At 37.3% G+C, this 489,214-nt stretch overlaps 13 protein-coding genes and 2 long non-coding RNA genes across 30 annotated transcripts; 11 read left to right on the forward strand and 4 right to left on the reverse strand.

The window, feature by feature from the left end:
- The first annotated feature begins 2,027 nt into the window (after positions 1 to 2,027).
- Positions 2,028 to 269,958, forward strand: LOC149922442 (semaphorin-1A-like). Of its 4 annotated transcripts, XM_090164285.1 has the most exons (22): positions 2,028 to 2,507; positions 90,028 to 90,387; positions 247,153 to 247,249; positions 250,230 to 250,275; positions 251,033 to 251,095; positions 251,711 to 251,818; positions 252,269 to 252,356; positions 254,890 to 254,910; positions 258,436 to 258,540; positions 258,622 to 258,710; positions 259,643 to 259,784; positions 260,332 to 260,410; positions 260,675 to 260,822; positions 260,894 to 261,015; positions 261,079 to 261,161; positions 261,229 to 261,451; positions 261,521 to 261,595; positions 261,666 to 261,730; positions 261,894 to 262,058; positions 263,168 to 263,290; positions 266,260 to 266,457; positions 267,518 to 269,958. In XM_090164285.1, the coding sequence occupies exons 2-22, from the start codon at positions 90,183 to 90,185 to the stop codon at positions 267,529 to 267,531; spliced, it is 2,259 nt and encodes a 752-aa protein (XP_090020411.1). In that variant the 5' UTR covers positions 2,028 to 2,507; positions 90,028 to 90,182; the 3' UTR covers positions 267,532 to 269,958. The 4 variants fall into 4 exon arrangements, with proteins under 4 accessions (XP_090020411.1, XP_090020408.1, XP_090020409.1 ...); XM_090164282.1 differs by having other exon boundaries at positions 2,029 to 2,507; positions 266,260 to 269,958; XM_090164283.1 differs by lacking the exon at positions 254,890 to 254,910 and having other exon boundaries at positions 2,030 to 2,507; positions 266,260 to 269,958.
- Positions 208,869 to 210,687, forward strand: LOC149922443 (uncharacterized). Of its 2 annotated transcripts, XM_090163466.1 has the most exons (3): positions 208,870 to 208,987; positions 209,047 to 210,124; positions 210,206 to 210,687. In XM_090163466.1, the coding sequence occupies exons 1-3, from the start codon at positions 208,925 to 208,927 to the stop codon at positions 210,580 to 210,582; spliced, it is 1,518 nt and encodes a 505-aa protein (XP_090019592.1). In that variant the 5' UTR covers positions 208,870 to 208,924; the 3' UTR covers positions 210,583 to 210,687. The 2 variants fall into 2 exon arrangements, with proteins under 2 accessions (XP_090019591.1, XP_090019592.1); XM_090163465.1 differs by having other exon boundaries at positions 208,869 to 208,987; positions 209,047 to 210,687.
- Positions 211,185 to 213,624, reverse strand: LOC149922444 (uncharacterized). 2 transcript variants are annotated; one of them, XM_090163390.1, is made up of 4 exons: positions 213,267 to 213,624; positions 212,810 to 213,188; positions 212,477 to 212,731; positions 211,185 to 212,028 (listed from the first exon to the last, which is right to left on the reverse strand). In XM_090163390.1, exons 1-4 carry the CDS (start codon positions 213,467 to 213,469, stop codon positions 211,336 to 211,338), a joined length of 1,530 nt encoding a protein of 509 aa, XP_090019516.1. In that variant the 5' UTR covers positions 213,470 to 213,624; the 3' UTR covers positions 211,185 to 211,335. The 2 variants fall into 2 exon arrangements, with proteins under 2 accessions (XP_090019516.1, XP_090019515.1); XM_090163389.1 differs by having other exon boundaries at positions 212,477 to 213,188.
- An 8,205-nt stretch (positions 269,959 to 278,163) lies between the features above and the next one.
- LOC149922445 (uncharacterized) lies at positions 278,164 to 279,524 on the forward strand. Its single transcript, XM_090162296.1, has 4 exons — positions 278,164 to 278,215; positions 278,272 to 278,474; positions 279,206 to 279,347; positions 279,412 to 279,524. The coding sequence occupies exons 1-4, from the start codon at positions 278,164 to 278,166 to the stop codon at positions 279,501 to 279,503; spliced, it is 489 nt and encodes a 162-aa protein (XP_090018422.1). The 3' UTR covers positions 279,504 to 279,524.
- Positions 279,525 to 283,249: 3,725 nt separating this feature from the next.
- LOC149922446 (uncharacterized) lies at positions 283,250 to 283,675 on the reverse strand. The gene is made up of 3 exons (XR_016477470.1): positions 283,632 to 283,675; positions 283,413 to 283,562; positions 283,250 to 283,346 (listed from the first exon to the last, which is right to left on the reverse strand). It is a non-coding gene; the product is annotated as an uncharacterized LOC149922446 (long non-coding RNA).
- A 7,261-nt stretch (positions 283,676 to 290,936) lies between these two features.
- On the forward strand, positions 290,937 to 293,765 carry LOC149922447 (G patch domain-containing protein 4-like). Of its 3 annotated transcripts, none has more exons than XM_090164263.1 (8): positions 290,937 to 291,090; positions 291,433 to 291,506; positions 291,590 to 291,682; positions 291,742 to 291,843; positions 291,912 to 292,015; positions 292,089 to 292,139; positions 292,581 to 292,729; positions 293,236 to 293,267. In XM_090164263.1, exons 1-8 carry the CDS (start codon positions 291,033 to 291,035, stop codon positions 293,250 to 293,252), a joined length of 648 nt encoding a protein of 215 aa, XP_090020389.1. In that variant the 5' UTR covers positions 290,937 to 291,032; the 3' UTR covers positions 293,253 to 293,267. The 3 variants fall into 3 exon arrangements, with proteins under 3 accessions (XP_090020389.1, XP_090020390.1, XP_090020391.1); XM_090164264.1 differs by lacking the exon at positions 293,236 to 293,267 and adding an exon at positions 292,822 to 293,129; XM_090164265.1 differs by lacking the exon at positions 293,236 to 293,267 and adding an exon at positions 293,281 to 293,765 and having other exon boundaries at positions 290,938 to 291,090.
- Positions 293,766 to 293,838: 73 nt separating this feature from the next.
- On the forward strand, positions 293,839 to 306,499 carry atos (atos homolog atossa). Of its 4 annotated transcripts, none has more exons than XM_090164262.1 (12): positions 293,839 to 293,960; positions 301,659 to 301,837; positions 301,900 to 302,096; positions 302,156 to 302,281; positions 302,357 to 304,031; positions 304,105 to 304,230; positions 304,301 to 304,371; positions 304,436 to 304,541; positions 304,614 to 304,778; positions 304,847 to 304,906; positions 305,284 to 305,459; positions 305,527 to 306,499. In XM_090164262.1, exons 2-12 carry the CDS (start codon positions 301,661 to 301,663, stop codon positions 305,690 to 305,692), a joined length of 3,045 nt encoding a protein of 1,014 aa, XP_090020388.1. In that variant the 5' UTR covers positions 293,839 to 293,960; positions 301,659 to 301,660; the 3' UTR covers positions 305,693 to 306,499. The 4 variants fall into 4 exon arrangements, with proteins under 4 accessions (XP_090020388.1, XP_090020385.1, XP_090020387.1 ...); XM_090164259.1 differs by lacking the exon at positions 293,839 to 293,960 and adding an exon at positions 297,082 to 297,393; XM_090164261.1 differs by lacking the exon at positions 293,839 to 293,960 and adding an exon at positions 297,083 to 297,266.
- A 7,270-nt stretch (positions 306,500 to 313,769) lies between these two features.
- LOC149922449 (uncharacterized) lies at positions 313,770 to 336,724 on the forward strand. Of its 2 annotated transcripts, none has more exons than XM_090162758.1 (6): positions 313,770 to 314,028; positions 329,542 to 329,723; positions 329,783 to 329,975; positions 333,059 to 333,373; positions 333,447 to 333,677; positions 335,467 to 336,724. In XM_090162758.1, the coding sequence occupies exons 1-6, from the start codon at positions 313,953 to 313,955 to the stop codon at positions 335,538 to 335,540; spliced, it is 1,071 nt and encodes a 356-aa protein (XP_090018884.1). In that variant the 5' UTR covers positions 313,770 to 313,952; the 3' UTR covers positions 335,541 to 336,724. The 2 variants fall into 2 exon arrangements, with proteins under 2 accessions (XP_090018884.1, XP_090018885.1); XM_090162759.1 differs by having other exon boundaries at positions 333,059 to 333,370.
- Positions 336,725 to 342,850: 6,126 nt separating this feature from the next.
- On the forward strand, positions 342,851 to 343,216 carry LOC149922450 (uncharacterized). The gene has a single exon (XM_090162297.1). It carries the CDS (start codon positions 342,851 to 342,853, stop codon positions 343,214 to 343,216), a length of 366 nt encoding a protein of 121 aa, XP_090018423.1.
- An 18,495-nt stretch (positions 343,217 to 361,711) lies between these two features.
- Positions 361,712 to 363,613, forward strand: LOC149922451 (uncharacterized). The gene is made up of 4 exons (XM_090163963.1): positions 361,712 to 361,849; positions 362,764 to 363,006; positions 363,079 to 363,288; positions 363,357 to 363,613. The coding sequence occupies exons 1-3, from the start codon at positions 361,797 to 361,799 to the stop codon at positions 363,281 to 363,283; spliced, it is 501 nt and encodes a 166-aa protein (XP_090020089.1). The 5' UTR covers positions 361,712 to 361,796; the 3' UTR covers positions 363,284 to 363,288; positions 363,357 to 363,613.
- Positions 363,614 to 379,234: 15,621 nt separating this feature from the next.
- On the reverse strand, positions 379,235 to 381,136 carry LOC149922452 (uncharacterized). Its single transcript, XM_090163948.1, has 4 exons — positions 380,999 to 381,136; positions 379,842 to 380,084; positions 379,560 to 379,769; positions 379,235 to 379,491 (listed from the first exon to the last, which is right to left on the reverse strand). Exons 1-3 carry the CDS (start codon positions 381,049 to 381,051, stop codon positions 379,565 to 379,567), a joined length of 501 nt encoding a protein of 166 aa, XP_090020074.1. The 5' UTR covers positions 381,052 to 381,136; the 3' UTR covers positions 379,235 to 379,491; positions 379,560 to 379,564.
- A 24,846-nt stretch (positions 381,137 to 405,982) lies between these two features.
- On the forward strand, positions 405,983 to 416,298 carry LOC149922453 (uncharacterized). Of its 5 annotated transcripts, XR_016477245.1 has the most exons (9): positions 405,983 to 406,043; positions 407,492 to 407,588; positions 407,648 to 407,757; positions 411,538 to 411,670; positions 411,734 to 411,847; positions 411,907 to 412,016; positions 415,797 to 415,929; positions 415,993 to 416,106; positions 416,166 to 416,298. It is a non-coding gene; the product is annotated as an uncharacterized LOC149922453 (long non-coding RNA). The 5 variants fall into 5 exon arrangements; XR_016477243.1 differs by lacking the exon at positions 407,648 to 407,757; XR_016477246.1 differs by lacking the exon at positions 407,648 to 407,757 and having other exon boundaries at positions 416,010 to 416,106.
- A 68,986-nt stretch (positions 416,299 to 485,284) lies between these two features.
- Positions 485,285 to 486,170, forward strand: Uxt (Uxt prefoldin-like subunit). Its single transcript, XM_090162768.1, has 2 exons — positions 485,285 to 485,593; positions 485,652 to 486,170. Exons 1-2 carry the CDS (start codon positions 485,572 to 485,574, stop codon positions 486,119 to 486,121), a joined length of 492 nt encoding a protein of 163 aa, XP_090018894.1. The 5' UTR covers positions 485,285 to 485,571; the 3' UTR covers positions 486,122 to 486,170.
- LOC149922455 (ras-related protein Rab-31-like) lies at positions 486,144 to 487,515 on the reverse strand. Its single transcript, XM_090162767.1, has 6 exons — positions 487,234 to 487,515; positions 487,065 to 487,161; positions 486,932 to 487,001; positions 486,751 to 486,844; positions 486,541 to 486,696; positions 486,144 to 486,470 (listed from the first exon to the last, which is right to left on the reverse strand). Exons 1-6 carry the CDS (start codon positions 487,325 to 487,327, stop codon positions 486,310 to 486,312), a joined length of 672 nt encoding a protein of 223 aa, XP_090018893.1. The 5' UTR covers positions 487,328 to 487,515; the 3' UTR covers positions 486,144 to 486,309.
- Positions 487,516 to 487,785: 270 nt separating this feature from the next.
- On the forward strand, positions 487,786 to 488,392 carry HINT1 (histidine triad nucleotide binding protein 1). The gene is made up of 2 exons (XM_090163032.1): positions 487,786 to 487,942; positions 488,004 to 488,392. The coding sequence occupies exons 1-2, from the start codon at positions 487,787 to 487,789 to the stop codon at positions 488,271 to 488,273; spliced, it is 426 nt and encodes a 141-aa protein (XP_090019158.1). The 5' UTR covers position 487,786; the 3' UTR covers positions 488,274 to 488,392.
- The last annotated feature ends 822 nt before the right edge of the window (positions 488,393 to 489,214 follow it).

Consider the following 489,214-nt stretch of genomic DNA (forward strand, 5'->3'; position numbering starts at 1 on the left):
ATTTATAATAATATACTCCTTTGAAGCGTCTACTGACATCGGCAATTCGCCAAAACGATTACCTCCATAAATATATTGAATACCGCAGGCCTGGTGGTGGGAACAAAAAGGCTACATGAAATGTTTTGACTATACTAAATATACTAAAGTCACAAATTTTGGTAAAATTTTTGTTTATTAAAACTCACAGTTCAGTAAATACATTTAACTCGGAAAGCATTTTGAAATAATGGTAGTCTGGCATCATCTTTATACTTTAGTATAGTCAAAACATTTCATGTACCATTTTGTTATCGCCACCAGTTTTGCGGTATCCAATATATTTATTGAGGTACTGAGGTAGTCGTTTTGGCGAATGGCCGATGTCAGCAGTAGACGCTTCGCCTTATTTCAGTGGCGGATTTACTATAAAATTTAATTTAAAAAATATAAAAATTTATCCTACAAAATGTATCTCATACACGTTAAAAAATTAAGTTACGGAGTAAAATATAAATAGAATATAAATGCATCTGTATTAGTATTATCTAAGATTCCAAATAAGAATTTTGTTTGAGTCCGGCGTCTACTAACTAATGAGAGGGGGGCACCAACATTCTTAAATTGCTAAGGGCAGATATTGGGGTTAATCCGGCCCTGTATGTTACTTATGGTCTCAGTCAAAGTAGGCTCCCTAACGTTTTGAAAATGAGTATCGACTGACCACTTCCGTCATCTCTTCATTTTAAACTTAATTTAAATTCAATTGAAGTTTTTAAATTAAATAAAAATGGCACTTCAAAGGTGGCTTCGAAATTTAAGAGGCCCCAAAATTTTAATTAAATGGAATATTTAATTAATTCAATATAACCAAAGGGTTCCAATATTGTACGTTTCCTCCTCTGACTTTTGACATTTTCAACGGGTTGACTAGTTTTTTGTTGCGGAGCCTAGGAGGTGATTTGCTTAGGAGGTAATTTCGAGCTTTCCGTAAAGAACCACTTAGAGGCCATTTTCATCTTTAAGTGTCCCAAATGTTTTACTTGGCTTACCTACCGTGCCGTATTTCTGCCTAGGCCAACCTAGGCCGTGGCCTAGGGGCCCATCCTTGGAAGGGCCCTCCAGTGACCGTAATTACTGTATTCGAAGGCATAAATCTATAATATCAATCGTAATTTATATTGGAGAAATTCCTAGGTAGAAGATTTTGTTTTAAAATTACCAAACTTTCTGCCTGACAGTTTACGGACGCAGCCTTAAATCGCAATGTTGCATAATTATCGCGTATTTAGTCGACCATTGTTAAGAGCTTTTATTAAGTAATATAAACGTAGAGCTCAGACTTCTACGCTGAATCAGGGAAATTCAGGCACAGCCTAGTTCCAGGTATAATAGTAAATGCAGCGCGTGAAAAGGGGGCCCAGACTCCTTAGAATGTTTACTTATTCATAAATCATACCTTAACATACTTAACTGTTTTAGAAAATCACTTTAGGACGTACTAAACCCCGCACTATTTTTTCATGTTTCAAGCCCATAACATTATCCTTATAGGGAGATTAATATTTATCTCTAAGATAAATATTATATACTTCTGGTAAGAAGTATTAAAGTTTTAAGAAAATATCCTTGAAATTTTTGAAAAGTGTAATTTAAATTTTCTTTAATCAACAAAAAAATAAAATTAATATAATCTAAAATTATCTAATATAAAAAGTTTGAATATAATTAATTTATTTCGTAGGCTATATAAAAGTTCGATGATTGAACAAAGTTTATAATAATTATAGCGTTGAATTGATTCTCAATTCAGATTGCCTAAACTGTCAAAGATTTCAAAAAAACAAAATAAATTTTAACGACTTTAGGTAGAGCCGTGTACATTTCAAATTCCCTCTAGTAGCTGGCGGCACCTCTCGGCGAGATGGCGTACTATTTTTCGTTCAAAAAAATCCATAATACGGAGTGTACCACGTGACGCTATCTTGACGAATCGTAGCGGTAGGTCGGGACGTCAGCTTCTTTCTTTCGTTGAATCGCGTTTTCGGGGGAACGGATTCCTGTTTACAGCATAGACCGAACGTTACGCTTACGGCGAGGTCGGTGATCGTTGATGTTGAAAAGGTGGATGATTTCGATGTATTTCAACCGTTGTTTGTGATCGTTTGACAGTTTATCGAGACTACGAAACATCGTGACGGATAATGTAAATGTTACACTGTGTTTCTAACAGTAACGGTGGAATATTTTTCGTCGTTTTATTCGCTTCCAAATCGAGGTTTTAGCGTAGCGAGCGGCCGTTCTCCGGGAACCTAGGCTTTAGCTCTTCGGCAACGGATTTTTACGTCTCCCCGCTCTCGTATCGACCTTCGCCAGTGGATCTCCGCCTCAACGACGTTACTTATTCATAGGAAGCTCCTGCCTTGCATTTCGCGTTGGATTTTCACTGGGGCATTGCTAAAGCATTGATAAACGGTAAATCCTGGCTTATGGTGTACTTGGATTAACGACGGCAGCTTTGATCTTCGGTGAGTAGGCTACATATCTCTCGATGTCTTTTGATCTCGCGAGCGAGCGAGCCGTGCCTTGGAAAAATGCGAGCGACCCCTGCTGGCAGCGGCCATCGCTAAACGCGAATTTCCACCTTTTAGGCCTAGGACCCGTTTCACATCGACAAACAATTACCGTTCGCGTTAGCTCCCATATTGTGGAGGAAATTCAATAAATTCGAACTCTAGGCCTTGCTTCGAAGTATAATTCTTCGATATATCGAACTTATTTGATTTTTAATCAATGTCTCGATTGATTTTTAGTTTCATTTCAAATTTTACTCGCTTAATACATTATCGTACTGCGGTGCACCTAATATATTTATTTATCTCGCCTCGTATATTTGAGCTACCACCGTTAAAGAATGAATATTAAAATAATACTGTATATTTGTAACTTTAGGGTGACAAAGCAGTTAAGTAGGCCTAGGCTTTGATAACATTAATACACTCATTCATGGAGGGGTTGTAAAAAAACGTATTGCCTCCCCCTGGAAATTTGAATCGGCCATTGACGTATATTAATGACTCTGCCATTGACATTGATAGTATTGATAGAGAAAAGGAATTTCGAGCAACGCCTTGTTCTTGATTTCCATATCAATTCTGCAGCTTACCATTTTCCAAAGCATGGCTACGCTTTCATTGTATCCCAGTGCTACAATTAATCAAGCAAATTAAAACGTTAGTAATCATGATTAAATATCGCAGAGCTATAGAATTAGTGTGATGGTATTTGATCAGTATATTCGTCGTAATATTTTTTAAAACTATTGGTTATTAAATCTATTTTGGTAATTAATTGTAACACGTGAATAGTGTATTTGTGCAGTAATGATATTACTTGAAACTCTTGTGTTGGTTTAAATTCGCTACCTGAGAGCAAAAGTCAAGTTAGTCAAGATACGTGACTATTGAAAGAAATTAAAAATAAGAATCCTTGAGTGTTTTTATATTAAGGTGATTCAGTACAAAATTTTCAATATATATTTTCACTCTATTTTTATCAATTTTCATTATTAGATTATCATTGTTATTATGCTAGATTTCAAGCTTATAACTGGTTTTTCTCAAATAGGGGTAATCAGACTTGCTTGACTCTTGCTCTAAGGTAGCGAATTGTTTGTGAATTTCTTGTAGATAATTAGAGATATATTTTTTGCATATACTTGATAAAGCGCTTTCTACTGATAATGCGTATCTTGCTCTATTATTTAATTATAATTTGCGTAGAGTACTAATTAAATTATATAATGTCAGACTAGTAACAATAGTGATGGTTGCTTGTTACTGAATATCAGAAGAATAACATTTAGGTTTAATTTTATAGTATAATATAACTTGATTAAATATGAAATACATTTAATACTATTACAGTCAATAGGGTGGGGGAATGTAAATATTAATATACCAGAGTTTGGTGTATTTCTAACACTAAAGAAATTAATAATCAAACTAAAAATAAGTTAACCGAATATTTTAAAGTAAATTATATTGTATTGCGAATTGAAATAGTTTTTACAGCTCATTAATTTAAATAACAATAAGCTATTAAAATATCGAGTTCGGTTACTGTTTATTTTGCTAAATATAGCAGGGCCCCCAGAGGTCCTATAATTCCTATAAAATCCTATAGTTTCAAAAATGTCCTATAACATCCTATATTTTTAGAAAATTTCCCAAAAAGTCCTATAATATCCCATAATTTTGATATTTTGGCCTTTTCAAATCCCGCTAGATTTAGCAATAGGATACATTCCTATACAAAGTAATTCTAGTCTATACTTTTGTTATTGTTAACATGGTTAGCTACTAGTATATGTTTGTGATAAAATGGTTAAATATAGTTTCTATTTTTTAATTGAAAATCAAAGATTTATTTCACTAAAGATATATTTTGTTTTTAAATGCATAGTTAGTAAATGAAATAGCAAATATAGTCCTATAAAATCCTATAATTTTGAAAAGATAGTCCTATAAAGTCCTATAATTTTGAAAAATAGTCCTATAAAGTCCTATAATTTTGAAAAATAGTCCTATAAAGTCTTATAATTTTGAAAAAATAGTCCTATAAAGTCCTATAATTTTGAAAAAATAGTCCTATAAAGTCCTATAATTTTGAAAAAATAGTGCTATAAAGTCCTATAAAAAATTGAAGATTTGAGTGGAGGCCCTGATATAGAAATACTAGTAATTTCAATTTCGAATTGCCTTGATATTTCCAATTTAAAAATAGAAATTTGGGAGGGTCTCCTAGTCTTCGTTCATTAACATAATGGAAAACTCCCAAGAGCTATTGGGCGCTTACATCTAGTTACTTTTAACGACCGGAAACGTATCGGATGACACGGCGTGCGCAAACCAAACCGCAAAAACAGATAGAGAAGGAGATAAAATCCTAAACAGATGAATACAAAATAAAACCCCGGATTGTCGCTTTTCTGGCTTTGTCGCAGCTCCAAAATACAGAATTTGTTTTATCGCTTAATCATGACAAGACATTTACATTGTAGTGAAATTGTTGGATAGTTTATTTTAAGAAATAAATTTTTCTTGATGTACAAGATTTTTGGCGTTTTGTATCGTACAGGGTTGCCACACGTCAGTTAAAAATCAGGGAATTTAAAAATGGGGCTAAAAAGTCAGGGAATTTTAAGAATTTGTAAAAAGTCAGGGAAAATTTCTTAAAATGGTCAGGGAAAACTGGGAATAGCCAGGGTATTTGAATCTGAAATTATTGTGGCAACCCTGTCGTAGTAGTAACTATTAATGATTTATCATACCGCCATCTATCGTCTCTAAAATAACTGTTACTTTCTGTATGATGCACATGGTGTGAAGGCCTCCGCTGCCATATACACCAATAAAGTCTTTCTTGTTTTTGAAAAAAAAAATTACAAACAAAAGGGAAGACCAAGGTGACGTCACCGGTCATAGGTTATGACGTCAAAATACCATAGTCTGCTTGTTCGCCCTTTTTTCAGTTTCAATAATATAACCGCCATCTAAAACTTTTGCACTGAATAAGGCAGCGCGTTCTTAAAATTAGTCTCGCGAAAAAGTACCATCGTGGCCAATTGCGACGAAATAAAAGCGCGTGTCAAAACTATCGAAGTTGGCTGTACTTGCGGTATTGGAAACTACCTTTACATTATTGAAAATTGAGAATCGCGCACGCGTCAACGTATTGAAACTCTCTTATTAGGGTATAGTTTTGATAGCAGAAGCCATATGGAGAATCCCCTTTTGTATTGGCTCGGCGGAGGGACTGGGTAGAGTATTCCTTTAAGGGCGCTCTTATCGTTAATAGCCTTTTTGGAGGTCGTATAAACATTCCTAAAAAGGCCTCTTGCCATTTTCAAACAACTCTCGGTTTCCGATATTTCTCATTCTCTGTTTAAACGAACGTTTCCTGTTGCGCGTTGAATTTTGAAGGCGCGTTACTTAAACCCCGCTTTGTCGATGCCAGTCTCATCGTCGCATTCAACGCTGTCCACGACCGGAGAGTTTCCAAATGAAGTGGTTCGATCCGTTTGATAAACAACGTTGAGCTCATCCGAAAGCCAGACCAATTCGGCTTTACCGTTAATGTTTGCGTCACGCGATATTAACTGGGAGGGGGAGACGGCCAAATGCTAAGTACACAGGGTAGTTTTATTTAAACAGTGGAAATATCATACTCTTAACGATAATGTTCCCGAAATCCCAGTCTGCGAATATGAATTTCACCCAAATTTTGGTTATATAACGGGTGTTTTATTTATGAGTGCCAAGCAATCTTATTTGCGCGAATATAAATATATATATTCATGATACCATTTTTACGTACAAATGTAATGGCGAAGTATTATATCAGGAGTAAATTATATATGCAGTAATATCAGAAGAAAATTAGATATGCAATAGTATCAGATGAAAATTATATATGTAGTAATATCAGGAGTAAATTATATATGTAGTAATATCAGGAGTAAATTTAATATGTAGTAATATCAGGAGTAAATTTAATATGTAGTAATATCAGGAGTAAATTTAATATGTAGTAATATCAGGAGTAAATTTAATATGTAGTAATATCAGGAGTAAATTTAATATGTAGTAATATCAGGAGTAAATTTAATATGTAGTAATATCAGGAGTAAATTTAATATGTAGTAATATCAGGAGTAAATTTAATATGTAGTAATATCAGGAGTAAATTTAATATGTAGTAATATCAGGAGTAAATTTAATATGTAGTAATATCAGGAGTAAATTTAATATGTAGTAATATCAGGAGTAAATTTAATATGTAGTAATATCAGGAGTGAATTTAATATGTAGTAATATCAGGAGTGAATTTAATATGTAGTAATATCAGGAGTAAATTTAATGTTGTAATATCAGGAGTAAATTTAATGTTGTAATATCAGGAGTAAATTTAATATGTAGTAATATCAGGAGTGAATTTAATATGTAGTAATATCAGAAGTAAATTTCATATGTAGTAATATCAGAAGTAAATTAGATATGCAATAATATCAGTGGTAAATTATATGTGCTATAATATCAGTGGTAAATTCGATATGCAATAATATCAGTGGTAAATTAAATATCCAATAATATCAGAAGTAAATTATATATTTTAACAAATGTAGATTTAATTTTTGATAAAACTTACACATACAAGTATGAAATCAAAGAATTTTAGATATGCGATAATATCAAAAGTGTAGTAGATATATTTCATCAAATATAATTATTTATTAACGATACCATTTTTACGTACAAATGTATTGTCGAAGATTTCTTAGCTATACTATAATATCATAAGTATATTTATGTATATTTTTATATCAATTCCATGTACAACTTGGTATCGTAGCATTCTTAGCTATACAATAATATCAAAAGTATATTAGATATTACAGCAAATATAATTATTTATTAATGGTACCATTTTTACGTACAAATACGATATCGAAGTATCCTTAGCTATACAATAATATCAGAAGTATATAGTATTTTACAGCAAATATAATTGTATATTTTTATATCCCTTCCATGTACAACTTGGTATCGTAGCATTCTTAGCTATACAATAATATCAAAAGTATATTAGATATTACAGCAAATATAGTTATTTATTAATGATGCCATATTTACGTACAAATATGATATCGAAGATTTCTGAGCTATGCAATATTATCAAAAGTATATTTTGTAAGAGATATGATATATATTCGTTATAATATCAAAGAAATTCCATTTTTAGAATATACAGCTTTTTTATTTACGTCAAAGTAACCGTAATTGGTAATTACTCGGTTCATTCTAAAAGACCGAAACAAGTTTCTGGAAATTCTGGGGTTATAATTGGCGTGTTATATTATAAATGGAACCGTTGACCCGCTTTGTTACAAATTACCGTATAATGACACTCTATTTAGACTCTTTAGGTCTCGGTCTATCTTTATACAAAACGGGTATATGCTAAAGAGGGAAATGTTTTCATCTTTAAGAATAACTTGACCTTTTATAGTTAAGATACAAGAACGTATTTAGGTTACTGAGAAGGTTTACAGAAGGATCGTAGTTCGTACTACCTAGACCATTACGTAAACGGACTAGCACTTGTATTATTATCTTTTTCTTTATGCAATAATTGAGCAAATAATAAATATTTTGTTTTGATGAATTAAAAATTATTTAGCTTCTACAATTGAAGCTGCTTGAACTAAATTAACAGTTAAATTATTAACGTTTTCTCTAAGGAAAATGTAATTACGATCGACACTAGACGGCATTGTTTAATTGGGAAAGTTATGGGTAACCATTTGAGGATCTTGGGTAGTAAATCAGGCTAACGGGTCTGGAAGGAAGATCTGTACGTTCTCGGTAACCTGAATTCGTTCTTGGTATATACAATTACCATAAAACTTTTGGATGTTTGTTTATAAGCTCTTTTCCCCCCGATTTAAACGTGGGAACGACCGTTATATTTTGCTAATAAAAAAAACTCTGAACGAAACAAGAAAAGGGTGGTTCAAACGGTGAATACGAGAATTTTTGCTAAATTTTGTGTGCGCGGTAGACTTACTTAGAAAATTTGTTTTTGATTGAATACCGCTATATTATCATTAATTTTATTCCACCTACTGGCAGAGAACACGAAAATATCATCACGTGACACGATGTTGCCAATACTTTTTTTTCCCTTTAGGAAAAACAGCCCCCAAAATGGCGACCATGGTCAAGGCTAGCAAATAAGACTAAATATACTATATTATCGCCATCTTTCGGCAGGGTTGGAACTTTTTATTTAATTTAATTAATTGACTCTGTATAATTAACGGATATTATACTTTTAACAGTTAGCTAATCTTGAATTAAATTGAATCATAATTAAATTTAATTACTTTTTAATATATTAGTTGTCTCAGAGGTATTTTAATTTTTTAAGAACCTATTTTTGGTAAAAAAAATTATTTATCCGTTGAATTACATTGTGTCATTGAGAATTTATTTATTTATTTATTGTGTCACTTTATTTAAATTTTGATAATAATCAAATTGATTTAAATCAGCCAACCATGCATGTCTCTACATGGATACAGCCGATATATCGGCTATTCGTGGCTGATAAAATCGGCCGATATTAACAAAGTTATCTATTATAACAGTAGTGTATATGATAAAATCATTGTAAAAGACTGTTCAGTACACTGTCGTACCATTTTATTATAATTTTTCATTAAAAAAGTTTGCAAGAGCATATCCGAATATGTTTATTTTCATTTTACGTAATACATATTTTCTATCACAAATCGAAAATCGTTATTTTTTATTGGTTACTCTTAACCCTCTGTCTAAATGAAGGTATGATCTAGCTTCTGAAGCCTGGCGTACATTGCGCGGTCAATCAAACAAAATATTATCATTAGTTAGGCCTAGTTAATCGAGAATTGTCTTAATTCTAAACGTTTTTCCTGAAAATATTTTTCTAATACCGGTATCGGACAATATCGGCTTAAACAAAGCCGATATTGACCGATACCGATATTAGAAAAATAGGTCGATATATCTGTGAAAATTTATTTCAATGTCTGACTATTTTCCATAATTTCACAGTTGATTGAACAAACATTATCGGTAGAGGTAGTCTAGAATAGCTAATTACAAGCAATCAAATTTATAGCCCCTTCTCTTTACGCGTGTTCGACGCGGAGCAGTCAGGGGAAGAAAAGATGCTCCTAGATTTTTTCAACTCTTTTTTTTTAATGTTTTTTAATGAGACTGACTTGTAAGGTGTATTTTCTATGGAGGCAGGAACCCCTAGTTTTGAGTTTTCGTCAATGTCTGTTCCTTGTTCCTGTTCCCTCAACCGTTAAGTTCTTTTTTTTCCGCTCTGCTGTAATTCAGGGGTACTTAATGACTTTCGCTTTCTGCCGAATCTCTGAAAAGAGGAAAAAGACATTAATGACTGATTTCGAATGTCCAATTTCAACACAGCCTCTCCGGCTCCCTTCTCTCTTCAATTGATATGAAATTACTCTTTCTGTAGAGGTAATTTTCGATTCGAGACTGTTGTAAAAGAACTACATAGTTGCCCTTAATGTAAGTCTCAAATTCTCTCAAATATCATAAATCCCTCAAGAGGGTTGCTAACAGAACCTGAAAAAACTAGAATTCCTGGAAAAGGGAATTTCAATATGTGTTTAAAAGTCAGGGAAATTTAAAAATTAGTCTGAAAGCAGGGGGAAATTTAAAAAATTAGTCTGAAAGTCGGGGAAATTTAAAGAATTAGTCTGAAAGTCGGGGAAATTAAAAAAATTAGTCTGAAAGTCGGGGAAATTTAAAGAATTAGTCTGAAAGTCGGGGGAATTTAAAAAATTAGTCTGAAAGTCGGGGGAATTTAAAAAATTAGTCTGAAAGTCGGGGGAATTTAAAAAATTAGTCTGAAAGTCGGGGGAATTTAAAAAATTAGTCTGAAAGTCGGGGGAATTTAAAAAATTAGTCTGAAAGTCGGGGGAATTTAAAAAATTAGTCTGAAAGTCGGGGGAATTTAAAAAATTAGTCTGAAAGTCGGGGGAATTTAAAAAATTAGTCTGAAAGTCGGGGGAATTTAAAAAATTAGTCTGAAAGTCGGGGGAATTTAAAAAATTAGTCTGAAAGTCGGGGGAATTTAAAAAATTAGTCTGAAAGTCGGGGGAATTTAAAAAATTAGTCTGAAAGTCGGGGGAATTTAAAAAATTAGTCTGAAAGTCGGGGGAATTTAAAAAATTAGTCTGAAAGTCGGGGGAATTTAAAAAATTAGTCTGAAAGTCGGGGGAATTTAAAAAATTAGTCTGAAAGTCGGGGGAATTTAAAAAATTAGTCTGAAAGTCGGGGGAATTTAAAAAATTAGTCTTGAAAGTCGGGGGAATTTATAAAATTAGTCTTGAAAGTCGGGGGAATTTAAAAAATTAGTCTTGAAAGTCGGGGGAATTTAAAAAATTAGTCTTGAAAGTCGGGGGAATTTAAAAAATTAGTCTTGAAAGTCGGGGGAATTTAAAAAATAGTCTTGAAAGTCGGGGGAATTTAAAAAATAGTCTTGAAAGTCGGGGGAATTTAAAAAATAGTCTTGAAAGTCGGGGGAATTTAAAAAATAGTCTTGAAAGTCGGGGGAATTTAAAAAAAAGTCTTGAAAGTCGGGGGAATTTAAAAAATTAGTCTTGAAAGTCGGGGGAATTTAAAAAATTAGTCTTGAAAGTCGGGGGAATTTAAAAAATTAGTCTTGAAAGTCGGGGGAATTTAAAAAATTAGTCTTGAAAGTCGGGGGAATTTAAAAAATAGTCTTGAAAGTCGGGGGAATTTAAAAAATAGTCTTGAAAGTCGGGGGAATTTAAAAAATAGTCTTGAAAGTCGGGGGAATTTAAAAAAAAGTCTTGAAAGTCGGGGGAATTTAAAAAAAGTCTTGAAAGTCGGGGGAATTTAAAAAAAAGTCTTGAAAGTCGGGGGAATTTAAAAAATTAGTCTGAAAGTCGGGGGAATTTAAAAAATTAGTCTGAAAGTCGGGGGAATTTAAAAAATTAGTCTGAAAGTCGGGGGAATTTAAAAAATTAGTCTGAAAGTCGGGGAAATTTAAAAAATAGTCTGAAAGTCGGGGAAATTTAAAAAATAGTCTGAAAGTCGGGGAAATTAATAACGGTTGCAAATAAGGAACCTTTACTAAAATATAGGTTAAAAATAAAAGTATGGAACCAATTAATGAGCCAGGGAGAATCTCCGGAGATGGTCATGGAAAACCTGGTTAAGTCTGGGAATTTGAATCTGGAAAAACTGTTGCCACTCTGCTCTAGTTATACTAATGTCTGAAAATCACCTATTATACTTGAATGTATTTATGAAATGTCAACTAACCTAAATTTAGTTTTTAATTATAAATGCAATTTAATTAAATGGTTTACGTTACAACTGCACTCGCATTATCAATTTTTCAAGACAGAGGCATAAAACGATTAAAAAAAACCAATAAAAATCAGATTTAAATCAAATAAATTTAAAAAACAAATGAACAACGTCATTGTCTTTACAAGGGAAGACCTAATCACTCTGACCTTTCACCCACAGTCAACCCATAGTTTCCATCTAGATCAATGTTAATAAGTGGAACAAGTAGTTTTGAAAACAGTTGCAAATACCAGCTTGTTCAATGAGTTTTACCGGTGAAGGTAACAATACGAAAATTGTGAAAACAATTTTGTGTCATCATGTAAATGTCACACTTTTTTGTATATTGTTATTATAAAATTAATAGCTTACAAATAATAATTTAAATTTGATATTTAAAATTTAGGACTTTTGGCGACATTGATATTTTCCAAATTTCAAGTTAAACATCAATGTTTTTTTCGAAGTAATTTTATTTTTAGCATTTAGTACAATTTACAATAATATAATTTCACCAATGGGCTACTAATGACGTCAAACTGACCAATTTTATTCCTAATACACACAATCCCCCGGTGTATTAAATATATTTTAAATATTAAATTTTAATTTGAACCAATTTTCATTCATCTTGTACTTAATAAGCACTAGAGGAATTGGTAATTGAATATTTTGAGTTACCTGGCGAAACACGGATACGGTAATTTAACGTGATCTTAGTACACACAAAAAAGGTTATTTACCGTTGAATGTAACCCGCTTCCGATTACAAAATTAATTCGGTCAAAAGCAGGGTCTACCTGTAAACGTACTGTCAAGTCGATTTGACTTTCCCCACTCGCTTTACGATTCTGCGAAACCTACTTTTTTTAACTAGACAGCGTAATTTCCACATCCAGAATCGGAAATTGAGGAAATTGTTTAGGCTAATTGTATCGGAAATTGAGGCTGATTATATTTGTAATTTTTTCGTTAAAAATTGACCAGTTCCAGTCCATTCTGTATAGAGGGCCAATCTTTTTTGGGTGAACGCAACATGGCTTGGTCGTATCTGGTTTCGTCTGCCTCAACGCAATTTATTTTTATAAAATAGGACATTAGTATGGAAATCCTATTAGAAAGGATATGGTGGGGTGCATGCGCGTGCCCGTAATCACAGTTTGGGGCGCCAACTGTATATAACGCCTTATGCCGGAAAACAATGGGGTATGGGTTTTCGTGTTAGGGTGAATGGTGTGGTAGGTCGGGGTGATTCATACTATACCGCGGGATGATTCACACTGCGTTACGAATACGCCAGGGTGACGCGCGTTTGTCACGGATTTACGGGCATTCGCTGTTTCCAAAAAGGCTAAGCCCCGTATAAGTCGCTCGTGATTAATGGACCTAGCTTATAGAGGAAGGGGTCCCCGCGCCAGGCATGGAACTTGGGTCCTGTCTACCGTGTACACTTTTTTTGGTCTACTTTGCTGATTAAAGAATTGAGTAATCTTCTTTCTAAAACGTATTAAAGTTGATGGATTCAAAAAGATATAGATCTACTCGGTTTTAAAAATTACTTTAAAAGAGCCCGTTCGTACGGCTCAATATTTTCCTTCGTATAGAATTGAGTGAAATGGGTCTTCGATATTTATCGACACAGGCTCCACCACTCGGATTAATTGAGTGGCTTCAGATTTATCGGTCAAGTCATATAGTTGAGATACTCACTGTGGTATACGTTAATTTAATTCATTAAATTGACCAAACTGGAAAAGGACTAAGGTTGGTCAATTCGCCGGTAAAATTGGGTAAAGGTTACCACGGTGGGGCGATTCTCGGGTATAGGTTACGACGGTGGTACGATTCTCGGGTATAGGTTACCAAAGGTGGGTCGATTTTCGGGTATAGGTTACCAAAGGTGGGTCGATTTTCGGGTATAGGTTACCAAAGGTGGGTCGATTCTCGGGTATAGGTTACCAAAGGTGGGTCGATTCTCGGGTATAGGTTACCAAAGATGGGTCGATTCTCGGGTATAGGTTACCAAAGGTGGGTCGATTCTCGGGTATAGGTTACCAAAGGTGGGTCGATTCTTGGGTAAAGGTTACCACGGTGGGCGATTACCGGCGGTGGGTCGGTTTTCGGGTAAAGGTTACCGCGGTGGGTCGATTATCGGGTAAAGGTTACCCAAGGTGGGTCGATTATCGGGTAAAGGTTACCCAAGGTGGGTCGATTATCGGGTAAAGGTTACCCAAGGTGGGTCGATTATCGGGTAAAGGTTACCCAAGGTGGGTCGATTATCGGGTAAAGGTTACCCAAGGTGGGTCGATTATCGGGTAAAGGTTACCCAAGGTGGGTCGATTATCGGGTAAAGGTTACCCAAGGTGGGTCGATTATCGGGTAAAGGTTACCCAAGGTGGGTCGATTATCGGGTAAAGGTTACCCAAGGTGGGTCGATTATCGGGTAAAGGTTACCCAAGGTGGGTCGATTATCGGGTAAAGGTTACCCAAGGTGGGTCGATTATCGGGTAAAGGTTACCAAGGCTGGTCGGTTAGCAAGGTGGGTCAATTCTTTGGTAAAAATGCTCACGCAATTAAAAAAGTTTGGCGATGAAAAATGAAGTCGGCAAGACGGTCGACGACAGGTCGCTGATGGAGCCCCTGGTGACAAACGACAGAGGCGCTTCGTCGTCGCAACGGGAGGAAGTCGGTAGTTTCCGCGGGACCCCGAGAAAGGAAGTCAAGCGCGCTCTGATAGCTTCTGATTATCAATTCCCCAGAGAAGATCTAAGGGAGAAAGTAGCTGGGGCTCACTCGGATAATATTTCAGTTTGCTCAGTGGAACCCTTTCTTCTTCGAGAGGAGACACTCTGGGATTCCCGAACGAAATAAAACTGATTATTTAACGGGTGAGCGCTTCAATGGTGTGTAAAATCCTTCGACCCCCTTTGGCTCCGAAAGAGAAACCGCCACTCTACCGTGTCCCGCCTCACCTGTTTTTGCATCCACTTCATCTTCAGGTAGCAACCGGGCGCGCGTGGAAGAGCAGAGCCGGATAGCACGGAGCGCGCGGAGAGGGGGATATGTCTATCATAAATTTCCATCTCCCTTTTTGATCGTTTCCTCTCCTCTCATTTTAAAATTCCCTCTTCTAATATATTTTTCCCAAATTTCGTTGCCTCGAATTTCGAAGCAAATCAATCGATAAAGAGCGGGGCTCGGGCCTTCGAGGAAGAGAGGAAGATAGGATAGGTGACTGCGAGCCATTCTCCGAATCGTTTCCGATTTGGCGCGTTTATCGTTATCGCCTCGTGGCACGTGCTCCTCCCCCCCCCCACACCTCCCCGATTTCCGTTCCCATTTAAAATGCTTTCCAGCGACTTTGAAACTTTTATTTATTAATCCCCCCCCCCCCCTCTGGTAAAATGCCGCCTATATTTTTGCCGAATTGAATTTATTTAGATACCTATGGTTGCTTTCGGCTCAACTCGACCCCATTTAAAACCTATAAATCGAGCTAAATAAACGGCACGTTACTAAAGGCTTTATGTCTAAATAAATACTCTGGATCTGTAGGACCTAGGAGCACAAACACAGCACCCCACACAGGCTTGGCAAAAATCAGCCAGACTGGTTTAATTAACCCTGGTTAAAACCATTTTTTTTAATATTGAGAAAAGGATTAGAAATATTGAAAAAACTAAAACTTAACGTTCACTTTTTGTCGTAAGTAATGAGAGCTAGATATAAGCAATTAGGGGATCTTAAAATTCATTTTGCGCTTGAAAATACGCTGCCATGTTAGGGTATAAATACGGATAAATAAATCTGCTATACCTCGCGCCAAAACACAAGGAGAACGCAACCCGTCAAAAGTCGTGCATTTTATTGCGTACCGTTTTCATTGGTTAGAAGCTTTAGCGCCTGCGGCCGTCGGAAGGGGAAAATTCGGAAATTGTCTTCCCCCCGCCCGTAAAACGTTTAGAGTAAAGGCTCGTCCAATGAAATTTGTACACAACACTGCGTTTAAAGGCTAGCTGCGTTCTCCTTGTGTTTGTTGCTCCTTGGTGGGACTGACCTGGTACGTGTGTTGAAAGTGGTATAGAGATAGGAAGATATGTAATATGACTGATAAGTAAATATACCGAAAAAAAACCTTACATTAATCAACTTAATTTCGCTCATAGTTAAACGTACGCGTGAAATTTAAGCCTGTTAAAATAACCTAGTTACGCAAACACAATTTAAAATTCTTTGAAATTGAATTAAAACGAAATTTATAGGAAGGCCGTATTCAATTACTAACGTCTACGCTTCCGTTAAATTTAATTTTCCTGCGGTAGAAATGCATTACGAAATTAAACTTGTTGAAATTCAGTATAATGGAGGATTCCGCTATTCTTTTAATATATTACCGTGATCATGGAGAGAAAGTGAAAGGAGTCGTAAAGATTGGCTCGATCGCACCACGTGATGCAAATTCGTCGCTGGTGCGAGGGTTTCAAATGGGGTTGCCAGTATTGGCATCCTCTCCCCATTGAGCTTAGATTCTTGGTTAAAGGCTTACCACTGTCACCCCCCATTTATAAAGCTTTCTCTCGCTCAAAAAGTCAGTTGTTCTTTTCGTCTCCTTCCTTTTTCTCCATGGCGTGATGGTGGGTCATTTCAGCGGCGATGCAAAGCGATTAGTCGCCGCTCTCCCTTTAACGAAAATGAAACGGTAAAAAATAACGGCTTCGTAAAGTCGTAAAATGGAAACCGCATTTGAACTAGCTTTGTAAAGGGGGCTTTCATTAGGGAGGTTAAGCAATGTCAAACTGCTAGAGATCTAAACGTGCTAAATATTAGCTTTAATCGGTACTCTTTTTAAACCCAACGTAAGTCCCATTAGTATTAAGAAAAGAGCCGTTAATCTATAATTACGTTGCATAAAGTCAGTTAGTCGAAATAATTACTTAATAGGTACTTGTGAAGTGACGTAGAATTGACGTCATACCCAAAACATTAAGCGCCTCTAGTGAGATAAAAGCTGAATTTAAAAACCAAATCTGAAGCCCTCTAAAAATTTGTTGCATTTCTTGTAATGATTCCTATTAAAAAATTATCATGGCACAGATACATGGAATCAGTGAAAACCTGGAAATATCAGTGAAATTTATTTAAAGCAAAAAAGTCAGGGAAATATCAGGGAAAATTAAAATTTACCTGAAAAATCAGGGAAATCAGGGAAAATAATTATGATAACTCCAAATTATGTGCAATTTGTTTTAGTATTACTGAAATTATTACTTAGTATTGAATTCATACGTTCAATCTTGACTATATTATATTAGAAAGTGTAACAGTAATGCTTTTAACATTTTAGAGACCCCTATTGTTTAAAAGAGTACACCTGGAAAATATTCAAAACTACTCTGGAAAACCTGGAAATATCAGGGAAAATGGTTTTTGAAATATTGTATGAACCCTGAGATAGGGAACTGACACTTACGTAAAACTTAATTATACACTTATGACAACTTCTACACCTTTAGTTTCTACGTATTTATGGGCGCTCGAACTCCTAATATCGGCTTTAAAATCGTTCTGCCGTTGTTTTGTGAGTCGAACGTAGTCTAGCCCCCCCCCCCCCCCCCTATTCTGAAAGTTTATGGTCGATTTCATCGTCGAAAATTCTCGTTAGGCGGCGCTTCCTAAGAGAGTCCTAACGATTTCAATTTTGGCGAGCTTCCCTGCGAGGCAAATTGGGTAGCCTTGGCTTCAACCTTTAATAGTCGTAATATAAATTTTGAAAACTGATTCGATCGTGGCCGTAATTTCCGCCAGTGGGTTTCGCTTCCCATTTAAAAAACGCGAAAGGCAAATCGATATCCAGCACCCCTAACGGGGAAATTTAATAGGGGTTTCCTCCCATCAATACTGATTCGCACGCGAGCTAGCGATAATACGAATGAGTACAACGTTAATATAAGCATATTGTATTTACTGCATTCAATCATGTACATTTTGTTGGTATATTCCTTTTGGGGTTTCTTGGCCATATTTTGTTTGACCTACCATATCTCTGCGCGATGTATTTCGTAAAAGATCTCGCTGGGGTCGATTATTTTATTTAAGATATACGCGGTGAGTAATCAAAAAGCATTCTTCCCTCACGAAAAGCGTCTTACTGATCTCAAACACGCGATATTTTCTCTTTTGTTTTATCTGCTTTTAATGTTTACGCTATATAACCCAACCTTACCTTAAATCTATACGCGTGCCATTTTAATATTACTAACGGTTGGATATTTTTAACCCAACTTTTAAAACGCACACAAAACACTGTTTATTTGCTCGTAGAATTTAAAGCGAACGAAATTTCGTGTTGCTTATGTTCGTGTTAAATATATAAAAAAAATGTACCTATTAAATTTGAATTGATTTTTATTTATCTGGTTTGAAGATTGATTACAGCCTTGAGGCGAAACTTTGACGCGTATATATTTTTTTTATCTTTTAAATTTATGCGATGACATTTCTTAACGAATCGCTGATTAATAGATTCTTCCTTATTAAATTACCATAAATATAGCTTATATGTGTGTCACACTTATAAATTCTCCTAAATACCCCTAATCCCCTTGCCTCGTTCTGATTAGGTCTTGTTAGATTATCCGTAATTATTGGACGTTTTCTAGTATTATCTGTGGTTATTGGGGGTTTTCTAGGATTATCCGTGATTATTTGGGCGTTTTCTAGGATTCTGTGATTATTTAGGCGTTTTCTAGGATTATCCGTGGTTATTGGGGGTTTTCTAGGATTTTACGTGGTTATTGGGGGGTTTTCTAGCATTCTATGTGGTTATTTGGGGGGTTTTCTAGGATTCTACGTGGTTATTGGGGGGTTTTCTAGGATTCTACGTGGTTATTGGGGGTTTTCTAGGATTCTCCGTGGTTATTGGGGGGTTTTCTAGGATTCTACGTGGTTATTCTGGGGGTGATTATCCGTGATTATTTGGGAGCTTTTCTAGGATTCTCCGTGATTATTTGGGGGTTTTCTAGGATTCTCCGTGATTATTTGGGGGTTTTCTAGGATTCTCCGTGATTATTTGGGGTTTTTTTAGGATTCCCCGTGATTACTTGGGGGTTTTCTAGGATTCTGTGATTACTTGGGGGTTTTCTAGGATTCTCCGTGATTACTTGGGCGTTTCTTAGGATTCTCCGTGATTACTTGGGGTTTTTCTAGGATTCTGTGATTACTTGGGGTTTTTCTAGGATTCTGTGATTACTTGGGGGTTTTCTAGGATTCTGTGATTACTTGGGCGTTTTCTAGGATTCTGTGATTACTTGGGCGTTTTCTAGGATTCTCCGTGATTACTTGGGGGTTTCTTAGGATTTTCCGTGATTACTTGGGGGTTTTCTAGGATTCTGTGATTACTTGGGGGTTTTCTAGGATTCTGTGATTACTTGGGGGTTTTCTAGGATTCTGTGATTACTTGGGGGTTTTCTAGGATTCTCCGTGATTACTTGGGCGTTTCTTAGGATTATCCGTGATTACTTGGGGGTTTTCTAGGATTCTGTGATTACTGGGGGGTTTTCTAGGGTTCTGTGATTACTTGGGGGTTTTCTAGGATTCTGTGATTACTTGGGGGTTTTCTAGGATTCTGTGATTACTTGGGGGTTTTCTAGGATTCTGTGATTACTTGGGCGTTTCTTAGGATTATCCGTGATTACTTGGGCGTTTCTTAGGATTATCCGTGATTACTTGGGCGTTTCTTAGGATTATCCGTGATTACTTGGGCGTTTCTTAGGATTATCCGTGATTACTTGGGGGGTTTTCTAGGATTCTGTGATTACTTGGGGGTTTTCTACGATTCTGTGATTACTTGGGGGTTTTCTAGGATTCTGTGATAACTTGGGGTTTTCTAGGATTCTGTGATTACTTGGGGTTTTCTAGGATTCTCCGTGATTACTTGGGCGTTTCTTAGGATTCTCCGTGATTACTTGGGCGTTTCTTAGGATTCTCCGTGATTACTTGGGGGGTTTTCTGGGATTCTCCTAATTTTACGTTCTCTAGTATTCTACGTAATTAATTCTCTAAGATTCTTTGTCTAGGTTTTACAACTGCCCAGGAACCCCCCCCCCACACACAAATGATGTTAATTATGCACATATTTCCTTCGTAGGAGAGTGTTGGATCTTCGAAATATTACGAGTGAATGTTCCCTTTGATCATCCACCGCACTGACTGTCTCCTTTCGTTCCGCGGAATCTCCTTCGATCCGCTTTTAAGTTCTCCCCACCTGTTCTCTTTCCCTCGGCGTCCAGCTCCGTGCCTATTATATTAGAAGAACCGAGGGCTCCGTTTCGTCGCGTGTCTTTTATTGTGGGTTTTTGACGAAATTAGTAAATAATGTATGCGCTTACGGTTTTTCTATATTCAATTTGAATAAAACATTTTTGTCGACCGATACTAGCCGGGGCCAGAAAGGTTCTTGACCCTCTACCGGTCATTAGAAAGTGTGTGTATATATATATATATATATACTGCGGCAGCGAGGCTGGCTGCGGCAGCTCGCTGATTTATTCAAGTTTCACGCTGCGGAGAAATGGAGCGGAATTTGAGGATAAGCCTCCCTCCTGGCTGGCGCACTTTTGTGTGTTTGCGCATAATCGTTGCGTGCCCGCGATCGAACCCGAAAGAAAAGTTTCGCTATAGATACCTATAATACGACGTAGCGGTTTTAAACGAACCTATTTGCTCGCAAATGGAGCGAACTCGAAACAACGAAATTTGCATTTTGGAAGGACGATCATACTCGTTGTTTGACACCTTTCTTTCCGCCAAAACGATATTCGATACTACGTGATCGATGATTTTCGTTAGATCATTTGAGTGACTTTAGTCGGACCATTGTTCACATTTCGAATATCTTTGTTCAACCTCAATCCTTCTTAAATCGGTCAAACCATTCACAAAGAGTATTTGGTGCTACTTCAATAGGACTTGAAACTGTGATTTTTTGTTGATTTTAAAAATTAGTCTGATGTTTAGTAACTTCAGGGCCCCCAGAGGTCCTATAATTCCTATAAAATCCTATATTTTCAAAAATGTCCTATAACATCCTATATTTTTAGTAAAATCCCCAAAAATACCTATAAAATCCTATAATTATGATATTTTGCCCATTTCAAATCCAGCCACTCAGTGAAATTGCTAGATTTAGCTATAGGATAAATTCCTATACCAAGTCTATACTTTTGTTATTGTTAACATGGTTAGATACTAGTATATTTTTGAGATAAAATTGTTAAATAGTTTTAAGTGAAAATCAAAGATTTATTTCTTTAAATATAGTTCGTTTTTAAATGCATAAAGTTAGTTAATTAAATAGCATATATTGTCCTAGAAAATCCTATAATTTTGTAAAAATAGTCCTATAAAGTCCTATATTTTTTGAAAAGTAATCCTATTTTTCCTATAAAAAAATTTAAGATTTTAGTGGGGGCTCTGTAACTTTTGTTTGATATTTTCTGAACCACCAATCTTATGGTTGATGTTTATGGTTTTCATAATCATTTGGTTTTTTTTTAATTAACTAAAAATTATTGAAAAATGTTTGTACCTTTTTTTCCGAATTGATTACATTTCTAAAACATTTACAAGGTGACCATATTTCCTATATTTTCAATACCTTCCTATAAATTCCTTAGGTGTGTACCCTTATTCATCCTATATTTGACTTGATTCGAAAGGGGAAGCACTCGTACTAGAATTTATAGAATAGTCTATAGAATTTAGTTCTGTATGGCCATTTCAACTAGCAGATGGACCAGAATGGCACTAGTTAATTAATCTTCGTTCGGACTTGGCTCACTAAAATCTATAAACATTTTCGAGGACCTCATTAATGACTATTTCCTAAAATCCTACGTAAAATGTCGACGTTCGTAGGTTGGTTCGTAACTACTATGCGATGAAAATACATAGCTCGAATCTAAACCCACTGAAATTTGGTAAAAACGTGTTTTTTTTGTGAACGTTTTTCTTCGGAAGCGTCAATAGAGAACGTTTTCTTTGAACTCTTTTCGGTGGGCGAAATATATTTAAGGTAGGTGTCTGACCAAAAAAAGTCATTGGAAAGTTGGTCACACGATCACTAACGTGGGCGTAGGCTGTACCTGACCATCTATTTTCCCGCCTGAAATGGCCCCTGTCAACCCAGTGACGGTTCTTTAGGGACCTTTGTTACCACAAACTTGGAGGTGTAGTCCACTGATTTCCTTTATGAATCATTTCCCTCGTTAGAATCGTCATCTGCTTTATATTTTGGGATCATTTTGTAATAGCTTTAAGAATGACGTAGACTTTTCATTACGGTAAGATTGGTTTATCATAATTAGTTGCATTTAAAAAAAAGTTCATTATTTTGCATCAATAGCCACTATTATCCTATAATAATGATAATAAAAATCAAGATCGTGAGAAATGTTTGGAAAATGTAATATCCGTCAATGTCAAATATAGAGGGGATGCTCTAAAGTTCTGGAAGCATTGTCGCACCGGGGGAAAAATTAATTTCTGGATTATTTTTATTGAAGAATCTATTGGCCAGCGATAGCACTTTTTGATTTTTTTCATAAAATGGGATTGTTTTTATATTATTGAATTTATTGATTTTTATACAATTAATGACTCTTTTCCTGTATTATGTTATTTTTCGTTTACCAGTTAGATAACATTGAATTAAATGGAATTTTAATTAAATTTAATTACTATTTAAGATTTTAGTTTTGCTAAAATTTTTTTAAAAATAAATCTTGATTTAATTCAAACATTGGAATTTAATTCAGCCAACCCTACTTTTGGCTAGAAAATGTTTTTCCTGTAAAATCAGCCTATTCTACGAAATATACCGAAAATTATATAGATTTTATACGCATATTATTTTATTGAAAATCATTTGACACTAGGTGGCTTGTTTTCGCCTGTTCTGGGTTTTTTGAGCAGGTTCAAAAGTGTAGCCCTATGACGTCATTTTACTCCAATTCTATCTTGACGAAAACAACGAGTTGGAGTAAGAAGGGAATAGTTAGAGGTTAAAGGTTATATATTTGTTTTGTTTTTAAGATGGCGACCGGTGGTGAGATCATCAATATAGGACGCATTTTTCTTATTTATTTAATAATAATAATAATAATAATCAGCTAGGCTAATACAGAAGACACCACCTTAGGTGTAAGTCATCAAGCAACTTTTAAAGTTATTAAATAGCATTTAACAATTGGATATTCGTTATTAAAAGCTTGCCACATGTGAAGATGTTCAAAACCCATTATGTTTTCGTGAAACGAAATTTAAGCAGACGAATTTTCTATATAAGCTAGATTACTCCCTCTACACCTCCTTTCGAGAAGGAGTAAAAAGTGTAACATTTGAGCTCTGGAACAAGCGAACAAAATTCGGGACAGGGTAAATCTTACCCCGAGAACAGGCGATTAAAACGTTTTAGGGTAAAAAGTTTACACTTTTTGTCCTGGGACAAACGAAAAAAAAACCACCCTAGTGTCGACCAGATGGATCATAAATTATTAGTAATTTCGGTATTTTCCACAATATTCAACAATTGACATTAACCTCCTTGAATTACTAATCATAATCCTTGCCCTTTTTTTAAATTTCGAGTATACTCTCACTGAAATTATACGATTGAGTGAGCACACGAGCGAAATAAACTTTATCCATTTTGAAATCTTTTTCGTAGTAGAAAAGGGTCTTAATGGAAGTCATTCAACGTAATTTCGGTTGGAAGACGAGGTACTTGGAAACGTACAACCGGTTCCGATAGCGCATTTTTATCATCCCTTGATTTAAAACTCACGCCGCTGTCTGGTGCGCGGCCTCTCGCCAGAATAAAAGTAACTTGGAAACATTTCTGATTCGACTGCGAGGCCCGCGTTCGGGGTGTTCTGCCAGTTTTACGAGGGGCCAATCGATTAATTCCGTCGCGAGGAATGAAATGGGTACCTATAGTCTTTCTCACTCCTAGTAGTTGGATATGATGGAACAAAACGATCATTGACGTTGACGTCACTTCCTGTTACCCGCCGCTGGTAACTCGTTGTGATAAATCGAGGTCAAAATAATCGCCCGCGAAAGAAAGGAATGAATAGCGGACGATGAGTAGTCACTATAGTCAGCTGTACCAAAGTTGAACGTCGGATACTATCGACGTTGGCGAACGTGCCAGGCTGTTGTTGGGCCGTTTCTTTATCAGCCACTTGTACTTCATTCTCTTAAAATCATCGACATTCTCATTTTAAACGCGAATATTAAGTGGCATAGTGGTTTAAAAATAAGTTTTTCTCTCGCATCAGCGAAATTCGCGAAGGCGTAAGGATTTTGTCGTCTCATTTTTGAAGTGTCTCGCTTGCTTTTGAGATACTGTTATTTTTAAATTTAAACAGAAAATTACATTTACATTTTTTAGAATTAAAAAAATGGATTCATTTGATTTAAGTAGAGTTTTTATTGAATTTAATAGTATTGTTTTATTTAAATTGGTTTTTGATTTTCATTATGATTTTTTGTTTTATTTTTATTGATTTTTAAACATTTGAACCTATTTCTCTTGACAAATCAGTAATTTTCGGGAAGCGGTAATGTAAACTAAAATTTTAAATTTAATTACTACTTGTAATTTGGGTATGAATTGGCATTGCTGAAGAACCTACTTTTTGCACATTTTCATAATCACATTTAAGTATGCCATTTAAGTAATCTGATTTAAAATTTAAATGGCACAACCTTGTTTACGAAAAATATTTTTCACAACTAAGTTGTTTTCTACCTTCGACGGAATTTCAACCGAGTCTTTTTTTTGTTTTCGCCTGAATTTCCCGGCGGTGTTTAATTTTTAGGGAAAATGCATGTCCTGACGCCCCTGAAATTGTTGTTTTTAGCCGTGGGTGCGGGAAAACGTGAAGCAAAATGCGGGAAGTTATTTCGTCGCTTGCATCTTCAATTTTGAGACCTAGATTTCGGTGTGTATTCTTAAACGAGCGGAATTGGCCCAGTTTTTACATTGTCGGGACTAGTGCGAGCGGGAAGTTAGCGACAAAGAACTACGACGTTATAAAAAGTTGCTGTTCTTTCCTTTGTAGAGGGGAGTAATTTTTGTAATTTGACATTGGAGGCAACGCTATTAGATATGACACATCTCGGGTTAAACGAGGTCAATACGAACGAATTTTTGGCGTTATTTTTCCTCGCACGACAGAGTTTACTTTGTAACGCGAGCCTCTGAGTAAAATAACCCGTAATTTACTGAAATCATACAGTCGGTTTCACAAGGGTACAGCCGTTGGTTATTTTGACTAAACAAATATCTTGAAATCTTTATCGTAGATGTAGGGTTCCCCTCGGGTCCCTGGAATACCTAGAAGGCTATTTTTCTTCAAAGGTCCCTAAACCATCTTTAAATCCAGATTCGATCCCTAAAGTGTATACCCATTTTCAATAAATCCCGGGAAAAGCTCTTCGGTTTAAATAGTTTTCGTGTTTTTTTTTCTGTTCGGGGTAGCGTATAAAATGTTCAAAGCTGTGTAGTATCCAGGCACATTAGTTACCTTAGTTGCTTTAAAAAATAATACTTATTAAACTATACGAGTAGCAAATAAGACAATGAACCAAGATTAAAGTTCTAGAAAATTATACTCTGAAGACTAATTCTCACACTTTACAAAATTTTAGAGCTACCTAACTTAAATCCCCAACAACTAATCTTTCTGTTCGTTAGCAACGTAATCTTTCTGTTCGTTAGCAAAGTAATCTTTCTGTTCGTTAGCGAAGTAATCTTTCTGTTCGTTAGCAAAGTAATCTTTCTGTTCGTTAGCAAAGTAATCTTTCTGTTCGTTAGCAAAGTAATCTTTCTGTTCGTTAGCAAAGTAATCTTTCTGTTCGTTAGCAAAGTAATCTTTCTGTTCGTTAGCGAAGTAATCTTTCTGTTCGTTAGCAAAGTAATCTTTCTGTTCGTTAGCAAAGTAATCTTTCTGTTCGTTAGCAAAGTAATCTTTCTCTTCGTTAGCAAAGTAATCTTTCTCTTCGTTAGCAAAGTAATCTTTCTGTTCGTTAGCGAAGTAATCTTTCTGTTCGTTAGCAAAGTAATCTTTCTGTTCGTTAGCAAAGTAATCTTTCTGTTCGTTAGCGAAGTAATCTTTCTGTTCGTTAGCAAAGTAATCTTTCTGTTCGTTAGCAAAGTAATCTTTCTGTTCGTTAGCAAAGTAATCTTTCTGTTCGTTAACAACGTAATGTTTCTGTTCGTTAACAACGTAATGTTTCTGTTCGTTAACAACGTAATGTTTCTGTTCGTTAACAACGTAATGTTTCTGTTCGTTAACAACGTAATGTTTCTGTTCGTTAACAACGTAATGTTTCTGTTCGTTAACAACGTAATGTTTCTGTTCGTTAACAACGTAATGTTTCTGTTCGTTAACAACGTAATGTTTCTGTTCGTTAACAACGTAATGTTTCTGTTCGTTAACAACGTAATGTTTCTGTTCGTTAACAACGTAATGTTTCTGTTCGTTAGCTCTCCAAAAAAAAACAAATTAAGAATTCTTATTGCTAAAACCAAAATACACAAACCAAAGTAAAACATTTTAAACCAAAAGGCAAATAATAGTTAGTAATTAATCATTGAATTCTTCCCCTAAAAATTACAGCTTAAAGAATAATTTAGTTCAAATAAAGGTTTAATTTGGTTTAAATTTGATTTTTATTTCACCCTATTTCTTAGTGTTAATTCCTTTTTTCACCTAATTATTTTCAAGATTTCTGTGTCTGTATTATTTGGAAATAAATTAAAATTTGACAAACAGTTAAATACCCCCCTTATAGAATATATACCCCAAGAGATGACATGAAGTGCAGAATATAAACAAGAAGACTTAATCTACTTATGATTTCGGCATTTTCCTATATACTTAAAAAAAATCTTTATTTATAAGACAAATACGGCAGACCTAATACCCCGTGCCCTTTCATGACTTGGGATTAAATTTCAGGGTCTGTGTCCCGGTCCCTGTCCTTCACTGATAAGCGTATTTGATCCCCTTTGCGCCCCGCCACAGAGTCAAAAAGGGGTCCAGAAATGGGTTGCTAGGCAATCTATTGAAAACTGAGCTTTCCACCTTTTTTTTGCCGCGAGTTTTGTACAATCGTCTTTTGTTATTCGCTTCACGAACTGTTACTAAATGCGCGTCGCCGGTAAGTCCAGAGTTTGGTGTGTGTTTTTTTACAACCCCTTTGGCAAATTTTATTGTTTTATGGCCGCTAAAAGCGGGTGGTCGTGTGTATGGGCAGCCTCGAAATGGGCACTTTTTTGATTACATTTTCTCGCCGGGCGCCTTATTTAAATAAGAAAGGGCTTTGTAAAAGGCTATCATTAGCATACATTTAAATTCAATTTGGAGAATGAACCAGCGGGCTTGGCCTCATCAGCCATTCCAAAGTGAGCGGGCACGAATTCGCCCCCCCTCGCTTTACTCTCGGTTACCCCCCCCCCCTCGGCCACGGTCATTTCCAGATTTACTTTAGTTTTCTATTAAGGAGGGCGACACTCAATCGGTTATTTCTCGTACCCTTTTCGCGCCTATATAACTAAATAATCACTACCGTTGTTTTGAAAAATGAAAGGTTCGTGCCACTAGACCGTAGACGTCGTTGCTTTCAAACGTCCATTTGTTGGCCACTTTAGGATTCAATTTAGTGGCTATGTAATTGCAATATAATCTTGACTTCGAAACGAAGTCATATTTTAACTTAAATTATGTTTTAAGGAATTCGAATTCATAGCTTTGGAGATAATAATTTATGGTTGAAAAATCTAGAGCTCTGCGTAACAGATAAATTAAAACTGACAAAATTTCGATTACTCGTAAATATTTTGGTTAACTGTTTATTTCTGGATATTATCCATGGATAAACAACGATTTAACATGCATATTATCCATGGATAAACAACGATTTAACATGCAAAAAATTGTTTATATTTTTGGATAATTGTAGGTTATGGATAAAAATAGTAGTAATAGTTAATAGTAATGATAATAAGTCATCTTTTTGACTTAGCCCTTTTCCTTTTTTGTATGGTCTATTTAAAAGTCTAATAAATGGAAATTGAATTAAATTGAAATAAAATAAGCGGTTAATTTTTATCCAAACGCCGAGCTCTAGAAAAATATATTGTCCGTTCTATAAAATATAGCGAATTCTTGTGGTTGGCCCCAAATAGACTTAGGGGTACTCTATTTTAGTTTGTTAATATCAGAAAATATTTTGGGTCTTACGATAAAATTGGATGAATACTTTTGACCTGTCCTCGAGCAGATTATTGCCAATTTTAATCTACCCTTTTATTGGGACTGAATATAAAAAGTTGGTAGTGGAGTGGCTCCAAACAGCTTAGGACAGTCGAATATTTTTTAAATATAGTATGTACTATAGGAAAGATCAACCAATTATACTTTAAAAAAATGCATAATAGTTGTTATTATTCTGAGGTTAGAAATAAGTAGGTTGGGTTTTGAATGGATTGCTAAAACTGGGCCTAGAAAGTAACTTAAGTAAGGGAATTTAAAAATGTGCCTAAATAGTGAGGGAATTTTAAGAATTTGTAGAAAGTCATGGAATTAAATTTTATCTTGAAACGTTTTTAAGGTAATTTTACTCAAGATTTATGATATATTCTATGATAATCATTTATTTCCTTGAAAGTTGGTCTAATTTTTTCAACATTGCGATAACCTTTTTACTGAAGTATAAGTCCATTTAAATTTATTAACTTCTGTTAAAAGTAAAATATAAAAATTTTGGCCCTAAAAAGTCAGGGAAAATCTCTTTAAATGGTCAGGGAAAACAGGATAGTCAAGGAATTTGAATCTGAAAATTTCGTAGCAACCATGTAAAATACTCTCTTCTTTTAGTATCCTACTCTTAATATAATCGCCATTTTGAAAATTGTTTTATTTATTGATTTTTCAATTTACAACGAATCGTTATACTATCAAATATGCTAGACTATACAAAATCGTTTTAAGTACGTTTTGCACTGTTTTTATTCGTGGCCTCGCTAATATTTTCGAACAAGGTGGGGTGAACCTTCGAATATTTTTCGTGAAATTGCCCGGAGGCGTTCTGCGTTCAATTTTGCGCGTTGTAGAATGCGGTGTAGCCCATCTGCACGCGTCCATGTTTAACTCAAATTATCCCTCCCGTTTCCCCCCGTAATTTGGTTTCCAAGGTGAGGGGCTCCGAAGGCACGCTTTCTCGTTAAAAGAAGCTTTGACGAAATAACAACGATTCTTCGCTCGAGTTTAAACGGCCCCCGAAATTACGGGTAACGTCTACGCCTAGAAACAATTAAAAAAATAGTTTCGAAAGGAAACTGAACTTGAACCTTCCGCGTTGATTTAACTTGGCTGTCGCTAATCAAACACACGCTAGCCATGACCCAAATTACTCAAGAATTTTTTTCACTTTCATCTATGCCTTTTTCTGCCATCAAAATTAAGGTAGTAAGGACTTAGACTCGTGTTGTATTGACACTGGCAATTGGTCTACCCGAGATGTTTATGGACATTAACGTGTATTTACCCATATTTAAACAAATTTACCACGATTTACCCATATTTAAACAAATTTACCACGATTTACCCATATTTAAACATATTTACCACGATTTACCCATATTTAAACATATTTACCACGATTTACCCATATTTAAACATATTTACCACGATTTACCCATATTTAAACATATTTACGACAATTTACCCATATTTAAACATATTTACCACGATTTACCCATATTTAAACAAATTTATCAAAAAATTAACATGTTTATAGAACAATTTACCCAATTTGTTTTGAATTATGTTTCTAATTTTTTTACGAAGGTCTACTTACCATCCGAGTTAACGAAATTGGAGATAAACCCCTCGGGTAAAGTCTCCTTGCGAGTAGAGTAAGCTCAATATAATAGTCTCTAGGCAGAGACGAATTAGAAGCTGCACGCTTCTAAACATCGTCTTTTAATTAATTCATATCTCAACGGAAAAATTAGCAAATTGATAAAGTTGTTACGTATTTATGTGTTGAAAGTGCAATAAATTATATCCAGAATCTATAAATATCGAGAACGATGGCAAAAGTGTGGGGTCCGATAATAGCAAAAGTTACATACGCAATTTTGAATCTCAAAGTGAAATTTTGTTGTTTTTTGATTTTTTTTAGGCTGATTTTGAGATTTGGAACTTATTTCAGCCCAGATTTCGGGATATTCTAGTTGATTTTAAGATTTCTAAAATCATTGTTCTATAAATTGTACGGGATTTGCGCCAATACTGAACCCTTCGGGCAAAAGTGTGACTTAAAACTAACACTAAACTTAAATCATTTTTGTAAAATAATTAAGAGCTAAATTGAAAATATTATCTGAACATATTTTACTTTATTTATTTTGATAAAATGGTAATGAACTCCATCCATTTATCTTATTAAAAAAAATAGATTTTAAAATTGTCAAAATGTATGGTTTTGAGTTGGTTAAAGATTTGTTTAAATAATACTATACGGTTAATAAAAAAATGGTTTCTAAAAGACCTATCATAGTCTTATTTACAAAAACATATATTTTTATCAAAAACCAAACTGCGGTAAAAGAGACGTAAATTCAGTATTTATTATTTTAACGCTCATTTTAACCAAGATTTTAACCAAGATTTTCGTGGTAGTTCACAGCCGAGTTCCTTTCTAAAAGTACGCGTTATTTTAAACATAATTTGAAATTCAACTTATCTGGTTCTGAATATTTCGGTATTTTTGTGATATGTAAAACTCATTTCAGGTTTTCCCCCGAAAAAAAAATAATTTTCCATAATATTGATAGTTCTATCTTCTAAAAATATGTCCAAAAAGTGCCTCTAGCTGTACTCGCGTCGAGGTGACTAGCCTCATTTTCAGTTCGCTTTGTGTATAAATTTCCCTACTACTCCGTACTCCCGAAGACATCTTCCATGGTCTAGCCTATAATTCGTGTAGATTCGAGGGCAAACGTGTCCCCCCCCCGTCTCCCCCCCCCCCCAATTCTGGCTGTCTGCTACGTTCCCTTCGTCGCGTTGATAAGGTAGCCCAGAGGGTCGGCATAGACCCCTTTAAGAACGAGAAAAAGACGCGCTTCGTAACACGGGGGGAATATTCACTTCTTGTAAATCATCATTATTTTAAAAAACAGGTTTGCGGGGACGTTTTCACGTTCGTTTCGAAGCCAGTTGCCGCCCCTTTTTGGTTGTAAGTAATATACCATGTTACGTTTAGTTGTGTTTTTTTCCGTCGCTACTGGAGGTGACGTAATACGAATTTGGAGGTCATCCGGTTTTTTGGCGGGACTATAACGATCTACTCCCCGGGTTCAAGGAGGCTGTTCTCTAAATACATCCACTTTTCTTTATTTCTTTTTTTGAAGGGTAATTCATGTTTTTAAAGAAGTAAATTTACCTTTTATTTGAAACAAATTACTCTTTTTTTCTCTGACGGCTTTTGTTTTTCTAGGAAAAAACAAACCCTAAAAAACACAATTACAACGCTTTAGTTCATAACCAAATTTAGTCTTTTCGAGCTAAAGGCTTGGTTTACACTGAAATGGAGTTTTTACAGGGTTGGCTGATTTAAATCAACTTGATTTAAATCATTTATTTAAATCGATTTAAATCAATTTTAATATATTATTTTTGAAAAATAAAAACCTCGCCAATTGCTATAACTTAGGTTTAAATATAACCTTTCTTCTACTTCCCCCCTAATGTTGCATTGGATTCTACCTGTGGGCGGAGATTCCGCCGAATTTATTTTGTAAAGTACCAAAATAGGTTTCAAAAAATAAAAACTTTTGTATGATTATTAGCTTAAATTACATATATACATATATATAGATTAAGTCTTTAAAAATTGGAACATATTTGTTTTAGGTAAAATTATGACAGTAAATTTTGTAAAACTTTGAAACTTTAATTAAAATCAAAAAATCAATAAAAATCAGATATAAATAAAAACAACCGATTTATTTGATTTTTTTAAATAAAAAAATTGCCAACCCTGAGTTTTTAAGCTTCTAATTTAGTGTTATATTTTAGTATTCATCCCATTAGATAAAAAATAAACAGTATTCTAAGACTAGTTTTTACGCTTGATTAAATTGCAAAAGAAGGAATTATATATTTAAAAAATATTTTTAAGGGCTTGGCTCGCTTGCCTTGAATTCTGTAAAGTATCATTTTAATACGACCACAATTATTAGGTTCAGCATTATTCAAATTATTCGCCGTTCTGGTTTCTCAACTAGTTAATCTGGAACTTGAGAATAGGTGGTATCGACTCCCGCCCAAAATTATCGTTAACACATTCTCGAAATCCATATAACCTACCTTTACAGAAATGCCAATTTTTTACGTAAAAAAATGCATTGATTATTCTGTTATTATGATATTTCGCACTAATGAAGGACAACAGAGTTTTTTAGGAATTCGTTGCGCCTATTTTATGTTTGGCTGGATATATTGATGACTTAGGCCTAAGGTGGTGCCTTGGGTATTAGCCTAGCTGATTATTATTATTATTACCTAAACTATACTAAACTAAAATAATAGCACGCCATTTCGAAGAATACTATATAATTGTTTTGTGTGAACTACTTTGAATAAACTTGCATTGCAAGCGTTTTCTCTCGCTAGTTTTAAACGCAATATTGAACTGGTTTAAACACTAGACCTTAAAACCCAGTTTAAATCGGTTGGAATACCAATTTTTAGCACTAACATTTAGAGAAAACCTGAAAACAATTTATCATGGAGAAGACCACTTGGTTATAGTTTAATCAGAAGCCCATGGTTGAATTGGTGTGTTCTTGCAGTTGAACTAGTAAGCTCCGACCATTAATAAAACAAGCAAACCTACGTTATTATAAAAAGGAATATCGTTAGGGCTGCTCGAGTATTCGAACATCATCGATTACTCGGCCATTTTTGAGGTCGAGTACTCGAACTTGACCTCGAATAAGTAATCGGAGAATACTCGTGGATTTACGAGTACCAAAAAATTGCATATTCGGGTACCCGATTACTCGAATAAGCTGCTCTCTAAACGAGTATTTGTTTTTTCTATCCTCGTTGCTTCAAAGTTCAAAGAGGGGTTTTTACACCTTTTTGGGGGGCAATAAACGGTACCTACAATGTTGTGGAAAATGTGGTTCATTTAAATTAAAACAATATTTTTCAGGATTGAAAATTACTTTATACTCTTTTTAAATTTAATTTCATAATTACTTGAATAAAACCAGCTTCTAATCAAGTACTCGATAGCCCGACTCGTTAAAAATATTACTTGACGTTTTTTTAGTTACTCGACTCGAATAAGAAAAAGTTTCCACTTAAGTACTCGATTACTCGTCTCTTAGACTACGTCAATATTACTCGACTCGAATACTCGATGGAAAAAAAATTGATACTCGATAACCGACTCGATTGCCTAAAACCACTAATCGCACAGCCCTAAATATCGTATCATTTCGTAATTAGATTTAAATAATATTCCCCAAGTTTGTGAAAGTTCAATACGGTAAACTTATCCTAGGAATTTTCTTTAATGAAGTTAGTTTTTGGTTTGCCTCGTAAACTTTTTCCCCGGGCCGATGTTTCAGCGAAGCTTAAATAAAACGGCTAATTGAAAACACGAGATTCGTTTTATCTGGCGAATTTATGTTTGGGACCGGTAATGCTCGTGATTTATGAGTCGAATCCGCGCGCGATGCGAGAAACGGGGAGGAAAACGCTCAAAGTTGTGGTTTTTTATTTTCTATCATTCGCGTCGGCCCCCTGGTGGCGTGAAATCGCGTAAGGGGAGTTGGTAATAAGGTGGGAGGCGTACTTTATTCCCGCTGAAACGAAGATTATCCTAGCGAGTCACCGCGATTTTTAATGGTCAAAAATCTCCAGTAATTTCGTTAACTCACGGAAAACGACTCGCTAGCTCCATTATTATCACTGGATGTTATTATTCCTGGCTTTCGTTCGAAGTTCCGTCGTCCTGAGAGAGTACGTGTGTATATTTATCCTAGCTTCTTCGTCTCCCCACCCCGCGCGCCACTCAATTCCCCAGACGCTCTGTATTATCATTAGGCCGACGGCGAAGCTGATTCAGGGGGGAGGGGAGGAAGCCGGGACTTCGTAAACAAAACTTATCTTCCTTCCCTCCCGCCCTCTACCTTAGCATTTGAGTTATGATTGTTTTGCCAGCTAGATAACGGAATGACATCGTGGCGGTTAATAACTTCTAGCACGTATATGAATGGATACTGTTTTCTTTTTACATTTATGCTGTTACTAGACCCCATAAAATTAGTTTAATTGCGGAATTGATTTGATAATGTTCTTTTTTTTTTACCTCTTTGTCGATTAATACTAGGAATCCACCGATATGGGTACAGCCGATAATATCGGACGATTTATTGGCAGATATTAACAATTTTATCTATCATAACATAGTATTTTATATGATAAAATCATTGTAAAAGACGATTCAGTACACTGTCATACCATGTAATTATAATTTATCACGAAAAATCCGTTGCAAGAGCATATCCGAATATGTTTTACTTGATACATATTTTCTATCACAAATCGAATATCGTTGTTTTTTATTTGTTTACACTCGTAACCCCTGTCTAAAAACATGTATGATCTAGCTTCTAAACTCTGGCGTACGTGACGCGGCCAATCAAATAAAATATTATCATTTAGTTAGTTAATTGAAAATTAATTTTATTAAATGTTTTTCTGAAAATATTTTTCTAATACCGGTATTGTCCAATATCGGCTTCGCTTAAACCTTTCCGTTTGGAATAGAGTTGTTAATTTTCCGGGAAATTTAAAAATTAGGGTTTTAATTCTAGACTATTCTAGAGGCTTAATTTTACTTTTGGATTCGAAAAAATGAAGCGAAAATACCGTGAAATTTAAAATTGCGAACAATATTAAACTAATCATGGAATGGAAACATTTTTTTAAAATTTTTTCTGGAAAAATACAGAAATTTTTCTCTGGAAGATTTCCGACTTAACACTAGTTTAATGGAACGTTGAATACTTACTCTTAATTATAGCTAATTATGTTTTATAAATATATTATTAACATATTTTATTTAGTCCAGTACCGGATATAGAAAATCTGGCCACAATGAGGCCATATTTATCCGAAATTAACTGAAATAATTACGTCAGTTATCAAAAATTAAAAACCTTTTTCCCCTATAATTTATCCCTTTATAATATATATTATCAAACTACAATTTCCGACAGTTTTTTTAACCAATTACACGACTTGACTTTGGTCATATCGTTCAAAAACTGGGAAGTGTCCTGTTAAACTAAGTCGAAACGTGTAAAATTGATTACGCGCTTGGTCGCGTCCCTTTATGTTACGGTACACTTTTCGATTCTATTTGTCGGAATCGCGAAGGTTTTCTCGACCAAATCCGCAATATTCGCACTGAATCACTCAAGTAATCAGGTGTACACATTTTATAGAAACCACTGGAATTTACATCGCTGTAAATCGTTAAAAAATACGATAAATCGCTATAAATTTGTATAAATTATCAAATTTAATATATAAATAAATAATAAATAATAGAAATAAAATGATAAACAACTAAAAATCACAGAAAAATTAATGAAAATCTCAATCATATTAATATTCTGATAAAATCGCAGAGAATCGTAAAAAAGTCATTGCAAATTGGAGGGAATCATTGAAACATTGTGAAGAGTAGTAGGAAATCATTGAAACATTGTGAAGAGTAGTAGGAAATCATTGAAACATTGTGAGGAATAGTAGGAAATCATTGAAACATTGTGAGGGAGAGTAGAAAATCAATGAAACATTGTGAGGGAGAGTAGAAAATCAATGAAACATTGTGAGGAATAGTAGAAAATCAATGAAACATTGTGAGGAATAGTAGAAAATCAATGAAACATTGTGAGGAATAGTAGAAAATCAATGAAACATTGTGAGGAATAGTAGAAAATCAATGAAACATTGTGAGGAATAGTAGAAAATCAATGAAACATTGTGAGGAATAGTAGAAATCATTGACACATTGTGAGGGAGAGTAAAAAATCATTGACATATTGTGAGGAATAGTAGAAAATCATGGAAATATTGTGAGGAATAGTAGAAAATCATGGAAATATTGTGAGGAATAGTAGAAAATCATGGAAATATTGTGAGGAATAGTAGAAAATCATGGAAATATTGTGAGGAATAGTAGAAAATCATGGAAATATTGTGAGGAATAGTAGAAAATCATGGAAATATTGTGAGGAATAGTAGAAAATCATGGAAATATTGTGAGGAATAGTAGAAAATCATGGAAATATTGTGAGGAATAGTAGAAAATCATGGAAATATTGTGAGGAATAGTAGAAAATCATGGAAATATTGTGAGGAATAGTAGAAAATCATGGAAATATTGTGAGGAATAGTAGAAAATCATGGAAATATTGTGAGGAATAGTAGAAAATCATGGAAATATTGTGAGGAATAGTAGAAAATCATGGAAATTTTGTGAGGAATAGTAGAAAATCATGGAAATTTTGTGAGGAATAGTAGAAAATCATGGAAATATTGTGAGGAATAGTAGAAAATCATGGAAATATTGTGAGGAATAGTAGAAAATCATGGAAATATTGTGAGGAATAGTAGAAAATCATGGAAATATTGTGAGGAATAGTAGAAAATCATGGAAATATTGTGAGGAATAGTAGAAAATCATGGAAATATTGTGAGGAATAGTAGAAAATCATGGAAATATTGTGAGGAATAGTAGAAAATCATGGAAATATTGTGAGGAATAGTATAAAATCAGGGAAATATTGTGAGGAATAGTATAAAATCGTGGGAATATTGTGAGGAATAGTAAAAATCGTGGAAATATTGTGAGGAATAGTAGAAAATCATGGAAATATTGTGAGGAATAGTATAAAATCAGGGAAAGCTTGTGAGGAATAGTAGAAAATCGTGGAAATATTGTGAGGAATAGTAGAAAATCATTGAAACATTGTCAGGGATAGTAGAAAATCATTGAAACATTGTCAGGGATAGTAGCAAATCATTGAAACATTGTCAGGGATAGTAGAAAATCATTGAAACATTGTCAGGGATAGTAGAAAATCATCGAAACATTGTGAGGGATAGTAGAATAATATTTTTCTACTCTTATAATACAAATAATTTGTTAGAAAACCTTTTAAAGCACTGCCAAAAAATAAATTCGTACCATTCAAGAGAAGAAAAACGTATTTGGTTGAAGATACTTTTGATATAAGGCAAAGATGCCGTGGCTAGGACATTACCTAAGAGCCTTTTTAGTCTCTCATTTTGTTTCGCTTATGCTCGAATTAATATTGAATGTCGAGTGATTCGCCCCTTTCATCGCCGAAGAAATAATATATTTTTCCGGAAAACATTTTTGTGGCTGCGTATTTTCGGTTATTTATCGGGTGTTCGTCGGTACGCGGAGAGTTATAATTTATATCTGGCGTTGAAATGATTGCCGTTCGGGGAGCCCGCTACGTATTCTTTGTCCGTAATAAATTTCAGGCCACCGTGTTTACGGTGTATATTCTCTCATGTACGCGCTGTATTTTGTATAACACGGTGATTATGGATATAAAGCGAGCGGCCTCTGATGCGAAAGAGAGAATACATTATTCATAAATAAAGGCCGAATAAAAGAGGGCAATATTTTTTTTACAAGTCCAAAAAAAAAGGCTTTAAATTTGGAAAACTGAGGAGTTTGAGAAAAAGGGCAAAACGTCGACTAGACCGCTCGGCGACGGAGCCTTTCGGGAGCGCCGCCTGACGGCAATTCGAGGAGATACGCGGGGAAGCCATTGCGGCGTACGGAGATGAGCATTTTTCTTTCATTTTTGCTGCCAGAGAGTCTTATATATTCCAGAGATTCAGTTATAGTCGGGACTATATAGGCTTAGGCAGCGCGCGGAGGAGAGGTCTCGGTTCAAAAACCCCAGAGGGCTCCGGCGTTCCCCCTCCGCTCTCGGCGCGATTTTTCAACCTTCCCCCCCCGGATCGGACGCTATTAGGGAAGCCCGTTCCCCGAAATGGCCGCTTCCGTTGCCAGGGTGTACGTTAAAGAGGCCCACCCTCGATACGCGCGTGCGCTCGCGAAAGAGGAAAATTACAATCTTGGCCTTTCTTAGATTTGCCCCTGTTTTCAACCCGCCCTTTCGAAAACAGGCGCTCTCTCTCTCGCTCGTACCGAAGAAGATCAAAAAAGAAAAAATCGTGGTTGTACAACGTCCGAAAAGCAAAATACGTCCTCTTTTTCGTATAAAAGTGGAAATTAGGTTCATCTCTCGGGCGAGTTTTAGTAGTTGGCCGTTAGGGGTCTCCTCTTCGTTTTTGATTGTATCATCATTTCCAGCCTCTTTTCTCTCTCTCTGTTGTTGGACAGACACCAGCGCCCCCTTTCGACTGTGATTTTAGTAGTTCTAGACCTAATGCGCGTCATAAAACGTGTTTTAATGGAAACGAATCTTTTTCCTTCGAAATTGGCGGCTACTATTTTTTTTCTTTTTTCGTATTTTGTCTCTTTTGGGGGAGAGGCTGTCCTCCTTTACTTAAAGACTCGAAAAGAAGAAAAACACGAAAGTGACTTAAATTGCCGCTTCAATCGGTTTTTGATGGGATTAAAATATACCGTTTATCGAGTTGCGAAAGTGAAATGGAAAGAGAATTTGGACTTTAATATTTTTACGATTTATTTGCCCTCGAAAAGATAAATAACTATTGCTTTCGTATCCGAATAATTGATTTTTCCCTTAATATTCCGATGTGTTTCTATTAGATAATGTATACCAACTTAGGGAATATTTTTTGACCTAGAGTACCTTGGTAATTTGTAATATTCAATTCTAGTTCAATTTCAAACAACATCCTATAAATGATAAAATGTAGTTAATTAAAATATTAACAATAATAAGCTTTAATTAAATTATGGAGGACTCATTCTAATTGAAATTTATTAAAACAATTAAAAACATATATACAACTTAGATATTACAAAGCTGGACACAACGTTTCTGGTCTTTACGAGACCCTTTGTCAAGTAACTTAATTAAACCTTATTACTGTAAAACCATGACAAAAATCAGTGCCTCTAAAATATTAACAATGTTGTATAATTTTCTATGTTGATTCTTAAGTCTTAATTTTCTAATCTATCGGATACCTTTAGTTAACATCCTATAAATAATAAAATATAGTTAATATAGAAAATTATGCAAAATTATTATTATTATGTTGATTCTCAAGTCCTAATTTTCTAGTCTATTAGACACCGTTAGTTTTAAATCATAATTCAGTTTTGGTCAATAGATGGCGATAGCTTCTCAGTTTCCTTCGCATTTTATCTGTCCGAATTATGATTATAAATAAAGCCTCTCTGTTCTCAGTAACCTTAAATGAGTTCTTGGCAAGGCTATAGCGAAAGTGTTTTGTAATGGTGTGTGTGTGACTGGTTGGTAATAGCGTATATACTTCGCTTCCCCGGGAATAGTTGTCGGGTGCTTACGGAGCGTGTATGGAGGAAGCATGGGTCACGCATTCCATTAGCCATCGGACTTCATCTACTTTTCGCTGTCATTGGCAGATGTAGAGAGTCCCTTCTCAATCCGCGTACCTAGCTCTCTTTTTCTCGACTCCTTCGCTGGCGCGTTACGTTTGGGTCATCGCTTGTTAGGGTCGCGCACACGTCCTCCGCTCGCTACTGCCGCCGGGGCCCTTGGAATGTCTCGCCCCCGCCAAAGAGCGCGCGCTACTAAAAAGGAAATTGGACTCTGTTAAATGACCTCCCCCGCGTGATGCCGGAGAGGGGGGTTTCGTGCGCGTGATGGCTGCAACAATTTAGCTCAGTTCCCACCTTCGGGACACTCTGGGACCCGTTTGAATGAGTAGCCCCTTAGACCAGCCTGCGCATCCCCGTAACTGGCGTAACACGCCGGTGTAATGTAAGGAAAACGAGTCGCTGACTCCTCAGTAACAGTCCTCCACTCTGCCCGACGAATATTGATTCCCCCCAGCAAGACCTCTGCCCTTTCGCCAGTCATAGGGTAAAGGAGAAAGGTATAATGAATTTTAGCTAACCCAAACTCACAAGGAGACTACCCGAGGTGATTATCACGGATTTTGTCGAAACTCGGGGGTTAGGTAGACCTTATGGTAGTATGAAAAATTGAAAATTGCCAAAGGGAAAAGTTGCAATGGGCTTTAGTTTTCCCGTGGAAATCGAAAATGTTTTTGATCTCTGAAAACGAAAAAATCTCAAATTAAAAAAGCATGGGATTTTCTCGGTTTCACAGGGTACTTACTTACTTAAAAATTTGAAAAAATTAAATTTTCAAAACTTACACAAAAACATGAATTTGAACTATTTTGGGTAAATTTAATCAAGATTTTTTGGTAAAATTGATCAATTTTGCTTAAATTTTAACAAAATTTGGGTAACCAAGCCTTTTTAAATGGAGAGATCAAAAACATTTTCGGTTGCCATAGCAACTTTTCCCTTTGGCAATTTTCAATTTTTCATACTACCATAAGGTCTACCGAACCCTCAAGTTCCAACAAAATCCGTGAAAATCACCCCGGGTAGTCTCGTTGTCAGTTCGGATGCCATGATCGCACTAAACCTTAAAATCCAGATTAAGTCTGTTTTGACCAATAGATTTAAGAGAAATTAAAGTGGGATCTAAAGATGGGTAGAATCTCTTCGTATTAGATTTTCATCGGTTTATCAATGCGATGTTTTAATCAGTAGAAGGCTCAATCAATATCTCGATCTTCTCATGAGTTTAATCTAGAAACGAAAGGCAAGCGTTATATGTGTAGCTGGCTGGCTTTGATACGAAGAGCTCTATTAGAAGACTGTCGCCCGTATTGTAATTAGGAAACGGACCACTCAACAAATAAGTATATGGGGAAGATCTTGAAAGCGGGGAACTGGTGTCCTACCCCGAATAACTTGGTTAAGCGAGGAAGCTTCAAATCATAGATAATTATAATAAATATAGTCAAAAGGTCAGGGGTTGAAACCATTCTCTAGGACGCCAAAGATTTTATTTAGTCAACCAAATGCTTTTTATAAAATAATATACCACTAGTTAATTAAACTTTTCATAAAAGCTCATAAACTGCTGAAATTTCGTGATTTATCATAGGCTTAGCAGACGAAAATCAAGCGGTTAGAGCTTCCCGTGGCTCTGTGAACTAAGTAAGCTATTTTAATAGTTAGCTATATCCTGAAATATTTCTGTAATGTATAATAAAAATTGTGATAGTTAAAATTGTTTTAGTACATTTTCTTTTTCGCCTAAATAAATTAAAAATGGCCAGGAATGTAACCATAGAAACTACCACAGGAATAGAAGGCCCTGCCTTTGTACGTGCTTTACTAAGATGACACTGGTAAAAGGTTCTCCCTTCATTTCCGGTTATCTCTGGTCCAATCAAAAAGAAGCTTTGGAAATGACGGCCAATTAGATTCAAGCGGAAATGAACGGAGAACCTTTTGCCCGTAACACTTTTCATCGACTCTTTCTATTCCTCTTGTAGTTTCTATGATGTAACCAAGAAAGGTCACGAAAAACTTGGGAAAGTCAGGGAATTTGAAAATGAACCCAAAAATTATAATACATTTTTGAAAAATGTATTACCTCAAAACCATTCCTTTATTCTACAAAAATGGTCAGGGGAAACCTGGAAAAGTCAGGGAAATAGATTCCGCAAATGTTTTACGAACCCTGTGAAAACCAGCTTGCCACAGTACCTGGAAAACCTGTACTTCCTTGGGAATTTGAATATGGTTGTAAAAATCAGGGAAAAGTCAGGGATTGAAAATGGATGTAAAAGTCGGGTTTGGTGGCAAATAAAATACGACCGAGAAAACCCACGAAAATAGTTGGTTGAAAACCTGGAAAATGGTTGCAAATCGGAAACCTTTATACTAAAAATAGGTTAAGAATGGGCAAATTTTATGCCAAAATAAATCGGAAAAAATCCTGCGAAAAGATTTGGTACGAACCCTGTATGTGCGAACGAGGACCTTCGGGGAAGAGCCAGCCCCCCTTTCCTTCCTTTAGGTTGTTTTCGCAGCTGGCGCGAGAGCCGCTTTTCCGAGACCATTGGGCGTCGTCGGGTGCGCTGCCATTAAAACCCGAAGCCCAAAAATAGAAGCGACTGTGTATTCTTCCGAAAGGGGTCTGCTACGGATGGGAAGCGACGGACCTAACTTCCACGCCAATTTAGCGCTGCCAGAAGGGGGGAGGGGGTGCAATCGCGCGAGCTCATTTATCTTTCAGTATACGGCCCTCGGAAGATATTTCGTTCCGTAAGAAAAGCGGTTGCGAGGATTCCCCCAACTTCCACTCTTCATTTTCCCCGTTGTTTCCGACGCAGTTGTTTTTTTTAAATTGCTCGTTTCCTGACCACTGGTGGCGCGGTCACGTTTTACTAGCCAGAAAATGTGTTGGCCATTTGTTTCGCGCGCCCATCACCTTCTCTTTTATAAGGATGAGCGTCTCCTTCCCCATCTTCCTACCTTTTTGACCATTCAGACTGACCAGTCCGTAGAGGTTTTCTTGACCGCCATTTTTGTTTGAGGAAATTTCACGTTGATAATTGTTTACTTAAAGGGCAACTATGTTTTCTTCAACAAGCCGTAAGTAGGTTTTCCAAGGCTGATTTTATTCAGCGCGAGTTAGCTCGCAATCAACGAACCCAGGAATTTAGGCCTAGCTTAATTTATTTATTTATTATGGAGAAAAGAACTGGGTTAGTTTCCGAGAGTTGGACTTTGATATTTTCGATTTAACAATGTTTTGGAATAAAATTATTTGTGAATTGAATATTTTTAATAATGGAAGTTGAAAAATTAGGCCTTGGACGCGGTAAATCTCTGCCGCTAGCCTCGCATTGGATTAAGAAAATTCAACACCACACACACACACACTCCTATATCCCGTCTCCCTTAACAATTTCCCTATCATTATACCCCGACAGAATATTTATCTTTTTTTATTACATTTATTTTGTAGAAGTTTAGGATCCGATTTGTCGGTAAGCACGGAGACTTCACTTTCCTCGGCCATTTTCGCGACTAAAGAATGCATGGATTTTGCGTAAAAACCGCTAGAGGCGCATTTATACAAAATAAATTCGGCAAATATGGTTCTGCTTTTCTTACAGAGGGAAAGGCTATGGCAGATAGCGCATGCGCAGTCGTTCTTTTTATCTATAAGATAATTTACCCCCTGCATGGTCACTTGCGTTGCCCTTTAATCCTTTCGCGGCAGGGTAGGAAAAAAGCCGGCTTTTATTGAAAAAATCCAGACCAGTGGTTTTAATTGGCTATAACCGGTTTTAATTGGCTATAACCGGTTTTTTTCCGGTTATAACCGGCTAAAATATAAACAGTGCCTTTTACTTATGTAAGTAGAAATTGTCTGCAGTTATTGTCGTAAATAAGGAACTAAACAAATAAAGCGAAATAACTATATAAAATAACTGAATTCTTTTGATTTCCTCTGGAAATTCCCCCTAGTTTTTGTGTATGACGCACCGACAGAAGCGAGGCAGCGGACTTTGGAACTTTAAACCTACCGAAAAACTGGTAAAAGTAAACCGGTTTCTAAATATGAAACAAAAAATAAACTAAATTTCTAAATAAAAACTAATAATTTACTAAAATATTCATATTGTAATTTGTTTTGAAAAAAAGCCAAAAAATTCTGGATTTTTTCAAGTGGCTATAACCGTTTTTAACCAGGTGGCTATAACCGGTATGGCTGGTTCTATGCCAACCATGTTTCGCGAAACCTTCAACTTAACCAATAGACGCTAGCATCTAGGAGCAACAAACTCTGTCTTATTCAACTTGTTAAAAAGTTCCACGCGCGTCTTGATATTTTAGCGTAAAAGGGCTCGAGCGATTTCGCGCGTGCTCCCTGAAATATAAAAAAACGCACGAGCCTTTTACGCTAAAATATTAAAGAGCGCGTGGAACATTTTAACAAGTTGAACAAGACATGAATACTTTATGCTAGCGCCTATTCGGTTGATTCTAATCAACTAATCGGAGCATTTTAGCTGACGTCATACCTTAGTGACCGATGACGTAAGTTTAGGCTTCCCTTTTGTTGTTTTAGAACCGATAGATGACGGTGCGATTATTCCAACTCGATTAATTTAGACTTCTACATTTAAGTGCCTCAGAATCGTTTGTTATTAATTAGTTTTCGTCGTTAATCTCCGGAAATTAACATCCATTGTCAAAACAGTTTTTTTCGACAAAACCATTTTTGTAAATTTCTATTTTTAATAACGGTGTACGTAATGTGGGTCGCCGTGTAAGAATTTGCCCTGGGCTCGACGTACGCTCGCTACGCCACTGTCCGCGTTAAATTTAGAAGCGTCGACGTGCGTCGTTGAAATTGGGCCCTTCAAAATTCTAAGAATGCTTCCCTTGATAGTGATAATTCTCACTTCTCATAATTTAGGAAGGTCCTTCTCACAGGAGATGAGTTATCTTGAGAAGAGTGAGAATGCCTCCGAGCATTCTCATTTTGTCAAAAGGGGGGAAATTACAAATAAAAATGGCAGCTAATATTCTAATCAGTTTACTTGATGCTGAAGAAAATAAACAGTATGATATTTTTGTGAACGAAAATTAATTTCAGAGGAAACCAAATGTCAAGTTAATTTCCGATGAAATATTTCCTTTGTCTGCTATGAAATTTTTGAGCAGGCCGAAACGAAATGAGAAAATGTAAACGACACGCGCGAAAATTTAAAGTCTCTGTTGAGAATTCTGAACGGTGTAAGGAATCGAAAGAACGATACGATCGACGCAAACGTAATATTTTCACATAGTCTGAACGCTGCTTAAGCCGCCATCTTTAGAAAAATCTTCATTTGACGCTTTTTTAGCGAGTTCTCACGGGGAGAAAAATTCTTAAGAAGAGCTAAGAATCCCTTCTTAGAATTTTGACGCGCCCATCGAAATCGCCTTAAATCTTGACAACGGTCTAAATTTAGAAACAAATCCGTAGAGAAAAAGGAATCCGCTTTTATCCGCGTTCAAATCAACGCGGCAATTGAGAGTGAAATTTCTCGTTAGTGACTGTCGCTTCATTTATTTAAACAATCCCCCAATTAAAGAGTTTCCGTTCGAAGACGTTTCAATTGGACAGTTCTCTTTTTCGGAGAAAAGACCTTTGTTTACTTAATTCCGACGAGTCGCTCTTTTTACGACCTTTTCGGCGAAAGGAGGAGCCCTTCGATGGCAAAAAGATAACTCGGAGTGCCTCGCACCTGTACGAAACCAAAAAAGGTTTTCAGGGACAAAGTGAGAGTTGGGAAGAGGACAGGATGTCCCTTTGGTTGCACGCGATTTCGACCGTTTTTCGCCGCCTCCGGGTCTGGCGATTTTATTCAATAGAGACACCTGTCTAAAGATATTTTTTTTTATTCTTCATTTTGAACATTCGCAGTTCGGCAATAGTTCTTTTTATAAAATAACCTTGGCCATCTTGTTGAAATGTTGCCTCCCCGCTTCAGCTGTGGATCCGTTTTCTCTCCCACTAAAGAGCTTAGGAAACTCATTCTTAGACATTGGCTGAACTATTCCAGGGCAACATTTCAACAAGTTGGGCAAGCGTAAAGACATTTTATAAAATTAACTATTATTACCACCGTTATTTCTTTTTTCCAAAGTTTGTCACGACTCTTATCGCGGTTTTGTATCTAAGGCATCCTTTTCGCGTATTCAGTCGCTACGCTATATTTTTCACTATCGAGGTCAGAATCGTTATTAACTTGTCTTTACAATTTTTTTCTCGGTACATGACTCGAGCGGGTTTGCGAATAACAATTTTTATATTTAGATATAAATTTTGGAGGATACCCGCGCGTTGGGGTTCATTACGCCGCCCATGACGTGTTGCGTATTTTATAAACGTGTCTTTTACGAGCGTGTCCCTCAGCTCGACTTTGTGATGCGACATAAAATGCCTTCCCGCGCGATCTTTGTCCTTTGAAGTCGCTTATGTTTGCGCACCTGCGAACAATGGATAAAGAAATCTCCGCATTTTTTTTAAACCAAACCATAAAACAGGAGAACCAAGAAAAACTTGGAAAATATCATTGACGGAGGAAAAATAAACGTAATATTCTGGACTATTTTCAAGGCGTATCCATAGATAGAAGACTTTTCTGGATGCGCAACGTAATAGTGCCATCTATTGGTGACCAAAATTAGTATTTGGAAAATAATTATCTGGATGCGCTACGTAATAGTGCCAGCTATCAGTGACTAAAATTACTATTTGGAAAATATTTTCTGGATGCGCTACGTAATAGTGCCATCTATCGGTGACCAAAATTAGTATTTGGAATATAATTATCTGGGTGCGCTACGTAATAGTGCCATCTATTGGTGACCAAAATTAGTATTTGGAAAATAATTATCTGGATGCGCTACGTAATAGTGCCATCTATCGGTGACCAAAATTAGTATTTGGAATATAATTATCTGGGTGCGCTACGTAATAGTGCCATCTATCGTTGACCCAAAATTAGAATTTGGAAAATATTTTCTGGGTGCGCTACGTAATAGTGCCATCTATCGGTAACCAAAATTAGTATTTGGAAAATAATTTTCTGGATGCGCTACGTAATAGTGCCACCTATCGGTGACTAAAACTAGTACTTTAAAAAAGAACGCGGTAAATTAGGCCTAATAATGTTGATAGCCCTATAGTAACGTGGAGTTGAAGTCGCGTGTAATTTGTTTTTACTTTTGGTGGAAAGATAACGTAGCGCATCCAGACAATACGCGTTGTCTGCTAACTGTCACTTCCGTAGAATTGTGGATCTATACTATTTCATATCTCTATGGGCGTATCGACAAACGTCTTCCCTATAACTCCGTATCATAATTCTTCCAGTATTTATGACGCGTTGTTCCGTAAGCGAGATAAAGAACAACCGCGAAAAACATATCCTTGTTTTAACGCCGAGCAGTCGAAATTTACGCGTAATAGATAGAACTCATCTCCCCCACCAATTCTGTTTTTGGTGTTTAGAGATGTCTATATTTCAAGAAAGAAAAATACGACTAATAAAAAGGGGCGCCAATCCAATAAGGAGGAAATGCCTTCTGGCTCCATCTATCGGAGTGCGCGTACACTCTTCACGTTCTCTCCCGCTAAAAACGAAAAGGGCTATCGAAATCCCCCGAATTTTTACGACTCGGCTCGCGTTGAAATAACTCGTGTTTACTCGACAATTCTCGGGAGGAATGCGTTGGAAATCCCAGTTCGCCCGCTCCGAACCATCCGTCCCGAGTATTCTGCGGAGTGTAATTTCGACGTATTCCCAATATTAGACCCGCGAGTAGGCCTACGGCCCCCAGCCTAATCTCGGACGGCGCCGGCCAGATACCTTTATTTCGAGAGCGGGGCTGTTGGAAGCCTACCCTTATCGCGTTATCCCGTCGTGTACAAACAAAAGAACCCCCCGTAATAATGGAGGGATATTCGACGGCCCCGAACCCCCGACTCTCCCACGCACCCCGACCGAAAAAAAGCTATTTCAACCGCGCGTTGCTTGTGGGAATAAACTTCATTGGGGTTCCTATTCGTACGCGCTGGAAAGAATAAATGAAAAAATTGGATCGATTTTGTATACAATCGCACGTAGCGCGTGGCAACACTTCTATAGCTCCCTCGCTGTTCGTTCTGCGGAGCCTCCTTGTTTGCCAGGCGGGATAAATCGCTCTAGGGTACCTTTACGTCCGCGCGTATCTAGAGGGTGGGGAGGGGGTACAACGTGGAACCACTATTAAAAGGCTCAATTCCAAAAATAGGGAGTTTTTGGAACCGCGACGAGCGCGTGCCATATTTAGTCTTCTTGATCAAATATCTTTTATTTTTTTAAATGGAAGTAGTGAAAGAGAAAAAGGGTGATGATATTCTCGACTTGATTTATTTTTATAAGGGCCCTTCTCTTTTCGGTTTATACAAGAGCTCGAAATTTATGCACCGTCTCTAAGAATTTACTCTCGAGTTGAAAGCTATCTAAATATTTTGTGGAAGTCCTCTGTTCAGTGTCAACGGGTTTCCCTTTTATAATTTTCGTTAATGAGAGCGAGAGAGCTCCGGCTAAGAGAGCCTATTCGTTAATACGGGCCGGGAAGCGCGACTCTCGGGGGTCCGGCGTTCCGGACGCCCGTCGCGTCTAGAGACTTATTTCTCAAGTTGAAAGGCGCTTGGGCGTTTGCGCCAGATTGGATTTATGCGCGCGGGGACTAGGGGGCAAAAGGCGGATGAAACGAGGGGATGAGATGAGTCCCCGAATCTGCCGCCTCTGGTTATTACCTAAACCACTTTTAGATGATTGGACACCGGAATTGGAGACGATATTGACGTTTTTTTCTCATAGATCTATTTATTTTTGAACGACGCTATTTTCGAAAAGAGGAACGTCTGTACAAGTTCGAAACCCGTTGGGGACAACCGATTCCTAATAAGTTAGGTATATTTCAAATGGGTTTTCTATGGTATTTGTAATTTATTTTATCCCTGGTGTCCCAAAATCGTGTTTATACCTTTAGGGCTGATTATAAAAAAAATTATCTTTGCCGTAAAATTGCGTTGAATGTTTGAGTTGTCGAAAATAAGTCACCTGGCGTTGGTTGCACGTGTTAGTAGTCGTTATTTCCACCGTGATTATATTTTCCCTTAAGTGATTTATTTTATTTAGTACACTAAACACTATATGATATTTATATGGGTTTCACGCACACCTAGCTCTAATTTGCATAATTGACTTTTACTCGACCTTGAATATGTTTATCGATTTCGCCTTCAAGCTAAATAAATAAACTATTTTTTCATAACCTGCATTGCGACAGACCCGAGGCCATTTTCACAGCGATACCGGGGTAATTTTAAATCTAAGTAAAGTGAATGTAAAAACAAACGTACGTTTATATTAAGTCCCCTAGCTAACTTTAATCGTTTTTTTTTGGTTAAGGCAATAACCTGGAGATTCTAAAATAATCTTGTCAGCTTTCGTGTTCTTCGGATCAAGGGTAATTGACGTTGCCAACAGACTAGTCTTATTAATTTTTTAAACTGTCTCGCGCCAACCAGGATGCGTCACCGAATTCGGCGTTTCATTTCGAAAAAATTCTTGGGTTCTGGGGTTTCGACGAATAGTTTGCGCGTCTCTATCGAGAGATTTATTGAACATCTAACGTTCGATTTTTGGAACCCTGTAATTGTCCGAAATTAATATTCCCTTCGTTTCTCTTTAAATTACTCGCTTGGCGGCTTCTGATAGAGATGCGAGAAATTAAATTCAGTTAAACTACTATCTGTAAAAGATATTACATTTTCTTAGAAAAAACGTTAATCGGTTTCATTTAAAAAAAAAATTTCAAATCAATAAATTTGTTTTAAACGATTAAAGACTTGTCTTCTGTCAGCTTTATGAAATCTTAATTAAATTTAATTACTATTTATTATTTTTACTTTTCTCAAATTGTATTTTAATTAGTGTTGTTAATTTTCCGGAAAAATAAAATGCGGAAAATTTTCCGCAAATCGGATAAATAAAAAATTGAAAGATAATTTACTTTTTAGGGGTTTTTAATGTTTTTAACTTTTTATCGATATACAATATCTAATATCAGTAAACATACTACAAAACATAAATAGTGTTACATTGTCAGTCAGTTTAAACTAGTCTAGAGGTTTAGTTTTACTTTCAGATTCGAAACAATTAGGTGAAAATGCCGCTTTATTTAAATATGCAAATAATGTATTAGACTAATCATGGAATTAAAACTTTTTTTTATTTTTTTCGGAAAAATATGGATAATTTCCGGAAAAAAAGGCCTCGGTCATTTTCCGGTAAATTTTCCGACTTACAACACTAATTTTAATTGTTTTAGAACCTATTTCTTTTTTATGATTTAAATGAATGATTAAAATCTTCAATAAATCTTGATTTTATTCAGTATGATTAAATCATGACTTTAATCAACAAAACGTGGTTAAAATTGACGACCGAAGACAATTATTCTCAAAATGTGACTCCACATTTTCCCTTGGAAGTATTTGAACTCGTTCTGAATGATATACCTCATATTTTTGTTTTATCTTTATCGGCGGCGAGAGTGCAAAGTTAATTAATTACCATAGAAAAAAGGTTTATTTCGTCGAAAGGGGATAGCCTTGGCGGGAGAGATGAGACTAAGAGTGGAATTCGTCGTCCGTGTCACTGGAGAATCGTCCGTTTTCTTTTGCCCGAAATTAGTGATGGAAATGAATTCCCAAAGACAAAAGGCGAGGGCGAAAGTGCAGCCGGGGAAATCGGAGAAGTCCAATCGAATTCCGGTCCAACGGAGAAGTCGCGAATTTCCGCTCAAATGACCGTCTTCCCCTCTCAGCACGCGCGTTCGGCGGGGAAGCACCCTTCGCTGCTGAATAGGATAGAGGGAGGAGACGCTCTCTGAACCCCGGCACCTTGCTCTAATCTGGTTGCCGTCATCATCGAATCTTCCCTCCTCCGCTCTTTCTCCTCCATTTCACTTCGTCATTATTGTTCCCTAATTGGTTTACGAGATGAAATCCGTAATTAGCGCCATCTGCCTCCTCGATCCGCTGCCTAATAAAAACCGTGTTTAGGGAAATGATAATTCAAAGCGTTTCGCTACGTTTTAATCGGGAATTAATCAAATGTTAACGCCGCCGAGACGGTAGACACTAATTTGCCCTCTGATTAGCTTCTTCATTCGCCTCTGCTTTAGGCCGCTATTTATCTACCTTTTGGCCCGGTGTTTAGTTTTTTAATAGTGGGGAAAACGTGGTTTAAACACTTGTTATTTCTTTTCGTGAACTGATAGCGGCTGCTCATTCCGTGTCTGGCGGTTTCGCTAATGGAGTTATTTTTATCGTAGTTTTATCCAATTATTTGGTTTCGTAGAAGTAACATTTGATTCTGTTGAGGCTGGCGAATAATTTGGAAACCCGAATCGGTTGAAACAAGACTGATGAACAATCTGGAAGCAGGAATTCTGGAAGCAGGAATCGATCGAGACAAGACTAGCGAATAATCTGGAAGCCCGAATTGATCGAGACAACACTGGCGAATAATCTGGTAGCCCGAATCGATTGAGGCAACGCTGGCGAATAATCTGGAAGCCCGAATCGATCGAGACAAGACTGGCGAATAATCTGGAAGCACGAATCGATTGAGACAACACTAGCGAATAATCTGGAAGCCCGAATCGATTGAGACAACACTAGCGAATAATCTGGAAGCACGAATCGATTGAGGCAACACTAGCGAATAATCTGGAAGCCCGAATTGATTGAGACAACACTAGCGAATAATCTGGAAGCCCGAATTGATTGAGACAACACTAGCGAATAATTTGGAAGCCCGAATCGATTGAGACAACACTAGCGAATAATCTGGAAGCCCGAATCGATTGAGACAACACTGGCGAATAATCTGGTAGCCCGAATCGATTGAGGCAACACTAGCGAATAATCTGGAAGTCCGAATCGATTGAGACAACACTAGCGAATAATCTGGAAGCACGAATCGATTGAGACAACACTAGCGAATAATCTGGAAGCCCGAATCGATTGAGACAACACTAGCGAATAATCTGGAAGCACGAATCGATTGAGACAACACTAGCGAATAATCTGGAAGCCCGAATCGATTGAGGCAACACTAGCGAATAGTCTGGAAGCCCGAATCGATTGAGACAATAGCGAATAATCTGGAAGCCTAAAGCGATTAACACTCCCCGCACTGTAATATTTAAAAACTATTCATTTATGAAATAGTACCGAACTTAAAATCAACTTCCCTGACCGACAAATTTTTATAGAACGGACTGCCCCCGTTTAGTGAAGAAAAGACTTAAGTTCTTCATCAACCAAATATAATTTCAAGTGCCCTTTGAAATACAGACAAATGATTTCAATATACTTTCTTATAAAGCTCCCAGAAATTCCGATAAACATTTCCAAGGCCGCAACGACACATAATTAAATTTCAGAAGCCGTGTTAATAAATCGACGCCTTTTAAATCACTATTGCGCGGTGAATTTCTTTAAACTGACGTCGGCCTCCGCGACTAATATATATGAATTAATTTTGTACGAATTTCATTAATTAGTCACGCATTCGGATCCTTCCCGGGCCGATAATTAGGATGGCTTCACCTCTTAAAGAGCCATCGCGGTGCGCGCTGATAACGGCGACTTATCCATTATGACGAAGCGAACCCTACACTACGACACCGACGTAGCCCCCTCGCCCTTTCCAATACTTAATTCTCTAGCTTGCTTACCGATAAGGAATCAGATGTCGTGACTTCGACACGAGGGCGAGTTCAGAAAGCCCGAAATTGTTATTAAGACCCGAGAAGCGAAATCTCCAGAGAGCGTTGATTAGACGCGCTAATTAATTGCTCGCGGCTATTAGCGCGCGCCGAGCTGGTTTTGCAAATAATAATTTTAATTTGATTATTAATTTATCACCTCTGAGGACTCGCTCGCTCTCTCGCTCTGGCTGTCCTACTAAATGGAATTCTGTACCCAAAGATTTGTTGTGTAGTGGGGCTTTTAAGCTTTGTGACAGCTGTCGATTGGATTGCCATCCTATCTGTCATTTTCCGTTTTAAGGAGTACAGATTTTTCATTGAAGGGAAGTTTTCGTTTCCAACGGGAAGATATTTATTATTATTAGCCAAATATCTTACGTATTTGTACAATAAATAATTAATATTTTATATTAAATATTTTAATGAAAGGATAATAAATTCCAATTTACAAAGCGAATCTGAGGAAATTAAAATATTAAATTAATTAAATTCAATTTGGATTTAATTTAATTTTAGGTAAGAACTATCGTTTAAAACAATAAATTCAATAACATAAATCAATTGATATTTAAAGGGGATTTTTTAAATTTTATTAAAAATTGGAAAGTTCTAACCGAACACGGGTTTTCTCTAGAAAATAACCTTATTAAACTGGTTACTCAAATGATATGATATTTTTTAAAGTGACTTAAGGTCAACTATGGCGCTTTTGGAACAATAATCTCAGGGCTGGATGATTTAAATCAATTTTATATAACTTGATTTAAATATGGATTTATTTAAAAAAATCATTAGTTATTGAAATACATTGTATGATTTAAATCTGAGGAAAAAATAAGTTCTAAAAAAATTAATAGATACAAAATCTGTGCAAACTAAAATATTAAATATTAATAAAATTTAATAAAGATTTCATTTAATTCCAGATAAAAGTAAAATGTAAAATATCCGTTAATTATACGGGATAAATGGCGTGATTATGAAAAATAAAAACTTCGTTAAATTTGCATATTTAATTAAAACCAATGATATTTACAATGATTTGTCCTACTAGTTTCGAAGTACTTGGACCATTTTATTTTTATGTTTCATAATCATGAATCGCATATTGGACTTATAAAAGAAATAACCTAAGCCTTAGAAAATTCAATAATATCAAAAAAGTCTTCGTATTACAAAATTTATTGTACTGGAGTAATAACTTTCTCTTTCGGTTTGCGTAATATGAAATGGTGTGAGAAAATTCTTGGTGTTTCGACTCTTTACTTTTCTCACTGACCGAGTACGACACTCGCATAGAAATTCGACTTTGCTGGCAATCGGTCGCTCGATTGAGTCTTCGACAATGGCCGCCAATCCTCTCCATATTCGCTCCCTCCTTTTGGCGGGTTTTTTATTTCACTTTATTGGGCGATTGACTATGGTCCGACTGGGCTCGTTTCTTTCATCCTTGACGATGTATTAATAATGAAACGGGACTCTTCAATCGGTTCCTGGCGTGGAGCATCGCGCGTTACAAAAGCGCCCCCTACCCGCCACCCCGACAACTACAATCATCTTCTTTCAAACGTTTTTATATTTTAACGTGGTGGGTTTTTATTAGAAGATTGTCGTAGAAGCCGTGCCTGGTCTAACCGGTCCCGCATTATCCCTAAAAAACCTTCCATGTTTGCTATTAGGGCTATTTAGAAAAAGTAGTCTGTGCAATTCAGCGAGTATACGCTGAGAGTCAATGAGTCCGCCGACATTTTTAGGTTAATATCTATTGATACAGATGTAGGAGGTTGATTCAAATCGAAAGATTTGTCTGTCTAAATTAGCGTAAGCTTCTCAAATTAACTTTATGAAAATTCGACCCATTTTGGAAATCGCTAAAATTGGCGAAAAAATTTGAAGCTGTCAAATATCTGAAATTGATCTAATAATGCCAGAAATAACTAAAATATCCAATATCTGCTGCTTTAGAGAAATCGAGCGGGGGGGGGGGTGAAAGACAGTTTCGAGAAATTGAGCGGGGAAAAGGCAGCGTTTCGAGAAATTGAGTGGGGGAGAGAGGAGTGCGGGGAAAAGGCAGCGTTTCGAGAAATTGAGTGGGGGAGGGAGGAGGGAGGGGAAAAGGCAGCGTTTCGAGAAATTGAGTGGGGGAGGGAGGAGGGAGGGGAAAAGGCAGCGTTTCGAGAAATTGAGTGGGGGAGAGGGGGAGTTCGGGGACAAGGCAGCGTTTCGAGAAATTGAGTGGGGGAGAGGGGGAGTTCGGGGACAAGGCAGCGTTTCGAGAAATTGAGTGGGGGAGAGGGGGAGTTCGGGGAAAAGGCAGCGTTTCGAGAAATTGAGTGGGGGAGAAGGGGAGTTCGGGGAAAAAGCAGCGTTTCGAGAAATTGAGTGGGGGAGAAGGGGAGTGCGGGGAAAAGGCAGCGTTTCGAGAAATTGAGTGGGGGAGGGAGGAGTGCGGGGAAAAGGCAGCGTTTCGAGAAATTGAGTGGGGGAGGGAGGAGTGCGGGGAAAAGGCAGCGTTTCGAGAAATTGAGTGGGGGAGGGAGGAGTGCGGGGAAAAGGCAGCGTTTCGAGAAATTGAGTGGGGGAGGGAGGAGTGCGGGGACAAGGCAGCGTTTCGAGAAATTGAGTGGGGGAGGGAGGAGTGCGGGGCCAAGGCAGCTCCATTAAGTTGGCCCCCCCTCTCTACAATTTTAAAAACTTTCATTTGCGATCGAATGCGACCTCGATGCGACGTTATGCGAAACTAAAAAAAAAAGATGCGACATAATTGTTAAGTTGGAATAATTAAAACAAAAGGGGGGGCTAACTTAATGACAGCCCCCCCCACTTTCAACTATCAACCCGGAAACACAACCAATAGAATGCGACCTCAATGCGACGTTATGCGACACCCTTACTTTCGAATGCGACATCTTAGTTAACGAGATAATCGCTTTCGTAAGTGGGGGGGCTAACTTAACGCGAGCCCCCCCTATAACAGTTGAGGCCTCCAAACACCTTTATTCGATTGCGACCTCAATGCGACGTTATGCGACACCCTTACTTTCGAATGCGACAGCTTATTTAACGAGATAATCACTATCTTAAGTGGGGGGCTAACTTAACGCGAGCCCCCCCTATAACAGTTGAGGCCTCCAAACACCTTTATTCGATTGCGACCTCAATGCGACGTTATGCGACACCCTTACTTTCGAATGCGACATCTTAGTTAACGAGATAATCGCTTTCGTAAGTGGGGGGGCTAACTTAACGTGAGCCCCCCCTATAACAGTTGAGGCCTCCAAACACCTTTATTCGATTGCGACCTCAATGCGACGTTATGCGACACCCTTACTTTCGAATGCGACATCTTAGTTAACGAGATAATCGCTTTCGTAAGTGGGGGGGCTAACTTAACGCGAGCCCCCCCTATAACAGTTGAGGCCTCCAAACACCTTTATTCGATTGCGACCTCAATGCGACGTTATGCGACACCCTTACTTTCGAATGCGACATCTTAGTTAACGAGATAATCGCTTTCGTAAGTGGGGGGGCTAACTTAACGTGAGCCCCCCCTATAACAGTTGAGGCCTCCAAACACCTTTATTCGATTGCGACCTCAATGCGACGTTATGCGACACCCTTACTTTCGAATGCGACATCTTAGTTAACGAGATAATCGCTTTCGTAAGTGGGGGGGCTAACTTAACGCGAGCCCCCCCTATAACAGTTGAGGCCTCCAAACACCTTTATTCGATTGCGACCTCAATGCGACGTTATGCGACACCCTTACTTTCGAATGCGACATCTTAGTTAACGAGATAATCGCTTTCGTAAGTGGGGGGCTAACTTAACGTGAGCCCCCCCTATAACAGTTGAGGCCTCCAAACACCTTTATTCGATTGCGACCTCAATGCGACGTTATGCGACATCCTTACTTTCGAATGCGACATCCTTACTTTCGAATGCGACATCTTAGTTAACGAGATAATCACTATCGTAAGTGGGCAGGGCTAACTTAACGCAAATGAATGGGCCGCCATGTTAAATGAATGCAAATGAATGCGACCTCATTTTAAATGAATGCGACCTCATGTTAAATGAATGCGACCTCATGTTAAATGAATGCAAATGAATGCGACCTCATTTTAAATGAATGCAAATGAATGCGACCTCATTTTAAATGAATGCAAATGAATGCGACGCCATTTTAAATGAATGCAAATGAATGCGACGCCATTTTAAATGAATGCAAATGAATGCGACGCCATTTTAAATGAATGCAAATGAATGCGACGTCAATGCGAAGCAATGCGACACCATAATTATCGAAATAATCACCGCTATTCGAATGCGACAGCCGTGTTAACGAGATAATCGATTGAACCAGATCGAGAATCATCAAATATAAATACGGAAACACAGGTCGATTAAGTTGGCCCCCCCCTTTTTTGATTTCCCAGAAAATTTCTCTATGAATTTTATGCACCCACAATGCGACAGCAAGTGAAAGAGATGTGACTTAACCATTATCGAGATATAATTAAAATTAAAAGGGGGCTAAATTAACGTCAGCCCCCATAATTTCGTTATTCAACCAGAACAGAATATCATAGCCACTACATGGCAATGCGAAGAAATGCGACCGATATAATTTTGATTGCGAAAAATAGTTTATGAGAAAATTAATAGAGAAAGTGGGGGGGGGGGCTAACTTAACAGTAACCCCCCATATTAATTCATAATTTTAATTAACCTTAATATAAAGAGACGTCAATGCGAATTAATGCGACACTATTTTTAACGAATGCGACAAATTAGGTTATGAGATAATAGACAAATGAAAAAAGGGGGCTAATTTAATGGCAGCCCCCCCCCCGAAATATAAAAAATAAGTTCTATAAAAAAATGAAGTCGTCAACGCGGACCAAAGCGACAACCATTTATCCAAATGCGACATCAATAAAAATAGTTCTTCCTAACCAGATTGTTATGTGACCAATAATAGATAAAAAAGGGGGCTAATTTAATGGCAGCCCCCAAATTTTATATTTATAATTTGTAATTAAAAATAAATTACGTCGTTAACGCCAACCAATGCGACAATCATTTTTCCAAATGCGACATCAATAGAAATAGTTCTTCCTAACCAGATTGGAATATGACCAATAATAGATAAAAAAAAGGGGGCTAGTTAAACGGCAGCCCCCAAAATATAATGAAAAATTTAAAAAAAAATAATTTGCGAGTGTAACGCTAATTAACACGACAATCGTTTTTTCAAATGCGACATCCATAGAAAGAGTATTTCCTATCCAGAATTTTTTTTATCAGATTTAGAAAAAAAAACAATCTAAGGAGACGGCGATCAATTTAATGCAACACTGTTTTACACGAATTCAACAAATTAGGTAAAGTAAAAAGCTAATTTATTGGTAGCCTCAGAATATTAAAAATTAAAAAAAAAATTAATTATGTTTTTAACGTGGACTAATGCGACAACACCTTTATTAATTGTGACAATATTTCATACCTGCGAAACTGACTACTAAATGCACTCCATTTATGTTTTAAAAGCGATAGTTTTATTCAAGAAAACTGATAGTAGCGACTGCGTATGATTACGAATCATCTCTTTTTGATAGCGACATCTGGGTGACTGCTTGAGACATAATTTTAATGAATGGGACATCATTTTAAGTGAATGCGACATCAATATAAATGAATGCGACATCAATATAAATGAATGCGACATCAATATAAATGAATGCGACATCAATATATATGAATGCGACCTCATTTAAATGGACTGCGACCTTATTTTAAATTAATGCGACAATTTTAATGTGAAACCTTAAAATTAATGCGACATCAATATAAATGATTCCGACATCAATATAAATGAATTAGACCTCATTTTAAATTAATGTGACCTCATTTTAAATGAATGCGACCTCATTTCAAATGAATGCGACATTATTGAAATAATTGCAATATAATTAGCATTGAATGCGATATAATTTGAATTGAATGCGATATAATTTTTAAATAATGTGACTTTAATTTAATTGAACGCGGGACCATATTTATGTCATCAAACCGCAATTGTACGACGTAAATAAATTCTATTGAGGGTGTTAAAGATAAGTTTGTCAAATATTAAGAGGAGTGGCGTAGACAAGGGGTTTCTGTGTCCAACGCCCCACCCCTTTTCAGCCAACCTTTTTCTGTTTTATATATCAACTCCTTCTTAACATTGACACTCGTCGACACCTTTGACGTATTTCCGGCTACGTCACAGATAAGGAGCTGTTTTCTATGGATCCTAATGAGTTGAACTTGTCTAATGAACATGAGTTGTAAAGTGCTTTGTTTCAGAGATTTGGGTTCCTAAAAAATTACTTGGAAAACCCAACACAGCCTTAATACTGATAATCGGTATTCTTCCTTAAACCAATTTTGATTTCATAAAGTGATTAGATATTTTTTATCAGTGAAATGAAATACTTTAATATGTGGCAAAAAATCATTATTGTACCTTTAGAAGTAATGTAATTCTGAAGAGGGATTCATGTTTTTTAAAATTAAACGCTCCAAAATAGTTATTTCCGTTTCGATGTCAATTTGAATGGCTATAAAATCACAGCCATTTTGTAATCCCTCAAGTCATTTTGTACCGCCTCCTTGCTAGATTTATATTCGTATTGCTCTTCGCAGGCGTAGAGACAAGGTTAGTTGCATTAGAGATCGGCGGAACAAATAAATTAACCGCAACAATTTCAATTAATCATTAAAATTAGTATTATCTGTTTTATACGAATAAACAACGATTTAACATGCACAATTTATAATTTTTTTCGAATATTTCTGAATAATTCTCGGTTATGGATAAATATTAACAATCGTATAATTTCTTATTCAAACGCCGACCTCTACTCCTTGCAGAGACCCTCTCAAAGATCAAATGGTTGTTCATCACAAAATCAAACTAAGACGCTGCAGTCGCTCAGAAGTGAAAATAAGAAAACTATAAAAAATAATTAAAAAACGACCGCTTTATGTTTTTAGCGTGGTTTTCGCTTGACGATTCCCCTGCAATATTACGAGATTATAAAGAACGATCTAAAATAAAATAGTGGATATTACTTTAAATTTAAATTGGGGCCCAGTTATTAACTGTTAGAAGGCCCAGAAAGTTGATATGGTGAAGCCCCAACCCCCCTGGAAGTTGGGCCAAATTTGTATATAAAAATACTTGAAACATTTTAAAATACTAGCACCACCTCTGGTTGCCCGTTTTTTGTGACAAACAAATTTATTCCGTTAGCCACAATAATGTTGTAACTTTACAATGCCTTTAATTAAATCGCTATTTAAAAAATGAACCAGGCTTAAATGAAAAACTCATTCACATTCATTTAAAATGAGGTCGCATTCATTTAAAATAGGGTCACATTCATTTAAAATGAGGTCGCATTCATTTAAAATGAGGTCGCATTCATATATATTGATGTCGCATTCATTAATATTGATGTCACATTCATTAATATTGATGTCGCATTCATTTATATTGATGTCGCATTCATTTATATTGATGTCGCATTCATTTATATTGATGTCGCATTCATTTATATTGATGTCGCATTCACTTAAAATGATGTCCCATTCATTAAAATTATGTCTCAAGCAGTCACCCAGATGTCGCTATCAAAAAGAGATGATTCGTAATCATACGCAGTCGCTACTATCAGTTTTCTTGAATAAAACTATCGCTTTTAAAACATAAATGGAGTGCATTTAGTAGTCAGTTTCGCAGGTATGAAATATTGTCACAATTAATAAAGGTGTTGTCGCATTAGTCCACGTTAAAAACATAATTATTTTTTTTTAAATTTTTAATATTTTGAGGCTACCAATAAATTAGCTTTTTACTTTACCTAATTTGTTGAATTCGTGTAAAACAGTGTTGCATTAAATTGATCGCCGTCTCCTTAGATTGTTTTTTTTTTCTAAATCTGATAAAAAAAATCTGGTTAGGAAATACTTTTTCTATGGATGTCGCATTTGAAAAAACGATTGTCGTGTTAATTAGCGTTACACTCGCAAATTATTTTTTTTTTAATTTTTCATTATATTTTGGGGGCTGCCGTTTAACTAGCCCCCTTTTTTTATCTATTATTGGTCATATTCCAATCTGGTTAGGAAGAACTATTTTTATTGATGTCGCATTTGGATAAATGGTTGTCGCTTTGGTCCGCGTTGACGACTTCATTTTTTTTATAGAACTTATTTTTTATATTTCGGGGGGGGGGCTGCCATTAAATTAGCCCCCTTTTTTCATTTGTCTATTATCTCATAACCTAATTTGTCGCATTCGTTAAAAATAGTGTCGCATTAATTCGCATTGACGTCTCTTTATATTAAGGTTAATTAAAATTATGAATTAATATGGGGGGTTACTGTTAAGTTAGCCCCCCCCCACTTTCTCTATTAATTTTCTCATAAACTATTTTTCGCAATCAAAATTATATCTGTCGCATTTCTTCGCATTGCCATGTAGTGGCTATGATATTCTGTTCTGGTTGAATAACGAAATTATGGGGGCTGACGTTAATTTAGCCCCCTTTTAATTTTAATTATATCTCGATAATGGTTAAGTCACCTCTCTTTCACTTGCTGTCGCATTGTGGGTGCATAAAATTGATAGAGAAATTTTCTGGGAAATCAAAAAAGGGGGGGCCAACTTAATCGACCTGTGTTTCCGTATTTATATTTGATGATTCTCGATCTGGTTCAATCGATTATCTCGTTAACACGGCTGTCGCATTCGAATAGCGGTGATTATTTCGATAATTATGGTGTCGCATTGCTTCGCATTGACGTCGCATTCATTTGCATTCATTTAAAATGGCGTCGCATTCATTTAAAATGGCGTCGCATTCATTTGCATTCATTTAAAATGAGGTCGCATTCATTTGCATTCATTTAAAATGAGGTCGCATTCATTTGCATTCATTTAACATGAGGTCGCATTCATTTGCATTCATTTAAAATGAGGTCGCATTCATTTGCATTCATTTAACATGGCGGCCCATTCATTTGCGTTAAGTTAGCCCTGCCCACTTACGATAGTGATTATCTCGTTAACTAAGATGTCGCATTCGAAAGTAAGGATGTCGCATTCGAAAGTAAGGGTGTCGCATAACGTCGCATTGAGGTCGCAATCGAATAAAGGTGTTTGGAGGCCTCAACTGTTATAGGGGGGGGCTCGCGTTAAGTTAGCCCCCCCACTTACGAAAGCGATTATCTCGTTAACTAAGATGTCGCATTCGAAAGTAAGGATGTCGCATTCGAAAGTAAGGGTGTCGCATAACGTCGCATTGAGGTCGCAATCGAATAAAGGTGTTTGGAGGCCTCAACTGTTATAGGGGGGGCTCACGTTAAGTTAGCCCCCCCACTTACGAAAGCGATTATCTCGTTAACTAAGATGTCGCATTCGAAAGTAAGGGTGTCGCATAACGTCGCATTGAGGTCGCAATCGAATAAAGGTGTTTGGAGGCCTCAACTGTTATAGGGGGGGCTCACGTTAAGTTAGCCCCCCCCACTTACGAAAGCGATTATCTCGTTAACTAAGATGTCGCATTCGAAAGTAAGGGTGTCGCATAACGTCGCATTGAGGTCGCAATCGAATAAAGGTGTTTGGAGGCCTCAACTGTTATAGGGGGGGCTCGCGTTAAGTTAGCCCCCCCACTTACGAAAGCGATTATCTCGTTAACTAAGATGTCGCATTCGAAAGTAAGGGTGTCGCATAACGTCGCATTGAGGTCGCATTCTATTGGTTGTGTTTCCGGGTTGATAGTTGAAAGTGGGGGGGCTGTCATTAAGTTAGCCCCCCCTTTTGTTTTAATTATTCCAACTTAACAATTATGTCGCATCTTTTTTTTTTAGTTTCGCATAACGTCGCATCGAGGTCGCATTCGATCGCAAATGAAAGTTTTTAAAATTGTAGAGAGGGGGGGCCAACTTAATGGAGCCGGACAAGGCAGCGTTTCGAGAAATTGAGTGGGGGAGAGGGGGAGTTCGGGGAAAAGGCAGCGTTTCGAGAAATTGAGTGGGGGAGAAGGGGAGTTCGGGGAAAAGGCAGCGTTTCGAGAAATTGAGTGGGGGAGAAGGGGAGTTCGGGGAAAAAGCAGCGTTTCGAGAAATTGAGTGGGGGAGAAGGGGAGTGCGGGGAAAAGGCAGCGTTTCGAGAAATTGAGTGGGGGAGGGAGGAGTGCGGGGAAAAGGCAGCGTTTCGAGAAATTGAGTGGGGGAGGGAGGAGTGCGGGGAAAAGGCAGCGTTTCGAGAAATTGAGTGGGGGAGGGAGGAGTGCGGGGAAAAGGCAGCGTTTCGAGAAATTGAGTGGGGGAGGGAGGAGTGCTGGGAAAAGGCAGCGTTTCGAGAAATTGAGTGGGGGAGGGAGGAGTGCGGGGAAAAGGCAGCGTTTCGAGAAATCCAGCGAAAAATTGCATTAAGAAGTAAAAATGTGTGCTCACCCGAACATATTGTAAAATCCGAAAGTGTTTCAATCGCCCACACTATAACTACCCTATAATTAAAGGTAGCTTGTCGGAAGCAGTAGGCTAATTTCACCCTAATATATTATAAAGGCATTAATCATCTTCCTAGATAGAGTACGCTCTGGTGCAACTTGTTTCATATTTAATAGAGAAAAGGGAGCTGGGGGGAAGGAAGACCTTGGAAATATTATTTCGGCCCACTTTCCCGTCGAACTTTTCATTTCTACTTAGCGAATATAAAAAAGGTATTTATGGGAATGACGTGCCCCGATAGCCTACATTTTATCGGCGTGTGCCTCTGCAAAAATTCTTCGGATTGAAAATGGAATTGCTATACGTCCATGCGATATCTCCGTCTTGGATATATTACACTCGAAGAGAGAAACAAAAAATGAAGAGCAAGGATGGAATGGAACAAAAAAATACTTCAATGATTCCCCATTTCGAAGGCGCGAGATATGGACCTCTCTCTCCTTTTATCCGCTCTCCGTTTTTTCTTCTACCCAATAACAAAAATATGAATGCTAGTAGCTTCGGTGGCTTGAAAAACTTTTCGCTTTCGTATCCAGAGATTTTTCATTCCCTCCCCTTCTTCCATCCCCTTCTTCCATTTTTGTTTTTCCCCCTCTCGCCCTCGCCCCCCCCCTAAACTCATTTTATCTGAAAAATAACTCTTTCGGGGTCATTTTTTCCTCTCGAAAACTTCGTAGCGATACTCCAGTTTTTGATTGAGCGATACTGATATTTCCGCGGCAACCTCGTTTCGCATTTCTATCGTAGCGGGCGCGCCATTCTGTTTAGCTGATAAGAAATAGGCGTATCGGAGAGTCATTGTGTCTAAATGCTGGAAATCCATCGGCCATTTTTCTTCGGTTTTGATAGCGTTTCGGATTTATGTCTTAACATGCCAATTTTCGGATTTCATTTTTGGAGATACTCTGTCAGTGACGTAGCTTCGCGGCAAATACGCTTAATTTGTTTCTGTAATATTTTTTGTCTAGTGCCAAATTTTATAGTCCCATCTAGTTTTCGATATGCGTGAAAAATTATTTGACCACTAATTTTATTAATTCGTGTAATTTAAAAAATAATTTAAATAATTAAAGTTTTGAATTAACTAAAAATTGCAATTCTGCGATAGGCTAACCACTTCAGATCTGTATGCATGGCCGGATTAACACTATTGGGGGCCTTGTGCAAAGTAGAATTTAGGGCCGCTAAAAAATTCAGACCATAAAAAAAATTAAAATAATAATTCAAAAATAATTTAAAAAACTTTTATTTCGTGGACGAGGGCCCCGGCCTGTACACTGATTACAGACATGAAAATGAGAACCGCATTTAATAATGTAAGCATTTTAATCAAAGGTACACAGTGGCGTAGACCCCCCTTGGGCCTACCTTTGACTGTACTAAATTTCCACCCCCTTCTCGATCCCTCTTAACATTCACATACTTCGACCCCCCCCCCCTTGACGAATTTCTGTCTACGCCACTGAAGGTACAGGCTTGTACAGCAACTTCGGGTGGGTAGTGATCAGTTCTTCCCTTCTCTATTATGGTCTAATAAAATATAAAATTATTTTAATATTCTCCGGCAGATGGCCGTACTGTTTCCGATCAGGTATTACTTCTTATACTGAAGATTATCCGAGTCGTATACTTTCTTGTTTTTATAATTTTCCATGCAATTTAGTTTCGGGTTTGAGAAAATGATCGTGAATTCGTATCAAAACATTATCGATACGTTGGCTTCGAATATTCGAAATACGCCAAATATTCGAGCTTGACAATTAAGATAATATTGTTTTCTTTAGCGATGGATTTAAGCTTGGCAATTACGGATCTATTTTGGTATTACTTAAACCGGTTTTCCATGAGAAACGAAGCGGAAACGTATGGCTTCCCCCCGTACATAAACAAACCGTAAACTTAAAAGCAAACGGTCCGTGGACGAATTTTTAATTCGGGTATCCGCCAGCGCCGCTTATATACGAAGCAATTTATAGAAACGATTTCGGGGGCGGTTGACGAAATTTAATTGGTGGCCGTGATTAATTAGTAAGAGGGAAACTGAACGGAGCAGTTTTATCTGGTTTGGTTCGCGGTTGGGAAAACGACAAGCCATTTTCCGGAGCAGAAGAGGCCTTTATACTTCTGGCGGCCGATTTAATTACATCGGTGGTAGGGAGCGACGTATAAATATTTATCCGGCTGTCGAAATGACCGCGGTCATCCGTCTCAACCGTCATTAATCGGCTCCTGCTGGATGTATAGGGGTTAAACCTCTTCCACCCGTACCCTGAGGGACCCCTGAGCGCGCCTCTTACCAACGCCCTTTACCCTTTTCCCTGATGCTGAGACTAAATCTACCGTGATATTAATCGCGTTCTATTCCCCAACCTACTGAAAGAAGAATGAATCCACAAAGTTTAAGCGCTCCGTAACCATTCTCAGACATCGACAATTATTTACTGGAAATCACGATTCCGTTTCACTATTTACTTTTATTATCCATAATGCGAGTATATTTGCAGGGTTGCCACACGCCAGGGAAAACAGGGAAATTAGGGAAAAGTCGGGGAATTTAAAAATGGGCCTTAAAAGTCAGGGAAAGGTCAGGGAATTTTAAGAATTTGTAAAAATTCTGGAAAAAGTCAGGGAATTCAATTTTATCTTGACACTTTTGGAAGGTATATTTACTCTAGATCTATGACAAATTCTATGATTACTATTTATTTCCTTGAAAGTTTGGATAATTTTTTCAACATTGCAATAACCTTTTTACTGAAATACAATTCCATTTAAATTAATTAACTCGTGATAAAAGTAAAATATAACATAAAACATTTTGGCCTAAAAAAGTCGGGGAAAATCTCTTAAGGTGGTCAGGGAAAACAGGGAATAGTCAGGGAATTTTGTGGCAACACTGATTTACGTGTTTGATATTTATATATTTTTTATATCCCAGATGCTTGTAATAACATTGACCTCTTTTCAAATTTCGGGGTTGCTACCAAACTGGATTTTATTCGGAACATATCAAAAATGTTTAATTTAGGTCGTAAACGAACTTTCCAAGACTTATATTTAAGTGAGGTTGTTCAACTACGCGGTAACGCGAAGAAATAATTAACATTAAGTTGGTGACAAAACTAAACTAAATTATAAAATAATTTAAAATATTGATTTGAGATTTGTTTTATTTAGTTACTACTTCTAATTTAAGGGTGATAAAATTAGCGAATAAGTAGATTAGTCCATTATGAAAAGGGATAATAAAGCTAAACCCTAAACAAATTTGAAGAAATTTAAAAACTTACTAATAGCTCGTACCGATAGGTCTTCGATCAAACAAAAAGACGCGAAACTCTGACCAAATAGATCTTCGAGTGAAAAATTAAATTAAATAAAATAGCCAGAAATTCCAACGGTAGACCGGTTTCGTCCTATTTGGGACTCGTCAGTACCGTGCGGGAAATCTGGCTCGCGACTATAACACCGAATAGAGAGCCTAAATATTAAAAATTTCAAAACGAGTTGCGTAGCAACGGAAAGCCGAATAGGGGGAGATTGTTGTAAAATGACATTGCTGCAAAAACTACCTTTGAACATTTTCATAAATATTTATTTATAAATATATAAATGTACAATAAACGTTTTAAATCAATGATTTAAAAAATGATCCTACAATTTTCTAAATTCTGTCGATAATTATTTCCACAGAGAAATGCGAAAAATTAACGTTTCCATCGTGGAAAGTTTCTCATTACTCGAATTGATTCGTTTTACATTTTAGCTATAGTATAGTATATCTAAGCCTTTATATACGGGTCATACTGTTTAGTGTTGAGCGGATGCAAATATAGAAACTATAGCGACGGAAACTTCCGAATCCGATTGAAATTCTCGAGATAAATCTTCTTCCCTAGAAGCGTCTAGAGCGGAAGCCTTTCATCAAATTCCCGTTCGCTCGAAACGTAAATCTTTGATCTACGACTGGTCGACGCGGATAGCTTTCTTCGGCCGTCATAAACCTTTTATCGACGAGTTTTCCACATCGCTGACACTAAGCAATCGTTATTAATCACGTTGCCTCTTCTCTCTCGTTGCTTCGTCCTCTCTTAAAGCATATATCGGCTTTCCGTAGATGCAAAGGGTTGACCACGCGGATATTCTTCGTTTTTTTGTCTCGTCGAAAGTGTATTGCCGCGTGACGCCATTTTGGATGGCCGCGAATCCTTTCGAGACGTCTGTCTCCGCAACCTTTCCGCGGATCAGCACCTTTATAGTTTCCACGCGTATTTGGATAGACGAGAAACGCTATTTTATCGGGGCAAGGGCGCGGAAAGGTCGTTCGTCAAACCGTTTCTTTCCAGACTATCGCCTTCGAGTTTCTCTCATTCGAAGGTTATTGCGTTCGACCTGGCTGCTAAATAGCGAGCAAGACAAAAACGGTGACGAATTCTTATTAAAAACCACGGAACTTATAGTGTCTCCAGCGTCCCTGCTTCCAGTGTTTGGGGAAAAAAGAGCGATTTCTCGTACTTTTTATTGCGTTTGTGGCAGAGGCGGGGATGGCCCATTCGCTGTCTTTGCGGGAGAATAAAGTAAATACGCTGCTTCAAGACGCGGATATTTCCCGCTAAAGCTCTTAGGACTCTTTTCTTCTACTTGAGCCGAATTGGTCCGACTGTGGCCCTTGTTTAAGGAGCTCCGTTCGCGCTTCAAGAAGTCCTGACACACGCCGCTGATCCCGATGTTCCAATATATTCTCTTCACACCACGGCGTACTGTCTAAGAGTAAAAGTAGTTACACTTTCATTCGACGTAATTCCGTTAGATGTCCCAGTTCTTATCCGAGAACGCGAAATATTTAAAAAGACGAAGCTCTCTCGAGATACGCGGCATTAAGGTGGTCGAAATTATTATTTATTTACGTCCCTCTAGCTTACGTTTAATCCGCCATAAACTTCTAACGTTGCGAAAAGTATCTAGATATTTTGTCCGTTATAGATCGTTTATGAAATTTGAAACTTTCGCCTCGACACCGATAAGGTGGCGCTGTTATTTAAACAAACTCGTTTCCGCTCGAGCGTACGCGTTCCCTAAGACACTGACTGCGGAAGATATCCAGCTCCTTTCTCGGAGGTACCATGCGTCTTACACCTATCTGCTCTTTAACGCTTGTGCGAACTCGCGATATCGCCTACTACTTATCAAAGCAACGATGGATGGGGACCCGGAGTAGCGCCAAGGCGGGGGCGTCTGGAAATTACATCTTCTCTTCGCTAGTATCGCGAAAAAGTTCCGTTTCTGGCCGGTAGAGGGAGAGAGGAAGTCGTCTCGAGGCTGTATAAACAAAAGGTCACTTTGTTTGCTCAAAGGGCGAACCTGATGCTGCTCTTTGAGATAGAGAGGGGATGACGGCCCCGATGATTTCTGACACGTGGTCCCCTATTGGTTCTCCCCCCCCCCCCCCCCTCTGCTACTCGCGCTTAGACCCAAAATGGAGGGACGACACGCCACCTCCTAAAAGACATTACGTAAACGCCACGCTTACAGTTTAGGTAAAAGACTTTATATTCGTAGTTTAACGTTGCTCTGGGATTCACAATTTCAAAATAACTAAAAGTTTCTAGAAATTCAGTGTAATCGCCGCTTTTAGAGCGTTTTCCGCGAAATTCTTCAAAGTTTAACTTTCTCTTTTTCCTTACGCGCTTGTTCTTCGTTTATGTTTACTTTACGAAATTGCGCCTCTAGTTGTTATGCTAAGTGAATTTTATTTCGCGGTTCTCCAAAATACACGTATGTATTTAAAAAGATTTTAATAAATTATGGAATACTCATGAGATTTGTTACTTAATTAGAATTTATTAAAATCCATTAAATATATACCAAGATTCCATTCGTTACCTATGTATCATTTTCATTTAAATGTTTAGCCTTTGTTAGAATGATTTTAATCGGTTTCGGAAGAAATATTGCCGGGTTAAATACACCAGTGATTTTATATATAAAAAATGTATGATCTTATTCAATATCCATAGGAAATGCCAATTGTATATTTCAAATAGACTTATTAATTCGATTCTGAGTATAAAATACTGACTAATATACAGGGTATTTCAAAGGGTTATGCACAAATTTGAATATGCACAAATTTTAAGGAGTTGTAGGGGGTGAGTTGAGAAGTATGCCTGTTTTTCCCCATTTTCCTACGATGAGTTTAAAGAGCGCCAGAGAGCTTCAAAGTGTGGCCTACTAGCCCCTGGAAGTAAGCTGCAACAAGCGCAAAACCAAGCGGCAAGGACTTTAAATACTGTTTAAGTTTCCTTTTTTACGCTGGTAACCTCGATTTGTTTACAAAGTCCTTTTTTACCTATCACACGAACCCAAACCTTTATGTTCGCATTTCCCTGCTGCTTGGTTTTGCGCTTGTTGCAGCCTACTTCCAGGGGCTAGTAAGCCACATTTTGAAGCTCTCTGGCGCTCTTTTAACTCATCGTAGGAAAATGGGAAAAAAAACAGGCATACTTTTCAACTCGCCCCCGTACAACTCCTGAATTTGTTGCATCACCCTTTGAAACACCCAGTATTATTTTAATTTAATTTATTTAAATTTTAAACCTTTGTTAAAAGAGTGGCCTCTGTGGGACTATAACGAGGGTAAGAATCAACAGAAAGTAAAGCTTGGTATTGGCTAATTTCGACACGGCCAAGTCGTTATTTTTCGCTACATTGTCTAAAAGAAAAAGAGAAAATATCGTGTTGAAACGCTCTCTTTTCTGGCCAAGAACGGGCCTCTCTTCTCACTTATAATTGGATTGAGAGTATACACTGATGAGTGCTTGCTCCGCGACGTTTTTCTTCCGCGGTGTCTGCCTTGTTTACGACACCCGGTTTGGCGGTTTCGCGAGAGAGAGCGTGCGGCTATCTTTAGTGTTGTTTCATCCTCTGATCTCTCATTCCGCCCAATTAATCAACCTCCTTTTAAAAGTCGACCGCTGACGGAATAAAAAAAACATGAAACTCTTCTTCGAATCATCTGCTTCACTCACTCGACGAAGACACGTCATTAGGCCAAAAGTAGATTCCTGGCTGAAACAACCCCCGAAATAACGGAAATTGTTTTAGGCTTACGATGTCACCGACTATTTCGATACGGAAAAAATATCAACAGTCAAATAAATTTTACCCTCCAAATTACTCGTATCAACTTTAGATCATCCGCAGGGTTGGAAAAAACCCGTTTTTTTAATAAAAAAACCCAAATAACCGGTTTATTTGGTTTAAACCAGGTTTTTTTTATAAAAACTTCCTTATTTTACTTTTAATCTATTTTTCGCTTTGTTTAACCGTGCATACATATTACAAATCAACTAAAAATTAATGAGTATTATTAAGTCTCACGTGACCACAACAAAGTTTTAATTTCGTTACAAGTCTCACAAGAACAAAGTTTTAGTTTTAGTTCCATTTTTGATTTTGTATTGCCTCGAAAAGTTTATAGAAAAAATAGGTGATTTTCAAGCGAATTAAAGGAAAATATAGGAAAAGCCATAAGCAAAAATATGGATTCATATCGAAAAACCGTAGATAAAATAAAGTGAAATATAGGATGAGGAAGGGTACACGACGATATTATATATCACGGGTTATATACTACGTGAGAAAACATAAGGGGTGAATAGAAAGGTATTGAAAATATAGGAAATGTGGTCACCTTGTAAATGTTTTAGAAATGTAATCATTTCGGTAAGAAAATGTACAAACATTTTGGTATAATTTTTAGTTAATTAAAAAAACCTAAATATTAAAAAAAAATTGGATTTTTTAAACCAGTGTGGTTTAATCCAGCCAACCCTGATCATCCGTAATGGAATTAACGACTGGGATGTAACCCGACTTGTTCTGCCGGTTAATTTTTCAGCTCCAGCCAATTTCGGTGATTATTAAAAATTGCCTGATATAAGGAAATGTTTTAAGAGGGGGGAGGCTATGTTACTCCTATTATATCGCTAATCATAGGCATATAATGATCATTAGTCGTCGTCGTACATATCTCAGGGGCAGCTGCTCAAATTCCTGACGAATTTGTCCACTCTGTTTATTGTGTCTTCAAGGCGATGGCTAATTGCCGTTCCGGATTTGAAATCTGGTCCGCCTGTGCTATGAAAATTCTCCAGTACAAAACACTGGACGGTCATAATTGTTGTACGGAGTATGATTTCTTGTCTTTTCGACCAGGTGTCCCGCTCGCCAAGGGCCTTTCAAAGTTTATCTCTAATTACATTATGGACACTATTCTAAGGGTATATAACACGTGACTTAAAACAATAGGCTAATTCCTGTATTTTAGAGTGCCTCACCTCTCTTGAGTACAAAGCGATCTGATAAACCCGAAATTTAGATATTAGATAGAAACAATACTCATTTAATGATAACACTTTTAAACAAACCATTGTATACAATGTAATAACGATTTCTTATTGATTGTGGTAATATTAACATTTATAATATTCCTATATTTTGAAATACACTCTGTTGACGTAGGTTACCTTAGCTATATACAAAAACACTGCTTTTTGACTACCAACCAGAGCTCAATTTTTAACACCAAAGAATTGTCACAATCGCCAATCCCCAGGCTCGACCGGGAACTAGTGAAATTCCAAAAACCGGTATGGCTGTTCAATTAACATTTTTTAATATAAAATTTCCTCGTTGATATTCAGATTCTTACAATAATTTAGACTAAGGCGGTGAAAATTCCAAGGTAAGAATTAATTCGACCCTTAGAGAATGTAATTGGTTTAAATAAAGTTTCTGAAATGATAATACGACGGACGATAATCGTGTAGCGCCGCCTGAGGGTGTTAATTTCGAAACAGGCCGCAATTTGTTTGACTCCGTTTTATCTGCCGTATCCCTAATTTCACGGATGTTATAGTACACGGCCACGACATATACTCGTTGTAAAAGTAGTAGTAACGACAGACGCCTCCCGTTTTTTTTCGCATTCTATTCATTGAGCCGTTCTTCACTTACGTAACGCTTTATTTCAATTACGCAATTCGCGTCTGTGGGGGCTTTGAACGTCTGTTGAATGAATGTATACCGCAATTGACATCAACCAAGCGAGATGATTCCATATTGTTTCTTTCTCTCTTTGTTTTGTTTTTTTTTTCAGCGCAGGAAGCGGCTTTTAACTTCTATTTTAAACCAAACGGATGTTTCCCTTCTGCGCTACTTCACGCTTGCGAAGTTTTTCTTTCTTTCAATTTCATTAATAAGGAGATTCAGCGTTACAATTTTGACCGCGAAGATGTACTCATTCGCTAGTTTCTACCACCCACACACACGTTCACGTTCGGACCAGAGAAAATATTGAAGAGGAATAGCAACTTGGGCGATTTATCGTCTCGGAGGTTGGCTAGTCCGAAGGGACGCCAGAGGTCCTATAATTCCTATAAAATCCTTTTTTTTTCAAATATGTCTTATAAGATCCTATATTTTTAGCAAAATCCCCAAAAAGTCCTATAAAATCCTATTTTTTCAAAAGTTTCATAAGATCCTATATTTTTAGCAAAATCCTCAAAAGTCCTATAAAATCCTATTTTTTCAAAAGTTTCATAAGATTCTATATTTTTAGCAAAATCCCCAAAAGTCCTATAAAATCCTATTTTTTCAAAAGTTTCATAAGATCCTATATTTTTAGCAAAATCCCCAAAAGTCCTATAAAATCCTATAATTTTGATATTTGGCCAATATTTCAAATCCCGCCACTCAGTTAATTTCCTAGATTTGGCTATAGGGTGAATTTGGGAAATAATTTCAAGAATTTTCTGAGATGTTGTCTGTCTTGTAGTGTTCCGGAATCGGGAACTCTTTTTTTGAAATGTCTATTGGCCAAAATAATCCGTCGCAAAGAACAGTTTATTTTGGTTTTCAGTCGCACCTCTATCTGTTGTTGCAGACGAATCCCGCTGGGCCCTATTTACTTTCGCCCCCCACTCACTCTCGCCTCAAGCGCTGCCAAAAATTTCGTCGTAGCGACCCAGAATTCTGCGAAACCACGTTTCTATCGGCCAAATTACAAACCGATACACGTACATACGTATGTACGTGTTTTGGTAATAAGGATTGGTGTCTTACAGGGTTGCCGTACGTCAGGGAAAAGTCAAGAAATTTAATAATGGGCCTAAATAGTCGGAATTAAAAAATGGGCCTAAATAGTCGGAATTAAAAAATGGGCCTAAATAGTCGGAATTAAAAAATGGGCCTAAATAGTCGGAATTGAAAAATGGGCCTAAATAGTCGGAATTGAAAAAATGGGCCTAAATAGTCGGAATTAGAAAAAATGGGCCTAAATAGTCGGAATTAGAAAAAATGGGCCTAAATAGTCGGAATTAGAAAAAATGGGCCTAAATAGTCGGAATTAGAAAAAATGGGCCTAAATAGTCGGAATTAGAAAAAATGGGCCTAAATAGTCGGAATTAGAAAAAATGGGCCTAAATAGTCGGAATTAGAAAAAATGGGCCTAAATAGTCGGAATTAGAAAAAATGGGCCTAAATAGTCGGAATTAGAAAAAATGGGCCTAAATAGTCGGAATTAGAAAAAATGGGCCTAAATAGTCGGAATTAGAAAAAATGGGCCTAAATAGTCGGAATTAGAAAAAATGGGCCTAAATAGTCCGGGCAAGGTCAAGGAATTTTAAGAATTTGTGAAAAGTCGGGGAATTCAATTTTTATCTAGACACTTTTTGGTCTAGGTAATTTTACTCTAGATCTTGGACTAATTATATGATTATCATTTATTTCCTTGAAAGTTTGGCTAATTTTTCAACATTGCAGTAACTTTTGCAGTCCATTTAAATTGATCAACTTCTGATAAAAGAAAAATATAAAATAAAAATTTGGCCTCAAAAAGTCAGGGAATTTAAATCTGAAAATTTTGTGGCAACGCTTTTTTATAATTACTATATTTCCCCATAATGCATGTACCTAAAAAATCCTATATTTCCGAAATTTTAAGCATATTGGTTAAAATACAACTGAGAAAGTTTTTATACCAATATATTTATTTTCCTATTTTTCCCGATACTCCAGGCCTAATCGAGAATTGCGAACTGTTTGTAGTATTATGACGCATACCAATTTAGAAAATATATTTAAAATATTGATCACTTAAATTTTCTGGGTTATATTTAAATAAATATTTTCTATATTTTAACTATATAAAACCCCCTATAAATTCGGAGGGTTCGAGATTTCTAAAATATTTTTTCCCATATTTCAAGATTTTCAGGCGGATTTCGAGATTTATAAAATATTTTTGCCCAGATTTCAAGATTTTCAGGCTGATTTCGAGACTTCTAAAATATTTTTCTCTAGAGTGTACAGGATTGTTACGAATGTCGTACACCTCGTATAAATTTGTAGTTTAATCCTATATTTATTCAATAATTTGGATCCCTTGTGAATGTGTTAATTTACGGATTAAATTAAATTTAAAATCAATTAGGACGTAATGACTCCAACATCCAGTTGTATTTTTCTGACCCAGTTTACCACTGATTAATTTTGCCGTTTTGGATGGTCGAAAATATCCGTCGATTTGGAGCCAATATGGATCCATCAATCATCGCATTCACTTCCGAATTCCATTAATTACACAAAGTTAATTTTTTTTATATAAAAAAAGCGACCAGAGATTATTTGAAAACTAATGTAGCGAATCTAGCGCGGTTCCTTATAAGATTGATCCGTCTGAGCGTAACCTCAACTGGTCTCCTCTCTCTTGGTCACGCACTTCCGCGGGGTTCGTGTAATAGGCCGCCACGCCAGTAGAGATAACCTAACCTAACGAGGCGTCTTATCGGTATCGGCTAGCTGCGGATATGTTAGTGGGTGGATTACCCGAGTGCTTGTAGAGATGGCCACGGAACCCCTTTCCGTTGTGGGCTTTCCGCGATTGACGGTAGATGGCGTCATGATTTCCCAGCGGCGGGGAAACACAGCCTAATGGTACTTTACGGGTTGTTTTCGGTGCCGCCTCGTCTGACGGCTTCCGCGCTCTGGCGACTCTTTACGGCAGACAGAGACGCCACCCTTCTTGAACGGCCTTTAATTCATAAATATCCAGCGTGTCCGTGCGCGCGTTAATTTAAAATTGTAGACGTCCACGCGCCTGGCACACTGCCTGAAGCCTCGTTTCCTTTTCCTAGCTTGTTTTCTATTTCTTTTTTAGTCACGCGCCCTAAACGCTTTATTTGATGAGGCGTAGCCATTAATCTGCCTTTTTCACACGGTCCCTACATTAGAGTCATGATGGGTTTTTCGCAGGGTTGGCGTGGAACCAGCCATACCGGCTATAACCACCTGGTTAAATCCGGTTATAGCCACTTGAATTTTTTTTAAATAAAAATAATTCCAATATTTTACTAAAATAATAACTTTTATTTAGTTTAGCTTTTGTTTCATATTTTAAACAAATTAGGATGAGTTCAAATGATCCTCTAATTGATGGGGACAGGGGTAGGCTTAAAGTTCAAAAGTTCGTTGCCTCGCTTCGGTCCTTAAAGGCCTAGGTTTTCTTCTGCCTGTCCCCCTTTAAATTATGCCAACATGTTCAGCGGTTGGCCTACCACCAGGGTATTTGTGCTCCACTAAGTTAATTTAAAGGGGGACAGGCAGAAAAAAACCTGGGCCTTTAACAAAAACTAGAAGGGAATTAAAAGAATTTAATTATATAATATAGATATTTAACTTACTTTGTTAAGTTTCTAATTTACAACAATAGCAGAAGACAATTTCCTACTTAAAAAGTGATGGACATAAGTAAAAGAGGATATTTACATTTTAGACAGCGCTAACCGAAATAATCGGTTATAACCAATTAAAACCACTGGTTTGGTTTTTTTCTAACCCTGTTTTTTCGGTTACTGTGATATTTTCGTTTTACGATTTTAGCGCCACCTTGTAATCGATAAGTGAACACTTAAAATGGTCACGGTTTTTCGCGTATTTGTATTGTTTTAAGATAAATTTTGTCAAGATGGTGGCCATAGCCTAGGGTGTGATTTGAAAGTTAAGGGGTATGCCGTGAAAGCTTTCCCCTACGATGCCGTCACGTAAAACTTGGCAATGTATAATTTATTTTCCTCTACCTGCTGTTGCATCTCCAATTTAAATCTTAGTCACTCTTAAAATGTGTCACACCGTACGAAACGTTTCTGAGAAATTCACTTACTCTTGAGATATTTTTTTTAGTATTTCATTGTCAAACTATTTTTCTAAAAAAGTAAATATACAAATTCGATAAAGTAATATTGCTCTAAAAATATGAATCTTTAGATCAATTTTACCAAATATTTTTTTATAGAATTTTTTTTATTTTATTTTGGTTGGAAGAAAACTTTTTAGAATACAGTGATACATAAAAATATTGCACAAACAGAAACTCCCCCTACCTAAGCAGCGCTTGTATTTAGTGGGGTGTTTTAAGATTATTTAGTCAGCTGCGCGATTTATAAATTCAATTACTTATGTTACAAAAAATTGTTGAAGAGATTATCTAAATGCAATTGAGTTTCATAAAGTATCTCTATTCGATTTTTAAAAATTCTTTAGAATTTCTTAGGAAATGTTTGCAAGAACGTCAGCTCAAATCCGAAAATAATGTTAAACTCTCGCTTTGAAATTATTTCCCATTATACGATTTTAAACATGTTGGAGCTTTAAGCGCGCTACCACCTTGTTTCCTCTAAATATTAATTTCGCGAGGGAGGGTTTTCGGGACTGTTGGAGTCGCGCTTTGAGCGTATGATGTCCTGAAATCGCGTGATCAAATAACAAGCGAAAAACGCCTTTAATGACTGGCTTTTAGGCGCTCCGCGTTCGGGTTAAAAAAGGAACCCCAAATGAAGGGACGTGGGTGGGTCCCTCTCCTTTTTTCACCCCACCGTGGGAATTCCTAATAGTCAGACTCTGATTTTTATCCGCGTTCGAATAATTAGCGGGTTCCTACGTTTAGAGCGCGCCCACCGCGTCAGTTTGAAAAAGGGATTCCGTAATTAAATGGAAACTGTACTCGCCTTCCTAATTATGTCAAGCCACCCTCCACCGAATATTATCACCCCCGCTAATATTATATTTTCGCAATCGTAGCGTATATTTTGAGTATGGCCAATCCGTATATACTTGTATTTGAATAGATGATTTTTATACCGCGTGTATAAGCGAGCCTGTCCCTAACGCCGTCATTCTATCGATCTGCGCGTGCGCCTTCAAAACGACGTGGACTAGTTGCGTGCCAACGGTCTCTCATGGACACACTCCGGACTCGGGTATTCTTGGGATTTACCGTCAGTTTCTTAAGTATTCTCGCATAGCGATCTAAGCGGATTAAAGGTCTGTTTTCACTGCCATTATTCAATTACGCCAAAGTGGATTAAGAGTCGTGAGCGCCAACGTTTTGAAGTGTCAATTAGTAATTAATTTTACATCGACCATCGAGGTTAACAAGAGACAAAGGGAGTGTGAAGTAGGTGTTATTACGAATTACGGTTGAAAAGCCCTATTCCTTGTCACTTTCTGTAGGTGTCACTTAATAAATTTTCCCTAATAACGACACTTCTATCATTTATTTTCCGCAAATCGGGAAAATAAAAAATTTAAACATAAATTACTTTTTAAGGGTTTTTAATTTTTTATCGATGTAATATGTCTAATATCAGTAAACATACATTAATGGTGTTACATTGTTAATCAGTTTAAACTAGTCTAGAGGTTTAGTTTTACTTTTAGATTAGAAAAAATGAGGCGAAAATGCCGCTTTATTTAAATTTGCAAACAATATATTATACTAATCATGGAATTAAAACTTTATTTTTTTCGGAAAAATACGGAAAATGACCGAGGCCCTTTTTCCGGAAACTTTTCCGACATACAACACTAATTTAAATATTAACGTTTCTTTTGCGCGTCATTTATACCATCGCCTTTTGAATGATGAAATTAAGAACGTATTTAAGATAACCGATAACGAGTTGCACTCCTTAAGCCCCATTTTCATGCTCGCTGGTAGCGGGTAAAAATCAACAAAATCCGCTTCCGCTACACACTTTTTCACTTTCCGCGTCGGGCGTCGATCTGTTTCAAACAGATATTTTAGCTTTATTTTCACGCTTGCGAGTGGTGGATGCGAATTTTAACAATTTTTATCCGCTACCAGCGAGCATGAAAATGGGCCTTAAGACTGGTTAATCTCTTTGACGTAGCTTAAAGAGTAAGTTGCAAATAGATTTTCGGAATAGAAACTTAACTTTATATTTTTCTCGTTCATTGGATGATGGGTTTTCCGTAAATGTAACTAACTTGATGAAATACCGTCGTTAAGTTTATTTAATATTAAAATGGAATTTACGTGCAGCGCCCCGTTGCGGCTTTTATTTTGAACGATAAATCGTAGACTATGGTTTCTGTCTGAATTTTCCCTATTGCATCTGGTAGATTATATAGCGCCCACTATCCTACCAAGATGATTCTTGTAATATCTTTACTAGATAAGCATGAGCGCGTGTTTTAAAACCCGTGTAAGCACCCACGTACATAATTCAGTAGTAGAATCCCATAATTCTATAGTAGATTTTTCGAATTTTACCACGGAATTAGTAGCATCTACATTTTGTATCCAAGCCTAGACTCTATGTTGGGGATAGCGGCCAATGAGAAATAACGTGTAGTCAAAGACGTCAATCACCCCGTTAAAATTCAAATTGTTTGGACGTTCTACCTAGGAGCAACAAACACAACACCCCACACAAGGAGAACGCAACCCGTCAAAAGTCGTGGATTTTCTTGCGTACGTTTTTCATTGGCTAGACGCTTTAGCGCCTGCCGCCGTCGGAAGGGGAAAATTCGGAAATTGTCTTCCCCCCGCCCGTAAAACGTTCAGCGTAAAGGCTGGTGACGCTCGTCCAATGAAATTCGTACACAACCCTTCGTTATGGGCGTTCTACTAATTATTTGTAATTAACTACGTAGCGGAAAGCAACTAAATTTTTTATTTGGGTACTTTAAACGTAAGCGCTTCGTTTAATAACAAAATTAAAGCGGTAACGAATAATTATAATAAAGCACGGACCTTAAAAGTTCCACATACTCCTAAATTCAAACCGGAATAATTTAGCTTCTAAATCTTAAGCCCCCCTCTCCTAATAATAATATTAATATGAAACAGGTGGCGCTAGTTTCGCTGATATTTCAGAATTTGATTTTAATACAAGTCTGTCTACAAGTTCGTCTTGTCCGATATTCCGAGTAATTCTATGGAAATTCTAGACAAAACAAAAAAATATAGAACTTCAATAGGAAAGAAATACTTTATGCAAAAAATCAACAGAACAGACGAGTACGGAACCCTTTGATTAGGCATAAAACCTCGCTGTACAAACACAGCCGACAGACAGAGAAATTCTTCGAATCAATACGTCATAGCATTATCTCTTGTATGTTCGAAGGGGCTTTGTGGATAGAGATAGGAAGAAAATATTGGCTGTCGGGGGAGGGGAGGGGGGGGTGGATTCGGACCCCACAAACCAATAAAAATTCGCGCTCCCCCGGAGGAGAAATAGCGTGAAAGGAAAGGGAAAAAAAGATAAGCGGATCAAATTTCAAATATTTTGGTTTTCCAACTTTTGACTTCCCAACGGCTACGTCAATTCTCCTTGTTTTTATCTGCTTCTTGGCAGGGCACTCGCCACCCTTAGCAACCCCCCCTCGTGTCGGTCTCTGTTGGCCCCCTCTTAATCCTATTATCCAAGACACTAGCCGTCACTTCTGGTGGCAACTCGTAACCCCATACCTTCTCTTTCACCGTGTTATCATCCTCTTCTGAATCCTGATCTTCGCTTTTGTTTTTGGGACCTAACGCCGCGGATCTCCCAAAAGTTTCGCCGTGAATCTCGCTTTCGCCGAGTAATCAATACCTCAGCTTTTCTTTTGGGTTTTATTCAATTCGAAACGCTTTCGTATTATACCTCGTTGTATTCATCAATGAATTTTTTTAAACTTGATTTCTTCTCCTCTTCGACTAGCTTTTACACCCTTTCTTTAAGTTCATTTATTGAAAAACTCGATCAGGTTTAGCTTCCAGAAAAATTAAACTTTTGGTATGTTTCGTTGTTAGTCAAGTTTTAATAAATTAAATTCTTATTTACAATTCACACTTAATGAAAATTGCGTTTGATATCTTTCTTACAAGTTTTGTATGTACCATTTCTAAATTTTTCGTTGGGCTTTCATATTTTTATTTTGATATTACAGTTTTTGCACCCCAACCAAATTTTCGAACTCTAACTTCGTAACCGATTTACCGATTTAACAAAGTCCTTAATTGAAGTAGCAGATGAAACTAAACTTCAATTTTTATAGCAATATTTAACTCCACAAACATGTACTTGCAGAGATTTTGTTTCCATGGCAACCTTTTCAATAGTCCAAAGTTTATCAGAATTTAGCATTTTTGGGTTAACTTATAGCATATTCCGTGTGAAACAACGTCTCATTGGAATTTTTTCTAAGGAATTGTTACGCAGAGGCATACTTATCAGTTATGTTACATATGCCACAACCACAAGTTATAAATATTTTTAACGAAAGTGTGTCAGTTCATTATCTTCCGCGTGTTCAATATTTGCTAAGGCATTTTTAGTTGACTAAGTCATTAGGCCTATTAGTCATACCAGGAATCCATACCTCTACTTGGAATGCTATCCTGCCGTATCGCGTATGGTAAGATCACTCTGAGAGAAAAAAATCCCCTCTCACGTTGTTGTTTGTTTGCCACATCGAGACGAAAATCTGCCGCAATAAGTATTCCAAGTAGAGGTCACACTGAGTATGCGCTGGAAGCCGTGCAAATAGGGCTGTCACGTAATTTAAGTTGCTTAATTTTCTCGCAAGAGGCACTTCTATCTTTCGTTCTGACGTCATTTCTACGTAACTCTACAAAGAGGTATCGTTAATTAATTCTTCCAAGTGGCACAGTTAATGAAAATGCTTCAACTACTTCATACATATATGAAAATGGGGTAGATTCCCTTTGCGAATTGTTCCGAGTATAAGACAAAAACGGGTGGCACCCGTGGGTAGATTTATAGGGTGGCGCGCAAACAATCTCTTATCCAACGGAGATAATGTCTTTTTTTTTACCTTCGGCCCATTTTTTGCTCGTTTTAGACTTGAAAGACGGCTTCGAGGCAGGGGCTTCGGGAAGCTACACCGTAAAACCCCTTAAGAATATCCCATTTCACTCTGGGCTCTCTTTCGGTCTGCCCTCCCCAAAGCAGCGGCTCTTCTAAGTGGCCGAGAAATAGGGGTCTTCTTCCTTGGCCCTTTTCGGTTTTGGATCAGTGCTTGTCTCCAAATTCGATTTATTCATTTGGTATCGTAGGTGAAATGCTCTTTCCTGCAGGGTTTTACCGCCGCCGCCTTTGATTCGCGCTTCGTCTTCCGCCAGATTTTTACAAGCACTCAAAACGCGCTAAAGGGGTCTTGTCCTTTTCGCTCGAACGCCAGAAAAAGTCTAAAACAAAATAGACCTACCCTTTCAGCAAATTAGACATCGTTAACCTTTTAACTAAAAGGTTAAATTGCCAACTTTATAGATATTTCTACGAAATCACGTATGTTTACACTTCTGATTTCCAATCCATTTAAAACCTCTTCATAACCAGGAATCCATAACGCTACTTGGAATGAGTATCTCCCCATATCCCCTGTGGTATTTTGTGGCGGAACATAGTGGGAGGGGCTAAAAACGCTTATACCGCCTTAAATGACGTCAAATTCAGTGACAAACAAAGGCTTATAAGCTCCGCCTACTATGTTCCGCCACAACGGCGGGGAATCGAAGCAGTTATTCATTCCAAGTAGCGTTATGGATTCCTGTCATAACTTAATAAAGGTGTCAATGCTGGTAAAATAAATATCGAGATGAAAGTAAATATTTACTCATCTATTGCTAATACTATATTAAAATTTGCAATTTAAATCTATTAAAATAACGGCTTAAAATCAAACATGAAAATGGATATATTTATTAGCGCCGATTTGATTTGGGTCGGTGCCGGCATTTCGCGAAAATAACCCGGCGGCGGCATGTCCAGCCGATTTTTCATAAATCCTTGACGGCGTTGATTTTTTTTTGGCGGCGGCGCGAAGGGGCAAAGTCCCCCCCCCCCGACTCCCCGCGCATTTGAAAATTTGTATAAAAAAATTTCAAAATGTTATTGAAGGAAAAACTAATAAAGTAACGTAGAAAATCAAAGAAAAATTTGGCGGCGGGATCACAATTTTTTGACGGCGGCGCGCCGAAAGGTAAATGGCTCAGCGGCGGCGGCTCTGTGCCAGATAAAATATCGGCGACGGCGGCGTTGGATCGGCTACAATTGCGTCTACTTGTAGCGCCTATTACCCTTAGAAAAGGATCTTATACGCGTCGGTCTGTATGTCAGGGCTCCCAGAGTTCCTATAATTCCTATAAATTCCTATAATTTCAATATGCTCCTATAATTTCCTATTTTCTCAATTTGTTCCTATAAATTCCTATTTTTCCGAAATTTTCTAGTTTTTCTATAGCTATACCCAGAAATTCCTATAATATTAAAAATAATGTATTAGAAAACACCCTTAACGTTTGGGAAAAATTTGCTTTCTAAATAGAGCGTTCCCCAAACCCTCAACGGTTGGGCTCCCAGAGTTCCTTTAAATTCCTATAATTTCAATATACTCCTATAATTTCCTATTTTTAGCTAAAATATTCCTATAAATTCCTATTTTTAGCTAAAATGTTCCTATAAATTCCTATTTTTAGCTAAAATGTTCCTATAAATTCCTATTTTTTGGCTAAAAATGTTCCTATAAATTCCTATTTTTTGGCTAAAAATGTTCCTATAAATTCCTATTTTTAGCTAAAATGTTCCTATAAATTCCTATTTTTAGCTCAAATGTTCCTATAAATTCCTATTTTTAGCTAAAATGTTCCTATAAATTCCTATTTTTAGCTAAAATGTTCCTATAAATTCCTATTTTTAGCTAAAATGTTCCTATAAATTCCTATTTTTGGCTAAAAATGTTCCTATAAATTCCTATTTTTTGGCTAAAAATGTTCCTATAAATTCCTATATTTTCTATGAAATTTCCTATAATTCCTATTATATTTAAAAAAAAAAATCGCTGGGAGCCCTGGTATGTCGAGGTCATTGCGACTGCCTCAACTTGTTTTCCCGTCACCATAGCTACGTCTCCTTCTCTTGGTCTCCTTCCTTCCTGGGAATATCGAAATCTTTCTTTTTTATCTTCGATGCTAAGCTAAGGAAGGAAATTGGGTAAAGAAAGCTGCTGGCGGGCTGAGTGTGATGTTTTGTTATATATTCCAGAAATTTGCATTCTACCGTGGTATATCGCTTCTCAGTTCCGCTTTTAGAAATGGATTGTTTTAGGAATAATCCCCAGAAAAACGAAGGCGCCTGCTAAGTCCGAATTTTCTATTTGCCTGAGAAGGTAAAAATGAGGAAATTCATTCTTATAATCCTAGCCTCGGGATTTTAGTAGGGATTACCTTTTTTTTAAATATTGGGACCTTTTGGTAACTTTATAGTGTCATAATACTAATTCAGTAGCAAAATTTACATACTTCGCAAGCGGATGCGAGTTCTGTGTAAGGATGTCTCGACTGAATTCTTTAAAAATTTGTTTAATTTTAACTTACTTTTTATACTCAAAAATTGATATCTAAAATATACGAGTCGGTGGAGACGACAGAAACGATATGCAGGGTAGATACAAACTGCAGATAGTCTGATCTCAGGGTAAATAAACTTTGAGGATAGGTGATCTCTATACCGCAGACGTGCGTTCCGTAAAGATTCCAGAGTAGATGCGTTCCGTAGAGATTCCGGAGTAGATGCGTTCCGTAGAGATTCCGGAGTAGATGCGTTCCGTAGAGATTCCGGAGTAGATGCGTTCCGTAGAGATTCCGGAGTAGATGCGTTCCGTAGAGATTCCGGAGTAGATGCGTTCCGTAGAGATTCTGGAGTAGATGCGTTCCGTAGAGATTCCGGAGTAGATGCGTTCCGTAGAGATTCCGGAGTAGATGCGTTCCGTAGAGATTCCGGAGTAGATGCGTTCCGTAGAGATTCCGGAGTAGATGCGTTCCGTAGAGATTCCGGAGTAGATGCGTTCCGTAGAGATTCCGGAGTAGATGCGTTCCGTAGAGATTCCGGAGTAGATGCGTGCCGTAGAGATTCCTAAGTAGACAAACTAGTTCCCAACGTAGTGTATTGTGTAACATTATGCCTCGTAAGAATATCTGTTATCCTGTTTTAAAATAAATTTTATTTAATCGCCCTACGTCGATACCAAACTTAACTTATTTTACCAACTATTTAATATCAAAAACTAGGCTGCGTCAAGTTTATAAGAATTCTTAAGAGAAAAACAAGATTTCTATCTGTCGCCCTTTTAAACCGAACGAATGATATCTGATCTTACCGAATTTTTAAGAGAACTTACAACAAAGGCGTACACACTTATATGAAATATGTTATAAACTTATAATAACACTCTTTATACGTACTTTTTTTTATTTTCGCCAGCACAACACGCTTGTGTTAGTAAATACTATCTTCAATATATATTTTTTGTTCCCGAAGAATGAAATCGGTAAAACTTACCTCCCAAATCTTAAGTGGAAAGAAACCATTTGCCCTCTCTCTCTATTCTCGTATAACAGCGTCTAGACCTCGTACTAAGGTCCTCGGGGCGCAATACTCGTCCGGTCCAAACGATAAGAAATATAGAAGGGCGGTCTACTGGTGTGTGTCTGGAAAAGGATTCTCGCTTTCATATCCGCGAAGTAGTCTGTTAAAATACTCTTTAGCTGGTGCGCTTTCGGGTCGTCGCTTCCTCGGAAAATCTTCGTCTTCATTCGTCCATACAGAGCCAAGCCAGTCGCGCGACTCACTGTCCATTTTTATATAAGTTTGAAAATCGAAAGCAATATTGTCTGTCGTCGTCTGGTCTGCGTCAGCGCCAAAAATAACAAAAATAGAGAAGAGGATGATGGCAACCTGGGACTCATCGCGCCGGCCTTTCAACCATCATCTCCAACCCCCACGCTACCCCCTCGCCGGCTTTCGTCCAGAATACCCACCCTTACTATTCCAGCTATTGAGTGCAGTAAACCCCTCTACTCTCACTAGGATAGTCCGTCACAACTGTTCCAACTTTCGCTTTGTTTCCACCAAAGAAAATAGAGATAAGGAAAAGAAAACTGGATATGTTAATGTTACTCGCTTCCGGTGGCGCTACGGCTTAAGCTTCGTCTATTAATACAGTATTAACTGGGGATACTTTCAACGCCTCCGCGAAGGCTACACTTTCTATTCCGTATCTATATTTTCTTAGTTTCAACTTTTGGCTCACTCGTTGTAACAGCCGGGCTCGTGTTTCTCCGGTTTTGCCACAGCGTGCAAATCCCCTTCACTCTTCGTTGTCTTCCATCGGCGAAGCCTAATACGTCAGAGTCGTCCCCCGGAAAACAAAGTTAAATCTGTCTGCATCCTGTCTAGTTTCGAGCTTCGTACTCAATTCAATCCGGGGAAACAACCAACTGAAGACGCACCATCTAGAACATTTCCTGCCCACATATTTTTGAATATTCAAGGGGTATTTTCGACAAGGAATAGTTAATTAGCTCGTTTATCATCTAAATCGCCGGCAGTTTTAACTTATCAAGTTTCAATTAAACGCGTTATCATTTGTCAAAATTTAGCTTCAGTGTGTTTGACGCCTAAGAAAATATTTTTACGAAATAGTCGTGTTAGTGAGAATAAACCCTACGCTCAAACCTACACGAAATTTATTAATTACAGGGCCCCCAGAGGTCCTATAATTCCTATAAAATCCTAAATTTTCAAAAATGTCCTATAACACCCTATATTTTTAGCAAAATCCCCCAAAAGTCCTATAAAATCCTAAAACTTTTGATATAAGTTAAATTGCTAGATAAATTCCTATATATAGTCATTCTAGTATATACTTGTGTTATTGTTATTGTTAACATGGTTAACTACTAGTATATTTTGTGATAAAATGGTTAAAGAGTTGAAAATCAAAGATTTATCTAAATATAGATTTTGTTTTTAAATGCATAAAGTTAGTAAATTAAATAGCATATAATCCTATAAAATCCTATAATTTTTTAAAAATAGTCCAATAAAGTCCTATATTTTTAGAAAAATAATCCTATTTTTCCTATAAAAAATGGAAAATTTGAGTGGGGGCCCTGTAATTAACCTCTCTTAAATTTTATTTTTCACAATTTGACTACTTCAGCGGAAAATATACGTAGTTTTTGTTGTTTTATTTAAATCGAGAGTAAGAAAATGCATCGTCCTTAAAATGACACGTTGGAATTCTCCGTATTTGTAATATACGGTCGAGTTTAGCCCGGTGGCTTTTGGTATCGGCATGGTGTCATATATCAGCGAACGCTAACCAATATATATCCCGCGATCTATCGTATATAAACGAGGCTCACGGTTAAAGCCGCGCCGTATTGTTGGCTTTTCTCGGGGACAGATTACGCTGGCTGTCCTTCCGAGTAAAGATTCGGGACGCGTCGACGAGTACTCGAGGCGCCCTCACGCGGCGACGTTCCTAAAACATTTCTGGAATTCTGAAAGCCCCGGAGAGTGCTTTACCGTCGAAAAATTCTAGTTTTCCGTAAATCCATTCGCTCAACAAATATACAGCGGAAAAGGGTGGATGCGAGCCGAGGGCCTTACTGGCTGGACGTCCGATGCTTAAGCCCCATCTCAATCGTTTCCACTTGGCCGCCGCCGCCATGGCAGTTGGGAACTGCAGTCGAATCTGACATGGAATCACTTCGGAGAATGGAAAAGAAAAGAGGACGAAGTGATTGGGAGGACACTGAGGAGGAAAAAACGGACGATGCCAGCGGGCTGATCTGGAAACCATTACTCGTCGGGTTAAAAATGGTCATGGCTGCGGAAATCTGCCCGGTCCCTCGATGCTTATACGCAGCCGACTGTAATACACCTACGGCGTCCATTTTCCAAAACTCTTTCTCTCTTTTGTGATTCTTAGAATACCTTTCCTATAACTCGCACCGAAAGTAAATTCGGGTGCCTAAGAATATGGGGTAATAGCGTTAGCCTTAGGTACCACCCTAGCGTACTTTGGGCCTGTTGCAAAAGTATGCTTGGCGAGGATGCGACCATAGAAGTTATATTGGAAAATCTTAGACAAACATACTTTTGCAACAGGCTCTAAGTCTGCTTTTTAAACAAAATACGAAAAAACTTTCTCGACAAAGTTGGCTAACGAGGAGACTACCCGAGGTGATTATCACCGATTTTGTTGAAACTAGGTGGGTATGTAGACCTTATGGTAGCATGAAATTTCACCAAGGGAAAAGTAAAAATGGACATTAGTTTCGCCATGGCAACCGGAAATGTTTTTGACAACACAGTACGTATATTTTCTCATTGAAAATAACATGGGAATCTGAGCACTGTGAAAATTTTCAAAACAAAAAGAATAGATCAAAATTGACAAATGATATTAATTTTATGATATTTTGATGAATTTTGGTCAATTTGATCAAATTTGATCAGAATCGGTAAAAATGGAGAAAAGCGAAATATAAAAATAAAAAGCTGTATTTACCAACTAATCGCCAAATCGACGGTAATAAATGAATTTTATCAAAATTAATAAAATGGAATTTAGTTGTTTGAATTTGATCAAAATTAATAATTTTAATTAGAATTATTATTATTTTTTAGAAGTGCTCAGATTCCCATGTCATTTTCAATAGGAAAATATGCATACTGTGTTGTCAAAAACATTTTCGGTTGCCATGGCAAAACTAATGCCCATTGCAACTTTTCCTTTGGTGAAATTTTTTTGTTACCATAAGGTCTATGTACCCACCTAGTTTCAACAAAATCGGTGATTATCACCTCGGGTAGTCACCTCGTTAGTATATATCTCCATATTCTTTATTGTCCCTGAATTCATTTTTGGATAACTATACTTTCGAAATTAAATTTTGTCTTTCTTACTTAACTTTGCAGTTTTTTCGAATAGCGTAAAAATATTAAAGATTTATCCTTTTGAAAGAAAGAATCACTATTATTCATAGAGTATATATGAACCCTAACTGCAAAGATTTATCCCTTTGAATTTAAAAAGAAAGAGTATATGAACCCCTTGAAAACGATAGTAGAACATAGCACTTTATATTTTTTTCTCTCAACCCGATGGCGCGCGCACTTTCCAGATAGCTCTGAACGATGGTGGTTTCCAAAGGTACGACGTTGGTATAAATCTGGTTTCCGATTTCACCGCTGGGGATCATCGGGTGTCCATCAGCGGATGGCTCTATAGCTCATATTGCGCCTCTTTTCTCGCGGAAAAAGGAAAACGCTTTACATTCATTTTTCTCTCCCTTTTCCCCGCGACTCCAGTCTCGCCTCTCTCTTCCTTTCCATCTCATCCGCACCCCCCGTCTCCCCCCCCCCCGGCATCAGCGGCAGCGCCATCACCGGCGAAAAAGGAGAAGGAGATCCTCTATTCCATCCCTTTTACCATTGAAAATTCGGCCTCTTTTATTTCGTTTGACAAATGATTCTGGGACGACTCGGCCGCTCCGTTTTCGCTTTTCGGAAGCGACGACGACGCGCCCTACCTAACAACTATCAATCTTCCCTTCCTGGGGCGCTCGCCCACCCCGCTGCCGCTACTGGTAGCGGAAGAAACAAAATGTTTACTCGGATTGAAGCGATATTCGCCTACCAGCAGCGCCTCCCAGCGCCCGATCGATAAGTCCGCTTATCTTGGTCGATTGAAGACGCTGCTATATAAGTATCGGGTAGAACGCCTCGCTTCTATTAGTTTAATTTGACCGAGAGTGCCACCGGACTTGGAACCGTTGTCCGACGGAAGTCGATTCGCTGTCTTTTATTCTTTGGCATTCTCGCTGATATATTTTATCTCCCCTTCCCCGGGCCTTCGTTCGCTTACGCGCCAGAGGTTCCTTAGTCCGACTACCTGGGACGGTTCTTGTAAAATGCCAAAGACGGCTCCGATTTTCGAAGTGGGGCTAATTGCCTTTCAACTGGAAGCTCGCTTTCCGGGAAAAGAGGGAAATAAATTAAAGGAAGCGTGTTATTAAGTATTTCTCCTCCTTGAACGAATAGAGCTGTTTCCCAAACTTTCCGATTAGTTTCTCAAACTCTTTTCCGAAAACTAAACTCTCTTATAACTTTTACTCTTGCCAAATAGTATCGGAACTCTCCGGTACTTCAACGTACATCTATTACTATAATTAATACGGAACAACGTAGTGCTCCTTTTAATTAATGGCATTTTAATACGAGGACGTTTAAGACTTTATTATAAATATAAAAGCTTAAATTAGTGGTTGCCACCTAGGAGCAACAAACACAAGGAGAACGCAGCTAGCCTTTAAACACGCTAACGAAGGGTTGTGTACGAATTTCATTGGACGAGCGTCACGAGCCTTTACGCTGAACGTTTTACGGGCGGGGGGGGAGAAAATTTCCGATTTTTCCCCTTCCGGCGGCAGCAGGCGCTAAAGCGTCTAGCCAATGAAAAATGTACTCGAGAAAATCCACGACTTTTGACGGGTTGCGTTCTCCTTGTGTGGGGTGTTGTGTTTGTTGCTCCTAGTTGCCACGTACTCTCGGAACTCTCGAGGACTCTCAGTTTAATGTAGGTCTATTACTATAATTCGAATGAATATAAATATAAATGCGTTGAATTAATGGTATGTGAATCGGGGTAAATTTAAGACTATTAGAAATTAATGAATGTATTTTATAATTAGAATTGTCTTCGTTTGACTAACGTATATTTGGTTTTTATCTTTGTGAAATAGATACGATGCCGTCACCTCGCTGAAGGACAAGCTTAAACCTTTTCCAGTCGGCCGCTGTCCTCTTCGGAGGTTCGAAGGGCACCGCACCCACGCCGCCAGCGCATCAGAGAGAGGCGGCGTCCAGTTGTCCGCTACTTAGCAGACCTCCCATCCAGATGGCATTCTTCAACGAGGGAGGTTCCGTCTCCTCCACACCCGCCGCGGACTCCTGGCAGCATCCTTCTCGTCGCTCGCGGACCATCACCCGGACGCCGACGCTGTCTTGGCTGCTGTGTCTCCTGCTCTTCGCCGCTTTCAGCAGAGCCACTCTCGGATCGTGGCAGGATGAACTCAGGCCGAAAATACGTCTGGACCAACAAAGTAAGTCGCCTTTGGTTTTTAAAATTGACCAAAACCACAGTTGGACCACTCGCTACCTTAGACAGGGTTGCCACACGTCAGGGAAAACAGGGAAATAATGGAAAAGTCAGGGAATTTCAAAATGGGCCTAAAACGTCAGGGAAATGTCAGGGAATTTTAAGAATTTGTAAAGATTCAGGGAAAAGTCGGGGAATTCAATTTTATCATGGCACTTTTTGAATGTAATTTTACTCTAGATCTATGACCAATAGTTCTTTTTATAAAGTAACGTGGCCTTCTTGTTGAAATGTTGCTCTTACGTCATAGTCTCTTACTTTGACAAGCCTACTAGCGCGCGCTACAGTCGCGAGGAATATAGCTTTTTCTAGAGCGCGTGCAAATAGCTCGTGCGAAGAATATTCTAATAAAGCTGGGTCTTGTGACGTAAGAGCAACATTTTAACAAGTTGGGCAAGACCACTTTTTATTTTATAAAATCAACTATTCTATGATTATCATTTATTTCCTTGAAAGTTGGGCAAATTTTTCTTTAAAAAAATTGGCCTTAAGAAGTCAGGGAAAATATCTTAAGATGGTCAGGGAAAACGGGGAATAGTCGGGGAATTTGAATCTCAAAGTTTTGTGGCAACCCTGTTAGAGCAAGAGTCAAGCAAGTCTGAAAACCCCTATTTGAGAAAAACCAGTATTAAGTTCGAAGTCTAGCATAATAACAATGATAATCTAATAATGAAAATTGATAAAAATAGAGTGAAAATATATATTGAAAATTTTGTACTGAGTCAACTTAATTTAAAAACACTCAAGGATTCTTATTTTGAATTTCTTTAAATAGTCACGTATCTTGACTTACTTGACTTTTGCTCTCAGGTAGCGCACTAATTGAAATGCCCAGAAATGCATAGTTGTTCCACGAACTAAAGGTTTTCAACCTCTTCGGTAATATTTTCGTATTATGGTTTTCAATAAGTAAAATAATTATGAAATTATTATTTTTTAAGTCCAGCCTTTCCCGAAATGTACAGCCTTGTAGACTAACAAGGAGACTACCCGAGGTGTTACACACCGATTTTGTTCAAACTCGGGGGATTGGTAGACCTTCATGTAACTTGAAAAATCCTAAAGGGATTTTATTCAATGGGCAACGATTTTTCCATGGCAACGAAAAATGTTTTTGACAACATAAAATAACATGGGATTTTGACCTATTTCCCTGTGAAAAAAATTTAAAAAATTGATAAAAATGTGACCAATTTTGACTTTTTTCGTCAATTTTTATCAATTTTTTTAATAATTTTGCTATTTTAATTTTTTTTTCAATTTTGTAAAATGTTTCACAGGGGGGGGGGGGGGGGTAAAAATCCCATGTTATTTTAAATGGGAAAATTTCCATTTTAAGTTGTCAAAAACATTTTTCGTTGCCATGGCACAACCGTTGCCCATTGAATAAAATCCCTTTTGGATTTTTCAAGTTACCAATGCCCCGAGTTTGAACAAAATCGGTGTGTAACACCACGTGTCGTCTCCTCGTAAGTATTCCCGAACTTATGCTAATTTGAAATTTCATTATTCCATTTGGGCACGCAATTTCAAAGAATAATTCCGTTGCGTATAATGCTAAATTATTTCGTGTCAGATCCATTAACCCAATTTAATTTTCATAAACCAAAGTACATACTTCTTAAAGTATTCCAGCGTGAGTCAACTCTTTATAAAGTTATTCTCTTTTCCCCCGAAAGAAAGAAATATTCTTTATTACGGCGAAGAACAGTAACCTTAAAACCCGGGGGAGATTGCTTTATGTATTCCAATGTCATTTCGCATTTCGGCGGGAATAAAAAAATAAATAAATGGTACTTCGGCGAATGTAGGTCAATGATGTCTCTAGACCAGTAATAGCGACTCTTCCGTATAAAAAGATTTTTGTAAATTTTATTTGTTGTCTTTAATTACCTGTTACGAAATTTTCCGCTTTACCTTGAAATTCGTTAATATCCATTATTTAACCACAGTTGAATTTAAGACGCGTCCAATGGCTCGCTCTTTCACGCGATGTGCTGTGGTGATTAGAGAGAGGTTAAGCACAGGGCCCCCAGAGGTCCTATAATTCCTATAAAATCCTATATTTTCAAAAATGTTCTATATCATCCTATATTTTTAGCAGAATCCCCCCAAAGTCCTATAAATTCCTATAATTTTGATATTTTTCCCATTTCAAATCCGGCCACTCACGAGTCAGTTAAATTGCTAGATTTAGCTAAAGGATAAATTCCTTTACCAAGTAATTCTAGTCTATACTTTTGTTATTGTTAACATGCTTAGCTACTAGTATATTTTGGGATAAAATGGTTAAATAGTTTCTATTTTTAAAGTGAAAATCAAAGATTTATTTATCTAATTATAGATTTTGTTTTTAAATGCATAAAGTTAGTAAATTAAATGGCATATATAGTCCTATAAAATCCTATAATTTTGAAAAAATAGTCCCAATAAAGTCCTATATTTTTAGAAATATAATCCTATTTGTCCTATAAACAAATTTAATATTTTCGTGGGGGCGCTATAAGCAGCCCACGGTATATACGTTAACGTCTTGACAAGTTGACATCCACGTGGCGTCAGCGAAATTTCGTTAAATTAACTGGCCAGTTAAGTCAGTATTCTGAAGTTCTTGTTGCAACTGTCTACTGGACACGACATTAATTTGACGTCACAGATCACTAGGCAAAACGCAACTCGATCCTGCGAAATAAGCACGTGACCCCCCATGGGCGTCTTTATATCATGGTCGAACACGGGTCACACCCTCGAGCAAGCTACGAATAGCATTCGTCAAATCTATTCGCCAGAGCAGCCTATCTATTATTTACTAAGCAATCTTTGCGAGTGGGTCAAAGATTAGTTGACATGGGTTTTGTTTGAGCCTAAAACCTTCGGTGCTATTCCAATCGCTGCTACAATGCTGCTATAATATGATTTGGTATGGATAATTAATTACGTAGAACGCTGTTGTAGTTTGATAAGTATTGACGACTGAAATAGAATTACTATAGCTTGGCACGTTTTTGCACTAAACCAGTAAACCACCCTAAAATTTTGTTATGGTCCCTGAAATATTCCATTTTCAAAAAATCAATTTTAAAATGTGAAAATGTGAGGCATATATATCGATGCAAGAGGTAAATTTAGTTAAAAATTTATACAGGGTTCATACAAACATGGAAATCAGTGAAAACCTGGAAATATCAGTGAAATTTATTTAAAGCAAAAAAGTCAGGGAAATATCAAGGAAAATGAAAATTTTCCTGAAAAATCCGGGAAATCAGGGAAAATATTTATGAGAACTCAACTTATGTGCAATTTTTTTTTTACTATTACTGAGATTATTAATTAGTATTGAATTCATACGTTCAATCTTGACTATATTTTATTAGAAAGTGTAACAAGTTTATTGGTAAAGGGCCACGGCTCGAAACGTCTCCAAATAATAAATTTATACCGTGTGATCTTCTCCAGTTTCATTGTTTTTTCTATGTAACAGTAATGCTTTTAACATTTTAGAGACCCCATTGTTTTAAAAAGTACACCTGGAAAACCTGGAAATATCAGGGAAAATGGCTTTTGAAATATTGTATGAACCCTGACATATTTTGGCTTCCCCACCCCCTAAGAGTTGAATTAAGTTTTATCTTTGATATATATCACTTGTAAGTTAAACGCATTAGACACATTTTCAATTTGTTTAAATCGGATAATTTTGAATCTAACTTTGTTTGAAATACACACTATAACGATCTCTAAACAAAATTTTAAATCCTTTATTCGCGTTTTCTTAATAAAATACACCCGCAAACACACAAGATTCAAGTTCTTACCGGGAAATTATTTATCACGCAAATTTAAAATAACCTCAAATAAATTACATTTTTCTAAAATTTTATATGCTGCGTTGTACCTAAAGCATATTTAGGCTACTAAGAACGTACGAGTCTAGCATTCAGCTCTCTAGCGTGCTCTCCTTCCTAAGCCCCTCTCATATTTTTCATTATTGGGTCCAAACTATTTTAAAACCAAGTTCCCGAAAGATGGTATTACTTTTCCAAAAGATTACTTTAAAAATAATCATCTCATTGGTTCCCTCATTAAAGGGCTACTCACTTCCTTTAATATTACAGTGTTCGTACGGAACCTGGATATCCTTGATAATCTGGATAAGTCAGGGATTCTCAAATTGAGGAAAAAGTCGGGGATTTCAATAATATCGTCAAAGGTCGGGGATTTAAGTAATATCGTGATAAGTCAGGGATTTTATTAGTCAACCAATTTTGCATCGTAGAGAAATATTAGGTATCTTGGGCGCTCATGTCTGGCACTTTTCCCGAGATAGGAGAGAGACGCTCTCAGTATGCTGTTGTAAAATATAATTAAGTTCGTAATATTTAAAAAAAAAATTGTTTCACTTTGTATTTTACCCGTGAAAAATTACCAGGAATATTACCAAAAAGGTCAAGGATATTGCAAAAAAATGCTCAGGGATAACCTGGATCAGTCGGTGATTTTAAATCGTAAAATTTCGTACGACCCTGTATTATGACATAAGCCTTTATTAAATATTTAAAAAAAACAAAAATTAATCAAGCATCCGTGAAGCTACAGTGTAAGTTCCTACATTTTCTTCGGAAATCTATGGAATATAGGACAACGCGTATATCCGCCGTTTGAGGCGGTCGAAGTGCAGCCATCGAATTAGGCACTCGAATAGAGAAACGCCTAGAACCAGAGGAATGGCCGATATTAGCTTAGATCCATACTAATTCCGTCAAACGCGCCACGAAATGATATTGCAGCGGATAGAAGCGATGTATTTACGAGCGTTTGCAGATCCTCCCGTTCTCGATCGAAAACTTTGAAAGCGCCTAATGCATATTTTATTCGCGGAAGTTTAGTTTCTGTCATTTTCGACTCGTTAATCTTTCTTAAAACACTCTTCGCGCGATATCGCCCAACCTCTCCCGTCCTCGCCTATATGATACGCGTTCCCCTACGCCGTATAAAATATAAAGTCGCCAAATTTTCCGCGGGAGATATAACGGTAAGCCTCGGTTCGTCATCCGCTCCCTCCCCCCGCCCTCCCTTCGCGTTGCGTTAAAAGAGGTTTCGTCAATGGCGGCGCAGTTGGTCGGGGGCCATAGCGGTGGAATACTTCCAGTGGATGGACTTAAGCCAGCTCGCGGGATGACTTTTATCCGCTCGATCTCCGCCTCTGTCTCTCTCGATATTAATCTCAGGGTGGAGTCGTGGCGCGTGAATCCGAAATGATAGACTGCGTGGCGCGCGAGCCCACTCTCCAACGCGTTCTATTTCCCTTATCGACGACGAAAAAACTGCTCCTCATCTTCCTTCAGCCGCTAAATTTGACGTAATTCAACCCTCCCTCGTATCTATATCACCAAGAATTTATTCACGGTAAATGATAATATGTAGCCGCAACTATAGCCTCTGCTTTCGTGACATATATAGATATGTACCAGTGTCTCCCCCCCCCTTTAACCAGTGTAGAAAGGGGGAAATATCACGAGAGAAACGGTGAATGGGCGTGGTTTTTGTTGCGGAAATCACGAAACCAACTGGGTTCGTATTTTACGATCGTCAAAATGCATTCTTGGATAACATACGTATATATCTATAACTGGCGTATTTTATTTTAAAGGGTATAACCTATAGTCGTATCTTTATTAGCTTTTAAAATAACCTTGGGCGGCGCTTTTCGGATTTCAAATGTTGTTTTTTTTTCCCCAGTTAATAGTATTTTTTCCATCACCCGCTGTTTCAAGGTCTTAATCTCAACTGGTTGACTTTTAAAATTCGCTATTCCAAATTCATTTTTGAAAACGTGCCTGGATATTTCATTTCTTTTTCCATTGATTCATTTTATGTGATAAAATTGGATTTTTCGTTCTCGGAGAAGAAATTCGTTCTCGATTCGTTAGTTCTAATCCTTCTGGGCGTTACGAGAAGAGTTTCTATATATTCGCAGCGTCATCTATCGCCATTGCAGGGCTTCCACCACGTCCCCAGAAATCCTAAAAGTCCATATTTTTCTTCAAGGTTCTTAAACCACACTCAAATCCGGATTTAGTCCCCAAACGTTTTCAATAAATCCGAGGAAAAGCACCATCGGCTTCAAATATTTTTATACTACTGTTCAAGGACAGGTTACAAAATGCTCAACACTGAGGCGTATCGATAGAATAATACTTTTAAATTTGTAAACAATTAGTTTTTAAATTATCGAAAATAGATAAGTTTAGTTTTTGGGGCCATTTTAAAACTAAATTTAGTTTTTGGGGCGGTTGGAAAACTAAATTTAGTTTTTGGGGTAATATTGGAAAACTAAATTTAGTTTTTGGGGTAATATTGGAAAACTAAATTTGGTTTTTGGGGCGATTGGAAAACTAAATTTAGTTTTTGGGGTAATATTGGAAAACTAAATTTAGTTTTTGGGGTAATATTTGAAAACTAAATTTGGTTTTTGGGGCGATTGGAAAACTAAATTTAGTTTTTGGGGCGATTGGAAAACTAAATTTGGTTTTTGGGGCGATTGGAAAACTAAATTTGGTTTTTGGGGCGATTGGAAAACTAAATTTAGTTTTTGGGGCGTTTGGAAAACTAAATTTGGTTTTTGGGGCGATTGGAAAACTAAATTTGGTTTTTGGGGCGTTTGGAAAACTAAATTTGGTTTTTGGGGCGTTTGGAAAACTAAATTTGGTTTTTGGGGCGATTGGAAAACTAAATTTGGTTTTTGGGGCGATTGGAAAACTAAATTTGGTTTTTGGGGCGATTGGAAAACTAAATTTGGTTTTTGGGGCGTTTGGAAAACTAAATTTGGTTTTTGGGGCGATTGGAAAACTAAATTTGGTTTTTGGGGCGATTGGAAAACTAAATTTGGTTTTTGGGGCGATTGGAAAACTAAATTTGGTTTTTGGGGCGATTGGAAAACTAAATTTGGTTTTTGGGGCGATTGGAAAACTAAATTTGGTTTTTGGGGCAATTGGAAAACTAAATTTGTTTTTTGGGGCGATTGGAAAACTAAATTTGGTTTTTGGGGCGATTGGAAAACTAAATTTGGTTTTTGGGGCAGAATATTTTGCCTATATTAAATTTTTACGTAAAATATATGAATATAAGTTGATAATAATTGTGGAAATAATAATTTTAATTATACATAATGCATTCACTATTGTATATCCAGTTCTTACATTCATGGGTAGGCTTTCTCTGACGTCAAAAACGGGTTTTGAAACATTTTTTTTTCAGCTCGCGCGCGAGTAGGACGCTTCAGCCGGCTTAACTTCTCGTGAAAGTATGACGTAGATAATATAATGGGTAGAGATTCAAGGAAGCCAACATAACCTAAAGTTTTAAACTGAATTTTCATACTTAAATAATTTTTTAAAGTACTATAACATATATATTTTTGGAATCAGGAATTAAACGCTATTTTATGAAGAACACTAAATTAAAAAATTAAATTGTTTCCCTAGCTGACACTATCTCTTTAATTATCTCGCTCTGATAATATTGAAACTGTCTTAATTAGAACAATATTTATCGAAAATTCGAATCCGAGAATGAAGGATGAAACTAGGAGCTGTTTAGGTTTGGAGGCGGGGGTGTAATAATTTTGAAAGCACGATGAGGAGACGAACAATTTTAGTCAGTCGCGTGCCCCAATAACTGCCTAGAGTGGAATGTCGTGCGGGAGCTCATTTGAATTCTGTTTCGAAGCTTGGTATATACCGCCGCAACAACCCACCTTCCGCTCCGAACATTTATATCTCGACAGTAACATTTAAATGATTTTGAAAGGAAGAGTCCTTTCAAAATCATTTAAATAACTTAAATTTTTGAAGATAAAAAAATCATCCCGTCACTTTTATTTGAGTGTGTATTATTCGGTGAAAATTGAACACTTAAATATATTTTTGGAATAAAAATTAAATAACTACTTATTGCTAGCTTTTGTTATTAAAGTTAATTGAAGATAATTAAATATTGCCTAATTTTGTGGTTTCCATTGTGTAGGTGCAGTTTTATTATTACTGCCATCTATCTGCTTTAAAATTACTAAATTAGTTGTTATTATTATAATAATAAATATTATAAATAACTATAACACATTAGAATGAACAATAATTTGATTTTAAGCAAATGATTTTTGAAACAATCATTTGATTTTAAGCAAATGATTTTTGAAACAATCATTTGATTTTAAGCAAATGATTTTTGAAACAATCATTTGATTTTAAGCAAATGATTTTTGAAACAATCATTTGATTTTAAGCAAATGATTTTTGAAAACAATAATTTGATTTTAGGCAAATTATTTTTGCAAACAATAATTTGATTTTAAGCAAATGATTTTTGAAAACAATCATTTGATTTTAAGCAAATGATTTTTGAAAACAATCATTTGATTTTAAGCAAATGATTTTTGTAAAACAATCATTTGATTTAAATCACTGATATAAATCGGACAACCTCACCAAAATGACCGGCCCAAAAATGGTGACACCGAAACGTCGAAGTGAATATAATGCGGGTCATTTAATTTGAGTTTCAACCCCGAAAGAGACTTAAGAGAAAAGCATTCTTTTCTTTAGTCCAAAAAGCCTTGGCATTTCTACACGCGATATCTATTGGGGCATTTCGAGCAGAACGAACGAACGAAGGAGGGAGAAGGAGAGAATCGGTTGGAACCGTCAAATTCAGCCGTAATAGGAAAAGATCGCGACATTTCGGCCGTCATTATTCGAACAATAGTGGCGGTTTATTTTGTCCCCGCGGGGCCTCGGGGAAGCTTAATTTCGGGGCTGCAAAATAGATAGCGGCTGCGGATGGACATTTCGGCCGCTGGCTTCAGAAGCGAACTTTGATAAATAGTTGCAAAGTGGTAGTTTTAATGGGAGCTGCCTCTTTTATCTTCGCGAGAAATATGCCGCCTATTTTGTCAATCTTGTCATACGAGTAATAACCCGAATTTTAAATTTTCTAATGACGGTTTTAAACGAAACTTTGTGGCTGGTTAATGACGTGGAAACATTCGTCGAAAGTTTTTATCTCGGCTTAAAATATGTTTCGCTTTGGAAATATCAAATAATTCATTTCCCCGTTTGGCGAAAGTTATTTACCGGTTGACGAGTTCTATAACTCGATCCGAAGAACAATAATAGTACGGTGGCTTTAATAGGCTTGTCCTTTTTGCGGTCTTTGTAGCACCTCGGGGAGCGCTGATAGCTCGCTGAGGTGTAAGCTATAAGATTACGCTCGGGGGGACTAGGGCGTACTTAGGCGAACGCGAGGCGGATTTGTTACTGGCGCGATCCTATTATTAGAAGTTCCAATTTGCGGATTCTCGTTACAAGCGGGACTATTCGGCGTGCCCAATTCCGCAACTACAGAAATCCAATCTCCAACCGCGGATTCCTATAGTTTTGCCGTCGTGTTACGCCTTACCTGTCCATTATTGAATCGAGCGAATCGCTCTTAACCCTTCTTATCGCCGGAATCGTGATCGACCTATTTCGTCGCCATTTCGCGGAATTTTAGGCCAAAATTGATACGGAGTAGGCCTTTCCATAAATTATCTACGACTGCCCAGCTTGTTCTTGAGATTGTGCAGTCAAACCTATGGACGAATTGTTAAGTTAGAAGAAACCACTTATGGACTGTGCGAAGGATGATAAAATACGCGGTTATTATTATTATTATTATTATTATTAGTAAGTTTTTTAATTTCTTCAAATATGTTTAGGATTTATCTATAATATCCCTTTTAATTATGGACTAATCTACGTTTTCGCGTATATTATCATCCTATGGACGAATTCACTAGCTCTCTTTAGTGGAAGAGCTGGGGAAACATGGTAGATGGGAGAAAAAAAACAGTTAACAAGAAGGCCACGTTAATTTATAGGAAGGCCTATTATATTTAAAAAAATCAAATTTCTTAATCTGTCATAACAGCTTGGTTGTTGTCCTCTGTATGTTGATATATCAGAGAAATAAATGCTTTGTTGTATGAAGGATTAAATGATTTTTACCGCTTATACAAATCCAACACACGGTCTGCCAGTAAACTCCTCCCCGTAAAAATTAATCAAATCTGAAAAGTCAGGGTTCGTACACGACCTGGAAAACCTGGAGGCCAGGGAAAAGTCAGGGAATTTCAAAATGTTTCCAAAAGGTCAGGGAATTTCAAAATGTTTCCAAAGGTCAGGGAATTTCAAAATGTTTCCAAAGGTCAGGGAATTTCAAAATGTTTCCAAAGGTCAGGGAATTTCAAAATGTTTCCAAAGGTCAGGGAATTTCAAAATGTTTCCAAAGGTCAGGGAATTTCAAAATGTTTCCAAAGGTCAGGGAATTTCAAAATGTTTCCAAAGGTCAGGGAATTTCAAAATGTTTCCAAAGGTCAGGGAATTTCAAAATGTTTCCAAAGGTCAGGGAATTTCAAAATGTTTCCAAAGGTCAGGGAATTTCAAAATGTTTTCAAAAGGTCAGGGAATTTCAAAATGTTTTCAAAAGGTCAGGGAATTTCAAAATGTTTTCAAAAGGTCAGGGAATTTCAAAATTTTTCCAAAGGTCAGGGAATTTCAAAATTTTTCCAAAGGTCAGGGAATTTCAAAATGTTTTCAAAAGGTCAGGGAATTTCAAAATGTTTTCAAAAGGTCAGGGAATTTAAAAATGTTTCCAAAAGGTCAGGGAATTTAAAAATGTTTCCAAAAGGTCAGGGAATTTAAAAATGTTTCCAAATGGTCAGGGAAAAGTCAGGGAATTTCAAAACGTTTCCAAAAGGTCGGGGAAAAGTCGGAATTTGAAAATGGTCCCAAAAAGTAAGGGAATTTTAAAATGGTCCCAAAAAGTAAGGGAATTTTAAAATGGTCCCAAAAAGTAAGGGAATTTTAAAATGGTCCCAAAAAGTAAGGGAATTTTAAAATGGTCCCAAAAAGTAAGGGAATTTTAAAATGGTCCCAAAAAAATCGGGCAAATAAATTTTTGAAAGATGTACATAATAAATATTTTTCAAGATTTTACCTCGAACCATTCATTTATTCCACAAAAATGGTCAGTGAAAATTTGGCAATTTGTTCAGGGAAAACCTGGAAATGTCAGGGAATTTTACTACGGAAATTTTGTACGAACCGTGATAAATTCGCCCTTGTTATATTTACACAGGTTTATAACGTTTTTTAGTATCAACTTTTAAGCCTCAGCTTACTAATGAATGTTTTATATATAAGACTTTTTACCGTGTATTATTTCTTGGCTTATTTAATGCTCACTTGAAGAGGGTATTAGCCTTTTTAGTGTGATAATTTATCGTTCATTACTTATATATTTGGAAATCCACGTCTAACCCTTTTCCGTTGAGATTTCGGCTTGTTGAATATCGGCAATTAATCCCTTCAAAGTTCCATCAATTCAGAGATAATGTCAGCTGTAAAAAAATCCGAAGAAAGACAGTTTTTTTTTCTTTTTCGTTTAGCGGTCGTTTTAACGATAGTGGGAGGCTTTAGCCCGTGTTAAAATCGACTTTATAAGCTTATCTTTTTCTCATGCTACAAACGCCCAAATTCGAGGATAAAGAATAAAATTCGGAACGGATTTGCTTGCAAAGCGTCTTAACGTCCAATTCGACTGTTGCTTAGAAATTTATTAAGTTCATTCGTTATTTAAATAGAATTGTTATACATTTATTATGTTATAGCCGTGTTTGTTTATAGTTATAATAGTTGAAAATAACATGGGAATCTGAAGGATTTTAAGGGTCCCCAAATTGACCAAATTGCATTTAAACTTGATTAAATTTAATTTTTAAAATCAATGTATTTTTAACGGTTTTGAAATTTTAAAATTTTTTCATTTTTTGAAAGGTTTCACAGGGAAAAAGACCCTTAAAATCCTTCAGATTCACATGTTATTTTCAATGGAAAAATTCCAAATCATGTTGTCAAAAACGTTTTCGGTTGCCATGGCAAAACGAAAGCCCGTCGCAACTTTTCCCTCGCAGGTTTTTTAAGGTGCATGGAGGTGTACATTATACCCGAGTTTGAACAAAATCGGGGATTATCACCTCGGGTCGTCTCCTTGTCAGTATAAATACTTGATGATACATAAGAGGTGTTTCAAAAGGTTATGCAAAAATGTTAAGGAGTGGTAGGGGTTGAGTTGAGTAGTATGTTTGTTTTTTCCCCCATTTTGCTACAATGAGTTGAAAGAGCGCCAGAGAGCTTCAAAGTGTGGCACTACTATCCCCTGGAAGTAGGCTGCAACAAGTGCCAACCAAGCAGCAGGGAAACGCGAACATTAAGGTTTGGGTTCGTGTTATAGGTAAAAAAGGACTTTGTAGACAAATCGAGGTAACCAGCGTTAAAAAGTAAACTTAAACAGTATTTAAAGTCCTTGCCGCTTGGTTTTGCGGTTGTTGCAGCCTACTTCCAGGGGCTAGTTGGCCACACTTTGAAGCTCTCTGGCGCTCTTTTAACTCATCGTAGGAAAATGGGGGAAAAACAGGCATACTTCTCAACTCACCCCCTACAACTCCTTCAAATTTTTGCATCACCTTTTGAAACACCCTTTATTATGAATAGTGTATTTAGACCGCTGTGTAATAGCCTAAACTTAAAAATATATTTTTTAATTGTAAACGCAATTCTACAACCTGCGTTTCGTTGCCAGCTCTAAAACTGGGATTTAGTTGAATCTACGTGTAAAGGCCAGAGCGAGATAATATTCCTTGGATATTTTTCTGTTGCCTAATTTTAATCCATTGATCAATTTGTTTAAAGTATCCACGCAACGAAAAACATTCAGTGTATGGAAATTTATCGAAATCACTTTTATCTCAAAAACTGTATTTCGGAATAGGTCCAAAATGTATGTAGCAAAGCATCCAAAATAGTGATATATGATAAAAATGTCAAGCGCTAGTTGTTGCATCTAGCAAGATAAAGTAACTTATTATCACGCGAAAAATTAAAGTTAAACTCTAGTAGTATGCCTCGCGACGCTTGGTCAATAAAATGTTTCATTCAAAAATAGCAAAATTATTGAGAAAGATGTCGAAATATTTAATGTCGCTACATAAAAAAATTATCTCTAGAACAGTAATGCGTCCCTGAATTTCTAATAGGTTGCGTAACGGTTACGACTAATTCGTAAAGAACCATTACCGAGAATATACGACAATCATTGGAACTCTAATAAATTTATCATAGTTTTCTTGAGCAACACCTGCCACACCAAGAGCTAATTTAGTTTAGTGAGAACGTTTAAGTGTAGCTTCTACCTTCGAGGCCATTTATGATTTAATACCTAAGCTCTTCTTTCGAACAACAGTTTCCCAATTGTACAGCGACATCTTTTATCAGTCGTAACAACCTTTTTCTTTTTCTTTCGAGAAAACGTATAATTAACTCTTAATTTAGATAGTGCAAGTTTAGTAAAGGCTGATTTTATAGAGTTAATTATTAAGTTATTCATGATTAGCAAAATAGTTGGTAGATTCACAGTGGTGTAGACTAGAGAAGAGTTCCGTATCGTAGGTTTGCTTCTACAAACGTTTTATCCCCCTCTCAACTCCCCTAGGCTACTGTAGAATCTCAGTGATGTCAAGGAAAAAATATTTCAAACCACTCTCCGACAGATGTCGTTACTGTTCCATTTTGAATAGGTACATAGATTGTTAAAAATAAAAAATAAAGATCGCGTTCAAAAAATATATATACATATGGTCATTTGTTTAGTATAATTTGTGTGTTGTGTAGTATATTGTAGTTGATCTGTGAATATTATTAAAAATGGAAATGAGATCATTGTTATTATTAGTGCAAAGCCGCAAAGTGCAGTTGACTACATGGTCGTTCAGAATTAATGTTAAATTTACCATTAATGATAGTGTTTAGCCTTTCCTAATTTGTATTGATGTTTGGTTAATGTATTACTTTAAAAAGGTTTGAAATATGTCTATAATTGTTGTGATAGGATTGGAAATTTCTTGATTCCTTTAAACGTAAGATGTTTGTAAACGAGAAAGAGCCAGAGAGGGGGAAATGCCATAAAATTTAACGAGCACGCGTCATGCTTGTAGAATGTGGAGGTATCGGGTTCGAAGTGAAAAGGGTATAAAAAATAAACAATTAATGCCCGAATACTACTACTTTTACGCGTTTATGGCTTTCAGCTGGGTTCCCAATCTCGTTCGCTCTTCTTCGCAGTTTTTTGTTGTTGTTCATATTGTTACTAGAAAATAACACTGCCTTTCTTGGAAAATTAGGAGTGGCCGCGAAAAGGAGAAGTTGGACAGATGCGATTTGGTCGAGTATAAGAGCTGTGCCGTTTTTAGACAGTTTTCAGTTGAGAATAAAAAATATCGTTTGCTCTCCCAAAAAAAGACTACTTTTTTGACTTACAAATCCGTAACATAGATAACACTTCTGTAAACTAGTCTTACGTACTTAGTATCCTAAATACGTTCTTGGTTATGCATACATATATTTCAAACAAGTCTCCGACAGATGTCGTTACTGTTCCACTTTGAATTGGTTCATAGGTAGTACTTCTGTAAACGGGTTTTACGTACTTAGTATCCTAAATAAGTTCTTGGTCATGCATACATATATTTCAAACAAGTTTCCGACAGATGTCGTTACTGTTCCACTTTGAATTGGTACATAGATAGTACTTCTGTAAACGGGTCTTACGTACTTAGTATCCTTAATAAGTTCTTGGTCATGCATACTTATATTTCAAACAAGTCTCCGACAGATGTCGTTACTGCTCCACTTTGAATTGGTTAATAGATAGTACTTCTGTAAACGGGTCTTACGTACTTAGTATCCTTAATAAGTTCTTGGTCATGCATACTTATATTTCAAACAAGTTTCCGACAGATGTCGTTACTGTTCCACTTTGAATTGGTTCGTAGGTAGTACTTCTGTAAACGGGTCTTACGTACTTAGTATCCTTAATAAGTTCTTGGTCATGCATACTTATATTTCAAGCAAGTTTCCGACAGATCTCGTTACTGTTCCACTTTGAATTGGTTCGTAGGTAGTACTTCTGTAAACGGGTCTTACGTACTTAGTATCCTTAATAAGTTCTTGGTCATGCATACTTATATTTCAAGCAAGTTTCCGACAGATCTCGTTACTGTTCCACTTTGAATTGGTTCGTAGGTAGTACTTCTGTAAACGGGTCTTACGTACTTAGTATCCTTAATAAGTTCTTGGTCATGCATACATATATATTTATACGTGGAACGCGCGTAACATCGTTATTAGCTTTTTATATCTTATCGATTTGCTATTCAGAAAAGGAAGCTCTCTCTCTCTCTCGTGGATAGAACTGGTTTATCTCTTTCCTGGGAGACCTTTGACGTCAGAGTGAACGACGGTTATTGTCAGATATTAGCCTGGCCGCTCGCAATCCCGCACCGCTTCTTATTAGTCTTGTAGACGCTTGTATCGGGAGGAATTCCCTGCCTGCCATTATTCCACCGCGATATGACGAGCCAATTTTGCTCGCGTCAATTTAATATTTGACGAGAGCTTGTTTTTCTTTAATTACGACCAAGAAGGCTCGTTTCGCGGTCGATCGACGCGCCCTCTTCCCCGACAAAAAGACTTTAAAATCGGCTTTGAGCTTTTACCGCGTTACCGGATCATGTTCGCAGGGCCCCCAGAGGTCCTATAATTCCTATAAAATCCTATATTTTTAGTAAAATCCCTAAAAAGTCCTATAAAATCCTATAATTTTTATATTTTGCCCATTTCAAATCCTGGCACTCTATTAAATTGCTAGATTTAGCTATAGGATAAATTCTTATACAAAGTCACTCTAGTCTATACTTTTGTTATTGTTAACATGGTTAGCTACTAGTATATTTTTGTGATGAAATGGTTCAATAGTTTCTATTTTTAAAGTGAAAATCAAAGATTTATTTCACTAAATATAGATTTTGTTTTTTAAATGCATAAAGTTAGTAAATGAAATAGAATATTTAGTCCTATAAAATCCTATAATTTGAAAAAATAGTTCTATAAAGTCCTATATTTTTGGAAATATAATCCTATTTTTCCTATAAAAAATTTAAGATTTGAGTGGGGGCCCTGTGTTCGACTCTTCAACTTTTCTGAAGAATTTCGCGACACTTTTTGATGGAAATTTTTAATCCGTCACTGCCCCGAAGGACAATTTGCGCGACAAGTATTTTACCAACTAACAATAAAATGTTGAAAAAATGTCATCTTTTTTTTTTGCTTTTACATTCCACTTTGAAAGAAAAACATGATCCAATCTATACGGGCTGTTGCTGTAGGAATCCTTATTTGGAGAAAGTGACCACTTCGCTGTCGGCTCTTGTCAGGGCTTGAATAATGGAAACTGAACCGAATAAAAAACGGCGAAACTTTTTATTAATATAGCGTACTACACTAGAACTGGAACGGAGTACACTGGAACAAACAGAAATAGAGATGGGGAAAAATAGAAAGAATACAAGTGCCGGAATAATCCAACATGGAATGGTTTCCGATTTTTTCGGGGGTACAAGAACAGGGGTGAAAAGGGGAGCCAACCAACGATTTGTTGTTTTTAGAGGAATAATAGGAACCGGCGTAGGAGGCCGTCGAAAGTTAATTCCATCGTCGATTCCTCCGACTTGTTATTGTTAGAGAATTACGATTCGAAAGTGCGCTTCATCTATTTCTAAACCGTCGAGGATTTTAGTCTTAGGCTAGGCGCCCACTGGCTCTCCGTTTCGTATCCGTCCTGCCTTCCACAAGGCATTGTCTCCGTGACGAAGCAAAGGCTTTGTGAAAGGTAAGACGGAGACGTTACGAAGAGCTGTGAGCGCCGGGCCTTGGCCGCTGCGACGTTGAGAATCAAAACAAAACTTCGCCTTCTCGCTATATATTGAGAATTCGAACCCGCACGTCCCTCTCCAGTTTTTATGTTTCGAACCGTTTTCGATCCCTAGATGCGCCCCCCCCCCTCCCCGTTGTGCCAAGATTAAGAACACCGAAAATACATTTTTCTGGCGCAACTGGGGAAAGTCATTTTTCTCTCCTTTATTTGCGATTAAATAAGTTTCTCTGTATTTGACAAACGTCGTTGATTATTTTGGATGGTCATTTCTTCTTCTATATATCTTTGCCTAGTATTATTTCTATTCCAAATTCGATGTGCCGATTTTCTCCCTAACGCATACCGGAGCGTAAAAGCTCGAAAAATGCAAATACTAACTTTTCCGGCGGCGATTACGCGTAAATATTCCGGGAGAATGACAAAATAAATCCGGTCATTTTTTATACAGAGGCGAGTTAATTACGTTCAAATTTCTCCTTATAATGAGCACGGAAACCGAGATGGGCATATTTCTTTCATTCTCAATTTGCTTTCCCCAACTTCTCATCTTCTCTCAGCAGCCGGCTCATCTTCTTTCATCATGGACTAATTACTTAGCTTCGCTGAAGGATGTATCTTAAAGGGCGCGTTCCTTATTTGTTTTATAGGATTTCAAGAGATCTGTTCGTAACCATGGAGATAGGTTTGTTGAGCTTATTCCACTAGTTGGCGTTCGTAACACAAAGCTAACATCTTTCCCTGTTCCATCCCCATAGTAACACTGGACCTACTACTGCGAGTGGATTTACAGTTATATACCACGGCGTTGGTTTTTTCGGTGTAGAAAACAACGTATATTCGCTAGGTGGAGTTCTAAATTCGAAGCTAATCTAACTTCAAGCTAGTTAATTAATCCATGTTTCCACTCATTTAATACAAATAATAATAGTAACCAGCTAAGCTAATACGCAAGGCACCACCTAGGAGCAACAAACGCAAGGAAAACGCAGCTAGCCTTTAAACACGCTAACGCAGTGTTGTGTACAAATTTCATTGGACGAGCCTTTACGCTGAACGTTTTACAAGCGAGGGGAAGACAATTTCCGAATTTTCCCCTTCCGACGGCAGCAGGCGCTAAAGCGTCTAGCCAATGAAAATTGTACACAAGAAAATCCACGATTTTGACGGGTTGCGTTCTCCTTGTGTAACTGTGTTGCTACGCCTAAATCAACTAGCGTCTTGTAAAGCCAATTACAGGGACCAGCCTATAGTACTTGGCCCGGGTTTCCACCCGTCAGGGAAATCAGGGAAAAGTCAGGGAATTCTAAAATGGACCTAAAAAGTCAGGGAATTTTAAGAATTTGTAAAAATTCAGGGAAAAGTCCGGGAGTTCAATTTTCTCTTGAAACTTTTTGAAGGTAATTTTACTCTAGATCTATGACAAATTCGATGATTATAATTTCCTTAAAGTTTGGCTTATTTTTTCAATATTGCAATAACCTTTTTACTGAAATATAAGTAAATATTAATAAATAAATAAAAAATAAATTTAATAACTTCTGATAAAACTAAAATATAAAATAAAACTTTTGGCCTTAAAATGTCAGGGAAAATCTTTAAATAAGTGGTCAGGGAATTTGAATCTGAAAATTTGGTGGCAACCTTAAATTGCACAACTAGTTGAGTCAACTTGAGTTGAGTCAACTAGTTGGTTCGTTTGAATAAAAGTTCGATGAGTTGATCCACCAAAAAAGTACGCGAAAAAAAAATGGATCACTGATCAATTTTTGCTGACTCAGCATTTCGATTTGAAAAGTTGGCTCGTGTAAAAAGGTCTTTACTCTCCCTCGCGAGTGCCATCAGCTCACCTTCTCTCAACTGCCTCACGGAACTCGCACTGAGAGGACGTTGCCCACAACGAAGGTGATATTTTAGTGCCGCCTTAATTTTTCCCAGCCCGCACCGACGTCAGCGGTATAATTTTGTTTTCGATAATTGTCATTTCCTCTCTCATTAGCAGTAAGTAAACGCGGCGAGAACTCATCCGGTTTCGGAACGGGGGCCGTAAACCCTTTCCTTCAACTTATAAAATATTGGTCAGATTTGTTTTTAGAGAGTTAATATCTCGGTTCCACTCCCCTCTCGTTGCCATAAGCGCCTAAGGTTTTCGTCGAGATTTCATCTGCCGCCAAGAACAGCCGTCTGAATATTAAAATAATAGCGAGTTCGAATTTGCATATTCGAGACGTTTTCTCAAATTGTATTTTTAGATTCGAGGAGAGTGGAGCGGTGAGGATGGATATCCGATTTTAAGAGGTGGGTCGCTGAGGAGATTTAACGTTTATAAAACGACGTACGTGTTTTCAGGTTTCTCGCTTTGCCTCGAGGCGACGATACTCGTTGAATCGTAACCGACGTAGCCAATATACGTATGTAGATTAGAGTTACTGGAGGTCACTAAAAATATGGACGGGATATTGAAGTACGGGGTTTCACGCTGGATTTCAAAATTTCTTGATGGATTTCGGATTTCTTAACTTAAGTCGCGGATTTCGACCTTTGTCGTTGGATTTCGACCTTTGTCGTTGGATTTCGACCTTGGTCGTTGGATTTCGACCTTGGTCGTTGGATTTCGACCTTGGTCGTTGGATTTCGACCTTGGTCGTTGGATTTCGACCTTGGTCGTTGGATTTCGGCCTTGGTCGTTGGATTTCGGCCTTGGTCGTTGGATTTCGGCCTTGGTCGTTGGATTTCGGCCTTGGTCGTTGGATTTCGGCCTTGGTCGTTGGATTTCGGCCTTGGTCGTTGGATTTCGGCCTTGGTCGTTGGATTTCGGCCTTGGTCGTTGGATTTCGGCCTTGGTCGTTGGATTTCGGCCTTGGTCGTTGGATTTCGGCCTTGGTCGTTGGATTTCGGCCTTGGTCGTTGGATTTCGGCCTTGGTCGTTGGATTTCGGCCTTGGTCGTTGGATTTCGGCCTTGGTCGTTGGATTTCGGCCTTGGTCGTTGGATTTCGGCCTTGGTCGTTGGATTTCGGCCTTGGTCGTTGGATTTCGACCTTGGTCGTTGGATTTCGGCCTTGGTCGTTGGATTTCGGCCTTGGTCGTTGGATTTCGGCCTTGGTCGTTGGATTTCGGCCTTGGTCGTTGGATTTCGGCCTTGGTCGTTGGATTTCGGCCTTGGTCGTTGGATTTCGGCCTTTGTCGTTGGATTTCGGCCTTTGTCGTTGGATTTCGGCCTTGGTCGTTGGATTTCGGCCTTGGTCGTTGGATTTCGACCTTGGTCGTTGGATTTCGACCTTGGTCGTTGGATTTCGCCGTTTGTCGTTGGATCCAGGCTGGATTTCGAATTTCTTGGAAAGTGTACGAGATTTCTTTGAACGTCCGGCCCCTCGCTTATTTTAATGACAGTAAATAACATTGAACATGGTTAAATATATAAAATAGTAAAATTTTAAATAGAAATATTACATATAAAGTAGTTTCTTTCATTATAAAAAAGTTTGTGGTCAGTTGAATTTTATTTAAGTATAATACCCAGACTTATAATTAAGACGTTTTTATAATTGAACGAATCTACTAAATCAAATTAAAATTTAATGGTTTGCCGATTGCATTCCACCTGATGCTAGAAAACACGAAACAAATTAATAACCTTACTTTGTACATCAAATTACCAGTAATATATTAAATAACACTATTACGTGAACAATAATTAACTAAGTAATAATAATTTATCGTGCAATTCGTTTAAATACGTCAGAATTTCGAATTAAGGGTTTGTTCCACCGTTGGTCATAATTTATTTTTATAAATAAATAAATTTAAACTTAAATTTGAAATGAATTTCGATTAGGCTTAAAAAGCTCGATTTTTGGTTTTGGTTTCTCCTCAATATTATCGGAACCACTTGTCCGAATTTGAAACCGGATCCGGTTTTGGAAAGGAAACAATTCCGTGCGTCGATCGGTGTTTGTCACGTGCAAGAGTGTCTCAAATTTCTATTGGTTGAAAAGGTGATGTTTCGGTTTATTAGGCCTCGGTCGAATACTTATTAAATATTTAAAAATTGAAAATAGCAAAAAGTTTCTCCGTTTTTTTAAACTTTCCAAAAAGGTATTAATCGACTTTCTACTGTGAAAGGTTTTTGAAATATTTGAAAAACAAAATGTCCAGAAACTTTTGTCCGGGACTGTACAATCACCAAGACACCAACTTTTGCCTGAGTCACGGAGTTATTTGCCTCTCCCAAGAACCCACTTGCTAAAGCAACTTGGCTAGAAGCGAGAGTGCCGGCTTAAAGCCTAGAAGAGCCAATGAAAAATTGCAGGTGCAAATGAATTATGACTCTGTTCCGTACGCCAGAGCGCGGATGATCTTGATAGGAGATCCAAACCTGTTTCGTAATCTCGAGACAAGTTCTGCCGTTAATTCCGTCTTGGCCCGCGTAATGACGGGGTTCCAAGTATGACTATTACCGGCAGTTTTGGGCGCTATATTAGAGCGGCCAAGTTTACTCCGCGGTTTTCGCCTTATCGGCCATGAAATACTACATCCTTAGTCGCGTCATGAGAGGCCACTTTCATATCCGTCCAGAAACTCCCCCCCCTCCCCCCCTCCTATTTCCACTGGAACCAGACGACGCGTAAGTTAGGAGTGATTTGAGGTCTGAATGCAAAAAGGACGTAACTATTTGGCGAGTATTTCGGATAAATATTGATATCACATATTTTAAATACAAGGGCATGTAGTGAACGCAAGTTTTTTTTTGAGACTATACGACCTAGGAAAGCCGGGAATTGGAAAATGGTCCGAAAAATTGAGAGAAAAGTCGGGGAATTTGAAAATAGTTCGAAAAATTAAGAGAAAAGTCGGGGAATATTAAAATGGTTCGAAATATTAAGGGAAAAGTTGAGGAATTTGAAAATAGTTCGAAAAATGAAGATAAAAGTCGGGGAATTGGAAAATGGTTCGAAAAATTAAGGGGAAAATCGGGGAATTCGAAAAATTAAGGGAAAGTTGGGGAATTTTAAAATTAAGAGAAAAGTCGGGAAATTCGAAAAATGTTCGAAACATTAAGGGGAAAGTCGGGAAATTCGAACTTAAATTTTTGAAAGCTGTATGAAAAATACATATTAAATATTTTGCAAGATTTTTACCTCAAACCTTCCATTTATTGTACAAAAATAATCACTAAAAATTTGGAAAATTATTTAGGGAAATTCATTCCGAAAATGTCGTACGTACCCTGTATTTGTGATGGAAGACTCGCGGTTTTTGGTCATTGGTATCAGAATTCACAAAGTGAATTCTGATACCAACTCTTTAAAGCAAAAAGCACGTAATTTATGTTACGTGGTTTTTGTTTTCAGGTGACGTGGTATCTGACTTTCCCGTATGAGAGGTTTTTTTTGTAATTAGCCTCATTGAACAAAATTGCAATTAAGAAATTTTTCTGTGAAGTGAGGTTGCATTTAAGATTAATTCGCCGAATGGTTTTGTTGTTCCTTCACTTGAATTACACTTAACCAGATTTTCTAGTTTGACTAAAGTAGTTTCATTGAAAGGAGCATGCGTGTCTAGTAGGCTAAGCGAATGGGATTGTGGGATTGTATGACGTCACCAATAACATCATCTCAGGCTTGGCCATTTTGCGTATAAAGTTAACACATTTAACATAAATCATCATCAGAGTAACTTCATTATCTGATCAATAGATAGCGTTAGTCGTCTTCCGTTTTTTAAAGGCGCGATTTTCAAATAAGACCATAAAAAATTATCTCGCAATTTACGGACTTTGCACTCAAGCTCGCGCGGAAAAATCATGATTTTAATTTACGTAGGAAAATTAATAAATTATCCGTTTTCTGACGAATTGTTTGTCCTTAATTCGTCGCCATTAAAACAAAACCACGTATCTTTTCGGTGGCCTTTTTGAGAAAAATTGATTTTTTAATTTTACAGGGACTTGTGAAATCGCGTGTTAGGTTTTTACATGTGAGTTAATTTTATAGTTAAATAATTTCGTTTCAATATTGACTCTTTATGAGGATTTTAATTTAAAAATATTTTGCTAAAGGGGAATTTTTAGAGATACGTTGTTTTGCGTCATGAAGTGAGATCGGAGCTGAAAATAAGCGAGATACGTGCTTTTGCGCGAAATAAGTCGTGAATATCAAAGATACGTTTAAATGTTTTATCGATTTAAAAAAATAAATCCAATTGCCACCTATTAATGTTTTTAATGATATAAACGTAAATTGGGGTGTAGAATCTAAATATGTCAATTTTGACAAAACCACGTATCTCAAGTTACGTGGTTTTGTTTTAACGGCGACGAATTGTAAAATCTTTTAAACAGGGTTGCCATAATTATTTTAATATAGAAGTGGTTGTTATTACGAATGAAGTACTATAAATTAAGTTTATAAGTGGGAAAATATTTGTAGGAAGATACTAATTTTTTTACAAGCCCTTTCAAGCTTTTCGTAATGTTTATTAGCAGACAATAAATGGAACTAAACCCAAATCTAATAATATTTATCAAAGATCACTTAATTTAGCTGACTATATTTCCGACGGAGACCAAAAATTCACCGCCTTTGGCGCTAGTTACGTTAATAAAAATCGTAGCTCGCGTTGTAGGACTATTTTTCGATTTAAAAAATATAATATACTCCCTTTAAACGTAACATTGCAAAAATACTAATATTGACAGCCGGATTGATGGCGAATTTGGAAGGTATCGAGTAACGGAGAGCTCAAATTTGCTTCTATTCGTACTTAATATTTATCCTTGAACGCTAAGTTTGCCCATAAAATGATAGATTGTAGAGATATTCGGCTCTATCTGGACTTAACCGAAACTAGTTCATAAATTTTATCAGACAAGTCCATAAACATTACACGCTGCAACGTCTTTAAATTATTCAAAAGAGGCGATCGGGGGGGGGGGGGGGCGACTCAAATCGTCTTTTGTGTGAAACGACTCGAAAATCGGATTACCTTTCGCTGTCTTTAAGGCCTGTCTTATTGACGACGACTACGCGTATGACTATATAGCCTTTTTTTGTATCTTTTTTTATTACGATCGTCAAATCCGGTCGGTTTTTAAGTGCTTATAAACGATTGTAGACTACGCCCTGCTTTGCCAAATTTAACTTCCATTTTGATCAAATGAGCGTAAAAAAATTAGGCGGGTTTGTCTATTACGAGTCGCGAAACACCACGCTACGACGGCGGAGTGGACCCATATTTTCCGATAATATTTCGTCCCCTTCCTACCCTCCCCTCCGATACTTTCTAATCTGGCATCTTCTAAGCTACGCACGTCGGCGGCTATGTTCGCATTGTCACCTATCTTCACCGCTTGTATCTAATGGTCGTCAATTGCTTTCAAAAGAATTCCTAGAAATACCACACCTATTTTATTTTTCCTATAATTACACTATTTCTCTGTTATTTCCAATGTTTGTGGAATTTTTCGGGCTTCACCTGTTGCAATTATGTCTTTTAATATCAAAATCTACCAAATTAGAAATTATTTTAGAAATATTAGAAATCTTCGCTAGTTCAACCAGTTCTAAACCAAATTCCCTTTAAAATCCATTGATTTTGATTTTCACTTCATAAGTATTTGAAACGTATATTTTTCTGTAATTTGAATGCAGTTTGTCCTATATTTTTCTGTAATTCTAATGCAGTATATCCTATATTCTCCTGTAATTCTAATGCAGTATATCCTATATTCTCCTTTAATTCTAATGAAATTTATCCTATATTCTCCTGTAATTCTAATGCAGTATATCCTATATTCTCCTGTAATTCTAATGCAGTATATAATATATTCTCCTGTAATTCTAATGCAGTTTATCCTATATTCTCCTGTAATTCTAAGGCAGTTTATCCTATATTCTCCTGTAATTCTAAGGCAGTTTATCCTATATTCTCCTGTAATTCTAATGCAGTTTATCCTATACTCTCCTGTAATTCTAATGAAATTTATCATATACTTTTCTTTAATTTTAATGCAGTTTCTCCTATATTTTTAATTTGCAAATCTACCCTTTAAAATACTGATATTCCGTTACAGCTACTGTAAGGACATTAATTAAGGGCTATATCGTGAACGGAATGTAATTATAATTATAAATTCTTTAGCCTTTTGGTTTCACTGTACAATCAAATATTTATTTTACATAAAAACTTTCGATGACCTTCGTGTACAAACTCCAAGTGCTTACAAGACCACTATATTTATTTCATTTATTTAAAAAATTTATGTACAAAAAACAATGACCATGAATCCACTCAGGCTGTTTATTAGCAGGGCTCCCAGAGTTTCTATAATTCCTATAATTTCAATATGCTCCTATAATTTCCTATTTTCTCAAAATTGTTCCTATAAATTCCAATTTTTTCGAAATTTTCTAGTTTTTCTATAGCTATATCCAGAAATTCCTATAATTTTAAAAATAATGTATATGAAAACCGCCTTAACGTTTGGGAAAAATTTGCTTTCTAAATAGAGCTTAGCTCTGGCTTAGGTCCGGTACTCCCGAAAACATCCACGGTTCGGCTCCCAGAGTTCCTATAAATTCCTATTTTTTGGCTAAAAATGTTCCTATAAATTCCTATATTTTCTATGAAATTTCCTATATTTCCTATAATATTAAAAAAAAATTGCTGGGAGCACTGTATTAGTTATCAGAAATTGAAAAAATATGTATAAAATAAATATGAAAATAATATTGACAGTCGAAATAATTAAAATATTAATAATAATCTTAGTCAAAAATATGCCATATTATCTAATTTGGTCTTAAGTTTGCGCGATTGCAATGTGAACGTAATTATTTAATGAACGTTTCAGTGCTTAATCGTTTTATTTGTGAGAGTGTTCGGACCAGTGCGCCTTAGAGGGAATTGGGAAATCCGGACTGGGTGGTTTAGTGACACGTCGCTTTTATTGCCCCTGCAGACCCTTGTCGGCTATTAACCTTGCTAGAGTCGCTACCATTCAAGTTATATTTTTATCGAAATCTTTATTTTTGTATACCGGACTGAGAGTTTATGAACCGGCTCTATAAAAGAAGTTATGAACTTCCGGTTGCACTGTTTCACTAAACCTGTTACTTTCGGAGACGGTTTCAAACTGCGAAATAAATGGCCTTTTGTAAAACTTATAATACGGTTAAATCACATTTTAGAGACTATTAGCAATGGGTAAATATTATTTTATATAAACACTTAAATCCCCTTTTAAATAGACGGTTAAAATTTAAACAAATCCCTTATTAATAGACGATTTGAACGGTAAATATGTTTTAACTTAATTACCGTTTTATCAATTTAATTAACTTTTGAATAAAAATAATTCAATTGAAGGTTAAAGTTAGGTGGCGGAGTGGTTAGCGCTTTCGCCTCGCAGCAAGAGGAGCCGGGTTCGATCCCAGCTTGTGGCTCTGGGTGACAACTCGGAACTACTCCTTCCGCGTTGAGTTTGCATGTTCTCTCCCTACTGGTTTAAGGGGTTTTCCCCCGACCTCTTCGGTTTCCCTTTCCATAAAAACTTGTTGAGGTTAACGGTAATAGTTAGTGTAGGGTTGGCTCGCGTGGCATGCAGGGCTTGCCACCACCCTGTTACGCGTTGTAACCCGGCCACCTGAATTAAAGGCTTTAAAAGTCGCTTGATGACTTAGGCCTAAGGTGGTGCCTTGGGAATTAGCCTAGCTGATTATTAGTATTATCCCATTTAGAAAAATTAATTTTATCTCATTTGCAGCTTTATTTTTTATCATATTATAATCTATGACCTTGAACCTTAACTTTATTAACGCACGGAACATAAAAATATCTGTCAGTTTGACCCCAAAATTACACTCCTAATAAACATATTTTTTTGGCCGCTCGTAATGATAATGAAACTAGAAAAATATAGCGTAGCCGTGGCTTAATGAAATTAGAACTTAATCATATTAGCCGTTTCAAGAAGCGTTATCTATCAGGACTAAAACGCGCGGATGGAATTGCTTTAACACTTGGGGCCTTTTGCCCGCCGTCAAACGAGCTTAGCGACCACCAGCAGCAGCAGCAGCACCGGAGTAGAGGAATTCATCCCTTTTTACGCCGATCGAATCGGAGCTGCGGGTGCCCTTCCTCAAAATACGAAACGAATAAAGAGCGGTAAAAATCAGGGCGCCCATCTCCGGAGCTTTCGCCAAAATCAAGTCGAGTTGAGGCGGGCTTAAGTCCGCGCGATATCTAAATTCATCGGGAAAAGCCTTTTAAAGGCAGAGCGCCGGGAGATTTTTCCGCCGGAGCGATGAGTAATGCGTTCGGTAATGAGAAGAGACCTGGGAGCACTTTGGGGTCGGTATTATTTTCGGTCATCAAATTCCCGAAGCGAGAGTCGCCGCGTCATTCGGCCACCAGGAGGCGCTCCTTCTCTTCTTCGTACGCTCGTGTGAGCGCCAATGAGGATTCTCCATCCATTCGATCGATGGATCGCGCTCGTCATTTGTATCGAAAGGGAATGCTTGGCTCCGAGTTCGAACCAGGCGCGGGGAGGGCACTGGATCTTTAGTAATTACCGCCACCCACCGGAACGATCGTGCTGCCCTCTTTCGAGAGAAGTTGAGAGAGAGTGATTACTTTACAATCACTTTTTTTTTAAATATCGGAAATTAGTGTAAAAGTTTTGAGCTGTGGGGAAGAAAACCGTTTGATGTACATTCCTTTGGCTTTAGAAGGCGTGTTACAATGAGCTTTAACACAGACGACACCAAGCGGCGAGTTTCGGAATTATACGCGAGGAAAATGGTGACACTGACACCATATTTCGTTCTAATTTATTTATTTCATATCAAAAATGTAAGGCAACACTGTTTCCAAAGCTTCTTAACATTTGGACCGAAAACTGATGATTTTTATATGTAAATTTACGTGTAAGGTTTTACTTAGCGAACTTGATTGCAAAGTCCATAAAATATAAAATAGCGTTGGCTTCACCCTGAGCTTAAGCTTTTTAGTACTTTATTTGCAGGCGCGTTTCGCACGTGCTCTGCAAATCCGAAAATCTTAATCGACTTGAGCGCGTGCTCTCTATCTTAAATAACTATAGCTAGTGACGTAGTAAAAACATTTACACGTGACCTCCCGTATTTTATAGAAACACTTATTTATATTATCCAGTTTTTACAAATAAACTTGACATAATATATGATGCCTTGAAACCAGTTTTTTTAAATAATAATAATCAGCTAGGCTAATACCTTAGGCCTAAGTCATCAAGCGACTTTTAAAGCCAATCATTCAGGTGGCCGGGTTACAATCCGTAGGAGGGTGGTGGCCAGCCCTTCATGTTACGCGATCCAACAGCTAATAATAATAATAATCAGCTAGGCTAATACTCAAGGCACCACCTTAGGCCTAAGTCATCAAGCGACTTTTGAAGCCATTAATTCAGGTGGCCGGGTTACAATGCGTAGGGGGGTGGTGGAAAGCCCTGCCACGAGATCGAGCCAACAGCTCCCTACACTAACTATTACCGTTAACCTCGACAAGTTTTTATGGAAGGGGAAACCGACGATATCAGGGGAAAACCCCTTAAACTTGCAAACTCATCGCTGAAGGAGCTGTTCCCAGTTTTCACCCAGTGCCACAAGCAGGAATCGAACCCGGCTCCTCTTGCTGCGAGGTGAAAGTGCTAACGACCGAACCTATTCTCTCAATAATGTTATTGGTCAAAACTGATGTTCGAACCGACTTGAAATAAGTTTGTTTTAAGGTGTTTCCATCGGGGCTAACGTCTAATAACGTGTAATACAAAAATATCGACTTAAGCCTAAGAGCTAAGCTCGATACCCTAGGGAGTTTGCAACGCTAGACGTTCCCTAGCTGAACGCGGCATCCCGATGTTAGTAAGATTACGTAAGGTGAATATGCCTAGAAAATTTGTCGATTAGCGAAGCTTAACCGAGGAGAGCTGGTGCTATAGTGCGCTCGCGATTCAAGATCAAATCAGCGACCTCTATCGGAGTGGAAATCGGCTTCCAAATTTGGAGCGACCGGACTCGGGTCATATTGCCCAGTCAATACGTTTAGTCAGTCAATATAATATAATGTTTCTCGGTAATACGGCTAACTGACGAAATTGCCATCTCAGCTTAGGCGAACCCACTCGGCCGGTTCCGAGCAACCCGGCCTACGTATTAGGCACCCCCTCGCGATAAACACCAAGCGATACGCTCGGCCCAAATCGGACCCCTCTCGCCGCCTTAATTAGCGAACGAGATGGCCATTGATCATCAACCGGAACAAGATGTCCCTTTCTCGGATAGCAAAGACGCGACAATGCTCTCGGCGTACCTTACAAAACCTTTCTAAATTGTTTCTATATAAATCCTATATAAATATATATATATATTTCCAGGTTTTCTACATCCTATAAATATATATTTCTATAGAAATACCTCGCTATTAGATCAAGAAGTACCCTTTCCCACACGTTTTTACAGTCTTTCTATAAATATTCAACTAAATATATAGAAATTTCAAGGTTTTATATTTCCTATATAATGCTCACTAAATATTTCTGTAAATATAGTGCCTATAGAAATTTCCCAAAATTTCTGTAGATCCTATAAAACTTTCCAATTTCTATAAGATTCGTAGTACATTTCAATATAATTTATATCGCCTCCGGTATTATTGGCTGACGTTCCAAATGAGAGGAGCGCCAAAATATGGTTTTTGGCCAACTCTGTTCTAAGCTCGTTTTCCTGTTGAATTTGGTAGCTTACATGCAGGAGACGAAAATTACTGATATTCCATCGTTAATTGTTTTACGTCTCGAATAGTTGGAAATTTGTCTATAATTATCACCAGTACTAAATTTATAAAGTTAACTCCGGGTACCATTTTTATATTGTTTCTGCGCAATTTAAAATGAAAAGTGACTAATTTCCGGGTATAGTGGCGACTTCGCATTATTTTCCCAAGTGACAGTAATTACCCCGTAAGACCCGCAAGCGTAAAGCAGGCTCCTAAAATTCGTGAACGTTTAGGCTGTATAAGCTAATTTTCGCGCGAAAGACGCGCGGCCAAATTAATTTTCTTTAAAGCCGGTGCAAAATTAATGCCGGCGGAATCTTCTTGACCGTTTTTCATTTTTCCCATTTTTAATTAATTTTCTCAAAGCGCGCGACCATTTTCCGACTTCGAATGAGAAACCCGCCTCCGGCCACTCGGACCTCAAACGGCGGACCTCGTTTAATTATGCAGTCAAAGACGAAACAATTAAAGGAAGATGATAAATACCCGTTTTAAACGAAGTTGACTGTTAATTACCGGCACAATTTTATATTGTTGCCTGTCAATCGTCGGATTTTGGCTGATTACTATTATTTATTTTTAATACGGTTCAAATATCGCATTTCTCTGTCTTGGGCGTTTTGAAATCTGAAGTTATTAAAGTTCCTGTTAATGACTTTATAATGAATAAATATATTCCTAACGCTTGAAAACAAGTTTAAACAACGTTAATGGTTCGAACTCTAGAATAACTAGAACGCGGTTCTCGAAACCTTCGAGGCGAAACTAGAACGCGGTTCTCGAAACCTTCGAGGCGAAACTAGAACGCGGTTCTCGAAACCTTCGAGGCGAAACTAGAACGCGGTTCTCGAAACCTTCGAGGCGAAACTAGAACGCGGTTCTCGAAACCTTCGAGGCGAAACTAGAACGCGGTTCTCGAAACCTTCGAGGCGAAACTAGAACGCGGTTCTCGAAACCTTCGAGGCGAAACTAGAACGCGGTTCTCGAAACCTTCGAGGCGAAACTAGAACGCGGTTCTCGAAACCTTCGAGGCGAAACTAGAACGCGGTTCTCGAAACCTTCGAGGCGAAACTAGAACGCGGTTCTCGAAACCTTCGAGGCGAAACTAGAACGCGGTTCTCGAAACCTTCGAGGCGAAACTAGAACGCGGTTCTCGAAACCTTCGAGGCGAAACTAGAACGCGGTTCTCGAAACCTTCGAGGCGAAACTAGAACGCGGTTCTCGAAACCTTCGAGGCGAAACTAGAACGCGGTTCTCGAAACCTTCGAGGCGAAACTAGAACGCGGTTCTCGAAACCTTCGAGGCGAAACTAGAACGCGGTTCTCGAAACCTTCGAGGCGAAACTAGAACGCGGTTCTCGAAACCTTCGAGGCGAAACTAGAACGCGGTTCTCGAAACCTTCGAGGCGAAACTAGAACGCGGTTCTCGAAACCTTCGAGGCGAAACTAGAACGCGGTTCTCGAAACCTTCGAGGCGAAACTAGAACGCGGTTCTCGAAACCTTCGAGGCGAAACTAGAACGCGGTTCTCGAAACCTTCGAGGCGAAACTAGAACGCGGTTCTCGAAACCTTCGAGGCGAAACTAGAACGCGGTTCTCGAAACCTTCGAGGCGAAACTAGAACGCGGTTCTCGAAACCTTCGAGGCGAAACTAGAACGCGGTTCTCGAAACCTTCGAGGCGAAACTAGAACGCGGTTCTCGAAACCTTCGAGGCGAAACTAGAACGCGGTTCTCGAAACCTTCGAGGCGAAACTAGAACGCGGTTCTCGAAACCTTCGAGGCGAAACTAGAACGCGGTTCTCGAAACCTTCGAGGCGAAACTAGAACGCGGTTCTCGAAACCTTCGAGGCGAAACTAGAACGCGGTTCTCGAAACCTTCGAGGCGAAACTAGAACGCGGTTCTCGAAACCTTCGAGGCGAAACTAGAACGCGGTTCTCGAAACCTTCGAGGCGAAACTAGAACGCGGTTCTCGAAACCTTCGAGGCGAAACTAGAACGCGGTTCTCGAAACCTTCGAGGCGAAACTAGAACGCGGTTCTCGAAACCTTCGAGGCGAAACTAGAACGCGGTTCTCGAAACCTTCGAGGCGAAACTAGAACGCGGTTCTCGAAACCTTCGAGGCGAAACTAGAACGCGGTTCTCGAAACCTTCGAGGCGAAACTAGAACGCGGTTCTCGAAACCTTCGAGGCGAAACTAGAACGCGGTTCTCGAAACCTTCGAGGCGAAACTAGAACGCGGTTCTCGAAACCTTCGAGGCGAAACTAGAACGCGGTTCTCGAAACCTTCGAGGCGAAACTAGAACGCGGTTCTCGAAACCTTCGAGGCGAAACTAGAACGCGGTTCTCGAAACCTTCGAGGCGAAACTAGAACGCGGTTCTCGAAACCTTCGAGGCGAAACTAGAACGCGGTTCTCGAAACCTTCGAGGCGAAACTAGAACGCGGTTCTCGAAACCTTCGAGGCGAAACTAGAACGCGGTTCTCGAAACCTTCGAGGCGAAACTAGAACGCGGTTCTCGAAACCTTCGAGGCGAAACTAGAACGCGGTTCTCGAAACCTTCGAGGCGAAACTAGAACGCGGTTCTCGAAACCTTCGAGGCGAAACTAGAACGCGGTTCTCGAAACCTTCGAGGCGAAACTAGAACGCGGTTCTCGAAACCTTCGAGGCGAAACTAGAACGCGGTTCTCGAAACCTTCGAGGCGAAACTAGAACGCGGTTCTCGAAACCTTCGAGGCGAAACTAGAACGCGGTTCTCGAAACCTTCGAGGCGAAACTAGAACGCGGTTCTCGAAACCTTCGAGGCGAAACTAGAACGCGGTTCTCGAAACCTTCGAGGCGAAACTAGAACGCGGTTCTCGAAACCTTCGAGGCGAAACTAGAACGCGGTTCTCGAAACCTTCGAGGCGAAACTAGAACGCGGTTCTCGAAACCTTCGAGGCGAAACTAGAACGCGGTTCTCGAAACCTTCGAGGCGAAACTAGAACGCGGTTCTCGAAACCTTCGAGGCGAAACTAGAACGCGGTTCTCGAAACCTTCGAGGCGAAACTAGAACGCGGTTCTCGAAACCTTCGAGGCGAAACTAGAACGCGGTTCTCGAAACCTTCGAGGCGAAACTAGAACGCGGTTCTCGAAACCTTCGAGGCGAAACTAGAACGCGGTTCTCGAAACCTTCGAGGCGAAACTAGAACGCGGTTCTCGAAACCTTCGAGGCGAAACTAGAACGCGGTTCTCGAAACCTTCGAGGCGAAACTAGAACGCGGTTCTCGAAACCTTCGAGGCGAAACTAGAACGCGGTTCTCGAAACCTTCGAGGCGAAACTAGAACGCGGTTCTCGAAACCTTCGAGGCGAAACTAGAACGCGTTTCTCGAAACCTTCGAGGCGAAACTAGAACGCGGTTCTCGAAACCTTCGAGGCGAAACTAGAACGCGGTTCTCGAAACCTTCGAGGCGAAACTAGAACGCGGTTCTCGAAACCTTCGAGGCGAAACTAGAACGCGGTTCTCGAAACCTTCGAGGCGAAACTAGAACGCGGTTCTCGAAACCTTCGAGGCGAAACTAGAACGCGGTTCTCGAAACCTTCGAGGCGAAACTAGAACGCGGTTCTCGAAACCTTCGAGGCGAAACTAGAACGCGGTTCTCGAAACCTTCGAGGCGAAACTAGAACGCGGTTCTCGAAACCTTCGAGGCGAAACTAGAACGCGGTTCTCGAAACCTTCGAGGCGAAACTAGAACGCGGTTCTCGAAACCTTCGAGGCGAAACTAGAACGCGGTTCTCGAAACCTTCGAGGCGAAACTAGAACGCGGTTCTCGAAACCTTCGAGGCGAAACTAGAACGCGGTTCTCGAAACCTTCGAGGCGAAACTAGAACGCGGTTCTCGAAACCTTCGAGGCGAAACTAGAACGCGGTTCAGTATCTCGTATGCGAAATTTTAACATGGTCGAAAATCTCGGGGGTGTAACTAGAACGCGGTTCAGTATCTCGTATGCGAAATTTTAACATGGTCGAAAATCTCGGGGGTGTAACTAGAAAACGTTTCGAAACCCTCGAAGAGAGACTCAAATAGTTCGAAATCTCGTATGTGTCCAAAATATCGGGGATCGGGTGATGAATCTTTGAATTATAGCTACGATCAATTTGAATTCCCTAAACGTCAGAATATGGAATTTGGAATATCGTTTATTTTAGATTGTGGTAAGCTTTTTAACAATTCAACGCTTTAACTAATAATCAGCTAGGCTAATACCCAAGGCACCACAGTATCAGCTTATTTATTGACTATAAATACTAAGCTAATTTTATCTGACGAACTTAATTTCGGTCCTGATCTACGTGTTTCGTTACGCCACAAAAGATAGCAGCGAGTGAGGATTACGTAGTTCCCGAGGAAAGTCTGCCGAACTCTTTTGCAAAAGGTAAATAGGTTTTATCTAGCGCACGAGCGGCCTAGGGAACCTGGGGATTTGTAGTACCCGAAATACAACGGTTTCCGCGTATAGTAACAGGCGGACGTAGCCGGTAGCCATCTGAATATTTGAGGAGTGCTCTGCCGCGGTGCGGCCCGCGATAATGAAAAGTATTCCACGGAGGGTCGTGAATATTTTAAACCGGAGAAGAACGGAAAACGGGTGACTCCCTACAATTTGGTCAACGATAAGAACTTATTTTCGGACACTGTGGCCAAAAAAATCACGATTTTATAATCCCGTTGGTTATTCTTTTTGCCGATCAATTTGTCTCGGAAGAGGTTCGCCGATGGGTGATCCGTCGTAGCGGTATTAGAACAGGGCGTTGTCAATGGCGTGTCAAAGGGGTTGGCACCCCGTCAAAATCACCGAGACATAACGAGCCCCGAAGTAGATTAAAAATCCTTCGCTTAAACGTCATTAAAACGAATAGGGGCTGGGAGGGGTGTCGGCCGCCCCCGGCTACGGGGGGCGCTGCCGCCTCGGAGATGTCATTCCTCAACCGAATATTTCCAGCACGCGCCAAAATCTAGACTGAATTATTACCCGTACGTCAGAATTACTGGGCGAAAGTTTAGGACGGAAAAATATATTTCAACGGATGGTTGCCGTGGCAACGCCGGAGACGGCTTTCGTCAAACAAAGTAGGCGCGCGCTGCTCGCCGCTATATGGGTAAATGTTTGACTAAAAGGGGGCGCTGCCGACTGCCCACTAGCGCTCTCTCTCTCTACGCTTCGCTTCCAAACTCTCCTATACCGGGCGCGCCAACGTCGCCTAATAAAAATATTAAATTTAAAAACCGACAAATGTCAATAAGAAGAGCTCTTTTATTAGGAAAGGGGGCGCTGGGCTGGAAAAATTGGAAAACCCTCGATTGCCGAGTGAATAAGAATGAAGAGAGAAAGTTTTGGAAAATAAAAGTTTAATAATTTCGGGATAAGGGGAGAATCGGATTTTTTCATCTTTCTGCCCACAACAGAGGGCCGGAAGAAAAAAATTTAATTTAGCTTCCTTTTTCTTTATATTTAGTTCGCTCGTAGCGCCCCCTCTCGATAAAGGGTAATATATATAATATATTGTTCCACTATCTTCCTAGCTTTTCAATTTTCATAAAGTGGTAGAAGTGCAAAAACCAGTTCCTATACTGGTTTCCCAAAATATAAAATTGACAAAACTCGGTACCGATTATTTTTCTCGAGCGAATTTCGAACGCTTCTGTTGATTTTTAACTCTCTTTTGACGTTGTCATAAATTTCTGCGGGCCTTTTTTATTTGCATTTCAGAAAAAAAGTGTCCCATAGTTTATTTGGAAAAAGAATTCGAACCATGGAGTATTTCTTATGCTGAAATTTCGAACGTTCAATTTGTTACTTTTCACGTTTATTTACATAGCAGTCTTTCCTTTATTCGAGATAATTTATACTGGCTCACTATACAAACTGTATTTTATAATTTTTGGTAAAATTTTCAATGTCTCCCGGTAATGAGGAAGATTTTTACTTCGACTATTCTGTAGATGGCGCCACAAAACAGTAGGGGCTTTCCGTTTTTATTTAATAAGGGGGCGCGACGCACGATTGATGACACGTGTTAATTAGAAAGCCTCCACGAAGCGTGCGTTGCGTGCAGTTATTAAATAGAAGAGGGGAAAGCCACTAATGTTGTGTAGCGCCATCTACATCATAGTCCCTATTATTATATTTTCTATTTGGGTGCAATTTTTTCGTATTTTACGGTTTTTACTCGTTGCAATTACGTGGTTTTGATATATATGACTGTCAAAAACCACAAATTTACGTCAGTTAACGCATATTATAGCCAAAATATTTTGGTTCCATTTAAAAATGATAGGTTTTCACATGTATTTGAAATCTATATTTTTCTGTAATTTAAAAAATATTATCCTGTATTTTTCTGAAATTTTCAAAATATTATCTTCCATGTTTCTGAAATTTCAAAAATATTATCTTCCATTTTTCTGATATTTCAAAAAAAATTATTTTTCTGTAATTTCAAAAATATTATCTTCCATTTTTCTGATATTTCAAAAATTATTTTTCTGTAATTTCAATTTTATTTTTTATTTTTCTGTAATTTCAATTTTATTTTTTATTTTTCTGTAATTTCAAATTTTTTATTCTATTTTTCTGTAATTTCTAAAATATTTCTTTTTCTGTAATTTCTAAAATATTTCTTTTTCTGTAATTTCTAAAATATTTCTATCTTTCTGTAATTTCTAAAATATTTCTATTTTTCTATAATTTCTAAAATATTTCTATTTTTCTGTAATTTCTAAAATATTTCTTTATTTTTCTGTAATTTCTAAAATATTTCTTTATTTTTCTGTAATTTCTAAAATATTTCTTTATTTTTCTGTAATTTCTAAAATATTTCTTTATTTTTCTGTAATTTCTAAAATATTTCTTTATTTTTCTGTAATTTCTAAAATATTTCTTAATTTTTCGGTAATTTCAAAAACCTTTTCCATTATTTACCAAACCAAATCGAATACAAATTTCCTAATTTGACCTTTGCGTTGGTTACCCTGTATAATTAACATCTGCTGATAGTCCTGCTATATTCAACATGATTTATACTACATTGGTAGAGTAATAAGCTTCCACTAACATACGCAATCTTGAAGGCAATTCACTTTTCGATTAGTGTAGGGTGCCGTAAAGCAGATTACACGGGAGCGGGTCCCTGCACGACCATTCGGTGTCGATTATAAGAGGCTGCACGCGCGCCAATAACTTCCGTGGTGTTATAACAATCGAGGGTGGTGGCACATGGGAGGCGCGTCGGACTCTACCCCCGTAAACGAACGAACGGGGCCTGATAACAATCGCTGGCTGTAAAAACATTCTTCCTTACAGTGTTGGGCATTTTCGTCAAAGAGCCACTCACCGCTCGCACTCGCTAGCATAATATCCGCTCACGCTCACGCATTTTGGAGCGGTAAAATAAGCGCTACTCTCTATCCGCTCTTTTTGGAGCGGTAATGTAAGCGCTCCTCTCTTTCCGCTCTTTTTGGAGCGGTAAAATAAGCGCTCCTCTCTTTCCGCTCTTTTTGGAGCGGTAATATAAGCGCTCCTCTCTTTCCGCTCTTTTTGGAGCGGTAATATAAGCGCTCCTCTCTTTCCGCTCTTTTTGGAGCGGTAATATAAGCGCTCCTCTCTTTCCGCTCTTTTTGGATCGGTAATATAAGCGCTCCTCTCTTTCCGCTCTTTTTGGAGCGGTAATATAAGCGCTCCTCTCTTTCCGCTCTTTTTGGAGCGGTAATATAAGCGCTCCTCTCTTTCCGCTCTTTTTGGAGCGCTGAAATTGGCGCTCCTCTCATTTTCGTTTCGCGCTCTTTTAAAAAAACATTTTGCTGCTCAATTTCGCTCATAATAACAAAAGCGCTCACAATGAGAGGAGCGGTGCCCATCACTGCTTCCTTATAAGGTGTAGTCTTTCGCAGTAGCGTTTTTTTTACAACAAGGTGCGCCTTGTTCCCACTGTTCCTTAAGGGTGCGTAACGGCACTCGCCGCTTCTAGTAATTAAAAAGCCAAGTGAAGGGGAGTATTTCCGTTACGAACTTTCCCTGAAAAAAAAACTTGATTCTTTGTAGTGTTTCTCGCGTAATTATGAAGTATAGGGGTTGCGTGAGATCATTTATTCACGACTGCGACGGAATTTTTCTGGAAATGTAGATCCTCATTAGACGCTCTATCCGACCGTTATCTAATTTTCTCTTTCATTCTCTCTCGTTCGCCATAGATTTGGTCATGCTGTAAATTAGCGGCAAAACATTTGCACTTTTAGTTGAAGGCTTGACCGAATTTTGTGTTGACCCAATAAATTTATCCTGAGAGTTGGCGTTTTAATTCAATAACAGGGTTCGTACATGACCTGGAAAACCTGGAAAAGTCAGGGAATTTGAAAATGTTTCCAAAACGTCAGGGAAAAGTCGGGGAATTTGAAAATGTTTCCAAAACGTCAGGGAAAAGTCGGGGAATTTGAAAATGTTTCCAAAACGTCAGGGAAAAGTCGGGGAATTTGAAAATGTTTCCAAAACGTCAGGAAAAAGTCGGGGAATTTGAAAATGTTTCCAAAAGGTCAGGAAAAAGTCAGGGAATTTTAAAATGTTTCCAAATGGTCAGGGAGAGGTCGGGCAATTTTAAAATGTTTCCAAAAGGTCAGGGAATTTGAAAATGTTTCCAAATGGTCAGGGAAAGGTCGGGCAATTTGAAAATGTTTCCAAAAGGTCAGGGAAAGGTCGGGCAATTTGAAAATGTTTCCAAAAGGTCAGGGAAAAGTCAGGGAATTTGAAAATGTTTCCAAAAGGTCAGGGAAAAGTCAGGGAATTTGAAAATGTTTCCCAAAGGTCAGGGAAAAGTCATGGAATTTGAAAATGTTTCCCAAAGGTCAGGGAAAAGTCATGGAATTTGAAAATGTTTCCAAAAGGTCAGGGAAAAGTCAGGGAATTTGAAAATGTTTCCAAAAGGTCAGGGAAAAGTCATGGAATTTGAAAATGTTTCCCAAAGGTCAGGGAAAAGTCATGGAATTTGAAAATGTTTCCAAAAGGTCAGGGAAAAGTCAGGGAATTTGAAAATGTTTCCAAAAGGTCAGGGAAAAGTCAGGGAATTTGAAAATGTTTCCAAAAGGTCAGGGAAAGTCAGGGAATTTGAAAATGTTTCCCAAAGGTCAGGGAAAAGTCATGGAATTTGAAAATGTTTCCAAAAGGTCAGGGAAAAGTCATGGAATTTGAAAATGTTTCCAAAAGGTCAGGGAAAAGTCAGGGAATTTGAAAATGTTTCCAAAAGGTCAGGGAAAAGTCAGGGAATTTGAAAATGTTTCCAAAAGGTCAGGGAAAAGTCTGAAAATGTTTCCAAAAGGTCAGGCAATTTAATTCCGGAAAATTTGTACGAAATTTTGTACGAACCCTAAATAAATTAGTCGGGTTTGTATGTTTTGTTGACAGAATAAATATTGGTTTGGTTTGTATGTATAGTTCAGGTTGACCACAGTTCCTATATTTCCAATTTTTCTCCTATATTTTTTATTAAATTTCCTATAATACCCTATATTTTAACTAAAAAATGAAAAAATTAAATTAGTTGATATTTTACCCTTAAAAGTCTTTAAAACGTCCTAGTTATTAAAGATACTTATTTCCAACACTGTTCGCTGATACTGTTCGACAATTTCTATCGGTTACCAACTTTATTTTGAATGTTAAACCCCCTTAAAACAATTGTTTTTCCATTTTATCTTATTGTATAATAAATTTTCTCCTATAATTTCCTTATTACCCCAATTTTCTGTCTATATTACACTGATTTCCTATAATTCATTTAAAGAATTTTAAAATATTCAGTGGTCAAACTGGTCACCCTGATAGTTGACCGAATAAATGTTGGTAGGGTTAGTAGTAGCTTGTTAATTTTCCGGAAAAATAAAATTTTGAAAAATTTCCAGAACATTTTCCCGCAAATCGGAAAAATAAAAAATTTAAACATAAATTTCTTTTTAAGGGTTTTTAATGTTTTTATCTTTTTATCGATATAAAATGTCTAATAACAGTAAACATACTACAAAACATTAATAGTGTTACATTGTTAATCAGTTTAAAGCTAGGCTAGAGGTTAAGTTTTACTTTTTGATTCGAAAAAATGAGGCTAAAATGCCGTTTTATTCAAATTTTGAAACAATATATTAGACTAATCATGGAATTAAAACTCTTTTTATTTTTTTCGGAAAAATACGGAAAATATTTGGGAAAAAAGGTCTCGGTAATTTTCCGGAAAATTTTCCGACTTACAACACTAGTTTGTACGTACCGTTAACCAATAAAAATAGGTTGAGTTTAACCGATAAAATATTGATAGGATTTAGTGTTACAAAAACCAATACAACATTTGAGTATTAGAATCTGCGACCCGGAAACGTGCATGACCTTTCCTCTATAAAGTTGAATACATGTTGGTTCATTTTTCTGTCGACCGGAATTATGGTCTATGGAGAAACGCATAAAAGAGTCGAACAATTCGACGAACACGGCAGAGTTATTCAAATTGTTTTTTTCTTATTCTGGGCGGCGCTATTATTACTAGAAAATCGAGATGTTTTTAGTTGTTGACGCGAACAGAAGTCACGAAATAACGAAAAAGCCAGCTATTAAAATATGTATAAGTTTCAGTTCCTGTCTATATATATATATGTATATGTATATGTATATATGTATAATGTAAAGCATGAATATCCGAAGCGACCGCGAAAAACACGTTTATATTGTGTCTGTCTTTATTTCAAAACATTTCCCGTTTCTGTTTTCCTACCTCCGCAATTTAAACACTGGAATATTAGATTTATCTACTGTATTATTTACGCCACTCTCATCAGTTCGTTAAATAAATGAACTTTCACCTCTTTTGCTTGTAACTTTTAACGAGGTTTCTTGTTGCGATGTTTCGATGGTGGAATTTTTGATTAAAAAATAGATTTGATTTTTAATCTGATTTTTTTAATTTAATTATTCTATGCCTTTTTCATCGGAAAATATATTGATATTTTGCACGCATTAGAAATGTAAACCAATATTTAAATTAATCTGAATTACATTTAAATAGGACTTAAATTACTTTACTTATTTGCCACAGCAACCATTTTTGTACATTTTATAAATACATAAGTATAATTGGTGAATTAAATCAATGATTTAAAAGAATCCTTCGATTAGTTGCGCCACATTAAAGACCATCTTCCTCCTTCAACTTACTGCCTTTGTTCGATATTTACAATAGATTTTTTTACCGTTCCTTTATTACGTGGTTTGCCCTACTTATAAGATTTGCTCTTCCAATACTAATATTTATACTTTTTTTTCTCTTTTTAGGTAAGTACAATACTATCTTGACCACATTGTGTATACTGTCTGGTATCTGTTATTGATGTGTGATCGGGACCGTTTGGAGACGGTGAGTCTTCTTTTCAAATACCAAAAGTCGATGCCGCCGCTTTTTATATATCTTGGATATTGTTAGCGTAAGTTAATGTTACGTAAGTTCGACTTGTATGGTAGTTATCAAACAACTGCTATATTTAAATCCAGTACATGGAGTTTAATTTTAGCTGGCCAAAAATTAAGGGTTCGAATTTCAATCGTCCGAACGGTGGTACAAATGTTCGACTTTCATTCGTCCGAACGGTGGAACAAATGTTCGAATTTCATACGTCCGAACCGCCGAAATAACAAATGTTTAAATTGTTCGAATTGGACAACTTGTTTGTTTCATTCGTCCGAATCGGTAGCATCACTGGTCCGAATTCTGTCGCTAAATTAGTATTTCTTATTGCTGTTTTTTTATAATGTCTAATCATTTTATCCTATTATGTACATTTTTCCTTTGGTTGATATAGTAAGTGGGAATTGCGTTGAATGTTGTGGATATGTTAGGTTAGGTTAGGTTCACGTTAATGTTACTATTTTCTTCTATTAAAAATATTTAAAAAAAAGTAAAAAACCAATTCCTAACGTTCGAATAAACGGTCGAACGATTATTCGAACAAATGAAATTCGCCAGTAAAGTTAACATAAATTGAATGACTAAGTCACCAACAAAAGTTGTGATAAATGTTTCGCGCAAATGAAATACGTTTTCGGACATACAAATGATCATTCGGACATTTGTACCACCGTTCGGACGAATGAAATTCGAAAAAATGTACCCAAATCTTATCAACTGTTATATTTAAAACCATAGTTTAATTTTAGATTACCGTAAAAACTAAAAATTATGGTCTTTAACTTACAAATTTAATAGAAAGCTTATTCTTGTAACGATATATATTTCGTAATAGGCTAAAACAGCTATTTAAATATAATAAAATTTGCGTTAGTAATAACGTTATTTTGATTCTACCTATCTACCTGTATTTTTAAAATACAAGGTGTTGATAATTTGATTTTAACATATTTGCCGTATATTCGTTCTTAATAGCGGAATTAACACCTACAAGGCGATGGCATAAATCGTAAAATGAGCGCCATGAATTATTTCGGAAAGCCTTTTCTCCCGGTAGATGTCGGTTTTAGAATTGCTAAGCCTCCCTTTTTGTAAAATATATCCAAAAAGATACGTTCGAATCGGGTTGACGCTTCTGTTTCCCTTCAAGCGCGACGTTTTCATTTAAAACTAATCCTATGGGCTGGCAGCGTCGGGTTCCGGGATCGTATAATGGGATTGCCGCTGGATCGAAAGGCCACTCGAAAATCCCTAAATGAAAATATATATAAATATACGTGTATTCCGGATTTTGGGTTCATCGGAGTGGGAAATTCTTCAGGCCGATCATTTTCTTCTTCCCGCTCATTTTTCTAGTTCCTTCCGGGAGGGGGCGCTCCTTCTTATCGCCAGAGGAACAGGCCCCAAACAACGATGGAATTTAAATTGTTTCGCAACAGGCTACTTCTATCGAAATTCCGTTTTGCGTTTTGTGTCGTCCGCGTCGGAATTTGGAGTAGTTTCTTTCTTTGGCGCCGAATTTTATTTAAATCTAATCAAACGGGGACGAGTTGCGGCGGGAATTATTTTATTTTACGCTCGGACTCGACTAGGTTGTCCTGTTGGGTGCGATTTTCTACGAGTTAGAACGCAATTAGAAGGATCGCTTCTCGCCTTTTATTAATTCATTTTAGTTTTTGGCGGGGAGGTCCGCAATTAAGGAGAAGCATCCTTTGGAATTTCTGGCGCGTTTCTTGGCCGGCCATATTACTGATGAAAAATACGATGACGCGTTGTGTAAATTCTATTAAATTACGGGTGTCCTTGAGTTTTCACTATTTCCTTCCGGGGTTTGCGTAAGTCCTGGCTGACTTAACGCCATTAATATTTAGTAGTTTACCGTATAGTTTTTTTTCGAAAGAATTTTCTCGCAATGGCACTCGTGAATGTGAAATTAGTACGTTTCAATTTCTGTCAACAACGTGAACCCACCTTTTCTATCTGATAAATTAGTCGTGGTTTTTCTGGTTTATGAATTTATAATTGTGCTTTATTGGAAGTTCGTATAAATAATAGATAACACTAGTGCTAAATTTTGAAAATATTTATTGAAAATAGAATGGTTTCAACAAGATTTGTTCCAGAAAATGTCTTAATTTTTCTCTAATAATTTATTCAAATTTCAAGAATGCAATTCTAATTTTCTGAAAAGAAATAGTTGGATGTCAACTTCGATTTAACTTAAGCGTTTGCCTTGAAATGGTACTACGTTTTAAGCGTTTGCCTTGAAATGGTACCACTTTTTAAGCGTTTGCCTTGAAATGGTACCACTTTTTAAGCGTTTGCCTTGAAATGGTACCACTTTTTAAGCGTTTGCCTTAACATGGTACCACCTAGGAGCCACAAACACAGCACCCCACACGAGGAGAACGCAACCCGTCAAAAGTCGTGGATTTTCTTGCGAACAAATTTCATTGGTTAGACGCTTTAGCGCCTGCTGCCGTCGGGAGGGGAAAATTCGGAAATTGTCTTCCCTACCCGCCCGTCAAGGCTCGTCCAATGAAATTTGTACACAACACTGCTTTAGCATGTTTACAGGCTAGCTGCGTTCTCCTTGTGTTTGTTGCTCCTAGGTACCACGTTTTAAGCGTTTGCCTTAAAATGCTACCACGTTTTAAGCCTTTGCCTTAAAATTGTACCAGTTTTAAGCGTTTGCCTTGAAATGGTACCACGTTTTAAGCGTTTGCCTTGACATGGTACCACGTTTTAAGCGTTTGCCTTGAAATGGTACCACGTTTTAAGCGTTTGCCTTGAAATGGTACTACGTTTTAAGCGTTTGCCTTGAAATGGTACCACGTTTTAAGCGTTTGCCTTGAAATGGTACCACGTTTTAAGCGTTTGCCTTGAAATGGTACCACGTTTTAAGCGTTTGCCTTGAAATGGTACCACGTTTTAAGCGTTTGCCTTGAAATGGTACCACGTTTTAAGCGTTTGCCTTGAAATGGTACCACGTTTTAAGCGTTTGCCTTGAAATGGTACCACGTTTTAAGCGTTTGCCTAGAAATGGTACCACGTTTTAAGCGTTTGCCTAGAAATGGTACCACGTTTTAAGCGTTTGCCTTGAAATGGTACCACGTTTTAAGCGTTTGCCTTGAAATGGTAACAAGCACACGCGAGGTGTTTTTAGGTGCTTTATTCGCCGTGTTCAACGGTAATCATCCTGCTAGCTGCATTGACCTTTCTGTAGAACAAAGTTCCGCGTCATTTAGATGTCTACTCGATTGTCAAACAATCGGGAGTCTGTGCTTAAGCGTACGTCGAAATGCGGTATATAACAATACTTGAATAGAGGACTGTCTATTGTCTGGATGGATCGATGGATAATTATATATTTAAATGTCCTTGTACGCCTCATCCGTAAATCCCGAGATCAGCGCGCCTTATGATCGATTAATGGCCATGGTTACCAAATATTTGACCACTTCATTGCCTTATACCGTTAATTTTAAATTAGATTTAACGTCGCGGAATTATTGCGGAGACGTATTCAATCGCTCCGGACCGAGTTACGTATTTTATTTTTAATTTAGCGCGTATCTACAAAAATGTCTTAATGGTACGACTAAATGAGCAGGCGCGAATATTTATACGTTGATTGCGAATTTTCAACAAAGGCTCTTTGAAAGTTTAGCGTATTGACTAGACTAGACGGTTCGGAGAATTCGAACGCGTAGCTGTTACCAAAATGACGTGGTTTTCCTTCGATATTACCACTGGGAATATGGTTCAAGGACTATCTATCCCCCCCTTCAGCCTGTTTATTTATAAGCGTGTGTTGAGATTTTAAATCAATAATGTCGGAAAATAAGGTCCTTGATTTTGCTGTTGCGTGTAATAACTTTGAGAAATTTATTTATAAATATGAAATTTGTATGGAATTTCTTCGTTTGTACTTGAAATTAAATATTAAATCCTTGATTTTTCTCCGAACACTTTAAATATAGAGCGGTGTAGGTGAAAAAAAATAATTACCTTCCGCTTCACGACATTTTAGAATAGCGAGTTAGACGGGTAAAATTGGCGGAATTAACAGGAAAGCGTATTTTCTACTTTTGGTTCTTGGTAAGCGGGCGTTTTCTCCGCCGTAGTTTTTGGTGGCTACGCGGTATTTTTCTCTAATGAAGGGCGTAGCCTCTTGATTCCCGGCTACAACTCCCATTTCTAAATCATACGGTTCCTAGCCGTCATTCGCGACTTTAAAAAAAATCTAAAGAGCTCTTAGAATTTTGAAAAATACCTTTTAATTCCAATTACAAAAATTTCTTTTTGAGTTACCGGTGAAACGTTTTGCCAAATTTACTAATATCGGCGCTGCGAATCTCGTAAAATATAGAAGTGAAGAGAAGCACATTGTGAAAAACTAAATGAAAAGAGACTTAAAAATATGAATTAAATAGACCATTCTATAAATTTATCTAAAGGTTTTTTACGCTGGTTACCTCAATTTGTTTACAAAGTCCTTTTTTACCTATCACACGAAACCAAACCTTTATGTTCGCATTTCCCTAATGCTTGGTTTTGCTCTTGTTGCAGCCTATTTCCAGGGGCTAGTAGGTCATACTTTGAAGCTCTCTGGCGCTCTTTTAACTCATCGTAGGAAAATGAAAAAAAAACAGGCATACTTCTCAACTCACCCCCTACAATTCCTTAAAAATTTTGCATAACCTTTTGAAACACCCTGTATACAAAAGCACGACCTTTAGACTTAAAAAAATACCAAGCAAAAGTGACTGATCATAAGCCTAACTTTTATAACCAAAAAAAGGCAACCTAGCAAGTCCTAGTGCTGTATCGGCTTTGTGGTCGGTATTGTCGGCATAACTAAGAATTTATAGAATAATTTGGTCTATCGCGAGCGTGCCTATAACAAAACCCAGGGTGACCAGACTTCCTATATTTCCTATATTTTTAATGCCTTCCTATAATTTCCTTTATTCTTACCTATTTTCCTATAATTTCACGGTCTTTTGAAAATGAAAGAAGTTTTTGTACGTGTCATCATGTAGTGTAAATACTGCCATTTTCGAACAATATCTTGAAATATACGAGCTTTGTAAATCCGCAAATCCGCTAAGTGATCCAATAATGCAAGAAAGCAGTGTACAAAACATTATCAATATTCTAGGTGATTCGAGTCGAAGTATTCCGATATGTAATAATTACCTTATTATTTTCCCCATATTTTTCTTTGTTAGTTTCCTATAATTCGCCTATTTTATATTTAGCCTATTTAATTTCCTATATTTTCCTATAATTCGCCTATTTAGTTTCCTATATTTTCCTATAATTCGCCCCTAAAATTCCTATTTTTCCTATAAAATTTTCAAACCTTTTCCCTGGCAAAAAACCGGCATTTTTAAAAATTGAAAAATCCAGTATGGTTAAATCCGGCTGTAACTGGTGGTTTAAACTGGATAAAACCATTAATAAAAAATGATCAAATTGCTTATATCAAGCCCTCATTGCTCAAATTTCCCGATTTAAAAATGACGTTTTTGCGCGTGACAGTACCTTTACATTCTTAGGTATAGCAGACTTATTTACCCGCTTTTATACCCTAACATGGCAGCGTATTTTCACGCGCAAAATTAATTTTAAGATACCCTAATTGCTTATATGTTAGCTCTCATTACTCGCGACAAAAAGTGAAGGTTAAGTTTTGTCAATGTTTCTAATTAATTTCTCAATTTTGTTTATAAAAAAAAAAGTGGTTTTAACCACGGATTTTATTTGGTGATTAAAGCCGGCTTAAACCAGGGTGGTTTAATCCAGTCTGGCTGGCTCTTGCCAACCTTGCACCCTGCAAAAACGCATTTCGAGAATTTCTAAAAATAATTTTAATTTTCTGCTTGCCTTCTCCGAATAATTCGAATACGTCGCGGTTTTCGATTCGAATCTCCGCCTATTTCACTTTTCAATTCTTTAACGGCTGTCGCGGGAGAACTAAAAAAAAATCGAAGTTAAATTGGAAAATGAAGACATACAGGATAAACGTCATTTCGAAGTGTTAATTTATTTGTATTTCAGGGATTTCGCTCGCCAATAAATAACGCGTGGTATTAGATCTGAAACTAGCTAACAAACTAATGATGACGTTTAGATATGTAATATTTTGATTCACTTTCGTGCCATTTCGTTTAATCTCGTTACGTGACTAGTAGCTTTAACGACTCCATCTAACGGCGATAAATTATAATTGGATGAGCCTACCGTTTCCCGTATTCAATGAGCCGCACGTTTATGCACATGATTAAATCTAAAAGCATCGTTATTAATTTATACGGAAGGTTTGTTTTCTTTTGACCTCGCATTTAACAGACTGAAATAATTACTCTTCTAGTTAAAATTTAAACACTAGGCTCGAACCACCAGGGTTGGCAAAAAACCGGCTTTTTTAAATTTAAAAATTCAGTATGGTTTAAACCGGTTAAAACTATTAATAAAAAAATGCTCAAATTACCCAATTTCAAAATTAAGTTTTGGCGCGTGACAGTACCTTTACATTGTGACTTTGTGAGGTATAGCAGACGTATTTACCCGCTTTTATACCTTAAAGGCCGACTACATAAATCTTCGGTTTACTCTGTCTTTCACTGGAAGTCGGCTGACTGCATGGCACACGCGAATTGCAGTCAGCCGACTTCCAGTGAAAGACTAAACCGAATATTTATGTAGTCGGCCTTTAACATGGCGGCGTATTTTTACGCGCAAAATGAATTTTAAGATCCCCTAATTGCTTATATCTAACTCTCATTACTTGCGACAAAAAGTGAAGGTTAAGTTTTAGTTTTTTCAATATTTCTAATTCATTTCTCAATATTGGTCTTAATAAAAAATAGTGGTTTTAACCATGAATTGTTTTCAGTAGTTAAAACCAACGAAAACCGGGGTGGATTAAATTAGTCTGGCTGGTTCTTGCAAACCCTGCGAACCACGAAGGTGGTTAAGAAGCACGCGCGTTATTTCGTAAATTTATACATTTTAGCGTTAGTTTTATAACTTACTATATACAGTAATAAGCTTTTCGTTTCGCGGGATTCCGTTGAAAGGGGGCGTAGCAAAGTGTTATTTGTGGTTGGTGTTTTTGAATTTCTCTTTATTTCCATTAGGGTTAGCGAGGTTTATCCCTCCTATTTACTAATGCGCCCCCGTAGCCGCGTGACTTTTTGCCAGTCAAAAGTTGGGACTTTTGAAAGGGGAGAAATCATCTCATTGTTTTCTCGTTTCGAAGCGGCCCGGCCTCCATTACTCTTTGAATCCCCTCGAGAAAGCGCGATGCGGCTTTTTTCGTTTCGCTTTCGGGATTCTCTTTTTTTCCGCCGTTTCGGTCTTCGCTCATTACTCATTTAAGGCACCGCCGAACAAACAAAACGCTCGGAAATTTCGGCCACGAATTAATTTTCTCTCTTTCGTTTCTCGCGGAAGAGCGCTGCCTAAAATTCCAAATTTGTATCCCGCGCCTCCTGGTGTTTGTTGGACAAAACAATAAGCAGCTTTTTTAGTTCCACATTATATATATATATATATATATATATATATATATATATATATATATTAGGGTGGTTCAAAAAAATGCAAATATCGAAATGTTTTGGTGCACACGGATTTTCTTGTTCATTTTGATGAGAACATGACCCACAAAAAAAATTCATTAATATTTAGGACTGCCTCAACGAGGTAAAGTTTTACCACTATGAACTAACCCATTTATAAGCAAAAATCAGTTTTGTCAGTCATTTACTTTACTTGAACGAAAAATTTAATATTTATTACTTATTTAAGTTTTTACAAGGTTTATTATAGTAATAAGTACCGGTACACCATAAAATATTTCGCATAAAGCCCCACTAAACCAGGTCATAACTGCTGAAAATCACAAGTTAGGACCTGGTTTTGTGGGGATTTCTGCCAATTATTTTATTGTGTACCGGTCCTTATTACTATAATAAACCCTGTGTAAATTTAAGTAAGTAATAAATAGTAAATATTTCGTTCAGTTAAAGTATTTAAGTGACATAATTATTTTTTGCTTATAAATGGGTTTGTTTATAATGGTAAAACTTCAGCTCGTTAAGGCAGTCGTAAATATTAATGAATTTACGTAAACCTTTTCATGGGTCTTTTTCCGAAATGTGTAATTTGGACCACATTTAGGTAAATTTCATCAATTTTGGGTAAATTGAAACATTTTTAGGGTAAATTTGTAACAAATTCTGGGTAAAATAAGGAAAAAATCTTATTTTGGTTGTAAGTAGTCAAAAACATTTTCTGTTGCCACGGCAAATCGAATGGGTAGTGCAACGTCTCCTTTTGGGAAATTTCATATCGCATATAGGTCTACATCCTGCCCGACTTGGAACTAAATCGGCAACAAACACCTCGGGTACTCTCCTTGTTAGTCTCAACACCACTTCAATTTGACTGAGCGAACATTTTTTTTCTCGAAATTATTAAAAACTTTGTTTTACCGCCCTTTGTATGTGCAGAAATATTCTGTAGCCAACATCTCATTTTTGGGGAAAATAACGACCCTCATCTTTCATCGTGGTTCAAATACGGTGAGCTTTTAAGAGGGGGCCAATTTGCGCTCCATCCTCGAATCCTACTTGGTGGAATTATCTCTTCTCGCGCTGTTAATTCATTTTGGCACGCGCCGCTCTTCGTACGAGCCGCGTTAGAAATTAAAATCAACAAGAAGACTAATGACTTACTGGATTCGAAAATTTAAGGAGACTAATTTCTCAAAATTCGCGCGCCCACCCTTTTTCGCTGCTTAATTCGACGACTGGCCGAGATAAAAGTCGGTGACAATTCCGTTGCCTAATTTTTACTTCTCTCTGTAACGTACCCTTGCTTTTTTGTTTTCGAAAAGGGCCAAACTTTTCGGTTGCGGCCCTGGAAAAGAGAGCGAGCTCTTGTGTTCTTAAGATTTTTAAGTTCTGGAGAAATTAGTCTTGGCACACGTTAATGGCTAGGCTCGGAAATACTGGCTTAATTTCCTTCTTATGGTAATGAGCTTAGGGGGGGGGGGGCGACTGTTGCCTAGGAAGGAACGGACCGTTGAAATTAGACAGTTTAAGCCCGACTTATAAAACGCGTAAGGAGGAACGTGTAAGGTAAACAGTCTGCGCTAGGTCTGCGCTCCCGCGAGCTCCTCTCTAGGCGTTGTATGGAGCTTAACCCGTCGGCTCTTGATGCCTTTCTTAAACACAAAGAAGCTCAGTTTTTTCTTCCTAAAATTAGAAATTATAAAAATTCTTGAGATGGTGTTGAGCCCATAGTAGTAGTCCTAATACGGTCGATTTTGCCTCCTTAAAAGTAAAAGGATATCGGGGTACTTGGAAAATAAAAATGACGTCTCTTCCCACTCGATGGCCATCTGGTGGTCGCTTTTCAAAACTTCCATCGATTTTTTTTTCTGGTGGCGCTTTTTTTTTGGTTGGTTTCTTCGCGACGACGGATTCCTTTATTTTTTCTTGTTTTTTTTTCCGGTCGCCGCTTCATCGGTTTCCCTCCGGAGGTCCTCAGAATTAATAGGTTGAAATGGAAGCTCTCTCTCTTCTCTTAAGACGTAATTGCATTTGAGGGAGACTTTTTCCCTCCAAATTAATGTGAAAACAATATTCCGGCGCGCATTAAGCCTTGGTAATAACTCATTGCTTTTTCGAACTTTCTCCCATTAGGTATTTTTCCTTTTTTCTCGTTCCCAACTGAGTTCCTTAAGGCGCTTTATTTTCTTCGGTCGGAATAGGCTATAAATAGGTTTATTTTAAAGTACTTTATTTCGGGCGCTCTCTAAACCCCGTGATGATTTTAGATTTTTATTCTTTGAATCTTTTGGCGGACGAAATAGTCGAGTGCCATAAAAGCGATTCTGCGTTTAATTTAAAAGCATTAATAAGTACTTTGTACTTACGTTGAAATCGGTGCTTGAAATAAGATCTGCTTTTCAGAAGGATTGGGACTAAACTGTTTATTCACACCTGGAGTACCTGGAAATATCGGGGAATTAATTTGTCGATAGAAAAGACAGGGGAATTCCATTTTTTTGGAAATATCAGGGAATTAGATTGTCGATAGAAAAGACTGGGGAATCCCATTTTTTTGGAAATATCAGGGAATTAGATTGTCGATAGAAAAGACAGGGGAATTCCATGTTTTTTAGGAAATATCAGGGAATTAGATTGTCGATAGAAATTACAAGGAAATTCAATTTTTTTTGGAAAAATCAGGGAAATATGTGAGGAAGTTCGTCCTAAGGTGTACAAATTTGAATCAATAAGTTTTTCTTATTAAAGTGATTTTATTACTTATTTTATATAATATATATAATGTAGCTTAAATGTCATTGATGAAATGAGTTACTCTCATTGTCTTAGTTTTAATTGAGGTTAACTAATTCGACATGGAACAATCACGGAAATATAAGTAGGATAACCTGGAAAAATCATGGAAACATCAATGGGAAATCTCGGAAATATTAGTGAGAAAACCTTGAAAATTTACTGAAATATCATTGAGTAAACCTTGAAAAATCAGGGAAATATCAGTGGCAAAACCTTGAAAGTCAGGGAAATATCAGTGAGAAAACCTTGAAAATCAAGGAAATATCAGTGAGAAAACCTTGAAAATCAAGGAAATATCAGTGGGAAAACTTTGAAAATCAGGGAAATATCAGTGAGAAAACCTGTATATATCAGGGAAATGTCAGTGAGAAAACCTGTAAATATCAGGGAAATGTCAGTGAGAAAACCTGTAAATATCAGGGAAATATCAGTGAGAAAACCTTGAAAAATTAGGGAAATATCAGTGAGAAAACCTGTAAATATCAGGGAAATATCAGTGAGAAAATCTTGATAAATAAGGGAAATATCAGTGAGAAAACCTTGAAAAATTAGGGAAATATCAGTGAGAAAACCTTGATAAATAAGGGAAATATCAGTGAGAAAACCTTGAAAAATTAGGGAAATATCAGTGAGAAAATCTGTAAATATCAGGGAAATTTCAGTGAGAAAACCTTGAAAAATAAGGGAAATATCAGTGAGAAAACCTGTAAATATCAGGGAAATTGGTTGGCCAATAGTGCTATGAACTCTGTGCAGGTAAACTTGCGATAATGATACTTTTGACGTCATAGATTACGTTTGCTTACGATTTCCATTTATTGTGAGGATTACATCAACGTACTAGCTATTTGGAAAGGGAATATAACCCGCAACGCGGTTCTCTTCGAAAGAATCCAAGAAATTAGGGATTACCTCCGCAACCCGCCACCAAGCAGCGTCTAAAATGTCGATAGCCATAAGAGGGAATTTTGGGTGGCAACGGAAATACTACAGATTTTATTTCCTGTAAAGGCTTATTGCAACAGTATCACCGAATGTGTTACAGCGTTTTTCCAAAACCCAAACAAATCGGAATGTGTTTCGCTATGGAGAAATAACACGGTCGACTACGTCTCAAGAACCTTCCTACGTACGCGGTTTTCCAATCATTGAAACAAGTGGCAAATCCCCCGTGTTTATGAACAATCTCAATTCAGAAAGGGCCCCCGCTTTCGCGATAAACCAATGACTTTTATAACTTATTTCCGTCAGCCGGCGCGCCATCTTGGGAGATTTCTTTTATAAAGCCACAAATATTTAAATTAGCCCTTTGCTCTTTCTATTATAATCTCGAGGTCGCTGAGGGGGGTGATTGGGGGGGGCGGACGATTTATATTCTTCAACAAGAGAGGGCGCTGTGTTACGTAAGAGAGCATCCGAAAGCATTAGCCGATTAGCATTTCCTCGCAGCGAAAGGCGAGTTACGCCATCTGGGGGCAGCGTGGGGCTTTATAATGCATAGAAAATAAGGGCGCGTGCAACCAGAAGTGATAAGATTGAAGGTACAAGGCGGGGGCAATCCTGACTCTCTAACCCTTTCCTAACGGATTTTAAGCGCGTGACTCCCCAAATTCGCTCCTCCGTTTTCCGAATATTTTAAACTTATTCCCCATTTTCCCTTTTTTTTTTGAACCCCCACTCGAATAGAAAAAAAATCAAAAGTTGAAAAAGCTTGCCACCAATTTTTTTTTTCGGTGCGTATTTTTTTTCCCCGTTGGTTTTCGCACGTGAGAGCCGAGTCCGAGCCGAGAGCAGAGTGTATGATTAAATTTCCCTTGGTTTAAGTTTTTCTCCTCCACCACCCCCTGCCAACATATATGTAGCCCTTATTTTTTAAGCGGAAGAACCTCACCCCCCCCCCCGCTATTTCTTTTATGCAAATATCGAGAAAACGCTCCATCGAGCCTTCTATATGTAAATGTAGCAAAATTAATTGGAAAATTTTCCCCTCTGCCTTGCTAGTTTTCTCAGGACGATAGCGAAAATATTTCACTTCTGGTGAAGTAGCGGAGGAGTTTGTAGACTATATACGTATGTATATAGTTTCGCGGCTGAATGGCGTGACCCCTAAACACCTTGCTCTGGTCCACCTTTTCCCCTCCTGCCTTAAAAAAGCGCGTTTCCCGCCTTATCTACTTCTGGATTAATGGATGCAAAGTTTTTTCCCACTTCCTCCCTTCCGGAAAAAGAATGTTTTGCGTTTTTTTTTTGGTGAAAGGTTAATTTAGGGAACTCTTTATATGGCGAATACACACGCTAGTTCCTTTATACATTTTTATGATGTTATTGCACCACGTAATGAAATTGGAGGTAATAGTTTTATGATTTTGTTGGTAAACAATGTTTTTTATCCGGTTTGTTAAGAGTAGAAAATAAGAAGTTTTTATTGCTTGGTGGGTTTCTTCATTGGCGACCAAACAGCTGGATTTCAAAAAGGGGCTCAAACGACCTTGGCGCCATCTCAATGTGGTGGAGACAACTATATTCATATTTTGCTTTAGTTGTCTCCAACGATTATAGATGGCGCCTATGACGTTTTACTCCGACTTTGGGGACGAGGCCACAGTCGCCTGACACTTTATCGCTACTGCTTTCAGTGGCGGATTAACCAGTAGGCTAAGTAGGCTTAAACCTAGTGACTGGGAACCTTTTCCAAAAGGAAGGGGCTGGTACAAGTATATAGTTAGGTCAGAGGTGTCCTAATAAAGCTCAATCAAAGGACCGGGCTGTTGTTAATCCGCCATTGACTCCTTTAGGCAATAACCATTTCTATTTTCAAATTTTGGAAACGTTTTAGAATCAAAAGGAGATTTGCTTTAGTTTCACTAGAGAGTGGTTACTACTTTCGCCTCGCAGCAAGAGTAGCCGGGTTCGATCCCAGATTGTGGCACTGGGTGAAAACTCGGAATAACTCCTTCCGCGTTGAGTTTGCAAGTTCTTTCCCCCACTGGTTTAAGGGGTTTTCCGCCGAGCTCTTCGGTTTCCCCTTCCATTAAAACTTGTAGAGGTTAACGGTTATAGTTAGGAGTGTAGGGAGCTGTTGGCTCGCGTGGCATGCAGGGGCTTGCCACCACCCTCCTACGCATTGTAGCTTTAAAAGTCGCTTGATGACTTAGGCCTATGGTGGTGCCTTGGGTATTAGCCTAGCTGATTTTAACTTAATACAGTTGTTACGAAATTAATAAAAAGCTAAATGTTTTGAATTTTTAAGAAGCTTTTTCCTTTTCCCCCACTAATAAGCACATATATTGTTATTTTATAGTTCGACTTTAAAGGATGCTTTTATGCAGGATGACCAGACTTCCTATATTTACTATATTTTCCTATATTTTTAATTCCTTCCTATAATTTCCTTTATTCTTACCCATTTTCCTATATTTTCCTATAATTTCACGGTCTTTTAAAAATGGAAGAACCTTTTTGTACGTGTCATCATCTACTATAAATACTGCCATTTTCGAACAAAATCTTGAAATATACGAGCTTTGTAAGTCCGCTAATAATAATGCAAGACAGCAGTGTACAAAACATTATCAATATTCTAGGTGATTCGAGTCAAAGTATACCGATATGCAATAATTACCTTATTATTTTTCCCATATTTTTCTTAGCCTATTTAGTTTCCTATATTTTCCTATAATTCGCCTATTTAGTTTCCTGTATTTTCCTATAATTCGCCCCTAAAATTCCTATTTTTCCTATAAAATTTTCAAAGTTTTTCCCTATTCACCCTGTTTTATGGCAAAATAAATATCGCCAACTTTGATATGAAATATTTTACCTGTCGAAAAAAATCGACAATATAAAGAATTAAAGAAAGTGTTAAAAATCGGGCCCGTTTCCCAACGGGCTACGCTTCCATTGTCTATTTTTCCCCTTCGATTTTTATTTCTTATAGTTAAGAAATTCTAGGCCGTTATGTTATTTGATAAGAAAGGATCTCGTTTATTCTAGAGTCAAATAATTTCATTTTTAGCCTCATCCTCTCTAAGAGGCTGCTACTTTCGATACTTTCGTTGGTGGTGGTGGTTATGAAGAATACTCCGCGGCGCTATAGCTCCGAGTGATTCCCCGCGATTCGTCGATTTCTCCTCAACTGAACTCGATACAAATTTAATCGATAGTAATGTCAATTTGGAAAAACGGGGGTCTTTAAAATTGGGCCTAGGCTATATCTAAAACCGATTGGACAAAAATTGTACCGATCGCAGGTTTCCCATGTTGTAAATAAATTAGTGATGCAATCGTCCAAGTATAAGTAGCCCATATTTATCTGGGTTAATACATTAAATTAATATTTGAATTAAGTTCCCTATTTACAATCGAGCCTAGGCTTAACGTATTTTATTTGCCATTTCGTAGGTCCTTTAAGATCAGTACGGTTCCGAAGTGGTAAATGTCAGGTGTCAAATAATGTGGCAAAAAGTGATAAAACCGACATGGCGAATAATACTTTAACTGTTTAATGTGCCAAATAGTGGCAAATAATGCATTTTGATAAAAATAAAAAACATACCAAAGAAAAAATATATTTGTGCTATTTTAGACAAATATACTGGATTAGTTGCCAGGCTTTAGGCTAGAAACTCAAATATAGCCCAATCTAGTTATTTCTTTTGGCTATTTTTCAACGATTTTTCCTGAGTTTGAATTCGTCTGCTATATATCTTAAAGGTGTTTTAATGGCCACTTTTTTCCATGTTTGCCACTTTTGGTCATATTTGTCACATTTGCCACTTTTTGTCACATTTGCCACTTTTGGTCACATTTGCCACTTTTGCAAAAACACGAGAACCACCAATGGTCTAGAGAGTGAGGAGTAAAAACGCGAACAAGTAAAGAGACCAAGAAGTGGGGGAGAAAACTAAGCTTAGTTTTCTCCCCCACTTCTTGGTCTCTTTACTTGTTCGCGTTTTTACTATTTTGCCACTTTTGGTCACATTTGCCACGTTTGGTCACATTTGCCACGTTTGGTCACATTTGCCACGTTTGGTCACATTTGCCACGTTTGGTCACATTTGCCACGTTTGGTCACATTTGCCACGTTTCGTCACATTTTCCACTTTTGGTCACATTTGCCACTTTTGGTCACATTTGCCACTTTTGGTCACATTTGCCACTTTTGGTCACATTTGCCACTTTTGGTCATAGTTGCCACTTTTGGTCATAGTTGCCACTTTTGGTCATAGTTGCCACTTTTGGTCATAGTTGCCACTTTTGGTCATAGTTGCCACTTTTGGTCATAGTTGCCACTTTTGGTCATAGTTGCCACTTTTGGTCATAGTTGCCACTTTTGGTCATAGTTGCCACTTTTGGTCATAGTTGCCACTTTTGGTCATAGTTGCCACTTTTGGTCATAGTTGCCACTTTTGGTCATAGTTGCCACTTTTGGTCATAGTTGCCACTTTTGGTCATAGTTGCCACTTTTGGTCATAGTTGCCACTTTTGGTCATAGTTGCCACTTTTGGTCATATTTGCCACTTTTGGTCATAGTTGCCACTTTTGGTCATATTTGTCACTTTTTGCCACTGACGTGGACTTCATTCTAAAAAAGTGACATTTAGATGTAGCATTGAAACTTGGTATTTGACAATTGACCGGGCAATTCAAACTAAATTTAGAGGGCCAAGGATGAGGATACTATTTTGGCCCGGGACATCTTGTTATTTTCGCAGCGCGAGGGAGTTTTTTTTTATTAAAACTAACTCGGAAAATTTTAATTTCCTTTCGTCTGCGAAGAAACGAAATTTTGATTAGGTTTTTGTTCTCGACATCTTTCTCGAAGTTCTTTTCTTCGGGCGCTTCCCACTTTTCTCATCCGCATAAATAAAAAATCCTCTCTAGAAAACGTTCGCTTTTTGACTGCGTTTTCCTTTATCCATACAACAACAAAACTTCATTGTGGCCTATTTTTCATTATATTTTCACTAATTGAATTTTATTTCTTTACAAAAGAACTCTGTATGATTGATGGGGTTTCTATATTTACTTGTAAGCGTCTCGTTGTTATTAGAGAGGTTAAGTGCGCGCTATAAAACGAGTAGTAGGGTAGACTGTATACGTATAAATTCTATTTGCAGGGTAACCACACCTATATTTTATATTTTTTTTATAAATTTTCATTTTTTTCCTATAACTTCATTTAATTCCGCTATTTTCGTGTATTTATCAAATTTTTTGGGCTTCAACTTTAGCAATTATATTTTATGATATCAAAATCTACAAAGTTAGAAATAATTTTAAAATTTTTATAAATTTTCGCTCAATCAACCAATTACTAAACCGAATTCCACCTTAAAACCGTGGGATTGTCACTTCGTAAGTACTTAAAACCTACATTTTGATTATCTTCCGGAAATTTCAATGCAATTTATCATATATTTTCCTTTATTTGGCCAAAAATATTTACTTTAAAATCCTATCCTATTTTTTCTTGTAAGATTTTCTATTTTGTTTTCTGTGGTCACCTGTTTTTGCCAAATCGGGAATCGAAAAAGTAGCGTTATGAATTTCTGGCTAAAGCCAAATAGGCTTAGTAGTTAACAAACTAATGTTGCAAGATTATTAATATTAACATATAGGTATGACTTTCTATTATCTTAACGCTAATTGTTTAATGATAGTCTATTTTGTCAATGACAAACTAAATCATAATGAGGCGTGACTAAATCATTAACCAATACTTCGTATATTTTTAATGCCTTCCTATAAATTCCATTATTTTCACCTATTTTCCTATAATTTCACGGTCTATTGAAAATGAAAGAACTTTTTATGTACGTGTCATAGAACATCTAGTGAAAACACTGCCACTTTTGAACAAAATATTGAAATGTACGGGCATTTGTGATCCAATAATGCAAGAAAGCAGTGTACACAAAAAATATCAATATTCTAGGTGATTCGAGTCAAAGTATACAGATATGCAGTAATTACCTTATAATTTTTTCCTATTTAGTGTCCTATATTTTCCTATAATTCGCCTCTAAAATTCCTATTTTTCCTATAAAATAAGTCTTTCCGTGTTCAATCTGTACTTTATATATTAATGGCCTTAAAAGTCGCTTGATGACTTAGGCCTAAGGTGTTGCCGTGGGTATTAGCCTAGCTGATTATTATTATATCATAAGTGTATAATATTGTTACATAAGTGTAACACTTCGTATTCTTCTCACGCAAACGTTTTACTGAGAGCTATTCACAATACAGAAGGCATTACGGGTTTCGTCACCGTTTTGCGTCCACTTTCTAACGCGTCACACGTAGCCTTTGACAGCGCCTCGCTAGGGGGAGACTATCTCTCAGTAAAATATTCCCCAAAGTGCCAAACTTCTACAATAATATTATAGACTTTTGATATTACGTTACTCATGATATTATCCAACATTTAATTAAAAACTCATCTTTTACGTTCCCGTTGGATTTCGTACAGGTTTACATCGAGATAGGGGGGGGGGGGGGGGCGAGTGACTTGATGAAGGACCACACGCGCGACCGTACAAATAGTTTCCCGCGCATGCGCACGACTTTTGAGGGGGCGCTCGGATCAGTCTCGTAATTGAGGGGGAAACTGGAATAATTTAAGCCCTGAGAAACAAAACAAGCGGCTTCGCCTCGGGTTTCGTTTTCGCCGCTGAATAGACGCTCTTCCAACCCTTTCCCCGTCCTTCTTCTTGTTTTTGGGAGGCCGGCGTTATCATTGCGGGGAAGCTGCGTAAATTATTCAAGCGGGTTTTAAATTAAATTGCAGAGAAGAGCCTCCTTTGTCGCCTCCTCGTTTCAATGAAAACTAATAATGAAAAGTAGGGCTCCGATGCCAGCGAAGAAGCCCCGATATTATGTCCGCTTCGATGGACTGAGTGAGTTGGCTCGCGGACGCTGATTGAAGGTGTTCGTTCTGGCTCTCTTGGAAGGAAAATACCAGACGTGGGTGGTTTTCCCGCGTTGTCAGAGTGATGGCTTTTCGCAGTTGGCAGTCTTCTCTTAGCTTATTAGACGTCGTCCCATAAATCACACCGTATTTGTTTCTAAAGGTCGGACTCATTTTTACCAGGAAAGAAACACCAACACCGAATTAAACAAAAAAAGTTTGCAGGTGGCTTGATTTCCTTGAAATTTACTTGTCACATTCTATAAATTGTTGTCCTCTTTTCGAATTTGTTGGCCAGCGTTCAAAATCTTTTTAAGTACCTAGTTACGAATTTTATTTATACAATTTTTCATTATTTTATTGAGAAATGGGTTGCTCAATTATTGAAATTAGCAGAAATTTATCTGCTAATTTATCTTGTATATATCTCTTAATATATTATTAATACATATCACTTATGAAACTTGTACCTTTTCAAGTTCAAGACATTTATCAATGGAAACTAATTTCCCACTAAATCTAAAAATATATTTACCCTATGAAAATCAGTATAATGTATTTCTTTTTAAACGTATTACAGGCTATGTTTTATAAGTTTTCCTATATTTAGATTGTTTTAATATATTTCGATTGTTTTCCTATATTTTTCCATTATTTTCCTATTTTTTGATACATTTTTCGTATTTCTCGCTTTGCTTTCAATATAGTTTTAAAATCCGATAGAAGGCACTCAAATACAGCCAGCCCTATTATTACAGCACTAATATAATTGGCTTTTACGGCTGGATGCTGTTTTGAAATTAAATGTAATATTACTTTAATAGTCCCAAAGTCTTTGATGTTTTCATATTAAATGTAATATTATTTTAATATATTTCCTAGTCACAAAGTCTGTGATGTTGCTGGGTGGTTGATTCAATGTAATATTAATATTAAACCAAAGCTCCTTTAAAAGCATTTGTTTTATCTTTATTAAAATTATTCCTATAATTTCGTATAAGTTCACCTGAACGTTCCTATATTTACCTAAAAATTTCTACTATAGTTTCCTTTAAAATGACAATGAATTTCCTATTTTTCCTATAAAAAATAGGAGTTTCCTGTGGTTACCCTGGCGTTATGGAAAATGTACCTTTCAACAGAAGCGGGATAAGTAGATGGATACTTATCCGGTAAGAGGTAACTTATGTACTTCTGTATTTAGTTTAATCATAAAGGACGTCAATTACCAAAAAAATATTTTATTGCGCTATCAAGGTACAGTTCTCAACACATAGCCACTACGTGTCCAACTATGGCGAAGGCTTTACTACCAAGGACGATAATAATAATAATCACCGAGTCCAAGCTAGAGATCAGCGGAACAAATAAATTAACCGGCAAAAGTTCGATTATTCATAAAAAAATTTGGTTAACTGTTTATTTACGAACATTTTATACGAATAAACAATGATTTAACATGCAAAAATAATGGGGTTTTTCTGATATTTTTTTGATAATTTTCGGTTATGAATTTCTTATTAAAACGCCGATCTCTAGTCCAAGCTGGAGTTGGATGAGAATGTGAAATTTGGACAAAAGGAAATTTCATACTTATTTTTATTATGTTACTTATGGTTTAAGTTTTATTGACGAAAGTGAATGTTCTATGAAACGTGGATATATGTCAGTCGTTTTTTAGTCAAAATGACGTCGTTTCTTTGGTTTATTTTTCCATTCTCGGAAATATCTGAGCTTTGGAATTCTTGGTAGATTTGACAATGCCTGGCATATCTCCTTTCTCGAAGGGGTTTCGGGTATTCGCGTATATAGGTGGATTGGGAATTTTTCTCGGAATTCTGAGAGATTCCGTGAAGCTTTCTATCTGAGAAGGGTTGATAAGGAGCGATTGCATGCAGAATTCGAAACTGCGGTATTTTCTAAGAAGAAAGCTATGACGTATTATCGCCTAGTCGCGCTTGTTTTGCGGTTTTGCGGTTATGCTGCTTATGCAATTCCCGGCCGTGTCTTTTATGCTTCTTTTATTCACCCATTTACGTCAAAATTGCTTTATCGCTCTTACGCGTTTTGCCCAAAAACCTTTCTGTAGAATCATCGAATCTCGGCAATAGATCGAGGACAAAACTCTAGCGAATTGTCGCGTTTATCAAAAGTATAAAATATCTATTCTTAGAGTAGTATCTCTCTAAGATGGAACATGAGAATCATGGATCTTAATTTACCGGGTGTATTCAGGGTTTTATAAAAGCCGGTTTAAAAAAACCCCCAGACCCATCTGGTTTTATTGGGTTGTTTTGGGTTTTATTAAAATTTATGCTAACAAGTTCACATTACAAAAATCGATGTATTTCGACTTCGCGATATTAATAAAATTTAAGACATTTCTAGTAAAAAGGTTTATATATTTTTTTAACTAAATACGAATAAACATGTGTTAAAACTAAAATAAGTGTGAACTGAGTTTTTCTTATACAGGGTGTTTCAAAAGGTTATGTAAAAATTGAGTGAGTTGAGAAGTATGCCTGTTTTTTTCCCATTTTCCTACGATGAGTTAAAAGAGCGCCAGAGAGCTTCAAAGTAAGGCCTACTAGCCCTTGGAAGTAGGCTTAAGGTGGTGTCTTGGGTAATAGCCTAGCTGATAATTATTATTTATTATTAAAGAAGGAATAGTGTCATATTTACATTGAAAGCGACGTTTAATGCCTATTAATTCAAGTGGACGGGTTACAATGCGTAGGAGGTTGGTGGCAATCCCTTCATGCCAACAGCTCCCTACACTTACTATTACCGTTACCTCTACAAGTTTTTATGGAAAGGGGAAACTGAGAACAGTGGGGAGATAACTGGCATACTCAACGCAGGAGTGGTTCCGAATTCTTCTCACCCAGGGCCACAAGCTGGGATCGAACCCGGCTCCTCTGTCTACGAGGCGAAAGTGCTTAACTAAATTTAACTATAAGTCTTGAGAGCTTAAGCCTAATTCGTTTCGGCTGTGGTGTTATTTACCGGCCAATATTTACCTTGCAAGGCTTCTTTTTCTGTATTTTGAAAGCGGAGGCACGGATTGGACCCTCTCCTATAATTAGATTCGTGTCGTTGCCAAGGATTCCTCAATGCCACCCTCTTTTTATTGTGTCTGAAAACACTGTCTCCGTCACAATCGTTTATTCGAAAAATTGCTAAATTAGCGATGCACGCGAAATATATATATGCTATAACCTTGAAACTGACTTGAACAGGAGTTTCGTAATTGGTTTCGCTTTAGACTCTTGCTCAGACGGCGAAACGGGAATTGCAGACGCGTGCCTTGGTTATTGTAGTTTTTTGATGACTTCTAACAGTGTTTGAGCTTGAAGCAAAAGATTCGCTTTCACATAGAAAATGTTTAATTATTTTTTTCGTTTTAACGACAATTTTTTTTAATTTTCTTTTTGATACCGCGAATTATCAGGGCTGTCTGAAATAAAAAAATTTATTTCAATAATTTTTTTTAAAATCGTTGATTTAAATCGCCTGTAAAACACTAAAATCATATTATCCCAATGTCCTTTCGAAAATTTCGATTCTGGATCCAGTAAACCTTAATAACTTTTTAATTCGGTTTGAATGCAAGTTTTGATCAATAAATATCCATGAAACAGGGAATTTTAAGAATTTGTAAAAATTAAGGAAAAAGTCAGGGAATTCAATATTATCCTTACCCTTTTTGAAGGCAATTTTACTCTAGATTTATGAAAAATTCTTTGATTATCATTTATTTCCTTGAAAGTTTGGCTAATTTTTTCAACATTGCTTTAGCCTTTTTACTGAAATATAAGGCAATTAACTTCTGATAAAAGTAAATATAAATTAAAATTTTTGACCTTAAAAATTCAGGGAAAATCGCTTAAAATGGTCAAGGAAAACAGGGAATTTAAATTTGAAAATTTTATGGCAACCTTGATGAAAACGTGTTTCGATCGATAGTGTGACCGCGACCATTGTTTTGCACACTGAGATTTCACATTATTGACCCTAAATCGGCTCTCATTTTGACCCTAAAACTCGAGCGTCATTTTCTTCCAAATCCCTTTTGAGGAATTTTAATATTTCGGGTACGCCGCGAATGCGAAATTTCGTGTTGTCCGATATGATCCCTTGGAAGGCCCAGCGCGTATCACTCGAGCCTTTATCATCTCCCGGAAGTGGCTGATACGAAGGGGCGGGCGCGTCGTGCCAGATTTCTCGTGGCCCGATTATCGATCGGACTCGACGATTCCAGCAGGGAGGGAGCGGGAAAGGGTTTTGGCCCGCAGCGGGGGGGGGGGGGGGGTTGCCTTTGGTCTCCGCGCTGGCCGGAATCCGCTTTCGAGTGAAAGCCGGACCAAGGCTTAACGCGTTACGGAAGCAGAGCGAAAGAGCTTTTGGAATTCCAGCGAAATTCCCGCTCACAAAAAAATATTTCTGACGGTACTGCCATACGCTTGATATCGATGTAAAAATCTTCAAATGTTTATCCATGTCGTTTTATCGCGTAAAGCAAATATTTAATTATCGCGAAAACTGAACGACATTAATTAGTTAAATTATAAGTAACATAATGCCTCTAACAAGGAGAGTACCCGAAATGTTTGTTGCCGATTTTGTCGGGCGTAATGTAGACCTATATGATGAGATATGAAATTTCCCAAAAGGAGATGTTGCTCTACCCATTTGTTTGGCCATTTCAACCGAAAATGTTTATGACCACCTAAAATAAAATAAGATTTTGGCCTTATTTTAACCAAACTATTTTACAATTTTACCCCAAAAATGTTCCAATTTACCCAAACTTTATGAAATTTACCTAAATGTGTTCCAAATTACCCATTTCGTGATTTTCAAAATTAAAAAAAAAATCGTAGGTAGTAAAAACCATTTTCGGTTGCCATGGCAAATCGATTGGGTAGTGCAACGTCTCCTTCTGGGAAATTTCATATCTCATATGGGTCTACAATACGCCCGACTTTGAACAAAATCGGCAACAAACACCTCGGGTACTCTCCTTGTAAGTATAACATTAGAATTTTTTTTTACTACTTCCTTTCTTCACAGTGACGGCAATTGTTTTCCTAAATAGCGCCACTTGGTAGCGGTGCCATGAACTAATCTAACCCAATTTCGGGTAACGTGACATTCCGGGAATTTGCGCGCGATTTTGAATACCACCATTTTTAGTCTTAATGCGTATTTAGCCGCACTATGTTTACGTAACAGACGAAATATTTTTGGGATACTATATGATTGGCGGAATTTGAACTCTGACTCCTTTTGGTTGACCAATAGAAAAATTCAAAGAGGGTTACAGAGCTGTTAGTCGTTTTGCTGATTTATCTTTGGTGAAGAAAGGAGGTACTATGTAAAAATGCATGAGCAAGGCTACAAGTGTCATACTTAGAGGCCAATCAAATCAAATATTATAAAAAATTGACATAATTACCAAAAGTGTGACAATCCCTGTACTTTCGTATGCTAAAGGTTTAATGAATGCTCGACTCGAGATCGACCGCATAAAAAACTATTTATTGTCGCTTTTCTGGATCTTTTTTTAGTCTATGGTATTATATTGTATGTAGATGGCGATAGCATCTCCACATAACGACGAAAAATAAAAAAAAAACACTAACTTTGACCAGTGCTACTTAGTTCCTCCGTTCGTCACTACGAGGCGTTATTTGTTGGTTTTAACTTCCTTCCCCCCAAGGCATACTTTCCCTTCTCCCCTCCCACCTTGTATTTCGCTCGTAACATTCATTAAAAAATAGGTCCGATTGACACACTTTTGGTAATTATGTCACTGTTGATATTATCAATAGTTAGTTAATCGAGATTACTATTAATAAATGTTTTTCCTGAAAATATTTTTTTAATACCGGTATCGGCCAATATCGGCTTCGCTTAAGCCTATCGGCCGATATCGATATTAGAAAAATAGGCCGATATATCGGTGTATCCCTACTTCTTGGTGTAGAGATAAGTACTTTGCTGAATTTGGTTTTATCATTCCGTGTTTGTACAATTTTACCGTGTGTTAGCGTATTTTTCCACGAATTATTTCGGAAAATGGCACGGATAAAGCACGGGTCTTTTTCTTTATTTTTTGCTTCTCCATCCAACTCTTTCTTATTTCTTTTGAATGGAGATTCGTTAAGGATGAGTTGGCGAATTTCGAGAATGATCCTTCTCAGCCAGCATCCTTTCATTCTCTCGGTCTTCATCTTCGAATTTCGAGTACCTCCCAGTACCAGAAAAACGAGTCTCAATTGTTATCATCCTCTGTGAAACGCGAGAAGCTCAAGCTGAGAGATTGATACCTCGTATTCTATTCTCTCCTTTGCGGATTTCGCTACCGCACTCGCCACTTCTTGAATCCGGCTCACCGGACGATTTCGAGACTATACCTATACTAACTTCCTCTCAATCGCTCTCCTGTGTTGGCTATTTTCTGATGGGAACATAAGTATATGTATTTGTACCCCGCTGCTCCGCCTTAAGCACTACAGCGGCCACCTAAAACAACCAGCCCCGGACAAAAGTGCGCTTTGCGAAACAACGTTCGGCCAGTGAGACAGCCATTTTGACCGCCTCACATATAGCAAACAAACGCCCTCATCACGGCCCAACAAAAGGCGACACCATGGGCTGCCCGAGACCCACCCTCGCACAGCTGAGGACTAGAGTGGCTTCCTCTTCCACTGCAAACTACCCTCCTGATGGGAACAGTACATATTTATTTATTCTACCAAGAATGTACAGATATGTTGTTAGAATATTGTTCTTCTCGAGAGTCCCCGAAGAAAAACCACGCCCCTCTGCCTTTCATTGTGTAATTTATTCCTTTTTTTTTTAAATTAAGAACGACTTGGTTTGAAAAATATATTTTTAGTTAGTACTTCTCATTTCTGAACTACGTTTTCGGTTGAATTAAAAATTTTAATTTTAAGTGAAATTTCTGGCCAATTCGCGGAACCTCGTAACTACCTTATTTCCAAAACCGGGTAACTCAAAAAACTTGGTTTGCCTAAAGCAGGGCCCCCAGAGGTCCTACAATTCCCATAAAATGATATATTTTCCAAAATGTCCTATAACATCCTATATTTTTAGTAAAATCCCTAAAACGTCCTATAAAATCCTATAATTTAGATATTTTGCCCATTTCAAATCCTGCCACTCTGTTAAATTGCTAGATTTAGCTATAGGATAAGTTCTTATACAAAGTCACCCTAGTATATACTTTTGTTATTGTTAACATGGTTAGCTACTAGTATATTTTGTGATGAAATGGTTAAATAGTTTCTATTTCTCAAGAGAAAATCAAAGATTTATTTCACTAAATATAGATTTTGTTTTTTAAATGCATAAAGCTAGTAAATGAAATAGTCCTATAAAGTCCTATATTTTTAGAAATATAATCCTATTTTTCGTATAAAAAATTTGAAGATTCGAGTGGGGGCCCTGCTAAAGATTAATTTAAATTTAAATTGTGTGTATTTAAATGTCCATGACATCTTGTCTCAAATTCATTTACTAAAAATCACTATATTTAGTTACTTGGTAAATTTGTCTTGGAGTTTTAGAGTATTTCATATTTTTTATCTTTAGAAAACTATCTTTTAAGCCGTATTTATAGTGAACTGAATCAAAAAATAGATAAAAAGAAATATAGTCTAATTTGGCCATTTAAAAAATAGGGGATTCATTTTCCTTTAGTTATTTAGTTACTATTTTTATACTTTACTAGTCAAAACGTGTGGTAACATATTATAACAGCAGTAACACCATGTTATTTTAGCCTTTAAAAAGTTGGTTTTCCTAATTATTTAGTAATTTTTTGGTTACTATTTTAGAAATTTTAGTTACTTACTGTATCAGATCTGTTAAAACAGAGGCTATAGTCGCGACCACATATTATCAACTAACCTTAGTTTCATTACTGATTCGATTTTAAATAGTCTTTAGGGAGACTTCTTTAGAAAACGTTCTTAAATCATTAATCAGCGTTAAATATTCGCCGCGGAGTTTGAAGAAACCTTTTCTTCTCATTGTTTGCTGACGCCGGTGTGTCGCAAAGTTCCTACAAAAAGAGAGGGAGACAGTACGGTTAATTAGTTGCTCGCGACATTTTCTTCCAGAATATCGAAAATCTATCTTTATTTTTAGACGGACTCCACCACACGCGGTTTAGCTAGTAGTTAAATATATCTTTTCAAATTGAAATTTATTGTAATCCCTAAAATAAGTTCGTTTTAAAGATTAAATAACTGAACCTGCGAAAGGTCCCGACCTTGCCCCTTTTACGTCACAGATTTTCAAGGTCTTGTGCCTTTTCAAAATTTGGTGTTCTCCAAAAAAAAATCAAAAATTTGTTTTTTTTATGTACTGGATTAAATGAGATCAGGGTTGGATAAAAAAACGTTTTTTTTTTGTTTAAACCAGTTTTTTTTGGTTTAAATCAGGTTTCTGTAAACACTGCTTTATTTTACATTTAATCTATTTTTCGCTTTTGTTTAACCGTGCATACATAGTACAATCAACTAAAAATTGAAATTAATACAAGTCTCACGTGACCCGAAAAAAGTTTTAGTTTTAGTTTCGTTTTTTACAAGTCCCGCCAGGACGAAGTTTTAGTTTTAGTTTCGTTTTTTACAAGTCCCGCCAGGACGAAGTTTTAGTTTTAGTTTCGTTTTTTACAAGTCCCGCCAGGACGAAGTTTTAGTTTTAGTTTCGTTTTTTACAAGTCCCGCCAGGACGAAGTTTTAGTTTTAGTTTCGTTTTTTTCAAGTCCCGCCAGGACGAAGTTTTAGTTTTAGTTTCGTTTTTTACAAGTCCCGCCAGGACGAAGTTTTAGTTTTAGTTTCGTTTTTTACAAGTCCCGCCAGGACGAAGTTTTAGTTTTAGTTTCGTTTTTTACAAGTCCCGCCAGGACGAAGTTTTAGTTTTAGTTTCGTTTTTTACAAGTCCCACCAGGACGAAGTTTTAGTTTTAGTTTCGTTTTTTACAAGTCCCACCAGGACGAAGTTTTAGTTTTAGTTTCGTTTTTTACAAGTCCCACCAGGACGAAGTTTTAGTTTTAGTTTCATTTTTGATTTTTTATACATGCAACGTGACCAGGAAAATGCCTCGAAACTTTTATAGAAACAAATTGGAAATTTTCAAACGAATTATAGGATTCTTATCGAAAATCAGTAGATAAAATTAAGTGAAATATAGGATGGAATGTTTTCGGGTTATACTACATGATAAAACCTAAGGAATTTATAGTAAGGTATAGGAAATATCTTCACCTTGTAAATGTTTTAGAAATGAAATCATTTCGGTAAGAAAATGAACAAACATTTTGGAATAATTTTTAGTTAATTAAAAAAACCATTGGATTTTTTTTAATCAATTGGTTTAAACCGAGTTTAAACCATGATTTAGAACGCCGAAAGAAATTTAATTACTTTAAATTTAAGTGGTTTAATGATCTGCGGCTTAGTGGCTTAATCGTATGGGATTTAAAAATAAGAAATCCCCGCCCTGATAATACTATTTTCAGCCAATCTATTTTGGTTTATGGCACCCCGCGAAGAAAAACGTGAGATGGGTCTATTTTCGTTTCCCATTTAACCAAACCATTGTACGCGTTGCTTTATTTTAGCCCGAAATTATTGGCGTTTTTTCGATAAAAACCTTCAAAAGAAATTTTAGCGTCTCCAGCAAATATGTCCTCAGGCGAAGCCAAAAAATATTTTATTTATTTTCTTTTATAAATAAGGCGTTTTTGGCGCGTGACAAATACAAACTCTTAACGTGTTGGCGTTCGTTTGGGAGAAAAAGAAATGAAATTCTTTTTCTAAAGAAAGCAAAGTTGTTATAGCCCGAGGACCGTGAATAAAATGCTTTTGAAGGCTAAATATATTTCTCTCAAAACACGGACTTGGAAATTTCTAAAAACATTCGACAGTTTTTTTAAAGGGACGAAAACACTTTCCAAAACCCGTCACTTGCAGTTGGTTCAGGTGTGTGATTTTTACCCGAAGTTCGAATAATATTGTATATATAGGTGTTTTTATTCTTCGTGTCCAAACGGAATATTTTGATATTTTGGTTCTATTTGGGTATTTACTCCTTTTTTAGCGGGAAAAAAAGGAGTTAAGATGGCGGTCATGACTGAAAGCGGGGGGGGGGTAATGGGGGTAAGCGGAAGGTCACTAGCCTTTTACAATACAAATGATGACGTCACTCGAAGATAGTCGTATCTGACCGTAATTTTTGGACTCTCGAATAGCACCTGCGACCAACTTCGCCATCGTGCAAACAATGTGTTCTAATGCGTACGTTGACTTCTAAGCTCGACAGTAAGAGTTATTTGCCCAAAATGCACCTGCGTAGAGCATACTTTAAGTATTGCGTTAATAGCTTATTTCATCAAATGATCAAAGGAGTTTTCAATCCTTACTTGTTATATTTACAAAACGAATAGTATAGTTCTTACATCAATCCTATATTTAATTAAAATAATATTACCTGTAATGGTCCTAGAAAATACGTCCTATATTTAATATATTCTAAGAACATTCTATATATTCTGAGAATTACACATCAACTATAAATTAGTCTTAGTATAATGAATCATATAAAACAATAAGTTCATTATCTTCTGATCAAACTCTTTTTTTTCTATAAAACTAGAAAATTATAATTTTAGTTCTCTAGAAATGACTTAACTTCTGATAAAACTCTTATTTGATCAATATATTCATTCTATAAAACTATAAAATTATAATTTTAGCTATCCCGAAATTAATTAACTTCTGATAAAACTCGTATTTTGTCAATATATTAATTCTATAAAACTATAAATTTATAATTTTAATTATCCTCCATAAAATTATAAATTTGTTATTGTAGTTGCCCCAGAAATTGACATCCGATAAAACTCTGATTTTGTGAATATTTTAACTCCCTAAAATTTTTCATTTTAGTCCTAGAATTTTGATATTTTTTTCCTATAATTCCTTTTATATTTTTGGGCTTTATAGACTGGGAGTAATATTAAAATATCACGTAATATCTTGTTCCGAATATCCGCGATTTCAAAGCCCCGAACCGCGAGCAAATATTCCTCTATAACTACAATCGCCGTTATTCTGTAAGATCAGCGTAACGCGTCCGCTATGACCTTCCGGTTCCATCCTTACATTCGGGAGACAAGGAATGTCATATCTCGAATGTGACAGTGTCCCCATCCCGGCGTACACTATCGGAGATGTCATTTCTTTCGTAATCCCTCTATGGTAATAGACGGAAACCCCGCCAGCCGCGTATTGGCGGGGGACGCGGATGGAATAATCTTCAGTCGTATCAGTGATCTCCGCGGGCGACCTTAAAAGGGAATAAAACGTCTAGTTGGACCAGCGTAGAAACCTCCATTTTCGACATTTCCCCTCGCTTTTCATTGTGTCTGTGAGACCTATTTTTGAATCGCTACAAAACGCGTAATAGCTTCTCCGGGGATGAGTCAACGCGCGCTTGGCTCGAAGGGAGGCCTTCACCTGGAGACGTGCCACCCCGAAATAGAGAAGCCACCCCCCTGCAGTCCCGGGACTTTATTAAAACCTCAAAAAAGTTAGGACCTCCTTCGTCGTGTTAGAGGGGGGCCGCGCACTCTTCAAACTCTACTTTCTTGGCACTTGGTCGCTCAAGTAGAAACTCTTAGTTTTTTCTCTCTACAACGTCCGTCGTACCAGCGAGCCCAACGGTACAGCTAGGATTTTATATATCGGAAAATGGTGGAAGTAGATTCCCGTTCGCTACGACATTGACAGCTGGATGCGAATGTTACTGATCGAATGTTGGCCGCTCAATAAATATATTTTTATTCTCCGGTCCCCTCTGCCTCTCGCTGCCCGTATATTCGGCGTAGTCATTTGTCTTTTGGTGGACCCTAGTTCGTTGGCTTCTCGCTAGGGTCGTTACGAAGGCCTACCGGGGACCACCTGGTGTGTTTCTATTACGTTACCATTTCCATTATCCACTCTTTCTTTCGACCTAATATCTGTTCAACTGCCTAATCTTATCGATTGCGGTAGAAATCGTATTGATTAATGAAAACTTCCCATAGATGGAGCGATAACGTCGCGATGAAAATGTTAAATGTCTATTTGGCTTGTTCTTATTCGTGTATATGTCAATATCGTAACGTTATCATTGTTATGGAAAGCGATGCAGTCGAGTACCGAGATTAAGCGCGTTTTAAGGGATTTTTTTAACAGTCATAAATCAAGCGATCGTGTAGTTTTCCGTGGCGTGTCAAAAGCTTCTTCCCACGATCTTTTGTGTCTCTTCTAAGTCGCTTCTATAACTGAGATGTTTTAATGATAGCGCCTCTTTTACGGCCTCCGAACGAGGAATAGATGGTTGGCCTCTTTGGCTACGGGAATTGGACGTAAAGCGACTTCGTAAAAACTTTGATCACACTGACACTGTCGGTTTCAAAAACGCGTGACGCTGTTTCATCTAAGTTTTCACTTTGTCGATGTCATATTTGACTGATGGAACACTTTTTTATTTTTTGGTCTAGCCATATCGTAAGTTTATAATATAAGTGTGTCAGTTTCCTATCTTCCGCGTGAGAGCCATTTCTGAAATGACCAGAAATTTTTCATAGACCTAATAGGCCCGATTTTCCTCGTCGTCATAGTGAGCGCGTGCAGGAAGCCATACCGAGTCGTGATAATTACTTATTTTTACCGCAAGAGGCGCTTATGTATTCGGGCATCATGTCAATTCAAGGTCCACTCTTAACTATCGGCAATTATTTCGACCTAGGAGCAACAAACACCAGGATAACGCAGCTAGCCTTTAAACACGCTAACGCAGTGTTGTGTAGAAATTTCATTGGACGAGCCTTTACACTGAACGTTTTTACAGAAATGGGGAAGACAATTTCCGAATTTTCCCTTCCGACGGCAGCAGGCGCTAAATCGTCTAACCAATGAAAAATGTACGCGAGAAAATGCACGACATTTGACGGGTTGCGTTCTCCTTGTGTGGGGTGCTGTGTAGGTTGCTCCTAGGTTTCGACGTACACCCTTATATGCAACATAATTATTTATACTTACGTCGTTAGAGATATTTATACTTTGAGATGAAAATTATTTATACTTTGAGATGAAAATTATTTATACTTTGAGATGAAAATTATTTATACTTTGAGATGAAAATTATTTATACTTTGAGATGAAAATTATTTATACTTTGAGATGAAAATTATTTATACTTTGAGATGAAAATTATTTATACTTTGAGATGAAAATTATTTATACTTTGAGATGAAAATTATTTATACTTTGAGATGAAAATTATTTATACTTTGAGATGAAAATTATTTATACTTTGAGATGAAAATTATTTATACTTTGAGATGAAAATTATTTATACTTTGAGATGAAAATTGTCTAAATTTAAATGTGGTCAAAACCTGAAAAGTTTTCTGTGTCAAATATCTCATTAGAAGTTAATTACATAATCATCCGTCTATAAAACAACAATTATACGTTTGAATAACTTGAGAATTAATTTGAAAAAGGAACTGAAACAGCGGCACTGATACGCCGGTTGGCGGATCCACTCGAGCTAAACTCGAGACCATAATGAAGAGGCTCGCTCGCTAACCACCGACCAGGAATCGGACACTGGCTAGCGAATGAATAATTTAAAGGGCAACTTCCGCGGATAAGTCGGTGATGGAGTGAGGCAACAAAACGGCAGTCTTAAGACGTTTCAGGATGTCCATCTTCGAGATGGTTCCGGCTGAGTGAAGAACATCAACGGCTGATGACCTCTCTGGCTCGTAAAGCGACTGTCTCAGCCAGAGTGAGGGGGCCAAGGGGGAATGTTTATGGCCACGGATCTCTCGACTTTCCTCAGCGCAATCCCCGACTTAGTTCCCAATGAAAGCGGCTCCTCTATCGCTCCCACGAGCCACGCGGCGCGCCTGTTACATAAGCGAGATCTTTGTATGTTTTTGACGTTCCATGGAAAAACGTACTTAACGAAGTTTGATCTATGACTGAGTAGTTTCTCTACACTCTCGGCCAAGAAACGTTCACTAAGAAATAATTCTCATTGAGTCTCTGGTGAAATTGACAGGTTTCTCTGAGCGTTTTCCTCTCGGGCCTCTCTTCTTCGGTTCTAGTTAATTTATTAACTACTTAGGAGTAAGCCTGGGACGTTTTTCACTGTAAATTATGAGGCGGCTTCTTTCGCAATCTCCATCCGCTTATAGAGATTGCTTGTCAAAGCCAAAAAATCTTGCGTGTTTTACTTAATTAACTGAAGATGGTTAAAAATGTATGTACTTGTCTGTCGGAGTTATCGTTTTGATATTTTATTTTTGGTTGTTCATTATCTAATATCAGGGTGATCACACTTCCTATATTTTATAATTTTTCCTGCATTTCCAATCACTTTATATATAAATCCAGTAATCCACGGTTTTTACTTTATTTGAAACCTATATTTTTCTTGTAATTTCAACAGATAATTTAAAAAAAATCTTATATTTTCCAAAAGATCTCTAATATAAAAATTATTTAAAATCGACTGCCAAATTTCCAAAGTTTTCGTGAATTTTTTTGAGCTTTTCTGTGTTTAATCTTTGACAAATGAAACCGATTTATACTAGTGTTGTTAAATTTCCAGAAAATTTTCCGCAAATAAAAAATTGAAACATAAATTACTTTTTAAGGGTTTTTAAGTGTTTTTAACTTTTTATCGGTATAAAATTTCTTATATCAGTAAACATACTACAAAACATTAATAATGTTACATTGTTAAAGAGTTAAAACTAGTCTAGAGGTTTAGTTTTACTTTCAGATTCGAAAAAATGAGGTGAAAATGCCGCTTTCTTTAAATTTTCAAACAATGTATTAGACTAATCATGTAATTAAACTTTTTTTTAATTTTTTTTCGGAAAAATATGGAAAATTTTCCGGAAAAGAAGGCCTCGGTCATTTTCCGGAAAATTTTCCGACTAACAACACTAATTTATACTATTTCAAACGTTGGGAAATAAGCCGATTTTCGTTCATTTTAAACCAGTTAGTTATATGTTTGGTTTAATAAACTCGTCTGTAGTCTGTATGAATTTCTCAGTTATACAAAATTGTAAATACTTCAGAGAAGTTATAAGAACCTTACTTTCAATAATATAACCTGATTTTGGAAAACTCTTGTCGATTCTCTGGAGAACTTTTGAAATTTTTATCTCCGTTCTTTTATATATTTTATATTCACCTAGTTTTAAAACGACTGTGAAAGATTGAATAATATTTTTGGAAATATAAGGTTCTCAAAATTTAATCTCTTACCGCCGCGATAACAGAGTTTTATCGCTATCTCAACTACCTTAACACTCGTAAACACTTCTGGTCTAAGTAGTTTACGTGCTTGGTCCGAGACCAGACATCGTAATCAAATTTAGTCGTTCTATATTCCACCGATAAGGGGAATTAAACGTTACTAAATAGAACGTCTACAATCAACTATAGAGGGAGCCATTTTACGGGTCAAGCGCTGCGGCCGCAAATTCCGTAAATCCGAACGCTTGTGCCGCGTAACCTTATCTGTTTTGTAGCGCCGTCTATGGGGCGGCGAATAATAAAAACAACGCCGATAAAGTTTTTTTTTCTTTCCAACAGTACTCTATAAATAAAAAATATATAAAATGCGCGCTTTTTTATCTCCATGATTTTTTGTACATTGCGCGAGAAGAGAATAAAAGTTATCTTTTTTTCTTCTCATTTCTACGGAGGATTGGAAGAGGCTGGAGGGAGGGGGGTGTAAGGCCGAAATACATTGGAAATAAAATTGCCTCTCCTTCGGGCAATCGCTCAAATCGTTTTTAGGCCCCCCGCGGGAGCGCAGAATAATATAATTCTTATCTGGAGAATTTTCTCATCCCCCCCCCCTCCTTTGCTACTATTCACTGCACTCTCTTTTTTGGCTATATTCAACCCGGGGGGGGGGGTGAGGTTAGGGCCCGGCGGCTGGTGCATTAAAATGAAGGACCCCGTTGGAGAAAGAAGGCTAGGTTTATCCATCCCTTAAATGCCCACGGTACAATTTTATACGAACTTTCGCTCCATACTCACTTAAAGCACGGCCTTTCTTAGATCGACTTCTGCATGCCGGGATATATAGAAACTGCGAAAGAGCATTCAATTTTTTTTGCTTTCCTATTTTCTTTTTTGCCACCCTCGCCGCGCCCCCGAGTGGCAAAAAGGCCTACTTTTCGGCGTTACTTCGGGGAGGTTCGGAGGATGAGGGGTGGATGGAGAAATGACCCCAATTTTCATCTTGAGCTTCTTTTCCGCACTCTCGAGCATCGGCGGCTAACGATGAAACCACTCTCTTAAAACGATTTTCGAATTCCAGCCTCCTTCCTCGCCCGCTTTTGCTCCTGGAACCTTTTTACTTCAGCGCCATCTATGGGAGAGAGAGAATCTCCTTTCATCCTCCGTGTCGTTCTCTTTTCTTTTTTTCCTCTCGTGCTCGCGCCTGGATCCATTAACTTGGTGTCGAAATGAATCTACGTCCAAAATGCTCCGCAGTTAAACCTTTTAACCCCGCTCTGGTGTTTTTTCTTACCAGGGGTGGTCTTGGAAGACGCCGCGGGCGATCGCGGTGCACGCTGCTTTCACGCCTTATTTTTCATATTTCAAAAATAACAATAAATGTGGTCTCCGTATCTTAACGTTTTAATGGTTTTAACCGCTATACTCTACTCGTAATTATCAACATTTGTATTCCAAACGCGAGCTCGCTAGTTGTTAAGGTTTTAAACGCTTCGTCACTTCCTTTGGTCTATTTTTGACCTACCAACGCCTGTAGAAGTGTTCCTCCCGCAATGCACCTAAAGAAATATTGATATTGACATTTTCATATTTAACCCTTTGTATATTCTAACAAGTTGGCAAGCCAAAATATACCTCTCCTCGAAAGAGTTTCTAATTTTCAGTGACGCGTAACATGTATCCGTGGTACTGTGGTAGAAAGCTCACCTGTCGTGCAGGAGGGCTCAGGTTCGAGTCTTGTTATACACCCTATGACAAAAAGAGGGCTCTTTTTTAAAAGCATTTTCCCTAATTCTAAGAAACTGCGAACTTTGCCCCGAAAATGCGTACGCGTTCGCAGCTCAGACAGACAGACCCACAGACACGGTGATTGTAAAACCCCTCCTAGGGTAACCCTCTGAGAGGTAATTATAATTTTTCTAAAAACAAATAAAACCCATACGTCGCCGTTAAAACAAAACCACGTAACTTGAGATACGTGGTTTTGTCAAAATTGACATATTTAGATTCTACACCCCAATTTACGTATATAACATTAAAAACATTAAAAGGTTGCAATTGGTTTAATTTTTTTAAATCGAGAAAACATTTAAACGTATCTTTGATATTCACAACTTATTTCGCGCAAAAGCACGTATCTCGCTTATTTTCAGCTCCTATCTCACTTCATGACGCAAAACAACGTGTCTCTAAAAATTCCCCTTTAGCAAAATATTTTAAAATTAAAATCCTCAAAGAGTCAATATCGAAACGAAATTATTTAACTATAAAATTAACTCTCATGTAAAAACCTAACACGCGATTTCACAAGTCCCTGCAAAATTAAAAAATCAATTTTTCTCAAAAAGGCCAACTGGTACCAGATAAACTATAACGTTACTAAGCAGTATGGAAGATCGAGCTAGAGCGATTTTAGTTAGAGAAATAGAGATTATATGAGCTGGCAGTGTAATTGATACGGGAAAATTGGGTTTTTTAATCAGAAAATCGATGGATAAGGTTTTATTGATAATTATAGTGTTGTAACTTGTAAGTCGGGAAATGACCGAGGCCTTTTTTTCCGGAAAATTTTCCGTATTTTTCCGGAAACAAAAATTCATTCCATGATTAGTCTAATATTGTTTGCAAATTTAAATAAAGCGGCATTTTCGCCTCATTTTTTCGAATCTGAAAGTAAAACTACTAGACTAGCTTTAAACTGATTAACAATGTAACACTATTAATGTTTTGTAGTATGTTTACTGTCATTAGACATTTTATATCGATAAAAAGGAAAAAAAATTAAAAAATCATTAAAAAGAAAATGTTTCAAATTTTAATTTTTCCGGAAAATTAACAACACTGGTTAATTAGATTACTCAAAAATCTTCCGAAGTTAGTCCGAAATAAAGAAAAAAACGAACGAAAGATTTTCAAGAATTTAACCTCTTTTTTTTTCTTAATTTTGCAATATAAAATCTCTCCTTTGAAATCTTTTAAATCTTCTACAAATTACCCATTTTTCCTATAACATTATTTGGGCTTCCTGGCGATCACCCCGCGTAATTCTTGAATAGCATTTATATACTTTATCAATTTCTAAAGGCATTTTAAGCGTGTAAGAAATTTCTGAATTGGAGTCCCTTATCGGTATTATGACGAACTTTATTGAACGCGGAAGTGGTATAGACAAGTTTGGGGAAATTTTAAATCAAAGCCATAATAGATTATAGCGCGCGCTGGTATTGTGGAGCTTGTCAAAGGCGCATTTCAGACTAGACGACGCTCTCGTAGAGAGAGTAGGATAAAAGCCCGTCTCGGCGTAAGCCCATCGCCGGCCAAGGTCTAAGGCTTCCCAGTGACTGGATGTCTAAAAATAAAGCTTCCTAGACGCCCCCTCGCGGGAGAGCGGAGAAACACCAGGCTGGGAGGTGAAAAAATCGACGAAACTTGGTCAGCGCAAAAACTTTGGAGTGGCATTTGGGAGGAAGAACCGCCCCCCCCCCCCCCCCTTCTTTAGTATTATAAGCGATATCGGAAATATTCGCGGAGGCAGCATCGAAGGGGCTTCGCGCGCGCACCCCAACCCCGACTAGAACCCCGACTCGAACCCCCCACGAACCATCCATCATCTTCAGGTTCGGACACCTAGGCCGCCATTGCGCGTTACGCCATCTACCGCCACCCTTGGCAACCAGCGCCCCCTATCAACCGCGCTCGAATGACCGAAAGCGATATAAAAACGTCTCTATAAGAAAGTTTCCCTCTCTGTCTCGAATTTTCCTACACACACACAGTCTTTTACCCCCACTCCACGCCTTTAAGATTCAAGCCTTAGTAGTTTCTTTGGCGCCATCCCACCCCCCGCCCCACCCTCCGCCAACGCTCTAAAAACGCGAGCGCGTGCGCTTATGAAAGAAACTGGTCGTCTTTCACACCCCCTAACCCCCCCCCCTCTACTTTCTCTTTTTCTCAAACATTAGAGTTCCCCCCCCCCCCCCCTTAAAGTTGTCGAAGACTATATCATCATTTTCTCTAAAGTCTCTCACTTTTCTTTTCTTTCTTGCCATAACTTAGCCTTTTCCGCGGACCCTAAACCATGTAGAAAAGAAGCGGTTTTAGAAAAACGTCGCTGTTGTCAAAATAGTCTCGCTTTCACTGGATATTCCAATCAGGAAAAACACTTCGAAACAACGTTATTTCTTAGACTGCTTTTATCCGTTACAATCTTTTTTTTTTGCGGGATTATAACTTAGAATTATCGCCTTTCGGGAAAATTATAGTGTTGTAAGTCAGAAATTTATCCGCGGATAATGAACGAGGACTTTTTTCCGGAAAATATTCCGGATTTTTCCAAAAAAAAATAGAAAAAGTGTTCATTCCATGATTAGTCTGATATTGTTTGCAAATTTGAATAAAGCGGCATTTTCGCCTCATTTTTTCGAATCTAAAAATAAAAATTTGTAATATGTTTATTGACATTTTATATCGATAAAAACATTAAAAACCCTTTAAAAGTAATAAAGTAATTTATGTTTAAATTTTTTATTTTTCCGATTTGCGGAAAATTTTCCGCGTTTTATTTTTCCCTTTCAAAAACTTCATCCATATTGTATTCGTTATCGTTGGACCTTTCGTGTTTCGTAATTTAGCGGTATTGGAATATTACTACCTTCTAGATAAACGAAGCCTATATAAAGACGCTAGACGACGTGAATGGAATAAATAATGTTACGCAACGGCTTTATGGAAAGTTTCTGAAGTGGAGATGAAATTTTGGGGAAATTTCGGTGTCGTCTTCTTACGAGATTAAATTGTCAAAGTGACGTTTGATTCCTCTCTTTTCGGCCCGTTCCTTGTTATGAATTTTTATTTTTCTGTTTGTATAGAGCGAGGTTCCGCGGATAATATTTTTGTCGGAAGATGGCGCTTCCTCCTCCGCGGAGCTTTCCCGCGCGACTCCTTCCTTTCGAAATTAAGAAGTCTACCCTCGAAGTCGGCTTATATGTTTTAAGTATTTATCTTTAGCGAAAGTAGGACAATCTGGCTTAAGTCTCTATAAGAGGATTAAGCTCCCATCCTTCAGATACCCGTCCGTCCGTCTACGGAGCATTGTTACGTGTACATTCACGATACTCTTCTCAGTCGACGAATGAGTTTTCTATATTATAACCTCATCTTTCGACTGATGCCTGTAATTTGACACATTTTTAGTTATACAGGGTGTTTCAAAAATTTGAAGGAGTTGTATGGGGTGAGTTGAGAAGTATACCTTTTTTCCCCATTTTCCTACGATGAGTTAAAAGAGCGTTAGAGAGCTTCCAAGTGTGGCCTTCTGGCCCCTGGAAGTAGGCTGCAACCAGCGCAAAACCCAACAGCATGGACTTTAAATACGGTTTAAGTTACCTTTTTACGCTGGTTACCTCGATTTGTTTACAAAGTTCTTTTTTACCTATCACACGAACCCAAACCTTAATGTTCACGTTTCCCTGCGGCTTGGTTTTTCGCTTGTTGTAGCCTACTTCCAGGGGCTAGTAGGCCACACTTTGAAGCTCTCTGACGCTCTTTTCACTCATCAGAGGAAAATGGGAAAAAACAGGCATACTTCTCAACTCACCCCCTACAACTGCTTCAAATTTTTGCATAACCTTTTGAAACACCCTGTATATAGGTTGGTACGCATATTTGACAATATAGAAGGTAACGCCATTAAAGGCCAATATTTAAATACCAGTTTAAATACTAGTTGAACTTTTGTTTATAATTTTTATCATTTGAAGTAGTATTAATTAATAGACGAATTTTCTCCTTTTAAATAAGTACAAATAATTACCCTATTTGTATTAACTTCCCATTAAATGTTTAAATTTCCGTCATCTATTATAAGTAAAAGGATTAAAATCGAAACGATAAGTTCTTGGTTCTAAATGTTGGTTTTCCTGTTAAAGGCCTAGGATTTCTTCTGCCAGTTTTCCTTTAAGTTTTCTTCCCGCCGCGCAAATATCCTGGTGGTAGGCAAACCTCAGAACACGCTGGCCTACCACCAGGATATTTGCGCGGCAGGAAGTAAACTTAAAGGAAAACTGGCAGAAGAAATACTAGGCCTTTAAGCATTTTGATCCAATAATCGAGGTACAAGAAGCTCCTTTGTAATTGTGAAAATCGCTTCCTTTGTTTCACTCGTGGATGAAAGTAGTTACTCGTACTTATATGGGACTGAGAATGGAGATAGTTTTGTAGAATAATCAATGAGTGGTTTAATTTTGATTCAGCGGGTGAACTGAACTATGAAAGTTTTCCCATTTCCCTACATGAGCATTACCAAGAAATAATTTATGTAACCAAGAACGTATAAGCAAAATTCAAATAGTAACGCCATCTGTCGGGGACTTGATGGAAAATGTTTTTTACTCAATTATTAAGAATTTACGAACCATTTTGCTATTTATAATCAATTAAATTCAGTATTTCGATAACTAATTATACCAATTTTATCAAAAGAAAAAAAAGCCCTTTTTATAGATGGTATTATCGAGAATGTATTTATTTATACTCAGGGAGAATGAATATGTCGAGACTATCGACGGACACGTTGAGGCCCTAACCCCGTCACGCTAAGGGTGGGGGGGGGGGGGGAAGGCGGTCTTATTTTTTGCGTCCTCGCAGCAGCATAATCGCGTCGCAAAACGTAATTTTTAAGAACCAATGAGATTGCAGTATTATTTGATTTTATTAAAGCGGAGGAGCATACCGGGGGCCCCAACGGGTGGAATTGGAGAAACGCTAAAAATAATCTCGACATATTCATTCTCCCTGAGTATAAATAAATACATTCTTGGTATTATACAATTGGGAAAATTTAAGAGTTTTAATTTAATTCTTGAAGACCTATTGGTCCGTGTATTCCGTAAGTTTTATTATTACTTTAAATTTGTTAGGGCTTGGTTTTTTTGCTACCTTTTTATTATGGACTTTTCTACTTTTTCGTGTGATTTAACTGTGACCTAATGTCGATATTACACGTAGCACATTATCCGTACACAGTTTTTTCGTGTGTGAGCGGAATATTTAAGTTGTGAAGTTGTCTATTTTCCCCTGAATTTAGAGTAACAGAATCGTAACAAAATTGGTGACTACATAAATATAGGTCACTATTTTTCCTATCCTGTACAGTATAGGTCATATAAGATTATAACCTTATCAGCCACTAATGATATTAAAGTGAGAGTAAAAAAAAGCGTGAGTCAGAAGTTCAGAACCGGCGATTAGTAATCTAAAGCCGAAATTTCTTTGTTGGCTAGACCTCATCAACGGGGTTTGGTTTTCACCCCCTCTTTCCTCCCCCGACGAAGCCTAGACCCTTTAATTAGGCTACGATTAATTTTGCTTTAATGTTCAATTTAATGAGCGCTTCCATTCCTTTACCGCTGCCGTCTCGCTCGATGCCTTTAATACTTTTTATCCGCGGCGAAATAATAGGGGCCGACTGGGAGCGAGAAAGTGAAGACTTTTATTAATTAGAAAAATTCCGGTAAAACGCGTCACACGCTCGCGCACCCTAGATTTTTATTTCGAAATCGGCCAACTATTAAAAGAGTTACCAATCATCATTTTTAACTTTCACTTCTTTTTTTTTGGGTGGTGTAGAGGGGGGGTGTCGCCCCCCTAATAACAAAGATTTGTTTTATTCCTCGGCTTGACGATAAGATTAATTTGCGAGGGGGCCCCGTGACCTCGCCTCGCCCCCTTTTTCTCTTTAGTTTTTTTTTGGCAAGAGGGGGTGACTTTTTGCCCCCCCCCTCTCATTTTGTCTCTCCTAATAATTTACGCGCTGCTTAATCGATGTCAGGGGACTTGACAGTGTCGGTGGGTTTTTGGTCCAGTGGCCGTTCCCCTTTTCTTCGGTGAATAGTAAGAGCGTCTACGGAGGGCGTGTTTCATTTGCCTAATTGCTCTTATAACTCTCGGGCTATATTAGGGATGACCCGCCGCCGATGAGACAGTCGCCCTTTCGCGCTGACGACCTATAGTCGTGAGAGGCCGTACTTCATCGTAGGCCGAAAGGTTAAAGCGGAAAAAATACACTCGTCTACGACGCTATTATTCCGATAAGCGAGAAACTATTTGTCGGGCGAGCTCGTCGTCGTCTGTAGGACCAGGGCGTAGACTATTATTTGAGCCGCCAGAGTACGAGTTATTATTGGGGTTTTACGACCCGACTCGCGGCTCTCTCCGACGTGTATAGCCCGTTATAGGTCAATATAACGGCTCTATCCAATGGAATTTTACGCGGTTATCAAGTTTTCGAACCATGAAGCTGCGCTAAATTACCCGCCGAAATACCAAAATCGTGGAAAGGTCGGTGCCACTATAACGACCATTACTATTTCAATAAGTCTAGGTGGCCACGGACGTGTTGCGCTACCTAACATCGCCTAAAAATAAAATCTCTTCGTTTCTCTCGAAATATATATTACCAGCCTGTGATTTTTGTCCAATTAGTACGAACAAGTCTCGGGTTAAGTAAAAGGGTGGGGCACCGTTTAGCCTCCAACGGATCAAATTCAGCGGCTATTATTAGACGCGTTATCTAAACTACACAGCCAACTAAGCGCTTGGATTTAGTCGAATCTACTAGACTTCTATCGGGCGTTGATCTATCCAAGTTTAATGAGAGATGCGACTAGATAACCACCCTATAAGTTTAGCCAAAAAATATATTTTATTTGAGTTTGAGTGCATACTCAAAAGGGAGAAATCACTCCATTAGGAGCCTGTGTATGCTTGTAAATCACCACCTTCAAGGTGAGCCAAAATGCTGAAAGGTCTGTAACAGGGTTGTCACGTGTCAAGGAAATCAGGGAATTTAAAAATGGGTCTAATAGGTCACGGAATTTTTAGAATTTGTAAAAAGTCAGGGAATCTAAAAATGGCCCTAATATGTCACGGAATTTTAAGCATTTTTAAAAAGTCAGGGAATTTAAAATAGGCCTAATAGGTCACGGAATTTTTAGAATTTGTAAAAAGTCAGGGAATTCAATTTTATCTTGAGACATTTAATGTAATTTTAATCTAGTTCTCTGGCAAATTGTGATTATTTATTTCCTTTAAAGTTTTTCAAAATTTGGTTTACGTTGCAATATCCGTTGTTGATTTAAATTTTTTTAACTTGTGGTAAAAGTAAAATATAAAGTTAAAAATTGTCTAATTTTGGCTTTAAAAAGTCAGGGAAAATCTCTTAAAATGGTCAGGGAAAACAGGGAATTTAAATCTGAAAATATTATGGCAACCCTGTATAAGAAGTCGTCTATTTTGCGCGAAACCAAATAATTTAAAGGTGCGTAAATTACACACAAATGTTTGAAGCGCACTGTAGCAGGGCCCCCAGAAGTCCTATAATTCCTATAAAATCCTATATTTTGCAAAATGTCCGATAACATCCTATATTTTTAGCAAAATCCCCCAAAAGTCCTATAAAATCCTATAATTTTGATATTTTACCCATTTCAAATCGCGATACTTACGTCGTAAGCGAAATTGCTAGATTTAGCTTAAGGAATAAATTCCTATCAAAAGTCATTCTAGTCTATACTTTTGTTATTGTTAACATGGTTAGCTACTAGTATATTTTTGTGATAAAATGGTTAAATAGTTTCTATTTTTTAAGTGAAAATCAAAGATTTATTTCTATAAATATAGATTTTGTTTTTAAATGCATAAAGTTAGTAAATTAAATAGCATATAAAATCCCATAATTGTGTAAAAATAGTCCTATAAAGTCCTATAATTTTGTAAAAATAGTCCTATAAAGTCCTATATTTTTAGAAAAATAATCCTATTTTTCCTATAAAGATTTGAGTGGGGGCTCTGCTGTAGAAATGCGCCTATAACAATATTAACCCAAAAAATATTATGAAAGATAATTATTTCCTAACAGCACCCAAAATATTTCTACTCCATTAATTTCGCTCTGTGACCGAGTACGTGTGAAGCCCGAAACTGTCGACATTTACAGCCAGAGTCTTATGAGCTTTGCTTGAACTTTATATAACCATTTGGGCGGCCGTCGAGATACGTTCATCTCCAGTTTGTCCCAAACTATATAAACACCCATAAAGACGATTTTCCAAGTACGCGAGGTACACACGCGGAGAGAGATGGTTGGGCGTCGAGGGTGGGCGAGCGCCCATCCGTATCTCGGCCTCTCTCGGCACTATGATTATGTAAACGCAATTCGCACGCAATCATTTTGGCAAACAAGCCTCGATTGGTGTTGGCGTTCAACATTCTCTCTACTGTCTCAACAACGGCGGGATGTTGTCGCCTCGTTGTAGCGCCTAGATATCTCCCTTTATCGATTTCTAATACTAATAATAACGACCGAACAAACAAATAACGACGAACGTCCAAATACACTCTTACGTTTCTGCTGGTTAGACTCGTTTTCACTAGACCCTACGCGACGATATTTCTTCCGTGTTGCGTTTTTCGCTCTTTGTAAGCGATTATCGGTTCGCATTTTTTTTCCGCAATTGATGGTACGTTTTTACCGCGAAACGAAATAACGCTGATGTAAACTTGGCTTAAGGCGTGCGAAATAATGAATAGGCGAGTCCCGCCTTCCATTTAGAAATTAAACGGTATCTAAATATTATGTCCATCGAGGTGTGTTTATTCTGTTTGGTCCAGTGTCAAAATACAGATAGGATTTTTTTTTCTAATTGCCGTGTCAGCGTGTGCTTATCATTACCTCAAAATGTTTTGGGACTCATACACCCGAGGGGTCGGACATTCCCAAAAAAAGCGTACGCGATTTCGAAATCTCTGTGATTTCGCGATTTCGTCAAAGATTTCGCGATTTCGTCAAAGATTTCGCGACTTCGTCAAAGATTTCGCGACTTCGTCAAAGATTTCGCGACTTCGTCAAAGATTTCGCGACTTCGCCAGAGATTTCGCGACTTCGTCAGAGATTTCGCGACTTCCTCAGAGATTTCGCGACTTCCTCAGAGATTTCGCGACTTCCTCAGAGATTTCGCGACTTCGCCAGAGATTTCGCGACTTCGCCAGAGATTTCGCGACTTCGCCAGAGATTTCGCGACTTCGTCAGAGATTTCGCGACTTCGTCAGAGATTTCGCGACTTCGTCAGAGATTTCGCGACTTCGTCAGAGATTTCGCGACTTCGCCAGAGATTTCGCGACTTCGCCAGAGATTTCGCGACTTCGCCAGAGATTTCGCGACTTCGCCAGAGATTTCGCGACTTCGCCAGAGATTTCGCGACTTCGCCAGAGATTTCGCGACTTCGCCAGAGATTTCGCGACTTCGCCAGAGATTTCGCGACTTCGCCAGAGATTTCGCGACTTCGCCAGAGATTTCGCGACTTCGCCAGAGATTTCGCGACTTCGCCAGAGATTTCGCGACTTCGTCAGAGATTTCGCGACTTCGTCAGAGATTTCGCGACTTCGTCAGAGATTTCGCGACTTCGTCTGAGATTTCGCGACTTCGTCTGAGATTTCGCGACTTCGTCTGAGATTTCGCGACTTCGTCAGAGATTTCGCGACTTCGTCAGAGATTTCGCGACTTCGTCAGAGATTTCGCGACTTCGTCAGAGATTTCGCGACTTCGTCAGAGATTTCGCGACTTCGTCAGAGATTTCGCGATTTCGTCTGAGATTTCGCGATTTCGTCAGATTTCGCAATTTCGTCAGATTTCGCAATTTCGTCAGAGATTTTGAAATTTGGTCAGAGGTCTTGCGATATCGTGAGGGATTTCGTGATTTCGTCGGAGATTTCTTGCGAAGTGTACGGGATTTTGTACAAATGTCCGACCCCTCGCATACACCCCCCCCCCCAGAAAAAAAATTCTGGGTACGCCTCTTCCATCTTGTGTATTTGCTTACATTTTGGGGAAATAGAACTATTATTATTCATTTAGAGAAAACCACGGTATAAAACCTTCCAACGTTTTTAACAAATAAATTACTCTAAATCCATGAAAGAGCAATTCATTTGATAAAATATACAAATAAAATAACTTTTAACCATTTAAAATAAATTTGCAATTTCTAAATCTAACTTCATATTTTCCGTTTAGCTCCCCTTCAAATTTTTACCTTAAATATTCCAATTAAGATCCAGATTGATCTGGTTTAAAATTAAATTAATTTAAATAAATCCATCTATTGATATTTCTATCAATTTTCTTATTTCGAATTCTGAAACTTTCAATAAATAATATATATATTCCAATTCAGATTCAAATGGATTTCTATTTACATACGAACTCCATTTAAATCCTCATAAATATAAACTCTTTAAAATAAAATCAATTTATCGACATTGAAAAGAAGTTTTCTATTCAGCGAGAAACATTACTTTGCTTAAATTATAGATCTCCGCGCCATAACCTAGTAACCAAAAAAGGCCGATGTTGAGTCCGAAACGGTAAACATTTATGTGCCTTACGATCTTCTTATATTGAACCTAACACGCAAAATAGCGGGTATAACACGAAAGCGTCATTGTCGGGGCCCCTTTAAGAGGCCTGAAGAACGCGATAGTAATATCATCGTCGGGGGGCAGTAAAAACAAGCTTGTTTACTCGACACATCATCACGAGGGGGGGGGGGTGATATCGTGGCAGGAGGTGCCCGAGGCGTCAGCGTTGTGGCTTCTTCCTCCTCCACTCCTGGCCATTGTGTCCCCGCTTCTCTCCTACCGCCCTCTACTGTTCTAATTGCGGTCTTTCGCGATACATAATAAACCGCTCTCGAGGATGGCTCCGTCCTTTTCTCGAAATAAGTCCCCGTTCTTGGTAACTTTTGCTCCGCGCAATCTTTGATATTAAGTCTCGGCCCATTGAGACTCCTTTTACTCCTCGGTCCATCCCCTCAGAAATAAAAAAGAACGTCTTCTTTTCGCGTATATCCTCTCAGTTTCCTATTCGACACAGTTCTTTGTACCGTCCAACCATTCCCGCTTTTTGCGATCGCTATGGAAAATATAGATGCATCTTTTTTTTCCCTCCCTGAATTCTCTCTAGGCTGAGCGGCGGGGGGGGGGGGGGGGCGACAGGGTGGGCGAAGAATGGGAAGAGGCTTTAACGGAGGGGGTCGCCGAAGAGATTGCGTGCCCGCTTTCGCTCCGTCGACAGCCCATCTGTCACTGCTGCCCAGGCTTCCCCCGCGTCAGTTCAAGGTGCTACTATCCCGGAAGGCTCGTGCCCTTGCTTAAAGCTAACGATTCCAGCTATAAACTAAAACTGTCGCGAATTACATTTCCAGAGCTGGAAGGCTTCGGATCGAACTCTCGGGTTGTGTCGGAGAGGGGGGGATGGCGCGGGTACTACTTCCCTACCCCCCTCTTCTCCCCCCCTCCCCCTGGTTTGAGTATCCTCGACTACGCACTCGTTTCTTTTTCTTGAACGCTATGTAATATCGACGGGTGTTCTTCTAATGTAACCTTATTGCTATAGCGGTTATTATAAATATCGCCTTATACGTAACGATGCAACGACCGCTTTATATGGCGCATTGCGGATGGGCCGAAGTTGTCTCGACTGAACCAAAAAAAATGGCTCGACTAAAATTGTTATAATTGATAAAACGATTCGATTGACAACGAGTAGAGTGGGGGGGGGGTTGGATCTTTTCGCGTCGCTGAGTCATTTCGCGAGGAAATGAACGCCATCTATCATTCGGAAGAAGAAGCGTTCTCGGAGCCTTTATCGAAAATTGTATTGTTATCGATTGATAAAACGCGCTAGCGCCTCTTTCAATCGTCTTTCCCGCCAGTCCCATCGCGTCCCGTTCCTTTTGGAACCCTCATCGGCCAGAGGTTGCGGCGCGAGGGGACGCCTGCCTCTTTCGATAATTTCCAGCTCTTCTCTTCAACCCTCATCCCTCCCCTTCTTTTTTCCTATTTCGAGAAACTTTTTCATTTGACGAAAGTATACATGTAAATATATGTAAAAACAAGATCGACAAGTTGATATTGCTAGTTTCACATCCCAGATTCCAATTATGCCAAATTGTGTCGTATAGGTTTCGTGTGTAGTTCAAATTTTGGTCATAAGTATCGCCGCCTACCGGAGTGGTTAGCACTTTCGCCTCGCAGCAAGGTTCAATCTCAGCTTGTGGCACTGGGTGAAAACTCTTAACAACTCCTTCCGCGTTGTGTTTGCTAGTTCTCTCCCCACTGGCTGAAAGGGTTTTCCCTCAAGCTCTTCGGTTTTCCCTTCCATAAAAACTTGTCGAAGTTAACGGTAATAGTTAGTGTAGGGAGCTGTTGGCTCGCGTGGCATGAAGGGCTTGCCACCACATTCATACGCGTTGTAACCCGGCCACCTGAATTAATGGCTTTAAAAGTCGCTTGATGACTTAGGCCTAAGGTGGTGACTTGGGTATTAGCCTAGCTGATTATTATGATTATAAATTGAGTATATGAAAGCTGAAAGTTTCACCGAAAAGTCGTCTGCTATTTCGTCACATAATTAGTTGACTCATATTAAGGCAGATGGCGCTAATATTGGAATTGCTGGCTTTCCATACTTTATAACCGGCGTTCTATTTCCTTAAAGCCCTCTTGTGATGCATGAGCCCATAGTATTCATAAATATTTTAGGAACGTAATTATGTTACTGAGGACGTAGGAGGCTACCTTCCAACCCTGTCATTCATCTTAATTTGGAAAATAGTTTCTAAATAGATGTTTCTATAAAATAAAATGAATAAAAAGTAGAAAAATATAATATATTGCTCTTACGTCACCAAACACGGCTTTATTAGTATATTATTCGCACGAGCGATTTGCACGCGCGCTTAGAAAAACCTATATTCCTTTGGTGACTGTAGCGCGTGCTCATAGACTTACGTCACATATTCTATTCTTTACCTTTTATTCATTTTATTTTATAAAAGCATCTATTGTGTCAAGAAAACATTTAAAGCTAGTCCCCGACAGATGGCGTTACTGTTGCAATTTGAATTGGAATTTTCAATCTGGTGTAGTTAGTACTTCTTGCTTCTGTAAAACAATCGTCTCGTACGTTCTCTATAACCTAAATTCGTTCTTGGTACTTGCTTAGGCTGGGGTACCAGTGATCTGAAATTAAATTTAAGCACTATCATTTTTTTGAAACGACAACTATTACATCTGGTAAATATGTAAAAGTTTCGGTATCCTTTATTTGAAGGGTCGTTTAAAAACTCGAGACACCCGTAAAAGAATTCTAGAAAATTTTATTAATGGCTTTTTCTACCTCTTTTTTTTTAAATGGGAAAAAATACTAATCTCTTTCAATATAATAACGAAATTGAGCTTAATGATTTTCTTACAGTTTTGCCATTTTGAATTTTGGCGCGTTCGTCGCTGTAGGTAATAGTTTGATGTTGGCTGGCTGGCTGGCTGGCTGGACGGTCCGCTGCGTTTCTATACTGCCATACACACCGGCTCGCTCTCTTTCGTATTCTTATCTTTTCTCTTTCCAATCACCGCGTCAGATTTCTTTCATTTTTTCACATTTTGCCTTTTGAGAAAAAGTCTTCAATCAAAGGAGAAAAAAGTGGGAAAAAATTTATCACGGTTTCAAAAAGATGGAGCCAAAAAAGGCGCTGCAGTCGGCGAAATTTTCATAGAAAAATTCTCCTTTATCTGTTCATATATAATATCTTTCCTCTCGATGGTCATAAATTCATTATCTTCCCTTTTCTCCTGATATTATATTTCAACAAGTTACGAGAATTTAATAGCTTTTTCCACCGTACTTTTTAGCAGCTTCTAAATGAATGAGATCCTTACCTTATTGAAAACTCTCATTTCTCATTATGAATACACGGCTATGAAGATTCACCTCGTACTTTGTAATTAATTGTAATGTACATGAAAAGAAAGATGTCCAAAACCTAGAGAAACACCAACTATCTTAATATCTATTACGTGAAAAAAAAAACGTTTACATACTTTACTTGATAATAATTCATAGGTTTAATTGTATTAAGCTACTTTTGCGTCTTTTGTTAAAGCAAGAACATTCTTAGATTATTAAGAACGTACAAGTATCTTACAGGGAAACTGTTATCTCAAGCAAGAACTCCATTTTACAATTGTATCGTGCCATCTAGTAAGAACCTTTGGTTTATATTTAATGAAAAGCTGCATAATTAGTTATAGAAAAGTTAAACTACAAATTTAGTTTGTGCAATTTTAATTAAAGCTGAATTTAATTATTAAATTAATCGTAAATAGCAAAATAATTATCAATAATTATATCAACAAGTTCCCTAACAGATGGCGTTACTCTTTCAATTTGAATTACTATTTTTTTTACATTCAATTTGAATTGCTATTTTTATTTACTTTCAATTTGAATTGCTATTTTTATTTACTTTCAATTTGAATTGCTATTTTTATTTACTTTCAATTTGAATTGCTATTTTTATTTACTTCCAATTTGAATTGCTATTATTATTATTATTTATTATTACTATTTTTTTTACATTCAATTTGAATTACTATTTTTTTTACATTCAATTTGAATTACTATTTTTTTTACATTCAATTTGAATTGCTATTTTTTTACGCCTAGATAGTATTTCTTTCTATAAAAGGATCGACTCTTACGTCCTTAGTAAACTAAATAGTTTCTTGGTAAAAGCCGACTCTTACGTCCTTAGTAAACTAAATAGTTTCTTGGTAAAAGCAGACTCTTACGTCCTTAGTAAACTAAATAGTTTCTTGGTAATAGCCGACTGTTACGTCCTTAGTAAACTAAATAGTTTCTTGGTAATAGCCGACTGTTACGTCCTTAGTAAACTAAATAGTTTCTTGGTAAAAGCCGACTCTTACGTCCTTAGTAAACTAAATAGTTTCTTGGTAATAGCCGACTGTTACGTCCTTAGTAAACTAAATAGTTTCTTGGTAATAGCCGACTGTTACGTCCTTAGTAAACTAAATAGTTTCTTGGTAAAAGCCGACTCTTACGTCCTTAGTAAACTAAATAGTTTCTTGGTAAAATCCGACTCTTACGTCCTTAGTAAACTACTACTAAACCTACTTACTAACCTTATATTTGATGTAAGTTTAAAACGTATTTTATTTCATATGAATTAATCTCTTTACACGACTATCATTTCGCCACCTTCGTAAAAATGAGCTATAAGTGCCTTTTTAAAAACAGCTCGAACCAAAAAGAGGGTAAAATTTCAAAGAGGGTAGAGGTAGGGCTATGAGGAGTCAATTTTGCGAGAGACGGCAAGAGGCGGTTTCGAATTTCACCAGGGATAAAATATCTCATTTCTAACCAAATCCGAACAATTAGGTGAATACAAAGAAGAGCCTTATTAGAATATTCATTTTTTCCCTATCCCCATCCTTTGACGATGCGAGTCATTACACGCTCGAAATAGCAAACTCGGGTGTTTCTATCAATGAGACCCGGGGGGGGGGTGAGGACCCCCATTGGGGCAGACTGACCTATTGTTCCGGGGTGAATGAGACGGCCTTCGGTGGACCTGAGTGGCCCGCGAGTACCACGTTGTAAACCCCCGAAATAACCAGGGGGTGAAATTGACGGGAGGGTCTGAGTGAGGAAATAGAGGCACCCTTTTTTGAACCCTGTCCCTACCCAGGGCGAGCTACGAGGGACGCAGATGGGCTGGCAAAATGTGGCCCGCGCTCGGGACTTACCGGAGAATGGTCTACGCATATTTTTAGGCATAATATGCCTTCTTTTGCTATCCCCGTCCCTTTGGAAATGAGTAAGGGGGCCAGTTTTCGGGCCACGTTTTATAATGTAGATGGCGCCCTTTAAGCGACTCCCCGACTATATTCTCGGAGAAGGGCAGGCTGAACCAACTGCCAACGACAGCTGCTCGACGGGACGAAACCGGGTTTTAACGGTTCCCGCTGGTGGATAGACGCTCGAAGAAGTTCGCCTTTATTCGCAGGCACGCGCGGACTGTCTCGGCTCATCTAATTATTATACTATTATTCACCTGCCCGTCCAACTGGGGCCCCCACTTTTGCTATATATTGTAGCGTACGCGTCTCATAATCTATCCGGCTCCACTTAGAGCATGATTGTAACCTCCTTTCCGCGAAACGTGATCGCCGTTCCTGTTTCGGTATCGTTCTTGCGGGCATGAAAAAAATTAAAATAATTTTGAGTTATAAATTCTGGACTGAGTACTTTAATTTGCACATTTTAGATGAATAATTTTTTTTTTTCGTTTTACCGCTCGTAGATCACTCTTACAAGGAGAGTACCCGAGGTGTTTATTACCGATTTGGTTCAAAGCCGGGCATAATGTAGACCTATATGAGGTATGAATTTTCCCAAAAAACGACGTTGCACTGCCCATTCGATTTGCCATGGCAACCGAAAAGGATTTTGACCACTTAAAACGAAAATAAGATTTTATCCTTATTTTACCCAAACATTGTTACAATTTTACCTAAAAAATATTTCAATTTACCCAAACTTGATGAAATATACCTAAATGTTGTCCAAATTGCCAATTTCTGGATTTTTAATTTTTTTTTAAGTTCTCAGTTTATTAGTTTTACTGATATCGGCAGCTTTCCGATTAAAGCCAGAGTTCCTACACAGTACTGATGAGCCCCAAAAGGGCGAAACCGGTCTACTGTTGGAATCTCTGGCTGAAATTTTTACTTTTGATATAACTATCTTAACGTTGGAATTCAACGGAAGCCCGAGCGTAAAAGATGTCTGCTGAATAGCGACCGCCATGCAATAATTGGTGAATAATTTCACTATAAATTGCACTGGACTGCTCACATATAGGGCACTCTGATTGTTTATTAGAACTACAATCAACCTGCATCTTCTATTTTCCTATTATACACTACATCGGAAGTTGGAAGTCCCTTTATATTATTCTTCGTCCATGCTATATTAGAACTCTGAGATCTTGTATGTTACGCCATCTAGTAGAGACGCCTCGAAAAAAGGCCAACTAATTTCGACCCATTTTCCGATTGGCGCGTACTTTCACAAATTATTTGAGAGCGCGTTTTTACCGAATTTTTCCTTATTTAAATATTGAAGTGTTTATTCAGGGAGCTTTGCCCTTTTACCCTTTTGTATTAGCTGCCGTACGGACGGTTATTCAATTTAGAATAAATACTTTATTAATATAATATCGAAGGGGAATTTCGGTCGATAAACCGGTATTTTTGAAGAAAGCGCGCGTTGCGGAACCAATTTTATCAAATCTTTACCAGTCGAGAACAGAAATTGAAAGGGAAAATAAGATGTTTTTGGAAACGTTTCAAACTGGTTATATTAAGAAGTAGCGAAGAGGAACCTTACTTAACTTTTTAAGAGAGGTCAAAAATAATTTAATAATATTCCAACGGAGGTGATGACCTTATTACCATAAAATGTGGATATAATCCGAAATTTTCCACCTCGTGTTGGTTATTTTTGGAAGTTTATTACCCGCAAGAGAAAGTGTAATTATTAGGTTATTTTTATACGAATTTAATTTTTGGTTTGAATTTAAGTTAATTTATAACTATGCGTTTCTTTAAACTCGAAATCTTGGTGTGTTTAGTTTTGATCAATTAATATACGTTTATTTGGTGTAGGGGTCTAAGTGTTATTCTGTAATATACTTTTAGAAAACTAAATTAATTTTTTTTGTTAAGATAAGTATTTTAAATGCCTTGTTTCCTACATAAAAATTACGGTATAAACCTTATTTTTAAATGAAATAATAACCTTTTTTTGTTGGTTGGAAAACGTTATTATCTTTCACAGCAGCTTTTAAACATATCTTTCCACGTCCAGTATTAAATTTTGAATCGATCTCGACGATATCTGCTAATATAGTCGTACGCTGGAATCAACGAAATCCCAAATAAATGTTTGAAATATTTAAAATATAATTGTGAATTTTTCTATTGTTTCAGGGCACCCAGTGGTCCTATAATTCCTATAAAATCGTATATTTTTTAAAATGTCCTATAACATCCTAAATTTTTAGCAAAATCCACCAAAAGTCCTATAAAATCCTATAATTTTGATATTTTGTCCATTTCAAATCCGACCACTCAGTTAAATTTCTAGATTTAGCTATAGGATAAATTCATATACCAAGTCATTATAGTTAATACTTTGCTTTGTAAACATGGTTAGCTACTAGTATATTTTTGTGATAAAATGGTTAAATAGTTTCTATTTTTTAAGTGAAAATCAAAGATTTATTTCTCTAAATACAGATTTTGTTTTTATATGCATAAAGTTAGTAAATTAAATAGCATATATAATCCTATAAAATCCTTTAATTTTGTAAAAAATAGTCCTATAAAGTCCTATATTTTTAGAAATATATTCCTATTTTTCCTGTAAAAAAATTGAAGATTTGAGTGGGGGCCCTGTTGTTTATCGAGATCAAGAATTCTTTATCTACCGCGTCTTTAAAGCAATCGCGACCGCCGAAACCAGAACCTGACCTTGTAATATAAAATGAGAGTAATAATAACGTAGTAGTTGGCATAGTTGTTAAATAATATACTCTTATCCTGGGAAGTAATGAGTTCTTCCACTTAGTGAGATTGGAGCGACATTCCAGCGCGAAATAATCAGATTGCCCGTGGCGAAATTGAAACGATCGTTGCATCGAAGGATTCTCGGTTCTCGCGGATAATGACAAATTTGACTATTTCTTCGTTTGGGAGGCGAGCGTCTTAGTGCTTTTGGAATTCTTCCGCCTTGTCTTCCCCTATAAGTCTCTATAGGAACCCCTAATTTCGGAAAGATAGGCCCATGCCGCCCAGAGAGCCAAAAGAGAGAATGCGAACCCAATAAATCTCTCCGGAAACGGATCCTCACCTCTTCCTCCCATTCTCGAAAGACTTCTCTTTTAATTTAGCTCGGAATTTCGTCAATGCCATTTGTTTTTCCGTTTTTAGTTTTTCACTAGGTCTTTAATTATAATATATATATTCACCGATCGAATCAAACCCCCTTATAAGAATAACTGAAAAATCAATTAAACCACATACCATCTATATATTCTAAGATAATAAAAATATTAGCCTGTTCCTTAAGTTAATATTTTCGTAACAATTACTTCCATAATAATTTGAAGAAGAAAATTATATTACTAAATAGCAGTATTGCTGTTGACAATTTGATTAAATTCTTGTTAAAAAATCTTATAAGCATTCTCTCAAATTCCTTTTCTTTTTGGGCTAAAATAAATAATACAAGATTCATGAACTTCATTATATATCACCCTTTTCTCAGCTTAATCTACTCTATTTTCCTATAATCATTAAATTAATAATTAATGCTACTCCAGGGTTGCCACATGGAATTCCTGGAAATGTCCGGGAATTTAATTTCTGTTGCAAATAGGAAACTTTTACTAAAATATAGGTTTAAAAATACAAAATCTTGGCCCAAAATAAGTCAAGGAAAATCTCCGGAGATGGTCAGGGAAAACCTGGAAAAGTCAGGGAATTTGATTGTGAAAAACTGTGGCAACCCTGTACTCTCATATGATGGATATAAAATAGTGTTGTTAATTTTCCGGAAAAATAAAATGCGGAAAAATGTCCAGAAAATTTTCCGAATTGCAAAAAAAATTTCAGCAAATCGGAAAAATAAAAAATTGAAACATAAATTACTTTTTAAGGGTTTTTTTATGTATTTAACTTTTAATTTGTATAAAATGTCTAATATCAGTAAACATACTACAAAACATTAATAGTGTTACATTTTTAATCAGTTTAAACTAGTTTAAAGGTCTAGTTTTACTTTTAGAAAACCTTTTTAATTTTTTTCTGAAAAATTCGGAAAATTTTCCGACTTACAACACTAATATAAAATAAAATTAATGCCTATAAAAACGTAAAAAAAATATTTATTTCCAATTTTTTTAAAATACATTCTTTCTTCGGATGATTATTTTTGTATTGAATGGGGAACTAAGAGTAATAAATTAGGAGTAAATCGGGTGGCCCTATGACCCCACGAAACGCCAAAGAGGCCGTTTATTCGATGACTAATTACTCGTAATTTTCACGTAATACTTTCGCGATAACCCTCTCGCTTCTCACTATTTTTTAAATGGAAATTAAATAATTACAGGTTTGTCGTTTTAAGTAGACCGCCTCTCTAAGCAGCTAGCTCCGAGAATGTGATTGTCCTACTTAAGTGGTCCGGAGATAGTTTTATTAAAATCTTGACACCTTACTAGCTAGTCCTAGATAGACTAAGAGCAATATAATTTCGAAATTATTATTTTTTTTCGTCTCTTCCATCGTCTTTCTTCTACGTAGAAAAAATATTTCGACATCGTAATTAGTGTCTTTAAAATATGGGTTGAATAAATTTTGAAAAGGGGTATCGCTATCGCGTTGACAACGGTGTTATTTTTGCAAATTAATGACCTATTTATTAGACTAAGAAAAAGATAATTAAGACACGGGGTCGAAGTGTCGACCGAGACCGCTTATTAATTGATATTTCGAGGCGTTCGACAATCGAACACCGCAGTCACCCGGGAAATAACAGTTACACGCAATTTTCATAACACATTTGACCCATTTTATTTTTTGTTCGTTTTCGTAATCGTGAAGGTTAATAATGATAAGTCAAATTTGGACCCTTTTTTCCTGTTATCCTTTTACTTGTGTAGGAAGGAAACATAACCCTAACTTAAGGCATATTTTTTCATTAAAGTTGAGATTCTAATACGCTTTTTTATTTTATTGATATCATTAGTATATTGAAAAAGTAAATTGTTGTGTAAATCGATCTTCTAATGGTTCAGTATTTTTCAACCAAATTTAATTTTATATTTTTATTTATTAAATATGTAATTTCTATATTTTTTGAGATGGGGAATAAGGTTTCTAATTGTTTCCAACCAAATTGAATTTTGTATTTAGTCAATATTGTTACGATAGATAAATATACACAAGAATTTATTCGGGAATCTTAGAATATGGGACTCCAAGCAGGGCCTAAAATAGTGGGCAGTTTTTAGCAGTTCTAAAATCAGATTTGGGCAGTGCTATTTATCGTGAATTTTTCGAACAAAAGTATCAAAAATTTAAAATAACTGATTACCTCATGTGTGATGTCGTGGTCGACGGGTCAGTTTCCGTTACATATCGACAAACTCTGCCAATTTTGCTGAACTAAGTTTCTTATTTACATCCCTTTTTTATCTCATATTTCTTAAAATATTTGTCTATTTGAAATTCTGAATTCGGTGATTCCATGAATGTGACAAGGTTCGAATTGTTTCTATAGCTCATTGAAATTTTTAAATTATGTTTTGGGGGTTTAGTTTGTATATATCGTTATTCTTTTTTGGGGCGGTTCTAAAAATTCCTTATTGCACCATCATAATTAAAATTTGCACCAGTGTCATTTTGAAGTAATTAAATTTTGAAATGGGTGGGCTAGGTTAATGGTGGCCCGCCCATTTTCAAAATTTCCTGCAAATCTGTAGTCTGTTAATTGGCACCCGTTACGCACCACCTTTCTTAAAATGTGCACCACGCCGGATTCGGAGATATAAGAGTTTGAAAATGGGCGGGCCACCATTAACCTATGCCCACCCATTTCAAAATTTAATTACTTCAAAATGACACTGGTGCAAATTTTAATTATGATGGTGCAATAAGGAATTTTTGTATGTCTTTTTAGATTTCGTAAGTTGGGTGGGCCAAGTTAATGAAGCCAATGGAATCGATATAAATAAAATGGTTTGTGTATTTTATAGATACCGTTCGATAATAAGCAATTTTGGGTTTTTAAGTATATTATTGGGGCGGAATCTGGGCCTGAAATGAACTGTAGCGAATTCTTTTTGAGACTGTTTTTATACGCGATGGTTGAAAGGCGTAAAAACCGTTAATTACTTCCCGGATAAGTTTAAAAGGGGGAAAAGGGAATTAAGAGTAGACGCAAATGAACGCAATTAGATTTATATCGAAATTACGGATTAGTGTTGCTCGCTGCCTAAATGAGATCCTGGTCGTCGCAGAGTGTACGCGTTAAGTTGGCCGCTGATCGCGATAATTAGCGCCCGAATCTCGATTAATCTTCAATTTGGGGTTTCTACGCCTTCATTTTTTCCACCTTCCATTTCTAATCGGCTCCCATTTCCTTTAATTGCTCTTGGCCGTACTTAATTCCTCGACACTTCTCTCCAGACAATTTTCTTTAATTACAAATTCTTTTTTTAAAAAACGTTCATTTCAAATAGTATTTTAGCGTTTTAATTTTTTTCTCGCTACAGTTTGTAGTCTTACAATTTGCTCAAACTTGCTGCGCGTACGGTTATTTCACTAATTATAAATATTTCCTTAAAATAGACCTATATCTATTCCAATTAAATGAAAATAATTAGCAGTGGGACACTACCCACTAGGCGCTCCTAAGGCCTAGTCATCTGGGGGGGGGGGGTCAGGGATTTAAATAATATCATGAAAAATCAGGGATCTAAATAACACCGTAAAAAGTCAGGGATTTAAATAATATCTTGAAAATTAATTTTATTAGTAAAATAACTTTGCACCGCAAAAAAAATAAGCCTCTTCTCTCAGGCTCTCAGTTTGCTGCTGTAAAATATAATTAAGTTTGTGATAATTGAAAAAAATGGGTTTCTCTTGGTACTTTTACCTATGAAAATTACTTGGAATATTACCAGAAAGGTCTGGAATAATCTGGATAAGTCAGGGTTTTAAAATCTGAAAATTTCGTACGAACCCTGTAAAAGTTTCTATAAGGTTATTACGCCTACGACCTCAAATAAGTAGGATCATCGTGAAATTACATAATCAGGAAAATATTAACATCTAGTGAGAGGCGCCATCTATTATCAGAAAATATAAATGCTTACTAATTTTTTCCTTTTTCTACGGAAAACCTTCCGTAAATGGCGCCACAATTAATACTTTAGTGGTGTATTTATAGTCTGTTAGATTAGCTTTTGTACAAATGCTTCTCTTTAATTTTAAATATATATCATTTCTTTCATTTTAAATGTATTCGAATTAAATGTTTAACTATGTTTTAAATTTAATTTACTTATGAATAATTTAATATTAATTTCTGCCTGACTTAACACGAAATAATAAATAAATAAATAAATATTCATTGATTGTCGTACTTATGACTTACGCGAAAACCAATTATTTTTATTGACAACTTAATTGGAAATTTTAGCGAAAACCGAAATTAATGTCCCAAGTAGTGTTGAAATAAAGAGCAATTTTTCGGGTAATTGGGAAGTTTCCGGGAAAATGCCAAAGGCGGACTGCTATAAATGTGTCCCCTCCTTTGCCGGCTCGTTTTGACGAAAACGAAATGGCCGAGATGAAAATTACTTTTAATAAACACGTCGTTAAAGTCGGCGTCCCGTCCATCGCCACGAGCCCTTATTTCCATCCCTCTTTTCCCGGGAAATTTCCCGACGACAAAGAAAAGTTCGTAGAAAATCTTTTATCGATTTCCCTCTCTCTCTCTACCTAAGCGCCAAAACTTGTTTTTCGCGCCTAGTAACTCGAAATGCTTTACGATAAACTAAAGAAAAGAGTTATTTTTTTTAGTACGTCCAACCTCGATACTTTTATGTATGTAGCTTTGTACTACTTTATCCCACCTCCTACGCTATATTCGTGGGACCAAAATCGCGGATGAAACCCGAAATATGATTGCGTAGAAACCTAAAGAATTCGTTTGCCATAAAGGCTTTCACGAATATAAATATTGAAAGCCCTTACGAAGATGGTAGATTTAAATTTGATTCGAAAATTATATCCAAAATTGGTCAGATCCAAATTCTATTTAAATAAAAAATTATATCCAAAATTGGTCAGATCCAAATTCTATTTAAATCAAAAATTATATCCAAAATTGGTCAGATCCAAATTCTATTTAAATCAAAAATTATATCCAAAATTGGTCAGATCCAAATTCTATTTAAATTAAAAATTATATCCAAAATTGGTCAGATCCAAATTCTATTTAAATCAAAAATTATAACCAAAATTGTTCAGATCCAAATTCATCCTTGATCGAAAATTATATCCAAAATTGTTCAGATCCAAATTCATCCTTGATCGAAAATTATATCCAAAATTGGTCAGATCCAAATTCCACTTTGATCGAAATTTCAATTAAAAATTATTTAAATTTAATTCCATTACAATAGAATCTCCTTTGATCAAGTCGTTTTCGTAAGGAATGATATTATGATAATTTACTTCTTAGGAATTTAATGAAATTTCAAAATTAATTTCGAAGGCCTATATTGACCCAAGTACCGCATTTTTCCTAATTTTATTTTAGATTATCTTCAACATTTATAAGTCTTTATTGCCCCATCTTATCTACCACGGCTTTCAGAAAACGCTTATAACATTCACGCTCGACCCTCTTGTTTAATTCGTTGTATTTGGTATTTGATGAGGTAACCAAGTTTCGAGATTGTTGGTTAAAAATGTTCGGGCACTTTTCTCCCGAAATCGATGGAGGCAAATCAATTAGGATTTTGGAGAAGGGAACGTCGACCCCTTCCACGGGATAACTATATTTCTCTTCGAGTGGTTTTTCTTTCAATCATTTTTATTCCCCCGAAATCCTGCCACTGATTGATTTATTTTCGGGGTGATTGATTATTAAACTATCCGCGAGCTCTGAACCTCGACGTTGTACCGGAACATTTTCTTTCTCGCGAACAACACTCTTTTACCCATTTCGCCCCTCCTTCTCCGCATTATTGTATTTTGAGTGACTCGATGCCAGGCCCAAAAAATAACCCTATTTTCGAGATTTCTACGCGGTAACGAACTATGCCCCCCAAAGAGTGAAGTGAATAATCATGTTTTCTCTAACGTATGTTTTCCCCGCTTTCGGAATGTACCACAGAACGTATAGTATTCAATCAAGGTAATATTAAAATTTCAAGCTCGTTTTAAAAAGGTCAGATTTCATCGTACTACCGAAAAGTTGCCGAACCAGTGCGTAGTTAGGCCACTGTCGTTAGCGTTGTCGTAGCGTTTGTAAAATAATTTTGCATCGTTGCTAAACCTGCCTACGAAAAAGCAGACATGGAATGTGACTATGGTCTCATCCTTATGAAATTCTATAGAACTTTAATATGGAATCCTAATTATCATATAGAACTTTAATATGGAATCCTATAGAACTTTAATATGGAATCCTAATTATCATATAGAACTTTATTATGGAATCCTATAGAACTTTAATATAGAATCCTATAGAACTTAAATATGGAATCCTAATTATCCTATAGAACTTTAATATGGAATCCTATAGAACTTTAATATGGAATCCTATAGAACTTAAATATGGAATCCTAATTATCCTATAGAACTTTAATATGGAATCCTATAGAACTTTAATATGGAATCCTATAGAACTTTAATATGGAATCCTATAGAACTTTAATATGGATTCCTATAGAACTTTAATATGGATTCCTGTAGAACTTTAATATGGAGTCTTGTAGAACTTTAATATGGAGTCTTGTAGAACTTTAATATGGAGTCTTGTAGAACTTTAATATGGAGTCTTGTAGAACTTTAATATGGAGTCTTGTAGAACTTTAATATGGAGTCTTGTAGAACTTTAATATGGAGTCTTGTAGAACTTTAATATGGAGTCTTGTAGAACTTTAATATGGAGTCTTGTAGAACTTTAATATGGAATCTTGTAGAACTTTAATATGGAATCTTGTAGAACTTTAATTTGGAATCTTGTAGAACTTTAATATGGAATCTTGTAGAACTTTAATATGGAATCTTGTAGAACTTTAATATGGAATCTTGTAGAACTTTAATATGGAATCTTGTAGAACTTTAATATGGAATGTTATAGAAGAGTAGGCGTAATCTTACAGTACTGTAGTCGTAATCTTATAGAATTGTGATCGGAATCCTATAGAAAAATGACTCTTAGTGCTATAAAATTTATAGAAATGTAGGTAATTTTTCTAAAATCATTGAAATTCCAATGTCATTACTTTAGAAATATGTGTAGAATATTAACCAAAGTATCGAGTATACATTCTTAAGAACCACTTTCTGGTGCTGGTAAAAGTGGTAATCTGACGCGTGAGACGGCGAGTTGTGGGGAGGAGTTGTATTGTTAGGTGATCGTTTCTTAGTTGCGTTCTTAATTATCAAATCACGTGCAGCAGGTGCGTTATAGATAGCGGGGGCCCTCTTTATCTCTCGCTCTCCGTCACAAAAGAACGATCGAGGGTATGGAACGAACCTTTAAATATTCAATTACTTTCCGTCTGATCCTGGAAGAGCGTTTTATCTGATTTATTTTGTTTCTTTTTGTTCGTACGTGGTTTCTAATTGCGCGCGCGCACGTCGTGATTAGCCCGTAACGATCGTTATATATTATATTTCGCCGTTTTGTTTTGTATCTGATTAAAATTGGTCGTTTTACGTTTTATCTGTCGTGTTCATCGGGCGCATGAATGGGAGAGCCAGCCGTGAACAGGATATCAGGTGCCAAATACATAATTTAACGTTCCCCCTTTTCTGATTAATCGACCCCTTATTACGATTGCGGGTTCTATATTGCCGAGAGTTGAATAGTTGCTAGGTTGGGGTGATTACGTTCTTTGCTGGCTATACTGTTGAATGTGTTGATGCAAATTGTTCAATTATTAAGTCGATTTAGCGGTAATATGTAGCACATATTTTACTAGGTGTAGTCTTGGTTTAGTATTTTAGCAAAATTTTAATTATTCAAAATCCCAAAATTATCCAGTCTTAAAGGTAGTATAACCCCTCTTGTTTGGTAAGTATATAACCTTTTTCGGAATAATAATAATAATAATAATAATAATCAGCTGGGCTAATACCCAAGGCACCACCTTAGGCCTAAGTCATCAAGTGATTTTTAAAGTCATTAATTCAGGTGGCCGATAAGAAGGCTAGTCTAAGCGCACCCTACCAAACAAGAGGGGTTATACTCTCTATAAATCCATAACGAATATTGTTGGTTTTTAAGAAAATCCTAAATCCTGTACGCAAAAAAAACCAATTGTACAACCCTTCGTGAATCTACGGCGGAGGGATACACTGTGTAATAGTTATTAGGAAAACGTAACGCTATGCAAATCATGATTGAGAATAAAAACTACGCAACTGACAAGATCAGTTTTGAGAAATTGTAATTTACGATTATAAACCTTTTAAGAAAATATGGGTTATTTTATTATATTTGTATTTATAATTAAAATGTAGAATACAATTATATATATAATAAATAAATATTACAAAGAATATAATTATAGAAAGGCTCGATCCAAAATAGACATTTTTCAATCTGGTGTAACTTAAATACGTATTTTCATCTTCGAAATTAATGAAGTATAATTATATCTTATAAGTAAATATTACGAAGATCATATATATGTAAAGGTACGACGCGATATATATATATTGTTAAATCTCGGGTAACTTAAATACGTATTTTTTATCTTCCAAATGAGTTTTATTAAATACTATTTGCGAGTCCTAATAGACACAGTCCTTTGTTCACGTTAGTGCTCGGCATTCTATTAATTTTTATCCATGAATAAAATAAGCTCGGCGATATTTAAATAACCAATAGTTGAATAAAAATTGTAAAATGTTTAAATAATCGAAAGTGAATAAGCCTATTACTTAAATAAATACAACTTTTATTCAAATAAATGCTTGGTTGCGTAAAAAACATAATTAAATAAGTTAAAATTATATTATTTTTACCAACATTTTTTTAAATAAATCGGAAAATTTGTGGATAATGTATAAACAATTCCGAGCACTAGTTCACGTCATATTTTTAACATCTTAAAAACAATTTATATAAACACTTAATTTATTTTTTGAATATTCAAATTGACATTTGTTTTATTTATTTTTATTATTTGCCTAATGCAGTTAATTTAACATAGCGTGAACAAAGCAAAAATAAATCCCTTTTCTGTCCAGATCCCGGCATTCCTCGATAATGAAATGAAAAGCAAACGGCGTCCGCTTGGACAGCACAGCGACCGGGTGTTCCCTCCCCCCAAATTCTTTATTACATAGTTACATTTATTGCAACCCCCTCCGTTTGTCATATTTCTAGGCTTTCTTATTCTTAAGAGTCCGAAGAGGGGTGGTCGCGTAGGAATCTGGGAAACACGCGTACATCCTCTGAACCCTAAGTAATAACCGTAGTCAAACTTCGCTTCATTACCATATTATTTACTTTCGCAGCGTATGAATGAATAAATTAAATGGGAAAGCCCCCTTTTTTTTTTCATTTTGCGTTTCCTCCCCTCCCCCTCCGCATTAATAAAAGCGCCTTAAACGTAAAATTCCCAGCCCCCCGCCTCCTAGTCGCCCGATTTGGTGCTTTTCCCGTAAATCACATCGTTTATATTTTATTCAAACGGGCCGTCGTTACGAGCCGATTGACGAATGAGCTTCAATTTCGTTTTTCCTTCCTCTCTTTTTCTGATGTTTTTAATATTCAAATATCAGGAGACTATTATATTCGAAATTTTCGACGTGGCGGTCTGTGCCTGATGTGTGTTCTACCAAGAATGCATTTGTCTTAACTGAGAATATAGCACCCTGTTAGTCTCGTGATTCCCGGAAGAAAAACCACGCCCCTATGCTTTTCTTCGTGTAATATTGCCGCGTGTGTTCTACCAAGAATGCATTTGTCTTAACTGAGAATATAACACCCTGTTCGTCTCGTGATTCCCGGAAGAAAAACCACGCCCCTATGCCTTTCTTCGTGTAATATTATCCCCTTATTCCCGGTAAGAGGAGAAACACTTTTCAGTCTCTTATCCTTCTCCTGTAGGTATAAAATTATGAAAACGGAGATTTTAATGGCGGCTTGGTATTCTCTGTTGAACTTCGTTACATTCTTGACTCTAGTCGTCGGCGAGCGAACTTTCTTCTAAATGATTTCGTGCGTTGGACGAATAATTACGGAGGTCGTAAGTGTCGCGTGCCGAAACGACCCACTTTTACGTCTTCTCTAATACGATACGCGACGGCGAATGGTGGGAGTATTACGCCTTTGGCTGCGAGCCGTGTACGCGTTCTAGACAGGAAGATGAGGTTCTTTTTGATCGTTTTTTTTTTCATATCTGAGATAGTTACAAGTCATTTGGCTGGTTGGATTGCTGGCCTGTTTGATGTTGGAGATCTTCGTACTTTGAAGTATTAAAAAGCTATACTTAGCTTCTTTGCCTTTTTTCAATCATTCTTACTAGTTAAATGTGGAACTTTTTACATTATTAATTTTGGAGGGTTAAGAAACTTGTCCAACATTAGTGTTTTCTGGTTATGTAGAGAGTAATTTCATTATAAAAATACTAATTTATTTAATTTCCCAATTTGATAAATTGTAGTTCGAAGGGTTATATTCAGGGTTGGCACAATTTTGCCAATTGTGGAAAAAACTAGATTTTTCCGCGGTTTTTTCCACTTATTGTTTTCCTGTTAAAAACGGTGTGGAAAATCGTACTTCCATGGTTTTTCCACCTCTAGTGGCAAAATTCAATAAAAAATAAATAATAAAAGCAGTATATTCTTCTATTCTATTCACTCTTCTTCTGGCCCTTTTTCATCTCTCCTATTTGCAATGACCAAATTAGTCACTTAATAGATATATCAATGATTAATTTAGCATGAAAAGAGTTTTTTCCGGTTTTTACACATGTCCCGGCAAAAACCGGTATTTGCCGGGTTTTTGCCAACCCTGGTTATATTGCCGATACACCCAAGCATTTGATCATAATATTTTTCTATCATAGGTGCCTTGGTATATTTTGATCTCAACACTAGTTTATTTAGTAAATTATTTATATTTTATTCTAAATGGTAGCACTTGAGCCTTTAAAGTATTTTTTCCATACACAAATATACAAAAACGTATATTAGAACTGATAGCTTAAATCAAGCCATTAATAAAATATATATTTTTTTTACCTGTATTTGTATGAGAAATAAACCAGATACTCAATTCATTCAGTAAAATGTACCTTTGTATATTATAAAGTGTAGGTTTAAATGAAAGGGAATCTCGGGTATTATTTGATATTAATTGATATTAATTACTTAGAAGCGGCTGCTTATTGAACTTTTGGTATTCGAAGAACGTGTTTTCAACCTATTATTCGAATAAGCCCATCCCACTCAATAGTGGGTTTGTAAAAAATAAATTCAACCTACTGTTAAATTTCGGTTATTACACTGGCGCCATTTCTAGATTCGTTGCTGTATTACTATTTTACAATATGTATATTATACGAGAGTTTCAACTAAAAAGCGGGTGAGGATGGTACCTTGACGTTATACCTCAGAACTATGACATCAATTTTTGCTCCCCATTGCGAAAAGTACCATCCCAATATTTTTTTAAAGCCGATAGATGGCATTGTGGTTATTGAAACTCGTTTATAAATAGTTCATGGCCCCCAGAGGTCTTATAATTCCTATAAAATCCTATATTTTAAAAAATGTCCTATAACATCCTATATTTTTAGCAAAATCCGCCAAAAGTCCTATAAAATCCTATAATTTTGATATTTTGCCCATTTCAAATCCGGCCACTCACGAGTCAGTTAAATTGCTAGATTTAGCTATAGGATAAATTCATATACCAAGTCATTCTAGTCTATACTTTTGTTATTGTTAACATGGTTAGCTACTAGTATATTTTTGTGATAAAATGGTTAAATAGTTTCTATTTTTAAGTGAAAATCGAATATTTATTTATCTTGTTTTTAAATGCATAAAGATAGCAAATTAAATAGCATATATAGTCCTATAAAATCGTACAATTTTGTAAAAATAGTCCTATAAAGTCCTATTTTTTTAGAAAAATAATCCTATTTTTCCTATAAAAAAATTGAAGATTTGAGTGGGGGCCCTGATAGCAATGAATAAAGATATGGCGCCATGTTTGCCATAGTGGCCATGACAGGGAGAATGGCTTATTTAATTTTATTATTACCAATGTTTTATTATAATTTAAAACTAACAAAGTCTTATTTTTCTTTCTAGGTAAGTGCACTTTGACTGTTTTCCGCTGCTAGTGAGCGAGATTGCGATTCACGTTTGTATTATTCACGTTCACCGCATTTCTATTCGGAATATTAATTATTTGATATTCATTTCAACATATGTCGCTATCTTCGTAATCAAAACAAGATAGCTAAGCTACACTTTGACCCAAAAAGCGGCTACTTATAGGTACCCCTCGTGTTGACTAACTCGTTTGTAAATTGGTCAATAACATAAATTACAGTAATTTTAAACTATTTTTACATGGGATATATAATTTAGGTTAAAGCCCATTAAATAGAGTATAAGTGTTCTAAATATAACACTCTACAATGGCTCTCTGACGACGTTTTCATTTCGCTATTTTGAAATTTAAATTCCTTTGCCATTAATAGATGGCATCACTCTCTCCACTAAAGTCGCTCTTTTTCGAAGAATTAGATAGATTCATGGCCATATCTAATTACAGGGGCCTTTTCATTATACAGGTGGCAATGATAAAGCCGACAGTTGCTTCAAGTCACTTAAAAGAAGTATAAAACACTAGCAGGGAAGATGAACAGGGTTGTCACAGTACTTGGAATTCCTGGAGAAGCCATAGAATATGAATTTGGCTCTAAAAGTCCGGGAATTTAATTACAGTAGCAAATAGGAAACCTTTAAGTAAAATATAGATTAAAATTACAAAATTTTGGCACAAAATAAATCAGGGAAAATCTCCGGAAATGGTCAGGGAAAACCTGGAAAAGTCAGGGAATTTTAAAATTTAGTTAAAAAAATAAGGGAAATGTCAGGGAGTTTTAAAATTTATTCTAAAAATCAGGGAAAAGTCAGGGAATTTAATTACAGTAGCAAATAGGAAACCTTTAAGTAAATATAGATTAAAATTACAAAATTTTGGCACAAAATAAATCAGGGAAAATCTCCGGAAATGGTCAGGGAAAACCTGGAAAAGTCAGGGAATTTTAAAATTTAGTTAAAAAAATAAGGGAAATGTCAGGGAGTTTTAAAATTTATTCTAAAAATCAGGGAAAAGTCAGGGAATTTAATTACAGTAGCAAATAGGAAACCTTTAAGTAAAATATAGATTAAAATTACAAAATTTTGGCACAAAATAAATCAGGGAAAATCTCCGGAAATGGTCAGGGAAAACCTGGAAAAGTCAGGGAATTTTAAAATTTAGTTAAAAAAATAAGGGAAATGTCAGGGAGTTTTAAAATTTATTCTAAAAATCAGGGAAAAGTCAGGGAATTTAATTACAGTAGCAAATAGGAAACCTTTAAGTAAAATATAGATTAAAATTACAAAATTTTGGCACAAAATAAATCAGGGAAAATCTCCGGAAATGGTCAGGGAAAACCTGGAAAAGTCAGGGAATTTTAAAATTTAGTTAAAAAAATAAGGGAAATGTCAGGGAGTTTTAAAATTTATTCTAAAAATCAGGGAAAAGTCCGGGAATTTAATTACAGTAGCAAATAGGAAACCTTTAAGTAAAATATAGATTAAAATTACAAAATTTTGGCACAAAATAAATCAGGGAAAATCTCCGGAAATGGTCAGGGAAAACCTGGAAAAGTCAGGGAATTTTAAAATTTAGTTAAAAAAATAAGGGAAATGTCAGGGAGTTTTAAAATTTATTCTAAAAATCAGGGAAAAGTCCGGGAATTTAATTACAGTAGCAAATAGGAAACCTTTAAGTAAAATATAGATTAAAATTACAAAATTTTGGCACAAAATAAATCAGGGAAAATCTCCGGAAATGGTCAGGGAAAACCTGGAAAAGTCAGGGAATTTTAAAATTTAGTTAAAAAAATAAGGGAAATGTCAGGGAGTTTTAAAATTTATTCTAAAAATCAGGGAAAAGTCAGGGAATTTTAAAATTTAGTCTAAAAACCAGAGAAATGTCAGGGAGTTTTAAAATTTAGTCTAAAAACCAGGGAAATGTCAGGGAATTTTTAAATTTAGTCTAAAAACCAGAGAAATGTCAGGGAATTTTAAAATTTAGTTAAAAAAATAAGGGAAATGTGAGGGAGTTTTTAAATTTAGTCTTATAACCAGGGAAATGTCAGGGAGTTTTAAAATTTAGTCTAAAAACCAGGGAAATGTCAGGGAATTTTAAAATTTAGTCTAAAAATCAGGGAAATGTCAGGGAATTTTAAAATTTAGTCTAAAAATCAGGGAAATGTCAGGGAATTTTAAAATTTAGTCTAAAGATCAGGGAAATGTCAGGGAATTTTAAAATTTAGTCTAAAGATCAGGGAAATGTCAGGGAATTTCAAAATTTAGTCTAAAGATCAGGGAAATGTCAGGGACTTTTAAAATTTAGTCTAAAAATCAGGGAAATGTCAGGGAATTTAATTTCGGTTGCAAAAAGGAAACTTTTACTAAAATATAGGTTAAAAAATACAAAATCTTGGCAAAAAATAAGTCAGTGAAAATTTCCGGAGTTGGTTAGGGAAAAGTCGGGGAATTTGATTGTGAAAAAACTGGCAACCCTGATTAAATACGGTTATTATTAGCAAACATCCATATAACCGACGGCTTCTTCGCACCCTTTATAATTTTTCAACAAATTCGGTCGATAATATTTCGGCCTATTTTACACACGTCGTAATATATCATCGAACTTCTCTATTTCTAAAAGTTTAAAATTTAGTTTTTTACATTTCCATTTAGCCTTTCCCCATCAAAATATCTTCCAAATTGATATTTTTTTGAAAAACCGTTTCTAGTTCTAGTCGAGTATCCAACATTTTCCATTTCATCTTCCGGGCAGCCGTCGGTCCATTACGAAGGTTCGCTACACGCGTTAAAGGGAGTAGAACCCTAAGGTGCGCCATAGCTTCTCTCTGTTCTCGCTCATGGCGCTAGTCTAGAACGATAGTAGAAACACCCGATTCTTTTATTAAAGGAAGCGTGCCCGCCCTGAAGAGGTTTTCTCACATGAAACCTTTATTGTTCCATATTTAGTATTTATTTTTTACATGCACCCTTCATTAACATATAAACAACAATATCCGAGCTATGAATCAAATATTTTCATTATAGTTTGGATATTTATTCAAATATAATTTCTTAATAATGAGGTACGTGGTTTTAGATTCACGAAAGTCGTTCTAGTAGATATGAGAAATTAAAGCACTACCAAAGCGGGAATAATTCTTCAAAAACCACTGTATTTCACACTACGTATAACACGTGGTTAGAAAAATGAGGGGATTTGCCCCAAACTACTGAAAAGGTTATACTCCTTTTAAATGACCATCCTTATTCCTTAAGTCCACCGGGGAATTGTCGCAGCCGATAGCGTTGAAATATCGGCCCAAAATCGCAATTAGTCTTTTAAAATTGATGGTATAGCATCTTTTTTCGTCTATCCACGTGTCTATCCCGGAATAAAAAAAAAAGATCTATAGTACTTTTATTTGGCTATAGAAAAGAATCGCGTCGATTGAATGGGAAACACACCAGCTGAGTCCTATGTATGAAACGAACGTCGCCGTGATAAAACGCCGGTCAAACTGCATTCGCGCCATCCGCTCGGCTTCGCATCCTCGACCAAATTGAAAGGACGGGGAAGGCGGGCGCGTAATAAGGGGTGGACCGTCCTATTAGTCGTGAGGGCTGCCGCCAGATGGCGTTACCTTTTTTACGACTTTTATCAATTTCGAAGACTTTTCCCGTAAATACTTTGCGGCCAAATTCTTTCCGTCGAAGAAAAGGAGAGAGTTCTTCAATCCTTTCTACTATAGAGAACTTTTTTATCGCCATAATTCGCGGCGATGGTCAGTATCTTTATTCGCTGGCGTTCGCCGCCAGGGGCGCGAATCTTCTTTATATCTCGGCACTTGTCGGACACGGCGTCCATAAAGTATTATCTTTCGGACGGTGGCAGAAGGCGTAAAAGCTAATCTTTCTCGATTGTCGCCCGCGGATAAAAAGCGAGGACGCTTTCGAGTGACCAACGTCCTATCCAAATACGATATTTTCTATCTCTCTGTCTCTACAGTCTTTTCTTTTTATCAGGCGGCCATCTCTTATGGTGCGGGGAGCTTGTCCGAAGGATTTCGGCCAATTTAGCGGCCCATTGGTCACCCCGGCTATATAGGGAAAGGTATAGGAGAAAATACTTTATATAAACTGAACAAGAACAAAAACTTGACAAGGTCCGCGAGGAGGAAAACAACGACCTGGAATCAATTACCCGGTTTTTCTTCTTCTTCTATGTCCATTCCTTTTTAACGACAATGACCGTTTCTTATTTCATTCGCTGTCCGCGGAATCTCTTCTTTCCGCGAAGAGTGTTCGCTGATGGCGATAACGTCCGAACTGTCCGGTTAAACGGCCTTCCCGCCGGGAGTGGACTAAGGAAGAGACGGACAACGGGGTGTTTCGGAATTAAGAGGGGCGCTGAGAAGGGTCCTCAATTGAAATTGATACGGCCCAAAATTGAGTTTGGGGTTTCTAAACATCAAATAGAAACCCGGCCGTCGGTTGAGCTTTGCGGCGACAAGATTCCTCTCCGTTGGAAAGTTGCCATTTCGGTGGTACGTCTCTATTGAATTAGGAATTAACCGCGATGGGTTGGATATTTTGGAACCAACATTGTTACGAATGTAAATTGTGATCAAAGCTGACTACAAAGTATCAAAAAATCACCGGATACGTGTATAGTGGATACAATGTTTCAACATCCTCAAACTCGCATTAGCGACTAAAGTTATTTTTCCCTCGAGATTTTCTGATGTACTTTGGAGTTTCGGCATTAGGCGCCAAAATAATATAGACACTTTTACGCGGAATAATAATTAATTTGTTGCCATAAGTAATCAATTAATTTATTTTTTAATTATATTTAATAATTTAATTATCAAAATGGACTACTTCGAGGTATTGAACACTAGAGTAATTCGTTAGGTCGCCGCGTTATGGAAATTTAATTGATTTTGTTACTTTATTAATGAGGTTTTCTCGGAGTATCTTACGACACCCCACGCTATTCATAGCCTGCTGGGCAATGGCCAAGGCCATCCTAATTAGGCGTTCCTTGGTCCGAAAGTTTAAGGAGACAAGATGACCGGGTTAGGGTCTAAATTCGTTCCCGGAATTCGGGTAGCTATTTGTTAGAGTCCGAACTTTCGCTAATTACTTTATAAACTTCACGGCGATAAAACGCGTTTTAATATATCAGCGCGGGCAGGCTAGCGCGATAATCAGTCTCCGGATCTGAACAAGAGAGACCCGTGTATATATCACCCGTCGAACGCTCGAATAATTATTCTAAAACTGGAGACCTCCATTATTATTCGGAAGTAGGGCCATACCCGGGGGGAAGGGGGGAGAGGGCTTAGCAACGCAGCTCTCGGAGGTCACGTTGCCCCAATAATATCCCGTATACGAGACTCGTAAAACTAAAGTCAGCTTCTATATCTTCCTTTTAACGCTGCATGTTTGCGAGGCTTTTGACGAACCGCGCGCCTCCGCCGTCGATGCAATCTCTTCGATTAGCATTTTTGAAACGGTCTGTTAGCTCCGATATTTACCGTTATATCCACCTTGCCCTCCTACGCGAACCTTTTAGTCTCTTTCGAATCTGGTCGTTCAACCGTGACTTTAATATAATACATTGCGCCTCGAAAGTGCGAATGGAAATGCGCGTTTTTATTTGGAAGGGAACGTTTCCCCTCATCTCTATTGAAAAGCCTTTAGGGTCATTGCCGGCTCTGTGTGTATATTGGGTGTTTCTGGGCTGTTTGTCTTCCTATATACGATGTCCTTCCCCCGTATTCCCCCTATTTCGCCTTGTTTGAATTCGACCCCTAAATCCACGAGAGTTTTATCCTTAGCGCCTTTTTACTCGTAATCAAATAGGGTTTTGCTTTCAATTTATTGGGGTTTTTCCTAACTTTTATTTTGGCCTCTCAGTTGAGATTAATAAAAGCAAGTAGGTTTGACACTTTTTCGATATTTTATTTCATAAAAATCGAAATAATTGATTTTTTTTATTTAAGTCGTATTTTTTGATTTTATTGATTTTTATATAATTAAAGCCTCCTTTCCCGTTTAATTGATGGATACTTTGATTATATCGGTTATATAGTCTAAAATTTTAGTCTTAATTAAATTTAATATCAATGAACATTGAGGGTTTCACCAACCTGGGTTTATTAAACAAATTTTTAATTCGACTACCACTGTTCTTCTAATTTAAAGGCTTAGGTTTTCTTCTGCCTGTCACCCTTTAAATTTACTTTCCTTCCAAACAAATACCCTGGTGGTAGACTTTCTTTCCAAACAAATACCCTGGTGGTATGCCATCGTGTTCTGCTGTTGTCCTACCACCAGGGTATTTGTTTGGAAGGAAAGTCTACCACCAGGGTATTTGTTAGGAAGGGAAGTAAATTTAAAGGGGTACTGACAGAAGAAAACTTAGGCCTTTAAGGACTTAATTGTCTTAAATTAATTTCAAATTTTAATATTTGAAACGATCGTGTCTAGAATCTGAAGTAATATTTCCTTAGAAAAATCTCTTAGCGTTCTTAATACTTAGAAATATGCACTTTGTACTAATGACAATTAAATAAACTACAATTAAGAAAACTGTTTTCACCACTTGTTTATTCAATTGTAAGTAATCTATCGTCAACACGGCATTCACCCGAAGGTGGAAATTTGCGTCTCAGAAACTATATTAAAATATTAAATTACGAAAGGTTGGATGTGTAAATTAAATATTTTAGTTAAATTTCCTTTGAAACTTAAGCTAACACGATTCCGTTCGTACTTGATACAAGCTACAAACATCGTCAATTAAATGCTAAACTTTTAACAAGAGACCACGCCTATGTAAAGTCGATCCGAGCAACGCGTTGAATTGTACGGAACACCAATGTATACGCGGGATGGGTACATCTTTGAAATCGACCATTGTAAATGGGCATTCGTCCTACACGGGCGACGCTGGCGTTCGGACGAAGGCGACCCGATGAAATTTTTTCAACGCTTCGCGTCCCCGCTAACAAGGAGACTACCCGAGGTGGTTATCACCGATTTTGTTGAAACTCGGGGGTTAGGTAGACCTTATGGTAGTATGAAAATTCCCATAGGGGAAAGTTGCAATGGGCTTTAGTTTTCCTAGGGCAACCGAAAATGTTTTGACCTCTCCATTTAAAAAAGCATGGGATTTTCTCGGTTACCCAAATTTTGTTAAAATTTAACCAAAATTTATAAATTTTACCCAAAATCCTTGATCAATTTTACCGAAAATAGGTCAAATTAATCTTTTTGGGTAAGTTTTGAAAATTTAATTTTTTAAATTTTTTAAGTAATTAAGTACCCTGTGAAACCGAGAAAATCCCATGCTTTTTTAAATGGAGTTTTTTTGGTTTTGAGAGATCAAAAACATTTTCGGTTGCCATGGGAAAACTAAAGCCCATTGCAACTTTTCCCTTTGGCAATTTTCATACTACCATCAGTAGCGTCGCTAAGGGTGGGCTGAAGTGGGCTTTAGCCCCCCTGCATTTCTGAGAGGGGCCACATATTTATATTAAAAGGGCCACATGTTTATAATTAAGAGGCCACATTTTAATTTAAGAATTTTCTTTATCTCTAGAAATTTGTTTTATTGCCAAGAAACGTTTTTCTGGAAAAAAATCTTTCAAAATCAATTCGTTTACTCAAAAAGATAATAGGGAGCGGAAATTGAGAGAAAGTTGAAAAGAAAAGGGCTTAAGGGAATTTAAGGAAATATCCCGGGCATGCACGTGTCCCCTCCAGGTCGGATACAAGGTCAGTAGGGGGTCCAGAAAACGCGATCAGAGCCGCAACAATAAAACGACCTTGCTCTTCTCGCTTCCTGGAAAATCTGGGGTTTTTTCGATTTCACCATTTTTGCGAAATATGGTCAATCCAAGGTTACTGGTAAGGGCCACAAAATAATTAGCCCACCTGTGAAAAAACCTTAGCGCCGCTACTGACTAGCATAAGGTCTACCTAACCCCCGAGTTTCAACAAAATCGGTGTGTAACACCTCGGGTAGTCTCCTTGTAAGTTGAGTTCTCGAATTAACGCCGCTGAATAAATGGTCGACGTCGTTTTCCCTAATTAGAAGTGGTTTCCCCGAAATGAGGAACCAGAAGCGAAGGCCGCCAATCGATTCGAAGACATTGTTTAGTCCTAATAAACGCCGATCTCGGTATAGAGTAGTCCGCTAGTTTCTCTCTCGGTTCCTAATGTAGTTTCGGACAATGCAATCCGGCAGCTCGTTTCGCGGGCGGTACTTTGTCTCTCTCCGCTATTGGTACACGCGGACCATTCTCAACAACAAACCGGCTGTAGAATCATTAGTAAAAGGAGCGAGCACCCTTTCCCTTATCAAACTGCGCCCGCCCTTTAAGCAGAAAGCCGGTTTGTTTTCCGCCAAAACCGCCGCTTTAATCTAAGTTTCGGATAAAAGGGCTCCGCTAGAATGCCGTTCTCTCTCTCACAATGGCTTCGTCAAATTTCCTCGTGAAGCGGGGATTTATTTAAAACGGTTGGCCTCTTCCACCTCCTTATCAGAGCACGCGCTCCCGGCGACTGGCTCGATGACGGTTCAGCGAATCTCCACCCCGGCCGCTCGATTAAAGAGCGCGAGACTGACTAGCGCCGCGGCGTAAGACGGCCGGCCAGGGAGACGGAAGTTGGCCTAGACGTCAGATCGATGAACGCTCCGAAGAATGGAGTAAACGGGCCTTTTCAGCCAACCGCGGCCATCGAGCCGGAGCCAGTCGGCCGTCTATCTGCTGGGACAATATATACTTTCGTTTCCGAATGAAATGGAAAACAATAGAGATCTGAAGATCCCCGGGCCTAGCCCTCTTTTGTTCGCTAGAGCGGGATAGAGAGGGCGTCCATTGTGGCGCTATATCTGGGAACCCCCGGATTATGATTTGGAGTATTTTCATTGTCTCTAAACGCCGTCGTCCCGAGAGAAGTTACGATATGAGCCCCCTCCTAATTAAGACTCCGGATTGATGTCGATTGGCGCTTCGTCGCGGATTCCACAATCCACACCCTGTTTTATCTATTAACTCGCTATATTCCATTCTACTCTTCCAACGGGGGTGACAGACCAGTTCTTTGACCCATTACTATATAGTATCTCCTCATTCTCCCACAAATTTGGGAGTAAGGACTCCTTCGATTGTCCGCTAGATTTGACAAAGGAAAAGTGGCGTTTCAGTCCCATTTACATTTTTATACGATGCCATTTTAATATTTAACAATGTAAAGTTTTTAGGTGAGTTAGTTATTATATTATGATACTTCCTTTGCTAATCCTAAAAAGTCAGGGAAAGGTCAGGGAATTTTAAGAATTTGTAAAAAGTCAGGGAATTCAATTTTATCTTAACACTTTTTGAAGGTAATTTTACTTTATCTGCCAAATTCTATGATTACTATTTAGTTCCTTTAAAGTTTTGCTGATTTTTTTAACGTTGCAATAATAGTTTTGTACAGAAATGTGGATTTATTTCCATTTATAAACGTCTGATATAAAGCTAAACATTGTCTAATTTTGGTTTTATAAAGTCAGGGAAAACAGGGAATAGTCAGGCAATTTGAATCTGAAAATATTGTGACCACCCTGTTTCTACAATAATAAAATAAATGCAGGATCGAAAAAATAATAATTTCCAATTGAAGCCTCGGAATAAAATAGCTGTATGTTACTGGAGCGAAACATTCCGAAAAAATTGCGTTCTACAATTTTTGCTTCGGGGCCCGTAAATTGAAATACGCTTTTTAATGAACCTAAAATTTACTATTACATATATACCTATATACCTACGAAGATACAAAAGATAATATTGAATAACGTATATACTATTAGACATAAGCAGGGAAATCTGATTTAAATTAAATTATCATTTTAAATTAAATATTTTTTGAAAGGAATCGTTGATTTATATCGCCTTATGAAAATATATAAAATTTGTTTCCGTAGCAATTATAACTCAGAGAAAAATAAATTAAAAGTAGAAATGAAATTTAATTAGGATTAATTTAAATTTATTTCAAATTACCTTGGCACTGTTTAAGGCATTAAAAGTCGCTAGATGGCTTGGGCCTAAGGTGGTGCCTTGGGTATTCGCATAGCTGATTATTATTATTACTTATTAATCATTACATTTTTAAAGATCAATAAAATCCAACCTACAACCTTCCACTAGGTGGTATGATTTTTCTCAGTAACTCTGGTATTGAAACTGGCGCAGCAGTATTAATACACCTATCCTCATATACCATACAGAATAGATGAACCGAAGGGGCGCACGCCATCAACTATAAATTTTAATTTTTATATTTGTCGAAAGATGGCGTTCACATCGTGGTCTGTGGTGATTGGTTAAAAATGCGTAACTTACGTCTCGATGTAAAAAAATATCTTCCCCAACCTTTTTCATGTTTTTAATTGTACAAACGTTTAATTGTCTATTTAGTGATGTTTCTACGTAAATACCACTAAATATATTCATGTATTTATTTATTTTAATCTTCAGTTATACTTAAATTGAACTTCTCTGTACTGTTAAAATAGACAAAACAAGAATCATTTTTTTCTCTTAAGCCTTAGTCATGAGATACTGTAGTGTTTTTATGTGTAAACAAAAAGGAAACATAGATAAAGTTGGAAAAAATGTAAGTAACTTTGGATTAAAATATATGATATGTCTCCTAAAAATGGATATTTGCTTTAGGTGTCTTATCATAAAGTACCATCAACTCAGACTCAAAGGAAAAAATGGTTGCAACTTATTCGGAGAAGAGACTATCTGTACAATTCTGTAGCAGGCATTCACGTTTGCTCGTTACATTTCAAAGATGATGATTTTGTAAAAAATGTAGCCAATAAAAAAGGGATACTAATGGATGGAGCTTTACCATCTTTATTTCCTTGGAAAGCTTTTGAAGAACAAGCACCTGCAATTGAGGACACAGAAGCTACAGCAATGGTAGTGGAAGAAGGTCAAATGGAGAACGAAGAAATAAACAACGTCGAAGAATCCTTGAAACCCACGATAGAAACCCTTCAAGCTGAAAAAATTGATCTTCAAAAGCAAGTAGAAGTCCTAAAGAAGCAAGTAGATGATTTAGTAGTTAAGAACAATCATTTTAAGCACAATTTAGAGAAGACCCAAAAAGAACTTAAAGAAGAAAAAGAAAAGAATTTATTTCTAGGAGATAAATTGAACAAAATGGCTTTTAGCATCGAATCAATTAAAGACAACGACGACAATATAAGTTTCTATACAGGGTTACCATCGTACAAGAAACTCATGGATTTATTTGACTATTTAAACCCAGGCCCAAACGGAGAAAATGTGATTATATGGAGGGGCAGGAATACCAAAGAAGATGGCACCTCTCCAGCTGGACGCCCTAGGAAATTATCAGTTATGGACCAATTTTTGATAGTTATGATGAGGTTAAGATTGGGTCTTATGGTTAAAGATTTGGCACATCGGTTTGGTGTTTCCGAAAGTGTGATAAGTTCTACGTGCATATCGTGGATTAACTTCATGTATTTACAACTGGGCCAAATGAATATTTGGTCAGATCGAAAAGACATTGATAAACACATGCCGGAAGTGTTTAAAGTTAAATACCCTTCTACACGGTGCGTAATTGACGCAACGGAAATAAAATGCGAAGTTTCAAAATCTATGGTTTTGCAAACGGCTACTTATTCCAACTATAAATCGACGAACACGTACAAAGGTTTAATTGGAATAAATCCAAATGGCTACGTCACTTTTGTGTCTGCGCTACACACTGGTAACATTTCTGACAAAGAACTGACTAGGAAAAGTGGTTTTTTAGGATTAGAATTTAACGAAAATGATTCAATTATGGCAGATAAAGGGTTTCTCATCGAGGATTTGCTAAAAGAACTACCTGTGAAGGTTTTTTTAAACATACCCGCCTTTTTAAAGGAGAAAAGTCAATTTTCAAAAGAAGAAATAATTGAATGTCAAAATATTGCAAAAGTTAGGATTCATGTGGAACGTCGTATAAATAAAATTAAGCGATTTCATATTTTTGACAGGCCAATTCCTATAACATTAGCTCCTATGATCAATCAAATTTGGACTGTGGTAGTACTTTTAACCAATTTCCAAAATCCGATATTGAAGTGCGAAGAAGACGAAGCTACTGACTCGTTAATTGACTTGGATGAATTTAACAAGTTATTGGCAATTAGCGAAGATGGCGATGAAGAGAATTGGATGTAATTTAAAAACATGACAACCTAATGTAAATTTTAATTTTAATTTTTTCATTAGAATGTAAACCAGATCAAAATACATTGTGTTTAATAGGTTTTAAATTAAATTTCTTAAGAGGCAAAAATACATTTGCACTGATTTCACTCATTTTCATTAGTTTTAAACTGTAAATAAGTCAATTATCTATTTTTACTATGAGATCTTTTAAGGAAAGTTGTACTTTTACATACTTACTCATATTTGAAATATATCTAATATATTCTAAAACCATAATTAAAATTCATTCTTATAAACAAATTTGGGGAAATTAAATTTTTACAGAAATAAAATATCTCACTAAATTGACTTAAATATGAAAGGAACTAATTTTTAATACCCTGTTTAAGGCAAGTTGTACTTTTACCTACTCATAAAATCTCACTAAATCGACTTAAATATGAAAGGAACTAATTTTTAATACCCTGTTTAAGGCAAGTTGTACTTTTACCTACTCATAAAATCTCACTAAATTGACTTGAGTATGAAAGGAACTAATTTTTAATACCCTGTTTAAGGCAAGTTGTACTTTTACCTACTCATAAAATCTCACTAAATTGACTTGAGTATGAAAGGAACTAATTTTTAATACCCTGTTTAAGAAATGTTGTACTTTTACGTACTAATATTTAAAATATATAATTATATTCTAAAACCCTAAAATTAAAATTCATTCTAATAAACAAATTTGGGGAAATTAAATTATAAAGAATAAAATATCACTTATTTTCTTTGAGATTCAGCAAGAGCTGGGAGCATAAAGTTGAAGTAAAATTCCTCAAGCTTAATGATCATATCATTCCACTTGTTTTCATTTAATCTAATTCTCTCTATTATTAAACCCTTTTCAAAGTAGACCACGAAGTCACACCAACTAAAGCCTGTCAATCCCATTTGTGCTGTAACTTGATAATGATATGGGTGAGATGTTTTGAGCTGTGGCGAACCATCAACTAATTTCATATATGACTTTGGGTCATTTATTGCCTCCGACGGTTTCATGTCTTTCATGGTATAGGCCGACTTAATTTCTAAAAGACCAAAAGACTGAACTTCTTTTGGGTCGAACACTATGCCATCTGGCGTAGTCCCTAACCAAAACATTTCTGGAGAGATAATTAATCCATTCAACTTCACTTCAACTTTATGTCCAAGCTCATGCATATGTTTTATGTACTCTAGCCTTGCCACAGATTCCATTTTTTTACCATAGTTCACAGCTCTTATGTGGCCAATGTCCGAAGGAAAAATAACATTTTCTATACCTAGCTTTGACCACTCCTTCCGCTTAGGCCGACAGACAGAGGCGAATGAAGACGAGCAAAGACGGTTCTTTCTCATATTCTTCCATTCATCGGATTGATCTACAGTTTTTCTCTCCACTTCTGCACATTCCTTCTGGGTTAGCGTGATATTCTGTAATTTGATGATAGTCAGTATTTTTATATTATACTAGATATTAGCAGAAGTAAATGAACCAAAGTTATCAAACCGAGCATGAAAATGGGAGGCATTTTCCTTATGGATTTATCTTAATCACTTAGCTTATGTCTAGTGCTATCTAGCGCGTACGTATTTTCAAAAAATCATTTTATTCCGTAGTAAAATCACTTGTTTGTCATAAATAATAATACATTACCTGACTCAGCTAGTTTAAATAATAGAATACATAAGAAATTGTAGATGGCCTCACCAAATAAAATTTACTATATTGTGGTAATTTTAGGGTAAATTGGGATACGCGAAACACAATATTGAAATTTTAGATTGAGCGCATAAGGAAAATGCATCCAGTATGGGAAATATAGGAGACTGATAACTTCGGTTCATTTACTTCTGATATTAGAGTTTAAGCTTCACCTACTTTAAATAATTCCGATTGAACTTCATTCAAAGGGAACACACAACTCATTGATTTGTAATGATCAATATGATTGACAAATGTTGGAATCTGAACTGATGAGATATATTTATTCCGCGAATCCCGAAATTGTGGTGCATACTTGGTTAGATTGTGGATAAGATCTGCTGAACTATCTACGTTTGTCAGTTGATAGGTTAGAGGTGAACCATTTGATGCACAGCCAAGCTTTGTTTCTTTCCACCCTTTCGTATTTGGCTGTGGAATCAATTTCATGAAGTCAAACTTCATTGCCATCTTGGAGACTTCTTCCTCCATTTCTATCTTAGTTCTTACATTTCGGCGAGCTTCGTACGTCTTTGAACACATTTCTTTAGCGGAGCCATTCTCCTTTGGTGACTGGAAATTTACATCTAAAAGACACAACGGTCTTATCTTATCCCCTCTTTTCCTATTCCAGCGTTGCGGCATTTCCGTACAAGAAACTGGGGTATTTTCAACATCATCTCGTGACCTTGCAGATGTTTGAAGATGTAGCAATAGTCTTAACATAGCTATTAAATGGTTACATGTTCCCGTAGTTCCATACGGGCATTCACAATAACCATCCAGTATAATTCCTTCTACATGCAATGCAGTTACTACCGTATAAGGATCTAGCCTTGATTTTTGGCTTCGGAAGCATTTTCCTTTTACGTAGATAATGCATTTGTCTCTGTTAAAAGAAGAAAATAATAAAATGTTTGAACCTAAAATTATTAAGGTAAACCTAAATATGAAGTCCGAGGCTTACCTATCGGTGAACGTCATTATGGTTTTCCTTTCTACGTATTCTTCAATAAAGAAGTTATAACTTCTTTTCAAATGATCTTGCGTATTGTTCCGGGATTTATAATACTCTTGAATATCATTTTCACTAAATTTTGGTATGTTCGATAACGAATGTACATAACCTACGATCGGAAAAATTAAACCATCCGGAACTCCAGCCGCCATAGTTTTCTGTGAAAACTTAAAGGACTCGCGATTGGTTTAAACGAAAATTGATATGAACGCCATCTGTTACCCATCTCTTGCTAAAAGTTTTTATAGTTAATGAAATTTCGCCCCTGTGAAAGGTTCTTTGCCTCTGGCAAATGAAGATAGGTGTATTTTTCTGCCTGTCCCCCTTTAAATTAACTTAGTGGAGCACAAATACCCTGGTGGTAGGCCATCCGCTAAACATGTTGGCCTAATTTAAAGGGGGACAGGCAGAAGAAAACCTAGGCCTTTAAAGAAACTTCTTTAATTTATAAGAGGGGTTAGGGAAATTGAAACTTATTTTTTGTTGGCAACCCTGTATTTAATTATTATTAATGAGAATATTTAAAAATATCGCTAACATGCTTATCACTGCAGGGCTTCCACCAGGTCCCTAAAATACCTAAAAGCCCCTACTTTTTTGGAGGTCCTTAACCACCTTAAAATCGGAATTAGGTCCCTAAATTACCCTATTTCTAGTAAATTTGGTGAAAATTATCATCGGCTTATAATATTGAACCAGAATTGTATCGATTCACGTTTATAGCTATAATTTACTACATTAGGTGGCGCCACGAGCTCGGCTAAATTTAAATATTCGGGAAAATTCATAAAGTCGAACTATATAATTTTGAGTAAAGATAGATCATTTTTGTAATAAAATATTTTTACAAATATAATATTTTAAAAGTAATTTTTTAAATAAAGATCTAATTTTTTATGAAAATGGTCCCTATTTGGTTCCTATTTCACCCTATGTTTAGCCTGAAAAATCCCCTCTTTCCAAATTTTTTCTCCAGATTTTGGTGGGAGCCCTGCTAAAATTTACCCCTGTCATGGCGCGGTAGTTTCCATGTAAAGACGTAGGCCACTCCCCCGCCCAGTTTGTTTATTATCTCTTAGTTCGCATTGAAAATATTCGTAAGAATTTTGTCCCCTTAAGGTCATCGGCGTGTGCTTCTAAGATCTGAAGAGACCGAAATCGATGCGTAGCCGCGATATTGGCCCAAATCTTTCTCTCGTCTATACCGCATTTAAGCGAAACACGCTTCAGGACATCACGCGGCCGTTCGCGCAAAAAGAGCCTTTGCTTAATGGATAATAATACCACGTGTAATGAATTATTAATGCGCTTCTGTAGACTCTTAATGATCGATATATATATATATATATATATATATATATATACGAGCGGCTTGAAAATCTAAAATATGTTTTCCCTTCCTGGCGGCTATATTCGCGTGATAAGTAGAAAGGATTTTCTATAGAGGATTTATCTTTGGTCTCTTTATACTTAGCAAAACCCTCATTAATTTCGTAATAATGATAATTAAATTTGAGATGCTACATAAATAATTAGAAGGAAGCAATTTCAAATTTAATTTTACTGCCTAACGAAACAATTGAACGTAGATTTATTTAGTTTTTAGTTCATTAAATATAAACCGTTGACCTCTGTAAAGTATTTTTGCCGTTCTAATATTGTCCTCTCGCTTTTATGACTTGAACGTTTTTAGTTAGTAGCGGATAGAGTTGTAAGTTTTTCTGTAAAATACGGTACAGGACTAAATATGGCTCCCAGAGTTCCTATAATTCCTATAAATTCCTATAATTTCAATATGCTCCTATAATTTCCTATTTTCTCAAAATTGTTCCTATAAATTCTTATTTTTTCGAAATTTTCTAGTTTTTCTATAGCTATGTCCAGAAATTCCTATAATTTTAAAAATAATGTATTAGAAAACAGCCTTAACGTTTGGGAAAAATTTGCCTTCTAAATAAGCTTAGCTCTGGCTTAGGTCCGGTGTTCCCGAAAACATCAACGGTGGGCTCCCAGAGTTCCTTTAAATTCCTATAATTTCAATATACTCCTATAATTTCCTATTTTCTCAAAATTGTTCCCATAAATTCCTATTTTTTGGCTAATAATGTTCCTATAAATTCCTATATTTTCTATGAAATTTCCTATAATTCCTATAATATTTACAAAAAAATCGCTGGGAGCCCTGATATAATATATTTATAATACAAACTAGAGTTGTAAGTCGGAAATTTTTCCCGAAATAAGAAGAAACAAAAAGGTTTTAATTCCATGATTAGCCTAATAATGTTTGCAAATTTAAATTTAGCGGCATTTTCGCCTCATTTGGTTGAATCCAAAAGTAAAACTAAACCTCTAGACTAGTCTAGAATTAAAACCCTTAAAAAGTAATTTGTGTCAATTTTTTATTTTTCCGATTTGCGCAAAACTTTTCGCAATCCGGAAAATCCGGTAATTTTTCCGCTCTTAATTTTTCTGGAAAATTAACAACTCTAGTTGCGGAGGTAATCATTAAAATTGCTGAGAAAGCATTAAAATTTTTATTATTTTTTAATGAAATAGTAACTAAATGAAAAAAATCGTTTGCTGAGCTCTTAAACCTGGTGGGAAAAAATGTGATATTCCTTGATCCAGCATAAATATGGATGTTCCTATTCCCGTTAATGCTATAATTTGAAGGTATTAATTATGAAATATTTCAATATTTTAAAATAATTTTTCTTACCAAAGGAGGTTTAAAAATCACGGAATTATAATGCCATAATTTGTAGGACTTGATTCTTAAATATTTCAATATTTTAAAATTAATTTTGCATCCCAAAGGATGTTTAAAAATCACGGAATTATAATGCCATAATTTGTAGAACTTAATTCTTAAATATTTCAATATTTTAAAATTAATTTTGCATCCCAAAGGAGGTTTAAAAATCACGCAATTATAACAAACAAATATTACTGAGATTGTATGTCCCATGTCCTTATAATTCTATATATATATATATATATATATATATATATATATATAGAATTATATGTTTAAAGAGGGTAGAACGCTACGACATAATGGCATATGCAAAAACGGGCTGATAAGATCTACCGTTATTACTCCCCTCTCTCTCGAAATAGGTGCTCCAAAAATAGATAAGACTCAATACTCTGTATATCTCGACATACACGAAGGATGGAGGGGGGGACTTTTTGAAAACTTCGCAATGATGGGAGGAGGGTCATCGTGGTCCCAAAAAATCGGCCCATCTCCCGCCGAAGTACCTTTTATCGTGGCTCGCTCCGCTAGATTCGTATATTCATATTCTATAGCGGAGTGAAACCTTTTTCCAAAACCCCACCCTTTCGCGAAGGCTAGTTTTGGAGTGGTAAATATCGGTTACCCCCTCGTACGTTCCGGAAATCTGCCCCCGCGTACGGGCCCAGTTTTATCGCTCAGTCCGGCTCGTCAATGATAGGGCTTCTCCCGCAGTTATTGGAGTTTCTCTAAAATTACGTCCCTCGCTCTATATTTCGGCGGATGATGGTCAACTTCGATCGCTTTTCTGGCCGCCGGAAACTGAAGAGCGCCCTCTCGCCGCCGTTGCCTTTAATAAGCAATCTCTAAAATCTCGAATATTCAAAATCGATTCGCGTCGACGGGGCTTCTTCACTCCGGAGAAAGACCTTTTTGCCCATCATTCTCGCTTCCCCGAGTTCTTTATGGCACCGAAAAATAACATCGCTGACGATCCCTATCGCGGAGTAGCGTCTCCTTTTTGTCCCGCGTCGCCATCTACCGGAGGGCTTATACATAATCCTACTTCCCTTCGTTATCATCTTCTTTGTCGTCTACTGTCTCTCGGCACTTTTTCCGGAATTCTACGCTTCGACGAAACTTGCTCTCCATTGTATTTTGCGGATAGCGACAACGTCCGTTTTGTTTTGTCTACCAAAGAGAGCCTAGCTAGTCAGATTAAATGTCGTTGCTTTTATTACTGATAACTTCACGGAGTTCTCATGTTTCTTATAAATATAAGAATTTCTAATATTTCTTGTTATAATAAGAATTTCATATAACTATAAGAATTTCTTATATTTCTTGTTAGAATAAGAATTTCATATAACTATAAGAATTTCTTATATTTCTTGTTAGAATAAGAATTTCATATAAGTATAAGAATTTCCTATATTTCTTGTTAGAATAAGAATTTCATATAACTATAAGAATTTATTGTATTTCTTATAAGTATTAACATTTTTGAAGATGGGTCTTAAATTCAGGGATAAGTTAGGGAATTTTAAAATTGATCTAAAATTCAGGGATAAGTTAGGGAATTTTAAAATTGATCTAAAATTCAGGGATAAGTTAGGGAATTTTAAAATTGATCTAAAATTCAGGGATGAGTTAGGGAATTTTAAAATTGGTCTAAAATTCAGGGATAAGTTAGGGAATTTTAAAATTGATCTAAAATTCAGGGATAAGTTAGGGAATTTTAAAATTGATCTAAAATTCAGGGATAAGTTAGGGAATTTTAAAATTGATCTAAAATTCAGGGATAAGTTAGGGAATTTTAAAATTGATCTAAAATTCAGGGATTAGTTATGGAATTTTAAAATTGATCTAAAATTCAGGGATTAGTTAGGGAATTTTAAAATGAGTCTCAAATTCAGCGATAAGCCAGGAAATTTGAAAATTGGTCTAAAATTCAGGGATAAGTTACGGAATTAGAAAATGGCTCTAAACTTCAGGTATAAGTCAGGGAATTTTAAAAACTAGTAAAAAAGTATGATAATTTAATTTTGGTTGACAATGAAAAACCTTTACTAAAATATATTTTATAAATTTCTCAATTTCTTAAAATATGTCAAAGAAAATCTCTGGAAATGGTCAGGAAATTTTAATTTTAAAAATATTGTATTTATGAATACGTTGAACCTCGCTTTACCGGGTTAAAATAGTGTTATGGAAAACATAATGAACAACCAGCGAAAAAAACAGCAATTGCCTAAAATTATCAATCCAACGATATTAGCAAATAATTCCGAATTCGAAAAGCGTAACGCTTTGATCAAGTTACGCGTGACACGGAAGGCAAATTAAGTTAAGTGACGGGATAGTACCATCGTATAAAGCGCGTATCCAATAAAAACTGAAACAAGCGTATTTGTGTGGGAACCTTGTGAGGAAAAAAAATGTGGAGAATCTAATCCACGCCTGACTTTCACTTTCTTTTGTATGTGTGCAGTGAGAAATACATATTCCCATGGGGGCATTGGCTTGTTACGAGTTTCGCATAAATCAAGCGGAGGTTTTCGCCAATTAAGTCCCCTCCCCTCTCCCCGTATCGGAGTCGAGGGATACGGATGGAGGGTCACCCTGGCTTAAACGTCCCTACCAACCCTATAATCAATGAAAAATAGCACCCGTTATATCCGCGGAGGAACCCCCCCGTTCGACCGGGGACTCCCTTTTGTATTTATTTTGTTGGAGTGACTTTTATTGTTACGTTAACGAGGTCCTATTTTCGGAGGAGGCTGGGAGACCACGTCGGACTTACTCAGTTCCAACCGGCGCCATTTCCATCGCTACTGTACTATCTCCTCTCTCTCCCAGAGATATAATTTAGCAGACGACTGACGAGGGAACTGGACGGAAAAATTTTATACTTCTTCGTGGAACTGCATTTACCGTTGGGTCCTTCTCCCATACTGGAATCTGGTCACGTTTTTAGGCCGTGGTTCTCCTCTGGCCAGGAAACCCCCCTGACTCTCTCGGAAGACGTTTACCATCTCTCGAGTGTTCGCTCTCGCTCTTTCTTCTCCTTCGTGTGTGTTTTGTGTTTCTCGGAGGAGATAAGTAACAACGTGAATTTCACGTGAACTGCTCTTCCCGGAGAGAATTTCCTTTTCTATCTGCCTGATTAAACTCATTCCTATTTCGCGCTCGCTCTAATGTCTCTGAGCGGGACGTTGAAGGCGAAGCGCCTCCTCTTCTTGTTTGACAACTCTCTTCATTTCTTAACGGAACATTTTAGTCGGATCTAAAATCTTTATTTCTTTACATTTTATTTATATTTTATTATTAGTATTTCTTTACATTTTTATATATATTTTATTATTATTTCTTAACATTTTACTTTTTTTTAATTATTATTATCATCATTATATATTTTGTATTATATATTATTATCAATATATATTTTGTGTTATATATTATCAATATATATTTTGTATTATATATTATCAATATATATTTTGTATTATATATTATCAATATATTTGTATTATATAAGAATCAATATATTTGTATTATATAAGAATCAATATATTTGTATTATATATTATCAATATGTATTTTGTATTATATATTATCAATATGTATTTTGTATTATATATTATCAATATATATTTTGTATTATATATTATCAATATATATTTTGTATTATATATTATCATTATATATTTGGAAAATATATTATCATTATATATTATCATTATATATTTTGTATTATATATTATAATTATGTATTTTGTACTATATATTATCATGTATTATGTATTATCAATAATTTTTTTTTGTATTATATATTATCAATATATATTTTGTATTATATATTATCATTATATATTTGGAAAATATATTATCATTATATATTATCATTATATATTTTGTATTATATATTATAATTATGTATTTTGTACTATATATTATCATGTATTATGTATTATCAATATGTATTTTGTATTATATATTATGTATTATGTATTATCAATATGTATTTTGTATTATATATTATCATTATATGTTTTATGTATTATATATTATCATTATATGTTTTATGTATTATATATTATCATTATATATTTTATGTATTATATATTATCATTATATATTTTATGTACTCTATATTATCATTATATATTTTATGTACTCTATATTATCATTATATATTTTATGTACTATATATTATCATTATATATTTTATGTACTATATATTATCATTATATATTTTATGTACTATATATTATCATTATATATTTATGTACTATATATTATCATTATATATTTATGTACTATATATTATCATTATATATTTTATGTATTTTGTATTATATAATATTTATTATTTTAATTTATTTGATAATTATCGACCCTTACAAAATAATATCAAAAATTTGGTAGCTCCAAATACGACTTTGATCAAATTACAATCTAGAATGTGTTATCTATGATCCAATTACTATGTATGAAATTCATCTTTACAGTTTTTATTATTGGATTCAAATATTACTGTATTTAAAATGAATTTGAACATTGGATGAAGTCATTTTCTTAGGAGTCGTTTATTTTGTATTTGAAATATTTATATTTTATTATCTTATTAATAAATTTTAATATCATCTTTATAGTATTTGTAATTTGTGTTTGTGTAGTCTGGGTTTTTACTCTTTGCAAAATTAATATTATCATTAAAATTAAAAAAAACTATCAAACGGTACTTAAAATGAAAACAACCTTATAAATTTTAATCCTCTAATAACTGGATGCAAACCTTTAAAGGAATAAATGCTTTTAATTACCCATTTTAATTTTGAAATAGCTAAAATCCGCACTTCTTTACCGTATTAAATATTTTAATTAAAATATAGGACGTTATTCGTAAAATTTTAATTTTGAACAAACAAGTCTTAAAGTCAAGTTTACGCGTGTGTATTTTTGTCACAAACGTTTTACTAATTGGCTTATTTCTCAAACTAACGCTTGGCTAGAATATGGCTATTTCGATTGGTCGCGGTGAAATTGCTAAAATTACATAAAGTGGATGTTGTCGTTGTAGGACGCCAGTTCTCGTAACCGTCGGATATTATAGCGCTCAGATATCCAAGTGGTAGTTAGTCGCGTAAAGCCTTCTGGAGAATCCCTGACGCGGGTGATTAGTCCCGAGGAGGGCCGAGCGAGAGGGTATCAATTGGGCTGGCCTCTATTAACCCGCGAACCAATTCCCTTAAATTTCCCTTCTCTCTCTCTCTCTTGTCTTTATTTGGCGGGCCTCTTCGGAGTTGTTCTTAATAACCCACCTTCGAAGGGATCTAGGGCTCCTTCGGGGAAAGGCGGGCTGGAACCCGGCTTGAGCCGCCACTACGGAGCGATGAGCGCGTTGCTGGAAGAATTACAGGGCGTCCGCGTGCTGCAATGAGCGAATTCTTCGAGTTATCTCCCATTGATTCGTCGGGATTAGCAGCCCGCGTTGTACCTCGAGAATGCCTCAATGGCGTGGTGTTAGCGTCGAAGCCTTGTTCTCGAAGCTACACCTAGTCCAACAGACGTCCGCGTACGCAAAGCCGCTATTCTCTCGCTTTCTCGATTTATGGGAATTATTCCTGTAACGCCGCGGTGTAGAGTTGTTTCGGCCGAGATGAGCGGCCCTTCTTTCTCCCCTGGGAATTATTGGAAACCCGCAGTTGCCCTATTCAACGTGGGAAATGAATTAGGTCTTACCTTTGTCTAATGTACGATCGTTTATGTCGCGATACCCTTTCAAAAGACCGAAAGAAATTGTGTATAGATTCTTTAAAAGGATTATATTTTACATTGATAAATCGTCCGCTACGAGTTGTTTTTAGGGCTGTGTGAGTACTCGAACTCAACCTCGAGTAAGTAAACTCATCGATTACAAAGTACCTAAAAATTGCATATTCGGGTACCCGATTACTCGAATAAGCTGCTCATTAAACTCGTTATTTTGTTTTTTCTCCAAAAATTCAAAGAGCGGATTTTACAACTTTGGGGGGGGGGGGGGAATTAAACGGTACCTGCAAAGTGGTGGAAACTGTGATTCATTTAAATTGAAGGAATATTTTTCAGCATTGGAAGTTACATTATACTCCTTTTAAATTTATTTTCGTAATTACTTGAATAAAACCAGCGCCTTATCAAGTAATTCTATAACCCGATTCGTTAAAAATATGACTCGACTCGAATAGTCAATGAAAAAAAATTGGTACTCGATACCCAACTGGATTGCCTAAGACCACTACTCGCACAACCCTACTGGTTTCATTTTAAATTTTAATTCAAAATTTGCTGGTGGCAGCTAGGAGCAACAAACACAAGGAGAACGCAGCTAGCCTTTAAACACGCTAACGAAGGGTTGTGTACGAATTTCATTGGACGAGAGTCACGAGCCTTTACGCTGAAGGTTTTACGGGCGGGGGGGGGGGAGACAATTTACGAATTTTCCCCTTCCGACGGCAGCAGGCGCTAAAGCGTCTAGCCAATGAAAAACGTACGCAAGAAAATCCACGACTTTTGACGGGTTGCGTTCTCCTTGTGTGGGGTGTTGTGTTTGTTGCTCCTAAGTGGCAGCATCCACCTTCTAGCAGTTTTATTTCCTTTAGGAGACCGTACTTTCTAAGTTGCTTCGCATTCCACCCTACTTAAAAGCCTATATTAGGCAAAAAAATAGTTGTTTATTGAACTGAACGTAAAAGAGTGTAATATTTGTTTTCAATGGGAATGATACGATACTTTGAACAACGTAACTCTCTAGCTGGTGCGAAATCTTTCTGACGCGGTTAAAAGTTGTTGTTAACGGGAAGTTGTCGTTGGGGAAAGGTGTTAGGCCTGGCGGTGTCTTCAATCATCCGAGCATTTTTTTCCAATCGCGGAATGAAGTTCCCGAAAAAAATATACACTATATTGGACGCGGTATTTGGCAGCCTGTCACCGCGGTGAGACCAGGACTGGCAACGCCAAGCTTAGTCGGCAGGGGTTCCTCGTAATACCCTCGTACTATATTTGTCTCGAAATTGAACCATCAGTTACTGGTTATGGAAGAGGCGAAGGCTACCCGCCCTTCAAGCTCATCAGGTTCCTACGTTTCTTTTTCTCTTCTTCCGGGGACCAGAGAGAAGGGGATTCGGCGAAAGGTCATCGCGGGGTCCTTCTAGGAAGCGGCGTGGGCGGGACGCGACCGGGATAAAGACCGAAATGGCAACGAGCACGTTCCAAATGGGGGTCGGGACTGCAAATTTAGTTTTCAACCGTATTATTACTTTTTCTGTCTCTTCTTTCGCGCGCTCTCCGTCCGTTGTTTTACCGTTACTGGCGTCCTCGGAGAAAGGTAACGAAGGCTCTCGGTCCCTCCTTCTAGCCGGGTCCCAACAACCCCGCGTGGTTTCCTCTCTTCCCGCGCTCTAACTTATCCCCGGCGCGCCGGTCCCCTTGGCTCTTGTCTCCTGGGGTTGGCCGCCTCGTTAAGAAAGTTGCGTGATTTCTGGCGCTCGCCTCTCTCCGTTGGGAATACTCCGTGGGCGGAAGGAGGCGACTCTTCGGGGTTGCCTTTAGCAAATAAGATACCGGCCTTTGCTAAAAGCTCTATATGGTCGCGAATACACCTTTTGTTTTCTAATGTTCGACCTACCAAATTTTCTTTCTCCCGTGTCCCTCTGTTGGCGGGGCTCGGAATCTTCTTCGCTCTCTTCTGCCAAAAAATAACTTCTATTGTTTCATCGTGGCGCAAATAGTGGTACGCGCGCGGGCTTCTTGACGAGATAAACGGGAGCTTCTCGCGATTGTTAGTCGATAGACTGTTGAATTTAATTCGTCCGTTTGGGTTAATCTTCTGTCGTCCTGTCAAAGTAATACCCTTTACACGCGAAACTCGCGAAATAGGCCTCGGACTCGCTTTACTAAAACCTAAGTTTATTTTCTTTGCGGAAGAAAAACATACTTCGATTTTATAGAACAGGGTTGCCACACGTCAGGGAAATCAGGGAAAAGTCAGGGAATTTAAAAATGGGCCTAAAAAGTCAGGGAAATGTCAGGGAATTTTAAGAATTGGTAAAAATTCAGGGAAAAGTCAGGCAATTCAATTTTATCTTGGCACTTTTTGAAGGTAATTTAACTCTAGATCTATGACAAATTCCACGATTATTATTTATTTCCTTGAATGTTTGGCTAATTTTTTCAACATTGCAATAACCTTGTTACTGAAATATAAGTTCATCTAAATTTATTAACTTCTGATAAAAGTAAAATATAAAAGAAAAATTTTGGCCTTAATAAGTCAGGGAAAATCTGTTAAAATGGTCAGGGAAAACAGGGAATAGTCAGGGAATTTGAATCTGAAAATTTTGTGGCAACCCTGTAGAACCGCTTGTACAAGACATATAACACCCTTTTCACGTAAGGCCTACAAATCCGGGTTTATATAAATACAGGGTTTTTCAAGGTTGGATTTTCAATATTAAGGGGGAAGACTACTGTGGCCATTGTCTACTTTCGCGCTATTTCAAGCTAAACTCTTTTAATTTTGTATTTTAACTTATAAAATTAATATTTAAGTGTAGAACAGCCTCTTGTTTAGTGCTTAACAAAATTTTGTCAATTTTAAATTTAAAAGTAATTAAGTTATTACGTTTTAATTCGGACCACCGGAGCTAAACAAGTTGGGCAAGTGCTCAAACTACCCTTTAGTTAGGACCTTATATCTCGTTAACTATTAATATTAGAATTATCAAAATTATTTTAAGCACTAGAGGAAGGTTCAGCCTAATAAGAAAAATATAATGATGTAATTGTTAAAACAGAAACGTTCAGCTTGAACGAAAAAGAGTCTTTTACTATATTCTTCCCCCTTAATAGTTACGTTTAAATTTTGAAGAATTAAAAATAAATATTTCAAAAAAAAACTTTCTTTCACACGTTTATTTCAATATTTTACCGCTTTTAATTCAATTTTAAGGTTGTTGAAATTCAGCTTTTTGATTAATTACAAATATTTTCATTAAACAATCCTGGTAGTTGAGCCTATGTTTTTTTTTCAACATCCAACTAAGCCCACATAAAAAAAACTGGCAATTTCCCAAATTATACTTTTAATCCACGTTCCTTTGCCTATGTACCGATAGATTACACGGTTGCGTAACTATCCGCGAAAAGCCTTTTGAGAAAACCTTAGTGTGGAATAATTATGTGTGACTAACTAGACGAAAAAAGTACCTACTAGATAATTTATCACTCGGGATAAAATATTTCCTACCTGTTCATGCATTATTAATCTTTCGATATCGATGTTTATTCAGAGAGGCTCAATGTTAATAGAAGAAATTTAAATTCTAATCTAATAAGCTTCATTAGATACCCTGCAGCGACGGAATCGAAATCTCCGGAAACTTTTAAAACTGATATTTCTCTTGTAAATTAATTAGGGGATTTCGCTTGTCTGTGTACCTAAGAAAATATCCCCGGCTCCTCTCTCTCTCTCCTCGCCTCTGCCTTTTTTATTATTATTTCTATATCTCAGAGATGGGGCTGCGAGCGGGGGAGGGGTTCCGCCTAAATTTAATGACCAGAGCTCTCGAGGGGCCCCGGAACGATAAAAGCAGCCAATGGCCCAATTTATATTAAAAAAAAAAGATTTTTTTGGCCCTCTCATTGAGGGGGGAGGGGAAATGAGCTTTGGAGCTTAGTGTGAAATCGAAAATAGCTGCCTCTGCACCCTTAAGCTGCTCCAACAAATCTTTTCCGAATATTTTTCCACTCTCGTTTTGTTTTCTTTGGTAGTCGTTCTGTTTATTTCTTAGCTAAATGGAATTATTGAAAATTACGACCTTTGCTTTTCGAGAATGAATGTTACGCATTATATAGTTGCTATAGGGATTTCGTACGGTACAAATAGCTATTCTTTTTATACGTTAAGAGGATTTCTGATTTTGGTCTATTTTTCGCCTACTAGCCCCTGTACAAGTGTTCCACACGCACGGCTTCGGTGTTCAGGGAGAAGTTTAGACCCACAATTTTTGGATTCCTTCGATGGAATGCTATTTTTATTTTCGTTTCGTAGTTATTATAATTACGCACTAGGCCTAATTGGTTTTGAGAATAAACGCTTGCGGCTTAATATTATTTATTCATCCTATTCATCAAACTGTATAAAACTATGACTGCGTCATAATGGAACTCTATTTTCGACGATATATTCAAAACTAAAATTTGTTTCGCTCGTTATCTCGCCTACTAAGCGCTTTAGGCCCGCAGTTTGGTCCTCGTTACATTGTGCGGGAAATTCCGTCGCACCTTCGCGAATGGAATCAATATTGGGCAATGAGGTTTATAAACTTTTGTTTTATCAGTTACATCGTATAAAGCCGAGTTCCCACTTGACGAGTTTTCGAGACTTTCGCGACGAATTTAATTTTCGTCGTAGCTTTGAGCTTCACTAAATTTCACTCGCATGCGTCAATTTGCTTCGCGAAAACTGCATTTTTCGCTAAGTGGGAACTAGCCTTTAGTCTCCGTAAAATGTAAACATTGGACTTTTTAAAAAGCTCTCTTCGTAAGCGGTTGGTCGACGCGTTTCACGAGCCATTGAGTTGGCCGTTGTGACGCCCCGGGCCCTCTCGGTTAAATGGCGCTCGACTATCCCCCCCCCCTCCCTTCCGTTTAAAGGGGGGCGGGGGGTTCTCTTTGGCTGGACGTCCGACATCCATTTATAGGCCGTAAATTAATCTTTGGCGAAAGCGTTTATCGCCTTCCACTTCTCTCTCATTTTTTTGGCGGGGACGTTGTTTGTTATCAGCGTCCTACATTCTCACCAAGTGTCGTTTCAAACGAGAAATGGCGAGAGAGGTGAAACCGATTTACGCTTAAGTTATTCCCCGGCGTATTACGGAACGCGTCAGGTACCCCTGTGCCCCACCCCCCTTCCGTTTCGGCAGCTCGCCCTAAAGGCGGACGACTGCCCCCTTCCGGACGACGAACGAACCATTTGTTAGCGAGGGACGCTCTCGGGGATTAGAGAGAAAATATAAACTTTCCATTTTTGTAAACACACGCGGGGGGGGGGGGCGGATAATACCCCCGTAACCCGGCTCTGTTCGGTCGTCCGCGTCGCGCCTTTGCTATAAGTCGAGAATGAAACATAAGCGAAAAGAAATATACAATATAGAAAATAAAAAGGAAAAATAGATTTTTTTTTCGGAACGAGTGGAAATGTCTCGCCGAAATACTTTTTTCGAGGACCCCTTCCTCTCCTCTTCTCCGCGAAACGTTTTTGCCGAGATCACGTTTTGCCCCGTCAGCCTCTGGTATTAGATCCCCTTCTGTCATCCCTATCGTATTGTCACACGTTCAGCGTTGTCACCGAATGGAAGGCTGATCGCTTCTTATTGGCGCCATTGTCGACGCTGAAAAGTAACCCCGTATTCCAAATATGTAAAAAGTGTTCCGAATGGTAGGAAACAATATTTTTATAGGAAAGTCAACCCCTCTTTCCCCCCCCCCCCTCTTTCGAGAAAACCAAGTTATATGGGGTTAAACTTTTTTCTCTCTTTTCCCTTATTGCAACGCGTGAACGAATTCGCTCCGATTTATCGACAGTCCGTCGAAGTTGTCAGCTATTCCAGAAGGGGCGAACGCCCAGAAATGTCCCTTCGCGATACTGCCAAGTTCATCTTCTATTGGGTGTCGCCAAACCCCCAAACACAGGCTCCTCCCCCTAACGACAGCGACACGAAGCGCCCTTTTTCGACAAGAGGTTTTTTAAGAGAGGAGGCCGCTAAAATGGGAAAATCCCAGTTGAGTGTATTTCGAACTTTTTGTTTCCAAAATATATAAAGTGGTTAGTCGGTTTTAGCTAGTGTCGGAAAATTTTCCGGAATATGACCGAGGCCGTTTTTCCGTAAAATTTTCCGGATATTCCCGAAAAAAATAAAAAAAATTCATTCCATGATTACTCTATTGTTTGCAAATTTTAAATTTTTTCGAATCTAAAATAAAACGTCTAGACTAGCTTTAAACTGATTAACAATGTAACACTATTAATGTTTTGTAGTATGTTTACTGTTATTAGACATTTTATATCGATAAAAGTTAAAAACGTTAAAAATCCTTAAAAAGTAATTTGTTTAAATTTTTTATTTTTCCGATTTGCGAAAACGTTTCTGGAAATTTTTCCGCATTTTATTTTTTCGGAAAATTAATAACACTAGTTTTAGCTATATTTTATCACTTAAGTTTAGCTAATTGTTTAGATAAATAACTGTATTTTTAAAAAATTCTAGTTTCTGTGAATTCTTATATTAAATTATCTCTGGGACCAGGGCCCCGCTGATTCTTTTCCGGGCCCTAGGACAATTTATGTAGTTATGGGCAGGGTTGGTCGATAATTATCGATGGATAATTTACAATGGTAATTATCGATATTTATCCAATGAAAAAATCATGATAATTATCGAATTAAATTAAAATATCTGAAAACAGTTTTTAAAGTTAAATTAATAATTTTGAAAGCAATATACAGCAGTATTAAGTATTTATGACATTTATGCTCGCATTTATGTAATGTTTACAACTATCCAAATGAATTCTATCAAATTCTAAACTTTAAAATTTGAAATTTTTTTGAAACTTGAAAACGCAATGTTGTTAATTCATCGGAATCATCGTTAAATTTTACAACTTAATTTCCAAATATTCATAATTACCAAAAAAATCCGATATTTATCCAAAAAATCCGATAATTATCCAAATAAACGGATTATTATCAAATGATCGGATAATTATCAAAAAATCCGATAATTATCGTATAAATCGGATATTTTTATTTTTTCCGAAAAAATCCGATTTTTTGCCAACCCTGGTTATGGGCTCTTCTGACTGAAATTTGCAAGGAGGGCGCACCATTTCGTAATGGGCCCCTAACAGTGATGCTTTGGGGCCCTTTCTTTTTTCCGGGCCCAAGCACCCCCCTGGTCAACCCTGCAAGGCCCGGTCTGGTACCATATATAGCCAAGATATCATCTCCATCCTTAGGATTCCAAATGTAATCAGTTAGATAGAAATGGGCGGGGTTAGTGGGAAGGGGAACTTACCAATACGTCATTCCTGAAAACCTTTAAGCGTTTTTTCGTCGGCCCGACTGGCGGAGCGCGGATTTCCCCGACCATTTGTTTGGCTTTAAGATTACCCCGTCCTCTATTTCATAATGTTATATAACCATGGGATTTCCCCTTACCGCGTTGGAAAAGCTATATACGGTTTGCGCGGACGTAAATATTTTATATTAAAACGCGAATTGCTGATGTGTATGGGTGCGAGACAATTCTCGTGTTGTTCCTTTTATATTGTCGGAGCAGTATAATAAATAGAAAAGTAAATAGGTTTTACCCCCTCCCCGTCTCTTTCTCGCGCTCTGTTTGTAGGGCCACGCGTTCATTGGTCCTCTTTTTAACCTGACCCTTTGACGACCATTTAAGGGTGTGAAATCCCTACTTTCATGCCATATGTAGTTGGACTTGTAGATTATTAAAACTAATATAGTTGTCTTGTGCTAAGCTATGATAATTATTTATTAGGACAATGAGACCTAGGCATACAGCCTGTAGAAATTTAGTGGACATTATCGCCATCCATCGGTTTCTATTAAGCTTTAATTCCATTGCGGGCTTTAGAATTAAAATCCATTGTTATTTATTTTATAAAAACATTATCTATGCGAAAATTGAAAGCATTGAAATTTCAATTTTTGGTACGCGTAATAGACAATTCAATTTCAATGGGGTTCATTCCTTTTGAACACGAGATGGAGAGTTTTCAATAATCATAAAGGAACAGCTGACTTTATTTTAGCAGGGTTACTATTTTCCATTAGAATTTATTAATTAATCCCTAATGTCAGGGATTTAGAAAATGTTTCCGAAAGGTCAGGGAAAAGTCGGGGAATTTAAAAATATTTCCAAAAAGTCAAGGAATTTTAAAATGTTTCCAAAAGGTCAGGGAAAAGTCGGGGAATTTAAAAATATTTCCAAAAAGTCAAGGAATTTTAAAATGTTTCCGAAAGGTCAGGGAAAAGTCGGGGAATTTAAAAATATTTCCGAAAGGTCAAGGAATTTTAAAATGTTTCCAAAAGGTCAGGGAAAAGTCACGGAAAATGTTTCGAAAAGGTCAGGAAAAAGTCAGGGAATTTGGAAATGATTCCAAAGTGTCAGGGAAAAATCAACTAATTTGAAAATGGTCCCAAAAAGTAATGGAATTTTAAAATGACCCCAAAAAAGTCAGGCAAATAGATTTTTTAAGTAAAATATTTTTTCAAGATTTTTATCTCAAACAATTCATTTATTCTACAAAAATGGTCAAGTAAAATTTGGCAATTTGGTCAGGGAAAACCTGGAAATGTCAGGGAATTTAATTCCGGAAATGTTGTACGAACCCTGTATGGGTACTATGTTTATAGACCATGCAAAGATAATTTTTGGACCAAATATATGTAAATTAACATGTGAACTTTAGGGTACAGTTCTTAAATGATAAGATCGTTGTATAAAATAGCGTTTGCTTTATTATTAATGAGGAATAAATGTGATTATAACTGGGATGGCGAATGTTGGCAAATAGCGTCACGTGTACTTGGCCATCCTGTTCCGGTAGCCCTTCTTACGTGGTGTTTTTGCTGAATATATCGATTTGGTTCTTTCTCTCGCGCGCTTGCTGTTTTAATACCGCTCCCCTTTATTGCGCCCTCTTCCGCAGAGCTCGTATATAAAAAGGAGAAGTCGACGTTAAAGGGGCCCTTTCTCTTGATCTTTTTTTTTCCCCTTTCTTGGATTGTTTTTTTGGCCCTCCCCAGCCCGATAACTTCGAGAAAAGCTCCAAAAAGAAGTGTTGTAAAAGAAAAAGGCGATTGGAAATATTGTAAAATTCATCCAGTTACAACATGTTTTAACCAAGTCTATGTACACGGAAGCCTTTTACGTCGAAATTTCTGCCAAGAAAAGTTTTCTCCGCGTGCCGGGCGGGGAATGGGAGGGGGGGGGGGAACCTTTTATCGTAACCCGTCAAGAGCGAGTCCGCCGCCTAACAACGGAAATCTATAGGAAGCCGATCGCTATTAGTTGCTTACACTCCTATTGACAGCAGACTCAAAGGCTTTAGCCATTTCCCAAACTGGTGCCAGGTTAGCTTTAAATTGGAGGAAACTTTTTTATCTACCAAATTGACCAAACTTATCGTAAACGTTACTTACCAAACTACGAATAACGATGAATGGTAGTAAAGTTAACTATTGTTTTTTTTTAGAAATATTCGTTTATTTTTTGGAATTTTCATAAATATTTTAGACCGGTTTTTATTCGGGTGGCTAAACCAATCACCTGGAAGTTAATACCGAACTATCGAGTCGTTTTAAGGCGCTGTCGACGATGACCGGTTCGAGTATGTTATTATTTTTTTTTACGTCCGTGGTTTTATCGAAACTCGCTGTTTTGAGAAAGTGTATTTCAATGTTAAGCGTCCGGCGCTATTTGGCTCAAACGTGGTCCTCGCATTATGAAGTGGACCAGCGTCGGAAGGCGGAGATGACCGTGCGGGGGCGCTGTGACAAGTATGAGAGATAGGCCGCTTTACAGCAGGGGCGCGTGGTCCAAAGACCATGAAAGACTTTTATGCTTGTCAGTTTTTTCAAATAAAAATAAAGACGGAAAAACGGGAAAAGAAGTCGTAAAACTTGCAGCTGCGGGCTATACCGAAAACCTAAAGTCCGTAAAACTATCCGTTTATTTCCTTTTTCTTCGAAAACAATGGCTTCAGAGTTTCCATTTTTGGAGAGAGAAAGAGAAAGATGTCGTAAATTTTAAAATGTCGAGACTATTAGCCCGCCGGGTCAATGCATTTTCCGCTAAATTTAAAGTATATAGTTTTCCTCTGTTTCCTTCGCTTTGCTAATACGCGTGATCGCCTTAAAGGTGACTTCACTCCGAACACCGAAGCGCCGCAGTCGGAACACTTCTACAGGCGCTTGACCTATTTTCACCTATTTTACCATTTACTCGTCTGGAATGTTACGTTTCAATATTACGATTTTAACGCGATTATCCAATAACTGTAAGCGTGTATTTTGGGTGTTAAAATTAGTATCTTTACCCATCAAGTAAAAACTATCAAACTGCGACGTTATAGTCCAAAAAGTATTTCTGTTTGAAGAAAGTTTAAGGTTATTCTACCTAAAGATAAAATGTTTATCGGAACGTTTGTGGATAGACAGGAGTGGAAAGATATTGCGGGTTTCTACAAATTTAATTTTCTCCAGCGTGTCTATTTTATGGGCCAGAGTATTTAATGCCTCCCTTTAAGGGGAAATTTCGGCTTTTTAACGAACTCTGGACAAGACCATAAAACGTAATTTACGTCCAATGTCGTACGCGCTTCCAAATTAGTTTCTCTAGCTGAGGGTCGTTAGATCATGGATCGAGAAGAGGTCAGACGCCTTAATCGCGTTTCTGCAAAACGCAATAAAACTATTCTTAGGCTTAATATCGCTTCCGGTGCACGCCTATTCGGCAAAACTAAAATTGTAATTGCGTTTCGAAACTGGGCAGGTTTTAATTTTACGATCTTCTTAGGAAACTATTACACACGAGGAAGATTTCTTAATTGTAATAAAATTATCTTTGCAATATTATTTAGATACAATAAGCCGGCTAATTTATTACTAATAATACCACTTCTATTAAATAACTATTTATTATTTAATACTTGGTATAATTAATTAGGCAACGTGCTCTTTAGAATTTGTAAGTCCTACTACGATGTTAAAAATGTTGCAATTAAAAATTAGTTTATCGGTGCACCCTATAAAAAGTGATGGCCTATATACGGAATTTATGAGGCCTACTAGGAATCGTAAAATAAATAGCCAACATTGTTAAAATTCTTTCAATTTTAAAGTCCCTTTATAATTAATTTCGCAACGCATCCTTTAGAAAATGACGAGTTATATCCGGAATTTAAAACTGCTACTAGGAATGGTAAAATAGTTAGCCTACGATGTTAAAAATGTTTCAATTTAAAAGTCTCTTTATAATTAATTTCGCAACGCATCCTTTAGAAAATGACGAGTTATATCCGGAATTTATAACTGCTACTAGGAATGGTAAAATCGTTAGTCTATGATGTTAAAAATGTTTCAATTTAAAAGTATCTCTATAATTAATTTATCCACCCATCCTATAGAAAGTGGCGAATTATATGAGGAATTTATAACTGCTACTAGGAATGGTAAAATCGTTAGTCTATGATGTTAAAAATGTTTCAATTTAAAAGTATCTCTATAATTAATTTATCCACCCATCCTATAGAAAGTGGCGAATTATATGAGGAATTTATAACTGCTACTAGGAATGGTAAAAGTGTTAGCCCGCTCTGTTAAATAAATTCCTTTATATAGCGAAATCAACGTCAATATTCCCTGTGATCTAAGGAAGCAGTTGAAAGCAAATCGAATAAAATAGAGCCAACAGCGTGTTATTTATTTACCTTCTACGTGACTACTCTTCGCGGAATGACTACGGAGTGTGGGGGGAAGGGGCAAGGGGGTAGCGGTTGTACTACTATTTGAATTAATATTAAACGCGCGCCTCGCATCGTTGACTGTGTAATAATGAAATGAAGATCCCGAAAGGGGGCGCTCTTTATCCAAATTAAATATATTTTTTCGTTCTCTTTTCGACGCGGAGGGATATCAGACGTATTAACCCCTCTTAATTTAATTTCCACTCGCAGTCGCTACTGGCCGAGTAAATGGGGGGGGGGTAAAAAAGTTTCGTTTTATCAAGGAAAATTGCTCGTTTTTTTATATTCTGATAAGTGCGCTAAAACGTATTAAATGCTTCATTTTTTAAATGGCTCCATTACTGGGAAGGTGGGGGGGGGGACTATTTTTATTCCGGGCCATTCTCCGGCGCGTTCAGTAGCGAACTAGGGCCCCCCTTTAACCCGGGCTAAGAACTCCATTAAATTAACCTTAAAAAACTTTTTCTACCCCTTAATACTATCATACTTTGGTCCCTATGTAAAAAACACGCGAAAAGAGAGCAGACTATTTTTTTGCGCGGAAGCTCCTTGTGTTGAAAATCGTTAATCATTTGGTAATTCGGTTTCTAGAGGGCGTGGGATATATACTGTTGAACAGTTGCGCGCGTGGCACGAACTGAATTTTATTTTTTCCTCTTGCCTCGGCTTTTTTTTTCGCTTCGGACGGTGGCGCGAACGGCGTGCCCATAAAACTAAAGGCCTCCAGAGCCATCTGGACAAATTTCCACGCGTTTTTTTCCCCTCCTTCTATCGCCGCTTCTCCGCGAGACGCTCGCGCGGCATTAAACGGAAATGAAAATAAATTGTAGGTGCCAAAATTAAGGCTGGCTTTCTAGTCAGGCCTCGAGTTTAACGACTCTCCTCGGAGTTATTTCGCGTTTTTTTCTTTTCCTTTTTTCCCCTCGCGCTCCGAACATTTTCCGAATAGACTACTCGGCAGTATTTCGGTGAAACACGGAAACGGAAAGGTTTTCTTTGGAGTGTTTTTCACCGCGAACCTTTGCGCGGATGAGTTCTATCCGCTGGTCGTAAGAAAAAAAAACCAGGAATATCTTGGAAAATATTTTCTCCACTCTACTTCGGTTTATTTATATTAATATAATTCAGGTATGAAATTACAAAGATTTCTCCGGTAGAAGGGAGGATTAAAGGATGTGGAAAACATTCATAATTTCCCAAGTGATTTTTCCGTATCCCATACTGTTCGGTTCGCTATGATTAAAATTTATAATTTATCAGAAAATAGCTAGATAGGGTTTATTGAGGGGGGGGGGGGTGTCTTGACGTTGTTAAGCCTAGTTTCTTATACAGGGTGTTTCAAAAGGTAATGCTAAAATTTGAAGGAGTTGTAGGGGATGAATTGAGAAGTATACCTGTTTCTGTCCCATTTTCCTACGATGAGTTAAAAGAGCGCCAGAGAGCTTCAAAGTGTGACCTACTAGCCCCTGGAAATAGGCGGCAACAAGCGCAAAACCAAGCGAACATTAAGGTTTTGGTTCGTGTGATCGGTAAAAAAGGAATTTGTAAACAAATCGAGGTTACCAGCGTAAAAAAGTAAACATAAATAGTATTTAAAGTCCCTGCTGCTTGGTGGTTTTGCGCTTGTTTCAGCCTTCTTCCAGGGGCTAGTAGGCCACACTTTGAAGCTCTCTGGCGCTCTTTTATCTCATCGTAGGAAAATGGCGAGGGGCTGATCCCTTCGCGTAATCGGTGTACAGAGCCGTACCTTTGACTGTACTAATGGGATTACACGTAATCTTTGAAGTCCCTGCCTTTGGCAGTGGTAATCTTAGCGTAATCCGGTGTACAGACTTTCTAAGAGTGGTTAGCCCCTCGGAAAATGGTGAAAAAAACAGGCATACTTCTCAACTCACCCCCTACAACTCCTTAAAGGCCTAGGTTTTCTTCTGCCTGTCCCCCTTTAAATTAGGCCAACATGTTCCGTGGTTGGCCTACCACCAGGTTATTTGTACTCCACTAAGTTATTTTAAAGGGGGACAGGCAGAAAAAACCCTAGGCCTTGAACATTTTTGCATTACCTTTTGAAACACGCTGTATAACCTAAAACGATTGAATGCAATCTTAGACAGGGTTCGTACGGAACCTGGATAAGTCGGGGGTTTTCTAATTGGGGGAAAAAGTCAGGGATTTAAATAGTATGGTAAAAAGTCAAGGATAAGTCCGGGATTTTATTAGCCACCATAATGTCTGGCACCTTTTCCCGAGGGTGATACTTAATAAAAAATTGTTCCACTTTGTACTTTTACCTATGAAATCATGAAAGTTACTAGGATTATTACCAAAAAGGCCAGGGATATTGCCAAAAAACGGTAAGGGATAACCTGGATAAGTCAGGAGTTTGAAATCCGAAAATTTCGTACGAAACCATGTTTGAGTGTTACGTAAAAATATTTACCGTTGGGACTTGAACTAATTGATATTTAATTATTTACTTTTAAACGGATTCTGACAATTCAAATAGCCATACGTATCCACGCGTTGTACATGATATCTAATTACAGGGTTGCAACGGTACCTTATGAACCTGGAATAGTCGGGGAATTTGAAAATGGGTCTAAAATTCAGGAAAAAGTCGGGGAATTTGAAATTGATCTAAAATTCAGGAAAAAGTCGGGGAATTTGAAATTGATCTAAAATTCGGGGAATTAAAAATTGATCTAAAATTCGGCGAATTAAAAATTGATCTAAAATTCACGGAATTAAAAATTTATCTAAAATTCGGGGAATTTAAAAATTTATCTAAAATTCGGGGAATTTAAAAATTTATCTAAAATTCGGGGAATTTAAAAATTTATCTAAAATTCGGGGAATTAAAAATTGATCTAAAATTCAGGAAATTAAAAATTGATCTAAAATTCGGGGAATTAAAAATTGATCGAAAATTCGGGGAATTAAAAATTGATCGAAAATTCCGGGAATTAAAAATTGATCTAAAATTCGGGGAATTAAAAATTGATCTAAAATTCAGGGAATTAAAAATGTGTCTAAAATTCAGGGAATTTCAAGAACTAGTGAGAACGTCAGGGAATTTCATTTTCATTTAAAATGGAAAACGTTCACTAAAAATATAGGCTTCAAATTGCCAAATTCTGTCTGGGAAAATCTCTGAAATTGGTCTGGAGGAACGTTGTAAAGGAATTAGAATCTGAAACATTTGTGGCAACCCTGAATTATATAGGATAAGTTTAAAAAGTATCTAAAATAAATCATTAACCAAACTGAACGAGGAATAACTTCCGGTATACATGAGACGGTTTCGTTATCCGAAGCGCGCTAAGCTGGTATTGCTTTTATTAATTTGAATAGACGATCGGCCATTGTAAAAGGGGATCGTTGGTCCGTGAAGTCTGGCTTCCGTCCGCCGAGAAATTAAAAGCGCTTCTCACGCGAGGTCGGCGTAAAATATCCGGCTGGATCGGCGCATTCTCTGCATAATTAAAACTGTTTTGCAGCCCGGCTCGGTGCAGCCAGCCCTCCCTAATGTTGGCCTTTCGGATCAAGCCCGGGCTCACGCGACATTTCGACGGCGACTAGAAACCCGCTCCGGCTCCTTTCGTTGGCTTTTCCTGCCTCTCTCTACTCTGGATTGTTGTGCGCTTAATTCGCTCTTATGCGTGTCACATTTACAATAGATTCCCGTCCCATTTATTATTACAAACCTATATTACCAAGAATTTATTTTATTTCTACTTACAAGGAGACATCTCGAGGTGTTTCTCCCCAATTGATTTCAAACTTGGCGGTTAAGTAGACCTTCGTGTACCTTGAAAGCGGCTAAAAGGAAAAGTTTCAAACTTTCAATGACCATTCGTTTTGCCATGACAACCAAAAATGTTTTTCACAACTCAAATTTAAACTTTCTCTACGTAAAATATCATAGGAAAATCATTGATTTTATAAACCGTTACGATTTTACTGAATTTTAGATTTTACCCAATTTTACGCAATTGTTTTAATTTTAATTTCTTAATTTTTTGAAAATGGCAAGTGGGGAGGGGTTTACAGTCCGTGAATTTACCCATGCTAATTTACCTAGGAGGATGGAAATACTGGAGGGGAAATATGGGATTCCTAGGCCTGGCAACAGGAGGGAATTCGGACATAAGATACTAGAGACACCTAGCGGACACCGTAGTCAAAATTTCGTCCGCGTGTTCGTTGGGACTTGGTTAGAAATGCGTGCAGGTCTTAAAATCGTGTTAAAGATTTATTTATTTTGTCTTCAAATTACATAAACATCTCCGAAATTAGTTTCGTAGAATCCAGGTAGAATATTCGTGTTTCAGCTTGTACAAAAAATCGTTGTGAATAGAATGAAAGGTAGACCAAATTTATAGTGACAAAAAATTCCGCCTATTTTTACGATGGCGCTACGCTCGTATGTCCGAAATTATATAGCTCTCGCGTTGCCGAAGCTAAAACAGTGAGTCTGTTATGGGGGAATACAAATTTCTGTTCCAGGTACGCAGTATTATATTCCTAGATTTTACTTAGATAAAGTTTAAACTTGAGTTGGGTTTCAATATGAGGGTTCAATTTGTTCAACTGACATTAGCGTTGTTCCTTTGCGATGCTTGACAACTAAGACAAAATATAAATGTAGTTATCTTCAACGAGTAGAGATGGCGCCGTGGACGTTTGAACCCCTCTTTTTGAAACCCAACTCTAATCTCGCGGGATTTATTTATAAAATATTAAATAACAGAGATATGCTAGCTTTATCGATTTAAAATTATAGGAATAAAGAATTAATTTATGCATAAAAATATCCCGGTCTCCAAAGTTGATTTCAATATCCTATCCAAATACTTTGGAAGATATATCAATTCATTTTAGAATTAATATCTTAGCTAAATCTAAATTTAAATCAAAATTTATAGGCGTAAAAGGTCTTACCCTTGTCCAAAGTTGATCTTCAGTAAGACTTCAATATTCTATCTATCCACTTTGTACTTAATATAAGTTAATTCCTTTTTAAATTAATATATATAACCAGATATATTAATATTATATGAAAAGTATGAATTTCAATATTTCCCGATATTCGGAAACCTTTCCGCCTGACGTGGTTAATCCGGGCTTAATTAAATAAATAGCTATACAGTCTCCTCTCACCTCGTGGCCTTCGGGGCGTCTTATTCCTCGGTTCTATTGAAATAGAAATCCCATTTAATTTATAAAATAACCCCCCTCCCTTCAAATGCTTCCCGTTATTATCCTACTGGGAAAACGATTCCATTGCGGGTCCTATTTGAATAATTTCAATGCTTGGTCCCCTCGTCCGGACACCATTGACGTGCTCTCCGCAGGTGCTTCTATTCCAGGGTTTAGTGACCCGATCACGTTAATTAATAATTTAATATAGCTTTTAGGCTTTTGCGTAAGTTAAAAAAATACGTAACGTTGTCTCAAGGAGTATTAAAATGATAGTTAAACAGGGTTCGTACACCACCTGAAAAACCTGGAAATCCTGGAAAAGTCGGAATTTGAAAAGGTTTCCAAAAGGTCAGGGAAAAGTCAGGGATTTTGAAAATGTTTCCAAAAGGTCAGGGAAAAGTCAGGTAATTTACAAAGGTTTCCAAAAGGTCAGGGAAAAGTCAGGGAATTTGAAAATGGTCCCAAAAGGTCAGGGAAAAGTCAAGTAATTTGAAAATGGTCCCCTAAAGTAAGGGAATTTGAAAATGGCCCCCTAAAGTAAGGGAATTTGAAAATGGCCCCCTAAAGTAAGGGAATTTGAAAATGGCCCCCTAAAGTAAGGGAATTTGAAAATGGTCCCCTAAAGTAAGGAAATTTGAAAATGGTCCCCTAAAGTAAGGGAATTTGAAAATGGTCCCCCAAAGTAAGGGAATTTGAAAATGGTCCCCCAAAGTAAGGGAATTTGAAAATGGTCCCCCAAAGTAAGGGAATTTGAAAATGGTCCCCTAAAGTAAGGGAATTTGAAAATGGTCCCCTAAAGTAAGGGAATTTGAAAATGGTCCCCTAAAGTAAGGGAATTTCAAAATGGTCCCCTAAAGTAAGGGAATTTCAAAATGGTCCCCTAAAGTAAGGGAATTTCAAAATGGTCCCCTAAAGTAAGGGAATTTCAAAATGGTCCCCTAAAGTAAGGGAATTTCAAAATGACCACAAAAAATCAGGCAAATAAATTGTTGAAACAAAATATTTTTCAAAAATTTTACCTCAAACCATTCATTTACTCTACAAAAATGGTCATGGAAATTTTTGAAATTTGGTCAGGGAATTTAATTTCGGAAATTTTGTACGAACCCAACCCTAATTACAATTTAAATTTTGTTTAACATTAATTTTAAAAAAGTTGCCAAAATATAATCTGGGCTTTCCATTAATGAAACCGAACAGTAATAACATTTTAATATTAATTTAATTTAAAATTAAGTTTTTTAAGTTCTAATACCACTAAATAGAGGGTTCTATATATAAGCTTAGAACAGACAGCGACGAAGCGAAGCGAAACACCCTTTATACCAAAACGAATAATGATGCTCCGGACTAAAAAATGTATATCCATTTTTAGTTTAAAATAATTTTGCATTTAATTTAAAAAGGTTTTCGACCAACTTATTGGTCGCGTTCAATAACTGCGGACGCGAGAACATACGATAGGAAATGGATTTTAATATTTAAACCTTGCGTGAAATCAACCTATTATATTAGTCCAACTTTTGTTACAAAGGTATTTGTGGAATGTTTGACGTTGAAAGAAATGTTTATTAATGATCTTCTGTTCGATTTTCTCCTCCAAGATCAAAGTTTGCTCTTTATCTAAACAATCCGACATTTTCCCCGCCCGTCAACCTAAGGTCTTTTTGCTTAAAAATCTCGTTTTCCCACCGAAAAAACAGCGTGAAAGCGGTACCTTTAAATTCCTTAATGCTGGCATTAATCAATCAAAATGCCACATCACAGTCGGGATATTCCGTGACTTTTTCATAAGCTTAACAATCATTAATCAGAGCGGCCGCTCGTATTTACGTGACGGGACACTCTGTCCCTCGAACTACCTTTCTCGAATTGGTGATTTTTTTCTCTGGCCGTCATCATTTTTTCCTTGGCTTAAATAATCCAAAAAAAACATTTAATCGCTTCCAAAATCGTGATCTCAAAAAATCCTCGCCATTCTTCAAAGTTTACAGGGTGCCTGAAAATCTAAACAATTGGAAATGTCGTCTGTGTAGGAAATGTCTGTAAATGTAAATAATTTCGTTGTCCCTAAACTGTTCGAAGTTATACCATTGAATTCAATCTTAGGAAATATTTATAGCTAAATTCACTGTGGGGCATGGAATATTAACATAATATTAAAATTATTTATTTAATTATTTAAAAACTATTATAAGTACATTTTAATTAAATTAAATTAGAAGTATAGTGAACCTTCGAGGGTCTTTGTCAAAACAAATTGGCAATTACACACTATATTTTTTAATTAATTTAATTCTGTGTTTCCTCCCTTGAAATTTTCATCATATCAATAAATATACCATGTTATTTTAAAAACTACCTTTTTACACACAATTCTAGGGGATTTGTGTGTATTAGTTTCACGTATGGCAGTTTTCGGTTCCATTAAGAAATTGTAATTTTAAGTGAGATTTCTGTCCAATTCCCGGGACCCCATAACCGGCGTACGCACTATTGTTATATTTTAATTTCGTACCAATTGTTACAGGCGCCATCTAACTCGTTCGCGTTCCAAAACCAGGTAACTCGAAAAATTCAGTTTGTCTGAAAATTAATTGAAGTTAACGTTTACTCGTTTCGCTACCTTTTTTCCAAAACCAGATAACTCGAAAAATTCATCTTTGGTTTATGAAGTTACTCTACAAGATGATTGGAAATTTGTTCAAATTTAAATTTAATAATTTTTTGAAATTAAAATATAGTTAATACATCGGGGAGATTGTGTGTACTTCGTTATTTCCAAAACCAGGTAACTCGAAAAATTATTTTTCGGTAAAATTCCTCTTCGGTTTATTAAGTTAATCTACAAGATGATAGGAAATTTTTTCATATTTAAATTTAATATTTAAAATATAGTTAATACATCGGGGAGATTGTGTGTACTTCATTATTTCCAAAACCAGGTAACTCGAAAAATTATTTTTCGGTAAAATTCCTCTTCGGTTTATTAAGCTACAAGATGATTGGAAATTTTTTCATATTTAAATTTAATATTTAAAATATAATTAATACATCGGGGGAAATTGTGTGTACTTAAATGTCCGTGACATCTTGTTTCTCTATATGACTTTGTTTTTAGTAATTGCGTGGATCGATAGGTATTCCTCTTTTTTTACGAAAATATAATTTAGTACGTGCGACTGTTGACAATTTGACTCTTCATGTCCTAGACACCTTACGAGTTTCCCAACATTGAATTAATCGGCGTTGAGGCGTACGAACGCTGGCGATCGCAAAAGGAAAAGCGTATATTCTTTCAACTGTGGGAAAAACAGCAGATTACGAGCCGCTATCGATGTCATTATTAAGTCACGAGTAGGTTTTTTTGTTCAGTCGTCAAAGAAAGACGCCAGCTATCCTGACTCGCGTTACCCCGGTAGTCGTTTCCATGACGACGTGGCTAGATCTCTACGTGGAAATAATAGACTTTAAGGTGCCGATACTCTAGAAAATAAAGGATCCGGTGACGCGCCTACGTCGGCCATAATTGACGAATTAAATAGTGGGTGTGTTGCGTATTAAATCCATTACTGGCGGCCAGCCGTTCGCGTTACTTATATTAGGAGTGGAACCTTGTAAGGCCGGCTAACGCATTGTCAACTGGTCTGTCTCACCCTCTGTCGGCCCAACCCCTTAAGGAGATGTTTGTTATTGCGGCTAATAATTAAAAGACTACCCCGTGGATACTAATGAGGTATAAAAATAAAGCTCGATTATAAACCAGGCGATAAATTAAACATTACTCGATAAAACGTGTGTATGTAAATTTGGGTTTTTTCCTACAACGCTATTTATTTATTTATTAGGTTTATTTAATTTGTCTCTTACGTGTATTTGTGTATATAATTGTTGACTATTACGCTGTGTTGCTTCTCCATAATCAAGGTTCTAAATGTATATATACATTACAGTATTATTTATTTGCCTTTACCTAAAAAAAAATTGTATTCCGGAAATTACGGTTTTTGTTCTTGAAACGAGAACTTGTTCGCTGATTTCGTAAGCGAATCGATATTGAGGACTTTAGTTTGTGAATTTCATTTACTCACATTTTGCCAAGCTATGGCGGAGGGCTACGTTCTATTATTTCTCGTAGGAATAAAAGTAGACCCGTGCCTTTATAAAGTCGTGGACCGATTATCTAAAAAGCACGCGCTTGACAGTAGTAACTGTGGCGCCATAGCTTTATTGCTTAACTATTAATTAGTAATTTATCGTTTGCTAAATAGTGGTTCAACAACGAAAGCATAGATGGCGGTAGCGTAATTAAATATTATATTAATCAGGGTTCGTACACGACCTGGAATACCTGGAAAACCTGGAAAAGTCAGAGAATTTGAAAATGTTTCCAAAAGGTCAGGGAAAATTCAGGGAATTTGAAAATGATTCGCAATGGTCAGGGAAAATTCAGGGAATTTGAAAATGATTCGCAATGGTCAGGGAATAGTCAGGGAAATTTAAAATGGTCCGAAATAGTAAGGGAATTTTAAAATTACCCCAAAAACAAATCCGGCAAATAAATCTTTGAAAAATGTATTAAAAATACATAATTTACATTTTTTTCAAGATTTTACCTCAATACATACATTTATTCTACAAAAATGGTCAGGGAAATTTGGCAATTTAGTCAGGGAAAACCTGGAAATGTCAGGGAATTTAATTCTGAAAATTTTGTACGAACCCTGTTAATTTACTCGAATCTCTAGTATATTTAGGCATTGATAAATATAGGCTAACTTTAATTCGATTTCGAACAAACTTAAGGTCGCTGACTACTTAGATTTTCCCATAGTTGAACGGAATTCTTTAAGCACTTCTTGACTTGTCTTAAAGACAACGTTCACAAAAGTACTTGCAGCGCAATAAGACTCGAACGTAGAGCTCTGAGAAATGGATAAATTAACCGCCAAAATTTCAATTAATCATAAAAAATTAGATTATTTGTTTATTTATGGATATTATTAACTACTATAATAAGATTTAATATGCAACAAATAAGTTTTTATTCACAGAATTTTCGGATATGGCAAGAATCCATACCTCTACTTGCAATGCTTATCCTGCCGTATCGCGTATGGTAAGATCACTCTGACCGCTTTATGCCCGCCTACGAGAGGAATAAAATCCCCTCTGCGCGCGCTCTCCTCTCACGTTGTTATTTGTTAAGTTTAACATACAGTGACGTTAAAAAACCGTCAGCCACATCGAGACGAAAATCTGTCGCGATAAGCGTACCAAATAGAGGTATGGATTCCTGGATATGGATATTAAAGAAATGAACTGAAAATTTCCTACCCGAACGCAGAGCCATACTCCTAAATAGGAAAGGTACCAGCGTATCCCTTCGACTATTGGTCCATGGTTTAGTCTAGGTGGAACAAACACAGCACCCCACACAAGGAGAACGCAACCCGTCAAAAGTCGTGCCTTTTCTTGCGTACATTTTTCATTGGTTAGACGCTTTAGCGCCTGCTGCCGTCGGAAGGGGAAAATTCGGAAATTGTCTTCCCCCGCCCGTAAAACGTACAACATAAAAGCTCGTCCAATGAAATTCGTACACAACACTGCTTTAGCGTGTTTAAAGGCTAGCTGCGTTCTCCTAGTGTTTGTTGCTCCTAGGTTTAGTAGAAATCGTATTTGGATATCGCAATGTCTTAGCGGGAAATAGCTCGGTGTTCTGATCTATGTCCCACAGTTGGTTGACTAGGGCCCCTGTTGATGGTCGCTGGCGGCTATGAATAAAACAGGAGACTACTAATCTTCAATAATGTCCCCCCCGCGCACCGGAAAGAGTCATTCCTTTTGTTTCGACGCTCGCAAGGTTCTGGCGCGGAGGTGTACCGAAGGAATCGGGCACCAGGAGAAAGAGATTGATATTGGCACGCGCTCTGCCTCATCCACTCGTCGTCGTGATCTTCGGCTGCCTTCTTTACCATTCGGGACGATTTCCCGACTCTGCTCTCGGAAGGAAATTCTCTGTTCGTTTCTCGACACCAACTAATAACGCGCGCCGTGATTAACGACCTCGTGGCATGCACGCGAGGAATCTACCCTTCTGGTAAATGGTTATTAAGTAAATGGTGTCCGCCGCGCCCTGTTTCCTCCTTCGGACAAATCCTCGGATGATATCGCGTTGGCTCCGTAATTGCGATGGTCCTTCTCGTAGTACTTAGGAGAGTAATTGTACGAACGCGTAGCGGAGGACGTAGGAGCACGTGCCAATCGGCCCAATCGTCGTAATTAGAGAGGGTCTCGTTCGTTAACGAGCGAGATTGAAAGCGGCTTCGGGGCGACCCGTGTCTAGCCAGGGTTATACGTCCCGTTTTGAATTTTAATATTTCGCCGCTCGTTTTAAATTCATTTAAATTTACTAATTGATAAATGTGATCCGTGATGTTTACGACACTGGGGTGTGGTTGGTTTACTTTACGACTGTGTTGGATCGTTTCAGTTTGGTATCTTAATAATAACGGGGCTCTCGTCATGTCTGTAGAATACCTAAATAGTCTTATCTTCGCGATGCATAATGAACTGAGGGATAAGCACCGTCAAGGGCAGTTCACTTTTTTTGTCAAAACTATGTTTTGGGAATAATTAAAACTTAGGTCAGTTTTGCGAATATTTAAAACTTAGGTCAGTTTTGCGAATATTTAAAACTTAGGTCAGTTTTGCGAATACTTAAAACTTAGGTCAGTTTTGCAAATATTTAAAACTTAGGTCAGTTTTGGGAATAATTCAAACTTAAGTCGGTTTTGGGAATAATTAAAACTTAGGTCAGTTTTGCGAATACTTAAAACTTAGGTCAGTTTTGCAAATATTTAAAACTTTAGTCAGTTTTGCGAATATTTAAAACTTAGGTCAGTTTTGGGAATAATTCAAACTTAAGTCGGTTTTGGGAATAATTAAAACTCAAGTTGATTTTGGGATTTATTTAATTTAAATGAAAATCTTTTTTATATAAATTCACCTGAACGTTCCTATAATTTCCTATATTTCCCTAAAAATTACTCCTATAATTTCCTATATTTCCCTAAAAATTACTCCTATAATTTCCTATATTTCCCTAAAAATTTCTCCTATAATTTCTTATATTTCCCTAAAAATTACTCCTATAATTTCCTATATTTACATAAAAATTACTCTTATTATTTCCTATATTTACATAAAATTACTCCTTTAATTTCCTATAAAATCACTAAATATTTTTGTTTCCTGTGGTCACCATTTTACCAGTTGATGGTGAATTATATAACAATAAGCCCGGATGCCATACGTTTTAGGATGAGTTACTCAGTTCTTAATATAATGCTAAGGATAGCTGTGGTCACCCTGTTATACCACTTAATGGTGAATTATATTACAATAATATCCCCTTGGCGACCTCAAATCTTCAACCCGTTTGACCTTGTAAAAGTTGACGTAATTCGAATTATATTTTATATTATAATATTACTAGATTATATTATTATTTGAATATTAAAAAGTGTAATCGATAACACATCTTCCGGCGCGATGACGTAGACGAGCCCAGTATATATAAATGTGTCGCGAAATAAATGTTATTTTGTCATAATATTAATTCCGTCGGCGAAATTAATTCCGCTCTGGAAAACGCTCGTAAATCACGGACACGGCGGAAATTTAACTCTGGCGCTTTTTCGCTGCAAAGCCATCATTTCCGGCTCCTTCTGCTCCGGGGGTTTATCATCGACCATTTATACCGGGCCTTGTTTTATCGCGCGCAACCTATAAGTCATTTCCATCTTTTGAATTTTAATAAGAAAGTAAAATGCTTCCACAACGCCTTACGTATATAATAGACCGAAACACCCGGGCCTTTCTCGAGGTTTCTCCAACCCCCCCGTGTTGGCGTAGAATAATGAGGGGTGGGGCACTGCCCCAGGAGCTAATCGTCTTAAAAGGGGGGAGGTCAATTATCGAGCCCTAGGATGCTAAGGAAAATCCGATAGGCTTTCTAAATTGTAGTGGAAAAAGGGGGGGGCTAACACGAAGGGATGTAATATAATAGCGGCCGTTTTGGAGGTGCGGGGTGGGGAACACAATGGGACGGTATTGTTTCGGGTATCGTCAGCCTCCCGGCTTTCGTAAATGGAAAATGATTTATTTCAGGCGCGCTCGCTTTAAGAAAACCTATTCAATGACAACGATTTTCGCCCATTTAATGGTTGACGCGCGAAAGCAGTCTCGCTCATCTTGACTAAACGGGAAAATTAATGTTGGTGTTTTATTTTTTTGCAGAAGAAAGCTCTTTCCAGAGTTTCGAGGGAAACCAGACTTACAGCGACCATTTCAAGCTGCTGGAACGGGATGGAGATTATCTTCTGGTGGGCGCCAGGTCAGTTACCCTCCTCTCTTCATTCTTGGCTCGCTTTAGTCGAAATTATACCGGGGACCTCCTTTTAATTTAGCGACAATTAAATACTACTTTGGAGTTCGTCAACTAAGATAATAGCTCCAAGTTTGCCTAAATCTAAAGTTCTACGCCTATTTTGCCGACAAAATATATTAAGTTCTCTAAACCGAAATTTAGCGTTTTTTAGTTTGTACGTAATTTAAGTTACGCGGTTTTATAACGATAATAATTGTCGTCGTCATTACAATTAATTAATTTAGTGTATTTAATGCAAGAAGAAGAATTTACGTAATTATGAAGAGTTTAGAGGCAGAAATAAAATTTTATTTAAAAAAACAAGTGCGTTATGGAGGACCATATTTAGTTAGCTTCATCAAAAATGGTAATCCGTATCGTAAAACCTACTTTTGATTTTGTCGAATCATGAATCCATACCTCTACTTGGAATGCTTATCGCTGCAGATTTTCGTCTCGATGTGGCTGACGGTTTTTTGACGTCACTACGTTAACTTAACAAACAACGACGTGAGAGGGGATTTTTTCTCTCGTAGGCGGGGCCAAAGCCGTCAGAGTGGTCTTACCATACGCGATACGGCAGGATAAGTATTCCAAGTAGAGGTATGGATTCCTGGTCGAATTTGATATTCCTTAAATACCCAGCGTTTTTGAAAAAAAAAACTTATTAAATTGATTTTTTTAAACATTGAATAGGTGTTTCTATAAAATAAATCAATAAAAAAATTAAATGTATGAAATATTTTTCCCCCCGTCACGAGCTTAAGCTTTTTCGTGCTTTATTGGCACGCGCGTTTCGCACGTCGACTTCAAATACCAAAATCTTTATCGACTCGAGCGCGCGCTCTCTATATTCAATAACTTTAGCAAGTGACGTAGAAAAAACCTTTACACTTGACCTAACGTATTTTATAGAAACACCTATTAAACCTTCTTAAATGTATAAATGTCCTTTCTGTAGCAATAGTTGATTTTATAAAATGTCTTTACGCTTGCCCAACTTGTTGAAATGTTGCCCTGGAATAGTTCAGCCAATGCCTAAGAATGAGTTCATAAACTCTTTAGTGGGAGAGAAAACGGATCCACAGCTGAAGCGGGGAGGCAACATTTCAACAAGATGGCCAAGGTTATTGTATAAAAAGAACTATTCCAATTAAATTTCAAGTAGTAATAAAATTTAATTATAATTAATTTAAATATTAGGTTAAATTACCGCTCTACGCAAATTATTAAAGGAAAAGTTCAGGTTGGGTAAGATTTGGATTTATTTGAAAGATCATGTTTAAATAAACTCAAAAATATCAGTCGTAAAATTGTATCTTTTTTAAATGACGATAAATTAATTTTTAAACGAGCGAAATTTACCCGCCAAGCGAGCTGCCATTTTGTTTCGCGGTGATGTTTTAGGACTTAAATCACGCGCTGTTCGCGCTATAACAGCGCTCTATTCCCTGCGCGCGCTTGTCCCGCGTGCGGTCTGCGGAGGGAAGGCGAAAGAAAATGGCAGCTCGCTTGGCGGGTAAATTTCGCTCGTTTAAAAATTAATTTCTCGTCATTAAAACAAGATACAATTTTACGACTGATATTTTTGAGTATATTTGAACATGATCTTTCAAATAGACCCAAGTTTTACCCAACCTGGACTTTTCCTTTAATCAATTTGTCAAAAAAAAGAGACGTAAAATGTTTAAAAAATCAAATAAAATAAAGAAAAATCCGATTAAATTTCTTAATTAAAATATATAAAAATGAAGAACTGGGTAACGCAATCCGACGCAATCAATATCCTTTGTTGATTTCTAAATTTTCTATTTAATGTGTCTGATGGTTAAGCTAAAGAAATCGATTCGAGTAACGATAAAAATAATGAAACTCTGAAAATATTCGAAAATCAGCGGGTAAAAAAAGCAATCGTACGATTCCGGTATACAAAAATTGTCGTCGACCATTTCTCATATATTGGAGACATTCCCATTGTATCTTATGATGGAAACGAAATTTGACAGCGTCTCTTTTTAGAGTGGGAGAGAGGGCTGGGGCGCATTAGGGCTTTTCGAGTTATGGGGCTCGTTTTGGACGTCGCGTCTTGAATGGTAATTGCCCCAGCACAGCCCCGACCCCGACCAAAAAAAGTGAGAAATAGGACGACGCGTCAGAGACCGTGACGAGAGCTTTAAGCGAATATTCAACGGGGGAGTTTTTTGTCCAGGGTTCTTCTCTCACTTACGCAGACCTCTACGTATCCCCGCCCTTACCAGTACATTGCCGCGGTCGCCTTGACTCCTTATCGTAGCCGGGCTTTTGCAGTAGAAGAAAGATGGGTAGATTAGGATGAGGACGGGGTTGGGGGTTTGGCGCGACCGAAGGGACGCTGTTTCCAGGGGTTTGTTTAATAATAACCGTTTCCTAGATGGCTTACAAAAAGGGGGTTTTGAACCCTTCGCGAAAATGCAATTTTGCCCAACCCCTTAATGTTCCTTTTACAGTTCCGCACCCGAACTACGTTTGTTGATTGGTGTTGAAGCGTAGGAAAAAAAACACATTTCTGAATCATTTTTTTTTACTCTAGAACCCCCTTACTCCAACTGAAAGGGGTGCGGGAATTCGGGGAAACTTGGGTCTAGTCTCAATTAATAATTCACCCTTTTTTACTTTGTCACCAAGATTTATCCGACGAAAGCTGTTCTAATCGTGTATTTTTATGTTCTTAAAGTGGATAAGAGTTTTCTTTTTAAGACTAGTTCACACGAGCGATATTTTCCGCTGCACTTTTTACTACGTTGTCAGTGACTATAAAATCGCATTTAACACAGATATCTGATAATTTTATTCGTATGAACCAGACTTGAAAATTTTAAGATATTTTTTTTTAATTGTTAAATGTAGCAATTGAAATCACCTCTTAAACAATGATTATAATATTTTATATTTCCGTTTCATTTTTCAGAAACCTGGTGTACAATATCAGTTTAAGAACCTTGGAGGAAAAGAAGGTATGGGTTGGCAAAAAACCGGCTTTTATTAAAAATTTTAAAATCCAGGATGTAACCGGTGGCTTAAACCGGATAAAACCATTAATAAAAAATGCTCAAATTGCTTATATCTAGCCCTCATTGCTCAAATGGCCCGATTTCAAAATGACGATTTTGCGCGTGACAGTACCTTTACATTATGAGGTATAGCAGGCTTATTTACCCACTTTTATACCCTAACATGGCAGCGTATTTTCACGCGCCAAATGAATATTAAGATCCGCTAATTGGTTATATCTAGCTCTCATTACTTGCGATAAAAAGTTAAGTTTTAGTTTTTCCAATATTTCTAATTAATTTCTCAATGTTTTTTAATAAAAAAAAAGTAGATTTAACCATGGATTATATTCGGTGGCTTAATCCAGGGTGGTTTAAACCAGTCTGGCTGGCTCTTGCAACAAATACCCATATTTCGTAATATTTATAAGCGACATTTAAAACCTTAAAACTTAAAATCCCTAAACAACTAAACCATACTAATAGCAACAGGGACCTTTTACGGCGTTTTAAAATCCTAACTTAACGAGCAAATATTGGGTTTCTTATTTTTTTTATTAAAATATTGGTGATCATTAATTTTTTCCTATTTGTCGGTTCGGCTGTCTCGAAATGAAAATAATTGACCCGTTTTTAATGAGACCAATTTGAAGGGAAACATTTTTATGACATTTTTCATGGAATTTCATCCTTTGTTTTTTTTCTTCCTCTCTCGTGTCAGCGGCTGGCCTGGTTCTCCACCGAGGATGACATCCGAATGTGTCGCCTCAAAGGAAAATCAGAGGTACAAGACCATTCAATGAGAACTGTCACCAAAACCCAAAATTTACGAGGTTTTTTTACAGAAAGATAGAAATTATATTAATAATTATGTCCCTGAAATTTTATAGTTATTGGAAAAGTATTTAAAAAGTTAGGTTCCTTTTTCCGCAACCTACATCAAACGGCTTCAAAATATTCAGAAATCGCGGTTGAACCTACGTGCAGCGCCAAAAGAATGAAGCAGCAAATATTTGAAACAGGGTGGCGTGTAAGGCATATTAAAAACACGATTAACTACAATCTACGAATATAGCTCGGTTAAAAAGCCAAGGAGAATGTCGTAGAAGACGACAGTACCGACCGAAAAACGATAAAACCGGGGAAAATAATATTTCGTTCACGAGATGGCGCTTCAGGTAGGTTCAACCAAGCGGTTCTGAGATTCTCGAGTCGAAACACGAAATTTGGTTGCTTATAATAAATCAAATACTGATAATATTAACATGAAAGTTTTTGTATAACCATTTTCGGACGTCCTCTATCCATTTAAATGGTTTTTAACCAATTTTAGGTGGTGACAGTTTTCCTTTAATATTAAAAATCACGATTTTTTTTACACGTAAAATTATTACTTTAGGAGGAATGCCAGAACTACATTCGCGTTTTGGCCAGAAAGTCGGAGGACACTATTCTAGTCTGCGGAACCAACGCCTACAAACCCATGTGTCGAGAGTACAAACAAAATGTATGTGTTTTTTCTATAGAGTTTAAGCGGTGCAACACACGCTGGGAAAACGTTAGAAATTATTGTTTTAAGTAAAGTTAGATATTTATGGTGGATCTCCTAATTTAATTTTTCCGATTTAAGATATAAATGTTTATTTAATCTCGAATTTAAGATATAAATGTTTATTTAATCTTGAATTTAAGATATAAATGTTTATTTAATCTTTAATTTAAGATATAAATGTTTATTTAATCTTTAATTTAAGATATAAATGTTTATTTAATCTCGAATTTAAGATTTAGATGTTTATTTAATCTCGAATTTAAGATATAAATGTTAATTTAAACTTAAAATAAACAAAAAAGAAACCATGAATTTTTTGTGACCATATTTGTCTTTGGTTCCAAACTAATAACGCAGTGTTTAAATAGAACGGTATTTTTAATTATTTTTACCCCCCAAAACTAGGACGACCTCTACAGTCAGACGAAGGAGCAATCCGGAGTGGGTCTCTGCCCTTACGACCCGAACCACAACAGCACGGCCATTTTCGCCGGTAAGAAAGCCGAGCCATTTCCATTTATTCATATCCCAATCATAATCATTAATAAGCTTCGTTTTCCTCTATTCGCGGGGCCTGCTTCGCTCCAATCTAAATATTTCGAATGCCAGACCACTTTTCTGTCCTAACGAAGGGCGGGCGCCAATATTAACTTTAGTTTCTCGTAGAATCTGTTTCTCTCAATGTTTGTACTCGCCGTTCTTATCTAAATTTGAGGGAAATGGAGAGGAACGTTAATTTGGGCCCAAACAGAAGGGCAAATAGGGCGCGTTTTTTGTTTACCCTTCGAGGCCCCGCCCTCCCGTGCACGCGCCCTCCGCGGGGGAACTCGAAGGAGACCATGTTCCATCCGATTCGTTTGTCTTTGAATCGGGGCTCTCCGAATATAGAGTGCCGTTTTAATTCCATTAAGTTTTGGAAAAGCCTTTCACCTCTTTCTACCAGCAATTTCTGTGTGCCGTGTGTTTGACCATTTCTATGTTTTATACATCTTTCTCGCGTAGCAGTCTCTATTGGTTTAGTGGACCGCTCCCCGATCCTTACTTACATACATATTCATTCAACGGGATGTTTACCGCCTTTTTAGCATTCTAGCTTTGTCCCCAACAAAATACGCTCTTACGGGGAAGGGAGCCTTTGACGTTTGCAACGTTACAGCGACCTCTACCGGGTTAAATATCAAACCCTTAGTATAATCGAAAGTATATGGATATATATTTTACGAGAAGTATCAGTCGTGCTTATTAAAATGAAAATTGTGGAAAATTGTGCCTTCGCATGTTCCACAAAGAATTGCAACTGTGGGTAATTTCTCGAATCATACACCATATCGTGACTTCAAATTTACGCGTATTAATTAAATAATTAATTAATAATTCAGGGTTTGCCACTGGTCAGGGAATTATGTAGCAATCCTAAAAAGTCAGGGAAGTTAAAGAATTTGAGAAAAGTCAAGGAATTTTAAGAATTTGAGAAAAGTCAAGGAATTTTAAGAATTTGAGAAAAGTCAGGGAATTTTAAGAATTTGAGAAAAGTCAGGGAATTTTAAGAATTTGAGAAAAGTCGGGGAATTTTAAAAATTTGAGAAAAGTCGGGGAATTTAAACTATAACCGGAATCACTTACACTAAATTAAAAGCTGAAATTTAAAATCTGATAAAAGTAAAATATAAAACTTCAAATTGACATTAAAAAAGGTCAGGGAATTTGAAACTGAAATTTTTGTGGCAACCCTGTAATTAATTAATGATGAAAATATGAAAGATAAATAAAATAATATTAACTTTATGTAATTATTTATATACACTATTTTATCGATGTAATAGTTTCATAAAATTATTATTTTTTGTATTTCTTCGGAAATAAACATTGAAAATCAGCTTTATTTTGCGAAGGTACACATGTTTCAAACGTATATCGTTAGGATTACAGGAAAGCCAAACTAAAATTATAACTTGGTCGTGCTTTAGAAAGTAAAATTCGATTTTATTGTTTAATTGTATATTTTATTACTCGTTTAGTTTATTTATTCTTTAAGAAAATCCGAAATGCAATTTTAGTCGTTTAACAATATACCGATCCCAATGCTTGGGTTGGTAATATTCAACCTACTTAGAGATCGGCGTTTGAATAAGAAATTATCCAATTATTTATTTTTATTCATAACCGCAAATTATCTAAAAAGTATACGAAAAAACCGATCATTTTTGCATGTTAAATCGTTGTTTATTCGTATAAAATGTTCATAAAAACAGTTAACCAAACTTTTTATGGATAATCGAAATTTTGCCGGTTAATTTATTCGTTCCGCCGACCTCTAAACCTACTGTACACTAGCAACATCTCAGAGGACCGTTTCTAAAATCCCGTGTTCTTTACTAATTAATAGTTCGGCAATGAGTCTTCTCCCAACCCTTGGAATTTCAACAAATACCGAGTGATTTATCGTAAAACCAGAAGCCCTTAATACGACTGTCACAAACCACATTAGTGGTACCCGCAACTTTCAGATTTATTGATAAACCAGGGATCGTACACGACCTGGAATACCTATAAAACCTGGAAAAAGTCAGGGAATTTGAAAATGTTTCCAAAAGGTCAGGGAAAAGTCAGGGAATTTGAAAATGTTTCCAAATGGTCAGGGAAATGTCAGGGAATTTTAAAATGACCCCAAAATAATCCGGCAAATAAATTTTTGAAAGATGTATTAAAAATACATAATAAATATTTTTCAAGATTTTACCTCAAAACATTAATTATTTCTACAAAAATGGTCAGGGAAATTTTGCAATTTGGTCAGGGAAAACCTGGAAATGTCAGGGAATTTAATTCCGGAAATTTTGCGCGAACCCTGTAAACACTTACCACCAAAAGTAACCTCTGTTATCTTTGTACCGTATTAACTTCCGCTAGTAGTCCGTTTGTAGTTACGGATGGGGCTCTGCTATAGGCCTAAGTGTCTCGTCTCCAAGTAATCCTCCCTTAAAGTAACGTATCTACTTTTACTTTCCCAAATGCTTTCCAATCAGGACCGTTGAACCAAAGGACAGGTACAGTCTCTCTCTCTCTCTCATTTTACACACTCTCTCTCTCTTTGTATATACGTATTGAACTCCCTCTCAAAAACCCTTTCCACTCGACTTGACTGTTGTTTGGTGTCTTCGTATGTGATGGCCGTTTGCACGTACATATAAGCATGTCTTATTCATTAATTATCTTTGCCCGTTTACAAATTCCGTGTTTAGTTGGCCGTTCCCTTTCCGATGTTAACTTTAAAGCAAGTTAAATAGGGAAGCCGTGTTATGTGTCACTAAATGTTGTTCAATGTGTAATTCTAAAATTACGGACGCACTTCCTTTCAGACAACTTTCATACCGGTTTTATCTTACGGGAAATTAGGGGCTTGGCTGGGTAGCGGTTGTAGTTTGGACACCAATTGATTAAATTAGTCTATTGGACATCAGTTGACTAAATTAGTCTATTGGACATCAGTTGACTAAATTAGTCTATTGGACATCAGTTGACTAAATTAGTCTATTGGACATCAGTTGACTAAATTAGTCTATTGGACATCAGTTGACTAAATTAGTCTCTTGGCCATCAGTTGACTAAATTAGTCTATTGGACATCAGTTGACTAAATTAGTCTCTTGGCCATCAGCTGACTAAATTAGTCTCTTGGCCATCAGTTGACTAAATTAGTCTCTTGGCCATCAGTTGACTAAATTAGTCTCTTGGCCATCAGTTGACTAAATTAGTCTCTTGGCCATCAGTTGACTAAATTAGTCTCTTGGCCATCAGTTGACTAAATTAGTCTCTTAGCCATCAGTTGACTAAATTAGTCTCTTGGCCATCAGTTGACTAAATTACTAAATTAGTCTATTGGACATCAGTTGACTAAATTAGTCCTTTGGACATCAGTTGACTAAATTAGTCCTTTGGCCATCAGTTGACTAAATTAGTCTCTTGGCCATCAGTTGACTAAATTAGTATCTTGGCCATCAGTTGACTAAATTAGTCCTTTGGACATCAGTTGACTAAATTAGTCTCTTGGCCATCAGTTGACTAAATTACTAAATTAGTCTATTGGACATCAGTTGACTAAAATACCAAATTAGTCTCTTGGCCATCAGTTGACTAAATTACTAAATTAATCTATTCGATATCAGTTGACTAAATTACTAAATTAGTCTATTTCGCATCAGCTTCAGGCTTAAGTATGGTTAATGTTTACCGCTATTTTTCTAATGTTTACCTTAACGAAGATTTAAGCAAACTATCCTAACTAATGTAGGTAACCGTTAGGTCATTACATGTTAATGAGGCTTAGAACAGTGATAGGCCAATATTTAGATATCATAAAAAAATATTTTTCCAGTGGAGTCAAAATGTTATATCCCTGTTGGTTGACAATTTCTTGCCCATTAACTAAATATTTAAATTTAAGAAGAGTGATTTGAACGCGCTGTATCCATGGTGACGTGACTGGTCGATTTCGAAATGATGAATTCGAGTTGAATCCGACCTCAAATAGTTTCTTAAAAGTTAACAAACCACTTTCACATATTGCATGGCGTTTCATTTTTGTAACCGAAATAACCACGACTCTACGGAAGAAAACCATAAGAATAAGATTCAACCTATGGCGTTTTAGCTTTTAGTCTATTAAATCCTTTCCCCCAACCAACTACTTTTCTTCCAAGTTTAATTTATCCGAGCGTCGGATGCCCATTGGAGAAAGGTGACTTCTCACTGATTACCCTTATAGCGGGGGGGGGGGGCTGCCTCGGATGCCCCTAGTAGCGACAAAAACGATACTATTCCCCGCCCCATTTGGCCTTCCGACACCCCCTTCAGTGTCGGGACAAAGCGTGAATAATGCATTACCTACTTTATCATTTCCCGGGGTCTTTTCCCCGCGGCGTATCCCGGAGGCTTTGGACCCCCGCGCCCAGCCCCACTCTCCCCCTTCGCCTTAGCTTCATCTTCTCGTTTTTTTGTTCTTCGTCTCTCGAGAAAGAAAGTTTTTTAGTTCTACTTTCCCGGCGTGTTCTGTCTTTCGGCTGCCGCGACGACAACCGTTTCGGGGCCTTGTTTTTCGATCAAAGTTTTTGCACCTTTCTCGGTCGAGCATGATGGATGACCCCGAAAGAGTTTTACGAATTTAGCCTTCGAAACGGAAAGGGTCGTAATGCCGACGAAGACGCTCTTTCGACCGCACACGCAACCCCGAGAATTTCGCTAACACTTTCATTTGCATATCTTTCTTCTTGTCGCTGTCGCCTCTCTTTTTAGCTCCTCTCTTCGGGTCCTTTTTTGTCCCCCCGTTGATCCCCGCGGAGGGAAGAAGGTTGCTTCCGAATCTTGATTTCCTCCCCCCTTTCCCGGCCCCTTCCTTCGACACCGGGATCACCGAAGGCTTTACGTGTCCGCCTCTTCTCCAAAAGCCCCGAAGTCGCCTTGTCTAACACGCCGAACGAGCAAAATGTGCTCGATGTTCTTTCGCGTTTTGTTTATTTTTTGGGCTGACGCTCGTGAATATTCTACATAATGTTGTTCTTGCATTGTCGTTTAGAAAGTGTGGACGTGTTTGTAATTAATCCCCGCTTCACGTTACTGGTATTCAATTAGAAAATGCTTTACATTAAGCCTACAGTCAGCTCCTGGCGTTACCATAGACTACTTTTTTTTGGGGGTAGGGAACGTTCAAATTGAACGATTTTTGAAGAGTATGGGCGAGAAAACTCTGACCAGTTGAAATCCGTTGTCAAAGACAAACGCTTGTAATTGGCACATAAGTGTGTCAGTCAGTTCTCAATCCTCATTGGTACCAAGAGCCTTTTCTAGAATGATCACTCATTTTTGTCGGACTACAAACTAACAAGGAGAGTACCCGAGGTGTTTATTGCCGATTTGGTAATGTAGACCCATATGAGATATGAAATTTCCCAAAAGTAGACGTTGCGCTACCCATTCGATTTGCCATGGCAACCGAAAATATTTTAGGCCACTTAAAACAAAAATAAGTGTTTTTCCTTATTTTACCCCAAAAAGGTTAAAATTTACCCAAACTTTATGAAATTTACCTAAATGTGCTCAAAATTACCCATATCGTGATTTTCAAATTAAAAAAATATTCGTAGGTGAAACCGAAAAAATCCCACGCTTTTTTAAATGGAGATTTTTTAGTTTTAAGTGGTCAAAAACGTTTTCGGTTGCCATGGCAAATCGAATGGGTAGTGCAACGTCTCCTTTTGGGAAATTTCATACCTCATATAGGTCTACATCCTGCCCGACTTTGAACAAAATCGGCAGTTTTTAAATGGCGCATTTTCCTAGAGGCTTTATCATTTTTGTGATGACGTAAATTCTGCGTCACTGTAGTAATGTTTTCGACTAACTGACACACTTAAGGAACGTAATTATAGCCTTATGTAGTTACGCAGCGGGAATCTTCGGAATATCACTGGGTTGACATCCTGTACAATTTGTAGCATAATAATCAAATTCATTCGTATAATAGTTGACAGAACGAACATTGCCCATAAAAACCACGTATTTTCTTTCTTATCCCAGATGAGCACCTGTATGTGGCAACTGTAGCTCAGTTTTCGGGAGCTGATCCTTTGATTTATCGGGAACCACTTCGGACGGAGCAACTCAACATGAAGCACCTGAACGGTACGACACTTTTTCTTACAAAACTGCAACTTTTTGTGGATTTCAAATGACTTAAATAAGTTAAATTTTAATATTTCGCAGCACCCAATTTTGTAAATTCATTACACCACGGAGAATACGTTTACTTTTTCTTCCGAGAAATCGCCGTCGAATATATCAATTGCGGAAAGGTAAGATTTTATCCTTTCAAGTAGAGAGCTGCGATTGAAGCTGAAACATTACCATTCCCGCCCATTCCCGTTTTAAAAATTTCCCAATCTATTCCATTATTATTGCAATATTTTTACCCATTCTATTTGACCTAAGTTTCCTAATTTCCACCCATTCCCTCAAGGGGTCGGACATTTACCAAAATCCCGTACACTTTGTCTAAAATCGCAAAATCTTTCAACTCTCTCTATGGTAAATTAACATTGAAATCCCAAAATCTCTACGAAATCCCGAACTCCCATACAAAATAATGGCAAGTGTCCGACCCCTCGCATTCCCTGTTCATTACTTAGTAAAAAAAAAGCCCTTTTCATCTAAATAACTGGTTTTCAAGCCATTTCGTAATCGAATTCGAGAAATAGTATGACTCCAGCTCATTCCCGTGGGAAATGAAAAAATAATTATTGCCATCCAAATAATTGGTTAACCATCCATTCCCTAACCGAATTCTAGAAACAAACTGATTGACTTGCAAAATGGTAACAATTATTGCCATCGAAATAACTTATTTTCCATCCATTCCCTAACCGAATTCGAGAAACAGTCTAACTCCCGCCCATTCCCGTGGTTACCGTGGAAAATGGTAACAATTATTGCCATCCAAATAACTTGTTTTCCATCCATTCCCTAACCGAATTCGAGAAACAGTCTGACTCCCGCCCATTCCCGTGGTTACCGTGGAAAATGGTAACAATTATTGCCATCCAAATAACTGGTTTTCCATCCATTCCCTAACCGAATTCGAGAAACAGTTGAAAATGGTAAAAAACGTTTTTACTCGGCTCTCTATTTTCAAGACATTCTTAGGAAAAGAGCGCTCAAATACTTGAAAATACTGTGGTATTGAGAGCGTAATTTGAACACCACCTTGACACGTTGGCTCTTGTTGCAGGCGGTGTTTTCTCGGGTGGCCCGAGTGTGCACAAAAGACAAGGGTGGCCCTCACAAATTCCGCAAACAGTGGACGTCTTTCCTAAAGGCTCGTCTCAATTGCTCCATTTCCGGAGAATTTCCATTCTATTTCAACGAAATACGTAAGTCTACTTTAAGCTTTGCTTGTCCTATTTCGTAGACCCTCGAGATTTTTCAAATAGCTGGTGGGTAGTGGAAGAAAATAGACTTCAAATAGCGTCGAAATTCCCGTGACGTGTTGAAACAAAGCCTACTTTAAAAGTATTTTACTTTTTCGAAAGTCTCCAATCTCGAACAAAACTCCGGCGATAATTTTCAAAAGTTCGCGATTGTGTGTAGACCTTCTCGGGTTTGAAAGTGAAAATTTTCGCAATTTCAGCTTTCTTCATTTATTTTCCTATTGAATTCGAGTTACTTGGAGACGTTTTAATCTACTTTCGCCATCTTTTCATCAGCACGAACTCTTATTGATTATCCACTCTGGGAAAAGGGGGGCATCTACAAACTGCTTTGCTCGGCGACTTCCCTTAAAAAAATCACCTTATAGTCTAGGTACAGCGTATATGATAATATAGGTTTCCTTCTAACTCTCTTCGAAATTCTAATAGATTTTAGTGAAAAACTCTATTAAACTTTCTTCCTGTGTATTTTTCTTTTTTCCACTTATAGAATCTACAAGTCAAATCGTGGAAGGTACATATGCTCAAAATAAAGCCCAGCTGGTCTATGGCGTTTTTACTACGCCCCAGTAAGTCTAAAATATGTCTTTATTTGACTTTTAAAAAATTAGGAGATTACGCAGAATAAAATACTTTGAAAAATTGGTAGGAAAAATCCTGGGTGTTTTCTAAGCATTTCTGCATTAACTCCAAATCCGTCTTTAAACCCTGTTTTGGATTTAGAAATCTGAGATTTTGCACTCATTTTCTTGGATTTTTAAAATCTTCTTGTCAGCTGTTTTTAATTTTTGGCAGATTTCGAGTTTGTTAATTTCTGTTTTTATCGCGTTTAGGAATAGTATAAGTGGCTCTGCAGTGTGTGCCTTCAGCCTGGATGATATCTTGCACACATTTGAGGGCTCTTTTAAAGGGCAAGAAGACATGAATTCCAACTGGCTCTCAGTGCAGGCGTCTAAAGTGCCAGAACCCAGACCTGGACAAGTAAACATTTGATTCGTTTATCATAAACGCGCTCGTTAAGTTTACTAATCCATTACTAATCTGATCATTAGTGCGTGAATAATTCCCAAACACTGCCAGAAATCACGGTGAACTTCATCAAAGATCACCCTCTAATGGACAATACTGTGCCAGCATTTTGGAGACATCCTATTTTACTGCACACCAGCTTTGAGTATGTCACATAGCTTCTAGTTTAATTCGAAAAGATAAATTTAATAAATTCAACCATTAACAGATACCGATTCACATACATCGCCGTTGATCCGCAAATTGAAACCTCTGGTGGGGAGAAATACGATGTCCTGTTTGTAGGAACAGGTATACTTTCGAAATAATCATTAGATTTCGCTAGATACTAATTATTCTTGGTTTTTACTATTTAAAGATAACGGTCGTATTCTGAAAACCGTGAATGCTGGAAGTTCCACTGCTGACGCCAAAGTTCAGCCTGTTATAATTGAAGACATAATCGTATTCCCCCATCAAGCACCTGTCACCAACTTAATGGTGTACAATACAGCGCACCAATCCAAATTAGTTGTAGTCTCCCACGAAGAAATTAAAACTATTCCACTCCACAATTGCTCCAGGCATGCCAAAACATGCAGGTATGTGATCCAAATTAATTCCGGTTTTAGCAAAGACTTTGTTTGTCTCATTTTAAATTTGTATTTTAGCGAGTGTGTTGGCTTGCAAGATCCCTACTGCGCTTGGGATATTGATCGAAGGATCTGCACAAGCTCACCATCGAGGTGAATACACTTGTAGTAATATAGCAAAATTGTTATGTTCAGATAATTATACAGTTTTTCGCTCTTGTAGGTTGTGGAATAGAAAGAATTTCATCCAAAATGTTTTGGAAGGATGGCATAGTCAATGCCAAGATGGTAAGATGATGGTTTTGTTGCTTTCAGTTGATTCAAAATACGGTAAAAGCGACAGATAGCCAAGGTGACATCAGACAATATCGTTTACTTATAAACCTTATATCCCTTTAGATTTAATATTTGTAAGCGATTTATCTCTGAAGTGTGTTTAAATATTATACAGGTAATACCGGACCCACTTCTCAAACAGACAATAGCACCAACAGCATCGTTGTGAGCCAGCCAATGATTCCATGCACGCCTTGTCCCGAGGCGTGCGTCTGTCCTCTTCCTTTTGGACATATTGATCACGTGATCAAGAATGAACTTGGTGAAAAGAAAAAATTGGGTCAGTTACGAAAGGGAAAACATTTCAATTTGAATTTAACCCTTAAACATTAAACTTACGGCTGTGTGTTTTTTTTCTGTAAAAACATCTTTGATAACACTTAACAATCCTAATGTTTTCCCTTATAACTGATATCCTATTTGCAATCACTAAACGATTGGTCATGGCTGCACAAATTTGCTGGTGGTGGTAATGCCTGTTTGTTTTCGTCCTTACTTCAGTAACATCTCAATTTTTCACATTTTTAACTAACTATATTTAATTTATTGAAAAAGTTGCACTATTTTATGCAATGGTTTCAAGCTCCTTGCGTAAATTGAAACATGGCGAAAAATTACTGTTAAAGCACTTCTTTTTTATACACGTTGCTCTTCAACTGTACAATATGACAGCGATACCCTGAATTAAAGGCTTTAAAAGTCGCTCGATGACTTAGGCCTAGGGTGGTGCCTTGGGTATTAGCCTAGCTGATTTATTTATTTATGCACAAAACTTAAGATGGTTTGGTTTACCTGAATTGTAAAGAACTACAGATATAGAGTTTCCTGTTTTTACTAATTTAGCTAATGAATTAACACGTTTAATTTGAACGTTCAGAAATCCCATTATGATATGTAGTTTTCAGTATTTAAGTCGAATGACTTTAACTAATTTACTATCATATTAAACATTTTTTGATTCCGCCAAAATACACGCTCAACAGTAGTGTCGCAATACTATATTGTTTCGGATAACAGACCTTTACACAAAGGGATAAGATCCTTTCGTAGGGGTAACGCCATTAGAGGTCGATTATTAAATACGCGAAGACGTACCAGATGGCGCAAATAGTCCTAAAATGTAAAACTTAAAAATTTTCTAAATATTAGGCCAACTGCTTCTTGAGTTTAACATAAAAAAAATTTCAAAATAGTGTTAGAAACTCGGAAACTGTTAAATTTATTCCCTTCCCGCCAAAAATTTAAATTGGCGCCATCTAGTATAACTGAAAGCGTTAAAATGGAACCTTTAAGGGCTTCGATCTAAATGTTTGTTTCCCTATTAAGGATTTTACAAATCGGTGTATTTTGTCAATCTTCAGGCTGACAATATGATTTTTGATCGTTTAGGTCGTCCACCTCCTAGCCAGGGTAGCGTACCTCAGCGGTCCCCCCACCACCAAGCCAGCCGCCACGAGAACCAGCTAGGCAGTAACTCAGCGTCAACATTAGAAACAGAGAGCCGAGATAACGGTAAGCCCTGCCTACCCTAAAAACAAAGTGATAGTCTTGTGAGCATTGAGGCCGTTACTGAGTATGGTCACAAGACTGCCTGCTGTCTGCCAGTATTCAGATTTTTACAATTATATTTTGCCTGGCCTAATCACGAATGGAACAAATTAAAAAAAATGATGGCTGATATCACATCGTGTGTGTCGCATGCTTTAATGTTTTTATCGTTCCGTAAGGCTTTAGATGTATAATTTGAGCATGTGTTTTCAGAATGAATTGACTAGTTAAGCCGATTAACAAAGTTCTTGAAATTAAGTGTCCCTTTATGTATATTAATTTTGTTTGCGTTTTATTTAAGCTTGAGGCCAATTTTGATGGGAATTTTAACAAAAAGCACTTTTTAAATGTTTATTATTATGGTTCATATAACGAAGATTCTTTTTAATGCATAATTTTCATATTTTTTTAAATTAAACATAAAGTGCGCAATAGGAAAATTGTTCTATGTTTTTAATGTATCGTTAATTTTAATTTTATCTAATGCACCTTATTATAATTTTCTTAATAATATTCTTATTAAACTTTTTAATAACGCGAAATATAGTAATAATATAATAATAATAATAATAATAGTAATTTATCATATTCGAAATTTCATCGTGATACTCGTCATTTTCTGCTGCCTTATGAAAAACTCTTTCTCACGCGTGCTAATGTTAAAAGTCGCTCTTAAATTTTCTCTATTAACCATTTTTACATTTTCATTATTAATTTCTACATTTCTTTTAAGTTTTACGCACTATTGCTAAATGGCTTAAAACATTTTAAACCAAAATCTTGAATAACCAAAACGATGCGTGCTTATGGAATAAGCTCATCCCACACTGTCATGGCGAATATTTTCGTAAAGGTGGCGCCAACCCTAGATTCATTGCTGAACTATTACTTAGTTAAAAACTTTCGTCGGCTAAATACTGGTTCAGCAAACGAATCTGGAAGTGGCGATAGTGTCACTACAAAATTTCGTCTGCTATGACGAGAATTTACAGTAGGTTGAATTTCTAGTATATTTTGACCAACCTACCTGTAGTGGAATCGGCTTATTAAGTTATACAAGTCTCTCTTTTTTTAGCATGTCCTTATTTCTTCCCTCGTTCATTTTATGAGTTGAGTGTCATGCACTTTTTAAGGAAATATTATTCTATTTACTTTTGTTTCTGTGCTTTTCCTGAGTTGATATTTGATGGCAGCAGAAAACAGGGTCAGGCAGAGCTTTGCTGTTTATTATCTGGTGCAGAATGATTAGTTTTTCCGCATGAGTACAACGGATCTTTATGCTGAATCTTTTGTTGATCTATATATAGTGAACTATTTTCCCTACACCCAAAGCTGTACGCGCGCGTATAACCAAACTTTCAGTCCTCTTAATTGATCTGATCAGATCTACTTACTACCAATCACGAATTTAGATTAAAGACGTGTATTTAATCTTAAGGTGGAAGAATACAGTAAGAGCCTCTTTTAGGTTCACGCTGAACGTTTCTGTTTTAACAATTACATAATTGAATTATATTTGTCTTATTAGGCTGAACCTTCGTCTAGTGCTTAAAATAATTTTGATAATTCGAATATTAATAGTAAACGAGATATAAGGTCCTAACTAAAGGGTAGTTTGGGCGCTTGCCCAACTTATTTAGCTCCGGGTGTCCGAATTAAAACGTAATATAACTTAATTACTTTTGAATTTAAAATTGTAAAAATTATTTTAGTCACTAAACAAGAGGCTGTTCTACACTTAAATATTAATTTTATAAGTTAAAATACCAAATTAAAAGAGTTCAGCTTGAAATAGCGCGAAAGTAGGCAATGACCACCGTAGTCTTCCCCCTTAACCAATTTCAATCTATAAAGTATAGACGAAAATGAACAAGTTATGAGAAGTAATTCATTAACTTAGTTCTTAATAAGAGATATTTAAATAAAGTAATGGTCTCACTTTTGCGAAAATTAGTGTAAAAGCATCTGGTATTTTACAATTAGTAAGATGATCCAATCGTACAATTTTCCTATTGATAATAGAGAAGTATCACTGGTATGATTAGAGAGAGGAGACCAATACCAATCAAAAGAAATTTCAATGTCATTTCTATCAATTATCGTTGAAACGATATCGGCTTTTCGCGGACAAAATGGTGGCGATTGAATACTCTTACCATACGTTTATTATTACTTGTATCTTAAGTGTGTCGGTTAAATTTTTACTGACAAGGAGACATCCCGAAGTGTAACCCACCGATTTTGTTCAAACTCGGGGGATTGGTAGACCTTCGTATAACTTTAAAAATCATAAAGGGAATTTATTCAATGGGCAACCGTTTTGCCATGGCAACGAAAAATGTTTTTGACAACAACAAATAGAAATTTTCGAATTGAAAATAACATGGGATTCTGACCGATTCCTAGGACCCCCCACCCCTGTGAAAAATAATAGAAAAAAATAGATAAAAATTGACAAAAAAACATCAAAATTGATCAAATGTTGATCAATTTGAGGTCAAAATCCCATGTTATTTTCAATGGGAAAATTTTATATTTTGTGTTGTCAAAAACATTTTTCGTTGCCATGGCAAAACGGTTGCCCATTGAATTAATTATTTTTAGGATTTTTCATGATACACGAAGGTCTACCAATCCCCCGAGTTTGAACAAAATTGATGGGTTACACTTCGGGATGTCTCCCTGTGAGAGACATTTTTGGTCGCCATAGTGAATGTGATTGCTGAGCTTTATTTGAAGTTTCGTACTGTTCTCGAATATCTGATCTTTTTGTAAATTCTAAACATAGCTAAAGTTAATTATTTCGACTAACTGACACACTTATGGAACGTATTTATCGTCTTAAGTTCTCACTAATGGTTTGGGACGCGTATTTTCGGGGCTGCTACTAACTGAAACTCATTGTTTCGTGCGTTTTCTCGTTCGTCGTGCAGGTGGCGTGGCGGGCGCTTCGAGAGGTCACCACTACGTGTACACCGCCGAAACGTTGGCCATCGCGGTGACCACGAGCATCGTGTCGTCCTTGGTCGTGGGCTTCATCAGTGGCTACGTGTTCAGCCGGCGATGTCGGACTGAAGAGGTGGACTCCCCTTACGACGACGCCCACTACCTGGACCAGCATCACGGAAGTGGTAGGCTCGGGGTCCGTGACCCCAATCACATGAACCATGCCGAAAGCTTCCTACCACCTTCCGCCAACAACAAACCCATCAACTTAGTGCTGAACGTGCCCCCAAAAAACGGAAATGGCAAGAGCGCCAACAGCTCCGCTGATAATAAACCCGTACAGAAAGTCAAGAAAATTTACTTATAGTTAATTACTACTACATTTTTTTATACTTTCCATAAAACGAGAGTTCTTGCAGATCGAGCGTGTGGGGGGGAAACCGAGCTATATTATAAGGAAAAAATATATTCATTTTAATCACACATTCCAATTTTTTTTTAAATTTCATCCCCTCATCTATCCCCGATCATTTCCCCCTAATCCCGATTAAGCGGGAAATGTAACACCAAATTTTTATAAAATCCATGTTTTTATTTTCAAGATTTTCCCCCCAATCCCAAATTTTATGTTTAGTTTTAAACGCGACGATTTTAGTTGCATATTTTTATTAACTTAATCGTGGAATTTATAAAATATTTGATGAAATTTTAATTTTCCCCCCAAGCGTAATTGGTTTTTTTTACGCCAGATGAAAAATTTTATATTAATCGAGAAAATACAAAAAAAAAACCGCGCCCTGAAATTTCCATCGAGTGAAATCTGTGACTTCTTGAGAATACCGTTTCTTGATGAAAAGGGTGGGGGACTTGGTAAATGTTCTATGCAGGTTGGATTTTTCGATATCCAAAAAGAAATCTTATTAAAAAGAAAAGAGAATTGGGAAGATATTATATGCAAAAAGCGTGTATTTCAAAGTCAACGGATAAAATTTGATGGGTGTGTTGTTCAGTGTGCTTCCAAAGAGAATTGTCTTTATAGAAAAAAAAACAAAACATATTAAAAAAAAACAATGAAAAGTACATCAAAACTGGCTTGCCAAATATAGCCGACGAAAAAGTTATAACAAAAAGTACTTTTTAATGAAAAAAACAAATTTAAAACTGCTGAGCGGTTTAACGTGATTTCACACTCAACGACAAAAGTTAATTCTTGAATTTTAAGGTTATTTTTTTTTAAATCGACAGGATTTGTTGTTTGAAAACTCTTTCCTCTACACCGTATTCTCTGAAATACACATGTCGGAAGGGGATAAAGGAGCGAGAAAAGGTTAATATTTAAATATATGGACCAAAAATATAAAAAAACACATCCTCCAACCAAGCAAGAGAACATTTTTAAAGAGACTTTGAAATTCCCGTTTGGGAGAGAGAGAGAAAAACTTAAAAAAAAAACTACGTGAATTTTTTTCGCTCTTTCGAAATAAAATATTCAGGCCGAGGTGAAGCGTGCGGGATTAAAACAAACTTTATAGACATTTTAATACGCTATATTACGTGTAACATAATTTAAAAAAAAACAACGGTTTTCCTGGATAAAAGGGTCCGACGAGTGAATTAAAAAAAAAACTTTCTGCTATCACAGTTCCGGCCTGTTTCACATTTAACTATAGATTGTTATTTACATCATGAGAGACCAACGGACTATTTAAGCCTGTGTTTTTATTTCGTTCGAAACACTATTTATTGGAAAGCACTCTATACATTGTAGAACATTTTTCGAAATACCCCCCAATGATTATACCCCCCTCGTATTATCCACGTCTTGAATTTAGCCCCCTTCTTCCTTCAAAGTTTATCACGAATTCCCCCGTCAATCCTGTCTCGTCAGTATTAAAGAATTTTCTTATATGTCAATTGTCCCGTAAGTAATAAGAAAATAAATTAAGATTAGGGATAATAATGATAATAATAATATTAATAAAAAAAATGCCCGCCCATGCCATGTTATTAAAAAAAATCCAAAAATTTTCGCCTAAATGTACTTTTTAAAAATTATTTCATAGCGTCCCTATTAGCCCCTTATACAAATTTCAATGTATCCTATAGCGCACTTTATTGGCTGAGTTTCGTTTAAAATTGATTTATCGTAATTACGTTCGATATATTTAAATATATATGTTCGTGCAACGATTATAATAATGTAGAATAAAAACCAAATAATTCCACTTATCACTTTAAAAAAAGACAAAAACGTTATTCTTTTTTTAAAAATAAAAAATAACCCTCAAAATATTGAAGGTGGTGAAGATTAAAATAAAAATAAAAACCTGTCTAAATATTGTATTAGGAAAAAATATATATATATTAAAAAAAATTTGTATTTCCCTGTTGTGAAAATTATAAGGATCTGTGAATTATAGTAGAATTTTTTTAAAAAGTAAAGGAAAAAATGGGGGCTCTTTAAAACAAAACTGATATTTCATCCTCGCTAATATAATAAAACAAAAAAGGGTTTTTTATTAAGAAAAAATACAAGCGGGGAAACTGAACAACTCGAATGCTTCGTCGGAACTATAAAAATAAACTACGATTAAAAAAAGCATTTTGAGACAAAACATTGTCACGGCTATTTCAGCTTCGAATATAAGTCCAAAATAACGTGTTACTTGGAATTTTTTGTTGTGTATAGTTAGTTACGAGAAAAATCAACGATATAATGACTGTGGCAAAAAAAAAACAATGGTCTCCCTCCCCCCTTTTTACATTACGTATTTGTTGAGTGAAATATTTTTGAAAACTTTTTGAGCATTTTTTCAGTGTATTCTTTCCATTGTTGCCGGTATTTAACGAAAGACATTATTGTCGCGGTGAAACTTTGGAACGAATTTTACAATTTTGTATTTGTCAATCGATATACATTATTTTACTTTATTATTAACTGAAAACGTAAAGATTTTATTTTATTTTTATTTTTATTTTTTTTCAAAAAAAATTAAGTTATTTATAAAAAAAAAGATTTTTGTTCCAAAGTTTTACTTGGATTTTTTCATTACGATTGTTTTGTAAATACGACGAGTGCGCTCCCTTTGCTATGTATTATAGTTTCGGTATCACGTTCATCCTTCATTTTGTAGAGATTTCACTGTAAAGATATATATTGGTTTTTATATTCGAAGTCGTGAATTCAATTGTAAATCGTTTTAAATATATAAATGTTGTAAATAATTTTTCCGATATACTATAGTGCGGGTTTTATTATTTTTTTTTGTAAAAACAGCTCGTAATTTTAACACTTCCCAATTTAATAAATTATTACGTAAATTGCCGAACAAATTAATGTTACGGCCTTAAATCTTTAATTCAGTTCTTTCTACGCGTATTATAATATAAATAAAATGATCCAGAAGGCCAAAGGCGTGTTTTTGCTACAGTCATCCAAGAACCGATAAGAAATTTCAGCTATATACGGATGTGAAATTTTTGCTGTCAATTTTGTATACACAGAGGAATTCCTTTCGTAAATGAAAAATTTCAAAAAACAAATAATAATTTTTTTTTTGTTTCTGGGAGGCTGAACCAGAAGAAAACATTGTACAGCTTGTGTACAGTACCTTGCCTATTGTAAATTTTTGTGTTCTTATGGGCGTTAATATCTTGGAAGAAAAATAAAAAAATTCTGATTTACACTTTATTTTCGTCGCACTTTCCCCACTATTCTCGTCCGATTTGTCCAATTTTAAACAAACATTTCAAAACGACAATTTGTTTGAAACGTTCTAAACAAACATTTAAAAACACAATTTGTTTAAAACGTTTTAAACAAACATTTAAAAAACAATTTGTTTAAAACGTTTTAAACAAACATTTAAAAAACAATTTGTTTAAAACGTTCTAAACAAACATTTTTAAAACGACAATTTGTTTAAAACGTTTTAAACAAACATTTTTAAACCGACACCTTGTTAAAAACTTTTAAACAATCATTTAATAAAGACATATTAAATAGTTTTTAAAACGACAATTTGTTTTAAACAGACATTTTCAAAACGACAATTTGTTTTAAACAGACATTTTCAAAACGACAATTTGTTTTAAACAGACATTTTCAAAATGACAATTTGTTTTCAACAATCATTTTAAAACCGACACCATGTTTAAAACGTTTTAAACAAACATTTTCAAACGGCAATTTGTTTTAAACAGACATTTTCAAGACGACAATTTGTTTTCAACAATCATTTTAAAACCGACACCATGTTTAAAACGTTTTAAACAAACATTTTCAAACGGCAATTTGTTTTAAACGTTTTAAACAAACATTTTTAAACCGACACCTTGTTCAAAACGTTTTAAACAATCATTTAATAAAGACATATTAAATAGTTTTTAAAACGACAATTTGTTTTAAACAGACATTTTCAAAACGACCATTTGTTTTAAAGAGACATTTTCAAGACGACAATTTGTTTTAAACAGACATTTTCAAAATGACAATTTGTTTTAAACAGACATTTTCAAGACGACAATTTGTTTCAACAATCATTTTAAAACCGACACCATGTTTAAAACGTTTTAAACAAACATTTTCAAAACGGCAATTTGTTTTAAACAGACAAATTAAAACCGACAATAACAATCATTTTAAAACCGATAATTTGTTTTTCTAAACAACACTTTGGCGAGAGATAAAAGTTTATTTCCACAAGCACATCTTGTACAGAAATCTCATTACTTCGTGCAGATAACCCATAACCCACTTAATATCACCGGTTTCGATTACAAAACAATGACCTTTTTGACTTTTTAGCTCTGCTGTATCATGTTTTGAGTATATAATTCTATGAAGTTGGAACTATCCATTTAAATTGATGAACTGCCTTATAGGGTAATTTTATTTTAAATATTTTAATGCTCTGATAGCGATTGAATAAACTAAATACTTATTGAACATACTAGATTCAATGATTCTTTCAATAAATCGTCATGTACACTCTTTTATGAAGTCGGCCATTTCATTACAGGCCTAATTTAAAATAGTACAGGCAAGGGCGCCTGCACGTGCTCATCAGCTCGAGACGTCGCGTGCACTTGACCGCGTGAAGCGGCCTTGCATGCACTATTTGAAATCAGACCTGTAATAAAATGGCAGCTCTCACAAATAATAATGATATAAAAGAGTGTATACGTATGCTTTAAATTTGTTTTAGCCTCTTGTTTGTTCATAATTCGTATGGGCATAAGTAACCTAATAACGATAAGTATGACATTTCCTATTGTTCCAATGCTAATTTCCTGACCGAATCTTTTATGGAGACTGAAATTATCGCCCAGCTTTTACATGGACTTGCAAGTGTGATTTTCGCTAATTTTGTTTAAATTCGGGGAATAAGTAAACCATTTTGTTACTTGAAATTTCCCAAAACGAAAGGTTTCGACGGGCTATAGTTTTGCCATGACAAACAAAAATGTTTTTGAAAACTTAAAACCTACTTTTCCTTATGGAAATTAACATGGAGAAATCGCTGATTTTGATTTAAAAAATTTAAAATATTTAGCGTTTACCAATTTTACATCCATAAACAAAATTTAGTCAATTTACTTGCATTTACCTAATTTACACATTTTACTAATATTTACCGAAATGCATTTACCCATTTTTACCATATTAAATAATATAGCCTAATTTACTTGTATTTACCCAATTTCCTTATTTTCCGCCAAATTTACACTCATTTACCCAATGTATGTTTTTAATATAATTTATTTTTTTAATATTTTAAATTTTTTAAAAGGGGTGAGACCCTAAAATTCTGCATGTTAATTTCCACAGGGAAAATATGGTTTTAAGTTATAAAAAACATTTTTGGTTGTCATGACAAAACTAAAGCCATATTTAGACACTAGGGGTCTCTCTACTGAACTAAACTTTGTTTTGCACAATAGCTATGCAAATCAGTTCAGATATATTTTTTGCTAATTGTCATTCTTATTGGTATTATGTTACTTATGGTATGAATAAATTTAACTTCAAAAATATTTTAGGTATTGAACGGATCATGCAAATAGTTTAGATTCAAGGATATCCTGTTAACCGATTTTCCGCTGTTTGCTCATAGCAGCGTTGCGTCATTCGGAATACACAGATGACGTAACAGATAGCAACGATGACGTGCAAGATAATCTACTAGGTATAATGTTTCTTTCTGAATTTAATGATATTCCATCTTCCTATAACGATAATTTTTATTCGCTTGAAATATAAAATGTAGTGCGAGGCGAAATACGTCAGCCATGCTAAAATAATAAAACCAGTTTTGGAAATCAATGTTTAAAAATAAACGATTTGCCCACGGACTGTAAATTTTAGATTTACAGTCCGTGATTTGCCAAAACTTATTTGCAACTTACATAAATTATGTAGCTAACAAAACTTTTAACACTAGAATGATTACTTCATGGAATATTCAAAAATCTAAATATTTTAAAATGGGGGGATGTTATTGGAAAATGCTCTTTGGGGAATTATCTAAGGATAATTTTTATTTTCATTTTAATCGAAATTATGGTTAGTAAAGAAATTTTATTAAGAAATATTATTATTGTTCAAAAATGTATCGCGTCCAAATAATTTAACGTTAGTCAATTAGTCTCTTTTATTGATCTTTCGTCGCTCTATCATAAATGATAAAATTTCGGTCGTAATGCATACACACACATTAGCTCATAAATTCCGTTGACCACGGGGTTATACGAAATGTAATGTAGAATATTGATGATTGTATTCGAAGGCGTCCCCTCAACAAGGTGGACTTAGGATTTAATAATCATTTAATAATTTTATTATACATGTAAAAATTGTATATGTAAATATTATTATATCCTAATTTGATTAATAGGTTTAAAATATATTGTAACACTAACATTTAATAGCTACTTTGACAAATATATTTTAGAAAATTAGAAAAGCCGTTTGATGTTTCTGGTACTGTTGAAGATTCCTGTTGGTTCTTGCACTGTTCAGGTCTCCTGGTGTTACTTGCACCGTTGAAGTCTCCTGATGATACTTGCACCGTTGAAGTCTAATGGTGACACTTGCACGGTTGAAGTCTCCTGATGACACTTGCACGGTTGAAGTCTCCTGATGACACTTGCACGGTTGAAGTCTTCTGATGACACTTGCACGGTTGAAGTCTCCTGATGACACTTGCACGGTTGAAGTCTCCTGATGACACTTGCACGGTTGAAGTCTCCTGATGACACTTGCACGGTTGAAGTCTCCTGTTGACACTTGCACGGTTGAAGTCTCCTGATGACACTTGCACGGTTGAAGTCTCCTGATGACACTTGCACTGTTGAAGTATCCCGATGACACTTGCACTCTTAAAGTCTTCTGATGACACTTGCACGGTTGAAGTCTCCTGATGACACTTGAACGGTTGAAGTCTCCTGATGACACTTGCACGGTTGAAGTCTCCTGAGGACACTTGCACACAAACTGTTAAAGACAATCAATTCAGAGTTTTTAAAATATAAGAGATATCTTCATGTTGATAGACGCTGGATGATCCATAAATATTTTCAATTGACATAGAGACACCTAGTGACCAACGTTGAACTTTCACTTTCCCGCTAGTGGTTTTTTTTTTTCATAATCTAATGAAAATCCACTGACACTAGAAATTGTAAATGAATTTGTCACGTTCGCAGCATGCTGTCACTATAGTAACCTAAAAAGGTTTTTACATCCAATGTTACATTTATTTATGACAATCATGGATTAAGAAGATCAGTGGAATCGTAGTTTCCCTTTCTTGAGACGGTAGGCGTAGGTAGCTTTAAGTACTTTAGCAGCTTTAAGAATTCCGTTCAGATTTTGCAACACTAGGCGGAAAAACAAAGTGTTTCATAATGATCGGAAATTAGCTCTGAATTCCTCGTAGTAATGTTTTCTTTTTCGAGACAGAGCTGCAAGGTCACTTATGATCCTTGGCCCATGAAAGAATGACAATTAGGATATTCTTTTCAGAAAAATCTTGCTACTCGATAAGACAATTTTTTTTATTTAAAAATTAAAAATGTATCTTTTTATCGAGTTCATGCCCGAATTATTTCTTCCATTAATTTTTTTTACATTAGATATATATACTAAAATAATTCAAACTTGCTGTAATGAAAAACTTCCTTTAAAATGCAAATAAAACTATTTCGTTGAGAAGGTTTTGATCTACTTTGTAAACTGCCCTCGTTTTGATAACTAAACTTTCTTTAATCAAAGATTTCATTTAAATCGCAAATAAAACGATTTCATTGGAAAGGTTTTGATCTACTATCTTAGCTTAACTTTCCTGGTAAAAATTGAACAATTTAGAGCTTAGGGCTGTCTGAGCTTTAAGGATACGTGCAAATGTTAGGAACTGCCTATATGAGAATAATAATAATAATAATAATAATCAGTTAGGATAATACCCAGGGCACCACGTTAGGCTTTGAGGAACCGCACGTTAAAGGATTTACACTTTCAGTAAGCTATGCTTTAAGGGAATTACGCTTTTAAAGAACTACGTTTTAAAGGAACTACGCTTCAAGTAAATTACGTTCTAAAAGGAGCTGCGCTTCGTGGTCTACTGTATAAATATTAAATACAAATGGCCTTTATTGAGAACTACACATTTTACGAGTTGCTTTAAAGGGTTGGCGATACCAGAGCTTTTCCCTTTAAGCAATCGTCCTTATTTGGGAACCGCCATTTTTGTGAACTCAGCTGATATGGTACTGCTATTTTTGAATTTACGGAAAATTGTTATAAAATCTCGACGTTCCTTGTAAGGTAATTGGAAGGGACATATATTGGATCATTTCACCACGCCCACGAAAGGACATATATATTGGATCATTTCACCACGCCCACGAAGGAACAGATATTGGATCATTTCACCACGCCCACGAAGGGACAGGTATTGGATCATTTCACCACGCCCACGAAGGAACAGATATTAGATCATTTCACCACGCCCACGAAGGAACAGGTATTGGATCATTTCACCACGCCCACGAAGGGACAGGTATTGGATCATTTCACCACGCCCACGAAGGGACAGATATTAGATCATTTCACCACGCCCACGAAGGGACAGATATTAGATCATTTCACCACGCCCACGAAGGGACAGATATTGGATCATTTCACCACGCCCACGAAGGGACAGATATTGGATCATTTCACCACGCCCACGAAGGGACAGATATTGTATCATTTCACCACGCCCACGAAGGGACAGATATTGGATCATTTCACCACGCCCACGAAGGGACAGATATTGGATCATTTCACCACGCCCACGAAGGGACAGATATTGGATCATTTCACCACGCCCACGAAGGGACAAATATTGGATCATTTCACCACGCCCACGAAGGGACAGATATTGGATCATTTCACCACGCCCACGAAGGGACAGATATTGGATCATTTCACCACGCCCACGAAGGGACAAATATTGGATCATTTCACCACGCCCACGAAGGGACAGATATTGGATCATTTCACCACGCCCACGAAGGGACATATATTGGATCATTTCACCACGCCCACGAAAGGACATATATATTGGATCATTTCACCACGCCCACGAAAGGACATATATATTGGATCATTTCACCACGCCCACGAAGGAACAGATATTGGATCATTTCACCACGCCCACGAAGGAACAGATATTGGATCATTTCACCACGCCCACGAAGGAACAGATATTAGATCATTTCACCACGCCCACGAAGGAACAGGTATTGAATCATTTCACCACGCCCACGAAGGGACAGGTATTGGATCATTTCACCACGCCCACGAAGGGACAGATATTAGATCATTTCACCACGCCCACGAAGGGACAGATATTAGATCATTTCACCACGCCCACGAAGGGACAGATATTGGATCATTTCACCACGCCCACGAAGGGACAGATATTGGATCATTTCACCACGCCCACGAAGGGACAGATATTGGATCATTTCACCACGCCCACGAAGGGACAGATATTGGATCATTTCACCACGCCCACGAAGGGACAGATATTGGATCATTTCACCACGCCCACGAAGGGACAAATATTGGATCATTTCACCACGCCCACGAAGGGACAGATATTGGATCATTTCACCACGCCCACGAAGGGACAAATATTGGATCATTTCACCACGCCCACGAAGGGACAGATATTGGATCATTTCACCACGCCCACGAAGGGACAAATATTGGATCATTTCACCACGCCCACGAAGGGACAGATATTGGATCATTTCACCACGCCCACGAAGGGACAGATATTGGATCATTTCACCACGCCCACGAAGGGACAGATATTGGATCATTTCACCACGCACGAAGGGACAGATATTGGATCATTTCACCACGCCCACGAAGGGACAGATATTGGATCATTTCACCACGCCCACGAAGGGACAGATATTAAATCATTTCACCACGCCCACGAAGGGACAGATATTATATTATTTCACCACGCCCACGAAGGGACAGATCATATTGGATTATTTCACCACGCCCACGAAGGAACAGATCATATTGGATCATTTCATAACGCCCACGATAAGATAATAAATATAATTTTACATGAAACAAATCTGGATATATTTGATTTCTAAAAATTGCATCAAATTTTTAATCAATTTTTCGCGATTAAAAGGTTTCTCTTAATAATCCGTTTTAGACTATATTCAGCATCGTTTTCAGTTAAGTGGTGATTTAAATCAAGAATGAATTCACCTTAAATGAGAATCCGCAAGCGCAACTCTAGCATATGGTTTCGTGATTTACGGACGATAGAGTTAAAATATTTTAAATATTCCGCACGTTTCACTTCGTCATACGATGATAGTCACCTATATATCCTGAAAAGAAAAAGGGTAATAATTATACGTAAATTGTTGAAATTAGTTGTTGTAAACTTCATTAAAAATTATAAAATTATTGTAATTCATGTCCATGTTTGTTTCCTTTAAAACTTTTCTTACGATCCTATCCAATATCTGTCCCTCCTTGCGCGTAGTGAAATGACGTACTGCTGATTTCTTTCTTATAATTACTGTATACACAAAATTTAAACGTAATTTCCTATAAATGAAAGATATACAGGGTGTTTCAAAAAGTGATGCAAATGTTTAAGGAGTTGTAAAGGGTGAGTTGAGAAGTATGCCTGTTTTTTTTTTTCAATTTTCCTACGATGAGTTAAAAGAGCGCCAGTGAGCTTTAAAGTGTGACCTACTAGCCCCTGGAAGTAGGCTGCAACAAGCGCAAAACCAAGCAGCAGGGAAATGCGAACATAAAGGTTTGGGTTCATGTGATAGGTATAATAAAAGTAAACTTAAACAGTTTTTAAAGTCCCTGCCGCTTGGTTTTGCGGTTATTGCAGCCTACGTCCAGGGGCTAGTAGGCCACACTTTGAAGCTGTCTAGCGCTCTTAACTTATCGTAGGAAAATGGGGAAAAACAGGCATACTTCTCAACTCACCCCTTACAACTCCTTAAAAAAATTGCATAACCTTTTGAAACACCCTGTAGATGTTTGTTCCTTTATCGGGAAATGTATATAGACATTATTATCTTCGAAATTTATTGAATTCGCTTACGTCAAATTAGAGGAAATTGATTTCAGTTTCCGGCGATTTTAATAAGATTAATGGAAATATAGTCAGCTTATTGGTTGAAAATAAATAAATAATTTCTTTTAAAACGGATGTAATTAGTTCTGATGTTGATATAGAGTTAACCACATTAATAAATAGATGATATTCATTTCAATTTACAAGCTTTTAAAGAAATCGAGAGAGCTTAAGCAATATTTATATTTTCATTCTGATATAACTTTTAGTATGATTTATTCCTACGCAACGATAGGGTTCACTTTTGCGCTATTAATTAAAGGTAATTAACGTTGTCTAGTTTTATAAAACAAATTAATAGTAATTTCGTTCCTCTAGGGCATTCGGGTTTAAGGCTAATCGAAGTGTTTCTTCCGTCGTTCGTTGAATTTGGAGATTCTGTAAAGTTGTCTGTGGCTTATAACTTAGACGGAGAAAACTTTGAAGATATCACGTGGTCTAAAGACGGAGAAATCATTTATTATTACCATGGACCTACTCAATACTCGCGGACGTTCGATTTCAATGGTGGAACTATTGTGGTAATTACTATTTCAAAGGTTGCATTGTAAGCTGTATAGGATATATTAATCTTATAAACATTGAACGCGTACACACGGAATCATGGCTGAATATTTTATATTATAACTAGGCCAAACGAAGTTAAATGTTAAAACTAGGATTTAGTTGAATATTCTAGGCAAGAGAACTTTATTAGGGGATTAACCTTAACGGTAATAGTTTTTTTTAATAGTAATAATCAGCTAGGCTAAAACCCAAGGCACCACCTTAGGCCTAAGTCATCAAGTGACTTTTAAAGCCATTAATTCAGGTGGCCAGGTTACAATGCGTAGGAGGGTGGTGGCCAGACCTTCATGACACACGAGCCAACAGAGTTAGAGTAGGGAGCTGCCAATTTAACCTGGCCACAAGCTATAAGGCCTTAAAAGTCACATGATGGCTTAGGCCTGTGGTGGTGCCTTAGGTATTAGCTTAGCAGATTAATTACCGCTAATACCAAGGACGCAGATTTGAGGACAAAATATTTTCGACCTGCATAGTGAGACACGCGAATTACCTAATTTAGGAACATTTACTTATTTCATCCGAACTATTTAAAAAAAAGGTGCGAGTCTGTGAAGTTACATTTTTCAAGCGTATAGAGAGATTGGATACTTATTTATGATATATATTATGTACTTCTGTTACGACGTATTTTATCTTTCTTTAAATATTTATGTCTTATTTTACATCGTATCTATGTCGCACATAGGTCTGTAAAGATGCTGAAAGGTCGCTTTGCATCAATGGTGTAAATTTCCACGCTTCTGGCACATATACAGTTCTGGTAAGAACCGGCGAACCAAACAAGAATGTAATCATAGCAAGAATGCGAATGACTATTGAAGACGAAGGTAGAATATTTATTTTAAGATGTTATTTTGACATAATTAAAGATTTAAAACTCCCGTTTCACAGCTATGGCTTCAGGGCAATCAAATTCCAGAGCTGTGGACAATGTTCTAACTAAACTGAAACGAAATGGTACTACTTGGCACGGCATTGGATAAGATATAATTAATTGATACTTAGAGCGAATCAATAAATGGATATATTTACTGTATTTTCATTTTATTTATTTTAGTCTAAAATATAATTCGTTGTCGTTGCGTGTTCCGCTTTATTCAAAAATTTGTTCTTTTCGAGATTTGCTTCCTCGGTAACTCAAAATGCCCTTTAAAATCGACTAAGGTCTAGAAATGTTAAATCATGTTAAAAGGTAGAAAAGTCCATAATGTAAAAAGAACAAAAAAGCTAAACCCTAAAAGAATTTAAAGAGATTACAAGTCTTACGAGTTATTTGGACCAATAGATCTTCGAGAATACATAAAAGAATGGTATAAAATAGTAAAAAAATTGCTCTATCTAATGGTATTTTTTCGAAAATATTTGAAATTGTAATATCTCAATAATAATTTAAAATAATAGTTGATTTTATAAAATAAAAAGTGGTCTTGCCGAACTGGTTAAAATGTTGCTCTTACGTCACAAGACCCAGCTTTATTAGTATATTCTTCGCACGAGTGATTTGCACGCGCGCTAGAAAAATCTATTCTCCTCGTGACTGTAGCGCGCGCTCGTAGGCTTGTGAAAGTAAGAGACTGACGTAAGAGCAACATTTCAACAAGAAGGCCACGTTAGTTTATAAAAAGAACTATTGAAGTAGCTTTAATTAAGAAACCGACAGTTTTCAACTTCTATTTAATGTCCATTAATGTAAACATTTTAGAGGTCAGAGGGATGCCATTAGAGGTGCGATTTTTATAGTGTTATTTATTGTAGATGGCACCTAGGAGCAACAAACACAAGGAGAACGCAGCTAGCCTTTAACCACTCTAACAGAATGTTGTGTACTAATTTCATTGGACGAGCATTTACGCTGAGAGTTTTACGGAAAGGGGAAGACAATTTTCCCCTTCCGACGGCAGCAGGTGCTAAGGCATCTAGATAATGAAAAATGTACGCAAGAAAGTGCACGACTTTTGACGGGTTGCGTACTCCTTGTGTGGGGTGCTCTGTTTGTTGCTCCTAGATGGCACCATGTGGTCAGAAATTTATATACCGACGCTCCAAGCGAATCAAAAGCCTACTACACCGGTGGTCTCATCAGAATGCCCTACGCCAGCGTCCACAAGCCCGGACAGGTGACAAATCCAGCATGAGTAGTAGTACCCTACTACTGATGGTCTCACCCTCGACACAAGCCAGTTTATAAGCTCCTCGCTTTGACCGCTGAGTGGCTCTATGTAAACCTAAAGGGGGTAAGGTGGGGTGGCGGAGTGGTTAGCACTTTCGCCTCGCAGCGAGAGGAGTCGGGTTCGATCGTAGCTTGTGGCACTGGGTGAAAACTCGGAACTACTCCTTCGGCGTTGAGTTTGCAAGTTCTCTCCCCACTGGTTTAAGGGGTTTTCCCCAGAGCTCTTCGGTTTCCCCTTCCATAAAAACTTATCGAGGTTAACGGTAATAGTTAGTGTAGGGAGCTGTTGGCTCGCGTGGCGTGAAGGGCTTGCCACCACCCTCCTACGCATTGTATTCCGGCCACCTTTTTAAAGGCATTATAAGTAGCTTGATGACTTAGACCTAAGGTGGTGCCCAAGGGGTTGGTCAGAACTCGGTGTACACTGTCGTACCTCTGACTGTGCTAACAACAGTTCGTGAACTCTTAAAAATCCGTACCTTTAACAGAACTCGGTGTACAGGTCGTCCGAGAGTGACTTACCCCTCCGTGGTGCCTTGGGTATTAGCCTAGCTGATTATTATTATTGGCGTCAGGGTTTCCAGCCCCGCGGTAAAACCACGAATTTCTGCCGTTTATTTCTACTGATCGCGGGAAAACATTTTGTTTCGCGGGTATGTGGTTTTTACAATCCTAGGTGATTTGTGTCTAAAATTTATTTTTAATTAAAGTGTTCGCGTTTGGCTACTTATTTCCAAAACCAGGTAACTCAAAAAAATTCAGTTTGTCTAAAAATTAATTTAAATTAAAGTGTTCGCGTTTCGCTACTTTATTTCCAAAATCAGGTAACTTGAAAAATTATTTTTCGATAAAATTTCTCTTGGGTTTGTTAAGTTAACGGACAAGATGATTGGAAATTTGTTCAAATATATATATATATATATATATATATATATATATATTATATATACGACATCACGAATAAGTTCCTCATTGGGAAACAATGGCCTCAAGAGATAATTCATAAGCGTTTTCGCACGCAACGACGTTACAGCATCATTATGTGGACTGTACTAGAAATCAATGGCTGCCGAAAACTCTGTCTACCTGGAAAGGTTGAAAGTCTATTCAGAGTTGACGCCAAGGTTGAACAGCAAGGAATTCTGTCCATCTCGCAGATGATCCGAGAAACGTTAAAGTAGATCTCGAAACTTGACAAACGCCTGGGTCATGAATACAAGCACCACATAGTGACCACTTTGAAGACACTGGGGTATGACGTTTCCGTTCAGAATACTGACGAGGAGACTACCCGAGGTGATAATCACCGATTTGGTTGAAACTAGGTGGGTACGTAGACCTTATGGTAACAAAAAATTTCACCAAGGGAAAAGTTGCAATGGGCATTAGTTTTGCCATGGCAACAGAAAATGTTTTTGACAACACAGTATGTATATTTTTCCATTGAAAATGACATGGGAATCTGAGCACTAAAAAATAATAATAATAATTCTAATTAAAATTATTAATTTTGATCAAATTCAAACAACTAAATTCTATTTTATTAATTTTGATAAAATTCATTTATTACCGTCGATTTGGCGATAGTGAGTTGCAGGCTAAGAAAGACAAAATATATTTAGTACAGTTTGCGCAAGGATACCTCAGATCATTTCCGGCCAGTCGACCGCGCGTAATTTAAATTTGACCACTTTACGGTCAATTTCAAATATCGTGAGTTTCATCGTTTTTTCGCGCCGTCTAGGAGCCGAAATTGGAATCTATTTTTTAATTTCATGTTGTCACGAATTTAATTACTGAATACAGCTAAAGAAGGTTCGATAATTGATGCTCCAAATATTTTAAATAGCCCAAGAGGTTACTATAAAAAGCATGATAAAGGTTTATTGTTAACAAGTAAAGAGAAAAATATAATTTTAAACGTCTATAGCTCATTAAGACAACGTTACCCCCAAGAAAGCGTGGTAACTATTTTAAAAGAAACTGCTGATTTAACTGGTAAGACGTAGAAATAAATTTACAAAAATAAATAATTATACATACTATTTTAAATTTAAGAATGATAGGAATGCCTTATCTTTTAAATTTGCTCGCCACCACAATTATGAAATTAAAAAATAAAGATTCCAATTTCGGTCTCTAGATGGCGCTAAAAGACGACAAAAAGAGCAAAATTCGAATTTGACCGTAAAATGGCCAAATTCAAATTTCGCGCGGTGGAATGACCGGAAACGATCTGAGGCATCCTTGCGCCGATTGTACTATATATTTTGTCTTTCTTAGCCTGCAACTCACTTTTTTTTTATAGTTGGTAAATACAACTTTTTTTTTTATATTTCGCTTTTCTCCATTTTTACCGATTCTGATCAAATTTGATAAAATTGACGTCTGGGAACCCTCGCCAACACCATCTATGAAGGGCAGATGGTACTACTTGCTCTTCAAGGGCGAATATTCAGGAATACGAGCGGCATATTTAAGAAATCAGAAGTCGTCGATCGATTCAGATAATTCCTTTGTATGTGCAGGAATCACGAACTGGTTACAGACAATGGAACGGAATATGTCAATGAAGAATATCGTCGTTGGTCAGCGCAAAAATCTGGTATCAAGCATCGTACCTCAATGCCGTACACGCCAGAACAGAATGGAGTTGCTGAATGAGAGAATCGTACGATTATGGAGTCTGTTCGAGCCATGCTAAATTTGAAAACCAATTTACCTTTGTATCTGTGGGCAGAAGCGGTCAATACAGCCACGTATATCTGGAATCGCACAGCTCCTACACCTTTTCCTGAGCTATGGGCGGGGAAGAGTAATCCATCAGTCAAGCATCTCCGAGTCTTTGGGACTGAATGTTACGTTCATATTCCTAAGGAGAAGATAAATAAAATATCAAAAAAGTGCACAAAGGAGATCTGGTCGACTAAGAAAATAATACTGATGGCTATCAAGTCTACGTCCCCGAGCTCAATGACGTCTTGCGATCCCGAGACGTTAAATTAAATCCTGAGAAATGTTCCATTGATTTCCGGGTGCCTGTTCTAGAGGAAGTTGCAAGCCAAGGCGAGAATATTTCCGAAGATTCGGATTGCAAAGACGCGACACTCAAATCCGACGATGAATCCAAAAACGTGACACCCAGATCCGTCAATGTACCCCGAGAAGAGCCATCCGCAGCAATCGGTCCTGTTCTGAGAGATCGTTCGAAGTTAAATAAACCAGTTTTCTTGATCTACGACGTTTTACCACCACCGACGTCAAATGGTAGAAAGCGATGCGAGAAGAATTGACCGCCATGAAAGAACACAATTTTTACGAGTTTGTCGATCTTCCACGTGGTCGGAAGATAGTTGGAAATCGCTGGGTGTTCCGAACCAAAAACAACGAAGATGGCACGATCATGAATCTTAAAGTTCAGCTCGTGGCGAAGGAATAGCTGAAAACTATTCGTGAGTTCTGAACCGTTAAGAGAACGGCCTAGGACTGAGCTGTAACGTCACGCAAAAGTTCTGGATAGTTCAGAACTTTTGTACGAATAGTTGTGATTCGTACGATTTGACGTACGCAGCCCGATGTGCAGACGAATTTTAGAGATTTCAACCTTGAGTTCCGGCCAGTACTTGCTCTTGAGCAGGTACCATTTAGAACGGTTCCGAACGGTTCAACAAGAGGTTCTTGTCTGCGAATAGTTTGCATTTGGGTAGTTCTAGAATTTTTTTTGCCGAATAGTGCGCATGGGGACTGGTTGAACGGTTCAGAACTCACGAATAGTTTTCAGCTATTATACAAGAAGAGAAGGCATTGATTACGAAGAGACGTTTTCTCCAGTAGCTCGTTTCAAGACACTACGAATCTTCCTCGGTATCGTCACCCAGAAACGACTTCATCTAAAGCAATTCGATGTAAAGACCGAATTTTTGCACGGGACATTGTCGGAAGAAATCTATAAGCGTCAACCAGAAGGTTTTGACGATGGCAGCTGTCGAGCCTGGAAACTACGACGGAATCTCTACGGTCTGAAGCAATCACCGCGATACTAGAATGAGCGGATCGCCAAAGTGCTACGAAGCTTTGTATTGAAGCGAGCGTATGAAGATCGTTGGCTCGATTTTCCTCCATCAAAGCGCCTACGTCGAGATCATTCTAGAGCAAACCTGTCAAGACACCGGCCAGACTCAAAGAAGAGTTTGAGTCTATAGCCATGTACGCCTCAAATATTGGGAGTCTTCGTTACGCAGCCATGGGTACACGACCTGACATTGAGTTCGCAGTCAACCGTGCATCTCAAGCAATGGCTACACCTTCTGAATCTGATTGGAATGCAGTCAAACATATTTTCCGTTACCTGAGAGGGACAACAACACCGGAGCTATTATCCAATGCCAAGAACGCATAGAGGTACTAAAAACTATGAAAGACTTAAATTTTGGCGCCATGAAGTTATACTTTTCCCATGGCTTAAGCCTAACTTGGGCCTTGGTGTAATGGATTTTTAGATAAAGAGAGAACCGTCAACTGCTTAGACTGCTTCTGAAAGTATAACAACAAGGCAGCATGGGCGAATGTTAAGGTTCATAGTTCTTAGTACCTCTATGCGATCTTGTCAATGCTGATAACTCTTCGACTATCCTACCATTGTGGAAAGACGAGACGATCAACGTCCGGGATCGTTTATCATTTGGGCCAGCAGGAACGCCTTTTTACGCATAATAAACCAAACTGAAAAAGTAGTTCCACTTTTGTTTTGATTCAACACGGCTATAAACGACGAAAGCAAATACGTCTTAGCTCAATTAGCAGAGAATGAGAAGGACAATATGTTACAATTGTTCAATTTAAAGGGGAATGGCCAAGCTTTTCCAAATATGGCCTTATTTCCGTATCAAAAGATTAACAAGACTTTCAATATACTAACACGTACCTTTTTTGTCTTGAAAAAATAGCTTTTGGCCCAAAAAGGTGAAACGAAAAATAATGCCAAGTGTTTGGGTTTTAATTTTCGCCGCCATCTTAGGGGCTGCCGCCAGCGCCTCTAACCCCGTATGAGGGATTTGCGAACTTTCCTAACTTTTAAAATCGCTCAATTTGGGCTTAGGTCTCTTATAACTGGAACGCGCCGCGCGTGCAGAACAAACTTTTTGCGTCTTCTGAGGCGCGCGCTTTTACGTTGTTTTTCTGTCTCACCGACTTCTCACCAGGTGTCGCGGCGGACGCGCGCTTTTCGATTTCCCGAAATTTCTTTATTTTATTAAAAATAAACCACTCAATATTTTCTATGCGGTTTTCGCCATAAATTTTAGTTTTGAATGGGCTATAGGGCTATCTAACTGGTTAAATAGTTAGCGATGAGTTAGCATTAATCACTACAACATTTTAGCGGATATCAAACCCGCTTTAAAACCTAATCGGCTCCACCAACGTTTGAATTTTATTAATTTCCCGCGAGAGCTGGAAAAATCGTAGAAAACGATTAATAGGATTAATATAGATGGCGTAACGGCGCTAGCTTCTCCGAGGTTGAGCCAATGATCTGCTACAGACAAATTCAAAAGTCATAAGAGCTAGTTTTTGCATCGTTTGCTTATATTTTGGTATTAAAAAGCAAGTATTATTAATTATTAAGTCAAATTTACGAAAGACGTCTAGGAAAACTAATAACATCTGCTTCAGCCGCTACCTATGTTTCAATGGCGAACCAAAGGGGGCGTGACGACAGTTTTCGGTCGCGAATTCTATCACGAGGTACGTAAGAGGAGGAGATAATTTATTTTTACCCACATTATTTCAAATGCCGGTGTGGTCATTTAATTTCATGTTTCTCAAAACCAGAGGACTTTGAATTTTTGGTCCAAAAGTGAAGTTTAACAACATGTTTTTTGCAACCAACCATCACTGTTCGATACTATCCAGCATTCCCAGACATACGTTAACTATACTTGGGTATACGATAATTTCAACGGTGCGACATTTCGGACTGGGAGTACGGTAGTCAAATGAAATTTATCGCAAATTTTCAGTACCATAAATTTTATGGCCTTGGTACTCTAAAAGGCGCTTAAATAAAACATCCTTCAAGGAAATCGCCAAGAAGAAATATTTCCGAAAGGCAGGACCTGCAAGTTACTGTTTATATAGTGCTTGTTGAAATAATGAAAACTTTTCACTTGTAAACGTGGTTGAAAGGGAACACTTGTGTCTTGCAGGTCCTGGCTCTCGGAAATATTACTTCTTGGTGATTTTATTGAATCGTCTATTGAGTGGCGTAGGCAAGTGAGGATTTGGATTTCGGCGTATCTTTAACTGTACAAAACTGAACCCCCGCTGAAATTTTACATAGTCTGACGTACCAGGGATACATTTTTGGTATTATTATTAATATTAAATAATATTGAATGCTGACATTGTCCTCGTTATTTCGGACGCTCGAACATGGTACGACATAAGATTTCACACTCAAATTATCTGGCAATTTAAAATCATCTCATAGAAAGATTTTTGAGTTGTGACTCGCCCTGACTGCAGCATGAAGTTGAGCAACAGATCTCGAAAGTATTTTGACATTACTCGGTGTGCGATCTCCACTAGAAAACTTTATCTTAAACGTACCTTTCGGGCGATCTCAAAATTTTCTCGTCTTAAGCATGTTGCACACTACATGATTTTTGACATACGATTTATCTACTTGGACAGTGTGATCAGTTTACCCGATTATCGAAGGAATTTACGTCACTTTTCTCACGTGGGATTGTTTTGAACATAAAATCAAAACATTATGCAGGGTGTCCACTAAGAAACGATCCAGAGCTAATAATTGAAAATCAATTTTTCCTAGAAATGTGATATTTTCAGATGATACAAAACTCAATGACCTGGAACCATGTCCTCAAGGTCATTCAAAAATATCTTGAAAAAAGTTGGGTTTAGAGACTCCGTTTCAAATAGTAAGGTGTGCGCCAATAAGAAGGCAAGAAAATAAACACCTAAAACAAGAAGGTCCCTTGAAAAAAACAGGACCAGCAAATGGCTTTTGCGACAGCAGCGCCGCTTCGACGAAGTTAGCGGAGAATTTCTGAAACTCCCGTAACACGTAGCCTTCTACAAGGCAGAACCCGTAACAAATGCACGCGGGACTATATAGTGATATATCCAGGTACAAACTTCTATTAAATATCCAAGGATTCGACGTGCCATCTATCGATTAATTGTTGAGACTACTTTTTAGATATAATAAAATAAGTTAGATAGTTTTTTGTGTATTTAGGAAATATGGAGTCGTGACTCGTTAGTCGCGAATCAGCAGATGTTTATTTTAGTTTCTGAAGATAATTGAAATTGCAGTGTAGAGGTAAATTATAATTATTATGTTATATCTTCATATTGTTTATTAAAAAAACAAGTCTTTGAGAAATTAGGTGGAGGCATGTGGCTAAGGCTTTAAACATATATTTCTTAAAATAGCCTAGGCTTAGCCATTTCTCATGTTTAGTAAACCTTGGATTAATTAATTAATTAATAGTCCTATTAATCGAAGAGTAAACACGCGGCTAAGCGGTGATAAATATTTTTTTGCGCTTTAGGATTAGTAGCGCCACCTGCATTCTAATTTTAATTATTGATAGTTAATATATAATATTTAAAGTACGAAATAAGTATTTTAAAACACATTTTCGCTATAGTTATAATTAATATATACTTACATTTAAAATATTAATAATAATTAGTACTTTTTTCACAATCAAGGTGGCGCTTGGGAAGCTATAATTTCAATGGGGATAAAGGCCAGCAGCCTTGAGCCAGCAGTACGTAACGGTACCCCTTCTTTAGTACCTACGAAAGTTCACCGAGCTCTAACCTGTGTAAATAAGTCGTGGTTCAACCGAAAAACATAGAAATTCAATAGTCGTCTGTAATTTCTTCACATATTTAGTTGCCGGATATTAAGGCAGATGGCGTTATAGTTCTTAAGCTTATGGCGTGTTTTCCGTTGAGTTTTCGTTGGGGGTGGGGCTCCCTATATCCAGCCTTGGAAATAAGGTTTTTTTTAAACTGGTCCTTATGACCAGTGACCCCCTAGCATATGAATTATTAAACTGGTCCTTATGACCAGTGACCCCCTAGCTTATGAATTATTAAACTGGTCTTATATAAAATGTGCCAATGTCATTTATATGCCTTAAAAAACATATACTACATGTTTAGAAGTTAGATTATGTTGGTAACATTAACTTTGCACGAATTCAAAATAGTTAACTTTATTTTACGAGTACCACCAGAATAGTACAATATAGTACTATCTCACTTAAGACTACTACCAGAGCCTAGAAGACCCTCGTAATTTACCGTATTACCTCTCTCTCTTTCTCTAGGCCCCGTAACTCCAGAGTCCCCGGTCCGTTACCGCATAGCCAGGTAGCCTACCGTACTCGGGGGAAAGCGAGACTAGAGGATTGAGGGTTTGAGGACAGAGGGTGGTTAGACAGTTCGACTCGTTCAAGTGATGCGAGCGAAGGGACTCTACATAAAACCTCGACGTGCGGCACCGGCGGTAGTAAGAGGAGTCGGGAAATCCAAATTGATATAAACCTTTAATTAATCTAATATTATTTGGAATTATTAAACTGGTCACCTTTTGTTTTTTTGATATTATTTCGAATTAATAAACTGGACACGGTGACCAGTGACCCCCCAAATTTTGAATAAATAAACTGGTCTGAACAATTAATTAACTGGTCTTTGACCACCTGACCACCGTTATTTCCAAGGCTGCCTATATCTATATGCGGGGCTAAAAAGGGGTGTGGGAATTCGTGGAAAATTTACTATCGAGCAATGGGAATTTCAACTTTTGAACATTGGCAACACTGTTTGACTCGCTGCGAGTGCGACCGCGGCCATGGTGCGACTTTCATAGAGATAGAAAAGAAATAGAGGCACTATTGTATCTGGCGAAGTTGACCGCGAGTGCCGACTCCCTTTTCGTCATGGAGGAATAGTAGAGGAGGGGAAAGGAAAGAAGGTGCTAAATCCGACAGCGTAGTGCCAGTTCGAGGCGGGGAAAAAAAAGGGGGAAAGTCGAGGTAGACTTTTTAAAGAATTCAAACCCTAACCGGTAGATCGCACCATGATCGCGCTGCCTTTGTTGGAATGTATGAATAGATAAAAGTCTACCTCGACATACCCCCCAGTTTCTACATCCCCCTTTACGCGATTTCTGAAGAGGAATGTCAGTGCATTTGGTCAGTGCTTAGCCCAATCAGAACTATCAATACCACTCCAGGGCTATTCCTCTATGCTTTTCGTCAATGTAGGAAGCCATAAGATGGGCAGATTACGTGGCGCCATCGACACGCGGTGAACTGAAATACATTATACCAGAAGAAAATAGGGGAAGTACGTATCTGTAGCTTTGAGCTGTAGAAGGCGTCGTGTGACCCACGAAAACACCTTTTTACGCATAATTAACCAAAATGAAAAAGTAGTTCCACTTTTGTTTTGTTTCAACACGGCGATAAACGACGAGAGTAAAGACGCCTTAGCTCATTTAGCAGATAATGAAAAGGACAATATGTTACGATTGTTCAATTTGATAAAAATTTATTATTTAAACGATGTATTCATCCGCGATTTCCCGCCAAACCGTTCTGGCGCGAAAATTCGTGAAAAGTGACGCCTTTCCAATGCTGACTAGAAGCGTACTTCCCCCTATTTTCTTCTGATTATACCTTTTTGGAAAATCAACTGTCATTTGATGTAAACAAAGGAAGGATAGATGGCGTTGCAAATTCTGCCCATCTCCGCTTTCATACACGCGTGCGCGCGGGGGGGGGGGATGAATTTTCCCGGTTAAAAACAGAGGTGCCTTAACCATTGAGTTGGGAATATTAATCTAGAGGTCCAATCAAAACGTCGGATTTCAGTATTTCGCGAAACAAGTTTTTAAAAATTAGAATACTGTCGTCTGCTCCCATCGGCGTCCCAAATGACGAGAAAACGTTATCATTCTACCCGTGGCGCCGTCTATCTCTCAATGGTTCGTTCAAATAAGACGCGTTTTCAAGCAAAAAGATTTTTTTCTTCAAAATAATGGATGGCGCCACGAGTCATATGATAACGTTTGCTCGTCATTTTAGAGCAGACGGCACATTCGTATTTTTCAAAAACTTGTTTCACGGGGAGCAGATTTGATTGGATCTCTAGATTAATATTCCCAACTCAATGGCCTTAACGCGGTAATCTTCCCTCTATTTATTTTCTATCTCTATGGCGACTTTGCTGCGACGTTAAACTTGGTTAAAGTTGCCCTTATGTTGACCTATTTAAATTATTTTAAATTATTAAAATGAACGGTATTTCCGACTTCTCCAAGAAGCAACTGGAAAAATATGGATGGTCAGATGGTGAGTATCAAAATTTATAGTTTGGATATTGGTTTACATGTAAGTAAATGTAATAATCTCTAATCGTTTTGTTTCCCCTACCTAAGCCTCGGCTGAGACTACCAGTTGGATTATCTATACCATGAATATATATGCATAAGAATTATATATATATCTATACCCTCCCAATCCAATATGAAATAGCTGCACTTTCTTATGCACTGAGAGCTTAGGGTAACAAAATTAGGCAGACTTATGTAACTTAACTTAAAGGGGTTTGAAAGAAACCTCAATTAACCTAATTCTAAGACATCAGATGATCAATTGAACTATTAAATACAGGAATGATTTCGTTATATTTAGGTAAAGGATTGGGCAAAAATGAAACTGGTATCACACTACCAGTTAAAGCGAAACTAAAATTAAACAGTCATGGGGTAAGGATATTTTCTATAATTATTATTAGTACTAAAATCACCAATGTGATATTAACGATATTGCCCTTGCTTGTTCGTTATAGATTGGATATGATGTTGGTGAACAGTTCAAATTTAATTGGTGGGAACATGTCTTTAATAAAGCTGCCAAAAATCTTTCTGTAGATAACAAAAAAGTAAATTATTATATATTTTTTTTACTATTAATAAATTACCAAAACAATTATATCATTAGGACATTGTTTCGTTTAATACAAAGAGGAAGGACTTATCAATACAATCTCAACGACCTACAAAGTTTTCCAAGAAAGATTTGCATCTTGGAACATTTGTGAAGGTGGGAAAACACTTCATATGGCCTTATTATCAGTAGAGTTTTTCCAATGGTTTTTGGAAATATTTCAGGCGGAAATTCTTACTGCTGATGGTGTACAACCTTGTTTAAATAAAACTACTGAAATTGAAAATAGTGATTCTGATGAAGATGAAGAAATAAAAGCTCAATCCAGGTTTTTGAAACTTAAATTAGCCGATTTTTGTAATTTCGTATTCTTGTGCACATTACTAACCAATTTTGGTCAGGTTAACAGAAGATGAAGTTTTTATAAAATCAGGAGGCTTAACTGCTCACAAGTAAGTGACATTATATTTTTTATATTAGCCAAACTAAAATTACTATATAGTCTGTTGAAACAAAAGAAATCTACCCCTCTCTGGTAAGGTAATCAATGATAATTAAAAGGTCCACAGGATTGTTTGAAAATTTTGCGTTGGTATTTTGAATCTCGAGGTGAAATTAAGTAGATTTTAAGATATCTTAAACCCTTTTTCCGTAGAGTGTACCTTCCTGCTTTGAAAAATACCTGCCCCACCCTCAAAATTCTAATGGTTATGTGGCCCTTTTGTCAAGCATCTAGAAATCTATGTATAATTCAAGAAGCATGAGACTCGTTTTCTTTTTATGACAGCCTATAATTTTGCCAATTTTAGGATTTGGACATTATTAGGCCGCTTGTATCATTCATTTTTTCTTTTCTAAAAGTGTTGCGTGTTATTTTTTCTTTCCTAATTTAGAGCTGCCAGACACGGCCACAGAATGAGTGGAAAACTGTCCCGGGTAGAATTGCAAGACCGTCAGTTTTTGGAAAAAGTGAAGTCAGAACAAACTGAGAATATTCAAATAGACGATCAAATTTTGCCAAAAAGGAAAAGAAAGCTAAAACGTAATATGACCTTAAATAAATAGGTGGCAAAGAATTAGCGATAGTATAAGCAATTTTGGTTCATATTTCATTTTTTCAAAATTATTTTTAAGATCTATTTCACTAACAAGAAAAAGTGTATTAATTTACGGCAGATCATATTTTATTTAACACTGATTCTACTAATAATGAGAGTCTTAGTTTTATCATAAGTTAACTATTTTTAAGGAAATGTGTCTTTAATTTATCATGGGAAGTGTTGAGTTAATTTTGCCATCGCAACTGGTAATGTTTTTTTGACCACTAAAATCTAAACTTTATCTGAATAATTTAAAATGACAAAACATGATATTTTATGTACTGTAAATATATGTACAGTCACCTAAATTTACTGAACTTCACCCAAATATATTTTAATTTTTTAAATAAAATTTTTAGAATCTTTTCACTATAATTTTCTAATACCGATAAATTTTGGTTTTAATTTGTCAATAACATTTTGATTCCTATGGCAAAACTAAAGTAAGTTTCAACCTCAAGTTAGATCAAAATTGGTGAATTACCTCTCCTAGTTTCCTGAGATGGTGACAGGTTGCACAATGAACAGAAATTCCTTAAGGAGAGGGTGAAAATTTTGTACAAGGGTGGAGTTTACGCCACTGATGTTTTTATAAGTATTGCTTGATATTTTTAATACATTTTTTCAAAATGAAGAAAAATTTAATTTTGGAATGAAAATATTATTTAATGTGACTAAATTATTGGGGAAAATTCAAATATCTCACTGTACAAAATACCTTTGTGCAACTTTTATACAGGGTTGCCACGGTACCTGGAAAAGTCAGGGAATTTGAATATGGGTCTAAAAATCAGGGAATTTTTAGAATTAGTCTAAAAATCAGGAAATTTAATTTCGGTTGCAAATAGGAAACCTTTAATAAAATTAAGGGTAAACAAATAAAAAATCTTGGCACAAAATAAGTCAGGGAAAAAATGGAAAAGTCAGGGAATTTGAATGGGAAAAACTGTGGCAACCTTGTTATAATATTTAAATTTAAATCAAATATGTTTAATATCTTAAATTGAATAGTATGACTCTATTACAGTTGATATTATTTTAATTTGCAAATCATTTTTCTTAACTTGCCTGAAAACTCTTTAACTTTAAATAACTCAACCCAGTTGAAATGAAGAAACTGGGTGTGAACAATGTAAAAATAAACACATTCTTCAATCTTGCTGTGTAGAAGAGGTGAGAGAGAGATTTTTTTGGCCTTTAGCAGTAATTTCCTTTTAGAAAATTGACAGAACTATGATGGGTAAATGTTTTCTTAATAAACGCGTCTAAATTTATTTATAAAGTACAGTGCGAAACAAATTAGTTAAAAAAAAGTAATTTAATATTAAATAAGAATAAAATTTAATCTTTTTAATTTTCAAGTGGTTATTAATATGTATAATAAATCAAGTATTCCTTGGTTAAAAGAAACTTCTATAAATATATGAAGCATATAACAAAGGAAATTAATCATTAATTTCACATTTGTAATAAAAATCCAAGTTATATTCCCAAGTTACGCTAAAATTCAGTAATATTGATATTTTAGTGTTTCAGGGTATGGAAGTTTTGCGTAACTTTGTAATAAATTTCTGGTTCGCAAGTTATGCAAAAATTAACCAATCTGAATTTAGGCGTTAGTACCCTGACCCTTATAATAATTTGTGTTGTTTATGTATAAATTATTTTGAAATTTCTCTTTTGTAGAGGGTTTCATCCTGTTTAGCATGATGTTAAAAAAAATGTTTTTCGGGGGGTATAGCGCACTATCGACTTTTCTTCGAACGTCCTTCGTGGCGTTAATGCTTGACAGTGTTGGCCTACCTATCTCTCTCTCCCCTCTCCTCCTCAAGGCTAGGGAAGCGAGTTTTGGGCGATGGGGCTTCTATTTATGCAGCAGGGATTTGTACTAGAGTGAAGTTTAGGCTGCGAAGGGGACGCCGTATATAATAGTTAATAGTACCGCTATACAGCGCGGTGTAGAGATATGGAGAAGCGGGTCTGTTACTAAGCACCCCAAAAACGACTCCACTCAGTTACGGAAGGCACACCTGCCTTCTTTCTTCGTTTATTCGTTATCTTGGCCGCGTATGCCAAATATAATCATTCGTGTTTATATTTATATTTGAAACCACAATCTTCTTTTTTGTTCGCGGGCTCTTCCATTAATAGTTCCATTCCATTTCATTTGACATAATGGTTTTTGCGTAATTATCGATTTGTTTCGTTCAGATATAGGCCGTTGTGCACGGCCCCTGAACTTCGCCTTGATATAGTCTCGTACTCGAGGACGCCGAGCTTTTATGTATTTCTGATTTTACGCCTCGCTGTCAGAGCTTCTTTCAATCTAGCTTTATTTTGGATTGTAGCCACTTTCGCTGGCAACCAATAAGCCCCCGGGTAATTTCTCAGTCGCTGGGGGTATTTTAGCTAAGACACGAAACCTTTTGACCTCTATTCCCGACACGGTTCGAAATGCGCTCGATTTTAAAATACTTTTAGCGGATTAGATAGTTTATCGTATAATTCGTCAAACAAGGGGACACTTTAGTTTCATCGCGAATAACACTTCCGCGGTTCGCAGCGTCGCGAATATTATTTGTCCATGGAGATAAACGTCATGATAATGGCGGCCACTATTAAAGCTATAAACCGTGACGTCATATTGTAAAAAGGCGCGCTGTTTCACCCCTCCTGTCACCGAGGTGGTTGTTAAAATTCGGACCTTAAAGCGTTAACGTTTATCCCAAAGTTCGAAGACCTTTTTTTTCACGGCATGCCAAATTTTACTTGTCCCTCCACAAAAACCAGCTTCGGGGTCATGACCATTGGAGCAGAGAAAAAAATATAAGCCTAGGCCTACCCTACGCGTTTTTCGAGCACGAAAAAAAAACGTATAATTATATTGGTTGCTCCTTTGAAAGAACTCGACCAACCCCTTAATAAATTGTTACTTTGATGGAATTGTAACCCTTTTCCACCTAGCGTTGTCGAATTTGAAACGCGTATTCAGAATAATGTCGAAAACCACTAATGGACGTTACGATCGTAGAGGGTCGTTCTAGGACCGTAAAGTCACCGTATTAAATTTCTATAATGGTAGATGTAAAGCGTTTTCGAGGGCGGCCTCCGGACAAGGTTTTAGTTCTTTTTCGTTGACCCCTATGCGAGGCTGCAACTACAGCTCATTCGCCGAATCTCTCTCTGGGTCACGCTTTCACAAGGCGTAGGATATACTAGTACTAGTAGCCAACATCTGGGTCATCGACGAAAGTATGCTTTTGGAATTGCTCCGAGCTCGTTCGCGTCAGTTCGTCAAGTTTTCTTAACTCACGATCGATTCATATTTAATCAACTATAACAATTAGCATTTACCTAGATTAAAAACACTTACAGCGACATTTTTTTTGGTTAGGGCAGTTATTGCGTAATTTCCAAGAATTATCGTGTATTTTGGTTAAAATGACGTTTCTACGTTTCGTGATTCATCCATCGTTAAAATGTTGACGATAGAACCTTGTACTTGTAACTATTACAGCTTACAACACGCTATATCTAAGGCCAACTAGCGAGGGGGGTAGGAAAAAAGGTTGGTTTTCCAAAGGACTCAACGGGTTAGTGACCGGAGTAAAACGCAAATTAATACTTTAGGCAAACGGTCGATGGTGAAGTCATGTTGGTACTGTCATTAAGCGAGCTTGGCCCAGGTTACGTAGCGAACCGAGTATTCGACTTTCGATTATTAAGATTCCTTTTATATTCTCCACCCCCTCCCCCCCCCCTAAAAAACTACCTGTACGAGTTCGGAGAATGGTCATTTTTATACCGAATTGTTATTATTGTAAACTCTATTGTTAATCAGCGCGTTTCGTTTTTGTAGATGTTAGTCGTATTTTTATAATTTAGTTCACTATTGTTTTCCACGTTGAACAGTAAACTTGATTCCCTTCTCAATAGGCATAATGTTAAAACGCCAATGTCTTTCATGTTCGTAATGTGGAAAACTGAAAACAATGTTTCCCGTTTATGGGTTCTTTCAAATCGGAGTTAAGGCTACGTAGAAGCAAGGATTCTTTATTAATTAATAATAAAGAATCCTTGATAGAAGGGCTCTAGAAGTGAAATGCGATTTATTTGTTAAATGTTTTTATTTTCCGTTAGCTTTGTTCAGATAATTTTTAATTATTTTTCGTTCTAAAAACGCTTTAAAAACTCGAAAACCAGGCTGGTTTGGTTCTGTATGTTGCTTATCGACCACTTCTTTGTGGAAAAAAACAGCTGATTGTCTTTTCCTCTCACCCACGTGCTTGAGGAGCAGTATGTTCTGATTGGTTGAAACGCGGGAGGCGGAACTTCCCTTTCGCGTTCGCGAAGGGTCACGTGACTTTCTCCCAGCTGTGGCTGGAAAATATTGCGTCGGCTTTCTGAGCTTCATTCTGCGGACGACGCCAAAGTGGATGAAAGATGGATAGTTGACTACTGGAATATTTTCCCTTTTAGGTAATATTTGCTTTCCGAAATTCGTTCAAATGTAGCGCCGATGCCGTGTTTTGATCTACTTAAAAATGATCGAAGCTACCCAAATATTTTGAAGTATTTTTGTGGTTGAACATGAAACCGGATGGAGGTAAGGAAATTCGATAACTTGTTATCCAGTTTTAGCCAAGGCTTGGTATGTTTGCTCTAAATGTCAGGGTGTTTTTGTGGTTTTTTTCCCGTATTTGTTTAAAACAATGATTAGATGGTGGGGTAGTATGAATCTCTAGATCTTTATGGATTTTGGGGTACTCAAAACTTGTGGTATGCATATAAGGTGGTAGGTGTAGTTACGCTGTAATCGGAACTACGCACCGCGCATTAATGTAATAATGTTATGTTTTTTTTATTCTTTAATTTTCTTTTTTTAAATAAAGGAACGGGTTTAAGCCTAAATATTACTTGTTATTACGGTAAAATCTCCTTTTAAATTGTTAGTCGAAATATTTTTCTCAACCTTTCAACCGTACATGTCTAGAAAATACGTACCTGTCCACGAAATCGGATTCAATGGCCCACGCGATAATCAAAATTTACCTTTTTTTTCGGGAACGGGTCGCTCCGGGGATAGGGTTTTTTCAGTTAACTTGTTTTGTTCGAATGAACCGGTCTAGGGGGGTTGTAAAAATGGCACCCCCCCTGAAAGTTCTTGGCATTAACTTTTAATTCATCTCGTGCCAAGTACTATTCACGTTTTACATAAATCCGTAGAAATGTACCCCGAGCCCATAGATTTTAGACGGCCAAACTAGTTGTTTTAAAAATTGTATGGATTTTCATCAGCCGTGGTAACCAAAGTTTGTTACCAAGCGCCAGTTTTTTTTCTTTTTCCAGTGGGGTATACCCAGACACGTATATTGTTCGGGTGGTCGCGGGGAACCTCTGTGGGTCTCTTTGGGAAGGCCCCTGGATGGATGGAGGAGGGCTGTTTGGGGGGACAATAAGCGCTCTTCGGATCCGCTCGGAGGAATGCCCAGACAGGAATTATTTAAAGGTATGCCAGTGCCTACCGGACTGGAGGAGGCCCAATGCTTTCTCCGCCCCATCAAGTGCATTGATCTTTTCGACCTCTTGGTCTTCCCGTGGTAGCTAGCTGACCGATTCCCCCAAGGAGATAACTGCGCAATCCGAAACGGCTAGCTCCCTGCCATTTCGATACAATCGAGGTTTCGGGGGCGGCTCGTCATTGATTTGATAGCGAAAAAACCTCGCTTTTCAAATTTTTCCAAATTACGCGCGACAAAAAAATTGCTCATTTTATTATCAAATTTTACGCGTAAAGCGTTTTTTACTGGGTAGCGGTATATGCCCTCGCGTATTAACGCTTACGCTTTGTAACGACAACGCTCGGTTTCCTTTTGGGGTCAAGTGGAAATTCGCTGTTATTACAATACGGTACCGGTAGTTCTATCTCGCTCTTACTAAGCGGGTTTACCCGGGGAAAAAAAGGAGCTTCGATTTCTAGTATATAGCTTCGCCGGTGAAATTTGGAAAGTATCTAAGCCAGGATCTGTCTTTTGATTTTTTTCTAATGCCCTTTGCGTTTCGAAGCGAGAAAAAATCATTTGGTTTCGGAGGCCCGTGAGAAGTACACCGCGAAGGAAAAAAATGCGTAGCTTCGGGTATGATGGGCCTCACAATTTTAATAGCGATATTTCTCTAGAAGGGAAAACTCCGCTATATTGCCCGGGTAATCCACGTGTTTGTATTCCCCTGGCTTTATGGTGGATCTTTTTTCAACGTATCGGAAATAGGAGAACGTTCGCGTTGGGGATATACACGAGTACGTGTTCGTTCCAGATACCATTGACGTACTGGTACCCGAACGAGTCTAAAATTATTCCTCGTTTTGGTCGGGTCATCATCCTACGGCACATCGCGAATTTCCAATTACGATTTTTAGTCAGATTTTTTTTAAATAGCCGTTAAATTTATACACGCCTTGGAGCGTCATACGCTATTTAAAGCTCCATTTTCCCCATCCTCCGACTTAGATTAAAAGCGAATTGTTCTAACCACCTGTGAAAAGTTGTACATTTCCTTTTTTCGTACGAAAAAACTGTAATCCTGGTGACGCGTCCGTTGCTAGGATTTTAAGAGTTGATGAATCCAATATCCCGCGTTACTTTGTTTTCCGTCATCACCCAGGCTTGAAAAAGAATTCTACGGCTTCCCCATAGTGAAAGAACTTAGGGAAACGGATTTTTTGAAAGTACCACCATGGTTTCCTCGCAACGCGTTTGAGCTGAATCACCACCCCATTCGTGCAATCAACTACCTACCGCTATGAGGGGTTGGAATAACGAAACGGGGGGCGGGAGTGGGGGAAACTCCGTTTGCGTCATTACGCTATTTAGCTTCCCAGAAAAAAGGGGACACTCAACTTCTAGCGTTAATTTTGCGAGCCATACATCCCAATTTTTAGTTGGAACCTTTTATTCGGCGCGATACTTGTTTCGACTCTTATAAATCCATTTGAGAGTCATTAAAAATCTTGTCCAATTTCCAAGACGTTTATATCCCTTAAACTTGTCCAATTTATCTATTGTGGTAATTTATCTATTGTCATTTTCCCCCTTCGAATTTTTCCAGAGTATTCCACCCCGTTATGACTCGCACCCGCGCCAATATCGAGGTTAGTTTTTCGAAATTGCACTACTTCCTGTATTAAACCCAAAGTATCACGCGTTTTCCTAGTAACTGTTCAAAGTTACGCGACTCTTACAAGGCGTAGAAAAATATTGAATTTATTGGAACGTTTTTAACGCGATTTTTGTTAGGCTATAAAACCCAACCCAAAATTTCATTTTATTTTTCTGAAAAGTTCACGTTCGCGATTTCGTCGACTTTTCAGACCTGTTTTGTCATCGGGTAATTAGGACCCGAGACCTGTTATTTTTACTAGTGACTAGTACGGTAATGAGGGATTCACCGTCAGTTCCTGGTAGATTTCCCTTTCTCGCGGTAAACCTTTTTTCCTCGAAGATAATTTTAATTGAAATTATCCGACGAGTTACTCGCGCGGCTGCAATGGGTTGGGTACTTTTGATTTGAATGGCCCACGGCAATCATATGTTCTCTACCTCTACATATTTACGACCTATTTTTGTTTGGTACTCGCGTTTTTAAGTGACCAAGGGTTTCAACCCTTCGGCTCCAAATACTCGACGAACCGCGAAAGAATACTCAATCGAGTTTCAAGCGAAAATTTTCCATTTTTTAAGAATATGGGTCAATCTGAGATCTAGATAAAAAAACGGTTTTTAAGTACTCTCTCGCGGTTGTTTAAAGACCAAAACTTCTATTTTTCGCTTAAGACTTGAAATTGTTTCTTTTAAAAAGCGACTAAAGAGGTAAAATAACGTCGAAGCTATTTCGAGTGAAACCCAGATGTTTTTCTTGGCAAGCGTTTTATTTTTCCTTTTTTCTAAACGTTGAAAAGAAAATTGCCTAACAATTTGAAAATCGCGAATTGTTCACATTTTTACAGTTACCGGAAGTTGCTTGGATGATAACTTTTGCTGTTTCTTTTTTATTCCCTTTAAGACTCTGCCACGCGTTTAACACTACCTTTACATTATGGCTTGCTTTTGAATATAAATTATCTTCTTTCGCGATGGATTAGAAGCTGAGTCTACTGTTATGATTGCTATGTTTAGGTCGTTTACGATCAGCCCAGAAAATTTGAGCGAGATAAATATTTTATTTTTATCGTCGCCTTGATAACGTTAAAGAGCTTTTTTTTTTAACCACGAACTAAACGCTCTAAAAAAAGCAAACTACTATAATAAGCTCCGCAAAATGGTTGAATAAAGCTAAATAGTTTTTCAAATGTATACAGAAACGATTTTATTGTAGAACAAACAACTTTGCGTTTTACCGTTCTAACCAAGGAACGACGAAAGCAAGCGATCAGCAATAAGAGGGGAAATGACGCGCTTCGTCCCCCGTTCACATTTTAGCCTGCTCTCTTGATGAAAGGCGTTCGAGCCCTTGGGAAATGTCTTGGCACTGAATTACGTAAAACGAATCCAACATTTCAGAAATAACCTGCAGATTTTATTCCTGGCTTTAGATAGTAATTCCACTGCTATTTTAGTCGAATTTTACGCTTCTAAGAATAAAAATAAAGCAAAGCTATGTTTCTGAAAAATGCGTCCTATGTATTTGCATCTGAGATTAGGGATTGTAAAAACGGAAGTGAAAATATATGCATTTATTATAAGGAGTTGATTGGAAGTTGAATATGAAGCCCCAAGGTTTTTGTGTGCTATTTAATATTTAAATTTTTTTAGTATTATATCTTTTCTCAAATTTTTCCTTCCATTAATTAATTTTTTTTTTTCATTTTTACAGAAATGCATGCAGGTGCAGAAGAAGTAGAGTTGGAGCCCAGTGATTTCTTCATTGATATAGCTACGCTTATCATAGAAGGTCGCGTACCTGGATTAACTGAAAAGGGTTTCGGAGAAGGGCCGCATTGTAGACCAGTACATGGACAGAACAGACACGTTTGCGACACCGGCTCCCCCGATGTAAGACCTTTTAACTTTTTAAGTTACTTTGTACACATTTTATAAGTATCTATTTGAAACAGTGTCAACAATATGAGCAATTGGAAAAGCACATGTTATTGTTATGGAAAAATGGCATACCCATGTCCATTGAGGTTCTTTTGTACCCCGATTGTTGCCAGCCTGTTGGAACAAAAGTACAGGTTGAAACTTCATCGGTTCCTGAGACATCATCATGCATTCTTTTAGAACAATGGACATTGCACATGCCCCAGAGGAGGTACATTTCAATATAATAAAATAATTTAAAGTTGATTAAAAATTGGAATATTCTTCTAGAACACCTGATGCGTTAATTGTCCCCAAGGGGTTATTGCAAGCTGTTCGTTCTTTTTTGCACTTTTCACAGCTTAGTGCTTGGCTAAGTCTCGGAAAAGGAAAGATAAAAACTAACATACACTACAGGTATTATTTAATTTTACTTATTTTTTATTTATTAATCGTTAATGAATGAATGAATGATATTCCGTTGTTCTACAGAGTATGTGTACCAGGCGAAGCATTCTCTACAAAATTTGAACAGAAACCGGACATTCACAAGTTTCCTGTTGCGAATGTAGGAAGAAGTCACACCATGAAAGTTACAATGAAAAGTTTGCCCAGGCAAGGAGAGTTCCCTAAAGTGCCTTGCTTAAAACATGGGGTGGATCTTGTCCAATCTCCCATTGCCTCCGCATTTCTTGAAAGTAATTCTAAAGGAATTGAAAACTCAGGGACTGGAGCGGTTAAGCCGAGACTTGCCCATTCAACACGCCCTCAAAATTTCGAAGGTCCTCATTTTCCTAGTGGCTCATCCTTTGACCCTCCGAGAGATAAATATAGTAAAAAATCGTGGCTAAATTATTCAGACTCAAATTCCAAAAATCAGTATGAAATGCCCAGTCCAGTGACGGAGACGTCTCTAGGCGAATGCCTGTTGGATCCTCCTCAGTCCTTACTTAGCTATCCCAAGAGATATCAATCTCCATCACGATGCGGCAGTCCCAGTGTAGAAGTACCTGAACATCTCATGTTTGGATTAGGAGCAACGGCCATTTCCACCAGGACCGAAGCTCATATTCCCGCTTATCTCCATCCCACTCCCAAAGCCATCATATCTCAACCCGCAGTTTCTATGAGAGACCGAAGCAGGCCTCAACGAAGACCTGTTGTTGAAAGATTCCTTAAAAAGGATATTTATGGGGTAGCTTCACCTTCAAAGCCCTTAAACCTCGACTGTGATAGATTGAAACAGATTGACCAGACAAAGAAACATTTGAAGGATAAGCGCAAGACGCCCAGTGGGCTGGTCGAAGATGGCTTCACAAAGAACAATATCTCTCCTCACTATCCGGGTAAATATCCTCCTAAGGATTTGCTATCCGACGGACCCTTGGAGAAGGAAGAAATGAAGATGGTTCTTGATAGCCTCAAACACAGATACCATCCTTCCAAGGTGGCCCTGATGTCTCAGTTTGAGGAAAGCCGACCAAATCACGAAACACCTCTAATTAGCCAAAGTTATTTATTTAATTCTGTAAAGTGCAAAAAAATTCCACCAGAAAGTGACTGCAATAAAAAAGAAGCTTGGAAGTTGAAGGAAGAATCCCGCGACGAACAAATGGAGTGGACTTCTAGTTTATCCAAAGACAATCAGTGGTTTGGGGATCATATTTTATCCAGCGGTGAAAAATGCAATAAATTGACAATATCTTCCCCGGAAGACCTTGTAAGCTCACCTAAAACACCCGTATCATCAATTGAACCGCGAGAATCATCAAAAATACCTTCATCCCCTTATCAGAATCATTCCATTTCAACACTCGCAAATATAGACAATTTCAAAGACCAAGAATCTCCAGTTAAATTGACAAATGCGGAACTGTCTCTAAAATCTTGTACATTATCTGAAAATGTTTTAAATGGAGAGTGTACAGTTACATCGCCACCTATTCCAGAATTCGTTGTGGACCAAAGGAAAAACCATAATGAAAAATCCTTCGCTGAGCCACCACCTTCGAAGGAGAGCGGAGAAGCCACAAGAGAACTGTTGCTGAACAATTCTCAGTCGATCAATGCCAGCCAAAGGATATTGGGGAGAAATTTTGCATCTTTATATTTTAAAATGCTGAAATCAAATTTAAACCTTCCCATTCAAGATGATAAAAGCGACGAGGTGAAAATAAAATTTGTGCAAACCAAAAAAGGAGGAAATTTTTTTAATATTATGGTTTTTTATTTGCATTTAGAAACCAGATAAGAATGGACATTTAATTCCTAGTGCTGCGGAAAAACTGAAATTTCGCCGGTCTTTAGATAGTGCAACTTCTATGGTTTTCCATCAAAACACTGGTCTACCATTAACATCGAGTCCGGTGAGGGTTGTTTTTTACTTCTAGCATCTACTTACCAAAGCTCAAATTTTAACATCAACTTTACGTAAAGGCTCCAATAAGGAAATCTGGAACGTGTTTTGATTTTGATAGTTCTTTGACAAGTGTGGCAGCGATTAAGAAGTAACGTTCCGAGTTATTGTATTCCTCAGTTTCTTATGATGCTTATACATAATTTCTCTTCTAGGGCCCTTTTTGAAAAAGATCCAGAATTGGATGAAGAAACTAAGCGTCTTATTAGTTCTAGCGCTCCCGCATCTACGACAACTAGCAATCTGTTGGGAAATTTTGAGGTTCTTATTTGAAATACTTCATATGAAATCTAAAAAATGGGTCGCCTAATATCTTTTTATTAACTATAATAGGAGTCTGTTCTAAATGGAAGGCTCGAACCAGTTAGCACAGTTGAAGGTTTTACCGCGGAAATAGGAGCTAGTGGATCGTTTTGTCCGCGTCATAAAACCTTACCAGTCACAGTCTTCTTCTACACTCTGCATGACATTCATAATAAAGTTACATCTCCATATCTGGTAAGTTTTATTTTAACTCCGTCATTTCTCTTATGGAGGTTTCCTCTCTAACATTTTAAACTTTACAGGGTCATATTAATCTTGGACGACGGGGCTATAACATACCTAAAAAGGGAACTGTTCAAGTGGTAAATATGATCTAATATTATAACTTCTAAATGGCTTAATGATTGAATGAAAATTAGGCCTGTGCTAGTACTCATCTCGAGTCCGAGTAAAGACGAGTACTAGTACTTTGACTCGCGACATCTTAATATATTACTCGTACGAGTACCTGAGTCCTTTGCGAAGACTTAAAAACTACTCGAAGGGGACTAGAGTTTATAAATATTCCACCAAGACCTTTATTTTTTAAATACGGTTAAGACTATAAGTGGGCCCGACCAGAAAATTAAAACTAATTCTTTAGGATTCGAACGAGTACTCGGGAATTGAATTCGAGACTCTACTCGAAACTATAAAACGAGGACTCACACACCCCTAATTAAAATCTTGGTTTTTTCAGACTCTATTCAATCCTCATAGAACCGTGGTGAAAATGTTTGTAGTCCGTTACGATCTATCTGATATGCCTCCTTGTTCTCAGACATTCTTGAGACAGCGTACTCTTTACATGCCAACGGGATCTTCGGAAGATGATGACGAAGCTAGAAAATGGCTTCGATATCTAATTCATTTGAGGTTTGTGTTTTAAAATTCTTTATGTAGGACTTAATTTGGAATTTATAATGTTTTTTGTTCTGTAAAGATTTGCTAGTTCCAAATCTGGAAAAATATATTTGCACACCGATATTAGAATGATCGTGTTTCGTAAGAGTGATTTGGACGCTGCCACTGTACACGGTCAAAGCCCGTACGAGTTGAGATCTTTCACGCAAGGCCCGAAGAACCCCAAATTTTCACCGTGCAAATAACACTGGCTGCTATTTAGGTGTATTATAGTCTGTAAAAACTGAAATAGATAAGAAGAGATCTCTTGTTTATATTACATATTATATATTTACAAATATATACAAAAAATTATTATTATAAAACCAAAATTAATTGATGTTTTTGGTTATTTTCCTTAATTGGAAAATCTTCCAAAAATGAATAGATTGTTGGAAGGTGGGACGAAGGAAATTTGAACTTTCCGGAGTTCCGCGTTGTTTGAATGTAATATTGGCTGTGCCAAAGTATAGAAAAATTGACAATGGATTGGAATGTAGATACAAATTGGAAAAGAAATTGATCACGAGTGACATCCAGTAAAGCTTTATAAACCAGGCATTTTTTGACAAGTTGATGTAGATAAGTTCATTATTTTTTAAAATTATATACCTAATTATAAGCATTTCTAGACATTTTAGAATTTTACGTACGTGTATTACATATTAACTCGATACCGCTATGGAGCATTGCAAAGATGATAAAAATGTGCCTGGTTTGGAGAAAGAAACCGAATTAAATATGGTATTTTAATGTTGACGTTTCAGCTGTTAAATAAAACACTTGTATTAGTTGGTAGAGAAAAACGCTGGCTTCGTAACTGTGTCTAGAATTTGAAAATTTGATTAGTTCTAGGCAGGTGTTCACCTTTTCGATTGGCTTAAGTTCAGTTTTTCTCAGTGTTTGAGCTACTAACGATTGCGAAGAATTTTACGACGATTTGTATCGTCTAAGCTAAGCAACAAGTTTTGTTCATTGTAAAACTGTTCATAAAAGAAATATTAAACAAGTATCAATAATATCTGGTTTTTATTACGAATTTTAGAGTAAACATAATTTAAATGTACACATGTTTTTACTACAGTTCCCTACATATGAAACTAAGTATGACTTAGGTACTATGGTTTTATTGGTATTTTTCTTTCAAAACCTTTTTTTGTCAAATGTCTCTCCCCCAACACTGAACTGTACTCCAACCCAAATGAATAGTGTATTTTGCTCAGGGGATATTTAGACACTAGGGGGCTCTGTGCTGATCTGAACCCTGATTGCGCAATGACTCTGGGAATCTGTTCTGAGTTATATTTTTTTCTAATTGACATGCTTATTTGTGATGTGTTACTTATGATGACACAACTATTTTTACGTGTAGAGCATTTACTGTGATCTGTATGCAGTGTTTCTTTCAGGCATCTCCCTTTGACTGCACCTCGCCAGAGGGCGATTTTCTGCCTCTCAGTTAAATATTTCCCAAAGAGACATACTAATGGTAAATATTATATGTATGCATGAAAATAAAATTAGGTTTGTTTTACACTCTAACGGTAACATAGCGTACTCTTGTCTTTACAACAGTTTATATTATACTTATTACAACAGAAATATTCATCTATACATGGTGTAAGCCCAAAAACGATCCAGTACTAATAAGTCAAAATTTTTAGTACGGATTTGAAATTTTCAGGTCACGTAGTGACGTAGCCTGTGCAGGGGGACATGTGAAACAGAAAATTATAATGACTGTCAATCAAAAATTATCCCGAGAACCGTTGAGTTTAGAAACTTGGTTTCAAGTAAAACAGTGTGTGATATCCAGGAGCAACAAACACAGGACCCCACACAAGTATAACGCAACCCGTCAAAAGTAGTGGATTTTCTTGCGTACAATTTTCATTGGTTAGCCGTCGGAAGGGGATGATTCGGAAATTGTCTCATTCCCCCCCCCCCCCCCGCCCCGCCCGTAAAACGTTCAGCGTAAAGGTTCGTCCAATGAAATTTGTACACAACACTGCGTTAGCGTGTTTAAAGGCTAGCTGCGTTCTCCTTGTGTTTGTTGCTCCTAGGTGCCATGACAGTTTAAGGTTCAATGGCTTTGACCTCATTTGATGGAGATGAACATGCATGGTAGGGCTGAATTTGGTTTCCTTATGTACTAAAATATCGATAATAATATTAATAATAATAATCAGCTAGGCTAATACCCAAGGCACCACCTAAGCTTAGGCCTAAGTCATCTAGCAAACTTTTAATGCCTTTAAACAGGTGGCCCGGTTACAATGCGTAGGAGGGTGGTGTCAAGCCCTTCATGCTACGCAGGCCAACACCTCCCTACACTAACTATTACCGTTAGGCTGCCTTTCTCGTGTCGTTCTCAATGATGCCATTAATATTTCACTAATCGACTAATAACTTTCAAAATAGTGGCATGCGTTGTTGGGAATAACGGATGATTTAGCACTGCTCGTGTATCTACCATTTTCAAAAAAAGTCGCACCATTTCAGCTTTTTGTTGGGCTAAAATGTCATGGCGCACATTTTTCTATTTGGAACTAAGATTCTAAACTCAACAGTTCTCGAGATAATGTTTGAATGACTTTGAATATATGGTTCAAAGTTATTGAAATTTTCCGTTTCAAATGTCCCCTTGCATGAGCTACAAGACCTAAAAATTTCAAATCCGTACAAAAAATAGATTTTGACTCGATCGTTTTTTGAAACATACACCTTCAAAGGCCCTAGGCCTAGGCATGGGCGCCAATTTGTCGCAAAATCACTATGTAAAATTTACTGCATTTAAATGATTTAAGGATAAAAATGTTAAAATTTCGCTGGAAATATTTCCTTCAGCTATAGAGAGTTAGTTTTTGAAGTATTTCGCACTATTTTTCTTTCCAAATATGTTTTGAGTGTATAAAATTAGCAGAATATAATAGTTGGGCATAGAACCCTGACTTCAAAGTATAAAACTAGGTTCTTGCGTTAAAGAATATGTTTCCTGGGAGGTTTGTTAAAGGACCTCAACGTCGTTTGACTTTTACTATACTCGAAGACACTGTTACCTTCGACTACTACTAAAGGCAGGAATTTTCGGCCTCCGCCGGAAATAAAGTCCGCTAGATAAAGTGATCAATGTTAAATATTATTAAATTAGAGATAGGTTAAATTCATGGTCCGCAAATATACGAATTAAAATATTTTATCACTTAAATATTTAATATATAATAACACCGTTACGTAAGTACCTCAACCTCCGCCCTTCGTAATATCAAAGATAATTTAAACTCGTACCCTAGATTCGAAATCACTCTCTCGCGCGTTGCCGATAGCGTTTACCTACTTCCCGCTGGAACTCAGAAAAAATTCGCTCCATGGTTTGAGCCTTACCGCAACCGATGGAGCCCGATTTTTCTGAGGTCACGTGCCGGAAAAAGGTAAACGCTTCGCAACAAAACCGTCAATGGGAAAGCTCTTAGTATTCGAATCTAGGGTACGAGTTTAAATTATCTTTGGTAATATTATCTGCTTTTACCTTAAAAAGATCACGGCAACCCTAAATAAAGTTAATAAAGTTACTTTGATGTTTATTCATGTTAAATTCCGACCGCTTTAGTTGTCTCAGCTAACATTGATTTAGGTGATAAAATATGCGAAAAAGTAGATTAGTCCATAATTAAAAGGGATAATATAGCTAAACCCTAAACAAATTTGAAGAAATTAAAAAACTTACTAATAACTCGTACCAATAGGTCTTCGAGCAAAAAAACGCGAATCTCGGATCAAATAGATCTTCGAGCAATAAATTACATAAAAACTAAATAAAATAGCCAGAAATTCCAACGGTAGACCGGTTTCGTTCTATTTGGAACTCATCAGTACCGTGCGTCAAATGTGGCTGGCGACTGTTATATCGAAAAGAGAAACTAAGCCTAAACATTAAAAATTTCAAAACGCCTTGCAAAGCAACGGAAAGCTGAAAAGGGGGGAGTGTGGTGGAGAAAAGTATATACAATAAGTTAAGTTAGTAGAAACCACCTATGAACTGTGCGAAGGGTGATAAAATATGCGAAAAAGTAGATTAGTCCATAATTAAAAGGGATAATATAGCTACATGTAAACCCTAAACAAATTTGAAGAAATTAAAAAACTTAACATTGATTTAGCTTTCTTCGGACAGTCATCGATGTGGAACACCCTTGATCAGCCCTTTTTCCAGTACAATTGTCATTTATCGAATTAGCAAATGGAACATTCCATGAACATATTCCCGCGCTACGTTGTTTTTCGTCTGCTAGTAATTTGAATTTTCGCGTCTTGGTCTACCATTTTGCCAAAAAATCATAAAGGAACACGCAAAAATTTGCTCCGATCTCGATCCGTTGATCTGTCGAAATCGGCAGATCGGTTTTGGGTAATCTCGGAGCACTCGAGAGCAGAAAATGGAACACGGTAATCTTGATCGGAGCAGACCCGAGCACGCAAATGGAACATAATATGTTGATTAGAGCGATCTAGAGCGCTCGAGAGCAGTCAAATGTAAAACGCTATAAGATAAGATATATTTTAGTAATAGCGTTTTCCAATTGACTGCTCTCGAGCGATCTAGATCGCTCTGATCAACATTTTATGTTCCATTTGCGTGCTTGGATCTGCTCCGACCAAGTTTCTCGTGTTCCATTTGCCGCTCTCTGGGGCTCCGAGATCGCCCAAAACCGATCTGCCGATTTCGAAAGATCAACGGAACGGGATCGAGATCGGAGCAAATTTTTGCGTGTTCCTTGAATAGCGTTTTCCATTTGATTGCTTGAGATTCGCTCCGAGTCTGTCTCTGACGTCATAGACCTCGCCCCAATCGACTAGAGTAAAACCGCAAATGGAACATTCCATTAAAATATTTCCGCGCTTTGTTGTTTTTCGTCTGCTAGTAATTTGAATTTTCGCGACTTGGTCTGCCTATTTGGCCAAAAAAATCTAAAAGGAACACAAAAAAATTTGCTCCGATCTCGATCTCGATCCGTTCATCGGTCGAAATCAGCAGATTGGTTTTGGGCGATCTCGGAGCACCCGAGAGCAGGAAATGGAACACGAGAAACTTGATCGGAGCAGATTCGAGCACGCAAATGGAACATAAAATGTTGATCAGAGCGATATAGAGCGCTTGAGAGCAGTCAAATGGAAAACGCTATTAGATATTTTTGGCCAAATAGGCAGACCAAGACGTGAAAATTCAAATTACTAGCAGACGAAAAACAACAAAGCGTTGGAATATTTTAATGGAATGTTCCATTTGCGGTTTTACTCTAGTCGATTGGGGCGAGGTCTACGACGTCAGAGACAGATTCGGAGCGAATCTTGAGCAATCAAATGGAAAACGCTATTAATATCCAGTTTCAGTTTATGTGTTTTTTTTTTCAAAACCAAAAACGTAGTGCAGTTCAACAAATTATCGCTTTCTCGTCTGTTTCATATTTACTTCATTAAGCCTTAATAACTTTGATTTTGAACTGAGCAGAAAGTTGGACAGAGTAATTAAATCAGTTGGCCATCCCACTACAATACGTGCTTGTAATTATTTTTCGGGCGCACGTGTTTTTACTAGGAATATTAATATTGTAAGAATTCTGTAAGTTATTTAATATAAATTAAATATCATTTAACTATACCTAAAAAGCTAAAGCTTTATTAATCACTTTTAGTACTAATATTAAAGTCTTTAACGACAATAATGTTAATCATAAGTCTATGATTATGCCGCATAAGTGTATCAGTTAGTCAATGATAGCTACACATGGACTAACGTAGAATTTAGTATTTACGTCATACCAATAATTTATTAATTTATATTTTGTAGAGAATACCTATATCGAGACAAGCCACGTAGTGTTCGAAAAATACAACTTTTTAAATGGTAAATAAAAATAAATATTGGTTTATATTGTATGTTAATATGTTAAATCAAGAAAAATAATTCAAAAAACGGAATATATCAACTTTGAAAGAAAATGAAAAGAGACTTAAAACGGTTTTAAAATTCACAATTTATTTATTTAAAAAATCCAACGTTTCGGAGGAACTGTTCCTCCTTCTTCAGGGATTTTTACAAGTCTCCGAAACGTTGGATTTTTTAAATAAATAAATTGTGAATTTTAAAACCGTTTTAAGTCTCTTTTCATTTAGTGTTTCACAATGTGCTTCTCTTCACTTCAACTTTGAAAGATCTTAAACTTTATTTTCATTGCTCTACAAGTTTGTTCTAACATAAATGTATGTTTAAATTTTAAATAATTCATAAAAATATATTCTTTACCACTTTTCCCATTTTATACCATGCATAACGTTATTTACCATCTGTTAAATACCACTTCGGAATCATGAATGTTCCCCGAAAGTGGAAGGGTATAAGTAAAAACATCACCTGATTTGATTTTGTTAGAGGGAAGTAGCTTCCACTTCGATCATAAGATGGATTGGAAGCTTATCAAAAGAAATGTTAACGGCATCTATCTTAAGTTATTTAGAATGTTGTTACTGAGTATTCGAGTCGAGTAATATTGAAGTAATATTGAAGTCGAGTCGAGTAATCGAGTACTTTATTAAGGGGAAATTTTCTCTTATTCGAGTCAAGTAATTCAGAAAAACCTCGAGTAATATTTTTAACAAGTCATGTGATCGAGTCAGTGGCGGCTTAAGAAGGCTGGGTTCCCGGGGCGGCGGCAGTGTTTTGTGACACCCCCCAGGACCGTGCAGAAGTTTTGGCGGGTCCGTCTTCTTCAAAGTTTATTCGTTCTGATTTGCACCCCCCCCCCTCGAGCTTCTCCGATGGCACCCCCTGCTGCCCTGGTACCCGGGGCGGACCGCCCCTCCCCGCCCCCCCCCCTTAGGCCGCCACTGGATCGAGTACTTGATTAGGAGCTGGTTTTATTCGAGTAATTAGGAAATTAAATTTAAAAGGAGTATAAGCTAACTTTCATTGAGCACTGAAAAATATTCTTTTAATTTAAATGAACCACAGTTTCCACAAATTTTGTAACCTTATAGTGACTAGTGGGATATAAAAGAATAGTATACCAGGCTACTAGCCTAATTATATTTTTTTAAATAAATAACGTACCGTCTGTCCGTATATTGCTTAGGAAGTTAAGATTCCTGAGTCCTAACGCCGGCCGACATCCGAACTCGTGAAAAGACATCAAAGTGACACACTCCAAACCAAAACTAAAACTTAATATTGTTTGTAGGAAAACCGCGCAGGCGCACTACGTATTAAAAACCGGGCATTCAAAGCATTGGTTGTTTGTGCGTCTTGTAGGTACCGTTTATTATTGCCACCCCAAAAGTTGCAAACACCCCTCTTTGTACTTAAAATTGTTAGAGCAGCTTTTTCGAGTAATCGAGTACCCGGCTTTGCAATTTTTGGTACTCGATAATCGACAGGTATTTTCCAATTATTTATTTGAGGTCGAGTTCGAGTACTCAACCTCAAAAAAATCCGAGTATTCGATGATGTTCGAGTACTCGCACAGAACTACCGACGGCCCTACCGGAGTAATAAACAGAACGCCGTGTTTTTGCCAAGCCTTAATATGTCAAAAAAGCTACCTGGTTAAAAGGGAAAGCCATGGGGAACGCTTGTTTCTGCCGTAAAGGTGAAAAATTTCCATTATTTTAACAAGCACTATATAAACAATATCTTGTAGGTCCTGGCTCTCGGAAATATTACTACTTGGCAATTTCTTGGGAGGATGATTTATTCATTGAGTTGGGAATATTAATCTAGAGGTCCAATCAAAACGTCGGATTTCAGTATTTCGTGAAACAAGTTTTTAAAAAATAAGAATACTGTCGTCATTGACGAGAAAACTTTATCATTCTACCCGTGGCGCCGTCTATATCTCAATGGTTCGTTCAAATAAGACGCGTTTTCCGGCAAAATGATATTTTTTTCAAAAATAATGGATGGCGCCACGGGTCATATGATAACGTTTTCTCGTCATTTTAGAGGAGACGGCACATTCGTAATTTTCAAAAACTTGTTTCGCGGGTAGCAGATTTGATTGGATCTCTAGATTAATATTCCCAACTCAATGGATTTATTGAAGCGTCTATTCGGTTATTAGAATTTGGCGCGCAGCCGCGCGCCCTGGTACGGCCTGCCATCTAGGAGCAGGCCTCGCTAGCGAGATATTATCGATTGCGAAGTTTTATAGCCGCAGACGCCCTCTAGGCTAAAGCCGTGGCCTTTAGAGGCAATTTCGCGTTTTGTTTTCGTAACGCACGCCAACCAAATTGGACGCTCTCTCTCTCTCTCTGGCTTTGGCTCTCCGTCGCTTTTGTCAACCCTTCCGGCCGTCGTCGCGATTGTTTGAAATTTCGGACCATCGAGTACCTACTAGAACGAGTGCACGTCTCGAGCGATGCAGTTACGAGCGGTTGTCAATTGTAGCGCGGCTTCTCAATAGTACTTTTAAAATGTCCAGATCACCAGCAAGATCCAGAATCGGCCTCTTCTGGAAGTGCCTCTTGAGCTTCGTGATATTCGTTACTGGTAAGTCTCGCTTTTACGCGACGCGCGTTGCTTTCAAAAGCCCCGCACTCTCTTCTGGGCTCGTGGCGAGGACATGCGCTTGATTAGAGACATTTTGTTTCTGGAGACAGCGAGTGGCGGCCCGCACGAAATACGAGCGCGCTCAATTATCGAGCTAACTGTTGATCTCCGTCGCTAAGAGCTTCCGTTTCTCTAAGGAACCCAAAATAATTTTTCAATATATTAATTAACCCACAAAGCTATTAACGGAGTATTCTAATCTCCGCAAGAAGCAATTACGTAGGCTGAATCTATACTAAGTATATTTTTGTCTTCTTTAAAAGGAACTTCGATATAAATTCGGTCTTTCATCGTGAAAAATGGCTTTAGTTGTTGAACCTTAAACGTTATTGACGACGCGTTGCCCTAGTTGGACAAATAAAAAATGGACACGTCCACCGCGAGAATGCCAACTATTCGCTCGAGTATGAGTAATGTAAGGACATCCGTCAAAGTAAATAGAGAAGAATAACTAGGCCTTTCGCGCCACTATCATCGCCGGCAGATCGATACTTTGAAAAAGCAATCGGAAAATTCGTGTTTTTCTGTTTTCGTAGTTGCGCGATGTTGCTTTTGCCTGTTGACCCGTTACAATATGTAAATAGATTTCCCTTCAGGCGTCAAACTATTATTAAATATGATAATTAAACGTTGGGAATTGTAATACTGGGGGTTCGTACTTCCAAGCTGACGTGATTACGAATATACCTCTGGACCATAAATTAAGTATGAGTTTTACTCGTATAGTCGGATCAATAGCGGCTAGTTTATTAGCGTTACCGGTGTATGGCAATCCTCCTATCCCGTTTGACTAATTCGCTCCAGTTCCCTAAGCCCTAACTGGTCCTAAGCCCTAACTGGCCGAGGATTTTCTGGCGAACTCCTTCCTATTCCATCTAAGTCCTTCGCCACTGGCTTTGATACGTACCGAAATTGTTTACGTCGTAACTATTTTCGGAGTCGAGGGACAGGTATAATAACCGCATTTTCGTTTTCTCGTTCTGCCCCAAAGATGGAAAACTCGGTATCACTTTTTCGCGAGGACAACCTATTTCCTTTCGTGTCCAACGGATCCGTCATCATCCATTATAACGCGTTTACAAGCTGGACCTACTACTATAGAGCTTGATAACTTTATTATTATAAAAGGGAGTGTTCGTTAACCCTTAATACTGCCTTTCACTTTCCCTAATACAGGGTGTTTCAAAAGCTTATGCCAAATTTTTAAGGAGTTTTAGGGGATGAGTTGAGTATGCCTGTTTTTTCGCCATTTTCCTACGATGAGTTAAAAGAGCGCCAGAGAGCTTCAAAGTGTGGTCTACTAGCCCCTGGAAGTATAGGCTGCAACAAGCGCAAAACCAAAAAGCAGCAGGGACTTTAAATACTGTTTAAGTATACTGTTTTACGCTAGTTACCTCAATTTGTTTAATAAGTCGTTTTTTACCTATCACATTAACCCAAACCTTAATGTTCGCGTTTCCCCGCTGCTTGGTTTTGCGCTTGTTGCAGCCTACTTCCAAGGCCCACAATTTGAAGCTCTCTGGCACTCTTTTAACTCATCGTAGGCAAATAAAAAAAAAGCCTATTTCACAACTCACCCCCTACAACTGATTAAATTTTTTGCATAACCTTTTGAAACACCCTTTATACATAAGGCCCGTTCTATTATTTTTATTCTTTTGTGGATTTTTCTTCAATTTCCGTTATGTCCTTACTTCCCATTCTTCTGGTCGGATCATCTTCCTCGCCGTCTAGTTCAGACCCCCTTTAAACCTCCTTACCCCCAACGTTTATAAGAATTTCTAGATGATGATATTACTATGCTGATTCGTATTCAAATTTCTCTCTTCGCTGTCCTCTCCAAAACCGTTTTCCGTGCCACCCTTCCCGCCGCCTGCAATTTCACCCAATTCCGCCTCCCCCCACCAACTAAAATATACGATTTGCCGTATGAATGTAAACTATTTGCGGAATGATATGTAATATCGCATTCAATTACATCTTACGTCTCATATTAAATTCCAATGAAAGTCTTAAAATAAAAATGGAACTATATCAATAGATTCTCGGATAAATGGACCAAAAAAGAACCCCCCCCCGACCCCCTTGGAGGGGGGGGGAAGGGGGGATGAGACATAGTCACATAGGCAATAATAAATAGTCAACGGTATGAAAAGTATTCGGGAGTAAAAAGTCAGAAGAAAAAAGTGGAAGCAAAGAGTGATGAAGAGTGAACCGTTTTCTTTGGTACCTCAACATCGCGTTAAATTAAATTTATCTCAACACTTTGTTGTGGTGGGCGTTGCGTTTTTTTTAACTTATCTTTTTTCTTCCTTTCCCGATTCGCTCCATCTGGTCAATTTATAACTAAGCCCCGTTAAATAACTTCAAAATGGGTCAACAACTACTTTATTTAATTTAGCCGTGTTTTCGCGTCATTATACGTCACGCGAACCGCGTTCTCTACTCGATTAAAAATATGGTAGTTGGATAAGCCTTTTTTTAATTCGATTTACTGGGGCGAATTTCAAAGTTTTAAATTCGCCGCGAAATCTATTTAAAGTCGGACGCTTTTCGGGTTCGTTTTTGGACGTTTTTCGCGTCGAATTCGCACTCGGTATCCTCCGCTACGTCGCCTACGAATGCTCTTTTATTAATTGAGGTTTTACGTTTGTTTATACGTTGCGCCAACGGAGATCATTAAGCGCGTCCTTGTAAGCTCGAAAATTAGATAATTAGTTCTTTAGCCTTTGCGAAAAGAAACTTGAAACACAGCGAATTCCACCTCTCGCCTTTCGAAGACGGAACCTGCCGAGGGAATTGGAATGAAATCTATTAAGATTCGGAGCTTTCCAACGCGCGTCGACTTTTAGGGCTTCCGTACATTCTCCGAAGTAACGAATTTCTAGTAAGATTAAAGCCATAAAAATATTTTGCTTAAAGAATCGGCGAAACGACCCTCGCGTTTGAAATTATTTGTTTATTGGCGGTTCAGCTATTTCTACCTCGAAAGACGTGACCGACTTTCTCGTTGGGTACATATTCGCCGAGGATAGATTTATGAGCCTGAATTTTCAATTCGAAATATTTCTTTTGAGGTTACGCGGATCGTAATAAAGTTTATTTCCTTTGGAGTTTTCAGTACGGTTCCAGATACGGCGGAGGAACACGCCGCTTGTAATCTCTTGTAAGGAAAAAGTAGTCTTACCAAAACAGCGACTGTATGGAATATACCTGGGGATTTTAAGAGGCAAAATGTTGGTTTAGGATGAAAGTAGTAGATGTCCTTCGGCTGGACACGGGTACATTTCCAATTTAGGAAACATCTTTTATATATTATTCTGGAGAATATATTGCGGTACGTATTTTTACGAACCTCGGGTAACCCTCTGCGCTATGAAAACTCGAGAAGTTATTCTTTTAAAAACCTTTATTTTGAGGTAGAAAATCGATTCCGATGTCTTGTCTCGTATATCTTCTCCAATTTGTTCCGACCTCGGAATTTTGCCTTAGGCTAAAGTTACATCGTAGCCAGAAATGAAGATTGTAAGAGAATAACAATGTCGAAATGATATCACTGCGGGGGGTATATTATCATGGAAATTATTTTCAGTATTATAACAAGTATATAATATATCCATCCAGGGGCGTAGGAACTTTCTAGAAGTTGGAGGGGGCAAAGAGAAACGAAAAGGGATCTGCAGAATGGGTTTGAATTTTTAATGAAAAGTAGCTTCTCCGAATGCCTGTGTTCTTTTTACTAATATTTAAATTGACGGGAAAAGACTGAAATTTAAACACGGTTGAGGTTCTATAAGCTTTTAAAATGAGAATTTGAGCCTTTTGAAGATTTCAACTGACCAAAAAGTTGGAGGGGGCAATAACACTATTTGCCCCTCCCAGAAAAATAAGTACCACCATAAGTATCATAATAACTCTAAGTATGACTTTAAGATTTTTTTTCTACATCCATTCTTTACAGTGACGCCAAAATTTTTCTAAATAACGCCCCACGGTAACGGTGCCATGAACTAATCTAACCCAACTTCCGGTTCCATTTTTAGGTGTAATGCGTAGTTAGCCGCGCTATAAGTGGATAATAAACATAAGTATGGCACAGAACGAATTCTGTTAATGATAGTCTGTCGTGGAGTAATTGCGAAATAGGAAGGTTCCGAACATGAAACTCGTCCCTTCGTACTCTTTCCGCTGGCAAAATAGTTGGATTGTTTGATATCGAGAAATAAGAGCGTACACGCGTTTAGGTTAGAAAAAAAACTAACTTCTGAAATGGAGCCAGTGTTTATAATAGTTATTTTTATCTTCCGATTCAATAATTTATCATTATTTTCCAAAAGTAAGAGTTATTTACCCTTTTGAAAGCATTTCAATTTTCAATGGGCCTCGGCTGCTCCGTCGAAAAGGCTGCCGGCGGATTTTCGGCGATTTTCCGGGCATCATCCAAATACTACGAGCAGTTCGCGGAGAGTTGTCGGTCCGTCGGTACATAATGATTTACGTTGTCATTGGCGAAACAGACTATCATTAAAAAATTTGCATTGGGTGAATAGGAAGTGTCATACTTATATTTATTATCCACTTATGGCCACACTATGGTTACGCAACAGACTGAATTTGAACTCTGACTCCTTTGGTATGACCAATAGAAAAATTATAATTATAAAAAGGGTACAGAGTTGCTAGTCGTTTTACTGATTTATATCTTTGGTGAAGAAAGGATGTAGCAAGAACAAATGCATGAGTAAGGCTACAAGTGTCACACTTAGAGGTATTATGTTACTTATGCGTACCACTTGTAGTGTAATTTTTATATTTCACATACATTAACACTCATTGTAGTGCGTCCAACCTGTGAAAGTCGCGAGTGGGTTTTCCAAGGAGGATTAGCTCACCGCGAAAGAACCCAGGATTTTAGGCTTAGCTTAATTTATTTATTATGGAGATTTTCTGAAAATTCAAAGGAAAATGTTTATCAAGCCATGGTCGGTCAGTTGGTATATGTCGTGAAAATAATATAAAATGTATGATCCCTTAAAAATTTCCCAATCATCATACAGAATATTTATCTTTGTTTAATTATATTTATTTTGAATAATTGCCCTACTTTTGGTTTTATATAAAGGAACCGATCAGTGTTACCTAAATGTCACTTTTTTAGAATAAAGTCCATGTCAGTGTCCAAAAGTGACAGATAGTGACTAATAATCAGTAAATGCATTTAAATAATGTAAATAAGCTAAAATAAGTAATTACAAGTTTATTTCACAAACGTTTATTATCATCAAAAGTATTTTATATTGTAAATTCAACAGTTTAATCATTTTTTAAGCAGTTAAACTAATAATGTTGTTACTCGTGTACGTTCTCACTTAAGAGCTTACGGTTTTCCGATTTCATGAATTGCCTCTTTCGGATATGTAGCATCACTTACATGTGAGCAAAGATAATTTAAACTCGTACCCTAGATTCGAATACTGAGAGCTTTCCCATTGACGGTTTTGTTACGAAGCGTTTACCCTTTTCCGGCACGTGACCTCAGAAAAATCGGGCTCCATCGGATGCGGTAAGGCGCAAACCATGGAACGAATTTTTTCTGAGTTCCAGAGGGAAGGGGGTAAATGCTATCAGCAACGCGCGAGAGAGTGAATCTAGGGTACGAGTTTAAATTATCTTTGATGTGAGATAATATTTCATTTTATTCACCAAAGAACCATTAAAACACCTTAAAGATAATATATAGCAGACGAATTCAAACTCAGGAAAAATCGTTGAAAAATAGCCAAAAGAAATCACTAGATTGGGCTATAATTGAGTTTCTAGCCCAAAACCTGGTAACTAATCCAGTATATTTGTCTAAAATAGCACAAATATATTTTTTCTTTGGTATGTTTTTTTTTATTAAAATGCATTATTTGCCACTATTTGGCACATTAAACAGTAAAAGTATTATTCGCCATGTCGGTTTTATCACTTTTTGCCACATTATTTGACACCTGACATTTACACCTCGAAATGCTCACTTTCCTCGACCATTTTCCCGACAAAGAATGCGTGGATTTTGCTATCGCATAAGAACCGCGAGAGGCGCATTTATACAAACTAAACGCGTCAAATATGGTTCTGCTTTTCTCACAGAGGAAAATGTTATGTCAGATAGCGCACGCTATAAGATAATTTAAACCCCCTGCATGGACACTTGCGTTGCACTTTCATTTTCCGAGATGAAAACTTATACCTTTCGGGAACACTATTTTAAACTTTCTTCGAAAAATGTTCAAAGCCAAATTCAATATGTACTATGGTAAAATATCACCGCGAATACAGGGCTGATACTTAGTCACTTTATTTAACTAAATGTCACTTTTTTTAAAATCAGTCACTAAAAGTCACTTTTTTTAAAAATCAGTCACTAAAAGTAACTTTTTTTTAAAAATCAGTCACTAAAAGTCACTTTTTTTTAAAAAATCAGTCACTAAAAGTCACTTTTTTTTAAAAATCAGTCACTAAAAGTAACTTTTTTTTTAAAAATCAGTCACTAAAAGTCACTTTTTTTAAAATCAGTCACTAAAAGTAACTTTTTTAAAAATCAGTCACTAAAAGTAACTTTTTTTCAATTTGGTCACTAAAAGTCACTTTTTTAAAAATCCGTCCTTAAAAGTCACTTTTTTTAAATCAGTCACTAAAAGTCACTTTTTTATAATCAGTCACTAAATGTCACTTTTTTCAATTTGGTCACTAAAAGTCACATTTTTTAAATTTGATAGGGTTTCTCTACAAAAATATTTTTCAGAGTGAAATTTCATAGGGAACGTTACTAATAATCTAGCAAAATTTTTTAATTTAACTCAAATATATCATAACTCTATTTTTAAATAGGACATTTTTCCTTCAAGGCCGATTACCTTATAATTTAATTACTAATATGTTTAAGAAAATATAAGAAAACCCTACTTTTAAGAAATTAAAAGTTACTATTACAAATGCTGTGATTTTTACATAAATATACTGTTTATTTTTAGTGACGTTTTGATCACTATTTAGTAATTTTCGGTCACTTTTAGGTCACTATTTACACTAAACTTTAGGCAAACTCTGAGTATCAACACTGCGAATATAAAACAACAAAATAATGAATAAAAAGGTTTAGATACAATTCCTTTATTTTAATATGTGTCTATCCAAATCGCTTTTAGACATCGTCCATCATCCCGTGTCCTTCCATTGGCCCTATCGGTCACTTTTTGTCGCCGTCACTAGGGATGAAATAGAATCAACGGATCGTCCTTTAAAGAAAAAAACAAAACTCTTTGATTCTTAAGAAATCTTTCCCATATTAGGTTTTGTTTGAGAGCCAACCGGGAAAAAGGGGGGGGATAGGGGGTGGTAGAGAGAGTGCCTCCCTATAAGTTCATCTCGCGCCTCTCGCGGTTGTCATGACGACGGAGCTTCTCCAAAATGACAGGGCCTCGTTCTTCCATCGGAGCTAGGGACGGGCGGAGTGGGGGGTAACAGGAGGGGATCAGTAAAGGCAGGCCTGGGACGCGGGGGGGGGGGGAGAAAAGGGGTCACACCTGCACGCCTGGAAGCGGGCTTTTCGGCTTGATTGGTCGGACGTAACCTAATATTAGGGAACGGCTCCCCACTAAAAGGGAACGCGAAACAAATTTATAATTATAGACGACGTTATTTCAGTTGAAAGTACTTGACTTCCAGTGACCATCGACTGTACCGGTACGAGGTATATTTCTGGGAGGTTTCAATTTACAATTTTTTCTCCTGTCACCGGTATCAACGTACCCTTTCTACTGGGGAAAAATACCATTTCTTTTAATGGGAAGAAAAATTGAAAGAGCTTGCTCTCTCCATCGTCGAGTTCCGAAGCAAAAGTAATAATAAATGTTTTGAAGAAGCGTTACTTTAACAGCACTCCGCAAAAGTGCGTTTTTCTAAGGTACCTTTTTACTTAAAAACGGAAGTAAATCTCGAAACTTCACCCGTGACCTTTCCTTTAAAATAAATTCCCCTCTTAGGCCTAGTTGCGTTTCGCTCGGTGGTTACGAGACCGTTTTCGGGGGCATTTTAAAGTTTATACCGGGCTTAAATTTTTAATGGCGAATTTATCGGTTTCAGTTTCGGTGTTGCCTTGTTCGGACACATTTTACGACCAAATATATCTCCCAAGACCTCGATAAATCCGACGCCGTTAGTAGCTTTCAAAATTGTAGAGCTGTATAATAACTTGAGAACTTTTATTTACCAACCTGTCTAATAATTTTTTGTCGCTCGTTTATTTTCGCAGTGCGAACCTAACTATTTGCCAACGCAAAAATTGTCCAAAATATACACATAGTAAAAGCAGACTGCAGAAGCAAATGAACCGAAGTTATCGAATAACAATATGTAAGATAATAACATAAGCATGACACCGAATGATTTCGGTTAATGGTAGTTGGTCGTAAAGTGATTGCGTAACCGGAGGTCGCGAAACCGGAAACTCGACCAGGGGGGGGGCATTCGGGGGCGATGCCCCCTCAAAATTAAATGTCACCCCCTCAAAATTAAATGTCACCCCCTCAAAATTAAATGTCACCCCCTCAAATGAAATTTTAATTTCCCCCCACCGGCCCCCTCAATTTAATCCATTCCTCCTCAAAGAATATTCTCTTCCCCTTCATCTTTATCATTTTTTTGAAACTTCTATCCGTTGAAATTTTCCTTTTGGACCACTTGTCTTTGTCTAAGGTTTAGATCGTTATTTATAGGTAACTATTTCTTAATAAAATACAAGTTGTAGAATGGTCTGATTCAGAAAGTAAGGTTTTTTGCCTTATGTTACTTTTTGAAATTAAGTAAACGAAGAAAATGTGCCCCCTCACAAAAAGCTACTGCCCCCTTAAAGGGAATATAACCTCAGGTATTTGGTGTGGAACACCAACGCTTGCAGCTTTGGCCGCTCTTGCCTTTGGCATTAGAAATGTTTGGCGCCACTGTGCAGGGAAATTTGAAATATTGAAGGGGTCTTCCATAAAGATGGCTTTGCAGGTTATATTCCCTTTAACGAAATTTTTCTGGCTACGGGTCTGCATTAGCCACATACTAATTTATATGGTCATTGGCGAAACAGACTATCATTAAAGAGCTTGTGAGAATAGTGTCATACTTACGCTATTATGTTACTTATGGTATAATGTAAAACTTTACTTAATAATCAGCTAGGCTAATACCCAAGGCACCACCTTAGCTATTAATTCGGGTGGCCGGGTTACAATGCGTAGGAGGGTGGTGACAAGTCCTTCATTCCACGCGAGCCAACAGCTCCCTGCTATAACTTAACTAATTTAACTAACTTTTCTTTAATAATGTTACTGGAAAGGGGGATGGCAACGGGGGTAGCAGCGGCGAAGAAGCAAGTACCTCAAATGTCAAGCACACACTTTCCTCTGTTTCGCGAGAGAAAGAGTGGAGGATAACCACTTTACCGTCCCAGTTCGCGTTAGGGGAACAAATTGAATCTACCCTATGATTTATTAACTTCTGGTAAAGGTAAACTAATAACTTCGTCGCGACTTAAGATTTATATCGAAATTTTGTATACCTATGAAGGCATATTTAACTCTTATTCAAAAAGATGAATGCCCCATAAGCACCAGTCACTTCCATTCTCCTATTGTAGCTGGTCATTTTGGATAAATCATTGCGTACTGCTAAAGATTATTTTACAGGCGTCTGCTAGTGTGCTATTGAGTAAGAATGGTCGAAGGTTCAGCCAGATTTTAAATATGCAGATGAAAATGCGGAACCTAATTCATTTATCGATTAAATATTTAAACTAACCATTGTATACAGGGAAATAACTATATCTCATTAATTATATAACTATCACATTTATAACATTCCTTATTTATATTTTCCTGGCTAAGTACAAAAATTCAATGTTGTCTACCTAAAAGTCGAGGTCCCTAATCATTCCTAAAACCGGAATTTGGTCTCTAAAGTACCCTATTTTATGGAAATCCAGGGAAACCATTATAGGCTTAAAATATTTTGCCAATTATTCGTTACCGCCGTAACGAATATATGCCAACTTACTCTTTGAGAATTATATTGTTTGTAGTAACGCGAACTACAATATAAACTCTAGATTTGAAAAGTATTTGGCCAACGTTGTGAGAGACTTATCAAAAATAGAAGGTTGGGATTCGTTGATTTTGTTTGTTTATTAGACTAGGATCAATAGGAATTAAATTTTGAATTTCGTAATTCATAATTTGTTATAAAATTTATGAATTATTAAAAGCTGAATTTTAAGAAGCGTAAAGTTTCTTATTTGCCTATGTTCGGCTCGAATTTAATTCATCCTAATAAGGGCATAAATCGCGAAGCTGTGAGTGTTCTGGCGCCATCTAGTGTCAGATGCTAGTAGTAAACATTCGCAGGGTTTCACTTGAATGGTTTTAGAACCTCACTAAATGTTTCTACCGCAACCGAATTATTGTACAAAGGGTAACAAATTATAGTACAACAATAGATTTTATGGTACCAATATAAAATAGTGTTTGTTGCAAAACATGCGGATAGATGTTCTCGTGTGTCGTTTCTTTATGGGGAGTGGATGTAATCAGTATCGAACATTGAAATCGGAATCACTAACTAGAACGATTTTTGAAATTTTGCCGCGCGCGCCGATTAGAAATTCCAATTTCTATGGTATCGAATATCGAGATGATCTGGCAACACTTGAACGTCGCACGAAAACCAAAATTACGTAACTTTAACTACACTTTTAATTAGTATAAAGGTACGTGGTTTTTGCTTTCAGGCGATGATTTATGTATCGTTAATAAGAAATTTTAGTAGTAAAATTATGCAAGTATAAAAATAGTACCATTATAGTACAATAGGTTGGAAATTGGCTCAATTTTGTATTATATAGTGCGCTCTCAAAATAATAGTACCATTATATAATGCAAAATTATGGTATTTGTACCATAATTATAGTACGTATGGCAACGCTGTCGTTGAGTTTGCAAGTTAGAGGGGTTTTTCCCCGAATTATTCGTTTTCCCCTTTCCATTAAAACTTGTTGAGATTAACGGTAATAGTGAGTGTAGGAGGTTGTTGGTCGCTTGGCACAAAGGGATTTCCACCACCCTGCTACCCGGTCAATTGGAATAATGGAGTTAAACGTTTCTAGCCTAAGATGGTGCCTTGGGTATTAGCCTAGCTGATTATTCTTATTCTTAATATATATTACATACATACAGGATGAAAGCCTCAGCCGTGGTCCAGCCTCGGTACTTCTCCTAGTACACCAGAGTGCTGCGGGTGGAACACTTCTACAGGCGCTGGAAGGCCAAAAATAGACCAATGGAAGAATTGGAAGCCCCAGTCGTGCTCCAGCCTCAGTACTTTTCCTAATCTAAGAATAGACCAATGGGAGAATTAGAAGTGCATCTTCCCAATGCTTTTTCGGGTGATTGGATAAAGATGCGCTTCTAATTGTCCCATTGTTCTATTTTGGGAATACCAGCGCCTGTAGAAGTGTTCGACCCGCAGCACTCTGGTGTACTAGGAGAAGTACCGAGGCTGGACCACGGATGAGGCGTCCACCCTGTATAGTGGAATGAAAACATACTGGCTACTAACATGGCGTGTTCAAAATGGCGATGGTATTTTTTTGGCGCGAAGCAAATTCTTATTAGCCATTCTCCATTAAGTCCGGAAACAAGTCGCGTGTGTTTTCCCCTGGCACCCTTATTAAGTAAAGAGTTATCTTGACCCGAATTAAGTGACGAATTAGCTCGGCAACCTTATACCAATCGGATACTAGTTAATAATATAACTAAATAAGAATTCCTGCTTAGCGCGAGCCGAAAACAACGCACAATCTATCCAAAGTGAAAGAAATATAATTATTTATAGGTTATTATTAAAATAACGTAAGATTTATAAAGAAGGATAAATAAAATAAGAGTAGCCAGATTTACAAATTGCTTACAACGAAATAAACATATAGAGCGAAGCCATCGGAGGTTTGAATTTAAGGCTTTTGTTTATACTAGATGGCGCCGTTTAAATATTTTGGTGGGAAAATAATGATTATGTACTGTATTATTACCAAAAGCAACTTAAGATACACAATTTTGCGCAATTTTTATTGTAAAAACTATACTAAAAATTGAAATTAGGGAAAATGATTTCAAATTTCTACTTCGGGTATTTAAAATTTTAAATAAGGCCCTCTAACAGCGTTACCCCTACGAAAGTATTTTATCCTTTGTCAAATGTGTATGATCTTCCAATGCAGTATCAAGAGAAGATAATACTTTACTTATAAGTATAAAGCAATAGAAAAAATTGCTTGCGGGGAAACAAACATTTAGATTGTGAATCAAAGTTCTAGTGTTGTTAATTTTCCGGAAAAATAAAATGCGGAAAAATTTCCGTAAATGGGAAATATAAAACATTTAAACATAAATTTCTTTGTAAGGGTTTTTAATTTTTTAAACTTTTTATCGATATAAAATGTCTAATAGCAGTTAACATACTACAAAACATTAATAGTGTTACATTGTTAATCAGTTTAAAGTTAGTCTAGAGGTTTAGTTTTACTTTTTGATTCGAAAAAATGAGGCAAAAATGCCGCTTTATTTAAATTTGCAAACAATACTAGACTAATCATGGAATTAAATATTTTTTTTCTGAAACATACAGAAATTTTCCAGAAAAAGGCCACGGTCATTTTCCGGAAAATATTCCGACTTACAACACTACAAAGTTCCATATTTCTTCGGACATTTTTCGAGAAGTACATAGAGAAATTCAATTTGAAAATGTGTATTAAAAGCATTGATTTTTTTATCCGAAACTAAAAATTTTATTAACAGAGAGACACGCATGGATTTTTTTAAATAATATTTAATCAATAATTGGGGTGTAAAGAGCCGACAATTTTCATAAACAACTGAGCTTTCAACCCGCGGGTCTTCGTCAGAGTAAAAAAATCCATGCGTGTCTCTCTGTTAATAAAAAATTTTTAGTTAAGGGGGAAGAATACAGTAAAAGCCTCTTTTTCGTTCAAGCTGAACGTTTCTGTTTTAACAATTACATAATTGAATTATATTTTTCTTATTAGGCTGAACATTCCTCTAGTGCTTAAAATATTTTTGATAATTCTAATATTAATAGTTAACGAGATATAAGGTGCTAACTAAAGGGTAGTTTGGGCACTTGCCCAACTTGTTTAGCTCCGGGGGTCCGAATTAAAACGTAATAACTTAATTACTTTTAAATTTAAAATTGTCAAAAACATTTTAGGCACTAAACAAGAGGCTGTTCTACACTTAAATATTAATTTTATAAGTTACAATACCAAATTAAAAGAGTTTAGCTTGAAATAGCGCGAAAGTAGACAATGGCCACAGTAGTCTTCCCCCTTAAACAATTTCCATGGAAATGATAAAATATTTTAATATTTATATTATCCGAAACCGTAAGCCACTGTTTATTTCGACATCCATAGCGTCCAGACACGCGTCCGTAGAAATAATTACGTTTAGCCTCGGGTATTAGTCACCAACGCGCGATGGGAGTGAGTATAGCAACTGCGTGTCACACTTAGTTTTTTTCGAGAGCCACGAATAAACAGAGCATTGAGAAGCGGCGACGAGTGAGCGTCTCGTATCACCTGTAAAGCGGGCTTACTGGATCGACAGACGAGTACTGGCCGGGAAACGTTTTTACAGGCGCCCGCTAGTCGGTGGACGCCGCCGGGGGCCTCTTCGCCTACCCTGTTTAGATATACGACTGGCAATATTATCCTCCCCACTCATTCTACGATCTATAATGTCGACCTTGTAGAGTTTGTCGAGAACCCCAGACTTGCTAAAAATCTACTCCCCCAAATCCCCCTCAACGCAACAGTTATTAAAAGCCAACGAAATACTAAAGAAAAGTTGGACGAGACTGAACGATTTCGGTTAAAGATAAACATATATCTAATATGTCGGGATGTCTCGCTTCTTATTCTGTTTTTAAATTTATCTCTTTATTCTCAGAAACGAGTTTTCATTAAAGCCCCTTTGGAATCGAGTGTTTTTCATTTTTAAGTAATGTCAGAAATAATGCTTTATCATGAAAATACAGTTTGTACGGAAGTAAATAAGCTATTTCTTATCCATCTACCCATACTGCTAGTGTTAATGTTTTTTACTTAAAGGGGAATGGTCAAGCTTTAACCAGTTAGATAGCGCTATAGCCCGTTAAAAACTAAAATTTATGGCGAAAACCGCATAAAATAATAAGTGGTTAATTTTTAATAAAATAAAGAAATTTCGGGAAATTGAAAAGCGCGCGTCCGCTGCGACACCTGGTGAGAAATCGGTGAGACAGAATAACAACGTAAAAGCGCGCGCTGCTGAAGACGCGAAAGATTTGTTTTGCACGCGCGGCCATTGAGTTGCGAATATTAATCTAGAGATCCAATCAAATCTGCTCCCCGCGAAACAAGTTTTTGAAAATTACGAATGTGCCATCATACGTTATCATATGACCCGTGGCGCCATCCATTATTTTTGAAAAAAATATATTTTTGCCGGAAAACGAGTCTTATTTGAACGAACCATTGAGAGATAGACGGCGCCACGGGTAGAATGATAAAGTTTTCTCGTCATTTGGGAGCAGACGGCAGTATTCTTATTTTTTAAAAACTTGTTTCGCGAAATACTGAAATCCGACAATTTGATTGGACCTCTAGATTAATATTGACGGATTTTGAAATGACGTTTTAGCGCGCGACACTACAGGTACATGTCTTGGGCACACAGCCTTCTTTGCGTGCTTTTTTGACCATAACATGTAGAGGTATTTTCACGCGCAAAATGAATTTTAAAAGTCGTCAATTCTAAACTAAATGCGCGCGTCGCGTTCCAGTTATACGAGACTTAGCTAACCCTAAATTGCGCGATTTTAAAAGTTGAGATTGTTCACTAAGGTGCTGGCAATACACCTTAAGATGGCGGCGAAAATTCAAACCCAAATACTTTTTAGGCCAAAAACTATTTTTTCAAGGCAAAAAAAGGTACGTGTAAGTATGATCTTTTGATACGCAAATAAGGCGATATTTGAAAAAGCTTGGCCATTCCCCTTTAAAGAAAAAATAGTACTGGGTGAAATACGTGTTGCGTTGTACACATCCGAGATTAGGCGGAAAATTGATACCCACTGAAAACTGTCTAAAAACTAAAGTTGCTTTTAAATGATCTAAATGGATACTTATCTCTTAAGATATATCTTATAAACTTATGGCTTTACGTAGTTTCGGGTGGCTTAAAGAACAGTAATATAATTTAGTGGTCTTCGAAGAAACTTTTATGGGCAATCAAAGTCCTTTGTTTACCCAAAAGAAAGATATTTATCGTGTTCGGTTGAAAGAATCTTACTCTGGTATTCCAGGAGCCTCATCCTTGGTTATCACTAGTATTCAACTGCAAACAAACCGACGAGAAAACTGGGTTTTTCACGGAGAGAAGGCCATCTTGACCTGCCACTTTAATGTTTTCGACGGAGAGGAAGTCACCAAAGTAGAGTGGACGATGGACGACAAGGACAAGAATGGAAAGAAGGTCAACAAGGAGGTCGGTCCAATTACTCGTTTTCGCGCTAAAGACATTCCAATGTCCGGTTTTCTTTGAAGGTGTACATCTGGAGAAACAACTTGCCCCCGGTGGCCAAGGGTCCTTTCGAAGGAAGGGTGGACCTCAACACGAAGGCCTCTAACGTTATCAATATTACCGAGGCGCACATGGACATGCACGGAGAGATCTTTTGCAAAGTGTCAACAGCCCACAGGGCCACCGAAGACATGTTTAACCTGATTGTCGTTGTTGGTAAGGGGTTGTTTTATCAGGATATTGTTATGGAGATATCGGCGCACTTTTTTGCGTAGCTTGTTTGTCAATTTCAGGTCGGTAAAAATATCTCACTATCTCATTGGGATGTTTTGCGCCATCTATATTTGTACCCCAAAACTACACATAAGATTTTATACGAAAAAAATAATTTTTAGTAGCAATATATTTATTTTATTTTCTTAATTATTTGTAAAATAATTCTAATTTTGAAACAGAAGCATGATATATTAAAATGTTGAAATTCAATAGATGGCGCATGGAAGTGTACAGCCCTTATTATTTATTCATTGAAGTATATACCAAGCTTTCGTCAGCTCTGAGAAAGCCCTTCTCCTTCCGTGGTCGGTTCATCGACAAACTACTAGTAGTAGTTTGTCGATGTTCGCGTAATTTTCGCGCTAAAAATCATATTAGTTCCATTAGCGACCATTAGATGACACGACGAGACACAATGATATATCTTCCAGATTATCCCTCTATATATCCCCTGCAGAGATTTGCAAGTACGCTGACCTCTCCGTAAAAAGATCCTGCTTTTATAATGATATAACTAGAAAACTACACTTGGAATGGAATGTCTAAGAATTTAATGGGTTGAATGTAAACCTTTATTTTCAACATCATTGGCTGGCCGAAATCTAGGCTGAAAACCACTCGAGGGGAACGACATTTGCAATTTTTGCGCACGGGATTTTGAATCCCGAAATGATTTCCGAAATCAGAAACTGATTTTGCAATTGCAGAGCACGATATTCGGGGTTAATTCATAGCGTTTTCCATTTGATTGCTCAAGATTAGCTCTGAATCTGTCTCTGACGTCATAGATCTCGCCCCAATCGACTAGAGTAAAACAGCAAATGGAACATTCCATGAACATATTCCCGTGCTTTGTTGTTTTTCGTCTGCTTGTAATTGGAATTTTCGCGTCTTGGTCTGCCATTTTGCCAAAAAATCTAAGAGGAACACGCATCTGTCGAAATCGCAGATCGGTTTTGGGCGATCTCGGAGCACCCGAGAGCGTGAAATGGAACACGCGAAACTTGATCGGAGCAGATCCGAGCACGCTAATGGAACGTAAAATGTTGATCAGAGCGATCTAGAGTGCTCGAGAGCAGTCAAATGGAACTGATTTTCCCCCAGATTTCAGAATTTTCCAGTTGATTTAAACATTTCTAAAATCATTGTTGTCTAGCGTGTACGGGATTTGTACTAATGGCGGACCCTGCGAAACCACGCTCGTTTCAATGATAACCATCAGGCCCACCATAGTGTTTCTTAGATATTCCAAGTGTATATATATACAGGGTGTTTCAAAAGGTTATGCAAAAATTTTAAGGAGTTGTAGGGGGTGAGTTGAGAAGTATGCCTGTTTTTGTCCCATTTTCCTACGATGAGTTGAAAGAGCACCAGAGTGCTTCAAAGTGTGGCCTACTAGCCCCTGGAAGTAGCGGGGAAATGCGAACATTAAGGTTTGGGTTCGTGTGATAGGTACAAAAGGACTTTGTAAACAAATCGAGGCAACCAGCGTAAAAAAGTAAACTTAAACAGTATTTAAAGTCGTGATGGACCGCGATTTCACATCACTGTCAAACTGCAATAATGCAGTTAACTGGCGGATATTCATCGGTTTTTTGTTATTTATTTAAATTCCCACGCATTCGCAATTCCATCGTACCCCTGAAATCGCATTTCCCTACTGCCTAGTTTTGCGCTTGTTGCAGCCTACTTCCAGGGCTCTTTGAACTCATCGTAGGAAAATGGGAAATAAACAGGCGTACTTCTCAACTCACCCCCTACAACTCCTTCAAATTTTTGCATAACCTTTTGAAACACCTTGTATATAAAGTTACCGGTAATTGGCGTCACAAGTCGCTAGTTGACTTACAAGGAGACATCCCGAAGTGTAACCCACCGATTTTGTTCAAACTCGGGGGATTGGTAGACGTTTATGTATGATGAAAAATCCTAAAGGGAATTTATTCAATGGGCAACCATTTTGCCATGGAAACGAAAAATGTTTTTGACAACAAAAAATTGAAATTTTCCCATTGAAAATAACATGGGATTCTGAGCGATTCCTAGCCCCCCCCCCCCCCTGTGAAAAAATTAAGCAAATTTCAAAATTTCGAAAATGCCAAAAAAAAAGGAAAAAATTGACAATAAAAACATCAAAATTGATCAACTTTTGATCAATTTGAGGTCAAAATCCCATATTATTTTCAATGTGAAAATTTAATATTTTGTGTTGTCAAAAACATTTTTCGTTGGCATGGCAAAACGGTGGCCCATCGAATAAATTCCCTTTAGGATTTTTCAAGTTACACGAACGTCTACCAATCCCCCGAGTTTGAACAAAATCAGTGGGTTACACCAAAGATAATTTAAACTCGTACCCTAGATTCGAAATCACTCTCTCGTGCGTTGCCGATAGCGTTTTCCCACTTCCCGCCGGAACTCAGAAAAAATTCGCTCCATGGTTTGCGCCTTACCGCAACCACGGCCAACTTCGATCACGCGCTATATAGCGCGGCAGCGCGTGATCGAAGTTGGCCGTGCCACAACCGATGGAGCCCGATTTTTCTGAGGTTAGAGGTCGGTGACGGTTAATCATTATCCATGATTAAATTGTTTTTTTTCGGGAAAAAAATGTAAACAAAGAAATTTACCGGTTAATATTTCGGAAAATAATTAAAAAATATGTATTATTCAGAAAATTTTAGCTTTTTATCGAAAAAACGTCGTTTTTCCGATTAATTTTACAAATTTATCAAAACAATTAATCGGATAATACAGGAATATAAATTACTTGATCAAAACGTTTTACGAATAATTTTGAGAGCTTTATCTATTGAATAAAAGTTAACCATCCCCGACCTCTATCTGAGGTCACGTGCCGGAAAAGGGTAAACGCTTCGTAACAAAACCGTCAATGTGAAAGCTCTCAGTTTTCGAATCTAGGGTACGAGTTTAAATTATCTTTGGTTACACTTCGGGATGCCTCCTTGTTAGGCCTGCGGGGTTCTTGAATTAACTTTTAAAAAATATGTCTTCAACTCAAGACGCCTGTCCGGAAAGCAATTGGCACCATCACAGCAAAGCGGAAGACTGTTCCGAAACGATCAGCATGCGGTGCGCCGGTATCTTCCCGCACCCGTCGCCCCAATGCGGCCCCTACAGCGAGAGGAAGCACGCGTTCATCCGGAGTGACCCCTTCGACTCCGTGCAGAAGCAGGACAACGGGACGTACGTGATCAGCTTCAATCGCAAGCTGACCATTGACGAATTCGTCAACATGACGGACATCTACTACGTGTGCAACCTGATCATCCAAGACACCAGCTGGAAACGAAGCGTCAAGTTGAAACTGTTCGGTGGTAAGAGGTGTCCAATCCGAGCGTCCTTTTCGCGCTGGGATCACTAATTGCGCTTTTCTCGACTCGGTTTCAGATCCTGGATGTCCCAGCGACGCTCCGGAAATCAAACACGGATATTATAATTTAACCGAGGGCCGGACTTGCTGGGGTAACCCTTCCGAGGGTACGGAAGCCGTCTACACTTGCGAAGAAGGTTTGGAATTGCAACACACTGACAAACTGATTTGTTACAACGGATCCTGGGTTGCCGAGAAACTTATTGGACACACTAAAATTATCAAGGAGAACATTTGGCCATACTGTAGTAAGTATTTACATAAGTATATAATTATTTTCTCAAAGTGTGTCAGTTTCGTATCTTCAGCCGGTTTCATTCATACAGGGTGTTTAAAAAGGTTATACAAAAATTTGAAGGAGTTGTAGGGGGTGAGTTGAGAAGTATGCTCGTTTTTTTTTCATTTTCCTACGATGAGTTAAAAGAGCGCCAGAGAACTTTAAAGCGTGTCCAACTAGCCCCTGGAAGTAAGCGGTAACAAGCGCAAAACCAAGCAGCAGGGAAAAGCGAACATTAAGGTTTGGGTTCGTGTGATAAGTAAAAAAGGACTTTAGGTAACCCGAGGGGCTGAGCACTCCGCGTAATCGGTGTACAGAGCCGTACCTTTGACTGTACTAATGGGATTTGAAGTCCCTGCCTTTGGTAGTGCTAATCTAAGCGTAATCCGGTGTACAGACTTTCTAAGAGTGGTTAGCCCCTCGAGGTAACCTGCGTAAAAAAGTCAACTTAAACAGTATTTAAAGTACCTGCTGCTTGGTTATGTGCTTGTTGCGGCCTACTTCCAGGGGCTAGTAGGCCACACTTTGAAAAAAACAGGCATACTTCTCAAATCACCCCCTACAACTCCTTAAAATTTTTGCATAACCTTTTGAAACGCCATGTATAATAAAATAATAACTAGATATTTCTGGTGAACTTCAGACTAAGTCAAGGCGTTTTTTACGAATTTTTCTCGCTAGAAGCGCTTACCTTATTAAATCTACGCTAGGGGCCGATCACTTAGAGATTACCTGTACACCGATTACGTACTCTTTATGTGAAGTGTGTACACCAGTTACGCAGACTGGTATTCCACACATGATTATCAGCTATTATTTTGATTATTTGACTGACACACTTATGGAACATAAATATAGACTTATGGTAATTTACCTCTTAAAGGACACTCCGACGTTAGACTACGTCAATTAGCGTTGGTACTGTGTTGAGATTTAAGGGAATATAACATCTGGTCTGTCGCCTCATCCATGGACGAATTACTGAAGGACACTTCTCGGGCCTATTTTCATTTCCCGCTTACGTCCCGTAGTAACTAGAGATGGGGTTTATTCGCGATAATCTCACAAGGGTGCGCTGGCTTCGACTTCAGGGGCAAATAAAACGTCACGTGACCACCGAATCTCTACGTGTATTTAAAACAATTTAATGCTCTATTGGCGATTTAACAAGCGGTAGGTAATTAAAAAAACACTTTATACCTTTATTAAAAACGTAAAATAAAATATTTGAATATTTATCTCGAGAGCAGACAGTATTTTATTTATAATAGATCCGAAATTCGCCAATAGAGGGCAACAATGTTTCGTTAGTTATCACTTCTCTTGCCCCTGAAAAGTCAGTTTTTACCCCCCGAACACGTGACCCCCCCCACCCCCAGTGAGATAAGTCTGTCTCGATACAAAAGTCAAACTTTGGAGATAGCGTGGTAGAAGGCAGAGGTGGCAGCCCCAGAAGTGCCCTTCGGTAATTCGTCCATGCCCCATCTAACCTATGGGTAATTTCAATTTCGGCACCTCTTCAGGGGCGTACCGAATGGGTCGAATTGGGGGGAGGGGTTATCCGTTGATTTGCCAACTCGATCCCAGATTTTCATAACCAGGTCGAGTCCAGGGCGGTGCTAAGGTAGGACTGGCTTAGGTTTGCCAACTTCTCTAAGCCTCCACCCCCCCTTGTTGATATGTTATATTCCCTTTAAATACTCTCGTAATCATAACTACGTCTTAATACATAATTTTAACTATAATTATTACTTTATTAGGTGATGGAACAACCGTAAAGTATTCATTAACAGCTATATTGACGGCCATATTTATTTTGAAGAACAGTTACTGAACAAATAGATGAAATTTAATTTTCGGTGTGTATTATCTAAATACAACGAGACCACCGAGAATACCGTGTTTTTCTACAGATTTTTTTTAAAGATTTAAACGAATAGGTGAATTTGCTCATCTTGAAAGACGCTCGGATAGGAAACCAACTAAATTATAAATTTACTTTGCAACACTTTAAAGCGAGTGGCGACTCCTTTGAAAACCTCTTGGATACGCTTTGCCGTATTAAAAAGATCTTGTAAAGTATCGCCCCCTATCGTTGTAGCAACGCGAATATTTAAATTTTAATCACCCGACGAGAATCTCCAACGATTTATCGGTGTATATACCTGAAATTCTTTAAATAATGCGTAATATAGTACAATATATGATTAATAATCGTAATAAAGGCGTGTATATTTTAATATTTTAACTCATTTTACTTCAAAGGAAAAGATATTTATTGTAATTTATGAAATAAAGTTTGCCGCTAAGCCTCGGCCGAACGGAATAAAATACGAAAGGGATAGTAAAATTACGAACTTAAATACCTGAAAGCTCGCTCCCTGTTGAAAATTAACGGCAGTTATTTAGTCCCTGTACGTTGGCAATGGGAATCTCAATCAATCGGACCTAATTAACCGGGTCAGCGCCATCTATTGAACCATCGAGGTACTAGACTAGAGCCGCCACTCGCTTTAAAATAACATTCGCCTTAATTCAAACAAATCGGAACAAGCATAATTGTCATAACGTCTTCTACAGGTAATTTATTAACATAAAAAAAACAATAAACGTTGTTTCATAGTAGACGCCGACTGTTTTGTAAGATACAGTATCGTGTGTATTTAACGCTCAGTAGTTGCGTATATTTACTATCGTACAAAATCACGTTGACATCAAATTTATATTTTTTGCGCAGTTGTTATATAATTTAAATGTTATATTTTCGAACCATTGAAGCCTGAGAAATAACTAGTCATAAACCCGTAACGTTAAAAGGGCATTTATGTCGGAAAATATTATAAGGTTTGTATATTATATACATTATAAGTGTGACTGACTCGTATAGTTGTTATAATCACGGCTTTAGCAAGTTCTATTTTGCTACAATATTTGCATTCAGCTTTTCGATGTTCGCGATAGCGAGCTAGCAAAAGTAAAGACGCTTATTCGGTATCACTGTCCAATTATGTCGTTGTAATCACTGTTGAAAATTTAAAAAAAAATATATATATATAATTTTTCTTTTCAATTTGAATCTTGTTTACACACTTAATTTTTCAACCAACGTAAATGTTGGGAAATAAATTATAATTTCTTAAAGGTAATATAACCCTATACTCGAAGTCACTGTTACCACTACCAAATATGAGGATTGTTCGGCCTCCGCTAAACAAAGTGATTTGTTAGAAAAAATATCAAATTTGAGTTTGGTTAAATTTATTGTCTGCCACTAATACGAAGTAAGAAATTGAAAGGGTTTATAATATTTAGTATTTGAAGTAACACCATGATTTAATAACATCCGCTTCTACATTTAAAAGATCATGGTAACCCTGATTTAAAAATTTTAAATTGGACAGAAAACGGCTAATTTTTCTACGTTAATTAATACGATGATTTTTCCATGCTAGGGTTATAATCCCTTTAAATGGTAGGTTCAGGCTGAAAAAAAAAACACTTTGGCATTAGAAAGACCTTGAAAAATAATACAAAATTCACTCAACATTTACACACTTAAAACTAGGAGCAACAAACACAACACCCCACACAAGGAGAACGCAACCCGTCAAAAGTCGTGGATTTTCTTGTGTACATTTTTCATTGGCTAGACCAAGGATTCTATATTTTTAGATCTAAAAATATAGAATCCTTGGCTAGACGCTTTAGCGCCTGCTGCCGGCGCGCTGGTGTAACAACTGGAATCTATCTTAAGCCTGGTTTTCACTTGGCGGAAAATCACCGACAGAAAGTTCGACGTCGGCGATATGGTTTTCGACGTTTTAGCATTTTCACTTGGCGATTTTTTTGGGCGGAAATAAAGCGATTTTGTTTCTGCCAGCGAGTTCGTCGGTTTTCGTCTGATAATGGAGATTTAAGCCTAGGCCTAAAAATGGATGATTTATCTGATCATAATAATGAACTATTGATTAAAGCTCATGTAAGCATTTTAAATTTAATGTTATTTTACATTATCTATCGTGTTCGAAGAAATATGAGTTATGAAAGATCGGTTTGTGTGAAAGAAACATACTGGAAAAGAAGGCAACAAGGGTATAAAAAAAAACACGTTCCAAAATTCACAGAAAAGCACGTGGCCGAGTTCCGGATGCAAGAAGCAGGATTTTAACCATCCCCCTGACGTCACAGTCACCTTTCGAAAATGGTTTTTGATTGGTTGAAAAAGAGCGAAATCGCCCAACTGAGCGAAAAAATAGAAATGAAAATCGCCACACAAAACCGAAAACCGACGGAATTTCCGCCCGGCGTCGACGGAAATTTTCGCCCATTTTCCGTCGACGCCGGGCTTTTTCGCCCAAAAACCGCCAAGTGAAAACCAGGCTTAAGAGGCGGGTAGTTCAACATACATTTCAATGGCGATGAATTTGCATTAGTAAAGTTTTTCTCAACTGTTTGGTCAAATTTGGAGAAGTTTGCAACAAGCAATAAGTAATTACACATTTTAAGTAGGTAAGTTTTAATTTCAAAGATTTTTTTTAATAAATATGGCAATATTTTGAGTGGTAACATTTATTGCTAAGCTTAACCATAAAGGGTTCAAGTTTTGTAATGACAAAGAGTTTTCGAGTTATTAAAACTGAATTTTGCAGTTATTTAAGATTATAATTATGATAACTACCATAAGTAACATAATTACAATAAGAATTACACTTCCTATTGCTTTAATGCTACTTTTCTAACCGAACCTTTCTTCGCACTGTTCAAGCTGTGACTTGGACTCGCGACTTACCGTTTTGGATGACTACTTTTTGATAAAAATTCACGCCTAATATCGGAGAGCACGTTCTGGAGTCGCGAGGGGCTTGGGCTTTGATTTGAAGCCCGCGTGCGAATCACGCGTGATAAAAAACATGAGCTCGTGACGCCGCGAAAAACGTTTTTAATTTTTATCATTTTAGCCTAATATTCCGCCTATCTATCGGAAACCAGATATTTCGGCTTAGCGGAAGTCTCGAATATTTTAGACACTAGAGGGCTCCGTGCTGAGAAAACATCTTGATTGCGCAATAACTATGAAAATCAGTTTGGTTGTAAATCTCGTTAACTGTCATACTTATGTTACTACTACTCATAATGTTGGTCATATTCTCCAAACTTTGTTGTTCTTTATAATTTGCATAGAATCAGGTTTTTTAATAAGTGAAAATTACTCTAGTAAAAATTGTGTTCATCTAGTTTTAATAAGACCAAAGTGTCATTTCATCAGTTTCCAGCTGATGAAAATGTATGCAAACTGTGGATTACGAACATCTCTAGGAAGGATTTTTTGTAACCATTTTTTCATGTAAATAGATATGCAGTCTCTGTCTGGAGGAGAAAGATCTTGTTTAACTGACAACTTGTGAGTGTTTCATACTTGCACTCTGAGATGAAATAAAATCCACATTTCGAATGTTGGATGAATATGTTGTGTTCATGATATGGTGAACAGACGTACGAGCCTGGACTTGATGCTGGAAATAGCTTACTCACTCCCATGGAAATGTCCATAGAAGATAGAGAAAAAAGAGCAAAAATCTGTATGATGCCTTGTAGTGTATGACAATTAGTTTAAAAGACGGTCAATTAAATCAAAACATAAGATTTAATATTTACTAAAGTTACAAATATCCGCCATGCGGTTACGGGTGTACCATACTTCGGTAACTAAACAATTTATCTTCTGCTGAGTCTGCTCTCCTCGGGGAACAGATTATCGTATCAAAGGATAGTCATTCAAAGAACAAGGTATCAAGTAAAGGACAGAACATGATCCCGAGTGAGGGGGTAATTAAGAAATAGCGATATTTGTTTTACTTTCACACACTGTAACTACCCACTTATTTACGTTGTGATATAATATAGTCAAGGTTTTCACGTTTGTTTTATTGTAATAAAAATTCATAATTAAACTGGTTTTATTTGGTTTTAGTACAATTTTGTTGCTTAGAAAAATTAGTTGGTTTTTGGAACCATGCAACTTCTTATTTTTAAACCTTTTCCTAACTTGTCCTGGAAAAAGTTTGGTTTTCTTATAAGGAATTTGAACTTGCAATATGGTTTGTCTTGTCAGATAAAGCAAGTTACCCATTGCTCAACACGAAGAAAAACAATACGATAGATTTTTAAATTAATCAGAATCTTGTTTCAAAAGGGTAAATTTATACCAACCAACATTTGGTGTGTCGCCATATGTCTCAGGTCATCTTCATGAATATATCCGAGACGTTTAAGCCATAATACAATTTCAGACGATGGCGCCGGGCCATGGCCAACTTCGCGCGCTCACTACGCTCGCCCCAGGGGGAGAGGGGTGTAACCAAGGTTCGTAGAGAAAAATACACTGGGGTGTAACTTTCTGTAACCTAGGAGCAAAAAACACAACACCCCACACGAGGAGCAGTCAACCCGTCAAAAATCGTGGATTTTCTTGTGTACAATTTTCATTGGTTAAATGCTTTGGCACCTGCTGCCATCGGTAGGGGAAAATTTAGAAATTGTCTTCCCCCTTTTCGTAAAACGTTCAGCGTAAAGGTTCGTCCAATGAAATTTGTGCACAACACTGCGTTAGCGTATTTATAGGCTAGTTGCGTTCTCCTTGTGTTTGTTGCTCCTAGCTGTAACAAAGTTCAAATTGGAACGAACTCGGCCTGCACATTTTCGCGGAACTTCGCGCCGGATTCTGTTTTTTTTTTTCGTGGCGGATGAGTTACTGGGTTTGTATCTTTCGGTAATCCTCGAATATTTTAAGAATTTTACACGAAAATTTGGTTTTCTTCGTATATTTTAAAGGAAAGGAAGTGTTTTAGTTGTTAGGCTGTTCAAGTGTTCATCACTTATAAACTTCTTCTTATTGACTTTTGGGACGGACCGAGTGCTGAGGGTTACGATAAACATCTCAACGTCCAAATGGCAGGGTTTCCACCAATAGTTTACGGTATTCGTCTTAATATCGATTTGCGATCGCATCCGGCGGGATTCGAACCTGACACCTCCTGTATGACAGGCGGACGTTCTACCAAAGAACCACCGACACTTATTAAGCATCGAAAATTAGACATTCAGCTTTATCGGAAGCGTTTATTAAAAATTAACAGAGTATTAAATTTCGGTTTTTATTAAAATAGAACGAAATTTCGTGTTCCATTTAAATTACTGCATCGAAGATATTCTAATGTAGCGTCTTCTCTGCTGATTAAAAACGAATGCGCCGCCAAGGTTTCGAACCCGCGCCCTCCTGCATGACAGTCGAATGTTCTACCACAGAACCACCGAAACATGTCACGCTATTTTGAAAATTATAAACCCAGCTTAGCGGAAGAGTATATTAATGGTTTTTAAAGTCTACATTTTTTACGTATGAAATTTTAAAGGTCAAATTTAGGTTTAGCGCAGTCAGCAGAGATAAGAGGGTTAAAGGGTAGAACCTGTTTGTGGTCCACTTTGTTAGTTTTTTGTTATTTATTTACGGTTTTTCTTATTAATGCGGTGGCGTTTATTTAACGTTTATTGATAAACGAGCTGTCGTTTAGTCAAGTGGCTTTTTGTGCTTTGTTAATGGTAAGGTTTTCGCTTCTTGTTAATACATTTTCTATTGGTGTGGATATTTGGATATCTACGATTCCTAATGCAGTCATTGATTTCCTGGCTGTGCGAGTCATTATATGGTATTGGAAATTGGACGGCACTGGTCTTTTTCACGTGGTATGTGTCACAACGTCAACAGGAAGTCTACGAGTCGTCCACTACCAGATGTCGAATATAGCTATTCTACGGTATGTTCATCAAGGACGAGTGTTGAAATAAAATGAACGTTAAAGGTGCGGATAGTATTTCGTAAGCGAGAAAAATACAAATACCTTCTGAAGATATTTTTTTCATTAAAATTTGCTTCGTATTATATTTAACTGATAAACTTGTACTGTAAAAAGGGTTAAATTCAATTGTGCATTGTTTTAGTACGTCTAACCACTGCCGGATTTACCTATGTGCTAAGTGTGCTGCAGCACAGGGCCTCGCCGGGGCTAGGTTTCCACTCCCCTCCAATAGGTTTTACCACAAATAATAACCTATCATTGAAGACAATAATAATGAGTCTAATGACATGGGATTGTGGACCACATTGAAGCACGATCAAATATCATACTGGATTGAGAAAGGTCAATCGGAATGCCAACACTGGGAAGGGCCTTTTACGAATTCAAAACGACAATATCAAAACCAAGCCAGATTCTGCGCTAAGAATTTATTTTACTCAACTAAAGTAAATGGAGAAAGATATACTCGAGAGTGGCTAGTATATTCTCCCACCAAAGGAAAGGTATACTGTTTTGTGTGCAAACTATTCTAAAACCCTGGCAACCAAACTACCTCATCTACACCTTTCAATTCTACTGGATTTGATGATTGGACACACACTATTCTTGTTCAAAGCCACGAGAATTCTAAAAATCATATGAGCTATTTAGAGGTGATAATGAAACACTTGGTTCACCAAACAACGGCAACTTTCTCAGATTACTAGAATTAATTGCACAATTTGACCCTTTTCTGAGCGCTCACATTAATCAGTTCGGAGGTAAAGGCTCTGGTAAAACATCGTACTTATCCAAAACTATATGTGAAGAGCTAGTCCCGTTGATAGCTAGCAAAGTTAGAGAATCAATACTAAGCGACATCAGCGAATCGGGATATTTTAGTATGTCAGTTGATTCTACTCCTGATGTGTCCCACGTTGATCAACTGACTGTTATTGTTAGATATGTATCTCCTAGAGATTGGTTTCCAGTAGAATGCTTTCTGGGTTTTCTTGAACTTAAAGGTCATACAGGTGAAAGCATGGCTGCGATGATATTTGATTGTTTCAGAGAACTTAAAATAGATTTCCGTAAATGTAGAGGACAATCATATGACAATGCTGCCAATATGGCTGGAAAATATAACGGTGTCCAACAAAAAGTTCTAGAAAAGAACCAGTTTGCAATATTTATTCCATGTGCTGGACACGAGCTGGACATTCTCTAAATTTAGTGGGAAAAGCCTCGACGCGGTGAATTTCTTTGGCACAGTAAACGAGTTATATTGTTATTTCTCTTCTTCGACGAAATGGTGGGCAGCGTAAAAACGGTTTTGCCTGCTCGGTCAAAAGTCCTAAAGTATTTACCTAATACAAGATGGGAGCCTCACGCGAAAGCTACTGTGGCTCTTAACGAAAGTTATGCCGAAATTATAGAAGCACTTAGTAAAATTTTCTCTGATGTAACTGAAAAAGGAGATACTAGAAGACAGGCTGAAAACCTCCTAGAAAAAATGGAAGAATTTGAATTTGTTTTCATGCTTCACCTTTGGACTCAATTACTAGATCAATTTCACAAAGTTAGCAAGGCTCTTCAAAGCTCAAAAATTTTCATTGAGCACGTGTTCAAATCTCTACAGCTCACTGTTGCCGTTCGTATCAAAGAAACGGACTGATTTTGATGAAATTGAACAGAAAGCAAAAAGTACACTACCGGATGTAATTACAAATCAAAAAAGGCAGCGTGTGCGAAAGAAACAAAACAACGATGGAACAGCATCCGAAGCCTTAGACGAACTTTCCCCAAAAGACAAGTTTAGAATAAAATCATTTATTCCTGTTATGGATGCTCTTGAAGCCAACCTGAATAGAAGGGCAACCGTTTACAAAAATGTAGCTGACAATTATTTTTCATTTTTGGTAAACCTACAAGCAACCAAGGAACAATTAGTTTGTGGGGTCCAGATTTGAATGCAAGAATATTCAAAGGACGATAACCTTAGTTTAGTTGATTAACTTTTTTTTTTTACCTACTGCCAAAATGTCGATGACCTTGAACCATGTCTTCAAGGTCATCAAAAAACAAACTCGAGAACCGTAAGGGTTAGAAAGTTGGTTCCAATTAGAAACGTGTTCCACGTGACTTTTTAAGTACACAAAGTTTTTACCTGATCGGATTTGACCAATAGGAAGCCCAGAAATGCTAAGGATGATAAATTTGTCGAATAAGTAGATAAGTCCATTATGAAAAGGGATAAAAAAAGCTAAACCCTATAGCTTTTTTTATCCCTTTTCATAATGGACCAATCTACTTATTCGCTAATTTTATCATCCTTTGCATTGCAGTCCATAGGTGATTCCTTTTAACAAGATAAAACTAGACATCCACCGGCTTTATCAGAAAGTATATATTAGAATAAAACTGACAAATTAGAACCATCCAAGTTTTGTTCTTTACTCAGTTGCAACTTATATTCTCAATAAATTGTAGATATTTGAGCAGTCTGGTCTTTTGGCTTTTCCAATTCCTGAAGATTGTATGGAATGTTCGTAATTAATATTATCGCCGCACTGGTAACCTTTTTCTGTTGACAGTTCGTCGCTACTAGTACGTATTACGGTTGATGGTATATTCTCGTAAAATGGAGAACTGTTCTTTGATTTTCATGAAAACTTAATGATTTTTCAAGGTAATAGAAATCAATGTTAAGATATTTATATCACTGACCAAGAATTTGGTGTAGCAAAATGATTTTACAATATATTAATCTGATCAATTATCTAACTTTTGTTTGTTTCTACATATCTATCAATAACTCGGCTTCAATTCAAGTAAATTTAGTATATTAGTTTATAAATCTTGCACAAAGCAAATACACTCTTTTTTATCGCAGGATGGCCCCTCGGAAACGGTCATATAATACACCATATTTAAATGAACTATTTGTGTTTTAAAATTAACCTGTCTCTTTTTCTAAGAAGGAAATAGACACAACCCTTAAATGCTTCAATTAAAATCTGATAACTTATACTGGTACTTGGTCGGCTAGTCTGGTATCTAGAGCTCAACAAGGTGCTCCCTCCGGAACAATCGGGTTTCCGAAAAGGTCGTCGTGCCACTGACAATGCGATTCGTCTCGCTACTGCGGCCAGCTGCGCTCTGGCCTCCAATAAGCATTGTCTAGCGGTGTTCCTGGATCTCAAAGACGCATTCGGGAGTGTCCACCATCGCGCGCTCCTCTACAAACTCCAAAGTTTTGGCCTGGAGGGCAACCTGCTGCGGTGGGTTGAAAACTTCTTGGCGGGTCGCATTTCTCAAGTTCGCGTCAACGGTGAATTTTCGGCAACTTTCCTGGTTCAGAGAGGACTTCCTCAGGGCAGCGCCATTAGCCCTATCCTATTCAGTGTCATGCTGGATGGGATTCCTCCGCTCTGCCCAAAGGCGGTTGATCACGGGGAGCACGCGAATGACATTGCCGTCTGGACCAGCGGCTTTCACTGGGGGAATCTTTTCCGGACTATGCAAGTCGTTCTTGACAGGATCACCGACTACGGCGCAAACTGGGGACTAAACTTTCAACCTCTCAAGTGCAATTTTATGACCTTCTCTCGCGACAACGTCTTTCCGGCGGCCCTCACTTTCACACTGGGCCATCAGCCGCTTACTAAGGTATCCACCTACAGGTACCTATAGGTGGTCTTTTCGATGACCGTCTCTCTTGGATTCCCCATATCGAGGACCTTTCCTCCTCTTCGATGAAGAGACTAAATCTCCTGCGAGCGGTTTCGGGTACCCAGTGGGGTGCAGGTCGTAAGGTTTTGCGGCTTCTATATACACACCTGGTACGCTCCCCTTTACGCGTCGGCGCCCGCTTGTGCCCTCAAGAAACTAGATAAAATTCAAAATGCGGCCCTTCGAGTCATCCTCGGGACTCCACCGTCTTCTCCTATCAGTTTAATGGAGGCCGAAGCGGCCATTCCGCCCTTAAGCAACAGGAGAGACTATATGGACCTAATCACCCTTGCTCCATGTGGGGCGGCGGACACTCCGGATTTCTACCGCACTCTCCTGCGCCGGGACCTTGCTTCCTTGGAGATTTTGGAGCATCGCTTCCCAAAGAACAGGTTGCCTTTTCTACTTAGAGCTTGGCGCCTGGCTCAGGCCTGCAATCTTGATTGGCTTTTCCACGTTACTAGTCGACACCTTGTCACTGCGGCGACCCCACCATGGACCCCTCCGTCGGCGACCATCATCTCGCGTTGGCTCACCAGTCCTAAGGATGACAATAACTCCGAACAGTTACGGCAACTGTTTTTCGCAACTCTCGAACCTCACGCGAAGGACGCGATGGTTTTCTACACGGACGGTTCGGCTTCCCCCGATTCAGGGGTCGCGGGTGCTGCCTTCGCAATTCCCTCCCTCAACATTGGTGTGGTTAATTTAGTGGACTCAGGTCATCCTATCAATCGGGTCGAGCTATTTGCCATCCAGATGGCTCTCTCCTACGCGTCCACACATCTGTGTTCGCCGGTAGTTGTCTGTTCCGACTCTAAAAGCGCACTCATCCAACTGCTAAGTCGGTCTATGGATCCGGTGGCCATCTGTATCCAGGAGCTTTGCGATAATTACCCGTATCCGGTTTCTCTAATCTGGTGTCCAGCTCACGTGGGAGTTCCCGGAAACGAGACGGCCAATCGTCTCGCCTCGGTCACTGGGCTCCAGCGCCCTTCTAGAGTGGACTTCCTCCTCCCGTCTACTCTTGTAGAAATAAAGAGTGCTTGTCGTCGTACTCTCTCAGCTGAGTATAGTACGGACTGGCAGACCAGTAAGGAAGTGCGGCCTCTTCGTGAGACAAAACCCTTTCCTGGCTCTAGTACTATACTTAACTTGAAACTCTCGCGCAAGGACGATACCCTTCTCTCACGACTAGGTTGTGGTCGCCTTCCCACAAACGCGACCCTACACCGGTTCAACCTTAGTGTGACGGCCGCTTGCACTCACTGTGGAGCTATCGACGATGCTCACCACATCTTACTCACCTGCCCCTATCACACTGGGCGTCGCCCAGCGCTGGTTTCAGCGCTCCAGAAGCGCAATCTTCCGAACACTCTAGTAGGAGTTCTTAAAGCAGGACATGGAGGTCATATGGACATTATTATTGCCACCTGTGCTATTTCTAGTCTTTTACCCGAACTTAAGATAGGTTCTGACATCTCCGCTGCTAAATTACACTTTAGCAAGCCCTTTGAGGTTAACTTCCCAAGCCGCACAGAGGCAGAGGTGAGGTGGTCTGTTTTACCGATGGGTCAAAGACTGAACGTGACTTGTAGGTAGTAATGTAATCAGACAATGGAAACAGTTTCAAAAAATAAAAACATTTAATTTAAAATTCAGATATATTTACATCGTTGAAATTATCGTGAAAAGCCAGCAAATTACAGTGAGCATCGTTCTTTTATACATTGAGTTAAAGATAAAAATAAATATCTAGGTTTTTTTTAGGTCATAGAGAGGTATAAAAAACTTATAGTAAAAAATGTGTGCGATTGCTTGATTTACGTAAAAATACAAAAAAAATAAAGAAACCAAACATTCCGACCACCTTGAACGAAGAGCTTCAAATTAATTATCTAATGGTAGCGGACACAGCTTAGTGATTGGTCGTTTGATTTCGTTGTCCGAAGTCTTGACTGTTACGACTCGCACGCATTCGTCTGCACCTTTATGGGTTTTAATTATACGACCCATTTTCCACTTCGTAGGGGCTGTGTTCTCGTCTTTAAGGAGTAGGAGGTCGCCGATGTTGAGGTTGGGTTTACTCCTTGTCCACTTCGGTCTTTGTTGAAGACGAGCTAAGTATTCGTTGCTCCAGCGCTTCCAGAAGTGCTGAAGTAGCTTCTGACTCAGTTGCCAGCGGGATAAACTGTTGATGCGCTCGGATATTAAGTTTGGTTCTGGAATTGCTGTTAATGGGCCTCCGATAAGAAAGTGTCCCGGATTTAGAGCAGTTAAATCCTTTGGATCTGAGCTGGTTGCTACCAATGGTCTTGAGTTGAGACAGGCCTCGACTTGGCACAATAACGTCTGGAATTCCTCGTAGTTGAGAGTGGTAGCGCCAACGACTCGCTTGAGGTGGAACTTCAACGATTTGACCCCCGCTTCCCAGAGTCCTCCGAAGTGTGATGCAGCAGGAGGGTTGAAATTCCATTTGATTCCTTCTTCCGCCGACCAGTTTGTGATTTTGTGACTACTGGTCGTACTTGTGATGAATTTAATAAACTCTTTCAGTGCACGGTCAGCTCCAATAAAATTTGTTCCACAATCACTGTAAATATTTGAACATTTACCCCGTCGAGAAACAAATCTCTTTAATGCAGCCAGGAACGCCTCTGTAGACATGTCGCTCACTAGTAAAAGATGAATTGCTCGGGTACTGAAACATGCGAAGAGCGCCACATACCCTTTAAACGTTTTTTGGCCTCGTCCCTTGAGGACTCGAAGAAAGAATGGTCCGGCATAATCGATACCACAATTGACGAACGCTCGTGCTGGATTCACTCTGGAAGACGGCAACGATCCCATTAATTGACTAGCAGTAGCGGCTTGTTGTCATACGCATCGGACACAGCGTCTGACGTGAAACCGGACAGCGTCTCGTAACCCGATGATCCAGAACCGTTGTTGAAGGACTGCAGTGAGAAGCTGTGGCCCACCATGCAATTGTTTGATATGCTCGTGATTTATGAGTAGATCGGTTAGCTTGTGTCTTCTTGGTAGTAGCATAGGATGTCTTTTATCTGGAGATATATTCGCATGATGTACTCGAATTATGCTGTACTTGTCCAAGAACGGATGCAACGAACGCAGTGGACTCTTCGATGGAAGTTCCTTGCCTTGTCGAAGATGTTCGAGTTCCTCGGGAAAATGCTCCTGTTGTGCTACTCCGATCCAACGTACGAGAGCGGTTTCACGTTCTGCTGTAGTGAGAGGTCCGATGATTCTTGTACTTTTAGCTTCCTTGGGAATTTTGGCGTTATTCTTGAAACGTAAAATATATGCTGTGACATTGACCAGGGTGCGAAGAGACGAGTAGTTGGAGAGGATTGAGTTTGCTACTTGGCAGTGAGCCACGACTGCACCGAGAGGTTTTTCTTCAAGGCTGCATTCTTGCGGCTCCGTTACTGGTTTCTCTTCCTTTGAAGATGTGAATGGCTTCAGCCACTCTGGTCCATGCCACCATAAAGGATGTTGTGCCAATTCAGTCGCATAAAGTCCACGAGAAGCGCAATCGGCAGGATTGCTCTTTCCAGAAACGTGGTGCCAGTGGACGGTAGATAGCGTATCTTGTACTTCCGATACTCTATTAGCCACATAGGTTTTCCATCGATGAGGCGACGATGTCAACCACGCCAACACAATTGTTGAATCAGTCCAACAATAGATATCAGAAAACGTTTGCTTCATTGAATCTTGAATTAGTTTGATCAATTTGACAAGAAGGACAGCTCCACAAAGCTCCAATCGTGGCAGAGTCGTTTTCTTCAAAGGGGCGACTCTGGTTTTTGCTGCAACTAGTTGAATGAGTATTCGTCCATCGACAGTGATTGTTCGCAGATAGACCGCTGCGGCGAATGCCTTTTCAGAAGCGTCGCAAAAACCATGTAAGCTTTGGACTTGAGCATCCGCTTGAGAGATGTAACGCCGAATTGTTAATTTCTCGATTTCTGGAAGTTTTTCTCGAAATGCGTGCCATTTCTCGACCAATTGAGTGGGTAATTGCTCGTCCCAGTCAATCTTGAGTTGCCACATCTCTTGAAGTAGAAGCTTAGCGAGAATCGTAATTGGTGCCAGTAAGCCAAGCGGATCAAAAACCTTCGCAGTGTCGGACAAAATGGTACGTTTCGTAATCAGAATTCGATCTTGAGGAGAAGTAACTGAGAACGTAAAATGATCTGGTGCTGGTGTCCAAAGTAGCCCCAACGTCTTTATCATTTCGTCGTTGTCAATTTGTAGCGGTCCTTGGATTTCTCGTAATTCGGGTGGAAGAGATTCCAATAAGTTTATATCGTTGGATGTCCATTTCCGAAGCTCGAAACCAGCATCACCCGTTGCTTTTAGTAGCTCTGTCTGAAGTTTACGTCCTTCTAATGTCGTCTGAACTTCTGTCATCAAGTCGTCCATGTAAAAATCTCCCCTTAGAGCAGCGGCCGCCATCGGGAGATCTTGTTGAACATCTTGAACAAGTTGTTGTAGAGTTTTGGTAGCCAAGTAGGGAGCAGCCGCTGTGCCGTAAGTGACTGTGAGTAATCGATATTCTTTCAGTGGTTGCGAGGATTCTTGTCGCCAAATAATTCTTTGCCAGTCTGCATCAGCTCGGTGTATTAAGACTTGACGGTACATTTTTGCAATGTCGGCGGTCATAACGATTGGAAACGACCGGAACCGAATAAGTAAATTGATTAAATCGTCCTGTAGTTTAGGACCAACCATTAGGATATCATTGAGAGACAGACCATTAGATGTTTTGGCAGACGCATCGAAGACTACTCGGAGTTTAGTTGTTGTGCTTGATTCCTTGGTTACAGCGTGATGAGGTAAATAGTAGGCAGCTCTGGCATCCTGGTTTTCAGTTACCAGTTCCATATGTCCCATTTCTAAGTATTCGTTCATGAAATCATGATATTGGTTATACAGCTTTGGATCGTTTTGTAGGTGTCGTTCAAGAAGTAAAACCTTCGGACTGCGGCCTTCCTTGAATCGCTGAGCTGCTTCGGATCCTTGTTGAACGGTAAACGAACAATGAACCTTCCCGTATGTTTGACGAGCGTACGTTCGCTAGAAGTTGCTTTCGCAGGATCTCTCTTCGGATGTCAGAATCCTTTTTGATGTTAATTCTTCTAATTCCCAAAATTTGGATAATTGTTCGTCCAAAGTGCAGGTATGAACCTTAACCAAGTGTAGAGCTGTTGGCGATTTTTCAGTGTTTAGTGGTCCATCCAGTGCCCATCCGAAGACTGTGTTGAACGCCACGGGAACTTATCCTCTTCCCATACGTTTCTCTTCGTGCACGATGTGGAAATATATGTCCGCACCCAATAGGACTTCGATTGCGCTAGAGATATGGAATTTTGCGTCGGCCAATTCCAGGTTTCTTAGATGTGGCCAAGACTTCGGTTCGTATGATACATTTGGAAGATTCTCGGTAATCTTGTTAAGAATTAATGCTTCGACCGCTATTGTACTGTCTTTTCCTATCTGGATGTCTAGTCGAACACTTCCCCGAGAAACACCGCTACCATTTGCTCCAATTCCACCAATAGAAACATTATAACGACTGCGTTTCAATTGAAGTTTTCGTATACCCTGTTCGGTATTGAATGTCGCTTGAGAAGCAGAATCCAATAATGCGCGAAGAGGTTTGAATTGTCCAGAGACTTCTTGGACTTGAATCAGAGCTGTTGGTAACAGAACCTGGTATCCGTCTGAATTTTTTGAGGAAGCTCGAGCTGGCTCTCGGGAGACATGCGTCTTGATTTCTGAGCTACCCGGAGTTGAATCTTGTTTAAGACGATGGAGTAATGAATGGTGTTTGAGACGGCAGATTCGGCAAGTTAGACCTTGACAGTCACTGCTCTTGTGATCAGGTCGAAGACAATTATAGCATACACCGTGTTTCTTGATTAGAGCTCAACGTTCGTCTATGGAGGCCTTCGTCAACATCGGGCATTTATAGTTGAAATGTTCTTCGGAACAAAAGTGACATTTTGACTTGATCGCCCCATGATGAGCGGCTATTTGTCTTCGTGCTTGAAATGACTCCTTGGATTTTACGACACCCGACGTAGTTTGTGCTGCAGCGGCTAACGCTCTAGCTCGTTGTTCCAGGAATTTGGAGAGTTCTTCATATTTTGGACGAGCTGTTCCTGATAAAGACAGCTCCCATTGGCGTCGTGATTCGGGCTCCAACTTATTCTTGACAATGTGGATCAGTATTGCGTCCCAGTGTTGTACCGGCTCTTGTAAAACCTTCATGGACCTGATGCATTCCGACGTTGTGTCAATCAAACGTCTTAAGGCAGTTGAAGATTCTTCTTTTAAAGCTGTCTGATTGAAGAGTCTTTTCACGTGAGCGTCTACGATTTCTCTAGAATTATGGAATCTATTCTTTAGAATATCCCAGGCTTCCACATAATTGCCGTCCGTCAATTGGAGTGATTGAATCAGAAGAGCGGCGTCTCCATATGTGGCATTCTTGAGATAGTGTAGCTTTTGAGCTCCGGATGACATCGAGTTGTTGTGCACTGTGGCCAGAAACAAGTCATGGAAGGGAAACCAGTCGATGCAATTCCCTCCAAATTTGGGTAGGTCAATGGGAGGTAATCTTATGTCGGCCGTTGGTTTGGTTGATGGAACAATGTTCATAGCTGCAGCTGCCCTTTGGTGCTTGACATCCCCCAGAAGAATCTCCAGCGTCTCCAACCTTGTTCGAAGTAAGTTATATTCCTCGTCATGATCGTCAAAGTCTTCTACTTTGCATTTAGAGGCGATGATGTCTTGTAGTATATCCAGATCTTCACATAGTTTCTGAATCCGGTTCATGTACGAAGTCATTGCGAAATCTGTCAAAGGAGCAAGTCCTTGTGATGGTTGTGGATTGATAGTGTTTTCCATACGTGTAACTTGACCCTTTATAGTCTTGCGTTTGGTAATTAGTGCGTCCATGGTGACCACGTGCTGATGACCAGTAGCTTGAATGCGTGCTGATGACCAGTAGCTTGAATGCGTGCTGATGTTTGACTACAGTCCTGAAGACTTTCAAGTATCTTACGTATAATGATTCCGGAACTGAAGAGGTTGATTTGTAAAGGCAACCACGGCGACGTATCCGGCTCGACGGACCAAAAATGAACGTGACTTGTAGGTAGTAATGTAATCAGACAATGGAAGCAGTTTCAAAAAATAAAAACATTTAATTTAAAATTCAGATATATTTACATCGTTGGAATTATCGTGAAAAGCCAGCAAATTACAGTGAGCATCGCTCTTTTATACATTGAGTTAAAGATAACAATAAATATCTAGGTTTTTTTTAGGTCATAGAGAGGTAAAAAAAACTTATAGTAAAAAATGTGTGCGATTGCTTGATTTACGTAAAAATACAAAAAAAAGAAAGAAACCAAACAAAGACCAATTCTGGTACGCTTCCATTTTCCAAGCAGAAATCTCTGCTATCTGTGCCTATTATTGTGTGGAAAAGAAGCATCCAAATCTACAGGGATAGTCAGGCCGGTCTTAAACCTCTTAACCAGCATAGTATCCCTTCTAAACTGGTTCTTAGCTGCTTAGATCTTCTTTCTGATCTTGGGATGTACAATAAGGTTCGACTTTTTTGGTTACCTGGTCACAAAGGGCATTATGGGAACGAGAAAGCTGACGCCTTGGCCCGGGAGGGTCCAAGAGCTGGGTTTAGTGGTCCTGAACCTGCTCTACCCATCCCCCAAAGCAAGGTTATAAAACGAACTAAAAAGGGGCCCCCTGGAATTCCGGGGCCCTATTTACGCCACTGATCGAAATTCTATCACGCCATGCTTTAGTCTCCGCGGTAAAAATGACACCACTTACTTGGTCATTGAATGCTCACCCCATGGCTTCAAACTCTTGGTAACAAAAGGCCTTGTGTACCTAGGTTGGGTTAGCCATCAAATTCGGAAACATATTGATGTCCCACGATGCTATAAGTGTGGTCTGGTGGACCACAGACAGTCGCGTTGCGAATCTCCAACTCAGTTTTGCACAATCTGTGCGGGAGAACATTCGTATCGTGAATGTAACCACAAAGTGCACCCATCATGCCGTAACTGCTCCATTTCCAACTCTACTAAATCCACTACGTTGCCGACCAATCATTTTTGTCTCAGCTTCCAATGTCCTTCTTATGCGAGGGAGAGCTCAACCATCGCAAATCCTATATCTGCTATGACTCGTCCCAGTAATAAATTTATCCCAGCTATTAAATTTCTACAACTTGTAGAAATTCAAGTTACAGCTAACCTCCCTCAAACTCTTTTAGAAGAAAAAATTGATATTTCACTAATCCAGGAACCTTACGTTTCTTCACAAAATTTAATTTTAGGTTTTCCGTTGACTTGTCGCATCTTCTCTGCTGTCCTTAACGCTCGTTGCGCTATCATTATTCTTCTTGACATATACTATCATTCCATTCGTTTTCGTGTCTGTTCTGTGTACGCGTCCCCTACTTGCAACTTCCAAAATTTCTAATCTGATCTCAGCTCGGTCGCTGATTCTTCCCCATCCTAGTGTGCGGTGGCTTTAATTCTAAACATCCCCTGGGGCTCGCCGTTTGCTTGTCTGCGAGGTGAACTTAGGATCAATTTTATAAATGCGGAAGACCTTTTTGTTATAAACAACCCCACGTCGGTTCCAACTTTCGTCAGCTCAATGGGTCGTTGCTGGATTGACTTCGGGTTGTGTTCGAGATCTCTTTACGACAACATTCTACACTGGTCCATTCTTGGTGTTGAATCTTGTTCTGACCATCGCCTGAATACGTTCATTTTGTCATCTAGCATAGGTCCCACCAGCGCACCAGATACATTTAGCAACCACTCGGTTGATTGGACCCTTTTCTCTAAAGCCGCGGGATCGGTCTTTGACAGCCTCGAATTGCCTACCCTCAACACGACTCAAGACATCGACTGTTTCATCTCAATCTCAACGCATCACGTCACCTCTATCTGCAATGCCACCCTGAAAAAAAGAGGGCTAGTTTTTACAAGTCAGTCCCCTGGTGGAGTGATTCTTTGGCTATCGAACGCAAACTAGTCCACGCTCTCCGTCGCCGTTGGCAATGTTGTCGTGACCCGTCAGCTCGAACTGATCTCCTCATGGTCTAAAAACGCGGTTTATCAAGGTTGCCAAACCGAAATCTTGGGAGTCATTTTGTACTTCAGTCGACGCTAATTGTCCCTTTTCTTTACCGTACAAAATTTGTGCCAACAAAATCAATTCACCACCCACACTTTCTACTATCTCCAAACCCGATGGCTCCCTCACTACACATTTAAAGGAAACGGTCCAGGTTATTCTGGATAATTCCTTCCCGGTCAACGTTTGCTCCACTGACAATGATTCATACGCAATTCCCTGTTAAAAATCAAATTGATGTATATTTTGTATATTGTAAATATATTAAATTTTTTAATTATAATAGAATGTTGTTAAACTGGTATATAATTACTCTTGTAGTGTATGTATTTTTATTGTATATATTTCAAAAAGTGTTCGAGAATATTCGGTTGTATTTTCTGGTATGTGGCAATCGCCACTAAAAAGTTTTTCCATTCATTGTCAAATATCCCCGAGCTATTTTGAACGACGACTGGTTAGCCCGTAGACCTATGGCGCCACGTTGAAGGGGAAGGGCTTGGGTTTTTCTATCGGGTAATTTTCCGAGTGTCCAGTGTACTCACAATTGCATGTGCGAGGGGCAAAACTCCTAACGGTCCCAATCCGAGTTTTCTTGTAAGCCCGAAAAATATTAAAGGGCGATTGATATTGTGCGGTCTAGGCAATGTGCGCCGGCCAGCAAACAAGAAAGAAAGTATTTTCTAAAATTTGTAAGACTAACGAGCAGTCTAGTATTATTAAAAAATGTTGTTTTTGTTAAATGAAAAGTTCGTCCAGTTACTCCGACAATGCTCCTTCCCAGCCCACATCGCCTAAAGAATTTCACATTCATGACCGTGATCCCGCTCGTGTTGACTTCCACCGTCAGAGCTCGACGAGGGATCATTACCACTGCCAAGCCAAGAGCCCTTACCGCCGCCTACTGACCATCCCACAGGCCGGTACAACATGAGAGAGCGGACACGACGACCAGACTATTGCGAATAAATCATTATGCCACTGTAAACTTCATCGACAATAAATATATTTTATTACCATACGAAATCACTCGTTTCAATATCAAGAACGCATAGAGGTACTAATAACTATGAATGATAGCATTGTCCCCTGCTGCCATGATCTTATACTTTCAGAAGCAGTCTAAGCAGTCGACGGTTCTCTCTCTATGTAAAAATCCACCAAGGCCCAGGTTAGGCTTAAGCCATCGACAAAGTATAATTTCATGGCGCCAAAATTTAAGTGTTTCATAGTTCTTAGTACCTATATGCGTTCTTGCTCATATTAAAATAAGCATGTTCAGTTTGAATACGTTTGGCTCCGGAAAATATTTAACATAAAAAATTTAATGGTTATCTGGAATGCATTTTCACATTTAAATTAGTTTTCTGTAATGGCTAATGGTATACTGTTTGGTAAATATTGCTCATTCGGTAAAGCATAGTTGTAAAGGTTGTGTCCTTTTAAATGTTTTTTCTTGGTCGTTTCTTCTGAAATGTTGGACAATTGTACTGAAATTTTGGTAACCGATACGTCTTGTTTCGATGTGGTTTCTTCTGACCCGTGTTCGTCCATTGCGCTTCCACTTGCTATGTTTTTAAATTATCATTTACCAGTAAATGATAAGCATTTGTAAGTGGTACGTAGAAACGTATTGTATAACCACTAAAATAATGTAAAGTAGTGAAAAGTAAATGTAAAAATGTCGCTTTTATTTGCAGTGAATACTGCATAATCATCTCTTTATCCCAGTTCATTTCCACAGAGGGCACACTTTATAGTCACCTTCATAGCAACTGCTTTGATTGTCCTTAAGTGCAGAAGGAATAATTATGGAATAATTCATTGCTTTAACTGTATTAAGCCACAAAGATGAAGAGATTTTTACTTTATACACTATATGATGGAATTTTTTATGACATCGACGATAACGGCCCGTTGTTTTTGATATTTATAAATAGGGTCAGGTTAGGTTAGGTTAGGTTGATGTACGCGCGCCGTAAGCGCGTATGCACCGTTGTATACGAGGGGTCTGACCACGTCCACGGCCCTTCTATTGCTAAAAATTAGGTACAGAGTTCGTTTTTTTAATAGGTCTTTCTATTAATTATGTACGAGATAATATTTTGTTTTCTACGTCACTGCGCTCAGGTTTTTTTCTGTATATTATTTTTCTTTAGTACAGTTTAAAGAAATAATTATTATTCATAGAGTCTACTGTATCTCATTCTGAGTAGATGTTGCCTTTTCAATTTACTCCCAAAAACTAGTAGTTTTACCCTACAGTAGCTTTCGATCAAATTTCGTTCGGTCAAATGCCATTCGATCAAATGCAATTCGATCAAATGGAAATTCGATCAAATGGGACCCGTTCGATCATTTGGGAATCGATCAAATAGACTCAAACCAGATTTTTAGGCGAAAATATAAAACCACGAAAATTGGGGTCCCGTAAATTACCCTGACAACTATACTTAAATTTAATATTTACTGATATAACCGAAATTGTAGGTCCGCTGAATCATAACCTATCCAATAATATTTTTTTAACGTTATCGGACTTAATTTTAAAGAAAATATCAACCACACAAAGCCAAACTACCGGAAACGGTAAATTGGGCAAATGCCCAACTTCTTGGGCTTCGATTTCAAAAATTGATGAAAGGCTATCAATGGCGATGCATGTACACTCGAACGAATTATCATTTACTCTTCTAGCCCTAACCGTTGAAGAGATATGCGCGACACGGCGGCATCGGCGGCATCGGTGGCATCGGCAACGGCTACACTGTACGTGAGACTAATACACACAAATCCTTAGGATTGTGTGTAAAAACGGCATTTGTTACAACGAAAGGTTTATTTGAGTTTAATAAAATGCCCTTTGGACTCTCGAACGCCCCCAGCACGTTTCAAAGACTTATGGAGTGTATTCTACGCGGGCTTCAATGGGAGATTTGTTTGATATATTTAGATGACGTCATAGTGTTCTCGTCTACTTTTGCTGAACATTTGGAACTGTTAGAAAAGATTTTCGTTCGTTTCGAGTCCAACGGTATAAAACTTAAGCCAAGCAAGTGCTTTTTCTGCAAGACCGAAGTCGAATATTTGGGACATATCGTCTCTGGTTCAGGAATAAAACCTAACTTACGTCGAAGGTTGCTGATTGGCCTACTCCGCAATCAGCCAAAGATGTACAGTCGTTTCTCGGTCTCTCGTCGTACTACCGAAAGTTTTTCAGAAATTTCGCTTACATCGCCGCACCACTTAACGATTTATTGAAACCGAAAAATGAATTTAAATGGACAACGGAATGCCAGGAAGCGTTTGACATTTTAAAACAACAATTAATATCACCACCGATCTTGTCGTACCCAGATTTCAAAACTGAGTTTCGAGTTGAAACCGACGCCTCCTGTCGCGGAATTGGTGGAATACTGTCGCAAATTCAACAGGAACAAGAGAGTGTTATCGCTTTTGAAAGTCGATCCCTGAGCAGAAGTGAGAAAAATTATTCCACGGTCGAAAGAGAAATGTTGGCTGTAATTTATCGAAACGTTTCGCCCATTTCTTTTCGGACGTCATTTGGTCATCGTTAGTGATCACAACCCGTTGCTCTGGCTTCGTAACACGAAGGAACCGCGTGGTAAGTTCGCACGTTGGATTCTTAAATTGGAAGAAAACGATTACGAAGTCCGTTATCGAAGTGGAAAGAAACACGCTAATGTCGACGCTTTATCGCGTTTGCCCGAAAATGACAATACATTTTCTGAAACGATCAACGCCACGTTCTGCTGTGAACCAAAAATTACCCTCAGCGAACTTCAGGCACTACAAACAAATAATCCCGACATCAGTAAATTAACAACGAAATTGATAAACCGGTGAGAAGCCAACACCTGAAGAGTTGAAAGGAGAAGGAAATCGCCGCTTCTTATATCTGTGGAGAAATTCTGCCGATTTATACCAGGAAAACGGACTGGTGCGTAGAAGGAAGCGAGACACTAACCACACCCAAATTGTAGTACCAGCCAATTTAATTCCGAACCTCTTACACGAATTTCACGACGCTCCCTACTCTGGACATCGCGGAAAAGAGAAGACACAAAACGCCATTCATAACTAATGCATACCGTGTGCTCAAACTAAACCTGCCCATCAATTCCAGGTGGCACCCTTGTTAAATATCGAAATCGGTCGCGCATTTGAGAAGGTCGGAGTTGATGTTATTGGACCACTTTTACCATCGAAATAAGGAAACAAGTACGTTCTCACCGTCTCCGATTATTTCACAAAGTGGCCCGAAGCTTACGCTCTTCCAGACGAAACAAGACTTACGACGGTCAGAATACACACAATCCTTCTAATGTGTTAAGTTTGTTTGAGCTATTCACAGCAACCTGCAACGCTGGTATCACAACCAAAATATATCCACGGTCACACATATATACAAATTTACACTTATTTGTTGGTTCTAGTCATACTTTGAAAGCATCGAAGATTCCTTCGATCAGTGTCACTCTTATTTTTTACTTCTGATAACACTTATTTGTTACTACTAGTCAGCCGTTGAGTGTCACACTTATTTCTTCTGGTTATACGACAAAGACTAGTTCGATCAGTTTCATACTTATTTTTTAATTCAGATCACACTTATTTGTTACTTCTGATCACACTTATTTGTTAGGGTGAGTGTCATACTTATTACTTCTGGTCATACGCCGTTAGGTAGATCAGTGTCATACTTAATTGTTACTTCTGGTCATACGTTGAAAGCGCGGCCCACTGTGAACGGCCTTGAAAAACGCCAGAGGGAAACGGGCGCGTAGACCTTTATAAACACGCGGATTTACACGTTGAAAATTGCCGGGGCCCTTAAAAACCTTACTTAGAATTAAATTTAAGGAACGTTTTTGCAATTCTAGGTTATATGTAAACCACAGCTATTTAAAAATATAACTTTCATGAAAATCGGACTTAAATTAAGGAACTGTATGTAGATTTTTAGGCGAAAATATAAAAACACAAAAATTGGGGTCCCGTAAATTACCCTGAAAACTATACTTAAATTTAATATTTACTGATATAACCGAAGTTGTAGGTCGACTGAATCCTAACCTATCCAATAAATGTTTTTTAAACGTTATCGGACTTAATTTTAATGAAAATATCTACCTCATAAAGCGAAATCACCGAAAATAGTAAATTGGGCAAATGCCCAACTTCTTGAGCCCCAATTTGAAAACTTTATTAAAGGCTATCAATGGCAATATATGTACATTCGAACGAGATATCATTGACTTTTCTAGTTATAAACGTTGAAGAGGTATACGCGACACGGCGCCATCGGCATCGGCGGCAACGGCTACACTGTACCTGAGACTAATACACACAAATCCTTAGGATTGTATGTAAAAACTGAAACCATTATAACAGCGCTCTTATACAACGTCGCGTCATGGGGAATACCTTTGACAATGATCACAGATCAGGGTTGTAACTTTGATTCTGAAATGTTTAAAAAAATTTGTGAAAAACCTGGCATCCAAAGAAACCGAACGTCGCTTTATCATCCTCAGTCTGATGGATTATCTGAGCGTCAAAACAGAACTTTGGAGGAAAAAATAACCTTGTACATCGCCAAGGAACACAACGACTGGGAAGCTTGACTACCTTATATGTTGATGTCTATAAGAAGGAGCCCTCACAGTTCGACAGGAGTCACCCCGGATAAATTGGTGACTGGCCGAGAAGCGAGGTTTCCACCAGAACTTTTTCTTGAAATAGAAATGAATAGACCACAATCACCAGCCACGTATTTGAGAAGTATGGAAGAGGAAATGACTCGTGTTAATGACTTTGTCGCCAATCGAATTAAAAAGAAACAAAACGATCAGAAGAAACAATACGACACTCGCGTCAAATTCACTGCCTATCAACCCGGAGGTCGAGTTTGGCTTTACAATCCATATTGTCCACCTGGACAAAGCGCCAAGTTCCTTAAACCATGGGTCAGACCTTATACAGAACTTAAAAGAAAAAATCGGGTCCGATTGCGAGAGATTCCGATGACAAGATTAGCGTTGTCCATCACAACAGATTGAAGAAATGCTACGTTTAAACGATGATTCAGGATTTTGAAAATGGACTTAAAAAGTTCTTGAATTTTTGTGTTTTGAAATATATATAAAAAAAACAAACACGAGGACGTGTTTATTTCTGTTGGGGGGGGGGGGGGTTATCAACTTAACGACCTTCTTGGTTTTGGCCTAACATTGCTCAACTTCCTATTTCGCAATTCAGATCGAGTCAAAGCTATGTAGCCATACAATGTAACGGAGAACACCTTTCTAATTGGAACCAGCTTCGTAGCTCTTACGGGTATCAAGTTAATTTACGAACGACCTTGAAGACATGGTTCGAGGTCATTGACATTTTCATAGTTGGTTGACCCCCTGAGCGCTCTACAACACCCCAAAATTTCAAAACCGTAGCTAAAACACATTTTGAGATATTCGCCCTGGTCCATTTTTTAGTTAACACCCTGTATATTAGTTTTAATATAAATATACGATAAGTTAAGTTACTATTCTCCACCACACTCCCCCCTTTTCGGCTTTCCGTTGCTATATGCAACGCGTTTTGAAATTTTTAATGTTTAGGCTTAGTTTCTCCTTTAGATTTGACAGTCGCCAGCCAGATTTCCCGCACGGTACTGATGAGTTCCAAATAGAACGAAACCGGTCTACCGTTGGAATTTCTGGCTATTTTATTTAATTTTAATTTAGTTTATTACTCGAAGATCTATTTGATCCGAGTTTCACGTTTTTTGCTCGAAGACCTATTGGTACGAGTTATTAGTAAGTTTTTTTAATTTCTTCAAATTTGTTTAGGATTTAGCTATATTATCCCTTTTAATTATGGACTAATCTACTTTTTCGCGTATTTTATCATCATTTATATAAATATATCTCTTAACATTTCGCTAAATATATGGCGTCATCTGCATAAATAAACCAAAAGAATGTTTTTATAAAAAAAATGAAGCAAAAATAGAAACAAAAAATGTTTATCCTACGTACGTAATCTTAGCGCGTGTGCACGCGCCATTTACACGCGCTAAATAGCTGGCGTCATTCGATTTTTTCTGACGTCACGAGTCAAAGCTTTATTAGTATAATATTCCTCGCGACTCTTTCACGCGCTCCGAGACTTAAAAATAAGAAAATAAAGAAACGTTAAAACCAGAAGTGACTGTATTGGAAGACATTGTTTTATGTCCTGGCTATTTTCATTGTACTTGGACCACACTTTAGCGATTAATTACGAAAATGAACACCCACTGCACAGTGTCGAAAAAAGAGTCGTCACCATTAGTAAACACGTAAGTTATACAAAACTTTCTTAGAATTTTAACTCCCTCCTACTAGGCCGACAATAGAACGGACCAAAACGTTCGAAGAGCTACGAAAGAAATATCGCTACTACGGACATTTTGGTTTACGTTAAGATAGTTCTTTGATTTAACTGCGGTAAAACTTATTAATCCGAGCTACTACTATGTTTTCTTCGTGGTGGAAGCTTGGATTAATAATAGTTTGGCTATAGCCAATCCAAAATAGATGTATTCGAACCTTTCCATTTCGGAGTGCGGGCTTTATATTTGACTTACAAACACGCGTTTGGTTAATTTGACTTACTAACGTTAATATAAGGGCACTAATTTAGATTATAATTACTAACATTAACACAATGCTGGCAGCGGGAATTAGGCCTTTGCCCAAAAGCGAAAGAATGGGCTCTGTTTCTAAACTTTGCGTCGTCACAAATGCCCAACAGTGGTTCCTATTCCCTTTTAGACAAAAAACCACTTTAACTATTTCAAGGATTCTTAGTTTTAGCACTCCTCCCGAATTTATCAGAACTACTTTTTGCCTTTTTGTGACGTCAAAACTATATTATTGTTCGTATGTGGCTATATACAAGTCAATAATTTCAGCTAGGGTGCTAAATACAGTCGAAGAAGAGTTAATAAAAATTAACTTTTCCGCAACCCTATAAATGAGAAATCAGTTTGGGGCATCTACTAGACAGGCCAAAAACCTGTGAGGGGAACTTGTAGGCTTGGGTGTAGTCTGTGCACAATAAAGCTAAGTTAAGAGTCCAACTAGTTTTCGCTGCACGTTATGTAGTTGCTGCTAAAATTATCTATAATGTTGGAACAACCGCTATAAACTTAAAATCCACCAAAACTATAATTAATGTTTAAAAGTTCAATGTATTTCTTTTATTATACAGGACAACAAAACACCAATTGAAATATGAAGACCCTCAAGAAGGAAAACAAAGGAAATCAAGAAAAGGTAAGTCTATATTTAGCATAACCAGACTCACAAGATTGATTCAGAAAGGAGACAAACGTCAAGAGAAAAGCGAAATTAACCAGCGCCACAACATTCCGTTGATCCTGGCCACATGGGCCAGAAGGGACTTTGAAACCATCTCGTCGCGTGCACCCGAGGACGATCAGCCCCAACGGACGTAATAAGCAACTATCTCAAATGCCACGCGAGATCTTGATCAATAATTTTGACCTTTTCATTTATTATATAGGACACAAAACCAGCAATCGAAGGATGTGGACACTCAACCTGAAAAACCAAGGAAATCAAGAAAAGGTAAGTGTAAATCTATATTAAACAGCTTCACAAGAATTTTTCAGAAGGGAGACCAAAGTCAAGACGAAAGCGATATGATCAAATTATTGGACCCGGAAGAAACCATCTCTTTGGACTGGCCTGAGGACGACCAACCATAGAGGACGTAATAACCACCGCTAAAGTTTTAAAGGGCTCGAAACATTAGTTAAACTAGACTTATTTTTCGTAAAGGACATTAAAGGACTTTCCTAAAGATCAGCAAAAATTGTCCACGCGAAGTAGTAAATCCAACAGATGCCAAACGAAGGTGGCTGAGCAAATTCAGAAACAAATCAGACATCGAAATGCAAAATTCAAAAAATTGTAGAAAGGCCCTGAATTACAAAATTTTATATCTTTTGGATCCTTTGGAACAAATATCAAAATTGTTTTTCTTAAAGATAATCAAACTAACTGTTATTATTGTTTTACATGTATATTTCGTTGACGCCATAGTTACCATAAACCTAACTTAGTATTAGGTAGTTAAGTATAAATATTGGTTTTGATCCTAATGTATTATTATATTAAATATCAAAATTGTTTTTCTTAAAGATAATCAAACTAACTGTAATGAATCTCAAACGTAAATATATATTCTTATTATTTTTATTTTCTCAAGCCTTACTTGGTGCTTCGTATTAATATAGGTTTTCATTCAAATGTGTTAATTTCTAGTGCAATCAACAAACATTACTTTCTAAAATAGCAACTTCAGGAACAAATATCTAAATTGCTTTTCTGAAAGTAAATATTAACTGTACTTTATGTTTTACATGTATATTTCGTTGAAGCCATGGTTACCATAACTTAGTATTAAGTAGTTAAGTATTAATATTTAATTTAATTCTAATGTATTATTATATTGAGTGCATTTTGATAAACATTATTATATTATATAGCAACTTCAGGAACAAATATCAAAATTGCTTTTCTTAAAGATAGAATTAACTGTTATTAAAGTTTTACACGTATATTTTGTTGACGCCATAGTTACCATAACCCTTACTTAGTATTTAGTAGCTTAGTATTAATGTTTGTTTTGATCCTAATGTTTTATTATTTATAGTGCATTTTGATAAACATTATTATCTTAGATAAAAACTTTAGGAAGGATTATCAAAATGGTTTTTTCTAAACAAAAACATTTCAAAATATTATATTATGTTAAATTTCCCTGAACTTTTCCTTTTTAAAAAACAATCCTTTTAATCGCTTTACGCGTTTTTTTAAATGTTTCTCATATTATTAACTATTTGCCTTTGTACCGTGTTTGTTTTTTCAATAAAGTTTAGTATTCCCCAAACAGTTCGTTTTTATTTCGCCGTCTTTTTAGACTCACCCTCTAGTTATTGAGGAAATGAGACTGTTATTTTCACAATAGTTCTTTTTATAAAATAACCTTGGCCATCTTGTTGAAATTTTGCCTCCCCGCTTCAGCTGTGAATCCGTTTTCTCTCCCACTAAAGAGCTTATGAACTCATTCTTAGGCATTGGCTGAACTATTCCAGGGCAACATTTCAACAAGTTGGGCAAGCTCAAAGACATTTCATAAAATCAACTATTGACGTTGTCGTTGGTGGTGGTGAATACCCCGCAGAGAAAGGTGTTACCGTTCCGCAAATGAGATAATGAATCTGATATCTTATCTCATTTGCGGAACGGTAACAGCCAAGATTTTCTCTCTGCTTCCTTCCCCCTTTTTCCTCTCCCCATTCGCTGAACGGTAATCGCCAAGATTCTCTCTGCTTCCTCTCCCCATTCGCCGAAATATAATCGCCAAGATTTTTCATCGCGCAGATTTCTGGAATTTACCCCTCTCTACATATCTCATTTGCGGAACGGTAACAGCCAAAGTAACATAATTATTTCCAAGAATGTTTTGTTTTTATATTTCCTTTGTTTTTGTTTTCTTACATCTAAACTCAAACTCACCTCCTCTCACCACCGCAAACTAACTTTTTAGCTGATCTCCTCTCACAGCATTTCACTAATTAAATTAAACTCGCTCACACTCCAAATACATTCTTTGAAAAATATATTTCCACTCACTCTCCTCTCACTTAAATTCATAGCTTGGAAATTCATCTCACGCTCCTCTCCATTGGAAGCTTAGAGCATCTCACCTCCTCTCATTTGCTCTCACTGATCTCACGGTGAGAGGAGAGTGCCCATCACTGTTATTAAGTATCAGCATAAATCTATAATATTGTTCCATAAGTTTGTCACTTTGGGGAATATTTTACTGAGAGCTAGTTACGAAGTGACGTCATTTTCTGCTTCTGGTTAACAGGGTTGCCATATACATTTTCTATGTAAAATTTTTTATTTTGAGAAAATAGCGTCGGCTCCTCCAATTAACTTCATGAGCTTCAAAAACGCTCAAAACGGCAACTTCTAGTTTATTTTAATTAGATTTTTGTAAGTGTAATATTTCACTGCTAGATTTCCACAAACTAATGAAATCTTCAATGCAACATGAAAAGAACTAAAATTTCGAAAGCAAGCGGACGACTTTTATACAGAATAGGCGCTTAAAATAAACCGCTTTAAGGAAATCGCCAAGGGGTAAAATATCCGAGAGCCAGGACCTGTAAGTTACTATTTATGTTGAAATAATTGAAACCTTTCATATGTAAACAGAACGTCGTGTTTTTCCTAAGCAATAATATGTCACAAAAAAGGTACCTGGTTAAAAGGTAACGCTTGTTGGATACTGTAGAGGTGAAAACTTTCTATTATTTCAACAAGCACTAATTCAACAATAGCTGGCAGGTCCTGACTCTCAGAAATATTACTTCTTGGCAATTTCCTCGAAATTGTTTCATTAAAGCGTCTATTGTAATAACTTACCTTAGAGAACAATTTGGGAAATTATTTAGTGCCGTTGTGGAGAAACTACCGTTTCAATAAATGCGTGATATTAGTGAACTTTCGTTAAATGCATGATCACGCGCGTTGTGCCTTTGGGGAGAAATCGACCTAGGAATACCTTTGGCATTTGGGGGACGAAAAAACCCCCTTTGAATGGCAGCAACGAAACGGTTTGACGGAGGGAATTAATACCGATCAAACGACGTATCAATTAAATTTTCATCGAGTGCCGTTGATGAGCAATCGACTTTTCGGGGAGTCCCTTTGGGAGAAAGGTGTTACCGTTCCGCAAATGAGATAATGAATCTGATATCTTATCTCATTTGCGGAACGGTAACAGCCAAGATTTTCTCTCTGCTTCCTTCCCCCTTTTTCCTCTCCCCATTCGCTGAACGGTAATCGCCAAGATTCTCTCTGCTTCCCCTCCCCATTCGCCGAAATATAATCGCCAAAATTTTTCATCGCGCAGATTTCTGGAATTTACCCCTCTCTACATATCTCATTTGCGGAACGGTAACAGCCAAGATTTTATCTCTCTGCTTCCTTCCCCCTTTTTCCTCTCCCCATTCGCTGAACGGTAATCGCCAAGATTCTCTCTGCTCCTCCTTAATGAATCTGATATCTTATCTCATTTGCGGAACGGTAACAGCCAAGATTTTCTCTCTGCTTCCTTCCCCCTTTTTCCTCTCCCCATTCGCTGAACGGTAATCGCCAAGATTCTCTCTGCTCCTCCTTAATGAATCTGATATCTTATCTCATTTGCGGAACGGTAACAGCCAAGATTTTCTCTCTGCTTCCTTCCCCCTTTTTCCTCTCCCCATTCGCCGAAATATAATCGCCAAAATTTTTCATCGCGCAGATTTCTGGAATTTACCCCTCTCTACATATCTCATTTGCGGAACGGTAACAGCCAAGATTTTATCTCTCTGCTTCCTTCCCCCTTTTTCCTCTCCCCATTCGCTGAACGGTAATCGCCAAGATTCTCTCTGCTCCTCCTTAATGAACCTGATATCTTATCTCATTTGCGGAACGGTAACAGCCAAGATTTTCTCTCTGCTGCCTTCCCCCTTTTTCCTCTCCCCATTCGCTGAACGGTAATCGCCAAGATTCTCTCTGCTTCATCTCCCCATTCGACGAAATATAATCGCCAAGATTTTTCCTCGCGCAGATTTCTGGAGGATGGACTTTACCCCTCAGCTATCTGCCATTCTCCAGAATAGTTTTCCTCGTGCAGATTTCTGGAGGATGGAATTTACCCCTCTCTACTCTTACCCCCCCTCGTTAACCATAATTTCCACTATCGCTTCCGAACCCCTTAATTTCTAATCTCTAGGCAATAAAAACAAGAAATATACATTTCCAATTTTATTTTACTTTTAATTACATGATTGCGTAAAACAGGTTCTAATATTAGACCGACAATATAAATAACGCGTTTAAATCGTATTTTATCAATATACCCATTCGCTATAAATCGCAGCAGTTTGCCAGAATTAGTTTTACCTCACCGAAATACTTCATGTACCCAAAATTGGACCACAAATTGTTTCTTTTTAGGGAAATCTCTATGGGAGTTTAACATTATATTAAAGCTAAAAGGTCCAATTTGGGGTACTTTTGGTCCGAAATGGGGTACATAGGGCCGAAAATGGTGACTTTGGTCGTTTATAGGGTACATTTGGTCCATTTTGGTCCATTTTTGGGTACATCAGAAATGCAGTTGGAAAAGCGAAGAGCCGTAATTTTTTCCACCCATCCCCAAATTTAAAGTTCTAACTTACGTATTTGTAGTGTCTAACAGCAGTATCGTCTGACATACGAGGGACAGTCACAAACGTCGTCTTCTTCAGGTACAGGTGAGAAGCTTTTATCGATGACAGTAGTTGCTTTTGGCGTATGTGGAATGTCCCATTCTTGCGAGAGATACTTTTTTTCAGATGGTGAATTATCCCTAGCCGGACAGTTGGGAAAGAATCTAGCATGTTCCAATTCTGGTACGTCTCCTGATTTCCATCCTTCTAATACGCCATGGCATTTGTAGCATCTGACTGCGTCGTCTTGTTGAATATAGTAGAATCCAGCGGCTGCGAGCTGTTCTTTGGTAACATTAGGGTTTCTCCAGTAACGAAAAGTTTCAAGTCGAAACGCTTCGATGTCCATTGTGGCTGTAGATAAAATATTTTCTATAGTTTAAAATGAAACTTGCTAAGTATAATTTTTGCACTAACGCTATATGGTAAGCCTAAATTTATCACTAAGCCTACATGCTAAGCGTAATTTTCTGGTTAGACTCTAAGACTATTTGGCTAGAAACTAAGTCTATTTACTTCAAATACGCTACATTTTCAATTTAAACAAGGCCTAATTTTCCTCTACAGTAAAATAGTAATAAAGTCACTTACTTTTACGGAAATCCTTAAGCCTATGCCTGTAAATAGAGTCGAGAGGGCGGCGTACGGAGCTCGAAAATCTACGTGTCTCTTCTCGAGGGAGGTCTTGGAACTAAAAGAACGCTGTGTCGTATATCTAGAGATTGAATAACACTCGAAACAACAAGTAAATCCTGATTTCTCATTGGCTGAAACTAATTGACGTCACGGGAGATTGCAAAACATAATCAAAAATAGAGGTTACTGCTCATTGGCTGGCGATAAAAAATTCGTGAGCGAGTCACGTGAGAATTGGTACGTCACCGGAAATAGGGGAAGTGTCATCACTTGAGCCCTTTTATCAATATATTTAATTAAGGATTATTTCAAAGTTTAGATGGCGCCATGGTACTAAATACAGTAACCCCAAACTAAAATATGGTAATAGTATGCAATAAAGAACGCAAAACGTATTTAAAGGCTTTATTATTTTCGATCGCGTTGGTTCTTTTTCCTCTGATCTCCTAGTTTCTGCCTCTGTCTTTAGTATTTATAAATATTTTCCTATCCATAAACCATTTCCCAACTGGTGGACTTTGATAACACTAAAATTTTACTTATAATAATACGCTGAAATACATTTTCCAATACGCAAAAAATTAAAGCTAGACCTAAAAACCTGTAAAGTGTAAAAAGCTAAGACTAAATTTCTAAGCCTAACCCATGAAAGTACATTTTCCGTAAATCATATCCTAACATGAATGCATTTGTTAAGAATAAATGTTTTTTTTTAAATACGCTAATTAATTTCGTAAACAAGCATAAATTTTAGTTCGCCCTTCCTCCAAAATATCTAATAGAGCTAGTACATTCTCGATAAATATACATTTTCTTGGGGAATAAGAGACTTTTTTTTTTATCAAAGATAGTATGAATCCGGCGATTGTTATCAGACCCATGCTGCCTGTTGTATCTTTGTACCAGCCAGATGTCGCTAGATCCTTCAACGAATAAATATTCACATGGTACTATGAAATTCTACGTGTAAAGTTCAGTTATCTTATTAAACGTGAGCGCGCACAGAAAAATGAGCGAGTCACGTGAGAATTGGTACGTCACCGGAAATAGGGGAAGTGTCATCACTTGAGCCCTTTTATCAATATATTTAATTAAGGATTATTTCAAAGTTTAGATGGCGCCATGGTACTAAATACAGTAACCCCAGCTCCAAGTCAGCTAGCGACTTTTCTTTTTTTTTAAGTAACTACTAACTACAATTAAAATCAAAGATCTGCTATATTTTTCATGCTTTGAAAACAATTCATTAAAATCTCGAGTTTTTAAATATATGTAAAACACGAAGGAGCAGATCTTTTATCACAAATTTTCAAAAATTATATTTAATTTAGTTTATAATAATATAGGGAACTCAAAAATTAAAAAACGAAAAATCCAAAAAATTACTTACTTCAACCTTTCTCCCAGTTATTAGTTTCGTTTTAAACTTGGTTTACGTTTTAGTTTTACTTTGCTATTCTAGAAAATTCCAAAATTCCTTTAGAGTTTATCAGTAAAACCACTTACTTTAAGTATTTTTAATCCGTTCGGTCTAATAGTAGATTACGCACCTATAATCCATGATGTTTTCATTTAAATTCAAATTATAACGAATTGAAAGTTTGAAGAAAATATTAATTAAGTTTGTAAATGAAATCCTTTTATAGTACTCTGAAGGGCTCTTAATACGTTTTGAACTTCCAAAATAAATTAATGTACTAAGTTACGTTTAAAAGAGCCTTTTGTAACAATTCCAATATGTAAATATAGGTAAAAGGATTGAAAAATACTTAATTATCCACTCTAAAGTCTATTTTTCAGGTTTTAGTAAGTATTTCATACAAACTAACTTCTAAATTTGAAAAATAAATTGATTATATAGTGAATAAAAAAAATTGTCTTATATATGTTAAAAATAATAGCATGTTTCTTAAATATTTTTATTATTAGTAAAAAATATATGTTAGATTTACACGATTAGAATTTTATTATCAATGATCGTTATCTAGTTATCTAATCTCATTTTATGCCATTTCTTATTCTGATAAGTTTACGTTTCACGGATATTTAAAATATCAATCTGTCAAAACCCATATAATACATAGAAACGTAGAATTTCTTAGTGCCGATAATTCTCGATAGGGGTAGCCATTATCACGCTACAACGTGGTTCCTGTTATGGAACTAATGACAATAAGGTATAAACTTGGCTTATCTTTGATAAAAACGTCTCTTATTCCAAAGAACTTGTATATTTATCGAGAATGTACTTGCCCTTTTAGATATTTTGGAGGAAAAGGCCTTCAGAAATTTATGCTTATTTACTTAAATATTCCATTTCAATCTATCCTTAACCTAAGCAGTGTTTATCCTTTATATTTAAATATAGCATATGATGTTTTTTATATTGACAACATTCAGATTAATCAGAAGCGATGATATAAGAAAAAGGTTTTATTGGAATATCCATTTCAGAAGATCAACGCCCGTGAATGAATTAGACTAAATTTGGAATGATGTAATGAATAAGGGAATTGTACATAGCATAAAACTGAATTGTAGGAAGATACAAGGTTATATCAAATTAATGTGAAAAAATGGATGGAAGGTGCGGAATAAGTAAACGTTATCTGAAACACTTAACTTGGAAGAAAATCAAAATAGGGCTGATATTATTTCTACCCTCAGAACACACATTTTAAACTTTATATACGGAGATCCCCCAAAAATCGAGAACAGTTTATGAATAGACTCGGTTCGAGTAAAAAGTACGTGTTTTTCTCCTTTGAATATATTCCAAATGGGTCGAAACAAATATATTCAGTGTCCAAGTTGCGAGAAACGAATACGTAGCTATAGATTAAGAACCCATAAATGTAAACGTACATCGTGTACAACGTGCAATAAATCGTTTAAATCACAACTGAGTCGACATATTAGACGTAGCAGTCTAAACCCTCACAAAGTAAACTTAGGCAAAGTAAAAGCGGAAATTGATAAACGAGTCCGCGCAGAAGCCGTTGCTCAATCTGGACTACCATCGCATCGCATCTCTTTGGAAATTTGACAAGTGCTTGGGTGGAACAAATGAAAACCACTAAACGAATAAACAAATATATAGAACTTAGACCACGGCAGAAAAGTTTATTGGAACATTTAATTCTCTCAGACCGAAAAAGAATATTTGTAATAGGAAAAGATGGAAAGGAAGGAAAATCGTGGATGTTAAATTACTTGAAATCCCGTAAGCCCAATTTTACACATTGTCAGCAAGTGACAGTTTCGGGGTGTGAAATGCTTTTTCAATTGAAAAAAGTTTGCTCTGGTGCGAATTTCATAGTACCATGTGAATATTTATTCGTTGAAGGATCTAGCGACATCTGGCTGGTACAAAGATACAACAGGCAGCATGGATCTGATAACAATCGCCGGATTCATACTATCTTTGATAAAAAAAAGTCTCTTATTCCCCAAGAACATGTATATTTATTGAGAATGTACTAGCTCTATTAGATATTTTGGAGGAAGGGCGAACTAAAATTTATGCTTGTTTACGAAATTAATTAGCGTATTTAAAAAAAAAACATTTATTCTTAACAAATGCATTCATGTTAGGATATGATTTACGGAAAATGTACTTTCATGGGTTAGGCTTAGAAATTTAGTCTTAGCTTTTTACACTTTACAGGTTTTTAGGTCTAGCTTTAATTTTTTGCGTATTGGAAAATGTATTTCAGCGTATTATTATAAGTAAAATTTTAGTGTTATCAAAGTCCACCAGTTAGGAAATGGTTTATGGATAGGAAAATATTTATAAATACTAAAGACAGAGGCAGAAACTAGGAGATCAGAGGAAAAAGAACCAACGCGATCGAAAATAATAAAGCCTTTAAATACGTTTTGCGTTCTTTATTGCATACTATTACCATATTTTAGTTTGGGGTTACTGTATTTAGTACCATGGCGCCATCTAAACTTTGAAATAATCCTTAATTAAATATATTGATAAAAGGGCTCAAGTGATGACACTTCCCCTATTTCCGGTGACGTACCAATTCTCACGTGACTCGCTCATTTTTCTGTGCGCGCTCACGTTTAATAAGATAACTGAACTTTACACGTAGAATTTCATAGTACCATGTTAATATTTATTCGTTGAAGGATCTAGCGACATCTGGCTGGTACAAAGATACAACAGGCAGCATGGGTCTGATAACAATCGCCGGATTCATACTATCTTTGATAAAAAAAAGTCTCTTATTCCCCAAGAAAATGTATATTTATCGAGAATGTACTAGCTCTATTAGATATTTTGGAGGAAGGGCGAACTAAAATTTATGCTTGTTTACGAAATTAATTAGCGTATTTAAAAAAAACATTTATTCTTAACAAATGCATTCATGTTAGGATATGATTTACGGAAAATGTACTTTCATGGGTTAGGCTTAGAAATTTAGTCTTAGCTTTTTACACTTTACAGGTTTTTAGGTCTAGCTTTAATTTTTTGCGTATTGGAAAATGTATTTCAGCGTATTATTATAAGTAAAATTTTAGTGTTATCAAAGTCCACCAGTTGGGAAATGGTTTATGGATAGGAAAATATTTATAAATACTAAAGACAGAGGCAGAAACTAGGAGATCAGAGGAAAAAGAACCAACGCGATCGAAAATAATAAAGCCTTTAAATACGTTTTGCGTTCTTTATTGCATACTATTACCATATTTTAGTTTGGGGTTACTGTATTTAGTACCATGGCGCCATCTAAACTTTGAAATAATCCTTAATTAAATATATTGATAAAAGGGCTCAAGTTATGACACTTCCCCTATTTCCGGTGACGTACCAATTCTCACGTGACTCGCTCACGAATTTTTTATCGCCAGCCAATGAGCAGTAACCTCTATTTTTGATTATGTTTTGCAATCTCCCGTGACGTCAATTAGTTTCAGCCAATGAGAAATCAGGATTTACTTGTTGTTTCGAGTGTTATTTAATCTCTAGATATACGACACAGCGTTCTTTTAGTTCCAAGACCTCCCTCGAGAAGAGACACGTAGATTTTCGAGCTCCGTACGCCGCCCTCTCGACTCTATTTACAGGCATAGGCTTAAGGATTTCCGTAAAAGTAAGTGACTTTATTATTATTTTACTGTAGAGGAAAATTAGGCCTTGTTTAAATTGAAAATGTAGCGTATTTGAAGTAAATAGACTTAGTTTCTAGCCAAATAGTCTTAGAGTCTAACCAGAAAATAACGCTTAACACGTAGGCTTAGTGAGAAATTTAGGCTTACCATATAGCGTTAGTGCAAAAATTATACTTAGCAAGTTTCATTTTAAACTATAGAAAATATTTTTTATCTACAGCCACAATGGACATCGAAGCGTTTCGACTTGAAACTTTTCGTTACTGGAGAAACCCTAATGTTACCAAAGAACAGCTCGCAGCCGCTGGATTCTACTATATTCAACAAGACGACGCAGTCAGATGCTACAAATGCCATGGCGTATTAGAAGGATGGAAATCAGGAGACGTACCAGAATTGGAACATGCTAGATTCTTTCCCAACTGTCCGGCTAGGGATAATTCACCATCTGGAAAAAAGTATCTCTCGCAAGAATGGGACATTCCACATACGCCAAAAGCAACTACTGTCATCGATAAAAGCTTCTCACCTGTACCTGAAGAAGACGACGTTTGTGACTGCATGGACTAATTAATGTATACACAGGGACGGTCCGCACAACGCTACTCTCTCATAAAATCGGCGACTAAGTCTTGTTAATGCTGTTCCCTCTTTTCCTCCCCCCTTAAGCAAAGTTAGCCGAGTCAAAACGTCATCAAACGGAAAAACGATGCTGCCCTCTATCTGCAAGTCTTGGAGTCTATCGATGTTGGCGTCTGCTTATGATTTGAAAAACAAACGTTTTTTTCGTTCATTTGAATAAGGTGTATGATTTAGGAGCTTTAATTTATTTAAGTAGTTTTACAAATTAATTATGAGGAAAAAGCTGTGTGTTTACCCTTCGTGTAAAAGTGATTCGAAGTATTGTCATAAAGAACACACGAAAGATTTCTTTATACCTTTCCTGTTCATCTTTTTCTAAGCCTTGTCCAAAAAAAATCCTTTATTTACCATTATCGGAATCACTTAAATCCACTTTTTTAATCTTCTTTTTGTCTGGAGAAATTGAGAATAACGTCTCGAATGTATGTAAAAATTAATATCAATCAATTTAATTGTTAATATAAATGAATACATTTACCAAACGCACGTGGAGCTTACAACATCGCCGGCAAGGCGACTGCTTTTTTTTTGTTCCCTTAAACCTTTCCTCCCGTTTCCATCCCCCTTGACTCAGTTTGTCGTTATTTCGCACAATCGCCGCTCGAGGGCACATTTAGCAATCGCTAGCCGCTAAATTTCCTATGCGGACCGTCCCTGTGTATACATTAATTAGTCCATGGTGACTGTCCCTCGTATGTCAGACGATACTGCTGTTAGACACTACAAATACGTAAGTTAGAACTTTAAATTTGGGGATGGGTGGAAAAAATTACGGCTCTTCGCTTTTCCAACTGCATTTCTGATGTACCCAAAAATGGACCAAAATGGACCAAATGTACCCTATAAACGACCAAAGTCACCATTTTCGGCCCTATGTACCCCATTTCGGACCAAAAGTACCCCAAACTGGACCTTTTAGCTTTAATATAATGTTAAACTCCCATAGAGATTCCCCTAAAAAGAAAAAATTTGTGGTCCAATTTTGGGTACATGAAGTATTTCGGTGAGGTAAAACTAATTAATTCAAACTGCTGCGATTTATAGCGAATGGGTATATTGATAAAATACGATTTAAACGCGTTATTTATATTGTCGGTCTAATATTAGAACCTGTTTTACGCAATCATGTAATTAAAAGTAAAATAAAATTGGAAATGTATATTTCTTGTTTTTATTGCCTAGAGATTAGAAATTAAGGGGTTCGGAAGCGATAGTGGAAATTATGGTTAACGAGGTGGGGGTAAGAGTAGAGAGGGGTAAATTCCATCCTCCAGAAATCTGCACGAGGAAAACTATTCTGGAGAATGGCAGATAGCTGAGGGGTAAAGTCCATCCTCCAGAAATCTGCGCGAGGAAAAATCTTGGCGATTATATTTCGTCGAATGGGGAGATGAAGCAGAGAGAATCTTGGCGATTACCGTTCAGCGAATGGGGAGAGGAAAAAGGGGGAAGGAAGCAGAGAGAAAATCTTGGCTGTTACCGTTCCGCAAATGAGATAAGATATCAGGTTCATTAAGGAGGAGCAGAGAGAATCTTGGCGATTACCGTTCAGCGAATGGGGAGAGGAAAAAGGGGGAAGGAAGCAGAGAGATAAAATCTTGGCTGTTACCGTTCCGCAAATGAGATATGTAGAGAGGGGTAAATTCCAGAAATCTGCGCGATGAAAAATTTTGGCGATTATATTTCGGCGAATGGGGAGGGGAAGCAGAGATAATCTTGGCGATTACCGTTCAGCGAATGGGGAGAGGAAAAAGGGGGAAGGAAGCAGAGAGAAAATCTTGGCTGTTACCGTTCCGCAAATGAGATAAGATATCAGATTCATTAAGGAGGAGCAGAGAGAATCTTGGCGATTACCGTTCAGCGAATGGGGAGAGGAAAAAGGGGGAAGGAAGCAGAGAGAAAATCTTGGCTGTTACCGTTCCGCAAATGAGATAAGATATCAGATTCATTAAGGAGGAGCAGAGAGAATCTTGGCGATTACCGTTCAGCGAATGGGGAGAGGAAAAAGGGGGAAGGAAGCAGAGAGATAAAATCTTGGCTGTTACCGTTCCGCAAATGAGATATGTAGAGAGGGGTAAATTCCAGAAATCTGCGCGATGAAAAATTTTGGCGATTATATTTCGGCGAATGGGGAGGGGAAGCAGAGAGAATCTTGGCGATTACCGTTCAGCGAATGGGGAGAGGAAAAAGGGGGAAGGAAGCAGAGAGAAAATCTTGGCTGTTACCGTTCCGCAAATGAGATAAGATATCAGATTCATTATCTCATTTGCGGAACGGTAACACCTTTCTCCCAAAGGGACTCCCCGAAAAGTCGATTGCTCATCAACGGCACTCGATGAAAATTTAATTGATACGTCGTTTGATCGGTATTAATTCCCTCCGTCAAACCGTTTCGTTGCTGCCATTCAAAGGGGGTTTTTTCGTCCCCCAAATGCCAAAGGTATTCCTAGGTCGATTTCTCCCCAAAGGCACAACGCGCGTGATCATGCATTTAACGAAAGTTCACTAATATCACGCATTTATTGAAACGGTAGTTTCTCCACAACGGCACTAAATAATTTCCCAAATTGTTCTCTAAGGTGAGTTATTACAATAGACGCTTTAATGAAACAATTTCGAGGAAATTGCCAAGAAGTAATATTTCTGAGAGTCAGGACCTGCCAGCTATTGTTGAATTAGTGCTTGTTGAAATAATAGAAAGTTTTCACCTCTACAGTATCCAACAAGCGTTACCTTTTAACCAGGTACCTTTTTTGTGACATATTATTGCTTAGGAAAAACACGACGTTCTGTTTACATATGAAAAGTTTCAATTATTTCAACATAAATAGTAACTTACAGGTCCTGGCTCTCGGATATTTTACTCCTTGGCGATTTCCTTAAAGCGGTTTATTTTAAGCGCCTATTCTGTATAAAAGTCGTCCGCTTGCTTTCGAAATTTTAGTTCTTTTCATGTTGCATTGAAGATTTCATTAGTTTGTGGAAATCTAGCAGTGAAATATTACACTTACAAAAATCTAATTAAAATAAACTAGAAGTTGCCGTTTTGAGCGTTTTTGAAGCTCATGAAGTTAATTGGAGGAGCCGACGCTATTTTCTCAAAATAAAAATTTTTACATAGAAAATGTATATGGCAACCCTGTTAACCAGAAGCAGAAAATGACGTCACTTCGTAACTAGCTCTCAGTAAAATATTCCCCAAAGTGACAAACTTATGGAACAATATTATAGATTTATGCTGATACTTAATAACAGTGATGGGCACTCTCCTCTCACCGTGAGATCAGTGAGAGCAAATGAGAGGAGGTGAGATGCTCTAAGCTTCCAATGGAGAGGAGCGTGAGATGAATTTCCAAGCTATGAATTTAAGTGAGAGGAGAGTGAGTGGAAATATATTTTTCAAAGAATGTATTTGGAGTGTGAGCGAGTTTAATTTAATTAGTGAAATGCTGTGAGAGGAGATCAGCTAAAAAGTTAGTTTGCGGTGGTGAGAGGAGGTGAGTTTGAGTTTAGATGTAAGAAAACAAAAACAAAGGAAATATAAAAACAAAACATTCTTGGAAATAATTATGTTACTTTGGCTGTTACCGTTCCGCAAATGAGATATGTAGAGAGGGGTAAATTCCAGAAATCTGCGCGATGAAAAATCTTGGCGATTATATTTCGGCGAATGGGGAGAGGAAGCAGAGAGAATCTTGGCGATTACCGTTCAGCGAATGGGGAGAGGAAAAAGGGGGAAGGAAGCAGAGAGAAAATCTTGGCTGTTACCGTTCCGCAAATGAGATAAGATATCAGATTCATTATCTCATTTGCGGAACGGTAACACCTTTCTCTGCGGGGTATTCACCACCACCAACGACAACGTCAATAGTTGATTTTATGAAATGTCTTTGAGCTTGCCCAACTTGTTGAAATGTTGCCCTGGAATAGTTCAGCCAATGCCTAAGAATGAGTTCATAAGCTCTTTAGTGGGAGAGAAAACGGATTCACAGCTGAAGCGGGGAGGCAAAATTTCAACAAGATGGCCAAGGTTATTTTATAAAAAGAACTATTGTGAAAATAACAGTCTCATTTCCTCAATAACTAGAGGGTGAGTCTAAAAAGACGGCGAAATAAAAACGAACTGTTTGGGGAATACTAAACTTTATTGAAAAAACAAACACGGTACAAAGGCAAATAGTTAATAATATGAGAAACATTTAAAAAAACGCGTAAAGCGATTAAAAGGATTGTTTTTTAAAAAGGAAAAGTTCAGGGAAATTTAACATAATATAATATTTTGAAATGTTTTTGTTTAGAAAAAACCATTTTGATAATCCTTCCTAAAGTTTTTATCTAAGATAATAATGTTTATCAAAATGCACTATAAATAATAAAACATTAGGATCAAAACAAACATTAATACTAAGCTACTAAATACTAAGTAAGGGTTATGGTAACTATGGCGTCAACAAAATATACGTGTAAAACTTTAATAACAGTTAATTCTATCTTTAAGAAAAGCAATTTTGATATTTGTTCCTGAAGTTGCTATATAATATAATAATGTTTATCAAAATGCACTCAATATAATAATACATTAGAATTAAATTAAATATTAATACTTAACTACTTAATACTAAGTTATGGTAACCATGGCTTCAACGAAATATACATGTAAAACATAAAGTACAGTTAATATTTACTTTCAGAAAAGCAATTTAGATATTTGTTCCTGAAGTTGCTATTTTAGAAAGTAATGTTTGTTGATTGCACTAGAAATTAACACATTTGAATGAAAACCTATATTAATACGAAGCACCAAGTAAGGCTTGAGAAAATAAAAATAATAAGAATATATATTTACGTTTGAGATTCATTACAGTTAGTTTGATTATCTTTAAGAAAAACAATTTTGATATTTAATATAATAATACATTAGGATCAAAACCAATATTTATACTTAACTACCTAATACTAAGTTAGGTTTATGGTAACTATGGCGTCAACGAAATATACATGTAAAACAATAATAACAGTTAGTTTGATTATCTTTAAGAAAAACAATTTTGATATTTGTTCCAAAGGATCCAAAAGATATAAAATTTTGTAATTCAGGGCCTTTCTACAATTTTTTGAATTTTGCATTTCGATGTCTGATTTGTTTCTGAATTTGCTCAGCCACCTTCGTTTGGCATCTGTTGGATTTACTACTTCGCGTGGACAATTTTTGCTGATCTTTAGGAAAGTCCTTTAATGTCCTTTACGAAAAATAAGTCTAGTTTAACTAATGTTTCGAGCCCTTTAAAACTTTAGCGGTGGTTATTACGTCCTCTATGGTTGGTCGTCCTCAGGCCAGTCCAAAGAGATGGTTTCTTCCGGGTCCAATAATTTGATCATATCGCTTTCGTCTTGACTTTGGTCTCCCTTCTGAAAAATTCTTGTGAAGCTGTTTAATATAGATTTACACTTACCTTTTCTTGATTTCCTTGGTTTTTCAGGTTGAGTGTCCACATCCTTCGATTGCTGGTTTTGTGTCCTATATAATAAATGAAAAGGTCAAAATTATTGATCAAGATCTCGCGTGGCATTTGAGATAGTTGCTTATTACGTCCGTTGGGGCTGATCGTCCTCGGGTGCACGCGACGAGATGGTTTCAAAGTCCCTTCTGGCCCATGTGGCCAGGATCAACGGAATGTTGTGGCGCTGGTTAATTTCGCTTTTCTCTTGACGTTTGTCTCCTTTCTGAATCAATCTTGTGAGTCTGGTTATGCTAAATATAGACTTACCTTTTCTTGATTTCCTTTGTTTTCCTTCTTGAGGGTCTTCATATTTCAATTGGTGTTTTGTTGTCCTGTATAATAAAAGAAATACATTGAACTTTTAAACATTAATTATAGTTTTGGTGGATTTTAAGTTTATAGCGGTTGTTCCAACATTATAGATAATTTTAGCAGCAACTACATAACGTGCAGCGAAAACTAGTTGGACTCTTAACTTAGCTTTATTGTGCACAGACTACACCCAAGCCTACAAGTTCCCCTCACAGGTTTTTGGCCTGTCTAGTAGATGCCCCAAACTGATTTCTCATTTATAGGGTTGCGGAAAAGTTAATTTTTATTAACTCTTCTTCGACTGTATTTAGCACCCTAGCTGAAATTATTGACTTGTATATAGCCACATACGAACAATAATATAGTTTTGACGTCACAAAAAGGCAAAAAGTAGTTCTGATAAATTCGGGAGGAGTGCTAAAACTAAGAATCCTTGAAATAGTTAAAGTGGTTTTTTGTCTAAAAGGGAATAGGAACCACTGTTGGGCATTTGTGACGACGCAAAGTTTAGAAACAGAGCCCATTCTTTCGCTTTTGGGCAAAGGCCTAATTCCCGCTGCCAGCATTGTGTTAATGTTAGTAATTATAATCTAAATTAGTGCCCTTATATTAACGTTAGTAAGTCAAATTAACCAAACGCGTGTTTGTAAGTCAAATATAAAGCCCGCACTCCGAAATGGAAAGGTTCGAATACATCTATTTTGGATTGGCTATAGCCAAACTATTATTAATCCAAGCTTCCACCACGAAGAAAACATAGTAGTAGCTCGGATTAATAAGTTTTACCGCAGTTAAATCAAAGAACTATCTTAACGTAAACCAAAATGTCCGTAGTAGCGATATTTCTTTCGTAGCTCTTCGAACGTTTTGGTCCGTTCTATTGTCGGCCTAGTAGGAGGGAGTTAAAATTCTAAGAAAGTTTTGTATAACTTACGTGTTTACTAATGGTGACGACTCTTTTTTCGACACTGTGCAGTGGGTGTTCATTTTCGTAATTAATCGCTAAAGTGTGGTCCAAGTACAATGAAAATAGCCAGGACATAAAACAATGTCTTCCAATACAGTCACTTCTGGTTTTAACGTTTCTTTATTTTCTTATTTTTAAGTCTCGGAGCGCGTGAAAGAGTCGCGAGGAATATTATACTAATAAAGCTTTGACTCGTGACGTCAGAAAAAATCGAATGACGCCAGCTATTTAGCGCGTGTAAATGGCGCGTGCACACGCGCTAAGATTACGTACGTAGGATAAACATTTTTTGTTTCTATTTTTGCTTCATTTTTTTTATAAAAACATTCTTTTGGTTTATTTATGCAGATGACGCCATATATTTAGCGAAATGTTAAGAGATATATTTATATAAATGATGATAAAATACGCGAAAAAGTAGATTAGTCCATAATTAAAAGGGATAATATAGCTAAATCCTAAACAAATTTGAAGAAATTAAAAAAACTTACTAATAACTCGTACCAAAAAACGTGAAACTCGGATCAAATAGATCTTCGAGTAATAAACTAAATTAAAATTAAATAAAATAGCCAGAAATTCCAACGGTAGACCGGTTTCGTTCTATTTGGAACTCATCAGTACCGTGCGGGAAATCTGGCTGGCGACTGTCAAATCTAAAGGAGAAACTAAGCCTAAACATTAAAAATTTCAAAACGCGTTGCATATAGCAACGGAAAGCCGAAAAGGGGGGAGTGTGGTGGAGAATAGTAACTTAACTTATCGTATATTTATATTAAAACTAATATACAGGGTGTTAACTAAAAAATGGACCAGGGCGAATATCTCAAAATGTGTTTTAGCTACGGTTTTGAAATTTTGGGGTGTTGTAGAGCGCTCAGGGGGTCAACCAACTATGAAAATGTCAATGACCTCGAACCATGTCTTCAAGGTCGTTCGTAAATTAACTTGATACCCGTAAGAGCTACGAAGCTGGTTCCAATTAGAAAGGTGTTCTCCGTTACATTGTATGGCTACATAGCTTTGACTCGATCTGAATTGCGAAATAGGAAGTTGAGCAATGTTAGGCCAAAACCAAGAAGGTCGTTAAGTTGATAACCCCCCCCCCCCAACAGAAATAAACACGTCCTCGTGTTTGTTTTTTTTATATATATTTCAAAACACAAAAATTCAAGAACTTTTTAAGTCCATTTTCAAAATCCTGAATCATCGTTTAAACGTAGCATTTCTTCAATCTGTTGTGATGGACAACGCTAATCTTGTCATCGGAATCTCTCGCAATCGGACCCGATTTTTTCTTTTAAGTTCTGTATAAGGTCTGACCCATGGTTTAAGGAACTTGGCGCTTTGTCCAGGTGGACAATATGGATTGTAAAGCCAAACTCGACCTCCGGGTTGATAGGCAGTGAATTTGACGCGAGTGTCGTATTGTTTCTTCTGATCGTTTTGTTTCTTTTTAATTCGATTGGCGACAAAGTCATTAACACGAGTCATTTCCTCTTCCATACTTCTCAAATACGTGGCTGGTGATTGTGGTCTATTCATTTCTATTTCAAGAAAAAGTTCTGGTGGAAACCTCGCTTCTCGGCCAGTCACCAATTTATCCGGGGTGACTCCCGTCGAACTGTGAGGGCTCCTTCTTATAGACATCAACATATAAGGTAGTCAAGCTTCCCAGTCGTTGTGTTCCTTGGCGATGTACAAGGTTATTTTTTCCTCCAAAGTTCTGTTTTGACGCTCAGATAATCCATCAGACTGAGGATGATAAAGCGACGTTCGGTTTCTTTGGATGCCAGGTTTTTCACAAATTTTTTTAAACATTTCAGAATCAAAGTTACAACCCTGATCTGTGATCATTGTCAAAGGTATTCCCCATGACGCGACGTTGTATAAGAGCGCTGTTATAATGGTTTCAGTTTTTACATACAATCCTAAGGATTTGTGTGTATTAGTCTCAGGTACAGTGTAGCCGTTGCCGCCGATGCCGATGGCGCCGTGTCGCGTATACCTCTTCAACGTTTATAACTAGAAAAGTCAATGATATCTCGTTCGAATGTACATATATTGCCATTGATAGCCTTTAATAAAGTTTTCAAATTGGGGCTCAAGAAGTTGGGCATTTGCCCAATTTACTATTTTCGGTGATTTCGCTTTATGAGGTAGATATTTTCATTAAAATTAAGTCCGATAACGTTTAAAAAACATTTATTGGATAGGTTAGGATTCAGTCGACCTACAACTTCGGTTATATCAGTAAATATTAAATTTAAGTATAGTTTTCAGGGTAATTTACGGGACCCCAATTTTTGTGTTTTTATATTTTCGCCTAAAAATCTACATACAGTTCCTTAATTTAAGTCCGATTTTCATGAAAGTTATATTTTTAAATAGCTGTGGTTTACATATAACCTAGAATTGCAAAAACGTTCCTTAAATTTAATTCTAAGTAAGGTTTTTAAGGGCCCCGGCAATTTTCAACGTGTAAATCCGCGTGTTTATAAAGGTCTACGCGCCCGTTTCCCTCTGGCGTTTTTCAAGGCCGTTCACAGTGGGCCGCGCTTTCAACGTATGACCAGAAGTAACAATTAAGTATGACACTGATCTACCTAGTCTTCGGCGTATGACCAGAAGTAATAAGTATGACACTCACCGTAACAAATAAGTGTGATCAGAAGTAACAAATAAGTGTGATCTGAATTAAAAAATAAGTATGAAACTGATCGAACTAGTCTTTGTCGTATAACCAGAAGAAATAAGTGTGACACTCAACGGCTGACTAGTAGTAACAAATAAGTGTTATCAGAAGTAAAAAATAAGAGTGACACTGATCGAAGGAATCTTCGATGCTTTCAAAGTATGACTAGAAGCAACAAATAAGTGTAAATTTGTATATATGTGTGACCGTGGATATATTTTGGTTGTGATACCAGCGTTGCAGGTTGCTGTGAATAGCTCAAACAAACTTAACACATTAGAAGGATTGTGTGTATTCTGACCGTCGTAAGTCTTGTTTCGTCTGGAAGAGCGTAAGCTTCGGGCCACTTTGTGAAATAATCGGAGACGGTGAGAACGTACTTGTTTCCTTATTTCGATGGTAAAAGTGGTCCAATAACATCAACTCCGACCTTCTCAAATGCGCGACCGATTTCGATATTTAACAAGGGTGCCACCTGGAATTGATGGGCAGGTTTAGTTTGAGCACACGGTATGCATTAGTTACACTGTTATGAATGGCGTTTTGTGTCTTCTCTTTTCCGCGATGTCCAGAGTAGGGAGCGTCGTGAAATTCGTGTAAGAGGTTCGGAATTAAATTGGCTGGTACTACAATTTGGGTGTGGTTAGTGTCTCGCTTCCTTCTACGCACCAGTCCGTTTTCCTGGTATAAATCGGCAGAATTTCTCCACAGATATAAGAAGCGGCGATTTCCTTCTCCTTTCAACTCTTCAGGTGTTGGCTTCTCACCGGTTTATCAATTTCGTTGTTAATTTACTGATGTCGGGATTATTTGTTTGTAGTGCCTGAAGTTCGCTGAGGGTAATTTTTGGTTCACAGCAGAACGTGGCGTTGATCGTTTCAGAAAATGTATTGTCATTTTCGGGCAAACGCGATAAAGCGTCGACATTAGCGTGTTTCTTTCCACTTCGATAACGGACTTCGTAATCGTTTTCTTCCAATTTAAGAATCCAACGTGCGAACTTACCACGCGGTTCCTTCGTGTTACGAAGCCAGAGCAACGGGTTGTGATCACTAACGATGACCAAATGACGTCCGAAAAGAACTGGGCGAAACGTTTCGATAAATTACAGCCAACATTTCTCTTTCGACCGTGGAATAATTTTTCTCACTTCTGCTCAGGGATCGACTTTCAAAAGCGATAACACTCTCTTGTTCCTGTTGAATTTGCGACAGTATTCCACCAATTCCGCGACAGGAGGCGTCGGTTTCAACTCGAAACTCAGTTTTGAAATCTGGGTACGACAAGATCGGTGGTGATATTAATTGTTGTTTTAAAATGTCAAACGCTTCCTGGCATTCCGTTGTCCATTTAAATTCATTTTTCGGTTTCAATAAATCGTTAAGTGGTGCGGCGATGTAAGCGAAATTTCTGAAAAACTTTCGGTAGTACGACGAGAGACCGAGAAACGACTGTACATCTTTGGCTGATTGCGGAGTAGGCCAATCAGCAACCTTCGACGTAAGTTAGGTTTTATTCCTGAACCAGAGACGATATGTCCCAAATATTCGACTTCGGTCTTGCAGAAAAAGCACTTGCTTGGCTTAAGTTTTATACCGTTGGACTCGAAACGAACGAAAATCTTTTCTAACAGTTCCAAATGTTCAGCAAAAGTAGACGAGAACACTATGACGTCATCTAAATATATCAAACAAATCTCCCATTGAAGCCCGCGTAGAATACACTCCATAAGTCTTTGAAACGTGCTGGGGGCGTTCGAGAGTCCAAAGGGCATTTTATTAAACTCAAATAAACCTTTCGTTGTAACAAATGCCGTTTTTACACACAATCCTAAGGATTTGTGTGTATTAGTCTCACGTACAGTGTAGCCGTTGCCGATGCCACCGATGCCGCCGATGCCGCCGTGTCGCGCATATCTCTTCAACGGTTAGGGCTAGAAGAGTAAATGATAACTCGTTCGAGTGTACATGCATCGCCATTGATAGCCTTTCATCAATTTTTGAAATCGAAGCCCAAGAAGTTGGGCATTTGCCCAATTTATTTATGCAGATGACGCCATATATTTAGCGAAATGTTAAGAGATATATTTATATAAATGATGATAAAATACGCGAAAAAGTAGATTAGTCCATAATTAAAAGGGATAATATAGCTAAATCCTAAACAAATTTGAAGAAATTAAAAAAACTTACTAATAACTCGTACCAATAGGTCTTCGAGCAAAAAACGTGAAACTCGGATCAAATAGATCTTCGAGTAATAAACTAAATTAAAATTAAATAAAATAGCCAGAAATTCCAACGGTAGACCGGTTTCGTTCTATTTGGAACTCATCAGTACCGTGCGGGAAATCTGGCTGGCGACTGTCAAATCTAAAGGAGAAACTAAGCCTAAACATTAAAAATTTCAAAACGCGTTGCATATAGCAACGGAAAGCCGAAAAGGGGGGAGTGTGGTGGAGAATAGTAACTTAACTTATCGTATATTTATATTAAAACTAATATACAGGGTGTTAACTAAAAAATGGACCAGGGCGAATATCTCAAAATGTGTTTTAGCTACGGTTTTGAAATTTTGGGGTGTTGTAGAGCGCTCAGGGGGTCAACCAACTATGAAAATGTCAATGACCTCGAACCATGTCTTCAAGGTCGTTCGTAAATTAACTTGATACCCGTAAGAGCTACGAAGCTGGTTCCAATTAGAAAGGTGATCTCCGTTACATTGTATGGCTACATAGCTTTGACTCGATCTGAATTGCGAAATAGGAAGTTGAGCAATGTTAGGCCAAAACCAAGAAGGTCGTCGTTAAGTTGATAACCCCCCCCCCAACAGAAATAAACACGTCCTCGTGTTTGTTTTTTTTATATATATTTCAAAACACAAAAATTCAAGAACTTTTTAAGTCCATTTTCAAAATCCTGAATCATCGTTTAAACGTAGCATTTCTTCAATCTGTTGTGATGGACAACGCTAATCTTGTCATCGGAATCTCTCGCAATCGGACCCGATTTTTTCTTTTAAGTTCTGTATAAGGTCTGACCCATGGTTTAAGGAACTTGGCGCTTTGTCCAGGTGGACAATATGGATTGTAAAGCCAAACTCGACCTCCGGGTTGATAGGCAGTGAATTTGACGCGAGTGTCGTATTGTTTCTTCTGATCGTTTTGTTTCTTTTTAATTCGATTGGCGACAAAGTCATTAACACGAGTCATTTCCTCTTCCATACTTCTCAAATACGTGGCTGGTGATTGTGGTCTATTCATTTCTATTTCAAGAAAAAGTTCTGGTGGAAACCTCGCTTCTCGGCCAGTCACCAATTTATCCGGGGTGACTCCCGTCGAACTGTGAGGGCTCCTTCTTATAGACATCAACATATAAGGTAGTCAAGCTTCCCAGTCGTTGTGTTCCTTGGCGATGTACAAGGTTATTTTTTCCTTAAAAGTTCGGTTTTGACGCTCAGATAATCCATCAGACTGAGGATGATAAAGCGACGTTCGGTTTCTTTGTATGCCAGGTTTTTTACAATTTTTTTTAAACATTTCAGAATCAAAGTTACAACCCTGATCTGTGATCATTGTCAAAGGTATTCCCCATGACGCGACGTTGTATAAGAGCGCTGCTATAATGGTTTCAGTTTTTACACACAATCCTAAGGATTTGTGTGTATTAGTCTCACGTACAGTGTAGCCGTTGCCGCCGATGCCGATGGCGCCGTGTCGCGTATACCTCTTCAACGGTTATAACTAGAAAAGTCAATGATATCTCGTTAGAATGTACATATATTGTCATTGATAGCCTTTCATAAAGTTTTCAAATTGGGGCCCAAGAAGTTGGGCATTTGCCCAATTTACTATTTTCGGTGATTTCGCTTTATGAGGTAGATATTTTCATTAAAATGAAGTCCGATAACTGCTATATAACTCCTTATTTTTTGATTTTTTTAATCAGTAATGTACATTTATTATTTGTATAGAAATAAGCTTAGACTTAAAAGTCGTTTACGACTTAGCCTTGTCCATATGATTTTTTTTGTAATGTAATAACTTGGAAATAAACGCGCATTATTATTATTATAATTTGCTAAATTAAATATATTTTATAGAACTTTACTAAGTTCTATAAAATATAATCCCTCTTGATCCTAGTTTAATAACAATTGAACCTTTGATCTTAGACCGTTCTTTCTCCGGAAAGCTTACAAATATTTAGTTTTTGAGTATTTTTTAAACGAAATAATGAAAGATAGAATCAAAGCACGGCTCCATCCGAGACCTGAAATGCATATTGAAGTTCGCCTTCCAAAAAACACCACTTAGAATTTCGACATTTTAAAAGTATACATCTTAGAGCTCGGCGGAACAGATAAATTAACCGCCAAAATTTCGATTATTCTTTAAAAATTCGGTTAACGGTTTATTTATGGATATTATTCGAGGTTATAAAACAATTAAATATGCAAAAAATTAGTTTTAATTCGGATATTTTTCGGGTATGGATGAAAACAAATATTTCTTATCCAAACGCCGCGCCGAGAGCTATATAGTATGGTCATTTTAGAGAAATTTTAGGGCGACTTTAAAAATAATTATTATTTCAGAATCTGGCCTGAACTAGTAGAAGGCTTTTGCATCCTAGTACGAACTTGTTTATTTTAATGAAATAAAAATATCACGAACGACTTTATTAATTATTTAAAATAGGAACCGCTTAATGAGCCTAACTGAGACAATGAGCTCAATAGACCAATACAACCGTTTCATTTCCAGAAGATATTAATGATTTTAATAACATTGACTATAATATCGAGCCTAGAATAATAATAGTACAGTCAAACTAATATTGAACCTAGAACAAATGGCAACAAAAAGTATTTCAACGGTTTCTGGATGAAAAAAATGCGACCAACTCGAAAATAAATTGTTTGACGCAGTAGCATTCGTAGGTATTGCCGAAAAAAGCATATTTTAGGGGTAAAACTGTCATTTTTAATTTTTTTAAATGTAGACAAAATTGCAACAGAAAGGATCCCAACGGTTTCTGTATGAAGCGTAACTGTATCCGTGGTTCTGCGGTTAAACGCTCACCTGTCGATCAAGACGGCTCGGGTTCGAATCCCGGCCGATTAAAAAATTATACTACACCCAATGACAAAAAGAGGGCGCTTTTGAAAAAACGTATTCCCTGATTCTAAGAAAAACTCAAAAAAATTTCTTGACGCGGTAATCTCTCCATTAAGAGCAAAAAACCGCTTCCAGGGGTCAAATTTTCATTTTTAAGGTTTTTTTTTAAATGAAGACGGAATTGCGCCAAAAATTATTTCAACGCTTCCCGATTAATAATTTGATTTAAAATAGTCCCTCTCTCGGTTAAGAGGAAAAAACCACTTTCCAGGGGTAAGTGGACAAGCTGTCCATAGGGGCCAATAGCCTTCGCATTTTTGTACGTAAATGAAAGAAATCACGTTAAAAGATTAAATTCCTTAAAAAAAGTACACGTAATTTACAACAAGTTGGCAAGCCAAAATATACCTCTCCTCGGAAGAATTGTCCCTAGTGGTATTAATTTCTCGAGATGACCCTTGAAGATATCTCCGCAATTCAGAGTTATTTACTAAAAACGTAATCCCGGTTCAATCCCGCCCGGTATAAAATTTTAATTTTAATTAAAATAATTGAGACGAAACAACCGAGTATAATTTATTAAGAATAATATAAATTAAGTAGTTACAACAGCGAGTTAGACGTATCAAAACAATGCACAATTGAATTTAACCCTATTTACAGAACAAGTTTATCATTTAAATATAATACGAAGCAAATTTTAATGAAAGAAATATCTACAGAGGGTATTTGTATTTTTATCGCTTACGACATACTTGCCGCATCTTTAACGCTCATTTTATTTCAACACTCGCCCTTGATGAAGATACCGTAGAATAGCTATATTCGACATCTGGTAGTGGACGACTCGTAGACTTTCTGTTGACGTTGTGACACATGCCGCATGAAAAAGACCAATACCGTCCAATTTCCAATATCATATAATGACTCGCACACTCAGGAAATCAATGACTGCATTAGGAATCGTAGATGTCCAAATATCCACACCAATAAAAAATGAATTAACAAGAAGCGAAAAACTTACCATTCACAAAGCACAGAAAGCCCCTTGACTGCTCATATATCAATAAATGACCGTAGACGGAATAGTTAGGGCTCTTAATAAATAAATCAAACGAACCTAATTGATGAACTGCATTAAACATCTTAATCAGTCGGGAAAACGTTTAAAATAAATTACGAAGTAATGACGACCCAGTGAAAAACCCAGACCACTATGTAAACAACTCGATATTTTCTTCATAAATAAACTATTAACCTTGAAAACTAATACGCTAAACACACACGCAATAGTTAACAAAAAAACTAACGGGTTCTACCCTTTAACCATTTTATCTGCTGACTGTGCTAAAACACGATTTGACCTTTAAATTTTCATACGTAAAATATTTAGACTTTAACAAGTTCACAACTTAAAAAACAAAGTTCAATAAACAATATATACAGATATTGTATTCATCCGTTTAGTAAAAGTAATGGTTCCTTTACTTATTTATTTTCCCTAAGGAAGTCAATGGCTCGGCGGTGAACTATCCGCATGGTAACAAAGCGACCCGAGTTCAATTCCTGATCACGATCAAATTTTACATTAAAATACTAAAATATTTAATTAAATATAAGATTAATATAATTTATAAATATTTAATTAAATATAAGATTAATATAATTTATAAATATTTAATTAAATATAAGATAAATATAATTTATAAATATTTAATTAAATATAAGATTAATATAATTTATAAATATTTAATTAAATATAAGATTAATATAATTTATAAATATTTAATTAAATATAAGATTAATATAATTTATAAATATTTAATTAAATATAAGATTAATATATTTTATAAATATTTAATTAAATATAAGTTTAATATAATTTATAAATATTTAATTAAATATAAGATTAATATAATTTATAAATATTTAATTAAATATAAGATTAATATAATTTATAAATATTTAATTAAATATAAGATTAATATAATTTATAAATATTTAATTAAATATAAGATTAATATAATTTAAAAATATTTAATTAAATATAAGATTAATATAATTTATAAATATTTAATCAAATATAAGATTAATATAATTTATAAATATTTAATCAAATATAAGATTAATATAATTTATAAATATTTAATTAAATATAAGATTAATATAATTTATAAATATTTAATTAAATATAAGATTAATATAATTTATAAATATTTAATTAAATATAAGAGTAATATATTTTATAAATATTTAATTAAATATAAGATTAATATAATTTATAAATATTTAATTAAATATAAGATTAATATAATTTATAAATATTTAATTAAATATAAGATTAATATAATTTATAAATATTTAATCAAATATAAGATTAATATAATTTATAAATATTTAATTAAATATAAGATTAATATAATTTATAAATATTTAATTAAATATAAGATTAATATAATTTATAAATATTTAATTAAATATAAGATTAATATAATTTATAAATATTTAATTAAATATAAGATTAATATAATTTATAAATATTTAATTAAATATAAGATTAATATAATTTAAAAATATTTAATTAAATATAAGATTAATATAATTTATAAATATTTAATCAAATATAAGATTAATATAATTTATAAATATTTAATCAAATATAAGATTAATATAATTTATAAATATTTAATTAAATATAAGATTAATATAATTTATAAATATTTAATTAAATATAAGATTAATATAATTTATAAATATTTAATTAAATATAAGAGTAATATATTTTATAAATATTTAATTAAATATAAGATTAATATAATTTATAAATATTTAATTAAATATAAGATTAATATAATTTATAAATATTTAATTAAATATAAGATTAATATAATTTATAAATATTTAATCAAATATAAGATTAATATAATTTATAAATATTTAATTAAATATAAGATTAATATAATTTATAAATATTTAATTAAATATAAGATTAATATAATTTATAAATATTTAATTAAATATAAGATTAATATAATTTATAAATATTTAATTAAATATAAGATTAATATAATTTATAAATATTTAATTAAATATAAGATTAATATAATTTATAAATATTTAAAATGATGTAGAATAAATTATAGTACCTAACGTTATAACTTCGTAAAAAACATTCGCCAAAGCTGTTTTTTAGAAAAACACCGTAGCTTAAGAAGCGTTGGTGTTTGAGTGGTTAGAGTAAATCTCTTGCACGCATCAGACCCGGGTTCAATTCCCGGCCGGCACCAATAAATCGCAAATTGATACTAAGGCGAATACCGTGAACAATTGTTGGAAACCCTGCCATTGGACGTTGAGAGGTTGCATCCCACTCAGCACTCGGTCCGTCCCAAAAATCATTAAGAACAAACACAAGCACAAACACCACAGACTCAACAAACACAAAAACAACAGACTCAACACCCACAACCGTCAAAACAAAAGCACAACAAACTAAACACCCACAATCGTCATACCACAAACTCAAGAATCACACCCTACACATAAACATTACAATAATGAAATATTCAATCAAACTGAGTTAAAACTCTCGCGACGGTGAACGTTAACGGAAAATCACCGTACTAACCAAACTCAACCGCCAATTAATCCGTTAACGCTCACCGTCGCACGGTGGTTTTGCCAACCCTTCGACTTCGTTCCCTAATTCCTAGCAACTGGGAACGCAGAGATTTCGAGAAACTGCATACGCAATGACTAACCTTTGCACGGAAACTGCGTTCGCAGGACAGACAGACTGACTGACACACACACACGGACTGACAAGGTGATTGTATAACCCCTCGCCTCGGAGAGGTAAAAACGGCAAATTTAGGCTTACTCTTAAAATCCTTCAGATTCAAATTTTATTCTCCATGGAAATAATTCCAAATCATGTTGTCAAAAACGTTTTCGGTTGCCATGGCAAAACGAAAGCCCGACGCAACTTCTCCCTTGCAGGTTTTTCAAGTTACATGGAGGTGTACATTATACCCGAGTTTGAACAAAATCGGTGATTATCACCTCGGGTCGTCTCCTTGTAAGTTTTTTTCGTGATCTACGTGCTTTTATGGTCGAGTTATTTTATGGTGATGCCAATCGTAACGCGGAAAGGATTAGTGAATTGTTCATCGTTCGATATCCAGATAGAAGACCAAGCCACAACACCGTTCTTGGAGCTGTTCGTTACTTTCAGACATACGGAAACGTCAATCCCAGATTTCGTGGATCACGTCGTGAAGACATCAACATGGAAGACACCGTTCTAGCCTATTTTGTTGCGTATCCTCGAGCAAGCGTCGGAGGTACAAGCGACGATCTCGGGTTATCGACGAATTACGTGTGGACCACTCTTCACCATCATAACTTCCATCCGTATGGAGCGACCCTCCACCAAGCTCTTCACGAAGGAGATATGGAACGTAGATTTGATTTCTGAGAACCCATCATTACATTAATCAAATGCTGGTGACCGACGAGTGTTCCTTTGGGAGAGATGGGCCTTTCAACCATCAAAACGCCCACATGTGGTGTGACGAAAATCTTCGCTGGGGTTTTCCTCACCATCATCAACAACAACTCCGACTGAATTTTTAGGCGGGTTTGCTCGGGGATCGAGTTATTCGCTCATTTTTCCTCCCAGCTTGTCTTAATGGACAAAGCTACTTGGCGCTTTTGGAAAACGAAAAAGCAGACGCTTTAGAAGATATTCCGCTGGAAGCTTACAGACAGATGTGGTACCAACGTGACGGCGCACCACCCCACTTACCTAGATGTGAAGTGGAGCATCTTAACAACGAGTTTCCTCAGCGTTGGGTTCTTTGGCCTGCGAGGTCTCCGGACCTAACTCCGATGAACTTTTTCGTATGGGGGTTCATCAAAGCAGAAGTTTACGAGACGCCCGTTGAAAATATCGAAGATTTGCGTCACCGAATCATTGCAGCCTTCGAACTTGTCACTCTTGATATGATCAGACGCTCGTTTCAAAACATGCTTCATCGTGCCTAAACATGTATCGCGGCAAACGGAGGTATCACAGAAATTCAGTTGCGAAATTATTATGTTTATTCGAATAAAATGTTCAAATAAATCTTTCAGACATTTCTTTCATTTACGTACAAAAAAGCGAAGGCTATTGGCCCCTATGGACAGCTTTTTTTGTGGAAAAGTGTTCTTTTCCAATGAAACCAAGTTCTTTGAACATTTTCGACCACACTCTACAACTTTCTCATTGAAACGTTTTTTCTAGCAGCTACAGGTGAAAAAATATTTTTTACAAAAACCCAAAATTATTTTCGATTTTTCTGAAATTTAGGTATTAAAGCGATCCCACACTAGAAATAATACCCTGAAAATTTCGCAATTCTATCTCTTGCAGTTTCTGAAAAATATGCCCAGTCAGAGAAATCAAAACACCCTGTATATAAGCCGTTTTAATTCTAACTTATTCTAAGTTTCTACGGAAAATATGTTGGAAGAATATAACTTGAAATCCTTTATAGCTATTCTCTATACCGAAAATTCAAACACGTGCAAACAATTTTATTCTGTTTAAATACATAGCCATGTGAGTCCTGCCCTGAGTTACATTTTCATAGATAGGGGGCATCTACGAATCAAATTTCGGGGTGGTTTTCGCTATTCGGGAAGGTTGGGAGAAAAGGAAAGGTGGTGGAAGCATAGCTTTGAAAGTGCTAAATCCCCAAAACCCTCCTTAAATAAGCCATTGTTTATTAGTAGTAAACAAAAGTCTCGCAAAAAGAGTCGCATAAGGGGCCCCCAAAAAGAGTTTCGCGGGGGGGCCCCGAGGACCTTAGTTACGCCACTGGCTTCAACAATACTACCCATGATGTCACAAATAGTAATAACATTCACAAGAATCGTGTTCGTGTACAACTTACAAGGAGACACCCCGAAGTGTAACCCACCGATTTTGTTCAAACTCGGAGGATTGGTAGACCTTCATGTAACTTGAGAAATCCTAAAGGAAATTTATCCCCTGTGAAACATTTTAACAATTTTCAAAATTTTGAAAATGCCAAAAACATAAAAAATAGATAAAAATTTACGAAAAAAATTAAAATTGATCAATTTGGACAAAATGGGTGAACATGAACCAAAATGGCTAAAATTGGAAAAATGTGAATTTTTTTAAAAAAAGTACAAACATTGAAAAAATATTTCGAAATTGTTTGAAGTAAATTATTTTTCAAAATTTAAAAAAATTTCATAAAATTTAAGAAAATTGGATCAAAAACAATAATATTTTTCTATTTTTGGTATTTTCAAATTTTGTGAATCGGTCAGAATCCCATGTTATTTTCAACTGGAAAATTTCCATTTTTCGTTGCCATGGCAAAACGGTGGCCCATTGTATAAATTCCCTTTAGGATTTTTAGAAGTTATATAAGGGTCTAAACGAGTTGCACTTTAAATTATATTAGCCATCGTCAAAAACATATTATAAACAATAATTTCGTATGAATAAGTTTGGAAAACACAAAAAACCTACAGAATTTGGAAAAATAAAACAAAAAGATGGATATGACAAACATTAAGGCTATTTACAATATGTACTGCAGCTCATATATGAATGAATTTACAAGAGGTAATAAAATTTTAAATTTGGCACTAACTAGAAAAAAGTTTAGTTCTCAATTTTCCCCAACGCCCCAGAATTCGTTTCGTTACGACCAGATCTGGCCATTTCGCACTCCCCGATCTTAAGCCCAAAAGATAAGCCACGCAATCGTCAGACTTGTCCAGATCGTTCGAGTAAATATATTACTTATTTCGAACGTTTTCTCTCAAGTCTAAGCCACTCTTCCTTAACAACCTTCGCACCCTCTTAGCGCCTACAAGCAGCCTCTGGAGACTTTGGTGCGTATAATTTAGATGAAGAAGAATACGTTAAAATACATTTATCACATAAATATTTCCCCGACCGATTTTAATTCAGACTAATTTCCTAAACCTAATACTATAAAATGCATGGTTTTCAATCAAATTTAAAGAAAGCCTAAAAAATGCCCTAACTAAAATAGAACGCAAAACGTATTTAAAGGCTAATTATATAGTAGTTTTATTAGTAGGTGATTTTTTTCGCCTATTCTGAGTTTTTTGAGCAGGTTAAAAAGTGTAGCCCTATGACGTCATTTTACTCCAATTCTATCTCAAAGGTTATTTATTTGCCGTAGCAGCCTTAGCTTTGTTTTAAGATGGCGACCGATGGTGAGGTCATCAATATATGACTCATTTTTCTAATTTATTTAATAATAATAATAATAAGCTAGGCTGATACCCAAGGCACCACCGTAGGCCTAAGTCAACAAGCGACTTTTAATGTCATTAAATAGCATTTAACTTAACTTAACTTTTCTTTATTAAAAGCTTGCCACATGTGAAGATGTTCAAAACCAGTCATGTTTTCGTGAAACGAAATTTAAGCAGACGAATTTTCTATATAAGCTAGATTACTCTCTCTACACCTCCTTTCGAGGAGTAAAAAGTTTAACCTTTGAGCTATGGAACAAGCGAACAAAATTCGGGACAGGGTAAATCTTACCCCGAGAACAGACGAATAAAACGTTTTAGGGTAAAAAGTTTACACTTTTTCCCTCGGACAAGCGAAAAAAAACACCTATTATTATTATTATTTTTGATAGCGTTGGTTCTTTTTCCTCTAATCTCCTAAGTAGGGAGTATACAGTGGAAGGCCACCGCACGAGCGGTGAACGTACAAAGGCAGGGCGGGGTCGGCGGTGAACGTACAAAGGCAGGGTGGCGTCGGCGGTGAATTATTAAAGTGACACCACCGAGCGGTGTGGGTGGTGAAGGCAGGGCGGTGAACTAGCAATGTAAGATCTCCACCGTAATGTTATAGTATAAATATAGGTGGGATCTTGGTAAAAGTACATTCTAAGGAGCAAGTACCAACACGAAATCATCTATGTAAGTATATTCGTTTTTTTTCTTAGTTAATATTTTGTGTATGTTCCTAACATATAAATTTTCATAGCATGTTTGCCCAAATTTTGTTCGCCGTCTCGTCAGATAAATTCATCGAGGTTACGTCTACACTAGATGTACGTCTAGGACTCCGAGATAGTGCTACGGGAATCACCTTAGACTAAGCCGATTTTCACGAGGTATACCGAAAGAAGGATGAAATACAGCTTTCTTCGAGAAGAAAACGGTTGCCCATTGAATAAATTCCCTTTAGGATTTTTCATGATACATGAAGGTCTACCAATCCCCCGAGTTTGAACAAAATTGGTGGGTTACACTTCGGGATGTCTCCTTGTCAGAGGTTCATCAGTTAGATCGTTGTAAAAGCACTCGATCGGTGGAAGTTGTGTTTCTTTGAATCGATCTTCAGAATCCATATATGAATAAGGATAAACTCCTTTACGAAGGAGTAGTTTCACCTCCTCGGGTTTAAACACTGAGTTCAACACGGAAAATGCTCCGGAACCACCCTTTGCTAGATTTGAAACTAGGCCAAAAAACCATCAAAGTGTAAATAGCTAATATTAAATTTCTAAGCCTAATAATGAGTATATCAATTATACAGTTATCTATTCATAAGAGCTAGAGACTGTATTACAATGAAAAAATAATGCAATGCAGAAATGTATATGATTTTAATTTAAGAAAACTCCCTGAAACTGTCACTTGCTGACAATGTGTAAAATTGGGCTTACGGGATTTCAAGTAATTTAAAATCCACAATTTTCCTTTATTTCCATCTTTTCCTATTACAAATATTATTTTTCGGTCTGAAAGAATTAAATGTTCCACTAAACTTTTCTGCCATGGTCTAAGTTATATATCTTTGTTTATTCGTTTAGGGGTTTTCATCTGTTCCACCCAAGCACTTGTCAAATTTCCAAAGAGATGCGATGATAGTCCAGATCGAGAAACGGCTTCTGCGCGGACTCGTTGTTTATCAATTTCCGCTTCTATTTGCCTAAGTTTACTTTGTGAGGGTTTAGACTGCAATGTCTAATACGTCGACTCAGCTGTGATTTAAACGATTTATTGCGCGTTGTACACGATGTACGTTTATATTAATGGGTATTTAATCTATAGCTACGTTTTCGTTTCTCGCAATTTGGACACTGAATATATTTGTTTCGACCCATTTGGAATATATTCAAAGGAGACAAACACGTATGTCTTACACGAACCGAATCTATTCATAAACTGTTCTCGATTTTTCGGGGGATCTCCGTATATAAAGCATAAAATGTGTGTTCGGAGGGTAGAAATAATATCAGCCCTATTTTGTTTTTCTTCCAAGTTAAGTGTTTCAGAAAACGTTTACTTATTCCGCACCTTCAATCAATTTTTTTTCACATAAACTTGATATAAACCTTGTATCCACTAAATTATAGAGAGGATTGGAAGATCATAGTAACAGGAAAAAAGCATTGCTTGGAATTATAGATATTGGGGTGGAGGAGTGGTAGAATTACGGCTCTTCGATTTTCCAACTGCTTTTCTGATGTAACCAAAAATGGACCAAAATGGACAAAAAGTACCCTAAAAGCGACCAAAGTCACTTTCACCGGCCGTATGTACCCTATTTCGGACCAAAACTACCCTAAACTGGACATATTAGCTTAATTGCAATTTTAATTCCCTTAAAAAGAAAAAACTTGCGGTAAAATTTTGGGTACATAAAGTATTGCATCACGAACCCTTCATTAATATTTCACTACCAGTGGAGTTGGCTTGACTGTTCACCGCCTGGTGGCGGCCTTCCACTGTACTGTTTTGGAACCGCCAGCGCCACCCCTGCCTTTGGCTGTTCACCACCAGCACCACCCCTGCCTTTGACTGTTCACCACCAGCACCACCCCAGGGGGACGGGTGGTGGTCTTCCCCTGTACTGTTTTGGAACCACCAGCGCCACCCCAGAGGGACGGGGGGTAGTCTTCCACTGTACTGTTTTGGAACCGACAGCGCCACCCCTGCCTTTGGCTGTACACCACCAGCACCACCCTTATCAGGGACGGGAGGGACGGTGGGGGGCCTTCCACAGTATATGGCCTGGAACCCGCTCGAAAACCCTACTGTCAACAACTTTGTTCCAATCAGCCACCGTCTTCACCTCTCCGCGGGAGTGACCGTAACCGTAAGCCTAATCCATGGCTTCAACTCGTTTGATCCACGCGGTCGGAAGACCCGTTGCCCGTAGATAGCGGTAGCCATATGGTTGAGTCGACCCAGGTAGGACAATTTTCCACGAGCCTCCCGCTCAAAAAAAGATGCCCAGGCCATCTCACCCTTTATCGCTGTCATAAAATTTCCCCCCACTGCGGCTTTACCCACAGAGAATTGTGATCGGTTTGTTGGTTCCTTAAAACAGAGCACATGTGCTGGGGAGTCAGACGACTTCCCGTGGAAAGACTGAGTAAACCGAACAACGATGTTGTTGTCCTTTAAGAAAACATGTTCCTTTAAACTTGGGAAAATATATAAAAAGTTCCTTATCAATAGTGCATTAGTTTTTTAGTTTTTAAGTCAAGAATGTGATTAAAAATATTGATTTGATATTTATTTTTCTTTAAATTTGAATTAATATTCATTTAGTATGTCGTCAGGGGCTAGACGGCAGTAGCCCCGCCAGGGATTTTATGCACATAGGCCCAGCCTGAATTAGAGGCCCCATCTATAATGTTTATTTAAAAAATTCCCGAGTTTCAAGGATTTTTTATTTAAATGTTTTAAATTTTGACATGATTTCTATTTTCCCATTGAATTTTTTAAAGGCATTTTAATCAAGGAATGACACTCTTCGATTAGTTTTTTTTCCAAATTCGTCGACTACTAACTTTGGGTTTTCTTTTAAACAATTCGACAAATCACGATTTATCGACAGTGTAGCCAGATTTGAAAGCCTAAATTCTCCCATAGTTGTCCGTAGACGTGTTTCAATTCTTTTCAGTGAACTGAAACTTCTTTCTGAGATTGTATTTGCCACTGGAATGCAAGAAATAATTTTGTAGTATTTCACTAGGTCGGGGAACCCATCTGCCATTTTAATTAAATAGTGGAAGCAGTCGATTACGCTGGTAAATTTCTTGGGGATAATTAAATTTCTGGCTATTTTAATTTGTTTTTTTTAACGAATTCAGGTCGAATTGAAACCGATTATAAGTGTTACGATATCGTTTTCGTTAAGAAAGTTTTCCGAGTTAGGGTCAGACGCCATTATACCCAGAGTTTTCCAATAGTCGAATTTTCATTTCTGAAATAAATTTATCAACTAATTCGAAATAGGTGGACCTCAACTGGTCAATCAGGGTTTTTGCTTCCGTTTCCCTGCTACCCGTTGTACTCGTTACCACACTATGTTTTAATCTCTTGTTAGGGATTATTTTACGTTTCCGTAAAGCTATCGGTTCGCTGTTACGATCAGGTATTGCAATAAAAGCAGATTCTGCGATTTTAGTAGCTTCTACCCAAATTAAATCAAAACGTTCCGAGTTCCTACATTCTTCTAAGGTCTTAACGGTAGCTTGGCAAATGGCAACGGCTTTCGTTAAAATAACTTTCGAACTTTGCAAGTATTCCGACAGGGAATTCGTTACGCCTAATACTTCGTCTAGTGCGACAATTAATATTAAGTTGTTAAATTTATGTAATTGGGATATATCCCCACGACACTCAGCAGCTTCCTCTGGTTTTCCGTTTTCAATTAGATTCTCCAACGTTAAAACTACGGAATCAAGTCTATTTCTAAAATAACTAACACCTTTTTTTTACTCCACCACCGAGTGTCGCAGCTTTGTGGCATTTTAAGTATCTCATAGCCCAGATCTTTTTGGGAGTTTTCAAAATATTCGCTTCTAATAACCGAATTGCTTTGAAAATTGTATATGGCCTGAACCAAACCAACACTGTAAAAAATAAAGGTATTGTTAAGGAACTTAAAAAGACCCCATGGTATTTAATAATACCTTGAAAGGTACTCCTTCGTTTTATTATCGGCGCAGGTATTAAGTGATACCGGAAAGGTATTTACAACTATATCGTGGTATTGAATAGTACCTTGAAACGTACTCTTGCGTTGTTTAATCGGCACAGGTATTAAGAGATACGGGAAAGGTATTTCTTACCATTAAAGGTATTTACGGAAAACGTTTTGGGTTCGAACTCTTGATGTTGTACATTTATGGCATTTAACGAATCCTATTTGAGTTTTATCGCCTGAGGTGGTACGAAACCATCAATTTTATAAATATATAAATTGTTTTGGTAACCAAAAGTTTCTTTCACAATAATTAGTCGTAACTCAGTGTTGCACATAATTTTTCTTATCTATCAATTTTGTATATTTACTAAGAGATGGCGACAGTGATACTATCTTATCATTTTTTTGACATCTGTATTTCAGATGGCAGCACCATTTCGCTTTGTTTTCTAGGTGAAAATATTTCGCCTTTTTTAAATTAAATGCAACAATAGGCGAAACTATAAAGTCTAGGGGGGCTGAAAATATGGTAGTCACGTGACTTTTTGTGGAGAACTGAAGCGCCATCTACCCTAAGAAATACGAACCACTATTCATTTTATTTTGCTAATGGCGGTTTAAATTTTGATTAATAAAATCTAAATTATCTAATTTAAAGTATTATTATTATTATTATTTAAACCATCTTAATAGAAAGGTTAAAATTAATTTGCTGTCTGCAGTATCTGAAAGGAATATATTTTTATTTTCCGTCGCACGGCCAACTATGAACAAGAGTTACCGAATGCATGTTGGCTGTGATATGGTTGTCACGTGATTTCGTTTTCCCATTTTAACAAGTTGGTTATGACCAAATTAACTTTATAGTTTCGCCTATTCGGGGGTCTGAAATAAATATATAATTTTAAATTATTTACTTCATTTCATACTGTTTGAAATATATCATTAGTTATATTTCAAAGCTAATTAATATAATTCATGTTGAAAATATTTTCGTATCCAAAATTCTTTGTTACCACAATGAATTCTTGGTATAATCTAACACCCATTAAGGTACTTTTAAGTACCTTCATAAAATTATAAGTACAAATGGGAACCATTCTTGGTATAAAATAACACCCGTTTAGGTACTATTAAGAACCTTCATAAAATTATAAGTACAAATGGGAACCATTCTTGGTATAATATAACACCCGTTCGGGTACTATTAAGAACCTTCAGAAAATTATAAGTACAAATCGGAACCATTCTTGGTATAATCAAACACCCATTTAGGTTCTATTAATTACCTACACAAAATTATAAGTAGCAATGGGAACCATTCTTGGTATAATCAAATACCCATTTAAGTATGGTACAGTACCTTTAGGATTAAGGAGGTTTTAATAAATACCTTCATCAAGATGTACCTTATAGCACCTCCTTAAAGAGGCATTTTTTGATACCTTTAAAGGTTCGTCTGGGGATGCAACATAAAATACCTTAGTCGGTACCAAAATGCACCTTTTTTTAACAGTGAAGTAGTTCCCTAACTGCCAATATTTTGGAGCAACAGTCAACTAAAACTAAATTTAAGTGGTGCGCGTAGCAATGCACGTACGGACAATGTCCGCCTACTGCCTCTTCTACTTTCACCCTCACTCCTTTTACGTGTCCGCTCATTACACTTGCCCCGTCATATGTCTGTCCAACGCAATTCTCCAGTTTTAAAACACCCTCTGTCAAAAGATTTATAATTGCCAAGCTGATATTCTCAGAATCGAACTTATGTAAATCAGTGAAACCTAGAAATCTTTCTACGACACCTATTTCTATTCTAGTATATCGAATACAAACGCTTAGCTGCTCCACCCCTGCATTGTCTCGGGTTTCATCGGCAATTACAGAGTAAAACCCACCGGATTCGATGACCTCTTCGACAATCATTTTCCTTACTAAATTTGCACAAATGTCAATTATTTCATTTTGTACAGTGCTGTGAATATATTTTGCATTATTGGGCATACTCTCGCATTTGGCTTTCAAATCAGGATATTTTCTTTTCAGAAGTTCTAAAATTTCAATAAAATTTCCTCTGTTTCCAATTTTATCGGCAGATGTATTCCCCTGAAGTGCTAAATCTTGTTGAGAACATAAAATTATGACTTCCACGTGTGCAGATAATACCTCTCTATTTCTAATTACGTCAAGTCTATGGTGGCCATTAACCTGACACGCTATTGATCCACGAGATTTTAATTCAGTGTAGTCTAAATACATTCTATAGGCTAGTTGGTGGGAAGATTTATTCGAAGTGAAATGTTCTTCGAATTTTTTCGCCATATTTTTCCAATCCGAAAATCCGTTCACAAATCCAGTATTTCTACTGCCTAGAAAATGACGGCAACAAAAGCAGTAAACTGCATTTTTTGCAACTGAATACTCAAGCATTCGATATTTGTCGTACCAAGAAGAAATGAAACCACGATTTTTACCACCCATTAAAGTTTTAGGAAAAGGATTGAGTTTAGGCTGAACTGGAAGGCAATCTTTATCTAAACTAATATCCAATTCGTGTAAGCGCACTCTTGTTAAATTAGTTAAATCTTGCACATCGGCAGATATAGTAGGGTTTCTAATAATTTCGGCTTCATTACTTAGTGCAATGTCTAAAGCAGAACTGACGTTTGGAAGAACCTCAGAAATATTACCACCTTCGAATTCTAAACCCTCTTTATTTCCCAAGCTTTCCCCGGAACTATCATTATGACTCTTGCCTGACGATTTCAAAAAACGTTCCATTGCGTCTTTCTGGCTACTAACAACACCATCTTCTCTCTTGCGCTTCTGGCGTTTTTGGGCCCCAGATAAAAACTTTCGGGTGCTCATATTTTAAAACTTAATTTAAAACCTATTCTAAACGAAGCTTGTAATAGCTTAGTAGTCTCGAAAAGACTGTTTGGATAAAGCAGAGCTATAGTATATGTAAACATAATAGCAAATTAGGTTTCAAAAAGGCAGTGGGAAAATTAAGCTACAAATAGCTTATTAGCCTTGAAAAAGGCTGTTTGGAAAATTAAGCTACAATAGCTTATTAGCCTTGAAAAAGGCGGTTTGGAAAATTAAGCTACAATAGCTTATTAGCCTTGAAAAAGGCTGTTTGGAAAATTAAGCTACAATAGCTTATTAGCCTTGAAAAAGGCTGTTTGGAAAATTAAGCTACAAATAGCTTATTAGCCTTGAAAGGGCTGTTTGGAAAATTAAGCTACAAATAGCTTATTAGCTTTGAAAAAGGCTGTTGAAAAATCAACTATTAAATTTAGTTAAATTCTGGCCAAAAGAGACTCGAAATTGAAAACTATCTTGCTCAGGAGACAAAAACGAAATGACGATTGACGAAACGCGAGGCCCTAATCACTGACGGACCCCGTTCGATGGTCACTGAAATCAGGTGAGGTAAAAAGGGGAAACCCAAATTCCTCAATATTTGAAAGAATAACCCCTTCCTATCAAAGCAATAGGCTTGGGCCATGGACTAATTAATGTATACACAGGGACGGTCCGCACAACGCTACTCTCTCATAAAATCGGCGACTAAGTCTTGTTAATGCTGTTCCCTCTTTTCCTCCCCCCTTAAGCAAAGTTAGCCGAGTCAAAACGTCATCAAACGGAAAAACGATGCTGCCCTCTATCTGCAAGTCTTGGAGTCTATCGATGTTGGCGTCTGCTTATGATTTGAAAAACATTTAAGTAGTTTTACAAATTAATTATGAGGAAAAAGCTGTGTGTTTACCCTTCGTGTAAAAGTGATTCGAAGTATTGTCATAAAGAACACACGAAAGATTTCTTTATACCTTTCCTGTTCATCTTTTTCTAAGCCTTGTCCAAAAAAATCTTTGATTTACCATTATCGGAATCACTTAAATCCACTTTTTTAATTTTCTTTTTGTCTGGAGAAATTGAGAATAACGTCTCGAATGTATGGGCCGAAAAATTAATATCAATCAATTTAATTGTTAATATAAATGAATTCATTTACCAAACGCACGTGGAGCTTACAACATCGCCGGCAAGGCGACTGCTTTTTTTTTTGTTCCCTTAAACCTTTCCTCCCGTTTCCATCCCCCTTGACTCAGTTTGTCGTTAGTTCGCACAATCGCCGCTCGAGGGCACATTTAGCAATCGCTAGCCGCTAAATTTCCTATGCGGACCGTCCCTGTGTATACATTAATTAGTCCATGCTTGGGCTTTACCTCTGCTGGGACGAGAAAGAGAGAAATCCAGTTTTGGCAATCCCCCCTCCGGTCCTCTTAACTGACGTCGTCAAATTCCAAGAAACTAAATGTCTTTGTTGTGTGTATTGTAGCATCTCACTGACACTGAGGCAAAAAGTCAGTCAATTCAAAAGAAAAAGTTTTTTCAAGAGGAAAATCTATAATCACGGACAGCGTTGCCAACCGTACTCTAATTATAGTACATTTCGATAAAATTAACTTTCGATTTTTTCGTTTCCAATCTGTTATCTTACTCTCAGTAAGCTAAAATTGGAAATATCAAATCTTATTTTACCAACTAGTAACTAAAAATATTGAGGGTTATAATAGGCACCGTTTCAAAAATTTAGAGGCCCCCAAAGTAAGCCTACACTTTTTCAACGTAGGCACGTGCCTACTTGTGCCTATTGCTGGCGGGGAGCCTGCTAGACGGTAGTCCGTCAGAGAATGTGACAATCAAACGTTTTTGGTTCATAGGGGTGGACGCATTTACTAAAATTACTTCGGAAAATATTTTGTGAAAAGCAAATGATAAAAGTTTTCTACTTTTATTTTTTTCGAACCCTCTTGGTGCCCCTTGTAGGCTTGGGCACCTTCAACTGTATGTACCGGCCGGTCTGTACGTGCAAGAATTGATCAATTTATATATAGGCCTCTATACAAATTGATCAATTCTCACTGCGGGACTCGAACCCGCACATCCCAACGCCCAGCTCTCAACTTCCATGGCCATGGGTCGTCTAACAATCAGAATGTAAAACTTCTAGTCTTTAATAATTTCTAATTTGTTTTAGCCAAACGCGATTGGCTCATTGGCTGGCTGTTGCTATGACGTCACCAAGTCAAAAAAAATTATTGGAAAAACAGCGTCCAGAGTAGGGATAACGTGAAGTAGATAAAAGAAGAAAATGAACATTATTAGAAAGGTAAATCGCCTAAAATATTTACTAAACAACATTTGGGAATTTTGTTTATTGTTTTAGGTGTATTATTTGTCAAGGATTACAGAAATGCCAAAAGTTTTAAGCGCAATTTATTATTTAGAAAGATATGATAAATATAAAATTGTTACTTACCGCCAATTTTAATGTGGGGTGGCGGAGTGGTTAGCACTTTCGCCTCGCAACAAGAGGAGCCAGGTTCGATCCCAACTTGTGGCACTGGGTGAAAACTCGGAACAACTCCTTCTGCGTTGAGTTTGCAAGTTATCTCTCCACTGGTTTAAGGGGTTTTCCCCCGAGGTCTTCGGTTTCCCCTTCCATAAAAACTTGTCTAGGTTAACGGTAATAGTTAGTGTAGGGAGCTGTTGGCTCGATCAAGTGGCATGCAGGGCTTGCCACCACCCTCCTACGCATTGTAACCCGGCCACCTGAATTAAGGGCTTCAAAAGTCGCATGATGACTTAGGCCTAAGGTGGTGCCTTGGGTATAAGCCTAGCTGATTATTATTATTATTATCTCGGAAAATACATAATATTTCGACATTTTTGTACGTATTGGGTGAGGTAGGACCGATGAAGAATTAGATTTAACGGCAAGATACTACTAAATTTAAAAAAGTGCTAAGTGAAATGTTTTTTTTTACGGCGAATTCAATTTGTTTTTTTTGTTATTATTTTTCTAATTGTTAATTAGTGGTCAAGGAATCTAAAAAAATAAAATTATTTTGCGGAAACATGTTTTTACAAGAAAAAAAAGAAGCCAACAAATTGGAATCTTGAAAAAATGGGCTTTTTAATGGTATGCATTATACAAAGCTTTTGGGTAAAGTAGGACTGATGAAGGATAAAATTAGAAAATGTGAAAAATGGGCATTTTTCTTTGGGCGCAGTTCCTAACTAAAAGTGAAACTGAACTCGTATTGGCGCCTTACGGCGCCGCGCACTCGCTACGATCGAGCGCTGGGGGCGCGCGGCGCCACCGCAGCCCCATTCTTGCTAATCAAGCTGTGCCATCTATAACGAAACCTAGAGGACAGTACCTAGTATAGTCTCTTGTGGTGCGAATTAAACAAGGGATAGCGACTGAGAGATGAATAGATCTCACACGAAGGAGTTTTCTCTCCTTCTATTAACTCCACATACGGAATTGAAAAAAAAAACACATTCCTAACTCACCCAATACGTACAAAAATGTCGAAATATTATGTATTTTCCGAGGTAAATATTGGGGGTAAGTAACAATTTTATATTTATCATATCTTTCTAAATAATAAATTGAGCTTAAAACTTTTGGAATTTCTGTAATCCTTGACAAATAATACACCTAAAAAAATAAACAAAAACCAAAAAAAAACAAAAGGTGCTTTCTTAAAAATAGCCCAACAGGGGAAACCATAAAAATTACCAATTAATATAGATATTTTGGATATTTAGTGTGAATTCGCACGGTGTAAGAAGTTACGTAATATGAGCTCGGCTAAGCCTTTGTCATCGGCCTATCTATGAAAAGTTGAAAACCAATAGTTTCCCAGTAAGTAAACAAGATGGAATTTTATAATGATATGTTTGTATCAAATAAAATTATTTTAGGTGACTATATATAGTGTTATAGCCCGTTTCATTACGATACTTTTTCCTGAATGCTTCGAAGGTACTCAAATGTCATTGCGGGGTGATTTAACTGAATTTTGGTCATACAGGTACATGTTTCACCTTTGCTTGCATCTTGTGAAATGGCCTACAATTGAAATTAAAGCACCGCTACTTCCAAAGTTTTTAATGACAATAATTACCACAAAGCAGCCAATCAGTTACTTAAAAAATTTAATTTAGAAAATATCAATGACTCGATAAGAAAAGAAACTGGTTAACCTTAAAATGAGATTAGTTTTAAATTTGTTAGACTTGGTGGTTATCAAGAAATAAAATGGTCATGTGGTTGTGCAAGATAAAACTAAGGATGATAAAATTGGAGAATAAGTAGATAAGTCCATTATGAAAAGGGATAAAAAAAGCTAAACCCTATAGCTTTTTTTTTTTATCCCTTTTCATAATGGACCAATCTACTTATTCGCTAATTTTATCATCCTTGTGCATTGCAGTCCATAGGTGGTTCCTTTTTTAACAAGATAAAACTAGACATCCACCGGCTTTATCAGAAAGTATATAATAGAATAAAACTGACAAATTAGAACCATCCAACTTATATTCTCAATAAATTGTAGATATTTGAGCAGTCTGGTCTTTTGGCTTTTCCAATTCCTGAAGATTGTATGGAATGTTCGTAATTAATATTATCGCGGCACTGGTAACCCTTTTTCTGTTGACAGTTGGTCGCTACTAGTACGTATTACGGTTGATGGTATATTCTCGTAAAATAATAATAATAATAATAATAATAATCAGCTAGGCTAAGACCCAAGGCACCACCTTAGGCCTAAGTCATCAAGCAACTTTTGAAGCCATTAATTCAGGTGGCCGGGTTACAATGCGTAGGAGGGTGGTGGCCAGCCCTTCAAGCCAACAGCTCCCTACACTAACTATTACCGTTAACCTCGACAAGTTTTTATGGAAGGGGAAACCGAAGAGCTCGGGGGGGAAACCCCTTACACAAGCGGGGAGAGAACTTGCAAACTCAACGAAAGAAGGAGTTGTTCCGAGTTTTCACCCAGTGCCACAAGCTGGGTTCGAACCCGGCTCCTCTTGTTGCGAGGCGAAAGTGCTAACCACTGGAGAACTGTTCTTTGATTTGAATGAAAACTTAATGATTTTTCGAGGTAATAGAAATCAATGTTAAGAAATTTATATGGCTGACCAAGAATTTGGTGTACCAAAATGATTTTACAATATATTAATCTGATCAATTATCAAATAATTTGTTTCTACATATCTCTCGATAACACGGCTTCAATTCAAGTAAATTTAGTATATTGGTTTATAAATCTTGCACAAAGCAAATACTCTTTTTCTAAGAAGGAAATCGACACAACCCTTAAATGCTTCAATTAAAATCTGATAACTTATCCTCACCACGGTCAACTTAGATGCGCTTGAGAGTTTAACAAGACCAAGAATAATTTCATAATTTTTTGGGAAAGTAGTAATAGTTCTTTTTATAAAATAACATAACCTTGGCCATCTTGTTGAAATGTTGCCTCACCGCTTCAGCTGTGGATCCATTTTCTTTCCCACTAAAGAGCTTATAAGAACTCATTCTTAGGCATTGGCTGAACTATTCCAGGGCAACTATTGGTTTTCATTTCTATAGAGGATTAAATTTGACATCAGAGGTCAAACCAGCTAGATTAATATGAATTTCAATCGATAGTTTGCTTCGGTGAAGGTGGGATTTAGTTAACCTTTATATATATATATTATCATACAATGACCCACCTAAAAGCCCGCAACATTAGACAATGTCTCATTGGTTGATGTAGAATGTCGCCACCCTAGGGTTCATTCTGGTTAAGATTAAAGGTCAATGAACTCAAAGGTCATGGTAAGGACTTGTTAACAAATTAATAGCGTTTTCCATTGGAAACCTCCGAGTGTGATCCGGATTTGTTGAATGACGTCACTGCTCTCTGTAGGAGGCGCTCGGAGGATTCGTCCTGGTAGCTCCCAATGAAATACGAAACGTTTTCGGAGCACTCTTTTGTTTCCCTCCGACTTGAGTTGGGGCAGCTGGAGCACTCCGGGAGGAGTTACTTGGTCAATGGAAGACGATTCTCCCTCTCGGAGTTGCCCCTTTTTTTCCCAATGGAATATGATTTTGATTTTGGAGCACTCCGGGAGTGCTCGGAGGTTCCCAATGGAAAACGCTATAAGAGATTAATATACTATTTCTAACAACAAAGAATGTGTGAGGCAGTTACTTCCACGGCTAGACAAGCTCTACAAATTGGGTCATCATTGACACCAATAAGATTTAGGTGTCTGTTAAAGTTGGCAATGGCCTGTTAGTAGGCCAGTTACCAATCTTATATTAGTCTTAGAGAGCGAGAGTAACTCTTTTTTTTTCTCTCTGCCTGGCCCGCCTTTGACCATCCATCTCAAGCCAAAGCTTGAGTTGACGATTCGACATATACTTGGAGACCAGGCCACGGGGGATGGGTAGAGCAGGTTCAGGACCACTAAACCCAGCTCTTGGACCCTCCCGGGCCAAGGCGTCAGCTTTCTCGTTCCCATAATGCCCTTTGTGACCAGGTAACCAAAAAAGTTGAACCTTATTGTACATCCCAAGATCAGAAAGAAGATCTAAGCAGCTAAGAACCAGTTTAGAAGTGATACTATGCTGGTTAAGAGGTTTAAGACCGGCCTGACTATCCCTGTAGATTTGGATAACCTTCCCACGATGCTTCTTTTCCACACAATAATTGGCACAGATAGCAGAGATTTCTGCTTGGAAAATTGAAGCGTACCAGAATTGGTCTTTGACCCATCGGTAAAACAGACCACCTCACCTCTGCCTCTGTGCGGCTTGGGAAGTTAACCTCAAAAGGGCTTGCTAAAGTGTAATTTAGCAGCGGAGATGTCGGAACCTATCTTAAGTTCGGGTAAAAGACTAGAAATATCATGATAGACTTTGGTGTGACCATTTACTCAATTATTAGCCTTCCACCAACCATTTAGGTTAAGCCTATAGGCACCAAAAGAAGCAGCTTCCTCTATAAAAAGATGCAGAGGAAGAATGTTCTCATAGTTCCAGTAATGCCAATACAGGCTAACCCAGCAGAGTACCACTGGTTGGAACTTCGTGAACATTTTTATTGTGAAAAAATAGAAAAACCCAGCGTAGATATAGACAATTCTGACACCATGTATCGTGATTGCTCGCTTTCAGTGTCCTTATAATCACGGTTATACTATTCTATAGTTGTAATAATTACAAGAAGCTTTAAGACTTGTTTTATTAACTGTGTCTCGGCGGCTGACGCGTTGGCCCTTGCTCGCGCAGAGTCAGTTGTTACAAATTATCTGAACAGCGTCGCCATCAATTTGGGAATCTTAGTACCATGAGCTTAGGAAATATAGCGCTATCTGCCGTCCTATCCATGAAAAAACATGATAAAAATTGTTTCATGGCAATGAACAGACAAATTGAATTATTGTAAAATTCTAATAATATAATAATAATGATAAAATATAATTTTAATGTAATATATGATATTAATTAAATAGTCATTATTAGCTTTTTTTTTATAATTTTCATAAATAAATAAAAAGAACAGTTTCATTAGGTGTTAACCTTGGGCACCTTCAACTGTATGTACTGTCCGGTCTGTACGTGCAAGAATTGATCAATTTATATATAGGCCTCTATACAAATTGATCATTTCTCACTGCGGGACTCGAACCCGCACATCCCAAGGTAGCTAAGCCCCGAAGGACTTAGCGAACGCCCAGCTCTCACGGCCATGGGTCGTCTAACAATCAGAATTTAAAACTTCTAGTCTTTAATAATTTCTAATTTGTTTTAGCCAAACGCGATTGGTTCATTGGCTGACTGTTGCTATGACGTCACCAAGTCAAAAAAGAATTATTGGAAAAACGGTGCCCAGAGTATGGATAACGTGAAGTAGATAAATGAAGATAAAAAACATTATTAGAAAGGTAAATCGCCTAAAATATTTACTAAACAACATTTATAACCATAAAAATTACCAATTAATATAGATATTTTGGATATTTAGTGTGAATTCGCACGGTGTAAAAAGTTACGTAATATGAGCTCGGCTAAGCCTTTGTCATCGGCCTATCTATGAAAAGTTGAAAACCAATAGTTTCCCAGTAAGTAAACAAGATGGAATTTTATAATGATATGTTTGTATCAAATAAAATTATTTTAGGTGACTATATATAGTGTTATAGCCCGTTTCATTACGATACTTTTTCCTGAATGCTTCGAAGGTACTCAAATGTCATTGCGGGGTGATTTAACTGAATTTTGGTCATACAGGTACATGTTTCACCTTTGCTTGCATCTTGTGAAATGGCCTACAATTGAAATTAAAGCACCGCTACTTCCAAAGTTTTTAATGACAATAATTACCACAAAGCAGCCAATCAGTTACTTAAAAAATTTAATTTAGAAAATATCAATGACTCGATAAGAAAAGAAACTGGTTAACCTTAAAATGAGATTAGTTTTAAATTTGTTAGACTTGGTGGTTATCAAGAAATAAAATGGTCATGTGGTTGTGCAAGATAAAACTAAGGATGATAAAATTGGAGAATAAGTAGATAAGTCCATTATGAAAAGGGATAAAAAAAGCTAAACCCTATAGCTTTTTTTTTTATCCCTTTTCATAATGGACCAATCTACTTATTCGCTAATTTTATCATCCTTGTGCATTGCAGTCCATAGGTGGTTCCTTTTTTAACAAGATAAAACTAGACATCCACCGGCTTTATCAGAAAGTATATAATAGAATAAAACTGACAAATTAGAACCATCCAACTTATATTCTCAATAAATTGTAGATATTTGAGCAGTCTGGTCTTTTGGCTTTTCCAATTCCTGAAGATTGTATGGAATGTTCGTAATTAATATTATCGCGGCACTGGTAACCCTTTTTCTGTTGACAGTTGGTCGCTACTAGTACGTATTACGGTTGATGGTATATTCTCGTAAAATAATAATAATAATAATAATAATAATCAGCTAGGCTAAGACCCAAGGCACCACCTTAGGCCTAAGTCATCAAGCAACTTTTGAAGCCATTAATTCAGGTGGCCGGGTTACAATGCGTAGGAGGGTGGTGGCCAGCCCTTCAAGCCAACAGCTCCCTACACTAACTATTACCGTTAACCTCGACAAGTTTTTATGGAAGGGGAAACCGAAGAGCTCGGGGGGGAAACCCCTTACACAAGCGGGGAGAGAACTTGCAAACTCAACGAAAGAAGGAGTTGTTCCGAGTTTTCACCCAGTGCCACAAGCTGGGTTCGAACCCGGCTCCTCTTGTTGCGAGGCGAAAGTGCTAACCACTGGAGAACTGTTCTTTGATTTGAATGAAAACTTAATGATTTTTCGAGGTAATAGAAATCAATGTTAAGAAATTTATATGGCTGACCAAGAATTTGGTGTACCAAAATGATTTTACAATATATTAATCTGATCAATTATCAAATAATTTGTTTCTACATATCTCTCGATAACACGGCTTCAATTCAAGTAAATTTAGTATATTGGTTTATAAATCTTGCACAAAGCAAATACTCTTTTTCTAAGAAGGAAATCGACACAACCCTTAAATGCTTCAATTAAAATCTGATAACTTATCCTCACCACGGTCAACTTAGATGCGCTTGAGAGTTTAACAAGACCAAGAATAATTTCATAATTTTTTGGGAAAGTAGTAATAGTTCTTTTTATAAAATAACATAACCTTGGCCATCTTGTTGAAATGTTGCCTCACCGCTTCAGCTGTGGATCCATTTTCTTTCCCACTAAAGAGCTTATAAGAACTCATTCTTAGGCATTGGCTGAACTATTCCAGGGCAACTATTGGTTTTCATTTCTATAGAGGATTAAATTTGACATCAGAGGTCAAACCAGCTAGATTAATATGAATTTCAATCGATAGTTTGCTTCGGTGAAGGTGGGATTTAGTTAACCTTTATATATATATATTATCATACAATGACCCACCTAAAAGCCCGCAACATTAGACAATGTCTCATTGGTTGATGTAGAATGTCGCCACCCTAGGGTTCATTCTGGTTAAGATTAAAGGTCAATGAACTCAAAGGTCATGGTAAGGACTTGTTAACAAATTAATAGCGTTTTCCATTGGAAACCTCCGAGTGTGATCCGGATTTGTTGAATGACGTCACTGCTCTCTGTAGGAGGCGCTCGGAGGATTCGTCCTGGTAGCTCCCAATGAAATACGAAACGTTTTCGGAGCACTCTTTTGTTTCCCTCCGACTTGAGTTGGGGCAGCTGGAGCACTCCGGGAGGAGTTACTTGGTCAATGGAAGACGATTCTCCCTCTCGGAGTTGCCCCTTTTTTTCCCAATGGAATATGATTTTGATTTTGGAGCACTCCGGGAGTGCTCGGAGGTTCCCAATGGAAAACGCTATAAGAGATTAATATACTATTTCTAACAACAAAGAATGTGTGAGGCAGTTACTTCCACGGCTAGACAAGCTCTACAAATTGGGTCATCATTGACACCAATAAGATTTAGGTGTCTGTTAAAGTTGGCAATGGCCTGTTAGTAGGCCAGTTACCAATCTTATATTAGTCTTAGAGAGCGAGAGTAACTCTTTTTTTTTCTCTCTGCCTGGCCCGCCTTTGACCATCCATCTCAAGCCAAAGCTTGAGTTGACGATTCGACATATACTTGGAGACCAGGCCACGGGGGATGGGTAGAGCAGGTTCAGGACCACTAAACCCAGCTCTTGGACCCTCCCGGGCCAAGGCGTCAGCTTTCTCGTTCCCATAATGCCCTTTGTGACCAGGTAACCAAAAAAGTTGAACCTTATTGTACATCCCAAGATCAGAAAGAAGATCTAAGCAGCTAAGAACCAGTTTAGAAGTGATACTATGCTGGTTAAGAGGTTTAAGACCGGCCTGACTATCCCTGTAGATTTGGATAACCTTCCCACGATGCTTCTTTTCCACACAATAATTGGCACAGATAGCAGAGATTTCTGCTTGGAAAATTGAAGCGTACCAGAATTGGTCTTTGACCCATCGGTAAAACAGACCACCTCACCTCTGCCTCTGTGCGGCTTGGGAAGTTAACCTCAAAAGGGCTTGCTAAAGTGTAATTTAGCAGCGGAGATGTCGGAACCTATCTTAAGTTCGGGTAAAAGACTAGAAATATCATGATAGACTTTGGTGTGACCATTTACTCAATTATTAGCCTTCCACCAACCATTTAGGTTAAGCCTATAGGCACCAAAAGAAGCAGCTTCCTCTATAAAAAGATGCAGAGGAAGAATGTTCTCATAGTTCCAGTAATGCCAATACAGGCTAACCCAGCAGAGTACCACTGGTTGGAACTTCGTGAACATTTTTATTGTGAAAAAATAGAAAAACCCAGCGTAGATATAGACAATTCTGACACCATGTATCGTGATTGCTCGCTTTCAGTGTCCTTATAATCACGGTTATACTATTCTATAGTTGTAATAATTACAAGAAGCTTTAAGACTTGTTTTATTAACTGTGTCTCGGCGGCTGACGCGTTGGCCCTTGCTCGCGCAGAGTCAGCTGTTACAAATTATCTGAACAGCGTCGCCATCTATTTGGGAATCTTAGTACCATGAGCTTTGGAAATATAGCGCTATCTGCCGTCCTATCCATGAAAAAACATGATAAAAATTGTTTCATGGCAATGAACAGACAAATTGAATTATTGTAAAATTCTAATAATATAATAATAATGATAAAATATAATTTTAATGTAATATATGATATTAATTAAATAGTCATTATTAGCTTTTTTTTTTATAATTTTCATAAATAAATAAAAAGAACAGTTTCATTAGGTGTTAACCTTGGGCACCTTCAACTGTATGTACTGGCCGGTCTGTACGTGCAAGAATTGATCAATTTATATATAGGCCTCTATACAAATTGATCATTTCTCACTGCGGGACTCGAACCCGCACATCCCAAGGTAGCTAAGCCCCGAAGGACTTAGCGAACGCCCAGCTCTCACGGCCATGGGTCGTCTAACAATCAGAATTTAAAACTTCTAGTCTTTAATAATTTCTAATTTGTTTTAGCCAAACGCGATTGGTTCATTGGCTGACTGTTGCTATGACGTCACCAAGTCAAAAAAGAATTATTGGAAAAACGGTGCCCAGAGTATGGATAACGTGAAGTAGATAAATGAAGATAAAAAACATTATTAGAAAGGTAAATCGCCTAAAATATTTACTAAACAACATTTATAACCATAAAAATTACCAATTAATATAGATATTTTGGATATTTAGTGTGAATTCGCACGGTGTAAAAAGTTACGTAATATGAGCTCGGCTAAGCCTTTGTCATCGGCCTATCTATGAAAAGTTGAAAACCAATAGTTTCCCAGTAAGTAAACAAGATGGAATTTTATAATGATATGTTTGTATCAAATAAAATTATTTTAGGTGACTATATATAGTGTTATAGCCCGTTTCATTACGATACTTTTTCCTGAATGCTTCGAAGGTACTCAAATGTCATTGCGGGGTGATTTAACTGAATTTTGGTCATACAGGTACATGTTTCACCTTTGCTTGCATCTTGTGAAATGGCCTACAATTGAAATTAAAGCACCGCTACTTCCAAAGTTTTTAATGACAATAATTACCACAAAGCAGCCAATCAGTTACTTAAAAAATTTAATTTAGAAAATATCAATGACTCGATAAGAAAAGAAACTGGTTAACCTTAAAATGAGATTAGTTTTAAATTTGTTAGACTTGGTGGTTATCAAGAAATAAAATGGTCATGTGGTTGTGCAAGATAAAACTAAGGATGATAAAATTGGCGAATAAGTAGATAAGTCCATTATGAAAAGGGATAAAAAAGCTAAACCCTATAGCTTTTTTTTTTTATCCCTTTTCATAATGGACCAATCTACTTATTCGCTAATTTTATCATCCTTGTGCATTGCAGTCCATAGGTGGTTCCTTTTTTAACAAGATAAAACTAGACATCCACCGGCTTTATCAGAAAGTATATAATAGAATAAAACTGACAAATTAGAACCATCCAACTTATATTCTCAATAAATTGTAGATATTTGAGCAGTCTGGTCTTTTGGCTTTTCCAATTCCTGAAGATTGTATGGAATGTTCGTAATTAATATTATCGCGGCACTGGTAACCCTTTTTCTGTTGACAGTTGGTCGCTACTAGTACGTATTACGGTTGATGGTATATTCTCGTAAAATAATAATAATAATAATAATCAGCTAGGCTAAGACCCAAGGCACCACCTTAGGCCTAAGTCATCAAGCAACTTTTGAAGCCATTAATTCAGGTGGCCGGGTTACAATGCGTAGGAGGGTGGTGGCCAGCCCTTCAAGCCAACAGCTCCCTACACTAACTATTACCGTTAACCTCGACAAGTTTTTATGGAAGGGGAAACCGAAGAGCTCTGGGGGGAAACCCCTTACACAAGCGGGGAGAGAACTTGCAAACTCAACGAAAGAAGGAGTTGTTCCGAGTTTTCACCCAGTGCCACAAGCTGGGTTCGAACCCGGCTCCTCTTGTTGCGAGGCGAAAGTGCTAACCACTGGAGAACTGTTCTTTGATTTGAATGAAAACTTAATGATTTTTCGAGGTAATAGAAATCAATGTTAAGAAATTTATATGGCTGACCAAGAATTTGGTGTACCAAAATGATTTTACAATATATTAATCTGATCAATTATCAAATAATTTGTTTCTACATATCTCTCGATAACACGGCTTCAATTCAAGTAAATTTAGTATATTGGTTTATAAATCTTGCACAAAGCAAATACTCTTTTTCTAAGAAGGAAATCGACACAACCCTTAAATGCTTCAATTAAAATCTGATAACTTATCCTCACCACGGTCAACTTAGATGCGCTTGAGTTTAACAAGACCAAGAATAATTTCATAATTTTTTGGGAAAGTAGTAATAGTTCTTTTTATAAAATAACATAACCTTGGCCATCTTGTTGAAATGTTGCCTCACCGCTTCAGCTGTGGATCCATTTTCTTTCCCACTAAAGAGCTTATAAGAACTCATTCTTAGGCATTGGCTGAACTATTCCAGGGCAACTATTGGTTTTCATTTCTATAGAGGATTAAATTTGACATCAGAGGTCAAACCAGCTAGATTAATATGAATTTCAATCGATAGTTTGCTTCGGTGAAGGTGGGATTTAGTTAACCTTTATATATATATATTATCATACAATGACCCACCTAAAAGCCCGCAACATTAGACAATGTCTCATTGGTTGATGTAGAATGTCGCCACCCTAGGGTTCATTCTGGTTAAGATTAAAGGTCAATGAACTCAAAGGTCATGGTAAGGACTTGTTAACAAATTAATAGCGTTTTCCATTGGAAACCTCCGAGTGTGATCCGGATTTGTTGAATGACGTCACTGCTCTCTGTAGGAGGCGCTCGGAGGATTCGTCCTGGTAGCTCCCAATGAAATACGAAACGTTTTCGGAGCACTCTTTTGTTTCCCTCCGACTTGAGTTGGGGCAGCTGGAGCACTCCGGGAGGAGTTACTTGGTCAATGGAAGACGATTCTCCCTCTCGGAGTTGCCCCTTTTTTTCCCAATGGAATATGATTTTGATTTTGGAGCACTCCGGGAGTGCTCGGAGGTTCCCAATGGAAAACGCTATAAGAGATTAATATACTATTTCTAACAACAAAGAATGTGTGAGGCAGTTACTTCCACGGCTAGACAAGCTCTACAAATTGGGTCATCATTGACCCCAATAAGATTTAGGTGTCTGTTAAAGTTGGCAATGGCCTGTTAGTAGGCCAGTTACCAATCTTATATTAGTCTTAGAGAGCGAGAGTAACTCTTTTTTTTTCTCTCTGCCTGGCCCGCCTTTGACCATCCATCTCAAGCCAAAGCTTGAGTTGACGATTCGACATATACTTGGAGACCAGGCCACGGGGGATGGGTAGAGCAGGTTCAGGACCACTAAACCCAGCTCTTGGACCCTCCCGGGCCAAGGCGTCAGCTTTCTCGTTCCCATAATGCCCTTTGTGACCAGGTAACCAAAAAAGTTGAACCTTATTGTACATCCCAAGATCAGAAAGAAGATCTAAGCAGCTAAGAACCAGTTTAGAAGTGATACTATGCTGGTTAAGAGGTTTAAGACCGGCCTGACTATCCCTGTAGATTTGGATAACCTTCCCACGATGCTTCTTTTCCACACAATAATTGGCACAGATAGCAGAGATTTCTGCTTGGAAAATTGAAGCGTACCAGAATTGGTCTTTGACCCATCGGTAAAACAGACCACCTCACCTCTGCCTCTGTGCGGCTTGGGAAGTTAACCTCAAAAGGGCTTGCTAAAGTGTAATTTAGCAGCGGAGATGTCGGAACCTATCTTAAGTTCGGGTAAAAGACTAGAAATATCATGATAGACTTTGGTGTGACCATTTACTCAATTATTAGCCTTCCACCAACCATTTAGGTTAAGCCTATAGGCACCAAAAGAAGCAGCTTCCTCTATAAAAAGATGCAGAGGAAGAATGTTCTCATAGTTCCAGTAATGCCAATACAGGCTAACCCAGCAGAGTACCACTGGTTGGAACTTCGTGATCATTTTTATTGTGAAAAAATAGAAAACCCCAGCGTAGATATAGACAATTCTGACACCATGTATCGTGATTGCTCGCTTTCAGTGTCCTTATAATCACGGTTATACTATTCTATAGTTGTAATAATTACAAGAAGCTTTAAGACTTGTTTTATTAACTGTGTCTCGGCGGCTAACGCGTTGGCCCCTGCTCGCGCAGAGTCAGCTATTACAAATTATCTGAACAGTGTCGCCATCTATTTGGGAATCTTAGTACCATAAGCGTAATTTGCGTATAGGTTTTGAGCTTAGGAAATATAGCGCCATCTGCCGTCCTATCCATGAAAAAACTTGATAAAAATTGTTTCATGGCAATGAACAGACAAATTGAATTATTGTAAAATTCTAATAATATAATATATAGTTTTAACGTAATATATAATATTAATTAAGGATCTTTCTTACGAGTGAGGCCATCATAGGTAACTAGAATGCTGCCGCCTACGGCCGAGCTTGACGCCAGTTCGCCTTGAACCTTCAGCCAATGAGAGGCCGTAGAGTGGTTCCGCCAAGGAGGATAATAATCCTCCTTGGATCCGCTACTATAGCGGGAGATAGGTGACATCATTCTCTCTGGTGACATTAAATTCTTGGCAGAACCACTCTTTGAGCTCTGATTGGCTGAGATCTGGCTATCGTCTGCCACGGCGTTTGGCCCATTTGCAGCATTCTAGTTACCTATGAGATTTCTATGGAGGCCATGGGGTTGAAATGGTGTGTAAAAAAAGTGCCTGGCAACACTGCAAAACCGCCAATTTGGCGGTTTTGCAGTGTTGCCAGGCACTTTGTTTACAGCCACCCAAATGAGTCGATTTTAGATTTTAGGACAAAACTTGCAGCGGTGGCCGACCAAATTTGTTGAAATTGGCATTTTATTTTAAAATTAAAATAAAACAATATTCATTCCCGCCGGGATCCGCCCTAAGATCTACGCCTCGGCGTGGGAAAGCCTATTTTTTGTTTTATAATATTTTGATCGAAATTCGATGAAGAAAAAAACAAATAAATTCCAATATTTACCAAATGAATGCTCATTTAACTTCAGTAAAAGCAGGGGTACAAGAGATATACATTTAATAAGAAAATGAACAAAACTCGTAATACGGTAAAATGGGCCTCGGTTAACCCCGAAATCACATACTATCTCAAGTCTAACTGACCACATGTACGTCGCTTGATCGAAATGACAATTTAACAAAATTAATCTATAGTGCGCAGAGCTGGCAGTCATAAAAATGGTCCCAAGGAGAGTCCCTAAAAATGGTGCTAAGCCCTTAGCACCACTTATAAGAACGAATATTATAACTACTAAATTGAAGTATTTTCTCATTATAATGGCCTCCGTTCTAGGAACATTCCTATATCGGAGGCCCTTTCAACGGTATTTCGTCGTTGGAATGACCTCCGTCGTAGTACAATAAGTGTTCTCTGTGAAAGGGCATTACATAAACATTTCGTTGGAACGGCCTTGGTTCTACGACGCTTTCTGTACTACGTCAAAGGTCGTTACAAAAGTATTTAGTTTGAATGGCCTCTGTTTTAGGACGCTTACCGTCCGAAGTTGGAGGCCATTACAAAGACATTGGGTTGAATTGTCCTCCGTCCTAGGACGCTAGACGTCCGAGGTCGGAGGCCATTTCAAAGAACTGTTTCGTTGAAATGGCCTTGATATTCGCGGAATGTATTAACAGTTTTTTAAATATATTACTACGATATATACAGTATTTTAATATATGTTTAGTTTGTTTACCCACCCATAGGGGGCCCCTATCCCCCCCCCCCCCGATCCCGTAAGTATCTTTTTTAATTTGAACGAGTTCTATTATTGATATCCCAACAGCCCAATTGGGCGGATTTTTGCGGCAATTTTCGCAGTGTTACCAGGTGAAAACTTTAAACACAGAAATTCAACCCCGTGGCCTCAATCGTAAGAATTATTAGATTTTGGGCATTCCGTTGACTTGGTCTATTTAGACCTACGCAAGGCTTTCGATACGGTCCCGCATTCGCTGCTTATTCGGAAACTTGAGTATTTAGGGGTTCCACCTTTGATTGTCAATTGGATCGCGGATTTTTTGAGTGGTCGAACGCAGCGAGTGGTCCTGCGTTGGTTCTGTTCGGAATGGTGTGGGGTGCCTCAGGGATCTGTGTTAGGCCGAACTCTTTTTGTTAAAATTATTAAAAACCTTCCTCTGGTAATCAAGGAGTCTTTTCTCAAATTGTTTGCCGATGACAATAAGATTGGTCATAAAATAGCTTCACCGATTGATTCGCTATTACTCCAACGGGACATTGATGCTTTGGCCCATTGGGTCTCCTCGAATGGTATGAGCTTCAACACTACTAAATCGGTTGTTCTCCATTGTGGGGCTAATAACCCTCGATATCAGTACAGTTTGAGGGGTAAAGCGATAGAGGCGCATGCTGTGGTTCGGGACCTTGAGGTCATGCTTTCCGGCCATATGTTCGGGGATACCCATAGCAAAGCCGCTTCCGCGCGCTGTACAAAGGCTTTGTATATGCTGCGGAGATCATTCTCTCATTAATGATAATAATAATCAGCTAGACTAATACCCAAGGCACCACCTTAGGCCTAAGTCATCATGCGACTTTTGAAGCCCTTAATTCAGGTGGCCGGGTTACAATGCGTAGGAGGGTGGTGTCAAATTTTTCAAAATCCTGTACAGTGTCTACATTCGCCCTCACTTAGACTACTGTTCCAGCATTTGGTCCCCCCCCCCCCCCCCCCTGGTCAAAGACATTGAGAAGCTGGAAAGGGTGCAAAGAAATGCCACGAAGCTAGTTTCAGGGTTCAGAACCTTACCATATGATGTAAGGTTAAAAAGGTTGGCCTGTATGATGTTACTGCAGTTGACTTCTTCGACATCAAGTGGGAGGGCCGAAAGGCTCCCACAACCCGTAAAAAGTGGTGCAACGGGGTAGCTAGGCGGGTTTTCTTCACTCAACGGGTTGTTAAATTTTGGAATGATCTCCCGGCTGCCGTTAAGACCAAATCCTACGCATCGGCATTCAAGTCTCGATTAGATACATATCAAAACTGGGGCTGAACTGTTGTTCATTTCAGCATTACTTACAATTAGCCTTTTTTTTTAATTTTATTACTGTCGCTTCATATGTATCTTTTTTTTGTGAAATTCTGTTTTTTTATTTTCGTTTTTCGGGCACTATCATTGTATCAATTAATATTACTGTAAATAGTTTCTTTTGTTTCGAGCGTTATAGTATCTTTTGTATCGCGTATCAGGGCCCAATAAGTGTACAGCTTTTTACCTCTCCGAGGGGACAAAGTCCCCTAGGAGGGGTTATACAACCACCGTGTCTGTCTGTGGGTCTGTGAGTCTGTCAGGCCTGCGAACGCGTTCGCATTTTCGGTGCAAAGTGTAATCACTGCGTACGCAGTTTCTCGAACGGTTGGCAAAACCACCGTGTGACGGTGAGCGTTAACGGATTAATTTGCGGTTTGGTTTGGATGGTGTTTTTTCGCTCACCGTCATGACGGTTTAGTGTATAACGTTTTTGTAATGTTTCTGCGTAGGTTGTGAGTGTTGAGTTTGTGTTCTGATGGTTGTGCATGTTGAGTCTGTTGTGTTTGTATGGGCGTTTTCTCTCCAACTTCTTCTTAATGACTTTGGGACGGACCGAGTGCTGAGTGTAATGCTACCTCTCAACGTCCAATGGCAGGGTTTCCACCAGTTGTACACGGTATTCGTTTTAGTATCAATTTGCGATCGCATCGGGCGGGATTTGAACCCGAGACCTCCTGCTTGACAGGCGGACGTTCTACCACAGAACCACCGACACTTGTTACGCTTCATTGAAAATTAGACCTTCAGCTTTATCTGAAGCGTATTTAATAGAGTACGAAATTTTGGTTTAATTGAAATAGAATTGAAATTGAAATTATTGCATCGAAGAAATTCTAATTTAGCGTTTCTCTATTAATTAAAAACAAATGCGCCACCCAGGTTTCGAACCCAGGCCATTCGGCTTGGCAGTCGAGCGCTCTACCACAGAACCACCGATAGCTGCTTAGGTTCACTGAAATTAAGACACGCATCGTAAGCATAATAGGTAATAAAGTCTTTTTTTATTAATGAATTTATGAAGGCCTAATCTGGTTTTTTTACGAATGAAATTTTAAAGGTTAAATCTTGTTTTAGCGCAGTCAGCCGAGATTAGAGGGTTAAAGGGTAGACCCTGTGGGTGGTCCACTTTGTTAGTTTTTTTTGGTATTTATTTACGGGTATTCTTAACGACCTATATATAGTTGTGTTAATTCAAAGGAGATAATTTAACGTTAATTGCTTTAAGAGCTGGCGGTTAGTCAAGTGGCTCTCTGTGCTTAGTTGGTGGTAAGGTTTTTGCTTCTTGTAAATATATTTGGTGTGGATATTTGGATATCTACGATTTCTAACGCAGTCAATGATTTCCTGGGTGTGCGAGTCATTATATGATATCGGAAATTGGACGGCATTGGTGTTTTTTATGCGGTATGTGTCACAACGTCAACTGGAAGTCTACGAGCGTTGAAATAAAATGAGCGTTAAAGATGCGGCAAGTATTTCGTAAGCGAGAAAAATACAAATACCATCTGTAGATATTTCTTTCATTAAAATTTGCTTAGTATTATATTCAACTGATAAACATGTACTGTAAAAAGGGTTAAATTCAATTGTGCATTGTTTTAGTAAGTCTAACTCGCTGTTGTAACTACTTAATTTATAATATTCTGAATAAATTAAACTCGATTGTTTCGTCTCAATTATTTAAATTAAAATTAAAATTTTATACCGGGCAGGGTTTGAACCGAGAATACGTTTTTCGTAAATAACTCTGAATTGCGGAGATATCTTTGGGGGTCGTGTCGAGAAATTAATACCACTAGGGACCATTCTTCCGAGGAGAGGTATATTTTGGCTTGCCAACTTGTTTATCCTGAATTAAAACATTATTATTTGTCGACCATATTTTTAACCACTTCCGACCTGGCTTCACCGGAGAGCTTTCTTTTGATGTTTTGCGTATGGCATTGAGTGTATGGTCCTTTATCTTCGCAAACAACGTGCCGGGCCCCCACTCAAATCTTCAATTTTTTATAGGAAAAATATAGGACTTTATAGGACTATATTTTCAAATTCTAGGATTTTATAGGACTAAATATGATTTTTCATTTACTAGCTTTATGCATTTAAAAAACAAAATCTATATTTAGTGAAATAAATCTTTGATTTTCACTTGAAAAATAGAAACAATTGAACCATTTCATCACAAAAATATACTAGTAGCTAACCATGTTAACAATAACAAAGTATAGACTAGAGTAACTTTGTATACGAATTTATCCTATAGCTAAATCTAGCAATTTAACAGAGTGGCTGGATTTGAAATGGGCAAAATATCAAAATTATAGGATTTTATAGGACTTTTTAGGGATTTTACTAAAATATAGGATGTTATAGGACATTTTGGAAAATATAGGATTTTATAGGAATTATAGGACCTCTGGGGATCCTGAACGTGAATTCTGGAGTTTGGGCTTGGCTCTTTCTCAATAACTCCGTTGAAAAGTGAGCCGCATTCTTTACAATAGGCTTTAATTTTGGCATAATTATCACCACCTTCCGCAATAGTTGCGCGTTTAAAAACCAGAGCGCAATGGAGTGTGTTCATAAAATATGTGGGTCCAGGAACCAGGTTTGAAAATGTTTCTTGATTTTCTGTCTTTTCCCATGAATAACATTTTGGGGAGCCATTTTGGCATACTTCTCCGGAGTTTAAAGTAATACTAAATTGACAAAGCCTAATATCATTTTTACCTCGTGATCCGTGGAGTTTTCAGTTGAAATTTCGGAAGACTCTTTAGATTCTCCAGATAAGCGTACATCTTCTTCTTCTTTATCTTTATCACTTACAACCAAATGTTTTTCAGTGTCAATAATTGAATAGTAAATACACCCCCCAGTTCTGCACTTATCGTTTCCCAAATTGGAAACGATTTTCCGGTCACGAAATTTTTAAAATATCATTTTTATTGAGCGGAGCGAGCGTAGCTCTCTTAGCAGCGAGTTCTATGGGAAAGTTTTGTCCGTCCGTCCGCCGTCCGTTAGTAAGTTTCAAAGGAGGGGGGGGGCGGGCGCTAGAGAAAGAAGAATGGTATGAACCACGGGTTACGAGAGAGAGAGAGAGCGAGAGGGTAGGGGGGCGCTAGACGGGGATAGGAGCGAGTTGTACGAACACGTTTTGTAGAGAAGTGGAGGGGGATGGTAGGGGCGCTAGAGGGGGGGGGCAGAGGCGTTAGCAGAAGAGAGACAGAGCGAAAGCTGGTCGAAATTTTGTCCGTTCGCGCTCCGAGGGGATGCTAGAGAAAAGAGGTGAGGTAGATAGGTAAAGACTACATAAAACCATTTCGAATTTTTAGAGTTTTATTTTACGATTGGATTACACATTTATTTACACTCTTATTTCAACTTGTAAAACTTCAATGGGTATACCACCACTGCCAGTTTCCTCCATCTCAACTACTCTCCATAATTTCATCACAGTTTCCCCAGACATTATTTTATTATGGAAATTTTAAAATGAAAATATTAAAATATATTATGCAATTACCTTTCGCCCTCCAAATTTAGAACGACTTTTGAAAGTCAATAGTAAGACCGGACTAGCTTCCAAAAAAAAAAGAACTGCAGGCTGAAACTACTATGATATGTATGTCATAAAATTAAAAGTTATTACCTTAATTTCTTTAAATGTGTGTTCAATATTTGAATTATTTATATTGTCGCTAGCTCGCTCCGATCAGGTGTTTTTCAAAAATACCCGTTGGGGTTTTGTGACGCCCTAGTTAAGCGTAGCTCTCTTAGCGGCGAGTTCTATAGGAAAGTTTTGTCCGTCCGTCCGTTAGTAAGTTTCAAGTTCGGTCCGTCCGTTAGTAAGTTTCAAATTCCGTCCGTCCGTTAGTAAGTTTCAAATTCCGTCCGTCCGTTAGTAAGTTTCAAATTCCGTCCGTCCGTTAGTAAGTTTCAAATTCCGTCCGTCCGTTAGTAAGTTTCAAATTCCGTCCGTCCGTTAGTAAGTTTCAAATTCCGTCCGTCCGTTAGTAAGTTTCAAAGGAGGGGGGGGGGGTGCAAGAGAAAGAGGAATGGCATGAGCCACGGGTTGCGAGCAGTGTTGGAAATAAGGTGGTGGCGTCGGTCAAATACCAGTTAATTTTGGGCTATGACCAGTAAATTAAATAGAATCTGGGGGGTTCACTGGTCATAATGGCCAGTTTATTTTTAAATAAAAGTATAAAGCGAAAATGATAAAAGCGTTGCGCTCTCAGTTTCTCACAGCCAATGAAATAGCGGATTTTGACTCCTAAATGGAGCGTATTTCGTGGCATCTGGCAGTAATGCAATTTGACGTTCTTCCGCTACATCCATAGAGATAGAAAAGAAATAGATGGAAGATTACCGCGTTAAGGCACCCCTGTTTTTGACCGGGAAATTTCATTATGTATGAAAGCGGAGATGGGCAGAATTTGCATCGCCATCTATCCTTCCTTTGTTTCATCAAATGACAGTTGATTTTCCAAAAGGCATAATGTATTTCATTTCACCGCGCATCGATGGCGCCACGTAATCTGCCCATCTGATGGCTTTCTACATTGGCGAAAAGGGGGTAGGCACTCGCGGTCAACTTCGCCAGATACAATAGTGCCTCTATTTCTTTTCTATCTCAATGGCTACATCTAGATCAATCATTAATAATATGTTTAAGAAAATAAGCATAGAAGACATTGCAATTTGTTTATGACTTTTAGAAACAAAAAGGAGTAAAACTGTTTTCCTTCGAAGAACAAGAAGGTGCTGAAATATTTTTTAAAGTTTCTTAAGAAATGTGATAAATATCAAAGCTCTTTGGTTTGTGATAAATAAAACTCATTATAGTTCCTAATCGCTATAAACAATTCACTTTAAAAAGTAAAATAAAAGGGGGTAGAGAGTGGGGGCAGAAAAGCAGAGAGGGTAAAGTCGCTTCGCTACTGAGAGGCGTCTCTTCCTATTCCCGCAATGTTAAAATTTCGTTACCAGTTTTTGACGCACGCGCGAATAGAAGAAATTACAAATGAAGTTCAGGATCCCACTACCAGGGTGCTACAGGGTCAGGGTGTCGTTAGTTAAAAAATCTTAGAAGATTTTTGTTACATCCGCAATGTGGCACCATGGACTAATTAATTAGTCCATGGTGGCACCGATTATTTTCTGAATTCTGATACTAAAAAATTTAAATAAAATGTGAAATGGTTGTTTCATGTGAATTTATGACGCAAGTAAGTACAACTAATTATTTTTAAATATTATATTTGAATATTGAAGTGTCAATTCTTTTTAACAGCCTAAAATAATGGGAAACATAAATAGCCAAGGCCTAACAACAATAACAATAGAAATTAATATATTGGAAATGAAATAAGATCAAATAACTTGATGAAAATAAATAAGAAATAAATATATAAGATAAAGCTTCGAAGTAGTTAAAAAAAGACGAATATGAGGTATCTTCATCAATTTCCTGTCCAGTCTTTTCTGTGTCTTTTTGTAATCATGATCGAGATCTTGTTTTTTCAGGGCATTGTGTTGTGTATGTAAAACTCAACGAAGAAACTTATCATCAGAGAGTGTAAAGATAAGTTTCTTCGTTGAGTTTTACATACACTCACTCTCTGTTATCATGTTTTGAAATACAGTCGGACATGTTGAATCTATTGAAGCTTGAAACCAAGTCTTGTCAATTCGACGTGTAATAAATTTTTCCATACGCTCTTTGACATTTGTCATGTGAGATAGTAGTTTAAAGCTAGTATCAAATACCTCATTTGTTTCTGTAATAATCTTTAAAAAATTGTCAGTAGGTACTATAAGGCTACCAAAAGAAGAGTTCTTTGTTGTTTTGAAAAACTTGAAGAAGAAGAAGAGCACATTTATAGGATCAATAATTGGATCGCTCTTTTTGAGTTGGCTGAGGCAAGAGGAGCATTGGTGGTTTGAAAAACCGATGGATTAAATATCCTGATATATAGCTAAGGACATTTTGTTTAAGTAGATTTGGACTCTCAATTTAATTGCATATGCTCTGTTCGAATGTGTTTAGAAGATGATGACAATTGCGTGTTTAAATTTAAAGTTCTTTTACCATTGTGATTAACAACTAAAGTAATGTAATTTATTAAAATTATTTATTATTGAGATAGACAGTTTCAAATTTCAATTACCATTTTCTGAATTTTCGCATGAAATACTGTTGGACAAAGTGTAATTATGTTCATCTAGAACATTAAGTGTGTTTTCCTCTGAAATTGGTTGTGATGCGTTTGTGAGCAACGCGCTTTCTTCCAACCCATGTTCATATGTGGCGTATGGATATGCTATACATTTTAGTATATTAATTGTCAGTAAATTTTTTAAACGACATTAAGAGCCCTTAGATGTTTTTCTTTACCTTCACTAACTGTACTGGAAAATGAGTAGTGTTCATAAAATATTGTTGGCACAGCTGATGGTATTAGACTATTTTTAATTTTAATATTCATAAAACTATCGCCAGTGAAATGATTAGAGCAAAACCTATGGTTAAAGTGTAGGTATTCCGTTGTTTTATTTGTCAGTTTCTCGTTTTTTACATTATTCAACTATGATAGGGAACTGAAATTTCAATAAGAAAGTTAAAGTAAAAATAAACCTATGTAAAAAACTCGTATTCACCGTTCTTTTTCCCTTGGAAACTTGAAAAATGATAATCGAGAATTCTTATTTTTCGTATTAGAACAATTTACGGCGGAACACGATGGTCCAGGCATATTTAAAACATTTAAAAACTACTTAAAATGTAAATTAAAAACTAATCAATTTTTGCGTCGTCCTAAACTGAATATTGAATCGCGCGCTAGGATACTCTTGCAGCGCCATCAAACGTTCGGATCCTATGGGCATTTTCGCGGCAAAAAATAAATACGGATTTTTGAACGAGAGACGCCTCTCAGTAGCGAAGCGACTTTACCCTCTCTGCAGAAAAGGGTGGTCATGAGCAGTTAATTTATTTCTTAAGTAGGGGGTATAGTAGTCACATTGACCAGTACTTATTTCCAACACTGGTTGCGAGAGAGAGAGAGAGCGAGGGGGTAGGGGGGCGCTAGACGGGGATAGGAGCGAGTTCTTAATCCTCCTTGGTTGTACGGAAACGTTTTGTAGAGAAGTGGAGGGGGATTGTAGGAGGGGGTGTCAGAGGCGTTAGCAGAAGCATGGAAGAATAAGTAAGACTAGCGAGAGCTGGTGGAAATTTTGTCCGTTCGCGCTCCGAGGGGATGCTAGAGAAAAGGGGTATATAGATAAAGACTACATAAAACCATTTCGAATTTTTAGATTTTTATTCTACGATTGGATTACACATTTATTTACACTCTTATTTCAACTTATAAAACTTCAATGGGTATACCACCACTGCCAGTTTCCTCCGCCTCAACTACTCCTTTCGTCATGGTTTCCGCAGACATTAAAGTGAACGGTATCAAACTGGCCAATTTGTCGAATTTGTCGAATTCGTCATCACTGTCGACGTTAAACTACAGATCGTCCGAAAGGTTGGCTATTTTGAACAATAGGCTCAATAGCCCCGCCACCTAGTTTCCACTTTTTAGTTACACCATACCAACGTACTTATTAAGGGGAATCTAATGGTGCAAAAATTATAAGCCGCAAATAATTAATTTTAAAGATGTACGAACCGAACGGTTCGGGGCGTAGAATTCACTCCGCGGCGAAGAGAGCTCTCCGTCGCGCCGTTTTTTCCCGGTCGAAAATCAGCCTTTCTTTATTTATTGGGAGTGGTACTGTGGTAATGGAGCCAGTAGGACTGCAATATTCGAGAAATATGCTGATGGCGCCAGTAGGACCACAATATTTTCGAAATATGCTGCTGTAGTAGACGTGTTATAGGATTAAAATGACGGCGGGCTACTATATAGGTAGGAAAGAAACATTTCCCAAACCGTATTCAACGATTCTTTAAATTCCTAGATTTTAATGCGTTTTGGATAACGTGGGGCAGATGACGAAAAAGAAAAATGTGGACATGCAAAACATTACTAACTTACTATTTTCGGTATTTTCGCGGTATTTCAACGAATTTTAGGGGTTTTAGTGGGGAAAATAGGTTAGGTTATTTATATTATTAGGTTGACGATACTTGATGCGGCAGGCTCGGTGCTGTCCTCTAGGTTGCGTTATAGATGGCCCATAGCTTTTTTTAGTATGCGGTTGGGGAGCCGCCGCGCGCCCCCAGCGCTCGAGCGAAGTGAGTGCGCGGCGCCATTACTTAGAATACATTCGACGTTGTATAAGTTAACATCACACAGAAGACATATAATATGACATAGTATGATTAAAAAAGCCTTAAATGCGTTGAAATACGGGGGAAAATCCCAACCCTTAAAAGTTAGTACTGTTTTGCATTTCAGCCTTCTTCTTTTTCGTCATCAGCCTTACGTTATCCAAAAAGTATTAAAATCTAGGATATTAAAGAATCGTCCACGTCATCAGTCCTACCTCATCCCTCATCCAACATGAGTGCGCGGCGCCGTCAGCCGCCAAGGTATAGTCTTTGGGCATTTTTTAATTACCTTTTAAAATAATGCTTTGCGGGGAATAATTTTCGCACCATTGGAATCTCCTTAAAAAGTACTTTAAGGGGGGTCGAGAAAGGGGGGCAAAGGGGGTGTCGGGGCTATTGTTCCATTTTACCGAAAGGTTTCTCATTTTAGAATAACGTTATTTAATAAAAAAAAATCGATATTTTAGAAATTCATTCACGGGAAAAATAGTTACTTTGCTGGAGGAGCGGCTGCCTTTTTAACAGGCGATTTGTGGGCCGGAGAAGTATTACGGCTGCCTTTTTGACGGGTGTTTTGCAAGCCGTCGACTGAGTAGGAAAGCGGGTTTATTTGGTGGTTGTAAGCGGTCGCGCACCAGAATTGCAAAGGGAACGTCTAAGAATATATTACAAACGGAAGGCAGAAGTAATTTTATAATGACAAACGTAATTTTATGATGGAAATTTTATTATGGCAAACGGAAATTTTATAATGAAAATATTAAAATATATTGTGCAATTACCTTTCACCCTCCAAATTTATAACGACTTTTGAAAGTCAATAGAGTGTTGTCGTCTGAAACCCTGCGACGTCACCATTGTAATTTGCTTATTGATAAAAAACGGTAACTGTCATGGCGGCCACTATTAACACTACAGCTGTGACGTTACAAGTTTTCAAAATCGTATCAGACGACAACACTCTATAGTAAGACCAGACTACCTTCCAAAAAAAAGAACTGGATATGCTGAAACTACTATGATATGTATGTCATAAAAATAAAAGTTATTACCTTAATTTCTTTAAATGTGTGTTCAATATTTGAATTATTTATATTGTCGCTAGCTCGCTCCGCTCAGGTTTTTGCCAAAAATACCCGTTGGGGTTTTGTGACGCCCTAGTATTTTAATAAACATTCCTTAAGAAGTTTAATGCGATCGTCGTCTGTTTTGCTTCCACCCACCATTTTATCAAAAAGCGAAATGACTGCCTCAAGTGTACAGCTACCACGGTCCGTTTGAAAAATGTTCTCCAAATTATTATGCCTTTCGTATTGACCTTTGAAACCCTAGTGGTATACTTAACTGTAAAAATTGAATGGCTCCTCCACTTTCTTAACTCGGGAGAGCTTGTTGCGGGACGTAGCTCGGGTTAAAATTAAAATTAACATTAACCCTAATTGGGAGAGCTTATTTTCGGCGAATACTAACCCTAACACCCGACTGAAAAAGCGTTAGAGTTCTAAAATATCTATCTACTCAGGACCGACTAAAATTATTCGCGAACGAACTGAATTTACTTATTGTTGAGAATAAAATGCTGAAGTTAAAAACTGAACAACAACTTTTATTTACAATTACAAGTTTACAAGATTTGCTCGTTTGGAGCTTAACTAAAATCTCTTTTGGAGACGCCTAAAAAATTTGGTCATTTACGAGACCCCGCGATGAACGAAAAGAACATGAATAATGTTGGAGCCTGGAGCTTTTATAGGCTCGCTCACAATCATACAAAAGAAATGAATTTTCTAGAAGAGGCCTGGCAGGATATTGGCCGGAAACAAGCTCCGGCCGTCCTCCCAAACCCCTTCTCCACGCGAGTTACAATTTTACTAGTCCCCTCGAACGGACCGGAAACAAGCCAATATTTTTATTTTATTTAGGGAACCGCGAAATATACACCAAAATTGTAAACTAAGTTTTAAATACATTTTGTGGATTAACTAAATTACTGACTACGTTATACAAGATTTATTACTCTAAACATTTAACACTTTAATCAAATTTAATTGAAACAAATAAAAAATGGCGACTTCTCGCGAAAGTTTCAACAGAGCTAATGGGTCATTCCATGTGAAATCGAGAGGTTGGGATGGGGAGGCATTACCTCACCGATTTTTATACGAATTTTATTGTGTGAATGTAGGCTGGAAATAATGGTAATTCCCAAAATTTAAGCCCTCTAGCTGTAAAATTGGGTGTTTTATGATTTATTGAAATTTACACACAACGAAGGCTTCGCGGCCCCAAAAATTCAAATATATGACCATAACTCGCAGTGAAAATACCCGATACTAATAAAAATGAGTCACTTTATCAAAATTTGGACAATAAATCCGAATCTGGCAATGAAAGGACATCGCACTTCTTCTATGGGATTTGGCTTTCGACAGATTTTTTCAAATTGAAACATGTTGTTGAGCTTGATTAAAGGAGCAAAATTGTCCATTGCCATTTTTCTCTAGCTCCTATAGTTTGTCCAATATCAGCGGTCAAAAGTGGACGAAACTTAGTATAGTCTATTTGTTAAAAGAATTCACGGCCCATCGGTTAGCGTTCTACGTTCGCGCGTCGCTAGTCCAGGCTCACTTTCAATAGAGTTTTCTTGCCAAGATTCGGGATGCTCACGCGGTGAACGAACTCAGTAAATAAATATTTAAATATTGAGTTTAAACTGTCGTGTGACCGTGACTTTAACCGATTATGTGACTATAATCGATAAATAAGTGTTTGATCGGTTATGGTGTGACTGTTTCTTTCCTATCAGCGAGTGTTGAATGTGGGATTTAAAGAAACGGTTAATCAAATATATTCTGATTTCTTAAGTATTTCTGTTATGGTATGTTTTATTTTATTATAGCTCATAAAATATTGAATAATTAATAATTCCACGAACGAAAATTAATCGAATAATTATTTGCTAGAAAAGAAATAATGAATAATGAAGTAGGACAGAGGCTTACTGAACTAATCACCCTGTATAAGTTAAAAGACGTTTACAGAACTTTATAGCCATACGGTCGCGACACCACTTGGACAAGTAGCGCGAATTGGGGAAAAAGAGCTCGTCTTGATAGGTATTACGTCTCTCCATCTCTATTTCCACTGGTCAAGAAAATTCATTCTACTTATGGCGGTTCTAAATCCGACCATAACGCTGTTTTCCTCGAACTCGAAGTAAACTCCGCTAACTGGAAGACAATCCGCAGCGACACATGGTGCTTTAACAACTCCCTACTAAATGATCAATCTTTTGAAGAAACATTTTTATATTTCTGGAACGAGCGTTGTAATATACTACCAAAAAAAACCATGAATTACTAACCTGGTGGGAAAAAACCAAGTACTTACTGAAAGACCTATGTAAAGTCTACACTTACCGTTCCACAATTAAAGGGTCAGATGAAATCGTCCAGATCCAGGCGAAGCTGTCAGTAGATATTTCTATATCAGAAAAGGAAAAAGATCAATTACTGGAAAAATTAGAGCAGCTACAAAGCAAGAAGACAGAAGGTATAATTACCAGAGCTAAGGCCGAATATTCTTTGGCATCGAAATACCCATCGGAGCGCCTCTTACGAGAGGAAAGCTTCAAGGGTATTAACAAAATTACTAGCGTCATTAGACAAGACGGTACGGAAACGGAAAATACTACGGAGCTTATAAAGGAAGTCCGAAACTTTTACCAGCAGCTATTTTGTCACGAAGAAATCGATTTAAATAATACATACCACGAAATCTTACCTAAGCTCACCGACGAAGAGAAGACGCTATGCGATGCTGACCTTCAAAAAAGCGAATTTGACGAAGTAATTAAACATCTTCCAAAACGCAAGTCCCCGGGTCGGGATGGCTTGACCAACGAATTCTACGCGCATTTCTGGCCCTTAATTGGAGGAGTACTATTTCGCCTCTTTTGCTCGCTCGTACTTTTGACATCGATCCCAAGTTCCTTCTCTATGGCGCTCTTAATCTTAATTTTCAAGAAAGGAGACCCAAAACTTCTCAAAAACTGGCGCCCAATCTCGCTATTGAATTCGAATTACAAAATTTTTGCAAAGGTTCTCGGCAATCGCTTTCGGAAAGTAATAAGCAATGTTATTCACGAAGATCAGACTTCGAGTATCCCCGGCCGATCTATCGGCTCTAACATCGCCTTGGTGCGAGATGCTATACAATATTTTGAATATAACAATATCCCGTTGGCTATAGTTTCACTGGACCAAGTAAAAGCATTCGACAGAGTCAATCATAGGTATTTATTTAAAATATTAGAGCATGTAGGTTTTGGATCAATTATAATAAACTTCATAAAGTCAATTTATACATCGGCTGAAGCGAGCGTTAAGTTAAATAACGTATTAACTTCGAAATTCAAAATACTCAAAGGTATAAGACAAGGAGATCCCTTGTCTTCCTATCTCTTCAATTTGTCATTGGAACCTTTTCTGTGCCATCTCAGAATCAAATTGAGCGCGTATTCTATTAATCTGTCTTTTCTACCGAGGCCACTCACCGTTTCGTCATTCGCTGACGACGTAAACATTTTCGTCACTTCAGAGCGTGGTTTTTCGATTATCAAATCGGAATGTATACGCTACGGTAAGGCGATCAATTCAAGTTTTAATTTAGAAAAGAGCAGCGGGCTTTGGATTGGCCAGTGGAAAAACCGAAAAGATTCACCATTGGGAATTTACTGGAGCGATAAATGTATCAAAATCTTAGGGGTTAAATTTACAACGGGAATAAACTGGTGTGGCGAACAACTCGAGACAATCAAGGACAAAATCTGCACTTCCCTCGAAAATGTAAAATCTGTTACCCCGAAACTATTTTATAAAGCGCGCGCTCAGGTCTGCAACGCAATCCTTAGCAAATGTTACTACTTGCTTCCGCATATAGAGATGGCGAAAAAATTAAGCGACGCTCTACTATTCAAATGTTTAGAAGTCATTTGTTACGATGAAAATAAACACTGGTGCAGTGCCAAAAACACAACACTCGCCATTCGCCACGGTGGACTCGGCCTACAAACCATAGAAATCCAGTGGAAGAAATTCGTTTTTAAAAAACTAAGGAAGCTACTTAAAAACGAAGGACATAGTATAGAGTTGAATTTCATTAAATTCTATTTAAAGCAAACTAACAATATGAACATGGACGTACTTATACTTACCTACGAAGACCAAGATTTAGAGACGGAACATCTACCAGTATACCACCGAAATACATTTGAATTCTGGAAATCTTTACGAATTACTTTAATCAGGCCTTCAAATTTATCTAGTCTACTAGATTTTCCAGTTTGGAAATGCCCTTTCCTAAATCTAATTCTTTACCATCCAAAGTGGAAAGCGGAAAATTTTCGCTATTTCCGAAACATTTTCGATAAAAACAAACACCAATTTGGGTTCTTCGAAACAGATACTAACCTCACCGCGGCTACCACACGAGCACTGGTTCGTCAAACCCAGAAAATTCAAGAAAAACTATCTGAAAATTTTCCCGCGGTTTTTTTTAGTAAAAGTGAGATTGGCGAAGCTGTACCTGTAAACCTTCACATGGCCCTCAATTTAAGCGAAACAAACCAAGAATTAATAGTCGATATCGAAAATAAGCATCTGGAATTTTTATTAAATCCGCCTCCTACTGAATATAAACAAAAACCATTTAAAATATGTGATATTGAAATAGACTCTGAAAAACAAATCTATATAGATTGTAAAATAATTTGGAACAATTCCTTTGTATATCATGAAAATAACATCTTATGGTGGCTAATGTATAGCTATGTAGTTACGCCTAAATTGGCTTCAAAACTATTTGGTCTAGATCCGATTTGTCCTTTTTGCTTAGCTTTCGATGGCGATGCAAAACATGTTTTTTAGAATGTTCAATAACCGTAAAGTTTTTAAACACTATATCTCTTTTTATTTGTAAATATAACAAAAATTTTAAATTTTCAAAAAATGAGTATTGGCTTTACAATTTGAAGACCGATCCACTAGGCAATATTATTAAAATAATCATGGCCATCTCTAAACTATCCATATATTTCACTTATCATAGAAAAATTAATGGTTGTAACGATAACGCCTTAGAGATGTTGAAAATCGCTTTCAAATCAAGATTACTCAAATTCGTAGAAATGGAACGAGAATGCCACAAAAAATACAAAATATCATTATTTTCTAAATTTCTAGTGAGTGGCTTAATAAAAGAAATAAATGGCGAATTTGATTTAAACGTTTCTTTTTAGAGTTTATATAAAAGTGTCGTAATAACTGGGATTAGTAATTTTGTTTGTATATTACTTTCATTTTTTAATTTGTAATGTTTCACCTTTTTTAAAACCATATATTTCAGTGTTTTAGATTTTTAGTCTATTTTTCTTTTGTAAATTTTTTCAAAAAATGAATTCTGTAAAATCTTTTGAGTGTATAATAAACGGCTACCTGGTATACAGGTAGTCTTACACGAAAAAAAAAAAGGAATAATGAAGTAGAGGTGTAAAAACCTTGGCAAGAAAATTCTATTGATAGTGAGCCCGGACTAGCGCCGCGCGAACGTAGAACGCTAACCGATGGGCCGTGGGCCCGTGAATCCTTTTAACAAATAAACTATACTAAGTTTTGTCCACTTTTGACCAGTGATACTGGACAAACAATAGGAGCTAGAGAAATATGACAATGGACAATTTCACTCCTTTGATCAAGCTTAACAACATGTTTCAATTTGAAAAAAATCTGTCGAAAGCCAAATCCCATAGACGAAGTGCGATGTCCTTTAAAACGTACTATTATTGTAGGAGATATTAAGGTATTAGGGGGTCATTTGACCCCCAAAAATCGATTTTAATTAAGATACACTGAATGGTTTTTAATGTTATATTATAATTTAAATAAAAAATAGATACATATATAAATTCATTCATGATAAATACAAAACATTTAAATTCCACTTTATTGAAAAAGTTACCTCTATATACAACATTACAAATTAAAAATATTTTTTTTTCAAAATAAAATAAACTAAGTGTTATACTTAAAATGAAAGTTTATCATTGTTGATATTTTAAATATAAGTTACTTAAGTCAGGAAAACTAACATATAAAAAAAATTAAAAAAATCGAAGGTGACGTCATTTTCGATTTTTGGGGGTCAAATGAACCCCCCTAATACCTTAATATCTCCTACAATAATAGTACGTTTTAAATTTCATTACCATATTCGGATTTCTTGTCCAAATTTGATAAAGTGACTCATGCTTATTAGTATTGGGTAATTTCACTGCGAGTTATGGTCAAATATTGAATTTTTGGGGCCGCGAAGCCTTCGTTGTGTGTAAATTTCAATAAATCATAAAACGCCCAATTTTACAGCCAGAGGGCTTAAATTTTGGGAATTACCATTATTTCCAGCCTACATTGACACAAAAATTTCGTGTAGAAATCGGTGGGGTAGTGCCTCCCAACCTCTCGATTTGACATGGAATGACCCCAGTGAGTGTCAAAATGTGATACTGTACTTTTAACACTTGAAATTATTTCCGCGTGGCCAAAAAAACACATTATTACGCCGCTTGACGCGCGCTAGTATACTTTGTTACTTATGCTACAACTGGTTTGACTTTGATTTAAGATAATGTAAAACATGTTTTACTTGAGTGTTGGCACGTGGTTTGCTGAGCTTAAGGGTGTGGCCCCTAGTTCGGTTCCCCGAGTCTAGGCAGTGCCCCTGCCAGCAGTAGGCACGTACCTATGTTCAAAAATTTTAGGCCTATTTTAGGGGCCTCTAAAAGTTTAAAAAAATTGCCTCTGGGGCCTCCAAATGTGATTTTTAAATTTTATTTATTTTTAAAAATTGGTCATCTAGCGATTCTAGCCCCCTAAAAAAAGAACTCCCATTCAATTCCAATTTCCAAGAGTCCTAAATGGCCCTAACAAAACATTCTCTTTTGAAACACCTATACTCGAAATCAATATTACTTGAGTACACAAACAAAGGCAGCGAACTCTGTGGTTTCTGCTTTTGGAAGTGTACTCTGTTAACATTGATATAGAGTATATGACAAAAGACTGGCCCGTGATGGGGAAGTCCGTCGTGCAAGGAAACCAGCAAAATAAAACCACCTGTTCGCCTCAGTGATTAGCTCCAACCAACACAATAAACATAAGCTTAGTTTCTAGGAATTCTACAAAAGGGGGCATAAAGTGAATACGACTTAAACCGTTGCAACGCTTAAACGAAGGGAAATCCCCGCGGAGCTGAAGTCGAAGCGTAAAGCATCGTACCAGTCACTACTTTGAATAGAGAGCGTCCTGGGGATTAGGGTTTTTTCTTTTTTACTCCTTGTCCCTTTTGGGAAATCACGTGATATCAGTGACCACTGATCGTAGAGAAAGGACCTAGACCTTCGGTGGTCGGACTTGTCCCAGATAACGCGCGTTTCTCGTTTTCTGCTCCTGAAGAAACAGGTAGTTCTCAATTTCGATTATCTCCCAGTCAAATTTTTTCAAAGTCTCTTCCGAGACTAACTTTGCAAACCGCCTTTTTAAAGGCTATTTGGCTGTTTTAAGCTAATTTTTAAAATGCCTATTTCAAGGCTAATTAGCTATTCTAGCTAAATTATTCAAAAAGCCTTTTTCAAGGCTAATTAGCTATTCTAGCTAAATTATTCAAAACCCTTTTTCAAGGTTAATTAGCTATTCTAGAAAAAATATTCAAACAGCTTTTTTCAGGGCTTTGATATAGCTGGTATTATTAAAAAGTCTGTTTGAAGACTACATAGCTTTAACTAAGCTTTATTTTCTTAAAAATTTTTAAGGTTATTTCGCTATTAGTATATAATAGTAGCATTTTGAAATATGAGTACCAGAAAATTTTTATCTGGGTCCCAAAAACGAGAAAAACGGAAAAGGGAAGATAGTTTCGTTAGTAGTCAGAAAGCTGCAATGGCACGTTTTTTGAAATCGTCGGCGCAAAGCCATAACTATAGTTCTGAGAAAAGCCTAGTCAAAGAATTGGGAAAGGGTTTAGAATCCTTGGTCACTGATAACAGTCACTGTTTTAGTAATACTGCTGAAGTTCTTCCAAACGTCATTACTGATATGGAAATGGAACTAACTCATGAAGGAGAAATTGCAGAAGTAATTGCAAACCCCAACTATAACCATGCACAAAATACATCAAACAACGTGTCCAATTCAAAAGAAATGGGCTTACACGCGTTGAATAACTTGGATATTATTCTAGATAAAGATTGCCTTCCAGTTCAGCCTAAACTAAATTATTTTCCTAAAAGATTAATTGGCGGTAAAAATCGAGGTTTCAATTCTTCTTGGTATGACAAATATCAAATGATTGAATATTCAGTTGCAAAGGATGCAGTATATTGTTTTTGTTGCCGTCATTTTTTAGGCAGTAGAAACACTGCATTTCTAAAGGGATTTTCGGATTGGAAAAACATGGGGACATAATTCGAAGAACACTTCACTTCCAACAAATCTTCTCACCAACTAGCCTACAAAATGTACTTAGACTACATGGAATCCAAATCCCGTGGATCAATAGTTTGCCAGGTTAATGACCACCATAGACTAGACGTTATTAGAAACAGAGAGGTCCCATCTACACACATCCGCCGACAATATTGGGAATAGGGGAAACTTTATTGCAATATTAGATCTTTTAAAAAGAAAATGTCCTGATTTAAAAGCCAAGTGCGATAATATGCCGAATAATGCCAAATATTTGCACAGCACCATACAAAACGAAATAATTGGCATTTGTGCAAGTTTAGTGAGAAAAATTATTATTCAAAAGGTCAACGAATCCGGTGGATTCTACTCTGTAATAGCTGACGAAACACGAGACAACGCGGGAGTAGAGCAGTTAAGTCTTTGTATTCGATATACTAAAGCAGAAATAGGTGTCGTAGAACGATTTACACAAGTTTGATTCTGAGAGTATCAGCTTGGCAATTATAAATCTTTTAAAAGAGGGTAGTTTCAAACTGGAGAATTGTGTTGCACAGACTTATGATGGAGCTAGTGTAATGAGTGGACACGTAAAAGGAGTAAGGGTTAAAGTAGAAGAAGCAGTAGGTGGCCATTGTCCGTACGTTCATTGCTACGCCCACCGCTTAAATTTAGTTGACTGTTGCTCCAAAATATCGACAGTTAGGGAATTACTTGGTTTGGTTCAAGCCATTTACAACTTTCAAAGCAATTCGGTTATTAGAAGTGAATATTTTGAAAACTCTCAAAAAGATCTAGGGTACGACATACTGAAAATGCCACAAAGCTGCGACACTCGATGGTGGAGCAAAAAAAAGGGATTCACTATTTTAGAAATAGACTCGATTCCGTAGTTTTAACTTTAGAGAATCTGATTGAAAACGGAAAACCCGACGAGGCTGCTGAGTGTCGTGGGTATATATCCCAATTACATAACTTTAACAACTTAATATTAGTCGTTGCATTAGACGAAGTATTAGGCGTAACAAATTCCCTGTCAGAATATTTACAAAGTTCCCAAGTTATTTTTACGGAAGCCGTTGCCAATTGCCAAGCTACTGTCAAGACCTTAGAAGATTGTAGAAACTCTGAACGCTTTGATTCTATTTGGGAAGAAGCTACTAAAATCGCGGAATCGGCTTTTATTGCAGTACCTGACCGTAACAGCGAACCATTAGCTTTACGTAAACGTAAAATTATCCCTAACAGGAGATTAAAACATAGTGTGGTAACAATTACAACGGGGACCAGGGAAACTGAAGCAAAAACCCTAATAGACCAGATGAGGTCCACCTATTTCGAATTAATAGACAAATTTATTTCTGAAATGAAAATCCGGCTATTAGAAAACTATATAATGGTATCATGGCGTCTGACCCTAACTCTGAGAACTTCCTAAACGAACTCGATATCCTAACACATTGTAACACATACGATAGGTTTCATTTTGACCTTGATTCCTTAAAAAGTCAAATTAAAATTGCGATAAATCTAATTATCCCCAAAAAATTTAACAGCGTAAGCGACTGCTTCCACTATTTAATGCCCATGGAAGATGGCTTCCCTGACCTTGTTAAGTACTACAAAGTTGTTCAATGCATTCCTGTCGCAAACACCATCTCAGAAAGAAGTTTCAGTTCCCTGAAAAGAATAGAAACACGTCGTCGAACAACTATGGGATAATTTAGACTTTCAAATCTGGCTACGTTGTCCATTAATCGGGATTTGTCGAATTGTTTAAAAGAAAACCCTAATTTAGTGGTTGACGAATTTGGTAAAAGCTCTAATCGAAGAGTATCATTCTTTGATTAAATTGCGAGGGCAGTAAATTTTATCTTTCCTAAGAAAACGTTTAAATTAACATATTAGTGTCATAATTTTAAAATTTTAACTATAGTCAAGAAAATTCTTTAAAATCGGACATTTCAAAATTAAAATATATAGATAGGGGGGTCTTTAAATCAGACCGGGCCTGTGTGTTAAAAACTCCTGGCGGGGGTACTGAGTCTAGGGCAAAGTAGTCGGAAAAACCCAGATCTAATTTGTTACTGAAAAATTTGTGGAGTAAGCGCAGGTTATTGAGTTTATGGCGCATCATTACAGGCATAGATATAGGAAACGTATATAAAGGTCTAGATAAAATATTTCAAAGGGAAGGAATACGGAGGTGACAGCTAGCAGAAACGTGTAATTTCTGCAGGCTATCCTTATAAGGCGCTATCTATCGGTAAGAAAGCTCTTGCTATCGTCGCGAGAGCCATTGTCTCCCGCTTAAAAATTATACTAAAAGTCACCAACAGATGGTGTCTAAAGACTACGGCCTGCGGAAAGGTCAAGCACTTAGTACTAAAATGCTAATAGAGCTCGCGCTCTTGGTCACGTGCCTTCCTCGGAGTCTGCTAGGTGTCAATTCCGTATTTTATGTTAGGCTTAGACGCCCCGAAATTTATCTAGACCTTTATATACATTTCTTATATCTATGATTACAGGTTCTATTTTTAGGGCTTTTAGCTGGACAGGAGCGGGCCGTACTGATGTAGAGGTTCCTCCGCACTAGACCAGTGACCGCACGAACTCGTTTGGCAACCTTGTTGGTGTGGCTAGTGAACTTCAAGGAGGGGTCAAGTTGTACACCCAGATCTCGCTAGAGAGTAGTTTTGAGGGGCGTACCGTTTAAAGTGTAAACAAAATTGTAGTTTTTGTGGCCCAGGTGGAGGACAGAGCACTTTGAGTCATTAAAGGATAGACCGCGCGATTTGGCCCAGTGTGAAGCCCTATCCAAGTCAGATTGCAGATCATGACAATTCGAGAGAGTTTTGAGACGGTGAAATAGCTTAGAGACGTCGGCAAAGAGGAGTATAAGCGCAACGAGTATGGCGTCGGGCAAAGAATTGATGAGAACATTGAAGAGAAGGGGTCCTAGGACAGAACCCTGGGGAACGCCCCTACCAATATCACCCCAGCCGGACGTCACGCCATTGAGCACCACCCTTTGCCTCCTACCGCGCAAATAGTCCTCAATCCAGGCGAGAGCATCGCCAACAATGCCCGCAGCTTCTAGTGAATCAAGGAGACAGGAGTGGGGTATCGAGTCAAACGCCTTGGCCAAATCTAGGTAAATTACATCTACACTGTACCCCTCGTCCAGCCACTGGGACCACAAATTCGTTGCTTCTAGTAGGTTAGTTAGACAGGATCGCCTGGCGAGAAAACCGTGCTGGTAACGGGAGAAAAAGTTGGTGGTGGTTAGGTGGGCGGTAGTTTGGCTATGGACCAATTGTTCGCTCAATTTCAGGGTTTGGTTAAGGTTACTTATTGGGCGGTATTTGGTGCGGTCAGCTCGGGAACCCGATTTGTGGACTTGGGTTATGTTGGCCTCTTTCCAGGACAAGGGAAGCTGACATTCAGAGAAGGAGCGGTAAATTATCAAGTACAATGGGAAAGAAAGAGCAATAGAAAGGGATTTTAACAGAAACGGGTGAACACCATCAGGGCCTGGGGATTTTGAAATATTTAATTTAGATATTAGCCCTTTAACGGTTGTAGGATCACATGTGAAACCCGTCAAGTTTTCCTGGGGAGTGGGCCTGGAGGAGGATATAGGGATTGAGAGAGGAGGTGACGGTGGCGGGGAAGCGACCGGTGTTTGTAGGGTGACTGTACTAGTAAAGTAATCATTCAATAGGGAAGCGGCTTCTGCAGTAGTGACAGTGTATGTTCCGTCATGTTTCATTAACTCGGTAATACCTACTCTAGTGTAGCGAAATCTATTAACATGAGACCAAAAGGCTTTAGGGCTGTCAGCGATATTTTTGGCCAAGGTATTTTACGACAGTGGGAAGTGTGGGCATAGCGCGCTTTTCGATACCGTTCGTATGCCGATACCAGAGTTGTCTGGGAAGCAGGTCGCTTTTTGGTTATCAGGAAGTGAGACCACGCATTGTTTTCAAAAGACCGACTGTGAATCGTTCGTAAATTTATTTTCGGCGGTTTTGGCATGGGAACAAATAGATCAATACCCGTTTGAATTGATAATAATATAAATTTATTTTAAAATGATGTTCATTGTAACGGTGTAACCAGCACGTTTTACCAGGAGAAAATAGAGGGAGTAGATCTCTGTAGCTTTGGTTGGTCGAAGGCGGCCTTATCCCGCGGAAATCCCTTTTTGCGCCATCAAAATTTAAAAACCAGAAAACCAAAAAGATTATTCCCTTTTTACATTTTTACTATACATTTTGAAAATAATGAAGTCTCCTTACAAAAAAATAATTAAATAGTGTTTAAATTAAACTCTACGAGAAAAGGAGTCCATTTAAACATGCCCAAACCGTGTTTTTAGAAATTTCCGTGAAGTACCGCGTCGCAAAATCAAACGAAGGTTTTACTCCCCCTATTATTGAGCGGAGCGAAGCGAGTGAGTGGAGCTCTCACTGTGGTGACTTCAATGGGAAAGTTGGCTGTGGGTATGTGTGTGTGTCGCACTTGGGGGAGTAGAGAAAGGGACTCTGAACGGGACGGAGAAGAGAGAAGGAAATTCGCGGTAGACGACCGCCCCCTAGTTTTCTCCCCCCTCGCTCTCGGTCTCTCGCTCTCTCTTGAACCCGTTCCGGTTGTCCCTCTTCGTTTTCACCCTCCCGCAGCCGCTAATTAGTCTCGGGCCAACAAATATTTTTTACCGTATTATTTTTCCGTATTCTTTCGCGTATTGAAAGTGAGCGAGTTTTGCTTTTCGCCCGTATTCTTTACCATATTATGTTTCGGTATTCTTTCGCGCATTGAAAGTGAGCGAGTTTTGCTTTTCGCCCGTATTCTTTACCGTATTATGTTTCGGTATTCTTTCGCGCATTGAAAGTTAGCGAGTTTTGCTTTTCGCCCGTATTCTTTACCGTATTATGTTTCGGTATTCTTTCGCGCATTGAAAGTTAGCGAGTTTTGCTTTTCACCCGTATTATTTACCATATTATTTTTCGGTATTCTTTCGCGTATTGAAAGTTAGCGAGTTTTGCTTTTCGCCCGTATTCTTTACCGTATTATGTTTCGGTATTCTTTCGCGCATTGAAAGTGAGCGAGTTTTGCTTTTCGCCCGTATTCTTTACCGTATTATGTTTCGGTATTCTTTCGCGCATTGAAAGTTAGCGAGTTTTGCTTTTCGCCCGTATTCTTTACCGTATTATGTTTCGGTATTCTTTCGCGCATTGAAAGTGAGCGAGTTTTGCTTTTCGCCCGTATTCTTTACCGTATTATGTTTCGGTATTCTTTCGCGCATTGAAAGTTAGCGAGTTTTGCTTTTCGCCCGTATTCTTTACCGTATTATGTTTCGGTATTCTTTCGCGCATTGAAAGTTAGCGAGTTTTGCTTTTCACCCGTATTATTTACCATATTATTTTTCGGTATTCTTTCGCGTATTGAAAGTTAGCGAGTTTTGCTTTTCGCCCGTATTCTTTACCGTATTATGTTTCGGTATTCTTTCGCGCATTGAAAGTGAGCGAGTTTTGCTTTTCGCCCGTATTCTTTACCGTATTATGTTTCGGTATTCTTTCGCGCATTGAAAGTTAGCGAGTTTTGCTTTTCGCCCGTATTCTTTACCGTATTATGTTTCGGTATTCTTTCGCGCATTGAAAGTGAGCGAGTTTTGCTTTTCGCCCGTATTCTTTACCGTATTATGTTTCGGTATTCTTTCGCGCATTGAAAGTTAGCGAGTTTTGCTTTTCGCCCGTATTCTTTACCGTATTATGTTTCGGTATTCTTTCGCGCATTGAAAGTTAGCGAGTTTTGCTTTTCACCCGTATTATTTACCATATTATTTTTCGGTATTCTTTCGCGTATTGAAAGTTAGCGAGTTTTGCTTTTCGCCCGTATTCTTTACCGTATTATGTTTCGGTATTCTTTCGCGCATTGAAAGTGAGCGAGTTTTGCTTTTCGCCCGTATTCTTTACCGTATTATGTTTCGGTATTCTTTTGCGCATTGAAAGTTAGCGAGTTTTGCTTTTCGCCCGTATTCTTTACCGTATTATGTTTCGGTATTCTTTCGCGCATTGAAAGTTAGCGAGTTTTGCTTTTCACCCGTATTATTTACCATATTATTTTTCGGTATTCTTTCGCGTATTGAAAGTTAGCGAGTTTTGCTTTTCGCCCGTATTCTTTACCGTATTATGTTTCGGTATTCTTTCGCGCATTGAAAGTTAGCGAGTTTTGCTTTTCGCCCGTATTCTTTACCGTATTATTTTTCGGTATTCTTTCGCGCATTGAAAGTTAGCGAGTTTTGCTTTTCGCCCGTATTCTTTACCGTATTATGTTTCGGTATTCTTTCGCGCATTGAAAGTTAGCGAGTTTTGCTTTTCGCCCGTATTCTTTACCGTATTATGTTTCGGTATTCTTTCGCGCATTGAAAGTTAGCGAGTTTTGCTTTTCACCCGTATTATTTACCATATTATTTTTCGGTATTCTTTCGCGTATTGAAAGTTAGCGAGTTTTGCTTTTCGCCCGTATTCTTTACCGTATTATGTTTCGGTATTCTTTCGCGCATTGAAAGTGAGCGAGTTTTGCTTTTCGCCCGTATTCTTTACCGTATTATGTTTCGGTATTCTTTCGCGCATTGAAAGTTAGCGAGTTTTGCTTTTCGCCCGTATTCTTTACCGTATTATGTTTCGGTATTCTTTCGCGCATTGAAAGTGAGCGAGTTTTGCTTTTCGCCCGTATTCTTTACCGTATTATGTTTCGGTATTCTTTCGCGCATTGAAAGTTAGCGAGTTTTGCTTTTCGCCCGTATTCTTTACCGTATTATGTTTCGGTATTCTTTCGCGCATTGAAAGTTAGCGAGTTTTGCTTTTCACCCGTATTATTTACCATATTATTTTTCGGTATTCTTTCGCGTATTGAAAGTTAGCGAGTTTTGCTTTTCGCCCGTATTCTTTACCGTATTATGTTTCGGTATTCTTTCGCGCATTGAAAGTGAGCGAGTTTTGCTTTTCGCCCGTATTCTTTACCGTATTATGTTTCGGTATTCTTTCGCGCATTGAAAGTTAGCGAGTTTTGCTTTTCGCCCGTATTCTTTACCGTATTATGTTTCGGTATTCTTTCGCGCATTGAAAGTTAGCGAGTTTTGCTTTTCACCCGTATTATTTACCATATTATTTTTCGGTATTCTTTCGCGTATTGAAAGTTAGCGAGTTTTGCTTTTCGCCCGTATTCTTTACCGTATTATTTTTCGGTATTCTTTCGCGCATTGAAAGTTAGCGAGTTTTGCTTTTCGCCCGTATTCTTTACCGTATTATGTTTCGGTATTCTTTCGCGCATTGAAAGTTAGCGAGTTTTGCTTTTCGCCCGTATTCTTTACCGTATTATTTTTCGGTATTCTTTCGCGCATTGAAAGTTAGCGAGTTTTGCTTTTCGCCCGTATTCTTTACCGTATTATTTTTCGGTATTCTTTCGCGCATTGAAAGTTAGCGAGTTTTGCTTTTCGCCCGTATTCTTTACCGTATTATTTTTCGGTATTCTTTCGCGCATTGAAAGTTAGCGAGTTTTGCTTTTCGCCCGTATTCTTTACCGTATTATTTTTCGGTATTCTTTCGCGCATTGAAAGTTAGCGAGTTTTGCTTTTCGCCCGTATTCTTTACCGTATTATTTTTCGGTATTCTTTCGCGCATTGAAAGTGAGCGAGTTTTGCTTTTCGCCCGTATTCTTTACCGTATTATGTTTCGGTATTCTTTCGCGTATTGAAAGTGAGCGAGTTTTGCTTTTCGCCCGTATTCTTTACCGTATTATTTTTCGGTGTTCTTTCGCGCATTGAAAGTTAGCGAGTTTTGCTTTTCGCCCGTATTCTTTACCGTATTATTTTTCGGTATTCTTTCGCGTATTGAAAGTGAGCGAGTTTTGCTTTTCGCCCGTATTCTTTACCGTATTATTTTTCGGTATTCTTTCGCGTATTGAAAGTTAGCGAGTTTTGCTTTTCGCCCGTATTCTTTACCGTATTATGTTTCGGTATTCTTTCGCGCATTGAAAGTTAGCGAGTTTTGCTTTTCGCCCGTATTCTTTACCGTATTATTTTTCGGTATTCTTTCGCGCATTGAAAGTTAGCGAGTTTTGCTTTTCGCCCGTATTCTTTACCGTATTATTTTTCGGTATTCTTTCGCGCATTGAAAGTTAGCGAGTTTTGCTTTTCGCCCGTATTCTTTACCGTATTATTTTTCGGTATTCTTTCGCGTATTGAAAGTGAGCGAGTTTTGCTTTTCGCCCGTATTCTTTACCGTATTATTTTTCGGTATTCTTTCGCGTATTGAAAGTTAGCGAGTTTTGCTTTTCGCCCGTATTCTTTACCGTATTATGTTTCGGTATTCTTTCGCGCATTGAAAGTTAGAGAGTTTTGCTTTTCGCCCGTATTCTTTACCGTATTATTTTTCGGTATTCTTTCGCGCATTGAAAGTTAGCGAGTTTTGCTTTTCGCCCGTATTCCTTACCGTATTATTTTTCGGTATTCTTTCGCGCATTGAAAGTTAGCGAGTTTTGCTTTTCGCCCGTATTCTTTACCGTATTATTTTTCGGTATTCTTTCGCGCATTGAAAGTTAGCGAGTTTTGCTTTTCGCCCGTATTCTTTACCGTATTATTTTTCGGTATTCTTTCGCGCATTGAAAGTTAGCGAGTTTTGCTTTTCGCCCGTATTCTTTACCGTATTATTTTTCGGTATTCTTTCGCGCATTGAAAGTGAGCGAGTTTTGCTTTTCGCCCGTATTCTTTACCGTATTATGTTTCGGTATTCTTTCGCGTATTGAAAGTGAGCGAGTTTTGCTTTTCGCCCGTATTCTTTACCGTATTATTTTTCGGTGTTCTTTCGCGCATTGAAAGTTAGCGAGTTTTGCTTTTCGCCCGTATTCTTTACCGTATTATTTTTCGGTATTCTTTCGCGTATTGAAAGTGAGCGAGTTTTGCTTTTCGCCCGTATTCTTTACCGTATTATGTTTCGGTATTCTTTCGCGCATTGAAAGTTAGCGAGTTTTGCTTTTCGCCCGTATTCTTTACCGTATTATTTTTCGGTATTCTTTCGCGCATTGAAAGTTAGCGAGTTTTGCTTTTCGCCCGTATTCTTTACCGTATTATTTTTCGGTATTCTTTCGCGCATTGAAAGTTAGCGAGTTTTGCTTTTCGCCCGTATTCTTTACCGTATTATTTTTCGGTATTCTTTCGCGTATTGAAAGTGAGCGAGTTTTGCTTTTCGCCCGTATTCTTTACCGTATTATTTTTCGGTATTCTTTCGCGTATTGAAAGTTAGCGAGTTTTGCTTTTCGCCCGTATTCTTTACCGTATTATGTTTCGGTATTCTTTCGCGCATTGAAAGTTAGAGAGTTTTGCTTTTCGCCCGTATTCTTTACCGTATTATTTTTCGGTATTCTTTCGCGCATTGAAAGTTAGCGAGTTTTGCTTTTCGCCCGTATTCCTTACCGTATTATGTTTCGGTATTCTTTCGCGCATTGAAAGTTAGCGAGTTTTGCTTTTCGCCCGTATTCTTTACCGTATTATTTTTCGGTATTCTTTCGCGCATTGAAAGTTAGCGAGTTTTGCTTTTCGCCCGTATTCTTTACCGTATTATGTTTCGGTATTCTTTCGCGCATTGAAAGTTAGCGAGTTTTGCTTTTCGCCCGTATTCTTTACCGTATTATTTTTCGGTATTCTTTCGCGCATTGAAAGTTAGCGAGTTTTGCTTTTCGCCCGTATTCTTTACCGTATTATGTTTCGGTATTCTTTCGCGCATTGAAAGTTAGCGAGTTTTGCTTTTCGCCCGTATTCTTTACCGTATTATGTTTCGGTATTCTTTCGCGCATTGAAAGTTAGCGAGTTTTGCTTTTCGCCCGTATTCTTTACCGTATTATGTTTCGGTATTCTTTCGCGCATTGAAAGTTAGCGAGTTTTGCTTTTCGCCCGTATTCTTTACCGTATTATGTTTCGGTATTCTTTCGCGCATTGAAAGTTAGCGAGTTTTGCTTTTCGCCCGTATTCTTTACCGTATTATGTTTCGGTATTCTTTCGCGCATTGAAAGTTAGCGAGTTTTGCTTTTCACCCGTATTCTTTACCGTATTATGTTTCGGTATTCTTTCGCGCATTGAAAGTTAGCGAGTTTTGCTTTTCGCCCGTATTCTTTACCGTATTATTTTTCGGTATTCTTTCGCGTATTGAAAGTTAGCGAGTTTTGCTTTTCGCCCGTATTTTTTACCGTATTATTTTTCGGTATTCTTTCGCGCATTGAAAGTTAGCGAGTTTTGCTTTTCGCCCGTATTCTTTACCGTATTATGTTTCGGTATTCTTTCGCGCATTGAAAGTTAGCGAGTTTTGCTTTTCGCCCGTATTCTTTACCGTATTATTTTTCGGTATTCTTTCGCGCATTGAAAGTTAGCGAGTTTTGCTTTTCGCCCGTATTCTTTACCGTATTATTTTTCGGTATTCTTTCGCGCATTGAAAGTTAGCGAGTTTTGCTTTTCGCCCGTATTCTTTACCGTATTATTTTTCGGTATTCTTTCGCGCATTGAAAGTTAGCGAGTTTTGCTTTTCGCCCGTATTCTTTACCGTATTATTTTTCGGTATTCTTTCGCGCATTGAAAGTTAGCGAGTTTTGCTTTTCGCCCGTATTCTTTACCGTATTATTTTTCGGTATTCTTTCGCGTATTGAAAGTGAGCGAGTTTTGCTTTTCGCCCGTATTCTTTACCGTATTATTTTTCGGTATTCTTTCGCGTATTGAAAGTAAGCGAGTTTTGCTTTTCGCCCGTATTCTTTACCGTATTATGTTTCGGTATTCTTTCGCGCATTGAAAGTTAGCGAGTTTTGCTTTTCGCCCGTATTCTTTACCGTATTATTTTTCGGTATTCTTTCGCGCATTGAAAGTTAGCGAGTTTTGCTTTTCGCCCGTATTCTTTACCGTATTATGTTTCGGTATTCTTTCGCGCATTGAAAGTTAGCGAGTTTTGCTTTTCGCCCGTATTCTTTACCGTATTATTTTTCGGTATTCTTTCGCGCATTGAAAGTTAGCGAGTTTTGCTTTTCGCCCGTATTCTTTACCGTATTATGTTTCGGTATTCTTTCGCGCATTGAAAGTTAGCGAGTTTTGCTTTTCGCCCGTATTCTTTACCGTATTATTTTTCGGTATTCTTTCGCGCATTGAAAGTTAGCGAGTTTTGCTTTTCGCCCGTATTCTTTACCGTATTATTTTTCGGTATTCTTTCGCGTATTGAAAGTGAGCGAGTTTTGCTTTTCGCCCGTATTCTTTACCGTATTATTTTTCGGTATTCTTTCGCGTATTGAAAGTTAGCGAGTTTTGCTTTTCGCCCGTATTCTTTACCGTATTATGTTTCGGTATTCTTTCGCGCATTGAAAGTTAGAGAGTTTTGCTTTTCGCCCGTATTCTTTACCGTATTATTTTTCGGTATTCTTTCGCGCATTGAAAGTTAGCGAGTTTTGCTTTTCGCCCGTATTCCTTACCGTATTATGTTTCGGTATTCTTTCGCGCATTGAAAGTTAGCGAGTTTTGCTTTTCGCCCGTATTCTTTACCGTATTATTTTTCGGTATTCTTTCGCGCATTGAAAGTTAGCGAGTTTTGCTTTTCGCCCGTATTCTTTACCGTATTATTTTTCGGTATTCTTTCGCGTATTGAAAGTTAGCGAGTTTTGCTTTTCGCCCGTATTCTTTACCGTATTATGTTTCGGTATTCTTTCGCGCATTGAAAGTTAGCGAGTTTTGCTTTTCGCCCGTATTCTTTACCGTATTATTTTTCGGTATTCTTTCGCGCATTGAAAGTTAGCGAGTTTTGCTTTTCGCCCGTATTCTTTACCGTATTATGTTTCGGTATTCTTTCGCGCATTGAAAGTTAGCGAGTTTTGCTTTTCGCCCGTATTCTTTACCGTATTATTTTTCGGTATTCTTTCGCGCATTGAAAGTTAGCGAGTTTTGCTTTTCGCCCGTATTCTTTACCGTATTATGTTTCGGTATTCTTTCGCGCATTGAAAGTTAGCGAGTTTTGCTTTTCGCCCGTATTCTTTACCGTATTATTTTTCGGTATTCTTTCGCGCATTGAAAGTTAGCGAGTTTTGCTTTTCGCCCGTATTCTTTACCGTATTATGTTTCGGTATTCTTTCGCGCATTGAAAGTTAGCGAGTTTTGCTTTTCGCCCGTATTCTTTACCGTATTATGTTTCGGTATTCTTTCGCGCATTGAAAGTTAGCGAGTTTTGCTTTTCGCCCGTATTCTTTACCGTATTATTTTTCGGTATTCTTTCGCGCATTGAAAGTTAGCGAGTTTTGCTTTTCGCCCATATTCTTTACCGTATTATTTTTCGGTATTCTTTCGCGTATTGAAAGTGAGCGAGTTTTGCTTTTCGCCCGTATTCTTTACCGTATTATTTTTCGGTATTCTTTCGCGTATTGAAAGTTAGCGAGTTTGCTTTTCGCCCGTATTCTTTACCGTATTATTTTTCGGTATTCTTTCGCGTATTGAAAGTTAGCGAGTTTTGCTTTTCGCCCGTATTCTTTACCGTATTATTTTTCGGTATTCTTTCGCGTATTGAAAGTTAGCGAGTTTTGCTTTTCGCCCGTATTCTTTACCGTATTATTTTTCGGTATTCTTTCGCGTATTGAAAGTTAGCGAGTTTTGCTTTTCGCCCGTATTCTTTACCGTATTATTTTTCGGTATTCTTTCTCGTATTGAAAGTTAGCGAGTTTTGCTTTTCGCCCGTATTCTTTACCGTATTATTTTTCGGTATTCTTTCGCGCATTGAAAGTTAGCGAGTTTTGCTTTTCGCCCGTATTATTTACCGTATTATTTTTAAGAAACTCGTATTTGGACGTTTTCATGGAAGTCCACTCTTTACTTTCAAACGGGTTTCACACCCCAGAAACCTCTACACTTGGAATGTTCTTACTACTCTCTCGACTTCCTTCGGATAAGGGCAGCTGGCCGGTCGTTTAATTTTGCAGTAGCGCGTGATTACTGTAAACTCCAAGCAAATCGATCCCAGTTTAATGCTAAAAACTGCTTTAGCTTTATTAATTTCCCAATTTATTAGCTTAGGAAAATTAATACGTCAACGAACACAAAACTCAATCCTAAGAAGGAGAAGCATTCTTTCGTTGGCCATTACTAAAATTAAGCTATATTCAGAATTAGGTTCCACTAAGCACTAACTTCTTCAAATGAGCCCAATCCTACTTTCGAGTGGCTCAGTTAACTTGCCCCCCCCCCAAAAGCTGTGTTCAAAAATTAACCAGTTGATTGAGAAGGCACCCATTTTGCACCAACAGTAAACCATTACGCACCCATCGTGTTCAGTAAGAAATTGCAATTTCAAATTGGGGGCAACTTTATCCGAGCCCCCCCACTTCCATTTTTCCCTAAAACTTGTTAACCAATCAAACGCACCATTATGCACCACAATTGAATTAAAAAGTGGGGGCTAGGTTAACCCCAGCGCCCCCCCCCCCCCCATTCACCATTGGCATCGTAAATGGTGCCATTCAAACGCACCCATTACGCACCATTATGCGCCACAGTCGAATCGCTACGCACCATACTAGTTAAGGAAATAACTCAATTTTTACATTTTGATCTATCCTAAATTTTAGAAAACAGACGGTGAAGGGGGGGGGACTGGGGTTAACCTAGCCCCCCCCCAATTAATATTTGATGTAATGCTATAGGGATAAGGGTGCGTAATGATTCGACTGTGGTGCATAATGGTGCGTTATGGGTGCGTTTGATTGGTTAACAAGTTTTAGGATAAAGTTGGCCCCCCTTTGAGATTGCAATTTCTTACTGAACACCATGGGGGGTGCGTAATAGTTTACGGATGGTGCAAAATGGTGTATAATGGGTGCCTTTCAATCAACTTGTTAATTTTTGAACACAGCGTACGATTACAAAAACCTATTCGCAAAATTTACTAATTTAATCACGTCAACAATTCAATGTATTGTTTATATCTTTATATTTCTGCTTACATTTATTTTTTAATTTAAAAAGTGTCGTTAAAACTTAGGTTAAAACACGTGAAACCACAACCTTTTAGTAGTGCTCGGAATTATTTATTCATTATCATAAATTGCGGAGTTCTCGGAATTATTTATTCATTATCATAAATTGCGATATTTTTTTTCCTCATCGTATTGAAGAAATAAACCTGTTATGTAACCAACGATTTCGTTAATCTACTACTCATTCTACTTATTCAAATAAATAATTGTTTTTATTAAGTTTTAGGTGTATCCACTTTCTTTTATTCAGCTATTTCATCTTGAAATATTACTATTTAAATTAAGGCTAAAAGTATTTATTCGTGAATAAAAAAAGTCCGAGCACTACTTATTAGTAACTACATTTCCAACTAAATAAACCCCCAGTGTATCAAACACGTGTTCGTGCGTTTTCATTCGAAGAAAATCCAGATTTACCAAGGAAATACAGGTGCGTTTCCCGTATTTCAGAAAATACGTGTTTTCTCAAATAAGAGCGTTTTCATTCAGCGTAGCACGGATTTAGGAAATCCGTATTTCCTACCTCCATGAAAACATAGTCACTTTGAATCTGGAAAAAGGGGTTCAGGCGGGTATGTGGCTACCCCTTCTGACCCCTCTATTCATCTCGGACGCACGGTGACCGTCCCGCTCTCGCCAATTATCGGCTTATCTCTCCCGCACTCTTTCGCGTTAACTGCACTACCAAATTAACTTGTCGCAAAGGATATAGCAATACGTGTACAAATAACATGATATCTTGTTAGCGCAGCCATATGCTGGGCAGGTTAAGATTTTCACCCCGTATTTCGCAAGGAGCGAAATCGGAAAAAGAAAGGGCGAGTTTAGATTGTAACATTGTGCGAGAATCTTATATTCTTAGTTCTAAAATAAAACATGAAAATAAATATATTTTATTATTGGAATTTTACTTTTTTTTTAATGTTTTCCGTTTGATATTTCGACGTATATAAGGATCATTTCCTAACAATTTGGAATTTTAAAAATATTTTTATGTAAATTTAAATCGTTTTGGACGTTTCACTATTAAATAAAATATCGTATTAAGATATTGAAAGGAACACAATTTTAATAGCAGCTAAATTTTATTTAATTAGTACAATGGGTTTACTACAATTATTCAATAAAAACATGTTAAAAATGACTGCCATTTGTGAGCCATATAGTCCACCCCGTCTTGATTAGGATACCTATTCCTTACACATTTTAAAACACATTTGGGCATCATTTGCCTCCGATGAATCACAGTGTTCAAATTGTTCCGGGTCAATTCTCTACTTTTCATAGCTAAGTATCTTGGATCGGTCCACGCATCAAGGTTGTACAACATTTTCCAAAAATGGCCGTACAATGTTCTCCTTGCGCGACTGTTTCTACCACACGAAGGTCTTCCAGGTCACATAAAATCCTTCGGCCTGCTAGGCAATAAATGGTGATATTCGCATTCATTGACTGAAACAAAACAAGTACCTTAGTAAAAATGTTGCCTTTCACATGAAGCTAATACTTTGAAACTTCTTACCAAAGGAATCACAGTGGACTTCTATCGTTCCCATGCTCAACAACCTCACTCGTTCTGTGCGACAGAGCAGCGGGATACTCCACCATCGTCGCAATGACTCGGTCGAACCCAGCTCTCCCTCCTGTACACCAACATCGACTCGCTTAAGACGAAGCACTACGCACTCCGTGCTTACATTGATACACATCGTCCTTCTTAGCGCTCACCAAAACCAAGCTAGATGCTACCATATCATCTTTCGAGCTTTTTGGTCCTGTCTTCGAGATCTACCGGAAAGACAGGAACTTACACGGTGGTGGTGTTTGCCTGGTCGTCCACAAGGACCTCAAGTCCTGCCCATTGGACCTGAAGATTGAAGTCGAAGCAGTCGCCGCCCGGTACACCATCGGCTCCTCATGCATTTATCGGCCACCGTCAGCCACCCTCACGTACACCAAGAGACTTAATTTCCTCCTTGGATCTCTTGCCGGGGGGAAGTCCGATCTCATCATCACCGGCGACTTTAACTTTCCCAATATTGACTGGGTTATGCACACAAGTTCCACGACAGTGGCAACGAGCTTTCTACATAATCTCCTGGCCTCTCACCTCAGCCAGCGTGTCACTGAGGCCACTAGGGTACGTGATTCTGCTGCCCACATCCTTGACCTCGTTCTGGTTTCCGATGACAACATTCTTGAAACTGTCACCCATCTTCCGCACATCAGTGACCATGATTTTATCCTGCTCAATATTCGTGGGGTCAGCCCCCTACCAAGGAATCCTCCTCGATCGGTCCCTGACTTCAACCAGGCCGAATTTGCGTCCATGACACGCTCGCTCTCTGATATCCACCTGCCCGATGCCACTTCTATAGTTCTATTGAAGAGACGTGGAGCGCTTTCACCTCGGCCGTCAGGCAAGCGGTGACGGATCATGTTCCCATTAAGCATCTATCCTCCAGGCATAATCTCCCGTGGGTAGGCTCTTCCCTCAGACGTCTGATGCGCATCACAAAGCGTAGGTACAACCGCTCCCTGAAGTACCCTTCTGCTGCCAATGTACAAGCCTTCAGTCGGCATCGTGGTATGGTCAAATTTGCAATCCGAGCTGCGCGCACCCATCATGTTGACAAAGTAGCGTCGGATATCACAACCCACAGGAATAAGTTTTACCAGGGCCATTCCACGTCCATTCACCCAATGATGTAAAATTTTGCACACGGTTTGGTCATTATTAGAAACGACTAAGTCTGAGTTTTTAGCTAAATATTCTTAGTAGTTATTGAAATACGCCCTAACAACCATTAGCCCCAGTTTTTCATGTGGCGCGTTTACGTAATTCGCCCCCCTTGAATAAAAGTTGAATATCTTTCTATCTAACCATTAGAAATCAATGCGAATTGAGTTACTAGGGTAAATTGGGGTACAGAACGCAGTAGTCGTGTTAATATTTTTGTAGATTGAAAAATGTTTGAGTTAAAGGCGAAAAAGTAGAAAATATTGTAGTTTTCAGGGGTAACGTACAAAACACTATAAGATGATGTGGAAATGTGATAAGTTAACATTTTAAGAAATACCTAGAGAGATTACGTGCGGAGCTTTCCAGTGATACCAAACAAAAACAAACTTATTGGATTTTGACGTAATTTTCCAAAAGAAATACCGATTTTTGATATTTGGGCATTCCATGTGAAATCAACACACTCAAAAACCTCACCATCTCGGATTTTAATGAAATTTTGGATATAGATAGTGCCTAGGGATATCAAGGAAAATGTTAAGTGTTATTGAATTATATCAAACGGTTTTCAAATTACGGCTGTTTAAAATGTTCATAAAATGGCAAAAATGACATGACTGGTATATTCTCTAATCCCCATAGCAGCTGTTCTAATTAAGCTACAGAGTTGCTAATACACCATATAATTTTTTTTAAATATATTTTTCAAATTATTTTTTAATTTGTTTTTTTTTAAAAGTGTGTCATCAAAATTAACAAAAATACAGTGAATAGTTTGTATCAACGTTAAATGATTGGCCGAAGTGGGAGGGGAGGTTCATGGGTTCATAGTGAAACATTATTTAAAAAACAATAGGTTTTTAAAAATATAAATATTCATATATAATAAATACATATATTCATATATAATAAATACATATATTCATACATAATAAATACATATGTTCATATATAATAAATACATATATTCATATATAATAAATACATATATTCATATATAATAAATACATATATTCATATATAATAAATACATATATTCATATATAATAAATACATATATTCATATATAATAAATACATATATTCATATATAATAAATACATATATTCATATATAATAAATACATATATTCATATATAATAAATATATATATATTCATATATAATAAATACATATATATTCATATATAATAAATACATATATTCATATATATAAATATTATGTGTACATATCATGTTTACATATATGCATATATTTACTTACATTATAATCTATACATATATGTATATAATTTATACAGCATGTCCACTAAAATGACCCAGAGTAAATAATTGAAAAGCTATTTTTCCTAGGTATTTGATATATTTAGATCGCATAGTACGCGCAGGGGGTCATGTAAATTTGTTAATAGGAAGCTAAGAAAACTAACACCAAAAACTAGAAGATCACGAATACAAATGTTCAATGACTAATTGAAAATATTAAAATTTATTTAAATTAAGCTTACATAGATTAGGTCGGTTAAAATAAATTTCGATCTAGAAAGTGATGGCGAACACTTTTCGAATCGGAACCAACCTTCCAAACCTAAAGGTTTTCGAGATACATTTTGAATGACCTTGAAGACATAGTTCAATCTAAACTGAATTTTAATTACATTTTATTTCACTTGAGTGAATTTGGCCTCAAAATGTTGATAACGTAGCACAAGTATTTTCTAAATGATTAACACCTAATTGTGATCTCTTGTAGATTTTTATTTAGGGCCTGCTTGTTTTTGATGTTTATTTCCTTGGGTTCCTATTGAGCAATTTACATCAGTTCAGAGTCCTTTGGGCATAAAATGCGAGGGCGCACACCTTTCTATTTGGAACTGAGTCTCTTAACCCAATGGTTCTCAAGACAAATTTGGTTTCATATAATGGTCCCTGCGCGTGCTATGCGATCTAAAAATATCAAATACCCCGGAAAAATAGCTTTTCAATTATTTACTCTGGGTCATTTTAGTGGACATTCTGTATAAATTATATACATATATGTATAGATTATAATGTAAGTAAATATATGCATATATGTAAACATGATATGTACACATAATATTTATATATATGAATATATGTATTTATCATATATGAATATATATGTATTTATTATATATGAATATATGTATTTATTATATATGAGTATATGTATTTATTATATATGAATATATGTATTTATTATATATGAGTATATGTATTTATTATATATGAATATATGTATTTATTATATATGAATATAAATATTTTTAAAAACCTATTGTTTTTTAAATAATGTTTCACTATGAACCCATGAACCTCCCCTCTCAGTTCAGCCAATCATTTAATGTTGAAACAAACTATTCACTGTATTTTTTTTTATTTTGATGACACCCTTAAAAAAAATCAAATTAAAAAAATAATTTATATGGTGTATATCATTGGGAAGGGCATACATAGCTGAGTAAAATGACACCATTAGCAACTCTGTAGCTTAATTAGAACAGCTGCTATGGGGATTAGAGAATATACCAGTCATGTCATTTTTGTCATATTATGAACATTTTAAACAGCCGTAATTTGAAAACCGTTTGATATAATTCAATAACACTTAACATTTTCCTTGATATCCCTAGGCACTATCTATATCCAAAATTTCATTAAAATCCGAGATGGTGAGGTTTTTGAGTGTGTTGATTTCACATGGAATGCCCAAATATCAAAAATCGGTATTTCTTTTGGAAAATTACGTCAAAATCCAATAAGTTTATGTTTTTTTGGTATCACTGGAAAGCTCCGCACGTAATCTCTCTAGGTATTTCTTAAAATGTTAACTTATCACATTTCCACATCATCTTATAGTGTTTTGTACGTTACCCCTGAAAACTACAATATTTTCTACTTTTTCGCCTTTAACTCAAACATTTTTCAATCTACAAAAATATTAACACGACTACTGCGTTCTGTACCCCAATTTACCCTAGTAACTAAATTCGCATTGATTTCTAATGGTTAGATAGAAAGATATTCAACTTTTATTCAAGGGGGGCGAATTACGTAAACGCGCCACATGAAAAACTGGGGCTAATGGTTGTTAGGGCGTATTTAAATAACTACTAAGAATATTTAGCTAAAAACTCAGACTTAGTCGTTTCTAATAATGACCAAACCGTGTGCAAAATTTTACAAAAACCGCTTGACCCATGGTAACATCATTGGGTGAATGGACGTGGAATGGCCCTCCAGCTAGTCTCCAAGAAGGCAAAGTCAGCGGGAGTTCCCGATCTCTCCAGCTCTGGAACGACGTTCACCACAGCAGTAGACAAAGCCAATCTCCTGGCGTCTACCTTCCGGCGTACTTTTCCGACGTATGATGTAGCCGTAGTTCCACTCTTGGCGCCTCTTGCGCCGCCCATGCCGGACATCATATTCTCAGTCAAAGGAAGTAATGCGCCAGTGCTCTGATGCATTAGCGGCTCCGCTTGCGACCATCTTCCAGCTGTCTTATGACGCCGGTGCTATTCCGTGTGATTGGAGTCACGGCTTCAGGAGTGGCTTCAGCACCAAAACCCAGCTCCTTTGCTGCGTCGAGTATTGCACCTCTGGCCTTGAGCAGGCTGGCCGTGCCGACATCATCTTCCTTGACTTCCGCAAAGCATTTGATTTGGTCCCCCACGAGCTTCTCAAGGCCAAGCTCCACTCTTTTGGGGTCCGGGTCACACGCTAAACTGGCTCTGAGCTTACCTTGATGATAGGGAGTTTCGGGTTGTTCTGCCCGGTGCCACTTCCGATTGGCTCACAGCATCGTCTGGGGTCCCACAGGGCTCGGTCCTGGGACCTCTCCTCTTCATCATCTACATCAATGACATTGGAGACAACGTCGCCTCTAAGATATATGTTTTTGCGGATGATGTAGCCCTCTCCAGGACGATCTGACCTAGATACAATTAGCAAGTGGAGTGACCAGTGGCTTCCCACGCAGTCGAAAAAATCCAGCGCCAAGTCTAAAGGCGTATCTTTTAAAATACAATTAAAATTTAATTGTTCGAATAATATATAAAATGTAGGCACATTTCTGTCTAACCTTTTTTGTACATAAATAAAAAATAAATAGGTATTTAAATATAATCTTTATACGGGTTTTATTATTTGAATTTAGCTTTAAAATTTCTAAATCAACATATATAAGGCTTAGTATGTTTGCACGTACAATATGCGATTGATAATTTATGATATTTATTAAATATGCAAATCTAACGAAGTTTTTATCCTTTCATAAATTATAATGAATATATATATAATATCTTATATAAAAAGGAATATGAAATACAGGAAAATAAGTAAAATTCGAATAATAAAATATATAGGTTCATGTTTTATTTTAGAACTAAGAATATAAGATTCTCGCATAATGTTACAATCTAGACTCGCCCTTTCTTTTTCCGATTTCGCTCCTTGCGAAATACGGGGTGAAAATCTTAACCTGCCCAGCATATGGCTGCGCTAACAAGTTATCATGTTATTTGTACACGTATTGCTATATCCTTTGCGACAAGTTAATTTGGTAGTGCAGTTAACGCGAAAGAGCGCGGGAGAGATAAGCCGATAATTGTCGAGAGCGGGACGGTCACCGTGCGTCCGAGATGAATAGAGTGGTCAGAAGGGGTAGCCACATACCTGCCTGAACCCTTTTTTCCAAATTCAAAGTGAAACTAGGCCTTCCTTTTACAGGAAGGTTGATTAAAATTTCTACGCGTGTTCCACTGGAAAATACATCAGTGGCGATCCAACAAAATCGGAGTGAGATGTATGACGTCAGATACCAATTTAAGAGTGCTCTGAGGTCTTACCAGTGGAACGCGCTATTACACATTTCTAAACATTTCCTTCCAAATGATTCATGAGCAATAAGTTTTCAGACACAAAAACGACGATTTTAAAATTGGGTAAATTTTTACTATTTCAATTGTAATAAAAAATTAAAATAATATCAGCTAATCTAATACCTCACCTTATGGAAAATTTCCTGTTTTTGTGCCGTTTTGGGTCATCAAAAATGCTACTGAATTAAAATTATTGAAGGCGGCAAAGTGTGCCGTTTTGATACTTTCCTCGAAGGGGATTTTAAACTTCTGGTATAAAAATAAACTTACATCATTCGAATGCGATCAAAAGCATTTCGGTTTGAAATAGATGTTTTTGAAGCCATTTCCATTCTAAGATCTTGTTTGAATTCCATTCCCTTAATGTCCATTGCAATCTGGGTAGAGGATGATTGTGTCCTTAGTTATGTGTTAGCACCAAACGGTTTTCACCATTCCGCAAAACTGCTCTTTGCAAGCATTGGTATTCGTCTCTTTAATAGCAACGCATAAATCCGGGTTTGATACTGGTTTATCGCAAATCCAAGATTTTTTAATAATAATAATAATAATAATCAGCTAGGCTAATACCCTTGGCACCACCCTAGGCCTAAGTCATCGAGCGACTTTTAAAGCCTTATAACTCAGGTGGCCGGGTTACAATGCTTAGGAGGTTGGTGGCAAGCCCTGCAAGTCACGCGAGCCAGCAGCTCCCTACACTAACTATTACCGTTAACCTCAACAAGTTTTTATGGAAGGGGAAACCGAAGATCTCGGGGAAAAACCCCTTAAACCAGTGGGGAGAGAACTTGCAAACTCAACGCAGAAGGAGTTGTTCCGAGTTTTCACCCAGTGCCACAAGTTGGGATCGAACCCGGCTCCTCTTGCTGCGAGGCGAAAGTGCTAACCACTCCGCCACCCCACATGATTTCGTGATCAGATACGTTGAAAATTGGCAGAGACGTTTCTATTTCGCTACCAATCGAGCAGACAGAACGTACTAGTATGCAGGGCCGGCTCAAGAATTTTTTTCACCCGGGCCAGGGGGATTTTTGGCGCCCCTCTTATCTTGAGACTAAATAAAACAACCCCCCCCCCCGCGTAAAAACCTTACTATGTCCATGTTCTAAATTTACCGTTTTCATAACAATAAATAATCCCTATAATATCTTTTTAAATACTTTGTGTAAACATACTTAATACCATATTTATGGTACATGGTCATTTTACATGGAGCTTGAAACATAATAATAATAATGTCCTTACTAAATAGTATCACGGTTAATATATGTGAAATAAAAGAATTAAGTTTACGAAGAACCCGTGAGTTATTTTTATTTTTAACCCACGGGTAAACTTAATTATTTTATTCCTTACATTAATTGCTTTAACAACTTAATTAAAACACTTTTTGTGGGATTTTTTAGGGCCTACACCATATGTAACATAATAACTCATAAGTATGCCATAAAAGCATTTTCGTTAATGAAACCTTGTTCACGGGATATGACGTTAATTACGTCACTTAGAATTCCGTGACGAAATAAGCGTCATCAACTTTACTGATTGGAAATGGAAGTTAGTGAGAATTCCTCGCGCTTTTGTGGCTTTGCACATGTCAAGTTTAGCTCGTACCTCGCGATCACATGATTTCATTTCCATGGTAACCTTTTCAATAGCGCCAGGATTATAAGCATTTTTGCATTTTAGGGTCCGCTTAATGTATGTTCCGCGTGAAACAAGGTCTCATTGAATTTTTTTCAATGGAAATGTTATACAGAGGCATACTTATGAGTAATTATGTTACGTATGCCTACATTTATGAACATTTTTAAAGCTGTCGCTGGCTTTTCTGCTTCAATGACTTCTCTTAATTTCCTTTTTTTTTTATAAAAATAGCCAGAATGCTTCTTTTTCTTGGACATCTTAATTCAATTCAACGTGACTCTAATTGATATCTATCTAACTAAAACCATATGTAACATAATTACTAAAGAAATCCATTTAGCTCCCTTTTTAAAATTGAGTTTGAAATTTGGTTATCTATTTAAACTTTTTTACTAAAAATAATTGCAGTTTTATTTTAATCACTACCGTTGAAAGAACCTGCCTAAAATCTTAATGACTATGCTTAATGTGCATATGTTTTTGGTTCAATAATTGTGATTTTGTATGAATAATTTCCAGTTATTAAAATTATTATATTGTTTAGCTGCAGTACACTCATAGAAGACATTGAACACTGCTGAAGAGTTTCAAATTGAAAAATATTTTGTCTGAATTTATTAAAATCAAGATTGAGAATCGGAAACAGCTGGATTCCAGGATTTGACTAAAGTTTCATCTCGAGTATCTTCATCAATGGCAAAAAACATCAATTGTTAAATTAAATTAAAGGTCTGTTTTTTTTCTGCTTGTTACCCTTTAAATTTACTTCCCTACCGCACAAATACCCTGGTGGTAGGCCAACGTTTTCTGCGGTTGGCCTACCACCAGGATATTTGTGCGGCAGGAAAGTAAATTTAAAGGGTGACAGGCAGAAGAAAACCTAACCCTTTAAGTATTAAATAGCAGAAAATTCACGTTTATCATTTAATTTCACCGAAATACAAGTTGAGATTTTATTTTATTAATTGATTTGAAAATTTGAACTTTAAATTTTATAAATTGTAAAAGTGTTTTTAGTAAAAAGAATCTTGGTGAGGTTTATGCGCTTGTTGATGTTTTAAAAATTTTGTTCACATAACCTGATTTGATTCAATTGCTGTATCATGTTTTTCAAATAAAAAAGTTCATCGATAAATTAGTTTTATCTATTTAAATTTAAAATTGCCATTAATGTAACAATTGCTTAGATCACTTATGTACAATTATCATGTAGTAACCAATATTTGGAATTAATTTTGGGTAGGCCTATAGCCACAGCATAATTTTTGCAACAACAGGATAATAAAGTTCTATTGTTAAATTACTGTAAACGTAATGGGAAATTTCATGTTGGAACAACAGCAATTTAAAATATACTGTTAATGGTACTTTATATTTCTCGTGTCTAGAACAGGTTTTTACTTGGTACGTTTACAGGAAAAAATACCTGTAATTTTACAGGAATTTTCCTGGTAATTTTCTGCCAGGTAAATTCCTGTAAATTTTAACAGTTATTTTTAACAGTGTAGTAGGGTACTACTACCCATTCTGGATTTGTCACCTGTCCGGGCTTGGGGACGCTGGCGTAGGGCACTATGATGATAGGCCCCCGGTGGTATGGCCCCTGTTGCTAGGTACACCTGGCTAAAAATTCTGGCACACTTCTATTCCTGTAGTATCGCCCAACTACTTTTTCTTCTTAATATTATATACCCTGGTGTATAATGAAAATACCAGGATAATGCTTCATCCGTCAGAACTATATGTACCGTAATTTTATGGTTTATTTACTATTGTAAAATAAATAGTCGCAAAAAAACGTTCATCGACGATGTTGGACATTTTGGTTGGGAAAACGATTTGTATTTCTAATTAACTTAAGATTTTTCAAATTATGTTATGCTTTCATTAAAAATTTTAGAAACAAATCCAATTCTTGGTTAACCAAAAAGGCGCACAACTCAATTTCGGCTCCCCTCTCAAACCGGTGCCCTGGGCAGTTGCCCGGGGTGCCCGGCCCTTGAGCCGCCCCTGCTAGTATGCCAGATTCGCTTCCAGGTTTCATTCTCACGCTTGTTTCAATGTACAGCTCTTGGTTATGAAATCCCGGCTTACGTGATATCAGGTCTACGAATATAATTCGGTAGAATAACCGTCCCTTCTTTAGCCCACAGATTTATTTTTGGTACCGGTAACGGTGGATTGTCCAAATTAAGAAGTCACATTCTTTTTCATTAAGACGCTCTTCGAAAATGTGTAAGTGGTTTTTGCGTTTAATATAACCAAGAATGTATTTATTTATACTCAGGGAGAATGAATATGTCGAGATTATTTTTAGCGTTTCTCCAATTCCACCCGTTGGGGCCCCCGGTATGCTCCTCCGCTTTCGTAAAATCAAATAATACTGTAATTTCATTGGCTCTTAAAAATTACGTTTTTCGACGCGATTAACGCAGCTGCGAGGACGCAAAAAATAAGACCGCCTCCTTCCCCCCCCCCCCCCTTGGCGTGACTGGGTTAGGGCCTCAAAGTGTCCGTCGATAGTCTCGACATATTCATTCTCCCTGAGTATAAATAAATACATTCTTGATATAACAACTAAGCTTATGTGGATCTTCCAGGTTGCGTTTGACGGGGGACGGAATCGTTGTCATCAGCGTGACCATCGTCTGAATTAGGCATTTTGTCGTCAAGATTCGTTGGACTGTCGTTGGAATACGGCATTGATTCAAATTCGGCGTCAAATTCTCTAGTTTGCTTTTTGTCAAGTTGATCTTGAGTACGTTGACATAATTTGCACATTTTGACTTGAATAGTTCTTTTTATAAAATAACCTTCGCCATCTTGTTGAAATGTTGCCTCCCCGCTTCAGCTGTGGATCCTTTTCTCTCCCACTAAAGAGCTTATGAACTCATTCTTAGGCATTGGTTGAACCACGGCCAACTTCGATCGCGCTTTAGCGGCCCCGTCAATCGCCTGAATTTAACGTGTATATATTTTCCCACCAGGGTTTCGCTACGACCAAAATTTTACGTTAGTCAGATAGGGAAAATCCACAAAAAACAATTATTTTTAAATAAATTTAAAAAAACATTGAATTTAACCGAATGTAGGTTAATATTTAACTAATAGTATAATATTTTTTTTAATGATTCTAATTTTTTAACTGTGTTTTTAAATTATAAAAGAGTTAAACAGAAACCAAGAACATCCTCTAGATGCTGCCAGCAACATAGTATTATTGTTTAATACTTGAAACACATGTAAATAAATAAATAAAACAAAGTGGAAAGAAGATTCACTGTAATTTCAGGGTAAATATATTATTTTAACATTTTTTAATAAATAATATTAAGTTAAAATATATTATAAGCGCAATAAATTATAATTTTAGGTTTCAACAAGTTTTAAGCTTTCGTCTTTTTAAACCTAGAATAATATTGTACATTTAGTAAGGGCCGGTTTGTAATTTTATCTGACTGAAATTTTTTCCATAATAAAGGTACAAACCTGAACACAAATCATCCTCCTTGAAATGCAGGCTGAATATCATCTATCTTTTACCTATTTAGTTCCAAAGATGTACCTAAGCATCTTTTATCTTCAATTATATTAGTTTTAAAATTCTTACTCTTAAAACTAATTAGATTACAGAAAATACTACCTAAGAACGATTATAAACTCGTGAATTTGCTATATATATATATATATATATACAGGGTCTTTTTTTTTTGCTCGGAAAAGTGTTTTTTTTCAAAAACTATTTATAGTACCGATTTCAAATTTGGAAGGTCAATTCTCTATACCGGGGGACATCAGTTTGAGAAATTTGAGCGTTTTCGGTAATGTTTTTCACCAATTTTGAAAAATTATTTTTCGACCACTAGGTGCGAGATAAAAAATTTCTATTATAAAGTTGTAGGCCGTCATCGAAAACCCTTAAAAATTGTTCACTCGACGAAAAACAACTTATTTATCAGTGAAAATTCGAGCTTGAAAAATTTACAAGTTGGTGAAGCCAAATTACGATTGTTTGAAACGATAATTGAAAAGGGAACAAGTCTAATACAAACGTAGTAGAGTTTTCACACTTGAAAAAATGTACACGTTTGGTTTTTAAATGCAGATATTTTATTCACATAAATTTTTACAAAACATTTTCAATAATATCACCATTGGCTGCAACACAGGTTTGTGCGCGGACAATTAAGTTCTCAAACGCTTTCTCTACCATTTCTGGTGTGACGTCTCGGCAAGCACTGATTATTAGTCTAATGAGTTCCTCCCTAGTTTCAATGGGCGTGGCGTATACCTTTGCTTTAACGAATCCCCAGAGAAAATAATCCAGCGGTGTTAGGTCAGGTGACCTTGCTGGCCAATGCACTGCACCATTTCTCCCTATCCACCTTTCAGGAAACTCGTTGTTGAGGTGCTCAGTTACTTGCCGGGAAAAATGCGGAGGGGCGCCATCTTGCTGAAACCACAACTGACGTCTTTCAGCCAATGGAAGGTCGTCGATTGCGTCACTCAGTTCGTTCTGTAGAAAATGTAAATACCTTTGGCCGTTGAGGTTCGTCGGCAGGAAAAAGGGACCAATCAAACGGTTTCCAACAAGTCCAACCCAAACATTGACCCGTTCAAATTGAACCTGGTGATGATATTCAAAACCCCAATGTGGGTTGATGTCAGACCAAAGATGGCTGTTTTGATGATTAAAGGGCCCATCTCTAGAAAATGACGCTTCGTCGGAGAACAAAACATGGCGCAAAAATTGTCTATCTTCTTGGACAGCATTTAGTAACCAGTTGCTAAATTCATAACGTCTTTGATGGTATCCGTCAATTAATCCTTGGTGGAGCGTAGCTCTGTATGGGTGATAGCGATTCTTACGAAGAATTTTCCACACACGATTTGCAGAACAACCCAAATCAGCAGCGGCGTTAGCGCAACTGTGACGAGGATATGCCACAAAGTACGCGAGTACATTGTTCTCGAAGTCTAAATCCGGTTGACCCAATCCGCGAAACCTAGGTTGCAAGTTACCAAATTGATTGTAATCGTGAATTGCTCGTCTTACTGTATTTACAGATGGTGCTCCATTTGGATGTCTTTCTGCGAAGATTTCAGTCACTCTTCTAAGGTTTTGCGCTGCTTCTCCATAGTAAATGGCAACTATCTCGGTGCGCTCAGCTACTGAATAACGAGGCATTGTTCGAAATATTATCAAACACTGATAATAATCTCCCAAAGTTTTCCTTTAAATACCCAATGCATGTTTAGGATTGACCTATAGCCTCGTGTTTTTTAAATCCGGTCGTTTTTTTAACCAAAGTTTCAACTGGATTAGGTAATTCGGTTTCAATTATCGTTTCAAACAATCGTAATTTGGCTTCACCAACTTGTAAATTTTTCAAGCTCGAATTTTCACTGATAAATAAATTGTTTTTCGTCGAGTGAACAATTTTTTAGGGTTTTCGATGACGGCCTACAACTTTATAATAGAAATTTTTTATCTCGCACCTAGTGGTCGAAAAATAATTTTTCAAAATTGGTGAAAAACATTACCGAAAACGCTCAAATTTCTCAAACTGATGTCCCCCGATATAGAGAATTGACCTTCCAAATTTGAAATCGGTACTATAAATAGTTTTTGAAAAAAAACACTTTTCCGAGCAAAAAAAAAGACCCTGTATATAATGTCTCTTCAAATTTATAAATCTTTAATAATAACAAATCTTTATTAATAGTATATATATATATATATATATATATATATATATACTATTAATAAAGATTTGTTATTATTAAAGATTTATAAATTTGAAGAGACATTATTTACGCGTCAAAACTCTCTAAACAAATCTACAGCCTTCAAAACTATGTATTCTAATATGGCACCTTAATATTTATAAGGTAATATTTTTTTTTAAATTATGAATTATACATAAATATATTGCGAAAAGATAGTTTAATTGATAACCTTTTGAATTCGGTAAACCTACAATAATACCTACAATAATTTCAATTGCACAAAGAACATTTTATCTTGATACCCAACAGCTATCGATCCTTCTGGCCCATGTGTATTTGTCAGAAATACCAGGGGGGGGGGCAAAAGGTTTATAATAGTGCGCCGCACGTCTCCGGTTTTGCCCAATTCGGTTCCGGCTCCAAGATATTTCGGAGCTGGATCTGGGGCTACGGCTTCTGCTCCAAGGTGTATAAACCGGCTTCATGAGCCGGCTCCAACGCATTTTTTTTTCTAAATGAGACTGACAATTTCGTTTATATAGAATAAACTAACTAATTAGGATACGGAGTTACTCTTTGAAATCGGAAAATGTTGCATTGTGAAATTATTCTAAATCAATTGAATCAGTATTATGAAGAACCCATAGACATACTAAGAACAAAGGAATGGGGATTTTCCTAAATCGACCCCTAATCTATAATTTTTAGGAGGCGAAGCTATAGTCTAGCTTCTACCACTATTGTTACTTGTATTGCTATTAAAACTGATTACGAAGTTAGTTCTGTAAGAAGGCTCATGCTTTGTTCCTGAATTAGCGACCTTTTATTTTTGCCAGAACTTTTAATATTCTGAAAAAGTAGATGGCGCGGAAGAAGTTACGAAAGGAGACAAAGGAAAAGGCGGAGCTTATTTTGAAATATAGATTAGGAGGCTCCACGATGGCCTAAAGCTACAATTGCGTGTTTTAGTACGTCTATGGGTTCTTCGTATAACGTGACATATCCTTACATTGTTATTTTTTCAAGTTGCTTTTTAGATAGTTATGTTTCAGAGTAGATGGCGCAATTAGCGGTAGTAACAGCGTTGCCAGACGTACGATAATTATCGCACAGTGCGATAATTTAATCAAAATTTTTAGGGTGTACTATAATTTTCATGGCGTACGATATCGTACCATTATTTCGATAATTCTGCCTCAACGTACTATAATGTACGATAATCTTTAGATTTTTTTAAAAACCTACGAACGATTTATATTTTATTATTAATTTATATAACTTTTCTACTTAAAATGAATGATATACATTTTCTGTACGCGTAGTCCAGAGTGTGAGTTTATTACTCCTAGCTATTACCGCATTTTTTAAAACATTTTTAAACATATTAAGTTCAGTTAATAATGATAATAGTCATTTTGTTTATTTCCCTGAAATAAAACTCCTGTAGTGCTTTAAAAATCATCTAAATTCAACGCATTTATGTATGAATTAAAATTTATCACCAAAAAGAAATGTACGATAATTTTCCAGGAAAATCGATAATTTTTTGGCCTAGATACGATAATTTCAGATTTACGATCTGGCAACGCTGGGTAGTAAATAAAGACCGCGTATCCATTCACATTTTTGAGTGGTCGGACATTTACGTGAAATGGAGTCTGCAAGACTGCAATCGAATGAGTTGAAATCGAACAGACGTTTCACACAAAAAATTTATATTATTAATTGTAATCGCAGCCAGCTCTTGATATTCTAAAATTAACAGACGAGTTTTTAAAAAAATCTAGATAAAATGGGTTGCTAAGCACTTATGTCCACGATTCTGGCTGGGGTTCAGTCTGTTGCCGTAGATAGAGAGGAGAGCTCGTAATGGGGGAATACCCGTTTTTATTCCAGGGTACCGAGTTTTCGCGTTCCTAGCTACTCTGTCGGGTTTCCTTGTGATTTCTAGTAGACTTGGAAATAGATAGAGTTCTGGGGCCCTTTAAGAAAAACATTCGAACCAGGGCCGCCAAAATTAATTAATAAATCTTTTTGCAAAGTCTGATATCTTGCACAATTTAGGGTGCAGTAATATATGCTAAAATAATATTGAACGCCCAGACTATACTATCCTGGACAAGAAATTTAGTTGCATCTTCTGAAGATAACATGAAAAACCAAAATAAATATATAAAACCAAATCGTAATGTAAGAAGAAGAGTTTTTGATATTCTAAACTCTAAATTACTGGAATCAAAATAATATTAATTTATTTACTAGGTCAACTAGTTTCAAGTTTAACAAATAGAATTTTCGTTAGTTGGTGGGATAAATTTCAATAATTAATATCTCGAAAACTAGAAATATTACTTTGAGCCGAAGTCATGCGGTGCAGTATTATACACCTTTTGCCCTCCCACCCCCTGGTATTTCGGACAAATACACATGGGCCAGAAGGATTGATAGCTGTTGGGTTTCAACTATCAAATTAAAATGTTCTTTGTGCAATTGAAATTCTTGAAGGTTATCAATTAAAAAAAGGCTATAAAAATAAAATTACCAAAGCCTTTATAAAGTATAAAGAAGTGCCAGCTGTTTCGTGTAACCTAAAAATCGAGCTAAAAATTGATTCGTGTGTAAACTATAAGAATAAATGGTTTTGGTATTTAATTTTATGTGTGGTGGGGTGAATTTCAAAAATTAATATCTCGAAAACTACAAATATTACTTTGGAATTTTAAGTGATTGTTATGTATTCGATAGCGCAGTTTTTGAAAATGCTAAAATCGTTGATCTACGATTGAGGTGTCTGGGCGGGGGTCAAAGGTCAAATTATTTAAAGGCCCAGATTTTAATGAAATTTACGTCACATAACAACCCTGATTAAATATTCCCTTTAAAATGAGATATTATATGTGATTTTGCGAAAATTACTTCATAAGATATAGGAGAAAACATTTAGGGGGTCAAGGTGTACTTTTGAAAAAAAAACACGTATGCTGTATCTCGTAAACGGCTCTACCGATCTTTATGAAACTTTCAAAATCGTTTTCTTAGGCCCAAAAAACCATATACGCAAATTTTGGGCGAAATCGAAAGGGGTCGGGTGTTCAGCGTCAGGCGTTTTGTCATGGAATGACCCTCAATGCAAAAGACTTTATACAAGAATGCTCAGAACTTTGCGAACGTGTTGCCTACATAAAATTGTAGGTGAGCAAATCTTTGATACCAGACTTTGGCCAAAAAGATAATGTAACCCGAAATAATTCGATAATTTCTGTAAATATGAAATTCAGCAAGTGGGAGATTTTTTCCATGAAATTCTTAGTGAAGAAGAACAAATGAGTTTAAAAACTGAGTGGATGTCCTTTAGACGAATGGTAGCCACTCAGTTTAGAAGGAAAGTAAAAGACAGTCCTAAAGACGTGCTCTCTAACTTTAGGAAAATATCCCACTTGATATCCAGCTTTATCAAAAATATTGGAAATAATATCTTCAGTTACATCTTCTTCAGCTGAAGCTGAAAGGGGCTTCAGTAAATTCATATAATAAAGAGTAAACATAGGACTTTAATTTGTTCTAAAAATTTAGATAACTCACTAAGAATTTGCCTAGAAAAAGTCTCGTACGGTGATATTTTTGTGCTGTCAAATTAAAGTAGATAAAAATTATTTACTAATACTTACGACGTTATAGTTTAAGCCTGAGAGGGCCTTCTGTTACTGTGTAAACAAATTTTTCTAATATTGGATCAAATACATTTGGCTAGTATAAAAATAAAAGAACAAGGGGTCACTGGTCCCAAGGACCACTTAAATAATTGTAAATGTAGGGGTCCGAAGGTCACAAGGACCAGTTTAAAAAAAAAACCTTATTTCCAAGACTGGTGATAGTAGGTTTTTGGTCGTATGTAGCGCCCCTATCGGGATTACTCATACACGCAAATTAACATTAGATGCGAGGCGATTGACGGGGCCGCTAAAGCGCGGTACGCGTGATCGAAGTTGGCCGTGGCTGAACTATTCCAATGCAACATTTCAACAAGTTGGGCAAGCGTAAAGACATTTTATAAAATCAACTATTCTTTCATCTTTCGCTACGTCTTGTTCCTGTTCTAGACGCCATTGTTTTCTTTTTTAGAGTTAAATTTCGCGCGTTTTTATTTATACTGTTCATCCGTGTGAAGAGTAGAAGAATCGTTGCCTCGAATAGGCCCTATTAAGCCTGATTGATTTTCTCCTCATAAATCCATTGCTATATTGGATAAATATGGCACTTTTGAAATGTTAGTGACAGTAGCGGCGCTAAGGTTTTTTTACAGGTGGGCTAAGACTTTTGTGGCCCTTACAACTTTAGTGACCCCTTATAGTTTTGGGGCTTGCCCTCCCAAATGTCTTTTATAACGTATACATCTTTAAAAATTTAACTCGAAGTATAAATTGCACTCTTCTCTTTTTTTTTACTAAACTCGTCAAGAACCAACCAAGGATTCTTTATTGTCTCTCAACCTATTAGCATATGTAACATAATTACTCATAAGTATGCCACTGTACCTTTATTCCATTCAAAAATCTTCACTAATGGTTTGTTTCACCATGAACCAGTAAAAAGGTGGACTACGTTAGATTTTAACCTTTTTATTCATCCTAGTAATTTTGGGAGTCACACTATTGGCTACTAACATATTTATTTAAGCCAATGGAAAACCTCTAAATTGAAAAGGAATTTTTTGCGTCGGAATTTTAGTCAGCCCAATGTAGCTTTATTGATATTTATAAACTCGCTCGGTTTGTGCGGATGAAGTTAGATTATGAGTAATTTAGAAAAATAAAAGGTTGGGGAAAATGACCAATAAGTGATCGCTTTCCGAAAATGGAACAAGTCGTCGAAGCGGGATATTCCACCAGCGTTATTAAAACCCATACCAAGCCTAGAAGAGTTAGGCCTAGGCTCAAAAGAATCTGCAGTCTCTAACCTTATAGATGCGCCAGAAAAGCTCAAAAAGAATTTCAACTATTTTTCCAATAAACCTGCTTCTTTTATTTGACAATGCAAATTTATTTTAGAACGTGAGTCTCCGAGAACTTAGTTAATTTGCAAATTAATTACATTAATAGAACTTGACACTATATTGTAGTTCATTTTAGCTCCTAAGCCTTGGTTGTTCAAACCGGTTTTTTTACTAAAATAATGGCCGTCGCTTTATCAGACGTAGAGCTAATTATACGACGACATAATCGGCATTTGAGATTCGATGACGTCAAATATTACGTAGGGTACGGATGACGCAATATCTGTGAAACAAACCGTTAGTGAAGAAATAGAGCTAGTTCCATACTTATGACTAATTATGTTACATATGCTATTAGATAAATCTCAATTTATAGAGAGCAAGGCTAAATTTGTTAATCGATTTTCAGACATAGTTGTTCTTAAAATGATTCGAGTCTATTAAGTGTACTAAAACTACGCCCCGAAATAGTGTATATCTACTAATAGTTAATTAGCCTTGAAAAAGGCTGTTGAAATAATTTAAAAAATAAAATATTATTAACTAGTTTATACATTAATCAAGCGCATTAAGGCTTCTTTAAACCTCGAGGTAGAAGTCCGCCCTTGCTAAAATAATATAACAAAAAAGACTAAACAACAACTTATAACTCGAGAAAGACTTGCAAAAGAAAACTACCTCGTTCTGGAGCTCAAAACGAAAGGAAACTGTTAAAAAAATAAGCAGCTTAGCGGGAACCAAAGACTATATAACTTCGCAAAAGTGGTGAAATCGAAAAGACCCAAAATTTTCCAGGAAGCGAGAAGAGCAAGGTCGTTTTATTGTTGCGGCTCTCATCGCGTTTACTGGACCCCCTACTGACCTTGTATCCGACCTGGAGGGGACACATGAATGTCCGGGGTATTTCCCTAAATCCCTTCAGCCCTTGTCTTTTCTTTCCATTGTCCATTTAACTTTCTCTCAATTTCTGCTCCCTTTTTCTATCTGTTTATGGTCTTCTATCATAAAATGAAATATGTGGCCTCTTAATCATAAATATGTGGCCCTTTCAATAAAAATATGTGGCCCTTTTAATAAAAATATGTGGCCCTTTTAATAAAAATATGTGGCCCCCCTCAGAAATGCAGGGGGGCTAAAGCCCACTTCAGCCCACCCTTAGCGCCGCTACTGGTTAGTGACCTCTTCGTTGGTTCGCTAGGCCCTGGAGATGAACGAATTTAACAATTAAGTTTAGATTAAAGAGTTTAATGACGATAAAATACTAGAACAATCTTATACGTTGAAATGTTGAAAACTGAATCTAAGAGACTACAGTAGCTATCAGCTAGGCTTATACCCAAGGCACCACCTTAGGTCTAAGTCATCAAGTGACTATTAAAGCCATTGATTCAGGTGACCGGGTGAAGGTGGTGGCCAGCCTTTCATGCTACGCGAGCCAACAGCTCCCTACATTAACTATTACCGTTAAGCATAAGCAACGACGTGGCTTTTAAAGTTTTAAAATAAAGAGTTCTAACACCCGTGCGATTTTTCTGGATGTTCTCCATTATGACTGCTTCATATGACTCTATACTTTTCGGCGAGACCAGGGTTCACTGCTACGGCTTGCCAGATGTGGATGCTACTTCATTGGATTGCTCTCCGGTTCGCCATGACAAATTATTTGACCTACAGAGCCGTTTCGGTTCGCTCCCATCAATTATATTCTCAACGTTGACTTTGCAATTTCACCTTTGATAGCCGTTCGGTTTATTGACCTTTCATGTTGCAGATATGTGGAAAGCCACCCTGGACCAGCTCCAAAGGATAAGGGGTTTTGTCGACACTGTGAGATGTCTGTTTCGAAGAACCAGATGGGGCTCTTCCGTGTTGTAGCTCCTTGCCAAATGTGGTTTCATATCAAATGCGTCAATATGACTCGTGAAGAATGTGGGAGTTTTATACTTTGCGTCGCCCTCCTAGCCTAAAGGAGACCAAGCGACCAAGCTTACAGTGGTGAGTTTGATCCTCCCTCCCGCGTAACCTTCGGGGTTAGCGAGTTTGAAAAGGGGTGTCTAGGGGATATTTGCTTAAACATTAAATTGAGAGTTGCCATTACACGAAATTCAAAATTAATAATTAACATTTAATTAAAGAAGGTAAACCAAATTAAAACAAGAAAACAATTACAATCACTAAACACATACTGAGCGCTAAAGGTTACCAAGGTAACCAACCCAACTAAATAAAACACTTAACAATATGACACTTATGAAAGAATTCAATTTACATAACACCTGATGCCCACAGCCATCCTCCTTATTTCAAAATACTTATTTTTACAGTCCGGATTGGCGGTCCATGTTGGTCGGGGTCCTTAACCGCACCTCTTGCTGTTCATGACCACGCACAAACACGCGGTAGCTTCCCCGTAATTGGGAACAACTAATCGAAGCTTTATTTTGTCATTGCTGACCGAGAACTTCTCTAGTTACGAGAGACCGTAACGTTACCCGCACTTCGTGGTCGAGAATCTCGCGGCTTCACTGATTCCCGCCACAGCAACTTCTCATTTTTAAAGGCCGATCCCGGGACAACTTAGAGAGTGTGTCCGACCTTATCCCAATTGAGACGCCAGGCATGTATCACACATCACTTAAAGCAATTTTAAAAAAATATAACACAAAAAGAAGAAATACTCCGAATAAGATAATTGGCAACCCTCAATTCGGGTTGTAAAATAAACTGCACGGAAAAAGAGAAAGGGTTTTAGGGGGTTCACGGTGAATTGTTCGTATAATAGGGGAACTCGCTAATCCCGAAGATAGATGTACGGAGAGAGATAAAATTACGAAGGGGTAATTTAGGCTACCTCTGGCCACAAGGTCACCTCTTACAACCCCCCTCACATAGTGACCGTCCGAAGCGCGGCGCGGTCACTTCAATGAAAACAGTCAAGGCTAAGAATAACTTCTCACGGGTCCCCCTGGTGGTGACGACCAGCATCCCCATCAGGTGGCCCAAAATTACCCCAGCCCGTAAACTTTCCTGGAAACGACATGGTCAAATTCTGACTAACGTGGGAAAGAAAACATTATTACAGAATAAAAATTAAATCGGGCTTCTAAATTAACTAACATTAATACATTACTAAAATTGGTCGCTACAAGAATACCGTCGCGTATTAGCCCCGCAAATGAACGTTACATTTATCCGACGTTCACCTTACCCGCGTTCAGTGATTCGTTTTTCGCTGTTGGTTTTGGTACTTGCCCGTCAATTTCAAAGCCATCTAAATGTTCCAGAAATTTCTTCTCTCTAACGTGTGTAGCGTACGTCACAAGAGCAAGGACATAACTCTTTTAATTTTCTAACACTACGATGTTATTGGTCTCACTATGACGTGGATGGACCCCTCGGTTCTGGACTCGGAAATATTTCCTCCAGACTATGTTATTTTCGTTGCGACTGTCCTACGCGTGGAGGTGGTGCCCTTCTTGCTATTCTTGACTCCCTTCATCCTCTTCCAGCGGAAGTGGCAGATGAATTACAGGAAACAGATAACGGCATTGTCGTATATAGAGGCGATTTTCTCGACTTTAACCTGTGGTACCCGAACAGTTGTGGCTATAGTTGAGTCTACATCTCGCGTAGTTCTTCCGTGGAATACGTTTACAGACTTTCTGACATTATTGGCTTCTTACATGAAACTATTCCACCTCATGGGGTTTTCTTCTTGGTGGGAGACTTCAACCTGCATGTTGACTGAACAAATCCGTCTCCTAGTCCTGCAAGGGAAAATTTTTTTGCGATACTGTGATCGGATTGTGGCTTCAACAAACTGTGGCATATCCAACTTGTAAAATAAGTACGACCAACGTTTCCTCAAAGAGATTGACAGTAAAGCCAACCTACCTAGCGATCATTTCGCTATTTCTGGCACCCTTAACTTACCGAGGCCATTTGTTCAGCGGATGCGTCGTACTATACTCAACTACAAGGATCTGTCTGAGGGAAATGTTGTTGAGACTGTGTCCTACGCTCCGTGGAATATGGTTTTTACTTCGAGTAATGTCGATGAGACTTGGTAATTTTGGCAGCATATATTTTGGGCATGCGTTAAAGATAATATTCCCTCAATTGCCAACCTGGATTATTGGTGACCATATCCATGACAGCAAAAGTAGCATAAGACCCAAAAGTATGTCAGAACGGTATAGTAGTTAATGAGAGTTTGTCGCAATGTAAAAAAGGGAAACGAAGGGGGGGTTGGAAAATACGTCATCAAAATCGAGGTACTCCAGCGTCGCCGAGTGAGGCGTTTTAGAAGGTATGTCTACGGGCGAGTAAATCGCAGAGAGAAAATCGCGCCAGACCATAGACTAAATATAATGTTGCTAGTGATATTCCAACTAGTAGGTTATATGTACCGTGGCGTAGCTGAGAATTCAGAGCGCCCCCCCCCCCCCCCCCCCGCAAAAATCTCTATGAGGCCCCCCTTTTTAATTTTTTTATGGTTAGCGGGGGCCACCTCTGAAGCTCGAGCCCCCCCCCCAGCACCGCGGGCCCAGGGACGTACCTTTGGGGGGGACAGGGTGGAGGCTCCCCCCCCCCAAAGCTTTGTAGAGTTGTCAAATCAAGGTGGACTTGGCAGAATGAAAACTATGAAACATGTTAGTTAATTAAAAAAAACTCCTAAATCGATAGTAAACGATATTGCAACAAATCATTTAGAATTTCCCAGCAATTTACTTCCCTAAAGTCATTAACTATGTTTGAGATTTCTATGTAGTTGCTTCTCCTTATGTATAACTTACAAGACCTGATTTCTATGCTAGACAGCTAGTGTGTCGGAACTTTAGTTCAGCCTTGTGGTAAAAGCTTTTTAAATAGTCATTTTTCCTACAGCACCTTATAAAATTGAGAGGCAGATAGACGCGTGATAGAGAATATTGGTTGTTCGTTATTATTTCAGTGTTCATTTTCTACGTTAAATTTGGCAATCTGTATAAAATTTATAAAAATAGTTTTAATTTCTATAGGAGATGTTACAGTTTTTTTTACTTCGGGTAAATTAGGTAAGTCGTGAATATTATAGTGATATTCTTTAGGAAAGTGAAAATTTCACAAACCAATATTCCTAAAGTTGCGTTGGGTAAAGATAACGTGTGATCATATGGTGTGATACAGTGTCGGTTGTTCTTACGTTAATATTTCAGTAATAAGTGTTTGAATTGTTTATGTTATATTTGTTTATGAATAATTCCAGTTATTCAAAGCAGTTCAGTTAAACCAAAGATAATTTAAACTCGTACCCTAGATTCGAATACTGACAGCTTGCCCATTGACGGTTTTGTTACGAAGCGTTTACCCTTTTCCGGCACGTGACCTCGAAAAATCGGGCTCCATCGGTTGCGGCACAGCCAACTTCGATCACGCGCTGCCGCGATATAGCGCGGCAGCGCGTGATCGAAGTTGGCCGAGGTTGCGGTAAAGCGCAAACCATGGAGCGAATTTTTTCTGAGTTCCGGCGGGAAGTGGGTAAACGCTATCGGCAACGCGCGAGAGAGTGATTTCGAATCTAGGGTACGAGTTTAAATTATCTTTGGTTAAACAACAACTTCTAGTATTCGTCAGGATGAAATGTATCTATTTTTTACTACAGCGGGATACACGACGAGAAAATAGTAAGAGGGTTTGATGGGATTTTTAAATTGCTGTAGCATCGTTCAATCTCTGTTTTCTTATTCGTGTATCTCACTTTATATATAAAGAGAGTACGCAAATGCTTCACTCAATATAACTAGAATTGAGAATAGTACTGCTAGAATGACATAGGCGCGTTCGGTAGTCAAACGACCTCCAAAATTATTCGCAGTTATGCCGGGTCGAAATTCGGTTGAAGGCTCGATATTGGTTTTTTATATTTTTGGTCGTGCTCCACGATAACGCTCTGCAGTGGTGTCGACACCCCTCTTAATATTAATATTCTTGGACCCCCTTTGACGAAATTCTGGCTACGCCACTGACGCTCTGAGCCTACCAATCAGAAATAAATCCGAGTTACGAATAATATCATTTTTGCTGCCGAAGGTTATCATCGCACGGTGAACATACATATTGCTATTTTAATATGTTATTTTCCATTTAAATATAATTTAAGATATTATGATATGATTTTATAAACATATTGGACGTCTAAAATGCAGTATATCAAATGCTTCATTTATTGAATTTCAAGTAAAAAATTATGATCAGTCTCGGATTGGCCATAGAGGTAACCTGCCCGATGGCGTGGATCCCATGGACCGTTCATGAAGTGGGCCTCCGTAAACATGGTAGCGTTATAGTTGTTAAAGCTGAGACCCTTAGTCTCCTAGCAACCAAAAAATATTAGACCCAGTCCGCCACTGATTATTATAATGCAATTTTAGAAAACATATCGATAAACCAAGCAACATTTAAATTTAAATATAATTAAAATGTGGATAAGCCTTGGTTATATTAGTGACTCTCTCTATAGCCAAGATAGCAATGCTGGAATCTATTGACGCGAAGTGAAAATGCTATACTCTGCGTCGACCGAAATCCAAAAAACAAAATTTGACGTTCGACGTCGTGTTCAAATGTAGTTATTTTCGCGTAAATGAAAACCAAGCTTAATATACCAAAATAAAGTCTATAAAGAAAAAAGAAACGGCGGCGCGCCGTTCTTTGTATCGGCGCGTTCAAAATTATCGGCGGCGTTTAGAGGCGGCGCAAGCCTTTAATTGTCATGTCCTTTGGCCATAGCCACAGCCTTTTGAGATGTCTTCTACCGTAGTTTTACTACGTCGGACCCTGACTTAACTCTACCTTCGCTTAGACCTTCGGATAATGGTTTCTCGTTTTCCTCAGTTGACGCAACAGATGTACCATTGTTCTAACAGCGATTAAAGAACCGTCCAGCTTGCGGACCAGATGGTATAACCGAGGGGCTGATCACTGCGCGTAATCGGTGTACAGAGCCGTACCTTTGACTGTACTAATGGGATTACGCGTAGTCTTTGAAGTCCCTGCCTTTGGCAGTGCTAATCTAAGCGTAATCCGGTGTACAGACTTTCTAAGAGTGGTTAGCCCCTCGAGTATAACTCCTCGACTTTTCAAGATGATTACTCCAGCTATTATTGACCCTATTGTTAAGCTTTTTAACTTGTCGCTCTCTACGTTTTCTCTTTCTCTAGTTGGAAGCTTGCTAATGTCATTCCAGTCTTTAAAGGGTCTGGAAAGCGTAATGATCATTTTACGTCTATCATTGGCAAGTTACTGGAATCCATAGTTTCTGAGAAGCTTAGATGTTAATTCCGTTATACCTGCCTCACAATTTGGATTCCGCCAGGGACGTTCTTGTACCCACCAGCTTCTACAATCCTTCCATGACACAAAATGGGTTCTGGGGACCAATTGAAGAAGAAGGAGGACAAGGGATACCAGCCTTATACCCTTGCGAATTTGAAATTTCGACGTTTAGGTACCATTTAGATTGAAATAATGAACCAAAAACCTGTTCAGTAAAAAATCGCTGACCGTTGAGCTCAGCAATGAGGTTCGAGTAGAGAAGTTGACTGGAGGAAAAATTCCCATATCTGTAGCATTGAGCCTCGTCCCACATCAATTCGGCTTGCGCCCTCCCAGCATGCACTGCGTTTTTGGTAGGGCCTACGTTTTACCTTACTGTAGCGACGAAAAAGAGAGCTATTTCCACGGGTGTTGTGAATATTTGACCTTGATTTGATAGAACCAAGGCCGAACAAACCGTTAAAGGTTTGAACTTAGAGGTTAGAATGGCAAATTTGTAACAGTCAATTCATGTTTTAAAAACGGTATTATATAGTTTAGCCATTGACATAGTTAGAATTGTTCATAATTAAAAAGTACTGCTGTTATGAAAATTGCAAAAGTGATTGTGTTGTATGATTTCCTTTTCGTTGCAGTCGACCTTTTCTCAACCTTGTCAGCTATTAATAATTTTAATTTGTAAAAGAGAAAAACCACTTGTTAGGTCTTGGTTTTTGTTTATAGTTATAATATTAGATAATAGAAAAAAATTTACCTTCATTTTTTTTAATATTTTTTTAAAATTTGCTATATGTGTAATCATGTTGATATCCAAACTTTAAACTAAAACACGCCATTATTAAAAGAACTAACACAATCGGAAATCAAAATTCATTCTAAACTACTCCAAGCTTCAAAACTAAAGCATGGCGAATATTTACAATTTTATTTCAATAAAAACCCGATTGAGGGCGACACAAAGGCGCCCCTACCACGAAGCAAAGGATTCTGGGTAACGTTGAGCTTACGGACTTCCCACCCTCTTTTCCCCTCCAGTCAGACTTGTAAATAGTGTATATTTTTAAGAGAGTCCACTGGACCCGGACCACTCCGCCGATCCATTTTTTCGACGAGTCCAGGACTCTTCCCCCTTTTTTCGCCCCCCCCTCGTTTAAATTTATATGTTCGTTAATCTCTCTTTATTTCTCCATTTTATATTCGAAAATAAATGTCACCTAACCAGGCTAAGCCTATAAAATTTTTATTGTAATTATAACCAATATCACCTCTATAACGGACGCCCATGCTCTTCAGAGCGATATTGACGCCCTTGACCGCTGGGTTGTTTCCAACGGTATGAGCTTTAATGCCGCCAAATCTATGGTGCTCCACTGTGGGGCAAAAAACCCAAAATTTCCGTACCGGCTGGGTGGGGGAGCAATTGAAACCCAAGCTGTAGTTCGTGACCTCGGAGTCATGCTTTCTGGCCAACTATTGGGAACGTCGCACAGTAAGGTGGCGTCTGCTCGTGGGATGAGGGCTCTTTACATGCTCCGACGATCCTTCTCTCACTTCAGCCCTAAGTCGTTTAAAATCCTGTATCGTACGTACATTCGTCCCCACCTCGACAGTATTTGGTCCCCTCATTTGGTGAAGGACATAGAGAACCTAGAGCGGGTGCAGCGAAAGGCCACAAAACTGGTATCTGGCTTACGTGGTCTTTCATACTCCGATCGCCTCAAGCGCCTGAACCTTATGTCGCTAGCAGATAGACGTCTTCGGACGGACATTGTAGAAACCTACAAAATAATCTATGGCTTCTATGACGTGTCTGCAGCGCACTTTTTTGACCTCAAATGGACAGGGCGCAAGGCTCCCACCATTATCAAGAAAAGATGTCTCAGTACGGTTCGGCGTACGTTCTTCACCCAACGCGTTATAAACACGTGGAACTGTCTTCCATCGGACGTTAAAATCAAATCGTCTGTGTTTGCCTTTAAGGCCCGTTTCGCTAAGTTTAGCGGTTCGCGCTAGTGTTTGTACATCTGGTTTTTGTTTTGTGTTTATCTTTTGTGTGTATATATTGTTTTTATTCCTTATTTTTGTTTTTGTTTTGACTTTGTTCTCACTTTGTTGTAGAGGTGTCAGGGCACAATAAGTGTATAGCTTTCTCTACCTGACGAAATAAAATTTATTATTAGTCAGAAATCTAACGGCAGCATTATTTCATTATATATTCTCAACATCAAAGTTTACATATATTTATATATATTCGCACGTGATCGGGTAAATTAAAATGCTCGTAAATATTTTCACAACTAATTTAACTATTAAAGTCTTCATTTCAAATCCATCGGACTTAATTTTTTTTCTACCTTTATTAATTTTAATAAAACTAAATTTTGGTATTCAATGGCACGGGCCACACCTGTTTAAGTTAAAAGAGGTTTTTCCGTGGTAGGCCTAAGTTTTCCAAATTTTTCATTGGTCATTGTCAATTTCTATACACTCTTTTTCGCGGTCTTTTCAACCCCTCTTTTTGGCCGCCCGCTAGTCGGCCATTACCTGGAACCACCAGTGGGGGGTCTAGGCCCGGGTCTTTGGTCCCAGGATATGGAGAATGGGGGTTAAGGAGGGTAAACTCAACATGAACGCGCCCAGAAAAATTCCCAAAAAAAGAGTGTATAGGCCTCACAGATAGGGGTCAGGGCCCCAGGGGAGCTCTAGCTCCGTGGAGAGTCCGACTAATATTCGGAGAGCTTAAATAGTGGCGGTCAGTATACACTATAGTATACAGATATCTCAAAGAGAACAAGTTGGCAAGCTTGCCAAAATATACCTCTCCTCGGAAGAGTTTTTAATTTTCAGTGAAGCGTAACTGTATCTGTGGTTCTGCGGTAGAACGCTCACCTGTCGTTCAAGAGGGCTCGGGTTCGAATCCCGGCCGATTAAAAAGTTATACTTCACCCAATGACAAATAGAGGGCGCTTTTGGAAAAACCTTTTCCCTGATTCTAAGAAACTGTGATTACCCTTTGCCTCGAAAATGCGAACGCGTTCGCAGGCCTGACAGACAGACAGACCCACCCACAGACAGACAGACACGGTGGTTGTATAACCCCTCCTAGGTGACAAAGTCCCCTCGGAGAGCTAAAAATAATTCTACTTTTTATTTAATTCTCGAAATTTTTCCTCTTTTTACACAGCTAACGATATAATTTCAGGGAGTCCCGTGGACTCTTTACCCCCTTCTAAAGACATTTTTTTAGGAGTCCCGTGATTTTTTTCAGGGGTTTTTGACGCGTGGACTGCCGCTATTTACAAGTCTGCCTCCAGTCAACTTCTCTAGTCTCTACTCCAAGCTGGAAGCAGCCCCGATATTATACACTATCTGAATGTCACTGGAAAATGGCGTTAATTTTTCATTATTACGTTTAGTCATGGAGTCTGCCTTAATAAACTTGATAAATATTGGCAATATTTTTGATAAATAAAAAGCTTGCCGTTTCAACCACTGGGTAAAAGAAATCATCACAGATTCTAAATTACGCTTTTAAACAAAAATAAGGTAAATAATGTTACTTGGCTATTGCTTTTAGACGCTTAAAAGCTATACTACTGCCATCTCTTTAAGCGTAACAGAAATACTATTAACAGACGACAGTTACAGAGAAATTCACACAGTTTTTTAAACATGGAGATTGGGTAATTTTGGAGTGGAGTGCAAGTGTTTTTGTTGGTTAATGCTTGCAAAACTTACAGAAGCCCCGTGACTTCTTTAGCGGCCCTTAACTAAATAAATTCCTGGTTTTGAGCTAACTCTTACGAAAATTAAAATTGAAATTGCGGAATATATTGTAGAACTGAAGTAGAGCATTTCTTTAAACCCTATTATACAGAAATCTTTCAGCTTGTTTTGAACTCATAATTTATTTTGAAGATGGCAGCAAGCTGTGACAGCTGTAAGTAAATAGTCGTGATAAGTGGTAATTTAAATATACTGAATATCTTACTATTTAGTTTCATCTGGGAAAGTAAAACGATACGAAGAGTTTCTCAACAATGTTCTTCGCGAAGATCTTCGTAAAATTGTGAATAACAGAGATAAAGTTACCAGTGAATTAGCGGAGTATTGTCAGCTAGAAACAATGTTAGAAAAACTCATAGAAGATCCAGAAATGTGTTCTACAGCAGGTATGACCACCAAAGTTGATTTAGGATGTAATTTCTACGTAAATGCGAAGATACCAAAAACCCAATATATTTTTCTGAATATTGGATTTGGGTTTTTCACTGAACTTACATTTCAAGAGGGATTAACCTTTGTGCAGAAAAAAATCATACTTTTAGAGGGGCGTTTAGAACAGTTAACAAAAGACTCTGCTCTTATAAAGGCTAGAATTAAACTAGTTATAGAGGGTCTTAGAGAAATTCAAGGAATTTCTAATGAACGGGATGATAAAAATTCAAATTGGGTCTTTGACATGTAACAAATTCAAATTTTTATGAATAAATTTATTTTTCACATTTAAAAATAGTAAGGCATCAACATTATTATCAAAATTAATGGTTAGTAACAGTCTGTAAAATTTGATTTATGACTTAAAAAAAATGCTACAAAAAAGCTTAAAATCTACATTTCTTTTTACAAAAATTTTGCACTATTAGTATATTTAAATCAACAACAAAACATGTATGATCCTTCATCTTGACTTTTAGGCTCATATGATTTATGCAAAGCTATGCTTCTGGGCTCAAATTCGTAGTTTCGTTCAGTCTCCTCCTTTCCTCGATGTTCAATTATTTGAAGTGTAGTGTTGATAAATGCTTGTTCAATTCCTTATTAAAATTGACACAATAATTGTGTTTTTTATTAATTTCTGAATTTTGGAAAATGAAACGTACATACCTTCATTTTTAAGAGCACTTGTCTCGAAATATAAGGCGCCGATTGATTTTGAATAGTTTTCCGCATCATCTTTTGATACCTTCCTGAGGTGTTCTAAATCTATTTTATTTCCCAAAATGCAAAGCACTATCGCTTCCTCCACGTTCTTTTTTAATTCTGGAATAGAAATACATTTACCTTAAGAAAATTGAATGGTTTTTTCAAACCTACCAGACACCCATGTTTTCATAATGTCAAAGCTATCTTCTGATGTTATATCAAAAACCAAAATTGCAGCGTTAGCGCTTCTGTAATACATAGGGGCCTACAAAATTTTTAATATTATTAAAGGGCAACTATAAATATTGGAATGATGTTATATATAATAAAATAAATGAAAAAATTTAATAACCATGGCTCTGAATCTCTCTTGTCCAGCAGTATCCCATATTTGTAATTTGACATGAAAATCTTCAAGATTTCTAATTAATAAAGAAATTTTAAGAATGGGGTGTATATTGACATATTTAAAGAGTTATTCTTACAACTTGCACGAGAAAAAGGAAGCCCCTATTGTAGGAGAAATATGGCGACTGAAGTTATTTCCAATATAAGACATGATAACGCTAGTTTTCCCAACCCCTGTAAATTAAGCGTAGTGTTAAAATCTGAGATTAAAAAGTACTAAGAATCTGAGATAAAGGAAGTCGAAACCTTGTTCTCCCAAAATAACCACTTTGGATTCTAGTTGTTTTGATTTCAAACTTGAGGGTGGTTTTGTTGACAAACTCGGTAAGTTATTTTCCATGGTAATTAAGTAAAAGTTCGAATAAATTCAAAATTAAATAATAAGCTAAAAAATACCCTCTTTGTTTATAAACAACGCCATACTTTTTCCTCCACGCCAAGGTTAAAAACATGAAGTTCTAAAAATATGTACTTGATGGCAGCACTGTCTCATCAACCTGCTTTTACTTCGTCTTTCGAAAAGAAGTGACTAAAAGTAGCAACAGTTTCCTTTTTCATTATCTGCAAATAACGTCATCGGGATCGCGATTCCTTGAAAAAATTTCTTTTCGCTGTGAATGGATTTTGGACTAAAAATATTTGAGAAGCGTTGCTACTTTTAGTCCAACGTTTTTGATATCAGATGGCAGCACATAGTCTATCTCTGTTTTTAATCTGGTATTTTCCAGAATGGTTCATAGAAGTTTCTTCCTAAGTTTCCGGTTCGTTTTGTAATATATAAAGGCTGTGATGGGAAGAAATGATTAGTGTAAAACTACTTCTTTTATATTTAATTATTTCCAAAATGGCCGGTGAGGTAGAGAGAGCGCAACTCGTTCAACCCGGAGGAGATACAATTTTTGGTAAAATATTAAGGGGAGAAATTCCATCGAATTTCATTTATGAAGATGATAAGGTATAGGATATTAAGTTAGCTCGATCGAAACTAACTTAAATGAAAAATGGTTTTGTTTTAGTGCGTAGCATTCAAAGATATCAGTCCCCAGGCACCAGTACATTTTTTGGTGATACCAAGAAAGGCAATATCTCAGCTTTCCAAAGCCGACGATGAGGATGAGCAGTTGTTAGGCCATTTGATGATGGTTGCTAAAAAAGTAGCTAAGGAACAAGGATTGGATAATGGATTTAGACTTATTATCAATGATGGCCGTGATGGGGCCCAGAGTGTGTATCATCTGCACCTTCACGTTCTTGGTGGACGACAGTTAGGCTGGCCTCCAGGCTAAACTATAAATGATGTATTCAAAAGTGACGAAGAATGTTTTTTCACATAATATTATTGTTTAATGCTTAACCGTAACAAATACTTTTGCGCAATTAACTGGGTAATAAATTAACACATCAATTTTGTGGTCATTATTTTCACTCGAATATTCCTGGACTATATCCTCCTCATAGCACAAAGATTATCTGAGATATATAATTTGGTATCGGAAAACACAAATAGAATATTTATTTCAATCAAGACATTTATAAAGCTTTCAAAGGATTTTATTTAAAAAACATTACAACTGGCTAGCTTTGCAGATTATTGTATTCTGCTTAATTAAGTCATATTGTTAATGCGGTTTTCATATGTGGTTTCCTTGAGGCTTAGTTTAGTAAAATTTTGAAAAATGTTGGTCATATGTGTTGTGGGTAAGAAATATGCATGATTGACCTAATAGAAATCGAGACATAAGTTCATTATGCTCAACCCCTTTAAGACCAATTGGAGGATGCTCTCAGATCGCTCTCCTAACATAATCAACATTAGAAATGAAATCTCAAACCTATCCATGAGTGTAAGAGGAAATGGCACATCAAACAAATTTGACCAAAACTAGTTTTGACAATAGTCATAATTTAATAAATGCTTAGACTTTTGGGTTTACAACTTCTCTTCTATGATAATTTCGGAATTTAGGTCAGCCCTAAACTTGAACTAAAAAAAGTATCTGGGCTAAATAGTAATTTACTAATAAGGTTACACCTATTTTAATACTTTTATCAAGGAATACCACATCTAAGGACAAGTTTGATATTTCACATATAGATGGCGACAGCTTCTCTATATTTTGAATCCACAGCCGTCAAGTTCGATTGTTCTTCATCGTGTAATATTATAGTTGTTTTGGTCGTTTGATTTTAAACAATTTAACTTTGGAAATTTTATACTAATTGATCT

The sequence above is a fragment of the Leiobunum rupestre genome, chromosome 11, assembly GCF_980474605.1.
Source record: "Leiobunum rupestre chromosome 11, qqLeiRupe1.1.hap1, whole genome shotgun sequence".
NCBI lineage: Eukaryota > Metazoa > Arthropoda > Arachnida > Opiliones > Sclerosomatidae > Leiobunum > Leiobunum rupestre.

Coding starts and splice junctions, on each gene's coding strand:
- LOC149922442 (XM_090164282.1), top strand. CDS start 90,183: ATGGCATTCTTCAACGAGGGAGGTTCCGTCTCCTCCACACCCGCCGCG. Junction 250,276..251,032: donor GAACCTTGGAGGAAAAGAAG/GTATGGGTTGGC, acceptor CTCTCGTGTCAG/CGGCTGGCCTGGTTCTCCAC. Junction 261,162..261,228: donor TGTCCTGTTTGTAGGAACAG/GTATACTTTCGA, acceptor TACTATTTAAAG/ATAACGGTCGTATTCTGAAA.
- LOC149922443 (XM_090163465.1), top strand. CDS start 208,925: ATGAGATACTGTAGTGTTTTTATGTGTAAACAAAAAGGAAACATAGAT. Junction 208,988..209,046: donor TAGATAAAGTTGGAAAAAAT/GTAAGTAACTTT, acceptor TATTTGCTTTAG/GTGTCTTATCATAAAGTACC.
- LOC149922444 (XM_090163389.1), bottom strand. CDS start 213,469: ATGGCGGCTGGAGTTCCGGATGGTTTAATTTTTCCGATCGTAGGTTAT. Junction 213,189..213,266: donor ATAATGACGTTCACCGATAG/GTAAGCCTCGGA, acceptor TTCTTTTAACAG/AGACAAATGCATTATCTACG. Junction 212,029..212,476: donor TTCAATCGGAATTATTTAAA/GTAGGTGAAGCT, acceptor ATCAAATTACAG/AATATCACGCTAACCCAGAA.
- LOC149922445 (XM_090162296.1), top strand. CDS start 278,164: ATGATTTATTCCTACGCAACGATAGGGTTCACTTTTGCGCTATTAATT. Junction 278,475..279,205: donor TCAATGGTGGAACTATTGTG/GTAATTACTATT, acceptor TGTCGCACATAG/GTCTGTAAAGATGCTGAAAG. Junction 279,348..279,411: donor AATGACTATTGAAGACGAAG/GTAGAATATTTA, acceptor CCCGTTTCACAG/CTATGGCTTCAGGGCAATCA.
- LOC149922447 (XM_090164263.1), top strand. CDS start 291,033: ATGAACGGTATTTCCGACTTCTCCAAGAAGCAACTGGAAAAATATGGA. Junction 291,844..291,911: donor ATCTTGGAACATTTGTGAAG/GTGGGAAAACAC, acceptor GAAATATTTCAG/GCGGAAATTCTTACTGCTGA. Junction 292,140..292,580: donor GGAGGCTTAACTGCTCACAA/GTAAGTGACATT, acceptor TTCCTAATTTAG/AGCTGCCAGACACGGCCACA.
- atos (XM_090164259.1), top strand. Junction 304,032..304,104: donor AAGATGATAAAAGCGACGAG/GTGAAAATAAAA, acceptor ATTTGCATTTAG/AAACCAGATAAGAATGGACA. Junction 304,542..304,613: donor ATCTGTTGGGAAATTTTGAG/GTTCTTATTTGA, acceptor TAACTATAATAG/GAGTCTGTTCTAAATGGAAG.
- LOC149922449 (XM_090162758.1), top strand. CDS start 313,953: ATGTCCAGATCACCAGCAAGATCCAGAATCGGCCTCTTCTGGAAGTGC. Junction 314,029..329,541: donor CTTCGTGATATTCGTTACTG/GTAAGTCTCGCT, acceptor CTGGTATTCCAG/GAGCCTCATCCTTGGTTATC. Junction 333,374..333,446: donor CAAGTTGAAACTGTTCGGTG/GTAAGAGGTGTC, acceptor ACTCGGTTTCAG/ATCCTGGATGTCCCAGCGAC.
- LOC149922450 (XM_090162297.1), top strand. CDS start 342,851: ATGGTGGGCAGCGTAAAAACGGTTTTGCCTGCTCGGTCAAAAGTCCTA.
- LOC149922451 (XM_090163963.1), top strand. CDS start 361,797: ATGAACACCCACTGCACAGTGTCGAAAAAAGAGTCGTCACCATTAGTA. Junction 361,850..362,763: donor TCGTCACCATTAGTAAACAC/GTAAGTTATACA, acceptor TTTATTATACAG/GACAACAAAACACCAATTGA. Junction 363,007..363,078: donor GACGATCAGCCCCAACGGAC/GTAATAAGCAAC, acceptor TTTATTATATAG/GACACAAAACCAGCAATCGA.
- LOC149922452 (XM_090163948.1), bottom strand. CDS start 381,051: ATGAACACCCACTGCACAGTGTCGAAAAAAGAGTCGTCACCATTAGTA. Junction 380,085..380,998: donor TCGTCACCATTAGTAAACAC/GTAAGTTATACA, acceptor TTTATTATACAG/GACAACAAAACACCAATTGA. Junction 379,770..379,841: donor GACGATCAGCCCCAACGGAC/GTAATAAGCAAC, acceptor TTTATTATATAG/GACACAAAACCAGCAATCGA.
- Uxt (XM_090162768.1), top strand. CDS start 485,572: ATGGCAGCAAGCTGTGACAGCT. Junction 485,594..485,651: donor GGCAGCAAGCTGTGACAGCT/GTAAGTAAATAG, acceptor CTTACTATTTAG/TTTCATCTGGGAAAGTAAAA.
- LOC149922455 (XM_090162767.1), bottom strand. CDS start 487,327: ATGGAAAATAACTTACCGAGTTTGTCAACAAAACCACCCTCAAGTTTG. Junction 487,162..487,233: donor GGTTATTTTGGGAGAACAAG/GTTTCGACTTCC, acceptor CTTAATTTACAG/GGGTTGGGAAAACTAGCGTT. Junction 486,697..486,750: donor TATGAAAACATGGGTGTCTG/GTAGGTTTGAAA, acceptor TTTCTATTCCAG/AATTAAAAAAGAACGTGGAG.
- HINT1 (XM_090163032.1), top strand. CDS start 487,787: ATGATTAGTGTAAAACTACTTCTTTTATATTTAATTATTTCCAAAATG. Junction 487,943..488,003: donor TCATTTATGAAGATGATAAG/GTATAGGATATT, acceptor GTTTTGTTTTAG/TGCGTAGCATTCAAAGATAT.